The sequence below is a fragment of the Geotrypetes seraphini genome, chromosome 17 (genome assembly GCF_902459505.1).
Source record: "Geotrypetes seraphini chromosome 17, aGeoSer1.1, whole genome shotgun sequence".
In the NCBI taxonomy this organism is placed as follows: domain Eukaryota; kingdom Metazoa; phylum Chordata; class Amphibia; order Gymnophiona; family Dermophiidae; genus Geotrypetes; species Geotrypetes seraphini.
Window position 1 is genome coordinate 29,168,428 of NC_047100.1, and position 488,829 is coordinate 29,657,256.

The following is a 488,829-nucleotide window of genomic DNA, read 5'->3' on the forward strand; positions in this document are numbered from 1 at the left end:
CCACATGGGTATCCCACTTGTTCTTGAAGTCTGGGATGCTGCGTGCCTTGACCACCTGCACTGGAAGCTTGTTCCAATGCTCGATCACTCTCTCCATGAAGAAGTACTTCCTTGCATCTCCACGAAACTTCCCTCCCCTGAGTTTGAGCGGATGTCCTCTTGTGGTCGAGGGTCCCCTGAGAAGGAAGATATCCTCTTCCACCTCGACCCGTCCCGTGATGTACTTAAATGTCTCAATCATGTCTCCCCTCTCTCTGCGCTCTTCAAGAGTGTAGAGCTGCAATTTGCTCAGTCTTTCCTCGTACGGGAGACCCTTTAGCCCCGAGACCATCCTGGTGGCCATCCGCTGAACCGATTCAATTCTGAGCACATCCTTACGGTAATGTGGCCTCCAGAATTGCACACAGTACTCCAGATGAGGTCTCACCATGGCTCTGTACAATGGCATCATGACTTCAGGTTTCCTGTTTGACGAAGCTTCTCTTGATACAACCTATCATCTGCCGTGCTTTAGATGAAGCCTTCTCCACTTGAGTGGCTGCCTTCATGTCAGCACTGATGAATACTCCTAAGTCTCGTTCTGCCGTAGTCCTGGTTAAAGTTTCTCCATTCAGGGTGTAAGTTCTGCAAGGATTTCCGTTACCGAGATGCATGACCTTACATTTCTTGGCGTTAAAGCCCAGCTGCCACATCAAGAACCAACTTTCTAAAGTACGCAGGTCTTGCTCCATAGCATCTTGTAGATTATGGCCGTTTACTATATTGCATAGTTTGGCGTCATCAGCGAATAAGGTTACTTTGCCTTGAAGCCCTTGAGTCAGATCCCCAATGAATATGTTGAAGAGGAGTGGGCCCAGGACCGAACCCTGTGGCACTTAATGTTTTTATGAATCTGTCTAGGTTATTTTCTTCTCTCAAATGTGCTGGCAATGAATTCCATATTTGAGGGGCCGTCCCACTGAAAAACACAGGAAACTTATCAGGCTCCTTCTTTCTCTGTCAATCTATATATATAAAATCGGAGGTATGTATGTGTGTATGTATGTGTGTATGTGCCGCGATCACGCAAAAAACGGCTTGACCGATTTGAACGAAACTTGGTATGCAGATCCCTCACTACCTGGGGTGATATGTTCTGGGGGTCTCTTCACCCAAGAATTTATATGTTCTTGCTCCTGGAGGTGAAACTAAAAATGTTGTTTATAATCAAGTTTTGTGTTTGTTGTATTGTATTCATTTTGTCAAATATTTCACATTATAATTTGAATACTGTACTTTTTATAAAGCTGTAAAAATATAATTTCATTCACCACTATAAAGTATCTTTATTTGAATCCAATTATTGCTATAATTAAATACCCGTGCAACGCCGGGTCATCAGCTAGTCCTTTATATAAGCTTATCCTCAAAATACAAAGTAAATGACTAACAACCCTTCAAATATGATGCATAAGGGAGATATTCTTTTCCTAACAAACAATCATATCTCTTTATTCTTTTTCATTCTTAATTATTGATGTGTTAGTACTAGCGGCTCCCGACAGCGTTTGGACAAAAAAGCTAAGTACATAAAAGGTTTAAACGTTTGTGTGTTCCAACAGTGATTAGTACTAGCCATATCACTATCATAAAAACTAAAATGTTTTGGGATGGATATGGCAATGAAGGCAGAGGGGCTGGAATCGCTATGGGTCAAATTGCCGGGAAACAAGGGTGCAGGCATAAAACTGGGGCTGTACTATCGCCCACCTGGTACGCCAGAAGGAGTCGGACACGACTTGGAAGCTGAACTGAGACAGGAATGCAGGACTGGAAGTGTAACAGTGATGGGGGACTTCAACTACCCGGGGATAGACTGGAGTACGGGTCACTCCACTAGGGAAACAGGATTTGTAGAAGCTGTGAGGGACTGCTTCATGGAGCAACTAGTCAAGGAACCGACGCGAGGGGGTGCTACTCTTGACCTCATCCTAAACGGATTAGGGGGGCCTGCAAGAGGGGTAGAAGTGGGAGGACCACTAGGCAACAGTGACCACAACGCGATCAGATTCACATTAGAAAGGGGGACACCCATAGTAAGGAGGACCGCAACAACTGCGCTCAACTTCAGGAAAGGGAATTATGTTGCTATGAGGGAAATGGTGGGGAGGAAGCTCAGAAACATCTTTAGGATGGAGACTATAGGAAGCGCCTGAATCCTATTCAGGGACACCCTGCAGGAAGCACAAAGAATGTACGTCCCCAGTTTCAGGAAAGGCTGCAAGAACAAGCGGGCAAAGGACCCGGTTTGGATGTCAACTGAAGTAAAGAGGGCAATAAATGACAAAAAAGTATCCTTCCGGAGATGGAAAAAGGACCCAACGGAGGAAAATCACCAGGCGCACAGGAAATGCCAAAAGGAATGCCACCGAGAGGTTAGAAAAGCAAAACGAAGAGGGGCTGGCCAGGGAGGCGAAAAACTTCAAGGCATTCTTCAGTTACGTAAAGGGGAAGCGACCAGCGAGAGAGGAGGTGGGGCCGTTGGACAATAAACATGTTCTTCTCGTCGGTTTTCACGAGCGAAGACACATCTAATATACCGGACTCAGAGGAGCTCATGAGTGGGGAACAGGCCGAAAAATTGGAGCACATAGAGGTAAGTAAGGAGGATGTCCTCACACAGATAGACAGGTTAAAATGCGGCAAATCACCGGGCCCGGACGGGATCCACCCAAGGGTTCTGAAGGAACTAAACAAGAAATAGCAGGCACAATCCAGCATGTTTGCAACCTATCCTTGAAAACTGGAGAGGTACCAGAGGACTGGAAATTGGCGAATGTCACACCTATCTTCAAGAAGGGATCGAGGGGTGACCCCGGGAACTACAGGCCGGTGAGCCTGACTTCAATTATAGGGAAGATGGTGGAAGCTCCAAGGACGGCATTTGCGAGCACATCGAGAGGAATGGCCTACTGAGAACAAGCCAGCACGGATTCTGTAAGGGAAGGTCGTGCCTAACGAACCTTCTGTACTTATTCCCTCAAAGAAGTACAGAAGGTTCGTTAGGGAATAAGCAGTCGGATGGACAATGGGGAACCCATAGACATCATTTACCTCGATTTTCAAAAGGCTTTTGACTAGATGACACATGAAAGGCTGCTTAGGAAGCTGTGGAACCATGGGGTGGGAGGGGATGTGCACAGATGCATCAAACACTGGTTGTCGGGTAGAGTAAAGGGCCAATATTCTGACTGGTGGAGAGTCACGAGCGGTGTGCCACAGGGATCGGTGCTGGGGCCGTTACTCTTCAACATATTTATCAATGACCTGGAAAAGGAGGCAAAGTGCGAGGTTATAAAATTTGCAGACAATACCAAACTGTGCGGCAGAGTTAGGTCCAGGGAGGAGTGTGAGGACCTGCAAAGGGACCTGGACAAGCTGGAAGACTGGGCAAACAAATGGCAAATGCGCTTTAACGTGGAAAAATGCAAGGTCATGCATATAGGGAAAAAGAACCCGTTGTTCAACTACAAATTGGGGGGGCATTGTTGGGAGACAGCAGTCTAGAGAGAGACTTGGGTGTGCTTGTGGATGCATCACTGAAGCCATCTGCACAGTGCGCAGCAGTCTCAAAAAAAGCCAACAGGATGCTGGGCATCATAAAGAGGGGCATAACAACCAGGACGCGGGAAGTCATCATGCCATTGTATCGAGCGATGGTGCGTCCACATCTGGAATACTGCGTTCAGTATTGGTCGCCGCACCTCAAGAAGGACATGGCGGTACTTGAGAGAGTCCAAAGGAGAGCAACAAAACTGGTAAGAGGGCTGGAACACTGCCCATACGCCGAGAGGTTGGATAGCTGGGGCTCTTCTCTCTGGAAAAAAGAAGGCTCAGGGGAGATATGATAGAGACCTTCAAGATCATGAGGGGCATAGAGAGGTGGATAGAGACAGATTCTTCAGACTGAGTGGGACAACAAGTACGAGGGGGCATTCGGAGAAACTGAAGGGAGATAGGTTCAAAACAAATGCAAGGAAGTTTTTCTTCACCCAAAGGGTCGTGGACACTTGGAATGCGCTACCGGAGGAAGTGATCAGGCAGAGTACGGTACAGGGATTCAAACAGGGATTGGACGGATTCCTGAGGGATAAAGGGATCGTGGGATACTGAGAGAGGTGCTGGGATGTAACACAAGTATAGAAAGCTAACCAGGTAATAAGTATAGAAACCCAACCAGGTCGTGCATGTGCAAGACCGGAGGGTTAGGACTTTGATGGGAAGATAGGACTTCAATGAGAAACCAAGGTGGCAAGGGAGCCCCTTCTGGTGATTCAGACAGGTCGTGACCTGTTTGGGCCGCCGCGGGAGCGGACTGCCGGGCAGGATGGACCTATAATTTGAATACTGTATGGTCTGACCCGGCGGAGGCACTGCTTATGTTCTTATGTTCTTGGCAGAAATGAGAGGAAGTGGACAAGTGGCAGATTGATTTGACAGCACTGGTTCTATTAATTCATCGAGTCATTTCCTCTTAAATACAGATAAAGTATTGCAGTTGACTTGTCATTACCAGTTGGCTAAACTTGCAACACAAAATTGACAGAAAAGGGACTTAACAAGAAAAGGTGAGCGCACTTTATTCCTCTTTTTTGTCAGCTTCTGTATTCCAAGTCCTGTTACAGCTTTGATCTGTATTTCTGGGCATTTATACTCTTGCACAAAATTTTATTATTATTTTTATTATTAGTTTGATTACTGGGCACTGGATTTCAGTGCAATTGCTGGTGGGACAAAGTGGCATGCACCTGCCAACACGTTCTGTAAGATCTGAAACAGCGATGTGATTGTCGATCGAGTCAGTTGGGGAGACTCGTTATAAAAGGACATGGACAACAGCAATTTCAGTTGCAGGTCCATGACTGTGGAACCAGTTGTCAGGTCGTCTGAGATTATGTAGGGAGTTAAAATCTTTTACAAAGGAATTGAAAACGTACTTATTTGTATGAGCTTTTTTCGAGAACGAAATGGTGTGAAATATTCCTTTTGATTGAAATGTCTTTGTGAGATTTTATATTTGAAATTTTAAAAGAGGGAATGATGCAGTAGGGTTATTTGTTGCAGTTTGTTTTGTTGTGAAGATTATGTGAAATATTCTGTGTTTGCTTTATTGTAATCCACATAGGTTGTAGGCAGAAATAAATTTTTCAATAAACCTAGTGGAAAACACCAGATTGGGAGTGATTTTGATTTGCCAGGCTATGCCCAGCACAAATAGCATGTAAATTACAAGCATGCTATTTGTGCTGAGTATCCCAGTGGAATCAGTAAGGGGAGCGGTCCGTCCCAGGCCCATAGTGGGGGTGCCAGCACCTGTCCTCCTCTCTGCCCCACTCCTTCCCCACCCTCCCCTCTACCACACGCGAACACCCCTTCCCTCCCCCCCTACCTCTTTAACGTTCTCGGCATGAGCAATAACCCTAACCTGCTGCTTGCACCAGCATCAGCTTCTCCTCTGATGTCACTTCCTGGACCCACGCCTAAGAACTGACATCAGAGGAAGAGCCGACGCTGGTGCAAGCAGCATGTTGGAGTTGCTCCTTGCATGGCGAATGTTACAGGAGAAGAGAAGGGGTGCATGCGCAGCAGGAGGGGGTGTGGAAGGAACAGATGTGGCTGGGGGGCAAAGAAGAGGGTTGGGGAGGGGTGCCACCACCCCAGGCTCCTCTCACCCTAGCTACGCCACTGGTGAGCGGTAGGCACAGATCCTGTGCACAGGCCCGGTATAGTTCCTGTGATCACCAGATAGGTCAAGTTTATTTTTGTTTTGTTTTTTTAGTTTCACACGTGATATAAATGCAGCTGTTGTACGTGTTTTGTGTGAGTGTGTGTCCGCCCCCACCTAACAGCTGCGTTCTGACCATGGGGGCTTATTTTGAAAAAGATAGATGTCCAAAAGACAGCATAAGACAGCACTTAGACACTTACTAATCAAAACATCCAAGTGGGCATTCTCAAAACTGACTTTCTAGACGTCTTTCTGGTTGCTTTGTTTCCAGTGAATCCAAATCTTAAGGGGGCATATTAGAGGTGTGTTTTGGGCTGGCTTAGGGCAGTTGTAGGACTTAGGGCAGTTGTAGGATAATCAAACCTTTAAAAGGTGCTGAGGCTGTAGCAATAGCCCCTCATCCTCCACAGATTATGCGACAAGATGTGACATATTCATGTGTGTTCTCCTTTTGTGTTAATTAATAATTACTTTATGAGGATTATTTTTTTCTATAGATTTCCTTTCCTAGATGCTTAGATGTTATTCTATTTCTGGATAATTGTGTATATTGTAAACCACCTTGATATTGTTATTGAAAGGTGATATAACAATTAAAAAAAAATAAATAAATAAATTTGTTTTTGACCTCTTTTATGGAAATTGGAGCTCAACACCATACTGCTCCTTGTGACCCTGGCAAGTCACTTAATCCTCCACTGTCCCAGGGAAATTAGACAGACAGTGAGCCCACCGGAACAGATAGAAAAAATGCTTGAGTACCTGATTTGTAATCCGTCCTGAGCTCCTTTGTGAGGACAGGCTAAAAAATTGAATCAATCAATAAATAAAATGCAGGGCTTTTTTAAGATGTTTGGAGCTAAATCTACTAAAAAGGTGTCCAAACTGACCAGATGACTACTTTTACTACTCCAGTGGTCACTGACCCCCTCCCACCACCCAAAGTTGTGAAAAAACAGTGCATTCTAGCCTGTATTACAAATGGGTGCTGAAAACTTGTCAGCCCAAGCAGCTTCAGATGGTAACACAGACATTTGAGCCCCGAGAGCAGAGAGGTACTCTAAGAGTTACTGCAGTGAATTTCACATTAAAAATACCAGGTACAGCACAGTTACTTACCGTAACAGGTGTTATCCAGGGACAGCAGGCATATATTCTCACATGTGGGTGACGTCATCTACGGAGCCCCAGCGCGGACAGCTTTTCAAGCAAACTTGATTGAAGTTTCAAGTTTGCTACACTGCACCACGCATGTGCATGCCTTCTTGCCCACTAGAGGGCGCATCCCACCTCGTGGTCCTCAGTTCCATAACTAGCAAAGAAGCCATCCCCGGGGAGGTGGGCGGGTTGTGAGAATATATGCCTGCTGTCCCTGGATAACACCTGTTACGGTAAGTAACTGTGCTTTATCCCAGGACAAGCAGGCATGATATTCTCACATGTGGGTGACCTCCAAGCCAACCAAAAAAGGGCAGGTGGGAGGATGGCAATTTAGGAAAACAGATTACGTAACACCGACTGGCCAAACCGGCCGTCGTTTCTGGACAAAGTGTCCAGACAATAGTGGGAGGTGAACGTATGAACCGAAGACCAAGTGGCAGCTTTACATATGTCCTCCATAGGAGTAGACCGGAGGAAAGCAACCGAAGCTGCCATCGCCCGGACCTTATGCCCAATGCCAAATTCTTACAGTCAAGCGTGTGGAGCGCCGTCTCGCCAGGATGGGAGTGGGGCTTAGGAAAGAACACAGGAAGGACAATGGACTGATTGAGGTGGAAATCAGACACAACTTTAGGTAAAAATTTAGGGTGGGTGCGGAGAACCACCTTGTCATGATGAAACACAGTAAAAGGCGGTTCCGCAACCAAAGCTTGCAGCTCACTAATCCGTCGAGCAGATGTGAGGGCAATCAGAAATACCACTTTCCAAGTAAGAAATTTCAGGAGAGACTTGTCGATAGGCTCAAAGGGAGGTTTCATCAGTTGAGCTAAGACAACATTCAAATCCCAAACGACGGGAGGAGGCTTCAGAGGGGGACAAACATTGATTAGACCCTTCATGAAACGCGTCACCAGAGGATGAAGCGAAAGAGAACGTCCGTCCAAATGCCGATGAAAAGCAGAAATGGCACTGAGATGTACCCAAACAGATGTTGTCTTCAGGCCGGAATTAGACAAATGTAACAAATAGTCCAGTACCGAAGACACCGGGACCGAATCCGGATCCAGATGACGCGAGGAACACCAGGAGGAAAACCTGGTCCATTTCTGAGAATAGCAAAGCCTGGTCGAGACCTTGTGCGAGGCTTCCAAAACTTCCCTCACCGACTGAGAAACCGGGACCGAAGTCAAGGGGAGAGGAACCAAGCGGTCAGGTGTAACGACTGAAGATTGGGATGCAACAGCGAACCCCGACTCTGAGATAGCAGAGAGGGAAACACAGGCAGAAGCAGAGGCTCCCTGACACTGAGTTGAAGAAGCAGGGAGAACCAGTGTTGACGAGGCCACCGAGGTGCAATGAGAATCATAGTGGCTCGGATGATTTGAGACGAACCAACGTTCTCAAGATCAGGGGAAAAGGGGGAAACGCATAAAGGAACCTCCCTCCCCAGTCGAGAAGGAAGGCGTCCGCTTCTAGACGGTCCGGGGAGTACATCCGGGAACAATACAGGGGTAGTTTGCGAGTCTCCGGAGAGGCAAACAGATCCACCTGTGGAGTCCCCCAGCGGTCGAAGACCTCGTGCAGGACTCTGGAGTTGAGTGACCACTCGTGCGGCTGGAGAAGCCGACTGAGTTTGTCTGCCAAATTCATGGCCAAATTCAAATTGGTGTCAATTCATGCCAATTATTGGCACCCAGTTTAATTGGGCATACATCTTGGATCGGCACCCAGATATTAACACCACTAGTATTTTAGCCCGTTATATTAACGGGTGCTAGAATATATGTCTGTCTGTCTTTATTTCTGTGTCTCTCTCTGTCCTGCTGTCTTTCTTTCTGTCTGTCGCTCTCCCTGGCCCCCTTTGTCTGTCTGTCTTTCTGTGTCTCTCCCTGTCCCTGTGTCTTTCTTCTTTTTTTTCTGTCTCCCTTCCTCCCGCTGGTGCTAGAATATATGTCTGTCTTTCTTTCTGTTTCTCTCCCTACCCGTGTCTTTTTCTTTCTGTCTCTCTCCCTCCCTGGCCCCCTTTGTCTTTCTGTCTCTCTCCCTGCCCCTGTGTCTTTCTTCTTATCTCCTTCCTACTTTTACTGACTGGCTATCCATTAAAACTCCCCAAAGGCATCTTTTCGCCCCGGCCTGTAGGTCAGGGGTTTTTCGGGCTGACTGCCACCCGCCGCAGCCTGCAGTCGCCGGCAGCCGACAGCTGCTGCGGTCTGCAGCCGCCAACAGTTGCCGCGGTCTGCAGCTGCCGACAGCCGCCGCCGCCGATATCCGCCTCGGGGGAAGAGAGAGATTCGCGCGCATGCGCACTCCTACCTGTGGTGCCCTACAGCACACGGAAAACGGGAGCATGCAGGTGGGAGTGCGCATGCGTGGCTTAGTGTTTTATTATATTAGATATATAGAATCTGTGGAATCCTGTATGAACAAGCAAGCATGAAAAATTGGAACATTGTACCTATCTTATGACTGTGCTTTTTAATATAGAATAATTTTTTTCCTTTTTGTCTATTTATTTTCAGCTATAATATTAGCAAAGGAAAGATGGCTGTTGCTGAAGGGCTGGTTATTTTGCTGGTGTTTGGTATAGCTCAGGCTGAAACCTGTCCTCTCTCCTGCAGTTGCAAGCTGTTCGAACGGAAAGGTCTGGAAGTGGACTGCAGCTCCAGATGGCTGAAGGAAGTGCCCGTCCTGCCATACAACACCATTAAGCTTTATCTGCAGAACAACAGCTTGACCACAGCGCCTGCTGGCACGTTTGACCACTTACACAACTTGGAAGTTGTGGATCTCTCCAACAACCCCTGGCACTGTGACTGTCACATCTTCTATCTCAGACTCTGGATGGAGGACCAGCCCAGAATAAAAAACTTTGCAGAGGTCAGATGCAAAACGCCTGCTTCAGCTAAGATGAGACCACTTAGCCAGCTGACGGGGAATGAGCTCACAGGCTGTGCCAACCCCTGGCCCATCACATGTCATGAATTCCTTTTCCGAGATATTATTTTGATTGTATTTGCGATACTTGTGCTTGTTTTGATGTCATGTGCTGTACGAATCTCTAAAAGACTTGCCTGTTGTGTTGCTGTGACTGAAATCCCACCTGCTATGCCGTTAATACAGAAGTCTAACAGAAAAAGCCACAAGTCACAATAAGAAGTCACTCTTAGGATGTTGAGAACACGTTCTTCTCACTTCGTGTAATTCCAATTTTTTTTTTGTCTGCTGTGAATTCTGAATAATCCAATCTCATTTTCATTTCTCGTCCCATAAAAGAATCATTTCTATAGCGCTACTGGATGTACACACTATGGGCCAATGCCTCACTTAAATCCACATCCAACCCAAATTGAATTAACAAGCTTAATTAATTGACCACACCATTGATCTTTAATTAAAAAAACAAACAAACAGTCAATTAAGGGTTGTGTGCACAATACCTAGCGATGCCTAAGTTGAGACGCCTCAAAGAAGAACCAAAGAATGGCCCTCTACTACAGAAAAGTCATAAAGCAGAGAAGTCCACAGCTATGTTCAAGATCGACAAAAGCAATCTTCATTCGTGACAGCCAATTTAGACTCGACACTGACAGGATTTTGGCCAGTGAAGGCCATTGTCAAGAGTTCCTTTACCTGTCAGAACGTAGTCATACTGGTTAACATTGTTCAACTTCGAGAATGATACGGGGACAAATTTTTCCCTGTCCCCGCAGGAACTCATTTTCCTGTTCCATCCCAGCGAGTTCTTTTCCTGTCTCTGTCCTCATCTGCACAAGCAAGCTTCAAACCTTTTAAAATCATGTGTTCGAGGCTTGTGCGTTTAAGGCAGAGCTTACAGGAATGGGGCAGGGACAGGGACACAACTTACAGGGATGGGACAGGGAATTTGAGTTCCTGCAGGATTGGGAAAAATTTGTCCCCATGTCATTCTCTACTTTAGACCAGTGTTCTTCAACCTTTTTACACCCGTGGACCGGCAGAAAAAAAATAATTATTTTGTGGACCGGCAAACTACTAGAACTAAAATTTAAAAACCCCATTTCCGCCCCATCTCCACGAGCTCGGTCCCCACAAATCATCTGATCCCATCCACACAAGCCTCAGTTATGATTTTATATTGAATGTATTTTATTAAAGTATAAAAAGAAACAATATTCTGTACAATTGTCATTTTATAAATACAAATAATTCAGAGCAAGGATCAACAAAACCCCTGTCTCCCCTCCCCTTCACATATATCCCCTCTACTATCAAGAAAACTGAACAAGCCAAATTATTACAGAATGCTACACAGAAATATCATGCTAACAGAATACTGCAGTTACACATGACAGGAATAGTTTTAGGGGAGTGCAACTAGGGCAACTGCCCCCTGGTCAGAGAGCGCCCTAAGCCAGCTGGAAGCTAAAGAAGCACTTCCTTGGTTTTGCAGTCCCCAGTTATGTCTAACACCAGCTCTAGCAGGATATATATTTCAAATCTGATATATTCTAATCACAAAATAGAAATAAATTATTTTTTCTACCTTTTGTCGTCTCTGGTTTCTGCTTTCAATCTTCTTTTCACTCTCTTCCTTCCAGCGTCTGCCCTCTCTGTCTCTTCAATCCAGCATCTGCCCCTTCCATCCACTGTCTGTCCTCTCCCCCTTCCATATGGTATCTGTCTTCTTTCTATGCCCCTCTCCCCTTTCCATCCAGCTTGTACCCCTCTCTCCTTTTTACATGATTCATTCCAGCTTCATTGCTCTCTTCATTTTTATCTCTCCTACATCAGATCTATCATCGTTGTCCCTCTCTGCTTATTTTTCTGCTGACCCCTTCCTATCATCAATATCTCTACTTTCTCATGCCTGTGTCTCCCCTTCCCCTCCTCTAATCTCTCTGCCAGCTGTTTCCTTCCTTTTTTCATTTTCCCTTCCCTCCTCCTCCTGTCCAGCAGTAACTCTCTTCCCTTCCTCCCCTCCCAGCAGCATATCTCCTTCTCCTTCCCTCCAGGTCCAGTAGCAGCTTAACCTTTTTTCCCTTGCCCAGCAGCCTCCCAGATTCATTTCCCTCCTCCCCTCCCAGCAGAATCACTCCTTCTCCCTCTCCAGTAGGAGCTGTCCCTTTTTTTTTCCTTGCCCAGCAGCTTCCCAGATTCCTTTCCCTCCTCCCCTCCCAGAAGCATCTCTCTTTCTCCCTCTCCAGTAGCAGCTGTCCCTTTTTTTTCCCTTGCCCAGCAGCTTCCCAGCTTCCTTTCCCTCCTCCCCTCCCAGCAGCATCTCTCCTTCTCCCTCTCCAGTAGCAGCTGTCCCTTTTTTCCTTGCCCAGCAGCTTCCCAGATTCTTTTCCCTCCTCCCCTCCCAGAAGCATCTCTCCTTCTCCTTCTCCAGTAGCAGCCCTTTTTTTCCCTTGCCCAGCAGCTTCTGATAGTGGCTTTCTCCCCTCCCAGCAGCTCTTCTTACTTCCCAGCGCAGTGATTCAGGAAGGCAGCCTCAGGTCCTTTGTTGGGTTGCGCCGCCTCTGAGGAAAGAGGAAGTTGTATCATCAGAGGCAGCCGCGACTCAGCAAAAGCCCCAAGGCTGCCTTCGTGAATCGCTGCGCTGGGAAGTAAAGGAGAGCTGCAGAGAGGGGAGAAAGCCACTGTCGGAATCTCCCCAAGATCTCTCCGGCCCAGCGCAGACTAGAGAGTTGCACGGGGACAGAAATCCCACCCGTCCCCGTGAGGAATTCCCTCCGTCCCTGCCCGTCCCTATAAACTTCAGAAATAGTTATTTCATTTAATTATGCTACTGAATTAAAGGCTCTGGTAGAAACCCATTTACAAATAAGCAAAAAGACTTTATTAATTTAGAAATATTAATTGGGAAGAATACATACTTTGTAAACGGGTTTCTACCAGAGCCTCTAATGTTTATAAATTTTTATCAACACAACTAATATACTATTTTATCCTGAAGCAAAAAAAAAAAGAAATATAATTATTTTCCTACCTTTGTTGCCTGGTTTCTGCTTTCCTCATGTTCTCATTCAATTCCTTCCGTCAACTGTCTCTCTTCCCTCTGCGTCTTCCATTTGCTCTGTTACTGTGCCTCTCCCTTTCTCCCCCCTTCCAAATTGGTCTGGCATCCATCTTCTTCCCTCCGCACCCCCATAGTCTGGCATCTCTGTCTTCTTCCCTGCCAGAATCTTCTCCCCACTCTCTCTTCCCCATTTCCTTTCAGTGTCCTTCTCCCCCCTGTCTTCCCCATGTCCTTTTAGCGTCCTTCTCCCCCCTCCCGTCCTCCCCATGTCCTTTCAGCGTCCTTCTCCCCCCCTGTCTTCCCCCAAGTCCTTTCAGGTCCTTCTCCCCCCTCTGTCTTCCCCATGTGCTTTCAGCGTCCTTCTCCCCCCTCAGTTTTACCCATTTCCCTTAAGCGTCGTTTCTTCTCCACCCCACCTTTCCTCCCTCACCTTTGTGGCGTTTCCTCACCCAACCGACAACAGAACAGGCCCGGTCGGACAAACCTCCCTGCCCTGTAGCCGCGGATCTAAATTACCTTCTTACAGCTGCTGTAAGAAGGTCATTTAGATTCGTGGCTTCAGGGCAGGGAGGTTTGTGGGACTGGGGCTGTTGTCGGTCGGGGAAGCGCCATAAAAGTAAGGGGACCTGGCCGGCTGTGCTGCAACTGGGGCGGACCGCCCCCCTTCCTTGGTACGCCACTCGAGCTGCGAGACTACTCTTCTTCTCCTTTCCTGCCCTGTCTGCAGCACAGAGCCGAACGGAAGTCTTCCCGACGTCAGCGCTGACGTCGGAGGGAGGGTGGGAGGGCTTTGTTTATGCCCTCACTCCCCTCCGACGTTAGCGCTGACGTGGGAAGACTTCCGTTCGACTCTGTGCTGCAAACAGAGCAGGTAGGGAGAAGAGCCGCGCGACTGAGTACATCCAGCCATCCAGTCCCGCAGGAACCCCGCGACCCTTGGAGGCGTCCCCATGGGATTCCCGTCGTCCTCGTGCAGCTCTCTAGCGCAGACTTCAGATGTTGATCTTGCCGGCCCTGCGCGGACCGGCAAAAATTTCCTGCGGACCGACACCGGTCCGCGGACCGGCGGTTGAAGAACTGTGCTTTAGACCATTGTAGAGTTCGTGAAGTTCATCTGCCTAACAATGTCTGGTAGATTTCGTTAGGGACAGAGAATAGACGTTCTAAATTTAGGTGTTGCTAGACATCCAAGATAAGCCCCAGTAAATTAGGTGAGGTAAAACTGAGCATAATGTACTCCTAGGCATGATTCTATGAAGGATGCCTAGTGGTTGATTGAGAAACATAGAAATATGATGGCCCATCTAGTCTGCCCATCCGCAGTAACCGTTATCTCTTTCTCTCTCTGAGAGATCCTACATGTCTATCCCAGGCCCTCTTGAATTCAGACACAGTCTCTTTCTCCACCATCTCTTCCGGGAGACTGTTCCACGCATCTACCACTCTTTCTATACAAAAGTATTTCCTTAGATTACTCCGGAGCCTATCACCTCTTAACTTCATCCTATGCCTATCATTCCAGAGCTTCCTTTCAAATGAAAGAGACTCAACTCATGCAAATTTATGCCAAGTAGGTATTTAAACATCTCTATCATATCTCCCCTCTCCTGCCTTTCCTCCAAAGTATACAGATTGAGATCTTTAAGTCTGTCCCCATAGGCCTTATCACGAAGACCACACACCATTTTAGTAGCCTTCCTCTGCACTGACTCTATCCTTTTTATATCTTTTTGAAGGTGCGACCTCCAGAATTGTACACAATATTCTAAATGATGTCTCACCAAAGTCTTATAGAGAGGCATCAATATCTCCTTCTTCCTACTGACCATACCTCTCCCTATGCACCCTAGCAACCTTCTAGCACTCGCCGTCACTTTTCAAACTGTTTGGCCATTGTAAGATCATCACATACAATCACTTCTGTCGTGCACATAAAGTTCTTCATCCCCTAAACTGTACCATTTCCTCGGGTTTTTGCAGCCCAAATGTATTAACTTGCATTTCTCAGCATTAAATGTTAGCTGCCAAATTTCAGACCATTCTTCAAGCTTCACCAGGACTTTCTTCATGTCTACTCTATTTCAGATTTTGGTATCATCCACAAAGAAACAAATCTTACCCGACAGCCCTTCAGCAATATTGTTTATATAAATGTTTAAAAGAACAGGCGCAAGAACTGAACCATGATAACATCCCTTTCCTCAGAGTAATCTCCATTGATCACTACCCTCTGTCACCTTCCACTCAACCAGTTCTTGACCCAGCCTGTCACTTTGGGACCCATCCTGAGGGCACTCAGTTTATTTATTAGACATCTTGGTGGAACACTGTCAAAGGCTTTTCTAAAATCTAAATATACCACATCTAGTGCATTCTCTCTATCCAATTCTCTGGTCACCCTGTCAGATTTGTCTGAAAAGATCTACCTCTAGTGAATCCATGTTGCCTCCAGTCCTGTAATCCATTGGATTCCAGAAACTTCACCATTCATTGTTTTAAAAGCGTTTCCAGACTTACCGGTCTGTAATTCCCTACTTCTTCCTTACTTCCACTTTTGTGGAGAAGGACCACATCCGCCCTTCTACAGTCCTCCGGTACCACTCCTGACTCTAGAGAGTCACTGAAAAGGTCAGTCAGTGGAGCCACCAGAACTTCCCTATGTTCCATCAGCACCCTTGGATGTACACCATCTGGCCCCATTGCTTTGTCTACCTTTATTTTAGCTAGCTCCTCATTAACACAACCCTCTGAAAATTGATCTGGGTCTACCACTCCTCCATGAGAATGGTTTCTTTAATGTTTTTATAGACTGTGTACTAGAAACTAGAGAATGACAGGGACAAAGTTTTCCCTGTCACCATGGGAACTCATTTTCCCGTCCCCACAAGTTCTTTTCCTGTTCCTGCCCCATTCCTGCAAGTTCTGTCCTCATCTGAACAAGCCTCAAACACTTTAAAATCATATGTGTTCAAGGCTTATGTGGTTAAGGCAGAGCTTACAGGTTTGGTGCAGGGACAGGGACAACGACAAAACTCACAGGAACGGGACAATTGAGTTCCTGCGGGGACAGGGACAGATTTGTCCCCGTGTCATTCTCTACTAGAAACCTGAATGTCTAGTAACCCTAGTTATATGACTTGCCAAGAGTCATAAGAAGCTGCAGAGGGACTTGAACCCAGTTCCCCTGATTCGCAGGCCACTGCACTAACCATTAGACTACCCCTCCACTCTTTCCTAGTGTGGTATTTGTAGTACTTGATTCAGGCCATTGAATTTAGTGCTGCAAGTCTCCTAATGCACCAAGATGGGGTGGTCAGAAATCCAGGACTGTCTCAACATTTCCAGCCTGGACTGGGTAATGTAACATCTTTGCTCTCACTGAAAGATAGCATAATTCCTTGGCAACCTGCAGTGTTACCTTCCAGCACGGGTATACCTCTATATCCTTTTTATCAGCTCAGTGAAGAGAACCCAACAATACCCTGAAATGAGCAGAAAGGGATGGATTTTGCAGTGCAAGGAAAACGTACCAGATATTTTAGAAAAATAAGTGGTTGAGCTTTGAAAACTTTAGAAGAAAGTCTCTTTACAGTGACAGGAAAATGTAAACTAGGCCTTGCTCAGTTCAAAGTCTTATCTTTGGAAGCCACTGGTTTCTTTTTTAGGCTAGATGCCCTCTCCCACAGCTAATCAAATGGAAGCAAGTGTGGAAGGCTTATAATGATTACAGCTCTTATCCAGCCAGACCAATACACTAATAGCAGCCTGTGGGTCAACCACAGAACATGGGACCTACAAACCTGCGTATCAAAGGCTATTGTCTTTCAAAAGGAATAGAAACCACCACATCGGGTTCTTAATCACATACATCGTCACTGCAGTTTCATCTTTTTGTGAAGTATGCCAGGCACTAGGAGAGCAGAAGGTAAGCGGCAAGTTTACCAGCAATAAACTGGTTTTGCATTGAAAATAGTAGAACGACAGGGCTGGGAATAGACATACTGGAACCTAAGGCAGAAACTATGGCATGAGCTTGGTCAGTGCCAGGTGCCCTGAAGTTCTGTTTTACTTTCAGCAAGGGGTCTCCTTGTGGTGCTGAAGTCCTAGGCATTTCCCAAGCTTGCTTCCTCTCCCCCCCCCACCATATATAATGCACTATTTTACTTCCTTGATAAAATACTATTTAAAAAAATGAATGCTTCCATACTTTCCACCAGACCTTTTTAAAAAAAATAATTTATATTCTGCATATCCTACAATTCTATGTGGATTAAAAATTATTCAGGTAGTCAGGTGGTTTTCCCTAGCTGTCCTGGTGGGTTCTTACTCTAATTGATGTACTTGGGGCAATTGGGATTGGGTGACTTGCCCAAGGTCACAGGAAGCAGTGTGGGATTTGAATCCACAGCCTCCTGTAGCTCTAACCCAGGGGTATCAAAGTCCCTCCTCAAGGGCCACAATCCAGTCAGGTTTTCAGGATTTCCCCAATGAATATGCATGAGATCTATTTGCATGCACTGCTTTCATTGGGGAAATCCTGAAAACCCGACTGGATTGTGGCCCTCGAGGAGGGACTTTTGACACCCCTGCTCTAACCATTGCACCACACACTCCTACCACCACCATTCCAGTTCCATTTCCCCAATGAATATGCATGAGATCTATTAGCATACAATGCTATGCATGCAAATAGATCTCATACATATTCATTGGCAAAATCCTGAAAATCCGACTGGATTGCGGCCCTCGAGGAGGGACTTTGACACCCCTGGTTTAGAGGCTCTGCACCAGTGCCAAATTTACTTGCAACTTGGGCTGAGGAACAGGTAGGGCAGAGGGTGGAAATGGTGGACATGGGACAAAGGGGAAAGGGTAGGGTTACCATATGGCTCCAGAAAAAGGAGGACGGATTGAGACATCTGGGTTTTACTTCTCAGTCCATCCTCCTTTTCTCTGAAGCCATATGGTAACCCTAGGAAAGGGGAAAGGAGAAGCTTCTCGTCTCCTGCCTCCCAAATGTTGCTGCCTTGGGCTCAGAACTGGCCTTATCACTAGGTGCACTAGCATTTGCCTAATATCCTGTCTTGGAAAGTAGCCAGTCTGGGTTGCACATGCCCGGCAGATTCCAAAGAGATCTTTTCCTGCAGGGTTGTGCAATGGCTTTCCTAAGTCTGCCTGGCCAATAATTTTGTACGGATATTGTTCCAAGAACTTGTCCAAACGAGTCATTCCATGTTAAGTGGTCCAATTTTGAAATATGGCCCCAGTCAACCATCTCAAAATTCCATGAAATTATATATATGAGTAGCCTAAGGTCTTTTATTATTATTTTTTTTTTTAATGTACTTTTCAGTCATTTACATTGTCATAATAACAAAAGGAAAAAAAGGCATTCATTAACTTTAAAGCTTTACCATAATCAATTCCATACATAATTCCTTTTCAAGCCCACATAAATGGAGAGACATACTACAATTTCAGATCAGAATTTATAAGTAAAGAAAAGGAATAAATTCAGGATCCACCCTTATGGATCCCGATGCATTCCTAACTTAATAGGGATTATTCATTTTCTTCTCTTATTCTCAGTGGTGAAATAAAGATCATCATTCATAGATAATAAGTCATTCCTTTTCTCTAGCAATTAAAAATTGTTGTAATTGTATGGGATCCCAAAATACAAATTCAATGTTTTGTAACTTAACTAGGCACTTACACGGGAATTTTAAATAGAACGATGCCTCGAGAGCTAAAACTCTAACTTTTAATTTCAAAAATTCTTTTCTCCTTAATTGAGTAGCTCTAGAGACATCTGGAAAAATCCTAACCAAGTCACCACAAAATTTCATTAACCTGTTTTTAAAATATAATTTCATCAATAACATCTTATCTATCTCACTCAAGCATGTTATCACCAGGGTGGACCGTGTATGGATCACATCCTGATTAGCTTCCAGAAACTGTCAAATTAATTTCAATTGATACCAAATGGTCCACATCCTGGGCAGATTCTAACCTTTTCTGAGGAACATATCGGGTCTTTATCTGCCATCATCTACTATGTTACTATGTTACTATGAGGCTGTAATTTGTGGTACGTTACTTCATATTAAGCCTACTTTAGACAAGTATAAAAGTCGCCTTTTCCTGATCATGACAGGAATAGGTGTTCAACTGATCACACATAATTGGAAGAACCATGACAGGATTAATTATACTTTTTGGTGGGTAAATGTGTGTACCACATATAAGTTTGAAAGAATGATGGCGGAACATTTGGGGACTAGTAAGTCCTTTAATGATGTATGGAGTCCATTGACTACTTTTGTTGCATTACAGTAAGGGTCATGTTTCTTCCTTTTCTTTACACATCCAGGGAGGGTGGGGGAAGAGAAATATACTTTGAAGAGTTAAATTATTTAATTATAATATTGCAAGTACATTATATGTATTATTGTATTAGTAATTACTATATGTATTATTGTATTAGTAAATAAGTTGAGGATGGGAGAAATTGTTTAATGCATCAATTGTATAGTTAATAGTGTGTTTCATGTAGTATTCATGATTAATCAAATGTATTGCACTATCAAAGTTTGAAAATCAATAAAGATTAAAAAAAATAAATAAATAACAGACTATGGACTTTTCCTCCAGGAACTTGTCCAAACCTTCCTTAAAACCTACTATGCTCTCCACTCTTACTACATCCTCTGGCAACGCATTCCAGAGCTTAACTATTCTCTGAGTGAAAAAGTTTTCCTCCTATTAGTTTTAAAAGTATTTCCCTGTAACTTCGAGTGTCCCCTAGTGTTTGTAATTTTTAACGGAGTGAAAAATCGATCCACTTGTACCCATTCTCCTCCACTTAGGATTTTCCAAGCTGAAGAGCCCTAACCGTTTTAGTCTTTCCTCATACGAGAGGAGTTCTATTCCTTTTACCATCTTGGTTGCTCTTCTTTGAACCTTTTCTAGCGACCCTTGAGATAAGGAGGTCAGAATTAAAAGCAATATTCCACCTCTTCCCACTCCTCCCCTCAAAACATGTGTGCCCCTTCCCTTCCCCCATACCTCGAGTTGTTCACCGCCGCAAGCAACAACTTCAACATGCTCCTCTCACTGCGTCAGCTTCCACTGACATCACTTGCGGGTGCTGTGCATAGGAAGTGACATCATAGGGAGAGCTGACACAGTCATAAGGAGCGCGTAGAAGTTGTTGCTTGTGGCAGTGAACAACGAGATATGGGGGAAGGGAAGGGGCACGTTCGGTGGGGGAGGCAGAGACTAGGGCAGGGTGCGTCACTGGTGCCTCTCATCCTCGCCATGCCACTGTGTACAGTGCTAAGTACATCTACAGCAGGGGATCTCAAAGTCCCTCCTTGAGGGCCGCAATCCAGTTGGGTTTTCAGGATTTCCCCAATGAATATGCATGAGATCTATTTGCATGCACTGTTTTTAATGCATATTCATTGGGGAAATCCTGAAAACCCGACTGGATTACGGCCCTCAAGGAGGGACTTTGAGATCCCTGATCTACAGGAGTGTGTGGCACAGTGGTTAGAGCTACAGGCTCAGCACCCTGAAGTTGTGGGTTCAAATCCAATGCTGCTCCTTGTGACCCTGGGTAAATCACTTAATCCCAAGTCACTTAATCCCCCATTACCCCAGGTACCTAGATAGAGTGGGAGTCTACCAGGATAGAGAGGGAAAAAATGTTTGAATGCCTGAATGTAAACCATTTAGGCTATAAATGGTATATAAATCCTAAAAATAAATAAATACAGTAGTAGCACTAAAGCAAGGGTGGGCAACTCCGGTCTTGAGGTTTTCAGGATTTCCCCAGTGAATATGCATTGAAAGCAGTGCATGCAAATAGATCTCATGCATATTCATTGTGGAAATCCTGAAAACCCGACTGGATTCCGGCCCTCGAGGACCAGAGTTGCCCATCCCTGCACTAAAGCCATATTTAGTGGTACCTTGGGCAAGTCATTTGCCCTCTAGAAAAATGCCTCCTGTAGCGTAGGATATGATTTGTAGCAAATAGAATACATGGTGAAAACGAAGAGGATTCTGTTCAAGTTTCAAGTTTATTTATAGTTTGGTATACCGACCATCACAGGTATCTGGACGGTTTACAACATTAAAAATTTAAAATATCTTAAAAAAATAAAATAGAAATAAAAATAGGGCAGTTTGGGGCCAAGACAAGGACAAAATTTAAGAGGAGCAGAGGGGGAGGGAGATTTGAATTACATTAAGAAAATAAAAATAAAAGGAAGTGAAGAAAAAGAGGATAAACAGGAGGAAAGATTGGGGGGGGGGGTCGCTTCTTAAAAGCAGTTCTCTTTTTTTTTGTTCTTGATTTCCCTTGAACAGGATTCTTAACTGCAATTTTGGTATGCATCTTTGAATAGAAATATTTTGAGGTTAATTTTAAATTTAAGGAATTTCACAGCGAAGATGCGGTGGCATTGCATTCGCGAGGGAAGGGGCAAGTGCAGAAAAGATGGTGTTTGATTGAGGGAACTGTCCGTAAGTTCTGATCGGAGGATCTAAGGGCCCCAGATGGGGTGTGTGAGATAAGATATTTGTCTAAGAAGGCAGGTGAGTGGGAGATCTTAATTTTGAAGACAAGTAGGAGTATTTTATAAGTTGTTCTATTTAGACAGTGAATTAAGTACGAAGGTTGCACAATAAAACTGTGTGTCATTTTGCTACCCTACTGGGATGGGTATTTGTTGCTATCACAAGTCGGGCATACTAATTGCAAATTCTCATTTCAGAATGCTTGGCTGTCTGCAATTCCTAATTTTACTGCCTCTTCTGTTCACGGGAGCCCACAGAATAGATTCATGCCCTCAACACTGTGCCTGCACCTCGAAGGAAGATCACAGCCTGATGGTGAACTGCAGTTTTCACGACTTAACGGAGGTGCCGTCTCTTCCCCATGAGACAGAAGAGCTCTATCTACATAACAACGCGCTGACTTCTGTCTCCCCTGGGAAATTTGACAACCTTCAAAGGTTAAAAAGGATCAACTTAACAGACAACCCCTGGCACTGTGACTGTAGCATCTGGTACCTGAAAATCTGGTTAAAAGACCAAGCAGCAGCCGTGTCTACTAATGTCACCTGCCTAACTCCAGCAGCCCTTCATAAGAAAGTCATTATTCAGTTAACAGAAAATGAACTTGAGCCTTGCAGCTCACAGCACAGGCATTATTGCTCAAGGTTTACATTCAATGATTTGTTTATATTGATTCTCATTGCTCTAACACTTATACTACTGATCTGTTGCCTTCTCATAGCAAGAGCAACACATTTTAAGTTGAAGGTTAATGATGAGGAGGCTTTACATCTGGAGGTTCAGCCACCTTTAAATCCCGATACTCGCAAAAGAAGAACTCACCCTGGTAATAAGCAATATTAAAACTAAGGGGCTTCAAACCACTGAAAGAGCGACATGCCCCACTCTAATTCTCTAGAAAGAGGACAAGAATCTCTTAATTAGAAATACCAACTCTCCATACATACAATACATAAGAACAGCCCAAAGGTCTATTTAGCCCAGTTTCTGTTTCCAACAGTGGTCAATCCAGGTCACAGTACCTGGCAAAAACCCAAATAGTAGAACTGGGATCTGCTGAGTATGGAATTAAATGTTGAGTACTGTATGCTTATGGAACCAGATGGTAAAGAGGGGTACAGATAAGAGCAGTGGAAGGTTTAGAGATAAGTGTAGAGGTAGGTATAAAATTAGTCAGGGACCGCTGCTCAGGCAATATGCCTGATGGGCCGCCGCGTGAGCGGACCGCTGGGCGGGATGGACCTCTGGTCTGCCCCGGCGGAGGCGACTACTTATGTACTTATGTTCTTAAGCACTGGGAAAACCATAGCGACAGTTATCTCCAAATTGCAATGGTAGAACAGCCAGGCTTCCAAAAAGCAAGGACAGCTTGCACAGAATGACCATGGCTAAAACCTGACCAGAAAAGAGCATGGTGAGGTGGGGTTGTGTGGATTACAAATTTGATGATATGAATGGGAAAATGGGTTTTGCATCAAGTGCAGGTCGTGCAAGAATCAAAGAGAAAAATAGCAGGCCTGAAAAAAACTGCCAGCATAGTGTTGGAGGCCAGCACTCTGACAGATTTAGGCTATGCTTGAGCAATATGTGGAGAGCATTGATGGGAGAGGGGTTGAAAGATGAAATAAAAGAAATGGAGGTCAGAACTCATATGGTAATTTGTATGCTTGTCCGCTCAAGAGAGTAGAAAGCCGGAGGAAAAATATTAGATGTGATGGGTCATTGTATACTGTATTGCTATGTGGAGTTAAAAGCCAAATGTGACTTTAAGATGCATCTACAATTCACTCTCAGATGTTCTGAAATCTCTTTTCAGGCTTTTGTAATATTCTAAATGTATGAAAAACAATACTGAAAACTATATACTATTCAATAAATGTACTTAATTTGTAGCTTATAATATACTGTATGTTTATTTATTTATTAAGGTTTATTTACCATCTTTTCAAAGAAGTTCATCCAAGGCAGTGTACAACATCTTGTACTTGGACATAAGCAATAAGCAATTACACTAATTAAAAAAAAATTCAAATATAGCCTACACTAAAACATAATACATAAGAACATAAGAATAGCCTTACTGGGTCAGACCAATGGTCCATCAAGCCCAGTAGCCCGTTCTCATGATGGCCAATCCAGGTCACTAGTACCTGGCCAAAACCTAAAGAGCAGCAACATTCCATGCTACCAATCCCTACTGAAACAGAATGGATGAATGGGGCTATAGGAACCTTTAAAGGTACTGCTCCACTGAGCTAGAAGGAGGGATATTGGCAGGAAGTTGAGTTCAATGCAGGGATGTTTAAAACAGGGTGGGTGAATGTCTTGTCAGTCAATGAATCCTTAAAGGTACCGCTCAACTGAGCTGAGAAGAGAGATTTTAGCAGGGAGTGAGTTGATCGCAGAGATGTTAAAGCCAGGTTAGGTGAAAATCCTGTCAGTCAATGAATCAAAAGAGAGAAGATGTATATATTAGATCAAATGATAGCCCTAGTGAAACAGAATGAATGAATGGTGTTCTAGAAACCTTTACAGGTTCCGCTCCACTGAGCTGGGAAGAGGGATTTTGGGAGGAAGAGAATTGATTGTAGGGATCTTTAATCCGGGTTGGGTAAAAATCCTGTCACTGAATGAATCAAAAGAGAGAAGAAGTGTATATTAGATCAATTGATGAACCTGCTGAAACAGAATGAATGAATTAAAGGTTTCTAGAACTCCAAGGTACTGCTCTACTAAGCTGGGCTCAGGGATTTTGGCAGGAAGTGAGTTGATTGCAGGGATGTTTAAGTGGCGTTGGGTGAAAATCCTGTCATTTAATGAATCAAAAGAGTCAAAATGTGTATATTAGATGAATTGAAAGCTCTACTGAAACAGAATGGATGAATGGGGCTATAGGAACCTTTAAAGGTACTGCTCCACTGAGCTAGGAGGAGGGATATTGGCAGGAAGTTGAGTTCAATGCAGGGATGTTTAAAACAGGGTGGGTGAATGTCTTGTCAGTCAATGAATCCTTAAAGGTATCGCTCAACTGAGCTGAGAAGAGAGATTTTAGCAGGGAGTGAGTTGATCGCAGAGATGTTAAAGCCAGGTTAGGTGAAAATCCTGTCAGTCAATGAATCAAAAGAGAGAAGTGTATATTAGATCAAATGATAGCCCTACTGAAACAGAATGAATGAATGGGGCTCTTTAACCCTTTAAAGGTACCGCTCCACTGAGCTGGGAAGAGGGATTTTGGCAGGGAGTGAGTTGATCGCAGGGATGTGTAAAGTCGGGTTGCATGAAAACCCTGTCAGTCAATGACTCAAAAGAGAGAAGATGTATATATTAGATGAAATGATAGCCCTAGTGAAACAGAATGAATGAATGGGGTTCTAGAAACCTTTAAAGGTTCCACTCCACTGAGTTGGGAAGAGATATATTGGCGGGAAGAGATATATTGGCAGGAAGTAAGTTGATTGCAGGAATCTTTAAACCTGGTTGGGTGAAAATCCTGTTAGTCAATGAATCAAAAGAGAGAAGATATGTATGTAGAGTAGTTGAAAGCCCTAATTAAAAAGAAAAGATGAATGGGGCTATATAAATCTTTAAAGGTTCCTCTCCATTGAGCTGGGAGGAGGGATTTTGGCAGGGAGTGAGTTGATCGCCGGGAAGTATAAAGCCGAGTTCGGTGAAAACCCTGTCAGTCAATGAATCAAAAGAGAGACGTGTATATTAGATCAAATGATAGCCCTACTGAAACAGAATGGATGAATGGGGCTATATAAACCTTTAAAGGTACCGCCCCACTGAGCTGAGAACAGAGATTTTAGAAGGGAGTAAGTTGATCGCAGAGATGTTTAAAGCCAGATTGGGTGAAAATCCTGTCAGTCAATGACTCAAAAGAGAGAAGATGTATATATTAGATGAAATGATAGCCCTAGTGAAACAGAATGAATGAATGGGGTTCTAGAAACCTTTAAAGGTTCCACTCCACTGAGTTGGGAAGAGATATATTGGCGGGAAGAGATATATTGGCAGGAAGTAAGTTGATTGCAGGAATCTTTAAACCTGGTTGGGTGAAAATCCTGTTAGTCAATGAATCAAAAGAGAGAAGATATGTATGTAGAGTAGTTGAAAGCCCTAATTAAAAAGAAAAGATGAATGGGGCTATATAAATCTTTAAAGGTTCCTCTCCATTGAGCTGGGAGGAGGGATTTTGGCAGGGAGTGAGTTGATCGCCGGGAAGTATAAAGCCGAGTTCGGTGAAAACCCTGTCAGTCAATGAATCAAAAGAGAGACGTGTATATTAGATCAAATGATAGCCCTACTGAAACAGAATGGATGAATGGGGCTATATAAACCTTTAAAGGTACCGCCCCACTGAGCTGAGAACAGAGATTTTAGAAGGGAGTAAGTTGATCGCAGAGATGTTTAAAGCCAGATTGGGTGAAAATCCTGTCAGTCAATGACTCAAAAGAGAGAAGATGTATATATTAGATGAAATGATAGCCCTAGTGAAACAGAATGAATGAATGGGGTTCTAGAAACCTTTAAAGGTTCCACTCCACTGAGTTGGGAAGAGATATATTGGCGGGAAGAGATATATTGGCAGGAAGTAAGTTGATTGCAGGAATCTTTAAACCTGGTTGGGTGAAAATCCTGTTAGTCAATGAATCAAAAGAGAGAAGATATGTATGTAGAGTAGTTGAAAGCCCTAACAGAGACCCAGTGTTGTAATATTACAACATCACATTTAAGGCTACAAAATAAACCCTCCCCCATTTTTTTTCTTTTTAAAACTTCATGTACATTACTAATAGAACCTATTGTTCAGTTCTGCAACACCATTGGATGGTTGAATGTGTAAATAGGTCTGTTTATCTGGCCATGAAGTCATACAACCCTGTTGCCTGCTTTGGAGTATATCATCTTGTTGTTTTGGACGGGATACATCAGGACTAAAGTAAGTAAAAAGCTTGAAATATTTTTTTATGTGATCATTAATATGTGTAGATCATGCAGATTTTATGACATCATTGAATATACTGATTTTAAGAGATTTAGAGCTGGTTATTTCTATGTTGTAATTTTACAACAGTGGGTCAAAGTGATAGCAAGGTTTTGTCTGCACTCCCCTGAGACCCAGTGTTGTAATATTACAACATCACATTTAAGGCTACAAAATAAACCCTCCCCCATTTTTTTTCTTTTTAAAACTTCATGTACATTACTAATAGAACCTATTGTTCAGTTCTGCAACACCATTGGATGGTTGAATGTGTAAATAGGTCTGTTTATCTGGCCATGAAGTCATACAACCCTGTTGCCTGCTTTGGAGTAATGATGTCCATTCCCTCTGCACACCACTGGAGTACTTTCAGAAGTTTGTGACAGAAGATATGATCATCGCTCTGGCAGATAACACAAATCAGTACAGTTTTCAGAAGAAAGGATCATCTATAAACACAAACACAAAGGAAATAGAGCAGATGATTGGCATGTATCTGAAGATGGGTCTTGTCCAAATGCCTGGAGTCCGTATGTACTGGGAAGCAGACACAAGATACAGTCCTGTCGCTGATGTAATGTCACGAAACAGATTCCAGTCTCTGTTGACATCATTACATTTTGTGAACAATCTAACCGTGTCTGAGATGGAACAAAAAAGTGACAAACTCTGGAAACTCAGACCATGGCTTGATGCTTTCAGAGAGAAATGCCTAAAAGTGGTCCCTGAAGAACATAACTCTGTTGATGAAATGATGATCCCTTTCAGGGGGAAATTCAGCAGCATCAAACAGTACATGCGTGGCAAGCCAAACCCATGGGGGTTCAAGCTGTGGGCAAGGACTGGAATCTCTGGTATACTTTGTGATTTTGATGTGTACCAAGGCAGTGTGAATGGAATACGGGCAAGATCTGAACTTGGACTATCAGGGGATGTTGTGATGAAACTTGCTTCCACACTTCCACATAGTCACAACTACAAGATCTATGCAGACAACTTTTTCACCAGCATCCCATTGATAGTTAGGCTGCTGGATTGTGGAATTCATTACACAGGAACAGCCAGACAAGTGCGCCTTCCAAACTGTAATCTTGAGGATGAGAAAAGCTTGAAGAAAAAGGGAAGAGGAAGCTTTGATGTCAGAGTGGAGTCAAATCACAACATTTGTGCTGTGAAATGGTTTGACAACAGACAGGTTACACTTGTGTCTTCCTTTGCTGGCCCACAACCAGTGGAGAAGATTCAACGCTGGGACAAAACTGCCAAAAGATTTGTTGAAGTTGAGAGGCCTTATATCGTGGCTGCCTATAACAAATTCATGGGCGGAGTGGATTTGTTAGACTCATTTGCAGCAAAATACAAGTTTCCACTGAAGTCCTACCGCTGGTACCTTTACATCTTCTGGCACACCATTAACCTAGCTGTGATCAATGCTTGGCTCCTGTACAAAAGGGACTGCAAAGCTTTGGATATCCCAAAGAAACAGATGCTAAACAGGAGAATGTTTCAGGCCCAGTTGGCATCTTCTCTTATCCTGATCGGAACGGCTGGGTCAGTGTCAAAGCGAGGGCGACCATCTGCAAGCCCAGTTTCATCAAGAGGGGGCACCTTGACTTCCCAAAAGAGGCAGTTTACAGATGATGGAGGTTCTTCAGCTGCCATGACAGCCAAAAAGTCAAATGCACACCCTCCAAAGGAAGTTTGCAAGGACATGATTGGACATTTTCCCATCAAAGCCGATAGAGGACGGTGCCGACACTGTGCAAAAGGCTATACCAACACACTTTGCAGGAAGTGCAATGTTCGCCTGTGCTTTTCAGAGCAAAATAACTGTTATAAATGAACAAATAAAACATGCACATATAGGGCTCGATTCACAAAACCGTGCTATGAAGATAGCACAAGTGCTATTTCATAGCGTGGCCGTTTTTACCCGTATTTGCGCTAACATGAAATTTTTTGTGCAAAAACACAAAATTTCTTGATTACCGCTGATAGAAGTCAATGGGCGCTTCACAGGGAAAAATTTGCGTTTTTATATGATACTCATTTTTTGTATTAAATTGATAATAAAAATTACTTTTTTCTTTATTATACTATTGTTGTTGTGTATATACATAAACTTAGGTGGGTCTTTATAAGCTGTAAAGTACAAATAAACTTTTAATTATTCCTTACATGTGTTCAGAGAGAGAGTGACACTATTGAAATTCTGCTACCTTACAGGCCCAGCGTTGCAATTTTACAACATCCTCCCCAAAAGTTACTAAAATGTCAAAATAAAAAAAAACAACACTGATTTAGGGATCACAAGCCTCCTATAACAACATGTGAACGTTCGAAAACATTTTTTTACGTTTTTTTCTATATTTGGGTCTCTGGGGGTTAAAAAGAAAAGATGAATGGGGCTATATAAATCTTTAAAGGTTCCTCTCCATTGAGCTGGGAGGAGGGATTTTGGCAGGGAGTGAGTTGATCGCCGGGAAGTATAAAGCCGAGTTCGGTGAAAACCCTGTCAGTCAATGAATCAAAAGAGAGACGTGTATATTAGATCAAATGATAGCCCTACTGAAACAGAATGGATGAATGGGGCTATATAAACCTTTAAAGGTACCGCCCCACTGAGCTGAGAACAGAGATTTTAGAAGGGAGTAAGTTGATCGCAGAGATGTTTAAAGCCAGATTGGGTGAAAATCCTGTCAGTCAATGACTCAAAAGAGAGAAGATGTATATATTAGATGAAATGATAGCCCTAGTGAAACAGAATGAATGAATGGGGTTCTAGAAACCTTTAAAGGTTCCACTCCACTGAGTTGGGAAGAGATATATTGGCGGGAAGAGATATATTGGCAGGAAGTAAGTTGATTGCAGGAATCTTTAAACCTGGTTGGGTGAAAATCCTGTTAGTCAATGAATCAAAAGAGAGAAGATATGTATGTAGAGTAGTTGAAAGCCCTAATTAAAAAGAAAAGATGAATGGGGCTATATAAATCTTTAAAGGTTCCTCTCCATTGAGCTGGGAGGAGGGATTTTGGCAGGGAGTGAGTTGATCGCCGGGAAGTATAAAGCCGAGTTCGGTGAAAACCCTGTCAGTCAATGAATCAAAAGAGAGACGTGTATATTAGATCAAATGATAGCCCTACTGAAACAGAATGGATGAATGGGGCTATATAAACCTTTAAAGGTACCGCCCCACTGAGCTGAGAACAGAGATTTTAGAAGGGAGTAAGTTGATCGCAGAGATGTTTAAAGCCAGATTGGGTGAAAATCCTGTCAGTCAATGACTCAAAAGAGAGAAGATGTATATATTAGATGAAATGATAGCCCTAGTGAAACAGAATGAATGAATGGGGTTCTAGAAACCTTTAAAGGTTCCACTCCACTGAGTTGGGAAGAGATATATTGGCGGGAAGAGATATATTGGCAGGAAGTAAGTTGATTGCAGGAATCTTTAAACCTGGTTGGGTGAAAATCCTGTTAGTCAATGAATCAAAAGAGAGAAGATATGTATGTAGAGTAGTTGAAAGCCCTAATTAAAAAGAAAAGATGAATGGGGCTATATAAATCTTTAAAGGTTCCTCTCCATTGAGCTGGGAGGAGGGATTTTGGCAGGGAGTGAGTTGATCGCCGGGAAGTATAAAGCCGAGTTCGGTGAAAACCCTGTCAGTCAATGAATCAAAAGAGAGACGTGTATATTAGATCAAATGATAGCCCTACTGAAACAGAATGGATGAATGGGGCTATATAAACCTTTAAAGGTACCGCCCCACTGAGCTGAGAACAGAGATTTTAGAAGGGAGTGAGTTGATTGCAGGGATGTTTAAGCCGTGTTGGGTAAAAATCCTGTCAGTCAATGAATCAAAAGAGACAAGATGTGTATATTAGATCAAATGATAGCCTTACTGAAACAGAATGGATGAATGGAGCTATATAAACCTTTAAAGGACCTCTCCAATGAGCTGGGAGGAGGGATTTTGGCAGGGAGTGAGTTGATCGCAGGGATGTGTAAAGTAGGGTTGCATGAAAACCCTGTCAGTCAATGAATCAAAAGAAAGAAGTGTATATTAGATCAGTGGCGTACCTAGGGTATGTGGCACCCGGGGCCCATCATTTTTTGACACCCCCCCCCCCCTCATGTAAAATTTTTTTTTTTTTTTTTTTTTTGCAATAACCATTAAATGGAATAAATGGTCAGAATAGAAACAGGCAGTGAAAATTTTCTTTTTTTTTTTTTTTTTTTTTTCCAAAGTATTTTTATTGAGAATGGCAAAAGGTCCAGACAAGCAACCATGGTCTGTACAGAAACTTATACATTATCAAAAAGAACACAGAATGAGAGTAACAGCAACAACAAGCATGAACAAGCCTCTCTCAAGAGAAAATTGCCAATGAGAGGCATAGCAATACACAACAAAAGGCCAAAACTTGGGGCAAGCAAACAAATCCCACCCCAGAACCCACAAGAATAATAAGCCGGACTAGACCCTCAGCCATATTTTATAATGAAAAAAACCCCCACAAGCAACAACACCCAGACCGCTCACCAGACACACCAATCCGCACAACAAGCACCCAAGAAACACCCAGCCACCACCCAGACAAAACTACCAGACACACCTACCCCACCAAGCCCAGACCCAACCCCCCCTCCCCAGAGAGTGCAAGCGCAAAGTGGACCGTGAAAAGGGCAGCTGCAGAAGTGGAAAGCCCCAGATAAGTAGGTTAGCTAAAGAAAGCCCACAGATAGAAGAAATCAGGATAACAGAAGTTCCAACAAATGCTCCCACAGAAAATTTTCTTTTATTGAACCTCATTTATGTAACCATTATTCCAAACATAACATAACATAAATTATGTCTGAATTGTCATGACATCAGAAGTACATATGGAGTAGTTGCAGGTGATGCTTGGGACAGTTCTGATTATGTTAGTTTGGTTTTATGTGTTTTTTTAATAGAAGGGTTTTTATTTCTTTTTTTAAGGTTTTGTAGTTTGTGGTCGAGGTCAATAGGTTGTAGAGTTGGGGGTCAAGTGTTGCAGCTCGAATGGCTAGGAGGTTGTCGAACAGTTTTTTTCTTTTGACGTTTTTGGTTGGAGGGTGTGTGAATGGTGCGTGAGTTCTCCTATGTCTGTTTGAAGTGGATTGAATTATTTAGCTGAAGAAATTAGTTACCCCCCCCCATTCCACACACATTAATTCTCTTCCATTTTTGTTCCCATTATAAAAAAACACTGATAAGTTCCCAGGAAAAAAATACATTAAAATAAGAAGTGAAAACAAAGGCCCCTACAGATGAGAACATAACATAAGAATAGCCTAACTGGGTCACACCAATGGTCCATCATGCCCAGTAGCTCATTCTCATGGTAGCCAATAGTGCTGCCCGATTCAGAGAAAAATATTTCATTCGATCCGATTCACCCTGTTGAATCGATTTTTCGATTAGATTCACTGTTAATGACACCGCTTTTTAAGTTTAAACAAAGTATAACAATAAATTTCACAACAACAATAAATTTCACAAAGTACTTTAAAAAAAAAAAATCACATTTTTCCATTAAAGCAGTTCTGGAGACATTTGCTTGAACAGTCTTTTTTCCCAGTCCATAAGCAAGCAATATGAAAAAGATTTCCTTAATTATCTACTCAAACATTTTTGCTATTTACTTTCATTGTACCTATACTATTATTCAGTAGAAAAAATGGACTTAACTGTGCAGGAAATGAATCTCCTCATACACCCACCATATAGTGCAAAAATGTGCAAAGGTCTGTTTTTTTCTTTCGATCACTACATAGCCTAATGCCACACAAGCAGCGCTGTTACAAACATATTCTGAAGGTCAATGCTAAGGTTGACAAAGTTTCCTTCCTTGGACCAGAAGGAGATACTGACAAACCACTGGAAGAGATTCTAAAACAACTACCCAGAAATAACACCCAAAGACCCACTCAGTGTGTGAACCAGTTGAGTGGAGTGGACTAACTGGGGGTGGAAATGGGCCCAGAGTTTGCTCAGCAGAATTTCCCAGACTACCTCTTCCTCTCAACACACTGACATGCTACCACCACCACCAACACTAGGAACACCTCACCGAGTATGCCAGCAATGCTTATAAACTTTATAAAACACATTATTATATTTTCTTATAAAGCATATATTTTAACTGAACTCAGCCTTGCCATTCACAAAAATAGAAAAGTTCCCATTTCAAGCTGTCTCATGTACACTTTTCAAATCTAACATATTGTAATCACAAAACAGAAAATAAAATTATTTTTTCTACCTTTTGTTCTCTGATCAATATTCAAATCTTGTTGGTCCCAGGCTCTTGTTGTCTTGCTTGCCAGGGTCTCCTTTCTCCGTGCTAACCATCCGTCTGCCATCTCTGTTCTCCCCTTCCGTTTCCCTTCCCTCTCCCGGAGATCTGGCATCTTTCCTTTTTTTTGTCTCCATCCACAGATTCACCTTTTCTCAACTCCCCACCACCCCAGGATCCACCATCTCTCCCTTTCTGTTCCCAACTATCCTCCTATCCAGTATCTCTATCCCCCCTCCACACCATCCCCTGTTTCCAAGTTCTCTCCCTTTCTGTTCCTTCCCTCCCTAAATCCCATTATGCACCATCTCTCTCCCACTCCTCTGTTTTTAGACCCATTATTTCTAACCCCCAAAGTCTGGCATATGCATGTATCTTTGAACCCCCCCTTCCCTCTCTCCCTCTGTGTACTTTTACACCAGGACCCCCCCTCCCCCGAAGGTCTGTCCCCCCTCCGAAGGGCTACACCCCACCCCTGAAGACCTGCACCCCCCGAAGGACTTTACCTCCCACCCGAAGGTCTGTCCCCCTCTGAAGGCCTAAACCCCACCCCTGAAGGACTGCATCCCCCCCCCGAAGGCCTGCACTCCCTTGAAGGTCTGCACCCCCCCGAAGGCCTGTCCCCCCCTTGAAGGCCTGTCCCCCCTTTAAGGCCTGCCTGCCTGCCTTTCCCCCCCTTGAAGGCCTGTCTCCCCCTTGAAGGCCTGCACCCCCCTTGAAGGCCTGCACCCCCCCTTGAAGGCCTGCACCCCCCCTTGAAGGCCTGTCCCCCCCCTTGTAGGCCTGTCCCCCCCCTTGTAGGCCTGTCCCCCCCCCTTGTAGGCCTGTCCCCCCCTTGAAGGCCTGCCTGCCTTTCCCCCCTTGAAGGCCTGCACCCCCCCTTGAAGGCCTGCACCCCCCCTTGAAGGCCTGTCCCCCCCCTTGTAGGCCTGTCCCCCCCCTTGTAGGCCTGTCCCCCCCCCTTGTAGGCCTGTCCCCCCCTTGAAGGCCTGCCTGCCTTTCCCCCCTTGAAGGCCTGCACCCCCTTGAAGGTCTGCACCCCCCCAAAGGCCTACACCCCCCCCCGAAGGTCTGCACCCCCCTGAAGGCCTGCCTGCCCCCCTTGAAGGCCTGCACCCCTTGAATGTCTGCACCCCCCCCGAAGGCCTGTCCCCCCTTGAAGGCCTGCCTGCCTGCCTGTCACCCCCTCCCCCTTGAAAGCCTGCTTGCCTGCCCGCCCGCCCCACCCTGAAGGCCTGATGCCCCGACCCACCCCGAAGGACCGCTCGCCCCCCTGGCCTCCCCGCACCACCTATGAACAGCCGCAGCAGGATCGCGAAGTCAGCGTCGGGTACCAGCCCTAAGGGGGTGTTCCCGGCCTTGCCGTTCAGTCCCCCGCCACCCCCGAAGGACCGCTCGCCCCCCTGGCCTCCCCGCACCACCTATGAACAGCCGCAGCAGGATCGCGAAGTCAGCGTCAGCGATCCCTGCTGCTTCCTGCGCCACGGTCCCGCCCCTCCTCTGACGTCAGAGGAGGGGCGGGATCGCGTCGTAGGAAGCAGCGCAGGGATGCTGACGCTGACTTCGCGATCCTGCTGCGGCTGTTCATAGGTGGTGCGGGGAGGCCAGGGGGGCGAGCGGTCCTTCGGGGGTGGCGGGGGACTGAACGGCAAGGCCGGGAACACCCCCTTAGGGCTGGTACCCGGGGCGGCCCGCCCCCCCCGCCCCCCCCTAGGTACGCCACTGTATTAGATAGCCCTACTGAAACAGAATGGATGAATGGCGCTATATAAACCTTTAAAGGTTCCACCCCACTGAGCTGAGAACAGAGATTGATCGCAGGGATGTTTAAGTCGAGTTGGATGAAAACCCTGTCAGTCAATGAATCAAAAGAGAGAAGTGTATATTAGATCAAATGATAGCCCTACTGAAACAGAATGAATGAATAGGGCTCTTTAAACCTTTAAAGGTACCGCTCCACTGAGCTGGGAAGAGGGATTTTGGCAGGGAGTGAGTTGATCGCAGGGATGTGTAAAGTAGGGTTGCATGAAAACCCTGTCAGGCAATGAATCAAAAGAGAGAAGTGTATATTAGATCAAATGATAGCCCTACTGAAACAGAATGAAAGAATGGGGTTCCAGAAACCTTTAAAGGTTCCGCTCCACTGAGCTGGGAAGAGGGATTTTGGCAGGGAGTGAGTTGATCATAAGGATATGTAAAAGACAGGATGGATGAAAATCCTGTCAGTCAATGAATCAAAAGAGACAAGATGTGTATATTAGATCAATTGATAGCATTGGTTCTAGAAACCTTTAAAGCAGGGATCTCAAAGTCCCTCCTTGAGGGCCTCAATCCAGTCAGGGTTTCAGGATTTCCTCAATGAATATGCATTGAAAGCAGTGCATGCACATATATCTCATGCATATTCATTGGGGAAATCCTGAAAACTCGACTGGATTGCGGCCCTCAAGGAGGGACTTTGAGACCCCTGCTTTAAAGGTACAACTCCAGGGAGCTGGGAGGAGGGATTGTGGCAGGGAGTGAGTTCATCGCAGGGAGGTGTAAAGCCGGGTTGGGTGAAAACTTTGTCAGTCATTGGATCAAAAGAGAGAAGATGTGTATATTACGTCAATTGATAGCCCTACTGAAACAGAATATATGAATGGGCTTCTAGAAACCTTTAAAGCTACCGCTTCACTAAGTTGAGAATCGGGATTTTGGCAGGGAGTGAGTTGATCTTAAGGATATGTAAAGAACAGGATGGGTGAAAATCCTGTCAGTCAGTGAATCAAAAGAAACAAGATGTGTATATAGATGAATTGAAAGTCCTATTAAAACAGAATGAATGAATGGGGCTTAATAAACCTTTAAAGTACCTCTCCATGAGCTGTGAGGAGGGGTTTTGGCAGGTTGTGAGTTGATCGTAGGGATGTTTAAAGCCGTTAGGGTGAAAACCCTGTCAGTCAATGAATCAAAAGAGACGAGATGTGTATATTAGATCAAATGATAGACCTACTGAAACAGAATGAATGAATGGGGTTATATAAACCTTTTAAGGTACCACTCCATTGACGTGGAAGGAGGGATTTTGGCAGGAAGTGAGTTGATCGCAGGGATGTGTAAAGCCGTTTCGGTAAAAATCCTGTCAGTCAATGAATCAAAAGAGACAAGATGTGTATATTAGATCAAATGATAGCCCTACTGAAACAGAATGCATGAATGGGGTTCTAGAAACCTTTAAATCAAAGTTCTGGCTGCTGAACTAGAGAAAGAGATGTTCAGCTGGCAGTTCTTTGTATATAGTGGAGTGGTAACTCCACTAAGCTGGGCTCAGATATTTTGGCAGGGAGTGAGTTGATCGTAGGGATGTGTAAAGGACAGGATGGGTGAAAATCTTGTCAGTCAGTGCATCAAAAGAGACAAGATTTGTATATAGAAGAATTGAAAGCCCTAATGAAACAGAATGAATGAATGGAGTTCTAGAAACCTTTAAAGGTACTCCTTCACTAAGCTGGGCTCAGGGATTTTGGCAGGGAGTGATTTGATCATAGTGATGTGCAAAGCCGTTTGGGTGAAAACCTTGTCACAGTCAATGAATCAAAAGAGAAATAAATGTATATATTAGATCAATTGATAGCCCTCCTGAAACAGAATGCTTAGAAACCTTTAAAGGTACCCCTTCACTAAGCTGGGCTCAGGGATTTTGGCAGGGAGTGAGTTGATCGTAGGGATGTGAAAATCCTGTCAGTCAATGAATCAAAAGAGAGAAGAAGTGTATATTAGATCAAATGATAGCCCTTCTGAAACAGAATGAATGAATGGGGTTCTAGAAAAGTTTAACGGTACCTCTCTACTAAGCTGGGAAGACATGGGGGAAGCCACTGCTTGTCCTAGGTCGGTAGCATGGAATGTTGCTACCTTTTGTGTTTTGGCCAGGTACTAGGGTCCTGAATTGGCCACCGTGATTACGGGCTACTGGGCTTGATGGCCTATTGGTCTGACCTAGGAAGGCTATTCTTATGTTTTTATGCATTCCATGCAGCCAGGCTGGGGAACATTGAAAGGGTACAGGTTCCATGTAGAGAATGACACGGGGAAAAAATTTGTCCCCATCACTGCACCATCCCCGGCCCACCATCCTCTGCACCGCCCCGTCACCGCCGTTCCCTTCACCGTCCTATCACCGTCACCGCCATCCCTTTCACCACCCCGTCACCGTCCCCGCAGCATCCATATAAGCCTTAGTACTGCAATATTTAGCTTATTCCTTTCTTATAAATCAAAGTTCCTGCTGCTGAACTAGAGAACGAGATGTTCAGCTGGCAGTTCTTTGTTTATAAATTTTTATCAACACAACTAATATACTACTTTATCCTAAAGCAAAAAAAAAAATAAATATAATTTTTTTTTCTACCTTTGTTGTTTGGTTTCTGCTTTCCACATCTTCTCATTCAATTCCTTCCATCCACTGTGTCTTCTCTCTGCGTCTTCCATTTGCTGTTACTATGCCTCTCCTTTCACCCCCTCCCACAATTGGTCTAGCACCCATCTTCTTCCCTCCGCTCCCCCATAGTGTGGCATCTGTCTTCTTCCCACTCTGCCTTCCACATTTCCCTTCAGGGTCTGTTCCTCTCTACCCTCTTTCAATGTCTGTTCTATTCCTTTCCACCATCACCCTTCCCTCCCTCCTTTACCATCTGTTCCTTTCTACCACCCTTCTTTCGTATCTTCTATCAGTCCCCCCACCATCACTAGCAGTCTCTGTTCTCCCTTACTATGAGCAAATAGAACTTCTGAAAATTGTATTGCTGAGGCATTATTTCTAATGCCTCAGCATTAGACATCAATTTTATAATTCTTACTGTCTGCTCTGATTTCATTCACAATTTGGTTTGTGTTGTGGCTGAGGATTCCATGAGGCATTTAACCTTTTCCTGTCTCTTGAACTGTGATTTCAAGTTGATTCCTTCAATAATGGAGTCTCACAGCAGTAGCAGTTTTCTCTTTTGGGCTTTTTTGACATTGTTTAAGGGATTTCTTGTACATTTGGTGCTGGTCTTCTTTGATGAGGTCACTTTCCCTTTCACTCCCTCCTTTCTTGTGTGAGCTGGGAACACGCGGTCCCCACAGCCCCCACCTGCACGCCGGCTCAATTGTTTAACCAGCTTCCTCTCTCCACCTTACCTTAGTTTGCCGGCTTTCTTTTTTTGGAGAGAGGAAGCTGGTTAAACGATTGAGCCGGCGTGCGGGTGGGGGCTGCGGGGACCGCGCGATCCTTGATGTCTCACTGCAGTGACAAGACCATTCACTGCTCCACGGGGTGGTGAATGGCCTTGTCCCTGTTCCCGCAGAGGCTGCTATTTTTCATTCCCCGTTTTGGCGGTAGCCGCGGGTAAACCGCCATCGTATCATTCTCTAGTTCCATGCAGCCAGGGTGCAGGGGTCAGTGAAAGTGGAATATTTCCTGTTTTTCATTGAAGTTTCATTCTCTTTCTCTTCTCCACAGCTGAAAAATTTTAAGGAGCACTTGGTAGAGTGTGTAAGGGGGGCCAACATGATGAAGCCCCTGCCAGGAAGAGCCAATGGACCTTTGGTACTGTTAAAGTCCATCCCGATGGAGAGATATGTGGGAATCGTATCTCTCCTGAGAACAAAACTGCGGCCCCCAGCCAGGAAATAAGGAGTTCCGTGCTTCTGTAACTTTAGGATTGTAAAGGAAAATCGTGATGCTGCTGCTTCTGGCTTGTTTAAAATTCCCTCTCACCCTGTGCTATGAGGAGACTTGTAGGCAGCGCTCAAGGCAGAATGCATTGTTCCTTTTGTTTGTAACTCCTTTTCTGAGAATTCCTCGTCAGATATATGTTCCCTCATGATCCTATGATCTCATAAGTACGTATATTTTAAAAACCCGTTATGTAATGTAATGTAATTTTATTTCTTATATACCACTAATCAGTTAGGTTCGAAGCGGTTTACAGAAAATATACATTAAGGATACAATAAGATAAGATAGGTAAATATAGGTACTTTGAAATTCCCTTACTGTCCCGAAGGCTCACAATCTAACTAAAGTACCTGAGAACAAACAAATTAGTAAATAATAGAGAGGTAAATAAAGATAGAGGAAAAAAATGAGATATGAAGCATCCTAACAAGAATACATTGAACTCTCAATGCCACACTTTTAAAGCAAAATGTACATTCTAAAAAATAATATAATGGAAAAAACTAAATAAAATAAAAATATAATTTTAAGAATTAAATAAAATATAGAAATGTAAAAAGAAAGGTAAAGGAAGGAATATGAATAGAATGGAATGAGAAACCGTTAAACAATAGAATACTAAGGAAATTTAAATAAAAACTAAACAAATAGAAAAAAAAGAAAAAGATATAATATGCACGATGGAATAAAAGACAGGAAAGACTTAATTTCATTTCCATCAATCATCAAATGTCATCAACCCTAGAGCTGGCAACCGCCATCATCGACCTCTACACATCAGCCATGGGTCCGCTTTTTCAAAGCAGTGAGAAACATTTCTCAATTTCAGGTCCACTGTCCACCACACTTAACAGCTCTCAGATCACTCCGGCTTCAATTCTCCGTTCCTGGTCCAGAGCATGCAATTCACTCAGCCAGCCCTCATTCTTGATGGCACCGTCCCTCATAACAGCACTCCAAGTCGACTGCGGGACATCAGGCGCGGCAAGACTCCAGGCATGATGAAAAGCCATTTTCCGGACCTCCCATCCTGCTGATGTCGCACTGCCAGTAGGAAATCCGAAGCTGCATCGCTGCAGGGAGCCAGAGTCCATGCTGATCACCTCAGACTTGGCGCATCCGCCTCGACAACCGCCTCCACTCGACGATTCAGTCACCCTCTGTCGACCTCGGCAACGCTCCCCCTCCGACTCTCTAACATCAGCTCCACTCGCCATAGGTCGGTCACTAGGCACAGCTCTGGATCGCCAAAGTGCAGGAAATATCAGGTGAGAAAGAGGCCAGCCGTCAGGCACAGCTCAGGATCGCCAAAGGTGCAGGAATGTCGATAAGAACGAGGCCTTTCTGATAGACCAAGAACAACGGTCAAATCAGAACCGTCAGTTCAAAGTTCACAAGTGAAGTCCCAACCAGAATAAAAAATCAAAGAAGATTAAAAAAATAACACAGATAAAAATAACAATTAAAAAAAATAAACAAAAACAGCAGGAAAACCAAAAATAAAAAGAAATAAAAGAGAATAAAGGGAGACAGCATAAATGGTGACTTAATCGGCTGCCATCTTGTTAGAATCTGTTATCCGTTATCTGTTCCTTACTATCCTAATATTGGCCCAAATTCACTAAACCTCCAAACCGTACATGATCCGTTTCCGTTTGCATGCCGGCTGATGAATTAAGTAAAAGACTGCATGCAAATGGGGACGATCGTTAGCACGCCCCCTACCCACGGCCAGAATGTGTTCTTTCTCCACTTCTATTCAGCATTTCCTCTCTCCTCTGTCTGCCCCCTTCTCTCTCTACCCCAGGCCCATCTCCCTCCCTCCCCCTTCTGCTCACCTTTGCGGGTCACCACTACCTATCTTTCTGCTTTTTTTTTTTTCAGACAGCGACAAGTAAGATCAGAAATACCCCCCCCCCCCCCAAGAGCGGCAATACCCTATCCCTCCGGCATCAATGACACTTAAGATCAGAATCGGCAACGGCCCTACCGTCTCCCTTCACCTCGCCCTTTTTTTCCTTCAAATGGCTACGGCAAGTAAGATCGGCTATGGCCCCCCTTAAGATCGGCTATGCCCCCCCCCCTCCGGCATCAACGGCATTTAATAGATCGGCCCCCTGGTATCAACAAGTAAGATTGGCAATGCGGTGCTCAGCCCAAAGCTTCTGACGCAGCTTCCTGTTTCCGCCCGAGCAGTTCGCGTCAGAGGGGAAGCTTTGGGCTGAGCACCGCATTGCCGATCTTACTTGTTGTTGATGCCGGGGAGCCAGTTGCCGATCTTTTAAGTGCCGTTGATGCAGGAGGGGGGAACGTAGCCGATCTTAAGTGTGTGGGGGTTGCCCGTAGCCAATCTTAACTGCCCGGGGGAGCCGTAGCCGTTTAAAAAAAAAAAAAAAAAAAAGGCGAGGTGAAGGGAGACGGTACAGCAGCTACTGTGTTTGTCCTCCTGTAGCAGGCCCCCCTGAAATTTCAGGCCCTAGGCACGTGCCTCCTGGGCCTATTGATTAATCTGGCCCCGAATGCGTTAGCACATTTTCCTTAAATGTGAGCAACAGAACCAAGTCAAGGTCCATTCCAATGTCTGTTGGCATTCATACACATTTATAACTGGAGGCACCTATTCTCCTTCCTCTGCCATACTGAAATTGCCTTCTATACTGAGACACCACGGTGGGAGAAGCAGGCACCGTCACATTTTTACACACACTAGTGCACACAGTCATACAAACAGGCACATAGACATGCATACTCTAGAGGTGTATTGAGGCCAGCAGGGCCGAAATACAGCTCCAGGTTTATAAAATATGATATAAGCAAAATAAAGGTGATTTTTCAAAGTAATGCACAATGAACATGGATGCTAAAGCTCAAGTTGTATTTTTCCTGCTCAAGAGATCATGAAGCAATGGGCCAGAAATTGATGCGTGAGGACAGCAAACCTGTGCAGGAAATCAGCAACATAATACCAAAACTGCACCAATACAAAAGACACACAAACCAAACCTCTCAAAATAGGAAAAAAACACAGTTCACTTTTAACCCTGGTTGCATTTTCTTACAACCAGCTATGCTATCCGCTCTTACCACAAACTCTGGCAACACGTTCCAGAGCTTAACTATTCTCCGAGTGAAAAATTATTTCCTCGTATGTGTTTTAAAAGTATTTCCCTGTAACTATATCGAGTGTCCCCCTAGTCTTTGTAATTTTTGACGGAGTGAAAAATCGATCCACTTGTACCCGATCTACTCCACTCAGCCATTGTGCCCAAGACAGTGTTCTTCAGCCGCCAGTCTACGGTGCGATCAACACGGCGTCTTCGGGCCAGCTTCCTGAGTGCTGCAGGGCACAAAGCCGTGAGCAGCGGCTCCTCGCGCATGTCCCACGCCTTATCTGGAAGCCCTTCTATTATCCAGAGAGAAGGCTTCCGGTTCAGGCGCAGGAGCCTTTTCCCATAGCTTTCTGCACTGCAGCACTCAGGTAGCTGGCCCGAAGACACTGCATCGATCGCACCATAGACCAGCGGCTGAAGAACGCTGTCTTGGGCCCCAGGACCAGATGGAATTCACCCGAGGGTTAACTTAAGGAGGAAATTGGTGAACTATTGCAAACCATAGCTAACATGTCAATTAGAACTGGGCAAATACCAGAAGACTGGAGGATAGCGAACGTCATCCCAATTTTCAAGAAAGGATCCAGGAAACTACCGACCTGTGAGCCTCACATCGGTTCCAGGGAAGATGATTGAAACACTAATTAAAGAAAACATTGTACAATGGAGGAAGGACCAAAACTTGAAATCCCCAAAATGACTGGATCTGTGACCACTAGGAAGCGTAAGCGTATTTGGCAATTCACTTCTAAGGGGTACAGAAGCATCCATCTGCAGACCAGACATGATGTCACGAGAGGTATGCTGTTTGCTTGGGGCTAAAATCCAAGATGTTAGCCTGATGAGTATTATCTAACATAATAGCCTTACTGGATCAGACTCCTGGTCCATCGAGCCCAGTAGCCCATTCTCACGGTGGCCAATCCAGGTCACTAGTACCTGGCCAAAACCCAAGGTGTAGCGATAGTCCATGCTACCGATACAGGGCAAGCAGTGGCTTCCCCTGTGTCTTTTTCAATAACAGACTGTGGACTTTAACTCCAGGAACTTGTCCAAACCTTTCTTAAAACCAGCTATGCTATCCGCTTTTACCACAATCTCTGGCAATAAATTCCAGAGCTTAACTGAATGAAAAAGAATTTCTTCCTATTGGTTTTAAAAGTATTTCCCTGTAACTTCATTGAGTATCCCCCTAGTCTCAGTAATTTTTGACAGAGTGAAAAATCGCTCCACTTGTACCCGATCTACTCCACTCAGGATTTTGTAGACTTCAATCCTATCTTCCCCTCAGCCATCTCTTTTCCAAGCTGAAGAGCCCTAACTGTTTTTGCCTTTCCTCATATGAGAAGAGTTCCATCCCCTTTATCATCTCGGTCGCTCTTCTTTGAACCTTTTCTAATGCCACTATATCTTTCTTGAGTTAAGGAGACCAGAACTGAACGCGATACTCCAGATGAGGTCCACCGTGGAGCGATACAGGGGCAGTATAACATGCTTAGTCTTCTTAACCATCCTTTTTATAAAATTCCTACCATCCTGTTTGCTTTTTTGGTTGCTGCCGCATATTGGGTGGAAGGTTTCATCATATTGTTTACGATGACACCCAGATCCCCCAAGGTGGACCCTAGCATCCGGTAAATGTGATTCAGGTTATTCTTCCCAATGTGCATCGCTTTGCATCTGTCCACATTAAATTTCATCTGCCATTTGGAAGCCCGGTCTTCCAATTTCCTACGATCCATCTGCAATTTTTCACAATCCGCTTTGAACAGTTTAGTGTCATCTGCAAATTTAATCGCCTCACTCGTCATTCCAATTTCCAGATCATCTATAAATAAGTTAAATAGCACCGGCCCCAGTATAGACACCTACGGCGCTCCACTGTTTACTCTCCTCCATTGAGAAAAATGACCATTTAACCCTACCCTGTTTTCTATCCAATAACCAATTCTTAATCCACAACTGAACTTTGCCACCTATCCCATGACACTTTAATTTTTCTCAGGAGCCTCTCGTGAGGAACTTTATCAAAAGCTTTCTGAAAATCTAGATATACTATATTAACCGGCTCACCTTTATCCACATGTTTATTTACACCTTCAAAGAAGCTCTGTCTTAACAGCACAAGCCTCGAACAGTTATAATTTTAAAGCATTTGAGGGTTATGCAGTCGAGGACAGAGTTCACAGGAATGGGGCAGGGGCAGGGACAGGAAAAGAACTCAGTGGGACAGGAAAATGAATTCCCATGGGGACGAAGAAAAATTAGTTCCCATGTCATTCTCTATTCAGTATCTCTCCTCTCTTATTACTCCCTATATCCTCCCCCCCACCCCCCCAGTGAACTCTGTTCAGCAGACAAATCCCTGCTGTAGGTACTCTTCTCCTCTACTTCCAACTCCCTTCTCCGTCCCTTCTATCTTGCTGCGCCGCAAGCATGGAACAACCTGTCTGGCTCGTTATGTCAGGTTCCATCTCTGGCAGTATTCAAATGCAGACTGAAAGCCCACTTATTTTAAGCTGCGTTTAAAATCCTAACCGTTCCAACTGTTTGTCTGTCATCCTCTCAGTAGTCCCCTACCACCTCTTCAGCCCCCTCCAATTCCCTTTTTGAGCACTAAGTTCAAATTCTCCTTTGTCCTATGTGATTCCACCTCATCAGGCCCCCTTTTGTCCTGTATGTGTTATAATTAGATCATAAGCTCTTCAGAGCAGGGATTGTCTCTTACATGTACCATGTGCAGCACTGTATGTGTCTGGTAGCACTATAGAAATAATAAATTGTTGTATCTCCCACCTCTACCCTGTTTTACTTTCCAAAATAAATAACTCAAAGAAACTCAGATCAGGCACATCATTCTGTGAAAGCAATGGAACCAACAAATTTTATTTTATTTTTTAAACTAGCCTTTTAATTTTGGCTCCCATTTTGGCCAACATATTCTCAGTCTCGCTCTAATGCGGATAGCTGGGATTTGAACAAATAGAGAAAAAAAATCCTTTTGGACAAAGAAGTTTGGTTTATGATTTTAAAAATGTTGCTCCACATCCTTCATAGGCCTCTTGCTGCTCTGGTGACTGCTGTTGTATTGCGCAATTAATAATAATAGTTTAATTGTGGTGTGTATCTAGAAGAGATGCTAGAGAGTTCTATTAGTTCTAAGCTGAATCTCTGTCACTCTCTTCATTATCTTCTCCATCTTCATCTTGCTGCTGTGAAAAGAAAAGAAAGGTGCAATGAATTAATCTTTCAGCCTGACCGCAAGGCCCAGACACAGAAATCTGATGTACATTTGATAGGAAAATCAAGGCCACTAACCTGTAACTTACTTACCTGTAACAGGTGTTATCCGAGGACAGCAGGCAGATATTCTCACATTGGGTGATGTCATCCATAGAACCTGGAACGGCCAGTGAAAAAGTGTATAGTGTCCCCGTGTCGTTCTCTATCCCCTTATTAAGTTTTTATTGTACGTGTTTTTAAGAACAAGCGCTACGCAACAACGGTCGAAATTCCCTTGTCTAACTTTGTCTTGAATCCCTGGAGAGTGTTTTCCCCTTTAACAGACTCTGGAAGATTGTTCCAATTTTCTACCACTCTCTGGGTGAAGAAGAACTTCCTTGCGTTTGTACGGAATCTGTCCCCTTTCAACTTTAGAGAGTGCCCTCTTGTTCTTCTTCCTTGGAAAGGGTGAACAACCTGTCCTTATCTACCAAGTCTATTCCCTTCAGTACCTTGAATGTTTCGATCATGTCCCCTCTCAATCTCCTCTATTCGAGGGAGAAGAGGCCCAGTTTCTCTAATCTTTCGCTGTACGGCAGTTCTTCCAACCCCTTAACCATCTTAGTCACTCTTCTCTGGACCCTTTCGAGTACTACCGTGTCCTTTTTCATGTACAGCGACCAGTGCTGGACGCAGTACTCCAGGTGAGGGCACACCATGGCCCGGTACAGTGGCATGATAACCTTCTCCGATCTGTTTGTGATCTCCTTCTTTATCATTCCTAGCATTCTGTTCGCCCTTTTCGCCGCCACCGCACATTACGTGGACGGCTTCATCGACTTGTCGATCAGAACTCCCAAGTCCCTTTCCTGGGAGGTCTCTCCAAGTACATCCTGTATTCATGCATGAGATTTTTGTTACCGACACTTATCCACGTTAAACCTCATTTGCCATGTCGATGCCCATTCCTTGAGCCTGATTATGTCACGTTGCTGATCTTTGCAGTCCCCCTTCGGTCTTCACTACTCTGAATAACTTCGTATCGTCCGCAAATTTAATCACCTTGCTTGTCATTCCTATGTCCAGATCATTTATAAAGATGTTAAAGAGCACAGGTCCAAGCACTGAGCCCTGCGGCACCCCGCTGGTGATGCTCTTCCAGTCCTGGAATGCTAATAATGTATGTTCCAAAGATTTCTTACTCTTACATCCTTGAACCGATGAAAAATAAACAAAGCGTGTGATCCTCTTCTATGAGGAATCTATCAATCATATAAATTGGAGCAATACCATACACAATTATAAAAGGGGAAGTCTTACTAATAGGATGTTGATTGTGGTATCCCTATTGCGGGGTCTTCTAGAAGTAGGGAGATCCTGGATTCTCTACAAGGAGAACTGTTCCAGCAGTTGGTAATGGATGGGCTCATACTGGACTTAGTGCTTACAAACGGGGAAAGTGTTTCTGATGTTACAGTGGATGATCATCTGGCATCCAACGATCACTGCATGGTACAGTTTAATATTAAGATGGGTATAGAGAAGGCTCATTCAAAAGCAAAGATTCTACATTTTTTAAAAACTAACTTTGTTTGGATGGGGGTTTATTTCCTCTCTTAAGGTAGTGTTCCAAAATTGCACCAGGATGGAAAAATACAATGCAGGGCACCAGTCCTATCCCATGCCATTCCATACGGGAGTGCCCATAAAAAGATGATCCAACTCTGTGAAGAAAGGGAAACTATGTTACCCCCGGCCTAAAGATAATACATAGTGGCAAGCCTGCATGTATGCAAAAGAGTGATTGCTAGGGATTCGCCAGGCAGTCTGACATTCGGAAAAAGAGAGAACAGAACCACTGTCCGCCGTGGTCAGCTGACCTATAAACCGACAACTAGATCGTCCTCAGCCTTCAAAGACAGACCCAGCTAGGCCAGCCAGAAAAGCTGGGTTTAACCCATGAATTCAGCAAAGTGAGAAGTACCACAGGCCTGGCCAATAAAACTTCTGCACCAGTCCCAAGCTTTTTTCAATGTGTACATTTGAGTCAACCTGATCTGCCAATCACGCACATGCAAGGCGGAAAATACTGTATAGGGACGAGCTCAAGAAGCCAGCACAGCAAAACCGCCACATTGTATAATCGCAAGTCTGGAAGCCGCACCTCCTCCCCTTTGGATCTGTTTTGGGTTAGTTTATGAAAACCAATATGTAATCTACGACCCCGCCATAGAAAAGGAAGATATAATGCCACGATATGCGACAACATCTCTATACCACACCCACAGGTGCAGCATCTGTATGGAATATAACACCTTAGGCAACACCATCTTAAGTCAATGCTACACGTCCCAAAACCAAATCAGCAGCCATCGCCACTTTGACATAATGTATGATCTAGTTTCTCAGTGACATTTCTAAGGACATGGGGATGCCAATGCAGATAAACACCCGCCAATGCAGATAAACACCCAACTATTTTAGATTGCCTGCCGACCACTTAACTGGGAAGGAAGGAGAAACTGCCAGTGCCTCCAATTTATTAAAGTTAATTCCTAATCCTGAGAAGCATGCATGTAATAAAGAGAGAAGAGAAGCAGAGTAAGAGAGCAGTGTATGTGTAATAAAGAGAGAAGAGAAGCAGAGTAAGAGAGCAGTGTATGTGTAATAAAGAGAGAAGAGAAGCAGAGTAAGAGAGCAGTGTATGTGTAATAAAGAGAGAAGAGAAGCAGAGTAAGAGAGCAGTGTATGTGTAATAAAGAGAGAAGAGAAGCAGAGTAAGAAAGCAGCGTGCGTGTAATAAAGAGAGAAGAGAAGCAGAGTAAGAGAGCAGTGTGTGTGTAATAAAGAGAGAAGAGAAGCAGAGTAAGAGAGCAATGTATATGTAATAAAGAGAGAAGAGAAGCAGAGTAAGAGAGCAGCATGCGTGTAATAAAGAGAGAAGAGAAGCAGAGTAAGAGAGCAGTGTATGTGTAATAAAGAGAGAAGAGAAGCAGAGTAAGAGAGCAGTGTATGTGTAATAAAGAGAGAAGAGAAGCAGAGTAAGAGAGCAGTGTGTGTAATAAAGAGAGAAGAGAAGCAGAGTAAGAGAGCAGTGTGTGTGTAATAAAGAGAGAAGAGAAGCAGAGTAAGAGAGCAGTGTGTGTGTAATAAAGAGAGAAGAGAAGCAGAGTAAGAGAGCAGTGTGTGTGTAATAAAGAGAGAAGAGAAGCAGAGTAAGAGAGCAGCGTACGTGTAATAAAGAGAGAAGAGAAGCAGAGTAAGAGAGCAGCGTGTGTGTAATAAAGAGAGAAGAGAAGCAGAGTAAGAGAGCAGTGTGTGTGTAATAAAGAGAGAAGAGAAGCAGAGTAAGAGAGCAGCGTGCGTGTAATAAAGAGAGAAGAGAAGCAGAGTAAGAGAGCAGTGTATGTGTAATAAAGAGAGAAGAGAAGCAGAGTAAGAGAGCAGTGTGTGTGTAATAAAGAGAGAAGAGAAGCAGAGTAAGAGAGCAGTGTATGTGTAATAAAGAGAGAAGAGAAGCGGAGTAAGAGAGCAGCGTATGTGTAATAAAGAGAGAAGAGAAGCAGAGTAAGAGAGCAGCGTGCGTGTAATAAAGAGAGAAGAGAAGCGGAGTAAGAGAGCAGCGTGCGTGTAATAAAGAGAGAAGAGAAGCGGAGTAAGAGAGCAGCGTGCGTGTAATAAAGAGAGAAGAGAAGCGGAGTAAGAGAGCAGTGTATGTGTAATAAAGAGAGAAGAGAAGCAGAGTAAGAAAGCAGCGTGTGTGTAATAAAGAGAGAAGAGAAGCCGGATAAGAGAGCAGCGTGTGTGTAATAAAGAGAGAAGAGAAGCAGAGTAAGAGAGCAGCGTGTGTGTAATAAAGAGAGAAGAGAAGCAGAGTAAGAGAGCAGAGAAGCAGAGTAAGAGAGCAGCGTGCGTGTAATAAAGAGAGAAGAGAAGCAGAGTAAGAGAGCAGAGAAGCAGAGTAAGAGAGCAGTGTATGTGTAATAAAGAGAGAAGAGAAGCAGAGTAAGAAAGCAGCGTGTGTGTAATAAAGAGAGAAGAGAAGCAGAGTAAGAGAGCAGCGTGTGTGTAATAGAGAAGAGAAGCAAAGAGAGCAGCATGCGTGTAATAAAGAGAGAAGAGAAGCAGAGTAAGAGAGCAGCGTGTGTGTAATAAAGAGAGAAGAGAAGCAGAGTAAGAGAGCAGCGTGTGTGTAATAAAGAGAGAAGAGAAGCAGAGTAAGAGAGCAGCGTGTGTGTAATAAAGAGAGAAGAGAAGCAGAGTAAGAGAGCAGCGTGTGTGTAATAAAGAGAGAAGAGAAGCAGAGTAAGAGAGCAGCGTGCATGTAATAGAGAAGAGAAGCAGAGTAAAAGAGCAACATGGGTGTAATAAAGAGAGAAGAGAAGTAGAGTAAGAGAGCAGCGTGCGTGTAATAAAGAGAAGAGAAGCAGCAAGAGAGGAGGATGCATGTAATAAAGAGAAGAGAAGCAGAGTAAGCGAGCAGCATGTGTGTAATAAAGAGAGAATCAGAGTAAATGAGCAGCATGCATGTATTAAAGAGAGAGGAGAAGCAGAGTAAGAGAGCAGCAAACTTTTATTAAAAAGAAAAAAGACGCACGGATAGAAGAGAAGCAGAGTAAGAGAGCAGCGTGCGTGTAATGGAGAAATTAGGTTCTTACCTGCTAATTTACTTTCTTTTAGCTTCTCCAGACCAGTAGAGGTTAATCTTTACGAGTGGGTATATATCCAATCATGACCAGCAGGTGGAGACTGAAAACAAACCTGTGGAATAGTACATAAAAGAGATACCTTTCCCTATTCCTATCAGTCAGCTGAATAGCCAAGCAGAACCAAAAACTGGAAACAGAAATAAACAATACTCTGAACAGGAGTAATAACGAACATACCTAAATGCTGTTGGAAAATGCAGAGGAGAGATACCAGAAAGAAAATGTCCCCACAGCTTGCCAACTAAGCCAGCTGAGCCATAGCCGCTGTTCTTTAATTCTCCTCCACCCTAGAAAAATACTAGAACCCACAGCAAAAAACAAAACTGCCCGCGCAACAGCCCCCAACAATACAACAACAGACACAATAACAGAGAGGGTGGGGACCTCTACTGGTCTGGAGAAACTAAAAGAAAGTAAATTAGCTGATAAGAACATGATTTCTCCTTATTTAGCACTCTCCAGATCAGTAGAGGTTTATCTTTATGAGTGGGACGTATCAAAGCAGTCCCCATCACAGGCGAGACCCCCAAAAGGCCGACACCAGAACACGCTCATCGAACACCACCTCTGGGGTGACCACCTCCGGAGCAGAGCATACTGAAGAAGACGCATGTGGGCCCACGCCCATCTTATTATGTCCAGGGACGCCGCCATCGACCTCAAGACTTGCAGGAAATCCTGCGCCCGAGAACACCGGGATGCCATAAGTAGGCGAATCTGAGAGTACAATTTGCTTACCCGGGTTTCTGGAAGGAAGACCTTCCCCAAGGAGGTGTCGAACAGAACCCCAAGGTACTCCAGACACTGAGCTGGGACCAGCCGACTCTTGGAAAGGTTGACCACCCAGCCCAGCGACTAGAGAAATTCCACCACCCGAGCCGTAACCCGGTTGCTCTCCTGTAATGACTTCGCCCGAATCAACTAGTCGTCCAGGTAGGGGTGCACCAGAATGCCATCTGACCGCAAGGCCGCCACCGCAATGACCACCATCCCCGGAAGCAGTGGCCAGGCCAAAAGGAAGCGCACAGAACTGGAAGTGCTGACCCAAGATCACAAAGCGAAGGAAGCGCTGAAGAGAGGCCTGAATGGGAACATGCAAGTAGGCCTCCGTCAGATCGAGAGAAGTCAGGAACTCCCCGGCTGAACCGCCAGAATGACAGACCTCAGTGTTTCCATGTGAAAAGAGGGAATTTTGAGAGCCCTGTTGATCCCTTTCAAATCCAGGATGGGCCGAAAGGTCCCCTCCTTGGGCACCACACAGTAAATCGAGTACCTGCCGGTGCCTCACTCCTGAGGGGGCACTGAAACTGCTTTGAGATCTAGCAAGTGCTGAAGGGTCTGGTGAAAGGCCTGTGTCTTCCATGCCGCCTGACATGGAGAAGCTAGGAAAAGATCCGGCAGAGAGCAGGAAAACTCCAGAGCATAACCGTCTCGCACCATCTCTAGGACCCACTGATCGGATGTGATCTTGGCCCACTGGGGGAAAAAAGTCACGCAGCCGGGTACCACTGGAACCAAAGGGGGCGCCGGCAACGAGTCATTGTGCAGGACGGGCAGCAGGGGAACCGGTGGAGGGATTCCCAGTCCCCCGATGGGCCCACCCAAAATGACCGCATGCGCTGATAAAACCGACCCCGGGAAAACTCCCAAAGCCTGGAAAGAAGCAGCCCCGTGCCCAGGGCAATACTTGCAGAACTCCCGCAGATGCCCATGGGCAGTGCCACCCCGAGACGCCGGGTGGGCACGGTCCTCAGGCAGGCGGGGAACCTTAGAGTCCATCAGAGTCTGAAGCAACTTATCTAAGTCCTCTCCAAACAAAAAAGACCCCCTAAAGGGAAATTTATTAAGCTTAGTTTTGGACACGGTATCTGCCGACCAAGCATGAAGCTACAAAGTACGCCACACGGCCACACCAAAAGCCATAGTCTTAGCCGAGATCCGCACCAAGTCATAAAGAGCGTCCGAGAGGAACAAGGCCGCCATATCAATCTTTGCCACTTCCTGATCCAAGGACTAGTCTTCAGACTCACGATCAAGGACATGCTCAGCCCACCGAAACACAGCGTGAGCCACAGCCCCCCCCCCCCCAATAGCCACCTGGACCCCTAAAGCAGAGACCTGAAAATTCTGCTTAAGCATGGCCTCCAACTTACACTCCTCAGAGTCCCGTAATGCCGAACCACCCTCAACAGGCACAGTATGCTGAGACCACCGCTTCAACCACTGGCGACTTTAAAGTAGCCCAATCTCCCTCCGGGATGGGATACAAATGAGCCATGGCGCGCTAACCGAAACGGTGCCTCCGGCGTTTTCCACTGTGCCAGTACAATATCCCGCATATCCTGATGCATAGGAAAAGAGTGGGAAACAGTACGGATCCCCCTAAGCAGAGGGTCCCCCACATACAGAGCCTCCGGTGGCGCATCCTCAAAACGCAGCACCGAGACCTGTTGAATCAGGTCCAGTAGCTCATCCCTCTGAAAAAGGCACACCATGGACGCCTCTTCACCAGAGGGCGGGAAACCCGACAACCCGCCGCCAGCGGTCGTCCCCTCGAGAGGGTCCTGGAAATCCTCAAAAGGGTCCAGGTCCTCATCCAACCCGACACGTTCCTCAGATCACAAATTCTCATCCCAAGTCACCCGCTGGCACTTGGATGAGGAAGGAGGAGGAGGGGACGCCATAGGAGAAAAGGGAGGCAAAGCCACAGGGGGTGCGGAGGAAACCTCACTCCCTGAAACCCTCTGGGTGCACACGTGGACCCCCAGCCGCCTGAAAATAGGCTCTGCATAAAGAAAACAATGAAAATAGGGGAAAAACCCTCCGGGGGTCCCAAGGGACTCCCTGTCACAGCAGGGGACCCAGCAGAAACCTGTCCCTGTTTTTCTAATACAGGGGGAAGGCCACCTGAGGTTGCAGACAAAATGGAGGGGCCAGACTGAGACAATGACAAAGTTCCTGCCAAAAATGCTCCCTCCAGGGCCTGTAACAGCTGGGAAGACTGAACAGTCCCAGCCGCTAAATCAGGCAAGCTGGCATCAGCTGTTAAAAAAATCAGCTGAGAGGGAATCCTTTGTACCCTGACCGTCGGCGGTCAAGGGAATCCCTCCGTGGGTAGTGGAAGAAGACTGGGCCTCCCCCACTGTTCCTAGCCGACTCGCGAGACACTATCGGCGGGGAGCTCTGGGCACCTGCAGCCGCTGCTGACGGAGCTCCTCCACCGCACCAGCCTGAACACCGCTTGCACAGGCCGGCTGCGAGTGCCTCGCGTCTGAAGCACAATGAGCACTTTTTCCCTTGAGAAGTGTTCATTGCTCACATGCAACCTAGCTAGAAATAAAGTGCCCATTAGATGAAAAATTCAGTAATTTTTTAAAGGGAAACAACCCTTCAGACCAGCACTACCTCAGGATTTTTGGTTTTTTTGCACAGAACAGACTCCACAGGCTCTCAAAGCAATATGCCTTGCTTGATTTAGGGGGCAAGGCTTACTGCTGAGATGGAGGAAGTGGGGGAAGGGACCCCGCTCGAGAACCGCTGGGTTTGACACCCCTGAGGTCAGACGGACCCCCAAACAGGGCCCACCCAAGCTCAATCCAGCCAAAAAACAGAGACCTGAAAACCCCTAAACAAATTCCAACAGCCCTACCAAGGGAGATGGGTACAGCTCACTTAACACCTGCTAGAGACTGAAAGAAGACTGATAGGTATCTCTTATGTACTATTCCACAGTCTTTTTTCAGTCTCCACCTGCTGGTCATGATTGGATATATACCTACTCTTAAAGATTAACCTCTACTGGTCTGGAGAGTGCTAAAGAATATGAAAACAAAAATCCAAAGTTTTAGTAATGTGGAACTTTCTCCTACAGAAAAACTTGAGGATGAGTATTGTTTCACAAATGTGCACCAGTTAATTAAGATAAAACATTAAGAAGAACTTTCCAAAGGGTAGAATGTACTGAATTAAGCCCCCTTCCCCCACCCGCCCTCCACTAAGTACTGTAGGGTATAGAAATACCTCTTCTGTATCTTCCATGGGGCGCTGGGACTCTTGCTCCTCATCAGTTTCATTTCTCTGGGATACCTGAGACAGAATCTCCTCTCCCTAAATAATAAAACACAATTGTCAATAAAATGAGTTGATAATAGTGTAAGAAATAATACGGTTAATAGTGTAAGAAAAAAAATTTGTATCTGGGACTTAGAGAATGACACGGTGACAGCTCCCATCCCTGCGGATAATCACAGGAAACCATCCCATGTCATTCTTTTGTGTCTAGATATCTCAACCTCAGTCCTGGATGGTTTCCTGTGGTTATCCACGGGGACGGAACGGTGATGAATTCTGTCACCGTTTCATTCTTTAATTCTGGGTCTCCAACACTCCCCTCTCAGGCCCTGTGCTCATCAACTGCTAATAACATAACATAAATCTTTATTTTTATACCGCACAAGCATTTCCACTAAGCTTAGGACTTACCCAACAACTTCTGCTTTAACAATAAAGAGATGATAGGGTGGCATCAGCAGAGGTGAACTTAGTTCCCTATCTGTTAATTTCCTTTCCTGTAGTCACACCAGACCAGTCCAGGAACTTGTGGGTAGTTTTCCCTTCAATCAAAAGTTATAGAAAGAGTACAGAATTGTGCTGTGCCTTATAAAGGATCCTGCGCAGCTCAAATAATTCAGTATTCAAATACCAAAGCAGTAGAAACGCAATAATACTTAACATAGGTACGAAGAGAAGAAAGACCAAGTTACTGCCTTATAAAATGTTCAAAGGGGAAGCTGCATTACAATCTGCCTAAGAAGACAACATATTTTTGATAAAATGGGCTTTCAGCATCACAGGTGGTTATTTACCTGCCAAAAGATTACATTACATTACATTACCTTAGGGATTTCTATTCCGCCATTACCTTGCAGTTCAAGGCGGATTACAAAAGAATTATCCAAGATGTATTACAACAAGATGTATTACAACAAGAACTTACAAAAAAAACACTGCTTTTTAACATTTTTATCAATGAAATAGAAATAACTAGTAAGCTAATTAGATTTGCTGATGACATGAAGTTGTTCAAAATTGCAAGAGGACTTGTGAGACCGGACATCAAAATGGCAGATGATGTGAGCAAGTGCAATGTGATACATGTGGGAAAGAGGCGCCTGAACTATAGTTACTGTATATACTAAAATATAAACCGAGATTTGGGGGCCCAAAAATGTGGGTCTTGGTTTATATTCGGGTCCATCTTAAATCTAGGTGGTCCAGTGATGTGGTGAGCCAAGTCAGGACAGGAGCGATCCCTCCATCTCATGAGGTGGGTCCTGTCCCAGCAGTCAGCCGGCTATAGAATCACCATGCGCCCCTTTCTTTCCTCCCTCCATCCCTGCTGTAGAATCAATGTGCATCTCCCACCTTTCTCCTTGCTGTGGAATGAATGTGCGCCCTCTCTCTCTCCCGCCTTCCCTGCTGTAGAATCAATGCACGCCCCCTCCCTTCCTCAAAGAAGCAGCATAGGTAATTTGTGGTAATTCGTGACTTCAAATCTCATGATTTAAGGTAGGCCTGGGGGGAGGCCTTAAGTTGCTTCTTAGAGGGAGGGAAGGAGGAAGGGGGTGCACATTGATTCTACAGCAGGGAGGGAGGGAACTTAACATTTTTCCGTACGAAGGGAGAGGGGGGAGTAAAATGTTTTCTTAGTTTATATGGTAAGTGATGTAGGGTTCCATGTTAGGAATCACTGCCCAGGAAAAGGATCTAGGTGTCATAGTTGAGAATACGTGGAACAGCGGCTAAGAAAGCAAATAGAATGTCAGGAATGATCAGGAAAGGAATGGAAAATAAAGATGAAAATGTTATAATGCCCTTGTATCTCACTATGGCACAGTCACATCTTGAATACTGTGTATAATTCTCATCACTATCTCAAAAAACATATAGTAGAATTAGAAAAGGTGACAAATTAGAATTAGAATATAGTAGAATTAGACAGGAGACAAAAATGATAAAAGGGACGGAACAACTTCGCTAAAGCGGCTAAGGCTCTTCAGCTTGAAGAAGAGATGGCTCAGGGGTGATATAACAGAGATCTATAAGATACTGAGTAGAGTGGAAAGGGTAAATTTGAATCACTTGTTTATTCTTTCCAAAAATACTAGGACTGGGGGGGAGGGGCATGCGATGAAACTACTATGTAGTAGATTTAAAACAAACAAGAGAAAATATTTCTTCACACAATGTGTAAATTCTGGAATTCGTTGCCGGAGAATGTGGTGAAATCGGTTAGCTTAGCAGGGTTTAAAAAAAATGTTTTGCTAATTTCCTAAAAGAGAAGTCCATAGGCCATTATTGAGATGGCTTGGAGAAATCCATTGCTTATTCCTAGGATAAGCAGCATAAAATGTTTTACTACTTGGGATCTAGCTAGGTACTTTGGATTACATGGGTCTGCACGGGAATGGGAATTGCGGGAATTCTGCAGGGATCCCCCCACCAATCTATGGGACTCCCATGGGTATCCCCTCCAGGTCTACAGGACTCCCACAGGGATGGAACCGGGGTTCCAAAGGCCTAGAAAGAGAATTAGTAGAAGATAGGCAAAAGCAGAAACTGGGACCAAGATGAGAGAAAAACAAAATGTCCCACCAGTTACAGCAAGGGAGATGTTCATTTTGAGGGGGGCTAAGCTCAAAGTTGGAGGCCCAGCCCACTCCTTTCATGGTTATGCCACCAATTGTGTTTAGTATAAAATGAAATACTTGCTGAGATTGTTTTGGGGTTTCTAGTTCAGTTTTGGCACATTTTTCTTATGCAACTATTGTCCTGAAAAGTGCCTCACTCAATTCTGCTTCATAAGAATATAAGAATTGCCACTGCTGGGTCAGACCAGTGGTCCATCGTGCCCAGCGGTCCGCTCACATGGCGGCCCTGAGGTCAAAGATCAATGCTCCGAGTCTAGCCTTACCTGCATACGTTTTGGTTCAGCAGGAACTCATCTAACTTTGTCTTGAATCCCTGGAGGGTGTTTTTTCCTATAACAGCCTCCAGAAGAGCGTTCCAATTTTCTACCACTCTCTGGGTGAAGAAGAACTTCCTTATGTTTGTACGGAATCTATCCTCTTTTAACTTTAGAGAGTGTTCTCTCTACCTTGGAGAGAGTGAACAACCTGTCTTAATCTACTAAGTCTATTCCCTTCATTATCTTGAATGTTTCGATCATGTCACCCTTTCAGTCTCTTCTTTTCAAGGGAGAAGAGGCCCAGTTTCTCTAATCCCTCACTGTATTGTTTGATTCTTTACTCATTACTGCATTCAAAATCATTTGTGGATCTAGGAAGGACCTCGCATAAGATGGGACCATATTTGTTTGCTCTAAGATATGAGCTTTATATTGCCAAAAAATCCAACTCTATTATTTTTTTTTTAACAAGAAATGGTCATCCCTACAGTCACATGACCTAATGTCTATTCTAATTCTTTACGGTGATGTATGCTTCTCTTATTTCTGTTCAGAAGTAAGGAGAAATTAGGTTCTTACCTGCTAATTTACTTTCTTTTAGCTTCTCCAGACCAGTAGAGGTTAACTTTACGATTGGGTATATATCTAATCATGACCAGCAGGTGGAGACTGAAAACAAAACTTTGGGACAGTATATCCTAGCCCCTCCTCTCTATTTCCCTCAGTCTGCCGAATAGCCAAGCAGAACCAAGAACTGGAAAACAACAGAGAGAAAAAACAATACTCCGAAAGGAGTAACAAATAACATACCCAAAAATGCTGTTGGAAAATGCAGAGGAGAAATTCCCGAAGGAATAAGGTCCCCACAGCTCGCCAGCTAAGCCAGCCGAGCCACAGCCGCTGTTCTTCAATTCTCCCCGGCCCTAGAAAAATACTAGAACCCGCAGCAAAAACCAAAAACTGCCCGCGCAACAGCCCCAACAACAACAACAACAGACAGGGTGGGGACCTCTACTGGTCTGGAGAAGCTAAAAGAAAGTAAATTAGCAGGTAAGAACCTAATTTCTCCTTCTTTAGCACTCTCCAGACCAGTAGAGGTTAACTTTACGATTGGGACGTACCAAAGCAGTCCCTCTCACGGGCGGGACCCCCGAAGGGCCGATACCAGAACACGCTCACCGAACACCGCGTCCCGACGCGCCTGAACATCTACCCGATAATGCCGAACAAATGAATGCAAGGAGGACCAAACCGCAGCCTTACAAATATCCACCGGAGGCACGAGCGACGACTCAGCCCAAGAAGCCGCCTGACCCCTAGTGGAATGAGCCTTGAGAAACTCCGGAACCGGCTTCTGACTCAGAAGATAAGCGGAAGCAATCATCTCCTTGATCCAACGCGCAATAGTAGCCTTAGAAGCGCCAGCCCCCCGACGAGGACCCGCCAGAAGCACAAAGAGATGATCGGAGCTCCGAAAATCCCGGGTCCGCTGCACATAAGCATGGAGGACCCGACCGACATCCAACTTGCGCAGCTGTCGTTGCTCAGAAGAACCCTCCCGACTACCCAAGACCGGGAGGACCACCGATTGATTGACATGAAAAGGAGAAACTACCTTCGGCAGAAAGGAAGGAACAGGCCGCAAAACAACCCGCTCCTTCGAAAACTCCAGGAAGGGAGCCCTACAAGAGAAAGCCTGTAGCTCAGACACCCGTCTAGCGGAAGTAATGGCCACCAAAAAGACCGACTTCAGCGTAAGGTCCTTCAACGAACAGCCATCCAACGGCTCGAAAAGAGGGCGCACTAGAACAGAAAGAACCAGATTGAGATCCCAAGAGGGAATCGAGGGCCTTATGGGAGGCCTGATCAACTTGGCCGCCCTAAGAAAGCGAATCACATCAGGAATGGCTGACAAACGCTGACCTGTCACCAGCCCCCGAAAAGCCGACAGGGCCGCCAGATGAACCCGAAGAGAAGACCAGGCCAGGCCCCTATCCAGGCCATCCTGCAAAAACTCTAGAATGTTAGGCAGAGAAGCGCGAAAGGAGACCACTCCCCGCGCTCGGCACCATTCCTCAAAAAGACGCCAAACCCGTACATAAGCCCGAGAGGTAGAAAGCCTCCGGGACCCCAAAAGTGTAGAGATCACCTTGTCGGAATATCCCTTCTTACTCAGGCGGCCCCTTTCAAGAGCCAAGCCGTAAGACAAAAGGGAGACGGGTCGAACATGGGAATGGGACCCTGCGTCAGAAGATCGCACTCGAGAGGCAGAGGAAGAGGATCCGCCACCAGATGCCTCACCAGATCCGCATACCACGGACGACGAGGCCAATCCGGAGCCACCAAGACCACCAGCCCCGGATGGCGAACAATGCGAAGCAGTACTCTGCCCACTAATGGCCAAGGAGGGAACACATACAACAGCCCCTCCGTTGGCCACGGTTGGACCAGAGCATCCAGACCCTCGGCCAGACCGTCCCTGCGACGACTGAAGAAGCGGGGTACTTTGGCGTTGCCACTTGTAGCCATCAGATCCATCAGGGGCTGCCCCCAAGCACGCACTAGCAACTGAAACGCCTCGGCGCCGAGACACCACTCTCCCGGATCCAAGAAGTGACGACTGAGGAAGTCCGCCTGAACGTTTTCTACCCCGGCAATGTGAGAGGCCGAGAGGTCCAGAAGATGCGACTCCGCCCAAACCATGAGCCGAGCCGCCTCCTGCGCCACCAGAGTGCTCTTGGTGCCCCCCTGACGATTGACATAAGCCACCGCCGTGGCATTGTCCGACAGGACTCTGACCGACTTGCCCAACAAAAGGGAGTGGAAAGCCAACAGCGCCAGCCGGACCGCCCTGGTCTCCAACACGTTGATCGACCAGGAGGCCTCCTCCGTGGACCAGGTTCCCTGAGCTGAGTGACCCAGACACTGGGCCCCCCAACCCAGGAGACTCGCATCCGTAAGGAGCACCGTCCACTGCGGAAGATCCAGACCCACCCCCTGAACTAGGTGAGGGGTCCGGAGCCACCAACGCAGACTGCAGCGCGCCAAGCCTCGCAGGGGAACCGGAACATCCATCCCGTGCCTCTGGGGAGACCACCTCCGGAGCAGAGCATACTGGAGAGGACGCATGTGGGCCCGCGCCCACCTCACCACGTCCAGGGACGCCGCCATCGACCCCAGGACCTGGAGGAAATCTCGCGCCCGAGGACACCGGGACGCCAAAAGCAGGCGAATCTGAGACTGCAATTTGCTCACCCGGGCCTCTGGGAGGAAGACCTTCCCCAAGGAGGTGTCGAACAGCACCCCGAGGTACTCCAGACGCTGAGCCGGAACCAACCGACTCTTGGAAAGGTTGACCACCCAGCCCAGCGACCGGAGAAACTCCACCACCCGAGTCGTAACCCGGGAGCTTTCCTGCAACGACTTGGCCCGAATTAACCAGTCGTCCAGGTAGGGGTGTACCAGAATGCCCTCCGACCGCAAGGCTGCCGCGACGACCACCATCACCTTGGTGAACGTCCGGGGAGCCGTGGCCAGCCCAAAGGGAAGCGCACAGAACTGATAGTGCCGACCCAAGATCGCAAAGCGCAGGAAACGCTGATGAGAGGTCCGAATAGGAACATGCAAGTAGGCCTCCGTCAGATCGAGAGAAGTGAGAAACTCCCCCGGCTGAACCGCCAGAATGACCGACCGCAGCGTTTCCATACGGAAAGAGGGAACCTTGAGAGCCCTGTTGACCCCTTTCAAATCGAGGATGGGCCGAAAAGTCCCCTCCTTCTTGGGCACCACAAAGTAAATGGAGTACCTGCCCGTGCCCCACTCCGGGGGGGGCACTGGAACTACTGCCCTGAGATCTAGCAAGCGCTGAAGGGTCTGGCGAAAAGCCTGCGTCTTCCCCGGAGTCTGACACGGAGAAGCGAGGAAAAAATCCGGCAGAGAGCGGGCGAACTCCAGGGCATAACCGTCCCGCACCACCTCCAGGACCCACTGATCGGACGTGATCTCGGCCCATTTGGGAAAAAAGTCGCGCAGCCGGGCCCCCACCGGAACCAAGGGGGGGCGCCGGCAAGGCGTCATTGTGCAGGACGGGAAGCGGGGGAACCGGCGGAGGGGTTCCCTGCCCCCCGACGGGCCCCCCGAAAGGGCTGCATGCGCTGGAAGAACCGACCCCGGGAAAACCCCGGAGACTGGAAAGAAGCAGCCCCACGCCCAGGGCGATACTTGCGAAATTCCCGCAAACGCCCCCGGGCCGCACCACCCCGAGACGCCGGGCGGGCACGGTCCTCCGGCAAACGGGGAACTTTCGAGTCCGACAGAGTCTGAATCAACTTATCCAAGTCCTCTCCAAATAAAAACGACCCCCGAAAGGGAAATTTAGTAAGCTTAGCTTTGGACGCAGCATCCGCCGCCCAAGCGCGCAGCCACAACACACGCCTTGCGGCCACGCCAAAAGCCATGGACTTAGCCGAGATCCGCACCAAGTCATACAGAGCATCCGAGAGGAATGAGGCAGCCATCTCAATCTTCGCTACCTCCTGATCCACCAGAGACCAGTCGTCAGACTCTCGATCCAAGACCCGCTCCGCCCACCGAAACACGGCGCGAGCGACCAGTCCCCCACAAATAGCCGCCTGGACCCCAAAGGCAGAGACTTGAAAATTTTGTTTAAGGATGGTCTCCAATTTGCGCTCCTCAGAGTCCCGCAAGGCAGAACCGCCCTCAACAGGCACGGTATGCCGCTTGGAAATAGCCGAGACCACCGCATCCACGACTGGCGAAGCTAACGTAGCCCGATCCCCTTCAGGAATGGGATACAGGCGAGCCATGCTGCGCGCCAGCCGAAACGGCGTCTCCGGCGTTTTCCACTGCTCAAGAATAATATCCCGAATATCCTGATGCATAGGAAAAGAGCGGGAAACGGAACGGATCCCTCGTAACAGAGGGTCCCCCACACGCGGAGTCTCCGGCGGCGCGTCCTCAAAACGCAGAGCCGAAGAAACCTGTTGAATAAGGTCAGGCAGCTCATCTCTCTGAAAAAGGCGCACCACGGACGCCTCGTCACTGGAGAACGGGAAACCCGACAACCCGCCGCCAGCTTCCGTCCCCTCCAGAGGGTCCTGGAATTCCTCAGAAGGGTCCAGGTCCTCCTCCAGACCGACACGTTCCTCCGACCACAAATCCTCGTCCCACGACACCCGCGGACGCTTGGACAAGAGAGGCGGCGGAGGGGACGTCACGTCAGACGAGAGAGGCAAAGCCGCAGGGAGCGCGGAGGAAACCCCACCCCCCGAGACCCCCTGGGCGCAACCGGGACCCCCAGCCGCCTGAAAATAGGCTTTGCATAATGAAAAGAAAAATTCAGGGGAAAAAACCCCCCGAGGGTCCCAAGGGACTCCCTGCCACAGCAGGGGACCCAGCAGAAACCTGCCCCTGCTTAGCCAAAACAGGGGGAAGGTCACCTGAGGTGGAAGACAAAATGGAGGGGCCAGACAGAGAAGATGGCGTCTTTCCCGCCAAAAACAGCTCCCTCCATAGCCTGCAGCGGCTGAGAGACCTGAATAGTCTCAGCCGCTAAAACAGGCAAGCCGGCATCAGCTGTCAAAATATCAGCTGAGAGGGAATCCTCTAAAACCCGACCGTCGGCGGCTCGGGGAATCCCTCCGTGGGCGGACGGAGAAGACCGGGCTTCTCCACCGTTCCCTGCCGACTCGCGAGGCACCATCGGCGGGGAGCTCTGGGCGCCTGCAGCCGCTGCCGACGGAGCTCCTCCACCGCACCGGCCTGAACACCGCTTGCACAGGCCGGCCGCGAGTGCCTCGCGTCTGGAGCACAATGAGCACTTTTTCCCTTTAGAAGTGCTCATTGCTCCATACGCGACCTAGCTGTAAAAAAGTGCCGGTTAGTTGAAAAAATACAGTAAAATACAGTTTTCTTAAAGGGATACAACCCTCCAGACCAGCACTACCTCAGGATTTTTTTTTTTTTTTTTTTTTTACACAGAACAGACTCCACAGGCTCTCGAAGCAATATGCCTTGCTTGATTTAGGGGGCAAGGCTTACTGCTGAGGCTCCTCTAAAAAAATATGGGGAGGTGGAGGAAGTGGGGGGAGGGACCCCGCTCGTGACCCGCCGGGTTTGACACCCCCGAGGTCGGACGAACCCCCAAACAGAGTCCGTCCAAGCTCCGTCCGGCTAAAAACAGGGACAATAAACCTCTAAACAAATTCCAACAGCCCTACCAAGGGAGATGGGTACAGATCACTCAACACCTGCTGGAGACTGAAAGAAGACTGAGGGAAATAGAGAGGAGGGGCTAGGATATACTGTCCCAAAGTTTTGTTTTCAGTCTCCACCTGCTGGTCATGATTAGATATATACCCAATCGTAAAGTTAACCTCTACTGGTCTGGAGAGTGCTAAAGAATTGCTGCTTTTTATGTGGACGGGTAACTTTTATGGAAGGACGGGCTTGGACAGAGGAGATTCTTGCAGGGACGGGCGGGGACAGGTGGGATACTGGTGGAGACGGGCAGGATTTCTGTCTCCATGCAACTCTCTACTTTGGACTGGGGTTGGCCACTGTTTGAAACAGGATACTGGGTATGACGGACCTTTGGTTTATCCCAGTATGACAATTCTTATTTCTTATAGCACATCAACCAAATAAATTTAAAAAAACAAAACCCTAGATTATAAGCTCTACTGAGCAGGGACTGTCTCTGGAATGTTTTAATATACAGTGCAAATAAGTAGTAGTCTCTCTCTCTCTCTCTCTCTCTCTCTATATATATATATATATATATATATATATAGTAGTAGTAGTAGTAGTAGTAGTATATATAGGGAGAGAGTCAGAGCAGTGCGCGTGAATCTCACCCATTCAGTGAATAAACTGAGGAATTCTTTGCTAGAGCTGTAGTCTGGCACATTTCAACAGCAATAAATTCACTTAAAATGAGAGAATGAAATATAAGCAAAACATTTACCTGGAGATCCCTGTTTTTGAGGTTGCCCAGCCAGAAGGCCTCCTGGCAGTTGTTGAGGGTTAGCATTGCTTTTACACGGTACACAAAGAGCTCGAGTGTCTTTTTCAGCAGTGGGACGTGTGTGGTGAGTCCCATGTCCTGGTTAATCTAAGGGTCAAACAGTGTGATTATAGAGCCAAGTCTTGCTGACCAGTGCTATCCACCTTCACTTGCTCCTCCCTCATGTGAGAATAATTTAGCAACAGATAGCAGGTACCTACTCCAAAGATTGAGAGGGAAGCGCTGAATACAGCATTCTAGCAATCATAGTGATCGTTGAGAAAGCAAAGTTGCTTATCTGTAGTAGGTATTCTCTGCAGTGGCAACAGGGAGGCAAGCTAGGTATGGAGGAAGAAGGCAATCAAAGCAACATTTGCACACATTTTATGGCTGGGGATAGCAGGATGACAGATTTAGTGGGATAGCTGGGCAGAAGGATTATTTCTTCCTTTCTCTCTATAAAATGGCTGGACCCTCATTTCATAATTAAGTATGTCAGACTAGCAGAAGGCCTTTTGCTGAGCTGTCTGATAAACTGACAATTGATCATGTGTTTGGTTTCGACCTGGAACTGTGAGGAGTTCTGGGGACAGGGGAGTTGACATGATATTGTATGCACCAATTGTAAGCTGAGCTTTAAGGCTTGAGTAACACCTGCTGGCTGACGGAGATCTGTTTTCGGGTTACAAGACATCCGGATTTCCCAGGGCATGTTCTCCTTTTGAGAACATGCCCGGGGGTCCGTCCAGGTTTTGAAAAGCCTACTGTGGGGTTGGGGCTGGTTCCTTGTGGTTGCTATTTTCTGTGCATCACAAAGAAGAGACAACCAGGTGGTTCCAGAATACTTGTGAGCGCAGGAGCAGATCACTGCCGCTTCACATCGCATTATAGCTTAAGTCAAAATATTATTGTGCCCCTGACACAGCCTGAGGGTGAAACATGGCCACATCAGTAGAGATCCTAAGCAAGGATTTGAAGGAGAGAATGAATAAGTTGAAGTGTCAGTCTGATATCTTTGAATTAGACTGGGAAACTTACTCACTCTGCAGAAAACAAAAACCTTACTGGATATCAATCAATACAAGAAAAAAACTCACCAGGAATATGGTGCTATATTTTTTTCTTAAAGTGTCTAGAGAAACATGGTCTATCCAGTCTGCCCATGCATACCATCTTCTATTTCTTTCCCTCCCTTATGGAAAGAGGTGAATAATGCTTCATAGCACCTACCTTGGAATGCCCACACATGTGATGAAGTTGCCTTGTACTCAGCTGCAAGGTTTTCAGTAAGCTCTGCACATCTTCCTAAAACATACCCCAAAACGAAATATAAGACCTTCACTGTGTATGTTTACTTGTAAATCGCTTAGGATATAAGCAGATAATGGGGTTTAAAAATAATAAAACAAACAATTAATAGGTCTTGCTATATACAAAGGTTCTTAGCAAAAAAAACTTGCTGTATTTTGACATATAACAACATAAAATTAGAATCCATATAACGACCTGATGGAGGAAATGAGTTTGGGGGGAGGGGGGTGTGAGATATTTATCAGCAACAACAACAAAACTTGCAGCAGGTTTTTATCAGTCCAAAATATGAAGAAACCGGTTGTACAACAGGAGGCTTCTTTTTCTTTTTTTTTAATTTAGGAACTATCTAGAAAGTGAGACAAGACGTGATACCACTTTTGCCCAGTAGCAGTGTTGCATAGCAAATGATCTCAGTTCTGCTCAATCTCAACTCCTGTGCCTTCTGAGGGAAAGGAAAAAAGGCAAACTTCTCATACATTTAAAACAAACAGGAAAAAATATTTCTCCAATCAACGTGGAATTAAACTCTGGTGGAATTCATTGTCAGATAATGTGGTTTGGATAATTTCCAGATGGACTGGGGAAAATCAACTGTTTATTTCTTGGATGAGCAGCATAACATCTGTTTTACTGTTTTGGGATTTTGCCAGGTATTTGTGATCTGGATTGGCCACGGTTGGAAAGAAGGATATTTGGCTTGATGGACCTTCTTCGCTCTGTCCTAGTATGGCAACTCTTATGTTCTTATGGTATGTAAGGAGAAAGCAGAGCAGTCTTCAATTACAGTTAGGGCCTTGAGGGGAGCATGACAGAAAAAGATTATGTAAATATGCTCACCCGATGCTTTTTAAAGCTGCAATCCAAGAGAGGCATTCCCATTTTCAGGAAGGTTTCCATAAACAGGCGGCCATACTACAACACAAGGAAAATAAGGAAGTTAGGAACAGAAATCCAGGTGCCCTCAGAACTGTAAGCACAATTAGCTGACAAACAGTCTTTTTAGTAAAGTAATCTGTTTTCTGATGGGAAGCAACAAATAGAATCCTATGTATTCTATTTGTTGCTTACCATTAGGCATGAATCTGCAGAAGAGTGTCACTCCAAAACTCTCAACTCCTCCCCCCTTCTGCAGAGGGAGAACAGCTCCCTCTTCAGTTAGTACCAAAACAATCAAACTCCACTAAAACAAGAAAAGAGAAGAAGGGGCAAGGGAAATATTCCCAGCAACAAACCATATTCTGCTCTGCTCTGTAACTTATGATAAAAGAAAAAGGATTAACAATGAACAACAAATTACACACACGAGTAGCTACTAAGTGTAACTAGTAGGAGCCATAACTCCCTCCCCCCACCTCAAAAGAAGAAAGGGAATAGGAGCACGCTACAGGGGTTCAAAGAAGCTTTGGATAGGTACTTGGAAGACAAAGGGATTGAGGGGTACAGATAAGAGTAAAGGTAGATTATAGGGATGGGATTAGAGGTAAGTTACAAAATTAATCAGGGACCACTGTTCAGGCACTAGGCCTGATGGGCCGCCGCGGGAGCGGACCGCTGAGCAAGATGGACCTCTGGTCTGACTCAGCGGTGGCAACTTCTTATGTTCTTATGTAGAAAGGATGGAAGGCGGAAGTTTGGGGTGACTAAATAACTTTCCTTTTGTCTCGATATTGTATGTATAAATTATTTAACTCAAATGATTTAATCTTTGAATAAGAATGTTCCATATGATATATTGTATGTTTGTGTAATATGTTACCCATATTTTAGATATTTTTAACAATTTGTACATCGTCTAGAACTTTGAATAGGCGATTAATCAAACTATATAATAAACTTGGAAACTTGGACTATAGTGGGGTCTTTCCTGGAGGAAGGTTCCCTGAAGGTGCAAAGGAGGCAGATGGAGGAACCCCTCCTGGCAACAATTCAGCAGGCTCTGGAAGGAGTGGAGGTAGGCCAGCAAACCCTGTTGTCCATGGAAGTGGAAGAGGAATAGGTCAAGGGCAGGCCTGTCCTGTGGCAGCTCTGAGGAATCGGAAGATGAGATGTGGTCTGACGATGATTTGTTTGAGGATGTGGTGGAGGTACAGGAGTTGGAGGCAGAAGCCCTTGGGCAGGGTGCTGGGGGATCCTGCTGCAAGGACAGTGCCGACTGTGAAACTGCTGAGTGAATTGGAGAGAAGGTCTCAGGAGCTGCAGAGGAAGATAAAGATGGTCACAGTTTTGAGAAAATTGGTGCAAGACAAAGAACAGCGCATGTAATACACCAAAGAGGAGCAGTTGTTGGGAAGGCAGTCGGACATTTGTATTCATAAAATGACTGCCATTACCAGGGATAAGACAAACCCAATATGTGAACTATTCAGAAACTGGGAAAAGATGGCTGCATAGGGGTCACTGCCCTTGTCGGTGGTGCCTGAATCATTGGAATCCACTCCTTGTGAAAATCTGGCTGGGACTGGAGCAGATACAGAGAAAAGAAAAGTTAATTTTCTTGCACAAGGAAGGTTAGTTATAAGCTGGAACAGGTGGACTTCAAGGGGAAATGGCTCCCACCTTAGCTAAAGACTATGAGCTAGTCCAGCCGCCAGTTCCAAAGAAGGAGAGTAGTGCCCCAGGTGGTCTGCAATGGCCGATAATGGAAAGTCCAGTGTATGCAGGAGCTTCACCTTTCTTGAGTTTGGGGCTATCAGAATCTCCTGATACACCAAATGCTGCTTCCCAGCCAAGTATGGGACGGAGGAGAAAAAAAAAGTATAACCCAAAGGCAAAACTATAAAGAAACTGCAGACCTGGTAGAAGAAAATACAGATTCCTTTCCATTGCCCAGCCATCTGAGCTCCTGGTCTGTTTCAGGAAGCATGGTGGTGCAGGAAAAATAGTGTTTGGGAACAGGCATTCAAGAGCAAGGATCTTTAAATGAAAATGCCAACGAGCAAGGGTTGTGGACAGTGAATCCCAAGCCTGCAGGACGAAAAGCAAGGACAGCCAGTGAAGAGAGACAAGTTGGAGCAGAATCTAGCTCGGCTGGGTCAGTGCTGGCGATTGAATTAAGTTCCCTTGAATGAGCATGAGGTCAAGGCAGCTATCGCGGGTCTATCAAAGAAAACGATGCCCGGTCCGAACGGACTCACTTCAGAGTTCTACATAGAGTTCCAGGACCAACTAGCTCCGGTGTTGATCTGGTTGTTCCAGAAGATCGGGAAGCAGGGGTCCGTACCTGGTTCGATGCAGGCGGCAGTGTTGACTCTGTTGGCCAAGACAGGAAGGGACGGCTCCAAGGTGTCAAATTGGAGGCCAATCTGTCTGTTGAACATGGACAGAAAGCTCATTGCCAAACTACTGTTCTTGCGGCTTGTGGTAGTGGCCCCAAAGCTGCTCTCACTGACACAGATGTGTAGCATCCAGGGGAGGGGAGTAATCAGAGCGGCAGTGACGGTGCGGGAGGTCTTCGACAGAAGTAGCAGCGCTTCCGGGGGGGAGGGGGAGGGGGGAACCTGTTGTTTAGCTTAGACCAAGAGAAGACTTTCGATCGAGTACATCATCCTTACCTGTGGGAGGTTCTGGCACATTATGGTATCCCGGAAGAGTTTATCAACATTCTGAAGGTCCTGAATGAAAGGGCAAGGATTTTTCCCCTGGTGAACGGCTGGAGAGGGACGGAGTTTCCCATTAAGATCGGGGTGAGGCAGGGGTGCCCTCTTAGCCCCTCGCTCTATATCTTCGCCATCGATCCTTTACTGCTGCGTTTTCAGCTCAGAAGCGGATTAAGGGGGGTGCAGATGGGGGGTAGAAGCATGCTACGCACAATCGCGTACGCTGACGATGTGACATTGACCGTGGCTTCGGCAGAGGAAGTCTGGTGGGTTCATTATCAGCTAAGTCAATATTCCAGGGCGACAGGAGCCCAGATAAACAAAGACAAATGCCATTCACTGTGGCTGGGCGGGCAGGGTTGGGTTCTAAGCAGAGACTGCGGGTTTCTCCCTCCAGAGAAACGGATTAAAATCCTTGGGATCACATTTCACGGGACCTCAGAGGAGTACATCCGTTCCAACTGGGAAGAGCAGTTGAGCAAGGGACGGGCTAAGGTGGAAGAGATGGAAGTTGGCATTCAGAGAGAAGGTCCGCCTGATCAAGAGGTTCCTAGTTCCCCTCTTTCTGTTTGTGGGTTCAGTGTGTTTGTTGCCCCCATGTTTGTATGCTTCGCTCTGCAGCATCTTCTTTCAATGCCTCTGGGGTAATCGCCTCAATCCGGTAAAGTGTGTGTGTGTGGGGGAGGGGTGACTTATCTGTACAGGGAGCAGGGAGGTCTGGGGATGATCAATCCCATTCTAGTTTTTTCATCACTATATATGCAATTTCACTTGAACGGAGTGGTCGGGAATCTGGGGGAGGAATGGGTAGAGAGTTTGAGGGATCGGGGTCCAGCTTTGTGGAGGGAGTGGTTGCGAGGGTGGTAGGGATCTCTCGTGGAGTTTCTCACTTCGTAGAGTTAGTAAGGCTGGTCAAAAGATGGGGGGTGACTCCAGGGGAGGTTAGGGAGGGCCGTTCTACCTGGGTAACAAGGGTGCTGCAGCAATTCTTCATCGTGGCTCCGAGCTTAAGAGATTGTCCGGGGACCTTGAGGCAGCAGGTGCTCTGGCGTCTCTCCATGCTACGTCTTCCCTCCCCCCCCCATAATTTTTTGACATTGTCTGGTTGGCTTTTCAGAGTAGGCTATACGTACGTGCTAATTTGAAGTACAGGTCGTTGTCAGATAAGAACTGCCCAAGGGGTAATGCCAAGGAAAACTGGACACCATGGATCATTTTCTGTGTTCTTGTCCATTCACTTTGGAGGTGGGGAGAAGGGTGGCACGCAGGCTGGGGTTTAGGTATGAGTACTTTGGGCACCTGTCTTATGCTGATTGGGTCTATGGAGAGAGGTCTTTTGGGGGGGTTCTTGATTTTGGCTGTCATGAAGTTTTATTTATGGATGGCACGTTGCCAAGTATCCATTCGACAGCAGTTCCTGATGCCCGAGACTGTTTGCAGCGACATTATTGAGGGTATTTACAAAGTTGCAGAGAATGAGCGAGCCAGGTGTGCTGATGCTCAGTGGCGGACTCTATGGAAGGGGGTGTGCTTTCGGCCCCCATGAATAAGGTGCTATATTGATGCTTGGTCTAACCAGATTCAGGTTAAGTCAGCTTGTTATCTCGAGATTAGTTACAGTTTTCCTTTGTATTAGCTATGCTGAGGAGGGATTGTTAGCAGTCAGAAGGTTGGGGATAGAATAGGTTATGGTTTTCTGTATATTACATTACATTACAGATTTCTATTCCGCCATTACCTTTCGGTTCAAAGCGGATTACAAAAAGAGTTATGGAAGAAGGATTACAACGTTAGATCAGAGAAGGTTTCCAAGAGAGGGAAAAGTAGGATCTGGGGTTAGGGAGGGGATGGTAAGAGGGGGGTTAAGCTTTATTATATGTATTTCTGACTGCTTTTATTTTTGTACTGCTGTGATTTGTATTTTGTTGTGAGTTTTTTTTATAAATAAAAGAACAATCCAGTCTGCCCAACCATACACGCTCTATAAATTAACAGTTTAATTTCTGGGCAAGAAACCCAGAGCTCTGTCCGGTAGTGTGTTTAGGTTCTATCTTCTAGAGTCTCTATCAAAGCTCACTAAACCATCCCAGCCTTCGAAGCCCTCCGCAGCCTGTCCTAACTGTCTGCCCGGTACTGGCCTTCCTGCAATATATACCCATTATTTTCTGATTAGAGATCCTCTGTGTTCATCCCATGCTTGTTTGAACTGTCACCATTTCCCTCTCCACCGTCTCCCCCGGGAGCGCATTCCAGGCATCAACCACACTTTCTGTAAAGAAAAATTTCTTAACATTACCCTTGAGTCTACCACCCCTCAACTTCAAATTATACCTTCTAGTTTTACCATTTTCCATTCTCTGGAAAATATTTTGCTCTACGTGCGGGCAAGATGGCAAACACCCGGGGGCAGCAAAGGAAAACACTGCATCGCCCTCGACCGGAGCCACACAAAATATTTCACGGGGCCGCAGGTTGGACACCCCTGCTCTACGTTAATACCTTTCAAGTATTTTGAACATCTGAATCATATCTCCCCTATCCCTCTTTTCCTCTAGGGTACACATATTCAGGGCTTCAAGTCTCTCCTCATAGTCTTTTGTTGCAAACTTCCTAACATTTTTGTCGCGTTTCTCTGGATCGCTTTTAATCTACTGGATACGCTTCTGCTTCTCTCTCTCTCTATGTATTAGCATCCTTCTGGCAACAGCCACCGCCTTGTCGCTCCAAGGTCCCTCTCCCCATCCGTGCATATTAGCCTCTCACCTCCTAGCACATATGGCTCCTTCCGATTTCTAAACCTCAAATGCATTACTCTGCATTTCTTTGCATTGAATTTTAGTTGCCAGATATTAGACCATTGCTCTAACCTTTGCACCAGGGGGAGAAACTTTGCAGTCGGCTCCCTGATACCCTGAGGGCTCAAGCCTCTGATCAATCAGCAGGCAAGCCAGCTTCCAGGGGAACGGATCCTGAGCTCCTGAAGGGACACCGAGCAAGCTGTTTCCCAACTACGCAGGACTGTGTCCTTTCCTCAGCGGAGTAAGCCCAAGAAGGGGACCTTCGAACACCGAAGCCATGAGGAAAATTTGAAGACAGATGGCAAAAATATCTGAAAATAATATAGAGCAGACCAGAACACACACCTTCTGAGTTTGTTTGCAGAAGGAAAAACTGAAGAGGGGAAGAGTTGAGAGTTTTAGAGTGACACACTTCTGCAGATTCACGACTAACGGAAGCAACAGCGATTGTACGGAATCCTATTTCAAGACTTGCAGCAGTGCTATGAAAGACTAAGAAGGTCACATTTAGAGCTTACCCCAGGTTTGTGGCTCTTCCACCTTATTCAAGGTTCTGAGCACTAACAAGAGTCACTTTAAATGGTGAGGTACCCTTATGTGTATAGGGTCGTTAACTACAGAAGAGCCAGTTCGTATGGGGGAGGGGGAAAGAGTAGAGGGATGGTGGTCAGCATGTGACCACAAGGTCAAACACAGATTTTGGGCATACAGTGGATTGCCATCTTCTTACTTGTATCACTGACAATGTACACCGTTTAGCCACATGTGTGAGAAAGTGATGATAATCCTTGTGTGATGCCAAGTCTGGCATAGTATGGCAGGGAGGTATCCAGAAAATAAGGGCCTCTGAGACCCAGTCCCATATCATATTCAGATGCTACAGAGCTTAGTAGCCATTCTTAATGGAAATAATTCAACTAAATCATGTAAAGCTATATTGGAAGAGCTGACCCAGTATATATTAACTTACCTTCAAACAGATACTCAGCACTGGCCTGCTATCAAACACCTGCAGAGGCACAAGCACAACATATCAGAGGCCAATTTTCTCATCACAAAGGACTGTCTAGGTCAGGAGAGCAAGCGGGCACTTATTTGAAATCTATAGGTACCTGCACAAAAGCAAGCGGAATGGTTGCTAAAACGTGGGGGCTGAAGTATGTATATAGGTGATATTTTACATTGAAATAATTTTATTGTATGTCACCAGAAATTACATATGCCTGTTGAAAATAATATCAAATTGTGCAACTGACCTCCATTATATGACAAAATTCATGGAGAGTGATCAAAATGATATTATAAAATTCCTCAGAGATATGGAACTCTGTAAGGAAGGCTTGAAAACCTCCCTTGGGTGAAGAGTTCACCTTCCAGTCATAGTTGTTTTATAAAAAACCTTGATCACTGCTCCACAGAATATTGCTTGATTTTGGTTCAATAAACTTTTATATTTGAAAAGACTTAAATGCATTCAAAAGTCACTGTATATGATGGTATATACAAAATAGCATTTAAGTCTTTTCAAATATAAAAGTTTATTGAACCAAAATCAAGCAATATTCTGTGGAGCAGTGATCAAGGTTTTTTATAAAACAACTATGACTGGAAGGTGAACTCTTCACCCAAGGGAGGTTTTCAAGCCTTCCTTACAGAGTTCCATATCTCTGAGGAATTTTATAATATCATTTTGATCACTCTCCATGAATTTTGTCCTATAATGGAGGTCAGTTGCACAATTTGATATAATAGACTATTTTTGACCTCAGGTCTACAATTATTATCCCTGAACATCATAGTAAATTTATATGTTGAAAATAATAGACATAACAGACAGGATGGTCCAATTCAACCAAAATAGGTCTCCAACATCTGGCATACATCCATTTTGGGGTTTTTTAAAAATCCTCTACCTATTTAAATAGTTTATTGAACAAGTGGACTAAAGGATTTCTGACAGTTCAAATTCCCTCCCAATCATATTATACCTCCATTAATCAACACTAAACTCAATTTACTAAGCACCCGACATTGACCAAGCATTCTAATCAAATGATCAATAACTTGAAGTCTTTCTTCTTCACCCCTCCCCAATATGATTAATCACTAATCCAGTGGTCTGGTTTCTTATGACCATCGGTATCCTAAGCAGATACCCAAATGTATATCCTTACCCCTATCCCTCCCAACCCAAACCATGAAATATCAGCAGAAATATATATCTACTTTTATTTTATAACCTGTGTGTGGACCTCATGGTTCTGCCCAAACCCCTTCATACTTAAGCTGCAGGTTCAAAAACAAGAACAGCAACAGAAAAGCAAAGTTATTTACAGGTAGCAGGGTGCTCCGAGAACAACAGGTATATTATATATTCTCACAGACAGGTAGCATCATCTTCGGAACTCGGTACAGACAAATACATTTTAAGGCAACAAAGCTAAGAAACCAACTAGGGGAGGTAAGTGGGTTGTGAGAATATATACCTGCTGTCCTAGGAGAACACTTGCTACAGGTAAGTAACTGTGCTTTCTCCAAGAACAAGCAGGTATAATATTCTCATAGATGGGATCATGGCTTTAGAAAAAGGATTACAATGAGCAAACATGAGCCTGGCGAAACTGAAAAGGGTTGGAGGGAAAGTTGGCGCTTAGGAAGAAAGTCAATTATGCAGAATTGCATGCCCAAACTGACTGTCTCTTTTGGAGTTCTGCAACAGTAGTGTGAAGTGACCAAGAGGCCACTTTGCAAATATCCTCAATAGCAGAGTGAAAATGGGCTACTGAAGTCACCGTAGCCCGTACATTATAAGCAGTAACACCGATTCAAACATCAGCCCAGCCTGACTGCGACAGGCTGCTGGTCGCGGCACAGAAATAGACCTCACACTTCTTGGCTACTGATATGAAATATATTTATTAGCAATAAATGAAAGTCAGCAAAACACACTGAAATGCATCACTCAGGGCAAATAATGATAACATACATACAATGTAGCAGGCTTCTGTCTTAGGATTCATCTCTTCTCCTCCTCTATGTCCTCTCCCCCATTATGCTAGCCAGCATAACCTTTATACACTTTAGCTTAGTAGCCTAAGATACAGATTACATACTTGCTTTTCTATCATGGAGCCATACTGAAAAGTGACATCACTTGGAGACAAAACTGACCTTTCCGTATCTCCCTGACAAATGCATTTCCAATACTAAGGCTAATGACTCCAGTAGAACAGGCCCCCACCTTCCTGAGTTTCACTGTCCTAGCTAGTGCTTCTTGGGGCCTCATATCTCCTACTTGTTCTGGAACGTTCCAAAACAATGATGTTATAGTCAGATCTGTGTTGCTTTCTGGAGTAAAGGTGAATTTCTCTCTCTTACTGACAGAGAGGAACAATGATTGTTCAGAAGTAGAAATATAACTTTTTTGGGGCATCCAGGGGTCTTCGCCTACAATATATGCAGGTCTTATGCTTGCATCTTCTTCCGCCTACATTTTCATGCAGGTCTTACTCCCAATTCTCCTCTGATTCGTCCTCATTCCCCTCTAAAATTCCCCTCTGGAAGTCTACCCCCCCCCCCTCTAGATCAAGGTAAAGATAAGGGTTTGTAGTCATTGTCACATCTTCCACATCCAGGAGGAAGGGCCATTACTCAGAAATCAAGCTTAGTAAGATTGAGAAGGCATCTAATATGACACCAGCTTCAATAGGACTCATGATAAGCATGTGTACAATAACAATACATCAAAGTAAAAGAAAATAAACAAAAACATGAAGCATAGTAATATCTGGAAAAATTTTTTTACATCAATAAAACATATGAAGAGTAATGGCGGTATCCTGTTATAAAGCTGCCCCTCTAGGGGAATAAACTAACAAACTATTTCAACTGCAAACAAGATATTTTCAGGTTTAGAATGTAGCAGACCTGGTTGACTATTCTCAGGTCATGCTCCTTAACATTGTACGTACAGTAACTAAAGTAAAGAAACTTTACTTTATGCTAAAACAAACAAGTTAAAACAAGTTAAAACAAACTTCACTCGCTATATGCCAAGAAAAATCTAGGAACCTAAAATCACTCTCGCCAACTAATCATAATCTAATGATAATGCTGGAAAAAGATGCGAATGATCGAGAGGAAGCAAGAAGAAGCTAGGTTGTTGGATTACTCCCCCAGGGTACATGAACTGGCCCAATCTTTAGGGAGCCAGGTATACATACGCTCGATTTTCACAAATCCAATATAGGCCATCAGGAGCAGGCCAACTTTTCAGAATTAAGGGTTCCCTAAGTAATTTTGAGTACTGAGCATTGTTCACAAGTTTGGAAAACACATGATCAAAGGGTTTTGTTCCATTTGGCCAAGTAACCCAGTGAGAACTCTCGCTGTCCCAGGTAAATTTACCAGTTAATGGGCTAACAATATAATGGTCAGGGAACATTGATGCTTTTAACACCCAGGGGGAACTCACAAGTGGGGGAGTCCTAGTAAAATTTATCTCAAAAGGAGAAGAGTCAGTAAGATCTATTTCCTTTGCTTCCCAAGGCCAATGTTCTCCCATGTGTGTTCTTCCACAAATATAACAATCAGTAACATTCAGTGTGCGTGCTATAGTTTCAGCTAGAGAGATAAAAAGATTAGCTGCTGCTAGACCGTATACAATGTCAGACTCTATGTCCACACTATGAGAAATCCAATGTTTAGTAGTAGAATGTATAGGTTCAATACCAATTTGATATTGTCGTGGAGTAAGGAAAACTTTAGGATCCTGCGTATGGAATGTAACGATGGTGCAAGACTGATTGTATCGTTCACATGCGTGTGGCAGAGGTTCTTGTTTAAGCCTTATTTTCAGGTTCCCTCCAAAATTAGAGTTATAACTAGTAGCAAAGGATTGGTACCAGCTATCACACTAATAATGATTACTGAGTTCTGAACAAATATATTTGTTCAGACGCGAGTATCTAGGCATGTACTCGGCGCATTTACACGTCCCATACTTCCGAAAACCAATAATCATGCAGACATCAAAAGAAATACTGAGAGGGGCATCCAAAGAATCTAGTTTTCCTAATCTGTTTTCCCTCGTGTATCTACAAATGAAGTCTTCCCCCCCCCCTTCCCCTTTGGCTATTACACCATTGTGTTCACATTCAGTAGGGCTGTAGTTGAGTTGCTAATTATACATAGCTTTATGACAAGACTTAGAAAGCCACTGTTATCACCGTCTCACAGTGGCTTTCTAAGTGTCCTCACATTTGTAACAGTTGAGAGGCAGTTCTATGAGGCTTTGTGCGATCCAAGAAGTAAGCAAAAGCACGATTACAGTCCAAGGTATGGAGAGATGCGGTTTTGGGAAGAATTGATTGAGATGAAATTCAGACTTCTGAAGAATTTCAGATTAGTCCAGAGGACAATCATGGTAAAATCTTGTATAGGGTGGATCCCAGATGAGTGCTTGTAGTTTGCTAACCTAGCGTGCAGACAAAAGGGAAATGTGCACTTTCAAAGTAATACGGTCGAGTAAGCTTGGAATGGTAAAGTCCTTTCATGGGATCCTAAGAGAGAAGCTTCTTTTCTAATGGAGAATGAAAAGCACTCGAATTGAGTTAGTCTTTAGGCCAGAATTGGAAAGATGAAGAAGGTATTCAAGAATGGAAGGAAGTAGACAAGTGATGGGGTCCAATGAGTGGAGTCAACACCGGACAGTGAAGCGAATCCATTTGAAATGGTAACACCGTTGTGTGGAGGGGTATCTAGACCTAGAAGAAGGAACATCCAGTGAGATCATCAAGTTTGCAGACGACACAATGCTATGCCGGGCAATCAGATTGCAGAAGGATAGTGAGGAAATCCAGAGTGACTTGTGTCAGTTAGAGAAATGAGCGGAGAAATGGCAGATGAGATTTAATGTGGAAAAGTGCAAAGTAATGCATTTAGGCAGAAAGAACAAGGAACACGAGTATAGAATTTCAGGTGCAACTCTGGGTAAGAGCGAACAAGAAAAGGACTTGGGTGTACTGATAGATAGGTCCCTGAAACCTTCGGCACAATACGCAGCAGCAGCAAAGAAAGCAAATAGAATGTTAGGCATGATAAAGAAAGGAATCACGAGTAGATCGGAGAAAGTTATAATGCCGCTTTATAGACCAATGGTCAGACCACACTTGGAATACTGTGTCCAACATTGGTCTCCTAACCTAAAGAAGGATATAAAACTGCTGGAGAGGGTGCAGAAAAGAGCAACGAAGCTAATAAAAGGTATGGAGAACTTGGAATACGAGGAACGACTTAAGAGACTGGGATTGTTCGCCCTTGAGAAAAGGAGACTGCGAGGGGATATGATCGAGACTTTCAAAATACTGAAAGGAATCGACAAAATAGAGCAGGAAAAAAAATTATTTACAATGTCCAATGTGACACGGACAAGAGGACATGGACTGACGCTAAGGGGGGACAAGTCCAGGACAAATATCAGGAAGTTCTGCTTCATGCAACGAGTGGTGGACACCTGGAATGCTCTCCCAGAGGAGGTTATTACGGAATCCACCGTTCTAGGATTTAAAAGCAAACTAGATGCACATCTCCTTACGAGAGGCATAGAGAGATATGAGTGACTAAAATTATGACAGGTGTACACCTGGCTGGGCCTCCGCGTATGTGGATTGCCTGACTTGACGGACTGAAGGTCTGATCCAGAGATGGCAGTTCTTATATTCTTATTAATGATAGCTGATATTGAAGCAGACAAGGTGAAGGTATTTATATGCTTAGAGAGAGATACCAATGCTGTGAGCAATAATGAGCGTTGATTGGGATGGAGGAGAGAGCCTCTGTTCTGTGTGAGCAATTTCAGAAACAGTTGGAGTCTGAAGGGTTTTGAATAGTGAACAGTGTCCTAATCCATTCCCTTGTTATCTCAAAACTTGATTACTATAACTCTATTTACAAAAGCATATCACAAAAAGAAATAAGATGTCTGCAAAACACAACAATAAAAATCATTACAAACTCAAGGAAATTCGACCATGTCACACCACTACTTAAAAACGCTCATTGGTTACTGATCCCTCACACAATCGCCTATAAAATAGCCATCATAACCTTTAAAATTCAACAATCAAAATTGGATAAGCTCCTAATTCCATACTCAATCCTGAGGACACTCAGATCACCAATCAACACCTCTTAGCTATTCCCTCATTAAAGGTTATAAACACAAGACATACTGAAATCTTCTTGATTACTGCTCCCTAAATTTGGAATCATCTACCACTTTGCCTTAGAGAAGAATCTACCCTGGAGAAATTTAAAGGCTTCCTCAAATGCTTCCTTTATACAGACGCTTTCGAAAGATAACAAGAATACTTAGGTAGACTAATTCTCTTCATCATAATTATAGTCTCTAGGCCTAAACAAATACAACTATTACTTTTAGTTAATTCCTGACCCCTTCCTGATGTTTTTCCCTTTTATGTACTTTTCTATCTAAATTGTAGTTCCTGCCTTCTATCCCCCCCTAAAAGTCTGTCATGAGTAATGTCTGTTGTTTATATGTTTCAAATAATATTTTATTACTGTAAATCGCTTCAAAATTTTTTATAAGCATTTTAATCAAATTTTAATGTAACTTGATCTGCAGGAGGAAAGGGAACCAAGGCTGTCATGGCCAACAGGGTGCATGATGCGAGGTTATAAAATTTGCAGACGATACCAAACTGTGCGGCAGAGTTAGGTCCAGGGAGGAGTGTGAGGACCTGCAAAGGGACCTGGACAAGCTGGAAGACTGGGCAAACAAATGGCAAATGCGCTTTAACGTGGAAAAATGCAAGGTCATGCATATAGGGAAAAAGAACCCGTTGTTCAACTACAAATTGGGGGGGGGCATTATTGGGAGACAGCAGTCTTGAGAGAGACTTGGGTGTGCTGGTGGATGCATCACTGAAGCCATCTGCACAGTGCGCAGCAGCCTCAAAAAAAGCCAACAGGATGCTGGGCATCATAAAGAGGGGCATAACAACCAGGACGCGGGAAGTCATCATGCCATTGTATCGAGCGATGGTGCGTCCACATCTGGAATACTGCGTTCAATATTGGTCGCCGTACCTCAAGAAGGACATGGTGGTACTTGAGAGAGTCCAAAGGAGAGCAACAAAACTGGTAAGAGGGCTGGAACACTGCCCATACGCCGAGAGGTTGGATAGGCTGGGGCTCTTCTCTCTGGAAAAAAGGAGGCTCAGGGGAGATATGATAGAGACCTTCAAGATCATGAGGGGCATAGAGAGGGTGGATAGGGACAGATTCTTCAGGCTGAAGGGGACAACAGGTACGAGGGGGCATTCAGAGAAACTGAGGGGAGATAGGTTCAAAACAAATGCAAGGAAGTTTCTTTTCACACAAAGGGTCGTGGACACTTGGAATGCACTACCGGAGGAAGTGATCAGGCAGAGTACGGTACAGGGATTCAAACAGGGATTGGACGGATTCCTGAGGGATAAAGGGATCGTGGGATACTGAGAGAGGTGCTGGGATGTAACACAGTTATAGAAAGCTAACCAGGTAATAAGTATAGATACCTAACCAGGTCGTGCATGTGCAAGACCGGAGGGTTAGGACTTCGATGGGAAGATAGGACTCAATGGGAAACCAAGGTGGCAAGGGGGCCCCTTCTGGGATTCAGACAGGTCGTGACCTGTTTGGGCCGCCGCGGGAGCGGACTGCTGGGCAGGATGGACCTATGGTCTGACCCGGCGGAGGCACTGCTTATGTTCTTATGTTCTTAAGTCTGAGTAGAGTTTTCCCCAATGAGGGAGATTAGAGGCAATGCATTTAAGAATTTGTTTCTCCAGTCCAGCAGAAAGGCATTGGATTCCAGACAATTGGGAGCATACCATGTGGAGCAGAAGAGTGGAAGAAGTTTGTTGTTTTGGAGGTAATGTTCTCAGAAGTGTACACACCAAGCAATTGCCCAAGTCTAAATCTCTATTGCTTCCAAGCAGAGAGGATGAGATCCCGTGCCTCTGTTTGTTCAACTTGATTGTCAGTGCATTTAGTAACTATTTGGTTTTGGAGGCAATCCTGGAATGTGTGGAGAGAGTTGTGAATTGCTTGAAGCTCCAGATGATTGATGTGGAGAATTTTTTCTTGAGAAGACCAGACTCTCTGAGTGTGCAAACTGCAGACCGCTGAGATGAGCTCCCCAGCCTTCCATGGAGACATCTGTGGTGAGAAGTTTCTGGTGAGGGAGAGGCTGGACAGGGAGAACTTGGGGAGAGGATGGATGGAAACATCCACCACTGAAGGGCGTGATGAAGATCTGGTGCAACTTGTTTTGGAGCAGAGATCTGGTGGAACTCTGAGGTGGAGACATGCAAACGGAGTGACAAGAACCTCTGAAGCCATGTGATTGAGAAGATGTAGCATTTGACATGCTGTTATGCATGGTAATGAGGAGACTTTCTGACATAGGTGAAGGAGATTACAGACTCTATTTAAGTAGATAAGTTCAACACGGAGTAGTATATAAGAGAGATCCTATGAACGCTGAGGTTTGTGTTGGCTGAAGTTGCGATCTCTGATAGTTCACTACAAACACAAGCTGTTGATTTGATGCTGTGCTGAGTTAGTTGCGACAATGAACCAGCCATCTAGGCAGAGAAAGATGTGAAACCCCCCTCGGAAATACAGCACGCTGATGTTCAAAATCAACGACAAAGTCCAATAACATCTGCTTAACAGCACAAAACTATTGATTTTAGTGGAAGGGGAAAAAGACCTCAAAGACCTTAATTCAGGCAGATTTCCAAAAAGCCTTTGACAAGGTGCCCCATGAACACCTACTTCAGAAACTGAAGAACCATGGGGTGGAAGGAGACGTACATAGATGGATCAGAAACTGGTTGGCGGGTAGGAATCAGAGGGTAGGAGTGAAGGGCCACTACTCGGACTGGAGGAGGGTCACGAGTGGGGTCCCGCAGGGCTCGGTGCTCGGGCCGCTGCTATTTAATATATTCATAAATGATCTAGAAACAGGGACGAAGTGTGAGATAATAAAATTTACGGACGACAACAAACTATTTAGTGGAGCTCAGACTAAAGAGGACTGTGAAGAATTGCAAAGGGACTTGAACAAACTAGGGGAATGGGCGACGAGATGGAAGATGAAGTTCAACGTTGAGAAATGTAAAGTATTACATGTGGGAAACAGAAACCCGAGGTACAACTTTACGATGGGAGGGATGTTATTAAATGAGAGTACCCAAGCGGACTGCTGGGCATGATGGACCTCAGGTCTGACCCAGCAGAGGCATTGCTTATGTTCTTATGTGACTGCTATAAATGTTGTTATTGCATGTCATGGGCTCAATTAGCATCCATTTTTAAAGAAGCACTGCATTGTAATATTTGTATTTATTTATTTATACCCTGCCTTTCCCAAGGCAGGTCACAATAGAGTACATATATAAGCAGAATCACATACAGTACAACAAATCAAACATCAATAAAACATAATAGTGATAATGTAAAGCCTCCTAAAATTATTCAAAGAGGCTACCAACGCCTTGCATCAAAAAACCATATTTCATCTTACAGAAGAGGTGTTTTTTCAACATTTTCTTAAAACTACTCAAAACATGATGGCTGTCGTAAATATCCACTCCCGAGGACCCACACACGAAAATATGCTAGCTCTAGACACAGCTAGCCGCAACTGTTTCACTGTCGGAATATTTAAGTCATTGTGAGTCACCGAGCGCAACATGCACTGTAGTTCATATGGCAGGATGCTATCCATTGGTGCTTTATTGTGTATACAAAGATGCACCGTGACCAGTAATTTATAAAGGATTCGATGTACTAATTTTAACCAATACAAAAATATATAGCATTCTGTCACATGATCACTCTTTCTTAATCGAAATAGAGTTTGAACAATCGCGTTCTGGGCTACCAGCAGCACACTCAATGCTAATACAAGAATACCCAGAAGCACCAAATTTTAGTAGCCTAAGCATGATAATACCACACTCTGCCAAGACAGTCCTAAACATAGAGGCAGACAAATATGGGCACAAACTGTTCAACAGACACAATTTTTTAAAAAACCTTTTTTACCACTGCACATACATGCCCCCTGAACGTAAGACAAAAATCTAGTAAAACCTCTAAATATTTTACCTCTGTGAATATTGCAACAGTAGTGCCTAATAGGTCAATTTTATCAGGAAGAGCGTATCCCAATGAACGAACAAAACATATAAACCTTCATTTTCTGAACACTCAATTTCAATCTGTTACAATTCGTCCAACTATTAATCTCTGTCATCACCCTCTGCAGCCGCTGAACTGCCATTCCAAAGTCCCCATCAATAGGGAGCATAAATTGAACATCATCTGACCGCAGCAGCCTACAGAGATGGATGAGATAAGAGATTAAACAAAACAGCTGACAGGGCTGAGCCCTACTTTCCGTCGGCAGGACGATACACCAGCCACTAAAACTTCTTGCTGCCTATTCTGTAACAAGGCGGAAAACTATTTTAAAACTACTCCTCCAATTCCACAACCTTTCAGTCTATCAAGTAAAATAACATGATCCAATGTGTCAAATGCTGCTGATACATCAAGAAATACTGCTAGATACTCTTTCCCATTATCAAAACCAGTAGGGTCTCAGTGCTGTGATGCTTCCGAAAAGCGTACTGGCAATCATCTAAAATTCCATGGTCCTGGAGATACTTATCCAACTGCAAATACACAAGTTTCTCCAGGACTTTCCCCAAAAAGGGCAATGAAGCTACAGGACGGAAATTACTGATCACATTATTTCCAAGTTTCTTATCTTTTACTAAAGGTTTTATAGTCGCAACTTTCAACACCTCATGAACTTGCAACATCAAGTTCATCATTAGTGTCAACTCGGTACAATCCTACTCCCCCAAACTCCTCAATACTCGTACAGGACAAATGTCACCAGTGGAAATCAATGGATGACAAGCGCCCATGATCTCACCGACAGTCGCTAACTCCACCTGTTCAAACGTATCCCACCTTCCAACCACCCCCAAATCCACCCTCTGTTTCACCTTAATAGGCTTCGTCAGGGGATTTTAGCGCAGTACCTTTACAAAAAGGACAAAAGATAAGAAAAGTGGCGATTAAATACATTCAAAACTTTTAAAGAAGTGCTTACTTAAAGATAGCAACTTACGGAACACAGCTCTGTAGTTCAAATCAACAAAACGGTGCCGAAGGTGTCATACGCCATCAGAATTTGTAACCAATGAAAATACATTACATTGTTGCTTTCTGACCAAAGCAGACTGGACTCTGGCAAACCCACGAAGCGTACATTATCCCTGCGAGTTTGTCACCCTGTTGGCGGAGCTGCTCCCACAGGGATTCCAAACTCTCTGACAACGACTCCACTGAGTCTTCCACTGCCGCCACTCGCACCTCCAGCTCCCCAGTGCGGCGGGAAATCTCAGAAAGGAAAGTTGCAGAAATTGCGGTTCAAGCATCTGGGTAAGTTGCAAGAAGCGCAGCTCAAGTGCTTGAACCACCGCCATATTGCCGGCTGGCAATACTTTATTGCAGTCCTTCTCTTTCCATATATGCTTGGTTCTTATCTGGGACTCAGATCGAAGGAAGTATTTGTCCATAGAAGTGGGGGGGAAAAAACCCCTTTAGAGAGTTCGATGAAGATTAAAGCAAGATCAATGTGGACGATTGAGGCCCGGGGAGCAGAAGCTCAGCGCAAACACAGCTGGCCAAGCTCACCACATCACATGACTCCACAAAAGTAACTATTAAGACAAAAATTGAAACGAGGGGAGAAAGTCTAAGGATACAATATTAAAAATAAAAGGAAAAGATACAGGAGGAAAAAACTTCAGGGAAGTGGGTTTTGAGGGTACTCCTGCCTCTTCCTTTCATGTCCCATTGCACGTGGAACATGGCCGCTCGTCTGCTGTTAAAGCTGTACAAAAAAAAAAAAAAAGACATGAAGACTGGCCTAGGGAATCCATTGCAGCTGATCCCTGAGCAAAACAAGGTGGTTTTGAGGAAGAAAAAAAAAAAAAAAGCTTTTGGAAAAAAAAAGATTGATAAAAATCCAAGATGGTCACTGCCAGTAAAATTTTTCTTTCTGCTGGTATTATAGAATAGATGTCGTGAGGAGGGGACCACCAGAAGATGCTGATTGCTGGATCTAAGTGTTCTAGTTGGACAGTGTGCCTTAGAAACTAATGGGAACGAATCCGCCACTGGAAATCTTCTGGCTGCCGGTTAAAGGGACCCTGACCACAGACTCCCACTACTGTAAATCCAAGCTGGCTGCTGGCTCTCTGATATCCAGAAGGTTATTACATAGGAGCCCCAAAGCCTGCACTCAAGCCTCTGATAAATCAATAGGTGAGCAAGCTCCCAAGCTCTGTAGGTTCTAGAGAGAATGAGACGGGGACAAATTTTTCCCCAACCCCATGGGAACTCATTTTCCCATCCCATCCCGGAGAGTTATTTTCCTGTTCCTGCCCCAGGGACAGGGATGGGGGAAACAGAGTTCCTGTGTGACATTCTCTCATAGGTTCTCAAAGAGATTAACCTGAGAGCAGCAGCCCACCCTTGTGGGACTGCATCCTTTCCCCGGCAGAGTAAGCCTAAAAAGGGGACCTCCGAGCACTGAAGCCATACAGGAAAAAGACTCAACGGTCAAAAATACCCCAAAACAATAAGAAAAAAGCAGAGCAGTTCAGAACATACCTCAATTCACTTGCAGAAGGAAAACCTGAAGACTGAGCTATTCTCCACTGGTGAAGGGAGAACAGTTTGAAGACATTTAATTTGGGAATGAGGGAGACTGGCATAGACCATATTGCAGTAGTCAAGTCATGAGATAAGAAAGGTGTGAGAAGCTGTGTGTAAGATAATAAAAACCACGAAGCAGATCAGTCCAAGATGAAGAAGTCTGCATTAGTAACAAATACCCGACATGGTCAAGTATCAACCTGCAGGGGAAATCTGAAACACAACCACAAAGCAAATCAGTGTGTCTTCTTTCAGACTGTCAGCAAGGAATCTATGCGACTAAAGGGCGATCAGTATACATATTATGGATGTAACTAACCAACCAACATGTTACACATAGTTCTATGCGGTATATAAATTTTTAAATAAATAAATATAGCTCTTAGTGCTATTCGCATCTTTAACAGCTTTTTGAGAATTCCTTACAAAATATCATTGTTTTCAAATCACAGAGGGGTCTTTTAGCAAAGCTCATCAAAATGAAGAAAAGGACGAAAAAGCATTCACTATTGGATTTAATGCGCACTAAATGCTAAGAAGCCCATTTTATACCTATGGACTTAGCATTTAGCACATACTAACTCAATTAATGCACACAAAGCTTTAGTGAAAGGGTCCCCTATATCAGTGTTCTTCAACCTTTTTACACCCGTGGACCGGCAGAAATAAAAGAATTATTTTGTGGACCAGCAAACTACTAAGACCGAAATAAAAAAACACATTTTTGCCCCGTCTCTGCAAGCTTGGTCCCCACAAACCATCTGATCCCATCTGCACAAGCCTCAGTTATGATTTTATATTGAACGTATTTTATTAAAGTATAAAAAGAAACAATATTCTGTACAATTGTCATTTTATAAATATAAATATTCAGAGCAAGGACCAACAAAACCCCTGTCTCCCCTCCCCTTCACATATATCCCCTCTACTATCAAGAAAACTGAACAAGCCAAATTATTACAGAATGCTACACAGAAATATCATGCTAACAGAATACTGCAGTCACACATGATAGGAATAGTGTTAGGCTTTGCAGTCCCCAGTTATGTCTCTAGCAGGATATATATTTCAAATCTGATATATTGTAATGACAAAATAGAAATAAAATGATTTTTTTCTACCTTTTGTGGTCTCTGCTTTCATCTTCTTTCCACTCTTCCTTCCAGCGTCTGCCCGTTCCATCCACTGTCTGGCCTCTCCCCCTTCCATATGTATCCGACTTCTTTCTATGCCCCTCTCCCCTTTCCATCCAGCCTGTGCCTCCTCTCTCCTTTTTACATCATTCATTCCAGCTTCACTGCTTTCTTCATTTTTATCTCTCCTACACCAGATCTAGCATCTTTATCCCTCTCTCATTTCTCTGCTGACCCCCTTTCCAGCATCAATCTCTCTCTACTTTCTCATTCCTGTCTCTCCCCTTTCCCTCCTCTAATCTCCCTGCTAGCTGTTTCCTTCCTTTTTTCCATCTCCCTTCCCTCCTTTCCCCTATCCAACAGTAGCTCTCTTCCCATCCCTTTCCCTCTTCCCCTCCCAGCAGCATCTCTCTTTCTACCTCCCTCCAGGTGCAGTAGCAGCTCTCCCTTTATCTATCAGCTTCCCAGCCTCCAACAGTGGCTTCCTCTCCTTCCAGCAGCTCTCAGTACTTGCCTGCAGTAGTGATTTCCTTAGGCAGCCTTGGGTCCGTTGCCGCCTCTGAGGAAAGGGGAAATTGCCAAAGTGAATCACTGCCCTGGTAAGTACAGAGCTGTTAGGAGAGGAGACAGCCACTGTTGAAGGCTCCCCATGATCTTATTCCTGCTGTGCCCTGCACATTCGCGACCCCCCCCCCCCAAGCCGGCAAAAACAGCTTTGCAACGCAGGCCCTGCCGCCCAAGACGAGCCGGAGGCATCCTACCCGCCACATTCTGCACGTGGGCAGACTCTCAGCACAGACGCTGCTGATGGCCCCAATCCACACGCTGACCATCTCCCTTCTACCTGCACCTTCCCCGGGGCCCTCTTCGGCGACTTGGCAAGAACAGCGATCAAGAAAGGCTGCCGACGTCTGGCATTCCCTCTCTGAGTCCCGCCTATTTTGTTTCAACTTCCTGTTTCCGCATAGGCGAGACTCACAGAGGGAATGCCCGACGTCGGCAGCCTGTCTTGATCATTGGAGGCTGGGAGGAACAGAAGTTTTCTGCGAACACTGGGGCAGGAAATTTAACGGCGTCCATCTCGCCGGCCCTGTGCGGACCGGCAGAAATTTTCTGCGGACCGACACCGGTCCGCGGACCGGCGGTTGAAGAACTGTGCCCTATATGATTATATATATTTTTCTTGAGTAATTTGGTATTTGTGGACTAAAATGATGCTATTTGACAAATCATTACTCTGACAGCTAACAAGTGCTGCCTCTGTACTTTCAGTTAGAGAAATGAGAGATAAAAGAAATATGGCTGCTTACCTTGACCAGGTTAACTAGGATGTGGAAATCTCGAACTGCCAAGTTCCAGAGTAAGAGTTGTTCAGTCTGCACCTGAGTATTAAGAATATTGTAAAATCCAAGTTCCTCATTCTCCTACTTAGATTTCCTCTCCAATTTGCCTCTTCTATTTGCAGTTGAGACCAAATAGGTTTGTATTAAATTTATATCAGAAACTTTCACTTATTGTAGGAGCCTTTTTTATAAAACCACACAAGCTTCTATGTTGCATTTATAAAATAGGTGATTGTTCCAGAAGCATGCTCGTATATCAAAGCGAGTTTCCCCATAGAAAATAAGGGAAACTCAGATGATTTGTTCCACATCCCAAAAAGACCCCCCGAGGCCACTGGCTTCACCCCCACCCCGGGAACCAGCTTCTCTCTCCCCACGGCACATTCCAAAACCAGCACACACACATACCCCCGCCCGAGGCCACTGGCGCTACTCGCTTCACCCCAACCCGCGAGAATCAGCTTCGCTCCCCCCGCGACCCACCGGCCTTGAGCATCTGTGGAAGAGCTTGGGTGAGTCTAGGATGGAGCTTGGGAGATCTGTAGTTGGTGGTACTCAGTTGATATTTGTTAGACTTCCCTGCTAGCATGCCCTGGCATTTCAGGGCCTGTCTGTAGGGCCTCTCTGCGCATGCGTGGATGTCAACTTGAAGACAAAGTTAGAGAAGTTCCTGCTAAACTAGCAGCGGCGGCAGCAATTCTTATGTTCTTATGGGTATTCATATGGAGGATTATGTCATGGAATTGTTGTCTAGATGGGAATATCTGAAAGTAGTAAGAAAGCAGTGGGAAGAACTGAAAGTTGCTATTGTAAGGGCAACAAAGCATTTCATAAGGAAAGTAAGCAAAGAGGAAAAGAAGGCCACTTTTGGTTCTCAAAAGTAGTAGCTGAGAAGGTAAGGAAAAATGAGAATAGCTTTCATAAACTACAAAAGATTGCAGAAAGAGAAAGACAGGCAAAAATATCTGGAAAGTTTAGAGAGGCTAGTCGAGTAGTCAGAAAAGCAAAGATGCAAATGGAAGAAAAAACAGCTGACATGGTAAAATGGGGTGACAGGAAGAAGTGCAAAAGTGGCATGGTGAGACTCAAAGGTGAAGGGGAAAAATATGTAGAAGCTGATAAAGAAAAGGCTGAATTGCTTAACAAATATTTCTGTTCTGTGTTCACAGCTTAAGAACTGGGATAGGGACCTCAAAAGACAAATTGAAATACGAATGGAGGTGTGGTTGACCCCGATCGATTTTCAGAGAATTGTGTTTGTGAAGAGATTTAAATTAATCTCAAACAGTATACAAACAGGTATTTTGCCAAGACATTGGAAGGAAGCATAAGAACATAAGCAATGCCTCTGCTGGGTCAGACCTGAGGTCCATCGTGCCCAGCAGTCCGCTCATGCGGTGGCCAACAGGTCCAGGACCTGTGCAGTAATCCTCTATCTATACCCCTCTATCCCACTATAAAAGATCATAAAAACCCTAAAGTAACAGAAAAATTAGTATTTAATCAAATTTCAGACTTTATCGAAAAAACTCAAACTCTTCATCCAAACCAAACAGGGTTTAGAATCCACCACTCAACAGAACATTCATTCTTAGGCCTTACAACAACAATTTGACCTATCAGCAGCCTTTGATACAAGTGATCACCAATTACTGCTAAATAGATTTGCTTCGATTGGAATCACTGATCAAACAGTAAATTTCACTAATACTACCTTGAAACCATTTCCTACTAATTATGGATCTATACTATCGCCACTGCTTTTCAACATTTTTTTTAGCACCATTAATTACCTTGAGTCAGTCCATGATGGAAACTTAAGTGAATAAAAGAAAATAGCATACCTCACTCAAGTCAGATGGTTTTCCAGCAGGAAAGTTCCTCACTGTCTTCTCCAATTTGTCCATCATTACACGAAAGAAGACCAAAAATGTTTGTCTGAGAAGGGAAAAATGAATTTTGCATAAGCGCGTATAATCTTCTAGTACATACAATGAAAGCAGACACTAATGATACACACAGCCTCAGCTGCTCCACGGTAAGAAGACTAATACTAGAATAAAATGAAGCACAGCTGGAGGATGCTGTCAATACCACATTTAAGAAAAGGCTTCCTCTAACCCCCCACCACCACCTTTCCCCTTCACACTGTCAACAGAAAGGTGGGTTTTTTTAACTATTTACTTTTATTATATTTTCTAGCAAATATCATCTTTTTCTCATTCGCATTGACCTGAGGAATGGAGTATCATCTTCCTAAACCTAGTCAAGAAATACACTGTTAATCCAATAAAAAGATATCACCTTATTTTTTAAAAAACTAAACTTTATTTATCTGCAGAGATAGCAAAGCTACTTATCTATAATTGGTGATCTCTGAAGAGAGTACTTCATTAATCACACAGCTGAGAAGGTGAGCAGGGGACAAATTATTATGAGCTCTGTAAGAACATAAGGATTGCTGCTGCTGGGTCAGACCAGTGGGCCATCGTGCCCAGCAGTCCGCTCCTGCAGCAGCCCTTAGGTCAAAGACTAGTGCCCTAACTGCCCTACCTGCGTAAATTCTGGTTCAGTCTAACAGTCTTGAATCCCTGGAGGGTGTCTTCCTCTATAACAGCCTCCGGAATCTATCCCCTTTTAACTTTAGAGAGTGCCCTCTCGTTCTCTCTACCTTGGAGAGGGTAAACAACCTGTCTATCTTGACTTCAGATACTGCTTTCCACCAATGGTAGAGGTGAAATCAGAGAGAAAAATGTAGAAGTGTGTGGTAAAGGAAAGATTATGTTCTTATCTTGGCAATCTTTTTTGTAAATCCACACTCCATTCCTAAACAAGTGGGTAGTCACAATCCCATCTTGTGAGATCTCTTGTAGGAAGCCTCATCAGTATAACTTTTTGCTCCTCCTCCTCTCTTACCTCTACCTCTTTCTGGTAGGCCTAATAGAGGAGTGGAATTCGAAGTGAGGTAGTAGGTAGCTGGGGGCCAGTCCCCAGATTAGTTTATAGCAGAGGCAGGAGAATTTGAATAGAATTCGTGCTTCAATTGGTAACCAATGAAGGAGTTTGTAGAATGGACTAACATGATCGCTCTTCTTTAGTCCGAATATTAGACGGATGGCCGTATTTTGAACTATTCTCAGTTTTCTCACATTTTTTTTAGATATTCCCAAGTAGACAATGTTACAGTAGTCCAGGGTAGATAAAATCAGTGATTGTACCAATATTCTGAAGGATAGCGGGTCGAAGTATTTTTTTATGGTTTTCAGTTTCCAAAGGATGAAGAAGCATTTTTTAGTCACCGAGTTTATGTGCTCGGTCAGGGACAGGTGGGTATCCAGGGTGACTCCCAGTATTTGTATGGTTTTTAGTATTGGGTGATCATGGCCGTTTACATATATTGTAGTTGCGGAGATTTTCTCGTTTGGGCTAGCAAGGAAAATCTTTGTCTTTTCTGAGTTTAATTTCAGTTTGAAGTTTAAAGTCCATTTTTCTATTTCGAGCATGATGGAGGAGATATGTTTTGAGTTGGTTGAGGTCACATTTGTTATTGGTATTAATATGGAGATGTCGTCTGCGTATATATAATAAGTTAGGTTAAGCTTTTGTAAAAGGTGGCCTAGAGAAGAGATGTATATATTGAACAAGGTGGGAGAAAGGGGGGATCCTTGTGGGACTCCCGAGGGGCTTTTCCAGGGTTCAGAGTAATTTCCTTCATGGACCACTTGATAAGATCGTTTGGTTAGGAAACCTTGGAACCAGGTCCACACTCTTCCTGATATTCCCATTTCGTCGAGGCACCTAAGCATAGTTTCGTGGTCCACGAGATCGAAGGCACTGCTGAAGTCTAACTGTAGGATCAAGGCGCTGGAACCTTGATTGAAAAGGTCATATAGGTGGTTAAGGAGAGAGCCTAGGACTGTCTCGGTGCTGAATCCTTTTCTGAATCCAGATTGGTGGTCATTTAGGAGAAAGTACTTATCTAAGTGATTTACTAATTCCAAATTGACCAGCCCTTCCAGCATTTTGGTGAAAAAGGGGGTGCTCGCTATGGGTCTGTAGTTGGACGCCAGTGTGAGCGAGATCTTCTGGTCTTTGGGTATGGGTGTGATTAGGATGTGTCCCATATTTTCCAGGTAGGTTCCATTTTTGAGAGAGTAAGTTGCCCAGTTAAATAGGTCCCTCTTAAATTCTGGTATTGCATCTTGCATGATCTTAGATGGACATTCATCTAGTAGACAATTTGATTTGGAGTATTTGTTGAAAAGTGCAAGGAAGTTATTCCAATCTGGGGGCTCGAAGTGGTTCCAGCTCATATCGCCTTTGGATTCACTACTCTGCGTTTTGAGGTTGAATTCAAGATTGGGTGGAGGAGGGGGTATTGAGGCTCTGAGGTCGGTGATTTTTTTCCTAAAGTGGTTGGCTAGGGTGGAGACCTCTGGGATTTGATCGTGATGGTTCTGTAGTATCTGTGTGGTGTCTGTTATTTTGCTTACTAGTTTGAATAGTTCTCTACTGTTTGTATTGGTTGTTCCTATTTTCTGTGCATAACAGTTATAACGCTTTTCTTTGATCCGATTCTTGTAATTTTTCATTTTTTGTTTCCATTTAATTTTATCTTCCACTTTGTCTGTTTTTTGCCATACTCTTTCCAGTTTTCTGAGATCTTGTTTGAGGGCTAATAATTCGGCGTCATACCATTCTTTTGATGCCCTTGTGTTCTTTTTGTATGATTGAACAGGAGCTATTTGATTTAGTGTGCCTTTTGTGAATTTGTCCCATCTAGTGGGGAAGTCTTGCTCTTCCTCTATTTTGGGGTGTAGTTCATAATGGGTCCAGAATTCTGTTGGATTGGTGATGTTTCTGCAGGTGACTGTTTTTTTCAAACTGGTTTTGTTTATATGTTTTGCTGTTGAGTGTTTCTTTTGCCAACATAATTCAAAATTGAAAGTATAGTGATCTGACCATATGTTCTTAACCCATTTTCCTGCATGGTATTGTATTTTTTTTGTGTCGGGGTCTTTGTGGGAAAAAGTGATGATGTCCAGTTGGTGTCCCTTTTCATGTGTTTCCTCTTTGTCAGGAATTTCAAAGCCCAGGGTATTTAGGAACAAGTCGATTTCTGTCACTTCCGGTTTTTCCTTTTTCTCTAGGTGAACATTTATGTCTCCCAGAAGTAAGTTGTATGGGCCTTTTATGGTATTGGATGAAAGGTATTCAAAGAATTCTTCTTTTGCACTTGACCATTTATTGGGGGGGATGTAGAATAGTGTGGCTATTAGAGATTCTTCCAGTTCGGGGTTGGTGATCTTGCAGGTGATGATTTCCAGATCTTCTGTGATTTTTGAGTCCATTCTGGTGAAGTCAAAGTAGCATTTAAGGATTATCGCTAGGCCCCCTCCTCTTTTCCAGCTTCTAGTTATTGGGACGATTTTATAGCCCTGCGGTAACATTTCCTTCATAATGACATCTGTGTCTGAGATCATCCATGTTTCGGTTAGGAATATGATGTCCGGGTTTTTGTGTTCTATCCAGTCATGTATGATGTGTGCCTTATTTCTCACCGACCGGGCGTTGAGATAGTATCCTTTGAAGTTCCTGTATTGTTTGGGGGTGGGGGTTTCAATATGTTTCAGTTGTTTTAAGTTTTTTTTGTTTTTGGTCTTGTTTCTGTGTTGTTTGGATGCTTTATATTTAGGGTTTACTGCGGGTATTTGAAAAGGACCGAGTTCTGAGCAGTTAAAAAGGGTTTGAGGAGAGGGAGTTGGTTTTGTCTGTTTGAGTGGCCTTTGCCAGGAGATGTGGATTGGGATTTGTTCAGGGGGGTCTTTCGTCGTTACACTGGCATCTATAGTAAGTTAGATAGATGATGCATAATACTATCTGTGTGGTATTTGATGCCCTCATTTTGGCTATGGGTGAAACAGATATGGCCTTGGTGATAGTAGAGACGCAGTACAAATATGAATATGAGGCTGATTATAAAACTTTACAATAATAATAATGATAAAACTTCACAATATTCATGCAACTTCACGGTATTAAGAACATAAGAACATAAGAACTGCCATCTCCGGATCAGACCCATGGTCCATCGAGTCCGGCGATCCGCACACGCAGAGGCCCAGTCAAGTATACACCTGATGTAGTTTTAGTCACCCATATCCCTCTATGCCTCTCGTAAGGAGATGTGCATCTAATTTGCCTTTGAATCCCAGCACAGTGGATTCTTTAATAACCTCCTTTGGGAGAGCATTCCAGGCGTCTACCACTCGCTGCGTAAAACAGAACTTCCTGACATTTGTCCTGGACTTGTCCCCCCTTAGCTTCAAACCATGTCCTCTTGTCCGTGTTGCGTTGGACAATGTAAATAATTTATTTTCCTGCTCTATTTTATCGATGCCTTTCAGAGTATTCATGCAGTGACAAGCAGGCTCGCAATATCGTGTATGTTCGTGTAGTCTTGTGCTCTCACCTAGTCAGGCAGTGCAGTTATAGACTTAACAGTATTTAGGCAATTATTAAACTTCACAATATTCAGGCAAAAATCATGCAGGTTTGTAGTAGCATGGAGGTTTGTGTAGTCATGCAGTTAAACCTAGCCAAGCAATGTCATGTATGGTCATGTTAAGTCAGTATAAATTATTGAGGTTAATAGTTATTTAGTTATACTTATCGCTAGGAGACTTTTGAGGCTGTTGGGAGTCCTGCTGAGACTGGTTACTGTGGTGGCTGGTTACTGTGGTGGAGATTCACTAGTCACCCTGTGCAGCGTTGGGGCGCTTCCCGTGTCGACGCTTCACGAAGGCGCACACGCCGAACGGCTGCACGCCGTTAGGGAGTCCTTTTTCAAGGCTCCCGAAGACTGGTTTTGGTCCGGGGGAGGTGCGGAGCAAGGGCTCCCACGCTCCTCTCCTGGGTGCTGGGCAGCTGAAAAAGGCTGCACTTCGTTGGGGAGTCCTTTTTCAAGGCTCCCGAAGACTGGTTTCAGTCCGGGGGAGGGGCGGAGCAAGGGCTCCCACGCTCCTCTCCTGGGTGCTGGGCAGTTGAAAAAGGCTGCACTTCGTTGGGGAGTCCTTTTTCAAGGCTCCCGAAGACTGGTTTCGGTCCGGGGGAGGGGCGGAGCAAGGGCTTTCATGCTCCTCTCCTGGGTGCTGGGCGGCTGAAAAAGGCTGAAAAAGGTTTTACTAAATCTACTACACTAACCAAAGTCCTCAAATTCAAGGACACAAATTTCAAAGAAATGGGAGACTTCGTTCACCAGGCGCTACAAAGCCAAGAAGAAACCGATAACGTGGAAGACATGTGGTCGGCTTTGAAAGCAACCATACAAGAAGCAACAAACCGCTATGTAAAATCAGTAAGTAAACGGCGAAGGAACAATAAGCCACAGTGGTTTACTGCGGAGATCTCAGACCTGATCAAGGAGAAGAAAAAAGCATTCATCTCTTGCAAACAATCGGGGAAGCAGGACTCTAGAGCCAAATCAAAAGCCGTCAAAACAGCAGTCAGGGAGGCTAAATTCCACATAGAGGAGTCTCTAGCTAAAAACATCCAGAAGGGAGATAAATCCTTCTTCAGGTATATCAGTGAAAGAAGAAAAAACTCAGGCGGGATTGTACGTCTTAAGAAACCAGACGGAGACTATGTGGAAAAAGATTCGGAAAAAGTCCAACTATTAAATGAATACTTCTGCTTAGTCTTCACCCGAGAAGCGCCAGGGCTCGGCCCTCAACTACAGACAAGGGTTGGCTCAGTTGACCTGTTTAGTAACTTTGAGTTTACGCCCAGCAGTGTCTACGGTGAGCTGTCAAGGCTCAAGGTTAACAAGGCAACCTGCACCCCGGACAACCTGCACCCCAGGGTGCTTAGGGAGCTGAGTGATGTCTTGGCGGAGCCACTGTCCGCGCTCTTCAACCTCTCCCTTAGTACAGGCAGCGACCCGTTGGACTGGAGGACGGCTAACGTCATTCCACTCCACAAGAAAGGCTCAAAGATGGAGACAGCAAACTACAGACCAGTGAGTCTAACATCGATAGTGAGCAAACTAATCGAACACCAATTAGATAAGATCCTGGATGAGGAGAATCTACGGGATCCCCGACAACATGGATTTACTAAGGGGAGATCCTGCCAATCCAACCTGATCAGCTTCTTTGACTGGGTGACAGGGTACATATTGGGGAGTCCCTGGACATCGTGTACCTGGACTTTAGCAAAGCATTCGATAGCGTACCACACCGCAGGTTACTGAGCAAGATGAGTTCTATAGGATTAGGTGACACATTGACGAAATGGATTGGGAGCTGGCTTGGAGGCAGGCTCCAAAGGGTGGTGGTGAACGGCACTCCCTCCGAAATGACGGAGGTGATTAGTGGAGTACCACAGGGCTCAGTCTTGGGCCCAATCCTATTCAACATCTTTATAAGAGACTTGGCAGAAGGGCTTCGAGGTAAAATAACATTATTCGCCGATGACGCCAAACTGAGTAATGTAGTGGGCAAATTACCAACAGACGAATATTCAATGCCCGACAACATGATGCACGACCTACTCCTACTGGAGCGATAGTCTAGGACATGGCAACTCAACTTCAATGCCAAAAAATGCAAAGTTATGCACCTGGGCAACCAGAATCCATGCAAGCCTTATACCCTTAATGGCGAGATCCTAGCAAAAACGGTATCAGAACGAGACTTGGGGGTAATCGTCAGTGAGGACATGAAGTCTGCCAATCAAGTGGAGCAGGCTTCGTCCAAGGCAAGACAAATCATGGGCTGCATACGAAGGGGTTTCGTCAGTCGTAAGGCTGAAGTCATTATGCCATTGTATAGATCCATGGTGAGGCCCCACCTGGAATACTGTGTGCAATTCTGGAGGCCGCATTATCGCAAGGATGTGCTGAGACTGGAGTTTGGTGCAAAGAATGGCCACCCGGATGGTCTCGGGACTCAAGGATCTTCCGTACGAAAAACGGCTTGACAAATTACAGCTATACTCACTCGAGGAGCGCAGAGAGAGGGGAGACATGATCGAAACGTTCAAGTATCTTACGGGCCGAATCGAGGCGGAGGAAGATATCTTCTTTTTCAAAGGTCCCACGACAACAAGAGGGCATCCGTTGAAAATCAGGGGAGGGAAACTACGAGGTGACACCAGGAAATTCTTTTTCACTGAAAGAGTGGTTGATCACTGGAATAGTCTTCCACTACAGGTGATTGAGGCCAGCAGCGTGCCTGATTTTAAGGCCAAATGGGATCGGCACATCTATTCACAGGGCAAAGGTAGGGGAGGGACATTAGGGTGGGCAGACTAGATGGGTCTTGGGCCCTTATCTGCCGTCTATTTCTATGTTTCTATGTTTCGTTGGGGAGTCCTTTTTCAAGGCTCCCGAAGACTGGTTTCGGTCCGGGGGAGGGGCGGAGCAAGGGCTCCCACGCTCCTCTCCTGGGTGCTGGGCAGCTGAAAAAGGCTGCACTTCGTTGGGGAGTCCTTTTTCAAGGCTCCCGAAGACTGGTTTCGATCCAGGTGAGGGGCGAAGCAAGGGCTCCCACGCTCCTCTCCTGGGTGCTGGGCAGTTGAAAAAGGCTGCACTTTGTTGGGGAGTCCTTTTTCAAGGCTCCCGAAGACTGGTTTCGGTCCGGGGGAGGGGCGGAGCAAGGGCTCCCACGCTCCTCTCCTGGGTGCTGGGCAGCTGAAAAAACAAGAAAGATTACCAAGGTAAGAACCTAATCTCTCCTCCTTGTACAATCCCACTCTATTCCTGAACAAGTGGGACATAATAGAGCAGTCCCTCAAATTTAGGGTGGTAAATTTAGGATAAGCCTGCTGCAAGAACCTAAGATCTAAATGTGGCAAAGATCTAAAGGCAGTGGTCTCAAACACGCGGCCCGGGGGCTTCATGCGGCCCGCCAGGTACTATTTTGAGGCCCTCGGTATGTTTATCATAATCACAAAAGTAAAATAAAGCAGGTTCTTGATCATATGTCTCTTTAGCTACAAATTACATTATTATTATTAAGACTTAGCCAAAAGGAAAGATTTATAAACTATAAAGAGTTTTATGTCATGCAAAATTGTCATTTCTTTAATAAAACATTAAATATTTTTTCTGAGGCCCCCAAGTACCTAGAAACCCAAAATGTGGCCCTGCAAAAGGTTTAAGTTTGAGACCACTGTCTAAAGGTATGCAAAGAAGACTAAGTGTCCACTCTGCAAATCATTTCTGGGGAAATCGCTGAAGATTCTGCCCATGAGGAAGCAAAGCCTCATGTGGAGTTAACCTTTATCAGAACAGGAAGTCGATTTCCAGCTCTAATATAGGCGGATAAAATCGCAATTTGAATCCATCTTGAAATGGTGATTTTTGAAGCTGGTCTGCTGTCTTGTTTGCTCAAACCCAAGGGTGTAAACACCAGCAACTCTTGGTTGATGTGGAAACCAGAAACCACTTTCAGCAGAAAAGAAGGAACAGTGCGCAGGATCATGATCGAGTCCGTAATCCAAAGAAAAGGATTTTTGCAGGACAAAGCTTGAAGCTTGGACACTCAGCAATCTTGATGGTCAGTTCCATCCAAGTAGTATGGTACAATGGCTCATAAAGTAGACTTGCAAGCGACCTGAGAACCAGATTAAGATTCCAAGTTGGATACGGCTGACGCAATGGAGGGTGGAGCCGCAAGGCACCCTTCAAGAATCTGACCACATCCGGATCAGTTGCAAGAGAGCCCCCCTGGGGGTTAGGGCCAAAGAAGGAAAGCCTAGCTATCTGAACTCTCCGAGAGCCGACTGCAAGGTCCTTTTCTTCCGAGGACATCATGTCTGAAAACACTGCAAAGCCTTGGCATATGCTATAGTGGTCAACTTCTTGCTACGCAAGATTGTAGCAACTACTCCAGTCGAGTAGCCTCTATGCATTAAAGCTGCACGCTCAAGATCCAGGTTGTAAAATCAAAGTGGTCTGGATCCTGCAGGGCTATTAGCCTCTTTATGAGGAGGCATGTGTGGCAGGGAAGTTTGAGACCCCCAATCTATCTGCAGATAATCCAGGTCTGCATACCATGGGTGCCATGAGAATTAGTCAATCTCAGTGCATCCTGATTCTTCACAGAAAGCACAGTTACTTACCATAACAGTTGTTATCCAGGTACAGCAGGCAGCTATTCTCACAAGTGTGTGACGTGATCCAACGGAGCCCCGATGCAGACGGCTCACAAGCAGACTTGCTTGAAGAAACTCGAAGTTTCCAGTCGCTCGCACCGCGCATGCGCGAGTGCCTTCCCGCCCGACATCGGGCGCGTCTCCTCAGTTCAGATAGCTAGCAGAGAAGCCAACCCAGGGGAGGTGGGTAGGATGTGAGAATAGCTGCCTGCTGTCCCTGGATAACACCTGTTACGGTAAGTAACTGTGCTTTATCCCAGGACAAGCAGGCAGGTATTCTCACAAGTGGGTGACCTCCAAGCTAACCAAAGTGGGATGGTGGGAGAGTTGGCAACTTAGGAGAATAAATTTTGCAATACTGTTTGGCCAAACTGACCATCCTGTCTGGAGAAAGTATCCAGACAATAGTGAGAAGTGAAGGTATGAACCGAGGACCAAGTAGCAGCTCTACAAATTTCCTCAATAGGTGTAGATCTGAGGAAAGTTACAGAAGCTGCCATTGCTCTGACCTTATGGGCTGTGACTTTACTGTGAAGGGATAATCCAGCCTGGGCATAGCAGAATGAGATACAAGCTGCCATCCAATTGGAGATGGTACGCTTAGAGATAGGACGTCCCAACTTGTTCGGATCAAAGGAGACAAAAAGTTGAGGAGCAGTTCTGTGTGGTTTGGTGCGTTCCAAATAGAAAGCCAAAGCACGTTTACAGTCCAGAGTATGAAGAGCTGATTCTCCAGGATGAGAATGAGGCTTTGGAAAAAACACTGGAAGAACAATGGATTGTTGGAGATGAAACTCCGAGACTACTTTAGGAAGGAATTTCGGATGAGTGCGAAGAACCACCTTGTCATGATGGAACCCTGTAAAAGGTGGATCCGCAACCAACGCTTGGAGCTCACTGACTCGTTGAGCAGAAGTGAGGCCAATGAGAAACACCACTTTCCAAGTGAGATACTTCAGATGAGCCTTGTCAATTGGTTCAAATGGAGGTTTCATTAGCTGAGAAAGAATAATATTGAGGTCCCAATCCACAGGAGGCGGTTTGAGAGGAGGATTGACATTGAAAAGTCCTTTCATGAATCTGGAAACCACAAGATGAGCCGAGAGAGGTTTCTCTTCAATAGGCTGATGGAAAACAGCAATTGCACTAAGATGGACTCGGATCGATGTAGACTTGAGACCAGAATGAGAAAGGTGCAACAGATAATCCAAAACTAAAGATAAGGAGGAATGTTGAGGATCCTTATGATGAGAAAAACACCAAGTAGAAAATCTAGTCCATTTTTGGTGATAGCATTGTCTAGTAGTAGGCTTTCGTGAAGCATCCAAAACATCCCTCACAGACTTAGAAAACTGCAGATGAGCTATGTTGAGAGGAACCAAGCTGTCAGGTGTAGAGACTGCAGGTTGGGATGAAGCAGAGATCCCTGATGCTGCGTAAGCAGAGAGGGAAAAACTGGTAGAAGGTATGGCTCCCTGCTGCTGAGTTGAAGTAGAAGAGAGTACCAGGGTTGTCTAGGCCATCGAGGAGCAACCAGAATCATAGTGGCATGGTCGGACTTCAGCTTGACCAGCGTCTTTTGAATGAGAGGAAACGGAGGAAACATATATAGAAAGAGATTCGTCCAGTCCAGAAGAAAAGCATCTGCCTCGAGGCGATGAGGAGTGTAGATCCTGGAGCAGAAATGAGGCAGCTTGAAGTTGTGGGGGGCTGCAAAGAGATCTATCTGAGGCGTTCCCCACTGAGGGAAGATGTGATGATGGGGCGTGGAATGGAGAGTCCATTCGTGAGGCTGTAAAAGACGACTCAAGTTGTCTGCTAAGGCATTGTCCACCCCCCTGAATGTAGACAGCTTTGAGGAAGGTGTTGTGGCGAATTGCCCAATCTCAAACTTTCAGAGCTTCCTGACAGAGGGAGGCAGATCCCGTCCCTCCTTGTTTGTTGACATAATACATTGCAACTTGATTGTCCGTGCGAATGAGGACTACACGGTCGTGAAGCAGATGCTGAAAGGCATTGAGAGCATTGAAAATCGCCCTGAGTTCCAGGAGATTGATGTGACACAGACGATCCGCACTGGTCCAATATCCTTGAGTACGGAGACCATCTAGATGAGCCCCCCAAGTGTACGTTGAAGAATCGGTTATGAGAATCTTCTGATGGGGGGGGGCGTGTGAAAAAGTAAGCCTCTGGATAGATTGGAAGAGAGAATCCACCAGCGAAGAGACTGTGTCAGAGCAGGAGTGACCTGGATGTGTTGAGTCAGAGGGTCAGAAACCTGCGTCCATTGAGGAATTCTGAGGTGAAGTCTGGCAAAAGGAGTCACATGTACTGTAGAAGCCATGTGACCCAGAAGAACCATCATGTGTCTCGCCGATATGGACGGGCGAGAGGAGACCGAATGACAAAGATGGAGAAGAGCCTCCAGACATAGAAACATAGAAATAGACGACAGATAAGGGCCACGGCCCATCTAGACGTTGTTGAGGAAGGAACACTCTGAGTTGGACAGTATCCAGAACAGCTCCGATGAATGGAAGAGTCTGAGAAGGCTGGAGATGGGATTTTGGAAAGTTGATTTCGAATCTCAGACTCTGTAGGAACCAGATAGTCCGCTGTGTCGTTAGAACGACTCCTTGAGACGTGGAATCCTTGATAAGCCAGTCGTCAAGGTAGGGAAACACCTGAAGACCATGGTTCCTGAGCGCGGCGGCCACCACTACCAGGCACTTGGTGAAGACTCTGGGTGACGAGGCCAGGCCGAAAGGGAGCACTCTGTATTGATAATGAAGATTTCCCACCCGAAATCTAAGGTATTGACGGGAGGCCGGATGGATGGGAATGTGTAGGCCTCCTTGAGATCCAGAGAGCATAACCAGTCATTCTGCTCGAGTTGGGGATACAGAGATGCTAGGGTCAACATGCAAAATTTTTCTCTGACCAGAAATTTGTTGAGCACCCTGAGATCCAAAATAGGACGCAGATCACTCGTCTTCTTCGGAACAAGGAAGTACCGGGAGTAAAATCCCTTGTTCTGCTGAGCCAAAGGAACTGGCTCGATAGCTCGGAGTTGAAGCAAAGCTTGAGCTTCCTGAAGAAGAAGGGCGGTCTGGGTGGAGTTGGAAGGATACTCTCTTGGAGGAAGTTCCGGAGGAACTTGATGGAATTGAAGAGAGTATCCCTCCCTGACGATGGAAAGGACCCAGAGGTCGGAGGTAACAGTCGTCCATCGGTGGTAAAAATGATGCAGACGACCTCCGATAGGGGGAAAAAATGGGAAATGGCAGAACGACTGAGGTTATGCTTTTTATCAGACAGTCAAAAAGGCTGAGGAGCCTTGGGTACAGCAGGTGGCTGAGGTTTCTGCTGCTTCTGGGGATGTTGCCTCTTGACAGGCTGATGAATGGAAGGAGCCTGTTTAGGTGGAAAACGCCGTTGGTAAATCAGAGGAGGGCGTGTAGGGCGATGAGGAGGAGCCGGCTTTGGGCGGAGAATAGATGCCTTGGTGGCTGCCGAAAGCTTCTTGGTGGCTGCCTCAATAGACTCGTCAAAGAGGTCATTGCCAGCGCAAGGAACATTAGCCAGCCAGTCCTGCAGGTTAGGATCCATGTTGATGGTACGGAGCCACGCCAGATGCCGCATGGCCACCGAAAAAGCAGTAGCTCGAGCAGACAGCTCAAAAGCATCATAGGAGGATTGAAGAAGTTGCAGCCGAAGTTGGGACAAGGATGCAAGGACTTCTTGGTATTCAAAATGTGCACGAGATTCCAGATAAGGCATGAACTTTTGAAGGATGGAGAGAAAGAACTCAAAGTAAGTGATGAAATGAAAATTATAGTTGAGGACTCATGGAGTTTTGGTAGATGCGATGACCAAATCTGTCCATCGTTTTGCCTTCCCTGCCCGGAGGAACAGTGGCATACACCTGAAAAGGATGAGAACGCTTCAGAGAAGATTCAACCAAAAGGGATTGGTGAGACAATTGAGCACTGTCAAACCCCTTGTGATGTACAGGCCTGTATCTGGAATCCAATTTGCCTGGAATTGCTGGAATGGAATAAGGAGTTTCCAGACAGCGGACAAAGGTTTGATCCAAAAGCTTGTGAAGAGGAAGCTTGAGGGATTCAGCAGGAGGTTGAGGAAGATGCATGGTCTCGAGGTACTCCTTGGAAAACTTAGATCCAGTGTCAAGTTGAATATCCAAATCAGTTGCCATCTGAAGCAGAAAAGATGAAAAAGACAGCTAATCTGCCAAAGCCTAGCCTCGAGGATGTCGAGGCAACTTGCTCCAATGAAGGAGATCTGGATAGAGAAAAAGAACCCACCGGGTCTTCGAGATCCGGAAGCGGAAGGGTCTAAGCAGACAGTGGAGAATATTGAAGAAAAGGCTGCTTCCGATGAGGCGAGGCATGCCTAGATGAATGCTTCAATCTATGATGCAAGCTGTGCCTCGAAGCAGGCCTCGACAATCGAGGAGAGCTTGTCCCCGCCGAAGCCCCCAGAGAATGGATAGGGCTGGAGGCTGTGGAACGAAGCAGAGGCAGTTGAGTGGAAGAACCTCGAGGCACTCGCAAAGACTCTGCTCCTTGCATCGAGTGTACGGGTTCCAACGGAGGCACGGGCATAGACTCTGCTCCTTGCGATGCATGCCGAGATGCCAGACCAGACAGTCGCAGAGACTCTGCTCCCTGTAGAGAGTGTGCGTACGACTGAGGCACAGGAGGCGGCTCGACCTCGCGGGAGACCTCCGCATGTCCAGGCTGGATTTGTGAAAGAAGCTTCGGCCCCATGTTAGTAAAGAGCTGAATGAATTGCTTCTCCAATAAGGTCTGGAATGACGCCGGCAAGGATGGATCCGCGTCTCCAACGGGACCACCTGCACGGGCTTCGTGCTCCCTTGAGGCATTGTGAGAGTGCTTAGATTTAGAAGCCTTGGGCACTTTAAGCACCACCGGGGGAATGGGCTGTTGTGCTACCTGACCTGAAGAGAAAGAGGAAGGCACTGCAGCAGGCGTCAAAGACATGAGGCTCGGAGCAGAAGCTGTGGAAGCCTGGAGAGCATCGGATAATGTCGAGGGCGAAGCACCCTTCAAGGACGAAAGCTCCATCGAAGACTCCTTGCTGAAAAGCTGCTCCCACAGGATGCAACGACGCTTAAAAGCACGAGACTTAAGTGTTGAGTAAGGCCGGCACGATTTTGGGAGATGTTGAGGCCCGAGACACCGAAGACAGCGTCTATGAGGGTCCGTCAGAGAAATCGCGCGCTGGCACTTGGAACACTTTTTAAAACTGGTTGCAGGCTGGGACATAGGCCGAAAAAGCTCCACCGCAAGATCGAAGCTGCGGCCACGTGGCCTGCCTGGTCGAACGAACGGAAGAAATTTTTTTTTTTTTTTTTTGAAAACAAGAAAACAACAAATAAAAGCAGCGATTCTGAGTAAAAATAACACAAAACCGCAGACAAAAGAAGGCACAAGTAAAAACACTTCATGCAGAGAGTCGAAGACGGACTTCTTGGCTCCGCGGAAAAATAAGAACTGAGGAAACGCGCCCGATGTCGGGCGGGAAGGTACTTGCATATGCGCGTGACTCAAAACTTCAAGTTTCTTCAAGCAAGTCTGCTTGTGAGGCGTCCACATCGGGACTCCGTTGGATCACGTCACCCACTTGTGAGAATACCTGCCTGCTTGTCCTGGGATAAGATGGCTTATCATGGGCCACAGAGGAAAGACACAGAGAAGTCCCTCCTGTGGCAATGGCTGCACCATGGCATCCAATCCTTCGCTTCCTGGTTCGTGATGGTGGCTGAAGAACTGAGCCAACTTCTTGATGGACGCCAAAGACATCAGGTCGAATGTCTCCACCTCTCTACTATACATAGGAAGGCTCTCTGAGATAGTGACCATTCCCCTGGATCAAGAGTTTGGCAACTGAGATAATCTGCTTACATGTTGTCTATTCCTGCTATGTGCGCTGCCGAAAGTGCTAGAAGATGGTTTTCTGCTCGGCGAAAAAGCATTTGCGTCTCCTGCCGCAGAGGTACACTTCTGTAAGGACCGTAGCTTTCTCAGAAGTACTGCCTACATATGGAAAAGGAGAGGAAAAAGTTAACACAGAAGATTTTAACAGTTGGCTCAAAGCCTGGTGTCATCAAGAAGGCTTCAGGTACATAGGAGAATGGGGGAAATACACGGAAGGACAAGAAACTGTTGTACCGATGGGCTACATATTACTACAGCAGGAAAAAGAATCCTTGCGGAGAAATTTAGACAATATGTTTCTAGCCATTTAAACTAGAAGGTGGGGATGGTGTATGTATGAAGGACAATTATGGAGGCCACCCCAAGAAAAACACAAGATGTGATGGTAGTAAAGATTGCAACATAAACAATATTAGCAACTCACTTCTTAGCATTGTAACGGGAAGCGAAACAAAACAAAAAAACTATACGAAAAAGGAGATTACCGCTGAAAAATAGCTGGAAAGCGATAACCACAAATGCTCGCAGTCTAAGCAACAAAGTTCATGATCTGCAAGCCTTGATGTTAGAGGCAAACCTAGATATTGTTGCTATCACAGAGAAATGGTTCAATGAATCCCATGGATGGGATGCAAACATACTGGGATATAATCTTTTTAGGAAGGACAGAGAAGGCTCAAAAAGGTGAAGGGATAGCTCTCTATGTGAAGATTGATATCCAAGCGACTGAAATGCAAGGGACCTGGGGAGAGTAAGAAGCAATATGGATAGCTCTGAAAAGAGAAGATGGAACTTCTGTCTACGTGGGTGTAGTCTACAGACCTCTGGCTCAATCGCAACAAATTGATAAAGATCTGATTGCGGATATCCAAAAGTTTGGAAAGAAAGTGGAGGTGCTGCTGTTGGGAGATTTCAACCTGCTGAATGTGGACTGGAAAGTTCCATCTGTGGAATCGGAAAGAAGTAGAGAAATTGTGGATGCCTTTCAAGAAGCTCTGCTCAGACAAATGATGACGGAACCCACTAGGGAAAAAGCGATATTGGATCCAGTCCTCACAAATGGGGAGAGTATCTCTAATGTTCGAGTGGGTGCCCACCTGGGAAATAGCGATCATCCAACGGTTTGGTTTGATGTAAGAGCTAAAGTGGAGAGCGTCCGCACAAAACTTAAAGTGCTAGATTTCAAATGTACGGACTTTAATAAAATGGGAGAGCACCTGAAGAAAGAGCTGTTAGGATGGGAGAACATAAGAGAAGTGGAAAAACATTGGTCTAAGCTGAAAGGAGCAATAAAAATGGCTATAGACCTTTATGTGAAGAAAATAAATAAAAACAAAATAAAGGCGTTCCTAAAATATACAAAGACCCCAGAAGAGGAGTACAAAAATGACTACTGGGTAAAACTGAAAGAAGCCAAGAGAAAAATACATAAGAACAGTACCGGGCAGAGCTTTGGATTCTTGCCCAGAAACAGCTAAGAAAAACCCCAACAAATTTTTAGATTGAATCAGGTTGGGCAGACTGGATGGGCCATTTGGCCTTTATCTGCTATCATGTTTCTATCAGGAGTAAGTTTTGATAGGAAACACATTTAGGGCTCTATTCACCCAACATTTTTGGGGTTTCCGGCAGGCATATTTAAATTTTTCCAAACTGCATTTGTTTAATAAAATCTATCCACAAGATATCTGCAAAGTTTGTTGTATAGGTAAACCTGTGAAATTTGTTTTAAAGACAGCCCAGTGGATAGCTTTTATGGAGAAATTAGGTTCTTACCTGCTAATTTACTTTCTTTTAGCTTCTCTAGACCAGTAGAGGTTAATCTTTACAAATGGGTATATATCCAATCATGACCAGCAGGTGGAGACTGAAACAAAACTGTGGGACAGTATATACTATACTCCCTTCTCTATTTCCCTCAGTCTGCCGAATAGCCAAGCAGAACTAAGAACTGGAAAACAGAAAGAAAACAATACTCCGAACAGGAGTAACAATTAACATACCCAAGTGCTGTTGGAAAATGCAGAGGAGAAATACCCGAAGGAAAATGTCCCCACAGCTCGCCAGCTAAGCCAGCCGAGCCACAGCCGCTGTTCTTTAATTCTCCCCGGCCCTAGAAAAATACTAGAACCCGCAGCAAAAAACAAAAACTGCCCGCGAAAACAGCCCCAACAACAACAACAACAACAGACAGGGTGGGGACCTCTACTGGTCTGGAGAAGCTAAAAGAAAGTAAATTAGCAGGTAAGAACCTAATTTCTCCTTCTTTAGCACTCTCCAGACCAGTAGAGGTTAACTTTACGAATGGGACGTACCAAAGCAGTCCCTCTCACGGGCGGGACCCCCGAAGGGCCGATACCAGAACACGCTCACCGAACACCGCGTCCCGACGCACCTGAACATCTACCCGATAATGTCTAATAAATGAATGCAAGGAGGACCAAACCGCAGCCTTACAAATATCCACTGGAGGCACGAGCGACGACTCAGCCCAAGAAGCCGCCTGACCCCGAGTGGAATGAGCCTTGAGAAACTCCGGAACAGGCTTCTGACTCAGAAGATAAGTGGAAGCAATCGTCTCCTTGATCCAGCGCGCAATAGTAGCCTTAGAAGCGCCAGCCCCCCCGACGAGGACCCGCCAGAAGGACAAAGAGATGATCGGATTTCCGGAACTCCCGGGTCCGCTGCACATAAGAGCTGAGGACCCGACCGACATCCAACTTGCGCAGCTGCCGTTGCTCAGAAGAGCCCTCCCGACCACCCAAGACCGGGTGGACCACCGATTGATTGACATGAAAAGGAGAAACTACTTTCGGCAGAAAGGAAGGAACAGGCCGCAAGTCAACCCGCTCCCTAGAAAACTCCAAGAAGGGAGCCCTACAAGAGAAAGCCTGTAGCTCAGAAACACGCCTAGCAGAAGTAATGGCCACCAAAAAGACCGCCTTTAGAGTAAGGTCCTTCAAAGAACAGCCATCCAACGGCTCGAAAGGCGGGCGCACCAAAACCGAGAGAACCAGATTGAGATCCCAAGAGGGAACAGAGAGCCTTAGGGGAGGCCTGAGCAACTTGGCCGCCCGCAAAAAGCGAATCACATCAGGAATGGCCGACAAACGCTGACCTGTCACCAACCCTCGAAAAGCCGACAGGGCTGCAAGTTGAACCCGGAGAGAAGACCAAACCATCCTGGCCATCCTGCAAGAACTCTAGAATGTTAGGCAGGGAAGAGCGAAAAGAGACCACTCCCCGCGCCCGGCACCATCCCTCAAAAAGACGCCAAACCCGCACATAAGCCCGAGAGGTAGAAAGCCTCCGGGACCCCAAGAGTGTAGAGATCACCTTATCTGAATATCCCTTCTTACTAAGGCGACCCCTTTCAAGAGCCAAGCCGTAAGACAAAAGGGAAATGGGTTGAACATGGGAATGGGACCCTGCGTCAGAAGATCATCCAAGAGAGGCAGAGGAAGAGGATCCGCCACCAGATGCCTCACCAGATCCGCATACCACGGACGTCGAGGCCAATCCGGAGCCACCAGAACCACCAGCCCCGGATGGTGAAAAATGCGAAGAAGTACTCTGCCCACTAATGGCCAAGGAGGGAACACATACAACAGCCCCTCCGTCAGCCACGGTTGGACCAGAGCATCCAGACCCTCGGCCAGACCATCCCTGCGACGAGTGAAGAAGCGGGGCACTTTGGCGTTGCCACCCGTGGCCATCAGGTCCATCAGGGGCTGCCCCCAAGTCTGCACTATCAACTGAAACGCCACGGCGCCGAGACACCACTCTCCTGGATCCAGGAAGTGACGACTGAGGAAGTCCGCCTGAACATTTTCTACCCCGGCTATGTGAGAGGCCGAGAGGTCCAGAAGATGGGACTCCGCCCAAACCATGAGCCGAGCCGCCTCCTGCGCCACCTGAGTGCTCTTGGTGCCCCCCTGACGATTGACATAAGCCACCGCCGTGGCATTGTCCGACAGGACTCTGACCGACTTGCCCAACAAAAGGGAGTGGAAAGCTAACAGCGCCAGCCGGACCACTCTGGTCTCCAACACGTTGATCGACCAGGAGGCCTCCTCCGTGGACCAGGTGCCCTGAGCTGAGTGACCCAAACACTGAGCCCCCCCAACCGAGGAGACTCGCATCCGTAAGGAGCACCGTCCACTGCGGGAGATCCAGACCCACCCCCTGAACCAGGTGAGGGGTCCGGAGCCACCAGCGCAGACTGCAGCGCGCCATGCCTCGCAGGGGAACAGGAACATCTGAAGAGGACGCATGTGGGCCCGCGCCCACCTCACCACGTCCAGGGACGCCGCCATCGACCCCAAGACTTGGAGGAAATCTCGTGCCCGAGGACACCGGGACGCCAAAAGCAGGCGAATCTGAGATTGCAATTTGCTCACCCGGGCCTCTGGAAGGAAGACCTTCCCCAAGGAGGTGTCGAACAGAACCCCAAGGTACTCCAGACGCTGAGCCGGGACCAACCGACTCTTGGAAAGGTTGACCACCCAGCCCAGCAACCGGAGAAACTCCACCACCCGAGCCGTAACCCGGGAGCTCTCCTGCAACGACTTTGCCCGAATCAACCAGTCGTCCAGGTAGGGGTGTACCAGGATGCCCTCCGACCGCAAGGCTGCCGCGACGACCACCAACACCTTGGTGAACGTCCGGTGAGCCGTGGCCAAACCAAAGGGAAGCGCACAGAACTGATAGTGCCGACCCAAGATCGCAAAGCGAAGGAAGCGCTGGTGAGAGGCCCGAATGGGAACATGCAAGTAGGCCTCCGTCAGATCGAGAGAAGTGTGAAACTCCCCCGGCTGAACCGCCAGAATGACCGACCGCAGAGTTTCCATGCGGAAAGATGGAATCTTGAGAGCCCTGTTGACCCCTTTCAAATCCAGGATGGGCCGAAAGGTCCTCTCCTTCTTGGGCACCACAAAGTAAATGGAGTACCTGCCTGTGCCCCACTCCGGAGGGGGCACTGGAACAACTGCCTTGAGATCTAGCAAGCGCTGAAGGGTCTGGCGAAAAGCCTGCGTCTTCCAAGGAGTCTGACATGGAGAGGCGAGGAAAAGGTTCGGCAGAGAGCGGGCGAACTCCAGGGCATAACCGTCCCGCACCACCTCCAGGACCCACTGATCGGACGTGATCTCGGCCCATTTGGGGAAAAATTTGCGCAGCCGGGCCCCCACCAGTACCAAAGGGGGCGCCGGCAAGGAGTCATTGTGCAGGATGGGAAGCGGGGGAACCGGCGGAGGGATTCCCTGCCCACCGACGGGCCCCCCGAAAGGGCTGCATGCGCTGGAAGAACCGACCCCGTGAAAACCCTGGAGCCAGGAAAAAAGCAGCCCCACGCCCAGGGCGATACTTGCGAAACTCCCGCAAACGCCCCCGGGCAGCGCCACTCCGAGACGCAGGGCGGGCACGGTCCTCAGGCAGACGGGGCACCTTTGAGTCCGTCAGAGTCTGAATCAACTTATCCAATTCCTCCCCAAACAAAAAGGACCCCCGAAAGGGAAATTTAGTAAGCTTAGCTTTGGACGCAGCATCCGCCGCCCAAGCGCGCAGCCACAAAATACGCCGCGCAGCCACACCAAAGGCCATAGACTTAGCCGAGATCCGCACCAAGTCATACAGAGCATCTGAGAGGAACGAGGCAGCCATCTCAATCTTCGCCACCTCCTGATCCACCAGAGACCAGTCATCAGACTTCCGATCCAGGACACGCTCAGCCCACCGAAACACGGCGCGAGCGACCAGCCCCCCCCCCCAAATAGCCGCCTGGACCCCAAAGGCAGAGACCTAAAAATTTTGCTTAAGGATGTTCTCCAACTTGCGCTCCTCAGAGTCCCACAAGGCAGAACCGCCCTCAACAGGCACGGTATGCCGCTTAGAAATCGCCGAGACCACCGCGTCTACGACTGGCGATGCTAAAGTAGCCCGATCCCCCTCTGGGATGGGATACAAACGAGCCATACTGCGCGCCAAACGAAACGGCGCCTCCGGCGTTTTCCACTGTTCCAGTATAATATCCCGAATATCCTGATGCATAGGAAAAGAGCGGGAAACGGAACGGATCCCTCGTAGCAGAGGGTCCCCCACACGCGGAGTCTCCGGCGGCGCATCCTCAAAACACAACACCGAAGAAACCTGTTGAATCAGGTCCGGCAGCTCATCTCTCTGAAAAAGGCGCACCACTGACGCCTCTTCGCCGGAGGACGGGAAACCCGACAACCCGCCGCCAGCGGCCGTCCCCTCGAGAGGGTCCTGGAAATCCTTAGAAAGGTCCAGGTCCTCATCCAGACCGACACTCTCCTCCGACCATAAATCCTCATCCCACGACACCCGCGGACGCTTGGACAAGGGAGGAGGAAGAGGGGACGCTACAACAGACGAGAGAGGCAAAGCCGCAGGGAGCGCGGAGGAAACCCCACTCCCCGAAACCCCCTGAGCGCAACCGGGACCCCCAGCCGCCTGAAAATAGGCTCTGCACAAGGAAAAAAATAAATCAGGAGAAAAACCCCCCGAGGGTCCCAAGGGACTCCCTGCCAGAGCAGGGGACCCAGCAGAAACCTGCACCTGTTTTTCCAATACAGGGGGAAAGTCACCTGAGGTGGAAGACAAAATGGAGGGGCCAGACTGAGAAGATGACGACTTTCCCGCCAAAAATGCTCCCTCCATAGCCTGTAGCGGCTGAGAAGCCTGAACAGTCCCAGCCGCTAAAACAGACAAGTCGGCATCAGCTGTCAAAATATCAGCTGAGAGGGAATCCCCAACAACCCGACCGTCGGCGGCTCGGGGAATCCCTCCGTGGGCGGTTGGGGAAGACCGGGCTTCCCCACTGCTCCCAGCCGACTTGCGAGGCACCATCGGCAGGGAGCTCTGGGCGCCTGCAGCCGCTGCCGACGGAGCTCCTCCACCGCACCGGCCTGAACACCGCTTGCTCAGGCCGGCCGTGAGTGCCTCGCACCTGGAGCACAATGATCACTTTTTCCCTTTAGAAGTGCTCATTACTCCATACGCGACCTAGCTATAAAAAAGTGCCGGTTAGATGAAAAAATACAGTAAAATACAGTTTTCTTAAAGGGAAACAACCCTCCAGACCAGCACTACCTCAGGATTTTTTTTTTTTTTTACAGAACAGACTCTACAGGCTCTCGAAGCAATATGCCTTGCTTGATTTAGGGGGCAAGGCTTACTGCTGAGGCTCCTCTAAAAAAATGTGGGGAGGTGGAGGAAGTGGGGGGAGGGACCCCACTCGAGACCCGCCGGGTTCGACACCCCCGAGGTCGGACGAACCCTCAAACAGGGTCCGCCCAAGCTCCGTCCGGCCAAAAACAGGGACTATAAACCCCCTAAACAAATTCCAACAGCCCTACCAAGGGAGATGGGTACAGATCACATCAACACCTGCTGGAGACTGAAAGAAGACTGAGGGAAATAGAGAAGGGAGTATAGTATATACTGTCCCACAGTTTTGTTTCAGTCTCCACCTGCTGGTCATGATTGGATATATACCCATTCGTAAAGATTAACCTCTACTGGTCTGGAGAGTGCTAAAGAATAAACATTTACAGTTTGGCAAAATTTAAATATGCCTGCCGGAAACCAAAAAATGTTGGGTAAATAGAGCCCTTAATTACTCCTGATGCAGGCCAATGGGCTGAAATACGTTTGTGCTGAGTCTTTAGAGATAATAACCTCTAGAAAGTACTTGATACATCTCTTTTTGCTAGGCAGGAGACAGTCCCAGAAGGAGGGTTCAGCACTGGGTAGATTAAGCATTGCTATAATTTAAAAGAGCACATTCATGTTTGTTACCTGGTCAGTGTCTGGAAAGTAGAAGAATTTCCATCTTTAGCGGCATTTACCAGCTCTGGTACTGCAATCCCTGAAATCTCTTCTACTGCTTTCAAAACATCATGTGTGTACTCCAGGTAGATGCTTCAACCAAACATAAAAAAGTCAAACTTACAAATGTGTTTAGAAAACATGGCAGCTTCTTATCACTGTGAACACTATACGCACTTTTACCTGACTGTGGTAGGGGGAGGTGTACAATATTCAGAATGCATTTACCCATCTAAAAAGCTTTCAATATTGCTCCCTTGATTCTCGCATTTTTAACCTTGTTTCATACTCCATCCTTCCTCACAAAAAAATAGTATGCTCAAGTGATTGATGAAATCTGGAAGAATTGCTATGTTCTCTATTTATTTAGGGCAGAGCAAGATTCCACTGTGACTCTATACAGGGCTCAGGGAAGAATTATCCATGGCAGAGAGGAGAAGCAGAACACCAGGGACTAAGATATTTGTGGATGATCTGAAACTCTATAGCAGAGTCTCTCAAACTTTCTCGAGCCGAGGCACACTAAAGGTAGTGGCCACAGCTTGAGGCACCCAGATGTGCGCGGATGTCGCCGTGATGACATCACGCCTATGCGTGACATCATCATGTCGACATCCACGTATGTGCAGAGGCCCTCCAGATGGGCCCTGAGATGCCAGTAGAGGGTGCCAGCAGGAAAGAAGGCTGGAGAGAAGCTGGCGCCGGCTGATTGCCTACAGCAGTGTTTCTCAACTACTTCAAGCTAAGTCCCCCCTAAGTCTAACAAATATCAACTGAGTACCCCAACCATTGACTTCCCTAGGCCCACCCAAGCTCTACCCCAGATCCCAGCCCTTTTACTAATTGTAATGCAATTTTTTCCCATTCATTTTTCATATACACACAATATACACAAACCTGACACATTTCAATCACTATATTGAAAATAAAATCATTTTATCTACCGGTGATCATCTGCAGGCTGCTATAATTAGGTTTAAAGGTGAGACCGGGAGGCCAGGGGGGAAGCTAGAGAACGCTAGAGAGAAGGGGGAAACATGCAGACCTTCGGCGAATCGGGCAGCGCTGGCGCCGTACTGCGTAGGGAAAGCAGCTGGCAGGCGCCTCTCTTCCTCCTCAGTGTGCTGCGGTACACTGAGGAATCTCAGGAGGCACACAGTTTGAGATACACTGCTCTATAGTGACCAGCAATTAGCGGAACAACTTTTCAGGTGACTTCTGGGCTTTTTAAAATGTGCTAAGGGGAAAAGTTGAGCAAAGCTGAAAAACATCTCTCTAACGAAGGTGTATATAAATATCTAGGAACAGAGGAAGGAACAACTATCAAGCAGCAATCATACAGAAAAAAATAATATTTTAGAGTCCATCATCACAGAATCAAACTAAGACTTCCTATACTCTCATATAGACCTTGAAAAACTAAATATATAAACAAGAAAACTCTTACATGCCCACAAAGTCATCTATAAGAATCAGTGTATGCCTAAATTGTACATTCCTAGATCAGGAGGAGGGATGGATCTCATAGAAATAGATTACACTTATCGAGCTTCTATCTAGAGAATGACACGGGGAGCGATCCCCGCAGCGAACCGCTGCGTGGCTGCAGTTTGGCTGCGGGTTATGGTGACCTCATTAGCAAATCGCCGCAGACGCGGGGACAAATCCTTTCACTGACCGCAAAAACGGTGAATAGATTTGTCCCCGCAGGCCAATGTCCCCCCCTCTAGGAACCGCAATTTACCTGTGTTTTCACCGTGCTCCTCATTTGTCAGATCAACCCTTCCTGACAATAGAACCCGCCCCCCCCCCCCCCGACGATCGCCCTCACTGGTAGGAGGGTGCCCAACCCCTCCTGCCGGCACCCCCAACGGCCCCCTATATCGCCAATAGGAGGGTGCCCAACCCCTCCTGCCGGTCCCTCCCCCAACAAACCCCGCCATCCCGAAACACCACCCTTAGTCTTACTTTCCAAGTTGGACCGGACAGCTCCTCGCTCGTCTGGCCAGCAGGCCTGCCTCCGTCCAAATGAGGCGGGCCCGCCCCTCCCCTCCCCTGCCTAACCCACAGGATCCTAGGGCCTGATTGGCCCAAGCACCTAAGGCCCCTCCTATAGCGGGAGTGGCTTTAGGTGCCTAGACTAATCAGGCCCTAGGATCCTGTGGGTTGGGCAGGGTAGGGGCGGGCCCGCCTCATTTGGACGGAGGCAAGCCTGCTGGCCATACGTGTGAGGAGCCGTCCGGTCCAACTTGGAAAGTAAGACTAAGGGGGTTCCGGGGTGGGAGGGTTCGTTGGGGGGGGGTCCAGCAGGAGGGGTTGGGTACCCTCCTGCCGGCGATCTTAGGGGAGGCCATTGGGAGGACCGGCAGGAGGGGTTGGGTACCCTTCTGCTGCGATTGTCGGGAGGGCCGTTGGGGGGGTCTACAGGAGGGGTTGGGTGCCCTCCTGCCGTGATCGCTGGGGGGAGGGGAGACTTGCAGCCGTAGCCGCGGTCACTATGCTAATCACGGCAGGGAGATCTTTGCCGCGATTAGGTACAGTGGCCGCGTCTACTTACCATATAGGCTAACATTGTAAGCATTTAAAGTACATGTCGTGTTTGTTTTTGCATTGCTAGCCCCAGGGGTGGTGGAAGATTAGTGATTGAAAAACTGTATGAAAAATAACTATTTTAAATTTAGTGATCAAAATGTGTCAGTTTTGAGAATTTATATTAATTAATTTTTTCTCTGCGTGTTTTGTTTTTGTATAGTTATTAACTAATATTTAACTAAGTTTTAAAGTTTTAAAGAATGTTTCCTTTATACGTAAATAAAGAAAAGTGAATGGGATTGCAGTGGCGGTGACGGGGCGGTGAATGGGGTGGCAGTGGCGGTGACGGGGCGGTGAAGAGGATGGTGAGACGGGGACGGGGCGGTGACGGGGATGGTGAGACGGGGACGGGGCGGTGACGGGGATGGTGAGACGGGGACGGGGCGGTGACGGGGACCAATTTTTTCACCGTGTCATTCTCTACTTCTATCTTACACCTCCAGGCTTACCTAATGCCATCATCAGACCCCCAAATGCACAAAAGTTGCTGAAATAGGAAAGAAAACTTAAGGAATCCAGTTCCTTCACCAAAGTTGGACAAGCATTCCAAAGGGTAAAAGGCATGGCTGAAAATCCATCAAATACGAAAAGGGAAGGAAGCAACAGAATTTGCAAAAGAAGAGAAAAACTCTTCAAGGAACTGCACTCGACCCCCTGATTAACATAAGGTGAGACCACCAGGCTACACCAAACAACTGAGTGAATACAGAGAGGGCTCCAGGGACTAACTGAAAGATTATCAAAGGTATAAACCTAATCTTCCATTCTGTTACGTCCCTTCCGGATTCCATTACCAAAGCCATGGTAGCTAGGGAAGGACAGAAGAGCTTGCCCACAAAACCGAGGTCCCAAAAAACGCCACCACATCAATTCGGTAAAAGTATGAAGAGAGCAAACGGGGGGGGCGGAGCTTGACAAGATGGCTTTTTACTTAACCAGAAATGGTTAAAAGAAAGTCTAAGCACCCGGGATTGCTGGGCGAGCGATTACCTACAGTCGGCCCGATGGACGAATTTGTGCAGCACAGCCATGGGACGTAGCAGTATTCGGAGGGTAATACCTCAGCTGGAGGGGAAGTACTGGCTGAGGCGTCTCTCCCTTCCTTTGAGGGTGTCAGTCTCTCTCCGGAAGAAAAGAGCCCTCCGGTTCGACCTAATGTGGCGAAAGCGGAAGCTGGGGTAGCGGCAGAGGAGCAGCCGATGTCGAGCCGTAATCAGGACGCCTTCCTGCTTGCCCGGCAGGGCGAAGTTCCTGGAGCTAAGTGGAAGCAGGGAGAGAGTGCAGTTCCATCTGAGCAGCCGCGAGGAGAAGAGGACCGGATAAAAGTTGTTACAGGAATATCTGCAGCAAACGCAAGTACTTTGGTTTTAACAGGGGCAACCAGAACTGAGTTTTTGCCCTTACCTAAACCTAAAGTTTTCAATATGGAAACAATTTGGGAGGCTATTTCTAACCTCCAGATGGTTTTGGGAAACCAGATTCAGCATCTCTCCCAAAATTGTTCTGCGATACTTTCAGAAAATTTGGATTTGAAGAATAGAATTTCGGTATTGGAAAAGAAATTAAATGATTGTGACACCAGAGTAAAAACAGTGGAAGCGCAAGCACTAACTTGGGTAAAAGATAGTGCAAATTTACATTTCAAACAAGAAATGGTGGAAAACTCCATTAGGAGAAGCAATTTGCGGATTATCAATTTTCCAAAATTATTTTCCATACCAACAAAAGATATGTTTAAGCGTTACCTAAGTGAAGTATTGAAAGTACTTGATTCCTCACAAATATATTATTTACCTGTGAGACTTAGGTCTCAAAGTTCTAATCAGCAGAATTTATCTGCAGATAGTTTGAATTTAACCGATTTCCTAGAGAGGTCGGAAACTGAGACTCAGGTTCCAGCCACATTATTAGTACAGTTTGCTATTGATTCAGATAGGGAATAGATGTTAAAATTATTCTTCAAATATAAAGATGTTCCCTTTTTGTCAAATATTATAAGAATGTATCCAAATGTTTCTCGTTCGACACAGAGGAGAAGGAAACAATTTCTCATACTGAGACCTAAGGTGGTTCAGTTGGGGGTGACCTTTGTTCTGAGGTACCCCTGTAATGATTTATAAAGAGAATAGATATATTTTTTTTTAACCACAGCAGCTATCTAAATTTATTGCTTCTCAGGCTAGTAAGTAATAATTAATTTTGATTCTCAATCCGTTTTGATAAGGGAACGTTCTATGGCAGTCGAGCCTCCATTTGATTTTCCTGATTATATAATATGTTTGTTAAATTTCAGCAAATGCAGCACTGTCTCCAGTGATTGTGGACTAACTATATTGTGTATTTAAGAATTTTCCTTGAAATATTTGGAATTAATGATAATTTTTAATTTCACGATATTTTTTCTTGTATTTTGATTTTGATTGTCAAAATTATAAAACGAATAAAGAAATAAAAATATGAAAAAAAAGTATGAAGAGAGGACCAAGTAGCTGCTATGCAAATTTCATCACGATGAATCGCGCAAGATTCCGCCCACAATGCAGCCACACTTCTCGTCAAGAGTGCTATAAGCAAAATTGGTGACTGTGTGCCACGGGCTATGTAAGTCGCAGAAATGGACCTTTGAATCCCTCGAGCGATCGAGGACTTGGACGCTGGCCTACCTCAGTGAGGCGCAGCAGTGAGAACATAAAAGTGATCAGACAGCCCTGAACTCAATTTATCCTTTCCAAATAAGGGAGCAAGAACCTCCAGACATCTAATTTGTGGAAGATCTGATCCTCATGCTCCGAACCTATCGTATGAAACAACAAGAGGCAACTACATAAGTACAGAGAAAATACAAAACCCAAGGATAAGCAATTGATATTGGCAGCCCTACGGACAAGCTGGTTAACAGCAAGCATTGAACAAACTGGTGCAACAGAAATCTGCAGGTTCTATTACTCAGCTTGTGGCTGGCTGCAAAGTATTGATGGAGCATAGGAAACAGAGAGTGGGGGTAAATGAACAATACTCGGACTGGAGGAGCGTCACCAGTGGGGTGCCGCAGGGCTCGGTGCTTGGACCCATGCTCTTCAACATCTTTATAAATGATCTGGACATAGGCACGACAAGGGAGGTGATTAAATTTGCAGACGATACGAAGTTTTTCAGAGTAGTGAAGACACAGGGGGATTGCGAAGATCTGCAACGTGACATAATCATGCTTGAGGAATGGGCATCAACATGGCAGATGAGGTTCAATGTGGATAAGTGTAAAATGAGGCATGTAGGTAACAAAAATCTCATGCACGAATACAGGATGTCTGGGCGGTACTTGGACAGACCTCTCAGGAAAGAGACTTAGGAATTATGATCGACAAGTCAATGAAGCCGTCCACGCAATGTACGGCGGCGGCAATAAGGGTGAACAGAATACTAGGAATGATAAAGAAGGGGATCAAGAACAGATTGGAGAAGGTTATCATGCCACTGTATCGGGCCATGGTACGCCCTCACCTGGAATACTGCGTCCAGCACTGGTCGCTGTACATGAAGAAGGACATGGTACTACTCGAAAGGGTCCAGAGAAGAGCGACTAAAATGGTTAAGGGGCTGGTGGAGTTGCCATACAGTGAGAGATTGAAGAAACTGGGCCTCTTCTCCCTTGAAAAGAGGAGACTGAGAGGGGACATGATCGAAACGTTCAAGATAATGAAGGGAATAGACTTAGTAGATAAAGACAGGTTGTTCACCCTCTCCAAGGTAGAGAGAACGAGAGGGCACTCTCTAAAGTTAAAAGGGGACAGATTCCATACAAACGTAAGGAAGTTCTTCTTCACCCAGAGAGTGGTAGAAAACTGGAATGCTCTTCCGGAGGCTGTTATAGGGGAAAACACCCTTCAGGGATTCAAGACAAATTTAGATGAGTTCCTGCTGAACCAGAACGTACGCAGGTAGGGCTAGTCTCAGTTATGGCACTGGTCTTTTACCAGAGGGCCGCCGCATGAGTGGTCTGCTGGGCATGATGGACCACTGGTCTGACCCAGTAGCAGCAATTCTTATGTTCTTATGGCAGAAAGGCACAAGGTGGCATGTCCCATCCATTGGAAACTTTCTTAAGCATTACCAAGTCAGTATACTGGAAAAGCCTAAGATAATTGTGGAAAAGAAAGATACTATAATCACCTGGGACATCCAATCCCAAATGATAAGCAAACTGGAAATCCGTAGTGGTAAAAGAGAAAAAATGTCACAGAACGGCATTGGCATTGGACCCAAGCAATTACTCAGTGAATCACATGGAGATAGGGAAGATCCTCAAGTCCCACTACTTCTCTTGAAACCTAAAGCCAAATCAGATTTTGAAAGAGAAATTATGTACATACCCTTTTCCAGTAGATAGGTGAGACATTCTAGCACAAGGGTGGGCAACTCCGGTCCTCGAGGGCCAGAATCCAGTTGGGTTGAAAACAGTGCATGTAACATAACATAACATAGTGCTTATTGACCGCGTAACCAGAAGTTCAATGCGGTTTACAAAAAGTTATAAAAGTAAACAAGTTACATGAAATAAGATGATTCGGAGAGAGCGTGAACTCGCAGGCCTTGAGCATGCGCAGATGCTCAAGGCCCAGCAAAGAAGAGGAGGCAGATCTTCGGGTACCGGCACCAACGCACAGGACATGCCGGTGTCGGTGGCCAGATGGAATTAAGAAGCATGTTCGGGTGGGTCTGGGGGATTTCAGATCGCGGCGGGGGGTGCCGGATCGCGGGGGGGAGGATGCCAGATCGCGGGGGGCACCGCTCACAAATCGAGGCAAGCTCGGTTTCCGAGGTGCCGATTTTGCGAATGTTTTGCTCGTCTTGCAAAACACTCACAAACCGGTGCGCTCGTAAACCGAGGTACCATTGTATACAAATTTTTTCCAGCCCACAATGGTTGACAGGCAAACAAGAAACAGCTTGGATAAGAATAAACAGATTGAAAACTGTAAGCAGGTGCAGTAAATACTAGGCGGGAGTCCAGAACGTCTCACCTATCTACTGGCAAAGAGCCTACTAGGGTAAGTACATAATCTAGATATTCTAGATAGTAGGGTCGTACAAAAACAGCCCCCCCCAAAAAATAAAAAAACTAGGGTGGGCTTGCTGCGCCGACCCGTAAGACTGAGGACCCACATCCACGCTGTAGAATTTGGCAAACGTGTAACGAGAAGACCATGCTTCCAGCCTACAAATCTCCACAAGAGAGACAGCTCTAGCTGCAGCCCACAAAGAAGCCACGCATCTGGCAGAATGCGCCTTGACTGAAACAGGAGTCTGAGTCCCCGCAAGAATGTGAGCTGACGAAAAGGCCCTATGGAGCTATTTGGAAATTGTGGCAGAAGCGGCAAGGTGGAACGAGCCAGTCAGTTGTAATTCTCTGTATTGTGGAGGCTGGACTGCTCCTGGAAGCTTCCGCTATATTACTATCAGAGTCTGTGTTTGTGTGAATTTCTCTCTTGACCTTTATTTATTTACTCATTCATTCAATTTTCTGTACCGTTCTGCCAGAGGAGCTCAGAACGGTTTACATGAATTTATTCAGACACTCAAGCAGATGGGAATCAAGGACCAAGCAGGGTATTCTAGACAACCCGAACCAAGTGCCATCCCAGTCTTGTCCACCTGCAGCTGTGTCTTGTGGGTTTCTGTACTTTTCCTGCATAAGATTTCATTATCTCACTATAAAGAGTCAAACAGCTAATACACATGTATTTTTCTTTGTGCAGGCGACCTTCTTACCAAAGGAGACTCTGTAGCGTATCATTGTAGCGATTGCCCTTCTCTCTTTCCCCCATGGGCTGGATCCACTTCTGGCAAAGGAACCCTTTTGCTAATGAAGCTACCAAATAGAAGAGATAACGGAAGAATGAATACATTACTTTTGCCTGCCTGTTCTTTGGTGAGATGGTATGTGTGATAGAAACTTGTACAGTTGCTGCATGTGCTCTACTGATATATGCTTGTAGAAGCGTTGTTTTTGGGGGGATATAAATGTGAGACTGAAGCTTGCTCTATGAAGTACATCAAAGGGCTCTGCATATCCGTGTTGCTGACTTAGTACCTTTCATCAACAATAATTACACTGGAAAATAAAATGTAAAAAAAATAAAAAATTAAGGCATGGCACCTATCTTTCCTCTGTACTCCTGGACAGAAGACTTCTCTGCTATAACCAGCAATAGCTGGGTGAGGCCAAGAGCTGAAGTGCAACGTGGGGCACTACTGCAGAAATTCAGCAGGTAATGGAAACTCTGGCTGCAAGAATAGAAAACAAAATCTTTAGATTAAGACAATTAAAAACAATTAATCTGACTTAAGACAGAATAGTTTTATGCTAATTGTCCAGGCTATTCTCTTCCCATATTTAGACTACTGCAACTTCTCCAGAACACAGCAGCTAGACTAATCTTTCAATTAAGTCACTTTGAAAGGGCAAGCCCACTATTGAAAGAGCTACTTTGGCTGTCAATAAAAGCAGTAATTGCCAATATATAATATATTGCCCCAAAAAATAACTCAGACTAAAACAGTTAGGGCTCTTCAGCTTGAAAAAGAGACAGCTGAGGGGAGATAGGATTGAAGTCTACAAAATCCAGAGTGGAGTAGAATGGATACAAATGGATCGATTTTTCACTCTGTCAAAAATTACAAAGACTAGGGGACAGTCGAAGTTACAGGGAAATACTTTTAAAACCAATAGGAGGAAATATTTTTCACTCACTCTTCTTTTTCACTGGCGGATTATTTTAAAGACGACAGATTTTCAATCAGAGGTTTCATGTTTTGCTGTGTTCCAATGTTCAACTAGAGGAGCTGGTATGTTTTCTTTCATAAACATGTTAAGAATATACTTACCTGACCAATTCATCTATGGTTAGCTCCGAGTCATCCACTTTCAACCGGTCAGCTAGGACTCCCAACGCTGACTTCAGCAACTTACGGTTCTCATGCTGACCAAACCCATTCCTAAACAAGAGAACAAAGGTCCAACTCTGAATTTAGTACCTGAGGACTTTTAACCACCACATGTAATAGTAGATGGCAGGAAAAGACTACCAATAATAAATCTTGACTGCCCTTCATTAGGCTCTAACCTCCTAGAAGATTCTAGTTTGGGTTTAGACCTAGTACATTTTCAGCCACAGTAACTTAAACAGTGAGCAACCTCCCAAATCCCCAAGGTCTATTTAGCAAGGAACACACAATAAATAACATTTTATTTAGACAAAATATTTTAATATGTGGTTCTGATGTTTCCTATACTTTGGCATTTGCATACCAGTTCTGCTGATTACATTTACCAAGCCTCTAAACGTTTGAGAATATCTATCAAGCGATAGACACTGTCTTCTGGTAACAGCACCAAATGTTTCTATCATTTCACTGCTGTCTAAGTGGCTGTTGATGGGTGTGGAGAACAGTTGCTTACAGAGGCTGCTACATACCGTGTATCCCCAAAAATAAGCCCTTGTCCCGGGATTCGCTGGCAACCCGCCCCCACCCCCACCGCGCAGCCGAACCCCTGCTGATCCTCCATCCTTCCCTCCCCATCGACCGCGATGACGGAAGATAAGGGCCATAGCCCATCAGTGGGCAGACCTGATGGGCTTTGGCCCTTATCTGCCGTCATCTTCTATGTTTCTACCTTCAACCGAAGCAGCGTCAGGCTGGCAGCACTCTAAACAGGCTGCTTGGCCTTATCCGTCGGGGATTTCACTCTGCCGCATTACTGATGATTTTTAAATCTTTAAGCACTGCTGTTCAGCCTTTCGTGCCGGCAAGGGAATGGAGTTTATTATTATAGATATATTTTGGGAGGGATATTATTTTCTTTTTTTTGTGTGTTTGGGTTGGCACAATGATAGTTTGTTTGTTTTTTTGGTGTAGTCTTTAATTCTGTCTGTCCTCGACTATTGTAACATTGTCTATCTTGAATCATTTAAGAAAAACTTACAACGTATTCGACTAGTACAAAATATAGCAGTGCATTTAATTTTTGGCCTAAAGAAATACGATCATATCGGCCCATTTTATCAGCAATTATATTGGTTGCCCTTTGAGGCACGTATTCTCTTTAAATTTGGTTTGGCTCCAGGATATCTAACCTCTCAATTTCATTTTTATACCTCATTAAAAAACATTCATAATAAGTTAATGTTTATGTATCCTTCAGTCAAGAACTGTCATTACAAGAAATTTTTGAATAGGATATTTGCTTTTCAGCTAGGCAAACTGAACTCTTGGTTAAGCCTGCTTATTTGTCAAATAGATTTTTATAACGTTTTCAGAAAATTTTTTAAAAACACGTTTGATAAGTTTGTCAAATAATTATATAATTTTCTTTTTATCATCTTCTTTTATTCTTTTACCTGATGTATTTTTCACTAATTGTACAGTTTTTTGTTCTTAACCGCCTGGAACGTCATGGTTGGGTGGTATACAAGAATAAATTTATTATCTGTTTGGGCTCTAGTGCATAAGCTGGGTGCAGGATGACGTTTTGCTGGGAATGGCCACATTTTGTATCAAGAGATATCATTGTATCAAGAGATATCATTGTATCAAGAGATATCATTGGCAGATGTGAAGTAGACCATTGTAGGGTCTTTACTATAAATTTACTCATTGTCATACGTCTGAGTGTCCCACAAATATGCTGTGTATTTATTTATTGACTGCTGGGGCAGGTTAGAGTGTTTTCTTTATTGTGGTATGTTAACTGGGGTGGTGTTGTTTGACTATAAGGGTATTTTGGAGAAGATTTTAAACAATGGGTTAATACATTTTACTAAGGTTATAGATGTTATGTTTGTCTTTCACAGTTCAGCAACTGTTCTATCAACCCCCGATGAAGGCTGGTTTGGACAAAGTAGAGCATCAGCTATTTGTTGAAATACTTAGCAATGTTGGTACTGGCAAAAGGCCAGCTAAGATAAGTGTGGCTGTTTCTTCTATTTGATAGAGTAGATACAAACAATTTTCTCTTTATGTTTTTCAATTTTTTTCCCTTTTTGAAATATGGTGTTGCCTTAGGGAATGAAAATAAAATAAATTTCAACCATTTTAATCCTAGCTAGAGACTAATAAAGTTTATATTTAAGGGTGGGATGGAGGTTCGACATAAATGACCAATTCAGGATAAGGACCTGAAATAACATATTTGTTATAAGAGGTTCTATGTACTGAGCTTGTAGCCTTGATATGATACTTCAACCTCCTTCTTAATATATTCCTTGGAAGAAATTTGGGCATAAGCTGGGGGGTTGTGTGAACAGCTCGAGTAATTTGTTAGCTATATCAGTGTTCTCCCCAGGGCCTTTCAGCCGGGCACTACACCCGGCTAATTTAGATGATTGCCCGGCTATCATCTATTGCAAATCCTGCTGCTGCTGCCGCCGCCGCTCAACATAAAAAAACAAACAAAAAACACCTCTCACCAGCTTGGAGACGTGAACGCAGTGATTTGTATTTATTTCACAGGCAGCTGCCTTAGCCTGTAGCGAACTCATGCTTCGGGGCTCTAAGGTGTGCGCACCAGCTTACCTTCTCTTCCCTCCAAAACCGGAAGTTACGTCCTGGGGGGGAGGGAGAGAAGGAAGCCGGCATGCACACCTTAGAGCCCCGAAGCATGAGTTCGCTAAAGGCTAAGGCAGCTGCCTGTGAAATAAATACAAATCACTGCCGATTTATAAGCCTGGGGACAGCACATCAGAAGCTGATCTAAAGGGCACTTCTCAGGTTGCCTCCAGTTTTGCTCGGGAGGGTTACTGAGCTATTTTGCTGTTTCTTTAACCAGGCTCTGATTGGGTATGTTTCCCTGTCTCCAGAAAGCAGAATAATCCTGCTGCGTTGAGTGTAAACAACATCTCCCACAAAGCTGCTGGTAATGCCTCTGCTCGTCAGATCGTGTGGCTGCAGTGAGTCTGGGACTCCTCTGGGAGAAAAAAAAAAAGATGTCAAGTTCCCTTCAGTTCCGGCAAGCAGGGTGATCAAGACCACGTGGGGGGTTTTTGCCTCAGGAAAGTTTAGTTTTTGGTCTCTTGGATTGTTACTCGGTTTGTAACGTCATTTTATTCTTCAGAGGGAGCAGAATCCGAGTTGTGCCTCTGCCACTTGAATTACCTGGCAAAGGAAGGGGGTCAGTTGCTCTGATCTTTCCTAAGTCACAGCAAATGCCCATTGACCCTCAAAAGAGGCAGGACGACAAAGTCATTATTAATCAGTTGTATGCATCTATAGGTAGCAAAGAGAATTTTCTCACTGGGTTCCAGTGCTGTTTGCTATTTGAACAGCAGTGCTTAACGTGTGCAGCTCAGAAGAGAGGTGTTTTTTTTGTGAGTTTAGAAAAAAAAAATTCCTATCCCTTACAATACAGGAAAAAAAATCTTGGCAAATCATCAGATGAGAGCTGCTACTTGAAGCTCCTACGATGGTATGATTTTGAAGTGCAGGGATTTTCATGCTGTGCATTGTGCACAGAAGTTGGTATGAGTTAATGATCACGCAAACAGGGAAATGTGCACGGCTGCTGTTTCCAAGTCCTGCAAGAAGGTAGAGTTGTAGTTCTATGACAGAAATCGAGTTTTCTCTGGGCTATTTTCAAAACTTCAGGCCAATGAAAAGTTTGTGGATACTTTCTCTTTGATAACTGGTACACCACATCTATCATGAAACTAAAAGCACTGAGCACTTTCTCTTTGAAAAAGTCATCCAAGAAAATAAGTATTCCCATAGAATTAAACCTTTCTTTTCTGGAAACAGCATCTGGGTAAATAGCTTAAAAAATTGCTCTCAATGCATAGACTTTCCTAAGTTTGGGGACTGGGTAAAATAAGGATTGTCTGGATACCACAGACTTCGCACATCTTTGTGGCATGGGGTCTGCAGGGCATTTTAACACCCACAGACCTCACGGTTCCCGCTCACCCTTGAGGTAAGAAAATTTTTAAGGATGTGAGGTAGAGATCCGCGAGGTTCATGGGGCCTGCAAGATCCTCGTTTTACCCAATCCTCTAGGTTTGTGTGTTGTCACTATGCATGTAATGCTCAAAATACATATTTTTTGTGGTGTTTGGGGGGACACGAGTGACTAATTATACTTTTCTTGGGTCTCTTTTTGGTATCAAACAAAGTTGTTCCTTAAGGATCTTTTTCCTGTACATGTTCTTGCCCTAGATGGAAACACCAGGGATGGACTGTCATAGGAAAGGAAGGGCAGAGAGGGTGGACAGTGGATGCAAGGGTCAGAGAGAGGGTGGACAGTGGATGCAAGGGTCAGAGAGAGGGTGGATAGTAGATGGAAGGGGTAGAGAGTGAGAGGGCAGAGGCTGGGTGGAAGGGGCAAAGAGAGATGATAGATGTTGCATGGAAGGTAGTGAGGACAAACACTGAATAGAAAGAAGAGAGTGAAGAGAAGATGATTAAAGCAGAAACGACAAAAGGTAGAAAAAAATTTTTTTTGTTGCTTTACGTAGAATCAAGTAGTATTGTAACTATTGATTAAAGTTTTTTGGGACTAAACCCCTTTCCTCAGGTCAGGACAGGATACCATAACAGCTGTATACTGTACAGTCTTGAAGAAAGATTTGGCCTCTGAAAGCTAATTAAAAATGGATTAGTCCAATAAAATGGTATTTTCTTATTTCTCATTATTTGTTTTATTTCTATTTGTTAATTTGTAAAGTGGTGATTGTTATATATCAGTTTTTTCAAATTTACATCTACTGTCTTTATATTTTGCACAGTATTAGAGGACGTGTCACTGTTTCTGTGGTGTTGCATTGTATGCAGAGTCTGGTTTCTTGGTTCAGTTTAACCTTTGTCTACATATTTCTATTTTTAGTTTGTGATTATTCCATATTGGGCGAGGGTGTTTCTGTGTTCTGTGTGTATGAAAAGGACATGACTTTCTGTTAGCATCGACTGTACAGGATCAACTGACTGTGCAGGATCTGGCTTGTTTAGTTTTACAATGCGTGTGTTGGTTGGTGTTCTAGTGCTCACTGCTGTGTTTAAGATGCTGTCTTTTCCTAGGTGCACCCTTGTTGTGTGACTCATGGATTATTACTAAAAATATCTTTTTTAGATAGAGGAGGGTTTAAAAAAAATGATCAGCACTGGCTGTCATATATACTAGGTACGCCACAGGATTTAATGACCCTATTCTTACTTTACTGTTGACGTAGGCATTGTCCCACCACTACCACCACACACACACCCACTATAAGGTATTAAATTAAAGTTGTATTAACATCAAGCAGCTTTCAAATGACATTATAAGCAAATAAAAATATAATATTTTTAATACATTGCTAATTATTACCTGCATCTTTACCTAAACTGTTTTGCCCTAGCTCTCACTTTGATCTTTATCTTGTACTTTTTTATTTTGCTGTAGTGCAATCACACAGGTCTCCTTCAAGGCTCAGTAACACCTCTCCATAAATTATGTGGAAGAGGTCTGAAAGTGGGGATTGCATCCATTTCATATCCTCAGTGAGACCTCAGGAAGGAACCTAGTGATCAAAACATTATTAGAGGTGCTGTAGAGCCGTTTCTTGTATGACTGAATGAACTATATTTATCTTTTTTCAGTTGTTTAAATTCATGCAGAAATAAATGGCTAGATTGAACCCAATGACTTCATTAACGCATTTCCCTTTTTTTTAAACCTTTATACCATTTGAAAGAGGGCGCATATCTAATTATTCACTTCTTAAATTTAGTAAAAATATTCTAGCACAAGTGTCAAACCTTAAAAAAGGAAGTCATATTGAGCACTGGAAAACAATAATAATTAACTAATAAAACTAGAACACATTTAGGGCTCATTCTACAAAGGTACACTAGCGTTTTTAGCGCACGTAACGGATTAGCGTGCGCTACCTGAAAAACTACCACCTGCTCAAGAGGAGGCAGTAGCGGCTAGCACACAGGGCATTTTAGCGCACGCTATTCCGCGCGTTAAGGCCCTAACGCACCTTTGTAAAAGGAGCCCTTAATTTTCCCCACTACCAAATTTCCCCACCCTGCCCGGCTACTTTTTCATGCCACCCGGCTGGAAAAAATTTCTGGGGAGAACACTGGCTATATATTATATTGAGTGAATCTTAGGCTGTGACACTAGTGTGTATAACAATCTTTAAAAAAATGTTTCTAATCCCCCCCCCCCCCCAAAAAAAAAAAACCCCTCCTTTTTTGATGATGTTATTTCAGTGTGGGTTGGATATTCTGTGAAGTGATCTGGATGGTTTTCTTTTGATTAATACACAGCCCATAAGAACATAAGAACATAAGCAGTGCCTCCGCCGGGTCAGACCACAGGTCCATCCTGCCCAGCAGTCCGCTCCCGCGGCGGCCCAAACAGGTCACGACCTGTCTGTATCATCAGAAGGGGCTCCCTTGCCACCTTGGTTTCTCATTTAAGTCCTGTCTTCCTATCGAAGTCCTAACCCTCCGGTCTTGCACCTGCACGACCTGGTTTGGTTTCTATACTCATTACCTGGTTAGCTTTCTATACTTGTGTTACATCCCAGCTCCTCCCTCAGTATCCCATGATCCCTTAATCCTTCAGGAATCCGTCCAATCCATGTTTGAATCCCTGTACCGTACTCTGCCTGATCACTTCCTCCGGTAGCGCATTCCAAGTGTCCACGACCCTTTGGGTGAAAAAAAACTTCCTTGCGTTTGTTTTGAACCTATCTCCCCTCAGTTTCTCCGAATGCCCCCTCGTATTTGCTGTCCCCTTCAGTCTGAAGAATCTGTCCCTATCCACCCTCTCTATGCCCCTCATGATCTTGAAGGTCTCTATCATATCTCCCCTGAGCCTCCTTTTTTCCAGAGAGAAGAGCCCCAGCCTATCCAACCTCTCGGCGTATGGGCAGTGTTCCAGCCCTTTTACCATTTTCGTTGCTCTCCTTTGGACTCTCTCAAGTACCGCCATGTCCTTCTTGAGGTGCGGCGACCAATACTGAACGCAGTATTCCAGATCTGGACGCACCATAGCTCGATACAATGGCATGATGACTTCCCGTGTTCTGGTTGTTATGCCCTTCTTTATGATGCCAAGCATCCTGTTGGCTTTTTTCGAGGCTGCTGCGCACTGTGCAGATGGCTTCAGTGATGCATCCACCAGCACACCCAAGTCTCTCTCAAGTCTGCTGTCTCCCAACAATACCCCCCCCAATTTGTAGTTGAACAACGGGTTCTTTTTCCCTATATGCATGACCTTGCATTTGTCCACGTTAAAGCGCATTTGCCATTTGTTTGCCCATGACTTTTTTTCTTCTTTTCTTCACCCCTTCTTGTGTCCGAGGGTTTCCTTCTGTTCTGACAGTTTATCTTACAACCATGAAAGAACTATTACATGCTGACAAAACTGATTTCTATTCTTGAATACCCGGACATCTCTAAATGGTTACAAAATCCTCTGATGTGTTGGTAGAAAGTGAGCACTAGAATCTGCACAGATGCTTCTCATTAGGAAAAATTGGAAAAAACCAGCACTATTATTACCAGCAGTTGCAATGATGTAAATGAAGATGGCGATTTGATCAAGGTGGTCTTGCCTAGCCTACAAAGAACTCTCCAGATTCCTAGTTTTAATGTTTCTTAAACTCACCAAGCAAAGAGGATGTGGAAGATCTGCAGCAATAGTTGGTAGCAAGAGGACATAAAATGATACTCCTTGAAATCTATACCATGTGCATCCATTGCCCCTTTGTTTTCTGCCAACAGTACCTTTCAGATAAAGAAAACCAGTGTCAGATTAAGTATTTACTTTTAGAAAAACTGATATACAACTTAATTCAGAGTGCAGATTAGCAATATTGCTAACAGTGATGGCTTTCTGTATTACAGCTGAGAAGAGAACAAAACAAAAGTGGTGAGGTTGATGGCTGACATCAAAGGGAAGAATGTGCTTAAGAGGCTAATGAGTTTGACAGTCCTGATCTAAGAGCTTCATGGCTGAAGGCTTCCTTGATGTATCTAAACAGTCCAAAGAAGTTAATTTCCCTTTATCATCCTTGCTGTTAAAGGAGTTGATACTTGGATGAAGCAAGGTGACTTTATGTGACAGGGATTAGGAGAGTAATTCATAGTAATTTGTAATTATCTTTAACATCCAGAATGGTACTGAAGATTGGAAGGTAGCCAAAGGGTTCCAGAGGTGTTCTGGGAAAGCACAGTTACTTACCGTAACAGGCGTTATCCAGGGACATATTCTCAAATATGGGTGATGTCATCTACAGACAGCTGCAAAAGTGCATCGGCACTTGAAGAACTTTAGAAAGTTTACGACTGACCACACCACGCATGCGCGAGTGCCTTCCCACCCGATGTAGGTGCGTGGCTCCTGTAAGCCAGCTAAGAAGCCAACCAGGGGAGGAGGGTGGATTGTGAGAATAGCTGCCTGATGTCCCTGGATAAAGCAATGCTACTTACCGTAACAGTTGTTATCCAGGGACAGCAGGCAGCTATTCTCACTAGTGGGTGATGTCATCCGACAGAGCCCCGATACGGACATCTTGCAAGCATGTCTTGCTTGAAGAAACTCAGAAGTTTGAGATGCCCGCACCGCGCATGCGCCAGTGCCTTCCCGCCCGATGGTCCGGGCGTGTCTCCTCAGTTCAGGTAGCTAGCAGAGAAGCCAACCCAGGGGAGGTGGGTGGGACGTGAGAATAGCTGCCTGCTGTCCCTGGATAACACCTGTTACGGTAAGTAACATTGCTTTATCCCAGGACAAGCAGGCAGGTATTCTCACTAGTGGGTGACCTCCAAGCTAACCTCAATGGGATGGAGGGAGAGTTGGCAACTTAGGAGAACAAATTTTGTAACACAGTTTGGCCAAACTGCCCATCCCGTCTGGAGAAAGTATCCAGACAATAATGAGAGGTGAACGTATGAACCGAGGACCAAGTGGCAGCCTTACAAATCTCCTCAATCGGTGTCGATCTGAGGAAGGCTACAGAGGCTGCCATTGCTCTGACCCTATGTGCTGTGACCTTACAGGGAAGGGGTAATCCAGCCTGGGTATAGCAGAAAGAGATACAAGCCGCCATCCAGTTGGAGATGGTGCGCTTCGATACAGGTCGTCCCAACTTGTTTGGATCAAATGAGATGAAAAGTTGAGGAGCAGTTCTGTGTGGTTTGGTGCGATCCAAGTAGAAAGCCAAAGCACGTTTACAGTCCAGAGTGTGAAGAGCTGATTCTCCAGGATGAGAATGAAGCTTTGGAAAGAACAATGGAAGCACAATGGATTGGTTGAGGTGAAATTCAGAGACCACTTTAGGCAGGAATTTCGGGTGAGTGCGGAGGACCACCTTGTCATGATGGAATACTGTGAAAGGTGGGTCCGCCACCAATGCCTGAAGCTCACTGACCCTGCGAGCAGATGTGAGGGCCACCAGAAAAACCACTTTCCAAGTGAGAAACTTTAGTGGAGCCTTGCTCAGAGGCTCAAAAGGAGGTTTCATAAGCTGAGAAAGGACAACATTTAGATCCCAAACCACTGGAGGCGGTTTGAGAGGAGGATTGACATGAAAAAGTCCTTTCATAAATCTGGAAACCACAGGATGAGAAGAGAGAGGTTTCCCTTGTAGAGGCTGATGGAAAGCCGCAATAGCACTCAGGTGGACACGTATAGATGTCGACTTGAGACCAGACTGAGACAGATGTAAAAGATAGTCCAAAACAGAGGATAGAGAGGCTCGCTGAGGCTCCTTAGAATTGGAAATACACCATGAAGAAAATCTAGTCCATTTTTGGGAGTAGCATTGACGAGTAGCAGGCTTCCTGGAAGCCTCCAAGACATCCCTCACCGCCTGGGAAAACTGGTGCGGAGTTACGTTGAGAGGAACCAAGCTGTCAGGTGGAGAGACTGCAGGTTGGGATGAAGCAGAGACCCCTGATGCTGAGTAAGCAGTGAAGGAAACACCGGAAGTAGGTACGGTTCCCTGCTGCTGAGTTGAAGTAGAAGGGAGAACCAAGGTTGCCTGGGCCACCGAGGAGCTATCAGAATCATGGTGGCATGTTCGGACTTCAGTTTGACTAGAGTCTTTTGAATGAGAGGGAATGGCGGAAACGCATACAGAAAGCGATTCCCCCAATCCAGCAGAAAAGCATCTGCCTCGAGGCGATGAGGAGCGTAGATCCTGGAGCAAAACTGAGGCAGCTTGAAATTGTGGGGAGCCGCAAAGAGGTCTATCTGAGGCGTTCCCCACTGAGCAAAGATCTGATGAAGGGGCTTGGAGTGGAGTGTCCATTCGTGAGGCTGGAGAAGACGACTCAGTTTGTCCGCCAAGACATTGTCCCTCCCCTGAATGTAGACAGCTTTGAGGAAGGTGTTGTGGTGAACCGCCCAATCCCAGACTTTGAGAGCTTCCTGGCAGAGGGAGGCCGAGCCCGTGCCCCCTTGCTTGTTGACATAATACATGGCAACCTGATTGTCGGTGCGAATGAGGACCACCATGTCGTGAAGCAGATGTTGAAAAGCTTGAAGAGCATTGAAGATGGCTCTGAGCTCCAGAAGATTGATTTGACGGAGTCGGTCCGCACAGGTCCAGAATCCCTGAGTGCGAAGCCAATCCAGATGCGCTCCCCAGGCATAGGTCGAGGAATCGGTTGTGAGAACCTTCTGGTGGGGAGGAGAATGAAACAGCAAACCTCTGGATAGATTCGAAGAGGTCATCCACCAGAGCAGAGACTGCCGAAGAGCAGGAGTGACTGTGATGTGTCGAGTCAACGGATCCGACACCTGAGTCCACTGAGATGCCAGGGTCCACTGAGGAATTCTGAGGTGGAGTCTGGCAAACGGCGTCACATGAACTGTAGAGGCCATGTGGCCCAGGAGGACCATCATGTGTCTCGCTGAGATGGACTGGCGAGAAGACACAGACTGGCAGAGATGAAGAAGAGCATCCATGCGCTGAGAAGGAAGGAATGCTCTGAGACGTACGGTATCCAGGACAGCCCCGATGAAGGGAAGAGACTGGGTCGGCTGTAGATGAGACTTGGGAAAGTTGATCTCGAATCCCAAACTCTGCAGGAACAGAATCGTTGACAGGGTCGCTGAGAGGACCCCCGAGGCCGAGGGAGCCTTGATCAGCCAGTCGTCGAGGTAGGGGAATACCTGAAGACCTTGGTTCCGGAGGGCCGCAGCCACCACTACCAGACATTTGGTGAAGACTCTGGGGGACGAAGACAGGCCGAATGGAGGCACTCGATACTGCAGATGGAGATGTCCCACCCGAAATCTGAGGAACTTGCGAGAGGCCGGATGAATGGGAATATGAGTGTAGGCCTCCTTGAGATCCAGAGAGCATAACCAGTCGTTCTGCTTGAGGAGGGGGTAGAGAGAAGCAAGTGTCAGCATGCGAAACCTCTCTTTGACTAGGAATTTGTTGAGGACCCTGAGGTCCAAAATGGGTCGCAGGTCGCCCGTCTTCTTCGGAACAAGGAAGTACCGGGAGTAAAACCCCTGGTTCAGTTGGTCCGTCGGAACCGGCTCCACGGCACAAAGCCGGAGCAAAGCCTGAGCTTCCTGAAGAAGAAGGGCGGTCTGAGTCAAGTTGGAAGGATACTCTCTTGGAGGGTGGTCCGGAGGGACCCGATGGAAATGAAGAGAGTATCCTTCTTTGATGATATGAAGGACCCAGAGGTCGGTTGTTATGGCCTCCCAGCGATGATAAAAATGATGGAGGCACCCTCCGATGGGAAAAACAGGGGGAGGCAGAACGAGGTTGGTTATGCCCTCGACGAGACAGTCAAAAAGGCTGAGTGGTCTTAGGAACAGCAGGCGACTGAGACTTAGGCTGACCCTTCTGGGGAGGCTGACGTTTCGCCGGTTGCCTCGCAGGTGGTGTTTGCCTCGGCTGATAACGCCTCTGATAAATCAACGGCGGACGAGAAGGTCGAGACTGCTGAGGCTTAGGCTTCGGCCGAAGGATAGATTGTAAGGACTTTTCGTGGTCAGACAACTTCTTCGTGACAGTCTCGATGGATTCGTCAAAAAGATCCGCCCCAGCACACGGGACGTTCGCCAGGCGGTCCTGAAGATTCGGGTCTATATCAATGGTCCGCAACCTGGCCAACCGGCGCATCGCCACCGAGCAAGCCGCCGCTCGGGCTGAGTGCTCGAACGCATCATAGGCAGATTGCATTAACTGAAGCCGAAGTTGGGACAGCGAAGCAACCACTTCCTCAAACTCAAACCTAGCCTGGGACTCGATGTATGGTGTGAACTTCCGAAGCACAGGTAGAAAAAATTCCAAGTAGGCTGCAAAGTGGAAATTGTAATTCAGGACTCGAGACGCCATCATCGAATTCTGATAGATGCGTCGACCAAACTTATCCATAGTTCTGCCCTTGCGGCCCAGAGGCACTGAAGCGTAGATCTGGCCAGGATGAGACCGCTTGAGCGAGGATTCGACCAGGAGGGACTGGTGAGAAAGCTGAGGACCCTCGAAGCCTTTATGATGCACCGTGCGGTACCGCGCATCCAATTTACCAGGGACCGCAGGGATAGAATAAGGAGACTCGAAGCATCGCATGAAGGTCTGGTCGAGGAGCTTGTGCAGGGGAAGCCGCAAGGACTCTGCCGGAGGACGAGGCAAGTGCATGGTATCGAGGTACTCCTTGGAATATCGAGACCCAGCATCGAGAGTAATGTCCATGTCATCTGCCATCTGCCTGAGGAATGATGAAAAGGACAGTTGGTCCGCCGTCGCCGGTCTGCGAGACGGACTAGAAGAAGAAGAGGCTTCAGGCTCCAGAGAGGCCTGCGATCAACAGGACGAGTAGAAAACCTCGGGGTCCTCGAACTTCGGGCCCGGAGGAGGAGACCCAGTCGAAGCAGCATACCCCAACCGAGGCAATTTTTTCTGAGGCGAGACGGTCGAGTGCCGAGAGGAATGCTTCGAAGAATGTCTGGATCGATGCCTGGAAGGGGATCGAGCCCGTCTGTGAGAAACTGGGTCAGACGCCTCCAAGGAGCAGATCGGACTCGATGCCGTCGATCGCAGAGGCGGAAGAGTCGGTGCCTCCCCTGACGCCGCCCAGGCTTGATAGGGGGTTCGGAAGAACTCATCCTGCTTCCTGCTATGCCCAGGACTGGGTGGCCCCGAAGGTGGACGCCACACTGAGTCATGGGTCAGAGTAATCGGTTCCAAGGGAGGCAGGTCACTAAACGAGGCTTTCCTCGAGGGGATGGGCTCCAAGGGAGGCATATCACTAAGGGAGGCCTTCCTCGAGGGAATCAGTTCCAAAGGAGGCACAGCACTAACGGAGAACCTCCTCGAGGACCCGGACACCGCTCGCCGCTTCTCCTCGCCGAGCAACGAGGTCGTGCGGCGAGGAGGGGGCGGTCCGCCCCTCGAAGCCGAATCTGGGAGGTCACCCTGGATGGTGGCAATCAGTCGAGGCCCCATGGTCTGCATGAGCTCCACGAACTGAGCCTCCAGAAGGGACCGCAACGAAGCCGATATGGAGGGATCCGCACCAAAAGGGGGCCCTTCCGCACGGTCTCCGCGCTCCTTCGGTGCTGCGTGCTTCTGCTTGCCAGTCTTCGGCACCTTGAGCACCACCGGTGGAACTGAAGGGGTCGATACCTGCTCCGAGGAGACGGAGGAAGGCACCGGGGCCGAAACCGGTGTGAACGATGCCGGTTTCAGGAGGCCCGAAGCAGCCGGGGAGGCAGAGGGCTTCGCTGAAGGAGTCGAAGCACCCGTCGATGTCGAAGCTGCAGGGTCCGATGAAGCTTCCATCTTGAACATGGACTCCCACAATAGACAGTGGCGCTTAAATGCTCTCGCCGTCAGAGTGGAGCAAGGCCGGCACGATTTCGGGAAGTGATCCGGTCCCAGACACTGTAAGTAGCGTCGATGAGGGTCCGTGAGCGAAATCGCGCGCTGGCACTTGCTACACTTTTTGAAACCGGTAATCGGCCGGGACATAGGCTGGAAAAGCTCCGCCGCAAGGTCGAAGGCGCGGGGCCCCAGCCACGCGGCCGACCCAGTATCGGACGGAAAAAAATTTTTTTTTTTTTTTTTTTTTTAAAAAGAAATCAAAGAAAGAAATAAATGCACAGGAGAGCCAAAAGAACTCAACCTGCGGCAAAATAGAAGGCAAAAAAAAGAGATTCAATGGGCGCAAATTGAAGATAGACTTCTCAGCTCCACGAAAGAAAAAGAACTGAGGAGACACGCCCGGACCATCAGGCGGGAAGGCACTGGCGCATGCGCGGTGCGGGCATCTCGAAACTTCTGAGTTTCTTCAAGCAAGACATGCTTGCAAGATGTCCGTATCGGGGCTCTGTCGGATGACATCACCCACTAGTGAGAATACCTTCCTGCTTGTCCTGGGATAACACCTTTTACGGTAAGTAGCTGTGCTTTATCCCAGGACAAGCAGGCAGCCTATTCTCACATGTGGGTGACCTTCAAGCTAATAAGAATGGGATGGGGAGAATGTTGGCCTTTAGGAAAACAAATCTGGCAATACTGCTTGGCTGAAGTGCCCATCCCATCTGGAAAAAGATTCCAGACAGTATAAGAGGTATGAACCGAGGACCAAGTAGCAGCTTTACAGATCTCATCAATAGGGGTAGAGTGAAGAAAAGCTACTGAAGCTGCCATAGCTAGAACTTTATGGGCTATGACATGACTCCCCAGTTGAAGCACAGCCTGAGTATAACAGAACGAGATACATGCATCCAACCAATTGGAAATCGTTCTCTTGGAAATAGGATGGCCCGACTTGTTAGGATCAAAGGAGACAAAAAGTTGAGGAGAAGTTCTATGCGGCTTTATCCTGTTGAGATAGTAGACCAATGCCCGTTTACATTCCAACGTGTGAAGAATAATTTCTCCTGAATGAGAATGAGGCTTAGGGAAGAATACTGGAAGAACAATTGATTGAGATGAAATACAGTGACGACCTTAGGAAGGAACTTCAGCTGAGTGCAAGATACAACTTTGTCATGGTGGATCACTATGAATGGTGGGTCCGTCACTAGTGCTTGAAGTTCACTTACTCTTCTGGCAGAAGTGAGAGAAATGAGAAAGACAACTTTCCAAGTAAGGAATTTGAGATGAGCCGTAGACATTGGTTCAAATGGAAACTTCATCAGCTTAGCAAGAACCACATTGAGATCCCAAACCACTGGAAACTTTAGAAAAATTAGCAGCTCAAGAAAAACTCTTGTACCAAGGTTAGCCAGAAAAGGAAGGAAAAGCCTTTTTTTTTAGGAATAAAGAGGTCTAGGTTAGAAAGCAGAATAGTATACCACAATTAGATATATATAGAGTACACCAGACAGATTACAATATCAAAAGAGCACTTATCAGACTTGTGGTTCAGCACATAAATGAATTACTGCAGGTAAACTTTTTACTGTTTAGAGCCCCGACTACCTCCTGCAGAGAAGGTGAATGTCAAGTTCCCCCTCCAGCCAGCAGGGCAAGCACTCACAACTAGAAGTCTGCACGGGAACGGGGATTGCGGGAATCCCCCTTAACCCACGGGACTCCCACGGGGACCCCCCTCTGGCCCATGGGACTCCCACGGGGACCCCCCTCTAGCCAACGGGACTCCCATGGGGATGGAAGGCTTAGGAAGCAGGGTTCGTCCATATAATATAATAAACACGTCAGCCTTAGTAAAAGAGGGGGTTTATAAGTTAATTACCTGAACAGAAAACAAAAAAAGGGTTCCACCAAAGAGATTCCACAAGGAAATAGCAGCGCAAACACAAAAGAAACTGTGGAATTGATGATCCTGTCAGAAGTAATTGCTGTTTTTTATGGGGACGGGCGGGGATGGAGGTAATTCCTTGCGGGGATGGGTGGGGACGGAGAGGATCCTGACTGGGATGGGTGGGGATGGGGAGGAGACGGGCAGGGATGGGTGGGATTTCTGTCCCCGTGCAACTCTCTACTCACAACACAATCAAATTCTGCTGGAATCTCATTTTCCCTCTTCAGCCAGAAATCTCCAATAAAAGTATATGTAGCAAGTACCAGTCAGAAATCCACAATAAATGTATATATATACCAAGTTCCTGCCTAATTAAACCAGAGATCTGTGAGCTGTGTTAGCAATGAAACCTATCTTCAATGTAATTTTCTATTAAAGCAACTGAAATTGGTCCCCGAGCTCCTCTCGCAGCAAAGCATCGAGCTTCTGCCTCAAAGTAAGCAGCAGTACATGTGACTTTGTTGCCGGTACCGCAGATACTGTGACACGTTCCGGCGAGGATGACTCCGAGGATGAAGCACCCCTCGACAATGGAACCAGTCGCTGCAGGGACCTACGCTTGGTCGGCATGAACTGACTCGATGCCTTTGTGACCTGCAGCCCTGAATGGGAAGGGGATAGCTTCTTAGCCAGCTTACCCGAGGGCGCGATGTGCTGCGACACCAGTGTCGATGTCTTCAATGTCAGTAACTTCGACAAAGATGGTGTCGTCGGCGCATCTCCCTCCATGCCGACACTGAAAAGTTTCTCGTTGAAGGATGTGATTCTTTATAGTACACTTCTGAAGAGAAGAGCAGCGTTTACAAGATTGTACACGGTGTTTGGGACCCAAACACTGCAGGCACCAGCTATGAGGGTCCGTTAAAGATATAGTGCGAGAACACCAACTGTACTTTTTAAATCCCGTCAGCAAGCATAACATCGATAGGAACACCGCCTCAACCAAATTAAACTTGATGGCTCAGGCGAGAATGAAGGCCCCAAGGAGAAACGGCGAAAAAAGAAAAAGTATAAATTTTTTGGGGTAAATATGAAAAAGAAATAATACGAAAAAAGAGCGTGAGAGTGGGAAGGCAAGCAATTGTTTAACGAAGACCGTTGAAGACGTGACTTCAGTGCTCTGTGGAAAAAACGGAATTGAGGAGCTGCGCACATACGTCGGGCAGGAAGGTACTCATGCTTGCGTGGCGTGGGCTATCCCGAACTTTCTAAATTTGCTAAAGTGTTTACCGTAGCTCCGAGGATTACGTGACCTATTTTTGAGAATATGCTGCATGCTTGTCCTGGGATGTCTTCCTTTTTGGATCCCATTGGACTAAACACAGGCAGATGAACTCCTGATTAACATGGAAAGACAAAATGACCTTCGGCAAGAAGGAAGGGGCCGTGCGTCTCGATACTCCAACCTAAGAAAACCTGAGCAACGGTTCTCTACAGAGCCGATGAGGAAGTTAGCAGCTGAAAAATGTCTCAGCAGTAAAAAAAAAAAATGCTAGCCACTGGAATGCTGCTTCTGATGGCTCTTGAAAATTAGTGTTTTGGACTGAGCAATTGAAAAGTCATTGTGGAAGAGTAAGAAGTTATCTCACGCTAATGCTACCATTCCACCTCCATACAGGAGGGGCTTCCAACCCAAGACTGAGCGGACTACATGTTCAAAACTGCACTGGGCTTTACAGCTCAATGCTGAGCTACCTTAACAAGGTAACCCTGCTGATTTGAGGGGCGGGGTTTAGCAGGGAGGTGTTTGGAACAAAGATTGATTGGGGGAGGTCCCCACGAGAGAGCAAAAGTCTCTATGGAAGGAAGGAGTCCCAGGGAGAGAGAGTTTCCCCTTTCCTAGCTGTAGGCTGCGGGAGCCTTGGAAAGTTTGGGACGTGTGCAAAATCCTCCACTGAAGCAGGGAAAGCCAAGCTCATAAGGAAAATAAATGTGGAAGTGACTTAAGACTATGAAAACTAAGGAGAAATTAGGTTCTTACCTGCTAATTTACTTTCTTTTAGCTTCTCCAGACCAGTAGAGGTTAACTTTACGAATGGGTATATATCTAATCATGACCAGCAGGTGGAGACTGAAAACAAAACTTTGGGACAGTATATACTATCCTCCCTTCTCTATTTCCCTCAGTCTGCCGAATAGCCAAGCAGAACCAAGAACTGGAAAACAGGAAGAAAACAATACTCCGAACAGGAGTAACAAATAACATACCCAAATGCTGTTGGAAAATGCAGAGGAGAAATACCCGAAGGAAAATGTCCCCACAGCTCGCCAGCTAAGCCAGCCGAGCCACAGCCGCTGTTCTTTAATTCTCCCCGGCCCTAGAAAAATACTAGAACCCGCAGCAAAAAACAAAAACTGCCCGCGAAAACAGCCCCAACAACAACAACAACAACAGACAGGGTGGGGACCTCTACTGGTCTGGAGAAGCTAAAAGAAAGTAAATTAGCAGGTAAGAACCTAATTTCTCCTTCTTTAGCACTCTCCAGACCAGTAGAGGTTAACTTTACGAATGGGACGTACCAAAGCAGTCCCTCTCACGGGCGGGACCCCCGAAGGGCCGATACCAGAACACGCTCACCGAACACCGCGTCCCGACGCGCCTGAACATCTACCCGATAATGTCTAACAAAAGAATACAAGGAGGACCAAACCGCAGCCTTACAAATATCCACCGGAGGCACGAGCGACGACTCAGCCCAAGAAGCCGCCTGACCCCGAGTGGAATGAGCCTTGAGAAACTCCGGAACAGGCTGCTGTTTCAGAAGATAAGCGGAAGCAATCGTCTCCTTGATCCAGCGCGCAATAGTAGCCTTAGAAGCGCCAGCTCCCCGACGAGGACCAGCCAGGAGGACAAAGAGATGATCGGACTTCCGGAATTCCTGGGTCCGCTGCACATCAGAGCGAAGGACCCGACCGACATCCAACTTGCGCAGCTGCCGTTGCTCAGAAGAGCCCTCCCGACCACCCAAGACCGGGAGAACCACCGATTGATTGACATGAAAAGGAGAAACAACCTTCGGCAGAAAGGAAGGAACAGGCCGCAAGACGACCCGCTCCCTAGACAACTCCAAGAAGGGAGCCCTACAAGAGAAAGCCTGCAGCTCAGAAATACTCCTAGCAGAAGTAATGGCCACCAAAAAGACCGCCTTCAAAGTAAGGTCCTTCAAAGAACAGTCGTCCAAGGGCTCGAAAGGCGGGCGCACCAAAACAGAGAGAACCAGATTAAGATCCCAAGAGGGAACCGAGGGCCGTAGGGGAGGCCTAAGCAACTTGGCCGCCCGCAGAAACCGAATCACATCAGGAAGAGCCGATAAACGCTGACCTGACACCAACCCTCGAAAGGTCGACAGGGCCGCAAGATGAACCCGGAGAGAAGACCAAGCCAGGCCTCTATCCAGGCCATCCTGCAAGAACTCTAGAATGTTAGGCAGAGAAGCGCGAAAAGAGGTCACTTCCCGCGCCCGACACCATTCCTCAAAGAGACGCCAAACCCGCACATAAGCCCGAGAGGTAGAAAGCCTCCGGGACCCCAACAGTGTAGCGATCACCTTGTCTGAATATCCCTTCTTGCTAAGGCGACCCCTTTCAAGAGCCACGCCGTAAGACAGAAGAGAGACGGGTCGAACAAGGGAATGGGACCCTGCATCAGAAGGTCGTCCGAGAGAGGCAGAGGAAGAGGAACCGCCACCAGGTGTCTCACCAGATCCGCATACCACGGACGTCGAGGCCAATCCGGAGCCACCAGCACCACCAAACCCGGATGGTGAACAATGCGAAGAAGCACTCTGCCCACCAGCGGCTAAGGAGGGAACACATACAACAGCCCCTCCGTTGGCCACGGCTGGACCAGAGCATCCAGACCCTCGGCCAGCCCTTCCCTGCGACGACTGAAGAAGCGGGGCACTTTGGCGTTGCCACTCGTGGCCATCAGGTCCATCAGGGGCTGCCCCCAATCTTGCACTATCAACCGAAACGCTCCGGCGCCGAGAAACCACTCTCCTGGATCCAGGAAGTGACGACTGAGGAAGTCTGCCTGAACATTTTCTACCCCGGCTATATGAGAAGCCGAGAGGTCCAGAAGATGGGACTCCGCCCAAACCATGAGCCGAGCCGCCTCCTGCGCCACAGGAGTGCTCTTGGTGCCCCCCTGACGATTGACATAAGCCACCGCCGTGGCATTGTCCGACAGGACTCTGACCGACTTGCCCAGCAAAAGGGAGTGGAAAGCTAACAGCGCCAGCCTGACCGCTCTGGTCTCCAACTCGTTGATCGACCAGGAGGCCTCCTCCGCGGACCAGGTGCCCCGAGCTGAGTGGCCCATAAACTGAGCCCCCCAACCGAGGAGACTCGCATCCGTAAGGAGCACCGTCCACTGCGGGAGATCCAGACCCACCCCCTGAACCAGGTGAGGGGTCCGGAGCCACCAGCGCAGACTGCAGCGCGCCAAGCCTCGCAGGGGAACCGGAACATCCAAATCTTGCCTCCGGGGAGACCACCTCCGGAGCAGAGCATACTGAAGAGGACGCATGTGGGCCCGCGCCCACCTCACCACGTCCAGGGACGCCGCCATTGACCCCAGGACTTGGAGGAAATCTCGCGCCCGAGGACCCCGGGACGCCAAAAGCAGGCGAATCTGAGATTGCAATTTGCTCACCCGGGCCTCTGGAAGGAAGACCTTCCCCAAGGAGATGTCGAACATAACCCCAAGGCACTCCAGACGCTGAGCCGGGACCAACCGACTCTTGGAAAGGTTGACCACCCAGCCCAGCGACCGGAGAAACTCCACCACCCGAGCCGTAACCCGGGAGCTCTCCTGCAACGACTTTGCCCGAATCAACCAGTCGTCCAGGTAGGGGAGAACCAGGATGCCCACCGACCGCAAGGCTGCCGCGACGACCACCATTACCGTGGTGAACGTCCGAGGAGCCGTGGCCAGACCAAAGGGAAGCGCACAGAACTGAAAGTGCCGCCCCAAGATCGCAAAGCGAAGGAAGTGCTGATGAGAGGCCCGAATTGGAACCTGCAAGTAGGCCTCCGTCAGATCGAGAGACATCCAGGATGGGCCGAAAGGTCCCCTCCTTTATGGCCACCACAAAGTAAATGGAGTACCTGCCGGTGCCCCACTCCGTAGGGGACACCGGCACCACTGCCTCGAGATCTAGCAAACGCTGAAGGGTCTGACGAAAAGCCTGCGTCTTCCATGGAGTCTGACATGGAGAAGCGAGGAAAAGGTCCGGCAGAGAGCAGGTAAACTCCAGAGCGTAACCGTCCCGCACCACCTCAAGGACCCACTGATCGGACGCGATCTCGGCCCATTTGGGGAAAAATTTGCGCAGCCGGGCCCCCACCGGAACCAAAGGGGGCGCCGGCAAGGAGTCATTGCGCAGGACGGGAAGCGGGGGAACCGGCGGAGGGATTCCCTGCCCCCCGACGGGCCCCCCGAAAGGGCTGCATGCGCTGGAAGAACCGACCCCGGGAAAAACCCTGAGCCGGGAAAGAAGCAGCCCCACGCCCCGGGCGATACTTGCGAAATTCCCGCAAACGCCCCCGGGCAGCCCCACACCTAGACGCAGGGCGGGCACGGTCCTCAGGCAGACGGGGCACCTTCGAGTCCGTCAGAGTCTGAATCAACTCATCTAATTCCTCTCCAAACAAAAAGACCCCCTAAAGGGAACTTTAGTAAACTTAGCTTTGGACGCAGAATCCGCCGCCCAAGCGCGCAGCCACAAAATACGCCGCGCGGCCATGCCATAGACTTAGCCGAAATCCGCACCAAGTCATAAAGAGCATCTGAGAGGAACGAGGCAGCCATCGCAATCTTCGCTACCTCCTGATCCACTAGAGACCAGTCATCAGACTCCCGATCCAGGACACGCTCAGCCCACCGAAACACGGCGCGAGCGACTAGCTCCCCACAAACAGCCGCCTGGACCCCAAAGGCAGAGACATCAAAATCATACTTAAGAAGAGTCTCTAACGCACGCGCCTCCGAGACCCTAAGAGCAGAACCGTCCATAACAGGCACGGTATGCCGCTTAGGAAGTGCCGAGACCACCGCGTTCCCCATTGGCGAAATTAAGGTAGCCCTACCTCCCTCCGGGACGGGATACCCAAGAGCCAAGGCGCACACCAAACGAAACTGCGCCCATAGGCCACTGCGCCAACACAAAATCCCGCAAATCCTGACGCACAGGAAAAGAGCGGGAACCAGGACAGACCCCCTGAAGCAGAGGGGCCCCCATACGCGGGGTCTCCGGCGGCGCCACTGCAAAAATGCAGCACCAAGGAGACCTGCTACACAGGTCTAAAAGCTCATCCCTCTGAATAAAAAAGCGCACCACGGACGCATCTGCTCTGGAAGACGGGAAACCCGCCGCCCCGCTGCCAACAGGCGTCCCCTCTAGAGGATCCTGGAAGCCCGCCAAAGCAGCCAGGTCCTCAACCAGGCCAACACGCTCCTCCGCCCACCAATTCGCAATCCAAGCCCCCCCGCGGGCGCTTGGATGAGGGAGGAGGAAGAGGGACGCCAAACGAAAAGAGGGAGGCAAAGCCATAGGGGGCGCGGAGGGAAACCCCCCCCGAAACCCCCCAGGCGCACGTGGGACCCCCAAAAGTCCGCACAAAGAAAGAAAATAAATTGGGGGCAAAAAACCCCTGGGGGTCCCCAGGGACTCCCTGCCCCAGCAGGGGTCCATGCTGAAACCTGCCCCTGTGTTCGCCATACAGGGGGAAGGTCACCTGAGGTTGCAGACAAAATGGAGGGGCCAGACAAAGAAAATGGCGAAGTTCCCGCCAAAAATGCTCCCTCCATGGCCTGTAGCGGCTGAGAAGACTGAACAGTCCCAGCCGCTAAGACAGGCAAGTCGGCATCAGCTGTCAAAAAATCAGCTGAGAGGGAATCCTTCGGGGAATCCCTCCGTGGGCGGTTGTGGAAGACCGAGCTTCCCCACTGCTCCAAGCCGACTCGCGAGGCACCATCGGCGGGGAGCTCTGGGCGCCTGCAGCCGCTGCCGACGGAGCTCCACCACCTCACCGACCCAAACCGCCGAGTTCAGGCCGGCCGCGAGTGCCTCGCGGCTGGACTAAAATTGTGGCCTACTCCCCCGGAGAAGGGCACAATTGCTCCAGACGCGACCTAGCTATAAAAAAGTGCTGGTTACATGAAAAAAAACAGTAAAATACAGTTTTCTTAAAGGGAAACAACCCTTCAGACCAGCACTACCTCAGGATTTTTTTTTTTTTTTTTTTTTTTTACAGAACAGACTCCACAGGCTCTCGAAGCAATATGCCTTGCTTGACTTAGGGGGCAAGGCTTACTGCTGAGGCTCCTCTAAAAAAATGTGGGGAGGTGGAGGAAGTGGGGGGAGGGACCCCGCTCGTGACCCGCCGGGTTTGACACCCCCGAGGTCGGACGGACCCCCAAACAGGGCCCGACCAAGCTCCGTCCGGCCAAAAACAGGGACAATAAACCCCTAAACAAATTCCAACAGCCCTACCAAGAGAGATGGGTACGGATCACTCAACACCTGCTGGAGACTGAAAGAAGACTGAGGGAAATAGAGAAGGGAGGATAGTATATACTGTCCCAAAGTTTTGTTTTCAGTCTCCACCTGCTGGTCATGATTAGATATATACCCATTCGTAAAGTTAACCTCTACTGGTCTGGAGAGTGCTAAAGAAGCAGTTGTTTGTACCTTTCCTGAGTCTGTGGTTAAGGGGATGGAGGAGTTGCCGTACAGTGAGAGATTAGAGAAAATGAGCCTCTTCTCCCTCGAATAGAGGAGATTGAGAGGGGACATGATCGAAACATTCAAGGTACTGAAGGGAATAGACTTAGTAGATAAAGACAGGTTGTTCACCCTCTCCAAGGTAGAGAGAATGAGAGGGCACTCTCTAAAGTTAAAAGGGGATCGATTCCATACAAATGTAAGGAAGTTCTTCTTCACTCAGGGAGTGGTAGAAAACTGAAACGCTCTTCCGGGGGCTATTATAAGGGAAAACACCCTCCAGGGATTCAAGACAAAGTTAGACAAGTTCCTGCTAAACTGGAATGTACGCAGGTAAGACTAGTCTCAGTTAGGGCACTGCTCTTTGACTAGGGGCCGCCCTGGGAGCAGATTGCTGGGCACGAAGGACCACTGGTCTGACCCAGCAGCGGCAATTCTTTTTTTTTTTTTTATTTATAAATTTAATCATTTATTACAACAAATAAAATTAGGAATACACACTAATATAAGCAAGATAATTATTACATCAAAGAAAATAAATTCAATTCCAAGTCCACATTATTGGAACTGTGACTTCAACCGACAAATCACATAATTACAAGATAATATAAATTTAAATTATAATCTGGCAATCAGGCACACAGCAGCGGCAATTCTTATGTCTCTAGAAAAATAAAAGCTTTCTTGTGGTTGCACCTTTCACAGTGGTTGTTTGTGCTGGTTTGAGTTCATGTGCGCAGTGCTGCAGGTGAGTCTGGATTGGACTTTGCCAGTACTTTAATGCTGGTACTACTAGTAGATGTACTATCTGGTGTTCATAGGATAATAGTATTAGAACGTTTGACCTATATTCTCCAATCACTAAATAATCCCCCATGATTCCATCATATGGTACAATATAATAAATGCAATTCAAGTATACTAGAAAGATCTGGCAGGATAAAAGAAGGTGCAAGTCCTCTGACCTGGAAATAATTGTGCATGTTCTCCATGTGATTGCACAATGGGTTCAGCAGCTGTATGGTGCTATAGGCAACTTCCTGAGATGATTTCTGGTGTAGCTGGGAGAATCCAAGGGTCCTGTCACCTTTAGCCTATGGTTAAAATTAGTCAGCTTGTCAGTAAATGTTTTACAGGAGCTCTATGGAAAAATATCAATACTGCCTTGTAGTTACAGAAGCATTGTTATTGGTATAAGTTCCCAGTTTAGGCTGGGAGGCACATATACAGACACATAGTCTCACATCCTTTTCAAAGTCTCCTAGGTTTATCAGTTTTCACATACAGTAAATTAGTGTGATGAAAAAGCTAAATTTAAAACCAAAAAGTTATATATTTGAGGTTACTGACAACAGTGCTGATCTCTATTAATAAAACTGCTTAATTTGTGCATTCACAGTTGCTTTTGCAAGTGTGGAGCAAAAATGAACATTCCATTCAACTGATAAAACCTCAAATGCCTGAACATCACTGAAAGTAAGGAAATCACATTTTCTATCTGGATTCCCAACAGAATAGCTAAAGGCCTGGTTTTGCCTAGTTTGCTCTTCTCTGTTCTGTGTATTTAAGGAAGCACCTAATCCAGATACCTTCAGGAAAATGACTTTCTTTGCTGTCGAAACCAGCATGTGTTCCAGCTTCTGGGACAGATCATCAAGAAGGAATACAAGCTCCACTGGTCCCAAGTGAACAACTTCTGTAGACTACAAGACAAGGAAAAGCCAATAAGCTTTTGATATATGCCAAATATACAGAATAGAACACGTAATGTGAGTGCTAATTTGCCCCTGGCACAGATGCTCTCTGGGCACAAAGCAGGGATTATTTCCATTAGAAGAACATGTTGTCCATGAGCAGAGAATGACTCGGGGACCATCCTGTATCATTCTTTAGTGTTTATCTCAACCTCAGTCGTTCTACACCAGCATTTTTCAATGCAAGGCTTGAGGGTCAGAAGTTGGGCCATTCTTCCCTTGCTCCTTAAAGAATGACTCAGGGAAGAGGTACAAATTCTGCCCCACATCATTTTCTATCCATGAGAATGATTCTCTGAAACTTTTCAGTACAAGTGGCATGAACTCCTATTTTGCTTATCAGTAGCTTGTGCATTAAATTCGTACTTTGGAAATTACTTAATTTCAAAATCCAATAGACCTAAAGTGGAGAGATCTGATTTCAGTTGAGCAGGATATTCACCCCACCAAAGTCAAAAAGATTCTTCCTGGGAGCAAGAGTTGGGTTGCACTTTACAAACGTTTTTTATTCTGACAGATAAAAGTAAATTGAATAAGGATTTTCCTTCTTATTTATTGTTTCTTACTATTTTATTATGTATGTTTTTATGTAACCTGCTCAGAACTATGGATGTGATGGGGATTTAAATTTTTTAAATAAATAAATATTCAATGTCTCCCTTGGAGCTCATGGGACAGACCTGAGAGATTTATTGGTCACAGACAAATGTACAAAGCATAACTTGTGAATTCTTCATGTAAACCTTTTTTTTCCTTCTCTTCCTATATTTTAAGTTCTTGTAAACCGTGCCGAGCTCCACATCCGTGGAGTTGATGCGGTATATAAACTTAAGGTTTAGTTTAGTTTAGTAACAAGTGTATACTGGCTCACACTACTTCGATTTGTCAGTTCATATAATTATTTCGGAAAAGTATATTGGCATTCCTGATTCAGTGATTAGGCTTTCGTATTACTTTAACCTTAGAGTTACTAACTAACTACATAAATAAATACATACTAAGACAGGCCATACGTTGATAGTACCGAAAACTATTCTAGTGTGTGATTCAAACATAGGTTTCCAAGATTATAAGTTATTTATATACTGCCTATCAATGGAGGTTGTCTAAGCAGTTTTTACATTCAGGTACTCTATATGTCTTGGTGGGCTCACCAAGGTATCTAAAGTACCTGGGGCAATGGAAGATTAAGTCACAAGGAGCAGCATTGGGCAACCAAACTCCGCTCCCAAGAAGAAACACGCCTCCAACCCCCCGCTCATGTCCTCCAATTGCACATTTCTTATCAATCTACTAGAACCAATCTACTAGAACCAACCCCACAGATAAGATCTATCGAAGGGCTCCTGAACTTTAGGAAAAACATACCTCTTCTCATAATCACTTTCTTACTACTGTAGATAATCTCATTTTAATGTAAACATGACAAATCATAACTCGCTGACTATATATTATGTAACCATTACAAATTGTAAACCCTTTCACTTTATATTGCACAAGCCAATTAAAAAAAATTTTTTTTTCCTTAATGCCTTGGGTTTCTTGACCTGTGCCTTGGGTTATTTGGAGCGCTGATTCAGAAAATTGCATTGGATAGACCACATCAGCTCTAGTTTCTTAGATATAGTTGGGATAGTAGAGCCAAACATGAACACAAGGCAAAAAACAGATTGACCTCCAAGGGAATATATGGTGGTTGGAGGACAAAATGTAATCAATTAACCTTTGGTAGAATGAGATAGAATCATACTGCCACCAATTCATAAAGACAGTTCGTGCATTGAATACATAGCACATATGTTACCAGGACTTACCGTGGAAAAACTGAGGCAGGAATTTTCGATGGTTCACAGATCAGACAACTTATAAAAAGACCCACATTAAGAACATAAGAGTAGCCTTACTGGGTCATACCAATGGTCCATCAAGCCCAGTAGCCCGTTCTCTTGGTGGCCAATTCAGATCACTAGTACCTGGCCAGAACAAAAGAGTAGTAATATTCCATGCTACCGATATAGGGCAAGCAGTGGCTTCCCCCCTGTCTTTCTCAATAACAGACTATGAACTTTTCCTCCAGGAACTATCCATCTTACAATGCGTTCCAGAGCTTAACTATTCTCTGAGTGAAAAAAAAATTTCCTCCTATTGGTTTTAAAAGTATTTCCCTGTAACTTCATAGAGTGTCCCCTAGGCTTTGTAATTTTTGATGAATCAATCCATTTGTATCCGTTCTACTCCACTCAGGATTTTGTAGACTTCAATCCTATCTCCCCTCAGCCGTCTCTTTTCCAAGCTGAAGAGCCCTAACCTTTTTAGTCTTTCCTCATACAAGAGGAGTTCCATCCCCTTTATCATCTTGGTCGCTCTTCTTTGAACCTTTTCTAGTGCCACTATATCTTTCTTCCAAGTTTATTAAAAAATTTGATGCAACGTGTGTTAAAGCAGCTCCTGATTGGTGAGGCCCGACTTTAGTATAGGAAGAGGTGGTCAGAGCATACAGCGAGTGATTTCCTTCACTCGCCGGCACTCCGGCTGCCCTCTCCTCCTTCTCCTGTCTCCCCTGCCATAAAAACCATATTCGCAGTTTTTTGAAATTTGCAGAGGTTCCTGGAACATAACCCCCGTGAATTTCAGGGGAATACTGTACTTTGAATTTAGCTCACTAGAAATCTCTGCTGTGCTCAAATGATCCCAATGAATCTTTGGCAGTAATTTAAAAAAAAGACCACCACCATAAATCAGTAGAGTATAGTCCTGAATACTTCACAGATGTATCAATCTCGAGTGATCAGTGAGCTTACTGGATAATATCACTCTTGTGATCTGGAGTCCTGAAGAATTATGGAAGTTAAAACAGTTATCTATAGCTTATTCACGGACCATTTGCTCTAGAGCAGTAGTCTAGTGGAGAACAAGCTGGAAGTGGAAAATCTAATACTAGTCCGGCTGGCTCAATTGTTTGGTGACTTTTGATTTTCACATTGCGATTGAACGTTAAAGATAGATTTTTGTTCCAGAGCTGCTGCTTTAATATTCTGAGATTTTTCTATGTGATGAAAGAAGATTTATCTCCTTTTTCCCCCTTTTTCTCTGTCTATGTATGGCTGTGAGTGATTTTTTTTTATTTTTCACTTTGTGAGAGAGAGGTAAAGATAGATTTTTGATCCAGAACTGCTGCTTACATGTTCTGAGATATATGATAATACTGCGATTGGACTCTCAATTGAAATATTAACTTCTATGATAGCAGATATTCATATCTATACTGTTACCTCTCTGTTATTAAAATTATTGAGAATTTGTATATAAACAGATGCCTATGAGTAAGCTGCATTTGGAAGCTATATCTTTGAGAATGTATTGCTTACGGCAGGTAACATCGAATATGTAAGTATCTGTATAGAGGTGCTTCTGGTAATAGTTGTTAACAACAGAATTATCTAGCTTTGTCGTACCTTTGGGGAATTATTGAATCATTTCCAATTATTGAATCATTGCCAATTTTGCTGCTATACCTTATGTAGCCAGCAGTTTACTCCTGTCGTTCTTTATAATTTTACTCACCTTGGTATGCATTTCAGTGTCCAGCACAGACCTGGTGAGCAGGCCACAGTGCAGGACAGTGAATACCTCCAGCGTTAGTTCACGCAAGTGAGCACGGTAGCTGTGCAGGCTGATGATAGACTTCCCACTCTCTTCATTCCTAGAGTTGTCCTGCCATAAACAAGAGCAGAAAAGTGTAACATAGTTTCCATTTAACTGGCACAAGTCCCACCAAAACTACTCAGGTTTCAACACTGCATCTAACAACCCCAAAACGAGTCAAGGAGGCCTCATTTTAGTTGACATTTTTGGGGAGAAAACCAGTGTGTGCTACAGCTAAGCAGTTACAGAATCAGGTGGAATAGAACAATATCCTAGAGGCAATGCTTGCAAATCTCCCTCATACACGATCATTGTGGATATTATAAAAATGTAACTGGCTGAGGGTTCCTCCTAGGCTAGCTTTGGGAACTGCTGACCTAATGGATTTCTTCTTATCAACAATTAAGATCTAATTAACAGATGTTCCAGTCAAGAAATGTAGGGCTAGATAGATGGTCTTCCCCCCAAAAAAAGGGGGGAGGGAATAGGCCTAAAGAGGTCCAAACAACAATTTTATTAAATAGGTTAAAAGAGCTTTCAATGTCTACCACAACGCTACAACTCAACACAGGACCACGTTTCGGGTCATAATCTTATGGTAAATGCATAGTCATATAAATATTAAGCGAGAGAACACAACCTTTGATATTACAGTCACAAAACTTTGTGCCTGTTGTATTTCCAACACTGATGTTACAGCCCAAAGACCCTCCAGAACGAAGAGGAGGATCCCATTTTTCCATTTTCATCCAGGCAGGATCATATATGCACTCTGCATTTCAAGTGTCTATGACTAAACATTGCTTGATGTTAATGTTGTTCAAATGGACATCTGAATACAATTCACACTCTTTGCACCATTCAAGAGAACTGTATCGGTGATTCTGACTTACTAACATTATGGGGGTGGCTGAGTTGGTTCTATTAAAACGTATGTGCCCACTGAAGCTGACGCTAGAGAGTTGCACGGGGACAGAAATCAAACCGTCTCCACTGGAATCAAACCCAACCTCACCCATTCCTGCTAAGATTAGAGGTCTGCACGGGAACGGGGATCGCGGGGATCCCGTGGGTCCCGCGGGGATCCCGCGGGTTCCCCCCCTGGCTCACGGGACTCCCACGGGGACGCCCCCTGGCCCACGGGACTCCCACGGGGATGCCCCCCTGACCCACGGGACTCCCACGGGGACGCCCCCTTGCCCACGGGACTCCCACGGGGATGAAAACAGCCTACCTAAATTCTGGCGATGCAAGCATGCAGCTTACAAGTCTGGCGTCGCGTCGGGAAATAGCCATGTTGAGCAGTGAGCTCAGCACGTACACAGATGAAAGCCTTGCTTGCTGATTGGTCCGGCGGCCCCGCCCCACCGTGCCGCCGGACCAATCAGCAAGCAAGGCTTTCATCTGTGTACGTGCTGAGCTCACTGCTCAGCATGGCTATTTCCCGACGCGGGCATTAGGCTGTTTTTTGTCATTTCGGGTGGGGGATGGCAGCGGCAGCAGCAGCCTGAAAAAGAAATCATCCTGGCCGGGTTCGGTGTCATGCTCCGGAGCTTCTACAGCCTTCCTATCTCCCTCTCCCTTCTACCTGCGGCTCTCTTCGGCAACTCAGCAGCAACGATCGACACAAGCTTCTGGCGTCGGGGCCTACCCTCTGCGAGTCCCGCTTGTTTCAACTTCCTTTTTCCACAAAGGTGGGACTCGTAGAGGGAAGGCCTCGATGTCGGCAGCTTGTCTTGATCACCGCTGCTGACGAGTTGCTTAAGAGAGCCGCGGAGCAGGGGGTATTGCCAGGTGCAGGTAGAAGGGAGAGGGCCAGATGCAGGACTCGTGGGTGAGGGAGGAGAAGAGAGAGGGGAGAGAAACAAAAGGAAATATTTCATACTGGGCTGGGCCGGAGTGGAGAGAGGGTGGAAAGATTCTGGCTACAGGGTGCAGTAACAAAGGAAAAGGGGAGAAAGCTGAAAATGGAGATAGTGACACAAAGAAGAGAAAGGGTAAGCAGGACCTTCTGAATAAGGATAGAGATACAGAGGGAACATGAAGAGGAGGTGAAATAGAGACATAGAAGTAATGCTGAAAAAGTGTGTGGGGGGGGGGGAGATAAAGACATTGAAAGGGCAAATGGTGAATATGGGGTAAAGACAAGGACAGAGACAAATGAAGATTCTGAAAAAGTGGTGAGATAGGGATATAGGTGAGATGGACACAAAGAAGGGTGATGCTGGAAAATAGGTGGAATGGTAATTCTGACAGACACAGAAGGGAAATGCTGGATCAAGGAGAGATGGGGCTCAGGCTGGATGGAATGAGGAGAAATGCCTTGTTGGCCCGGAACTTCCTCTCCTACGTCAGAATTGACGTCAGGGAGCGGAATGCTGGTCAGCGCGACGCTTCTGCAGGGAAAGCTTGGGACAGCGGTGGCTTGGGGACTATTCCCCGATGGCGGTGGCAGCAAACCGAGTGGCTTGGGGGAGGGCACGGAGAAAGAAAGAAAGGGGGCAGACAGAGAGACAGAAAGAAGGGGGAACAGGGAGACAGAAAGAAAAAGTTGGGGGAGAGAATGAGGTCTGGAGGAGAGGAAACATACAGGAGGCTGAAAGAAAGGAAGAAAGATTGGATGCACAGTCAGAAGAAGAAAGTGCAACCAGAGACTCATGAAATCACCAAACAGCAAAGATAGGAAAAATGATTTTATTTTCAATTTAGTGATCAAAATGTGTCTGTTTTGAGAATTTATATCTGCTGTTTATATTTTGCACTATGGCTCCCTTTTACTAAACCGCAATATTGTTTTTTAGCGCAGGGAGCCTATGAGCATTGAGAGCAGCGCGAGGCATTCAGCGTAACTCCCTGTGCTAAAACCTACTATTGTGGTTTAGTAAAAAGGGAGGGGGTGTATTTGTCTATTTTTGTATTTTGTTACCGAGGTGACATTGCATAGAGTCATCTGCCTTGGGAAATGTATATGGCAGATATCTTTGTTTTGTGTTCAAAAGAAAAGGAAATGCATTTCTGGTTTTATTTCTACAGTGTTGAAGTACTTGTTGGCCCTTGCTGTGACTGGTGGGGATCCCCAAGCACCGCCAGCAGAAGACCTCCTCTAGAGATGGTCAGAACTCCCCTCCACCAAGCGCAGCAGTCGCTGGCAGCATCCATGAGCCACTGAGGTGCCAGCATCTGTGACTCAGGGACGCTACTGCTGCCTGCCAAGCTTGGCAAAAGGGACCCCAGGCCAACTGCAAAGGAAGTCCTCAGCTGACAGTTTGTGGGTTCTCATCAGCTGAGTATTTATATTTTATATTTACATTAGAGGTTCTGGTAGAAACCCATTTACAAAGTATGTATTCTTCCCAATTAATATTTCCAAATTAATAGTCTCTTTGCTTATTTGTAAATGGGTCTCTACCAGAGCCTTTAATTCAGTAGCATAATTAAATAAAATAACTATTTCTGAAGTTTATAGGGAAGGATGGTGACGGAGGGGATTCCTCGCGGGGACGGGTGGGGACGGAGGGGATTCCTCGCGGGGACGGGTGGGGACGGAGGGGATTCCTCGCGGGGACGGGTGGGGACGGAGGGATTCCTCACGGGGACGGGTGGGGACGGAGGGATTCCTCACGGGGACGGGTGGGGATGGGTGGGATTTTGGCGGGGACGGGTGGGGATGGGTGGGATTTCTGTCCCCGCGCAACTCTCTAATACACAGGCCTCCTTCTCAAATGGAAGAAGTAGATAGAGATTTAATAGTAGACATTCAGAATATATCTAAATAAGGGGAAATTTTAATAATAGGTGATTTTAACATGTCGGATGTTGATTGAGATATCCCTATTGCGGGGTCTTCTAGAAGTAGGGAGATCCTGAACTCTCTACAAGGAGAACTATTCAAGCAGTTGGTAATAAAACCCAAGCGGGATGGAGTCATACTGAACTTAGTACTTACAAACGGGTAAAATATTTCTGATGTTACAGTGGGTGATCATCTGGCATCCAGTGATCACTGCATGGTGCGATTTAATAGAGGGGGCTCATTCAAAAGTAAAGGTTTGGATGAGGGATTATGTCAAGGAATTGAGGTCTAGATGGGAACATCTGGAAGGAGTAGAAATGCGGTGGACAAAACTGAAAGGAGCAATTGTAAGGGCGACAGTCCTTTTTGTGAGGGAAGTAAGCAAAAGTAAGAGGAAAAGAAGGTCGCTTTGGTTCTCAAAGAAGTAGCTGAGAAGATAAGGAATAAGAGGTTAGCTTTCATAAACTACAAATGATCGCAGAAAGAGGAAGACAGGCAAAAATATCTGGAAAATTTAAGAGTAGTCAGGAAAGCAAAAATACAAATAGAAGAAAAAATAGCTGATATGGTAAAACGGGGAGACAAAACATTTTTTAGATATATCAGAGACATAGTGGGCTAGAGACAAAATGGACGCTTTATGGACATAAACCCAAAGATGCAGCACAGGGACCCGAGGGGAAATTAAAGCTAAAGAGTAAGACAAAGAGGAAGCAGCCGGAACCAGAGAGCTATCAAAGAACAAAGAAGCAGGCAGAGGACAGGATAGACAGACCACAAGAGGCAGCACAGGAGACAAACAGAAGCAACAAATCAAGAGTAGATCCAAAAGAAAAGGTAACAAACTGGGACTTAAAATGCCTATATACAAATGCTAGGAGTCTAAGGACTAAAATGGGGGAGCTAGAAGTTATAGCCGGAAATAAGGACCTAGACATAATTGGAATCACAGAGACATGGTGGTCGGAGGACAACAAATGGGATGTGGCCCTACCAGGGTACAAACTCTACAGGAGGGACAGGGCACACAAGAAGGGGGGAGGAATAGCACTGTATATAAAGGACTCTATTCCTTCATCCAGAACAGAAACAACAATAAGGGCAGACAGTCTGGAGTCATTATGGGTTAAGCTGACAGGAGGGGAAGGAGCTGACATCAAATTGGGAGTGTACTATCGACCACCAGGACAGCCAGACGCAATCGACCTTGATCTGGAGGCCGAACTGAGACAGATGAGCAAAAGTGGAAGAGTGGTGGTTATGGGGGATTTCAACTATCCAGGAATAGACTGGGACATTGGGCACTCAAATTGCACGAAAGAAACTATATTCCTAGAGGCGATAAGGGACTGTTTCATGGAGCAGCTGGTCACGGAACCAACGCGAGGGGAGGCCACCCTAGACCTAATCCTCAACGGGCTAGAAGGACCCGCAAAGGAAGTGGTGGTACTAGCACCGTTAGGAAACAGCGATCACAACATGATCCAGTACAAATTAAACATGGGAACATCAAAGGTGAAAAGAACCACAACGACTGCACTCAACTTCAGAAAAGGAAACTACAAGGTCATGAGGAAAATGGTACGAAAAAAGCTCAATAACAACTCAGGGAAGGTGAAGACCGTAAAGGAAGCCTGGACACTGCTTAAAGGCACAGTGCTCGGGGCACAAGACCTGTGTGTCCCAAGGTTTAGGAAAGGGTGCAAAAAAAATCGATCTAGAAACCCAGCATGGATAACAACTGCAGTTAAAAAGGCGATAAGCGACAAGAAATCATCCTTCAAAAAATGCAAAAAGGAACCAACAAAGGAAAACCAGGTAGAGCACAAAAGACACCAGAAACAATGTCATCAAGAGGTCAGGAAAGCAAAGAGAGAATATGAGGAAAAATTGGCAGGAGAAGCAAGAAACTTCAAACCCTTCTTCAGGTATGTGAAAGGGAAACAGCCAGCCAGAGAGGAAGTGGGACCACTGGACGACGGAGACAGGAAAGGAGCGATAATAGAGGAAAAAGAGATAGCTGACAGGTTAAACGAATTCTTCTCGTCAGTCTTCACCAGAGAGGACACATCCAATATTCCGGAACCCGAGGTAATTATAAACGGAGAACACGATGAAAGGCTGGTACAACTAGAGGTAAGCAAAGAGGATGTCCTCAGACAGATAGACAGACTGAAGAGCGACAAATCACCAGGCCCGGACGGCATCCACCCAAGGGTACTAAAAGAACTGAGAAACGAAATAGCAGAGACATTTCGCCAAATATGCAACCTCTCCCTAAAGACAGGGGAGATCCCAGAGGACTGGAAAATAGCAAATGTCACGCCCATCTTTAAGAAGGGATCAAGGGGTGACCCGGGAAACTATAGGCCTGTAAGCTTGACCTCAGTTCCAGGGAAGATGATGGAAGCAATGGTAAAGGACAAAATCTGCGAACACATAGAAAACAATGGACAACTGAAGGCGAGTCAGCATGGCTTCTGCAAGGGAAGGTCATGCCTCACGAACTTGCTGCACTTCTTTGAGGGAATAAACAACCAGATGGATAAGGGGGAATCCATAGACATCATTTACCTTGACTTCCAAAAAGCCTTCGACAAGGTACCTCACGAGCGGCTACTTAAAAAGCTGTGGAACCATGGGGTGCAAGGGGATATCTACCGATGGATCAAACACTGGTTGGCAGGCAGGAAACAGAGGGTTGGAGTGAAAGGCCAATACTCAGACTGGCAATGGGTCACGAGCGGAGTTCCACAGGGGTAGGTGCTGGGACCTCTACTGTTCAATATATTTATCAACGATCTGGAGGCGGGGACAAAATGTGAGGTTATCAAATTTGCCGATGACACCAAACTCTGCAGCAGGGTTAGAAACACGGAAGACTGTGAAGACCTGCAAAGAGACCTAACGAGACTGGAAGACTGGGCAAAAAAGTGGCAAATGAGTTTTAACGTAGAGAAATGCAAGGTCATGCATGTAGGGAAAAAGAACCCGATGTTCAGGTACAAAATGGGGGGAACACTGCTAGGGGTGAGTACCCTTGAAAGGGACCTGGGGGTGATGGTCGACACATCACTGAAACCATCGGCGCAATGTGCGACAGCCTCAAAGAAAGCAAACAGAATGCTGGGCATCATCAAAAAGGGTATCACAACCAGGACGAAGGAAGTCATCATGCCGCTGTATCGCGCAATGGTGCGCCCGCACCTGGAGTACTGTGTTCAATACTGGTCGCCGTACCTCAAGAAGGACATGGCGATACTCGAGGGAGTGCAGAGGAGGGCGACTAAACTGATAAAAGGTATGGAAAATTTTGCATACGCCGACAGGTTAAAAATGCTGGGGCTGTTCTCCCTAGAGAAGAGGAGACTTAGAGGGGACATGATAGAAACCTTCAAAATCCTTAAGGGCATAGAGAAAGTGAATAAGGATAGATTCTTCAAACTGCGGGGAGCCACAAGAACTAGGGGTCACTCGGAGAAATTGAAAGGGGACAGGTTTAGAACAAATGCTAGGAAGTTCTTTTTTACTCAGAGGGTGGTGGACACATGGAATGCGCTTCCGGAGGATGTGATAGGCCAGAACTCTGTACAGGGGTTCAAGGAGGGTTTAGATAGGTTCCTGGAGGATAGGGGGATTGAAGGGTACAGATATAACTTGAGGTAGGTTATAGAGGTGGACAGAAACCACTTCACAGGTCGCAGACCTGGTGGGCCGCCGCGGGAGCGGACCGCTGGGCGAGATGGACCTCGGTCTGACCCAGTGGAGGCAACTTCTTATGTTCTTATGAAGAAGTGCAAAAGTGGCATTGTGAGACTCAAAGGTGAAGGGGAGGAATGTGTTGAAGCTGATAAAGAAAAGGCTGAATTGCTTAACAGATATTTCTATTCTGTGTTCATGGCTGAAGCGCCAGGAGCAGGACCACAACAGACAAACGTGAATAGGGATGGAGGAGTAATTTTCAGAGGGTTGTGTTCATGAGGAGCTAGCTAAAATAAAGGTAGACAAAGCAATTTTTAAATGGTTTTGTTTTGTTTAGTTTTTTAAATTAGTTCTTCCTTCTCCTATGTTTTCTCCTATGTAATTACATGTGAACCAAGTCAAGCTCCACTGCTCCACTGGGAGATGACCCGGTATATAAACCAAAGATTAGATTAGATCCGAGGGTGCTGAAGGAACTTAGGGAAGTTCTGGTAGCTCCATTGACTGACCTATTCAATGAATCTCTAGAGTTGGGAATGGTACCGGAGGACTGGAGAAGGGTGGATGTGGTCCCTCTCCACAAAAATGGAAGTAAGGAAGAAGTAGGGAATTAGAGGCCGGTAAGTATGACCCCTGTGGTAACAAATTAATGGAAATGCTTTTAAAACAGAGAATGGTCAAGTTTCTGGATTCCTGTGGATTACAGGACCAGAGGCAATATGGATTCACTAGAGGTAGGTCTTGTCAGACAAATCTGATCAATTTCTTTGACTGGGTGACCAGAGAATTGGATAGAGGATGTGGTATATTTAGATTTTAGCAAAGCCTTTGACAGTGTTCCACACAGACGTCTAATAAATAAACTGAGTGCCCTCGGGATGGGTCCCAAATTGACAAGCTGGGTCAGGAACTGGTTGAGTGGAAGGCGACAGAGGGTAGTGATCAATGGAGATCGCTCTGAGGAAAGGGATGTTACCAGTGGTATGCCTCAAGGATTTGTTCTTTTTATAAATGATATTGCTGAAGGGTTGTTGGGTAAGATTGGTCTCTTTGCAGATGATACCAATATCTGCAATAGAGTAGACACCCCGGATGGGGTGAATAACTTGAAGAAAGACCTGACGAAGCTTGAAGAATGGCCTGAAATTTGGCATGTTGAAAAAAATCAGGAGAGATTGCAGTACGGGGCAGTGCAAAATCTCCTCTAAGTGACTCCAGTTCATGTCTAATGAGCTCCACGGCTTCCACTCTCCTATGTTTAGGTATGCTGATGTTGCGGAGGTCTGGAAGGGAAATTCTCCTGGCAGACAGGCCCTCCAATGTCTCCTTAGCTCTAGAGACCTGAGGGGAGGCTAAGTGCAAAGCTCCCAACACTTTCACGTGCCGTGTAGTACATGACACAAAGGCACTCTTCTGGCGTTCATTGAGTGCAAATTTGGCAAGAATTATGGATAAATGAGCATGGATGACTCCTTCTCTACCAGTTTTGAGGCAAATGAGGTAATTTGAAGTTTCTGGAGAACTTAGAAAGAAAATCGGGAAATCCAAGATGGTTGTGGTGGCAGCATTTTGATATTAAAAAAAACAGCCGTAAAATGGCATAGCAGAAAATAAACACTGAAAATATAATTTTAGAGGCAGGGAGCCCTATAGGAAATGGCAGAAACCTGCAAACTCATGATTTGCAGTCCCCCTCCCCCGGATTTTGTCCATAGCAGTGCTGTGGATGTGCTGCAGGTTGCCTCAGGTCTCTTTAAAGTAACATAGTAACATAGTAGATGATGGCAGATAAAGACCCGAATGGTCCATCCAGTCTGCCCAACCTGATTCAATTTAAATTTTTTTTTTCTTCTTAGCTATTTCTGGGCGAGAATCCAAAGCTTTACCCGATACTGTGCTTGGGTTCCAACTGCCGAAATCTCTGTTAAGACTTACTCCAGCCCATCTACACCCTCCCAGCCATTGAAGCCCTCCCCTGCCCATCCTCCTCCAAACGGCCATACACAGACGCAGACCGTACAAGTCTGCCCAGTAACTGGCCTAGTTCAATCTTTAATATTATTTTCTGATTCTAAATCTTCTGTGTTCATCCCACGCTTCTTTGAACTCAGTCACAGTTTTACTCTCCACCACCTCTCTCGGGAGCGCATTCCAGGCATCCACCACCCTCTCCGTAAAGTAGAATTTCCTAACATTGCCCCTGAATCTACCTCCCCTCAACCTCAAATTATGTCCTCTGGTTTTACCATTTTCCTTTCTCTGGAAAAGATTTAGTTCTATGTTAATACCCTTTAAGTATTTGAACGTCTGAATCATATCTCCCCTGTCTCTCCTTTCCTCTAGGGTATACATATTCAGGGCTTCCAGTCTCTCCTCATACGTCTTCTGGCGCAAGCCTCCTATCATTTTCGTCGCCCTCCTCTGGACCGCCTCAAGTCTTCTTACGTCTTTCGCCAGATACGGTCTCCAAAACTGAACACAATACTCCAAGTGGGGCCTCACCAATGACCTGTACAGGGGCATCAACACCTTCTTCCTTCTACTGACTACGCCTCTCTTTATACAGCCCAGAATCCTTCTGGCAGCAGCCACTGCCTTGTCACACTGTTTTTTCGCCTTTAGATCTTCGGACACTATCACCCCAAGGTCCCTCTCCCCGTCCGTGCATATCAGCTTCTCTCCTCCCAGCATATACGGTCCCTTCCTATTATTAATCCCCAAATGCATTACTCTGCATTTCTTTGCATTGAATTTTAGTTGCCAGGCATTAGACCATTCCTCTAACTTTTGCAGATCCTTTTTCATATTTTCCACTCCCTCTTCGGTGTCTACTCTGTTACAAATCTTGGTATCATCTGCAAAAAGGCACACTTTTCCTTCTAACCCTTCAGCAATGTCACTTACATACATATTGAACTGAGGGACTCCACTAGTCACCTTTCCTTCCTTCGAGCGACTTCCATTAACCACCACCCTCTGTCCGACAGCCAGTTTCTGACCCAGTTCACCACTTTGGGTCCTAACTTCAGCCCTTCAAGTTTGTTCAACAGCCTCCTATGAAGAACTGTATCAAAGGCTTTGCTGAAATCCAAGTAAATTACATCTAGCATATGTCCTCGATCCAGCTCTCTGGTCACCCAATCAAAAAATTCAATCAGGTTCGTTTGGCATGATTTACCTTTTGTAAAGCCATGTTGCCTCGGATCCTGTAACCCATTAGATTCAAGGAAATACACTATCCTTTCTTTCAGCAACACTTCCATTATTTTTCCAACAACTGAAGTTTCCTGCTTCATCCCTGTGACCACTTTTATGAATAGGGACCACATCCGCTCTCCTCCAATCCCCAGGAATCACTCCCGTCTCCAGAGATTTGTTGAACAAGTCTTTAATAGGACTTGCCAGAACCTCTCTGAGCTCCCTTAGTATCCTGGGATGGATCCCGTCTGGTCCCATCGCTTTGTCCACCTTCAGTTTTTCAAGTTGCTCATAAACACCCTCCTCCGTGAACGGCGCAGAATCTACTCCATTTTCTCGTGTAACTTTGCCAGACAATCTCGGTCCTTCTCCAGGATTTTCTTCTGTGAACACAGAACAGAAGTATTTGTTTAGCACATTTGCTTTCTCCTCATCACTCTCCACATATTTGTTCCCAGCATCTTTTAGCCTAGCAATTCCATTTTTTATCTTCCTCCTTTCACTAATATATCTGAAAAAATTTTTATCTCGCTTTTTTACGTTTTTAGCCATTTGTTCTTTCGCCTGTGCCTTCGCCAAACGTATCTCTCTCTTGGCTTCTTTCAGTTTCACCCTGTAGTCCTTTCTGCTCTCCTCTTCTTGGGTTTTTTTATATTTCATGAACGCCAACTCTTTCGCCTTTATTTTCTCTGCCACTAGGTTGGAGAACCATATCGGCTTCCTTTTTCTCTTGTTTTTATTGATTTTCTTCACATAAAGGTCCGTAGCCATTTTTATCGCTCCTTTCAGCTTAGACCACTGTCTTTCCACTTCTCTTATGTCCTCCCATCCTAACAGCTCTTTCTTCAGTTACTTTCCCATTGCATTAAAGTCCGTACGTTTAAAATCTAGGACTTTAAGTATCGTGCGGCCGCTCTCCACTTTAGCCGTTATATCAAACCAAACCGTTTGATGATCGCTACTACCCAGGTGAGCACCCACTCGAACATTAGAGATACTCTCTCCATTTGTGAGGACCAGATCCAATATCGCTTTTTCCCTTGTGGGTTCCGTCACCATTTGTCTGAGCAGAGCCTCTTGAAAGGCATCCACAATCTCCCTACTTCTTTCCGATTCCGCAGACGGAATATTCCAGTCCGCATCCGGCAGGTTGAAATCTCCCAACAGCAGAACCTCCTCTTTCCTTCCAAACTTTTGGATATCCACAATCAGATCCTTATCAATTTGCTGCGATTGAGTCGGAGGACTGTAGACTACACCCACGTAGATAGTAGCTTGATCTGGATTAGAAATCACTGTCTCACTGGAACTGTCCTCCAAAACTGAAATCTTCAGGCTGTCGGACTGAAGTCTGACTGATCCTCGACCCCCACATGTGAAAAGGGGAAGGAGAAACGCAGCTGGCACCATGAAGAGCCCTGCTGAGCTCTTTGTGGGTGCCTAAAAGCCTGTGCTCAAGCCCCTGCGACCCAGCAGGCCAGCAAAACTTTGAAGGGATCTAGACCCCAAGCTCCACGACAGTTTCTGCAGCTTGGCCAACAGGTATCACAGAGGAATTGGCCTTTCAGCTGCAAATCTCAAATCTGCTTCTTCTCTACACAGGCAGAGCTTTCCCTTAAACATCGGACTCTTTGAAGCACCAAAACCCGCCAAAAAACCACCAAAAATAATAAAAAAAAGTATAGAGAGCAGATCAGAAAGACTCTTTCTGGCTCAGAAGGGGGCAGCAGAGCACTCTGGTGAAGCCGGAGGAATCAAGAATTTGAAGTGGATGAAACTAACGTTCTATGCTCTTCCTTCCAGAATCTCGTTCCCTCTGGAGACATCCTTACTCCTCCCGATTCAATCCATTTCTGTTCTTCTGTCCTATCTCAATAGTTCAGCGCTCCCATTTGTTCCTTTATGTCGTGCTATGTCTTATGTCCTTGTTTTGTCCCTAAAATTTTTTTGAAACTTTTTATATTGTAACTTTGTACACCGCTTAGATAGCTATTATAAGCAGTATATCAAAATTTAATAAACTTGGAAATTTGGATTCCTTCTGCAAAGAGAGATTACTTGTCCATCCAGAATGACAAAGCTATTGGACTAGAAAGGCATTTAAGGAGAAATTAGGTTCTTACCTGCTAATTTACTTTCTTTTAGCTTCTCCAGACCAATAGAGGTTAATCTTTACGAATGGGTATATATCCAATCATGACCAGCAGGTGGAGACTGAAAACAAAACTGTGGGACAGTATATAATATACTCCCTTCTCTATTTACATCAGTCTGCCGAATAGCCAAGCAGAACTAAGAACTGGAAAACAGAAAGAAAACAATACTCCGAACAGGAGTAACAAATAACATACCCAAATGCTGTTGGAAAATGCAGAGGAGAAATACCAGAAGGAAAATGTCCCCACAGCTCGCCAGCTAAGCCAGCCAAGCCACAGCCGCTGTTCTTTAATTCTCCCCGGCCCTAGAAAAATACTAGAACCCGCAGCAAAAAACCAAAACTGCCCGTGAAACAGCCCCAAGCACAACAACAATAGACAGAGTGGGGACCTCTACTGGTCTGGAGAAGCTAAAAGAAAGTAAATTAGCAGGTAAGAACCTAATTTCTCTTTCTTTAGCACTCTCCAGACCAGTAGAGGTTAATCTTTACGAATGGGACGTACCAAAGCAGTCCCTCACACGGGCGGGACCCCCGAAGGGCCGACACCAGAACACACACACCGAACACCGCGTCCTGACGCGCCAGAACATCTACCCGAAAGAGTCTGACAAAGGAATACAAGGAAGACCAAACCGCAGCCTTACAAATGTCCACTGGAGGCACGAGCGATGACTCAGCCCAAGAAGCCGCCTGACCCTGAGTAGAATGAGCTTTAAGAAACTCCGGAACGGGCTGCTGCCCCAGAAGAGAAGCGGAAGCAATCGTCTCCTTTATCTAGCATGCAATAGTAGCCCTAGAAGCGCCAGCCCCCCTAAGAGGACCAGTCAGAAGGACAAAGAGATGATTTTATTTCCTGATCTCCTGGGTCCGTTGCACATAAGAGCGAAGGACCCGACCAACATCCAACTTGCTCAGAATAGTCCTCCCAACTACCCACAGATTGATTGACCACAGATTGATTGACATGAAAATGAAAAACTACTTTCGGCAGAAAATGAATAACAGGCCTCAAAACAACCTGCTCCCTAGAAAACTCCAAGAAGGGAGCCCTACAAGAGAAAACCTGTAGCTCAGAAACACGCCTAGCGGAAGAAATGTCCACCAAAAAGACCATCTTCAGAGTAAGGTCCTTCAAAGAGCAGCCGCCCAACGGTTCGAAGGTCGGGTGCATCAGAATATAGAGAACCAGACTGAGATTCCAAGAGGGAATAGAGGACCGCACGGGAGGCCTGAGCACCTTGGCCGCCCGCAAAAAGCGAATCACATCAGGAATGGCTGTCAAACGCTGACCCGTCACAAACCCCCGAAAGGCTGACAAGGCCACAAGCTGAACACGGAGAGAAGCCGAAGCCAGGCCTCTATCCAGGCCATCTTGCAAGAACTCTAGGATGTTAGGCACAGAAACGTGAAGAGAGACCACTCCCCGCACCTGGCACCACCCCTCAAAGAAGTGCCAAATCCACACAGAAGCCTGAGAGGTAGAAAGCCTCCAGGACCCCAAGAGTGTAGAAATCACCCTATCTGAATACCCCTTCTTACCAAGGCGACCCCTTTCAAAAGCCAAGCCGTAAGACAGAAGGGAGACAGGTCGAATATGGGAATGGGACCCTGCGTCAGAAGGTCGTCCAAGGGAGGCAGAGGAAGAGGATCCGCCACCAGAGTGTCACCAGATCTGCGTATCACGGATGCCGAGGTCAATCTGGAGCCACCAGAACCACCAGACCCGGATGGCGAACAATGCGGAGAAGAACTCTGCCCACTAATGGCCACGGAGGGAACATGCACAACAGCCCCTCTGTTGGCCATGGTTGAACCAGAGCATCCAGACCCTCGGCCAGTCCATCCCTGCGACGAATGAAGAAGCGGAACACCTCGGCATTGCCACTCGTGGCCGTCAGGTCCATCAGGGACTGACCCCAAGCCTGCATTATCAACTGAAAAGCCACAGGGCTGAGACACCACTCTCTGTGATCTAAGATGTGACTGAGGAAGTTCGCCTGAACATTTTCCACCCCGGCCATGTGAGAGGCCGAGAGGTCCAGAAGGCGTGACTCCGCCCCAAAGCATGAGCCGAGCCGCCTCCTCCGCCACCTGAGCGCTCTTGGTGCCTCAACGATTGACATAAGCCACCGCTGTGGCATTGTCAGACTGGACTCTGACCGACTTGCCCATCAAGAGGGAGCGGAAGGCTAACAGCGCCAGAGGGACGGCTCTGGTCTCCAACATGTTGATCGACCAGGACGCCTCCTCCATGGACCAGGTGCCCTGAGCTGAGTGACCTAGACACTGAGCCCCCCCAACCGAGGAGACTGGCATCTGTGAGAAGCACCGTCCACTGCGATAGATCCAGACTCATCCTCTGGACCAGATGAGAGGTCTGGAGCCACCAAAGAAGACTGCAGCGCGCCAAGCCTCGCAGAGGGACAGGGACCTCCAAACTGAGCCTCTGGGGTGACCATCTACGGAGCAGAGCATACTGAAGAGACACATGTGGGCCCGCGCCCACCTCACAACATCCAGGAACGCTGCCATCGACCCCAAGACTTGGAGGAAATCCTGCGCCCGAGAACACCGGAACGCCAAAAGAAGGCGAATCTGAGATTGCAATTTGCTTACCCGGGCCTCTGGAAGGAAGACCTTCCCCAAGGAGGTGTCGAACAGAACCCCAAGGTACTCCAGATGCTGAGCGGGGACCAACCGATTCTTGGAAAGGTTGACCACCCAGCCCAGTGACCGGAGAAACTCAACCACCCGAGCTGTAACTCGGGTGCTCTCCTGCAACGACTTCACCCGAAACAACCAGTCATCCCAGAAGGGGTGCACCAGAATGCCCTCTGACTGCAATGCCGCCGTGACGACCACCATCAACTTGGCGAACGTCCGGGGAGTCGTGGCCAGGCCCAAGGAAAGCACACAGAACTGATAGTGCAGACCCAATATCGCAAAGCAAAGAAAGAGCTGAGGAGAGGCCCGAATGGAAACAGGCAAGTAGGCCTCCGCCAGAGCGAGAGAAGACAGGAACTCCCCCGGATGAACCGCCAGAAGGACAGACTGCAGTGTGTCCATGCGAATAAAAGGGAATTCTGAGATCCAAGATGGCCGCGAGCTGATGAGAGTGAGGGAGACGCTGCCAGAGATTCCACGTAACAACGTTTACTTACTGCTTTATCGATGCCGAAAAGGAGAGGGAAAGGTGCTTCTGGAGCCTCGAGGCGCCCGGAGACTCTTCTTCAGATGTCCATGGAGGATTTCTTGCAGCGTCTAAACCAAGAGGCAGCAGCTGCATCGGGGAGTCGCCCGCTGGAATCGCCGGGAAGGAGTGAGGTCGCGGCAAGCTTCCCTGGGCTAGAGTCTACTCTGAGCCCCGACGCCAGAACCCCGCCCCCTCAGCCGCAGCGTGCTAGCTCTCCACGGGAGAGTAGTCAGTCCGAGGAGGCAGACTTCGTTTCCCGGGAGGCTGAAATGGGCGTAGCACCGGAGGAAGAGGAGACTGCGGTGAGAACAACGAGGGGACATGAAATAGAGCAAGGTTCCCAGAGGGAGAAGACTGCCATTGCTGTGGAAGCTGGGACAATGCAAGCAAGTATATTCTCTGTTTCTAAACCCATGAATGTTACCCTAGACTCTATTTGGGACTTGGTAATTACTCTGGGACAAACATTGTCACCACAAATTAAAGCACTAGAAGACAAATTCCTAGAACAAAGAAATGAAATAAATGGACTTAAACAGGAAAATATATTGATGAAAAATAATGTGGAAAAAATAGATAAAAAGATAAGTGAAGTAAATCAAGTCCAAACGACACTGATTAAAGACAATTTCAACCTTAGGAGAAAGGTGGAAATGATGGAAAATAATATGCGGTTGAATAATCTTAGATTTCTGAACTTCCCAAAGATTCCTTCTTTATCAGCAAAAGAAGTTTTGAAAAAGTATTTTAGTGAGGTTCTTAATGTTCCTCCTTTCTCTAAAATATATTATTTGCCAACATCCAAAAATTTGCAAGAACAACATCAATTAGAACAACAAGGTCAGGGCGAACAAATGGATATAACATCATTACTGGAATCTTCAATGAGGGAGGTAGCTATCCCAGCTACCCTATTGGCTACGGTGGTTTTATCACCAGATAAAAATTGGATATTACAGCTTTATTTTAAGAACAGACATAAAGAATTTCTTGGATATAAAGTTCAAATATTTCCGGATGTGACAAGGGAATCTCAGAAACGAAGGAAGGAATTTTTGCTTCTTAAGCCTGGGGTTGCTGCAATGGGAGCATCATTTCTTTTACGATATCCTTGCAAATGCATTGTAAAGTATAAATCTTGCAATTATATTTTCTTTGAAACTTCGCAGCTGACAGGATTTCTCTCCAGGAGGGGCCTTGAAGGGGATTAAGAAAATCTCAATGCATAAATTTACTTTTGGTCCATTCTCATCTGACCGCCTAATTTGTAATTTGAATTTTTCTTTTTCTTTTAAATAGTTTCTCACTCAGGAACATCTTGGATCTCAAATTTTGGGACTTTAATTTTGATTGAGTAAATAGTAATTCCGTTATATAAATGTTACTTCCTTTTTTTTATGTTATGTTGACTTAATCATATTCTGTACAAGAAGTTTATTCTTGATAATATATTCAAAATATAAATAAAGAATTTAAAAAAAAAAAAAAAAAAAGGGAATTCTGAGAGTCCTGTTGACCTCAGTTTAAACCAAGGATGGGCCGAAAGGTCCCCTCCCTTTAGGGCCCCATAAAGGAAATGGCGTACCAGCCGATACCGCACTCCTGAGGGGACACTGGACAACTGCTTTGAGATCTAGCAAGCGCTGAAGGGTCTGGCGAAAGGCTAGCGTCTCCCATGCCACCTGACATGGAGAGACTAGATATGATCCGGCAGAGAGCGGGCAAAATTCAAGTACATAACCGTCCCGCACCATCACCAGGACCCACTGATCGGACGTGATCTTGGCCCACTTGGGAAACAAGTTGCGAAGCCGGGCACCCACGGGAACCAAAGGGGGCGCCGGCAAAGAGACATCGCGCAGGACGGGCAGCAGGGAAACCGGGGGGGAACTCCCAGCCCCCCGACGGGCCCCCTGAAAAGACTGCATGCGCTAAGCCAACCGACCCCGGGGAAAAACTGGAAGCCTGGAAAGAAGCAGTCCCATGCCCCAGGCGAAACTTGCGAAATTCCCGCAGACGCCCCCGGGCAATGCCAACCCGAGATGCCGGGCGGGCACGGTCCTCAGGCAGACGGGGCACCTCAAAGTCCGTCAGAGTCTGTACCACCGGATCTAAGTCCTCTCTAAACAAAAAACAACCCCCGAAAGGGAAATTTGGGGAAGTTCAGTTTTGGACGCGGCAACCGCCGACCAAGCGCGAAGCCACAAGGTACAGCGTGCGGCCACCAAGAGTCCCAGACTTAGCAGCACCAAGTCACAAAGAACAACCGAGAGGAACGAGGCAGTCATCTCATACTTCACTACCTCCTGATCCACTAAGGACCAGTCATCAGACTCACGATCCAGGACATGCTCAGACCACCGAAACACGGTGCGAGCCAACAGCCCCACACAAATAGCCGCCTGGACCCCTAAGGCAGAGACATCAAAATTATACTTAAGAAGTGTCTCTAACGTACGCTCCTCAGAGACCCTAAGAGCAGAACCGTCCATAACAGGCACGGTATGCCGCTTAGGAAGTGCCGAGACCACCGCGTCCTCCATTGGCGAAATTAAGGTAGCCCTATCCCCCTCCGGGATGGGATACCCATGAGCTAAGGCGCACACCAAACGAAACGGCGCCCGTAGGCCACTGCGCCAACACAGAATCCCGAAAATCCTGATGCACAGGAAAAGAGCGGGAAACAGGACAGACCCCCTGAAGCAGAGGGGCCCCCATACGCGGGGTCTCCGGTGGCGCAACTTCAAAAATGCAGCACCAAGGAGACCTACTACATCAGGTCTAAAAGCTCATCCCTCTGAATAAAAAGCGCACCACGGACGCATCTGCTCTGGAAGACGGGAAACCCGCCGCCCCGCTGCCAGCGGGCGTCCCCTCTAGAGGATCCTGGAAGCCCGCCAAAGCAGCCAGGTCCTCAACCATGCCAACACGCTCCTCCGACCACCAATTCGCAATCCAAGCCCCCCCGCGGGCGCTTGGATGAGGTAGGAGGAAGAGGGGACGCCAAACGAAAAGAGGGAGGCAAGCCATAGGGGGCGCGGAGGGAAAACCACCCCCGAAACCCCCCAGGTGCACGTGGGACCCCCAATTGTCTGCACAAAGCAAGAAATTAAATTGGGGACAAAAAACCCCTGGGGGTCCCCAGGGACTCCCTGCCCCAGCAGGGGTCCCTGCTGAAACCTGCCCCTGTGTTTGCAATACAGGGGGAAGGTCACCTGAGGTTGCAGACAAAATGGAGGGGCCAGACAGAGAAAATGGCGAAGTTCCCGCCAAAAATGCTCCCTCCATGGCCTGTAGCGGCTGAGAAGGCTGAACAGTCCCAGCCGCTAAAACAGGCAAGTCGGCATCAGCTGTCAAAAAATCAGCTGAGAGGGAATCCTTCGGCGAATCCCTCCGTGGGCGGTTGGGGAAGACCGGGCTTCCCCACTGCTCCCAGCCGACTCGCGAGGCACCATTGGCGGGGAGCTCTGGGCGCCTGCAGCCGCTGCCGACGGAGCTCCACCACCTCACCGACCCAAACCGCCGAGTTCAGGCCTCGCGGATGGACCTAATTGTGTCCCCCGGAGAAGGGCACAATTGCTCCATACGCGACCTAGCTAGAAAAAAGTGCCGGTTAGATGAAAAAATACAGTAAAATACAGTTTTCTTAAAGGGAAACAACCCTTCAGACCGGCACTACCTCAGGATTTTTTTTTTTTTTTTACAGAACAGACTCCACAGGCTCTCGAAGCTTACTGCTGAGGCTCCTCTAAAAAAATGTGGGGAGGTGGAGGAAGTGGGGGGAGGGACCCCGCTCGAGACCCGCCGGGTTTGACACCCCCGAGGTCGGACGGACCCCCAAACAGGGCCCGCCCAAGCTCTGTCCGGCCAAAAACAGGGACTAGAAACCCCCTAAACAAATTCCAACAGCCCTACCAAGGGAGATGGGTACAGATCACTCAACACCTGCTGGAGACTGAAAGAAGACTGAGGTAAATAGAGAAGGGAGTATATTATATACTGTCCCACAGTTTTGTTTTCAGTCTCCACCTGCTGGTCATGATTGGATATATACCCATTCGTAAAGATCATGCTTCTGCTATGGCCTCAAACTAGACTGAGAGCACCATTTCATTTCACACAGCATCTTATATTTATGTATATTTAGTACCTTCTGGGTCTGGGTCTTGCTGGTTTCAGTCTGCTCCCCCTCCTGATGTTCCTCCATCTGGGAGCTATCTGCTGAAGAGTTCTTACTACTGTCAGATGCACGTTTTTTCCCTCCTAGATTTCCAATGAAGAAAACAAAATCTTGCATTGTGTGGTGTTTTTTGCTGTTTTTTTTGTTATCAACATGAGTGTCATTTACCTGCAGAAAAAGCTCAGCAAAAACAGCTTTAGTGAAATTTTCATACTTGGAAATGTCCTGCAATTTAATAATATTCCCAGACGTAGAACCACAGCTAAAAGACAACCAGCTTCATTGTAGAGTATTCAATAGGTAGCAAGACTTCACTTTCAGCTCATTTTAATCTAATCTAATCTTTTATTTGTGGCTCATATTATACCTACATAGGTTCAAAGTGATTTGCAAGCAAGAAAAGAACTTACAATTAAAGGTCATGCTAGAAATACAAAGTACAAAAAATGTGCTATACAGCTGAAGGGAATTCACAAAGTAGTTAGCAACGGATCTCAACTTATAAATAGTTCCATGGATATTGGGTAAGTTGAAATGGAGATTAAAGACATAGAATACATAGAGTCTGCCCACTCAAAGAACTCTCCCCCTAAAAGAACCCTCCCCTAAGCATTTCCCCAGAGCGAACCCACATGTTTATCCCATCGTCTCTTGAAGTCGAGCACATTGCTGGCTTCGACTACCTGACGTGGAAGACCATTCCAACGATCAACCACCCTTCCGGTGAAGAAGTACTTCCTGATGTCGCCATTAAGTTTCCCACCCTTAAGTTTGAGCGGATGCCCTCTTGTTGCCGTGGGACCTGTAAGGAGAAAGGTATCTTCCTCCACCTCAGCATGGCCTGTAAGATATTTGAACGTCTCTATCGTGTCTCCCCTCTCTCTGCGTTCCTCGAAAGAATATAACTGCAGCCTGCTTAGACGTTCTCATATAGGAGATCCTTGAGTCCTGAGACCATCTTAGTGGCCATTCGCTGAACCGATTCCATTCTCTTCACATCCTTTTGATAATGTGGCCTCCAATACTGAACACAGTACAGATGAAGTCTCACCATGGACCTGTACAACGGCATTATAACTTCAGGCTTTCAGCTGACAAAACTGACATGTTATAAGATGAACTGAATTCGCCTTTTGAGATGTTTGTATTTAGATTTACCTTTAATATAATTTGTAATAGCTCATGGCAAGGTGGCTAAATCATTTGTATTGTATTTATTTAGTATTTGCACATAAAATCATACAAAAAACAAATCATAAGCTAAACATCTAACACAAAGCATTTAGCTGCAACCATAGCTAAAATTGATAAATACTGCATCACTAACTCTGCTCCAAAACAGTCACAACTTCTTCAACTGTTCTTCAATTTACATTTAACAATTTGTAAAATATCATCAGATTCCTTTGATGTCTTATATATTGTGGAAGCTTGTTCCATTCCTCTGGACCTACTCAGGAAAACACACCTGCTCTTATTTGCAATTAAACCTTATTTTTTGCTCCATAAGATGCTCTTTTTCCCCCCCAAAAAAAGTGGGTGGAAATAAGGGTGTGTCTTATGGAACGAATATAACACCCCCCTCCTCCCCCCGGCGGTACCTTTAAATTATGGTGGTCGCTGGACAGATGCCTTCTTGTTATGTTGGGGCCAGGAGCACACAAGAGCGCTAATTCCAGGGCCCGTGAGACTGCATCGGGCAAAGTGGGAGATCGGCATTCGGGACACTCTCAGCTGACATAGCGGAGACTGCCGCAGACATCTAGGAGGCACAGCGCAACAGGCCGGGGACGGCGGCAGAGAGAGGAAAAAGCTTATCAACTCCGGCGATCCCAGCAAAGCGGACTCCACCCAAAGGGAGGTAACACACAAATGTTGTCATCGGCCTCCGAGCTTAGTGCTGCCAGCATGGAAGAGAGCAGGGGAGAGTCCAGGGCGCTGTAGGATGACTGACTGCATTTTTGGCCTGGGTCGCACCATGGAGAAATCCGATTTGGTTTGCAGTCAACAGTGTTTCCTTTTCCTTGCACTGAGCAGATCTATCAGCGGCCACCACAATTTAAAGGTACCGCTGGGGGGGGGGGGGGGGGCTGTGATGGAATTTAAAGGTGCCAGATATATATTAGTATACAATTTGGTTCAGAATGTTTTTTTCTTATTTTCCTCCTCTAAATCTAGGGTGCGTCTTATGGTCAGGTGCATCTTATGGAGCAAAAAAAATACCTCCCCCGGCCACCAAAGTACCTTTTTTTACATGCCAGTGATCCAGTATGGTCTCCCCTCCCTCACTGGACGTCTGCCTCCTTTCTTGCTGCCAGGAGCTTGAGTTTTTCGCTTCCTGCCTGGTCCCGCACTCTCTGAATGGCTGCCATCAGTTCTCACAATTCGCAAAATATCATATGCATTGAAGTGTATTAAAAAACACAACTTCACTCCATGGAAAACAAGGAACTAACAGTCACGTGAACTGATGTTGGGTGGGAAGATACACATGTAGTACAGGCAGTGCTAAAGTTTTTAAGTGACAGTGTTCTTTGGTATATGTTCATGCCGTCTCCATGAACATTGCTGTGCCATATGTAAGAATATGCTGCCTAAGATTCCAAGATGGCGCAGTTGTGAGCGGATACACAAACTGTTGCTCCGTAGCTTTCGAGCTGAGCCTCTGAAGTCAACAGCCTGATCTGTTTGGGATGGGGAAAAGGGGAGGGGGAAAAGGAGGGTGAATGTTCATGAAGCAGGCAACACTTGATAGCTTCTGAGCCACAGGGTTGAATGAAAATTTTAGGCAGCAGTGTCGATGGGGCCTTTCAGCCCAGTTCAATGTACGGCTCTCCCTCAGCCAGGAAGTGGTTCAACTGCCGAGCAACGTGGCACTAAGGATACTTTCATTCAAGTTGTCCCCAGTGTGAAAGGAGGGGGGGCTGAAGATGGAAACAGTGAACCCAGCTCCAGAGGAAGATCTAACTGCACAAGCAGCCTCAAACGTTTTGGGGCAAGGAACTGTGAGTAATTTACTGCAAGTTAAGGACCAGACATTTCCTGATTTCAAACAGATGGTTATAGCAAAACCAGCCATAGTGACTTTGGAGTCACTTTGGGAGGCCATTAGTGATATGCATCGCTCAGCGCTAGGTAAGCAAGCAAAGTTATTTCAGAAGCAGTTCTTCTTCTGGCAAAAGTATCTGATCAATGTTCCTCTTCTGCCTTTATCTGCCATCATGTTTCTATGTTTCTATATGGTTACTGCAGATAGGCAGACTAGATGGGCCATTTGGCCTTTATCTGCCGTTATGTTTCTAGATTTGATGACACTGAAAAAAAAGGTTCGGACTTTGGAATCAGTAGAAGCAGCTGCAATAAAAGATAAGAACTGTACAAAAAGATGTCTGGTATATTTAGAAAATCAAATTAGGAGATATAACTTGAGAGTATTAAATTTTCCAAAATCTCCATTGGTGTCTGTTATTGATATGTTTAAGAAATATCTCATTGAGACTTTGCAAATACCAGAGCTACATATTAGAAGGTCTGGTGATAGTAACTCAAAAGGCCCTGGAGTGAATGGGAGCAATATGGGTCTCACAACTTTCCCGGAATCCTCTTTGAAAGTGATAACGCAAAGAATATTATTGGTTTCTTTTGCCTTTGAGTTGGACTGCAATTCGGTGTCGAAACTTTCCTTTAGATATTTGGAAGCAAACTTTTTAGGATCAAAAATAAGAATTTTTCCAGATTTAGCAAGAGACACACAGATTAGGTGTAAAGTCTTTTTGACATTGAGGCCTAAGGTGCAGACTTTATCAGCTAATTTTGTGTTACAATTTCTGTGTGTTTGTTGCATTCTTTATGAGGGGAAACCGTTTCAATTTTATGATCAGCAAGAAAATTCTCAGAGAGCTAGGAAGGATGTTAATGTTATAATATAATCTCATGTTTACTGATAAACTGGCTTGGAGGAGGATTTCTGGGGGCAAGATACTCATAGTTTAAAAGATTTTCTTTTGTTTTTATTATTTTCCTGCCCATTTGGGGATCTTAGTGCTATTGCATTGTGGGCGGAATTGATAATATATTTGCCTTATTGAATTTGTGTAACATTTTTTTTCTGTTTTCAATTATTCCAATGATATAGTGATGTAAAATTAGAAATGCATAAAAATAAAATTAAAAATTCAATAAAGACCTATGATTATTACTATTCGAAAACTATGATTTTCTGATACTAGCAAATGATATAAAGAAACCTTAATGCGAAACATGACTAATAAAACAAAGGCTTTCCTCTAACTAAATTTCTGAAATCAAATCTATAAAATACAATTGGACAGCTTTGGAATAAGATATCATCTTCACAACAATCTAGTAAGAAGCATTAATACCTGTTTTGCTTTTTTTAGTTGGTATAGCGGTGTTGACAGCTGGAACTCCTTCCAAGGCCTCGGAGTCGAAGTTTGACAACGGAGGAACGTATCCAGGGGTTGCTGAAATATAAACACCACACTAGCTCAATCCACCAATCTTGCATATTTTATGTATTTAGGAGGCAATTGTCAGTATCCTGTGTTATTGCAAAGTACGGTAATATTTGATCTTGCCTGATTATTTCCTTTACTTGATTCCTGTTAGACTAGTTCAGACCAATGGGTTATATTGCCCTACCAGCAGACAGAGGTTTTTTTTTTGTTTTGTGTTTTTTTATAAATCTTTATTCATTTTTAAATCTTACATCAAGTGAATTATAAATAATACAACAATTTTCACAAATCACTTGTAAATACAATCATATATTCTTATGAAATAAAAATAGATACCCCCCTACAGATGTTAAGAAGATGAACTCTATTGACATCACCAGTAAGAGTGGTTTAGCCTGGAACTCATTAAGATGACTATGTTTAAGCAAGAAATATGACAAATGGAACTATATACAAAGGTCAAGAATTCTGCAGATTTTATGAATTATTAACCAGAGTTACTGAGAGCACCAAACGGGGAAAGTGTCTCTAATGTTAAAGAAAAGAAAAAGGCATTTATTTCCTACAAACGTACGAATGAACTGGAAGCCAAACTAGAATACACAGCCAGGGCTGCAGCGGTCAAAACGGCAGTCAGGGAGGCCAAACTTCGAGTGGAAGAAAATTTAGCGCAGAACCTCAAGAAGGGAGACAAATCCTTCTTCAGATACATTAGCGACAGGAAAAGAAACACGGATGGGATAGTACGCCTAAAAAAACCAGATGGGAAGTACGTGGAATCAGATTCCGAAAAAGCTGAACTTCTGAATGAGTACTTCTGCTCAGTCATCACCAACGAGGCTCCGGGTCACGGTCCACACTTACAGACAAAGCAAAAAGCGGAAGACCCGTTTTGGAATTTCAAGTTTACACCCGGTGACGTCTACTGCGAACTGACATCACTCAAGGTGAATAAAGCCATGGGACCAGATAATCTACACCCCAGAGTACTCAGGGAGTTGTGTGATGTCCTGGCAGAACTGCTATCCGTACTCTTCAATCTCTCCCTCAGTACGGGGAGAGTACCCATGGACTGGAAAACGGCTAACGTCGTTCCACTACACAAAAAAGGTTGCAGAGAGGAGGTTGCGAATTACAGACCGGTGAGTCTGACATCAATAGTGTGTAAACTCATGGAAACACTAATCAAACGAAAAATAGACACGATCCTGGATAAGGAGAATCTACGGGATCCCAGTCAACATGGATTCACCAAAGGTAGGTCCTGCCAATCCAATCTCATCAGCTTCTTTGACTGGGTAACAAGGAAGCTGGACTTGGGAGAATCCCTGGACGTAGTGTACCTGGACTTCAGTAAAGCATTCGATAGCGTCCCTCACCTTAGGCTGTTGAGCAAGATGAAATCGATGGGATTGGGAGAAACGCTGATTGCATGGGTTAAGGATTGGCTGGGTGATAGGCTTCAGAGGGTGGTGGTTAACGGTACCCTCTCTAAAACGTCGAAAGTGACAAGCGGAGTGCCGCAGGGCTCAGTCTTGGGCCCTCTACTTTTCAACTTATTCATAAGGGACCTGACTCAGGGGCTTCAAGGTAAAATAACACTATTCGCCGACGACGCCAAATTATGTAACATAGTGAGCAGCTCCAATTTACACGATAGTATGACGCAGGACCTGTTTTTGTTGGAGCGTTGGTCTTCGACCTGGCAGCTGGGCTTCAATGCCAAGAAATGTAAGGTCATGCACCTCGGCAGTAGAAATCCGTGCAGAACTTACACCTTGAATGGTGAGACCTTAGCTAGGACTGTGACAGAACGAGATTTGAGAGTGACTATCAGTGCAGATATGAAAGCTGCCAGTCAAGTAGAAAAGGCTTCATCTAAGGCAAGACAAATGTTGGGTTGCATCCGCAGAAGTTTCGTCAGCCGGAAGCCTGAGGTCATCATGCCGTTGTACAGAACCATGGTGAGACCACATCTGGAATACTGTGTGCAATTCTGGAGGCCACATTATCGTAAAGATGTGCTAAGAGCAGAGTCGGTTCAGCGGATGGCCACCAGGATGGTCTCGGGGCTCAGGGATCTCTCATACGAGGAGAGGCTGAACAAGTTGCGGCTCTACTCTCTCGAGGAGCGTAGGGAAAGGGGTGACATGATTGAGATGTTCAAGTATATCACCGGGCGTATCGAGGTGGAAGAAGATATTTTCCTTCTCCAGGGACCCTCAGCCACAAGAGGACATCCGCTTAAACTCAGGGGAGGGAAATTTCAGGGCGACACCAGAAAGTATTACTTCACTGAAAGAGTGGTTGAACACTGGAACAAGCTTCCGATACAGGTGATCGAGGCCAAAAGCGTTTCAGATTTTAAGGGTAAATGGGATGCCCATGTGGGATCCCTCAGAGGGTGAAGTTACGGATGGGTCAGTTAGAGTGGGGGCTCTAGAGCAGATTTAGGGAGTGGGTCTGTTGAGTGGGCAGACTTGATGGGCTATGGCCCTTATCTGCCGTCATTTTTCTATGTTTCTAATGTCTAAGTGGGAGCCCACCTGGAAAGTAGCGATCATCATATGGCTTGGTTTGATATAACAGCCAAAGTGGAGGATAGCCAAACAAACCTCAAAGCATGGGGCAGTACCTGAAGAAAGAGCTGACTGGATGTGAAAACATAAAGAAAATGGAAAAACAACGGTCCAAGTTGAAAGGTGCAATAAAAAGAGCTACTGACATTTGTGTGAGAAAAAATAAATAAAAATAAGAGAAAAAGGAAACCGATGTGGTGTTCCAAACTACTGGCAGAATAAATAAAGGCAAAAGAGTTAGAACATAAGAACTGCCGCTGCTGGGTCAGATCAGTGGTCCATTGTGCCCAGCAGTCCGCTCACATGGCAGCCCTTAGGTCAAAGATCAGTGCCCTACCTGAGTCTAGCCTTACCTGCATACGTTCTGTTTCAGCAGGAACTTGTCTAACTTTGTCTTGAATCCTTAGAGGGTGTTTTCCCCTATAACAGCCTCCGGAAGAGCATTCCAGTTTTCTACCACTCTTTGGGTGAAGAAGAACTTCCTTACGTTTGTACAGAATCCATCCCCTTTTAACTTGGACCAGATATCTACCAGATCGACAATCTTAAAAGCGACAAATCCCCTGGACCGGATGGAATTCACCCGAGAACTGAAGGTTGAAATTGGAGAGCTATTGCAAAAACTTGCCAACCTGTCAATTAGAACTGGACAGATACCGGACGATTGGAAGATAGCGAACGTCACGCCGATTTTCAAAAAAGGATCAAGAGGAGAACCGGGCAGCTACAGACCTGTGAATCTTATGTCTGTCCCTGGAAAGATGGTTGAAGCACTGATTAAAGATAGCATAGTCCGGCACTTGGATACACACAACCTGATTAGAGCCAGTCAACATGGCTTCAGGAAAGGGAAATCATGTTTGACGAATTTACTTCAATTTTTTAAGACTGTGAACAAACAAATTGATAGTGGAGAACCAGTGGACATAATATACTTGGACTCCAGAAAGCGTTCGACAAGGTTCCACAAGAAAGACTTCTCAGGAAACTACAAAGCCATGGAATAGAGGGAGATATACTAAGATGGACAGGCAAATGGCTGGAGAACAGAAAGCAGAGAGTGGGCATAAATGGGAAGTTCTCAGACTGGGAGAAGGTGACTAGCGGTGTGCCCCAGGGCTCGGTACTTGAGCCCATCTTATTTAATATCTTCATCAATGACCTAGAGGATGGAACATCCAGTGAGATCATCAAGTTTGCAGACGATACAAAACTGCCGGGCGAGCAGATCGCAGGAGGATAGAGAAAAACTCCAGAGCGACTTGTGTCGGTTAGAAACATGGGCGGAGAAATGGCAGATGAAGTTCAATGTGGAGAAATGCAAGGTAATGCATTTAGGCAATAAGAATAAGGAATACGAGTATACAATGTCAGGTGCAACTCTGGGGAAGAGTGAACAAGAAAAGGAAAACTTCTGAGTAAAAAAAACCCAACCTTGGCTAAGGCAACAAAACATCTTCAACTTACTTCCATATTTTCAGTAAGTATTGCTTCAGGTAAATCACCCAGCTCCATAGCCTCTGGTGAATTGTCCTCTGTTAACTCAACTCATCTCCTTCCTCAGGAACCAGCATTTCAATGTCCTCAGGAAGTGAGGACAGCAGAGTCTCATCCTGCGTATAAGCTTCTAAACTAAACTAAACCTTAGGTTTGTATACCGCATCATCTCAACATTCACAGAGCTCGACACGGTTAACAAGAATTAGGGTGGAAAGGAACTCCAGTGGAGGGAAAGATGAAGAGGAAATTTAGAGGACTAGAGTAAACAGAGAGGGAGGAAGAGTTACATTTTTGAGAATAACCAGGTTTTCAGATGTTTACGGAAGAGTTGAAGAGAGCTCAGATTCCTAAATGGGAAGTAAGGTTGTTCCAGAGCTTAGTGATTCTAAAAGGGAAGGAGGAACCTAGTTTTCCTACAAGGGAGACACCTTTTAGAGAGGAAAAGGAAAGTTTCAGTTTTTGGGTGGATCTGGTGGAATTGGGGTGAGAGGAGTTCCAAGAAAGAGGAATAAAGGGGGGGGAGGATGCCGTGTAGGATCTTGAAAGTAAGGCAGGCACATTTGAAGTGCACTCTGGAGATTATCGGAAGCCAGTGGAGCTTGGACAAAATCGGTGAGACGTGGTCGAATTTGCTTTTTGCAAAGATAAGCTTAGCAGCGGCATTCTGAATCCGCTGGAGTCTTTGAAGGTTTTTCTTTGTTAGGCTTAGGTATATAGAGTTGCAATACTCCAGTCTGGAAAGGATGGTGGATTGGACAAGGACGGCAAAGTGTTTTTGATGGAAACAGGTTCTCACTTTCCTCAGCATGTGAAGGCTGAAGAAACATTTTTTTATTAGAGAGTTGAGGTGATCATTGAAGGAAAGTGTAGAGTCAATGATGACTCCCAGAATTTTACTTGAGTATTCAAGATGCAGAGTGGGGCCAGAGGACAGAGGGGTGGAGGTGGGCTTTTGGGCCGAGCCAGAGAAGTTTTGTTTTGGATTTGTTCAGTTTCATCTGCACAGTGTGGGCCTAGGATTGAAGGTTTGAAATACATAAGGATATGTTCGCAGAGAGGTTGGTGAGGTTCCGGTCAGTCTCAAGGAGGACAAAGATGTCATCTGTGTAAGTGTAAAGTGTTTCAAGGGGGGAGAGATGGAGGAGTTTGAGGGAGGACATATAAATGTTGAAAAGGATAGGAGAGAGAGGTGAGCCTTGTGGGACTCCACAGATTGGGTTCCAGGGGGAGGAAGAAATGCCTTTCATGTTGACTGTGTAGGAGCGGAAGCGTAAGAACATCGAGAACCAGTCAAGGACTGTGGAGTTAATGCCTATTTCGGTGAGTTGGTAAAGTAGGATATCATGATGGACAACATTAAAAGCTGCAGAGAGGTCGAATTGAAGAAGGACGGTGAACTTGTTGCGAGAATGGAGATGGTGAACTTTTGAGATTAAGGAGGTCAGAAGGGTTCGGTGCTGAAGTTGGCGCGGAAGCCGTATTGGTAGGGTAGCAGAATGGTGAATTTTTCAAGGTAGGAAGATAGTTGAGTGGATATGATGGATTCTAGCATCTTGGTAAGGAGAGGAATGTTTGCTATTGGACGGTAGCTGGATGATGTAGAGGGGTCTAGATCAGGTTTTTTCAGTAGTGGGGTTAAGGCGATATGGCCCATTTCTGGGGAGAATAGGCCCAAATGGAGGGCGGAGTTTATGAGATTGGTAAGAGATGAGATGGCCTGAGGGGAAGTGTTCTCTGGGCTGCCAGCCATCAAATTCCCTCAGACCTGCATGGGGGAGGCATACTGTTTAGCTCTGACTGCCTTTGTACCTGCTTAGCCAGCAATTTCAACATGGTGGAACTTAAAGGGGCCAGGCCCTGTTTTACCTGGCTATGCTTAGCAGAGGCTTTAGGTATTGTTCTGTGAACTGAGTTGTGTCTGGGCTCAGCATGGTTACTGGATTCTACCCTATGCATATCAGCTATACACTGATCAGCCCTAACCAGCTTAATAGGGGTGTTTTTAGTCACTTTAACTGGCACTGGAGTCCGGCTTGTGACAATCTATATTCAAATATTCAATCTCGTTGAAAAATGGACCAAAAATTTCAAACTCAAATTGAACTCAGAAAAAAACAAATGTATTTCTTGCAAGTCCATTCCTCTTTTCTGATACATGGAATAAACTATTCGATCAATCCCATAATAAAATTCATTAGATCAAGCTTTAACCTTTGAAGCTCATGCCAAAATCCTGATTAAAAAATGCTACTACACTCTTTGGAAATTACGTACATTAAAACCATACATTGACTTTTCATCCTTCAGACTGTTGGTTCAATCTTTAATACTGAGCACATTGGACTACTGTAACATCATTTATATAGGATCATACAAAACAACAATGAGGAGATTAAGAATCATTCAAAATGTGGCAATACGTTTGATATCTGGGTTGAAAAAATCAGATCACGTTATCCCATACTACAAGAAACTACATTGCTTGCCAATGGAGGCCAGAATTATATTCAAACTAGTATGTTTATGTAACAAAACACTAGCAGGACTTGCTCCCCCTTATCTTATTAATCACTTTATACTCTACAAACTCTCGACCCAGGCAGAAAATCTCTTTGTTCTCTTTCCCTACGCTGAAAGGGTGTAAGGTTCCTGGTCAAAACTTTATCTTGCCAGGCCAGTACATGGAGCAATACCTTAACTCAGTGGTTCCCAATCCTGTCCTGGAGGACCACCAGGCCAATTGGGTTTTCAGACTAGCCCTAATGAATACGCATGAGAGAGATTTGCATATAATGGAAGTGACAGATATGCAAATCTGCTTCATGCATATTCATTAGGGTGATCCTGAAACCCGATTGGCCTGGTGGTCCTCCAGGACAGGGTTGGGAACAACTGCCTTAACTGGTCTATTTGTGAACTCACTATCTTACCAAATTGTATAGGAAATCTATGAAATCTTCACCGTATGATAAATTTAAGAAAGCTCAGCCATACAAATAATATAATTCGGAATGTGTTTGTTTTGATAAATCTGTTTAACAACTTCAGCCATGCAATTAATGTAATCCGATATGTAATTCATCTGCATCTGGCAGATCCTCTTTACTGTAAACCGCTCTGAACTGTCAAGGTATTTGAATTTGAATATGCCTTGCTGGTATCGGTGGCAAGACTTACAGCTGAGGCACCTCTACAAAATTTTGGGAAGGTAGAGGAATGAAGGGTGGGACTCGACCCTGTCGAGTGTGACACTCCCGAGGTTGGACAGACCCCCGAAAGGGTCCCCCCAAGCTCAGTCTGGCACCAAATGGGGACAAGAAGGCCATTAGACAAATTCCAACAGTCTTAAACTAAGCAAGGGAAGACTGTTAACTGCTTTCCACACTTGCTGGAGACTGAGAACAGACTGGTTATATTGGGAGGAAGCACAACAACTTGTACTACAGCCAAAAGTTTTGTCTCAGTCTCCACCTTTTGGACATGGTGAGTTATTAACCATCAGTGAACTGTACCGGTCTGGAGAGATGCTAAAGAATTTAGGGCTAGATTCACAAACCAAACCAATCGTGTACCGATCAGTTTGCGACCCCTTAACAATCAAATTTCCCTCCGGCCCCATTCACTAACCTCTTCAGCGATCCGCTTTGAATCCGTGCATGCAAATGAGGAGAAACGCATGCAAATTGGACAGCGATGCAATTCATCAACCAAAAATTTAAAACCGACTGGGCTGGCCAATCAACTGAAGAAGCGACTGCTGGAGACCAGTCAAAAACATCTTTCCAACTCTCCAGCTCCATAGAAGCCCTGCTCTGCCCTGTGTCTATTGCCTGCTTGCCCCGATCTTCCTGCCCTGCTCTCTGCCCCGAAAACGAAACGTGCGGCTCCTGTCCCTGCTCTGGCTCTCTGCCCCAATCTTCCAGCCCTGCTTTCTGCCTCAAGCTCCTACTTTCTGCTGCCTTCCCCGCAGTGCGAGCCCACGGGTTTAAAGCAGGGCTGCACACTGCAGTGCAGCCCCGCTTTAAACCTGCAAGCTCACACTGCAGGTAAGGCAGCAGAGATCAGGAGAGTCTGGGCGGCAAGAATGGCTGGAAGGGGAGAGCAGGAAAGCCAGCCTGCGTGAAGGAAGAGGCTGCTGCCACCGGGGATTACATGAGGAGAATCGGGCCCGAAAAAAAACAAAAAACAAACAGACACAAAATGCATACGTAGACCATCTGCAGGGAAAGCAGATGGTCTGCGCATGCTTGGGGATCGCATACCAGCAATCTGGGCAGGCAGATGGGGGCGTTCCTCCGAGCGCCCCCGTCTGAATATTTTTCTTTAGTGAATTTGTCGGACCTGCCCGGATCGGGCCTGATCAGACAGGTTAGTGAAACTGGCCCATAGTTTATTAAAGGTAGTTTTGCCATGGTTGTTCATCAGAACCTTTCAATGACTGAGCTTTGAAATACTTGTATTATCTGAAAAATCCAGATACAGTAGTATTTCAGTTAATGGGAGAGTGGCAGAGGTTTTAGCATGGCTGCATTCTTCTCATCCATCACATTTATTTCTTCTTCAGAGATCCTACCTGCCAGGCATTTTGCCAGCACAGTCTGTAGACAGGTGATTTGCTGCAATCGAGTTAACACTTTCCCCTTCATCTCAGGATCCTGCTGCTTACAGAATGCATTCACTATCTGTAAAAGGTGAAAAGCAAGAAAAGCAGAAGTTTATAAAAATGAATTATTCATAGGATCAAAGAAAGAAAGGTGAGGAATAGTCAGTGACTGGCAATGCCAGAATATATTTAAACTCATACTAGATGTCAAGACTACTTGGTCTACTCAATCTGCCTCTTTGTGCCTGTCTGTTATGCTGCTAGAAGTTTTATTCAATCTGTGGTCTTGAGAACATAAGAATAGCCTTACTGGGTCAGATCAATGGTCCATCAATGGTCCATCTCCTTATCCTGTTACCAAGGACTGTCCCATGCACGTTTGAATTTTGCCACTGTTTCAGCTTCTCTCACATCCACTGAAAGTCTATTTCAGGTGTCCACCATCCTCTCAGGGATACAATCAAATATTTGAGAGGTATTAATATACAAACAAACTTTTTCCAGAGGAGGGTAAGTGGCAGAACTAGAGGACATGAATTTAGATTGCAGGAGGACCAACTCAGAAATAATGTCAGTAAGTACTTTTCACAGTGGCTGCTTGGAATGCCCTCCCAGTGGAGGAGACAAAAACAGTGACGGAGTTCAAAAATGTATGGGATACACACAAAGAACCTGATTCACAAATTACAAACCATGCAAAATTGTGCTATTCACCTATTGTGTCACATAAGCAGGTTTACTAATATCTCACAACTTTTTGAAGTCTACAAAATCCTGAGTGGAGTAGAACGGGTACAAGTGGATCGATTTTTCACTCCGTCAAAAATTACAAAGACTAGGGGACACTCGATGAAGTTACAGGGAAATTCTTTTAAAACCAATAGGAGGAAATTTTTTTTCACTCAGAAAACAGGGCAAAAAAAAAAAAGATTGGTAGCCATTAGCCTTGTCCCTGAAGTAAAGTATCTGCCGCGCATGCCCAGTCAGCAGCCTTCCTCGCGATCATGCAGTTCAGCAGCCCTCTCCCTCCTCCCTCCCGATCACCGTGGTCCAGGCATCTCTTCCCCTTGTCGGGTCATCTCCCTCCCTTCCCCTCAACTTCGCGGGTGCTTTTCAGAATCGAGGTTTTCTCTCTGAGCGGCCCAGATGCCACACCCTTCTCACAGGTCACACGTGACTACCTGAAGAAAAGCTGTCTAGAACAGTGTTCTTCATCCACCGGTCCACAGAAATTTCTGCTGGTCCATAGGGCCAGCATGTGCATCAGGCCCAAAACAGTGTTCTTCAACCGCCGGTCCACGGTGCGATCAATGCGGCATTATCTTCGAGCCAGCTCCCTCTTCCTAACTGATTCAGTGCACAAAGTCACAGACAGTGGCTCCTACGGGCATCCTGCGCCTGAACCGGAAGCCTTCTCTCTGACGTTGCAACGTCAGAAGGAAGGCTTCCAGATGAGGCACGGGACGTGCAAGGTGCAATTAGTACTATTATGGGGGTGGGGTCTGGGGTGGAGATTGGGTAGAGATGGACGGGGTCTGGCCCACGACTTAGCCCAGTGTTCATCAACCGCCGGTCCACGGATCGATGCCGGTCCACACAATAATTCTTTTATTTCTGCCGGTCCATAGGCGTAAAAAGGTTGAAAAATACTGGTCTAGAATGTCTCACCTATTGCAGTGGAAAGACTATATACAATTTTTTAGAACACAATAACTATGGTTGGTTTAAAAAAAATATCAGAGAATCAGTTGAAGACTAAAAGTTGATATTCTGAGTTCAGTCTCTCTAGTAGCAAGGTATGATCAACTGTATCAAATCCTGCTGATATATCAAACTGAAGTAGTATCAGTTGACAGCCTTGACTAAATGCATATCTGATTTTCATTATCAAGGTTAGCTCCTAAAACCAAAGTGCAAACAGGAGCTATCGTCTTCATATTTTGCTAACGTAGAGTAATGCCCAATAAAGTTTCAAAACTGTTGTAACTTCACTGGAAATGTCCAGTTAGCTCTTTTGTAATCCGCCTTGAACTGCAAGGTATAGGCGGAATAGAAGTCCCTAATGTAATGTAATGTACATAAATAGTGGATTACTGGCTATTGGTCTGAAGTTAAGAGATTGAGAAAGATCCTATCTGTCTGATTTTGAAATTGGCAAAAAGATGTATGACAGAGCGGAATGGCCATTTTTTTAAGAATTTGGTAATACTCTACAGCTCACTTATTTTGGATAGCAAAATTACCCTCAGAGTTACAGACAGGGTGAACAGGTCCTCTCTCGAATCAAACACTAATGATACTGCCAGCTACCCCTGCGAACGTGTCCAAAGTGACTCTGTGGCTCTGGGAAAGAAGGTGAAGCAGTCAGGTGCGCAGGTGGTATTCTCGTCCATCCTCCCTTTCGAGGGTAAAGGCCAGGGCAGAGAAGCTCGCATCCTGGAGATGAATGCTTGGCTATGTGGATGGTGTAATTGAGAGCGTTTTGGCTTCCTAGACCATGGGATGATCTTCCAAGGGCTGCTGAGTAGGGATGATGTCTTCACCAGCAGGCTGGCTAATCTACTGAAGAGAGCTTTAAACTAGAAGTGATGGGGCAGGGTGCTCAAAGCTCCCAGGTGAGTATAAGCCCTCAGGTACATTAGATAGAGTGTGACCCTGCCGGGACAGATAGGGAAAAATGTTTGAGTACCTGAATGTAAACCTCTTAGACTATAAGTGGTATATAAATGCTTAAATAAATTCATCACTGAATACCTCTACACGGATGGCAAAAGGGGGCAATGTCAGGAAAGCAGTATATACTAATGCTTGAAGTATGGGAAACACAATTCTGATGGAAGAAGAGGAGTTGGATATAGTGGCGATCACAGAGAACCATGACTGGGATGTAGTTATACCGGGCTATAATCTGCTCAGGAAAGACAGGATAGGAAGAAAAAGAGGGGGAAGTAGCGTAATATGTAAATGATCATATTAAAGCCATACAATTGCAGGATCTGCAGGCAAAGAAGAGGCACAGTGGATCAATCTGGAAAGAGGGAATGGTAAATATATTTACAATGGTGTGATATACACGCCTCCTTCACAGACGGAAGAAGTAGATAGAGATTTAATAGTAGACATTCAGAATATATCTAAAAAGGGGGAAGTGTTGCTAATAGGTGATTTTAACATGCCGGATGTTGATTGGGGTATCCGTATTGCGGGGTCTTCTAGAAGTAGGGAAATCCTGGATTCTCTACAAGGAGAACTGTTCCAGTAGTTGGTAATGGAACGCATGCAGGATGGGGTCATACTGGACTTAGAGCTTACAAACGGGAAAAGGGTTTCTGATGTTAACAGTAGGTGATCATCTGGCATCCAGTGATCACTGCATGGTACGGTTCAATATAGAAAGGGCTAATTCAAATGCAAAGGTTCTAGACTAAAAAAAAAACCTAACTTTGTTTAGATGGGGGTTTACATCAAGGAATTATTATCTAGATGGGAACATCTGGAAAGAGTGGAAATGTGGTGGGTAAAACTGAAAGGAGCGACTGTAAGGGCGACAAACCTTTTTGTGAGGCAAGTAAGTAAGAGGAAAAGGCCGCTTTGGTTCTCAAAAGTAGTAGCTAAGGAATAAGAGGTTAGCTTTCATAAACTACAAAAGAAAGCAGAAAGAGGAAGACAGGCAAAAAATCTGGAAAAGTTAAGAGTGGTTGGTTCCACACAGATGTCTAATAAATAAACTGAGTGCCCTCGGGATGGGTCCCAAAGTGACCGCCTGGGTCAGGAACTGGTTGAGTGGAAGGCGAAAGAGGATAGTGATCAATGGAGATCGCTCAGAGGAAAGGGATGTTACCAGTGGTGTGCCTCAAGGTTCTGTTCTTGGACCTGTTCTTTTTAACATTTTTATAAATGATATTGCTGAAGGGTTGTTGGGTAAGATTTGCCTCTTTGTGGATGATACCAAAATCTGCAACAGAGTAGACACGCCGGATGGTGTGAATAACGAAGAAAGGCCTGGCAAAGCTTGAGGAATGGTCTGAAATTTGGCAGGTAAAATTTAATGCTAAGAAATGCAAGGTCATGTATTTGGGCTGCAAAAACCTGAAGGAATGGTACAGTTTAGGGGGTGAAGAACTTATGTGCATGACAGAAGAGCGGGACTTGGATGTGATTGTATGTGATGATCTTAAGGTGGCCAAACAAGTTGAAAAGGTGATGGCAAAAGCTAGAAGGATGCTAGGGTGAATAGGGAGAGGTATGGCCAGTAGGAAAAAGGAGATATTGATGCCCCTGTATAAGACTTTGGCGAGACCTCATTTCTGGAGCCCACACCTTCAAAAAGATATAAAGAGGATGGCGTCGGTCCAGAGGAAGGCTACTAAAATGGTGTGTGATCTTTGTGATAAGGCGTATAGGGACAGACTTAAAGATCTCAAATCAGTATACTTTGGAGGAAAGGCGGGAGAGGGGAGATATAGAGATGTTTAAATACCAACGCAATGCAAATACACATGAGTCGAGTCTCTTTCATTTGAAAGGAAAATCTGCAATGAGAGGGCATAGGATTAAGTTAAGAGGTGATAGGCTCCGGAGTAATCTAAGGAAATACTTTTTTTTACAGAAAGGGTGGTAGATGCATGGAATAGTCTCCCAGAAGACGTGATAGAGACAGGGACTGTGTATGAATTCAAGAGGGCCTGGGATAGGCATGTGGAATCTCTCGGAGAGAGAAAGAAATAATGGTTACTGCGGATGGGCACACTAGATGGACCATTTGGCCTTTATGTGCCATCATGTTTCTATATTAAAAATAGAAAAAAGAAGACAGAGCACAGTTTATGGAGAGTAATTCCTTTGAAGGACTGGTGAAAGTGCATTCCAAAATGAACTTTATGATTCAGTGCTCTCCAAAATGTTCTCTTACATGACTGTTGGAGCTTGACAAACTTCTGTGAACCCCACTGTAAAGTTCCCAGAATGACTTTGCAGTTGTTCCAAATGCTAATAGGGAGATCAGGCAACCATATTCACTTACCTCCCTGAACCAGTTGATTGCAAAAAAAAGCAATGAACAGAGAAACTCCTTTTCCTGCTTTGACAGGGACTCCAGTTTTTCTGTTACCTCCAGGTCAGTCAAATATAAAGGACATCCTGAAATATACCAGGAATAGGAAAAGTATGAAACATTATAGATACTTTATATAGATCTGCTAATTAGATATACATTTTAGGGATGACTAGCGTATAGTCCAAGTACTTAACCATCAACCAAGAAGCTAGCTATATAATGATTCTCACATTTTCTGCCAACTCTTGAAGAATCCCATCTACCTGATACACTTGATAACTTATGCCAATGGCCTTAAGTCAGGGTCATTTTGGTTTCTAATGAGCTGAGGGAGAGCTGTCAAATATCTTCTCATGCAGGCCACGATACTGCTGACCAGTGTTGTCAATGACATCCATTTCCATCTTCAAACTTCTTTAGGAGATAACCTCATAGTTGTGAGCATTTTCAAATGCATACAGCTATTCCTTCTATTTACTTTCCCTTTTCTGCCTGAGCCTGGGTAGAGAGGCAGAGTAGCAGAAAAAAGCTAAACAAATACAGCAGGGCCACCACTAACTCCCAGACCTTGCATTGAAGAACAATGGCATATACAATATACACCAAGAACACCTGAAGCAATTTCAAAGGAGGATGCAACTTAATTGCTAAACTAAAATGAAAAAATATTTTCTATTAGCTCTGATTCTGCAAATCATGGGCTATCAAAACTTTCCTGTTATGTACCCAGAATCAGCAGGCCAAAAAAGCAAAAAGGATGCTAGGAGGAATTATTTAAAAAGGGATGGTTAACAAGACTAAGAATGTCATAATGCCCCAGTATCGCTACATGGTGCGACCTCATCTGGAGTATTGCATTCAATTCTGGTCTCCTTATCTCAAGAAAGATATAGTAGCGCTTGAAAAGTTTCAAAGAAAAGCGACCAAGATGATAAAGGGGATGGAACTCCTCTCGTATGAGGATAGACTAAAATGGTTAGGGCTCTTCAGCATGGAAAAGAGACAGTTGAGGGGAGATATGATGGAAGTCTACAAAATCCTGAGCGGAGTAGAATGAGTACAAGTGGATCGATTTTTCACTCCGTCAAATTACACAGACTAGGGGACACTCGATGAGGTTACAGATAGGAGGAAATTTTTTTTCACTCAGAGAATAGTTAAGCTCTGGAATGCTTTGCCAGAGGATGTGGTAAGAGCAGATAGCGTAGCTGGTTTTAAGAAAAGTTTGGACAAGTTCCTGGAGGAAAAGTCCATAGTCTATTATTGAGAAAGTCATGGGGGAAATATCGGTAGCATGGAATATTGCTACACCTTGGGTTTTGGCCAGGTACTAGTGACCTGGATTGGTCACGTAAGAACAGGCTTGATGGACCATTGGTCTGACCCAGTAAGGATATTCTTATGTTATGTTCTTTCTGTAGGAGATCTTGCTTTAGGAGGTGTTTTCTGTGGCGACTGTCCTGAAGACTCAGCCGCAGATAAAGCAGATTCATATCCTGAATCAGAATGCAAATGTGAATCATAGAGAAGTTTTTGAGAAGCTGTGCATCGAGAAGAACAATGTGCATGGGAAGTCCTGTGACGTCTTCGGTACCGATCCAATGACGAGGATCGATGAGTATTCATTTTACGCTTTGAAGCATGAGACAGATGGGATGAAGATCGATGATTCCTTGGCATCAATGCTTCAGAGTAGTGGATCAATGTCTTGATGGAGAACATCAATGAGATGAGTTAGAATGTCATTGTCTAGAAGATTGATGTCTGGAGGCAGAATGTCTTTGAGATGGCGAGTGATGAAGTCTCATGGAGGATCCACGAGAAGTAGAGCTTGATGCTCCAATGGATAGCTGACAGATTGGGACGGTGCCGAGGTAAGCACCGGCATGCAGTGCAATTAGAACATATCACTGATTTCCCTCTGGAAGAACTCGAGTTTCTCCCTGAAAGTACACACTGGTACTGATGGCTCATCAGCCAGTACCATCGGTGTAGCAGCTTGGTGACCTCAATGAGGAAATAGGGAAGTATATGACCAGAGTTCAGGGATGTGCCTCTTGGAACAAAGAAACTGCCTGTATAAAAATCCATGCGGGCACAGGTAAAGTCAGAGAGAGGCCCAGGTATACCGGTAGGGATGTGCTAGCCCCCTGCACGACATATTGGTGTAAGTTCTACTCTCCATTGCATATCCTGAACTGACAATATAATATTTTTCTGATATGTCTTTGCTGCTGTAATTTTTAAGTTTTTATACTAAAAATAAAACATATTGTCTGTTTTGGAAAATGCCGTCTCATAGTCATTCCAGTGAGGTAAACTAAGCAGCTTTACTTCAGGATGCACATCATGAAAGAGAGATGTAATGTCGTAAAGTTGATGTAATTTTCTAATCTGTTACACTTTCACAAAAGTATATGAATGTCATGAATCAATGTAAGCAGTGCTGCTTCAGTTTCAGGAGATGTGTGTTTCTTAAAACACGGAGGAAAAAGCCTCAGGCAAATGCCCTCCCACCACCACAATGGTGGAAAAAGGTGGTAGGGTGGTAATCTTCATTGGCAAAAAACCTCCATTACACTCCCTGTTAAGTAAGCAGGGCTGTCTATGCAATCGACAGATGAAAATTATTCAACTTATCTCTGATCGGTACACCTCGGTAAAGTTGATGTAATGTCATAAAGGATTGTTGTGTTACGTAGGAACATAAGACTGGAAAAGCGTCACGAGTGGAGTGCTGCAGGGTTCGGTGCTTGGACCCGCGCTCTTCAACATATTTATAAACAACCTGGAAATTGGTACGACGAGCGAGGTGATTAAATTTGCAGATGATATGAAGTTACTCAGGGTAGTGAAGATGCAGGAGGATTGCGAAGACCTGCAATATAATATACACACGCTCGAGAAATGGGCTGCGACATGGCAAATGAGGTTTAACGTTGATAAGTGTAAGGCGATGCATATCGGTAACAAAAATCTTATACACGAATACAGGATGTTCGGTGCAGTACTAGGAGAGACCCCCCCAGGAAAGAGACTTGGGGGTACTGGTCGACAAATCATTGAAGCTGTCTGCGCAATGTGCGGCAGCGGCGAAAAGGGTGAACAGAATGCTAGGAATGATTAAGAAGGGGATCATGAACAGATAGAAGAAGGTTATCATGCCATTGTACCGGGCCATGGTACACCCTCACCTGGAATACTGCATCATGCACTGGTTGCCGTACATGAAGAAGGACACGGTACTACTCGAAAGGGTCCAGAGAAGAGCGACTAAAATGGTTAATGGGCTGGAGGAGTTGCCGTACAGTGAGAGATTAGAGAAACTGGGCCTCTTCTCCCTTTAAAAGAGGAGACTGAGAGGGGACATGATCGAAACATTCAAGGTACTGAAGGGGATAGACTTAGTAGAGAGGTAGAGAGAACGAGAGGGTACTCTCTAAAGTTAAAAGGGGATAAATTCCGTACAAACGTAAGGAAGTTCTTCTTCCCCCAGAGAGTGGTAGACAACTAGAATGCTATTACGGAGGCTGTTATAGGGGAAAACACCCTCCAGGGATTCAAGACAAAGTTAGAACCAAAACGTACGCAAGTAAGGCTAGTCTCAGTTAGGGTGCTGGTCTTTGACCTAAGGGCCACCGCGTGAGCAGACTGTTGGGCATGATGGACCACTGGTCTGACCCAGCAGTGGCAATTCTTATGTTCTTAAGAAAAGCCTTAATGAGTCAGATCAATGATCCATCAAGCCCAATAGCCCATTCTCATGGTGACCAATCCAGGTCACTAGTATCTGGCCAAAACCCAAAGAGTAGCAATATTTCATGCTAGTGATCCAGGGCAAGCAGTGGCTTCCCCTGTGTCTTTCTCAATAACAGACTATGGACTTTTCCTCTAGGAAATTGTCCAAACCTTTCTTAAAACCAGCTTATGCTATCTGCTCTTATCACAACCTCTGGCAATGCGTTCCAGGACTTAACTATTCTGAGTGAAAAAAAATTTCCTCTTATTGGTTTTTAAACTATTTACCTGTAACTTCATTGAGTGTCTCCTAGTCTTTGTAATTTTTGACAGAGTGAAAAATCTATTCACTTGTTCTATTCCACTCAGGAGTTTGTAGACTTCAATCCTATCTCCCCTCAGCCGTCTCTTTTCCAAGCTGAAGAGCCCTAACCATTTTAGTCTTTCCTCATACGAGAGGAGTTCCATCCCTGTTATCATCTTGGTCGCTCTTCTTTGAACATTTTCAAGCGCCACTATATCTTTCTTGAGATAACGAGACCAGAATTGAACACAATACTCCAGATGAGTTTGCACCATGGAGCGATACAGGGGCATTATAATATTCTTAGTCTTGTTAAACATCCCTTTTTTAATAATTCCTAGCATCCTGTTTGCTTTTTTGGCTGCTGCCGCACATTGGGTGGAAGATTTCATCATATTGTCTACGATGACACCCAGATCCTTTTCTTGGGCACTAACCCCCAAGGTGGACCCTAGCATCCAGTAACTGTGATTATCCCAGGACAAGCAGGCAGCATATTCTTGACTGATGGGTGACGGCACCGACGGAGCCCCGGTACGGACACTTTTAGAGTGATTGCACTCTAAGAACTTGGAAAGTTCTAGAGGCCGCACCGCGCATGCGCGAGTGCCTTCCCGCCCGACACAGGCGCGCGGTCCCCAGTTTCTTAGTTTCCGCGGAGCTAAGAAGACGCGTTTTTCAACGGCCGTTGAAAATTTTTCTCTTCGCCTTCCCGCTCGCGTAAACCCTTTTGGCTCTATTGCCTTTTTTTCTTTTATTTTATTTTTGTAAAAAAAAAACAAAAAAAACCTTATATTTTTTCTTCAAATTGGTTTTTCCCCGGCGGGGCCTTCTGCCACCATCGAGGCCTCGGCCTTCGATTTGGCGGAAGCCGTTTTTCCTTTCATGCCCCCTCAGCCAGGGTTCAAGAAGTGCCAGCGGTGTGCACGGCCTATCTCCCTTACAACTGGTGCCTACAGTGCCTGGGTCCGGAGCATCAGGCTTCCACCTGCACCCGCTGTGCCACGTTGAAAAAACGTACATTGAAAAATCGCGAAATTCAACAGCGATTACTTTTCGGTACCGATATGTCCGATCCCGCGACATCGACACCGGTATCGGCTCCTGTACAGTTGGCACCCACCTCGTCGACACCGCGTGACACCGCGCCGGCGTCGCAACACCCAGGTAAGCCGGCTAAGAAGCCTTCCCCACTGGAGCGTCCTCCGGTCTCGATTGCAGTGAGTCCAGTCCTGCCGACCGTGAGGCGCCAGCGGAAGCGCTCCGCCCCTATTAAGGTGAGTCCCTCGACATCGGGCTCCTCATCTCCGGGGTGTAGAGCGGCACCGCAGGTACCGCAAAAGAAAAAGGCGGTACCGGTGCCTTCATTAGATGATCGCATAGCGGCCATCCTCCAAGTGCAGCTAAAGGAGCAGTTACAACAACTCCTTCCAGCTATCTTGGCTCCGAATCTCCCGGTGCCAGTCCGCACTGAGCCGCCGGTACCGGCAGTGGAACAGCCTGTATTGTCTGCATCCGCTGTTTCGGTACCGGTACACTCGGCCTCATCGGTGTCGATGCCAGTCCTCGCACCGGAGCAGACAGCCCACCACCAGTCGGTACAGACTTCGGCACCGATGCGACCGGTAACTTCTCCCGGTACCGCATCGATGAGGTCGGGTAAGTCAATTCGCAAGTCCCGACACTTGGAACCATCCACCCCCGAGTCTCGGGACCGTAGTTCCCATATTAGGGACCCTGATCTGTGGGGTGATTCCGAAGAGCCCTTTCTATCAGAAGGTGAGTGTTCTTCGGAAGAGGATGATCCTGTTATTCCTGACCCATCCTCCAAACATGATTCTTTGTCTTTTTCTTCCTTTTTAAAAGACATGTGTGAATCTCTTTCCATTCCTTTGGAGGCTGAGTCTAAAAAGTCTAAAGCCTTTCTTGACACCCTTGACTTTGACCAGCCTCCAAAGGAATTTTTGAAACTCCCTCTTCATGACATCCTGAGGGAAACTTTTTACAAAAATTTAGAGACTCCTCTTACTATCCCGGGAGCTCCCCGCAAATTGGACTCTCTGTACAAAGTCATCCCTATTCCAGGGTTCGACAAGCCCCAGCTTCCACATGAGTCCCTTCTTGTGGAATCTACACTTAAAAAGTCTTCAGGAGCTAGTGTTTATGCTTCTGTCCCTCCTGGCAGAGAAGGTAAAGCCATGGACAAATTTGGTAAGCGTCTATACCAGAACGCGATGCTCGCTAATAGATCTGGCAAAACTATGCTTTTCATTTTTCTTTCTATTTAAAGCATCTCCTTACCACCATGGCTTCTTTTGAACAGTACCTTCCTGAGCGAAAACGACTGGCTTTTCACCAATGTTCCTCTTCACTTTTCCAGCTGAGAAAATTTATGGTAAGATCTATTTATGATACTTTTGAACTTACCTCCAGAGCAACAGCTATGTCTGTGGCCATGCGCCGCCTTGCCTGGCTGAGGGTATCCGAGCTTGATGTCAACCATCAAGACCGGTTGGCTAATGCACCGTGCTTGGGGGATGAGCTTTTTGGAGAATGTATGGACTCAACCACCCAAAAGCTCTCCGCCCATGAAACACGCTGGGATACTCTCCTCAAGACGAAGAAGAAACCTCCACCAGCACGACCTTTCAGACAGCAATCGGCCTACCAACGCCGTTATGTGGCTCGTCCTTTACAGTCAGCTCCACAACAACCTAGGCGTCAGCGTCAGCAACAACGGCAGACACCTAGACCACAGCAGCAGCAGCCTGTCAAGCCGCCTCCTCAACAGAAATCCACGCAGCCCTTTTGACTTACTTCTCCAGGGCATAGCTAGCGTCCAACCATCTTCCCTTCTACCTCAACCTATAGGAGGTTGTCTTTCTTTTTTCCTCAGCCGGTGGGAAGTTATCACTTTGGGTCCTCAACATCATCCACCACGGCTACTCTCTCAACTTTCAGAACCTCCCGGTCCCAAGTCTACCAAAAGAGTCTGCTTTGAACTCTCCTCAGTCTTCCCTCCTTCTTCAGGAGGTTCAATCCCTCCTCCTTCTGAACGCTATAGAGGAAGTTCCTCCAGAACAAAAGGGACAGGGATTCTACTCCCGTTACTTTCTAGTTCCCAAAAAGACAGGAGATCTCAGACCAATTCTAGATCTTCGCGATCTCAACAAATGCTTGGTCAAAGAGAAATTCAAGATGCTATCTTTAGCCACGCTTTATCCTCTTCTCAATCAAAACGAATGGCTATGCTCCCTCGATCTCAAAGAGGCATACACTCACATACCGGTCAATCCGACCTCCAGACAGTACCTCCGCTTCATGATCAATCGCTGTCATTACCAATACAAGGTGCTCCCCTTCGGTCTTGCCTCTTCTCCAAGAGTGTTCACCAAATGTCTGATTGTGGTAGCTGCCTTTCTACGCTCTCACCACCTTCAGGTCTTTGCTTACTTGGACGATTGGTTAATCAAGGTCAATTCATCTCAGACAGTGCTCCTGGCCACCAACCAAACCATCCTGTTTCTACAGCTTCTGGGGTTCAAAATCAATCTTCCCAAATCTCATCTCATCCCCACTCAGAGACTTCAATTCATTGGAGCGGTGCTAGACACAGTCCTCATGAGAGCATTTCTGCCGGCCAACCGTCTTCAGACTATTCAATTTCTCTGTCAGCAGGTACTTCTTCAGAGTTCCATCTCTGCCAAACAGATGATGATACTCTTAGGTCACATGGCTTCCACAGTTCATGTAACACCCTTAGCACGTCTTCACCTGCGCACTCCTCAATGGACCCTTGCTACCCAGTGGTCCCAAGCGACGGATCCTTGCTCACGACACATATCTGTGACATCATCTCTTCGTCAGTCTCTACAATGGTGGTTGATATCCTCAAATCTCTCCAGAGGTCTTCTGCTCCATCTGCCTCCTCATCAACTAGTCATCACCACCGACGCCTCCCCTTATGCCTGGGGAGCTCATTTGAACGAATTCCAAACTCAAGGTCTTTGGACAGCCCGGGAAAAGAAGCATCACATCAATTTCCTGGAACTCAGAGCGATGTTTTATGCCCTCAAGGCCTTCCAACACCTTCTCTTTCCTCAAGTCCTCCTACTGTGCACAGACAATCAGGTTGCGATGTACTACATCAACAAACAGGGTGGAACAGGCTCTCGCCTCTTGTGTCAGGAATCCCAGAAAATCTGGACTTGGGCCACAGCTCGCAACTTATTCCTGAAGGCAATCTACATCCAAGGAGAGCAGAATTCATTAGCGGACAAGCTCAGCAGAATTCTCCAACCTCACGAATGGACTCTCGATCCTTCAACCCTACAGTCCATCTTCGATCAATGGGGCACTCCTCAAGTGGACCTCTTTGCAGCTCCTCACAATCATCAACTGCCCCAATTCTGCTCCAGACTCTATACTCCTCACCGTCTGGCAGCGGATGCATTTCTTCTGGATTGGTCCAATCGATTCCTGTATGCTTTTCCTACTCTGCCGCTCATGCTGCGGACCTTGTTCAAACTCAAGAAGGAACGAGCCACCATGATTCTGATTGCTCCACGGTGGCCCAGACAACATTGGTTCTCCCTTCTCCTTCAACTCAGTTCCAGAGAGCCTTTTCTACTTCCTCTGTTTCCTTCTCTGCTTTCGCAGCATCAGGAGACCCTTCTGCATCCCAACCTCCAGTCTCTACACCTGACAGCTTGGTATCTCTCGGGCTGACTTCACACAACTCTCTACTATCTCAGCCCGTTCGTTCTATTCTAGATGCTTCCAGGAAGCCCGCCACTCTGCAGTGTTACCATCAGAAGTGGACAAGGTTTTCTTCTTGGTGTCTTCTTCATCATCATGATCCCACGTCCCTTCCAGTGGAGACCTTGTTGGATTATCTGCTTTCTCTGTCTGACTCTGGCCTCAAATCTACCTCCATCAGAGTCCATCTCAGTGCTATTGCTGCTTTTCATGAGCCAGTCCATGGGAAACTCCTTTCAGCTCATCCCCTGGTCTCCAGATTCATGCGAGGTCTTTTCAATGTTAAACCACCTCTTAAAGCACCTCCTGTGATCTGGGATCTTAATGTGGTTCTCTCCGCTTTGATGAAGCCTCCATTTGAACCTTTGGCGACTGCCACTTTCAAGTTTCTCACTTGGAAGGTACTTTTCCTTATTGCTCTTACCTCTGCAAGGAGGGTCAGTGAGCTCCATGCACTAGTTTCTGATCCACCTTTCACAGTCTTTCATCATGATAAGGTGGTTCTACGTACACATCCAAAGTTTCTCCCTAAGGTTGTTTCTGAATTCCATCTCAACCAATCTATTGTTCTGCCTGTCTTCTTCCCGAAACCTCACTCTCATTCTGGAGAACAAGCCCTTCATACTTTGGACTGTAAGCGGGCTTTAGCTTACTATTTGGATCGTACTAAGCCCCACAGATCATCGCTACAACTCTTTTTGTCCTTTGATCCTAATAAATTGAGTCATCCTGTTTCTAAGCGTACGCTGTCGAATTGGTTGGCAGCGTGCATTTCTTTCTGCTCTGCTCAGTCCGGACTGACACTGGAAGGTTCCGTCACGGCCCATAGAGTTAGAGCTATGGCAGCATCTGTAGCTTTCCTCCGTTCTACGCCTATTGAGGAAATCTGCAAGGCTGCCACTTGGTCCTCAGTTCATACTTTTACATCACATTATTGTCTGGATGCATTTTCCAGACGGGATGGTCACTTCGGCCAATCTGTTTTGCAAAATTTGTTTTCCTAATGGCCAACCTTCCCTCCATCCCTCTTTTTGTTAGCTTGGAGGTCACCCATCAGTCAAGAATATGCTGCCTGCTTGTCCTGGGATAAAGCACAGTTACTTACCGTAACAGGTGTTATCCAGGGACAGCAGGCAGATATTCTTGTGTCCCACCCACCTCCCCGGGTTGGCTTCTTAGCTGGCTTATCATAACTGGGGACCGCGCGCCTGTGTCGGGCGGGAAGGCACTCGCGCATGCGCGGTGCGGCCTCTAGAACTTTCCAAGTTCTTAGAGTGCAATCACTCTAAAAGTGTCCATACCGGGGCTCCGTCGGTGCCGTCACCCATCAGTCAAGAATATCTGCCTGCTGTCCCTGGATAACACCTGTTACGGTAAGTAACTGTGCTTTCAGGTTATTCTTCCCAATGTGCATATGCGATTCTAGCACAGTAGTTATTTGATAGTGGCTTGTTTTTAGAATGTTATTATGTTTTAAATTACGAGTGTATTTTGTAACTCGCTCAGAATTGCAGGATGTAGTGAGGCATTTTTTTAATTAATTAATTAAATAAATATAGGGGCCATTGTGGGGTAAGCACTGTTCCCCAAAATCCAACATACTGTGGTTTTAATATTTAAAACTAGTTTATGCTGTTCTAACCACTTGGCTACTGCCCACATCGCTTCCTGCAAGAGAAATATGTAGAGTGGTTGACAAAATCTTAACTAAAATAAAATCATCATCAGTATAGCAATATATATATTGAGTCCTTGAGTCCCATAAAGGAGAGGGTTCTGAAGACAAACAAATGCATCACAGACCTAACAAGGCATCAATCTGCTCCAAGTTCCCATTGTGTTGTTTCTCCATGCACAGCCTCAGTAATCGGAAAAAGGGTGCAAGACATACAGGGGATACCACCCTAGAAATAAAATGTAAAAACATCACAATATAAACAACATGAAGTACAAAATCTATGTAATATGTTTTAGCTGAAAAATGAGTTGTTGGATATCAATGGGAGGGAAAACATACCTCACTATGAAAGAGTGGCAGTCACAAAGGCTGCAATTGAGCAGAAACCCGACATGCAAAAAAGTGGAAAAATCAGGAGCTGCCCTGTGACTTGAATGTTCTTTGAGAAATGTTGCTTTTAAAAGGGGACTCCTGAGGAAGGGGAAAGGCTGCCGGAACATAGACCATGTTGGGTCCTTTGGATATCTGTTGACATTCCGGACTATGCTGCCTTTTTTGTGCATTTAATAAATTTTTATTATGGACTACTGATTTCATCCTGATATTTTGTGGCTTTTTCCACTTTTTACATTTCTGGGTTTAGCTCTTTGTATGGGTCACCACCCTTTTGTTTTGGGGTTTGGTTTTTTTTGGGGGGGAGGTTGCTGCAGTTGAGCAGGCCATGCAGGTTGGCAGATTGTTCCATCAATTCATGGCTACACCACAGAGGTTAGACTATAGACAGGACAGAGCAGATAGGAAACTGATGTGGGAAGGGAAAGCAAAGTATGATTGATTATTTATTTATTTAAATTGGTTTTCTAGCCTGTCGTACCCGAAAGCTCAGAACGGGTTAGAGGTACATATATAGTTTTTAGGACCATTAGACAATACATTAGGACAATAAGGAGATTATGTACTTACCATGGTAAGCTCTTTTCCAGTAGATAGGTGAGACATTCTAGACCACTGGTCTCAAACTATGCGGCCCGCCAGGTACTATTTTGAGGCCCTGGGTATGTTTATCATAATCCAAAAGTAAAATAAAACATGTGTCTCTTTAGCTATAAATGACAATAATATTATTAAGACTTAGCCAAAAGGAAAGATTTATAAACTATAAAGAGTTTTACCTCATTTCTTTAATAAGACATGAACTATTATTTCTGAGGCCCTCCAAATACCTACAAATCCAAAATGTGGCCCTGCAGAGGGTCTGAGTTGGAGACCACTGTTCTAGATAATAGGGTTATTTCCCTACAGCCACGTGCTGCTGCAGATAGAATCCACTCCGGATTTTTCACTCTGCCTCTGTTGTACTTCACTGGGATCTCTAGCTCCACCTTGAGTCAGTACCCAAGCATGTAGAGCCACCCAATACACGAGAAATAGAGGTCCCTGTAGCAACAGGCTCAAACAAAATGTTCTTCTCAACAGTAACTAAACAGTACCATTAACCACCATCATAGGCTTCAAAAGAGCTCAGAAACTATTCTCCAATAAAGGGAAATTCTTCCCAGCCCCCAAGGGCTGACAGACATCCAAGTATCAGCTTGGAGAAGCAAACAGACTGAAAACTAAGCAGGCACAGTAAAGATAGGGCGGGAGTCTAGAATGTCTAACCTATCTACTGGAAAAGAGCTTATCTGGGTAAGAACATAATCTCCTTTTCCAATGCAATAGGTGAGACATTCTACACAATAGGGATGTATAAAAGCAGTCCCCCAAAAAGCTAGGGTGGGCTTGCTGTGCTGACCCATAAGACCAAGGACCCCAAGGCGGAGTCCTGTTTTGCTGCCACGTCCACTCAATAGAACTTGGCAAATGTGTGAAGAGAAGACCACTCAGGCCACTCTGCAAATCTCTTCAGGAAGACAGCTCTAGCTTCGGCCCATGACGAAGGTACACTTCTAGTAGAATGCGCCTTGACAGAAACAGGAGACTGTTTCCCAGCAAGAATGTAAGATGATGAAATGGCCCTATGGATCCATGTGGAAATCATGGCTTTGGAAGTGGGAGTGCCCCACTTAACTGAATGAGTCAGCACAAACAAATGGTCAGAAAGACAAAACTACACTTCATCCTCCGAATCCGCGGTTTCAGCATCTACGGATTCGGTTATTCGCAATTTTTTTTTTTTTTTTTTAGATCCATTTTCATTTTTCAGGCTATTTTTAAGCCCTCTTAGACCCCCCCCTTAAGCCTTACCTGGTGGTCTAGCGGGTTTTCTGGGCAGGAGCGATCTTCCTAAGCTCCTGCCCTTTGCAGATCACTCATAGGAAATGGCTGCCGTGAGCTCCCGTAGTCTCTCAAGACTATGACAGGAGCTCACGGCAGCCATTTCCTATGAGTGATCTGCACGGGGCAGGAGCATAAGAAGATCGCTCCTGCCCCGAAAACCCGCTAGACCACCAGGTAAGGCTTAAGTGATGCGTGGGGAAGCGGGAGGGGGGGGAAGGGTCAGAGCCAGCCCAAATATTATTCGCGGGCCAGCTCTGCCCCTAACCCCCATGGATATGGAGGAAGAAGTGTAGTTGGTGACATCCAAATAACACAGAAGAACTCTACACACATCCAGTTTCTTCAACAGGCGGTCCTGTGACTTGGAACATGCCAGTTGAAAGGCAGGCAAACATACTTCCTTATTGACATGGAAAGCCAAAACTACCTTCAGCAAGAAGGAAGAAATCGTCTTAAGAGAAACCCCCATCTCCGAAATATGGAGGAAAGGGTCCCTGCAAGACAAAGCCTACAGTTCTGACACATGATGCGCCAAAGTAATGGCGACCAGAAAAATGGTCTTGAGCGTCAAGTCCAGGAGGGTAACATTTCGAAAGGGTTCCAATCTTCTACATTCTTGTTTTAACTCTCAATGATAAGATGAAAACCAGGGCGCCTTTTGTGCATAACTCACTGAGTTGGTTGCTAAAGGGGAGAGAGCTTGAAACGTACTTTCTGGTAATCCCTTCCAGTCTTTCCATAGATTTTCTGACAGCTTATCAGAAGATATGCAAGGTAGTACTTTTAGTACATTGGACCAGAAAAACTCTGAGCTGATCTTTTTCCTAATAGTTATACTTTGTTTCTGCTGTACATAAGTATTAATAGGGGACATAAAAATTGGGAGACAAGATTCCCCCCAAAAATGACCTGACCAAGGAACTCTCCGAGGAATTCTCCGCCAGTGAACCTCATCAAACCTAGTTTGTTGGTGCGTATAATCTGTAAAACTAATAAAATCTAACATATGGCTTTTGTATGTAGAGATAGATTAAGTGAATTCAAAAAGGAGATAAAATGTAAAGTGTCTTTGTTTGTGATGTCATCTAAATGTAAGTTAATGTCACCAATTATCAACAGCCTTGAGTACTTTAATAGAGCATGAGAAATAATGAGAAATACGTTCTATAGGAGGGCGGTATAACAAGAGAATTCCTAAAGGATCTTGAGATAGCTCATCACTAAGTCATACTATCATATATTCCAACTCAGGATAGCTAGCCTTATAGATCAATCCTAATCCCCCCTAGAGGTAAAAATACTATTAAAACCATACAGGCAGAGCTCATTTTGGGTAAAAGAGTTGCTCTGATCCAACCAAGTTTCAGTAATAAACATTAAGCCAGGGTCGCTATCTAAAAGTAAATCCTTAATAATCGGTTGCTTATTGCACACAGATCTAGCATTACAATAAAGTGCTGATACTGGGGTGAGAGATTTGGTATACAGATCTGACTGCCTAATAGATGGTAAACTAGGCTTGAGTACATTCTGATTCCCGCCATAAGTTAATCTCTTACGATGATTTTTCCTGTTTCCAACAACTACTGGAATTCTCTGACCTAGGCAGACATTATCGCTCAAGCAGTATTCCAGTGTGCTGGAAAGAGAGATAGTAGTTGAACATGTTAAATTAAAATTTGAAAGAATTAGTAAACATAGTAACCATAACAAATTTAAAAGCCCACCACTAATAGAGAGTAACCTATCCAATCTGATAACCAACAAACCAAAGTAGAATCTTATATTGAGACAGATAAACAAATCAATAACTCATAAGCAATACCAAACCAATATTAAAACAGGAGACAGGCAGCAAGGTTGAAAAGTTAGCTTAAGCAGCCCAAGAGTCAAAAAAGCAGCAATAAAATGCAAAGTCACAGTGGCAAAACTAAAACAGAGCAGTAAAAGCAGCAAGAATTCCTGTTCACGGTCAATGCTCATACAAACTCCAGCACTGCCCTCCTGCCTGTGACATCAATGTTGGGGTAATTGAAATCACTAGAAAACAAAATACTTTTATCCCCTACTGATGAAAATGGAGAATAGTGCTCTATAATGATAAATTGTGGAGGAGAAAAAGACCTGACCTATAACAGCCCTCAGTTCATCATTAGCCATAAAAAAGACAGTTTACCTGCCTTACAGAGTCCAGAGGAAAGAGAGAGGGGTTTTTGCAGAGAGGAGGCTTTTATAGGTTGGAGTCTTATTCTATTGTATGTCCCAGTAGCTTTCTGTTTATAATTTGTAAACTGTTTGAAACAATGGCTAGTTGAATTGATAAGGAAGGTGTGACACTTGCAGGCATGGTAGATGGGATTCGTCTCTGGCTTAGCCCATCTTCTTGATAAACATTCCAGTCTGTGCAGGAGCATTTAGGGTCTATCTGCATCAACATTCCAGAGTCCCATAGGCCTTTGCTGACGCTGGTTAGGCCAACCGAAAATGCTGGCTGCTAGCAATGCTAGACTAACAACATCAAAAACAAATCTGTACAATTCACAGTCCACAAAAGTAAATCCAAATGACGCTTGAAAAACAAAGTACTTATCCACTCAGACATTTCCCTCTTCAGCTGGAACAGAAGCTCTTCCGATTGTCAACAAAAGTCCATTTCTTCACATATGCTCGTACACGGCATGCTCCAAACCGTGTCTCTACTGCAAAGATCCAAATGCCAAAGCAGGCAATCCCTGTTTCGCATTTGTGTTTTCAGGTGGTGAAAATAATTACCAGCACATCTCATTACTGCTTAACTACTGAACCACACTGCCGAAATAACCGTTTAAAAACTCACAGAGCTGCTTTGCTTCAGAGAAACGTCTTCCATTTGACTGCATAATTTAAGCCAGCTGGAGCTACAGAGCTGAGCATGAAGATCCAACACTGCTCACATTGATGTAGCTCGTGTCATACGTCCCCACGTTGAGCTGTCATATGATCTTATTCAAGCACTCGACATTGAAATGACGCATACAATGTTCCACCAGCGGCTCCATTACGTTCCTGGCAGATACAGTGTCTATGTTCAGTCAGGCGGATCTTCAAAGGATGGGATGTCTGTCCCACATGATGTAAAGTTTACCACACAGGCAAATAGGCAGATAAATCACATTCTCAGATGAACAAGACATTAAAGCAGCCGTTCAGAGAGTGGCATGGGGCCGGGCAAGGAGCATGACAAGCTCGGTCCTGTTGGGTGCGCCCAAGATCGGAGGCAGCACGAGGCAGGAGCGCGGAAAGATCGCTTCTGCCCCATACACCGCTGGACCACCAGGGATTAAAAATGGTGAAAAAGGTACGCGTGGGGGAGTGGTTAAAAAATTGTTAGTCAGCCAGGAAGGATCCCTCCTGTCCCAACCTACCAGGTCATACAGCAGGCCTGCTGAGGCCTGCAACAAGTCCGTGAGGGGGTGATGACCCAAATATAGGATGAGACCCCCATATTTTTGGCCCAAAAATCTCATCCTTTATTCGAGTATATACGGTATATATCTTAACTAGAGAAAACTCATCTTTTGAAGTTGAATACCTTTGACATTCCAGGGAGAGTGCTGATGCCTTTTGTTTACATCATATAAATCTCTAGACCCAGGGCTCTTCTCAGAAATCCCTAGCATGGAAGCCAGAGGTTGTGATGCTTAATACATCAAAACTGGACCTCTGATCTCCTGCACCCCAAGGCACCAAAAGCAATCCATAGGGGTGACTATCAGGATTTAAAGTCCAACCAGTATACATTGCTGGCAAGGATCGGATGACAACTGGAGAAGTTTTGCAGCCAAAGCAGTGAAGTCATTTCAAGCTGGACTTCAGTCTTGACTGTTTTTTTTTTTTTTCACTTTCTTTTTAGTTTATGATATTTTATTTTTAAATCTCTTTCATTGTTTTGCCACTTGGTTTTTGTTTCCTATTTTATTATTTAAATTTCATTTAAATTTCCCCAGAATTCTATTGCTTCAACGGTTCTCCCTTCTGCTTCTATTTCCTATCTCCCCTCTTTTTTCAACCTTTCAAAGTCCTTTAGTTTATTGTAGTCTTATTAGAATGTTTATTTTGTTATTTTTTTCTCATCTATCTCTATTTTATTTCTTCATTACTCTACTAATTGTCATTTTTCCAGGTACTTTAGTTAGATTGTGAGCCTTCGGGACAGTAAGGGAATTTCTAAGTACCTATTTTACTTATAATTTTAATGCACCCTATTGTCTATTTTTCTGTAAACTGCTTAGAATCCTAACAGAGTTTAGCGGTATATAAGAAATAAATTACATTACATAAGAGCCATTAAGTCTTCTCACCATCTCGGACTTGTAAATTAGAGCAATCTTTGGATGAGTCCCAGGGGGAAAGCCTCATTAAAAATACTCTAAGAATATCCAACTGCAGTTAGAAAGGTCATATGCAGTACATTTAGACCTTTCTCAGGTTATTGAACAGGTCACCGATGCACAAGGCCAAGGAAACTGAAGCTCCCAAGCAAGAGGGATGATTGGACAACGCTGCGTATGCTTTTCATAGTAATGGCATTGGTACTAATCTATCAGGTAAAAGTGTTTCCTTACCTTTGTCCCATATTTTTGGCTGCTCCCTTGTTAAGATTGTCACGTGACAGAAGAGGCAGCAGGTTGATGACAATTCCTTCCAGGCTCTTTTCTTCATCCAGATTATACAAGGCTTTGACTGGCATAAGATGGTCGCTGCAAAGGATATGCACACATTTTTTTAAATATATGATTTCTTTACTACATCAAGCATTTTTAACCTGTGTCTTAGCACACAGCTCTAATGCATGGGACCCAAATCCCTTTGGCCTTGTTTAATATGGTACTATGTTAGCAAGGCCAAAGTTGATTTATGCACATAGACAACCAATAACCAGCAATACAATTCTTGGCTCAGAGCATCCAGCTTTATTTTAATTATTTATTTATTTGGGGGGATGGTGTCAGTGATTTCCTCCTAATCTTTGAGGTTTCAAGCTTGATTGGAAACAGGGCTGGGATCAGGCAGCATTCACATTTACAACTATCCTGGGATTTTTCTCCTATTTTATATTGCTAATATAGTCAAGTTATTTTAACTACGTAACATAATTACACACATTACAATTTCATGATTACATGAAAATGTCTTTTGTCTGTTATTTCTGGGCCTTAGACCTTAGAAGTCTGCCCGGTACTGTCCTTAGGTCCCAACTACTGGAGTCGCTGTCGATGCTCACTCTAACGCAGGGGTGTCCAACCTGCGGCCCCGTGAAGTATTTTGTGTGGCCCCGGTCGAGGGTGATGCAGTGTTTTCCTCTGCTGCCTCCGGGTTTTTACCATCTTGCCGGCTCCCTCCTCTGTCTTGCTGCAGCATTTGCGCAGCCCCAGAAACATTTTTTTCGGCCAATGCGGCCCAGGGAAGCCAAAAGGTTGGACACCCTTGCTCTAACGTAATCAACGAATCTCATAGATTGCTGGATTCAGTTCATGAAATTCTGCTCAGCACCATCCTCATGTTCCAAATTGCTGCCACTCCCGAAGACCTCACCAGCCCATCTTAAACCGATTTGCCATATCGACTGTGCAAGTCTGCCCAGTACTGGCTTTATTCTTCAGTTTATAACAGATCCTCTGTGTTCACTGTTTTCTTCTCCACCACCTTCCTTTCTGTGAAGGAGAAATTAGGTTCTTACCTGCTAATTTACTTTCTTTTAGCTTCTCCAGACCAGTAGAGGTTAACTTTACGAATGGGTATATATCTAATCATGACCAGCAGGTGGAGACTGAAAACAAAACTTTGGGACAGTATATCCTAGCCCCTCCTCTCTATTTCCCTCAGTCTGCCGAATAGCCAAGCAGAACCAAGAACTGGAAAACAACAGAGAGAAAAAACAATACTCCGAAAGGAGTAACAAATAACATACCCAAAAATGCTGTTGGAAAATGCAGAGGAGAAATTCCCGAAGGAAGAAGGTCCCCACAGCTCGCCAGCTAAGCCAGCCGAGCCACAGCCGCTGTTCTTCAATTCTCCCCGGCCCTAGAAAAATACTAGAACCCGCAGCAAAAACCAAAAACTGCCCGCGCAACAGCCCCAACAACAACAACAACAGACAGGGTGGGGACCTCTACTGGTCTGGAGAAGCTAAAAGAAAGTAAATTAGCAGGTAAGAACCTAATTTCTCCTTCTTTAGCACTCTCCAGACCAGTAGAGGTTAACTTTACGAATGGGACGTACCAAAGCAGTCCCTCTCACGGGCGGGACCCCCGAAGGGCCGATACCAGAACACGCTCACCGAACACCGCGTCCCGACGCGCCTGAACATCTACCCGATAATGCCGAACAAATGAATGCAAGGAGGACCAAACCGCAGCCTTACAAATATCCACCGGAGGCACGAGCGACGACTCAGCCCAAGAAGCCGCCTGACCCCTAGTGGAATGAGCCTTGAGAAACTCCGGAACCGGCTTCTGACTCAGAAGATAAGCGGAAGCAATCGTCTCCTTGATCCAGCGCGCAATAGTAACCTTAGAAGCGCCAGCCCCCCGACGAGGACCCGCCAGAAGCACAAAGAGATGATCGGAGCTCCGAAAATCCCGGGTCCGCTGCACATAAGCATGGAGGACCCGACCGACATCCAACTTGCGCAGCTGTCGTTGCTCAGAAGAACCCTCCCGACTACCCAAGACCGGGAGGACCACCGATTGATTGACATGAAAAGGAGAAACTACCTTCGGCAGAAAGGAAGGAACAGGCCGCAAAACAACCCGCTCCTTCGAAAACTCCAGGAAGGGAGCCCTACAAGAGAAAGCCTGTAGCTCAGACACCCGTCTAGCGGAAGTAATGGCCACCAAAAAGACCGACTTCAGCGTAAGGTCCTTCAACGAACAGCCATCCAACGGCTCGAAAGGAGGGCGCACTAGAACAGAGAGAACCAGATTGAGATCCCAAGAGGGAATCGAGGGCCTTATGGGAGGCCTGATCAACTTGGCCGCCCTAAGAAAGCGAATCACATCAGGAATGGCTGACAAACGCTGACCTGTCACCAGCCCCCGAAAAGCCGACAGGGCCGCCAGATGAACCCGGAGAGAAGACCAGGCCAGGCCCCTATCCAAGCCATCCTGCAAAAACTCTAGAATGTTAGGCAGAGAAGCGCGAAAAGAGACCACTCCCCGCGCTCGGCACCAATCCTCAAAAAGACGCCAAACCCGTACATAAGCCCGAGAGGTAGAAAGCCTCCGGGACCCCAAAAGTGTAGAGATCACCTTGTCGGAATATCCCTTCTTACTCAGGCGGCCCCTTTCAAGAGCCAAGCCGTAAGACAAAAGGGAGACGGGTCGAACATGGGAATGGGACCCTGCGTCAGAAGATCGCACCCGAGAGGCAGAGGAAGAGGATCCGCCATCAGATGCCTCACCAGATCCGCATACCACGGACGACGAGGCCAATCCGGAGCCACCAAAACCACCAGCCCCGGATGGCGAACAATGCGAAGCAGTACTCTGCCCACTAATGGCCAAGGAGGGAACACCTACAACAGCCCCTCCGTTGGCCACGGTTGGACCAGAGCATCCAGACCCTCGGCCAGACCGTCCCTGCGACGACTGAAGAAGCGGGGTACTTTGGCGTTGCCACTTGTAGCCATCAGATCCATCAGGGGCTGCCCCCAAGCACGCACTATCAACTGAAACGCCTCGGCGCCGAGACACCACTCTCCCGGATCCAAGAAGTGACGACTGAGGAAGTCCGCCTGAACGTTTTCTACCCCGGCAATGTGAGAGGCCGAGAGGTCCAGAAGATGCGACTCCGCCCAAACCATGAGCCGAGCCGCTTCCTGCGCCACCAGAGTGCTCTTGGTGCCCCCCTGACGATTGACATAAGCCACCGCCGTGGCATTGTCCGACAGGACTCTGACCGACTTGCCCAACAAAAGGGAGTGGAAAGCCAACAGCGCCAGCCGGACCGCCCTGGTCTCCAACACGTTGATCGACCAGGAGGCCTCCTCCGTGGACCAGGTTCCCTGAGCTGAGTGACCCAGGCACTGGGCCCCCCAACCCAGGAGACTCGCATCCGTAAGGAGCACCGTCCACCGCGGAAGATCCAGACCCACCCCCTGAACTAGGTGAGGGGTCCGGAGCCACCAACGCAGACTGCAGCGCGCCAAGCCTCGCAGGGGAACCGGAACATCCATCCCGTGCCTCTGGGGAGACCACCTCCGGAGCAGAGCATACTGGAGAGGACGCATGTGGGCCCGCGCCCACCTCACCACGTCCAGGGACGCCGCCATCGACCCCAGGACCTGGAGGAAATCTCGCGCCCGAGGACACCGGGACGCCAAAAGCAGGCGAATCTGAGATTGCAATTTGCTCACCCGGGCCTCTGGGAGGAAGACCTTCCCCAAGGAGGTGTCGAACAGCACCCCGAGGTACTCCAGACGCTGAGCCGGAACCAACCGACTCTTGGAAAGGTTGACCACCCAGCCCAGCGACCGGAGAAACTCCACCACCCGAGCCGTAACCCGGTAGCTTTCCTGCAACGACTTGGCCCGAATTAACCAGTCGTCCAGGTAGGGGTGTACCAGGATGCCCTCCGACCGCAAGGCTGCCGCGACGACCACCATCACCTTGGTGAACGTCCGGGGAGCCGTGGCCAGCCCAAAGGGAAGCGCACAGAACTGATAGTGCCGCCCCAAGATCGCAAAGCGCAGGAAACGCTGATGAGAGGGCCGAATGGGAACATGCAAGTAGGCCTCCGTCAGATCGAGAGAAGTGAGAAACTCCCCCGGCTGAACCGCCAGAATGACCGACCGCAGCGTTTCCATCCGGAAAGAGGGAACCTTGAGAGCCCTGTTGACCCCTTTCAAATCGAGGATGGGCCGAAAAGTCCCCTCCTTCTTGGGCACCACAAAGGGTCTGGCGAAACGCCAGCGTCTTCCCAGGAGTCTGACATGGAGAAGCGAGGCAAAAATCCGGCAGAGAGCGGGCGAACTCCAGGGCATAACCGTCCCGCACCACCTCCAGGACCCACTGATCGGACGTGATCTCGGCCCATTTGGGAAAAAAAGTCGCGCAGCCGGGCCCCCACCAGAACCAAAGGGGGCGCCGGCAAGGAGTCATTGCGCAGGACGGGAAGCGGGGGAACCGGCGGAGGGATTCCCTGCCCCCCGACGGGCCCCCCGAAAGGGCTGCATGCGCTGGAAGAACCGACCCCGGGAAAACCCCGGAGACTGGAAAGAAGCAGCCCCCACGCCCAGGGCGATACTTGCGAAATTCCCGCAAACGCCCCCGGGCCGCACCCCCCCGAGACGCCAGGCGGGCACGGACCTCCGGCAGACGGGGAACTTTCGAGTCCGACAGAGTCTGAATCAACTTATCCAAGTCCTCTCTAAATAAAAACGACCCCCGAAAGGGAAATTTAGTAAGCTTAGCTTTGGACGCAGCATCCGCCGCCCAAGCGCGCAGCCACAACACACGCCTTGCGGCCACGCCAAAAGCCATAGACTTAGCCGAGATCCGCACCAAGTCATACAGAGCATCCGAGAGGAATGAGGCAGCCATCTCAATCTTCGCTACCTCCTGATCCACCAGAGACCAGTCGTCAGACTCTCGATCCAAGACCCGCTCCGCCCACCGAAACACGGCGCGAGCGACCAGTCCCCCACACATAGCCGCCTGGACCCCAAAGGCAGAGACCTGAAAATTTTGCTTAAGGATGGTCTCCAATTTGCGCTCCTCAGAGTCCCGCAAGGCAGAACCGCCCTCAACAGGCACGGTATGCCGCTTGGAAATAGCCGAGACCACCGCATCCACGACTGGCGAAGCTAACGTAGCCCGATCCCCTTCAGGAATGGGATACAGGCGAGCCATGCTGCGCGCCAGCCGAAACGGCGTCTCCGGCGTTTTCCACTGCTCAAGAATAATATCCCGAATATCCTGATGCATAGGAAAAGAGCGGGAAACGGAACGGATCCCTCGTAACAGAGGGTCCCCCACACGCGGAGTCTCCGGCGGCGCGGCCTCAAAACGCAAAGCCGAAGAAACCAGTTGAATAAGGTCAGGCAGCTCATCTCTCTGAAAAAGGCGCACCACGGACGCCTCGTCACTGGAGAACGGGAAACCCGACAACCCGCCGCCAGCTTCCGTCCCCTCCAGAGGGTCCTGGAATTCCTCAGAAGGGTCCAGGTCCTCCTCCAGGCCGACACGTTCCTCCGACCACAAATCCTCGTCCCACGACACCCGCGGACGCTTGGACAAGAGAGGCGGCGGAGGGGACGTCACGTCAGACGAGAGAGGCAAAGCCGCAGGGAGCGCGGAGGAAACCCCACCCCCCGAGACCCCCTGGGCGCAACCGGGACCCCCAGCCGCCTGAAAATAGGCTTTGCATAATGAAAAGAAAAAATCAGGGGAAAAACCCCCGAGGGTCCCAAGGGACTCCCTGCCACAGCAGGGGACCCAGCAGAACCTTGCCCCTGCATAGTCAAAACAGGGGGAAGGTCACCTGAGGTGGAAGACAAAATGGAGGGGCCAGACAGAGAAGATGGCGGTATTCCCGCCAAAAAAGCTCCCTCCATAGCCTGAAGCGGCTGAGAAACCTGAATAGTCTCAGCCGCTAAAGCAGGCAAGCCGGCATCAGCTGTCAAAAAATCAGCTGAGAGGGAATCCTCTAAAACCCGACCGTCGGCGGCTCGGGGATTCCCTCCGTGGGCGGACGGAGAAGACCGGGCTTCCCCACCGTTCCCGGCCGACTCGCGAGGCACCATCGGCGGGGAGCTCTGGGCGCCTGCAGCCGCTGCCGACGGAGCTCCACCACCTCACCGACCCAAACCGCCGAGTTCAGGCCGGCCGCGAGTGCCTCGCGGCTGGACTAAATTTGTGTCCTACTCCCCCGGAGAAGGGCACAAATGCTCCATACGCGACCTAGCTAGAAAAAAGTGCCGGTTACATGAAAAAATACAGTAAAATACAGTTTTCTTAAAGGGAAACAACCCTTCAGACCAGCACTACCTCAGGATTTTTTTTTTTTTTTTTTTTACAGAACAGACTCCACAGGCTCTCTAAGCAATATGCCTTGCTTGATTTAGGGGGCAAGGCTTACTGCTGAGGCTCCTCTAAAAAAATATGGGGAGGTGGAGGAAGTGGGGGGAGGGACCCCGCTCGTGACCCGCCGGGTTTGACACCCCCGAGGTCGGACGAACCCCCAAACAGAGTCCGCCCAAGCTCCGTCCGGCTAAAAACAGGGACAATAAACCCCCTAAACAAATTCCAACAGCCCTACCAAGGGAGATGGGTACAGATCACTCAACACCTGCTGGAGACTGAAAGAAGACTGAGGGAAATAGAGAGGAGGGGCTAGGATATACTGTCCCAAAGTTTTGTTTTCAGTCTCCACCTGCTGGTCATGATTAGATATATACCCATTCGTAAAGTTAACCTCTACTGGTCTGGAGAGTGCTAAAGAAAACGAATTTCCTAACATTAATCAAAGTCTACCATCCCACAACCTCAATTTATGCCTTCCCTTTTCTGAGAAAGATTTGGTTTCAGTAACTCAATCAGGATTTTGACCACAATATAGTACTGACACATTACTTGCTTCTCCTGAGACCCCTCCCTAATTTCTCCCCTTTCAAACTGCCAGGGACACTATCAGCAAAGACCTCCACAGAAACACAAGCAAAATCTGTTCCTGCATTTAACCTCATTAGTCCAGTGCATGATAAATATATTTGTTCAGTATCTCAATTGCACTGTTATATTTTCTGCTTATTGATTATAGTGCCTTCACATTCAACTGTACTGCTATAGTGCACCCCTGCATTCTATAAACCAGGCATGTCCAACAGGTAGATTACGATCTACCTGTAGATTGTGGAGGGGTCAGAGGTAGCTCGCCAGCCCCACTTGGCGCCTTCTCTCCAGCAGCTCGCCTCATTGCTAGGAGAGAGTTCTTGCTGGCAGGTCATCTGCTGAGGGCTTGCCGCCGCCGCTGATCCTTTCCCTGTCTTTTTTCCCTGCCTGCGGGAATCTTGCCTGCGGGTGTATTGGGGGAGCTTGTTTTCGTGCCAATAGTTTGTGGGTACCCCAGGGGGCTGCCACCCACACCCCGTGACAATACGCCACAGGCCTGGTGTCATACCTAGTCTCCTGCCTCTCAGAATCAAGGACTTGACTCCTTGTAATACTGCTGAGTGCTCAGGCTGGACTGAAGGAAGCAGGGTTGAAGCAGGAGTCAATTTGGCAAGCATGATGCAGAATAGTTTCCAACATATTCTGCAAAGCCGGCACCAAGACCACTGGATCTGGTACAATTGGTGTGGCTATGGACTCCGAGGAAGAGGACCTCAAGGAAGAGTGTTGCCTCGATTTTGAGACACGCTTCCTGGATTGCCTCAGACCCACCGGTTCTAATGGTGGCATGTCCGGAGGGGTTGGCTTAGCTATCTTACCTGATGGAGACATTGAGGATAATGGCGCTTCAGGAGAAGATTTAGCTGATTTCCCTGAAGATGAAGACTTCCCCATTGAGGAAGGTTTGAGCGAGGTCGAGGTGGAAGATTTTGGCCCCGAAGAAGACTTTGCTGGAGTCGGGGCCGGAATCGATGTGAAAGCCTTAGGTAAAGGCAGATCCATTCCCCTGAATATTTTTTCAATCCGAACTCAACGATGTTTAAGGGTTCGATTTTGAAGTGTAGCACAGCGGGTGCACGACTCCGGACAATAATCAGGTCCTAAACACTGTACACACCACTTGTGTGGGTCAGTGATGACACCGGCTACACTTCTTGAACCCTGTGACCGGCCGGGACAAGGAATGAAACACGGCTGCAGTTAAATCGAAGCCTGCAGGCTGAGGCCACTGAAGAGGCCCCGCTGTGATACGATAAAAAAAACCAAACAAAACTTTTTTTATTTTTTTTTTTTTATCAAACGCGCAAATAAACACAGCGACCCTGTAAAGAAAATACACGAGCCGCGGTGAGAAGGCACGAGTAGAACTAACTCTCACGCAGAGCTTTGAAACGAGTGCTTCTCAGCTCTGTGGAAAACTTAGAACTGAGGAGACACGCGCCCTACATCGGGTGGGAAGGCGTGTGACAGTCACAAACTTTCTTAAAGTTCTTCAAGCAAGTCTGTCCGTATCGGGGCTCCGTGGATGACGTCACCCATATGTTGAGAATATGCTGCCTGCTTGTCCTGGAATAAGGTCATCTAGCCTCTCGCCAAACAGCATCTAACCTTTGAATGGAAGCTTGCTCAGCGTCACCCTGGTGGCAGATTCAAAGCGTTCAGTGAGCCAACACTGCATAAGCCGAGAATGTGCCTAGAACTCTGAGATCATAATTACAAGGCATCCACCATCTAATTTATACCCTCCAGCACCAGCTGGGGGCGGGCAACCTCCTCTGCCAAGGGCATCTGGCGTAATCTCATGTAATGGGCACATGCCACAAGAATCCACTTCCAAAAGCTCCTTTAAAACTATGTCCACCCTGCAATCCTGGAAGTCTTTAAGCAGCACTCATTCTACACTAGGGAGGGCTGTGCGCTTGATGGCCTGAGCCTTCCAGTGAAGATTATAGAGATAAGGACGGTATCTGAATTAAAGAAAGTATGGGACAAGCATAGAGAATCTCTAAGATTAGTAGTTGGAAAGGATGGGCAGATTGGATAGGCCATATCATCATCTTAGTTTGCTGTCGTTTTCTCAGTTTCTATAAATATCATCAAATACTAAGAGTTGCAATCAAAGACCAAGAGAAAGTGATAGAAAGATACATTTTTCCTTGGCGCCACTCACTTCAATAAAAAGACCCTCACTGATACATATAGACTCACGCTACAAAACGTGTTTAAACCAGCACCTAAACGTTTAGCTTACATAAAACTTATGTATCGAACCAAAGGGAATGGAAGCAATAAGGGACAGGGTCTGGGAAAGACGTGGCAAGTTCACAGGCATTTTAGTACAAGGCTTCTTGGTCCTAAACTATCAACATCAAGAGTCACATTTAGGATTTGGTAAACAGCTGCCCCTGCGCTTTTTGTCTCCTCAGCTGGGCTATGACTGCATCAAGATAATTGGAAAATGTACCAACTACATATAGTTTCATAGTTTATTTAAATTTTTGATTAAACGCTTATCCACAGGTTAAAATAGCTGGGAGACGAACATTTTTAAATTATAAGACATACACCAACTAAACAAGCATGACCTGAAAACAATGGGAAAAAAGGGAAGAGCTACAATTTCTTAGAAAGAATACATAAAAGGAAAATACAATAGGAAAGGGGAAAAGTTAAAAATTAAAAAGCAAGCATTTTAGGCTAAGGTATAGAGAGAGAGAGTTCCAAATTAAAGGGGCGATGACTGAAAAAAATGAGGGTACGACGAGTACCAATTATCTTGAGGGATGGGACGTTCTGGGGGGGTCATAGGGGATCAGTAGTCTATCTATAAATGCCGGAGCATTAGTTTGCATAGTTTGTAAAACAGGCAACCAGTGAGCTTTTTGTAACTAAGGGGTGATGTGATCAAATTTTTTAGAATCCGAAATCATTTTGATAGCTGTGTTTTGTATAAGTTGAAGACGTTTTATATCTTTTAGACACAACTCTTTATATAGTGAGTTACAATAATCAATTTTAGATATTACGAGAGAATGAATTAACACATTAAAAGAATTTACGTTAAGGAGAGGGACCAAAGATCTAATCATCCTAAATTTGTAAAAGCAGTTTTTGACCAGCGCACTGATTTGAGGACGGAATGAAAGTTTGTTATCAATAAGGTTGTTGGAGTTGATTTAAGAGGGATATTGTCGATGGAGAGCGGACCAATTAAGTCTAAACCTTCACAATGCTAGTTTTAGAAAAGCATATTTGCATTTAGCCAATCATGAATTTTAGCTAATTTGAGATCTATGGTAGAGATATCATTTTGATTAGTGGGGTCAATGGTAGGAATTAATCCCAATAAGGTGGCCAGTCACTTGTAATTCAGGGGGAGACTTTTGGTTATCAAACACTCCCTAGGACTTGAATATTTAAAGCACACTTTTGTGTTAGATTTCTTTCCTTGATCTCCTCTGAGATCGAAATAAGAGCTGTCCACATAGTTATTTAGACTAAACAGTTGTTCTAATAGCCTCTTTCACTCCACCTTCATCATTTATTTTTCTAAAACGGGTGTTTATTTTAGAACAGGCTCTACATCGGCAGACATTGTTCTAAAATACTGCTGAAACGAGATGCACTGACCTCCATGTCTCAATTCCTACTTCTACAACCTGTTTAAAATGGGGCTGATAATGTTTTATGAGCCCCTGAAAAAATTCTCCTCAGCACAAGGCAAATATTATGATTTGGGAATTTGAGAACAGACCAACATCCTCTGGCTCACAAAATGAGGTTCATTCCTGACCCAGTATTCTCAAAGGAATCTCATTTAGGGATACTGCCCGCTCTGAAGGGTCTGCTTATTCCTGCACTGTACTCATTACGCAGTGGGACGGGGGAGGGGCTGGGCTGCAAGTCTTACATTACTTCTGTCCATGTTGTACTGGTTCTGCAATGGAGAACTGTGTAAGTGATAGAAGTATGGCCACTATGCGATACCTATAGAAAATTACCATTTCTATTCATATCAACCTAGAATGATAAGCAATACAATAAATTAAGGATAAAAGGGTTACAGTAGATGTTTTTAGACCATAACAGCCTTGTGAAGGTTTATCATTCACTCAGGTAAAACAGTTCAAAGTCTCCATATTAAACTATCGCATAAAATTCCCCCTTCATGCTCTGATCAGACTTATAAGCTAAAAAGTTAAACAAAATCTACTTGAGATACCCAAATAAGAAGCATCTAAAACAATCTAAGTAAACTAAAGCTAAACACTGAACATAAACTGTATCTGTGAAATGATAACCTTGCGATACTGACCCTTCCACTGTTGGAGTGAGATCCACAACATAGTCCTCTTGAAAGTCATCCAAGACAGTGCGTGCAATCCAATCCTGAAGTTGGAAAAATTTAATATATTAGCTTCTCCAGACTAGTCCTTGCCTTATCAAAGCAACTTGCCCCACTCCATCTGCAGCAGGTACTGTCTCTGAAATCAAAATCCATTGCTACAGCAAATTTAGGTCACAAATACCAGGCTTCCCCAACAGAATAAATTTTCCATTTCTGTTCAATATCATATCGTTGCGTTATAGAATCATCTTCCAATTATTGCAGATTCCAATGTATGTTAAAAACTTACTTATTTTTTAATCCCGGGCTCCTGTAAGGCGCAGCGAGCACCTGGGAATGTGACCAAAGCTGGAACCCGGCGTGTCCCTTTCCACTAAGGGATCCTTCAGGTCTTTAAAATAGGCACATTCTAAAACTTGTAAGCATGCAAGGTATAAAGGCATCTTAGTCAGAAATGGCAAAGCAAAAATAAACTTTATTTCAACCACTGGTTGAATAAATCAAAAATATAGGCAAAAGCCTTGTAGTTCAAGATGGACTGATATTGCATGAAATGCAAAGGTTCACAATAATATAATCAGGCAGTTGAATCTGGGTCAGCACTGCCTTGTGTACAGTCCCCTGCTTCTGGACTTTAATCAGTCAAGAAGTACAGTTCTCTTCACCAGAGCAGCAATAATCAGATAAGTAATGCTTTTATCCAACAGTCCAGAACACATAAGAATCACAGCATTATTCAGAGTTCAAAATCAAGCAAACGTTTCCCTCTGAACGTGGCTGTAGCAATCAGGACCAACGAGATTTCCCAGCTGAATCACCAGACAGGAAATACATTCAAAATGGTTTGTCAGAAAACACACACATTCCTGCTTTACAGAAAACCTCAAAAATGTGGCTTCCCAGGAGAGCTTCACTGGCTTCAAACGGGTAAGAGACAAGCTGGCAGCATAAAGAAATTAAATCCCAATCTTAGGCTTACTGGGTCTCCATGGGTGTTGGCAGAGTGTCAGCTCCTACACAGCTTTCCTGCCCCTCCATGGCTTCTCCTTCTGGCTGTACTCCAGTGTCCCAGACAGGAGGTAACTCATCTGCCTCAAGTCTGTGAGAGACTGCCATTTTCCCGTCTCCCCTGTGTGCCCCGTGTGTCTGTTATATCCTCTGAGAAGGTGGGGGGAAGGGTTTTCCACACACCGGCTTGCTTCCTGCTATTACAGGCAGGTTTCTCCCTAGCCCTGATTTTAACAGGCTGTTCAAACTGAATAAGCTTTCTGACAGTGGCAGGTCTGCATGGAGTGTAGGTTTTTTCTCTTAATCTTATCCTGCCCTGTCTCTTCTACCTCCATGTCAGAATCAGAGCAGAAGTCAGCTTCATCAATCAATTGGCAGGTCACCTGCACTGTGAATACTCCTGATCACTGGGGCAAAACCCGGTACGGATTTGGGTTTGATTTGGCCAAAACCCGAAACAGACCTGGGTTTGTCACAATATTTAATTTGCATTGTAGTTATTATAATGCTTTGTACTTCCTGGATGAATTTATTCAGCTCTTTTTTTAATTTCTAATAATTTTTACTGTAGTATAAAGAAAGCATCACAAATAATAAAACCCTAAGTGTGTATGCGCACTCCTACCTGCGTGATCCGTGAGTCCGTGGCAGGTAGGAGTGCGCATGCGCACTTAAGGTTCTATTAGCTTGGGAGGAAATGCCCAGGACCTCCGGAGCGCAGAGGGGCGGCAGCGACAGAGGCGGCGCGGGCTGACGGATGGCGGCAGAGGAGAAGCAGCGGTACTGGTGGCAGGAGCAGGAACTCTGAGGGGAGTCAGGGAGGGAGGTAATGGGAAGGGAGGCCTGCTGTCCCCTGCAAAGATAGGTCTTAACTGACATCCTCTGTTTCCTTACCACCATTTTGGCCATCCATGAATCAGTCAGCAGTTGTGTCACATTCATTGTTTGCAATAGGATAGCACCATATGTCCAGGAAACATTTAACAAACTTAACAAATTGACTGGCTTGGGGGCAAAAGAGAAAAATATTGGAGATGGGCCGGGAATGGGAACATGTGGGAGTAGGATGGATTCTAGTATGCAACAAACTTACCATCACTTGTTTGTCCAGATTGCCTTTATGAACCAAGCTGGCCAGCTCATCGTAATAGAAGGCTGCAGCTTCAGGAGCTTGTTCACTACAGGAGTGCACTAACTCCAGCAAAGCAGTCACCTGAAAAAAAAAAAAAAAAGCAAAGGACAAAACTGAAAAAGAAATTCAAGAAGAAACTTCTCTCTTACTGCTTGCCTAAAAGGGTTCGCCACTGCAGACAGCTGGAGGGACTGCCATTTGATCAGACCATAGAAAAGTTTCTGCTGCGCTAGGAAATGAAGAGGATCAAAAGGACATAGCATCTTGCAAGTTTTCTAAGCTATGCATAAAACTTGCCTAACATACCATTAGTCAACTAAGTGGGTCAGGGGGGGCAATCAAGATGACTGCATAACTGCATTGTCTATGTTTATTACGATTTGATATACCGCTTCAGCATTTCACTGACCTAAGCGGTTTACAATGCAACAATTGAACAATGAAAGATTGCTCTCTCAATCAATCAATTCAACCCCCTCAGAAAGAAATCATCATTAAAATACTATTTTCAAACATCTAAGTCCAATAACATCAACAAATTCTCAGCATGACTTCAACTAAAACACCTCTACCGAAAGAGAACAGCGTGTTATCTGACTTACTAGAGGAAGTTAAATCACCAAATATGATACTGCAGACATTAAAAAAGAACTAGCCAACTCAACTATTTATTAATTTGGAGACTAAAACAACTGTAGCGAAGGAGAACATCCTGGATCTGAAAAAGCAACTGAAATGCCTAATGCAAGTGGAACAAGATCTGGAAGAAGTGAATAATCGCTCTAGAAGGGGCAAGATATAATAACATTTTTAGAGAAAATTAAACCCTCAGTGCTTAACTTGATATTCTCTAAATACTTTGAAATTGAAAGAGCGTACTCCACTCCTTTGAACACATTGGTCTGTAACAAACATCCTAGACCAGTGTTCTTCTACCGCAAGTCTGTGGACCTGTGGCGATCTGCAGAAATTTTCTGCCGGTCCACAGGGCCGGCACTTCCATCGGGTCCAAGAGATTGTTCTGTAGCCGCCGGTCCTCGGTACAATCAATGCGGCATCTTTGGGCCGGCTCCCTGAGTGCTGCAGTGCACAAAGCCGTGGGAAAAGGCTCCTAGCCACGGCCTGCGCCTGAGCTGGAAGCCTTCTCTCTGACGTCGCAACGTCAGAGGGAAGGCTTCCAGATGAGGTGCGGGACGCACGCAAGGAACCGCTTCCCACAGCTTTGTGCAATGCAGCACTCAGGGAGCTGGCCCGAAGACCCTGCGTTGATTGCACCGTGGACTGGCCCGAAGATAACACCGGGGGGAGGCAGGCCAGAAGGCAAGGCACAGCATGGAGGGAGAGAGACAACAACGATAGGGGAAATGCTTTCATTTTTTTTATTTAGTGATTTTACATCTGCCCTAATTGTCTGTCCAGGAAGAAATGCATTTGTTTCTTTTTCTCTGGGGTTGTACTGGATCTTAGGGTTTCCTTTCTATATATTAGTACTTTTAGTTTGTGGTCCCGTATTTGCATAGGGGTTATCTGTGTTCTGGTAGGAATGAATGTTGAGAAACATACAATGTGCTTTGTGCAGTTTAATTTTGGGGTTAACCATTATGCGTTGTTACTACGATTATATTGTGTGTGTGTGTATATATATGACAAATGAATGGAAAAAATTGTGTTACAATTAGTACTATTATGGGGGAGGGGTCTGGGGTGGAGATTGGATGGAGATGGGCACGACTTAGCCCAGTGTTCTTCAACTGCTGGTCCGCAGACCGATGCCGGTCCACAAAATAATTATTTTATTTCCGCCAGTCCATAGGTGTCAAAAGGTTGAACAACACTGTCCTAGTTCAAGTTCAAGTTTATTAATTTATTAAGAACACCTGGCCGGTTTACAATGTTAAAAAAAATAAGAAGTTAAAATTAAATTATTATGAGGGGAGGGGAAGTGTAAACATTAAAGGGACAGATTAAAAAAACCAACGTGAGTTTGGGGTAAAGGGAGAAAGGAAAATTAATAATTACATCCTGAAAGTATTAAGATATCCTGTTATTTCAAATTACTATTAGTGACCAATACTAGAGAATGACATGGGGAAAAAAATTTGTCCTCGTCAGCGCCCCGTCCCCGCAGCATCCATACAAGCCTCAGTACTGCAATATTTAGCTTATTCCTTCCTTAGAAATCAGATGTTCAGCTGGCAGGGCTTTGTTTATAAATTTTTATCAACACAACTAATATACTACTTTATCCTAAAGCAAAAAATATATATAAAATTTTTTTTCTACTTTTGTTGTCTGGTTTCTGCTTTCCTCAACTTCTCCTCATTCATTTCCTTCCATCCATTGCCTGCCTTCTGTCTCTTCCATATGCTCTGTTTCTGTGCTTCTCCCTTCCATCTCTCCCTCCACGCCCCCCCCCCCCAATTGGTCTGGCACCAATCTTCTTCCCTCCGCTCCCCCAATAGTCTGGAATCTCTCTCTTCCCCATTTCCCTTCAGCGTCTGTTCCTCCCCACCCTACCTTCCCCAGTTCCCTTCAGCGTCTGTTCCACCGCACCTCACCTTCCCCAGTTCCCTTCAGCGTCTGTTCCTCTCCACCCCACCTCCCCCAGGTCCCTTCAGAGTCTGTTCCTTTCCACCCCACCTCCCCCAGGTCCCTTCAGCGTCTGTTCCTTTCCATCCCACCTTCCCCAGGAACCTTCAGCATCTGTTCTTCTCCACCTTTCCTCCCTTTCTTCCTCCCTGCCCCTTACCTTCGCGGCAGGCAATTTCTAAATTTGCTTCGTACGAGCAGCCGAAGCGTTGAAATCGTGAATGGCTGCAGGAAAGGTCGGCTATGATGTAACTTCTGGTTGCGTCAGAGATGACCTTTAAGGCAGCCACACGTGATTTCAACGCTCTGGCTGCTCGTAGGAAGCAAATTTAGAGAAATTGCCTGCCACGAAGGTAAGGGGCAGGGAGGGAGATGCACGGGTGGCGGTGATCAGTAAGGTGGGAGGGAGCGCGATCGGTGACCGCGCGTGTTCCCTCCCTTAACTATGGAGGCAAACCGCTCCACGGGGCAATGAATGGCTTTTTCCCCGTAGCCACGGTGAACACTGCTTTCCACCCCCCCCATTTCAGCGGGTTACCCGCGGTCACCCACAGCTTAACGCGGGTAACAGCCACTGTGTCATTCTCTAACACACACACCCACACCCCACCTGCTCTCAGCCATTTTGCCCTTCTCTCTCTCTCTCACACCCACATATTCCACATGCCTTCAGTCTCTCTGACCTTCTCTCTCTGAGAGCTTGTTGATTGTATGGCTCTATCATTTGTGAAGCACATAGCAACCACTAGTGACACCCTGATGTCACATGCATGCGACAATCCAGCTGGAAGAAGGGGGGAGGGATATCTGGCCCATAAAAGTTTTATTTGATTTAGGATTTTTTTTTGTTATTTGGCATTGATATTTGAAATGTACAATGTGCAAGGAGTGCATGGGGTTAATCCGCGATTTTCTTGCAATGCGAATTACAAATCTGAGATTCACTCCCGCGCTCGCTATGCGCATTCCAAAAAAAGAAATAAAAATTATTTCTAATGCTTATGTACATGAAGGTTTATATATTTAAAAGTTTTGATATATTTAGGATTTTTGATGGGGTTCTTAACATGCACACATCAGTTGCTAGGCAGAAATAGTGAGCGAGGATGTAAACGACTGGTCCTCAGCAGTCGTAACTTTTTGGAACGGAAAGGCCAGTCCGTTTGGACAAAATGGTTTCATGAATCGACGCGTTAAGAAATTTACATGCCTCTTTACTCATTTGCATGCACAGATCGTATAGGGTGCGGATGAGGTCTGGAGGAATCGAGCCGGAGTTGGAAAGTGAGCGCAAACCGGGCAGTACATGATCGGTTTGCTTTTACTTCCTTGCACAGCTGCCATTAGCGTTACCTTTGCAATTCCCTCGGAAAGCCTCGAGGTGTTTGCTAGGCTAGCCCCACCTCCCATGAGGCAATTTCCTCTTTCCTCAGAGGCAGGCCTGGCCTAGCAAAATTCCCGAGGTTGCCTGAGGGAATCCTTAAGCAAACACTATCAGCAGCTGTGCAGGGAAGTAAAAGCAAAATGTGATTTGCTGCTGCTTGGATGTAAGAGAGACAAAACGGCAACAGTGGAAGGAGGGTGGGAGACATGTGATGGCAGCAGCAGAAGAAGAAAATTATAACTTATAATATTTCTGTATAGGTCTTTTTTCTTCTTGTACAATACCTAGATCACTTTCAGTCCAAGGATTTCCCAAAGTCTCCTCACTACATGCGCTACTTAATATTATAAGCTAACATCTCTATCAATTTTTCAACATTCCTTCATACTCTTATGGAAGAGTCACTCACCTGTCTGTAGACTTCACTGCTGAGATGCATTTTCTGAGATGCCTCTCTTTCCGGTTTACTGCTGAAACAATTAACATTTTGTGTTTACAACCTTGTTCCACTTTTATGTTTTGTTTATGAGCTAAGAGCAAGCTAGCTCTAGTCTAACATATGTTCTAAGCAAAAACAAAGAAGGCAGCACTGAAGAAGCATTCTCTCCCCTTCAGGAGGAGCAGTGGTTTCTCTCTCTCTGATCTCAACCAACACCCAGCATTAATTTTCCCCCATGAAGAGATATACCCTGTGTAGTCACCTAGAACAGTATTTCTTAATACGTGGTATGCATGCCCTTAGGGGTACGTGGTAGTGCTGTCCGATTCATTCAAATCGATTCATCAATTCACTTTGATGAATCGATTTGAATGGATTCATTTCCTCCAGGTCAAAACAGCAGCAGTTGTGAACAGGCTGCTCCTGGCCTGCCTGCTGGGTCCTTCCCTCTGCCGTGTCACTGATGGCATCACTGGTGATGCAGCAGAGAGAAGACCTGACAGACAGGCCGCCAAGCAAGGTTCAAGGTTTATTAATATTTGATCAAATCACTTAACAAATGAATCGGAAGTGGGGGCAATCAGCAACGAATGAGAGGTGGGGGGGCCAAATCAACATCAAATCTCATTGCGACATTGGCAGAAATTCCAAAATACTGCCTGCCGCTGACTTTGAAGTCTCTCCATGGCAGAGGGGAGACTGCCGGGTTTGTGGCAGGCAGCATGTGAGAGAGTCACAGCTGATACCACGACCCAAAGAAGCAAGCCTTGGAGTACAGGGAAGGAGAGGAAGGATATCTGATGGCACGGGGAGGGGGGGGGGAAGAGGTAAGGGGAAGAAAATCTGGTGGCACAGGGGGAGGAAAGGGGAGGGTGAGAAGGAAAGATGGGGGAGTAGAGGGAGACATGAATGGTGAGGGAAGAAGATGGAATTGCAAATAATGGAGAGAAAGGGAAAGATGGTGCATGGAGGGAGATAGAGGGCACTCATTATGTCTGTGTTATAGGATGGAAACAATGATAAATGGTCAACGGGGTAATACTAAGGTATTTAAACTAATATGGGGTCCGTTGACTAATTTTATTAATAATAATTGAATGAATTATTAATACATTTCTGGTTATAACTAAGGTGACCATATGTCCCCTTTTGAATGGGACCATCCCATTTTTAGATCCCCTGTCCCGTTGTCCCCACACACAGCTTCGGGACGTCGAAATGTCCCATTTTCAGGGACAGCGCCCCAAAGCTGTGCGCGGGGACAATGGGACAGGCGATCGCTTCCTGTCACTCCCTGCTGCGCAAAAAAAAAGCCTCTCTTGGTCTGCCGGTATGGTTAGATTGGGAAAGGTTAATGAAAGAATCTATCTATCTATCTATATATATCTATATATCTATATATTTTCCTGTTTAGTCATTAGAAGGGGAGGGGGCAAAAAGTGATTGTTCATGTTTTTCTGAAAGATGAATGTGCTTTTTCTTGTTACACTATATGTACATCTAATTGTTAATGGCACTGTGGAAAATTAATAAAGATTAAAAAAAAATAAATAAATAAAAATCTATCCAAAGTTGTTGTGGCAGATGCGGTTCTCAATATCCTCCAGTTTATCCTTTAGGACCTCCAGCTCTGAACTGGCTTCCTCCAGCCCCTTTTGCGTACCCACCACCACCTCTTCCACAGCATCCATCCGAGTCTCAACTCTCTCCACTTCATTACCCATATCTTGGCGGTCCGTCTTCAGTTCCTGGATCGCCTAAAGGATTTGGGACTTAATGGACGCAATCTCGGATTTCACTTCCTCTACCTAAGCACAGAGACCTGCTTTCGTGACCAAGTTGGACCAGGTTGAGTGCTCCGCTCCGTATCAGTCTTCATCAAGGTGACAGCCACCGTGGAGCATGACGGGCCTTCTCCGTCATCCCCCATCAGACCAGCTCCACATGGCCTGCGCTTCCGCGCTTTCTCAATAGATTTCACTAGCCCCGCTCAGCATCAGATCTGTGCTTTGACGCCATCCAAGATGTCCAGGTAAGGGTTCACCAAATGTCGCAGGGAAATTAGCTAAGAGCCTCTGCCAATAAGTTACAGGGTTTGCTATGGCCAAAGGCGGAGCACAGAATCTATGCTGCCATCTTCCCCGATGACATCACTTCCTTCCCTACAAGATTTTTAACGTCTTCAGTACTGATGAGGAAGAGGATCAATGGGTGCCTCTTACACTTGAAAGCATGAGATCGATGTGATGAGGGGTGATGATATCTTGAAGTCGATCGCCCTGAAGAAGAGGATCGATGCTTCGATGAAGAGCGTCAGTGAGAACATCAGTGTGAAGATAGATGTTGTCACACCCATGCTCTCTGCGAACACCCTGAGCCGTTGGGTAGTGACATGATGCTTGTTACTGGCGTGGTCCCTTTAGAATTAGGGTCACCTTTCAAGTTGGTAGCCGCTAGCAAATGTCCAACTAAGCTTATTCTCCAAGGGCTTTGAGAAAAAAATCACACTTTGTCAGAATGGCCTTGGTGAAAACATAAGCTTTTATTCGGCCACCGGCCGTGGAATTACTGTGCCACTCCAGGTTTTCCTGGTAGCATGCACATCATACAAAAACAACAGAAAAAGTTCATTTCACTCTTAGTCACCCAGTAATCAGCTCTGGACTGGGTTAGTAAACCACATACAGTCATTAATATTCCAGGAGGCTAGGAGGTGAAACAGTTAGCACACATAACTCTCCATTGTAGCTTTACAGGAGAGACATTCTTGTTCATGATTGAGAAATATTCTGTGCTGTCTTCCAGTGCTCTTACACTCTCCAGCTGGGCTGGACTTTCTCCCTAGTCCCGAGCAGGCTTTTCCCTGCGAGGGTTAATTTCCTTATCCCTACGAGGCAGGCAGATTAATTGAATTAGTTAGTTGCTATGGCACTATCCTTACAGCTGGGCACTTTCACGGAGTGTGGAAGTCAGGAAATTATGGGCTTTAAAACTAGCCAACATTACAGCTTGGCGTTTGGTTCAGCTATGAACATAACCTGCAGAGGAGATTACTGTATTCTTTCCAAACTCCAGCAAAACAGCATGTAAAATTGCAATACAGGATTATTTTCCTAGTAACTCCCACAGTCATTAGTTCACAGAGCAAGCAGAGAAATACAGCCAAGACAAAACCTCTGTTCACAGACCTTTCCCAGGATATTCAGCTCTCCATTTCCTCTGAACAGCTTTCCTGTATAGCCCCACTTTCTTCCCATACCATGGGCTCTGGGGAAAGGAATTCAGTGGCCAAATTACCAGCCTGTTCCTCCGTCATTTCCCAGTCAGTGCTGAGGAACTGCTCAGCCCCGTCCTGCCTCTGCTCTACTGCCAAGCCTTGTTCTGCTCCTCCTCCTTCTGCTCTCTAACGAGCCTGGCTTTAAGCTGAGGGGAAGAACCACTCCCCCTTGGCTTTGGATGGGGGAAGGGAATTCCTTCCTCAGCCCATGCCGTTTCTCTGAGGGAAAACTGCTTGTGAGCTTTCTGCCTTACAGGCAATGGACAACAGCAAGGCAGCTTCTTCCTGCTCTATTTCCATTTCATAGTCACTCACCAGGTAGTCAGCTAATTTATTGTCCTGGGCACTGACCTGGTCAGCCCTTCTGCACTGGGGTTCATATACTTTCCTTAATTTTCCTGTGGCAAACCTTGGGAAAGCCGTCCGTTTGTCACAATGTCTTGAACATCGTCTAGAAGTGGAATGACTGTGTCTCACAGGAGATTCCTGAGGAGTTCGATGCTTCAATGGATAGTTGACAGCAGTACCCTGAAGCCTTGTAATGCAATGGTAAAGCTGGGCCGATACCGAGGGAGTCAATGCTAGCACTGGCATACAGTGCAATTTAAATATATTACCGAGTTCCCTCTGGAAGAACTCACTGAGATTTTCACTAAAAGAAGGCACCAGTACTGATGGCTCAACAGCCGGTACCATCAGTGCAGCAGGTTGTCGGAGTGGGTGTCCTCAATGAGGATGCACACCTTGTAGGAGAGACAACATGTGAAGCTGGAGAGCGGTGGTGTCGTTGTTTGGCCTGCATCAAGGGACTCAATGCAGTAGAGACCTGCAATGCTTGTTTGGAAGCGGGTGGCTTCTTAGCTGGCTTCCCCAATGCCAGAATCTCTTGTGATATCGATCCGAAACCGATGTCAACATCTGTGAAGATCTGATGATATCCATAATAATGCTGAATAACTGCTCCTGTTGAGCGCAATGGGCTTTAAGAGAGCGGGACCTTTAAGGTTGAACAGTATTTTGTATTCAGTGCCTAGACAACGTAGACACCATTTATGAGTGTCTGCAGCTGAAATGGACTGTTGACACTTGCCACACTTTTTAAAACCAGTCAACAGTCTTAACATAGACAGAAAAATTACTTTAGCGAAATTGAACTCAATTGTCGCCAAAATTGTTGAGAGAAAAGTAAAGAAAAAAAACACGCAAAAGCGGGAAGGCAAACAAGATTAAATGAAGTCCAACCAAATAGTATTTCTTCATTCCGCGGAAAACGAAGAACTGAGGTGCCACGAGCTTCAGTGGGTGGGTAGGCAGTCGCACATGCGTGGTGCGAGCAGTCCACTTTTCATACTGTCTGTACGGGGCTCCGTGGATGATATTATTCATATGTGAGAATATGCTGCCTGCTTGTCCTAGGATAAACATAGTTATTCCAGCATTTCTTTTTCTTTTTAAATGTTTATTAGAAATTTTATATTTAATAACTACAAGCAAAGTCACATTACAAAGCATCATAAGAAAAATAACAAGACCAGTCTCTGCCTCTAAGTAGGCACAAGGTAACAGCAAACTACAAACTAGAAACTGGTGCATCCCACCTGCCAAAACAAGACCGCTATATAATACCCCAACCCCACAAATCAAGCAACAAAGCCCCCCACCTACCTTGAGATGAACCCTCTGTGGTTTTACGCCAGCATTTCTTACCTTTTCATGGCCATGCTGCCCACAATCATCACAGCACCAATAATCCCAATACGTTTGTATTTCAGTACACTGCTGAAGAGTTGCTTTCTGATCACTATGTACATGTCATCCTGTGGAATAACAGCAAAGTTATTATTCATATGTATAGTATAAAACAGATACATGCAATGCTGCCCAAAAACAGTTCACGAAGAGAAAACTCCATCTTCCCCCCACCCCACCCCAAAACCATGCACAGCCTTTAAGGATTCATTCAACCAAGTCATAGAGGAAGCTGTTGAAAAAAATCCTGAAAGGCCTACTCTGCCTAAACTTGTTCTCTCAATCCCTATCCAACAAAGTTAGTACAATGAATGAGCATATGCTTCATTGAAGGTGACTCATGTCTGACCTTAGGGACCCCTAAAATTGTTAACTCCAACAACGCTAAAAAGAGCTCCCTTTATCAAGATAAGCTGGAAAACTACCGATCAGATTCTAACATTCCTTTCCTGGCAAAACTTATAGAACAGAATTAACATTGGCTAGACACATTCATCTGGCTTCAGATCTGCATATGGAACAGAAACAGTGGCCTAGTGGTAGAGCTGCTGTGGCGTAGAAGCCCCATTCCCTTTCCCCCTTCTGCACAGAAACTCTGACGGAGGATCTGCCTTGATATTTGTGGTGTTGGATTTCGCAGCAGCCTTTGACACAAGACTGACAGACCTAATAATAATAACTTTATTTTTTCTATACCGCCATAATCTTGCGACTTCTAGGCGGTTCACAATGAAGAATAGCTGTACAGTCAGCGAATTACAGTGTACAAATAGAGAAGAGGTCACTGAGCGGTCAGTGATTACATGGTGCAAATTGGCAAGAAGAAAGATTCTATATAATATTGACATGTTACATTGCATATGGTTAGAAGTCAACGCATAACTGAACACAAATTGTGGCTCAAATCCTATTTGTCAGACAGACAACAAATTATTTCTGTTCAGCAACAGGGGTCCATACTGTCTCCAATCTTATTTAATATTTATCTTAAGTCTCTTGCAGATGTATCCAGCTGTATGGACTGCAGGAAGTATGGCAAACTGCCATGAGAAGTTGCAGCAGTCATTTTGAAGAGCAACTACAAGGGTCAGGAGCAAGGGCCTGTGCTCTTGTCCCCGCCGACCCACACTAGACCACCAGGTACAAAGGGAGGCCTGGGGGAGCCTACCTAGACAGTGGGAGTGAGAGGATCTTTGGGGACTTTTGTGGCCCTGGGGGGGCACTGAATATTAGGGCATAGTTTAGATGGTGATAATCAGCATTTTTGCCAGTTCACCATCCAAGGACTTCGGAAGGGATTTTCTCCCTATAAAAAAAACCAGACAGCTGTGATTCCACAACTATACAGATCCCAGGGGGCCTAAGCCCACTTTCATGTGCTCCGTGGCACATGGCGCATAGACACTCTTCAGCCAACCATCCAATGCAATCTAGGCATAATGCAGAGGTTATAAAGGTCCAAGCAGTCCATTACACTCAATTTTAAAATCAGAACATCCAAGATGGCTGTCGCAGCAACATTTTGGGGCAAACAATGGCCTTGGGGAGCTACATTGAAGTTTAAAAAATTCTAAAAATGGGATTTTGGAGGTGGGGGACCCTATTACTACCCCCAGGAACATTCAAAACTTCAAATTTGAGACCCCCCCCTGATTTTTCCACATACTTCTATGGGCTGCACTACTGCTTTAACTGCCTCAGCTTACACTGCAGTTGGTGTCTGGAGAAGATTTCTGCCTCCTTAATTTCCACTATAGAAATTGGGGACAAGTTAAACACAATGTAACAAGAGTGAAAAGGTGCATATATCAGATAGAAAAAATCACTCTATGGACCTGTTCAAAGAGTAAAGTTGATTGAATGATGTAACACAGTTCACCAAAACTTGCTCAGAATCAAGGAGGGGAAAACTGGGGCGAGCCCCAGAAAAACCACCTCACAGCCCAATCATCGCATGAAGGGTAAACGGTATCATTATATCATTCCATGTATGCTTGTATGTTGAAAAAATATTGAGCACTATAATAATTAGATAGTTTTTTAAGTCGAAGAACTAAGCAAACTTAACTTATAGCTTGCGGGTTCCGACGTGCACGTTTCGATCCTGCCTCAGGGAACACACAGGAATTGTTGGAAAAACATGCGATGGGTACAGAGTTTCTGAGAAAACTTTTTTATTTTTATTTTTTATTATTTATTTTTTATTTGTTATTTTCTTTTTTGATTGACAGTACCCCTTCAGTCTTTCCGGCACCTGATTTCTTCATAAGTGCTATGACGTCATCACGTTTTAGTGCGTGATCACGTCGTACAGTGTCCTTTAAAACTTTGGCGGTCATTCCTCTCTGGTTACCTTTCAAAGCAGTTAACCTGCGCCACTCGCGCTTCCATATGGGAGACATTAGTCCATCCTGGTGAGTCCTTTTGCTGTTTAGCCGTGAGCTAAGTCTAAATTGTTTTATCTTTCATGTGAAAAAGTTTTTTATCTATTTTTTGAATAAAGTATTGATGTTTTAACTCTGTTTTCTCAGAAACTCTGTACCCATCGCATGTTTTTCCAACAATTCCTGTGTGTTCCCTGAGGCAGGATCGAAACGTGCACGTCGGAACCCGCAAGCTATAAGTTAAGTTTGCTTAGTTCTTCGACTTAAAAAACTATCTAATTATTATAGTGCTCAATATTTTTTCAACATACAAGCATACATGGAATGATATAATGATACCGTTTACCCTTCATGCGATGATTGGGCTGTGAGGTGGTTTTTCTGGGGCTCGCCCCAGTTTTCCCCTCCTTGATTCTGAGCAAGTTTTGGTGAACTGTGTTACATCATTCAATCAACTTTACTCTTTGAACAGGTCCATAGAGTGATTTTTTCCCTCCTTAATTTCCACAGCACAGCAATCTTCGGACTGCCAGTTGGACATGAGATCTCAGACCCCCACAAATCCATGTGCTGTGCTGGGAAGTACCCATTAAAGTCATTTCTGGACCACCAGAAGAGCAAACGGCCTGAGCTTAGCACCTGATAAATCAAGGGCAAGCCTAGTTTCCAAGGGAATGGTCCCTGATCTCCACAAATAAAAATGCAGGCTGGCTAAAGAGGTTCCCTAAAAGGGTTGCCCTGTTAACTGCTGACCTCCGCTCTGCAAGTCTTCTTCTTCTCCCAGGATCACCGAGGTCCTCTCAATCACTAAAAGCCTTACGATTTGGATAAACAAACCCAAAAATGATAAAGTATTTCCAGAGTAGATCAGAGAGACATCTTCTCAACTTGCTTGCAGAAGGGAAAACGGAGCAGACAGGGCACAACCCACTGAGGAAGGAGACGGAGCTGAAAGATGTGAGTGGCATTCTTCTGCAAGAAACTTGCAGTTTCAGGGATGCGACCCACTTGTCCAGGCTACTGTACCCTTTGCACTAGAATTTATTTTCCCTGATCAGGTGTTCATTAAACCGAGAACACAGCAGTACCACTGGGCCACCAGGGTGGACCATGATTATTCATTTAAATGTCAAAGTCAAGTAAAAGATATATAGCTTGTATTCATCACATTCTCAAAAAAGCTTGATAAGTGAAAAGAGTAAGGCACAGAGAGTAAAAGGAAGAAGAGGTACCGGTAAGTCTAGCCAGAGTAGAATTCCACTGATATTCCATCTCCAACCTCTCTCATCCTCATACCTGGATGTGGCTGCTTTCATGCCCCTTGTTGAATGCAAGTCTACTAAGGATGCAAAATACTTTGCGAATCTGCTGAGGGTTAAGGTTATCCATATAGTCTAGAATTCCCTAAAAGAGAAAAGCACCATCCCCAGTTAAACATAACAGATTAGAGTGATAAAATCTAGACAGAAATTAGGTATGATAAAACATAGTATACAGTACAGTACTCCCCTGAAATTCATGGGGGTTCCATTCCAGGAATCCCCGTGAATCTTGAAAAACCGCGAACACAGTTTTTCATGGGGGAGACTGGAAAGGGCAGCGGGAGATGCAGGAGAGAGTAGCCGGAGCACCGGCGAGTGAAGGAAATCACTCGCTGTATGCTCCGACCGCCTCTTCCTGCACTAAAGTCGGGCCTTACCAATCAGGAGCTGCATTGACACGCAGCTCCTGATTGGTAAGGCCCGACTTTAGTGCAGGAAGAGGTGGTCAGAACATACAGCGAGTGATTTCCTTTACTCGCCGGTGCTCCGGCTGCTCTCTCCTGCCACTCCAGCTGTCCTCTTCTGGTCGGCGGTCGCGATCAGAAAAATACCACGAATGAGTGGGACCGCAAACCACCGACCGTGAATGACCATGGGAACAATATATATATTTCTCATTCTAAAAATGATATTAGATCTTACCTGTTAATTTTCTTTCCTTTAGGCCAGTGGTTCCCAACCCTGTCCTGGAGAACCACCAGCCAGTCGGGGTTTTTGTGATAGCCCTAATGAATACGCATGAGACAGATTCAAATATAATGGAGGTGACAGACTAGCAAATCTACCCCATACATATCCATCAGGGCTTCCTGAAAACCTGACTGCCTGGTGGTCCTCCAGTACAGCGTTGGGAACCACTGCTTTAGGCTCTTCAGACCAGTCCAGCTTTGTAAGCATATATACGCCTACCAGCAAATAGAGACTGAGAAGCACTAGATTGAAATCCTATAAGTATCTTATGCAGCCCCTCATCCAACCAATTTTTCTTCTAATAAAGCAAGATTAATAACCACAGAAACCAAATTCCAAACATTAACACCCCAATTAACCAGGAAATAACTTTTAACAGACCAACCAATGGAAGGACTAAAGGAAAGGAAATTAACACATAATATCTAATTTTACTTTCTTTAGTGTCCCTCCAGACTAGTCCCAGACTCCCAACATGTGGGAAGTATCAAAGCAGTATTCCCTGTGGACAGGAACAAGATAAATGGCCCTCAACTCCCTTCCTCCAAACTCCACATCCCATTAAGCCTGAAGATCCAGGCAATGAAGACCATTTAGTCACTTTACAAATGTTCATCAGAAGAATAAGGCTATATTCTGTCCAAGGGTTTGCTTGCCCCTTGTAGAATGAGGGATCAATAAAGCCAAGCAAGGTATACTCCAACACAATGGCTTCCTTAATCCAGAAAGCCACTGTCACTTTTGAAACTGCTTCCCTCTTTTTCTAGGGCCTCCAAACACACATGATCCAACTAATAAAATTTCTGGTCTCCTTATATCAAGAAAGATATAGTGGCGCTAGAAAAGGTTCAAAGAAGAGCGACCAAGATGATAAAGGGGATATAACTCCTCTCGTATGAGGAAAGACTAAAACGGTTAGGGCTCTTCAGCTTGGAAAAGAGACGGCTGAGGGGAGATATGATTGAAGTCTACAAAATCCTAAGTGGAGTAGAACGGGTACAGGTGGATCAATTTTTTACTCCATCAAAAATTACAAAGGCTAGGTGACACTCGATGAAGTTACAGGGAAATACTTTTAAAAGCAATAGGAGGAAATATTTTTTCACTCAGAGAATAGTTAAGCTCTGGAAAGCATTGCCAGAGGTTGTGGTAAGTGCAGATATCGTAGCTGGTTTTAAGACAGGTTTGAACAATTTCCTGGAGGAAAAGTCCATAGTCTATTATTGAGACAAACATGGGGGGAATCCACTGCTTGCCCTGGATCGGTAGCATGGAATATTGCTACTCCTTGGGTTTTGGCCAGGTACTAGTGGCCTGGATTGGCCACCATGAGAACGGGCTTACTGGGGTTGATGGACCTTTGGTCTGACCCAGTAAGGCTATTCTTATGTTCTTATGAGTAATGTTAGGAATATAGGGGGGAGAGGGGGAAGAGACAGATGTCAGACTAGGGGAAAGGAAGGAAGGAGGATGGGAGAGAAAGGAAGGAGAGGAGATACCAGATAATGTAGAGGGGGAGGAGATGGGAGGAGAGAGATGCCTGGACATGGGGAGAGGGAAGGGAAACTTAGGAGACAAATGCCAGACCAGAGGGAAAGAAAGAAGAGGAGGTGCCAAAACAAGGAGGGCGAGGGAGAGATAGGAGAGGAGAGAGATGCCAGGGCATGGTGGGAGGGAAGGGAAGGAGATAAAGATGCCAGACCATGGGATGGAGTGGGAAGGAAGGAAAGGAGAAGAGAGATGCCAGAGCACAGGGGAGGGGATGGAGAGAAAAAAAATGGAGAGGTGGTGAAGCTGAAATGAATCATGTGCAAAGGAGAGAAAGGGTACAGGATATACAGTTTACTTAAAGAACATAAAAAGAGGGAAGATGCCGTATGGAAGAGAGAGAGAGGGTAGACACTGGATGGAGAGGACAGAGAGGGTAGACACTGGATGGAAAGGGTAGAGAGAGAGAGAGAGAGAGAGGGCAGAGGCTAGGTGGAAGGGGCAAAGAGAGGGCAGATGTTGCATGGAAGGGTGAGAGGACAAACGCTGTATAGAAAGAAAAAAGGGAAGAGAAGATGATTAAAGCAGAAACAACAAAAGGTAGAAAGAAATTTTTTGTTTGCTTACGTAGAATCAAGTAGTATTGTAACTGTATTGATAAAAGTTTATAAATAGGAAATGGAAATAAGGCAAATTTTTTTTGGACTAAACCCATTTCCTCAGGTCAGGACAGGGTACCATAACAGCAGTCTACTGTACTGTCTTGAAGAAAGATTTGGCCTCTGAAAGCTAATTGAAAAATGGATTAGTCCAATAAAATGGTATTTTCTTATTTCTTGCTATTTGTTTTATTTTTATTTGTTAATTTGAAAAATGGTTTTTCAAATGTACATCTACTGTCTTTATATTCTGCACAGTTTCTGTGGTGTTGCATTGTATGCAGAGTCTGGTTTCTTGGCGGTTCAATTTAACTTTTGTCTACGTATTTCTATTTTTAGTTTGTGATTATTCCATATTGGGCGAAGGTGTTTCTGTGTTCTATATGTATGAAAAGGCCATGGTTTTCTGCTAGCATCGACTGTACAGGATCAATTGACTGTGCAGGATCTGGATTGTTTAGATTTACAATGTGTGTGTTGGTGTTCTAGTGTTCACTGCAGTGTTTAAGATGCTGCCTTTTCCTAGGTGCACCCTTGTTGTGTGACTAAAAAGGAGAAATTAGGTTCTTACCTGCTAATTTACTTTCTTTTAGCTTCTCCAGACCAGTAGAGGTTAACTTTACGAATGGGTATATATCTAATCATGACCAGCAGGTGGAGACTGAAAACAAAACTTTGGGACAGTATATCCTAGCCCCTCCTCTCTATTTCCCTCAGTCTGCCGAATAGCCAAGCAGAACCAAGAACTGGAAAACAACAGAGAGAAAAAACAATACTCCAAAAGGAGTAACAAATAACATACCCAAAATGCTGTTGGAAAATGCAGAGGAGAAATTCCCGAAGGAAGAATGTCCCCACAGCTCGCCAGCTAAGCCAGCCGAGCCACAGCCGCTGTTCTTCACTTCTCCCCGGCCCTAGAAAAATACTAGAACCCGCAGCAAAAACCAAAAACTGCCCGCGCAACAGCCCCAACAACAACAACAACAGACAGGGTGGGGACCTCTACTGGTCTGGAGAAGCTAAAAGAAAGTAAATTAGCAGGTAAGAACCTAATTTCTCCTTCTTTAGCACTCTCCAGACCAGTACAGGTTAACTTTACGAATGGGACGTACCAAAGCAGTCCCTCTCACGGGCGGGACCCCCGAAGGGCCGATACCAGTACACGCTCACCGAACACCGCGTCCCGACGCGCCTGCACATCAACCCGATAATGACGAACAAAGGAATGCAAGGAGGACCAAACCGCAGCCTTACAAATATCCACTGGAGGCACGAGCGACGACTCAGCCCAAGAAGCCGCCTGACCCCGAGTGGAATGAGCCTTGAGAAACTCCGGAACAGGCTGCTGTTTCAGAAGATAAGCGGAAGCAATCGTCTCCTTGATCCAGCGCGCAATAGTAGCCTTAGAAGCGCCAGCTCCCCGACGAGGACCCGCCAGGAGGACAAAGAGATGATCGGACTTCCGGAATTCCTGGGTCCGCTGCACATAAGAGCGAAGGACCCGACCGACATCCAACTTGCGCAGCTGCCGTTGCTCAGAAGAGCCCTCCCGACCACCCAAGACCGGGAGAACCACCGATTGATTGACATGAAAAGGAGAAACAACCTTCGGCAGAAAGGAAGGAACAGGCCGCAAGACGACCCGCTCCCTAGAAAACTCCAAGAAGGGAGCCCTACAAGAGAAAGCCTGCAGCTCAGAAACACGCCTAGCAGAAGTAATGGCCACCAAAAAGACCGCCTTCAAAGTAAGGTCCTTCAAAGAACAGTCGTCCAAGGGCTCGAAAGGCGGACGCACCAAAACAGAGAGAACCAGATTAAGATCCCAAGAGGGAACCGAGGGTCGTAGGGGAGGCCTAAGCAACTTGGCCGCCCGCAAAAACCGAATCACATCAGGAAGAGCCGATAAACGCTGACCTGACACCAACCCTCGAAAAGCCGACAGGGCCGCAAGATGAACCCGGAGAGAAGACCAAGCCAGGCCTCTATCCAGGCCATCCTGCAAGAACTCCAGAATGTTAGGCAGAGAAGCGCGAAAAGAGGTCACTCCCCGCGCCCGACACCATTCCTCAAAGAGACGCCAAACCCGCACATAAGCCCGAGAGGTAGAAAGCCTCCGGGACCCCAACAGTGTAGAGATCACCTTGTCTGAATATCCCTTCTTGCTAAGGCGACCCCTTTCAAGAGCCACGCCGTAAGACAGAAGGGAGACGGGTCGAACATGGGAATGGGACCCTGCATCAGAAGGTCGTCCGAGAGAGGCAGAGGAAGAGGATCCGCTACCAGGTGCCTCACCAGATCCGCATACCACGGACGGCGAGGCCAATCCGGCGCCACCAGCACCACCAAACCCGGATGGTGAACAATGCGAAGAAGCACCCTGCCCACCAGCGGCCAAGGAGGGAACACATACAACAGCCCCTCCATTGGCCACTGCTGGACCAGAGCATCCAGACCCTCGGCCAGACCGTCCCTGCGACGACTGAAGAAGCGGGGCACTTTGGCGTTGCCACCTGTGGCCATCAGGTCCATCAGGGGCTGCCCCCAAGCCTGCACTATCAACTGAAACGCCTCGGCGCCGAGACACCACTCTCCTGGATCTAGGAAGTGACGACTGAGGAAGTCTGCCTGAACATTTTCTACCCCGGCTATATGAGAGGCCGAGAGGTCCAGCAGATGGGATTCCGCCCAAACCATGAGCAGAGCCGCCTCCTGCGCCACCTGAGTGCTCTTGGTGCCCCCCTGACGATTGACATAAGCCACCGCCGTGGCATTGTCCGACAGCACTCTGACCGACTTGCCCAGCAACAGGGAGTGGAAAGCCAACAGCGCCAGACGGACCGCTCTGGTCTCCAACACGTTGATCGACCAGGCGGCCTCCTCCGCGGACCAGGTGCCCTGAGCTGAGTGACCCAAACACTGAGCCCCCCAACCCAGGAGACTCGCATCCGTCAGGAGCACCGTCCACTGCGGGAGATCCAGACCCACCCCCTGAACTAGGTGAGGGGTCTGGAGCCACCAACGCAGACTGCAGCGCGCCAAGCCTCGCAGGGGAACCGGAACATCCATCCCGTGCCTCTGGGGAGACCACCTCCGGAGCAGAGCATACTGGAGAGGACGCATGTGGGCCCGCGCCCACCTCACCACGTCCAGGGACGCCGCCATCGACCCCAAGACCTGGAGGAAATCTCGCGCCCGAGGACACCGGGACGCCAAAAGCAGGCGAATCTGAGATTGCAATTTGCTCACCCGGCCCTCTGGGAGGAAGACCTTCCCCAAGGAGGTGTCGAACAGCACCCCTAGGTACTCCAGACGCTGAGCCGGGACCAACCGACTCTTGGAAAGGTTGACCACCCAGCCCAGCGACCGGAGAAACTCCACCACCCGAGCAGTAACCCGGGAGCTTTCCTGCAACGACTTTGCCCGAATTAACCAGTCGTCCAGGTAGGGGTGTACCAGGATACCCTCCGACCGCAAGGCTGCCGCGACGACCACCATCACCTTGGTGAACGTCCGAGGAGCCGTGGCCAGCCCAAAGGGAAGCGCACAGAACTGAAAGTGCCGACCCAAGATCGCAAAGCGCAGGAAACGCTGATGAGAGGCCCGAATGGGAACATGCAAGTAGGCCTCCGTCAGATCGAGAGAAGTGAGAAACTCCCCCGGCTGAACCGCCAGAATGACCGACCGCAGAGTTTCCATACGGAAAGAGGGAATCTTGAGAGCCCTGTTGACCCCTTTTAAATCGAGGATGGGCCGAAAAGTCCCCTCCTTTTTGGGCACCACAAAGTAAATGGAGTACCTGCCCGTGCCCCACTCCGGGGGGGGCACCGGAACAACTGCCCTGAGATCTAGCAAGCGCTGAAGGGTCTGGCGAAAAGCCTGCGTCTTCCCCGGAGTCTGACACGGAGAAGCGAGGAAAAAATCCGGCAGAGAGCGGGCGAACTCCAGGGCATAACCGTCCCGCACCACCTCCAGGACCCACTGATCGGACGTGATCTCGGCCCATTTGGGGAAAAATTCGCGCAGCCGAGCCCCCACCGGAACCAAAGGGGGCGCCGGCAAGGCGTCATTGTGCAGGACGGGAAGCGGGGGAACCGGCGGAGGGATTCCCTGCCCCCCGACGGGCCCCCCGAAAGGGCTGCATGCGCTGGAAGAACCGACCCCGGGAAAATCCCGGAGACTGGAAAGAAGCAGCCCCACGCCCAGGGCGATACTTGCGAAAATCCCGCAAACGCCCCCGGGCCGCACCCCCCCGAGACGCCGAGCGGGCACGGTCCTCCGGCAGACGGGGAACTTTCGAGTCCGACAGAGTCTGAATCAACTTATCCAAGTCCTCTCCAAACAAAAACGACCCCCGAAAGGGAAATTTAGTAAGCTTAGCTTTGGACGCAGCATCCGCCGCCCAAGCGCGCAGCCACAACACACGCCTTGCGGCCACGCCAAAAGCCATAGACTTAGCCGATATCCGCACCAAGTCATATAGAGCATCTGAGAGGAATGAGGCCGCCATCTCAATCTTCGCAACCTCCTGATCCAAGACCCGCTCCGCCCACCGAAACACGGCGCGAGCGACCAGTCCCCCACAAATAGCCGCCTGGACCCCAAAGGCAGAGACCTGAAAATTTTGCTTAAGGATGCTCTCCAATTTGCGCTCCTCAGGGTCCCGCAAGGCAGAACCGCCCTCAACAGGCACGGTATGCCGCTTGGAAATTGCCGAGACCACCGCATCCACGACTGGCGAAGCTAACGTAGCCCGATCCCCTTCAGGAATGGGATACAGGCGAGCCATGCTGCGCGCCAGCCGAAACGGCGCCTCCGGCGTTTTCCACTGCTCCAGAATAATATCCCGAATATCCTGATGCATAGGAAAAGAGCGGGAAACGGAATGGATCCCCCGTAACAGGGGGTCCCCCACACGCGGAGTCTCCTGCGGCGCGTCCTCAAAACGCAAAACCGTAGAAACCTGTTGAATAAGGTCAGGCAGCTCATCTTTCTGAAAAAGGCGCACCACGGACGCCTCGTCACTGGAGAACGGGAAATCCGACAACCCGCCGCCAGCTTCCGTCCCCTCCAGAGAGTCCTCAGAAGGGTCCAGGTCCTCCTCCAGACCGAATCGTTCCTCCGACCACAAATTCTCGTCCCACGACACCCGCGGACGCTTGGACAAGGGAGGCGGCGGAGGGGACGTCACGCCAGACGAAAGAGGCAAAGCCGCAGGGAGCGCGGAGGAAAACCCACCCCCCGAAACCCCCTGGGCGCAACCGGGACCCCCAGCCGCCTGAAAATAGGCTCTGCATAAAGAAAAGAAAAATTCAGGAGAAAAACCCCCCGAGGGTCCCAAGGGACTCCCTGCCACAGCAGGGGACCCAGCAGAACCTTGCCCCTGCATAGTCAAAACAGGGGGAAGGTCACCTGAGGTGGAAGACAAAATGGAGGGGCCAGACAGAGAAGATGGCGGTTTTCCCGCCAAAAAAAGCTCCCTCCATAGCCTGAAGCGGCTGAGAAACCTGAATAGTCTCAGCCGCTAAAGCAGGCAAGCCGGCATCAGCTGTCAAAAAATCAGCTGAGAGGGAATCCTTCGGGGAATCCCTCCGTGGGCGGTTGTGGAAGACCGGGCTTCCCCACTGCTCCAAGCCGACTCGCGAGGCACCATCGGCGGGGAGCTCTGGGCGCCTGCAGCCGCTGCCGACGGAGCTCCACCACCTCACCGACCCAAACCGCCGAGTTCAGGCCGGCCGCGAGTGCCTCGCGGCTGGACTAAAATTGTGGCCTACTCCCCCGGAGAAGGGCACAATTGCTCCATACGCGACCTAGCTATAAAAAAGTGCTGGTTACATGAAAAAATACAGTAAAATACAGTTTTCTTAAAGGGAAACAACCCTTCAGACCAGCACTACCTCAGGATTTTTTTTTTTTTTACAGAACAGACTCCACAGGCTCTCGAAGCAATATGCCTTGCTTGATTTAGGGGGCAAGGGATACTGCTGAGGCTCCTCTAAAAAAATGTGGGGAGGTGGAGGAAGTGGGGGGAGGGACCCCGCTCGTGACCCGCCGGGTTTGACACCCCCGAGGTCGGACGAACCCCCAAACAGAGTCCGCCCAAGCTCCGTCCGGCTAAAAACAGGGACAATAAACCCCCTAAACAAATTCCAACAGCCCTACCAAGAGAGATGGGTACAGATCACATCAACACCTGCTGGAGACTGAAAGAAGACTGAGGGAAATAGAGAGGAGGGGCTAGGATATACTGTCCCAAAGTTTTGTTTTCAGTCTCCACCTGCTGGTCATGACTAGATATATACCCATTCGTAAAGTTAACCTCTACTGGTCTGGAGAGTGCTAAAGAATAACTTTTTCTATATAGAGAAGAGGGCTGTTAAAAATGATCAGCACTAGGTACGCCACTGGATTTAATGACCCTATTCTAACCACCAAATTTCCCCGTCTCACCCCACCCAGCTACTTTTTCATGCCACCCGGCTGGAAAAAATATCTTGGGACAACACTTTGTCCCCCAATTTCACCTTATCAGCTATCTTTTCTTCCATTTGCATCTTTGCTTTTCTGACAGCTTTTCCCACTTATTTTTAACCATCTTCCTCTTTCTGCGACGTCTTGTAATTTATGAAAGCTAACCTTTTTTCTCTCACCTTTTCAGCTACTGCATTTGAAAACCAAAGTGGCTTTCTTTTCCTTTTGTATACTTTCCTAACAAAGATGTGTCACCTTTAGGGTAGCTTCTTCAGTTTCACCTGCATAGAGTTAGGACAGCCTTTTTGCTGTCCTAACTTTATGCAGTTACTTAGCTGGTTAGCGGACTGAAAATTGTTTTTAACTGGCTAGGTAGGTGCTCCCATTCCTGGCCTGTCTCTAACCTAACCAGTTATGATATGGTTGGTTAGCAGCCATATTCAGCAGCACTAACTGGTTAAGTGCAGAATATCAGGTGCAGGGTCACTGAACAGGGTTTAACCAGGCAAGAGACTCTCCTGTGCAGTTAAAACATTTTAAATATCAGATACTTATTTACTGCTTTTGATTTCAGTTACGGATCAACCAATCATACCTTGACAAACACAGAATATAAGGCTACTGTAGTTGGGTGTAGAGATACCAGGTCCATCAGCACATCCAAAGACACATCAACTTCTGCAGAATAACCACTACAGACATGCATTACCAGGGCAGCCACTACTTCCTGTAAAAGATGAAAGCACAGTAAAACTAACACTTCTTGTAACCTTAGCCAAGTTGTTGTCTCTTGTCTTAGAAACCTTCAATCAGAAGCTTCTTGGAGAAGGACAGGTTTCCACAAACAACTTGCTGTAGTGCAATCCTATATAATACCTATATAAAATATGAATCCATATATTTAAAAAATTGACATTTTTAAAAATAGCTTAAAGGGTGTCAGGGAAATAATATAAAAAGGACTAGGTTCTTACATTGCTAATATATTTTCCAGTAGATACTCATAGATGTATCATTCTGGACAGTAGGGTATGCTTCCTATGCTCGCAAGCTATGTAGAAGGAATCCATTCCAGGTTTCTTCCTCCTCCACAGGGTTCTGCTGCCCCCTTCAGTTTATACCAAAGCAGGTGACAGCCCTATATAGAAACACCTAAGAAGGAGGGGTACAGGGAGACTCCCCAAACTCTGCTCTGAAAGTATAAGAAACATGCAAAACATTTTAATTGAGCCAATGAAATAAAAATACAAAGCAGAAACATTTATAAAGCTCACACATTCCCCCAATGTGTTATCACAATAGATTATTCATACCCTTGATGTCGGACATCAAAATCTCAGTTTTAAATCGAACTTCCTGATCGAGACAGTTGGCAGGTGGAGTAAATAACTATCAGGGAGGGGCTCCAGAATGACACACCTATCCATTAGAAAAGATATTAGCAAGATAAGAACCTAATCTCTTTTTCTAGTGCAATAAGAGTGTCAGTCTGAACTGTAGGAACATATATAAAGCAGTCCCAAAAACCCAGAGTGGGATCCTTGCACCTGCTCGCAATACTGAGGACCCAAAGACAGTGTCCTCCCATGTAGCCATGTCTACTCTGTAGAACTTGGAGAATGTGTGCAAAGTGAACCAGTTCACCACCATACAAATCTCCCTAGTCAAAATCACCCAAGCTTCTGGTGACGAAGAGGCTATGCTTCTTATGGAGTGCACTTTCAAGGAAACCGACAACTGCTTGCCACAGGCAATATATGCTGACGAGATGGCCATTCATATCCATCTGGAAATTGTTGCCTTAGATGCCGGTCTACTACGTCTAGCCTGACTGGTGAACACAAATAGATAGTCTGACAGATGGAACTCATTCATGACCTCTGGATAACATAAGAGAACTCTCCTCACTTCCAGCTTTCTCAGAATGCTGTCTTCTTTTTTGACCCAATTGGCTGGAACGCTGGCAACATTACCTCTTGACTGACATGAAATGCCAAAGCGACCATTGGCAAAAAGGATGGGACCATGCACAAGGAAACTCCCACCTTCATGATCTTGAGGAAGAGTTCTCTGCACAACAGAGCCTGCAGCTCCAAGACTTGTCTCACTGATATAATGGCCACGAGGAAAATGGTCTTGATTGTACTGTAAGATCCAACAAAGAAGCCTTATGAGAATAGGCTCAGGCCATCTCAGCACAGGCCATTCCAGCACAGGCCATCTCATCTCTCACCAAACTCTTAAATTCCGCCCTGCTCTCAGGCCTATTTTCTACAGAAATGGGACACATTTCCTTATCCCCTCTCTTGAAAAAAGCTGATCTGGACCCCTCCACTCCTTCCAGCTATCGCCCAATAGCTAACATTCCTCTCCTGACCAAAATGCTGGAATCCATCATAGCCACCCAACTCTCATCCTATCTTGAGAGATTCTCCATTCTCCTACCCTACCAACATGGATTCAGACCCAACTACAGCACTGAATCTCTTTTAGCCTCTTTAATTTCAAAGGTCCAACAACTTCACTCCTGCAACAAGTTCGCTGTCCTTCTTCAATTCGACCTCTCTGCAGCTTTCGACATTGTCCACCATGACATACTAATCCTCCAACTTTCTGAAATTGGCATAAATTCCAGAGTCTTAGATTGGTTCTCAAAATTCTTACGTTCCCGCTCCTACTTCGTTAACATGAATGGTACCTCATCCTCCCCTTGGAAACCGTTCTGCGGAGTCCCCCAGGGTTCACCTCTATCCCCGATTCTTTTCAATGTTTATATGTCCTCCCTGAAACTCCTTCAACTATCCACCTCAGAGACACTTTACACCTACGCCGACGACATCCTTGGCCTTCTCGAAACCGACTCTAACCTCACCAACCTCTCTGATAACATCTCAACTTGCATAACAAATCTCCAATCCTGGGCTCTCACCGTTCAAATGAAACTAAATGAGACCAAAACAAAACTACTTTGGCTTGGCCCCAAATTGGATCAGCTACCCTCCCTCATCCCACTTTCCTCTGGCACCAATCTGTAGCTTGAGCACTCTAGCAAAGTTCTGGGAATCATCATTGACTCTACATTGTCCTTTAACGACCACATCAACTCCCTAGTAAAAAAATGCTTTTTCAATCTTCATATGCTAAGGAAAGTCAGATCCTGCTTCCACCAACAACATTTCGCTGTCCTTGTCCAATCCATCATTCTTTCCAGACTTGATTACTGCAACTCCATCTACCTAAGCCTAACAAAGAAAAGTCTTATCAGACTTCAGCGGATTCAGAACACCGCAGCTAAACTAATCTTCGCAAAAGGCAAATTCGACCATGTCTCCCCGCTTCTGTCTAAGCTTCACTGGCTCCCAGTCTTCCTCAGGATTCGCTACAAATGCGCCTGTCTTACCTTCAAATCTCTTCATGGCATCCTTCCTCCCCTCTTTCCTCTATCTTGGCTCTCGAGTACTCACTCCACCAGATCCATTCAGAAATTCAAACTATCCTTCCCTTCTCTAAATGGCATTTCCCATACAGGAAAACTTGGAACATCCCTCCTCTTCAGGATCACCGAGCTGTGGAACAGCTTTACTGCCCATCTTCGGAGTTCGACCTCCCTCCAACACTTCAGAAAACATCTGAAAACCTGGCTTTTCTCCAAAATGTAACTACCCCCTCCTTCCCCCTCTCTCCTTCTTGTTTACCAAGCCCTCCTTCCTTCCATTGGAGTTCCTTTCTTTGTTTTTAATTCCTGTAAACCGTGTAGAGCTCCACTTCCGTGGAGATGACGCGGTATATAAACTTAAGGTTTAGTTTAGTTTAGTTAGTTTAATAGTGAAGCTCTGGAACGCTTTGCCAGAGGTTGTGGTAAAAGCAGATAGCGTAGCTGGTATTAAGAAATATCTGGACAAATTCCTGGAGGAAAAGTCCACAATTTGTTATTAAGACATGGGGGAAGCCTCTGCTTGCCCTGGATCACTAGCATGGAATGTTGCTACTCTTTGGGTTTTTGTGGCCAGGTACTAGTGACTTGGATTGGCCAACGTGAGAACGGGCTACTGGGCTTCATGGCCCATTGGTCTGACCCAGTAAGATTATGTTCTCCTGAATAGACTCATACGGGGCCTGACTGAGGCATGTAAAATCACATTAAAATTCCATGACAGAAAAAGTCATCTTACCAGTGGTCTGAGCCTTACAGCCCCCTTTAGGAATTTGGATATATCTAGATGAGAAGCCAGGGGTGCTGTGCATCCACAGGCTCTGATGCACTAGATGCCCGCCACTTGCACCATGAGGCCTTTGTTGAGACCTGATTGGAGGAAAGCTAGCATCACCACCATCAGAGCACTAAATGGTTCCACTTTTTCTTTTGAGCACCATTGTTGAAACTTCTCCCAGGCCTTAGCATAAGCAGAAAACCATTGCAGACTTCTTGGCTCTGAGAAGAGTAGCAATGACTACCTCTGAGTAACTTTGTGCTCTAACACCACAAGCTCAAGAGCCATGACGTAAGACCAAAGTGATCCGGATCTTATATGGGCCCCGAGATAGAACATCGGACTGTACCTGCAGTCTCAGAGCTTTGTCCTTCTGAAGACATACCAGGTCCACGTATCATGGCCTGCATGGCCAATCTGATGCTACAAAAAACCACCCAGCCTGCGTGGTTTGCTATCCTGTTACATATTCGCCCTATCAACTGCCATGGAGTAAACACGTACAAGAAATCATTCTTTAGTCACGGCTGGACAAAAGCATCCAGGCCTTTGCTTCCAAACTTGGAACTTTGACTGAAGAAACAGCCCACCTTCTTGTTCCTTGCCGTAGCCAGCATACTGAAAGTTGGTTGACCCCCATCAAAGAACAATGGACTGGAATGCTGCTGGCGAGAATGTCCATTCTCTTGGGTCTAAGTCAACCTGCTGCGGCAATTGACCTGGACATTGTCCATTCCCGGACATGCACCACTGAGTTTGCCTGTAGGTATATCTTTTCCAACGGAATAATAAGAGGGCATCCAGGCTCAAATGAACACTCTTGGTGCCTTCTTGGCCAATGACATACCATCGCAGAAGCACTGTTTGAGAAGACTCAGAACGCCTGTCTCTTTCAGCTTTTCTAACACCAATCGAAAGGCCTGAAGCTCCAGTCTGTTGATGGACCACTTTCTCTGGGAGGCTACCACATCTACATTGGGCATGTTGCAATGGCCTCCCCAGCTGAACAGGCTGGAATCTATTGTGAGAATCACCTGCAAAGATATTCTGAGGGGCATACAAAGTAATAACGACTGTGGATGGAGCCACCAGCTCATACTGCAGCACGACTCCGAAGTCCACTGGAGAGTCAATTGAAACACAGAAGCATGACAGCAGATAAGGGCAGAATGGCCCATCCACAACATCCCGCTATCTCCTCTTTTCCCTAAGAAACCCACATGCCTGTCCCAAGCAATCTTTAGTTCCGATACAGTCTTCATTTCCACCGCTTCCATTGGGAGACTATTCCATTGGGAGAATTTACCACTCTTTCTGTAAAGAAGTATTTTTCTAACATTACTTCTGAGCCTATCACCTCTTAACTTCATCCTATGCCCTCTCCTTCCTTCTTATGGAAAAGACTCACCTCCTGTACATTAACACCACAGAGATATTTAAAAATCTCTATCATATCTCATCTCTCCCATATTTCATCTTGTCATTACAAGATGTGCGGGCACACCCTGACAAAGGACAAGCTTTTGCTCCAACTTAAGCTAACAGGGATGCTTTATGTTGCTGATGAATTCTACGACAAAATCTGAGTCAAGAGGGAATCTGTGGGGACCATTGAGACAATAATGCATTCTGGAAGCAAGGGACCATGTCTATAGTGGCTGCCATGGAGTTTAGAACTTGGAGATATTACCACGCAGATATTACAAACTGTCTTTGCCATCGTATCTGCTATCTGAGAGCAAAGCTTCTGTCTACTTACCTCTGGAAAACAGACTCAGACATTTGCCGGGAATGGGACGGAACCAGTTGGCTCTTTCGAAAATTCATTATCCAACCCAAGCTTTGCAAGACCTCAACCACTTGAGCCACTGCTTGTTCCCCCTTCCAATAACAGAGCCCTGATCAGCCAGTTGTCCAGATATGGATGTACTTCTAACCACTACCATCACTTTGTGCTGTTGTCACCCCGAAGGAAAGCGCCGAGAATTGATAATGTCTCTACAGCATATGAAATCTCAGGAATCTCCTGTGTTCTGGAAATATGGGAACATTCAGGTAGGCTTCAGTCAAGTCTAGGGCAGCTAGAAATTCCCCCCCGGGGGGTCACCGCTGCAATAACTGACTGCACAGTTTACACGTGAAAGCGAGGAACCTTCGGGAATTCATTGTCATGAGTGAGATCCAAAATGGGTATCCAATCCTCTGAGCCTTTCTTGAGCACTATGAAGTATATAGAGTTATCTGTCCAAGCCCAATTCTTCTGGTGGTACTGTCACTAAGACTCTGCATGAATTTCCCAGGCATCCCACCAGCGAGTTCACAAACTAGTTGGTTAGGGGATAGGCAATCTCAAGCTTGCACCCTACCTGAATGATCTCCAGACCCAGTGGTCTGAAGAGACCTGCTCCACTACATACGCCAAGAGCATTCCTCCTATCATCAGAGAAAAGACTTCAGCCCTGGCATCCTTGCACCTTCTTGGAGGTTGAAGAGAGATTAGGACCAGAGGACTAGCTTCACCTAAGACCTATCTTGATCCTCGAGATGAGATTCCTTCTGCGTACTTCCAAAAGTGACTATAATTACAAAAATTAGACCACCCAGAACCTCTAGAGGTGTGCGGACTGCTATCAGACAGAGATTTTGGCTGGTGATCTACCAAACCGAAAAACACAGCAAAGAAGAGCAAAACTTCGCCTTACAAGTCACAAAAAAAGGCAGTTCAACCAATGAGAAATCCTTTATTCAAGCATATTGTCCCAACAAGGATCCTAGTTATGTTATGTTGGATTTCTAGACTGCATAATCATTAGTTCAATAAAAAAAATTATGAATCCCTTAAATCTAAGCGATGTACAAAAACATTTACAGCCACAATTTCAAACACAAACAAACATTGTAAAATGCAGTAAACAAATAAGTCAGTCTCCCCCACAAAATTTCCTTAATACAGAATTATTCAAATCTAAAACAAATAATAACCACAGAGTTAGAGAAAGGCGTCTACAAACAATTGTGTTAACAATTCTTGAAAGACCTACAATCTTTGCATAATCTCATTATACCTAGATTTTACATAATGAATTCCATTTTCTTTTAAACTGACAAGCAACATCCCCCCCCCCGCTCAGATCTCAAACATCTTGCAGGTTGATAGACTTCCCATAAGTTTTGAAAGCAAGTAGGAGCAGAGGAGTACAATATTTGATGAACTGACAGAGCTTTTTAGCAAATTATCTGCTGAACAGGTAACCAGTGTAGGAATACTCATTTTCAATTGAGCTGCTGAATTCATTAGAAGTTGCATTAGATATACTACCTGTTGACAGTATGAATCAAATGCTGTGAACATGTGTTTATGCATTAGGCTCCCAAATGACATAGCACTTTGATCCGCAGAGCGCAGCAAGGTTTGAGCCAGAGATATGATGGAGGGAAAGTACTCACGAAGAACCTGTCAAAGAAAAAAAAAACCTTGCTCTTTATCACTCATTAAAAGGATAAAACAAGACATAAATTTTTTTAATTATGTTATCTATTATCTTGAAGAAAACAGATGTTAGTCTTCAGAAAGCTTTAACTAAACTTTATGAGTTTAAGATTTAAAAACTTAAGATCATTACAGTGGAGGAAACTGAAGTTAATGTCTTCCTCTTCTGGACCATCAGTCTCTGACAGGCCAACATGGCCACGCTTTTCATAATCCCTTCAGGAGTAATACAAACAAATACTTCTAACTGCTCCTGATATAAACTCTCATGAGAAGGCATTAACTGAGAAGAGAAAAAATCAATTGAGTGACTTATCAATGAAAATATATTTTTCATTACAAGAGAGAAATGTCGAGAAATGAACATATTACACCTTATCTTCGACAGTTACACTGGCTGCCAGTTGCATTTAGTATAAAGCAGTGATGATTTGTCATCAATTCTTATACGGTACGATCCCTGAATTCTTTAAGAAAAGATAGCTAGTTATCAACCGAAAAAATCATCGCGCTCTGAAAATTCTGCGCTGCTGAAGGTGAATGTTAATCTAAAATATGTAGAAACCAATGTAATGACCTTTTGCTGTACAGGGGTAAGATTGTGGAACTCTCTTTTTGGGCAAATACAGAAATATGGTGATAGGGGCATATTCAAAAAACGACTTAAAACTTAATTGTTTGTAAATGTGTTTCTTTAAGTAGTGATTTTCCCTGTTTGCTGATTTTCCGAAGGTTTTGATCATCTGTGTTCATTTGTAAAATTTTATGTATGTAACATTTTTGTAAACTGTTTTGGTTTAAAACGGTATATAGAAATGTTTAAAATAAATAAATATTTTTCATTACAAGAGAGAATGTTTTGGCAGCAAAAACTGCTCATTGCAAGCCACATTTCAGAGGCAACCTCTGATTAGTAATGCTTTGATAACATCATAAAAATCTATTTCTTGCTATTAACTAAATAATTTTGCTGCATTTGTATTTAACTATGTCTTAATTTTAATGTGGTGTTTACAAAACAATTAAATTGAAAAGCTAATCAGGTACAATTAATTTCCCTCTGTCCTGATGGGCTCACAATCTAACTATTGAACCTATAAGAAGTATTTGGTTACATATAGAGAAATGTAAAGGAAAAAGCTAGTACAGTAAAATAAAGAAAAATAATAAATAAATAAACAAACCTAGCAAAAATAATACGAAATTAAGTTAGAAATTCAAATAAATTCCAGACATTCTTAGTCAGCTTCCAGTTTCATATCCTGTCCGGACCGGTGCCATATTAACTGCTCATCCATCTCAATTTCTCTTCTTCTAGAAGGCAGGAACGAGTTACGTTTTTAAAGCTGTTCTTAAGTCGTATTTGTATGAAACTCAGAACTAGTAGATTTTAAGATTCTTGCTGCTTACTTCTGTTCCCAGCTGACAAAAAGGCCAACTGTCCCTACCGTGTTTCCCCGATGGTAAGACACTGTCTTATTTTTTTGGGAAGGCCAAAATATGCTCTAGGGCTTATTTTCGGGGGATGCCTTATTTACCTATGAAGAAGACTACAGTACACAGTTATTGTTGAAAAAAAACAGAATTTTATTACCTGTATTGGATGTTCTGGCCGTGAACAAACTCCTGCAGTCTCCGTTAGGGAGGGATGAGGGAAGCTGCCTGTGTATCCTTGCGCGGAGTCACGTGCGCGCGCTGCAGTCCTGTCACTTCCTCCTCTTCACTTCATGACGAGGCGTGGCACGCAGCCATGGAGGCAAATACGGTAGACGGAGGGACCACACGGAGTCACCCCACCCGATTCGGGTAAGCGCAGGTATCGGTGGGTGGCTTATTTGCGGGGGGGGTGCCTTATTTTACATTTTTTTCTAAAAAGGGGGGGGGCTGTCTTATTTGATGGCCCTGCCTTATCATCGGGGAAACACGGTAGTTATCCTCTAAGTTACAGCATGCACAACCACACACTGTTCTTAATGTGACCATGCATCATTTCTGTATCTGCTACAGGAGAAAGGTCACTGGAAATATTGCTCAGTGAAATCAAATGAAGCCGTAAATGCGTTCTTAAGTCAGGGGTCTGTAACTCAGGGACTGCCTGTATTCCAAAATGGTAGTGCAAAGAGGGTTGGATCATCCTCTTATGGGACCTAAACGGAAGCCTGTATGCTGGACGCAAGCAAGGCTCGGGTCAGAAGTTGGGCACAAATCACAGATTCAATTCTGCAGCGGGAAAAAGTTCCCCCAGTCAATGGATCTGACACCATTCAAATGTCAATGAAATTTAACAGTGCCGCTGGAGCACCAGCCTCCCTGTCGGGATCAGATCAAAGTTCCTGCCATCGGAGCCAAAAAGAGGCAGGGCTTGACATAATCAGCAGTCTCCACAGCGTCGAGTGAATCAACTATCAGCAGAAGAGGAATGTCATTAGGGAGCAAAAAATAGGTCTTAAATGCAGGCAAACATACCACATGCTCCTTAGTCACATTGCCAGCCCCAAAAGAAGAGACAGCCATGATCCTCCAATTAATTTCAACCATGACAGTGACAGGTTTGAAGGCCTTTGAACTAAAGTTCTAACATGGACGATCTAGGAAAATATAGTGTTAATAAAAATATGAAACCTCTGTCTCACTCAGATCAGAATTAGGAATAAATGGTCAATATTCTCAATGGAGAAGGGTAAATAGGGAAGTTCTATAAGCAAAACTAAAACCCTATACCAGCTAGAGATGGTATCACTCAAAATATAAGTTGGATCAGTGCATTAGAATCAACAGAAACAACTGTTCAAGGAGGAAAAGCCTCAGTCCCCTGTGGGGAAAACCTCTTTTAACTTAAGAGGATTGGTTAGCGTCCCTGGCAAAAAAACCTCCTATCCACCTGTGTTACAGCTGCTGAATTTTAAAAAAACTGCATTTGTTACTGCAGTCAAAATTACATTCAAAAGTGCATTGCTGAATGCTTCTTAAAGTGCTGACATTTTAAAGTGATTTCAAAGTGCTTCTCAAAGTGCTGGTAACCAAATATAAACGCTGATTTCAAACCGTTCTTAAATGCTGATATGTAACATTATATTAACAAAACTACAAAAACTTATCTCTGACTCTATGCAAGCTTCTTTTCCTGCCAAATAGCATTTCGCCAAAAGGCTGCTTCAGGGATTGGGAGAGATAGTTTGAAAAAATGGCACCTGCAGTGCTCAATGCCCATGCCACTGACTACTGCAGGTGCAATTTATCCAAACATGGGATATCAGAAACTTTCTGTGTTCCAGGATGATTGGAATGTGAAGGTAAATTTTCGTCAAATCTAGGGCAGCCAGAAATTCTCCTGGCTCTAAAGCTGTAATGATGGACCGAGCCATTTGGAACCGAGGAACTCTCAGAGCAGCAAAGACATGTTTGAGATTCAGGATGGGTTTCCATTCCACTGAGCCTTTCTTGTATCTGCCAAATCCCAAGTCTTCTGAAGGAATTGGTTCTTTAGCTTGATTATCTAGCAACCTTCGTAACATTGCCTTGACTTTTCCCGCCTTCTCTGGCCATCCCACCGTCAAATCCACAAACTAGTCAGAAAGAGGGCACGCAAACTCTATATTGTGACCCTCCCTGATAATCTCCAGCACCCAGCTATATAGGGCGTTATTTGTTCCTAGGCCACCACATAGTCCAACCTCCAATCTTCAGTGGAATGGCTTGAGGGTTGGTGTCATTGAGGATTTTTGGCTGGCACTACAGAGCAGGAACTGGAACCTTGAATCCTCTGGTAACCAAAAAATTTAAGTCTGGAACTTTGAAAGGCTTTCTGGTTGAAAGCTCATGTTGAGTACTGAAGAGAACGCTGTAACCCACAAAAGTTCCCCCAGCTTTAGCCTCTGGCTGTTTGTGGTCAAGAGAAAGAGTCACAAAGAGAGGGATCCTTTCCTTGGTCTATGGTTGATATCGCCTCCAGGTCCTCCATATGAGAGGCTGCTTCTCCCATCAGGGAAGCCTTACTTTCGGACAATCAAGGGATTAAATGTAATCTCTCGTCCTCAGAGTCCCTGTCTGATGGGATATCATAGAAACATGATGGCAGATAAAGGCCAAATGGCCCATCCAGTCTTCCAAAATCCGGAGTAACCATTATCTCTTCCTCTCTCTAAGAGATCGCTAGGCTTTCTTAAATTCAGATACAGTCTCTGTTTCCACCACCTCTTCCGGGAAACTGTTCCATATATCTACCACCCTTTCTGTTAAAAGTATTTCCTTAGATTACTCCGGAGCCTATCACCTCTTAACTTCATCCTATGCCCTCCTATTCCAGAGCTTCCTTTCAAATGAAAGAGACTCGACTCATGCACATTTACATCACATAGGTATTTAAACGTCTCTCTCATATCTCTACCTTCTCTCACCTTTCCTCTAAAGTATACAGATTGAGATCTTCAAGTCTGTCCTCCTTATGCCTTATGGCGAAGACCACCCACCATTTTAGTAGCCTTCCTCTGGACTGACTCCATCCTTTCTAGATCTTTTTGAAGGTGTGGCCTCCAGAATTGTACACAATATTCTAAATGAGGTCTCATCATAGTCTTATACAGGGGCATCAATACCTTCTTTTTCCTACTGGCCATACCTCTTCCTATGCACCCTAGCATTCATCTAGCTTTCGCGATCACCTTTTCAACCTGTTTTGACACCTTAAGATCATCACATACAATCACACCTAAGTTCCGTTCTTCTGTTGTGCACACAAGTCCTTCATCCCCTAAACTGTACCATTCCAGAATAGCCTTTGCTTTCAGGGAAAAAGTGTACTGAGCATCTAAAGGGGCCAGCAGACCTAACAGATGGAGTTCTGCCTTGTACATAAGCCTGCCAGAAGAAATTAATAAACTCTGGGATAAAGGCCTCTCTCCTTCCCCCTTAGCCTTTTCTTAGGCTGTGAAGCATCTACATTCTTATGGTGAGCAGGACCGTTGTGCTGTCTTGGTGCTCTAGAAAATGTTTCTTTCTCCGTAAAAGGATTGTTTGCATTTCTTCAGCTCTAGAAGACTAAGTCTCCTGCCCCTCCATCCCGTGCCACGTGACAAAAGGGCACTCTTCAGCCAGCCATCCAGCACAAATAATGCATTTAATAAGGCCAACAGGGTCTGAGGACCCCATGTCTGACAGTTTAGAGGCAAAATAATTCAGCTGAAGAAATATCAAATGTCAGCCAGAAATTAACCAAAATATGCCAATGATTAAATGAGAATATGTTCTCTGAACATAATAAAAACTATATTTTTTCCATGGAAAGATTTACATACTCTCTTTTCACCAATCAAACTCAATGATGTCCCTCTTCAAGAGGTTACATAACGTAACATAACAATTTTATTCTTCTTTACCGCCATAATCAAACAATTTCTAGGTGGTTTACACAGAAGAGGGCTGGACAATCAGCAAAATAAAATTAGTTAAAATACAACAATTTACTTAAAATATTCAATGTAAAATTTTTGTTAACAGTAATGTCCTCATTTAGGTAATAAATTTTTCAAACAATGTTGACTTGATTACTTTTCGAAATGCACCATAAGACAACATAGCTCCACCAATACAATTACCCCACCATGACTGCTGCTTACTTGCTTGAAATGCAAGAGTCCTATCCAAAAAAGGTTGATAATATCAAAATTCTTTGGTGTTTTCTTAGATCAAAAACTTAACTACCATAAACAAATCAGTACAGTAGTTAAAAGAAGCTTTCATAGACTGCGGATGATCAGATCTTTAGCAAACATTCTCGACGCATCTTCTCTAAATACTTTAATCCACTCCCCAGTGAAAGCAAAACTCGACTATTGTAACTCCTTATACCAGGGAATTGTATTAAAAAAAATAAGAAGACATCAAATTATCTAAAATACCTCAATTAAAATCATCACTAAAACTAGAAAATACAATCACGTCACACCTTTACTAAAAAAGGTGCATTGGTTGCCTATAAATCACAGAATTACCTTTAAAATAGCTCTACTAACCTTCAAAATCCAAATCTCTAAAGCCCCTCTATTTTTAGAAAAAGTACTCATTCCATACACCCTTCCAAGAACCATCTTTGAGGACCGTCAATACCCGTCAAACAATTTTCTCATTACCAGCATATTTGAGGGATGAAAAAAATCTAAATAACTTCAAAGGTAAACTAAAAAGCTTTCTGTTTAAAGATGCATTTTTATCTTAGGAAAGCAATTGAAGCTCTTCCTCATATGTACATTCCTACGTTGTGTTAAAACCTTCTCCACTTTCCTATAACAATTGTAGTTCTTCCTTTTTTCCTCTTGTGTATTGTCATGTCTTTGTAATTATACTATTTAAAGTTGTCTGTTCCCCTATTAATTTTAAAATATACATCGCTTTGAAACTCTGTAAAAGCGATCCAATCAAATTTTAAATAAATTTGAAACTACTTTGGAGAAGCTGAAGAACTTAGGAAAAAAACTGGAAAATCCAAGATGGCCACTTCGGGAGCGTATTGGTGGCAGAAAACGGCCTCCAAATGCTTCAGGGCTGACCAAAAATTTTTTTAAAAAATAGGATTTTAGAGAAGGGGGACTAAAGTTAGAATGAAATAAAAATAATTAAATAAAGGAAGGGAAAGAGGTAATGGTATAAATGATTATTTGAAAATTGAACAGAATGTGGACTTGGGAAAACATATGTTATGTGAAGTCCTATGCACTGAAAACTGTTTACATTGTATGATATACCATCCTTCTAGTTTATTGTTTGAGGGTTTAGAAACTGGGTGTATATAAAAGATATAAAAAAGCTAAGAAATATTATTAAATAAAAAGGCAGTTTGAAGGTATATTTTTACCTATTTTACACAATATGCAGTAACTAGTCTTTAAGCCCGTTACATTAACAGGTGCTAGAATAGATGTGTGTGTCTGTCTTTCTTTCTCTCTCTCTCCTTGGCTGCTTTTTGTCTGTCTGTCTTTCTCTCTATGTCTCTCTCTCTCTTTCCTTGGCCGCTTTCTGTCTGTCTGTGTTTCTTTCTTTGCTGTCTCTCTCCTTGGTCACTGCATGTCTGTGTGTTTTTTTGCTGTCTGTCCCCTTGGCCCTTGTCTGTCTGTCTTTTTTTGCTGTGTCCTTGGCCGCTGTATGTCTTTTTTTTTGTGTGTGTCTCTCTCTCCTTGTCCACTGTCTGTTGTTGTTTTTTTTTTTTCTTTCAATCTCTCTCCCTGGCCTCCTGTGTGTGTCTTTCACTGCCACCTTTTCTGTCAGTCTGTCAATGTCCCATTTGTTTGGCCCCCTGTCCTTCTGTGTGTGTGTGGAGATGTCAGGGGGATGTTGGGGGAATATTGACGATGTTAGGAGGGATATCAATTATTGTGCCCCTTCTCCCAACTACCTTTTTTTTTTTTTTTTTTAAATCAAGTGGCAACTGGCAACCGGCACAGAATAACTGCTGCTGAGTAAAGTAAACTGCCACTCACAGCAAATCGAACGTATGCACCGCACGCTTTACCAACTTCTCTTCTTCTTACAATACAATTTCTTTGCCGGTCATGGAGTTACGGACGCACGGAGCCACCAGGTTTGAAGTGTGCATGCGCACTAAGGGAATTATAGCGGATTTATGAAAGGAGAAATTAGGTTCTTACCTGCTAATTTACTTTCTTTTAGCTTCTCCAGACCAGTAGAGGTTAACTTTACGAATGGGTATATATCTAATCATGACCAGCAGGTGGAGACTGAAAACAAAACGTTGGGACAGTATATCCTAGCCCCTCCTCTCTATTTCCCTCAGTCTGCCGAATAGCCAAGCAGAACCAAGAACTGGAAAACAACAGAGAGAAAAAACAATACTCCAAAAGGAGTAACAAATAACATACCCAAAATGCTGTTGGAAAATGCAGAGGAGAAATTCCTGAAGGAAGAATGTCCCCACAGCTCGCCAGCTAAGCCAGCCGAGCCACAGCCGCTGTTCTTCAATTCTCCCCGGCCCTAGAAAAATACTAGAACCCGCAGCAAAAACCAAAAACTGCCCGCGCAACAGCCCCAACAACAACAACAACAGACAGGGTGGGGACCTCTACTGGTCTGGAGAAGCTAAAAGAAAGTAAATTAGCAGGTAAGAACCTAATTTCTCCTTCTTTAGCACTCTCCAGACCAGTAGAGGTTAACTTTACGAATGGGACGTACCAAAGCAGTCCCTCTCACGGGCGGGACCCCCGAAGGGCCGATACCAGTACACGCTCACCGAACACCGCGTCCCGACGCGCCTGCACATCAACCCGATAATGACGAACAAAGGAATGCAAGGAGGACCAAACCGCAGCCTTACAAATATCCACTGGAGGCACGAGCGACGACTCAGCCCAAGAAGCCGCCTGACCCCGAGTGGAATGAGCCTTGAGAAACTCCGGAACAGGCTGCTGTTTCAGAAGATAAGCGGAAGCAATCGTCTCCTTGATCCAGCGCGCAATAGTAGCCTTAGAAGCGCCCGCTCCCCGACGAGGACCCGCCAGGAGGACAAAGAGATGATCGGACTTCCGGAATTCCTGGGTCCGCTGCACATAAGAGCGAAGGACCCGACCGACATCCAACTTGCGCAGCTGCCGTTGCTCAGAAGAGCCCTCCCGACCACCCAAGACCAGGAGAACCACCGATTGATTGACATGAAAAGGAGAAACAACCTTCGGCAGAAAGGAAGGAACAGGCCGCAAGACGACCCGCTCCCTAGAAAACTCCAAGAAGGGAGCCCTACAAGAGAAAGCCTGCAGCTCAGAAACACGCCTAGCAGAAGTAATGGCCACCAAAAAGACCGCCTTCAAAGTAAGGTCCTTCAAAGAACAGTCGTCCAAGGGCTCGAAAGGCGGACGCACCAAAACAGAGAGAACCAGATTAAGATCCCAAGAGGGAACCGAGGGCCGTAGGGGAGGCCTAAGCAACTTGGCCGCCCGCAAAAACCGAATCACATCAGGAAGAGCCGATAAACGCTGACCTGACACCAACCCTCGAAAGGCCGACAGGGCCGCAATATGAACCCGGAGAGAAGACCAAGCCAGGCCTCTATCCAGGCCATCCTGCAAGAACTCCAGAATGTTAGGCAGATAAGCGCGAAAAGAGGTCACTCCCCGCGCCCGACACCATTCCTCAAAGAGACGCCAAACCCGCACATAAGCCCGAGAGGTAGAAAGCCTCCGGGACCCCAACAGTGTAGAGATCACCTTGTCTGAATATCCCTTCTTGCTAAGGCGACCCCTTTCAAGAGCCACGCCGTAAGACAGAAGGGAGACGGGTCGAACATGGGAATGGGACCCTGCATCAGAAGGTCGTCCGAGAGAGGCAGAGGAAGAGGATCCGCTACCAGGTGCCTCACCAGATCCGCATACCATGGACGGCGAGGCCAATCCGGCGCCACCAGCACCACCAAACCCGGATGGTGAACAATGCGAAGAAGCACTCTGCCCACCAGCGGCCAAGGAGGGAACACATACAACAGCCCCTCCGTTGGCCACTGCTGGACCAGAGCATCCAGACCCTCGGCCAGACCGTCCCTGCGACGACTGAAGAAGCGGGGCACTTTGGCGTTGCCACCCGTGGCCATCAGGTCCATCAGGGGCTGCCCCCAAGCCTGCACTATCAACTGAAACGCCTCGGCGCCGAGACACCACTCTCCTGGATCTAGAAAGTGACGACTGAGGAAGTCTGCCTGAACATTTTCTACTCCGGCTATATGAGAGGCCGAGAGGTCCAGCAGATGGGATTCCGCCCAAACCATGAGCAGAGCCGCCTCCTGCGCCACCTGAGTGCTCTTGGTGCCCCCCTGACGATTGACCTAAGCCACCGCCGTGGCATTGTCCGACAGCACTCTGACCGACTTGCCCAGCAACAGGGAGTGGAAAACCAACAGCGCCAGACGGACCGCTCTGGTCTCCAACACGTTGATCGACCAGGCGGCCTCCTCCGCGGACCAGGTGCCCTGAGCTGAGTGACCCAAACACTGAGCCCCCCAACCCAGGAGACTCGCATCCGTCAGGAGCACCGTCCACTGCGGGAGATCCAGACCCACCCCCTGAACTAGGTGAGGGGTCTGGAGCCACCAACGCAGACTGCAGCGCGCCAAGCCTCGCAGGGGGACCGGAACATCCATCCCGTGCCTCTGGGGAGACCACCTCCGGAGCAGAGCATACTGGAGAGGACGCATGTGGGCCCGCGCCCACCTCACCACGTCCAGGGACGCCGCCATCGACCCCAAGACCTGGAGGAAATCTCGCGCCCGAGGACACCGGGACGCCAAAAGCAGGCGAATCTGAGATTGCAATTTGCTCACCCGGCCCTCTGGGAGGAAGACCCTCCCCAAGGAGGTGTCGAACAGCACCCCTAGGTACTCCAGACGCTGAGCCGGGACCAACCGACTCTTGGAAAGGTTGACCACCCAGCCCAGCGACCAGAGAAACTCCACCACCCGAGCAGTAACCCGGGAGCTTTCCTGCAACGACTTTGCCCGAATTAACCAGTCGTCCAGGTAGGGGTGTACCAGGATGCCCTCCGACCGCAAGGCTGCCGCGACGACCACCATCACCTTGGTGAACGTCCGAGGAGCCGTGGCCAGCCCAAAGGGAAGCGCACAGAACTGAAAGTGCCGACCCAAGATCGCAAAGCGCAGGAAACGCTGATGAGAGGCCCGAATGGGAACATGCAAGTAGGCCTCCGTCAGATCGAGAGAAGTGAGAAACTCCCCCGGCTGAACCGCCAGAATGACCGACCGCAGAGTTTCCATACGGAAAGAGGGAATCTTGAGAGCCCTGTTGACCCCTTTCAAATTGAGGATGGGCCGAAAGGTCCCCTCCTTCTTGGGCACCACAAAGTAAATGGAGTACCTGCCCGTGCCCCACTCCGGAGGGGGCACCGGAACAACTGCCCTGAGATCTAGCAAGCGCTGAAGGGTCTGGCGAAAAGCCTGCGTCTTCCCCGGAGTCTGACATGGAGAAGCGAGGAAAAAATCCGGCAGAGAGCGGGCGAACTCCAGGGCATAACCGTCCCGCACCACCTCCAGGACCCACTGATCGGACGTGATCTCGGCCCATTTGGGGAAAAATTCGCGCAGCCGGGCCCCCACCGGAACCAAAGGGGGCGCCGGCAAGGCGTCATTGTGCAGGACGGGAAGCGGGGGAACCGGCGGAGGGATTCCCTGCCCCCCGACGGGCCCCCCGAAAGGGCTGCATGCGCTGGAAGAACCGACCCCGGGAAAATCCCGGAGACTGGAAAGAAGCAGCCCCACGCCCAGGGCGATACTTGCGAAAATCCCGCAAACGCCCCCGGGCCGCACCCCCCCGAGACGCCGGATGGGCACGGTCCTCCGGCAGACGGGGAACTTTCGAGTCCGACAAAGTCTGAATCAACTTATCCAAGTCCTCTCCAAACAAAAACGACCCCCGAAAGGGAAATTTAGTAAGCTTAGCTTTGGACGCAGCATCCGCCGCCCAAGCACGCAGCCACAACACACGCCTTGCGGCCACGCCAAAAGCCATAGACTTAGCCGAGATCCGCACCAAGTCATATAGAGCATCTGAGAGGAATGAGGCCGCCATCTCAATCTTCGCTACCTCCTGATCCACCAGAGACCAGTCGTCAGACTCTCGATCCAAGACCCGCTCCGCCCACCGAAACACGGCGCGAGCGACCAGTCCCCCACAAATAGCCGCCTGGACCCCAAAGGCAGAGACCTGAAAATTTTGCTTAAGGATGCTCTCCAATTTGCGCTCCTCAGAGTCCCGCAAGGCAGAACCGCCCTCAACAGGCACGGTATGCCGCTTGGAAATTGCCGAGACCACCGCATCCACGACTGGCGAAGCTAACGTAGCCCGATCCCCTTCCGGAATGGGATACAGGCGAGCCATGCTGCGCGCCAGCCGAAACGGCGTCTCCAGCGTTTTCCACTGCTCCAGAATAATATCCCGAATATCCTGATGCATAGGAAAAGAGCGGGAAACGGAACGGATCCCCCGTAACAGGGGGTCCCCCACACGCGGAGTCTCCGGCGGCGCGTCCTCAAAACGCAAAACCGAAGAAACCTGCTGAATAAGGTCAGGCAGCTCATCTTTCTGAAAAAGGCGCACCACGGACGCCTCGTCACTGGAGAACGGGAAATCCGACAACCCGCCGCCAGCTTCCGTCCCCTCCAGAGAGTCCTGGAACTCCTCAGAAGGGTCCAGGTCCTCCTCCAGACCGACCCGTTCCTCCGACCACAAATTCTCGTCCCACGACACCCGCGGACGCTTGGACAAGGGAGGCGGCGGAGGGGACGTCACGCCAGACGAAAGAGGCAAAGCCGCAGGGAGCGCGGAGGAAAACCCACCCCCCGAAACCCCCTGGGCGCAACCGGGACCCCCAGCCGCCTGAAAATAGGCTCTGCATAAAGAAAAGAAAAAGTCAGGAGAAAAACCCCCCGAGGGTCCCAAGGGACTCCCTGCCACAGCAGGGGACCCAGCAGAACCTTGCCCCTGCATAGTCAAAACAGGGGGAAGGTCACCTGAGGTGGAAGACAAAATGGAGGGGCCAGACAGAGAAGATGGCGGTTTTCCCGCCAAAAAAGCTCCCTCCATAGCCTGAAGCGGCTGAGAAACCTGAATAGTCTCAGCCGCTAAAGCAGGCAAGCCGGCATCAGCTGTCAAAAAATCAGCTGAGAGGGAATCCTTCGGGGAATCCCTCCGTGGGCGGTTGTGGAAGACCGGGCTTCCCCACTGCTCCAAGCCGACTCGCGAGGCACCATCGGCGGAGAGCTCTGGGCGCCTGCAGCCGCTGCCGACGGAGCTCCACCACCTCACCGACCCAAACCGCCGAGTTCAGGCCGGCCGCGAGTGCCTCGCGGCTGGACTAAAATTGTGTCCTACTCCCCCGGAGAAGGGCACAATTGCTCCATACGCGACCTAGCTATAAAAAAGTGCTGGTTACATGAAAAAATACAGTAAAATACAGTTTTCTTAAAGGGAAACAACCCTTCAGACCAGCACTACCTCAGGATTTTTTTTTTTTTTTTTTTTACAGAACAGACTCCACAGGCTCTCGAAGCAATATGCCTTGCTTGACTTAGGGGGCAAGGCTTACTGCTGAGGCTCCTCTAAAAAAATGTGGGGAGGTGGAGGAAGTGGGGGGAGGGACCCCGCTCGTGACCCGCCGGGTTTAACACCCCCGAGGTCGGACGAACCCCCAAACAGAGTCCGCCCAAGCTCCGTCCGGCTAAAAACAGGGACAATAAACCCCCTAAACAAATTCCAACAGCCCTACCAAGGGAGATGGGTACAGATCACTCAACACCTGCTGGAGACTGAAAGAAGACTGAGGGAAATAGAGAGGAGGGGCTAGGATATACTGTCCCAACGTTTTGTTTTCAGTCTCCACCTGCTGGTCATGATTAGATATATACCCATTCGTAAAGTTAACCTCTACTGGTCTGGAGAGTGCTAAAGAATATCCTTTAACCCTAGATATTGCACTCATTGGGTTTTGGCCAGGTACTAGTGACCTTGATTGGCCACCGTGAGAACAGTCTACTGGGCTCGATGGGTCTGACCCAGTAAGGCTATTCTTATGTTCTTACAAGAATTCTAAAAGCAACCAAAAACACTGAGAGATTCAAACATAAAGAAATATAATCTACAAAAGAATCCACTCTAAAACTCACAATCTAAATTCATACAAATGTTATGTCAATGTGATCAAATAGATCAATGAATATATTCATTATGTATTGGTATTGATCTATTTGATCACATTGACATAATATTTGTATGAATTTAGATTGTGAGTTTTAGAGTGGATTCTTTTGTGGCTTACAAGAATTCTGCCATTATCTTGGGAAAAGTGAAGGGAGGGATTGGAGGTGGGAGCACTTTTGAGTAGAGATTTGAGTATGCCAATTCTAACCTGAAACTTTTGGCCCTGAAGAAATTATGTAAACCAATTTACCTTAAACTCGAATATAAACAGAGGTAACCTTTTTCCCCCAAAAGGGGAGGAAAAAAAGGTTGACTCGAATATAAACCGGGGGAGGGAGAGGGTTTAATATTCAAATGCAATGCCTTGCCCTGCTAGGCTCTGCATATAGCCCCCTCACTCGCTCCCTCCCTCCCTCTGTCAGTCTCTGCACCTAGTCCCCCTCCCTCCCTGGTTCTGTACCCTTTCCTCCCTTCCTCTTGATGCCTTGCAGGCCTCTACTGGGCATACTGTGAGACCTGATGGTCCAGCGGTGGCTGGGACAGGAAGGATACTTCCCGCCTCCTGTCCCAGCCCAGGTCTAATTATTTTTATCTTCCTTCCACCTCCCCTGTGTACTTTAAATATCCTTGTTGGTCCAGTGGTGAATCACGGCAGTAGCAACCTTCCTTTGCTCCTGCCCCTGCAGAGCCGCTAGCTGATTGGACCACCAGGGTTATTTAAGGTACGCAGGGGAGACGGGAGGGAGTTAAAAATAATTAGAATCGGGCTGAGACAGGAGGTGGGAAGGATCCCTCCTGTTCCGGCCACTGCTGGACCACCAGGTCTCATGGCAGGCCAGGCGGAGGGTCAGGGGGGAGACGGGTCAGTGCTGATCCGAAAATAAACGATAACACTAAATCAGAAAGTACAAGTAATTGCAACAGTTTCAACAACAGTTCATGGTTGATAGCATAAAATGCTGCACTTATATCTAAAGTGACCCTTGAAACTCAGTCTCTCTGAACTCTGAAGGAGTTAACACACTAAGGTAGATCCTGCCCAATAGCAGAAGCAGGTGATTAAAAAAAAATTTTTTTTAAATAACTGCATGGAGCAGTGATGATTTACTTGGTGATGGGCAACGTAAGTACCAGGGGACGAACTGAAGAAAGCAGCATAAGTTACTTCAGTGCTCAAAGGGATTTTAAAATTTTCATGGGAAAGGTCTGGAAAAAAATGTGTTCCATAACATCATCGCTAAACATTACCCATCACCAAGTGAACCGTGTCTTTAGAGAATCCAGTTTTCTCTAGAATTGTTATGTGTTATGAGAAACAGCAAGATAAAAAAGCAAAGAGAAGGGCGAGTTAACACCGAGCAAATGCCTTGACCCCCTGCATCACTTACCAGGGAATAAGTTCTGAATGCATTCTGCAGCAGCTGGTCCTTGACATACCCCATCCGGATCTTGTTCCGTAATACCCTCTCTACCTGCTTCTTGCTGTTATTGACGTTTGTGGTATAAAGTATCAACAGAACGATGAAGTCTATAACCTTTTATAGAACAAGAAAAATAGTAGTTAGTTTTACTCACAGTTCAGGCTGAATCTGTAAGTGCTACAGGAATACTGTGTGCATTAGGAGTAATGCTGAAATAAAGAGATTAGGTTCTTACCTTGTGATCATCTTTTCCAGTAGATAGGAATGGTATGCTGAACCTTAGGGTACTCTGTCCTTTCTCGCAAGCATACTGCAGAAAGATGTCAATCACAGCTTTTGAAACTCCTCATCCTCCCAGGATTCTGCTGCCCCTTTCAGTTTGTTCCAAATCTTGCAAGACCTTTAGAGTAAAAGACAGCAGAAGAAGGGACACAGGGAACTCCCCAAAACCAAAGTTCTGATCTGCTCATATAACATTTTAACTGTCAATAAAGGAAATGTCAACGGTCATGAACAAACATTACCATTGAACAGTAAAATCAAATCAACAAAACTACCCAAAAAGCATTTTTCACAATGCGCTACCTAAGAAAAATAAGAAAATTCTTTGACAAAGAACAATATAGGATCATAGTACAATCCCTTGTACTAGGACTTGTAGACTACTGCAATATCCTCTATCTACCATGTCCCACAAACATAATCAAACAACTAAAGACCGTTCAGAACACAGGTCTCAGACTAATCTATTCTCTCGGAAAATTTGACCACATCACCAATGCCTACCTAGACTCAACACTGGCTACCAATTCGAGCTAGAATTCAATTCAAACTATACAGTCTACTCTTCAAAGTAGACTGTATAGACGATACAAAACTATGCCGGGCGATCAGATCGCAGGAGGATAGAGAGAAACTCCAGAGCGACTTGTCTCGGTTAGAAACATGGGCGGAGAAATGGCAGATGAAGTTCAATGTGGAGAAATGCAAGGTAATGCATTTAGGCAATAAGAATAAGGAATACGAGTATACAATGTCAGGTGCAACTCTGGGGAAGAGTGAACAAGAAAAGGACCTGGGTGTACTGATAGATAGGAACCTGAAGCCGTCGGCACAATGCGCGGCAGCGGCAAAGAAGGCAAATAGAATGTTGGGAATGATAAAGAAAGGAATCTCGAGTAGATCGGAGAAAGTTATAATGCCGCTTTATAGGGCAATGGTCAGACCACACTTGGAATACTGCGTCCAACATTGGTCTCCCTACCTAAAGAAGGATATAAAACTGCTGGAGAGGGTGCAGAGACGAGCAACAAAACTGGTGAAGGGTATGGAGAAACTGGAATACGAGGACAGACTTATAACACTAGGATTGTTCTCCCTTGAGAAAAGGAGAATGCGTGGGGATATGATCGAGACCTTCAAAATACTGAAAGGAATCGACAAAATAGAGCAGAGAAGATTATTTACATTGTCCAATTTGACACGGACTAGAGGACATGAAATGAAGCTAAGGGGGGACAGGTTCAGGACTAATGTCAGGAAGTTCTGCTTCACTCAGAGAGTGGTTGACACCTGGAATGCCCTCCCAGATGAGATTATTGCGGAATCGACCGTCCTAGGCTTCAAGAGCAAACTAGATGCATATCTCCTTAAGAGAGGCATGTAAGGATATGGTGGACTATAAATTACGACAGGTGTACACCTGGCAGGGCCTCCGCGTGTGCGGATCGCCGGACTTGATGGACCGAAGGTCTGATCCGGAGATGGCATTTCTTATGTTCTTATGTTCCTATCTAAACAATTGCCTAAATCATAACCTTCCACCCAGAACAAGGAGAACTCAGACCCCATTCTCTTACCCACCACTCAAAGGCACTCATCACAAAAAACTATATGATAACCTCCTAGCAACGCAAGCAGCAAAATTTGAACCCTCCATCTCCAAACTGTTAACAACATCTGACCTCAAAGCATTCTGAAAAAAATCAAAACACTTCTATTCAGAAAGTATATTCAATCAACTTAATCTCCCCCTCTTCCTATCCCCTCTATATTTTCCCATGTATAGCCCACTCCTCTGGTACCATATCTTCAACGTCCCAAAAAGTAACTGGAAACCCAATTAATCAACCTGAAACCTAATATCTCCTACCTGAAACTAGTTATCTACCAATATAATGAAGCCGGACATTTTTCAATGTAATGTAACCTGAAATATTTTCCAATGTAATGTAATCTGAATCCTCAATATGTAACCTGTACCAGCAATTTTCCAATGTAATACAACCTCCTGGAAATGTCTTCCAATGTAATCCGCTTTGAACCGCAAGGTACAAGCAGAATAGAAATCACTAATGTAATGTAATGTAAAATACATCGAATAAAAGCAGCAGTTTGAATATTAGAGGAGCTCAACTATCTCTTGAGATTCTATTTACAAACTGATTCTGAAACCACAGTCCAACTGGCAGAGAAGTCTTAGCTATGGTGAGGACCATGAAGCACAAGGCAGAAACAGGCACATCAGAAATTATCAGGTGAGGAAGGGTCAGATACAGCATACCATTCCTATCTACTGGAAAGCATTATCAAGGTAAGAACCTAATTTCTTTTTCCAGTGAAATAGGAATGGTATGCTGAATCTTAGGGACATACCTAAGCAGTCCCCGAAGTCCTGGGTGAAAGAGAAGCTTGCTTTCAGTACTGAGGATCCAAAAGTAGAATCCTCATGCACTGCCACATTCACTCTATAGAATTTAGTGAAAGTGTGTAGGGAAGACCATGTCGTAGATCTACATATCTCCTCCACACAAGAGGAGACTACTCCTCTGGTTGAATGTGCTTTCAACGACACTGGTTGCTGTTTCCCACAGACAATGTAGGTGGAGGAGATCACCATTTCACAGTGATTTGGAGACTGGTCTGCCTCAGATTGACTCTTTGATTAGGATAAAGAATGGTCTGATAGACGAAACTCAGTCACTTCCAGGTAGCGCAAGAGAACTCTGTGGACATCCAGCAGCTTTAAATCCTTGTCTTTCTTCTTAGAACTCATATGTTGAAAGGCTGGTAGCTTGACTTCCTGAACAACAAAGCTTGCAATTCTGAAACTCTTCTGGTTGAGGTAATTGCAACTAGCAACACTACTTTGATAGTAAGATCCATTAGACAAGCTTCCTCCAAAGAACCTCTAACACAATGTTGAGATTTTAGGAAGGGAAGGGATCTCAGATCGGCGGTCTGAGCCTTAGGACTCCATTGAAGAATCTAATAATGTCTGGGTGAGAAGTCAGGGAGACCCGTTTCTCTTGGCCTCTAAAGCAAGCCAGGCCTACCATCTGCACCTTAAGGGCCATAATAGCTAATCCTTTGCCCAGGCCCTAATGAAGGAAGGCCAGTACCGACAATACTGGGACTTTGTGGGCTCCACATTCTCCTTATTGCACTAGCGCTGAAAAATACCCCATGCCTTGGCATATGCCAAGAGTGGATGGTTTCTTGGCCTTCAGTACAGTGGTTGTAAGAGCCCAGTCTGGATTTTCCTGGAACTCTGTACACATTCACCCAAACATTCCCACAAAACACTTTAAAAGGTGCAACAAAACTTATTACTCACAAGCTCAGGGAAGGCGACATAATTGCTTAATTCTTAGAGCATTACCGTATTTTTCTGTCCATAAGACGCACTTTTTCCACCCCCAAAAAGGAGGTGGAAAAGGGGATGCGTCTTATGGAGCGAAGATGACACCCCCCCCCCCCCGGTACCTTTTTAAAACACCACCCGCCCTTCCTTTTAAAACACTCCGCCCCTCAGTACCTTTTTAAGTGCCCCTTAAGTGTGGTGGTCCAGTGGTGTATGGGCCGGCAGGAGCGTGCTGTCTGCGCTGCTGCCTGGGCCTGCCCCGCTTTCAGAATGACTGTGTCAGTTCGCACAGAACTCGTGAGAACTGACTGCAGCCATTCTGAAAGGTTTCAGCAATCACCTTGGCACTCTCAAACACTTTCCCTTCCCTTCTAGCCCACAGCTAGGAAAGGTTTCATCTCTGGGACCTCTCACTTTGGAATCTCTCAAATTAACTCCCTGCTAGGGTATTTACCTTTCTTTCTGGCTGGGCTCCGCCACTCTGCTTCAGCAGGATTGCATCACTCTCCCAATGTGCCTCAGGACTGAGCTGCAGAGGCTCAGTGCCTTCTAGGACCTGGAGTCCACTTGCTCTTGAGCTAGCTCCCGCTGCTGCCAGATGGTAGTCATGCAGCCCTTGTGAGAGAGGACTCCTTACCCCCTCACAGTGGTATTCACAGAGGTAATGAACACAGAGTCACGTGTTCAAGAGCCATGCCATAATACTGAAATGACCCAGATCTTCAAGAGCAATCGGCCCCTGTGTGAGCAAGTCCAGAAACACCTGGAACCAGAGACATTCATCCGTTTATAGGCATACTAGATCCGCATACCAACGACACATGGGCCAATCAAGGGCCACGAGGATCACTCTCCTTGGGTCAGATGCTATGCGATGGACTATAAGAATATAAGCCCAGTATCCTGTTTCCAACAGTGGCCAAACCCAGGTCCCAAGTACCTAGCTAGATCCCAAGTAGTAAAACAGATTTTATACTATAACCTGTTCAGGAAAGACAGGGTAGGAAAAAAAGGAGGGGGAGTAACTTTATATCTTAAAGATCATATTAAAGCCACACAATTGCAAGATCTGCAGGGCAAGGAAGAGGCACAGTGGATCAATCTGTAAAGAGGGAATTGTGAATATATTTACATTGATGTGATATACAGGCCTCCTTCACAGACGGAAGAAGTAGATAGAGATTTAATAGCAAACATTCAGAATATATCTAAAAAAGTGGAAGTTTTACTAATAGGTGATTTTAACATGCCGGATGTTGATTGGAGTATCCCTATTGCAGGATCTTCTAGAAGTAGGGAGATCCTGGATTCTCTACAAGGAGAATTGTTCCAGTAGTTGGTAATGGAACCCATGCGGGAAGGGGTCATCTGGACTTAGTGCTTACAAGAGAGGACAGTGTTTCTGATGTTACAGTGGGTGATTATCTGGCATCCAGTGATCACTGCATGGTACGGTTATAGAGAGGGCTCATTCAAAAGCAAAGGTTCTAGACCAGGGATGCCCACACTTTTTTGGCTTGCGAGCTACTTTTAAAATGACCAAGTCAAAATGATCTACCAACAATAAAATTTTTAAAAACACAAAGCGCACTGTACGCAGAGATAATGTTAATTATCATTTGTATTTGGGGTTTTTTTCAGAGGTCAAAGCAATGTCACCTCAGTAACAACTATACAAAAATAGACAAATATACCCCCTCCCTTTTACTAAACTGCGATTGCTGTTTTTAGCATACGGAGCTGTGCTGAATGCCTCTCGCAGCTCCCGATGCTAAAAACCACTGTCGCTAAATTAAAAATAAAATCATTTTTCCTACCTTTTTGTCTGGTGATTTCATGAGTCTCTGGTTGCACTTCCTTCTTCTGTAAATCCAATATTTATTTATTTCTGCCTCTCTTTCTTTCTGCCTCCTCCCCTTTTCTGTCTCTCTCCCCCTGCTCCCCTTTTTATTTCTGTCTTTCTCTCTTCCCCTGCCTGCCTGTGTTTCTTTCTCTCTTCCCCTGTCCCCCCCAAGCCATCGCGCCAATTTCTCCACTTCCCTGATTATTTCTCTCTCCCTGTCCCGTCCCCCCAAGCCACCACACCGATTTCTCTCTGCTTCCCGAGCCAGGCATGGTGCATACAAGCACTAGGCCCACAAGCCTCCCCCCCCCCCCCCCCCGACATCAATTCTGACATCAGAGTGGAAGTTTCCAAGCCAGCCAGGCAGCGATTGGCTGGCCCAGAACTTCCTCTCCGACATCAGAATTGACGTCAGAAGTGAAGGCTTGTGGGTCCGGTGCTTGTACACACCTGGCTCAGGGAGGCAGGAAGAACAACATCTCAAAGGCAACGCGATTAACTCGCATTGCCTTTGCAATTGACCATTTGGGCACCCCTGTTCTAGACTTTTTAAAAACTAACTTTGTTCGGATTGGGGATTATGTGAAGGAATTGTCTGGATGGGAACGTCTGGAAAGAGTGGAAATGCAGTGGGCAAAACTGAAAGGAGCGACTGTAAGGGCGACAAACCTTTTTGTGAGGCAAGTAAGTAAAAGCAAGAGGAAAAGAAGGCCTCTTTGGTTCGCAAAAATAGTAGCTGAGAAGGTAAGGAATAAGAGATTAGCTTTCATAAACTACAAAAGATGGCAGAAAGAAGAAAAGCAAAAATAACTGGAAAAGTTAAGAGAGGCTGGTCTTGTAGTCAGGAAAGCAAAGATGCAAATAGAAGAAAAAATAGCTGACATGGTAAAACGGGGAGACGACATTTTTTAGATATATTAGCGATAGGAAGAAGTGCAAAAGTGGCATTGTGAGACTCAAAGGTGAAGGGGAGAAATATGTAGAAGCTGATAAAGAAAAGGCTGAATTGCTTAACAAATATTTAGTTCAGTGTTCACAGCGAAGTGCCGGAAGCAAGACCACAGAAGACAAATATGAATAGGGAAGGAGAGCTCATTAAGTTGCTCTTTTAAGAGCTGCACCAGTACCCTTGGCTCAATAGGGGGTGGGTGACCTCAAAGAGGATGCATGCTCTGAAGGAGATACAACCTGCAGAGTTGGAGAGTGGTGGCATAGCATCTAGCTTTTTAGCAATTCCAGCCGGTTTAGAGTTCATGTATTTTAGTGGCGGATTATCGAAATGGCTTACCGTGGTCTTTTCTAAGCTTCCTAGCAGTCTCTGACACTGCCATGCAAATGTATTACAATGCCATCATTAATATTGAAATGAAATTATCGCCGAGTGATTCCCTAACCTCGCTGTTCTACGTTTCCTACCAAAATTTTCCAGCAGGTCTGAGCTGTCCTAGCCTTACTTTCTGGTCAGTGTCTGAGCACTGATTGGTTCAGACATTGCCTGGAAAGTAGGGCTTGACAGCTCAGACCTGCCAGAAAACGCTGCCGCCGTCAAGCAGCCCCCCCTACCCCTGGCAGTGATAGGGAGGCCCAATCCCTCCTGCCGCTGATGTTAAGCAACCCCCTCCAACACCCCCCTGCAGTGGGTGAGATGCCCACTCCTTCCTGCCATCGCTGTTGTACCCCCGACAAACCCCCACCCTCCCCTTCCCTTGTTTGTGAAGGCTGGCCAGAGGGATGACTCCTACCTTCAGCCAGCATGCCCACCTCTTCAAAATGGTGGGTCTGCCCCTACCCAGTGCTCAAGGCACATCCTATGGGAAGGGCCTTAGGCATCTGGGCCAATCATTTTTTATTATTATTATTATATCATTTATTTAGCCCATCCTCCCAAAAGAAGCCAAGAATGGGTTACAAGAGTACACTCATAATCAGGGCTGTGGAGTCAGAGACAATTTTGGGTACCAGAAACTGAGGAGGGGGAGTCGAAGGATTTATCTACCGACTCCACAGCCCTGCTCATAATATAAGTAGGACAAACCTTTGTGAGAAATACACACTTGGCAGACATAAGGGGGTTTAGATTACAGCATTTACAGTATAGGCATAACATACAGACTTAAAAATACAGACTTAATGGACAGAGGGTGGTTTAAATTGCAGCATTTTCCAGTATAGATATAGCATAACATAGAGGTAAAAGAGCATTTTTTTACAGGTGGGTGCATCGTTGTTGTCTGAGAATGTGGTAGTAATTGAAGTTATATTTGCAGTGGCATATGAGTTTTAGTGAGATTCCGTTTGGTATATTAGGCGGTGCCCTTGAGATCCATCAGTCAGGGATGCAGACACAGGTTCTATCCCCCAGGTATGGGGAGGGGCTAAGGCTGTGATTTACCCAGATGTTTAAGACCCCCCCCCCCATGGAGGGGCCTTAAGCAACCTGGGCCAGAGCCTTAGGCCCCTCCCTTGTGCATCACAGGATGCACTGGGGAGGGAAAGGCCACCATTTTGAAAAGGTGGGCCTGCTGGCCAAAGGTAGAAGGCATCCCTCTGGCTGGCCTTCGTAAGCAAGGTAAGGGGGCAGAGAATCATCGGAGGCACGGGGGGGGGGGGAGATCGTCGGGGCATCCCTCCCCCGCTGCCAGGAGGTGTCGGGGGGGGGGTTGTTTGGCAGGAGTAGGCATCTCTCCTGCTGCCGGGGGGAGAGTGTCAGGGGTTGGGTTGCTTCAGTGTAGCGGCGGGAGGGAGTGGCCATCCCTCCCGCCAATCTTTTCAATTTATTTTTATTATTTGTGCATTTATTCTGTGCATGTGCCGATCGCTATCATTAACGATCGACACATGCAAATTTAGTAACCCTCCGTGACTCTCCACCAATCTCATTTGCATGCATGCTTTTTTAAAGAATGACTCGCCTTTTTTATATCATTAAAATAGTAGCAATGACAGCAGCCCGTCAGATTTTACCACAAACATTTGAGCATCTTCCCCTAAGAAAGGACAAATCTCATCTCTGTGAGGTTCCACAGAGTGCTATGTAAGCAATTTTCGATATCTGGACTATCAACGGATGAAACACTGCCTATATAGTTAGACAAGTTCCTATTGAACAAGAACGGGCGCTGGTAGGGCTAGTCTCAGTTAGGGTGCTGGTCTTTGACCAGAGGGCCGCCACGTGAGCACAATGGACCACTGATCTGACTCAGCAGCGTCAATTCTTATGTTCTTATATAGTAGGTTAGCTTCTGCAAAAGTAAGGCCCAGAATCAATCAAATTTGAATCCGTAAAGTCAATTCTTCATTCACACAAACTATCAATAAAGAAATCATGAATCCCATTACCATGTACAGTTTTACTTAAAATAAACATTTACTTTAGTTACCTTGTGTTCTGCAGCAGACTCAATGTTTTCTATTGCCTGAGAGGAAATGAGTAAAGAAGAGCTTAGCGTCAAAAGCCAATTCATATGATGCAAAGGGGAAAAAGAGACAGAGCAAAATCTGCCAGTCCTACACAGATAATAATTTGTTACAGACTTTAATATATAATTTAGGTTAATGGAGTGCTTATCATTCTCAGGGTAAGAAAACAATAGAGCAAAACAAGAATTAAATATGCAACTCGAGTATCTCCTAGTCTTTGTGCTTGTCGAAAAGAGTCAACAATTGATTTGTGTTTATCCATTCCACTTCATTGAGAATTTCAATAGAACTCTTATTTTCCCTCAGCTGTCTCCATTAACCCCCCAAACCCCCCCCAAAAAAATAACACCATTCTGTGGAGCATGGTAAGACTACTGAAATTGAAGCACACTGATATCAGGCAGTTTTCAGAAAGAGCTTTCTGTGGAGTAAAACTGTTATTCAGTCAAAATCAGAGTATCATACCTGTGGAGAATGTTTACAAAAGTTAAAAAAAAATCACCATCTGATAACTCTGTCACTCTTACCTTAATCCAGGCTTCAGAAACAGTCTTCTGAAATCTGACTGCCGACTTAATCACATCTAAGAGTAGAGTTATGCAGTCCTGGACTGTGCTGCTTCGGTTAAGAGAAGAACTGCAAAGGATCAGATGAGAAAATAAATGCCTCCAACATCAGCCACACATCAACCCAAACCAACCTCTCCCTCCATTTGAAGAATTCTAACCAATTTATTAACCCTCAAATTCATTTTATTCTACCCAGTGCAAAAACTGCAAAATATTTTTTGTAATTGCTCTATTTTTGATTATTAGAGGTTGCAAGAAGATCTGCATTATCCAACAATTTTTTAGATTAAGGGATGTTGGGACTGGATTCAAATTTATATATACTGTACTAGCTTTATAGCCCGTTACATTAACGGGTGCTAGAATATGTGTGTGTGTGTCTGTCTTTATTTCTTTCTCTCTCTGTCTCCTTAGCCGCTTTCTGTATTTCTGTCTTTCTTTCTTTTGGCTGTCCACCACCACCCCTTGCGTGCTCCCCCTGTCCATTCTCCCTTCCTTTTACCTCCCCTGTGTCCACCACCACCCCTTCACTGCTCCCCTTATCCAGCAGCAGCCCTTCTCCCTTTGTTTTACCTCCCCCTGTCCATCAGCACCTCTTCCTGGTCCCCCTGTCCAGCAGTAGGCCTCCCTTCCTTTCCCCCCCTGTCCATCAGCACCTCTTCCTGCTCCCCCTGTCCAGGAGTAGGGAGCTACTTTAAAGTGCTCAGTTATTTAATAACTGCTTTTTCTCAAGTTTTCTATTGTCATCTCTGCCTTTAATTTTGAAGCTAACTGCAATTGTCTACTCCTTTATGCCTTCTCTTTTTCTCAGTCTCTGTTCTTGTCTGCTCATCTTTTCATATCACTAATCCTATTGAATGTTGTGCTGCTCAGCCTGCTTTGTATGGAACCTGGGGAGGAAGGCCGCCGCAGCTTTGCGCGACTGGTCCGGTGGGAGTTTGGTCGGTGTCGAGTGTAGAACTCGGTTTCCCACACAGCGCCGCACTGTGCTTGGAGCGTCTTTGGCGGAGAGGGGAGAGACCTGTGTGGGAGGAGAAGCCTAGGAGCAGCCGCAGCCATTCAGCGCCTGTACACCGCGCTCCTCAGCATGAGTGGCAGCAGCTGGCAAAGGACCAGCTCGTTCGCCGACTCAGGCTTGGGGCCTTCCGCTGTTGGAGGAGCAGAGCAGGCTTCTGGAGGCGATCGGCGGCTTGCTGCAGTCGGGAAGACTGACTGTGAGGTCCTCAGTACGTGACTGGAGATGTACTGGTAAATAGGAAGACGTCAGGAAGGTCGGGGAAGGGGTGGGCAGCAGACTATGCGGTTCTCCAAAGTCCCGATCCCTTCCCGAAGCTGGAGAGGGGCGGGAAAAGCTCGCGATTGCCTCTTTTTTAATTTTGAAGTTGCCACGGCAGCAGAAATGTGAATTTGGGCTCAGTGTCACTGAGGATTCCTTCGCTCTCCCGGGCCTGCTCTCCTTCCACTAAGTACCGACTCCTCACTCCCCCATCTAGCGCATGCGCACTCGTGCCGCCACACCTCGACAGATCAGAGATCAGGGAACACGCGGCACGAGTGCGCATGCGCACTTAGCGTTTTTCAAAAGGCTTTCGACAAGGTGCCACATGAAAGGCTGCTTAGGAAGCTGTGGAACCACGGGGTGGGAGGGGATGTGCACAGATGGATCAAGCACTGGTTGTCGGGTAGACTGCAGAGGGTCGGAGTAAAGGGACAATATTCTGACTGGCGGGGAGTCACGAGCGGTGTGCCACAGGGATCGATGCTGGGGCCGTTACTCTTCAACATATTTATCAATGACCTGGAAAAGGAGGCAAAGTGCGAGGTTATAAAATTTGCAGACGATACCAAACTGTGCGGCAGAGTTAGATCCAGGAAGGAGTGTGAGGACCTGCAAAGGGACCTGGACAAGCTGGAAGACTGGGCAAACAAATGGCAAATGCGCTTTAACGTGGAAAAATGTAAGGTCATGCATATAGGGAAAAAGAACCCGTTGTTCAACTACAAATTGGGGGGGGCATTGCTGGGAGACAGCAGTCTAGAGAGAGACTTGGGTGTGCTGGTGGATGCATCACTGAAGCCATCTGCACAGTGCGCAGCAGCCTCGAAAAAAGCCAACAGGATGCTGGGCATCATAAAGAGGGGCATAACAACCAGGACGCGGGAAGTCATCATGCCATTGTATCGAGCGATGGTGCGTCCACATCTGGAATACTGCGTTCAATATTGGTCGCCGTACCTCAAGAAGGACATGGCAGTACTTGAGAGTCCAAAGGAGAGCAACGAAACTGGTAAGAGGGCTGGAACACTGCCCATACGCCGAGAGGTTGGATAGGCTGGGGCTCTTCTCTCTGGAAAAAAGGAGGCTCAGGGGAGATATGATAGAGACCTTCAGGATCATGAGGGGCATAGAGAGGGTGGATAGGGACAGATTCTTCAGGCTGAAGGGGACAACAGGTACGAGGGGGCATTCGGAGAAACTGAAGGGAGATAGATTCAAAACAAATGCAAGGAAGTTTTTTTTCACCCAAAGGGTCGTGGACACCTGGAATGCGCTACCGGAGGAAGTGATCAGGCAGAGTACGGTACAGGGATTCAAACAGGGATTGGACGGATTCCTGAGGGATAAAGGGATCGTGGGATACTGAGAGAGGTGCTGGGATGTAATACAAGTATAGAAAGCTAACCTGGTAATAAGTATAGAAACCCAACCAGGTCGTGCATGTGCAAGACCGGAGGGTTAGGACTTCGATGGGAAGATAGGACTCAATGGGAAACCAAGGTGGCAAGGGGGCCCCTTCTGGTGATTCAGACAGGTCGTGACCTGTTTGGGCCGCCGCGGGAGCGGACTGCTGGGCAGGATGGACCTATGGTCTGACCCGGCGGAGGCACGGCTTATGTTCTTATTATTATAGATACTGTAGCGTGACCGGCTTGGGCCTAGCGGTGACTGGCACACGCCTACAATACTGCCTGGCGTGCTTCCCCAAATAGGAGGAAGTCCCTGTTGTGGATATTTCACTTTGTGTACAAAAGTCAGAATGACACAATTCAGGTAAGTATCAAAAGAAAGAAATACTGTTTATTGTTCATCCAAATAGGGCAAAAACAAAAATGCAGGAAAAGCAACAGTCCCAAAAGTAATGGCAACAATAATGAAAACAAAATAATATTGCATTCACCAGCCTGGTCTAGTTAATTCTCCAAGTGTTCAACTTATGTCCCAGGTAAGTTCTATCACATAGTGGCCACAATAGAACAGATGACAATTTAGGCTCAAGTAGTCTTTAGTCAAGAAAAACTATCACATTGCAACACTGCAGATCTTCTCTCCTCTCCAGTCTTTGGGAGCAGAAGGTTGGTGGACTTGCCAAATCGGCTCCTTGTCAAGGCAAGGAGCAAAATAACCCTCAATCCCTCCACTAAGATGTTGGGCAGAACCTGCCCCCAACCTTCAGGGTTTTCACTACACTCAAAAGTTCATTACCAATGTTGTCTAACAGTCCTTAAGCACTGTTCAAGCAGTCAGACAGCCAATACCCCAAAATAAAAATAAAAAAACTTTTGTTATCTGTTTTGACAACACCCAGGTCAAAAGAGGTCAAGATCCTTTTGATGTTACTGGCCTCTTCCTTGTGATGTAGTCTCCCATCTGTCTTTACTGATGATCATCTGGTTTTACTGTTCTTTGGAGGTCAGGAGTTCAGGTAAGCAGACTTGAGGATACATATCAGTAATATTCTGAACATGTCAGTAAGTAATATGCTGAACATGTCAGTAATATGCTGAGGTCACGTATTATACTGAGTCCATTTACCCCCTGGGCATAACATTCCACCCTTGGATCCTTAAGTCTGCTTACCTGAACTCCTGACCTCCAAAGAACAGTAAAACCAGATGATCATCAGTAAAGACAGATGGGAGACTACATCACAAGGAAGAGGCCAGTAACATCAAAAGGATCTTGACCTCTTTTGACCTGGGTGTTGTCAAAACAGATATCAAAAGACCAGGACCAGCTGTCTTACTAAGAGGCCAGTAACATCAAAAGGACTGAGCAACCAAATCTGCTATCTTGACCTCTTTTGACCTGGGTGTTGTCAAAACAGATAACAAAAGAGCAGGACTAATCGTAACAGCAGGACCAGCTGTTTATGCTTTTACTATGAACTCCGCAGTGTGCATCCTATATAAGACCGGGATTCTGACCCTGACAGTAGAATCCTAGCCGTCTACAGGAACAGAAGCCACGAGGCTAAAGGGTCAGTCTCCCGTGTCCACTCACCTATCAATTGTATGGATTCTCCAATTGTGAAGGGAGTGTTTGCCTGGGATACGGTGAAGGTATTTAATTCTTATCATATATATATATATATATATATGTATAATAAAGTGTTATTGTTTATGCTTTATATTGTCTGGGTGCTTTTCTGAGTGTTACTGATCATCCCACCTGTCAGAAATTAGTGGCGGAACAAGAGGGTATAGGATGAAGTTAAGAGGTGATAGGATCCGGAGTAATCTGAGGAAATACTTTTTTACAGAAAGGGTAGCAGATGCGTGGAACAGTCTCCCGAAAGAGATGGTGGAAATGGAGCTTGTGTCTGAATTCAAGAGAACCTGGGATAGGCACATGGGATCTCTCAGAGAGAGAAAAAGATAATGGTTACTGTGGATGGGCAGACTAGATGGGCCATTTGGCCTTTATCTGCCGTCATGTTTCTATGTACAGAAGAAACAATTAGGAACTGTTCCTGTCGCTCTAAAACAGGAGGGAGGTCACCTGAGACCACAGGCAAAATGGCAGACCTTCCCATCAAAAATGAAGAAAAACTCACCAAAAAACTGTCTCCCAAGGCTCGACTAGACTCAGTCGCTAAACCAGAACTGCAGGCAGCAGCTGCTGTAGCGGTAAGGGAATGCCCAGCACCATCGGTGGTAATAGTAACCTTATTTCCCTGACCATCAGCAGCTGAGGAAACCCCGGTGTGGGCAGTAGGAGAAGAACGGGCTTCTCCACTGCCCACAGCCGACATGCGGTGCACACGCGAAGGGGAACCTTGCAAGCCGGCACCCGAAGCTGGCGCGGATTCCCTCTCAAAGCAACCGGAGCACTTCACACACAAGCCAGCCGCATCCACCGCTCGGTGCACACTTAAAACATATCCTGCTTTTTAAAAGTGTTCATACCATATGCGCAGGAGAGCAACACACAAAACTGCTGGTTAGAAAAATAGAAAGCAATTAAAGTCAATTCAAAGCTACCTTTAGACCGGCTGCCTCAGGCCTTTTAGGGGCTTGTTTGATTTGTTTTGTATGTTCCCATAGCAAACAGTTGTAAAGAATAAGAGAGTAGACCCCACAGGCTCTCAAAGATGTAGCCTGTGCCTGAAGTGTGGCCAGGAGTACAGCTGAGGCTCCTCTAAAGAAATTAAATTTGGGGAGGTGGGAGAGAGGGACTCGACCCTTCGAGTGTGGCAGCCCTGAAAGAGTCCACCAAGCTTTGTCCAGACAGCAAAAACGGAATATAAAAGGTCTCTAATCAGATCCAACAGGCCCTAACTATCAAAAGAAAAGACTGCACAGCCCACTTGTACTACTGCCAAAAGTCAATGTGTGTCAGTCTCCGCCTGCTGGCAGAAGAACTAAACCCATTTGTTCTGTGCCGGTCTGGAGGGACACTAAAGAATAAAGTGTTTCCATTACCATAAGCTATTTAAGGAGATTTAGGGGCTCATTTTCAAAGCACTATAAAAACCTATGGCACTTTGTGTGTCTAAGTGCTTTGAAAATAAGCGCCATAATTACAGAGAAAAATAAATGAATTCCCTGTTTACCTGCTTTTCAGTTTGTTCTGGGATGCCTGAACTTGTTGCGATAATGCGCATGATTCCAGATCCAGCTTCTTGCGGATATTAGAAATCACCTGCAATAAAGAGATTTTTCACTTCTATGGAAGGAGAATTCTAGCTTTATAAAAATACAGGTGCAATACAGTTTGCAAATACTGCAGTTTTAGCATGCCACTGCCATTGCAGTTTATAGGGGGTTTTTTTTTGTTTTTTAATTCTTTTTAACACTTTGCTAGAAAGACTATTTGTGTAAAGTTATTGCCCTACACAAAGAATTTCCTCCCTTGTGCAGGCTAAGATTCCCTTTGCACTGCTTTAAGCACCAGGGTGGGAACAGCTGAATCCCTGTATTGGTGCCTCTGCTGTTCTGCATGGAATCTGTTCCTTTTTGAAATGAGTTTGTGTGCCTACCATTGGACTCAAGTCTTGGTTTGCTTCACTTGATTGTATGGCTGGAGATTGCTTAGCTGATCATCTTAGGTGACTGGATGTGTGTTGGGGTGAGTTTTGTTTGAAGTTTGGATTTCTTTGGGTCAGGGATTCTATGGTGTAGCTCATTGTCTTAGGTGATAGATTGCTCCTTTTATACATTAATATGCCAGCTGGTACAGATTGGTTGGTGTGGTTGTGAACGTATGTGTGAGCTTATATCTTGTTTGTTTATTGGGATGGTTTACCCAGAGAACCTATTTACTAGGGGTAGCTGATATTTTTTGCTCCTTTGCATTATGATAAATAGGATTTGACCATTCCAATGGTTATCCTCGGAATTACTGTATTGTTGTCAAATGGGGTCGGGTGTGTGGGAGGGGTAATAGCGTCACCCTAGCCAATAGGTTGGCAGTTAGTGGGAAGGGATGTGGTTTGGATGTGTGGGGGAGGGTGAGTAGTATGATTGATGGAGAAGATTGGAATACTGGGGGGTGGGGGTATCTTACTTGGGACCTAATCAAAAACACAAGAACTATTGACTTCACTCCTTTATTTATTGGGATATCTGATATAATTTATTGTCTGTTTCTTATTTCAATTGTTAATTTCTTTAAATTGTTTAACAATTTGTGAAAATATAAATAAATAAATAAAAAAACTCACTTGAACATAGTAAATTGAAATCTTGTTGGGTTGGGGATTACATATAAGCTACTGCGAACCTCTCAAAATGTGGGTGTAATTATTTTATTTCATAAAGGTCTATTGGTGCAAAAATAAATACAGAAATAGACCCATCGTGTCAATTTGCGATTGCTCTTGTAGAAATCAATGTGTTTGAACTGACCGTATATACTCGAATATAAGTCGAGACCCCTATTTTCCCCCCCCAAAAAGGAGGAAAAATGGTTGACTCGAATATAAGACGGGGGCTTAATATTCAAGTGACATGCCCTGCCAGGAACTGCACCCTCATGCCTTCCCCTGCCAGGCTCTGAACCCAGCCCCCCTCACTCCCTACCAGGCTCTGAACCCAGCCCAGCTCTGCACCCTATCCCAACTTTCTTCCCTGTACCCTCTTCCCCCTCTAGTTGTCTAGTGGTAGGCCAGGAGAGTATGGATCCCTCCCGTCCCGGACAATACTAACAATTTTTTTAAACCCAACCTCCCCCCGCATACCTTTTCTCTGGTGGTACAGCGGTGTATCCCACGCTGGACCCTTCCTGCTGATCTCACGGCCAACAGCTAGCAATGCACCCAGGATGGAAAGCAAGAGTGAGCTTTTCGAGCTCCTGCCCAGCCCTGCACTGCTTCCTGAATGGTTGCCGCAAGAACTTGCAGCCTTTCAGGGAGTGGCGCAGGGCCGGGCGGGAGCTCGAAAACCTCACTCCTGCGTTTCAGCCCAGGTGTGCCACTGGTCGTGAGATCGGCAGGAAGGGCTCAACAAAGGATACATCGCTGGACCAACAGGGAAAAGGTACTTGGGGGAGGGGAGTTAAAAAATTGTTAGTATCGGCCGGGACGGGATCCCTCCTGTCCTGGCCTAATGGCAAGCCTGCCAGGAAGGTGTCAGGTGGTCACTGGGTGATGAGCTGAATATAGGTCGAGGGGCCATTTTTGGGGCCCAAAAATCTCATCCTATATTCGAGGGTATATGCATCTAATGTTTATGATAAGAGATTTTTCCAAGACCATATTGAGTTCCTTTTTGGGGGTGCGAGACTAAACCTGTTTTAATAGGGGGGATTTCAATACCTGTAGAGCAGTGTATCCCACTATGGATAAGACGCATGGAGTTCCCCTATTATTTAAGAACATAAGAAATGCCTTCACTGAATCAGACCTTAGGTCCATCTAGTCCGGCGACCCGCACACGCGGAGGCCAAGCTAATAGATGCCAGGAGAGCCCTCCATCCTACTAATCAAGATTACACCCATCATGCTTGAGCATATGACACTACAATTATATTGATTATACACTTTACTCAGAGGAACTTATTCCAAAAATCCACACTGCAGTTCCCACAGAAGTATCCAACCATGCTTTTGTATGGTTGGAACTAACTCTCCAGGTGGGGCCCCCAATCTTCCCACATTGGAAATTTCCCTTAGCTTTATATATGGATCCTAAATTTAGGGACTATATAAGGAATAGATGGCAACATTATCTAGCATGTAATGCCCAACACATGGGAGATCCCACCTTATTTTGGGAAATGATGAAGGTCGTGTTGCGCGGAGATATCATAGCTTATTCTAGTCATAAGAAATGTGTGATAAAAGGATCTTACAGATGGAAAAACAATTAATTCGGGTTCGACAACTTTATGGCCAAGAGCCTAGTGCAACTCGTAGGATGCAACTTTTAGTGATCCAAATGGAATTAAATTAACTTCTGCAGCAACAGGCCCAGAGGTCTGTGAAATATTATCCAGTCTATAAGCAAAGTAACAACAGCAAGGGAGATTACTTGCTTCTTAGTCCACAGGAGGTAGGGTTCCCATCGAGTGCAGCAACTTCACAATGTGCAAGGTCAACTTCATTGTACAGAACAAGGTATTTGTGCAATTTTTCAGGCTTACTACTCTTCTTTGTACTCGGCAAGGGTTACCCAAGGTTTAGTCAGTATAGACCTGCAGTGTCTTGGCAAGGAGGATTGGAGCCTTCTTAATGCTCCTCTGAGTAAGGAATAATTGTTTGTGGCCATCCAACAATGCCTGTTATATAAGGCACCAGCTATTGATGGTTACCATGCAGTGTTTTTTATAAACTTGTAGTGTTGGATATACTTAAGCCACTGGTGATCATGTTTAATCATCAAATACAAAAGGACACTTGTTAATGCAAGCACAGATTGTGCTGTTCCCCAAACCGAACAGAGATCCTACTAAAGTGGAATCATATTGCCCTATCTCCCTTCTCTACTGTGAGGAAAAGCTGTTGGCTAAGATGTTGGCCAATAGGTTGGCTAAATGCCTGTCCCAACTAATTGCATATCCTCAAGTGGGATTTGTACAGGGCAGAATGGCAGTTAGAAATATCAGAAAAATATTCTGTCTTCACTGGAATGGGTTCACCGTCATGGGCTCCCTTCTCTTTTGATAAGCTTTGACACAGAGAAGGCGTTTAATAGAGTGCATTAGGAGGTCATGTTGGTGTCCTGATGAAATATGGTATAGAAGGGTTTTTTAGGGAGGCTATAGAAACTCCCTATCATGATCCATGGGCAAGAGTAGGAGGCAGTGGGGTACAGTGACTTAGATAAGAACTTACCCTATTCGCCAAGGAATGAGGTAGGGGTGTCTGCTGTTGTCCTTACTTTTTGTTCACTCCTTAGATCCTCTTATTAGGGAAATATTATCCAAACCACAGATTATAGGTGTAACTATAAGTGCTCAAACATTCAAGATAGCTGCCTTTGTTAGTTCATATTACTCAGCCTCAGTTATCTCTGTCTACTCTGCTTGAAAGCTTCACAGAATATGGAGATTTGGGGGGCTTTAAGCTCAATATGGACAAGTCAGAGGCTCTACAACAGCAATGGGGACTTGATTGTCCACTGCACTGGATGGTGGGACAATTTTAATATCTTGGTGTTAACTTACCTTCTAATCCCTGACATTTATATCAGGTGAATATACCTCCCCTTATTCGGCTCACCAAACAACAACTCCTGAAATGAAATTCTATGTCGCTCTCATTGGGAGGTTGTATTGGCCTTTTTCATATGATGTTGATTCCAAAACAGTTATACGTATTTCAGTCGATACCTCCCTGGTTGCAGCATCATGATTGGAACTCGTTACGAAGGAAGCTTATTCAATTTTGTTGGACAGGTAAGAAGCCAAAACTTCGATTTGATAGATTAGTAGAGCCTTGGAATAGAGGGGAACTAAGGCACATCTGTGACTGGATGCTAGGGATGAGCAATTTTACTCTATTGTTGTTTGAGTGGGCACTTTTATCTCCTTTGTAATTAACATATTTACTTCACCTATCACAATGTACATTGCACACATTGGCCCATAGAAATGTGTTATCGGGCCCTTTGAGAGATACCCGGTGCCATCTCATGCAGATGCTGGCCTATAATCCCAATGCCACCGACTTACTTCCCATTCATGGCGATTTAGAATTTACACCAGGTATGTCCTCGGCAGTTTTTCGATGCTGGAAGGCACAGGATATTTTCTACCTTGGCCCAGGTCTTCGGAGAAGATGGGGCCCTCCAACCCTTACTACTATCTTCACAGCGTGGGCCGAGGAGTACTATGGATATTGGCCCACCACGTAGCTAATCTCTGGACTGGTGGGTTGTACACCGGGGTAGCATGGAGATTAAAGACCCTTTTTGAGGAAGAAGGAGAAATTAGGTTCTTACCTGCTAATTTACTTTCTTTTAGCTTCTCCAGACCAGTAGAGGTTAATCTTTACAAATGGGTATATATCCAATCATGACCAGCAGGTGGAGACTGAAAACAAAACTGTGGGACAGTATATAATATACTCCCTTCTCTATTTACCTCAGTCTGCCGAATAGCCAAGCAGAACCAAGAACTGGAAAACAGAAAGAAAACAATACACCGAACAGGAGTAACAACTAACATACCCAAATGCTGTTGGAAAATGCAGAGGAGAAATACCCGAAGGAAAATGTCCCCACAGCTCGCCAGCTAAGCCAGCCGAGCCACAGCCGCTGTTCTTTAATTCTCCCCGGCCCTAGAAAAATACTAGAACCCGCAGCAAAAAACAAAAACTGCCCGCGAAACAGCCCCAACAACACAACAATAACAACAACAGACAGGGTGGGGACCTCTACTGGTCTGGAGAAGCTAAAAGAAAGTAAATTAGCAGGTAAGAACCTAATTTCTCCTTCTTTAGCACTCTCCAGACCAGTAGAGGTTAATCTTTACAAATGGGACGTACCAAAGCAGTCCCTCTCACGGGCGGGACCCCCACAGGGCCGATACCAGAACACGTTCACCGAACACCGCGTCCCGACGCGCCTGAACATCTACCCGATAATGTCTAACAAAGGAATGCAAGGAGGACCAAACCGCAGCCTTACAAATATCCACTGGAGGCACGAGCGACGACTCAGCCCAAGAAGCTGCCTGACCCCAAGTGGAATGAGCCTTGAGAAACTCCGGAACAGGCTTCTGTCTCAGAAGATAAGAGGAAGCAATCGTCTCCTCGATCCAGCGCGCAATAGTAGCCTTAGAAGCGCCAGCCCCCCAACGAGGACCCGCCAGAAGGACAAAGAGATGATCGGATTTCCGGACTTCCTGGGTCCGCTGCACATAAGAGCGAAGGACCCGACCGACATCCAACTTGCGCAGCTGCCGTTGCTCAGAAGAGCCCTCCCGACTACCCAAGACTGGGAGGACCACTGATTGATTGACATGAAAAGAAGAAACTACTTTCGGCAGAAAGAAAGGAACAGGCCGCAAAACAACCCGCTCCCTAGAAAACTCCAAGAAGGGAGCCCTACAAGAGAAAGCCTGTAGCTCAGAAACACGCCTAGCGGAAGTAATGGCCACCAAAAAGACCGCCTTCAGAGTAAGGTCCTTCAAAGAACAGCCATCCAACGGCTTGAAAGGCGGGCGCACCAAAACAGAGAGAACCAGATTGAGATCCCAAGAAGGAACAGAGAGCCGTAGGGGAGGCCTGAGCAACTTGGCCGCCCGCAAAAAGCGAATCACATCAGGAATGGCCGACAAATGCTGACCTGTCACCAACCCTCGAAAAGCCGACAGGGCCGCAAGTTGAACCTGGAGAGAATACCAAGCCAGGCCTCTATCCAGGCCATCCTGCAAGAACTCTAGAATGGTAGGCAGGGAAGCGCGAAAAGAGACCACTCCCCGCGCCCGGCACCACCCCTCAAAGAGACGCCAAACCCGCACATAAGCCCGAGAGGTAGAAAGCCTCCGGGACCCCAAGAGCGTAGAGATCACCTTATCTGAATATCCCTTCTTACTAAGGCGACCCCTTTCAAGAGCCAAGCCGTAAGACAGAAGAGAGACCGGTCGAACATGGGAATGGGACCCTGCGTCAGAAGATCGTCCAAGAGAGGCAGAGGAAGAGGATCCGCCACCAGATGCCTCACCAGATCCGCATACCACGGACGTCGAGGCTAATCTGGAGCCACCAGAACCACCAGACCCGGATGGTGAACAATGCGAAGAAGTACTCTGCCCACTAATGGCCAAGGAGGGAACACATACAACAGCCCCTCCGTTGGCCACGGTTGGACCAGAGCATCCAGACCCTCGGCCAGACTGTCCCTGCGACGACTGAAGAAGCGGGGCACTTTGGCGTGGCCATCAGGTCCATCAGGGGCTGCCCCCAAGCCTGCACTATCAACTGAAACACCACGAAGCCGAGACACCACTCTCCTGGATCCAAGAAGTGACGACTGAGGAAGTCCGCCTGAACATTTTCTACCCCGGCTATGTGAGAGGCCGAGAGGTCCAGAAGATGGGACTCCGCCCAAAGCATGAGCCGAGCCGCCTCCTGCGCCACCTGAGTGCTCTTGGTGCCCCCCTGACGATTGACATAAGCCACCGCCGCGGCATTGTCCGACAGGACTCTGACTGACTTGCCCAACCAAAGGGAGCGGAAAGCTAACAGCGCCATACGGACCGCTCTGGTCTCCAACACGTTGATTGACCAGGAGGCCTCCTCCGTGGACCAGGTGCCCTGAGCTGAGTGACCCAAACACTGAGCCCCCCAACCGAGGAGACTCGCATCCGTAAGGAGCACCGTCCACTGCGGGAGATCCAGACCCACCCCCTGAACCAGGTGAGGGGTCCGGAGCCACCAATGCAGACTGCAGCGCGCCACGCCTCGCAGGGGGACAGGAACCTCCAAACCGTGCCTCTGGGGTGACCACCTCTGGAGCAGAGAACATAACATAAGAACATAAGAACTGCCATCTCCGGATCAGACCCATGGTCCATCGAGTCCGGCGATCCGCACACGCGAAGGCCCAGTCAGGTATACACCTGATGTAGTTTTACCACCCATATCCCTCTATGCCTCTCATAAGGAGATGTGCATCTAATTTGCCTTTGAATCCTAGCACAGTGGATTCCTTAATAACCTCCTGTGGAAGAGCATTCCAGGCGTTCACCACTCGCTGCGTAAAGCAGAACCTCCTGACATTTGTCCTGGACTTGTCCCCCCTTAGCTTTAAACCATGTCCTCTTGTCCGTGTCACGTTGGACAGTGTAAATAATTTGTTTTTCTGCTCTATTTTATCGATGTCTTTCAGTATTTTGAACGTCTCTATCATGTCCCCTCGCAGCCTCCTCTTCTCAAGGGAGAACAGTCCTAGTTTCTTGAGTCGTTCCTCATATTCCAAGTTCTCCATACCTCTTATTAGCTTCGTTGCTCGTCTCTGCACCCTCTCCAGCAGTTTTATATCCCTCTTTAGTTTGGGAGACCAATGTTGGACACAGTATTCCAAGTGTGGTCTGACCATTGCTCTATAAAGCGGCATTATGACTTTCTCCGATCTGCTCGTGATTCCTTTCTTTATCATTCCTAACATTCTGTTCGCTTTCTTTGCCGCTGCCGCAGAGCATACTGAAGAGGATGCATGTGGGCCCGCGCCCACCTCACCAAGTCCAGGGATGCCGCCATCGACCCCAAGACTCGGAGGAAATCTCGCGCCCTAGGACACCGGGACGCCAATAGCAGGCGAATCTGAGATTGCAATTTGCTCACCCGGGCCTCTGGAAGGAAGACCTTCCCCAAGGAGGTGTCTAACAGAACCCCAAGGTACTCCAGACGCTGAGCCGGGACCGACTCTTGGAAAGGTTGACCACCCAGCCCAGCGACCGGAGAAACTCCACCACCCGAGCCGTAACCCGGGAGCTCTCCTGCAACGACTTTGCCCGAATCAACCAGTCGTCCAGGTAGGGGTGCATCAGAATGCCCTCCGAGCGCAAAGCCGCCGCAACAACCACCATCACCTTAATGAACATCCGGGGAGCCGTGGCCAGACCAAAGGGAAGCGCACAGAACTGATAGTGCCGACCCAAGATCGCAAAGCAAAGGAAGCGCTGATGAGAGGCCCGAATGGGAACATGCAAGTAGGCCTCCGTCAGATCGAGAGAAGTGAGAAACTCCCCCGGCTGAACCGCCAGAATGACCGACCGCAGAGTTTCCATGCGAAAAGAGGGAATCTTGAGAGCCCTGTTGACCCCCTTCAAATCCAGGATGGGCCGAAAGGTCCCCTCCTTCTTGGGCACCACAAAGTAAATGGAGTACCTGCCGGTGCCCCACTCTGGAGGGGGCACTGGAACAACTGCCTTGAGATCTAGCAAGCGCTGAAGGGTCTGGCGAAAAGCTTGCGTCTTCCAAGGAGTCTGACATGGAGAGGCTAGGAAAAGGTCCGGCAGAGAGCGGGTGAACTCCAGGGCATAACCGTCCCGCACCACCTCCAGGACCCACTGATCGGACGTGATCTCGGCCCATTTCTGGAAAAAGTCGCGCAGCCGGGCCCCCACCGGAACCAAAGGGGGCGCCGGCAAGGAGTCATTGTGCAGGACGGGAAGCGGGGGAACCGGCGGAGGGATTCCCTGCCCCCGACGGGCCCCCCGAAAGGGCTGCATGCGCTGGAAGAACTGACCCCGAGAAAACCCTGGAGCCGGAAAAGAAGCAGCCCCACGCCCAGGGCGATACTTACGAAACTCCAGCAAACGCCCCAGGGCAGTGCCACACTGAGCGGGCACGGTCCTCAGGCAGACGGGGCACCTTTGAGTCCGTCAGAGTCTGAAGCAACTTATCTAATTCCTCCCCAAACAAAAAAGACCCCCGGAAGGGAAATTTAGTAAGCTTAGCTTTGGACGCAGCATCCGCCGACCAAGCGCGCAGCCACAAAATACGCCGCGCGGCCACGCCAAAGACCATAGACTTAGCCGAGATCCGCACCAAGTCATAAAGAGCATCTGAGAGGAACGAGGCAGCCATCTCAATCTTCGCCACCTCCTGATCCACCAAAGACCAGTCATCAGACTCCCGATCCAGGACACGCTCAGCCCACCGAAACACGGCGCGAGCCACCAGCCCCCCACAAATAGCCGCCTGGACCCCAAAGGCAGAGACCTGAAAATTTTGCTTAAGAATGTTCTCCAACTTGCGCTCCTCAGAATCCCGCAAGGCAGAACCGCCCTCAACAGGCACGGTATGCCGCTTAGAAATCGCCGAGACCACCGCGTCTACGACTGGTGATGTTAAAGTAGCCCGAGCCCCCTCTGGGATGGGATACAAATGAGCCATGACGCGCGCCAAACGAAACGGCGCCTCCGGCGTTTTCCACTGTTCCAGTACAATATCCCGAATATCCTGATGCATGGGAAAAGAGCGGGAAACGGTACGGATCCCCCGAAGCAGAGGGTCCCCCACACGCGGAGTCTCCGGCGGCGCAGCCTCAAAACACAACACCGAAGAAACCTGTTGAATCAGATCCGGTAGCTCATCTCTCTGAAAAAAGGCGCACCACGGACGCCTCTTCGCCGAAGGACGGGAAACCCGACAACCCGCCGCCAGCGGCCGTCCCCTCGAGAGGGTCCTGGAAATCCTCAAAAGGGTCCAGGTCCTCATCCATACCAACACGCTCCTCAGACCATAAATCCTCGTCCCAAGACACCCGCGGACGCTCGGAAAAGGGAGGAGGAAGAGGGGACGCCACAACAGACGAGAGAGGCAAAGCCGCAGGGAGCGCGGAGGAAACCCCACTCCCCGAAACCCCCTGGGCGCATCCGGGACCCCCAGCCGCCTGAAAATAGGCTCTGCACAAAGAAAAAAAGAAATCAGGGGAAAACCCCCCCGAGGGTTCCAAGGGACTCCCTGCCACAGCAGGGGACCCAGCAGAAACCTGCCCCTGTTTTTCCAATACAAGGGGAAGGTCACCTGAGGTAGAAGACAAAATGGAGGGGCCAGACTGTGAAAATGGCGACTTTCCCGCCAAAAATGTTCCCTCCATAGCCTGTAGCGGCTGAGAAGCCTGAACAGTCCCAGCCGCTAAAACAGGCAAGTCGGCATCAGCTGTCAAAAAATCAGCTGAGAGGGAATCCTTCGGCGAATCCCTCCGTGGGCGGTTGGGGAAGACCGGGCTTCCCCACTGCTCCCAGCCGACTCGCGAGGCACCATCGGCGGGGAGCTCTGGGCGCCTGCAGCCGCTGCCAACAGAGCTCCACCACATCACCGGGCCAAACTACCGAGTTTAGTCCGGCCACGAGTGCCTCGCGGCTGGACCTAATTGTGTCCCATTCCCCCGGAGAAGGGCACAATTGCTCCATATGCGACCTAGCTAGAAACAAAGTGCCAGTTAGATGAAAAAATACTGTAAAAAACAGTAAACTGACAGGGAAGCATCCCTTCAGACCGGCACTACCTCAGGATTTTTTTTTTTTTTACAGAACAGACTCCACAGGCTCTCGAAGCAATATGCCTTGCTTGATTTAGGGGGCAAGGCTTACTGCTGAGGCTCCTCTAGAAAAATGTGGGGAGGTGGAGGAAGTGGGGGGAGGGACCCCGCTCGAGACCCGCCGGGTTTGACACCCCCGAGGTCGGACGGACCCCCAAACAGGGCCCGCCCAAGCTCTGTCCGGCCAAAAACAGGGACTAGAAACCCCCTAAACAAATTCCAACAGCCCTACCAAGGGAGATGGGTACAGATCACATCAACACCTGCTGGAGACTGAAAGACTGAGGTAAATAGAGAAGGGAGTATATTATATACTGTCTCACAGTTTTGTTTTCAGTGTCCACCTGCTGGTCATGATTGGATATATACCCATTTGTAAAGATTAACCTCTACTGGTCTGGAGAGTGCTAAAGAAGAAGAGTTTCTTCAGTCTGTTTCTTACTTGCATAAGATGTTGTGATATCTGTTACCATCTAGGACTTATGACTGGTTAGCAACTCGATGGGAGTGAGGAACTTGGGGTATCTATACAGCCCACAGATATTAGTCAAGCTCTTACCTGCCTACCAAAGATTGTTATCAGTTCTATTTGGTGTACTTATCATATGATATTTTGGGCATATTTTACTAAGATGCAGGCTTTTCACTTCAGCTTGGCTGATTCTCCAATATGTGTGATCAGCAACCCAACTCTTTGTCTCAAGATCTTTTGGGAATAAAATATTACATTATTTGACCGGACTCATGGGCACCATATTATTGAGTCTCCAAGGGGGGTTCTCTTTGGCAGGACCGTAAGCTGTAGAATATTTGAGATGGAGATATGCTTACTTTTTCACAAGTCACATATACTGGGTTACAAATGTATAATACAGTATGGTTACAAGATTCTCTGCCTTGCAGAGGTTTCTGGCATTGTAGGAATCAACTTCACTTTCTGATGCTTTTGGAAGCCAGAGAGGCTCTTTCATCCCCTATTTCTACATGGGAGCTTTATCTTCAGTTAGTCCTGCACAGAGCTAGGAGTCTTGTGCTGAATGACTTGAATCTCTAGAACTTGAGGTTACAGCGCTTGATCATTTTTAACTGTGCTGTTCTTGGGGAGGTATTGGTTGTCAGACTAGAATATTTTCGGTATCTTTCACTTATAATACTATTAGTGGGGCTCTAAGGCTTCCAGCCTCACTTGGTTTGTTGAGGACTCTGCAGTGTTATATCAGTATCACACTATTGTTCTTTTCCTTTGTCTTTATTTATAGTAATACTTTGTGGGGGAGGGGCTTGGGAGCTTTATATCACAAAGTGAAGATGCCTGCAACTGAACTGTCATATTGCTTTGTATGGTCCTCAATAAACAACTGTTTCATTTTAACTCTTTTCTAGTTTATCTTTTATTGCCATCTTCTTCACTTGAAGCCATACTATGATAATATAGTAACATAGTAGATGACGGCATATAATGACCCGAATGGTCCACCCAGTCTGCACAACCTGATTCAATCTAAAAATTTCTTGGGTTTGTGTTTTGTCTTAGCTGTTTCTGGTCAAGAATCCAAAGTTCTGCCCGGGACTGTGCTTAGTTTCCAACCACTGAAGTCTCCGTCAAAGCTCACTCCAGCCATTGAAGCCCTCCCCAGCCCATCCTCCACCAAACGGCCATATGCAGACACAGCCGTCTTACATCCTGAAGCTAAACTGACACTCTGATGCTAACAGAAAATTTTAGACCCTAGCCTAAACTCATTAAAGAAAAAACACCATTTTTCAAAGCCGCAGTAGCGATACCCGGCGCAGTAACTTCGGCAAAACCCATAGAATCGAATGAGCTGCATTGCATTTGCTGCTTTGGGAAAGGTCCCTGTTAAGAAATAGTTATTGGCCATGTTGTTTGGAGGAACATGCTTCCCTTGAACACAGGCCTGATGAGATATCATACAATATATTTTCCTGCAGATCTAAATTCAGGCGCTTACTCTTACTCTTTACCTCTACAACATCTACAGGTGTTGCCACATGGAGAATAAATTTGATGATCGTAGGCAAATCCTCAAGCTCCACAGCAGACAGTGTAGCCATGACTGACTGACACATCTGCAAGAGAGAGAAAATGTTTAACAGGAATAGATGTTAATATTCAAAATGTAAATCAATTTTTACTGGGAAAACAAGTTACCTCTAATACAAGGCCTTCATTCAGATTAAGACTGGAGAGAGTGTCAAGGATTGGTACTGTTAGCCGAGTGTTCTGCTGTAGCAATAAACTGCAAAAGTAGAAACAAAATTTTACTCTGCAGAATATTTTAGTATAAAAACAAACATTCTTGGCACTAAGACAGTAGCAGTGCCCTTAGACATTATCACAAAAGTGAGGCATTTGCCTACTGGAAGAGACGGCCTAGGCACCACCAACACAACCTGTCCTTTCCCACCAAGTCTATTCCCTTCATACCTTGAATGTTTCAATCATGTCCCCTCTCAATCTCCTCTGTTCAAGGGAGAAGAGGCCCAGTTTCTCTAATCTTTCGCTCTTCTCTGGACCCTTCTTCATGACTTTGAATTCCAATTTGGATTTCATGAAAAGAAGCCCAGAGTGGACATGCTCTGGGATCATTTCGAGCTTCCAAATTGGCATCAATTTCTAACTCTGTTCAATAAATATACTAAATCAAACTACTTGCTGGACAAATGTCGCTCCAAGATCTTGAAAGCTGTAACACCCGATTTTAAAAGGGACTAATTGAATTGGCTAACAACTACTCTTACTAAAAGGATATTTTATGAGGAAATGGGACACATACTGATTACACCTATCCCTAAAGACTAGAAGAACTCAATAGCCCTGAAGGCCAACTACAGGCCCATAGCGAGTATCCCCTTATTCATCAAACTATCGGAACGGAAAGACTGGTCAAATTTAACATGCTTAGTGAACATCAATCAGGATTCAGAAAAGGTTTTAGCCTCAATTCTTAATCACCTTTACGGTCTTTTTAGCAAAGGTACAGTAGTGCTTTTGATCTAGTTGATCACGAAATAATGTTACACTGCCTAGACGCAATGGGACTTGCAGGAAGAGTTAGGAACTGGTTTCAGGGTTTCCTAACAAAAAGATCATATCGAGTGGTTAGTGAGGGGATTTACTCTAACTCCTGGGAAAACCCCTCGGGGGTACACCAGGGCTCCCCACTATCACCCACATTATTCAACCTTTATATATCATCTATAGGACACCTACTGCAAAAGTTAAATTTAAACTACTATATATATATATATGCTGATGATATTTCTATTTTAATCCCCTTGAACAGCCTAACAGATGAAACTTTAGAATACATTTCGTATATTATGACTGAAATAGAACATTGGACAATCAACTTTAAACTGAAACTAAATACATAAGACAAAAGTTTTCTTAGCAAGCCCAAAAGATAAAATTACTAGAACATCGCTACATCTAAAAGATCATGATTCCCCGATTTCAAAAACTATAAAAATATTAGGAGTCACATTAGACACACATCTGACTATGGTCGAACACACAAATATAGTGGTAAAGAAGTGCTTTTTTGCACTATGGAAATTAAAGACCATTAAAAAATACTTTGACCCTTTATCATTTAGATTATTGGTTCAGTCTTTGGTTTTATCTACCTCGTTTATTTGGGCATACCTAAAAAAACAGCGAGGAAATTAAGAATAGTATAGAACACGGCTGTCCGTTTGATATTTGGATTGAAAAAAAGCGACCATGTTAGTCCCTATTACAAACTGCTGCACTGGTTACCAATAGAGGCATGAATGATGTTTACATTTTCTTGTGTTTGTTTCAAGCTGGATTGGGGACTAGCTCCCACCTATCTTTTATCTCATTTTGTGCTACATAACCAGAAATTGTAATCTTTTTGCATATCCAAGCATTACTGGCTGCAAATACAAATCCTTTCCCATGTATCAAGCACATAACTACATAAATGGAGCTAGGCTGACTTAGGAAAGAAATTGAAACTGCACTATTTGATAGATTTATCCTCTAAACAGAAACTACACTAAATCTAACAATTTAATTATATCTTTCTTGTGGAATATGTTGTACTTTTATAATATTATAATTTTATAATCTGTATATTGTAATTCGCTGATTATCCAGCTCTCTTCGGTGTGAACCGCCTAGAAGTCATCTGATTATGGCGGTATAGAAGAATAAAGTTATGTTATATGTTCTATTCAAGTTCTCCTGCTTTTGCTATAAATTAATCTGGGGAATGGCCCCCAATTACCTCCTACCTCACTTCGAATTCTATTCCCCCATTAGATCTACCAGAAACCACAACCTGTTTGCATATCTGAAAATCGCTAGCTGCAGATATCAAACCTTCCTGGACAGAACTTTCAAGTGTCAAGCTGGTAGACAGCAATCATGGCTAGGCTATCTCATCGATACCGCTAGGTTGACCTATAGCATCTTCCGGAAAGAACTAAAGACCACTTTGTTTAAGAAATTCTTGTCCTAGCCAGACACTCTCCCGCGAACATAACTTCCACACCTTATCCTGAATTTCTTCCTCACACTAGGTATCCACATTCCCTGTCTGCTAAAATTCCCTCTTCATAATTGTATCCTGATATTCGCTGGTGTCCGACTATTTTCAGTTGTAAGATGTAAAATAGTTAATTTCTTATAATTCAACCACCTTGTATTCATCTACTGTAATTCGTTGATTGTACAGCTCTTCTTCTTTGTGAACCGCCTAGAAGTCGCAAGATTGTGGCGGTATAGAAAAATAAAGTTATTATTATTTTATAAGATGCTATAAGGAATCTGGCAGTCATATAAATTGGAGCAATATACACAACTTTATACGCAACCTAACTAAAGAAAAGTGTCTGTTAGATGAAAAATATGGTAATTTACAGCAAATTTAAAGGGAAAGCAACCCTTCAGACCGGCACTTGGCTCTCAAAGCAGTATGTCTTACCTGAACTAGGGACAAGGCTTACTGTTGAGGCACCTCTACAAAAATGTTGGGGCAGTGGAGGAAAAGGGGAGAGGGACCCAGCACGAGACCCACCAGGTGCGATACCCCCACACTCGGATGGACCCCAAAACAGGGCCCACCCAAGCTCAATTTGGCACAAAAACAGGGACTAGGATCCCTACACAAACTCCAAAAGCCCTACAAGGGAGATGGGTACAGGAATAGGGAGATACACCTATTATGTACTATTCCAGAGTTTTGTTTCAAATATAACCCGCTTGTAAGATAACCTCTGCCGGTCTGGAGAGTTGCTAAAGAAGAAGAGTGATATTGAAGGGCAACAGAATGAACACACAGAGGTATGACTAGTAGGAAAAAGGAGGTATTGATACCCCCGTATAAGACTGTATAAGACGTAGGTACATTTCGGGTGTACAGAGGTAGATCTGGGAGTCATGGGAGGAGATCAGGGCAACGAGGGAAGAGGTGTAGAGAGAAGAAGCCCTAAGACAGAACCCTGGGGTAGGCCAACCACTACCGGGGTAGCAGCAGAAGAGGACTCAGCAACATTTACAATGGGAGAGGTAGGAGGCAAACCAGGAGAGGACAGATTTGCGGAATTCAAGCAAGGACAGCGTTACCCTTCTCCTTCTCTGCCAATTCCAGACTTTGTTCCTTTCATCTAGTTGCTCCCAATGCCTGGAATAAATTACCCGAGTTTGTCCGTCAGGCCCCCTTCCTTTCCCTTGTTTAAAAGCAGACTGAAAACCCACCTTTTTCATATAGCTTTCAATCCTTAACCCTACTCCTCTGCCCTCCAACCCAGCCAGCTGATTAAACCTTCCCCTTAACTGTATCCATGACATCCTGTTTGTCTGTCTTGTCTGTTTAGATTGTAAGCTCTTTCAAGCAGGGACTGTTTTCTTACTCTTTGTGATTCTGTACAGCACCACGGGGCAGTGAATGGCCTTGTTCCCCGTCCCCGTGGCAACCATTTTTTTCCCTCCCCGTTTCAGTGGGTTACCCGTGGCTAGTCACAGGTAAGAGTCACCGTGTCATTCTCTAGAATGAACCCCCAGCTCCAAAAATTTTAAAGCAGGCTGGCTAGACAGGTATCCTGAAAAGATTGAGCCTGCTAGCAAGACTCACACCCATCAAGTCTGTGTCTTCTTCCAGGCAGAGGTCTCAAACTCGTGGGAACTTGTGGTCAAAAAGCCTCTCTGCTGACTTACGAAAAAATCCCGAAAATAAAAAAACTGCAAAGCAGATCAGAAATACAGCTCAACTTCCCTGCAGAAGGTAAAACTGATGGGGAAGGAGGCAGAGTTGAAAGATGTGCGACACCCTCTGCAATCAACTAACGGGTTCAAGTGGTTAACCCTAGTATTCAGGACTACTAGACACAATGCACTAGAAATTAAAGTTAGCCAAAAGTTAACCACAGCACACAAAAAACTATAAAAAAATGAGATATTGATTGGTTTTAAACTTCCTCTCCTCAGCAAGCACAAATAGGTAACAGTATGAGATAAGTTTGTGGGAAATCATTCAGCCTGAACATTATTGTGCAATATTTAGCAAAGGGACAGAATTCTCTTTAGAAATGAAGTGCCATGCACTGACAGAGTGGGGGCCTACTTTAGTTCTCTGGCTATATCATTATGCACAGAATCCTCGAGAATCTCAGGCAGACTGGTGATGATGTCATGCTGGATTTCTGCTGGTGCAATACTCAACAGCTGCATAATTTTAGAGGTGAGGTCCTAGAGAACAGAAAAAAGGACAAAAAAGTCTGTTGAAAACTGCAGTATATAAGAATGCAGAGCATAGAACAAGTGATCAAACATATCTTAAAAGATTACAGGGCTCTAATACTGGCTGTCTGCGTGATATATCCCCCCCCCTCCCCCGAAGCAATTTTAAGGTAGTTCTAGAGCTACATCTTATACCAGACTATTCACACAAGTATTTATTTTACAAAACTTGCACAACACATTATATTAGATAGACTGTGAGGGAAAAAATTCTTGAGGACCTAAACAAATTCATGTAAACCAGGGGTCTCAAAGTCCCTCCTTGAGGGCCGCAATCCAGTCGGATTTCCAGGATTTCCCCAATGAATATGCACGAGATCTATGTAAACCATTTAGAGCCCCCCTGGGAGAATGGTATAGAAAATTGAATGAATGAATGAATAAATAAAAGTATCTGGTACCAGTACAGACATCTGTATTTCTACTACTGGTTTGTTAGCGTCTGAGTGCAACTGCATCCTAGAAATGTTATTTGGCCATTTAGAATCTTACCTATTCAATCTTTCATCTTCCAAGGACTAAGAGGGATGCAATGAAGCTACTACGTAGTAAATTTAAAACAAACTACAGAAAATATTTCTTCAATGCGAAATTAAACCCTGGCAGAGAATCTGGTAAATAAAGATCAGGTTCCTACTTTATTAAGCTTCTTTCTAGTAGACATACACTATTCCTCAACACTTGGGTAGTTAACCTCTTCTCACGAGAACTCTTGTAGGGAGCTTCAAGTGGAGAAAGCTTCATCAAAGGCCAGACAAATCATAGATTGTATACGCAGGAGTTTCGTCAGCCGTAAGCCCGAAGTCATAATGCCATTATATAGGTCCATGGTGAGACCCCATCTGGAATACTGTGTACAATTCTGGAGGCCACATTACCGCAAAGATGTGCTGAATCTTGAGTCGGTCCAGCGAATGGCCACCCGGATGGTCTCAGGACTCAGGGATCTCCTGTATGAGGAACGGCTGGATAAATTGCAGCTCTACACACTAGAGGAACGCAGGAAGAGGGGAGACATGATTGAGACGTTCAAATACCTCACGCGCCGTATCGAGGTGGAGGAGGATATCTTCTTTTTCAAAGGTCCCACGACAACAAGAGGGCATCCGTGGAAAATCGGGGACAGGAAATTGCATAGCGACACCAGGATATACTTCTTCACCGAGAGGGTGGTGGATCGATGGAATAGTCTTCCACTACAGGTAATTGAAGCCAGCAGCGTGCCTGATTTTAAGACTAAATGGGATCAACACGTGGAATCTCTTCACAGAGAGAGGTAAGGGAGGGTCATTGGTGTGGGCAGACTGGATGGGCCATGGCCCTTATCTGCCATCACTTTCTATGTTTCTATGTTTCTTCATTTGTATTCTTTTTGCCCCTCCTCCATTACCTATGGGCTATCCTTCAGTTCCTCAGGGTGTACCAAAGCAGACATTCAGAAATTTATTTCTACCTTTTATCATTTCTGCTTCAATCATCTTCTCTTCGCTCTCTTCTTTCTATACAGCGTCTGCCCTCTCTCTACCCCTTCCATCTACAGTCCACCCTCTCTGCCCTTTCCACCCAGCCTCTGCCCTCTCTCTCTCTATCCACCCCTTCCATCCACTGTCCACCCTCTCTGCCCTTTCCATCCAGTGTCTGCCCTCTCTCTCTTCCATATGTCATCTTCCCTCATTTTATGTCCCTTCAATAAACTGTATATCCTGTGCCCTTTCTCTCCTTTGTACATGATTCATTTCAGCTTCACCATCTCCCCTATAATCTGGCATCACTCTTCTCCTTTACTTCCTTCCTTCCCACTCCATCCCATGGTCTGGCATCTCTCGTCTCTCCTAACTTTCCCTCCTTGCTCTGGCACCTCCTCTACTTCCTTTCCCTCTGGTCTGGCATTTGTCTCCTTAGTTTCCCTTTCCTCCCGTCATACCCTGGCATCTCTCTCCTCTCCTTTCATCTTCCCCTCCATTATCTGGCATCTCCTCTCCTTCCTTCCTTTTCCCTGGTCTGGCATCTGTCTCTTCCCCCCCATATGCCCTGACAACTCTCTCTCCCCCTCCATGGTCTGATATCTCCTTTCCTTTCCCTCCCATGGTCTTGGCATCTCTCTTTCCTCTCCTCTCCCTTCCCTGGTCTTCCTTCTCCCTCCTTCCCTCGCTCTCCCCAGTTGGGTGCAGCAGCATTTGTCTTCCCCCTCCCTCCCCTCCCCAATTGGATGCAGCAGCAGCAGCATTTCTCTGCCTCCCACCAGTGCAGCATTCACAATTCACTACAGGCTAAGGCAGGAGATAGAACAGCGATGGAGTGAAGGTTACAACTTGCTGCTCTTGCTTGCTTTGGGCCTTCCTCGGGTCCTGCCTTCGCGGAAACAGAAAATAGGCAGGACCCGACAACGAGGACCCAAAGCAAGCAAGAGCAGCAAGTTGTAAGCTTCTCTCCCTGCCCTATCACCCGTCTTAGTCTGTAGCGAACTAAACCCATGCTCTGGGGCTGTAACAGTAACACTGTGTGTGCCACTTCCCTTCTCTTCCCTCCCTCTCTCCTTCCCTCAGGACATAACTTCCAATTTTGGAAGAGAATAAGGGAAGCCGGCATGCACAGTGTTACTGTTAGAGCCCTGGAGCATGGGTTCAAGTTGCTTGCTAGAGCTTAAAAAAAAAAAAAAAAGAGTGAGGCTGAGGAGGGAGTCAAACACTGAATTTCCGGTGGCTCTTCAGGCTGTACCGAGTTAGCCCGAGGAATCCCCAAGCCAGTGAGAGGGTATTTAAAAAATATTTGAGCAGCAGCCGTATTCACGAACGAGATGACAGTCGGACGCTCACCTAAATTAGCCGGGCGGAGCACCCGGCAAAAAAGCGCTAGGGAGAACACTGTACTATTATAATGGGGGTGGGGTCAGGGGCGGAGCATGGGTAGGTCTGGGGCACTCAGTTGATATTTGTTAGATTTAGGGGGTACTTGGCTTAAAGAAGTTGAGAAACACTGTACAGGAGTGTATGCAACCACTAAAAGGCATCCCACAATACACAAAGATTGCTGGAGGAGCTCACTCTTCAAAGGTACAGTTGCAGGGGGCGTGGCTTAACGCGAGCACAAATGGACGTGTGATCGTGACGCTCCTCTTCACTAGGCAACTATTAATTAAAAAAAATTACCCCCTTATTACAGAATTCATCAAAAAATAATTTCCTTCGATGCTGAATTTATGATAGATCAATATTGACCTCCTTCGCAGAGACGGAAGAGAAGCCTAAAAGGTGAAAAGCCAAGAAGTGGAGATGCCGTTTTTTCTCTATCCTGAGCAGTGCGGTATTGAGGGCTAGGTGACTGACGGGGTTTGAAGATCGCGGTGGACTGGAGTTGAGCTGCCCGATGACAGAGAGGAAGAGAGAAAAGTTTCCCCTTTATGAATGATTTAGCTGGAAAGCTGGTGCCTGTCAGTCTCTAGAGTGTGGCAGTTTGATATAGCCCTCCCCTGCCGGTGTTGAAGCGAGGTTTTGTGTGACAACAACTTGGCAACGGTTGTTGAAATTATCCCCTTGTTGCTAATTTCGGAGAAAACAGGAATTGTGGCCGACCGATATTGATCTCCTCTGCTGAAACTGAAACGGATCCTGAGAGAGGAGAATCAAAGTTGAGATCGCCGGTTTTTTTTTTTTCTTCAGCGCTGGATCAGCGCGGCATCAGGGCAACTGACAGAAAAGAAAAAAAGACCTGAAGGGAAAGAGATAAGTAAAGCTGCTGTTTTTTTTATTATTTTATTATCGGCTTCACTTTATGTTGATGAGGCACGGTGGTGAGGAGGGCTGTTAAAATTTTGAACTGTCTAATGTTTTAAAAAATAAAAGAAAGATCGATCTCGTAGTGAGGCAGTTGTCAGTTGACTTCTAGAGCTGTGACGGTTTGAAACAGCCCTCTCCTGCCGGTGCTGAGTCAGAGACCTGAGAAATCAATTAATCCTCTGCCTGAAGCCGTTTTTTTTTTTTTTTCTTTTGAGATATAAAATCAAGACACTATAAAGAATGAAGGCAGACTATTGAATACTACATTTAATCAATAAATAGAAAAGACTGATTTCGATAGAGGGCTGCTGCCTGTCAAAGATAAAAATATGGCAGTTTGATATAGCCCTCTCCTGCCTGATGTCAAAACAAAGCCGAAGATAAAAAAAAACCAATTGTTTTCTTCTGTGCTGAACAACATAGTGTTGAGTACTGAGATTTCTAAAGAGCTGAAAGACATTAAAAAGAGGCTTGAAGACCAGCCAAAAACAAAGAAAAAGATAAAAGCTTCTTCAACTTAAACTAATTCTGGTAAAAGGACAGTGTCTGTCAATCTAAAATAAAGACAGTTTGAAATAGCCCTCCTCTGCTGTTTTTGAAGAAAATCCTGAGGGTAAGGAGCTGTATGACAACAAAAAAAAAGAAAATTGGTGAAAACTTTGCCAATTGAAACTACCCTCCAACGAAATTAGACTGGAACCCTGAAAGAAGGGATCCAAAAAAAATTCCTATTCCTCATAGAATAACATCGAAGGCGAACTATTATACACTGTTGTGCACAAAAATCTCATTGAACATAAAGATTGTGGAAAAGATAAAATCTGTAAAAATATAAAAATAAGTTCAAGAATATGGCAAGTACCAGACAAAATAAAAATGAGGCTGGTATGTCAGCAAAAAGACAAAAGCAGGATCAAATTACACCAAGTAAGATCCCACTTCCTGCTGAAGAACCGGATATATTGAGTAAAGCAGAAGTTATGGAAGAACTGAGACAAATTAAACAAATGCTTAAGGAAACTGTAACCAATATGTCGGAAATGAAGGAAGAAATACTTAACATTCACAGACAAATGGAAGTAAATAATAAAAGAACAACTATATTAGAAACTAAAATGGAGGTCATAGAAGGTGAAACAAACAGATGCAAAAATGACAGTCTGGAATTGAATAAATTAAAAGATCAACTGGAAGACTATGAAAATCGAGGAAGAAGGAAAAATATTAAACTTTTTGGAATACAAGAAAATTTAGAAGGGAAAAATGTTATACATTTTCTAGAAAACTTAATTCCAAAAATACTACAACTGGATTTAAAACAACCACTGGAAATAGAAAGGGCTCATAGGATCCCAGCAAAAAATGTAGAAAATCAAGGCAGGCCAAGACCACTAATATTTAAAATGCTTAGGTACCAACAAGCATTAGAAATATTAAATGCTGCCAAGAAAGACAAAAATCTAAATTACAAAGGATCCAGAATATGGTTTTTGCCGGACTTTGCTAAAAACACAGCAAATAAAAGAAAGAGACTATTAGATATGAGACCTCAACTAAAAGAAAAAGGTTTTAAATACGGATTATATTATCCGGCAAAAATGAGAGTATCATCTGGAGATAAATCTTTGTATTTTGAAGATCCAGAAAAACTAAAAGCCTTTCTTTCGAAGTCAGAACCTATGATATTTTAAAATAAAATATCAAGATTGGTTTTGATGATATTGTGAAAAACTATAAAAATATGAGATATTGAAATACTGAAGAAAGAAAAACATGAACTAAAGAAAAGACAATAAAAATATAAAGAAAGAAAGTATAAGATATAGGAAAAATAAAAATACCATATTAAATACATGTTTAAGATAAATTTTTATGATGTAAACTATAATACTATGGAAATATAAATTAAAAATTGATGAATGGATAAAGATACATTAATGAAATGTTAAAACTAAAGAAAAGGAAAAAAAAAAAGAAAAAATGAAATGACTAAAGATATTAAAGGTTAATATAGATAGTTAGAAGGGGATATTGATTGAATATTGGTTGCCTAGAGGGGAGGGGAATGTTCGGGTTGCAGTTCCAATGTGTGATCTTAAGCAGTCATTATATTGGGTGGGAAAGGGAGGGGAAAAGATGATATTTATTAGAATGATTAAGGAAAAAGTAATTAAGGGATTGGATACTTCAAGGGTAAATATGTGTGTCATAAAAAATATTTTTTGGATTTTAAATATAAAAGAAGAAGGGAAAAAGATTATATTGATAAGTTTTAAAATATATAATGTCTTTTAAGATATATTCTATTAATGTCAATGGCCTGAACCATGTAATTAAAAGGAAAAAGGTATTAGCATTTTTACAAAAGCAAAATGCGGATATTTACTGTCTGCAAGAGACCCATCTTAATACAAAAGAATCACAGAAACTAACGGGTGGGTGGGTAAAAGATTGTTTTTTTGCTCCAGCAGAGGGTAAAAAAGCAGGGGTAGCAATTCTTATAAATAAAAAATGTAATGCCAAGATTAAGGTAATAAATTCAGACCCACACGGAAGATGGATACATGTTGATATAGGTATGGGAAATAATGCCCTGACGTTGTTTAATATATATGCCCCTAATTCGAATCAATCAGAATTTTTTAAAAAATTACAGAATATGTTATTACCACTGGCTACTTCTAATTTAGTGGTGGCTGGAGATTTTAATGCTGTAATGGATCCATTATTGGATAAAAAACCAAGTAAAAGTATAAAATCATTAGGTTTAGATAATCTGGCTCAATCATGCGATTTAAAGGATATATGGCGTATTCTTCATTTTAATGATCAGGAATTTTCATTTTGTTCACAGGTTCATAAATCATTTTCAAGAATAGATTATATTTTTGTTTCAACAAATGAAGTGCAACAGGTGATTAAAGCTTCCATAGATCCTATCATTATTTCGGATCATGCGGGAATATGGATAGAATTACAATTGGATAAATTGGAAAAAGGTAGACCCCTTTGGAGATTTGATAATGCACTGCTTGTGGATGATAAATTTTTGGAAAATTTTAAAACACAAATTAATGATTTCTTTCAAATGAATTTAGTGGAAGATACATCTATAGAGAATGTATGGGATGCATTTAAAGCAACTATGAGGGGTAATATTATATCATATTCAGCTTTTATTAGGAAACAGAATAAAATTCAATATATAGAATTAGAAAAAAAAATAAAAATATTAGAAGCTAAATTGATAAACAAATGGGAAAATGAGACATTGCAATCTCTTTTGAAAGTAAAAGGTAAATATAATGAATTATCTTCAAAAATGATAAGAAGAGATTTGTTTTCCAAACAAGCAGTGTATTATGGAAATTCTAATAAGGCGGGGAGATTATTGGCAAATTATCTTAAAGCAAAAAAAAGGAAAACTAGTGTTAATGGGATAAAAGATGATAATGGTACAATAACAAATCAAACAGATATAATTTTAAAACAATTTCTAAAATTTTATAAAGATCTGTATTCTTCCGAGCCTTATTTGGAGAGACAAAAAGATGGTAAAAATTTTTTAGATTTAATTAATGGACCTAAGGTTCCTGATCATATAAAACGGAGTTTAGATGAACCTATATCATTAAAAGAATTAGAAACAGCATTGAAATCTCTTAGAGTTGGATCCGCTCCAGGTGGTGATGGTTATACAGTAGAATTTTATAAAACATTTCAAAATATCCTTTCCCCACATTTACTAAATTTATATCAAACACAACTCATAAAAGGTGATATTAAAGGTACTATGGCTGAATCAATAATAATTGTTCTGCCTAAGCCAAATAAAGATCCTACTTTGGTTTCGAACTACAGGCCTATATCATTAATAAATGTGGATAATAAACTATTGGCGAAAATTTTGGCTTTGAGATTAGCCAAAGCTCTCCCACATATTATAGATATGCATCAGACGGGTTTTGTTGCTAAAAGACATTCCTCTAATAACTCTAGATTATTGTTTCATATGTTAAATTTATCAAAAAAAATAGATGAACCGACTTTTACAGTTTCCTTGGATGCAGAAAAAGCGTTTGATAGGGTAGAATGGAATTTTATGTATCAAGCTTTAGAATGGTTTGGTATAGGTTCTGGATTTATACAAATGGTAAAAACTTTGTATAGCTTCCCGATTGCAAGATTAAATATTAATAATATGATATCTGATGGATTTCAATTGCGGAGGGGAGTTAGACAAGGTTGTCCTTTATCTCCTTTGTTATTTGATGTTATATTAGAACCCTTATTGTTAGCAATACAGCAAAACAGGGAGATACAGGGTATTCCATATTCAGATGTGGAATATAAAATTTCGGCTTATGCTGATGATATTTTGCTTTATTTGAAAAATCCAGAATCTACCTTATCTTCATTATTAAAATTAATTGATAAGTTTGGTAAATTTTCAGGTTATAAAATTAATTGGAATAAATCTGAAATTATACCCTTAAATGTTCATTGTGTAAAAGGATTATTTAAAGATTTTCCGTTCATATGGAAGGAAGAAGGATTTAAATATCTTGGCATTCAAGTTAAAAATACAATTGAAGATACCGTAAAAGAAAATGAAAAATTTGTATTAAAAAAAGTTACGGAGTTGTGTGAGCAATGGAACACCTTACATATTTCTTGGTGGGGGAGAGTTCAAACTATTAAAATGATGATCTTGCCTGTAGTTTGCTACCAAATGAGTATGATACCTATTTATTTTCAGGGGTCCTTTTATAAAAAGATTAATAGCATTTTAACGAAATTTCTTTGGCTTGGTAGAACACCTAGAATAGCTTTAGTAACTTTGCAAAAATCAATTAAGGAGGGAGGGGTAAATTTTCCAAATTTTTATAGGTACCATCAAGCCTATATTCTACGTCAGGGTATGTATTGGATCCTCCCAGAACTTATAGATAATGCACCAGATTGGTTATATTTGGAATGGCGCCTTATGTTTCCCCTAAATTTAGTTCACCTTCCAAGTATTAACATGCCTAGAAGATACAGAGAAAATAAAATTTTAATGGATACTTGGAAAACGTTGAGATTTATAAGTAAATTAACACCTATCCCAATAAACAAATCAACTAATCAATCTCTATGGATAAACTCCAAGATCAAAATTGGCGGAGCTCAAATCCTTTGGAAGAACTGGATTATTGCAGGCATTAGATCTTTGGATGACGTTATTTCAGAAGGTAAACTGCTGGATTTTTCACAATTGCAACATAGATTTGGTCTTAATAAAACACAAAGTTTTAAATGGTTGCAATTGAAGCAGGCCATTCAGGTTGGGTTCCCTGAATGGAAAAGGAGAAATTAGGTTCTTACCTGCTAATTTACTTTCTTTTAGCTTCTCCAGACCAGTAGAGGTTAACTTTACGAATGGGTATATATCTAATCATGACCAGCAGGTGGAGACTGAAAACAAAACTTTGGGACAGTATATACTATCCTCCCTTCTCTATTTACCTCAGTCTGCCGAATAGCCAAGCAGAACCAAGAACTGGAAAACAGGAAGAAAACAATACTCCGAACAGGAGTAACAAATAACATACCCAAATGCTGTTGGAAAATGCAGATGAGAAATACCCGAAGGAAAATGTCCCCACAGCTCGCCAGCTAAGCCAGCCGAGCCACAGCCGCTGTTCTTTAATTCTCCCCGGCCCTAGAAAAATACTAGAACCCGCAGCAAAAAACAAAAACTGCCCGCGAAAACAGCCCCAACAACAACAACAACAACAGACAGGGTGGGGACCTCTACTGGTCTGGAGAAGCTAAAAGAAAGTAAATTAGCAGGTAAGAACCTAATTTCTCCTTCTTTAGCACTCTCCAGACCAGTAGAGGTTAACTTTACGAATGGGACGTACCAAAGCAGTCCCTCTCACGGGCGGGACCCCCGAAGGGCCGATACCAGAACACGCTCACCGAACACCGCGTCCCGACGCGCCTGAACATCTACCCGATAATGTCTAACAAAAGAATACAAGGAGGACCAAACCGCAGCCTTACAAATATCCACCGGAGGCACGAGCGACGACTCAGCCCAAGAAGCCGCCTGACCCCGAGTGGAACGAGCCTTGAGAAACTCCGGAACAGGCTGCTGTTTCAGAAGATAAGCGGAAGCAATCGTCTCCTTGATCCAGCGCGCAATAGTAGCCTTAGAAGCGCCAGCTCCCCGACGAGGACCAGCCAGGAGGACAAAGAGATGATCGGACTTCCGGAATTCCTGGGTCCGCTGCACATCAGAGCGAAGGACCCGACCGACATCCAACTTGCGCAGCTGCCGTTGCTCAGAAGAGCCCTCCCGACCACCCAAGACCGGGAGAACCACCGATTGATTGACATGAAAAGGAGAAACAACCTTCGGCAGAAAGGAAGGAACAGGCCGCAAGACGACCCGCTCCCTAGACAACTCCAAGAAGGGAGCCCTACAAGAGAAAGCCTGCAGCTCAGAAATACTCCTAGCAGAAGTAATGGCCACCAAAAAGACCGCCTTCAAAGTAAGGTCCTTCAAAGAACAGTCGTCCAAGGGCTCGAAAGGCGGGCGCACCAAAACAGAGAGAACCAGATTAAGATCCCAAGAGGGAACCGAGGGCCGTAGGGGAGGCCTAAGCAACTTGGCCGCCCGCAGAAACCGAATCACATCAGGAAGAGCCGATAAACGCTGACCTGACACCAACCCTCGAAAGGTCGACAGGGCCGCAAGATGAACCCGGAGAGAAGACCAAGCCAGGCCTCTATCCAGGCCATCCTGCAAGAACTCTAGAATGTTAGGCAGAGAAGCGCGAAAAGAGGTCACTCCCCGCGCCCGACACCATTCCTCAAAGAGACGCCAAACCCGCACATAAGCCCGAGAGGTAGAAAGCCTCCAGGACCCCAACAGTGTAGCGATCACCTTGTCTGAATATCCCTTCTTGCTAAGGCGACCCCTTTCAAGAGCCACGCCGTAAGACAGAAGAGAGACGGGTCGAACAAGGGAATGGGACCCTGCATCAGAAGGTCGTCCGAGAGAGGCAGAGGAAGAGGAACCGCCACCAGGTGCCTCACCAGATCCGCATACCACGGACGTCGAGGCCAATCCGGAGCCACCAGCACCACCAAACCCGGATGGTGAACAATGCGAAGAAGCACTCTGCCCACCAGCGGCTAAGGAGGGAACACATACAACAGCCCCTCCGTTGGCCACGGCTGGACCAGAGCATCCAGACCCTCGGCCAGCCCTTCCCTGCGACGACTGAAGAAGCGGGGCACTTTGGCGTTGCCACTCGTGGCCATCAGGTCCATCAGGGGCTGCCCCCAATCTTGCACTATCAACCGAAACGCTCCGGCGCCGAGAAACCACTCTCCTGGATCCAGGAAGTGACGACTGAGGAAGTCTGCCTGAACATTTTCTACCCCGGCTATATGAGAAGCCGAGAGGTCCAGAAGATGGGACTCCGCCCAAACCATGAGCCGAGCCGCCTCCTGCGCCACAGGAGTGCTCTTGGTGCCCCCCTGACGATTGACATAAGCCACCGCCGTGGCATTGTCCGACAGGACTCTGACCGACTTGCCCAGCAAAAGGGAGTGGAAAGCTAACAGCGCCAGCCTGACCGCTCTGGTCTCCAACTCGTTGATCGACCAGGAGGCCTCCTCCGCGGACCAGGTGCCCCGAGCTGAGTGGCCCATAAACTGAGCCCCCCAACCGAGGAGACTCGCATCCGTAAGGAGCACCGTCCACTGCGGGAGATCCAAACCCACCCCCTGAACCAGGTGAGGGGTCCGGAGCCACCAGCGCAGACTGCAGCGCGCCAAGCCTCGCAGGGGAACCGGAACATCCAAATCTTGCCTCCGGGGAGACCACCTCCGGAGCAGAGCATACTGAAGAGGACGCATGTGGGCCCGCGCCCACCTCACCACGTCCAGGGACGCCGCCATTGACCCCAGGACTTGGAGGAAATCTCGCGCCCGAGGACCCCGGGACGCCAAAAGCAGGCGAATCTGAGATTGCAATTTGCTCACCCGGGCCTCTGGAAGGAAGACCTTCCCCAAGGAGATGTCGAACATAACCCCAAGGCACTCCAGACGCTGAGCCGGGACCAACCGACTCTTGGAAAGGTTGACCACCCAGCCCACGACCGGAGAAACTCCACCACCCGAGCCGTAACCCGGGAGCTCTCCTGCAACGACTTTGCCCGAATCAACCAGTCGTCCAGGTAGGGGTGAACCAGGATGCCCACCGACCGCAAGGCTGCCGCGACGACCACCATTACCGTGGTGAACGTCCGAGGAGCCGTGGCCAGACCAAAGGGAAGCGCACAGAACTGAAAGTGCCGCCCCAAGATCGCAAAGCGAAGGAAGAGACGTAAGAAACTCCCCCGGCTGAACCGCCAGAATGACCGACCGCAGCGTTTCCATGCGGAAAGACGGAATCTTGAGAGCTCTGTTGACCCCTTTCAAATCCAGGATGGGCCGAAAGGTCCCCTCCTTTATGGCCACCACAAAGTAAATGGAGTACCTGCCGGTGCCCCACTCCGTAGGGGACACCGGCACCACTGCCTCGAGATCTAGCAAACGCTGAAGGGTCTGACGAAAAGCCTGCGTCTTCCATGGAGTCTGACATGGAGAAGCGAGGAAAAGGTCCGGCAGAGAGCGGGTAAACTCCAGAGTGTAACCGTCCCGCACCACCTCAAGGACCCACTGATCGGACGCGATCTCGGCCCATTTGGGGAAAAATTTGCGCAGCCGGGCCCCCACCGGAACCAAAGGGGGCGCCGGCAAGGAGTCATTGCGCAGGACGGGAAGCGGGGGAACCGGCGGAGGGATTCCCTGCCCCCCGACGGGCCCCCCGAAAGGGCTGCATGCGCTGGAAGAACCGACCCCGGGAAAAAACCCTGAGCCGGGAAAGAAGCAGCCCCACGCCCCGGGCGATACTTGCGAAATTCCCGCAAACGCCCCCGGGCAGCCCCACACCTAGACGCAGGGCGGGCACGGTCCTCAGGCAGACGGGGTACCTTCGAGTCCGTCAGAGTCTGAATCAACTCATCTAATTCCTCTCCAAACAAAAAGACCCCCTAAAGGGAACTTTAGTAAACTTAGCTTTGGACGCAGAATCCGCCGCCCAAGCGCGCAGCCACAAAATACGCCGCGCGGCCATGCCATAGACTTAGCCGAAATCCGCACCAAGTCATAAAGAGCATCTGAGAGGAACGAGGCAGCCATCGCAATCTTCGCTACCTCCTGATCCACTAGAGACCAGTCATCAGACTCCCGATCCAGGACACGCTCAGCCCACCGAAACACGGCGCGAGCGACTAGCTCCCCACAAACAGCCGCCTGGACCCCAAAGGCAGAGACATCAAAATCATACTTAAGAAGAGTCTCTAACGCACGCGCCTCCGAGACCCTAAGAGCAGAACCGTCCATAACAGGCACGGTATGCCGCTTAGGAAGTGCCGAGACCACCGCGTTCCCCATTGGCGAAATTAAGGTAGCCCTACCTCCCTCCGGGACGGGATACCCAAGAGCCAAGGCGCACACCAAACGAAACTGCGCCCATAGGCCACTGCGCCAACACAAAATCCCGCAAATCCTGACGCACAGGAAAAGAGCGGGAACCAGGACAGACCCCCTGAAGCAGAGGGGCCCCCATACGCGGGGTCTCCGGCGGCGCCACTGCAAAAATGCAGCACCAAGGAGACCTGCTACACAGGTCTAAAAGCTCATCCCTCTGAATAAAAAAAGCGCACCACGGACGCATCTGCTCTGGAAGACGGGAAACCCGCCGCCCCGCTGCCAACAGGCGTCCCCTCTAGAGGATCCTGGAAGCCCGCCAAAGCAGCCAGGTCCTCAACCAGGCCAACACGCTCCTCCGCCCACCAATTCGCAATCCAAGCCCCCCCGCGGGCGCTTGGATGAGGGAGGAGGAAGAGGGGACGCCAAACGAAAAGAGGGAGGCAAAGCCATAGGGGGCGCGGAGGGAAACCCCCCCCCGAAACCCCCCAGGCGCACGTGGGACCCCCAAAAGTCCGCACAAAGAAAGAAAATAAATTGGGGGCAAAAAACCCCTGGGGGTCCCCAGGGACTCCCTGCCCCAGCAGGGGTCCATGCTGAAACCTGCCCCTGTGTTCGCCATACAGGGGGAAGGTCACCTGAGGTTGCAGACAAAATGGAGGGGCCAGACAAAGAAAATGGCGAAGTTCCCGCCAAAAATGCTCCCTCCATGGCCTGTAGCGGCTGAGAAGACTGAACAGTCCCAGCCGCTAAGACAGGCAAGTCGGCATCAGCTGTCAAAAAATCAGCTGAGAGGGAATCCTTCGGGGAATCCCTCCGTGGGCGGTTGTGGAAGACCGGGCTTCCCCACTGCTCCAAGCCGACTCGCGAGGCACCATCGGCGGGGAGCTCTGGGCGCCTGCAGCCGCTGCCGACGGAGCTCCACCACCTCACCGACCCAAACCGCCGAGTTCAGGCCGGCCGCGAGTGCCTCGCGGCTGGACTAAAATTGTGGCCTACTCCCCCGGAGAAGGGCACAATTGCTCCAGACGCGACCTAGCTATAAAAAAGTGCTGGTTACATGAAAAAATACAGCAAAATACAGTTTTCTTAAAGGGAAACAACCCTTCAGACCAGCACTACCTCAGGATTTTTTTTTTTTTTTTTTTTTTTTTACAGAACAGACTCCACAGGCTCTCGAAGCAATATGCCTTGCTTGACTTAGGGGGCAAGGCTTACTGCTGAGGCTCCTCTAAAAAAATGTGGGGAGGTGGAGGAAGTGGGGGGAGGGACCCCGCTCGTGACCCGCCGGGTTTGACACCCCCGAGGTCGGACGGACCCCCAAACAGGGCCCGACCAAGCTCCGTCCGGCCAAAAACAGGGACAATAAACCCCTAAACAAATTCCAACAGCCCTACCAAGAGAGATGGGTACAGATCACTCAACACCTGCTGGAGACTGAAAGAAGACTGGGGGAAATAGAGAAGGGAGGATAGTATATACTGTCCCAAAGTTTTGTTTTCAGTCTCCACCTGCTGGTCATGATTAGATATATACCCATTCGTAAAGTTAACCTCTACTGGTCTGGAGAGTGCTAAAGAACATTGAATAATCAATATAGTTTAAAGTTCTTATGTTTTCAAGCAGACTTCCTAGGACATCAAGCCGCATTGTGGTATAAATTAATATCTGGATATTTGAATAAAAAACCAAAAAATGGTCTAAGAGATATTTGGAGCATTGAGATTAAGCATCAAATTAATGCATCTCAATGGCCACTAATTTGGTCTTGGAGAATGAGATGTACAGTGTCAGCATCTATGAGACAAACTTGGTTCTTTTTATTGCATAGAGCTTTTTGGACCCCTACACGTTTGCAAAAATTAGACAGTTCTAAGTCCAATAAATGCTGGCACTGTAATCTGGAACCAGGGACTTTAGATCACTTACTATATCATTGTCCCTACATTAAAAGTTTTTGGAATTCAATTTGGCCACAAATTAATAAATTGATGGAAAATCATATAGCAATATCATATGATACAGTATTATTTGGAATGATGATGAGAAAAAAAAGTCAAATTTCACCAGAAAATAACAAGCTTTTATTAATTATGACAGGGGTTGCCATTCAGCATATAACTAATAATTGGAAGAATTATAATAACCTAAATTATACATTTTGGTGGAATACAATATGTCATATATTTAAAATGGAAAGAACAATAGCAATACAAAGAGGGACATATACTAAATTCATAAAAATATGGGGGCCATTGACAAAATATTGCAATGAATAATTAGTAGGATTTTCTTCTTCTTTTCTTCTTTTAAATATCTTCTTTGTGACACACATAGAGGGGGGGCAGTGAAAATAATTTTACATAATAAAATATAATATGATTTACAATATGTAATGTATGATTGAAAAGTAATAGAAGGGTGGGGGGAGGGAGGGGGGATAAAATACATTTAGAATATAATGTATTAGATATAAAAGTGATATTGTGTATTTATCAATTGTACTTTAATATTTTGTACACTTTATGTAAAAATTGAAAATAAAAAATAATATACAAAAAAAAAAAGGTACAGTTGCAATAACCTGCTATAGGCAGTGCATTTATGTTAAAATCAATATTAAACACCCACCAACACAAATAACCTAGTCCCATGAATATGAGAGCAGAACAGTAGGTACAACTTAAATCCAGCATCCACAGCCCAACTGCTCAGCCAAAGTTGCCTGCCAGCAACAAAGGTGAAAAGCATGTCAAATAGCATCAGATTTGGTGATTTCGAAACACAGCCATCTCAAGTCCATCTGTTGACTACTTATCACCAGAAAATATTCAGAATTCACTGACTAGCCAGGCAGCCATTTTCAGCTAGTTGGACAAAACACTTCTTACCATCAAGTGGCACAGTGTAAGAAATACTGTACCTTGCTGTCAACTATCCTATCCAGCCATTTAAACTGGTTGATGATGAGTCTTGGTAAGTTGATTCCATCACTGCCAACACTGATAAGGAAAACAGATTAGAAACAGTTTAGAAAATTACTCAAAATACAATTATTTGTAGACGCCTTTTTCTAGCCAATAATTTTCTTCTTTTCATATAAGCCTTGGTGTTAGTTTGCAAATATGATCTTAGAGGATTGTTTGTGTGTTTGTTTTATTATGGGGTTTTAAAATATAATTTTATGTATATAAATTGTGTAAACCGTTTAATTCTAAAAAGTATAGGCATTTTTTAAATAAATATAAGATTAATAGCTTATTGTGACAAATCTCAACTTCTCTTTTTACACAATGGAGAAAGGGAGGTTAATTTAAAAGTCATTTGTATATAGAGCAAAGCTTTATGTATAAAAAAATGGCTTTTTTCAAAACTGCCTGGATGCTATGTAGGTAGAAGTGCATAAGTTTACCCAAACCAAATGGAGATAATCTTGAGGAGCGGACGTTAGCATGAACTTCTATCACCATTTGGATCACCACATTGCATTGACTAACTTAACTAATACAGGGGGAAGGTCACCTGAGGCTGCAGACAAAATGGAGGCGCTTCCCACCAAAATCAGAGCCTGTAGCGGCTGAAAAGCCTGAACTGTCCCAGCCGCTAAAGCAAGCAAGCCAGCAACAGCGGTAAGGGAGTCCCCAACAGCATTGGTAGTTAAGGAAACATTTCCCTGACTGCCAGCAGCTAGGGGAATCCCTGTGTGGGCGGCGAGGGAAGCCCGGGCTAACCTGCTGTCAGCTGCCTGCATGCGAGGCACTCACAAAGGGGATTTCTGGACGCCAGCACTTAAAGCCGACGAGGATTCCCCTTCGCGTTGGCCGGCACACCACGAGCACAGGCTGGCCGCATCGACCTCTCGTCTGGAGCACAATGAGCACTTTTTCCAGAGGGCGTGATAGGACAGAGTACAGTATTGGGGTTCAAAAAGGGATTGGACAATTTTCTGTTGGAAAAAGGGATAGAAGGGTATAGATAGAGGAGAATTGCACAGATCTTGGACCTGTTGGGCCGCCGCGTGAGCGGACTGCTGGGCACGATGGACCTCAGGTCTGACCCAGTGGAGGCACTTCTTATGTTTTTATGTTCTTCCCTGTGCTCATACCCTCATATCCATCATCACCTCTCTATCTCCCTATCCTCTTCCCCTGTGTTGAACATCACTCCTTTATGTCCCCACCTCCCTTCTGTGTTCCTATTTTCCCCATTTCTAATATTTCCCCTCTGATCTGTATGCTCCTTCCTGTGTCCGGCATTGCACCCCCCCACCCCCATATACCATCCCCATGTATCTCCCCCTTTATGTCTCGGTTCCTAAGTCCCCATGCACATCATTTCCCCTGTTTCTGTTACCTTTCTGTGTCCAGATTTCTCCTCTCTTCCTCACCAATGTGTCTCTCTCCTCTCCAACCCCATCTAGCTTCTTTCTCTCTTTCTCTCCCTGCTTCCAGCATCTGGCTCACCTGCCTGAACTTCTTCCCTTTCTCTTTCCTATTGTAGATTCAATATTTGTCTCCCTCTTACTTCATCCCCTTGGCCCAGCATCTCTTTCCATTTCACTCCCTCCTTTCAACTGTGAGGGAACGCACGTGGTCACCGATTGCTGCCGTCCGGGCATTTCCTTCCCTCCATTCCCCTCACCTTCGTGGCGATTTGCCTTTTTCTTTTCTCCCAGTGGCACGAGCCCTTTAACAAGTTGCACGCAGTTGCTTCAATCTTCTCCTCTGCTGCAACTTCCTGTTTCTGGTTGCATCAGAGGAAAAGATTCAAGCAGCCGCACGCGACTTGTTGAAAGAAGAAAAAAGAAAATCATCACGAAGGTGGGGCGAAGGGAGGGAGATGCCCAGACGGCGGTAAATGGGAAGGGGTTTGCCGGACCGCACGATCAATGACCACACGCGGTCCCTCACTTCACTGCGGAGACAAGGCCATTCACCGCTCCATTGGGCAGTGAATGGCCTTATCTCCGTCCGTACCCACGGCAACCACTTTTTTTCTCTCCCCGTTTCGGCAGGTTACCCGCGGCTAGCAGTCATCGTGTCATTCTTTACTTTGAACATCCCCTCCTTCATGCACTTGAGTTGGATAACCTGGACAAACCTGGACATACTGAACTACCTAGTGGAGAAATACCTTGTGTATGTTGGACATTACAGCCATTTTAACACATATTTTCTCACAGTCTAAGCAGCCTTTCTTTACAAGCTAACCAGATGAAACAGCATGTACTTCGCTAATCTATGAAAATGATACTCCTGCTGGCCTAGTTCTTGTCTTCCTAAGGAGGATACTTCTCCAAGGTTCGGTGACCATTGTTCATTTGTACTGAGCTGTTATCAGTGCCGTATGACATATGCAAGGCACCCTGAGAAGCCATAAACCACCCATAACAAGTTACAACCCCTGAAGGATGAAGGGGGAGTAGGGATGTGGGGGCCTGGTGCCTGTCTCTAAAGCAAGCCATGGAATCCAGGCATGGCCAGGATGCTGGAATGTCACCCTTGCATCTTTGTTTCAGTTTGCTGCATAAGACTGTCTACGAGGACACCATCCTGAAGACATATAGTGTTTTATAACAAACAAATCAGCCTCAGCAAGGTGATAAGGATTCAAGATATGGACAAAAGAAGTTCCTGAAGTGCCCTCTGTTTCTGGACTGCTAGGGCCCCTCTCGTGGGAGGGGAAGTGAGAGAGGCGTGGACTGGGGGGGGGGGAATAGTTAGGTATACATTTTTTGTATCACTAGGGAGTCATATGACCAGAGTTCGGGGATGAGCCTTTTGAAACAAAGCAAGAATTTATCTGTATAAAAGAACATGCATCACAAGTAGGGTCAGAGAGGTTTACCTGCTTATGCCGGAGGGTGTGCTAGCCCCCTGCTCGGCATATGAGTGTAAGTATTACTCTCCATTGCATATTCTGAACTGACAATATATATTTCTTTCTATTATGTCTCCGCTGCTATAAATTTGTAAGCCATTAAACTAACAATAAAAAATATTGTCTGTTTTGGAAAATACAATGCCGTCTTGTAGTCATTCCAATGAGGTCAACAAAGCAGCCTTTTTTATCTCACACTAAACATGTTTCTGTTTAGGAAGAGCATTCCAGTGTGTTCCTGTGTTCTGTGGTGGGATGATCTATTCCTTATCAAGTAATATAAGGAGCAGGAACAAGTTACATGTCAAAAGGACAAAGATGGAAAAAAACACACATACCTAGACACTAAAACACCCACCTGTCATATAAAAATTCTGGCAGTTTCTCAAAAAGTACGCTGATGACAGCAGGCTGGAGAGAGAGAGAGAGAGACCCAATGAGAAATAGCTGTTTACAAAACTGAACCTCCTGAAAAACTACATATCTATCCATTCACTAAATTATGGCTAACAAAATTTAGAGTGCTCTGTGCCAGATGGAAAAATTAATGTCTTACCTGATAATTTCCTTTCCTTTAATTGGAGCAGATTAATCCAGACACCAGTTTGGTGTTCACTAACTGGCATATTCGCTGTAGAATCTGCTCCCCCTGCTGACTCTTGGACATCAGGTCACATGACCAGCGACATAAGCAAAGTCCTGCCTCTGCATTATTTTTAAAGAAAGTCTTTAGTGTCGGCCCATATAATCAAAGAAAAGTCCTCCTTGACTACATTATCCACACCAGAATCTCTTTTTTTCTGTCCTGGTACGTACCATGTTCACACTATATATCGTGCTGCTGTTCCGGGACTCCTGGGGAAATTTTTGCTCCCCTAACAGACTCAAAAGTCATGTACCATGCTCCAGAGGCCACATGGGAGCTAAACTTGGAAGTTTCTGCCATTCCGCTTCACACAATGCGACGCGTGGTGCATGGGCACCTTTCCGTCACCCATCCTTCACAAACAAGGCATGATATTGGGGTATCAGAGTCATAGGACTCCATCCCTGACACTTTGGAAGCAAACTTAGGTGTTTTGGAGAAGTTTGAGAACTTAGAAAAAAAATTGGGAAAATCCAAGATGGCGTAGCTGATGAGTTTTAGTGTTAAAAACAGCTTAAAATCACCTTTAAAAAACCAGGATGTTAAAGGGTGGGGAGACCAAGGCCCTAGCTGTAGAAACAGTTATAATCAGCTATTAAAGCTTCCCGCTCTTCCCCCCCCCACACACACACACAATTTTTCCAACAGGCTGTCACAACCTTACTCACAGACCACGTGTTGGGGAAATGATGCTGCTGCCTACTTCAGCTCCTCCCAGGTATAGCTGTTCTAGGAGAGGCCCTCTGGTTCCAGTCACTCAACCATTTCACTGGAATCTTCAGGCTGCCAGTCAGACCTCCATGGACCAATCCCCCCAAATCTCTCATGAAAAAAAGGGGAGAGGAGACGAAACACAGGAGGTACTGTGAGCGCCCCAAAGGAATGCTATTAACGCATAAATAGCCTGCACTCCAGCCCCTGACCAAGTCAAAGGAGGGAGCAAACGCCAGGTAAACAGTCCCTGGGCTTCACTAATCTTAAGCAGGCTGACTGAAACAGGTCCCTGAAGGATACACCTGCAGATTTAAAATGTACTGCTCTCTACGCAGGTAGACCCTTATCAAATGGGATCTCTTATTTCACAAAAAAAACCGCGACAACAGTGAAAAACTTCAAACTATCACAAAATAAATAAATAAACTGAGCAGATCAGAAGACACCTTTCATGCTCGCCTACAGAAAGAGAAACTTAAGGGAGCAGTAGAAGGTTTCAAAATCTGTAATCAATACCTTTCTGCAGTATACTAGCAAGAATGGACAGAGTACCCTAAGATTCAGTATATCATTCCTAATGCACTGAAAACAAGCATTATGTTTCAGTCCAAACTAAAAAAATCTGGAGGGTCACATGGTGCAATAAACTGAGAAGCAGTGTTTCTCCTCAGATCCCGATTTCACCGCACTAAAAAATAGTCCAGCGAGTATTCTTTCTAGTTTCTCCTGCCCCGATTTACAATGGTTCAGCTGTTATACTGCATGGACAAATTTCTGAACAGAGTTGCCAAGGAGATGTCAACAAAATCCGGGCAAATGAGATTTGGCCCCTTAGATTTGACCAAGCCTAAGATGACGGTGGAGGAGGTGGATACTGGTGAGAACAAGAAGAGAGGACCCAAATTTCCACATGAGAAAAGGACAATCCAAACAAACAAAACTGGGGAAATCCAATGTTCTTGATGCTTTTTTCATTCAATTAATCCTTAAAAACACGATGTCCACATTTGTAATTGAAGGACCCAAAACACGCCTTCCTCAGGGATCCTATGGTATTAATTTTAAGAAAATGTCATATGATTATTTTAATACTCAGAAAGAGCAGTGGAATGGTACCCAGTGAGAGATATTTGAAAAAAGTGTGATTACAAATACTGGTAAGTAAAGCACAACGATTGTGCTAGTGAGGAGATCAAAGATGTGAAAAGTTTATATGTGTACATGCAAAGTGGAAATATTACTGAAAAGAGTGAGTGACCACATGAGAATAAGAACATAAGAATTGCCGCTGCTGGGTAAGACTAGTGGTCCATCGCACCCAGCAGTCCACTCATGTGGCGGCCCCCAGGTCGAAGACCTGTGCCCTAACCGAGACCAGCCCTACCTGCGTTCGTTCTGGTTCAGCAAGAACTTGTCCAACCTTGTCTTAAATCCCTGGAGCTTGTTTTCCCTTATAACAGACTCCGGAAGAGCGTTCCAGTTTTCCACTACTCTCTGGGTGAAAAAGAACTTCCTTATGTTTGTACGGAATCTATCCCCTTTTAACTTCAGAGAGTGCCCTCTCGTTCTCTCTACCTTGGAGAGGGTGAGCAACCTGTCTTTTCCCTTCATTATCTTGAATGTTTCGATCATGTCTCCTCTCAGTCTCCTCTTTTCAAGGGAGAATAGGCCCAGCTTCTCTAATCTCTCACTGTACGGCAATTCTCCCAACCCCTTAACTATTTTAGTCGCTCTTCTCTGGACCCTTTCAAGTAGTACCATGTCCTTCTTCATGTATGGTGACCAGCGCTGGACACAGTATTCCAGGTGAGGGAGTACCATAGCCCAGTACAGCGGCATGATAACCCTCTCCGATCTGTTCATGACCCCCTTCTTAATCATTCCTAGCACTCTGTTCACCCTTTTTGCTGCCACTGCGCATTGTGCAGACGGCTTCATTGACTTGTCGGCTAGTACTCCCAGGTCTTTTTCCTGGAGGGTCTCTCCTAGTACTGCCCCGGACATCTTGTGTTCGTTTGTGGGATTTTTGATACCAACATGCATTACCTTACACTTATCCAAGTTGAACCTCATTTGCCATGTCTATAAAAGAATTAACAGCTGGGTCAATATGCAACAACCAGACGCCAATAGTCTGGTAACCTACTTCGAGCACAAGATAAAAACAGTCAGGGACTCTTTGAAACAAAGCTTGAATCAAAATGATGACCTGGATCACCAAGCAGTAGACATCTATGCAGGCATCCCAGCAGACAGAGGCTGGGACAAATTCCAACCAACCACCGTAAGTACAGTCTCAGATTTACTAAACAGACTATCAAAGAAAAGATGCTGCCTAGATGTCTGTCCATCATATCTTCTAGCCCATGGCTCGCTGACCTCACCAACCTCAGCTTAGCATAGGGCATATGCCAAAAATCCTTATCCGCCGTCGCCCCAACACCAATCCCAAAAGTGATAGGAATAGATTGTATTAAACCTGAACATTTTAGACCAGTAGCAGGAATCTGATTGGGTTCTGTGTCAACGACCAATTGGCTAATTAGCAGAATTTCTACAGAGAATGAAAGCACTACATCACACACAACATGGCTTCAGATCCTTGCATAAGAACATAAGAACATAAGTTGCCTCCACCGGGATCAGACCAGAGGTCCATCGCACCCAGCGGTCCGCACCCGCGGCGGCCCATCAGGTCCATGACCTGTCAAGTGTTCCCTGCCCTAAAAAACCTATCCTTACTTCTATCTGTATCCCTCAATCCCCTTTTCCTTCAGGAATTTATCCAAACCTTCTTTGAATCCCTGTAGTGTCTTCTGCCCCACCACAACCTCCGGGAGTGCGTTCCATGTGTCCACCACTCTCTGGGTGAAGAAGAACTTCCTGGCATTGGTTCTAAACCTATCCCCTTTCAGTTTCTCCGAGTGCCCCCTTGTACTTGTTGTTCCCCACAGTCTGAAGAATCTGTCCCTGTCTACCTTAAATATGCCTTTCAGGATCTTGAAAGTTTGTATCATGTCTCCTCTAAGTCTCCGCTTTTCCAGGGAGAACAGCCCCAGCTGTTCTAGCCTGTCGGCATACGAAAGGTTTTCCATACCTCTTACCATTTTCGTCGCTCTTTTCTGGACCTCCTCAAGTAATGCTATGTCCTTCTTGAGGTACGGCGACCAATACTGGACACAGTACTCCAGATGCGGGCGCACCATTGCACGGTACAGTGGCATGATGACTTCCTTTGTCCTGGTCGTGATACCCTTCTTGATGATACCCAGCATTCTGTTTGCTTTCTTTGAGGCTGTCGCACATTGTGCTGATGCTTTCATTGCTGTATCCACCAGCACACCCAGGTCTCTTTCAAGGGTACTTACATCTAGCAATGTTCCCCCCATTGTATAGCTGAACATCGGGTTCTTTTTCCCAACATGCATGACCTTGCATTTCTTTATATTAAAACGCATCTGCCACTTTTTGGCCCACTCTTCCAGCTTCGTTAGGTCCCTTTGCAGGTTTTCACAGTCTTCCGTGGTTCTAACCCTGCTGCAGAGTTTGGTGTCATCTGCAAATTTGATAACCTCTCATTTCGTCCCTGTCTCCAGATCGTCTATAAATATATTGAACAGGAGCGGTCCCAACACCGACCCCTGCGGAACTCTGCTCGTGACCCGTTGCCAGTCTGAGTATTTGCCCTTCACTCCAACCCTCTGTTTTCTGCCTGCCAACCAGTGTTTAATCCATCGGTATACATCCCCCTCCACTCCGTGGTTCCACAGCTTCTTAAGCAGCCGTTCGTGGGGTACCTTGTCGAAAGCTTTTTGGAAGTCGAGGTAAATTATGTCTATGGGTTCCCCTTTGTCTATCTGGCTGTTTATTCCCTCAAAGAAATGTAGTAAGTTTGTGAGGCAAGACCTTCCCTTGCAGAAGCCATGTTGGCTCTCCCTCAGCTGCCCATTTTTTTCCATGTGCTCGCAGATGCTGTCCTTAATAAGTGCTTCCATCATCTTACCCGGAACCGAAGTCAAGCTCACCGGCCTGTAGTTTCCCGGGTCTCCTCTTGATCCTTTCTTAAAGATAGGCGTGACATTTGCTATTTTCCAGTCCTCCGGGATCTCCCCAGTTTTCAATGATAGATTACATATTTGCTGGAGTGTTTCCGCTATTTCCTTTCTCAGTTCTTTTAGTACCCTTGGGTGGATTCCATCCGGGCCCGGTGATTTGTCGCTTTTTAATCTATCTATCTGTCGTAGGACGTCCTCATGGCTTACTTCTATTCGCTCCAGCTTTTCATCTAGATCCCCACTTATAATCTCCTCAGGTTCTGGTACATTGGATGTGTCCTCGCTCGTGAAGACCGACGAGAAAAACTTGTTTAACCTGTCTGCTACCTCTTTTTCCTCTCTTACCACTCCCTTTCTGGTTCCATCATCCAACGGTCCCACTTCCTCCCTTGCCGGTTGCCTCCCCTTCACGTACCTAAAGAACGGTTTGAAGTTTCTCGTCTCCCCAGCCAGCTTCTCTTCGTATTCTCTTTTTGCTTCCCTAACCACTCGGTGGCACTCTTTCTGGTGTTTTTTGTGTTCCTTCTGGTTTTCCTCAGTTTGGTCCTTTTTCCATTTTCTGAATGATGATTTCTTGTCGCTTATCGTCTTCTTCACTTCCTTTGTTATCCACACCTTGTTTTTTGTTTGATTCTGTTTGCACCCTTTCCTAAACCTGGGGATGTACATGTTTTGTGCTTTTTGCACCGTGTTCTTGAGTAGGGACCAGGCTTTCTCTACGGTCTCCATCTTCCGTGAGCTGTTTCTGACTTTATGTCTCACCATTTTCCTCATAGCTTCGTAGTTCCCTTTTCTGAAGTTGAGTGCCTTCGCTGTGGTTCTCTTCACTTTTGATGTTCCCATTTCTAGTTTGTACTGGATCATGTTGTGATCACTGTTTCCTAGTGGCCCTACTACTACCACCTCCTTTGCGGGTCCCCCTAGACCGTTGAGGATTAGGTCAAGAGTGGTATCTCCTCGTGTCGGTTCCTGGACCAGCTGCTCCAAGAAGCAATCCCTCACAGCCTCCAGGAACTTTGTTTCCCTCGCGCTGCTGGAGTGTCCAATGCTCCAGTCTATCCCAGGGTGGTTGAAGTCTCCCATAACCGTCACCCTTCCGCTTTTGCATTCCTGCCTCAATTCTGCTTCTAGGTCATTGTCACTTGTTTCTGGCTGTCCAGGTGGGCGATAATAAAGTCCCAATTTTGTGTCGGCTCCCTTTCTTCCTGATAACTTAACCCATAGCGATTCCAAACCTTCTGCCCTTGTTGCCGTATCCATCCTGGTCGAGTGAATGGAGTCCTTTATGTATAGCGCTATTCCTCCTCCCTTCTTACATGTCCTGTCTTTCCTATAGAGTTTATAACCTGGTAGTACTACGTCCCATTTGTTGTCCTCAGACCACCATGTTTCTGTGATTCCAATTATGTCTAGGTCCTCTTTGTTGGCCATGACTTCCAGCTCTCCCATTTTGGTCCGTAGACTCCTTGCATTGGCGTACAAGCAATTTAAGTTTTGGTTTTTTACTTTCCCTGTTGTTCTTCCTTGTTTTTGCATTGTTGTTCTTCCTTGTGGGTTGATTCTCTTGTCGTCCCCTTCTTGGGGTGCCAGCCCCTGAGTCCCATTTTGTTCTTCCCCTTCCCATGGTGTGATTTCTTTGTCCTCAGCTGTCTTCCTCATTTCTGCATGTCCTTTTAGTTCCTGCTGTTTTTCCTTCTTTTCGCTCTCTAATTTCACTTGTTCCTTGAACTCCTGTAGTTCGTCTTTGAGTCCTTTTTCACAATTTTCCCACTTGCCTTGGAGGCTTACTTTGCATTTTTCCCTTTCAGTATCTTCCTTTGATATTCCTTCCCGAAGCGTCGACACCAGATCGACTGTCAGCTTTCCCCCTCTCCTCAGTTTAAAGCCTTGTCTATTGTGCTCTTGACATTATTTGCCAGCATTCTTGTTCCTGTCGTGCTCAGGTGCAGTCCGTCCCTCCTGTAGAGCTTGTTCTTACCCCAAAAAGTTGACCAGTTCCTTACAAACTGGCATAGCACAGTCACTTCTACTGGAGCTGACCTCAAAGGCCAAGGCATATCTAAGCAAGGGCACAAATTCAATTCTTTTACAGCTTGACATTTTGGCAGCATTCGATGCCGTGGACCACTCGCTTCTATACAAATTCAGTGAGCTAGGCATAAGAGGCACAGTACTGAAGTGGTTTACAGAATTCCTCTCCACAAGAACCTACAAGGTGAGAAAGGACAATGACAGGTCACAAACATGGAAGGCTACCTGTGGTGTCCCACAAGGCTGACCATTGTCCCCCTCTCTGTTCAATATATACCTAAGTGTTGTAAGCATAAAATTCACAGACCCCCTAACCCACATACTCACCTACGCAGATGACATCTTTATAACCGCATAGAACTTCACGGTATTGCGGTATATAAGCTGTTATTATTATTATTATAACCCTTGTTAAAAAAAACCTTCACCAAAACCACAGCACACATAGGATGACTAGTCAATGACCTCTGTGCATAGACTACAACAAACTTCCTAAAACTGAACAAACTAAAGACCAAAGTCTTATGGTTTGGAAATTACAACACTTTACCTTACACAGACCTAATACTAACAATTAGTGAAATGCTCAAACTGGAACAGTCCTCAAAAGTCCTAGGTGTGATCTTCAACTCAGATCTCACCTGCACACACCAAATAAACAACTTGGTCAGGAAATTTTTCTTCATTCTTAGGCAGTTGAGAGCAATCAGACCACTGCTGAGTCAATCCAACTTCAGAACAATTACTCAAATCCTCCTTCCCTATCTAGACTACTGCAACTTCTTATATGCAGGCATTGCAGAATATGATTGCAAAAGATTACAACTGCTCCAGAACACAGCAGCAAGACTGATTTTCCAAAAGGGCAAATATGAAAGCATCTCTTCACTCCTGAAGGAGTTACACTGGCTCCCTGTGAAGAGGCGAATACAGTACAAAACAGCTTGCATGGTACTCAAAATCATCTACGGGGAGAACTCCACAGGATTTGTCGCAGACATCACAGTCAAACACTCTTTCCTCAAGTCAAGAACACTCCAACAGTACAAACTGACCTTTCCTCCCTCCCCTCCTTCAGGCGTAAGTAGGAAGGGGCTCAGGGATCTCACGTATGAAGAAAGGTTAAAAAAACTGCGTATGTACTCGCTGGAGGAGCGAAGAGAGAGAGGGGACATGATTGAGACCTTTAAGTATATTACTGGGCGTATAGAGGTGAAAGATGATATCTTCAATCTTACAGGGCCCTCGGTAACCAGAGGACACTCGCTGAAAATCAGGGGAAGGAAATTTCGGGGTGATGCTAGGAAGTACTTCTTCACCGAAAGGGTGGTCGATCATTGGAACGAGCTGCCTCAGCGGGTGATTGAGGCCAGCAGCGTGTTAGATTTCAAGAGAAAATGGGATATTCATGTGGGATCTCTAGGAGAGTAAGAATCAGGGAGTGGGTCATTGGTATGGGCAGACTCGATGGGCTATGGCCCTTTTCTGCCGTCAATTTCTATGTTTCTATGTACAACTCAACTTTTGCTTACCAGGAACCCAGGACATGGAATGGTCTCCCCCTTCACCTGCGATAACAATGCCACCACTACAAAATCTTCAAAAAGAATCTTAAGACCCATCTTTTCCCCTTGGACCTATAGTGAAATCCCAGGAATCTACCCCCTGCTCTTTTCTGGTGTCCAGTTCCTAAATCTTGTAATCCTTTGATTCCCCCAATTCTACATCCAATGAACATGTCCTGAGGGGGAAGAGGAGTAATTGTGAAGGTTATCAGATGATGATCAGAAATGGAGGGATCATCAGGGTGAAAGTTAAAATCCCCAAGAATGAGGGAGGGAGAAGATGAATCAAGGAAACCTGAAAGCTAGGAGCCAAATTCAGTGAGGAATCCAAGGAGGCTACTTGGTTGGGGTCTTCATCCTTGCCGGTTGTCCCGGACTCTGCTCTTCCTTTACTTAATGCCCCTCTCACGGTGACAATGGAGATTGATGGGGTGATTTTGGGCCTTAAGCTACAGTAATCTCCTGGTCCAGATGGATTTAGTAGTGAATTTTACAATCTTCTGAAGCCTCACCTGCTTACCCCATTGGTACAATATTTCTCATCTGCTACTGATCAGTTGTAAATTTAAAAAATATCATGAGCGCACACTTTCCTTTCAAGCCGCCACTTGGGACAAAGGACAAATGGCCATGTCAAGTCCTTTATGAAGACCTTCTATGTTTATCTGTGAATAAAATTTTGCCTATAAAAAATTCAAAAAGTTTTTTTTTTTTTTTTACAAGGCTGATTACATACCAAAAATGGTTTTTGAAATGTGTTTCAGCACCATAACTGAAATTTGGTCTGCCTTTGTCCCAAATCCCTTTCCTGCCCTCCCTTTTCTTTATCTTTCACTTCCTAGCTTTTCTCTCATTTTCTCCCACCTGTCCCTTCCTCATTCTCACATCCACATCTCCTAGTTAAATTTTCCCTCTCATGCCATTAGGACCCTGCCAGATACCCATGACCTAGATTGTCTACATTTGAAAACAGGATACTGGGCTTGACGGGCTTTGATCTAACCCAGAATTAAGATTCCAGTTCTTTGCTCATCTCTACTCTCCCATATACCCTCTCTCTTTTGGCTTCATCTCTGTTCTTAGCTTACATAATCTGCCCCCTATTCTCCCTCTACACCCAGTCTATTTGTTTTGTTGCATAAAAAGATCCCCCATATTGTGTGCCTTGATGCATAATTAAAAATAGGTTTACCTGTAAAATTTCAATTCCAAGAAGTACTTTAATAAGGCTTTCTTGGTGAGGATTCACTAGATTACTGTAAAAAAAAAGAAAATCAAATAAGATTTTTTTTTTTTAGAGCACCATTACTTTTTGCAGAACTGCACAAGAGAAAAGTGTAAGGTTTGAGGTGATATGTGAAGCGCCATTACAAACGCCAGGTCCCGAGTTCAATACCTTCACGGAAGATTCATTAGGGAGTAAACTCAAATGACAAGCACAACCCGAAGTGATTGCATAAAGAATATAATATAGAAATAGACTTAATATTATAGAAAAGCAAGATTCATAACACCTCTTAACCCCTCTTAGCTGCAAGTTCGTTTGTTACCTTTAAAGCAATGGCTGCAATGACATTCCCTAGACATGAATGATATGATCTCCCATAGGCCTTTGCTGACATTGGTTAGGGCAACCAAAAGTGCTGATTGCTAGCAATACTAGGCTGACAAAAAGAACTTTGCCTCTGGTTACAGCTGACAGGCCATTTTGTTATTAGGCATGTGCTTTCTCTGACCTGAATTCTTCCTCACATAAATGGCCACAGGGAAGCAAACAATTCCTGAATTTGTCTCTGTCTTCAATGTGAGACTCCAGGCCGCTCACAAATTCCTGAATCACCTGCCAAGAAAACCAAAATAAAAATGGTTTGTCTGTATCTGTCACTAACAAATCACCTAATTTTTCCTTCAACTTTTTCATTTTTCCTTTGCTTTATTCCCATGGTGAAGGAGAGGAACATTTATAGACAGGTATGATTTTACCGATTCTGGTGTAATTTTGGGGGGTTCCAGTCTTGTTTGGAGTAACTATTACTTAACTATAGACTGGATTTTTCCCTGTACTTGCCATAATATTTTTGAAGAAAAACACAGGGATTGATAAGGTTCTCCATAGTAGGTGATAAAGCCAAGAATAAATGCCGAGGTGATACTAGTGTAAGCTTATGAGTACTTACCTAACCAAAGATATCAGAAGATTTCAGCCTTCTCCAAAAGTTTGGGCCCCAAGTACAGAAGCCCAAATAATTCTGCACGGAAGAATTTATTTTTCACAGCCAAAGACTTCATTACCACCTCTACTTTTACCTTTCAGACTAACACTGCCATGCTTTTATGTTTTAGAAGCATGTAACTAAGCCTTTCTATTGCACAGTGTTTCTATATTGATAATACAAATCCCTTCTTGGTGAAGAATAAAGGATGAGAGATTTCTAGGGGCTAGATTCACAAAGCTTACCGATCGGTTTGCAACCCTGACCCGATTCACTAACAAGTTTCAAGTTTATTAAAAGTTTGTTGTACATGCAGGAGACAAAAATAAAATAGTTTGAGACAATAAACGTACAATGTATACATACAAATAATTATCGATACAAAAGGAAAGAGGGATGAACTACAATCTTTTAAAGAAGATAAAGATACATTTAAGGAAGACACAACCAGAAGGTAATGAAGAATACAGTGGTACCTCGGTTTACGAGTGCACCGGTTTGCGAGTGTTTTGCAAGATGAGCAAAACATTCGCAAAATCGGCGCCTCGGAAACCGAGCATGGCTCGATTTACGAGCGCCCCCCCACGATCCAGCACCCCCCCCCCCCCCACGGAGAGAACGTGAACTCGCAGGCCTTGAGCATGCGCAGATGCTCAAGGCCCAGCAAGAAGAGGAGGCCGATCTTCGGGCACCGGCACCAACGCACAGGATATGCCGGTGCCGGTGCCCAGATGACAGTAAGCAGCGGCGGGAAGGTGCCCAATCGTGGCGGGGGGTGCCAGATCGCGGGGGGGAGGAGGGTGCCAGATCGCAGGGGTGGCCTTCGGGGGGAGCAATGCCGGTTCTCGTGGGGGGGGGATAGAGCAGCGCCATTGGCCTCGAGGGGTGGGAACGTATCAAAACGAGTTTCCATTATTTCCTATGGGGAAACTCGCTTTGATAAACGAGCATTTTGGATTACGAGCATGCTCCTGGAACGGATTATGCTCATAATCCAAGGTACCACTGTAATTTTAAAAATATGGCTAAGCCTAAAGTAGAGAGTAGGGGAGATTGTGACCTATACGTAAGGTCTAATTAAGATTAGGTATTTGAGCATAAGGATTGATAATAAATGAATTATCCTATCTATGTCTCAAATGCGTCTTTATACAAGTTACATTTTAATGAACTTTTAAATTTATCTAATGAGGATTCACCAAGTAAGTAAATTGGTAAATTGTTCCAAAGCTGTGGTGCTATAACCCAAAAAAATAGTAGATCTTCTAGTACCTGTTAAGGGATAGTCAGCAAATATTGTTCTGTTGATCTAAGTGTCCTAGCTGGAGAATATGGTATCAGGAAACGATCCAGAAATATTGGTGCGTTGGTTTGTTGGATTTTAAAGGTTAACAGTGCAATTTTATAAATTATTCTATGTGAGATTGGTAACTAGTGTGCTTTTTGTAGAAGAGGTGTGACATGATCATATTTTTTTGTTAGTAATAATTTTTATTGCTATATTTTGTATAATTTGTAGTCTTCTTATTTCTTTCTGGGTTATACCATGAATGAATGTGTTGCAATAATCTAGCCTAGAAATGACCAAAGAATTAATGAGAATGTTAAGAGCTTCTGGTTTTAAAACTTTAGATAAAGATCTAATAAGATGTAACTTATAGAAACAGTTTTTAACTATTGAACTAATCTGATCGTGAAAAGAAAGTTCTTGATCTAGTATGACTCCTAATATTTTCGTTGTTGTTACTTTTTGGAGTGGGAAGTTATCTAAGAGTATTTGCGATGAAAATGTAAGATCATTTTTCCAAGGAAAAAACATTACTGAAGATTTAGTTGTGTTCAGGGCCAATTCCGATAAGCACATGCAAATGAGGGGAAATGGCATGCAAAGCAGGAAGGACGCGATTCATTAAACTTTTTCAGGAACACCGACTGGACTGGCCGATCAAAAAAAGAAGCGACTGGTGGGGACCAGTCACTCACGACCTTTCCTGCTCTCTGCCAACTTCTCCTGCCTTGCCTCCCCAACTCTCCTCTCGCTGCCCTGCGCCCTGAATCTGTCTTGCTGCCCCGACTCTCCTGCCCTTCCCCCGCAGTGCGAGCTAGTGGTTTTAACCCGCGGGTTTAAAGCGGGTTAAAACCACAGACTCGCAAAGTATTTAAAAAGGGGGATAAAAAGCAGCCTGCAGCTCTGTAAGCATGCGCAGACCATCTAGAGACAAAGAAGATGGTCTGTGTATGCTTCAGGATCGCTCACTAGTAATCCGTGTGGTCGGTGGGGACGTTCCTCTGATCTCCCCCGTTTGCATGCCGATCCTTGGTAAATTCGTCGGCCTGCCGCAAATTGGGCACAATCGGGCAGGTTAGTGAATCTAGTCCTAGGTTCGATTTAAACTGAATGCAGTAAAACCAAGGTGATAAGCATAGTGTAACATCATGGAAATGATTAATTTAATCACTTTATGTGAGAATGGAGGGTGTGCCCTGAAGTTGCATTACATTAAATCTTTATGGAGTCATGTGAAGCCAAGCAAAGAAGCAGTAGCTGAAAAGCAGAGCTCCTTTACAAAGCTGCTAGTCACCAGCTTTTTGGTAGGTTCTTTTGTTATTAGCTTTTTGAGACCACTGATCTAGATGGAGGTTAATATCACTAATAATCTGTAATCTTTGAAATTTTAGTAGTTGGTAAAATGAAGGTTTGGTCAATGAAAGATAACCACCACCATTGAAATTAGGGGTGAAAGCCTATATGATCCCTTAAGTGGTGTTCTGAGACACATTCCTTCATATAGCAAGAGGGACCACATCCGCTCTTCTCCAGTCCTGTGGAACCTCTCCCGTCTCCAATGATTTGTTGAACAAGTCTTTAATAGGACCCGCCAGAACCTCTCGGAGTATCTCAATATCCTGGGATGGATCCCATCCGGTCCCATAGCTTTGTCCACCTTCAGTTTTTCAAATTGTTCATATGCACTTTCTTCTGTGAACAGTGCAGTATCCATTCCATTTTCAGGTGTAACTTTGCTGACCAATTGCAGTCCTTCTCTATGTTTTTCTTCTGTGAACACCGAACAGAAGTATTTGTTTAGCACATTTGCTTTTTCCTCATCACTCTCTTCTTTCAGTCTCGTAATTCCATATTTTGTCTTCCTCCTTTTACACCTGAAAAATTTTTTGTCTCCCTTTCTTATAGCCATTTGCTCTTCCGCTTTCGCCAGACGTATCTCTCTCTTGACTTCTTTCAGTTTCATCTGATATTCCTTTCTGTAGTCCTCTTCTTGAGTTTTTTTATATTTCACGAACACCAATTCTTTTGCCTTTAATTTTTCCGCTACTAGTTTGGAGAGCCATATCGGTTTCCTTTTTCTCTTGTTTTTATTTATTTTCTTCACAAAAAGGTCAGTAGCTCTATTTATTGCACCTTTCAACTTGGACCGCTGTTTTTCCACTTCCCTTATGTCTTCCCATCCAATCAGCTCTTTCTTCAGGTACTCTCCCATGCTACTAAAGGAATCATTTGCAATTACAGAATCATTAATATTAACTGGTTTGTGCATACATTCACTCGGAAAAATATATTGGAGTTTATGCTTATTGAGAGGTTCTACACCACTACTAATGACTGGGGAGTCAATTCAGAGTGGTTTATATGAGCTTCTGTAAAGGTGTTACGCTACTGTAATACTTCTCTGATGGAGTGTTTGGGTTGTTGTTTTTTTGTTTTTACTGTTTATAATTTCTCTAGTCCAGTGGTCTCAAACTCAAACCCTTTGCAGGGCCGCATTTTGGATTTGTAGATACTTGGAGGGCCTCAGAAAAAATAGTTAATGTCTTATTAAAGAAATGGCAATTTTGCATGAGGTAAAACTCTTTATAGTTTATAAATCTTTCCTTTTGGCTAAGTCTTAATAATAATATTGTAATTTATAGCTAAAGAGACATATGATCAAGAAACGGTTTTATTTTACTTTTGTGATTATGATAAACATACCGAGGGCCTCAAAATAGTACCTGGTAGGCCGCATATGGCCCCCGGGTCGCGAGTTTGAGACCACTGCTCTAGTCCTTCAGCTGTTTTTTGTAGTATCAAAATGTTGCCATATTTTGTGGTAACCAATCAGAAAGCAAATATGCTTTCCATGTTTCAAGTCTTTTACTAAACATCTATTTGGGAAAGGTATTTTAGAGGGTGTCAGGTCAAAAGCGCGCCGGGACAAAGCAGCGCCCAGACAATTGAGCGCAGCGCAGAGGCGCGCGCCACTCAAAATTAATGTTTTTAGGGCTCCGATGGGGGGGCGTGGGGGGAACCCCCCCACTTTACTTAATAAACATCGTACCGCGTTGTGGGGGGTGTGGAGGGTTGTAACCCCCCACATTTTACTGAAAACTTCACTTTTTCCCTGTTTTTAGGGAAAAAGTTAAGTTTACAGTAAAATGTGGAGGGTTACAACCCCCCAAACACCCCGTAATGCCGGCGCGATGTCTATTAAGTAAAGTGGGGGGGGTTCCCCAACAAAAACCCCCGTCGGAGCCCCTAAAAACAGTAATTTTGAGCGGCCCGCGCCTCTGCGCTGCGCTCAATTGTCTGGGCGCGCCTTTGTCTTTCGCGCCGTTGTCTATGAACCATTTTAGAGTAGTTCTTCACAAGAACAAATTGTGTTTACCATCACCAGAACTTCTGCATTCCTAGAAGGAAGATTTTTATACTACTTTCTCTAACAATTAAGCCTATTTGCTAATACATTTAGCTTGAAATACAAATCAATGATGAAAAATGTTAAAAGCCAACAAAAAATACTCACATTAGGAAAGCGAGGATGTTTTCTGAAGGCCTGATAAAGCTTTTTCTGGAAAACCACTTGATCAACAGCTGACAAAGTAATAGGCAATTAAAACAAAATAGATTATATACACACACAAACAAGGTATTTTAACAACTTCTAGCAATATTTTGGTATAAGAAGATCATGTACTTACCCTGGTAAGCTCTTTTTCAGTAGATAAGCGAGACATTCAAGACAGTAGGGTTACTTCCCTTTCGCCGCATGGTGCAGAAGGAATCTATTCCGGATATTTTACTCTGCCTCTATAGTACTTCACTGGCTATTTAGCTCCCTCTAGTTAGTACCCAAGCACAGAGAACCATCCAATACATGTGAAGTAAAGGCACAAATAACTTGTTCTGCTCAAATAATAACATAACAAACCATTAATCACCAACAGAGGCATCCAACAAGCTCAGAAACATAAGAACATAAGAAATGCCTCCACTGGGTCAGACCAGAGGTCCATCGTGCCCAGCAGTCCGCCCACGCGGCGGCCCAACAGGTCCAGGACCTGTGCAGTAGCCCTCTAAATATACCCCTCTATCCCTTTTTCCAGCAGGAAATTGTCCAATCCTTTCTTGAACTCCAGTACCGTACTCTGTCCTATTACGTCCTCTGGAAGCGCATTCCAGATGTCCACAACACGCTGGGTAAAGAAAAACTTCCTAGCATTCGTTTTGAATCTATCCCCTTTCAGCTTTTCCAAATGCCCTCTTGTTCTTTTATGTTCTGAAAGTTTGAATAATCTGTCCCTCTCTACTCTCTCTATGCCCTTCATGATCTTGTAGGTTTCTATCATGTCCCCTCTAAGTCTCCGCTTTTCCAGGGAGAAGAGCCCCAGTCTTTCAGTGTATGAAAGGTTTTCCATGCCTTTAATCATTCGTGTCGCTCTCCTCTGAACCCTCTCAAGTATTGCCATATCCTTCTTAAGATACGGTGACCAATACTGGACACAGTACTCCAGGTGCGGGCGCACCATTGCCCGATACAACGGCAGGTGACTTCTTTCCCCAATAAATGGAAAGATATATACAACTTCTTCCCAGCCCCCAAGGGCTGACAGGCATCCAAGAAACAGCTTGGAGAAGCATAAGCAGACTGAAAACTATAAGCAGGCGCTGTAACAACAGGTGAGACATTCTATACTCCCACCCTATCTACTGGAAAAGAGCTTATCAGGTTAAGTACATAATCTCCTTTTCCAGTGCAACAGATGAGAAATTCTAGACCAGGGGTCCTCAAACTATGGCCCATGGCCCCACTGACGCTGTGCTGCATCCAGCATCATTAGCATAGGCCGGGGGGACGTGGTGACATGATACACTGGGGCTGAGGACATGCTGAGCCACCGTCAGACAGGTAGTAGCCAGGCTCAGAGCCCCCTACTCTCCCTGCCTAAACAACAACTGGCCAGCAATGCCTCCAAAATTGGTCAGTTGCCTACACCCTGGGCCTAACCGGAGTCCCACAACACCAACAAAAAGTGTGGGGATTCATTACCGCCTGCCACCCAGTACCAAGAAGCACAGGCCAGCAGAAGACATGATAGCTACGCGCACCCATCCCAAAGAAGAAATCGCCATTGTGCATCCCTATCATGTCAAGAAAAAGATAAATTGACTCCAAGTGCAGGATATTCAAAGAACAGTGGCCCTTTTCTGCCATCATACTCTATGTTTCTATATGTTACGATTACTTTTTCATGCAGTACAAGGAGAGAAGTTATTCAGAGTAGTAAAGACGCAGGAGGACTGCGAAGACCTGGAACAGGACATAAGCACGCTCGAGAAAAGGGCTGAGACATGGCAAATGAAGTTTAACTTGGACAAGTGTAAGGTGATGCATGTTGGTAACAAAAATCTTGTACACGAATACAGGATGTCTGGTGCAGTACTCGGAGAGACAACTCAGGAAAGAGACTTGGGAGTACTGTTCGACAAGTCGATGAAGCCATCCGCGCAATGAGCGGCAGCGGCGAAAAGGGCAAACAGAATGCTTGGAATGATTAAGAAGGGGATTACGAACAGATTGGAGAAGGTTATCATGCCGCTGTACCGGGCCATGGTACACTCCCCCACCTGGAATACTGCGTCCAGCACTGGTCGCCGTACTTGATGAAGGACACAGTACTACTCGAAAGGGTCCAGAAAAGAGTGACTAAAATGGTTAAGGGGCTGGAGTTGTCGCACAATGAGAGATTAGAGAAACTGGGCCTCTTCTCCCTTGAACAGAGGAGACTGAGAGGGAACCATGATCGAAACCTTCAAGATAATGAAGGGAAAAGACTTAGTAGAGAGGTAGAGAGAACGAGAGGGTACTCTCTAAAGTTAAAAGGGGATAGATTCCATACAAACATAAGGAAGTTCTTTTTCACCCAGAGAGTGGTGGAAAACTGGAAAGCTCTTCCGGAGGCTGTCGTAGTGGAAAACACCATCCAGGGATTCAAGACAAAGTTAGACAAGTTCCTGTGGAACTAGAACGTACGCAGGTAGGGCTGGTCTCAGTTAGGGCGCTGGTCTTTGACCTGGGGGCCCCCCGGGAGCTGACTGCTGGGCACGATGGACCACTGATCTGACCCAGCAGCGGCAGTTCTTATGTTTGTCTGGTATGCCTGGATTCAGTGGTTGTGTTCAAGGAATACAATTTTTGTTGACACTACGAAACTACACAAAGACAAATATGATTGGTCAGACAAGTGAGAAAAGATAAAGTATTAAAACTGAAAAATGGATTGACAACTTAGCAAAATTCTTTTATGAAGCAGAAGCAGCTACAGCTAAATATTTCATCACTGCGAGCAAGTTTTCAAGTTGCCACGCTAATAGCGTGCACTGGAAGACCCTTTGTAGAGGGAGAATTTGTTAAAGAATGTCTTCTTTCTGTTGTCAAAGAAATATGTCCAGAGAAGGCTGACTTATTGAGTCTTTCATGATTTACAATTACACAAAGGATTGAAGAAATGGGGGACAATTTGCATCACTCCTCAAAAATTTTGCTGTTTTTCGTTAGCACTTGACGAAAGCAATGATGTTCATGATTCTATACAACTTCTAATTTTAATTCGTGGGACAAATGATCATTTTGAAGTTGCCGAAGGGCTTGCTCCACTGCAAAGCATCAAAGGAACAACAACAAGAGAGGATATCTAAGAAAAGGTTTGCCAAACTGTGAATGATTTGGAGCTGGACTGGGCTAAACTAGCCAGTGTGACAACGGATGGTGGGATTTATAAAAGGAGTGGTTGAACGCATTAACCAAGAGATAGACAAACACAACCATTCGCATCCAATAGCCATACACTGCCTCACCCACCAACAAGCGCTGTGTTGTAAATCGATGAAGTGGGACTCTGTCATGAAAGTTGTGGTGTCCTGTGTTAACTTCATCACAGACAGTTTCAGGAATTTCTGTCTGAGCTGAATGTTGCCTATGAAGATATTCTGAAACACATTGGCTGAGGTTTGAAATGTGTCAAGTTCTATTCTTATAGAGATGATGCGGTCTATAAGCTTAAGGTTTAGTTTAGTTAGTTTTTATGACTTACTTCCACAGGTTTTAAATTGTCTCAACTATGGAATTTAGTCCCTTTAATTTTGAGAAGCCCTAGTCCGTTTCAATTCTTTCACAAATCTTTAAAAACTTTTTTTTTTTTTTTAGTATAAACTTTTTTATTCACCAACATGAAAGATATACACAGAGTAGAGAGAACACAATTATTTTCTCAGTACAATGCCACAATACAGAGTAACATGGTAACACCCAACTAGAAATCTCAGATATCAGCGAGAGTCCAGGCCTGTACTCTTATAGCCTGGAGCCCTCCAAATCCCTACTAGTCACAACCCCCCAACCGCTCCATCCCAACCCCCCCCCACCCCCAAAACCCCACCCTCAACCCACTGGCAAAACAGGAGCAACTGGCTTCCGCAAGCGATTGACCACCTGGCTCTTTATCACAGGGGGCAGAGTATCCAAATAAGAAGCCCAGACAGACAGAAAAAGCTTGCTCCGAGATCCAGAGAACCGAGCGGACAGGGACTCCCAGACCATTAAAAGATGCAATTTATTGCGCCAATACCAGATGGTGGGCGGGGAGTCCTGAAGCCAATGAGTAAGAATACATTTCATTCCCACAATATATCCCTTACGAATGAGCTGGCTATCCCCTGCAGAAAGGCCGCCTAAATAGCCCTCCGCCAAAAAAATAGTCCCTTCCACCGATGAGGGGAGCCGATAACCTATCAAAGATTCCAAATAACAGCGGACCTCCATCCAAAAGGCAGAAATTGAAGTACACAGCCACACCCCATGTGCCAAAGAATTATCAACCCGGTGACATTTCAGACAAAGAGCCGTAGGGGCACAACCGAAATAAAAGGCCCGCTGCTGAGAGACATATCCCCGATGTAAAACCCGAAAGTGACATTCCCGGAGCTCGGCGCTCTGCACCACCCGAGGTATCCGGCGCACCAGAGGAGCCAAGGACGCCACCCGCGGGCGACATCCCAGGTCCCGGGCCCAAGATGCCAAAAGCCGCTTATAATCCCGCCGAGGCTGCAGAGCCACCAATCTGCGATGATATTGAGAGATAGAGAGCCAATCCCACTGAGCATCAAAGAAAAAGTCGCGTACAGTGATAGCAAAAGACTGGGTCAATGAGTCCCTGGGCAAGGAGGCTGCATAATGGGAGAGCTGCATATAAGCAAACCGATCCGCCGCCCCCAAAGACCAGGACGCCTGGAGAGTCAAAAAGGGAACAACGCTACCATCCATCTGTAGAAACTGCTCCAAAGTTCGGAGTCCCTTCCTCGCCCACCGTTTGAAAACAACATTGTCCTGACCCGGACTGAAGGCCGCATTGCCCACTATGGGCAGCAGAACAGAACTAAAAGGCGAGTGACCCCACATCCGCGAAACACATCTCCAAGCCCGACGAAGCGGCTCCACCAAGCAGCTACGGGCCCCCGGCCCCAATCGCACCTTCCCGTCCCACTGTAACAGATAAGGCAGAGCCCACGGAAAAAAATAATCAACCTCCAACTCCCGATCAGTATGCTGAGAGCCAAGAAAAAGCCAATCCCGGACATGCCGAAGCAAGCATGCCAAATTATATAAACGAATCGAGGGAAGACCCAATCCTCCCTGTGCCCAGGACCCCTGAAGGAAAGAACGATGCATTTTACCTTTCTTACCCCCCCAGCAAAATGAAATCACCAGTCTCTGAAGACCCAAGATATCTTTTTCCAAAAGAAAGAATGGAAGCGTTTGCAGGACAAATAACCATTTCGGGAAGATAATCATGCGAAAAAGATGAACACGGCCCATCAAGGAAAGAGGGAGATTCAACCAGCGCCGTAAAAGCCCCTTAGTTCCCTGCAACAAATGATCAACATTCAAACGGTAAAGCGCGGAGACATCCATAGACAACAAAATACCAAGGTATCGAAAAGAGGATCCCGCCCAGCGTAACGGAAAGTCCGGCCCCCATTCCACCCGCAAAGATTCCGGAGACGCCATAGCCTCCGACTTCTGCTTATTTAAACGGAAACCAGAAAAATCCCCATATTCACGAAAACATTCCAAAAGAGCAGGGAGGGAGGCCCGAGGATCCGTCAAATAAACCAAGAGGTCATCGGCAAAAGCCGCCAGTTTAAAATGATGAGCCCCCACGACCATTCCCATAATGTCCGGGTTACCCTGCACATCCCGAATGAGAGGATCCAGAGTCAGGACAAACAACAAAGGGGAAAGGGGGCATCCCTGGCGAGTACCCCTACAAATTGGAAAAGGATCCGAAAGGGTATCATTGGCCCACACACGGGCCACCGGGTTTTCATAAAGAGTCCGCACCGCCTGAATGAACCAGGGGCCGAGACCGTACACTCGCAGGACCTCAAACATAAAGCCCCAATCTACCTGGTCAAAGGCCTTCTCGGCGTCAAAGCTGATCATCAAAGAAGGCACCTGATCCTGTGCAGTCCGCTCCAAAGCCGCCAATATACGGCGGACATTTTTAGCAATCGCACGGCCCTTCACAAAACCCACTTGCTGATCAGAAATAAGACTCGGGAGTACCAAGGCAAGACGGGTGGCCAAAACTTTAGCAAAAAGCTTAGCCTCAAAATTCAATAAGGAGATCGGTCTGTACGACTCGGGTCTTGTCGAATCCTTCCCAGGTTTCAACAGAACAATAATCTGTGCCACATTCAAGTGGCGAGGGAGCTCCCCCAGGCCGACCGCCTCGTTAAACACCGAAGCCAACAAAGGCGCCACCTCAGCTCGCAATATCTTATAAAACTCGCTACGCAGCCCATCCGGGCCAGGAGACTTACCCAAAGCGCTAGCCTGGATCTCCCGCTCAATCTCCCCTGCAGTAACCTCCGCCTCCAACTGCTCCCGAGAGGAAGCTGAAAGAGTCGGGAGATCCCGACCAGCCAAATATACCTCCCCATCTAGCAGAGGGTCAGAGGGAGCAGCATACAAGTTCTCAAAGAAATCCCGCAACTCCCTGTTGATGTCTCCATCAGTATGCACTATCTCCGAGGTCCGCGTCTGCAGAGAAGCAATACGCGAACTACCCCGCTGCTGCCGAACTAGCTTTGCAAGAAACGTACTACTCTTATTCGCAAAGCGATAAAGATGATACCTATAATGCTCCATAGACCGACGAGCGTGTTGGTGTAACAGAGAGTTAAGCGAACACTGAGCCTCCAGCAATCTAGCCCTATCCGGGAGTGCCCGAGTGGTGCCGTAGCGTCGACGGAGAGAAGAAACCAGTCTCTCCAGCCGAAGCAGCTCTCGCGTGCGCGCTTTCCGCTGAAAACTAGCATAGGAAATAATCTCACCCCGAAGGACCGCCTTTGCCGTCTCCCAAGCCAACGAAGGAGTACCAAAATGAGCTGCATTGGTATCCTGAAAAGAGCGCCACCGGGCTACCAGATGTTCGTGAAATTTACTATCACGATAAAGGTGGCAAGGAAAGCGCCAACCCCGAGGGGTCCCCGGCGTCCGAGATAGCTGCCATACCAACGCCACCCAAGCATGGTCCGATACCTCAATGGGCCCCAGCGTAGACTCTACGATCTCTGCAAACACAGAGCGGGAACAGAGAATATAGTCTATACGAGATAAGGAAGCATGGGCCCGAGAAACGTGAGTGAAATCCTTCTCCAAGGGATGCAAGACCCTCCAGGCGTCCACCAAGTCAAGGGAAGCACAAAGAATCTCAATTCCAGTAGCAGATTTCCGAGATTCCCTCCCCACCCCCGACGATCTATCCCAAAGAGGATCCGCCACCTCATTGAAATCCCCCCCCACCAACAGAGGAACATCTCCATAGACCGACAAAAGATCTGCTAAATGATGAAAAAAACCCACGCCCGGGCTATTGGGAGCATAAAGGTTGCAGAGAATGTAAGGTTTAGAGTTCAAACTAACCGAGGCTATCACATACCTACCCTCCGGGTCCCTAAGGACAGTCAGTACCTCCAAATGAAGATGTTTACCCACCAAAATAGCCACTCCAGCCCTCTTACCCAACGCCGGGGAATCCAGGACATCCCCCACCCACCAGGTTCGCAATTTGGCATGCTCCGCAGCTGTCAAATGCGTCTCCTGCAAAAAGGCCACGTCCGCCCGGCTCCTCCGCAGCTGTCGAAGCACCTTCTGTCGCTTTATTGGGGAATGAATGCCCCCCACATTCCAAGATAATAACTTAAGGGACATAAAAATGAAACAAAAATACCCAACAAGGAATCAAAAAATTCAAAAGCCTAGGAAGAGGCGTCCCAGCAAGCCCCCCTCCTAAGGCCACAGTCCTGCGGAAGCCAGTGCCTGCGGTCACCATGTAACAAGAACAACAACCCTCCCCACCCCACCCTCCCCTCCCCCCCAACACCAACCCACCCCCACCCACCACCCACCCCAACCCCCAAACCCAACCAGACCAATCCTACCCCACTAAACTCCTCCCATCCCATCCACCCCAACCCTTCTGGTCCCCACAGGAACCCAATCACTACAGACGCCCCCTCCACAGAAACCCCCCCCAAAATAGCGAAGAGAACTGGACAAACCCCCAAGAGCAACCTTGCAGAATTAGAACCCATCTCCCAATCTCAAGACAGCCTCATATAATGCCTCAGTGTCCCAGGAAGGGCCCCCGACCCAAAGGAACCTAATCCCAGCCCTATCCACCCCCTAATATCCCTTGAGAATGAAAACCAAGAACCCCAAAACTCATACTCAACAGGAACCCCAAAACCCCCACTCAAACTCTCCTCCCCCCCTCCGCACCCATCGCATCAGACACGCCGCCAACCACTCGTCCCCATGCACGCCCCTCACCCCAATCAACAAGCTCAACAACACCCGCTCCAAAACAGGAATCCAGGCCACCGTCCTCCCAACACAGCCTGGGCCGCGCAGGGGTAGAGAGAGGCCCCGGCCACCCGTAAGAAACAAGAAAGCCCCACACATCCAAGGGCCTGAAGACCGCTGAAAGTCAAAAGCACAGAAGCTGAGCAGCGCCCCAGTCAAAGACCGAAGTCCAACCAAGGTCCCAGCCAAATCCAAGAAGGAGTCCCAAGTTATAGTCGAGCCAGGTGAATGAGGAGCTCCGAAGAGAGAAATCCAGCAATAGTCCAGGGACACCGTGGCATCTGGAAGCACAAAATCCGAGCGACGCCACCATCAAAGGCATAGCCGCACAGGGCCATCCAAGGACCTGACAAAAATCCAAGAAGAAGACTAGAGTTGCACCAATTCCAGAAGAAAGAGCGTCTCTGAAGACCGGCAGCCATCAAGCCGGACCAGCAGTAGAGGAGATCACACCAGCGGCACTAGTAGAAGGCAGGTCCACATTCCACGCATCCAACATGCTCTGCGCCTCCGCTACGGTAGAACAAAACTGAGTAGTGCCATTGTGATGGACCCTCAACCTCGCCGGGTAGAGGAGGGCGAAGCGAACATGGCGAGCCGCCAGCGTAGAGCACACCGGAGCAAATGCCCGCCGTTGCTGAGCCACTTTCGTAGAATAGTCCTGAAAACAGAGCACCCTGCCGTTTTGATAGGTGAGAACGCGCTCGCCCCGAGCCGCCTGAAGAATAGACTGTTTGTGAGCATAGTTCAAGATCTTTGCTATTACCACCCGTGGCCGGGCCTGATGAGCTGAACTGAGACCCAGGCGATGCGCCCTCTCGATACGAAGCGGGCCGAGATCCGCAGGAAAGGTAACAGAGGCAGCTAACCAAGCTTCCAGCGTGCCTCTCAAGTCCCGCTCCGCCACAGCCTCTGGAAATCCGATAAAACGCAAATTGGACCGGCGTGATCTATTTTCCAGGTCCTCAATACGATCCTCGAGAGCAGAAATAAGGCGCTGCTGGGTTGTCTGGACATCCTCCACGTGCTGCAGGCTATCCTCCACATCGCTCACCCGCTGTCGGAACGCCGCCGTCTCCTGGCCCATAGCATCCAGCGAAGCCTGGACCACCGCCAGCTTGTGATCCAACGGCAGGAGCTTTTGTTCCAACACGAGCTCCATCGCCGCCGTAACTCCGGCCGTGATTTCAGCTATCCAAGCCGGACCCCCCGTAACTGCGCCAGGACTCGGCGGCGCCGCCATCTTGAGTTCCCCTTGCTTGCCGCGGTCCTTTTCTCTGCGGGCCGACTTCAGCGACATACCACCGCAGAAGCGGCCCGAGACTCACTCACAGAGTCCGGAGGGGGGGAGATATCGGAGGGTCCGGTCCAAAGGCTCAAGAGCCGTAGAATGCCCAAAAAGGGAGGGGAAGCTGCGTAGGGCCGCGGGAGAGAGAGACACAAACTAACGTCCGCCTCGCTGCACAACTTCACGGATCCAAGACTGCTCAATGGATAGGTGATTAAAGTCTGTGATCCTAGCTCTCAGTGACCAAGCACGATCTCTCTCAGCAGTGCAAAGAAATCCTTACCAGCTAGTCCAACCCCAGTGCAGCACCCCTCTCCACGTGGCTCCTGGTATTTTCGTTTCAGTAAAGCTGGATGTGTTCGTGGAGCTTGTTATTGCCAGAGTTCTAACAGCTGCATAAGCTGGACTGGATTATTGGGCTCATGCTGGTGTGCAGTGACTTATTTTAATTTTTTAATGCTTTCAGCATCAGCCTTGCATTGTGCTGCAGCACTTAACGTAAGTCATTTGGTTTCATTCAGTCGTTCCCCTCGGTTCAGGGACGGACATGCTGCCTTACAGCCAGTCGCAGACAGGATTCCCTAGCTGTTCCAGGGCACGGCAGCGCCGCCATCTTGACCTCCCCCTGCTTACCGCGGTCCGTTGCTTTGCGGGCCGATTTCGGCTACACGCCCCGACGAAATCGGCCCGAAACTCGCCCACCGCGTCCGGAGGAGGGGAGGTATCGGAGGGTCCGGGCCGGCGCCTCAACATCCGAAGAGTGCCCGAAGGGGGAGGGGAATCTGCGGAGGGCCGCGGGAGAGACACAGACTAGCGTCTGTCCCGCAGCATGGCGTCACGTGATCCCCTCAAAAACTTTTTTATTTGCTAAACACTTTGAAAATTAATCTTTCGTAATTTCCTGTTGTTTTTCCTTTAGATTCCTTTTTTAATTTTGTTAACTGAGTTGAGCTTCCTCTGGTTGATGACCTGTTATATAAAGCTAAGTTTTAGTTTAGTTTCAAAAAACAAAGAAATACCAGAGCTTAAAGATGCAGAAAGAAAATGGTACTTTGCCTTTCTGACAGATGGAACAGAACTACTCAACAGCTTCAATGTGCAACTTCAAGGAAAGAAGAAGTTCATCTGTGATATGCATTCACACATGAAAGCATTTGAAGTAAAATTGGACCTCCTCATTAAACAGTGAAAGAGGAAAACTTCTGTCATATCCCCACTACTCAAAAGCTGTTGGCTGAGAAACCAACAGTTGCATTCCCAAACAAAAAAATGTGTAGATTCCCTGGAAATGTTGCAAAGGGAGTTTCAAATCAGATTTAAAGAGCTTTACCTCCATGAACAGGACAAACAGCTTTTCCGGAACTCATTTTTTGTTGACATTGAAATTATTGATCCCATTTACCAATGGAACTGGCCAAACTAAGAATATAAGAATAGCCTTACAAGCCCAGTAGTCCGTTCCAGGTCCTAATACCAAAACCAAAACCCAAAGAGTAGCAACATTCCATGCTACCAATCCAGGGTAAGCAGTGGCTTCCCCCATATCTACTACAGAATTGTGACTCTCTGAAAGACGCAATCAAGTCAAGCAGTCTTACTAATTTCTATGCATTTCTCCCCTCTGAAACATATCTTAATCTCAGGAACCATGCACTCATAATGGCAACCATCTTTGGCAGCACCTACGTCTGTCCTTACGAATCCTCTAGGTCACTTGAGATCATCTCAGCAACATCTACTGACCATTCCTTCAATCAGACAGCTTTTCTACGACAACCCACAAAACTATCTACTCGGTAGTTGCGCCAACACTTTGGAGCGCACTACGGCAAGAAACTAGTTTAAATAACTTTAAAATCAATCTTAAAACTTTTCTCTTTAAAAACGCTTATGAGATTTATGATTGATAATTAGAAAATAACACAATATTAAAAAAATAAAAAAGTAAAGCTGTTTCTCCCTGTACCTCTTCCTTTTATTTTTAATATTATTTCCTTATCCTTTCTCCCATTTCAATTTTTGTCTCAATAGTTAGTTTTAGTTTTGTCTGTCTATTCCCCTGATTTTTAACTAATTTTTTTTTTTTTTTAATATTGTAAAGATGGAAACTGCTTTGGTTTGTAAAAGTGGTATATCACGACTTAATAAACTAGCCTCACCAGGTGTGAATGAGGTTTTGGATAGTAAACTGGTAACACGATAGACTGGTTGAGATGAAACTCTGAGATCACTTTTGCTAGGAATTTTGGATGACTGCGGAGAATCACCTTATCATGGTGAAAAACTGTAAAAGGTGGGTCCAACACCAAGGCTTGAAGCTCACTCACTTGACGTGCAGAAATGATAGAGATTAAAAAGGCCACTTTCCAAGTGAGGAATTTTAAGATGAGTCGAAGACATTGGTTCAAATGGAGGCTTGAGAAGTGTGGCAATGATCATTTTTGAATACCCTTTGTCCTCAAGATCCATGCCATAAGAGCAAATCAATTCAGTTCCTCCATGCATACTGGACCCTGTGAAAGGTCTGGATGTACCTGCAACTGGAGGTCGAGTAAAATAAAGAAAAAAGGAGAGCAGAACAGAAACACTTACAGAAGGGAAAAACTGTAGATGGCAGTAGACTCCCAGTGAAGGAGGAGGATCACAGAAAAAAATCTGGAGTGGATTCCTTCTGCAGATGGGTCACAGTCATGGGGAGATAACCCGCTTGTCCAGAATGACACACCTATTGCACTGGAAATAAAATTTATGTTTTCATAAATTTTAATATTAGCACCAAAGATCATATACTTTCATCCCCACTTGAATTTTATAGCTTTTTATTATTTTTTAATCTATTTGAAAAAAGGTTTAAATAATGCGACTTTTAATGTTTGTTCTGTCGAAACATGTTTTAGTATTTTTAATATGTATGCATGTACTTTTGTAAACCGCATAGTGTTTACGCAGTATATAAATTTTTAAATAAATGATAAATTTTAAGATAAATTCCCCATATTATTTAATGGGCTTCTTATAATGGAAACTGCCTAGAACCTCTAGTTTTGATCTAATCAGTGCATATGTTTCTTAATAGATTAGACTTGAGTGTATAATCATAACACAATGTTACATACCTAATTCATTCTGCTTTTCTCCGGCTTTGAGTGTAACTCCGGATGCCTTGAGCAGCTGCACAAAAACAGTGTCATTCTCCACTAGACTTTCCTCAGCACAAGTCTTTGACTTCTTGCTACTAATGCGACTCTTCTTTGCCTCTAGAGGGTGATATGCTTTATCAGTACATTGAAAAATGTAAAAACATTTCTACCCCAAATCTAGAACTTTTACAACCAAATTTTATTGCTTAATGGTAGAATTTGTTTTTAACCCTTCAGAGTGAACAATAATGAAAACATTTGCTTTTTTGGAATATATCAGATAGCTCCTGATGAACCAGATTGGCCATAAATAAGAGAAGCGATGCTTGGTAGACCTTTGATTTGATTTACCATGACACTCTTGTTTTCAACTATCCTGATAATGCAATTAAATCAACTGCATATTTGCATATCCTATCAAAAGATTAGGTTCTTACCTAATCCACACTTTATTCCAGGATCAGTGGGTTATTTCCCTCAACCCGCCAGGACTTTGTAGGAAGCCTCAGAATTTCCGAGACTTAAACCCCCTCCCCCTTGTACCTCATCACTGTGCCAGTATCCAGCTCCTCGTTTAGTATAAATAATCATTTTATTCTTGTATACCACCCAACCAAAAAGTTCTGGGTGGTTCACAATAAGAGGACTGTACAATCAATGAATAAATATACATGTTTCAAACAAATATGACAATAAAATCAGTTTATAAATTTATGGAACAAATAGGTTTTCAATGACTTTCTAAATGAATAGTAGGACTGAGCTTGAATAATCAAAGAAGTCAGCCAGGAATTTGATTTTCCTGCCTGGAAAGCAAATATCTTTTCCAAAAAAACTCTTGTATCGACAAGCTTTTAGAGTAGGATACATAAATATACAGGAGTTTCTTGTATTTTTACTCAACTTATACAGTTTGAATTGTAAAGATAGGTATGCTGGAGTCAAGCCAAACAGTGATTTGAAACAAATACAGCCAAATTTAAAAATAATTCTTGTCTCAAAAGGTAACCAATGAAGATGTCGATAAGAAGGGCTCACATGATCACATTTCTTTAGGCCAAAAATCAAATGTACTGCTGAGTTTTGTATTAAGTGCAACCTACTAAGTATCTTTTTATAGGACTCCAAATAAATAATGTTATGTTTAAATATATTTATTGATTTTCAAATCATATAATCAAGAATACCTTGTACAGAAAGCAAATTAGCAATTCTAAATAAAGCAAGAAACATTCCAATAACATTAAATCATATATTAACTAAAATGCTCAAGTCCTCTAAATTGGATCCAAGATTTCTTATACAATAAAGCCAAAATTAAAGAATTGAACTTAATGTACACTCTTTCATAAAGTTAGCTGGAAGGCTGATTGCTGGGATTAACCTATAGTCATAGAGCTTATGATTTTTCTACCTCCAATCGGGAGAGCGCTAAAAAAGAAGTCAACTGATTAGGCTCAAAGAAAACATATTTAACTGATCGGTGATGGACTATACATTTACAAGGGTGTCGCAAATAAAAAGTAGCACCCAAAGATATAACACCTGGCTTCAACAAAAGAAATTCACGACGACGCCTTTGCGTCTCTCGTGATAAATCAGGAAATACCTGGACTTTACAACCCATAAATTCTTTCTGTCTATTTTTAAAGAACAGTTTTAACAACCATACTTTATCAATAGAGAGAGCTACTGTTATAATCAAAGTACTCGGTTCTACAACCTCTTTATCTGATTTTTCCAATAACTCTGATACATCCAATAGTCCTTGATCCGACGGCTTTTTTGGTAATTTAGTCTTATTAGGTAAATAATAGACTCGTGATAAAGGAGGTAATGAATCTTCTGAGGCCCCCAAAACTTCAAGAAAATATCTTTTAAACATTTCTCTAGGAGGTGTCAGTGGAAGCTTAGGAAAATTAATGATTCTTAAATTATTGTATCTAGAGTTATTTTCTAAGTTCTCCATTTTTCTTCTAAGATTGATATTGTCTTTCATTAGAGATTCCTGTAGTTGTTTGGATGATTTAATATCCTGTTCAAGCTTTTGAACCGAGAAATTAGAGGCAGTCATATCCTTTTTCAATTCTTTAAGTTCAGTAGAATGTTGAGATAATTTCCCCTCAATTAACTGAAGTTTGGGACTTATGGTCTTCACTAGTCCGGCCATAAGATCCCATAGTGAGTCCAGAGTTACTTCTGAGGGTTTTTCCAAAGAAAATAGAGGTAAAGAAATGTCATAGTGCTCACCGTCCAGTTGAATAACTTTACGCTGTCCCTGAAGGTTAACTCGCCTCTCAGATGATTCCCCCTCAGCTTCTTCAAAGGAGCTCATATCCATAGGAGCTCCTGTCAGCAGGCTCTGTGATGGACTACTTGCCTCAGGGGAAGACAAGACCCCGACCTCCGGGGTTACCTTACCCCTTGGAGAGCTGCTTAGCTGAGGTTGCGGGGGCGGCGCCCTAACGTCGGGGCTCAACGATGTCTCCAATCCCGGAGGAATCTCCACGGCCTCACTGACGCCGCTACTCCTCTGCGGGCCTCCCTCCGACGCCGAAAAAATACCCTGCATCCGCCTGATGAGTTCCCCGATGTCTCCAGCCGCGGGGGTGGCCGTGGGCCGCGAGGCACCAGCGGTGCTACGGCCCCTCCGTTTAGGCATCGGGTAAGTAAAAGAACCACTTGCGACTTATTTGAAAATTGTTTTAAGAAAAATCCTCAGAGCGGGATCTCAGCACGTCCAGCCAGACGCCATCTTGGATCCGTGTCTGTTCCTTAAATAATGTTATAATAATTAAGGGTAGATAGGATGGAAGACTGGACTAATATAGGCTGAAAGAGGCTAAATCAAAATATTTTTTGACAGTTTGAAGTTTCCACAAATCACAAAACACTTTTTAATTATTAGATCATTGTGGTTCTCTAACAATAGGTAATGATCTAGTGTTAAGCCCAAAATTTTTATCGAAGTAGCTATTTCAAAATTTTGACCATTAAGTTGAATAGTTCTTTCAGTGATTTTATCGTTAGGACTAGCTAAAAAAAATCTTTGTTTCTTCAGGATTAAGTTTAAGTTTAAACTCGATCGTCCACTGTTCTATTTTTGCCAAGATATATGAAATTTGATTTTTTTTAGTTCTATTGAAATGGTTGGAATTAGTATTGTAATATCATCTGCATAAATATAAAAATTAACTTTTAAATTATGCATTAAATTAACCAAAGGAACAAGGTAAATGTTGAACAATGTTGGCAATAAAGATGAACCCTGTGGTACTCCACAAGGATTGATCCACGAGGCCGAATATTTACCAGCACTATACACTTGGTAGTATCTGTTTTTCAAAAACCCCTGAAACCATTTGTAAACATTCCCCATAATACTGAAGGAGTCTGGGACTGGTTTTCCTGAATTTTAAATTAAGTTTTCTCTTTAATAAAATGCTGAATTATGTTTAGCTGCAGACCTAACTTATCTGATGTTCTAGCCTGCCTGAACTGGGTGTTTTAGCTTGGGCATTTTAGCTTCTTATGGTTATTTCAGCATACACGATATTGTATTCTGCCCTCCTGGACATCTAACAGAAAGACTGCAGGGCTTAGATAAGTGACCTGCTAGTGTGAGCTTAGGACCAATGATTGTTAAGAAAAGTACCACGTGAAAAGTTTTTTCTAGAATTGTTGTATAGCCAGAAAAATGAATAAATATCTCTGTAATTTCCTGGTTTCGGCACTTCTGAAGCTTGGGGCTCAGGGGTCCGCATATGCTGAATAAAATATACCTGTCGCTTTCTTCAAGTTTCTAAGTTTTGTGGCTGACCAAAGTGACCTTTCAATACAAATTGAATCCAGGCAGCCGAGCAAGATTCCATAATCTACCAAATCAAAAGCGCTGCTCGGATCCAATTGGAGAATCAACACTTTGGTACCTGGGCTAAACAAATCATTAAGGTGATTAATCAATGATGCAACTACAGTTACAGTGCTATAGTCCAAACAAAACTCTGATTGATAATCATGGAGGATATTAAATTTTTCTAAATATTTTACCAGTTCGTCATTCACTAAGCCTTCCATAATTTTTGTAAACAACGGAATACTAGCTGCTGGTCTGTAGTTTGATTCACACGTAATAGGTTCTTTGAGATTTTTTATAACAGGAACGATTACGATTTGACCTCTCTCTTTCTCAAACAGTCCCTCATTCAGTAAAAAAGTAATCCATTTGCTCTGAAAGAAAAAGAAGCATTACATAGTACGTTACTAGGACAATTGTCCAAACAACAATTAGTCTTCGTATATTTGGAAAATAAGCTACCCAAAAACTGCCAGTCTGGGATAGCAAATTGATTCCAAATCATATCCACCCTTGCATTATCCATCATTTGAATCATCTCTAACTTTTGATCTTCGTTAGTCTGTACTCCAAAACTCACTCTCAAATTATTAACCTTATTTTTTAAAAACTCAGCTAGAGCATCAGAGGACGGAGTACACTTCAAATTTGAGCGCTTTTTAGATTCAACTTCAAATAAACTATTAACCTACTTAAACAACTCTCTACTGTTAATTTTTGTTGTTCCAATTTTTTGTGCATATTTACTTCATTTGTCAATAATCATTGCTTTATATTATTTCAGCTTTCCTCTCCAGCTAACCTTGTCCTCAATTTTGCCTAACTTTAACCAAATTTTTTCCATTTTCCGTAAACTCCTTTTAAATTCTAATAAAACTTTATGATATCATATATTAGAAAACCTTTCTTTCTTTAAATATGACTTTAAAGGTGCAATATCTAAAATTTGATTACTAAGATTTTTACAATCAGTTAAAAATTCTCTTCCAATTCCGATTTAGCTTTTAATTCATAATGAAACCAAAATTTGGCGTGATCTACCCTTCCTCTACTAACAATGAACTTCTTCTGATCTTCCTTATGCCCTGATTTTATTGGTTTTTCCTGCCACATTATACCCAAATTACATAAATAGTGATCAGACCAGATCGAATCGCACCACAGTGCCTGCTTGAAATCTATTTTTGGATTAATGAGTTCTTTAGAAGAGAAAGTCACCAGGTCTAAATGATGATCTCTTTGGTGATTTTTTTCTGAAACAGGTTTGAAAAAGCCTAATGTTGTTAGAAATGAAAATAATTCCCTGACTTCTGAGTTATCCTCATGATCCATACGAATATTAATAACACCCACTAAAAGATGGTAAAAAATATACATATATATATATATATATATAGTGTTAGACAATATAAATTCATAAAAACCACCTTTCACAGTTTTCCAATTCTTAGGGGGAATATAAAAATAATGTTATAATTAAAGCATCATCTAAATCAGGGGTGTCCAACCTTTTGGCTTCCCTGGGCTGCATTGGCCGAAAAAAAATGTTTCTAGGGCCGCACAAACGAGCAAATGCTGTAGCAAGACAGAGGAGGGAGTCGGCAAGATGGTAAACCCCTGAGGGCAGCAGAGGAAAACACTGCATCGCCCTCGACCAGGGCCGCACAAAATACTTCACGGGGCCGCAGGTTGGACACCCCTGATCTAAATCGTGCTGCAACAGTCTACAGGTAAGAATTTCATATTCAGTGGTTGATCTAAAATCTAATTTCTCAAAATAAAAAAAAATAAAAAATTTTTTAAATAATTGCCAGTCTTCCTTGATTTCGAATCCCAAACTTTGTAGGAAACAGGTAGTCCATTGGGTCGCTACAATAACCCCCTGAGATGTTGAATCTTTGATGAGCCAGTCGTCAAGGTAGGGAAATACCTGAAGACCATGGTTCTGTAGGGCTGCTGCTACCACTACCAGGCACTTGGTGAACAGTCTGGGAGATGAAGCCAAGCCGAAAGGCAGCACTATGTATTGATAATGCAGATTCCCCACCCGAAATCTGAGATATTGACGGGAGGCTGGATAAATGGGAATGTGAGTGTAGGCCTCCTTGAGATCCAGAGAGCATAACCAGTCGTTCTGCTCGAGAAGGGGATAAAGGGATGCCAGGGACAATATGCAAAACTTTTCTTTGACCAAAAATTTGTTGAGAGCCCTGAGATCCAGAATGGGCTGGAGATCGCCCGTCTTCTTCGGAACAAGGAAGTAACGGGAGTAAAAATCCCTGTTCTGTTGGTCCAGAGGAACTGGTTCAATGGCATGGAGACGAAGCAGAGCTTGAACTTCCTGAAGAAGAAGGGCGGTCTGGGAAGGAGTGGAAGGATACTCTCTTGGAGGAAGCTCTGGTGGAACCTGAGTGAAATGAAGAGAGTATCCTTCTCTGATGATGGTCAGTACCCAGAGGTCAGATGTAATTGTCATCCATCGGTGGTAAAAATGATGGAGACGACCTCCTATAGGGGGAAGAGAAGTCAAAGACAGAACGATGGAGGTTATGCTCTGTTTAAGACAATCAAAAAGGCTGTGAAGCCTTAGGTGCAGCAGAAGGTTGAGATTTTTGTTGCTTCTGAGGCTGCTGTTTCTTAGGAGGAGGCAATTGTAAGGAGCCGCTCTTGGAGCAAAACGCCTCTGATAGATAGGAGGAGGATGTGTAGTTTTGGCAGGAGTTGGCTTAGGTCTGACAATAGAAGCAAAGGATTTTTCATGGTCAGACAATTTCTTGGTGGCTGCTTTGATAGATTCATCAAAGAGGGCATTGCCAACACAAGGAATATTGGCCAAGCGGTCTCGAAGATTAGGGTCCATGTCAATGGAACGAAGCCAGGCAAGGCGATACATGGCTACAGAGCAAGCAGCTGCCCGGGCAGACAACTCGAAAGCATCATAAGATGACTGAAGTAGATGTAATCTGAGTTGTGATAAAGAAGCAATGACTTCTTGAAATTCAAAGTGTTTTTGAGTATCCAAATAACTCAGAAATTTAGGTAAAAGAGTTATGAGGAATTCAAAATAAGTAATAAAATGAAAATTATAATTGAGGACTCTAGAGCACAGTTCTTCAACCGCCGGTCCGCGGACCGGTGCCGGTCCGCAAACAAAATCTTGCCGCGAAGGATTCGGTCCCCGCCGCAACGAAAGGCCGGCGTCAGCTGACTTGCAACTTCCTGTTGCAGTCGCTGTGCCGGGACTCCTGCCTTCGCCGGGACTCCTGCCTTCCACCGCGTTTGCCTCCTGCCTTGTCTCCGCACCTCCAGACCAGCAGCGGCAGCTCTGTATGCTTTTAACTTCGGCACAGAGCTGCCCCTAATCAATAGTTTAGCGCGGTTTCATAAGGCAGCCTCGGGGCCTTTGCTAGGCCGGCCCACATCGCATCATCGAAGCGGGCCGGCTATCAAAGGCCCCGAGGCTGCCTCATGAAACCGCGCTAAATTATTGATTAGGGGCAGCTCTGTGCCGAAGTTAAAAGCATACAGAGCTGCCGCTGCTGGTCTGAACTCTTGGGCCGCTGAAGGAGGGCAAAGAGCAGCTGTCCTGGAGGTTTCCCTTCCTCTCGCCTTTGCAGGTCCCTTTTTTCCACCTTTTTTTTTTCTTCCTTCAAACGGCAACGGGCCCCAGCATCGACATCAATCAAGTAAGTTCCACTGTCAATCAAGCGGTTCTGCTCGGCCAAAGCTTCCCCTGTGACATGAGCCACCCTCAGGGGAAAGAAAGTGACCCACAAAGGTGAGGGGAAGGGGGGCAGATGATGGAAGTTGGGGGGGAGAGAGAGAGAGAAGGGGCAGATGATGGAATGGAGGAGATGAGAGAGAGAGAGAAGGGGACATATGATGGAAGTGAGAAGAAGGGAGAGAGAGCAGAAGGCAGATGGATGTCAGTTGAGAGGGGAGAGCAGATGCTGAATGGAAGTGGGGAAAGAACACATACTGGATGGAAGGAGGAGATAAATAAAGGGGGAAGAAAATAGTAAGATAATGGAGGGGTGAGGGAAAGGGGTGACAAGCTGTGTGTAGACACAGTGAAAAGAGGGAAACGGGACTAAATAGTAAGAAAGAATTTAATTTAGATGGAGGCAGAAAATAGAGAAGGAAGACCAGAGAAGAAAAGGGAAGAGAGAGCAGAGAATGATCAGATCTGAGTGTAGGAAATGAGAAGAGAGATATGCTAAAAACCACAGGGGGGAGGGAAGGATAGAGATGCCAGACCATGAGGGGAACAGAAGGAAGATGATGGATGCTAGACCAAATTGGGGGGTGGGGGGGGCAGGAGGAGAGATGGCAGGGAAAGACAGACAGTGAATGGAAGGGGCAGATGCTGGACTGAAGAGACAGAGAAGGTTATCATGCTGCTGTATCGGGCCATGGTACGCCCTCACCTGGAGTACTGCGTCCAGCACTGGTACTTGAAGAAGGACACGGTACTACTCGAAAGGATCCAGAGAAGAGCAACTAAAATGGTTAAGGGACTGGAGGAGTTGCCGTAAGCGAAAGATTAGAGAAACTGGGCCTCTTCTCCCTTGAGCAGAGGAGATTGAGAGGGGACATGATAGAAACATTCAAGGTACTGAAGGGAATAGACTTAGTAGCTAAGGCAGGGAGAACGAGAGGGCACTCTCTAAAGTTGAAAGGGGATAGATTCCATACAAACGTAAGGAAGTTCTGTGGTAGAAAGCTGGAATGCTCTTCCAGAGGCTGTTATAGGGGAAAACACCCTCCAAGGATTCAAGACAAAGTTAGACAAGTTCCTGAACAAGAACGTGCGCTGATAGGGCTAGTCTCCGTTAGGGTGCTGGTCTTAGACCACAGGGCTGCCGCGTGAGCGGACTGCTGGTCATGATGGACCTCTGGTCTGACCCAGCAGTGGCAATTCTTATGTTCTTAGGGCAGACACTGGCTGGAAGAGAGTGAAAAGGCAATGAAAGCAGAAATCAGAGACGACAAAGGTAGAAAAAATAATTTTATTTCTATCTTGTGATTCAAATATATCAGATTTGAAATATGTATCTTGCTAGACATAATTGGGGAGTGCAAAGCCCAGGCAGTGCTTCTTTAGCTTCCAGCTGGCTTAGGGCTCTCTCTGACCAGGGGGCAGTTGCCCTAGTTCCACTCCCCTAACACCATTCCTGTCATGTGTGACTGTGGTATTCTGTTACTTGATATTTGTGTAGCATTCTGTAATAATTTGGCTTATTCAGTTTTCTTGATAGTAGAGGGGATATATGTGAAGGGGAGGGGAGACAGGGGTTTTGTTGATTTTGCCCTGTATTATTTGTATTTATAAAATGACAATTGTATAGAATATTGTTTCTTTTTATACTTTAATAAAATATGTTCAATATAAAATTATAACTATTTGAGGCTTGTGCGGATGGGATCAGATGGTTTGTGGGACCGAGCTTGCGGGGACGGGGCGGCGATGGTTTTTTTAAAAAAATTTCAGTCTTAGTAGTTTGCCGGTCCACGAAATAATTATTTTATTTCCGCCGGTCCATAGGTGTAAAAAGGTTGAAGAACACTGCTCTAGAGGACATCATAGAATTTTGATAGATGCAACGTCAGAATTTGTCCATAGTTTTCCCTACCCTTCCAGGAGGAACGGTGGCATAAACCTTGGAAGGATGGGATCTTTTTAAGGAGGACTCCACAAGCAGGGATTGATGACATAACTGTGAGTTGTGAAACCCTTTGTGATGTACAGTTTTATACCTAGAGTCCAATTTGCCTGGAACAGCTGGTATGGTATAAGGATTCTCCAGGCATCTGACAAAAGTTTGAGACAAAAGCTTGTGAAGAGGAAGCTTAAGTGACTCTGCCGGAGGTTGAGGTAGATGCATGACTTCGAGATACTCCTTAGAGTATTTGGAACCAGCATCTAATTGAAGATCCAAGTCAACAGCCATCTGACGAAGAAAAGAGGAAAAAGATAGCTGATCCGCCAATGCTTTGCCTCGAGAAGGACTCGAGGTCGTCGAAGCAGCCTGGGTCGAAGATGAAGCTTCGGCAGGAAAAAAGGCATCAAAAAAATATGGAGACTTGGATGAAGCAATCGAAACCGCTGCATCCTTGAGGTGTGGAAGTGGAGACCTCGATCGAGGAGTCGGCGGTCTAGTCGAAGTAGGAGGCTTAGTTGAAGAGGGATGTTGTTTTGAAGAAGAACTATGCCTGGAAGTATGCCTCGATGAGGGCCTCGATTGTCTGCGAGAACGGTGCTTGGAAGCAGATCTCGAAGATCGAGGAGACTTCACCTCGGAGACAGAAGCAGCCGATGCCACCAAAGAATGGATAGCACTGGAGGCTGTAAATCGAAGCTCCAGAGGCTTGGAGGAGGAACCTCAATGCACTCCCTAAGACTCTGCTCCTTGTATAGAGTGTGAGGATTCCTGCCGAGGCACTTGCAAAGATTCTGCTCCTTGCTTTACATGCTTAGATGCCAGACCTCGCAGAAACTCTGCTCCGTGCAAAGAGTGTGTAAGCTCAAACTGAGGCAAAGGAAGCGGCTCAACCTCGCGGGAGTCTGCAGAATGCCCAGGCTGGATGAGAGGAAGAAACTTCAGTCCCATATTAGTAAGGAACTGAATGAATTGCTTCTCCAACATGGTCTGGAAAGAAGCCGGCAAGGATGGATCTGCGTCTGAAACCAGACCACCTGCTTTGGCTGGAGGTTCCACCGAGGCAATGTAAATGTGCTTTGACTTGGAAGTCTTAGGCACCTTAAGCACCACCGCTGGAACTTTCTGCTATCTGACCTGAGGATACAGGGGAAGTTACAGCAGACGTCATCAAGGAGAGAGCCGCTGCAAACGATGAAGGTCTGATGAGGCTCGAGGTGGAAGCAGTAGAAGCAGGAGGAGTCTCGATCGAAGGTGAGGCCGAGGTCGCCTTCGAAGTCGAAGGATCGGAGGAGGAATCCATCCCGAAGAGCTTCTCCACCAAAAGACGACGACGTTTAAGGGCTCGAGGTTGAAGAGTAGCACAGCGCTCGCACGACTTCAGTTGATAATCCGGCCCAAGGCACTTGAGGCACCAACGGTGTGGGTCCGTAAGGGAAATCGCATACTGGCACTGGCTACACTTCTTGAAACCCGTTACAGGCTGGGACATAGAAGGAAAAACGGCCGCCGCAAAATCAAAGCCCTTGGGCTGCGGCTGAGCGGCCTGCCCCGGCAGTCGGACGGAAGATTGAAAAAAAAAATTTTTTTAACTAGAAATAAAAGAAATAAAGTAAGAACAGCGATTCGTGAAGAAAAAAAATACAAACCGCGGTTCTGAGAAGGCACGAAGTAACGAAGTTAAACGCAGAGAGTCAAAGACGGACTTCTCGGCTCCACGGAAAACTGAGAACTGAGAAGATGCGCTCTACGCTGGGCGGGAAGGCATTCGCGCATGCGCAGTGCAGTCGACTCGAAACTTCTGGTTTCTTCAAGAAAGTTTGCTTGCGAGCTTCGCATCCGGGCTCCGCTGATGACGTCACCCATATGTGAGAACAGCCTGCCTGCTTGTCCTGGGATAAATTTCCTTAGAAAACCAGGGACCAAATTATAAATAGGAGGTCAGAAAGGTGATTCAATATACACAAAAGAACTGACTCCAAAAATAGAAAAACTGTCTACAGAGAGTGATCAAATCTTATATACTCCGCTCAGAGATATGAAACTCTCAGATGGAGTACTTAAGATTTGATCACTCTATGTAGACAGTTTTTCTATTTTTTGAGTCAGTTCTTTTGTGTATGTCCTGGGATAAAGGCAGCATCTTAAACACTGCAGTGAACACCAACACATACATTGTAAAACTAAACAAGCCAGATCCCGCACAGTCAATTGATCCTGCAGTCAATGCCAATTGAAAACTATGTTCTTTTCATACACACAGAACAGAGATACACCCTTGCCCGATATGGAATAATCACAAACTAAAAATAGAAATATGTAGACAAAAGAAACCAGACTCTGTATACAATGCAACACCACAACACCACAAAAACAGTAACACATGTCTTCTAATACTGTGCAAAATATAAAGACAGTAGATGTAAATTTGAAAAAACTGATACATAACAATCACCACTTTACAAATTAACAAATAAAAATAAAACAAATAATGAGAAATAAGAAAATACCATTTTATTGGACTAATCCCCATAAGCTCGGTCCCCATCCCCGCAAACCACCTGATTCCATCCACACAAGCCTTGAATTGTTTTATATTGAACTTATTATATTAAAGTATAAAAAGAAACAATATTCTGTACAACTGTCAATTTATAAATCAGCGTCTTCTCCCCACTCTTTCTTCCCCATTTCCCTTCAGTGTCCTCAGCCCACTCTCTCTCCACTTTCCTTCAGCGCACGCACATAAAAACAAGCAAGTAATTTTATATCATTTTCATTCTATTCATTCATAGGAATTAAAGTCTAAATAATGTCAGTCACATAACAAAACATGATTTTACAAAAATAATTCCCTGCACAGTCAAGCCTGCAAAGATTACTAGATGTCTTTCAGCAGCTCCCCTCCCTCCCTCCCCCTTACCTTTGTGGCCAAGTCAAAATGATCTACCAACAATATAATTTTAAAAACACAAAGCACACTGTACGCAGAGAAAATGTTAATTATCATTTATATTCCGTAGGTTTTCAAAGAGGTCAAGGCAGATGACTTTATGCAGTGTTACCTCAGTAACAACTATACAAAATAGATAAATATACCCCCTCCCTTTTTACTAAACTGCGTTAGTGGTTTTTTAAGCGCAGGGAGCTGCGCTGAATGCCCCACGCTGCTCTCGACGCTCATAGGCTCCCTGCACAAAAAAACGCTATTGCGGTTTAGTAAAAGGGGGCCATAGTGCAAAATATAGACAGCATATATAAATTCTCAAAGCCGACACATTTTGATCACTAAATTGAAAATAAAATCATTTTTCCTACCTTTGTTTGGTAATTTCATCAGTCTCTGGTTGCACTTTATTCTTCTGACTGTGCATCCAATATTTCTTCCCTTCTTTCAGCCTCCTGTATGTTTCCTCTCCTCCAGACCTCTTCCCTCCCCCAACGTTTTCTTTGTTTCATCCTGCCCCCTTTTCTTTCTCTCTCTATGCCCCCTTTCTTTCTGTGTCTGCCTTTCTCTCTCTCTGTGCACCATTTCTTTCTTTCACCCTGCCCCCTTCTTTCTTTCTTTCTCTCTCCATGCCCCCTTTCTTTCTCTATGTCTGTCTTTCTCTCTCTCCATGCACCATTTTTTTTTTTCTTTCTTTGTTTCACCCTGCCCCTTTCTTTCTTTCTCCCTGCCCTCCCTCATACCACCACCATTGGGAAACATACTGCTGCCACTGCTGCAGGGGAAAAGCTGCCACTGCAGCCATCGGGAACAGGCCGGCGCCGAGTTCTCCCTCCCTGCTTTTCTTCCCCGTGGGGCTGACCAACTCTTGCCGCACGATGTCAATTCTAACGTCGGAGTGGATGTTCCGGGCCAGCCAGGCAGGTAAGGCTAGACTCAAATAGGGCACTGGTCTTTGACCTAAGGGCCACCACATGGGCGGACTGTTGGGCATGATGGATCACTGGTCTGACCCAGCAGCAGCAAATCTTATGTTCTTAAATGCTGGATAACAAAATGGAAATTTGAGAGGTAGGGAACAAGAGATATGCTGGTTGCTGGGGGGGAATTGACACTGAACAAAGGAATTTAGAGTGAAGTGATGAGTGAGTTTGGGATCAGAGCTGAGGGTACGGTTTGTGAAAAGCTTGTACTTCTTTAATATAAAAAAGTAGCTCTGCTGGTCACAAATGTCAGAATTTCAAAGAAACACTTAAGATCCTGGGAATACAACTAGACAGAAACTGCACAATGCAGACTCAAATCCACAAAATCATCCAAAGAGCATTCTTCACAATACGTAACCTAAGAAAAATAAGAAAATACTTCAACAAAGATCAATACAAGATATTAGTACAATCCCTAGTACTAAGTATAGTAGATTACTGCAACAGCCTCTACCTATCATGCCCAAACTACATGATAAAACAACTACAAACTGTCCAGAACACGGCCCTCAGACTCATCTACTCCCTCGGCAAATATGATCACATCACCAATGAATACCTAGACTCACACTGGCTACCAATAAAAGCAAGATCCCAGTTCAAATTCTACTGTCTACTATACAAAGTAACACACGGAACAGCACCCAGCTACCTAAACAACAGACTATACCGTAACCTCTCACACAGATCAAGGAGAACTCAGAACCTATTCATTTACCCCCCTCTCAACGGTACACGATGCAAGAAACTGTACGACAGCCTCTTGGCGACACAGGCAGCAAAAATTGACACTACCATCTCCAATCTACTGATCAAATCAACAGACATTAAAATATTCTGAAAATAAATCAAAACTCATCTCTTCAAAAAACACTTCCCATCATCATAACCTCACTACAGCACTAGAAAATACTCTCATGAACATCACCAACACCACCACAGCAACACCTCAACATTGTACAACCCACAACTATATCCCAACTGTATAATTTCTATTCATCACAATAACCTATTATAAATCTACTCTTTGTTTTTCTATTCTCCTGGAAATATTCCAGACTAATAATTGTAACATGATACATTCTTGACTCTATGTACTGTAATACTCCTGGAAATGTTCCAGTCTTCTAACCTGTAATCCGCTTAGAACCGCAAGGCACAAGCAGAATAGAAATCACTAATGTAATGTAATGTAAAAGGAAAAATGCCAAGTGGCTGGGGAGCACCACACATCAATACCCGTCTTTCCCAATTGTGGTTCACTCAAATTCATTTTCCCTACTTATCCTTTATCCAAAACAGAAGGGCTGGATATACCCTGATCCACAGTCCTCACTTCCATCAGAAGGGCAAGATCTTGTCAGACCCAGCACTAGCACCAGAAGGCTGAGTTCTGCTATATCTAGGCTCAATTATCACCAGAGTTCATAATAATAGTTTATTTTCTTGTATACTGCCCCACCAACAGTTCTAGGCGGTTCACAACAGAGAAACTGAGAAATTTCAGTTAAAAAAATACAATATAAAAAACTCACAACTATTATAAGTTCAGCATCAATTAAGTACATCAGTTAAAAAAAAAAACACATTAAAATACATAGCCTAATAAAAAACTCCATCTTAAATAAGTAGTTTTAAATCAACATTCTTGTTTATCAAATAGGTAAGTTTTTAGTAATTTCCTAAATATAATAACAGGATTGGGCAATTAATGGTCTCATCCAGGAATTCATCTTCCCTGCCTGATATTCCAGTCCTGTCTAAGAAAGTCTTATAGTGACAGCCCCCCCACCCCCACCCCGATGGACCACCAGTCTGACCCAGCAGCGGCAATTCTTATGTTCTTAAGTAGTGGTGTCCAGCACGGTCTCCTGCTGCACGGCTGCCCCTTTGCAGAAAATGGTAAAACCAGAGGACATAATTTGAGGTTGAGGGGTGGTAGATTCAGGGGCAATGTTAGGAAATTCTACTTTACGGAGAGAGTGGTGGATGCCTGGAATGCGCTCCCGAGAGAGGTGGTGGAGAGTAAAACTGTGACTGAGTTCAAAGAAGCGTGGGATGAACACAGAAGATTTAGAATCAGAAAATAATATTAAATATTGAACTAAGGCCAGTTACTGGGCAGACTTGCACGGTCTGTGTCTGTGTATGGCCGTTTGGTGGAGGATGGGCAGGGGAGGGCTTCAATGGCTGGGGAGGGTGTAGATGGGCTGGAGTAAGTCTTAACAGAGATTTCGGCAGTTGGAACCCAAGCATAGTATCGGGTAAAGCTTTGGATTCTTGCCCAGAAATAGCTAAGAAGAAAAAAAAAAAAAAAAAAAAATTTAAATTGAATCAGGTTGGGCAGACTGGATGGACCATTCGGGTCTTTATCTGCCGTCATCTACTATGTTACTATGTTACTTTACGCTTCCTGCCTGGTCCCATGCCGCTCAGTAACTGGCTGCAGCCAATCACAGAGCAGCGCGGGACCAGGTATGAAGCGCAAAGGTTGCGCTCCTGCGTTGCTCTGCAGAGAAAGGCAGCCATACAACAGGAGACCGTGCTGGACCACCACTACTTAAAAAAGGTACCGGGGGGGGGGGAAGGGGGACGGCTTGGGGCTTCCCAGCACCAGACCACCAGACGCACCTATGTGTAGAGGGGGGAAAAATTCTGTACCAAATTTTTTTTTGGGGGGGGGGTTTCCTCCTCTACAGGTGGGTGCGTCTTATGGTCCAAAAAAATACAGTAACCTCAGGCATCCGGTAAAGAAGTGCAATAGACTTTTGCCTGCGGTCATACCAGCTGCATCATGGTTTTGCTTTTCGGGTGGCTTTGAGGTATGGATTCAAGTGGTTGAGCATCACCTCATCATCAAAAATCCTTCCTTAGAATTTAAATTGAAAAAAACCTGTGTGCTGTATTTGAGGACAAAAATGATAGAAGAAAAAATAGCAACTTATCCTTCTGCTGCCAGCGTTCCACAAATCTGCTGCCTCAGGGTGTGACACGACTGCGTCTCCTGCGTCCCACTCTTGAGGCAGCAGATTTGTGGAACGCTGGCAGCAGAAGGATAAGTTGCTATTTTTTCTTCTATCATTTATGTCCTCACCAAATACAGCACACAGGTTTTTTTCAATTTAAATTCTAAGGAAGGATTTTTGATGATGAGGTGACGCTCAACCACTTGAATCCATACCACTTTTTAGTGGAGGTGGGAGGACCCTTTGCCTGAGGCTTTTTCCTTCAGTTTGGATGAATTGCATAGCTTGAGCTGTTTTGACATTCAGTGAAAGGGTTACTGGGGCTTTTCTCCAGAGGAGTCATCAGACGTTTTGAGCTAATGTCCCAACGGCTCAGAGCCTAAAAAGGGTCACCACGTTGATTTCCAAGAGCTGGGATGGATGTGAGGTGATTCCGCCAGCGCTTCCCTCCCAACGCAGAAAAAGGCGCGCGGCTAACAAAACAAAGCAAAGCCGCGAGGCGGGACTTACTGGCCGTTAGGCTTATCTCCTCCTCCTCATGCCCTCGAGACCGTTTTTTCTTGGCGCCCATTTGCCAGCCACGTCGAACTCAAACCACCCCCGACTTCCCGCCACCGCCGCTTCGCAGAAGTGTGAGAGAGGAACAGGAAGTGACGTCGTCAGTCGCCGAGCTAGCCCCGCCCCCACTGTCTTGCTCTCGAGACAATACTAGTGGGTTGTGCGCCGAATCCAAGGTGGGCGGCTGTTATTGCTCTTCACCTCAAGTGGACTTGATGGCTCAGGAGTAGGTACGAGACCCATTAGATGACAGGCTGAGAGGAGTCTGTTCTCTTGACAGATGCTTAAGGCCAGGTACAGTAGATCATTTTCCTTTTGCTTCCCATTTAAGCTCATAGTAACATAGTAGATGACAGCAGATAAAGACCCGAATGGTCCATCCAGTCTGCCCAACCTGATTCAATTTAAATTTTTTTTATATTTTTTTATTAATTTTTCTTCTTAGCTATTTCTGGGCAAGAATCCAAAGCTTTACCCAGTACTGTGCTTGGGTTCCAACTGCCAAAATCTCTGTTAAGACTTACTCCAGCCCATCTACACCCTCCCAGCCATTGAAGCCCTCCCCTGCCCATCCTCCACCAAACGGCCATATACAGACACAGACCGTGCAAATCTGCCCAGTAACTGGCCTAGTTCAATATTTAGTATTATTTTCTGATTCTAAATCTTCTGTGTTCATCCCACGCTTCTTTGAACTCAGTCACAGTTTTACTGCTCATAAACACCCTCCTCCGTGAACGGCGCAGAATCTACTCCATTTTCTCGTGTAACTTTGCCGGACAATCTCGGTCCTTCTCCAGGATTTTCTTCTGTGAACACAGAACAGAAGTATTTGTTTAGCACATTTGCTTTCTCCTCATCACTCTCCACATATTTGTTCCTAGCATCTTTTAGCCTAGCAATTCCATTTTTTATCTTCCTCCTTTCACTAATATATCTGAAAAAAAATTTTATCTCCCTTTTTTACATTTTCAGCCATTTGTTCTTCCGCCTGTGCCTTCGCCAAACGTATCTCTCTCTTAGCTTCTTTCAGTTTCACCCTGTAGTCCTTTCTGCTCTCCTCTTCTTGGTTTTTTTTATATTTCATGAACGCCAACTCTTTCGCCTTTATTTTCTCAGCCACTAGGTTGGAGAACCATATCGGCTTCTTTTTTCTCTTGTTTTTATTGATTTTCTTCACATAAAGGTCCGTAGCCATTTTTATCGCTCCTTTCAGCTTAGACCACTGTCTTTCCACTTCTCTTATGTCCTCCCATCCTAACAGCTCTTTCTTCAGGTACTTTCCCATTGCATTAAAGTCCGTACGTTTGAAATCTAGGACTTTAAGTATCGTGCGGCCGCTCTCCACTTTAGCCGTTATATCAAACCAAACCGTTTGATGATCGCTACTACCCAGGTGAGCACCCACTCGAACATTAGAGATACTCTCTCCATTTGTGAGGACCAGATCCAATATCGCTTTTTCCCTTGTGGGTTCCGTCACCATTTGTCTGAGCAGAGCCTCTTGAAAGGCATCCACAATCTCCCTACTTCTTTCCGATTCCGCAGACGGAACATTCCAGTCCGCATCCGGCAGGTTGAAATCTCCCAACAGCAGAACCTCCTCTTTCCTTCCAAACTTTTGGATATCCACAATCAGATCCTTATCAATTTGCTGCGATTGAGTCGGAGGTCTGTAGACTACACCCACGTAGATAGAAGTTCCATCTTCCATACTTGAGGCAATGAAGAATTAAGGGCTAGATTCACGAACCTGCCCAATTTGGACCGACCAATGGATTTTCCAAAGTTGAATATGCAGATGGGGGCGGTCGGAGGAACGCTCTTGTGCGATCCCCACGCATGCCCGTCTGAGCCATGACTTTTTTAAACTTTTAACTTTTTATTAGTTTTTAGCCCAGCGAGCCCTTGATTTAATCCGCTTTAAACCCGTGGGTTAAAAGCACAGGCTCCCAGGGCGGGGAAAGGCAGAAGAGATTCGGAGCGGCAGGCAGGAGAAAACCGGGGCGGTGATGCAGCAATTTGGGGCACAGAAGGCAGGAGAGATTCAGGGAGAGCAGGGCGGCGAATCGGGGTGGCACACAAGAGACATTCAGGGGAGAACAGGGTGGCGATTTGGGGCAGCAGGCAGGAGAAATTTGGGGCAGCAGAGAGCAGGGCAGCAATGGAGCTGGAGAGTCGGAAAGGACATTTGCGACTACAGCAGTCGCTTCTAGGGTTGATCGGCCAGCCCAGTCGGTTTGCAAGATTTCATTAGTGAATCAGGTCCCTGCCTACTTTGCATGCCATTCCCCTCATTTGCATGTGCGGATCGGAAGTGGATCGTAGGAGAGGTTAGTGAATCGAGTCGGAGGGGAATCGGGTCGCAAACCAATCGGTTTGCTTAGTACATCTAGCCCAAAGTAGCAGCTTTTGAAAAGCTGTCCAGATGCGTGGACATGTCTTTGAAAAACTGGATGTCTACTAACCCTAGTCTCACTAATCACCTGAAGAAAGCCATTATCACCTCCTTACAGGTTATTTAGTTCTTTTCTATACCATTCTGCCATGGGAGCTCAGAATGGTTTATATGAATCTATTGTGATACTCAATCCTTTTTCCCTGTCTGTCCTGGTGGCCTCACAATCTATCTAATGTACCTGGGACTATGGGATTAAGTGACTTGCCCAGGTTCACAACATATACCTTCAAACTTGTCCTGTTCCTCTCTGTGTTCCTCAACCAAACACATTTAAAATAATCTATATATTGCATACTAAACTCCCTAAAGGAGCCATGCTTACTCACAATGGCTTGTAGTTTAGAGCAAATGAATGTCTCTGATGCACAATCTTGAGCTCATTGTGACATCATCAAGATGCACCTAGATGGCAGATTGTCACAAAATATAGGAATCTGTGTTGGGATTTGAACTCATGAACTTTAGAATATGGAAACAGTGCTTTTACCTACTAAGCCATAGATGAAGATCCTAGCCATCTCAGGATAAGAAAACATTTCCCAGGAAAGGACAGGATGTTAAATGATAAAGACCTGAATCCACACTCTTGTGAGACCCAAAAAGAAGGTGTTTTGGTTATGAAGGAGGGTTGTGTGGATTTGAGGCCATGAACTTTAGCAGATCAATTAAGTGCCTTTAGACATAAAGCCACAGGTGCTCTTGTCTAGGGTTAGGGAACTTTCATTACTGCATCTAAATGGGCCCTGGCCTTCCTTTTGCAAATAAGCACAAGGTCAGAGAAATGTTTAACATTTTTATTGTACAATGTAATGCTATTACTTCCTAGACACTCAAATCTAGAATCATTGCATAATCCAGGAAAGCAACATGCAAGTGTAACATAAGGCAACTGCAGCTCTTTTCCGAAGCAGAGACACCGACACGCATTTATGCATTATTCGTAGCGTATTACAAGTACACAATTGTCCCCTGAGGAAGGCGACGGAATCACTGAAACTTGGATCCTAGTCAGGACTTTGTATGTTTTATCATTTCATTGAACTCTGGTAGAAACTGTCAATAAAGCATCTATAATAATAAAATGCTAGCCGCACTTGCGCACTCTCGCCGCGTGTTCCCTGAGATCTGATCTGTCGGACTGTGCTAGCGAGAGTGCGCATGCGCGTACTACGTCACCAGCAGACGATCGCCTCCACAAGCCTGCTCCCAGCCAGCCGACGATCGCCTCCACAAGCTGGGACTGGGGCACAAAGCGCGCCTCCTGCCCCCCCTCTCTGGGACGAACCAAGAAATGGAGCCGGGCCGCCCTCCACAACAAACCAGAGGAGTCCGAGTCCTTTGTCGCACCCCCTTCCCTTCCCGCAGACCCGACTACGAAGCTGGCAATTCAAGCAGCGTGTGCAGCAGTCTTCACACGCTGCTTCGGGCCCTTCTACTGCCCTGATTTGCTCTGCCGCGTCTCTGATGATGTCATCAGGGACGTGCCAGAGTAAATCAGGGCAGTAGAAGGGGGCTGGATAGCCAGCGAATTTCAGAATACAAATGGTGAAAAAGTCACTGAACAGTCAGTGAATACAGAATACAATTAGTGAGAATACGCAGTATCAACATGTTGAGTAATAGTTTTTTAAAAAGAGGGGGAGTTATCTGACTAGGAAATAAATCTATTGAACAGAGCGGTCTTAATTTCTTTCCGTAAAGCACCGTAGGACGACCTGGCTCTATTGATGAAATTGCCTAGCCAGGTTTGCTGTCTACCAGCTTGAAACTTAAAAGTTCTGTCCAGAAAGGTCCTGGATTTGCAATCAGTGATCTTCGGATAGGCAAAGAGGTTGCGATTTCTGGTTGTCCTTGTGGGGGTGTATAGTTCGAAGTGAGGTAAGAGATAGGTGGGGGCCATTCCCCACACCAGTTTATAGCAGAAGCAAGAGAACTTGAATAAAATTCATGCCTCTATTGGCAACCAGTGTAGCAGTTTGTAGTAGGGACTAATGTGATCGCTTTTCTTTAGTCCGAATATTAAGCGGACGGCCGTGTTTTGCACTATTCTTAATTTTCTCACAGCTTTTTTTAGGTATACCCACATAAATGATGTTGCAGTAGTCTAGGGTGGATAGAGTCAATGATTGTACTAGTAGTCTGAAAGATAGAGGGTCAAAATATTTTTTGATGGTTTTTAATTTCCAAAGTGTGGAGAAGCACTTTTTTGTCACCGAGTTTGTGTGTTCAATTAAGGTCAAGTGGGTGTCTAATAATAATAATAATAACTTTATTTTTCTATACCGCCATAGTCAGGCGACTTCTAGGCGGTTTACATTGTAAGAAGGCTGGACATTCAGCGAATAACAAAAGGTCTTAATACAGTACAATAAGTCAACTTACAATACCGTACCATGAGTCTAAATACAATACAATACAATACATTACAATGAGTCTAAATACAATACAATACAATGAGTCTAAGTACAATACCATACAATGGGTCTAAATACAAACAATAATCTAAGAGGGAAACTTACGTATTAATTGGAGTTCTATGGTTAGTGAGTACCTGAATACTTTAGTACTTACATGTTGATTGGGGTTCTATGGGTAGAGAATACCTGAATACATGAGAGGAGCTTCTTGAGAGGAAGAAAAAGGCGTTTACAGGGGGGAAGTCCTAGTGAGTGAGGGGACAGTTTTAGTCAATGAATTTGGCAAACAGGGCGGTTTTAATCGATTTTCGGAATGCACTATATGTCAGATTGGGTTCGTTTATGTAGTTTTTCAGCCAAACTTGCTGTCTGTTCGCTTGGAACTTAAAGGTTCTGTCCAGGAATGATTTGTACCTGCAGCCTGTAATCTTTGGGTATGCAAAGATGTTTTTGTTTCTGGTTGTTCGAGTGGGGTTGTGTAGGGTGAAGTGAGATTGTAGGTAAGAAGATGCTAGTCCCCAGGCTTGTCTGAAACAGGTGCAGGCAAATTTGAATAATATTTGCGCTTCTATTGGTAGCCAGTGCAGCTTTTTATAGTAGGGGCTGATGTGGTCTTTTTTTCTTAGTCTGAAAATTAGGCGCACGGCGGTGTTTTGTATTAGTCTCAGTTTTTTTTAGTGTTTTTTGTGGGATACCCAGGTAGATGATGTTGCAGTAGTCAAGAATGGATAGGATCAGCGCCTGTACCAGCAACCTGAATGATGTTGGGTCGAAGTATTTTTTTATGGTCCTTAGTTTCCATAGTGTGAAAAAACATTTTTTCACTAGTGAGTTTGTGTGGTCAGTCATAGTTAGGTGTGTGTCTAGGGTGATACCGAGTATTTTTATGTTTTTGGATATTGGGTATTCGTGATTGTTTATTTTTATTGATGTTCTCGTAATTTTGTCGTTAGGACTCGCCAAAAAGACTTTTGTTTTCTCTGCGTTTAGTTTCAGTTTGAAATTGGTGGTCCATTTATCGATTTCGGTCATTATGTTTGAGAGGTTGTCTACAATTTCTTTTGTGATGTCATTTAAGGGGATTAGAATGGATATGTCGTCTGCGTAAATGTAGTGTATTAAGTTTAGTTTTTTTTAGGAGGTGACCTAAGGAGGTGATATAGATATTGAAAAGGGTGGGCGATAGTGGGGAGCCTTGAGGCACGCCTGACGGGTTTTTCCATGGTTTGGAGTAGTTTCCATTGCTGATTACTCGGTAGGATCTGTTTGTTAGGAATTCTTGGAACCATTTCTTTGCCTTTCCAGAAATTCCCATTATTTCAAGGCACAGTAGCATGATTTCATGGTCTACCAGGTCGAACGCGCTGCTGAGGTCTAATTGAAGGATCAGTGCGCTTTTGCCTTTACTAAAGAGATCATAGAGGTGGTTCAGTAAGGAGGCTAAGACAGTTTCTGTGTTGTATCCTTTCCTGAATCCTGATTGGTGTTCACTAAGGATGTTAAATTTGTCCAGGTAGTTTACTAGTTGAAGGTTGACCAATCCTTCCTGTAGCTTTGTGAAAAGGGGAATGCTTGCTATGGGTCTGAAATTGGATGTCAGTGCTGAAGAGGTTTTCTGATCTTTAGGGATTGGAGTGATTAGTATGTGTCCCATTTTTTTGTTTAATATTCCGCTTGTAAGGGCAGTTGTTAGCCATGCGAATAATTCCTTTTTAAATTCTGGAGGGGCAACTGTCATGATTTTTGGGGGACATGCGTCAAGTATACAGTTAGATTTGGTGTACTTGTTGAATAAATTTAGGAACTGATGCCAGTTTGGGTATTCGAAGTGGTCCCATATCATATCTACTCTGGTGTCTTGGTTGTGGAGTTCGAGGTATTGAAGAACATTTGTTGTGGGTAGAGTTGCTCTTAGTTCAGCGATTTTATTTTGAAAGAAGTTGGCTAGGGTTTGTGCCGATGGAGTGGGCTCGTTGTCCTTTTTCAGTATTTGTGTTGTATCTGTTATTGTTTTTACTAGTTTGAACAATTCTTTGCTGTTTATTTTTGAAGTACCAATTTTTTTTGCATAATGCTTATTGCGTTTTTCTTTGATCAGATTTTTGTATATTTTCATTTTTTGTTTCCAGCTTGTCTTGTCTGACTCATTGTTTGTTTTTTGCCAGATTCTCTCCAATTTTCTTAGTTCCTGTTTGGTGGTTAGTAGTTCACAGTCAAACCATTCATTTGGTGGTCTATTTTTCTTTTTGTATGTTTTATATGGCGCTATTTGGTCTAGGAGTTCTTTGCTGTAAGTTTCCCATCTTGTGGGGAAGTCCTGAATTTCATTGGTTATGGGCTGTAACTCGTAGTGGGTCCAGAATTCGGTTGGGTTAATAATGCCGCGGCTGGTTATTGTGTTCGTGTTGACGTTTTTGTGTTTTTGTTGTGTATTCTGTTTTAGCCAGTGTAGATTGAACTTGCCAATGTAGTGGTCTGACCAGATACATTTTTCCCAGAGTCCTGGGTAATATTGTATTTTGGGGGTCTATTGTTTCTTTGTGGGAGAAGGTGATTAAGTCTAGTTTGTGTCCTTTTTCATGGGTTATTTCTGCGTCTGGGTTAGGAAAGTCCAGTGACATTAGGAAGTTGGCGATTTCAGTTATTTCTGGTTTTGTCTTTTGTTCTAGGTGAGTGTTTATGTCTCCCAGAAGCAGGTTGTATGATCCTTTTAGGGTAGATAAGGTAAGGAATTCGGCGAATTCCTCTTTTGCGTTTGACCATTTTTTGGGTGGGATATAGAATAAAGTTGTGATTAGTGATTCTTCTAACTGTGCGTTAGTGATTTTGCAAGTTAGTATTTCAAGGTTTTCTGAAGATTTGGAGTCGGTCTTGATGTAGTCGAAGTGTTCTTTTAGGATGATCGCTAGTCCTCCTCCTTTTTTCCAGTTTCTTGATAGTGGGATAATTTTGTAACCCTGAGGTAGGATTTCTTTCATTATGGTGTCAGTGTCAGAGATCATCCATGTTTCTGTCAGAAACAGGAGGTCAGGTTTTGTTTGTAGTATCCAGTCATTTATTATGTGGGCTTTGTTTCTCATGGAGCGGATATTTAGGTAGTATCCCTTAATGTTTTCGTAACTGTTTGCTGTAGGGATTTCGGTGTATATTAGCTTTTTTATGTTTCTGTTGCAGTTCTTGTTCCTGTGTGGTTTGCGGTGTTTGCAGGTGGTGTTTAATACTGTGATTTGCTGCAGATCTTGTTTTGGCTGGTTTTGTAGGAGTTGGAGGGGGTTGGAGGGCTTAGTTAGTTCAACTGTTCTGAGCCAGGAGATGGGGTAGGTGTGCATAGGTTGGGGGGGTTGTCTTCATTGCCCCAGCATTTAGAGCATAGGAGGTATAGTATCCCTAATAGTAGATACTGTTTATTGTATGTTGCCATGTTGTGAGATGAGATGTGCGGTTCGGGTTGGGAGAAGAGGGGATTATTGCCTGACTGGGTGTGGCAGATAGGGACAGTCAGCGATCAAAAGAAATGGGTAGAGGTAAAGACAAACTGGTTGAGTAGTCAGTGTAGGTTGAGTGTAAGGGACTGAGTTGAGTTGCGAGAGCAGGTTAAACATGGGGAGAACTTACAGTGTGAAAGTAGAGAAAGATTATATCTGGGTAGAAGGATAATCGTATGGTCTAGTGGTAACAGGTTAAGTATAAGAAGAAAGACAGCTGAGACTGGTTGTGCAAGTAGTACCAGGTCATGTAGGAATAGACAGTAATTGGTCATGCAGTAATTGGTCATTAACCGGACAAGTCATGTAATAACAGGTTGTACATGCGGTCGCAGACTTTTCATGCGGTAGTGGTTACATGCAGTAGTAGGTTACATGCAATATACAGTTACATATTATATCTATTATACATGCGGTAGCAGGTTGTACATGCTGGCTATACGTACTGGAAATGCAATATGCGATTGTACGTGTAGTCTTAACATGCAGATTCTAACTGTAAGGAGTACTTATCGTTTGTTCTGGAGTTGGGCTTTTCGCGTTGGTGCTTCGCGACGGTGCGTGCAAAGGTGGGGCCGGCAGGCTGCTGCACTCTTTTAAATGTTCCCTTTCAGTCAGGGAGAGGGGCGGAGCAGGGCTCCCACGCTGCCTCTCTTCGGGAACGAGCTGGTCACGCTGACTCCTGCTGGTGGCCTGAAAGGGGGCCCCGGCAGGCTGCTGCCCTCTTTTAAATGTTCCCTTTCGGTCAGGGAGAGGGGCGGAGCAGGGCTCCCACGCTGCCTCTCTTCGGGAACGAGCTGGTCACGCTGACTCCTGCTGGTGGCCTGAAAGGGGGCCCGGCAGGCTGCTGCACTCTTTTAAATGTTCCCTTTCGGTCAGGGAGAGGGGCAGAGCAGGGCTCCCACGCTGCCTCTCTTCGGGAAAAAGCTGGTCACGCTGACTCCTGCTGGTGGCCTGAAAAGGGCCCGGCTGGCTACTGTGCTCTTTTAAATGTTCCCTTTCGGTCAGGGAGAGGGGCGGAGCAGGGCTCCCACGCTGCCTCTCTTCGGGAACGAGCTGGTCACGCTGACTCCTGCTGGTGGCCTGAAAGGGGGCCCGGCAGGCTGCTGCACTCTTTTAAATGTTCCCTTTCGGTCAGGGAGAGGGGCGGAGCAGGGCTCCCACGCTGCCTCTCTTCGGCAACGAGCTGGTCACGCTGACTCCTGCTGGTGGCCTGAAAGGGGGCCCGGAAGGCTGCTGCACTCTTTTAAATGTTCCCTTTCGGTCAGGGAGAGGGGCGGAGCAGGGCTCCCACGCTGCCTTTCTTCGGGAACGAGCTGGTCACGCTGACTCCTGCTGGTGGCCTGAAAAGGGCCCGGTTGGCTACTGTGCTCTTTTAAATGTTCCCTTTCGGTCAGGGAGAGGGGCGGAGCAGGGCTCCCACGCTGCCTCTCTTCGGGAACGAGCTGGTCACGCTGACTCCTGCTGGTGGCCTGAAAGGGGGCCCGGCAGGCTGCTGCACTCTTTTAAATGTTCCCTTTCGGTCAGGGAGAGGGGCAGAGCAGGGCTCCCACGCTGCCTCTCTTCGGGAACGAGCTGGTCACGCTGACTCCTGCTGGTGACTCTAAGGTGACTCCTAATATTTTTATAGTTTTTGATATTGGGTGATCGTCACAATTTAGGTGTGTTGATGTTATGGTGATTTTGTTCTTTGGGCTTGCCAAGATAATTTTTGTCTTTTCTGTGTTTAGTTTCAATTTAAAATTGATAGTCCATTGTTCAATTTCAGACATGATATGGGAAATGTGCTTAAAAGTTTCATTTGTCACGTTGGTCAGAGGAATTAGGATAGAGATGTCGTCAGCGTATATATAGTATTTTAGGTTTAGCTTTTGTAAGAGGTGACCTAAAGATGAGGTGTAGATATTAAACAAGGTGGGAGATAGAGGAGAACCCTGAGGTACTCCCGAAGGGCTTTTTCAAGAATTAGAGTATTTCCCATCGTAGACCACTTGAAAAGATCGTTTGGTTAAAAAGCCCTGGAACCAGTTCCAAACTCTTTCCGAGAAACCCATTGCGTCTAGGCAATTCAGCATTATTTCATTATCCACTAGGTCAAATGCGCTGCTAAAATCTAGTTGTAAGATCAGAGCGCTGGTACCTTTGCTAAAGAGATCGTATAGGTGGTTGAGGATAGAGCCTTGTAACTACAGGTTGGATTTAACATTTCCAGTGCCTCTTCTTCTGTTTATATGGATCACAGATACATAGGTATGCAGAGTAAGCCAGTCATAGGTCCAAATCAAGTGCCAGCCTACATGAGGAAGGGGAAATTGTTAGTGTGGTTGAATTGTAAAGGTTTCATAATGGGCTGCTGGTAAGAGAAAGCAGACTTTAGAAAAAGGAAGATGGATTGAGACATGTGGGTTTTTCTTCCTTGCACTGAAAGCAATGGGATTAGAGAGTAGAGAATGACACGGTGGCTGTTACCCATGGCTAAAATAGTGAGGAAAAAGAAAGTGCTCACCGCAGATATGGGGACAAGGCCATCCACCGCCCCATGGAGCAGTGATTGGCCTTATCTCCTCAGTTAAAGGAGGGAACGCGTGCAGTCACCGATTGCATGCAGCCCCCTCCCGATTGCTGCCACATCTATCTCCCTCCCTCCTTCCTACCGATCGCCACTACATCTATCTCCCTCCCTCCCTTCGTGGCATGTTTTAATTTCTGTGTTTAGATGAATGCCAGACCAATGAGGGGGGAGAGGCACAGTAACAGAGCAAATGGAAGAGGCAGAGAGAAGGCAAACAGCGGATGGAAAAACTGAATGAGGAGAAGATGGAGAGCAGAAACCAGACAAGCATATAGAGGCAATATTTAGATATATGGAATATGAGCACAAAACAAACTATCACCAATATATTGCTCTTACCAGGCCATCAAGAAGCACACAGTGATGAAGCCCTTGTATAGATGAAGGTCTGGGACATCCAACCTGGAATGGAGTGTGAAAGCAGTTAGCAATTTGAAATGTTGTTAATTCAGCACAAGACCTGCTAAACGAATAATATAGAGGTACATAGGAGCAACATGAACTGTCAACAGAAGGATATCTAGAGTTTCAAGTTTTTATTGATATTTGATGAATCGCTTATTCAATTTGCTAAGCGATGTACAACTTTCTAAAAAACAAAGTTGTAGAGTCATCAAAAAAACCAAAGGTTGCAATATAGAATTCTCACCTATTATTCCTGCTTTAATATGTGAGCTGCTACCAATAACTCCTTGCCTAGGTGGTCCGGCACATCTGGCTGCCTAGGGAAAGAGGCAAGATCACATTCGGTCACATGAGAGATTGGGGGGAATCACAATTAAGTGCACATCAAGACAGATTCTCATTATCCCAAGAAATGGGTCCTTATGAGGTTGTCCCTGACCACCTGGCCTCTTCTGTGCTCTTGCTCTGGTAGCAGCCTCTGTCTAGGTAAGATGTCCTCTTCCCGCTCAGGCATCCTTCTTGTCACTGCTAAATTGTGAAGCAATATTTGAGCTATCTTTTGTGGTGAGTACAGCACTTATACTCCTGAACAGTGTCGGCATCTAAACCTTGGCTTCAACAAGCCAAATGTGCTTTCAATGATAGCTCGTGTGGTGTTAACAGCCACTCGCTCAGGGGATAGGCACGATCACCTGCATGTAGGAGAAAGAGGAAAAAGTGTTAGAAAAGGAACACACATCTGTTGCCCCTTGTCCTGCGCCATCCTCCAATGTTTGTAACGGTCCTGTGGTAAAAGGAGAGAAAGGTGGTTAATGAACAAAAGCTTTATTTGCAGTAGTGAAATAACTCACCAGCCAACCATTGCAAATTTCTCCCCTCTGAAACCTGTCACTTATACCGGAATGGGCCAGGATGTACAAGTCATGGCAGAACCCTGGGAAGCTTCCACACACATCTACCACCTCCATTGTAGACCACCTGCATATTCATAGAATGATAAGCTCTCTGGTTCCTAAATTGCCTTTCCATATCTGCAGGTGGTCTGAGTGCTACATGTAATATAGTAACATAGTAGATGACAGCAGATAAAGACCCGAATGGTCCATCCAGTCTGACCAACCTGATTCATTTTAATTTTTTTTCTTCTTAGCTATTTCTGGGCAAGAATCCAAAGCTTTACCCGGTACTGTGCTTGGGTTCCAACTGCCGAAATCTCTGTTAAAACCTACTCCAGCCTATCTACACCCCCCCCAGCCATTGAAGCCCTCCCCAGCCCATCCTCCACCAAATGGCCATATACAGACCGTGCAAGTCTGCCCAGTACTGGCCTTAGTTCTTCAATATTTACTATTATTTTCTGATTCTAGATCCTCTGTGTTTATCCTACGCTTTTTTGAACTCCGTCACTGTTTTCCTCTCCACCACCTCTCTCGGGAGCGCATTCCAGGCATCCACCACCCTCTCCATAAAGTGGAATTTCCTAACATTGCTCTTGAATCTACCACCCCTCAACCTCAAATTATGTCCTCTGGTTTTACCATTTTCCTTTCTCTGGAAAAGATTTTGTTCTACGTTAATACCCTTCAAGTATTTGGATGTCTGAATCATATCCTCCCTGCCCCTCCTTTCCTCTAAGGCAGGGGTGTCCAACCTGCGGCCCCTTGAAGTATTTTGTGCGGCACCGGTCGAGAGCGATGCAGTGTTTTCCTCTGCTGCCCCCGGGTGTTTACCATCTTGCTGGCTCTCTCCTCTATTTTGCTGCAGCGTTTGCATGTTTGTGCGGCCCCAGAAACATTTTTTTTGGCCAATGCGGCCCAGGGAAGCCAAAAGGTTGGACACCCCTGCTCTAGGGTATACATATTCAGGGCTTCCAGTCTCTCCTCATACATCTTCTGGCGCAAGCCTCCTATCATTTTCGTCGCCCTCCTCTGGACCGCTTCAAGTCTTCTTACGTCCTTCGCCAGATATGTAACTGAAAACAATACTCCAAGTGGGGCCTTACCAATGACCTGTACAGGGGCACCAACACCTTCTTCCTTCTACTGGCTACGCCTCTCTTTATACAGCCCAGCATCCTTCTGGCAGCAGCCACTGCCTTATCACACTGTTTTTTCGCCTTTAGATCTTCGGACACTATCACCCCAAGGTCCCTCTCCCCGTCCGTGCATATCAGCTTCTCTCCTCCCAGCATATACGGTTCCTTCCTATTATTAATCCCCCAAATGCATTACTCTGCATTTCTTTGCATTGAATTTTAGTTGCCATGCATTAGACCATTCCTCTAACTTTTGCAGATCCTTTTTCATATTTTCCACTCCCTCTTCGGTGTCTACTCTGTTACAAATCTTGGTATCATCTGCAAAAAGGCACACTTTTCCTTCTAACCCTTCAGCAGTGTCACTCACAAGCATATTGAACAGGATCGGCCCCAGTACCGAACCCTGAGGGACTCCACTACTCACCTTTCCATAGCTCCCAGGACAGAGGGGAAGTGTGTCAGTTTATTTTGCGTTGCTGGTCTGCCTCACTCAAAAATATATAGATAGCAATCTGCCTTAAAAATGCATCCAAAAACCGATTGATAATCCTCAAGACAGATGGCTGACTGATGCAAGCCCCAGCTTCCAGCAGCCTTTGGAAAGTTCCAGTAGCCAAAAAAGCCAGGGCGGTAGTTACCTGTACATAAACTGGAAGGGATTGTCCCCTAAGAGTGTGTTCCAGATCATCATGCAGTTGCTCACACAGATGAACTATAGTCTCTCGATTAAATCTAAAGAGACCAATACACCGGTCATCTGTCATATCGAGGAAGTTCACCCTGGGCCAAGTGTCCGTGTCTGCGTCTAACCTGGCCCCAACAATCTATTCCCCTCCACATTTAACACAAAAACAAAGTAATCAGCCATCCCTCACACCAACAGCAAGCAAAAGACACCAACAGACAAAAACAGCCACAAACACAGCCTGCCAAAAACACAGAACAAATACACAAAATGGGGTGGGGTTCAAAAGGGAGAAGGTAGGACAAAAGAGAAACAGCAAGGATAGTAGCACAAGGTCACAGCAAAGTCTCACAATATTGCAAAAAAACATCAGAAGCACAAACACTGAGAGTCTTAAACACAAAAATCTGCTCTACCAGAGCCCTCATTATGCTAAGGACACCTAAGTGGCATCTGATATCATAGGCACTGTTAGATTTTCCCGCCATAAAACTTTCAAACTGATTGGTCGTGCTTTGGGGGTTGTTCATCTACACACATTCTCAGAGCTTTCATACTGAGGCATTTGTCATCGACTTAGTCTGGAGAAGTACCAGTTATCTGTTTCTAAGAGGAATGATCTGTGGCTTTGTGGTTAAAGGCACTGCTTTTCAGCACCCAGCTTGGAAGAAACTTTGGCCTCAATGCGTTGCTGAACAAGATTTCGAAGGATATGAGCCCCCTGTTGTGGAGGAGATCGTGTCCATGTAATGCGCTTCCAGAGTGTGTGACAGAACAGGGGTTCAAGAAGGGATTGGATGAATTCCTGAAGAAAAAAAGGAATAGAAGGGTATAGATAGAGGATCGCTAGACAGGTCCTGAACCTGATGGGTCACCGTGTGAGCGGACTGCTGGGCAGGATGGACCCCTGGTCTGACCCAGCAGAGGCACTGCTTATGTTCTTAGGGTTATGTTCTTATATCTTGAAGTCGATAGTGAGGACATCAAGGAATTGGCCGAGGGGCTGACAACGGACAAACTCACTGAACTCCAGCAGCATGAGAAGCAGTCATCAGAGGAAGATGGTAAAAAGGAGGAGATTCAAAGTGATGTGTTAAAAGCTGAAATAGAAAAATGGAATGAGTGCCAGGATTTCTTTGAGAAGAACCACCCTGACAAAACTTTTACGAACAGAGCGATGAACATGATGAACGATCACGTCGTCTCTCGTTTCCATAAAGTTTTGATGCGTAGGAAAAGACAAGTCACATTAGATCGGTTTTTGGTGAAGTCTGGTTCACCAGCTAAACCAGGGTTCTCAAAGTCCCTCCTTGAGGGCCACAATCCACTCGGGTTTTCAGGATTTCCCCAATGAATATGCATGAAATCTATGTGCATGCACTGCTTTCAATGCATATTCATTGGGGAAATCCTGAAAACCTGACTGGATTGCAGCCCTCAAGGAGGGACTTTGAGACCCCTGAACTAAACAGATTAAAAAAGGAGAAACCCCTGACCCAGAAGAAATTACAAGAGAGAAACACCTGAAGCAGAACATACCATTTGAAGAGGCAGGCCTGCTGATCTTCAATTTAAAGGGGTGGTTGGGTGGCCGAGGCAGGAGGAATTGGGCTTCTTCCTCCTAATTTTATTTTATCTTTAAGTTCAGGGGTGTGGGTAAGGGGGCCATCGTCAAGGGGAGGTCCCTGCATATGCCCATTCAAAAAACAAAACTACTCTTCCTGTCCCAAACAGCTGAGTGGCAGGAGGCTGCTTCCTTTGCCACTTACCTGTTTGGATCTTCCCCTGCCGGCTCTGCACATGTCGGTCGCTTTCTCCATTGACTGACTGGATGGGATTACAGTGGACCTGCACAAAACTCATTTGCATGCAAAATTGTTTCATCATCGATTGCCATTTTACTTACCAACACCACAGCAACCCAAAGGATTTTAGAGCGTCCGGCCCTTGATCGTGAAGTGAATAGTAGTCGTAGGATGATCTGCCCTTTGTTGGGAACAGTAAAAGAATGATTATTGTATTGCCTTGTAATTTTAGGAACTTATCATACCTCCCCAATATGCATAAAATAATTTGATAATTACCATATTATTACAGAGGTCTTCCTCTGGACTCTTTGATTTTGTGGAGAATTACTATGGTCTGGGTGCTACATTTCATTAGTTATCCCATGGTATTTCTTTGTTTAGAGTGTTCTCTGATTCAAAGGGGAAGAAACTACTTTGATTAAAATAATTCAAGTTGGCACAAAGCCAGCTAAGTGTTAGAATGCAACATAAACCAAACGTATTTCACAATCTTGACAAATTTTATTTTTCTTAGAAATCTAAAATGTGTTGTTTTTTTATCCCAGTTTGCATCTTATATACATATCTAATGTCTATTTTTTTCTGGGGGGGGGGGTTTCTTTTAACAGAGCCCACAGTAAAGATGGGAGAACCGGAGCTGCTTCTGGACTCTAACATCCGTTTGTGGGTGGTGCTTCCCATTGTGTTCATCACATTTTTTGTTGGCTTGATCAGACATTATGTCTCCATCCTACTCCAGAGTGACAAAAAGCTTGGTCAAGAACAAGTATCAGATAGGTGCGTCTCTGGACAGAATAAGAGCTGACCTGTCTGTTTAGTCTGGTTTCTAAGACATCTTTGATGAATATGCATGAGAGATTTGCGCGCTGTTGGGGCAATACATGCAGGTCTCTTGTGCATGGTTCAAATGCACGCAAATCTCTCTCATGCATATTTATCAAGGATCTCTTGCAAACTAGACTGGTTACAGAGTACTCTGGCTTGAGAAACACTGCCTTATAATAGCTGTTGGCACATGAGGGGCAGAGGTAAGAATGGTGAAACCTGGAAATTTCAGAAATAGCACTCAGAACATATGGAGGCCGAGAAAGTTACCTTTATAACGGCATCATGTAGCCATTGATTTTCAATATTTTTGTCTGCTACAGAGGCTGGCCAGAGCTCAGTCGAGTGAAATAGATGACATTCTCTGTTAATGTGCTTTTGATCTCGTGCATTGCAACGATACAGTTTTCAATCTAATTTATACTCATGGCTTAATGCTGCTTCTTTTATTCAGCCAAATCCTAATTCGAAGCAGAATTCTCAGAGAAAATGGAAAGTACATTCCCAAACAGGTATGCTTTTCTAATTCAGTATTTAATGTTTTGAAATAAGATTTGAAGACCAAAAGTATTGTCCAGAAATAGTGTGGTAGCTGGTATTAGTCTGGTTGGAGAATAGCAGGACTATTTAAATAAGAAAACCCATTAAAGAGAATTTCTTCTTTTATTTCCTTTTTCAGTCTTTTCTCATGCGCAAATTTTTCTTTAACAATCCTGAGGATGGATTTTTCAAGAAGACCAAGAGGAAGGTGGTACCTCCTTCTCCAATGACAGGTAGCATAAGCTTGGAAATCTGTGTTTAATAGAAAAAAAAAAAAAACCCTTGATGCTTAAATATAAGAATTGAATGTCATCCCATTGTTCTCGTTTGCTCAGCTTCATTTCCTCTCTCCTGTTGCCAAATGAAGCCAAACCAAAGGTAGTTCTAACTGAAGAAACTGGGTCTCAAGTGGCAACCAGGAAATACTTAGGAGTGGGTAAGAAACAGGATTCACGTAATGGATCCTATTGGGGTCCAGGTTAGGTTCCTCTGGATACTTGGGGTCCATATCTGGAAGCAAAGCTTGGTCTGCAAATCTGCAAACACAATGTTTTTCTCTGAATGCTATAAAGCTGTGTGTGCCTTGCTAAGGAACCTGCTTCCCAGAAGTGTAAATGATTCAGTCTCTTTCTCGTGGCCACCTGTACCAGCAGCCCAGTAGTGCTGCCATAAATCAGGACTAGGGAGCCGCTTATTTCAGCTGTTGTACAACAGGGAAGCATTGAAGCTTTTTGCCTGCATAAAGTATGCCTAGCCTTAGACTGGTGAAGAGGACAGTAATACTTTGCATTCATAATTTTATTAGAATCTGTGTTTAGTTAAGAGGTTCTTATTGAAATTTACTACTGCAGGGAAGTATTCTAACATCACATCATTGCTTATTACACTCATCGGTTTAGTTATATTTTACTTAGAACTTCATTATTTCCTCAATCGTGACAATAAACAAAAAAACATTATGTATTAGATTGTTCCATCTCTTTGATTAAATTATATAGTATGGGGCTAATAATCAAAACCAACTTTCTGGACATGCAGCAGCACTTCTAAGCTGCTGTGCGTCCATAGAGTAAAGGGGCGTGTTGGGAGTATGTTATGGGCAGGAATCGGGTGGGCTTCAACCCAGACATATCCCAACCATAATCAAAACTTTCCTAGAGGGAACATAGATGAAGGTACAGGGCAGGGGGGTTCCAGGAATGTTGGGGAGAGCCCTTCTGCCATGATCAGACAAGGTAGTTGGTGGGACGTCTACAAAACTTGCTTTTGTACATTTTTCGTGTGAACGTTTTTATTCTTGAAAATGGGCATAAAAAGATAGATGTCCTAAGGAGCAAAACTTATACCTAACTCATTTTCAAAAATAAAAGATAGACCTTTGGCAGCTTTTGAAAATGGACATTTTTCCTGCTGGGTTTCTGGACATCTTGCACAAAATGTCCAATCTCAGACTTAGGAACATTTTTTATTATGTCCCTCTATTTATGTATGCTATTTATAAGTGTTGTTTTAATGGTTGTTTTTATCATACGAGTACTTTGTACACTGCTGAGCCTTCTGTGACACTCTATGGCACCACATTAAGCCTAAATTCATAAATACCACTTTGGTATTGTGCATTTTATATCATTCCTATTTATGTTGCAAACTTTCTCATTCCCCTGATGCAGGCAGTTAAACAAACTTGGCTGCGTTGGGTTTACCTATGAGATGGTTTGGTTTTTGTTGTTTTGTTTTGTTACCAATAATGGAACTTTTTGCCATAGTGGTTTCCTTCATTTGCTGCTTGGTCTGTTCTCCATAGGTGCTACCTGCCTCTATTTTGTTTTCAAGGCAAGTAGAGGCCCTCCTTGAGGCTCCAGATATTGTAAAAAAAATTGTATTTGCAGCATTGTGTAAGTGGTTACTGAGATTACTTGAGCCCAGGAGCTGTAGACACTCAAATTATGAGAAAGCAACAGTCTGGTGCAGAAGTCTCTCATTTCTTTCTTTTCCTTCCTCAGATCCTACCATGCTTACAGATATGATGAAGGGCAATGTGACCAATGTCCTTCCTATGATTCTTATTGGCGGCTGGATCAACATGACCTTCTCAGGGTTTGTTACAAGTGAGCTGAGAAAACACTAAGATCCACTAGCAGAGTGTAGCAAAATAAAAGGGTTTCCAGATTTGTTAAATGGGGGTTTTGTTGTACCTATCTGATGATGGCTGAAGCCTTAGTAGGTATGTGATGTTGAATTTGGATTCTGTTTTAGTCCACAACCCTAGACCACTTGGTTGTATATTGAATGTATTATAAATTTGAATATAATTTCAGTTAGGTCTCTGTTCTCATCCCAAGGAGCTACGGTACATAGAGCACTCTCAACCAAACTCTCAGGGGGCCAGTTCTATAAAGTAGGTCAAAATGCAACATACAGAGTGAATTCTGTAACAGCATTTCCATAGGGGTTATTTCCCTGTGCCTACATGGACTGCAGAAAAAATCCATACCATCTTTTCACTCCACCTCTAGTGTACTTCACAGGCTACCTTAGATCCTCCCAGCAGCCTTCTCTCTTCTGCACGCATGGCTGCCACTTTATTATTTTTAATTCAACGTAGTTTTGTCCCTTTCGTTGTTCTTTTGCATTGGAAGTCCATTTGGAGCACTGCCTGCTTGAGAATTCAGACTTGGGTCTGTAGCTGACAGACTTCGGGATACTTGTTAGCTAGTCTGCTAGTCCAGTGTTTCTCAATCTTTTCAAGCCAAGTACCCCCTAAGCTTAACAAATACCAACCGAGTACCCCCACCCAAACTTCGCCCCAGATCCGCCCAAACTCCACCCCCATAATAATAATACTAATTGTAATGCTATTTCGGCCATCCATTTTTCATATACACACAATATAATCTTATTAATACATAATGGTAACCACAAAATTAAAAAACACAAAACACACTGAACGCAGAGAAAATGTTAATTCTTTAGCACTCTCCAGACCAGTAGAGGTTAACTTTACGATTGGGTATATATCTAATCATGACCAGCAGGTGGAGACTGAAAACAAAACTTTGGGACAGTATATCCTAGCCCCTCCTCTCTATTTCCCTCAGTCTTCTTTCAGTCTCCAGCAGGTGTTGAGTGATCTGTACCCATCTCCCTTGGTAGGGCTGTTGGAATTTGTTTAGGGGGTTTATTGTCCCTGTTTTTAGCCGGACGGAGCTTGGGCGGACTCTGTTTGGGGGTTCGTCCGACCTCGGGGGTGTTAAACCCGGCGGGTCACGAGCGGGGTCCCTCCCCCCACTTCCTCCACCTCCCCACATTTTTTTAGAGGAGCCTCAGCAGTAAGCCTTGCCCCCTAAATCAAGCAAGGCATATTGCTTTGAGAGCCTGTGGAGTCTGTTCTGTAAAAAAAAAAAAAAAAAAAAATCCTGAGGTAGTGCTGGTCTGGAGGGTTGTTTCCCTTTAAGAAAACTGTATTTTACTGTATTTTTTCATGTAACCAGCACTTTTTTATAGCTAGGTCGCGTATGGAGCAATTGTGCCCTTCTCCGGGGGAGTAGGCCACAATTTTAGTCCAGCCGCGAGGCACTCGCGGCCGGCCTGAACTCGGCGGTTTGGGTCGGTGAGGTGGTGGAGCTCCGTCGGCAGCGGCTGCAGGCGCCCAGAGCTCCCCGCCGATGGTGCCTCGCGAGTCGGCTTGGAGCAGTGGGGAAGCCCGGTCTTCCACAACCGCCCACGGAGGGATTCCCCGAAGGATTCCCTCTCAGCTGATTTTTTGACAGCTGATGCCGGCTTGCCTGCTTTAGCGGCTGAGACTATTCAGGTTTCTCAGCCGCTTCAGGCTATGGAGGGAGCTTTTTTGGCGGGAAAACCGCCATCTTCTCTGTCTGGCCCCTCCATTTTGTCTTCCACCTCAGGTGACCTTCCCCCTGTTTTGACTATGCAGGGGCAGGTTTCTGCTGGGTCCCCTGCTGTGGCAGGGAGTCCCTTGGGACCCTCGGGGGGTTTTTCCCCTGATTTTTTCTTTTCATTATGCAAAGCCTATTTTCAGGCGGCTGGGGGTCCCGGTTGCGCCCAGGGGGTCTCGGGGGGTGGGGTTTCCTCCGCGCTCCCTGCGGCTTTGCCTCTCTCGTCTGACGTGACGTCCCCTCCGCCGCCTCTCTTGTCCAAGCGTCCGCGGGTGTCGTGGGACGAGGATTTGTGGTCGGAGGAACGTGTCGGTCTGGAGGAGGACCTGGACCCTTCTGAGGAATTCCAGGACCCTCTGGAGGGGACGGAAGCTGGCGGCGGGTTGTCGGGTTTCCCGTTCTCCAGTGACGAGGCGTCCGTGGTGCGCCTTTTTCAGAGAGATGAGCTGCCTGACCTTATTCAACAGGTTTCTTCGGCTTTGCGTTTTGAGGACGCGCCGCCGGAGACTCCGCGTGTGGGGGACCCTCTGTTACGAGGGATCCGTTCCGTTTCCCGCTCTTTTCCTATGCATCAGGATATTCGGGATATTATTCTTGAGCAGTGGAAAACGCCGGAGACGCCGTTTCGGCTGGCGCGCAGCATGGCTCGCCTGTATCCCATTCCTGAAGGGGATCGGGCTACGTTAGCTTCGCCAGTCGTGGATGCGGTGGTCTCGGCTATTTCCAAGCGGCATACCGTGCCTGTTGAGGGCGGTTCTGCCTTGCGGGACTCTGAGGAGCGCAAATTGGAGACCATCCTTAAGCAAAATTTTCAAGTCTCTGCCTTTGGGGTCCAGGCGGCTATTTGTGGGGGGCTGGTCGCTCGCGCCGTGTTTCGGTGGGCGGAGCGGGTCTTGGATCGAGAGTCTGACGACTGGTCTCTGGTGGATCAGGAGGTAGCGAAGATTGAGATGGCTGCCTCATTCCTCTCGGATGCTCTGTATGACTTGGTGCGGATCTCGGCTAAGTCCATGGCTTTTGGCGTGGCCGCAAGGCGTGTGTTGTGGCTGCGCGCTTGGGCGGCGGATGCTGCGTCCAAAGCTAAGCTTACTAAATTTCCCTTTCGGGGGTCGTTTTTATTTGGAGAGGACTTGGATAAGTTGATTCAGACTCTGTCGGACTCGAAAGTTCCCCGTTTGCCGGAGGACCGTGCCCGCCCGGCGTCTCGGGGTGGTGCGGCCCGGGGGCGTTTGCGGGAATTTCGCAAGTATCGCCCTGGGCGTGGGGCTGCTTCTTTCCAGTCTCCGGGGTTTTCCCGGGGTCGGTTCTTCCAGCGCATGCAGCCCTTTCGGGGGGCCCGTCGGGGGGCAGGGAATCCCTCCGCCGGTTCCCCCGCTTCCCGTCCTGCACAATGACGCCTTGCCGGCGCCCCCCTTGGTTCCGGTGGGGGCCCGGCTGCGCGACTTTTTTCCCAAATGGGCCGAGATCACGTCCGATCAGTGGGTCCTGGAGGTGGTGCGGGACGGTTATGCCCTGGAGTTCGCCCGCTCTCTGCCGGATTTTTTCCTCGCTTCTCCGTGTCAGACTCCTGGGAAGACGCTGGCGTTTCGCCAGACCCTTCAGCGCTTGCTAGATCTCAGGGCAGTAGTTCCAGTGCCCCCCCCGGAGTGGGGCACGGGCAGGTACTCCATTTACTTTGTGGTGCCCAAGAAGGAGGGGACTTTTCGGCCCATCCTCGATTTGAAAGGGGTCAACAGGGCTCTCAAGGTTCCCTCTTTCCGTATGGAAACGCTGCGGTCGGTCATTCTGGCGGTTCAGCCGGGGGAGTTTCTCACTTCTCTCGATCTGACGGAGGCCTACTTGCATGTTCCTATTCGGACCTCTCATCAGCGTTTCCTGCGCTTTGGGATCTTGGGTCGGCACTATCAGTTCTGTGCGCTTCCCTTTGGGCTGGCCACGGCTCCCCGGACGTTCACCAAGGTGATGGTGGTCGTCGCGGCAGCCTTGCGGTCGGAGGGCATCCTGGTACTCCCTTACCTGGACGACTGGTTAATTCGGGCCAAGTCGTTGCAGGAAAGCTCCCGGGTTACGGCTCGGGTGGTGGAGTTTCTCCGGTCGCTGGGCTGGGTGGTCAACCTTTCCAAGAGTCGGTTGGTTCCGGCTCAGCGTCTGGAGTACCTCGGGGTGCTGTTCGACACCTCCTTGGGGAAGGTCTTCCTCCCAGAGGCCCGGGTGAGCAAATTGCAGTCTCAGATTCGCCTGCTTTTGGCGTCCCGGTGTCCTCGGGCGCGAGATTTCCTCCAGGTCCTGGGGTCGATGGCGGCGTCCCTGGACGTGGTGAGGTGGGCGCGGGCCCCCATGCGTCCTCTCCAGTATGCTCTGCTCCGGAGGTGGTCTCCCCAGAGGCACGGGATGGATGTTCCGGTTCCCCTGCGAGGCTTGGCGCGCTGCAGTCTGCGTTGGTGGCTCCGGACCCCTCACCTAGTTCAGGGGGTGGGTCTGGATCTTCCGCAGTGGACGGTGTCATTACGGATGCGAGTCTCCTGGGTTGGGGGGCCCAGTGTCTGGGTCACTCAGCTCAGGGAACCTGGTCCACGGAGGAGGCCTCCTGGTCGATCAACGTGTTGGAGACCAGGGCGGTCCGGCTGGCGCTGTTGGCTTTCCACTCCCTTTTGTTGGGCAAGTCGGTCAGAGTCCTGTCGGACAATGCCACGGCGGTGGCTTATGTCAATCGTCAGGGGGGCACCAAGAGCACTCTGGTGGCGCAGGAGGCGGCTCGGCTCATGGTTTGGGCGGAGTCGCATCTTCTGGACCTCTCGGCCTCTCACATTGCCGGGGTAGAAAACGTTCAGGCGGACTTCCTCAGTCGTCACTTCTTGGATCCGGGAGAGTGGTGTCTCGGCGCCGAGGCGTTTCAGTTGCTAGTGCGTGCTTGGGGGCAGCCCCTGATGGATCTGATGGCTACAAGTGGCAACGCCAAAGTACCCCGCTTCTTCAGTCGTCGCAGGGACGGTCTGGCCGAGGGTCTGGATGCTCTGGTCCAACCGTGGCCAACGGAGGGGCTGTTGTATGTGTTCCCTCCTTGGCCATTAGTGGGCAGAGTACTGCTTCGCATTGTTCGCCATCCGGGGCTGGTGGTCTTGGTGGCTCCGGATTGGCCTCGTCGTCCGTGGTATGCGGATCTGGTGAGGCATCTGGTGGCGGATCCTCTTCCTCTGCCTCTCGAGTGCGATCTTCTGACGCAGGGTCCCATTCCCATGTTCGACCCGTCTCCCTTTTGTCTTACGGCTTGGCTCTTGAAAGGGGCCGCCTGAGTAAGAAGGGATATTCCGACAAGGTGATCTCTACACTTTTGGGGTCCCGGAGGCTTTCTACCTCTCGGGCTTATGTACGGGTTTGGCGTCTTTTTGAGGAATGGTGCCGAGCGCGGGGAGTGGTCTCCTTTCGCGCTTCTCTGCCTAACATTCTAGAGTTTTTGCAGGATGGCCTGGATAGGGGCCTGGCCTGGTCTTCTCTTCGGGTTCATCTGGCGGCCCTGTCGGCTTTTCGGGGGCTGGTGACAGGTCAGCGTTGGTCAGCCATTCCTGATGTGATTCGCTTTCTTAGGGCGGCCAAGTTGATCAGGCCTCCCATAAGGCCCTCGATTCCCTCTTGGGATCTCAATCTGGTTCTCTCTGTTCTAGTGCGCCCTCCTTTCGAGCCGTTGGATGGCTGTTCGTTGAAGGACCTTACGCTGAAGTCGGTCTTTTTGGTGGCCATTACTTCTGCTAGACGGGTGTCTGAGCTACAGGCTTTCTCTTGTAGGGCTCCCTTCTTGGAGTTTTCGAAGGAGCGGGTTGTTTTGCGGCCTGTTCCTTCCTTTCTGCCGAAGGTAGTTTCTCCTTTTCATGTCAATCAATCGGTGGTCCTCCCGGTCTTGGGTAGTCGGGAGGGTTCTTCTGAGCAACGACAGCTGCGCAAGTTGGATGTCGGTCGGGTCCTCCATGCTTATGTGCAGCGGACCCGGGATTTTCGGAGCTCCGATCATCTCTTTGTGCTTCTGGCGGGTCCTCGTCGGGGGGCTGGCGCTTCTAAGGCTACTATTGCGCGTTGGATCAAGGAGATGATTGCTTCCGCTTATCTTCTGAGTCAGAAGCCGGTTCCGGAGTTTCTCAAGGCTCATTCCACTAGGGGTCAGGCGGCTTCTTGGGCTGAGTCGTCGCTCGTGCCTCCGGTGGATATTTGTAAGGCTGCGGTTTGGTCCTCCTTGCATTCATTTGTTCGGCATTATCGGGTAGATGTTCAGGCGCGTCGGGACGCGGTGTTCGGTGAGCGTGTTCTGGTATCGGCCCTTCGGGGGTCCCGCCCGTGAGAGGGACTGCTTTGGTACGTCCCAATCGTAAAGTTAACCTCTACTGGTCTGGAGAGTGCTAAAGAAGGAGAAATTAGGTTCTTACCTGCTAATTTACTTTCTTTTAGCTTCTCCAGACCAGTAGAGGTCCCCACCCTGTCTGTTGTTGTTGTTGTTGGGGCTGTTGCGCGGGCAGTTTTTGGTTTTTGCTGCGGGTTCTAGTATTTTTCTAGGGCCGGGGAGAATTAAAGAACAGCGGCTGTGGCTCGGCTGGCTTAGCTGGCGAGCTGTGGGGACCTTCTTCCTTCGGGAATTTCTCCTCTGCATTTTCCAACAGCATTTTTGGGTATGTTATTTGTTACTCCTTTCGGAGTATTGTTTTTTCTCTCTGTTGTTTTCCAGTTCTTGGTTCTGCTTGGCTATTCGGCAGACTGAGGGAAATAGAGAGGAGGGGCTAGGATATACTGTCCCAAAGTTTTGTTTTCAGTCTCCACCTGCTGGTCATGATTAGATATATACCCAATCGTAAAGTTAACCTCTACTGGTCTGGAGAAGCTAAAAGAAAGTAAATTAGCAGGTAAGAACCTAATTTCTCCTTATCATTTATATTCGGGGGATTTCAAAGATATCAAGGCAGATGACTTTAAAAAATGCAATGTCACCTCAGTAACACCTATAGAAAAATAGACAAATATACTGTAAAATATAGATAGCAGATATAAATTCTCAAAACTGACACATTTTGATCACTAAATTGATAATAAAATCATTTTTCCTACCTTTGTTGTCTGATGATTTCATGAGTCTCTGGTTGCACTTCCTTCTGACTGTGCATCCAATATTTCTCTTTCTTTCTGCCTCCTGCATGCTTCCTCTCCTCCAGATCTCATTCTATTCCCCAACCAACATCTCTCTCTGTCCCTCCATGAGTCCAACTTTTCTTCCTCTCTCATCCCCCAGATCAATTTTCACCACTACCCATTTTTCCTTCTATCACCCCTCTCCAACACCATGCCACATCTCTCCCTCCATCACTATGCCCAACATTCCTCCCCCTTGCATCCCCTTCAATCTATCCCTCTGTTCCCTCTCCACCACCATATCCAACATTTCTCCCTCTTATCCTTCTATTCCCCATGCATCTCTACGCCAAATTTTTCTCTTCCTGTCCCCATGTGCACCATCTCTTTCCCTCTCACTCACACACTCAGGCCCAACAATTGTCCCTTTCTATTCCCTCCCTCCTTCCTATGTCCCGAGTTCATGCCCCCCAGCCTTTGTCCTTCCTTCCTCCCTGTCATGCCGAAGCCTGCCTGCCCCCAAGCCAACCCGCCGCCGATTCCTCCTCCCCCCCAGTCTACCGCTGCCATTTGCATTTAATTATCCCCCGCCGCAACTCCAGGAAGGGAAGGGCCAGGCGCGTGTAACAATTGCACTCTGTCGGCCCACAAGCCTTCCCCCCGACATGTTTAAAATACCTGGGAGTCTCATCAGTTGTAGATTCAGAGTCAAGTTCTTAGTCTTCTCTCCTTGCTCCAACGCTGAGCTTGGGACTATGTGCAGCTCTTACGATCGATGACAGCCACTCTAGATATGCTTCCATGGGCAAGGTTTCACATGAGACCACTTCAACTTGCACTATTCAATTGTTGACTCACTATGAAGGATAATAAGCTCTTTCTTCCCTTGATTCTTCAAGTGAGAACCAGCCTGTATTGGTGACTTCATCCCCCAAATCTTCAAGTGAGCCTGCCTCTGGAAATTCCAGATTGGTTGGTTGTCCCAACGGACATCAGTCTTTTTGGTTGGGAGGAGGCACATTATCTTCACCAAACAGTGTAAGACTGTTGGTCCTGAATTCAGTATTCTTGGTCCATCAACCACCTAGAGCTGAGAATAATAAGGAATGCATTGTATCCCTTTACTCTCTTTTTTAGAGGAAAACCAGTGTGTGTATTATTGGAAAACATGACTGCAATCTCCTGTGTCAACTGATGAGGAGGAACAAAGAGTGTAGCAGGGGAAGCAGTCTTGCTCTTTTGTTGGGCAGAATCTCATATTCCACTACTCTCAGCAGCACACATTGCAGGAACATTGCACACTCAAGTGGATTTTCTCAGCACAGTGTCTTTTTATCCAGGACAGTGACAACTGTCGTTAGAGGCCTTCACTCTGATCACAACTCAATAATGGGGGTCCCTTCACAATGGAACTCATGGCATCCAAAAAGAATACTCAGGTTCCCATGTTCTTCAGTTGGTAGATAGACCAAGTGTCTCAAGGCATAGACGCTCTTCTTCAAATCTGGTCAATAATGTATCTACTTTATGTCTCGTCTCCGTGGCCAATGATCAGCAGGTCTCTTTAGCATATAGCTCATCGTCTAGGTCCAGTTATTTTAGTGGATCCTAATTGGCTGAGATGCCCATGTTATACAAATCTCGTGCTTCAGGATTGCTTCTCTTTTGTGTGTCCCCAGCCTCAAAGGTCTATTGCATCAAGGTCCAGTCCTGATGGAAAATCCCTCCCCCTTTAGTCTTAGGATCTGGCAAGAAAGGAAATATATTTGGAAGGTGTTTTAGCTACACTTCTCCAAGCATGTAAACACTCTACGTGTACTGGATGTGCAAGAGTGAAGATTATTTAAGGCCTGCAGAAGGATAGTTCTCCTTTCCATTGCTTTTATTCCTCAAATATTAGCATTTCTTTTGGATGGCCTCAAAAAAGGATTTGCCCTTAATTCCCTTAAGGTTCAAATTGCAACTTTAGGCTAGCTTGCTACTAGGGCCATATTCAGTGTACTTCCCTAACAGCACATTCTGATGTATGCTTGTCTGGAATGGAATTTTAATTTGTTTCTCCAAACTCTTCAAATGGTTCCATTTGAACCTTATCAGAAAAGTTATTCTGAAGGATATACGAGTGTCTATGGCTTCAGCCAAGAGAATGAAGTTACATTACATTACATTACATTAGGGATTTCTATTCCGCCATTACCTTGCGGTTCAAGGCGGATTACAAAAGGTTAATTTAAAAACAGAGTTACAATGATTAGCTAGAGAGGTAGGTTGTAGATCTTATAGACATTTAGCGGGTTCAAGTCCTATCTTGTAGAGATCCCGTTTTCAAATTCTCTATTCAAACAGTTCTTTCATTTCTTCCCAAAATTGTTTCTTCATTTCATCTAAACCAGTTTCTCTATCTTCCTTTTGGAAAGGAAGATTATGTCACTGAATCAGTGAATGTTAAGTAGGTTCTGTTTCACTATTTGGAGGTCGCTAATGGCTTCAGACATTCTCACCATCTCTTTGTTCTCAACGTAGGACCCAAAAGAGGTATGGACCCAAAAGCAATCATTTCTCATTTGGTTGAAGGAGATCGTCTTTTCAGCTTATCTGTTGGCAGGAAAGTCATCTCCCTCAGATTTAAAGGCACATCCCATCAGAGCCCTTTCCATAGTCATTGCAAAGCTGCAGGCAGTGTCTGGATGAGATTTGTAGATCTGCAACATGGTCGTCTTGTCATTCATTCTCCAAACATTACTGTCTAGATGTTGCAGCTGGAGTGGAAGCTTCTTTTGGGCCTTCTATGCTTTCAGCAAGGGTGTCTCTTCCCCTCCCAGCTTGATGACTGCTTTTCTATATCCCCTTGGACTGATCCTTGGTGATGAAACTGAAGGAAAAAATAGATCTTGGCTGTTAATTTTCTTTTTAGTCACAAAGGATTTGTCCAGAACCTGTCCTATACTATTTTGTATAGAGTTCCTGGCTCGCTTTATTCATGTTCAAACAAAAGAACTGTCTTCTCATTCAAATTGGTAACCAAACTTCAGGATTGCAACCGTCACATTTGAAAGTCACTCAGAGGTATAGAGTTCTTCAAGAAGAGAGTTGCGCCCTCTAGTGATGAACCAAAGTATACTTTTCAGTCGTTGCAACTTTGATTACAAAAATAAATAAATAAATAAATGTCTTTACAGTCTTTCAAACACTTGTATGAAAATACTTTTGTTTTTTCTTATCTTTACAAATCTTTTCAAATGAACATCGCTCTGTGAGAAAATTGAGAGCAGCTTGATAATTCAGTTTATAACAGGTTCGGGGTCTCTACGTGGCCCCGTTTCGATTCCTTCTTCAGGAGACCCTATTATATGTAAACTGAAAAACCTTTTCAATGCTGATAGAATGCTTCAAGTTTGCGATGTGGTAACATCGTCAAAAGAACGCTGTCGGTGCTGAGAATTTAAACTAATTTAAGCATTCTATCAGCATTGAAAAGGTTTTTCAGTTTACATATAATAGGGTCTCCTGAAGAAGGAATCGAAACGGGGCCACGTAGAGACCCCGAACCTGTTATAAACTGAATTATCAAGCTGCTCTCAATTTTCTCACAGAGCGATGTTCATTTGAAAAGATTTGTAAAGATAAGAAAAAACAAAAGTATTTTCATACAAGTGTTTGAAAGACTGTAAAGACATTTATTTATTTATTTATTTTTGTAATCAAAGTTGCAACGACTGAAAAGTATACTTTGGTTCATCACTAGAGGGCGCAACTCTCTTCTTGAAGAACTCTATACCTCTGAGTGACTTTCAAATGTGACGGTTGCAATCCTGAAGTTTGGTTACCAATTTGAATGAGAAGACAGTTCTTTTGTTTGAACTCTAATATTTTTCTGACTTCCACTAGTATTTAACTATTAGTACCCCAGTGACATTATAAAGAAATTATATTCGCTTTATTCATGGGCACAGGTTTTTTGCCCTTTGTTTACTTAGTGTCTCTTACCTGTTATATTTGTTAATTTTTAAAATGACGCAGTTTTCTTACTAAAGGCAATTTTCACTGCTTGGTTATGAAGCCTGTAATTGAGGCTAGATGCATATGGCACTATAAGGCATAGCTCAATTAAGCTCTCAATCTCCACCTGCTGGCAGATGGGCATAACCCATTAGTCTGGACTGATCCTTTAGGACTAAAGGAAAGAAAATTAACAGGTAAGATCTAAATTTTCCATTCTGTAACCTAAGCATGTAATTGTTTCAGCAAATCTCTTAACCCTCTATTGTCCCAGGTACAAATTAAATACCTGTATTTAATATGTAAACTGTTTTGATTGTAACCACAGAAAGGCAGTATTCAAAATCCCACCACCTTTCCTTTTTCAAGTTTCAAGTTTATTAGGATTTTATATACCGCCTATCAAGGTTATCTAAGCAGTTTTACAATCAGGTACTCAAGCATTTTCCCTATCTGTCCCGGTGGGCTCACAATCTAGCTAACATACCTTTTTATCTCCTATCATTAGTGGTCTGGGGGTCTTAGGGCAAGAGCAATGCCCTTTTGTTTCTACCCTGTCCGTCACCTTCATCAAAATAGAACCTGGCGGTCTCATGTAGCATATGGCTCCAGAAAAAAGAGGACGGATTGAGACCTCCGGGTTTTACTTCCATTGAAAGCAATGGAAGTAAAACCTGAATGTCTCAATCTGTCCTCCTTTTTCTGGAGCCATATGGTAACCCTCATGTGACTACCACTAAAGGTTAAGTTCCTTATAAGATGACAGGCTGGATAGGAGCAACTGCGAGTCTGGGGAATTGAGTTCAAGCTCCTTGTGACCCTGGGCATTTAACCCTGACCTAGATACAAAAACTTAGATTGTGAGTCCACTAGGGACAAAAAAAACCCCTGCATATAATATGTACAGCGTTTTGTACAGCTAGTAGTACTGTAGAAATGTTTTTTACATAGTAATGAGTTACTTTACATGCATTTGCATCTCAGTAAGCTACTTTAGGGCCCTTTAAGGCACATTAAAGGGCAAATAACATGGCTTACAGCCTAATGCAACTTGATAACTTCCCCCTAAATAGCATACAAAGAACTGATTCCTCAGAAAGGTCTTGCCGTATATACTCTAATATAAACTAACCTGAATATAAACAGAGGTAACTTTTTTCTCCCCAAAAAAGAAGAAAAAATGTTGAATCCTGCCAGGCTCTGCACCTATCCCCCTCCTTCCCGATGCCTTGCAGGCCTCCACCGAGCCTGCCGTAAGCCCTAGTGGGCCAGCAGTGGGCCAGGACATGAGGGATCCCTCCTGCTTCCTGTCCCAGCTGATTCTAACAGCTCTCACCTCCCCACTTAGTAAAAGGCATTCCTTTAAAATCTCTAGTTGTCCAGCAGTAAACCAGGGCAGGAGCGATCTTTCTGTGCTCCTGCCTCGTACAGAGCCATTATCTAAAAGGCTGCCGCGAGTTCTTGAGAGACTGGGAACTCACGAGGTTGCCATGAAAACTCATGGCAGCCATTCAGATAGTGGCTCTGCATGAGGCAGGAGCATAGGAAGATTTCTCCTGTCCTGGCCCACCAGGGATTTTAAAGGAACGCTTTTTACTAATCGGGGAGGTGAGAGTCTGCCAGGACAGGAGGCAGGAAAGGTTCCTCCTGTCTTGACCCCTGCTGGACCACCAGGTCTTACGGCAAGCCTAGTGGAGGCCTACAACAGGAGATGGGTGGGCGCTGACCCAAATATAAAGAGCAATTTTTTTGGCCCCAAAATCTCTATTTATATTCAAGTATATTGAGATTCCACCATAGAGTATAGGATACATAAAATACTGACAGAACTAAAGTGAGCTCTGCTTTCTGAAAGGTTGGCTGTTCAATAAGCTTCGGGGCATGGGCTTGGGTTGCCTACCTACCATGTTTCCATGATTCCATTTCCTTCTTATGTAGCTAAGGTGCCCTTTCCCCTGACTCTACGTTTCAAGCCTATGCTCCAGCAGGGAATCGAGCTTTTGTCTCTGGATGCGTCTTGGTAAGCTGAGGAATGTGATTGTTTGGTAGTTTTTTGTTCAGGTAACAGGTTTCATCCCAGGACAAGCAGGCAGCATATTCTCACAACATCCACAGAGCCCCAATTCGGACAGCAGCACAAGCAGTCTTGCATGAAGAACTTTAAAAAGTTTGCGACTGCACCACGCATGCGTGAATGCCTTCCCGCCCGACGTAGGGCGTGCGTCTCCTCAGTTCTATTTTTTTCAAGGAGTTGTGAAGTCCTACTTTGTTCGTTCTGTGTGCTTTCTAGTGCCTTCTTAGTCGCGGGATTTTTCATTTTGGGTTTGTTTTTCATCTTTTTCTTATTCTTTCTTAATAAAAAAAATTTTTTTAAAAAACAATTCTTCTATCTTTTTCTTTTTTTTTTTCGGCCGTTTTCGACGGCAGGGCCTTGTCCTCCGCCTCAGCCAAATTAAAGTCCGAAGGCTGAAGCGGTGTTTCCGTCCATGTCCCGCCCTCTCACCGGCTTTAAAAAGTGTAGCAGGTGTCAGCGCATGGTTTCTCTCACAGACCCCCACAAGTGGTGTATCCAGTGTTTGAGGCCAGACTACCATGTGGAATCTTGTTTGCGCTGTGCCACGCTACAAAACCAGTCCATTAAAAACCATCTTATTCAAGGAGATTAAATAAAAATTCTATGTTGGCCAACAGAGTTTTAAATTATAACTTTTACTTCACCTCCTATTTGAAATTCTGGATCAAGACCAAGCCAACTTTTTTCAAATACTTACCTTCTCATAGACTACCAGAGTTCAAACACGTGTTTCGTTCTCTCACACAGCTCCAAGTGCATCTGGTATAATCTTCATATGATGCTTTTGAGCTGACATCTTGAGTTTCAGCACTCTTTATAGCCATGAAGCGACTGGTGTGATTGAGAATTGCTGACATGGACCCTAACCTCCAAGACCGGTTAGCAAAATCCCTTGCCTGGGGGGATGAACTCTTTGGGGATTCCATTGAAAATATAACAAAGAAGCTGTCTGAGCATGAAAAATCTTTTACCTCACTGCTCAGACCTAAAGCTAAATCTTCCACCTCCAGAGGGTACAAGCCAGCTTTCTCATATCAGAGGCATTATCCCCCTGAAGTCTAGACCACCACAGAAAAAGCAACGCCAACATCCCCAAAAGGCTCAAATACCTGCTGCGTCCAAGACAGCTCAACCTTTTTGAACATCTCAAGGCTTTTCAGCATCTTCAAGATCAAGTGGTTCTCATTCATACAGACAACCAAGTAGCCATATTCCACGTCAACAAACAGGGAGGAACAGGATCTTTTCTTTGAAAGGAAGCTCAGAAGATTTGGAATTGGGCAATTCCTCACAACATTTTTCTGAGAGCTGTCTATATTCAAGGAGAGAAAAATTCACTGGCAGACAAATTGAGTCGCATCCTGCAACCTCATGAATGAACTCTCAATTCGCTGACTCTTCATCAAGTTTTTTCTTAATGGGGAACCCTTCAAGTAGACCTTTTTGCATCTCCCCACAACAACAAACTGCCCCAGTTCTGTTCCAGGTTCTACTCTCATCACCTGGAGGCAGATGCTTTTCTCCTGGAATGGACAAACAAGTTCCTCTATGTGTTCCCTCCATTTCCATTTATTCTCAAGACACTTGTTAAACTTAAACAGATAGCTCCTCGGTGACCCAGACAACCTTGGTTCTCCCTTCTACTTCAACTCAGCAGCAGGGAACCAATTCTTCTACCAGTATTTCCATCTCTGCTTACAGAGTCAAGGTTCTCTTCTTCATCCCAACTTGCACTCTCAGTCTCCACATTTGACAGCCTGGTTCCTTTTGGCATAACATCAAACCTTCAGTTTTCTCAATCTGTCAGAGACATTTTAGATGCTTCCAGAAAACTCGCCACCAGGTCATGTTACAACCAAAAGTGGACTAGGTTTTCTGCTTGGTGCGATCTTTATCACCAGGAGCCTCAGTCTACCTCGTCTGTTTCATTTATCTCAATCTAGCCTAAAATCCACCTCTGTTAGAGTCCATCTCAATGCAATTGCTGCTTTTCACCAACCACTAGAGGGGAAACCTCTATTGGCTCATCCTGTGGTTTCCAGATTTATGAAAGGACTTTTCAATGTCAAACCACATCCAGTGGGTTTGGGATCTCAATGTTGTTCTTGCTATATTAATGAAGCCTCCATTTGAACCAATGTCTACGGATCATCTTAAATATCTCACTTGGAAAGTGGTCTTCTTCATCTCTCACGTCTACTCGCAGAGTGAGTGAGCTACAAGCTTTAGTAGTGGACCCTTCTTTTACAAATATTCCATCATGATAAGGTGGTACTCTGCACTCATCCCAAATTCTTGCCCAAAGTTGTTACAGAATTCCACCTCAATCAATCAATTGTACTTCCAATGTTTTTTCCAAAGCCTCATTCTCATCCTGGAGAAACAGCTCTTCATACTCTGGACTGTAAGCGTGCTTTGGCTTTCTACTTGCAACACACTCAACCACATAGTTCTGCTCCTCAACTTTTTGTCTCCTTCGATCCAAACAAGTTGGGACATCGTCACAGCCCATAAAGTCAGAGCCATGGCGGCATCAGTAGCTTTCCTTAGATCTACTCCTATTGAGGAAATCTGCAAAGCTGCCACTTGATCCTCGGTTCATACTTTTTCCTCTCATTATTGTCTGGATGCTTTTTCCAGACAGGATGGCCATTTCGGCCAGGCAGTATTACAAAATTTATTCTCCTGAATTGCCAACACTCCCTCCATCCCATTGTAGTAAGCTAGGGAGTTCCACATGTGAGAATATGCTGCCTGCTTGTCCTGGAATAAAGCACAGTTACTTACCTTAACAGGTGTTATCCAGGGACAGCAGGCAGCTATTCTCACAACCCAGCACCTCCCCTGGTTGGTTTCTTAGCTGGCTATCTGAACTGAGGAGACGCGCGCCCTACGTCGGGCAGGAAGGCACATAAGAATTGCCACTGCGGCAGCCCTCTGGTCAAAGACCAGTGCCCTATCTGAGACTAGTCCTACCTGCGTACGTTCTGGTTCAGCAGGAACTCTTCTAACTTTGTCTTGAATCCCTGGAGGGTGTTTTCCCCTACGACAGCCTCCAGAAGAGCAGTCTAGTTTTCTACCACTCTCTGGGTGAAGAAGAACTTCCTTGCGTTTGTACGGAATCTATCCCCTTTTAACTTTAGAGAGTGCCCTCTCGTTCTCTCTACCTTGGAGAGGGTGAACAACCTGTCTTTATATACTAAGTCTACTACTTGTGCAGCTGTCCGCATTGGGGTTCCTTGGATGATGTCACCCATATGTGAGAATATCTGCCTCCTGTCCCTGGATAACACCTGTTACAGTTAGTAACTGCTTTTTGGTCTCACTTGAGCATGAGTGATTTGCTGTTAGTAGCAGTAGTAGTAACAGATTGGAATACAAGGTCCTCCTTGTAGGAGGTGAGGAGTGGCCTAGTAGTGGAGCTGCTGTTTCAGCACCCCGAGTTGTGGGATCTATCCCAACACTGCTCGTTGTAACCCTGGGCAAAATAAGTACCTGTGCATATCTAAACCACTTTGATCTCTCCCCTCCCCCACCCCTTTTATGGTTATTCTGCAAGGGACTACTCATAACCCCAAGGGGAAGAGGACCACTCTGTATAGGAGCACCGCAGGGACATCACTGGCAGTCATGGGGGGGAGAGGTTTTCTAACCATTTGATTCCTGGTCCTTTAAGCCACAGGAGAAAAAAATCTAACGGCTCTGACAGTTGAGCTAGTATTGTCTCCCGCTTGGCTGGGAGGAGGAGGTGGTTGTTATTTCCTGCCAAGTCCAAGGCTGGTTTTAGACCTGAGGGGGCCCGTGATCCCCCCTCCCTCGACCTCCCCACCTGCCATTACTACCACATATAAAACAAGTTTAAATGACTTCTTCACATACAACACAGGGTCTGGATTTTCCTAAAGGAAAATCTGGTAACCCTATACAGAACCAAATACAGAACCAAATAGAAACAGAAACTGAACTGGAAACCCCAAGAAATGAAACTCAACAAGTACTTCAAGACTGGAGAAATAAAAATGTCTATGCACTTTTTGGATTGAATACATAGGGGTCCCACCCCAAAGCTCTGCCAGCTGAAGACCACCTCCTCCAGTCTGGCAGCCAGCAGCAGTGACCCTGAGCTGCCACCAGCTGCAGAGCTTGGAGAGTTCTGGCTACTGGACTGGAAGGAGAGGTCTGCAGCTGTCAGGACTTTAGGAGCCCCACCAGATTGGGTATTTATATTCTGCCTTTGGGCATGGAGTATGGGGGAGGGCAGGGGAAAAATTAGGTGCCTGGTACCCATCTTGAACTTAGAGCCACTGCCTTTCACTTCCCCCTCATCAGCTGTCTGGTAAGCCACTGAACACAATACAAAAAGATCTATGATCCACATATCAGAATAAAACACTGTCGTCTTGACATTTTATTTTTCCATCATGTTGGTCTCATTTTGTCTCTTTGTCTTCTAATAATTCCCTTTCCAGTGGTTGATGTCCATTTGTCTTTTCCATGACTACACCTGTCTCTGATATTTCCTTTTTAGCTCTTCCCTCCCTTTCTTTCTTTCCTGCCTCTCCATCCAATCAAATTTCACCGTTCTACTTCTTTTTTTTTTTTTTTTTCTTTTTAGCTACCTACCAACTTTCCATCTCCCTTTCTCATGCTCCAGCTCTATTTCCCATCTTACTCCTTTCTAGCTCTCAACTCATTATCCTCCCTTCTGCCTCATTACCACATATCTACCTTAATACTTACAACCCTCCTCTCATTCATCTCTTCCCCCCCTCCCCCCGACTCTCCCACATCTTTCCACAATTTCTTGTATATCTCCACCCTCCATATCATAGTTATGGCCCCTTCATTATGGAATGCTCTCCCACTTGATCTCCACTTAGAAAACTCTCTGGAAAACTTCAAATCCAAACTTAAGACTTATAACCTACGAGAGTTCCCAAGAAAGGGACTTGGGGGAAATAGTGGACATGACAATGAAGCCGTCGGCATAATGCGCAGCAGCTGCTAAGAAAGCGAATAGAATGCTAGGAATAATCAAGAGGGGTATTACAAGCAGAACAAAAGAAGTTATCCTGCCTTTGTATTGGACAATGGTGTGCCCACATCTGGAGTACTGCGTCCAATATTGGTCGCCGTACCTGAAGAAGGATATGGCGATACTCGAGAGGGTTCAGAAGAGAGCGACACATTTGATAAAAGGTATGGAAAACCTTTCATATGCTGAAAGATTAGAGAGACTGGGGCTTTTTTTGCTGGAGAGGTGGAGACTTAAAGGGGATATGATAGAGACTTACAAGATCATGAAGGGCATAGAGAAAATAGAGAGGGACAGATTCTTCAAATTTTCGACAACTACAAGAACAAGAGGGCATTTGAAAAAATTGAAAGGGGACAGATTCAGAATCAATGCTAGGAAGTTCTTCTTCACCCAACAGGTGGTGGACACCTGGAACACGCTTCCAGAGGGAGTGATAGGACAGGGTACGATATTGGAATTCAAGAAGGGATTGGACAATTTTCTGAAGGAAAAGGGGATAGAAGGGTATAGATAGAGGGCTACTATACAGATCCTGGACTTGATGGGCTTCCGCGTGAGCAGACTGCTGGGCATGATGGACCTCAGGTCTGACCCAGCAGAGGCACGGCTTATGTTCTTATGATCCACTAACTTTCTAACAGAATCCACACAGCTCCTAGATGAATTTCGCCAAAACGCTTCTATTGAAGCGAGCCCTATCATTATGTATCTTCCTCCCCTCTACTTTCCACCTCTTTTTTTCTTTCAGATTTTAATGTATTTATTACTTGTCATGTCTCTAATATGTCAGTCCGTCTTGCTCCCTCCTTTATTATGCCATCACTTTTATTTTAATATTATGCTTTGTAAAACTTATTTTTTTAGCATTTTTTTAATATATTGAATCCACTATAAACCGTTTAGATTCCAGTTTGATAAATGGTATATCAAAGAATAAAGAAACTTGGATAGTGAGCTCTAGGAGATCCAAGATGGCCGCGAGCTGATGAGAGTGAGGGAGACGCCGCCAGAGATTCTAACGTAACAACGTTTACTTACTGCTTTATCGATGCCGAAAAGGAGAGGGAAAGGTGCTTCTGGAGCCTCGAGGCGCCCAGAGACTCCTCTTCAGATGTCCATGGAGGATTTCTTGCGGCGTCTAAACCAAGAGGCAGCAGCTGCATCGGGGAGTCACCCGCTGGAATCGCCGGGAAGGAGTGAGGTCGCGGCAAGTTTCCCTGGGCTAGAGTCAACTCTGAGCTCCGACGCTAGAACCCCGCCCCCTCAGCCGCAGCGTGCTAGCTCTCCACGGGAGAGTAGTCAATCTGAGGAGGCAGACTTCGTTTCCCGGGAGGCTGAAATGGGCGAAGCACTGGAGGAAGAGGAGACTGCGGTGAGAACAACGAGGGGACATGAAATAGAACAAGGTTTCCAGAGAGAGAAAACTGTCATTGCTGTGGAAGCTGGGACAATGCAAGCAAGTATATTCTCTGTTCCTAAACCCATGAATGTTACCCTAGACTCTATTTGGGACTTGGTAATTACTCTGGGACAAACATTGTCACCACAAATTAAAGCACTAGAAGACAAATTCCTAGAACAAAGAAATGAAATAAATGGACTTAAACAGGAAAATATATTAATGAAAAATAATGTGGAAAAAATAGATAAAAAGATAAGTGAAGTAAATCAAGTCCAAACGACACTGATTAAAGACAATCTCAACCTTAGAAGAAAGGTGGAAATGATGGAAAATAATATGCGGTTGAATAATCTTAGATTTCTGAACTTCCCAAAGATTCCTTCTTTATCAGCAAAAGAAGTTTTGAAAAAGTACTTTTGTGAGGTTCTTAATGTTCCTAATGATGCTTTTCCCCCTTTCTCTAAAATATATTATTTGCCAACATCCAAAAATTTGCAAGAACAACATCAATTAGAACAACAAGGTCAGGGCGAACAAATGGACATAACATCATTATTGGAATCTTCAATGAGGGAGGTAGCTATCCCAGCTACCCTATTGGCTACGGTGGTTTTATCACCAGATAAAAATTGGATATTACAGCTTTATTTTAAGAATAGACATAAAGAATTTCTTGGATATAAAGTTCAAATATTTCCGGATGTGACAAGGGAATCTCAGAAACGAAGGAAGGAATTTTTGCTTCTTAAGCCTGGGGTTGCTGCAATGGGGGCATCATTTCTTTTACGATATCCTTGCAAATGCATTGTAAAGTATAAATCTTGCAATTACCGTATTTGCCGGCGTATAAGACGACTGGGCGTATAAGACGACCCCCCAACTTTTAGTTAAAATATAGAGTTTTGTTATATACTCGCCGTATAAGACTACCCCTTCTTCCGCACACCTTCTCTACCGCCCCGGGTGCAGCACAGCCGGCCAGGTCCCCTTACTTTTGTGGCACTTCCCCGACCGACCGATAACAGCCCGGGTCCGACAAACCTCCCTGCCCTTAACCGCGAATCTAAATTACCTTCTGACTACCCCTTCTTCCGCACACCTTCTCTACCGCCCCGGGTGCAGCACAGCCGGCCAGGTCCCCTTACTTTTGTGGCACTTCCCCGACCGACCGACAACAGCCCCGGTCCGACAAACCTCCCTGCCCTTAACCGCGAATCTAAATTACCTTCTTACAGCTGCTGTAAGAAGGTAATTTAGATTCGCGGCTACAGGGCAGGGAGGATTGTCGGACCCGGGCTGTTATCGGTCGGTCGGGGAAGTGCCACAAAAGTAAGGGAACCTGGCCGGCTGTGCTGCAACCGGGGCGGCCGCCCCTCTCCCTTGGTAGCCACTCGAACCGCGAGGCTATTCTCCTTCTCCTTATCTGCCCTGCCTGCAGCACAGAGCCGAACGGAAGTCTTCCCGACGTCAGCGCTGACGTCGGGAAGACTTCCGTTCGGCTCTGTGCTGCAAGCAGAGAAGGTAGGGAGTAGAAGAGCCGCGTACATCCAGAAGACTGAGCATCCAGCCCCACAGGAGCCCCGCGACCCTCGGAGGCGTCCCCATGGGATCCCCGCAACCCTAGGGGGCATCCCCACGGGATCCCCGCGACCCTAGGGGCGTCCCCGTGCAGCTCTATAAACAGTACCCGGCGTATAAGACGACCCCCGACTTTGGGGAGGATTTTAAGGTACTGAAAAGTCGTCTTATACGCCGGCAAATACGGTATATTTTCTTTGAACCCTCGCAGCTGACAGGATTTCTCTCCAGGAGGGGCCTTGAAGGGGATTAAGAAAATCTCAATGCATAAATTTACTCTTGGTCCATTCTCATCTGACCACCTAATTTGTAATTTGAAATTTTTCTTTTTCTTTTAAATAGTTTCTCACTCAGGAACATCTTGGATCTCAAATTTTGGGACTTTAATTTTGATTGAGTAAATAGTAATTTCGTTATATAAATGTTACTTCATTCGTTTTATGTTATGTTGACTTAATCATATTCTGTACAAGAAGTTTATTCTTGATAATATATTCAAAATATAAATAAAGAATTAAAAAAAAAAAAGAAACTTGGATAGTAACATAGTTATTACGGCAGATAAAGACCTGTTAAACCAACTTGATATTTCTGGGCCATAGACTAAAGTCCACCTGGCACTGTCCTAGGCTCTAACTGCTGAAACTGCCATCCAAGCTCACTCCAACCCATCCAATCATCCCATTGTTTGCAGGGTATCCACTGTGAAGTCTGGCCAGTAATGTCCCCATGTTCCATCCAGCCCATCCCAAACCGAATCACCATACATGGGACACAAACCATACAAGTTAGTCCAATACTGGCATTAATTTTCTAATTCATACCATTTGTCTTCCAATTAGAAATCCTCTGTGTTTATCCCACACTTTTTTTTTTTTTTAAATTCCATCACCATTTTCCTCTCCACCCCTCCCTTGAGAGGGCATTCCAGGCATCCACCGTGAAAAAGAAATTCCTAACATTACTCCTAAGTCTTCCTCCTTACAACCTCAAGTTATGCCCTCTAGTTTTACCATTTTACCTTCTCTGGAAAATATTTGGTTCTATGTTGATACCTTTCAAGCATATCTCCCCTGTCCCTCCTTTCCTCTACAAATATGGTGATAAGGGGTTTGAACCAAAAGAAGTACGAGAAGAGACTGGAACACCTAAAGATGTATACTCTAGAGCAGTGGTTCCCAACCCTGTCCTGGAGGACCACCAGCCAGTAGGGTTTTTGGGATAGCCCTAATGAATATGCATGGGAGAGATCTGCATATAATGGAGGAGAAAGGCATGCAAATCTGCTCCATGCTCCATGACTGGCTGGTGGTCCTCCAGGACAGGGTTGGGAACCACTGCTCTAGAGTATACATGTTTAGGTCTTCCAGTCTCTTCTCGTACTTCTTTTGGTTCAAACCCCTTACCACCATTTTTGTCACCTTCCTCTGGACTGCTTCATCTTTTTATATCCTTTGCCAGATATGACATCTCCTTATCCTTTTTTTCCACCATCTTCCTATCCCATCTCTCTTCCCTCCTGTCCCTTCCTCACACTCCATCATCTCACCTCCTCCTCTCTCTTCTCCCCCTTATGGTCCAAGATTATTCCCATTCTCTTTCCTCATGTTCTTCCCTCCTCTCACCCCATGATCCAGCATCTAGCCCTCCCTCCCAACTGCAGGTCCAACATTTCTCCTTCTCTCCCTCCCTCTCATCCCCTGCTCCAACAAATTTCTCTTTTTTTTCAAATTTCCCTCCCTGAGCCTGCATCCTGGGTCCAACATTTTGGCCATTCTCTTCCTTACCTCCATCCCATTGTCGCCATCTTCTCTCTCTCCTTTGTTTCTGGACCCATAATTTATTCTTCTAGTCCTCTCCTCTGGTCTAATGCAACTTCCTGTTTCCAGGGCAGGTCAAAGCAGAGGGAAAGCTTTGCAGCGTCCATTCACTCAAGTTCCCTACAGCTGCCTCACCAGGGCTCCTGAAAAGGGAGAACAATTTTTAAAGAAGAATGGGAAGGGATGGACCATGGTGGGGAGAAAGGAAAGAGATGCCTGGACTTCAGGGCCCACTGGGGCACAGGGCAGCTGCCCTTTTTGCCCTCTCCCCTCTAACTCACCCCATGGCCACATCCCACAGCAGGAAGAAGCCTTCAAGCTGCTTTAGGGTTATGCAAGCCAAGAAAAACTCCAAAAGACTGCCAAAAACCTCCAAAAGAAACCCACAAAGAGGCAGTAAAGTCAAGGGTTCAGAGAGTAGCCGCTGAAAGCACGTGCCAAAAGCACAACACCGATAAGTGTATAAATCACTAATAATAAAGATATAGGTGCCCTCAGTGTGGAGGAACAGCGAAAAGAGAAAATACTCCGACGCTAAAATTTACAGGAGGGGGTCATAAACCACTACCCGCACACCATCATCGGGCACCTGATGTGTGCAAAAGAAACAGTGAAAAATCACAATTAAAGAAGTGCAAAACTAATAAGACAATCAGCGACTACTCTGTTAACCCCCCCCAGCAGAGCTGGCCTTAATGGGTCTGACTAGAATTTCTGGGAGAAAAAGGCATTCACCCTAAGAAAAGGAATGTTGTAATTAAAATGGGGGTTTTCAAATATCATTCAGGGTTTGTTGATAGACTGTTTGTTTTGCTTCTTGCACACTTCAGCTGAGAAGTAGAAGATTTTACTTTTAAACCTGGTTGCAAAATAACTTCAAAAAATTAGAGTTAATTGATACAGAAGGTTTCCAATATAATGTTGGCATTTTCTCCTATTTTGATTTAACATTGTGATCTTGTTTGGTAGGGTGAGCTCAGCATCGTGGTACTTCCTGAATGTGTTTGGCCTAAGAAGCATTTACTCCCTCATCCTGGGACAGGATAACGGTAATGAGGTGCTTAGTTTCTGTAGCACAAATCTTGATCCCTGACCTGCTAAGATCATGAAATCTCAGAAACCAAGAGAGCATGATAATCTGTGGCTGTAGATTTTCATAGGGTGCATCTACCCCAGCCTGCTAAATTTCAGCAGGAGTACAATGAGAAGCTATGGGCAATGAATACAGTTCACTATAGCAGGATCTGCCAAAGAGCAGCCTGTGTAAAGAAAGCAAAAGATGGAAACTGAGTAGTCCTCCTATTTCCTTGATTTGTTTTCTGTTAGAGTAGTGGTATATCTCCAGTTGTAAAAAATCTGTTTTGTAACTTTACATTACATTACATTACATTAGAGATTTCTATTTCGCCTGTGCCTTGCGGTTCTAGGCGGATTACAATTTAGAAGATATCTGGGCATTTCCAGTGGAGTATATTACAGTAGAAGAGTAAATTGCAGGTAAATAGTAGATAATTACAATACATTCAAGATCACAGAAGATGTACATAACAACTGATCAAGTTACATCGGGTAGAGAGTAACCTCAAATAACTATAAGCGAAGGTGGTTACATAATGTTGATGATTTCATGACGTTGGTTTCTTAATGTTGATGATATAGACAGTAGAGGTGTTTGATGGTGGTTAGAGTGATGGGAGATATTTTTTGAATAGTAGAGTTTTTATTTCTTTTCGGAATTCTTTTATGTCTGTTTTTTTTTTGTTTGTTTTATAAATCTTTATTCATTTTCTTATGTTGTTTTGATCAGTAATTTTGAGATGGTAGGGTCAATTTTAGCTTTAAAAAGAACAAAACCTGATAGAACTATTTGAATGATATTTCCTCAGACATCAGTCATTTTTTTAATATAAAGGCTCTCTGTGATGTCATTGCTTAGAACAGAAGCAACGTGTATCTTTTTATAAGTGAACGATCCAGGGAATTAAAGCTTCCATTCTCTGCCTTCACATAGACATTCAAACATGGAAGAGGTTTTCTCAGCTGACTTTCATGTCTTATTTTCCAGCTGCTGACCAGTCTCGGGTGATGCAGGAACAAATGACAGGAGCAGCAATGGCCATGCCTGCAGACACCAATAAAGCATTTAAGGTAAAATGCTGAGGAGGTGGGACTTTAAGGACTAAAATATGCCTTTCTAGAGTTTCAGTCTAGGCAGTTTTCCTCTTTTTGATATTAGATCATACCAGGTCCCCAGTAGTGTGTGGTTGGTAAGAGGGTTTGGATGGGAAACATTAACAGCATGAGATTAGCTCAAGGGATTATGCAGCAGGATCGACACCCCCCCCCCCCCCCCCACACACACACACACACAAACTCATTCTTGCCCTGGCGGCTGCCTTCTCTAAAATGGTTTCAAGGGATTCAAGCTGCCATGTAAAATAAAAAAGCCCTTATATGGCAGCTTGAAAGATTGTCACTAGGGGCCAGCAACATTTTGAAAAAGGTGCATGAGATATATGCAACTCAATCTCTTTGAGGAAATCTTGAAAACTGAATGGCCCTCAAGGACTGTGGATATACACCTACTGGGAAAATTAAACAATCCTGAGAGAAGTGGACAGTCACATAGCTGGAGGGAGAGAGGACCGTCTAGTGACATGTCTCCCGGGGGCTAGAACGAAGGACGTCGTCTACAGAATTGAGAGGATCCTGGAGGGAGCCGAGACGGAAGAGACAGCAGTAGTAATCCACATTGGAACCAACGACATCAGCAGAAGGAACTACAACAGGACTACACTAACTGACCAGTTCAGGATCCTGGGGAGGAAACTGAGGACAAGGAAGATAGCCTTCTCAGAGATCCTGCCAGTACCGAGAGCGGACGCAAGGAGGCAGAGCGAACTACAAGCAATAAACGGTTAGCTGAGGAGATGATGCGAAGAGGAGGGCTTCCACTTTGTTCGGAACTGGATAACTTTCTTGGGGAAGAACAAGCTCTATAGGAGAGACGGACTGCACCTGAGCGCGACTGGGACGAGGATGCTGGCACGCAATGTCCAGAGCGTCATAGACTTGGCTTTAAACTGAGGAGAAGGGGAAAGCCGATAGTCGATCTGACCTCGACACATTGGACTAAAGTATCAAATAAAGATACTGAGCAAGGACATTGTAAAAGAGGGCTCAGGACTGAGAGGGAATTTTTGGAAAAAGAACCTAAGGACGCAATGCAGGGGCCCAGGGCACAAAGGAAACTAGCATGCAGGATTAAAAGAGAACAACGGGAGCCAGAGGGACAACCAAAAATGGGGAAACAGGCTGAAGACGAAACAGACACATTGCAGGAGGAGGATGACCGAGACGAGGCTCGGGGACTGGCAACCCATGAGGTGGACGGCAGGAGCGCCAAACCACGAGGAAAACCAGCAGGGAGGGCAAACAACAGGGATTTACATTGCCTATATACTAATGCTAGGAGCCTACGGGCAAAAATGGGATAGCTGGAAGTCATAGCCAGCAAGAAGGACATAGACATAATTGGAGTCACAGAAACGTGGTGGACTGATGACAATAAATGGGATGTGGCCATACCAGGGTACAAACTCTACAGGAGAGACAGGACACACAAAAAGGGTGGAGGAATAGCGCTATATATAAAAGACTCCATACCCTCAACCAGGATGGAAACAACAGTAAGGGCGGATGGCTTGGAATCACTATGGGTTAAGCTACCGGTAAGAACTGGAACAGACATAAAATTGGGTCTGTACTATCACCCACCTGGTCAATTGGAAGAAATCGACCAGGACCTGGAAGCTGAACTGAGGCAGGTATGCAAAAGCGGAAGTGTGGTTGTGATGGGGGACTTCAACTACCCTGGGATAGACTGGAGTATCGGGCACTCAAACTGCACGAGGGAGACCAAATTCCTGGAGGCCACAAGGGACTGTTTCATGGAACAGCTGGTCTCGGAACCAACACGGGGAGATGCCACTCTTGACCTAATCTTCAACGGACTAGGGGGACCTGCAAAGGAGGTGGCGGTACTAGCCCCACTAGGAAACAGCGATCACAACACGATCCAGTGCAGGCTAGAAATTGGATCATCAAAGGTGAAAAGAATCACAACAACAGCACTCAACTTCAAAAAAGGGAATTATGATGCCATGAGGAAAATGGTGGGAAAGAAACTCAACAGCAACACAAGGAAGATGGAGTCCGTAGAAAAAGCCTGGACCCTACTCAAGGGCACGGTGCATGAAGCACAGAACCTGTGTGTCCCCAAGTTCAGGAAAGGGTGCAAAAAAAATAGAACAAAAAACCCAGTGTGGATAACAAATGAAGTGAAAAAGGCGATAAGTGACAAGAAAGCATCATTCAAAAAATGGAAAAAGGACCAAACAAAGGACAACCAAAAGGAGCACAAAAAACACCAAAAGAGTGTCACCGAGTGGTTAGGAAAGCAAAAAGAGAGTATGAAGAGAGACTGGCGGGGGAAGCAACAAACTTCAAATCATTCTTAAGGGGAAGCAACCAGCAAGGGAGGAAGTGGGACCCTTGGATGAAGAAGACAGAAAGGGAGTGGTAAAAGAGGAAAAAAAGATAGCTGACAAGTTGAATGAGTTCTTCACGTCAGTCTTCACGAGGGAGGACACAACCAACATTCCGGAACCTGAAGAGATCGTAAATGGAGATCAGGATAATAAGCTGGTCCAACTAGATGTAAGCCAAGAGGATGTCCTCAGGCAGATAGACAGGCTAAAGAGCGACAAATCGCCAGGACCGGACGGCATTCACCCAAGGGTACTCAAGGAACTAAGGAACGAAATAGCAGAGCCACTTCGACAAATATGCAACCTATCCTTAAAAACTGGAGAGATCCCGGAGGACTGGAAAATAGCAAATGTCACGCCCATCTTCAAGAAGGGTTCAAGGGGTGACCCGGGAAACTACAGGCCAGTGAGCTTGACCTCGGTCCCGGGAAAGATGATGGAAGCGCTGATTAAGGACAGCATCTGTGAACACATCGAAAACAATGGACAGTTAAAGTCGAGTCAGCATGGCTTCTTCAAGGGTAGGTCATGCCTCACAAACTTATTGCACTTCTTTGAGGGGGTAAACAGCCAGGTGGATAAATGGGAATCCATAGACATCATCTACCTTGACTTCCAAAAAGCCTTTGACAAGGTACCACACGAAAGACTGCTTAAGAAGCTATGGAACCACGGGGTGCAAGGGGAGGTCCACCGATGGATCAAAAACTGGCTGGCAGACAGGAGACAGAGGGTTGGAGTAAAGGGCCATTACTCAGACTGGCAATGGGTCACGAGTGGAGTTTCGCAGGGGTCGGTGCTGGGACCGCTCCTGTTCAATATATTTATTAACGACCTGGAGGCGGGAACAAAATGTGAGGTCATTAAATTTGCGGATGACACCAAACTATACAGCAGGGTTAAAACCACGGAAGACTGCGAAGACCTACAAAAGGATCTTACGACACTGGAAGAGTGTGCCAAAAAGTGGCAAATGAGCTTCAACATAGGGAAATGCAAGGTCATGCATGTAGGGAAAAAAAACCCGATGTTCACTTACAAAATGGGATCACTGCTAGGGGTAAGTAACCTTGAAAGAGACCTGGGAGTGATGGTAGACACAACACTGAAGGCGTCGGCACAGTGCACCACAGCCTCAAGGAAAGCAAACAAAATGTTGGGTATCATTAAGAAGGGTATTACATAGAAACATAGAAATAGACGGCAGATAAGGGCCCACAGCCCATCTAGTCTGCCCACCTTAATGTCCCTCCCCTACCTTTGCCCTGTGAATAGATCCCATGTGCCGATCCCATTTGGCCTTAAAATCAGGCACGCTGCTGGCCTCAATCACCTGTAGTGGAAGACTATTCCAGCGATCAACCACTCTTTCAGTGAAAAAGAATTTCCTGGTGTCACCTCGTAGTTTCCCGCCCCTGATTTTCAACGGATGCCCTCTTGTTGTCGTGGGACCCTTGAAAAAGAAGATATCTTCCTCCGCCTCGATGCGGCCCGTAAGATACTTGAACGTCTCGATCATGTCCCCCCTCTCTCTGCGCTCCTCGAGCGAGTATAGCTGTAATTTGTCAAGCCGTTTTTCGTATGGTAGATCCTTGAGTCCCGAGACCATCCGGGTGGCCATTCTTTGCACCGACTCCAGTCTCAGCACATCCTTGCGATAATGTGGCCTCCAGAATTGCACACAGTATTCCAGGTGGGGCCTCACCATGGATCTATACAATGGCATAATGACTTCCGCCTTACGACTGACGAAACCCCTTCGTATGCAGCCCATGATTTGTCTTGCCTTGGACGAAGCCTGCTCCACTTGATTGGCAGACTTCATGTCCTCACTGACGATTACCCCCAAGTCGTATTACGACCAGGACGAAGGAAGTCATCCTGCCACTGTATTGTGCAATGGTACATCTGGAGTACTGTGTCCAGTACTGGTCGCCGTACCTGAGGAAGAACATGGCAGTGCTTGAGGGAGTCCAGAGAAGAGCAACTAAGCTGATAAAGGGTATGGAGAACCTCTCATATACTGACAGACTGAAAAAGCTAGGGTTGTTCTCCCTGGAGAAGCGGAGACTTAGAGGAGACATGATAGAAACCTTCAAGATCCTGAAGGGCATAGAAAAAGTAGACAGGGACAGATTTTTCAAATTATGGGGAACCACAAGTACAAGGGTGCACTCGGAGAAATTGAAAGGGGGCAGGTTTAGGACAAACGCTAGGAAGTTCTTTTTCACCCAGAGGGTGGTAGATATATGGAACGCGCTTCCGGAGGCTGTGACAGGCAGGAGCACGTTACAGAGCTTCAAAGAAGGTTTGGATAGTTTCCTAGAAGACAAAGGGATTGAGGGGTACAGATAGAAGTAGAGGTAGGTTATAGGGATAGGAGTAGAGGTAGGTTAAAGAAATAGTCAGGGACCACTGCTCAGGCAATAGGCCTGATGGGCTGCCGTGGGAGCGGACCACTGGGTGAGATGGACCTCTGGTCTGACTCAGCGGAGGCAACTTCTTATGTTCTTACCAAACACCCCTACATAGATTCTTGTGTTTGTGTCTTGCTGCATCTAAGGAAATTGAATCGCCATCATACTATGGCTTTCTTCAATCTCCCTTTTTACCTTAAAAAAACCACAGCATGAGGCTGAAACGTATTGATAAAAGTTTGTAAATAGAAAATGGAAATAAGGCAACTTTTTTGGGACTAAACCCCTTTCCTCAGGTCAGGACAGGATACCATAACAGCAGCATACTTTACTGTCTTGAAGAAACATTTGGCCTCTGAAAGCTAATTGAAAAATGGATTAGTCCAATAAAATGGTATTTCTTATTTCTTGCTATTTGTTTTATTTTTATTTGTTAATTTGTAAAATGGTTTTTCAAATGTACATCTACTGTCTTTATATTCTGCACAGTTTCTGTGGTGTTGCATTGTATGCAGAGTCTGGTTTCTTGGCGGTTCAATTTAACTTTTGTCTATGTATTTCTATTTTTAGTTTGTGATTATTGGGCAAAGGTGTTTCTGTGTTCTATATGTATGAAAAGGACATGGTTTTCTGCTAGCATCGACTGTACAGGATCAATTGACTGTGCAGGATCTGGATTGTTTAGATTTACAATGCGTGTGTTGGTGTTCTAGTGTTCAAGATGCTGCCTTTTCCAAGGTGCACCCTTGTTGTGGTTGGAAAGACAGTTGATGTTTCCAATCCGGCTTGATCTTCTTCTTGGTATCAAAATGCCTAGAATACGCAAAGATAATAAAATATTAATGGACACTTGGAAAACTATGAGATTTGTTGATAAATTAACACCTATTCCTTTTTTTTTTTTAATATTTTATTTATAAATTTTTCATTCTTACAATAATTTAATTGTACATAAAGTTTCAATTAGTACATGAAAAATTGTGATTACAAATAATTCATCTTATCACATAAAATATAACCCTCCCCTTTTTTCATTTCTTAAATCCATATAATATACATTCCCCTCCCCTCCCCATTCTAATATAATCATTACTAATGTGCTATGAAATCTGATCATTGGAATAACGAGTCAATGGTTCCCAAATTTTCTTAAAATTATGAATATTTCCCTGTTGTAATGCTATTGTTTTTTCCATTTTGTATATATGACATACTGAATTCCACCAAAATGTATAGTTTAATTTGGTATAATCCTTCCAATTTTGAGTTATTTGTTGCATGGCGACCCCTGTCAATATTAATAATAGTTTGTTATTGTTTGCTGTAATCGGACTCTGAGTTCTCATTGCTGTACCGAGCTTGGCTACTAGGCCTTCCATTATTTTGACATAAAGTGGTATTGATGCTATGGGTCTGTAGTTGGAAGGTTGATCCGTTGCTCCTTTATGGTCTTTTAGGATAGGGGTGATGACGATTTCGCTGAGGTCTTGTGGGAAAAGGCTGTCTGTGAGGGCTGCTTATTCGGACTTATGCATGTGAACCATTTTTGAGCCTCAGGGTTTTGATTGAATGCAATTCATGGAGTGATTGAGTAATTTGGATGCATAATTATCTCTGAGGAAGACAGCGAAACGGGGTTTTTCATCGGATCACAGTGGCCCTCCCTATATCGAGCCCAAGATAAGTTAAGTTGATGTTATGATTTTTGGTTACCATTATAGCAATTATAGCAATTTCACTGATTTGGTTACCAATCAAGGGTCCCACGACAACAAGAGGGCATCCGTTGAAAATCAGGGGCGGGAAACTACGAGGTGACACCAGGAAATTCTTTTTCACTGAAAGAGTGGTTGATCGCTGGAATAGTCTTCCACTACAGGTGATTGAGGCCAGCAGCGTGCCTGATTTTAAGGCCAAATGGGATCGGCACATGGGATCTATTCACAGGGCAAAGGTAGGGGAGGGACATTAAGGTGGGCAGACTAGATGGGCCGTGGGCCCTTATCTGCCGTCTATTTCTATGTTTCTATACCATTATAGCAATTTCACTGATTTTTCCATTATTTTGGACTTGTATTTTGAGGTTAATTGATTGAGTGAAAATACACTATTTGACATTTAGGTTAACTTTCATAGTCTTGAGTAGTCACATGATGTGAATATATTGACAAAATAAACTTTCCGCAATGTGCTGGTGTGCACTTATTAACGTTCTTAGTGAACACCAATCAGGATTCAGAAAAGGATTCAGCACAGAGACAGTTTTAGCTTCAATCTTCAGCCACCTTTACAGTCTTTTTAGTAAAGGTACCAGTGCTCTGATCTTACAACTAGATTTTAGCAGTGCTTTTGATCTAGTGGATCCTTTGGGGGTACCTCAAGGTTCCCCACTATCACCCACCTTATTTAATATCTACATTTCATCTTTAAGACATCTATTACAAAAGTTAAACCTAAAATACTACATATATGCTGATGATATCTCTATTTTAGTTCCTTTGAATAACGTGACCAACAAAATTTTAGAACACATTTCCCATATCATGACTGAAATTGAACAGTGGACTATCAATTTTAAATTGAAATTAAAAACAGAAAAGAAAAAAATTTTCTTGGCAAGCACAAAGGATAAAATTACCAGAACATCATTACACCTAAATGGTCACGATTACCCAATATCAAAAACCATAAAAATATGAGGAGTCACATTAGACACCCACTTGACCATGATCGAACACACGAACTTGGTGGCAAAAAAGTGTTTTTTTTGCACTATGGAAATTAAAGACCATTAAAAAAATATTTCGACCCTCTATCTTTTAGACTACTGGTTCAATCATTGGTTCTATCCATATTGGACTACTGCAACATCATTTACATGGGTATACCTAAAAAAACTGAGAAAATTAAGAATAGTGCAGAACATGGCCGTCCTCTTAATATTCGGACTAAAGAAAAGCGAGCATGTTAGTCCCTCCTACAAATTGCTACACTGGTTGCCAATGGAGGCATGAATAATGTTCAAGTTCTCTTGCTTTTGCTTTAAACTGGTGTGGGGAATGGCCCCTACCTATCTCTTACCACATTTCAAACTACACATCCCTACTAGAACAACCAGAAATTGCAATCTTTTTGCCTATCCAAGGATCACTGATTGCAAATACAGGTCCTTTCTGGACATAACTTTTAAGTTTCAAGCTAGTAAACAGCAGACCTGGCTAGGCAATTACATCAACAGAGCCAGGATGACCTACGACGCATTTCGGAAAGAAATTAAGACAGCACTGTTCGATAGGTTTATCTCCTAATTAGATACCATTTTAAAACTATTAACACCATGCTGATAATTTTGAGAAATATGTGCATTTTTACAATTGTATTCTGTAATTTGCTGACTGTTCAGCGACATCTTTGCTATTTGTATTCTGTAATTCATTGATTGTCCAGCTCTCTTCAGTGTAAACCGCCTAGAAGTCGTAAGATTGTGGCGGTATAGAAAAAATAAAGTTATTATTATTAAATAGTATAGTATCATATGAGAGTCCTACATGATTTTCTAGTAATTCATTAATTTGGGGCCAAATTAGTTTCCAAAATGCATTTACACAGGGACAAAAAAAAATTAAGTGGTCTAATGTCCCAACTTCTATTCTGCAATGCCAGCATCTATTAGATCTAGTACTATCTATCTTTTGTAAGCGCGTAGGGGTCCATAAAACTCTATGTAACAAAAACATGCAAGTTTGACTCATAGATGCTGACTTTGTAGATCTTAATCTCCAGGACCAAAATCGTGGCCATTGAGACTCAGAAATTGTCTGACCAATCTCAATACTCCAAATATCCCTAAGTCCAGTTTTCTTTTTTTTATTTAAAAATCCATTTAACAATTTATACCATTTTGCGGCTTGGTGACCCAAAAAATCCGCCTGGAAACATAGGACCTGCAGACTATATTGAGTATTAAGAGTTTTCCATTCAGGGAACCCTGCCTGAATAGCTTGCTTCAATTGCAACCACTTAAAATATTGTGTTTTATTTAATCCAAATTTATGTTGCAATTGTGAAAAACTAAGCATTGTTCCTTCTGAAATAATATCATTCAATGTTCGTATACCTGCAATTATCCATTGTTTCCAGACGATTTTGTATCCGCCAATCTTGATCCTGGAGTTTACCCAAATTGATTGATTTAATGATTTAGCAATTGGTTCTGGTGATAGATTACTAATATATCTTAATGTCTTCCAAGTATCCAATAGAATTCTGTTATCCTTATATCGTCTTGGCATGTTTATACTAATTAGATGTTCTAAATGTAGTGGGAACAGGAGCCGCCATTCTAGATATAGCCAATCTGGTACATTCTCCATGAGATCTGGGAGGATCCAATACATACCCTGTCTTAGAATATAGGCTTGATGGTACCTATAAAAATTTGGAAAATTTACCCCTCCCTCCACAATTGGTCTTTGTAAAGATACTAAAGCAATTCTGGGTCTTTTCCCAAACCAAACAAACCTTGTAAGAATATTATTTAACTTTTTATAGAATGACCCCTGAAAAAATATTGGTATCATACTCATTTGATAACAAACCACAGGCAATATCATCATTTTAATTGTTTGGACTCTTCCCCACCAAGAAAGATGTAAAGGATTCCATTGCTCACACATTTCTGTTATTTTTTTTAATAAAAGTTTTTCATTTTCTTTGACTGTATCTTCAATTGTATTTTTTATAATAATTCCTAAATATTTTAATCCTTCTTCTTTCCAAATAAATGAATATGAATCAAATAATCCTTTGGTACAATGAACATTAATTGGAAGAATTTCCGATTTACTCCAATTAATTTTATATCCAGAAAATTTCCCAAATTTCTCTAGAAGATTAAGTAAACTTGGAACAGTATTCCCCGGTTCTCTTAAATATAATAATATATCATCTGCATATGCAGAAAGTTTAAATTCCCAGTAAGAAAATGGGATTCCCTTTATCTCCTTAGTTTGATTAATTGCAACTAATAAGGGTTCTAAAACAATATCAAAAAGTAAGGGGGGACAAAGAACATCCTTGTCTAACTCCCCTACGCAAGTTAAATCTATCTGATAAATTGTTATTAATATATAATCTTGCACCAGGAGAGCTATACAAAGTCTGAACCATTTTAATAAAACCGGGGCCTATTCCAAACCATTCCAGAGCTTGATACATATAACTCCATTCCACTCTATCAAATGCTTTTTCTGCATCTAAAGATAGCATAAAAGCTGGATCATTCAAATTTTTCACTAAATTTAAAGAGTGAAATGCTAATCTAGTATTGTTTGATGAGTGTCTTTTAGCAATAAATCCTGTTTGGTGTACATCAATAATAAAAGGAAGAGCTTTTGCAAGCTCTTACCATCTACATTTAATAAAGATATAGGCCTGTAATTTGAAACCAAGGTAGGATCCTTGTTTGGTTTTGGTAAGACAATAATTACCGAATCAGCCATAGTACCTGATATATTCCCATTATTTATTTGATATTGATACAAATTTAATAAATATGGTAAGATGATATTTTGAAATGTTTTATAGAATTCAACAGTATAACCATCACCACCCGGAGCGGATCCAATTTCTTTTAAAGATATAGGATCTTCTAAACTTCGTTTTATATGATCCGGAACATTTGGTCCAATAAATGAGTTTAAGAAATTTAATCCCTCTTGTTCTTTATTTTCATAAGATTCAGAAGAATATAAATCTTTATAAAAATCAAGAAATTGTATTAAAATATCTTTGGTGTTAGTGTGTGTGTTGCCTTGTGTGTCTTTAATTGCAATAATCTTAGATTTCCTTTTTTTTGCTTTGAGAAAATTAGCTAATAATCTTCCAGCTTTGTTTGAATTACCATAATACTGAACTTGCTTATAGAAGATATCTTTCCTCACAAATTGAGAAGAAATCTCATTATATTTCGCTTTTACTTTTAATAAATTTTGTAATGCATTATGTTCTCATTTCTCAATTAATTTATTCTCTAATACTTTAATTTGTTTTTCCAAATCAACATATTGTTTTTTAAGTTGTTTTTTGATAAATGCTGAATATGAAATATTTCCTCTTATTGTTGCTTTAAATGCGTCCCACAAAATCTCAGCATTAATATTGTCCGAATTATTTATTTGAAAAAATTCATTCATCTTTAATTTAAAATCTTCCAGAAAGTTCGAATCCGCAAATAAAGCATTATCAAATCTCCAAATTGGATTGAAATGTTCTACATCATTATTCTGAAAGTCAATCCACACATCAGCATGGTCTGAAATTACAATGGGATCAATAACTGCATTCATCACTCGCTGCGCTATATTATTAGACACGAATATATAATCAATTCGTGAGAAAGATTTGTGGACCTGAGAACAAAAAGAGAATTCCTGATCATTAAAATGAAGAATACGCCATATATCAACTAAATTACAAGATTGAACCAAATTATCTAAACCTAATGATTTCATTATTCTACTTGGTCTCTTATCCAAAATTGGATCCATTACAGCATTGAAATCCCCTGCTACGATTAAATTAGAAGTAGCCAGTGGTAACAGTAATTGTTGAACTTGTTTGAAAAACTCCATTTGATTCGAATTAGGAGCATATAAATTTAATAAATCCAGGGTTGTATTTCCCAGAACCATATTGATATGCACCCATCTTCCTAAAGGATCATGGTTTATTAATTTGAAATCAGCAGTGCATTTCCTATTTATCAGGACAGCAACCCCAGCTTTTTTCCCTATTGCAGGTGCAAAGAAGCATTTAGAAATCCAATCCCCAGATAACTTTTTAGATTCATGTTCAGAAAGGTGCGACTCTTGAATAAAATATATGTCCGCATTTTGCTTTTTAAGGAACGTTAGTACTTTCTTTCTCTTAATAGGATGATTTAAACCATTGACATTAATAGAATAAATTTTTATATCCATCTATTTTATAATTAAATTTTGGCAAATACTTCTATAATAATAAAGATGATCAGATCTCAGCACATTAAGTAAATATATTTCCTCAAATCCCTAATATCTAAACCGACCCCCTTAAAAGAATTTTCTTTAATAAAAACCAAACAAAACTTTTATGTAGAACCCCAATCAATATTAAGAATAAAGTGATTCATAACAAAAATCATTTTTTTTTCCTCCTTTCCTGTTTTTTTCTTTCTTCCTCTTCCTTTTCCATTCCAATAATCTTTTTACATAAAAGCATATTACTATATAAGTAATACCATATGAGGTTACTCATCAAAACTACATTAGCATCAAAAATAAACAGCCTGTAAGTGATTCCATAACTCCATAAAAGGATAAGATTCCAAATATGAAACCCTTTCAATTCTAAAGCCAGTAAACTGTACTAACTGTATTAATGACTGTATTAAAATCACCAAATATATAATACCTTGAACTGCATCTTTTAAAGAAATTGAAATGCAACACAGAGCATCTAAAAAATAAATAATAAAGTCTATGAACATAAGAACATAAGAACTGCCATCTCCGGATCAGACCTTCGGTCCATCAAGTCCGGCGATCCGCACACGCGGAGGCCCTGCCAGGTGTACACCTGGCGTAATTTATAGTCCACCATATCTTTATATGCCTCTCTTAAGGAGATATGCATCTAGTTTGCTCTTGAAGCCTAGGACGGTCGATTCCGCAATAATCTCCTCTGGGAGGGCATTCCAGGTGTCAACCACTCTCTGAGTGAAGCAGAACTTCCTGACATTAGTCCTGAATCTGTCCCCCCTTAGCTTCATTTCATGTCCTCTAGTCCGTGTCAAATTGGACAATGTAAATAATCTTCTCTGCTCTATTTTGTCGATTCCTTTCAGTATTTTGAAGGTCTCGATCATATCCCCACGCAGTCTCCTTTTCTCAAGTGAGAACAGTCCTAGTGTTATAAGTCTATCCTCGTATTCCAGTTTCTCCATACCCTTCACCAGTTTTGTTGCTCGTCTCTGCACCCTCTCCAGCAGTTTTATATCCTTCTTTAGGTAGGGAGACCAATGTTGGACGCAGTATTCCAAGTGCGGTCTGACCATTGCCCTATAAAGCGGCATTATAACTTTCTCCGATCTACTCGAGATTCCTTTCTTTATCATGCCCAACATTCTATTTGCCTTCTTTGCCGCTGCCGCACATTGCGCCGACGGCTTCAGGGTCCTATCTATCAGTATACCCAGGTCCTTTTCTTGTTCACTCTTCCCCAGAGTTGCTCCTGACATTGTATACTCGTATTCCTTATTCTTATTGCCTAAATGCATTACCTTGCATTTCTCCACATTGAATTTCATCTGCCATTTCTCCGCCCATGTTTCTAACCGACACAAGTCGCTCTGGAGTTCCTCTCTATCGTCCTGCGATCTTATTGCCCGGCACAGTTTTGTATCATCTGCAAACTTGATGATCTCACTGGATGTTCCTTCTTCCAGGTCATTGATATAAACATTAAAAAGGATCGGCCCAAGTACCGAGCCCTGGGGTACACCACTAGTCACTTTCTCCCAGTCGGAGAACTTCCCATTTATGCCCACTCTCTGCTTTCGGTTTTCCAGCCATTTTCCTATCCATCTTTGTATATCTCCCTCTATGCCATGGCTTTGTAGTTTCCTGAGAAGTCTTTCGTGTGGAACTTTGTCGAACGCTTTCTGGAAGTCCAAGTATATTATGTCCACTGGCTTCCCACTATCAATTTGCTCGTTCACGGTCTCAAAAAATTGGAGTAAATTCGTCAAACATGATTTCCCTTTCCTGAATCCATGTTGACTGGGTTTCATCAAGTCGTGTGCGTCCAAGTGCCGGACTATGCTATCTTTGATCAGTGCTTCAACCATCTTGCCGGGGACAGATGTAAGACTCACAGGCCTATAGTTGCCCGGTTCCCCTCTCGATCCTTTTTTAAAAATTGGCGTGACGTTCGCTATCCTCCAGTCGTCCGGTATCTGTCCAGTTCTGATTGTCAGGTTTGCAAGTTTTTGCAATAACTCTCCGATTTCAACCTTCAATTCCTTTAAGACTCTCGGGTGAATTCCATCCGGTCCAGGGGATTTGTCACTTTTAAGTTTGTCGATCTGATAGTATATCTGGTCTAAGTCCACTTCAACTGTGGTGAGGCTATCTTCTATTTCTCCTGCAAACACTTTCTCCGCTTCAGGTATTGTTGAGGTGTCCTCCTTCGTAAAGACGGACGCAAAGAAGGAATTTAGTTTGTCTGCGATTTGTTTATCTTCCTTGATGTACCCTTTTCTTCCCTGGTCATCCAGGGGTCCCACTGCCTCTTTTGCAGGTTTTTTCCTTTCACGTATCTAAAGAAGGGCTTGAAGTTTTTGGCCTCCTGGGCTATTTTTTCCTCATATTCCTGTTTTGCATCCCTCACCGCCTTGTGACATGTCTCTATGTAATCATAAGTTCCTCTTGTTTCTGCAAAAAGTCCTGCAACTCTTCTGGTTCCTTGAAATTCGTTGTTTTATTCTTGAAAGTCACTTTCATCATCGCTGGATAAATCAACCCATATTTTGCTCCAAGACTTCTGAGCTGTGGTCTCATATGAAGAAATTTTTTCCTCTTTGCTGCAGTGGCAGGAGCAAAATCTGGAACAAAGTGTATGCGAGAGTCCTGAAACTTTAAGTTCTTATTTTCTTTAGCCAGCCGAATAATATCCAATACTTGCTGATGTCTTAAGAGCTTGAATATTATTGGACGAGGTCCCCTTTGAGTATCAGTCCTCCTGACTGGTATTCTGTGAGCTCTTTCGATTTCAATAGGATGTTTAAAATTGAGAGGGAGGATTTTAGGGAGGAGATTCTCCAGAAAGGAAGTAATGTTATTTTCTTCTGCCCCTTCCGGGATCCCAAGTAATCTTAAATTACTCCTTCTCTCCCTATTACTACAATCCTCCAGCATTTGCGTAAGTATATCCATTTTCTTTTGCACTGGCTTGAATTTGAATAAATCTGTTTCAACTGCCAGCATTCTATCATTAAGATTAACAATCTTATTCTCCACCAGCTCCATTTTCCTGTTAAGAATATTTACTTCCTTTTTAACCTCTTTAATATCCTTGGAGTTTCCTAGCACAATTTCTTTAATTGCTTTCAGTTCCTTCAATATTTCAGCTGTTTCAACAACTTCCTTCTCAGCCTGTTTTTTCGAAGGGGTCGGAGGCTCGGGTTTAGCTCTTTTTGCACTTGCCGGCATCACAAAAGCTGAATCAGCTTTGTTATTCTTTCCAGAAGCCATATTGATAATTAATTCTCCCGTATCCAACAAGAAAAGTTAACTTTTGTAACTTAAATAATCTTTAAAATGATCTATCGGGAAGGAGCTCACCGTTCACCCGACTGTTGCCATGCGCTTCCAAGCCACGCCCTTAACACCTATTCCTATTGAAAAATCTACTTATCAATCTATATGGTTGAACTCTAAGATCCAAATAGGCGGTTATAAAATTGTCTGGAAGGATTGGATTAAAGCAGAGATACGTACATTAGATGATGTTATTTCTAATGGTAAGCTGCTTGATTTTTTACAATTGCAACAGAAATATGGTCTAGATAAAAAACAAAATTATAAATGGTTGCAGTTGAAGCAGGCTATTCAAGTAGGGTTCCCTGAATGGAAATCTCTTAATAATCAATTTAGTTTAGAATTCCTATGCTTTCAGGCAGATTTTCTGGTATAAATTATTGTCTTCTTATTTGAATAAGAAACCAAAAAATGGGCTTAGGGATATTTTGAGCATTGAGATTAAGCATCAGATTAATGCATCTCAATGGCCACCTATTTGGTCTTGGAGGATAAAATGTACAATGTCTGCATCTATGAGGCAAACATGGTTTTTCCTGTTGCATAGAGCATTCTGGACCCCTGTTCGTTTACAAAAATTGGATTGCTCTAAGTCTAATAGATGTTGGCATTGTCATATTGAAGTTGGAACTCTGGATCATTTATTATTTCATTATCCATTTATTAAGGCCTTTTGGTATTCAATTTGGGACGAAGTTAATCTTATGATGGATAATAATGTGGCACTGTCTTATGACACAATATTGTTTGGAATGTCTATGAGGGCTAAGTGTCAGATATCTTCTGCAAATAATAAGCTTTTGATGATCCTTACGGGTGTGGCTATTCAATAGATAATGTACAACTGGAAGGATTGTACTAGATTAACTTATAGTTTTTGGTGGAACTCAGTGTGCCATTTGTATAAGATGGAAAGATTGCTTGCAGTACAAAAAGGTTCGTTTAACAAGTTTAAGGATGTATGGGGCCATTAATAAGTTATTATAATGAATAATGATTATTTGTTGCTTTTCCTTTGGGTTATTATTGGGGAACAGGGTGGGGGGGTATTGATATTTTCATATTTGGGGTGGAAAATGTTATTGTATATTATAAAATATGATATATAGGGATGGTTAGATATGGGGTGATAATTCTTATTTTAAGAAATTTATGTGCTATTTCAAGTGATGTGATGTCTTATTGTGAATATTTTCTGTACACTTGATGATGAATTTAAAATGAATAAAGATTATAAAACCAATATCTTAGATCAGATCCTTGTCCAGCTTCTCTGTTTGTTCTGGAGGTCTGTAGACGATCCATATAGGTTCCTTACATTTCTGCTGCCACTCCTCTGCTTTCTTGGCCTTCCTGAAAAGCTTGGTATGGTCACATCCCAAGGGAATCATCGAATCATATCTTGGTAATATCAACAATATCCAAGACTTCCTCAAACGGCAGAGCTTGTGAATCTTGCTACTAGCATTTGTGCTCATTGCTTTCTGTGTGTTTAAATGAGCACAGATGCTTTCCTAAACTCCCTTAACGCATGTAGTGTAGCTTCTTCAGTGAATGTTCATTCATGCAGATTCAAATCAATTGTTGGGACTCCTCACTTTGTAGAAAACCCAAGACTACTCCTATTTATTATTTCTATAACGCTGAAAAGGCGTACATTTTAACATACAATAGACAGTCCCTGCTCAGAAGAGCTTACAATCTAATTTAGACAAGACATTACAGGGTTGAGGAAATTATGGCAGAGGAAAAGCTACAGTGAGTATAGGTATCTGGCAGTGTTTTCATTGGTCATGGTAATAGCAGGAAAAAAGGGTTAAGGAGTGTAAAAGCCCTTGACTTGAGATGAGAAATGTTTTTTGCTCTCCAACTACAGGCAGAATGGGAGGCGCTTGAACTAACAGACCACCAGTGGGCCTTAGATGATGTGGAAGATGAGCTCATGGCCAGAGATCTGAGCTTTGAAGGAATGTTCAAGAAAGAACTACAGACGTCTCTCTTCTAAGGAAGGAACAGATCTTAGCTTTCCCTAAACCGGGTTTTTGTGTGTGTCTGTGGTGGTTTATATCAATAGAGACTACAACTAACTATTATAGCAACACTTTAAAATATCATATAGAACTATTAATGTTTTAACAAAGTAAAAGTTGTGGAAATTTCAATAGCAGAGATTTCATTTCATTATAGTTTTTAATTTGAAAAATACAAGTGAGACATAATCTTAGCGTTATCAGTTAAATTTCACTTGTTATGAGCTCTTTTCAAATTCCTGTAACTAGTGGTTTGTAGGGCTACAGAAAAAAAAATGAAATAACTGTACTGTGAAGGAGCTAAAACTGTGCTGAGGAAATTTTGCAGTTAGTAGCCTGGAAAATGGCTGTGTGTATTCTTGTGTTATTTGGTACATAGTTATCTGTCAATTGTACTAGTGCTTCTACTACAAGCAGCCTGATTTCCTCATGGTAGGAATCTGAGAAAAGGAAAGAGAGTCTTGTGTTGAGGATTCTGTCTGTTGGGTGAATGTCAGTACAAGAATTAAGTGACCATAAAGTTCATAATCTCAGCCTAACCAATCTGATGGAAGAAATTCGTTTTGGCGACTCAAGAGCACCTTCACCTATTCTTATTGTCTGTTTCGATGAACGCTGCTGCTATTAAAAGGCTTAAGAAAACTCATATTTCTAGTTAGTTCTGACTTTTTTCTTACCCTGACAAAACTGGAAAAATTATTTCGAAGGGGTTGAAAACGTCTACAAAGATGATTTCAGAAATGGGCCAATTTGGCTCAGGTGTTCAAGAGAAGTTCTTGCTGTTTGAGAAAGCAGATGTTTCAGTGTAATAGTCTCCATTCTCTACTCTCTTGGTTACCTACCCATAAGGATTGGGCATAAGACATGGCTCTTCCCTCCATGCATTTCATTTCCTTTCTCCTTATCCTGTTAGTACTACAGACATGCTAGATCGATCAATCTGACAAGTGGAGTCTCAAAAATTATTCTTTTTTTATGTATTTTTACTTTCCAAAATCAATGCAAGGTATCTGGATAGTAAATGATATACGTATATAAACATTCGCATCAAAACCAATCACCTCAAAATGAATCTTTAAATTTGTATTCAGATTTGAAGAGATCAGAGAATGAAAGAAGGAATAAAGGGCTTAGATTTTATGAGCTCTGAGTTACTTGCAGCAGAATATAATATTTGAGCAGGGCTTTACTTTGCAGATAATGGACCTATTAGACAAGTAATGCCTCAACCACCACCGAGCAAGGTAAAGAGATTTCGGTGTATTTTTCCCCCCACTCTGTTACATCCGTTACGGATTCCATAAACTAGGTGTTCAATCCCAACCTGCAGTCTGGGTGTTGCAGAAATCCACATCTTAGCTTAGTTACAATTCATGCAAGCAGTCCATGCAGAAGTCTTTTGCAGTTGCTCTGCTTCTATTATTTTTTCAATTAAATTTTGTTTTTTTGGTGGCTTCAGTGCCTTGAGACCCCTCCCCAGTGGTCTCCTGTCAGAGAAAAGGACACACTCCTGTGGTGCCAGACTACAGTTTCACAGAAAAACTCTGGTGGATCTGTGGAGCAAGCCTGCTGTGTGCCACCTTCTTCAAGTACCTAGGGTGACTTCCCGTGGGAGTCTGCCTGTTTTTTTTTTAATCTCAATATTACTGGCACTAATCTTTAGATCCAGAAATAGATATAAACTTTCTTAATAAATACTGGATTCTTGTAATATCACTATACAGTTTTTAAATATCACTATATAGTTTTTACACAATTTGGTTGGAGTCGGATGACAACGGCAGCCTTGGGAGACCCTTGATAAAGCACTTCGTGCGAAACATGTCGGGTCTGACTCCCGGGTTCAGCTGAGATAAGTATTAAACAGCTAAGCAGATATGTACACTTAACAACAATATAAAGCTAAAAATATTCAAAAAGTATATCTATTTAAGAAGGCAATATATAAGCTACAACGGTAAAAAGAGAAATTGAAATGAACACAAAAACAAATCAAACAGACAGCCAATGATGGAAAGCCACAGTGAACTTCCCACAGTATAAAATTACTACAGTGGTGGAGAGGTGGGGCTGAGGCGTCTGTGTAAAAACTATATAGTGATATTTAAAAACTGTATAGTGATATTACAAGAATCCAGTATTTATTAAGAATGTTTTTTTTTTAATGGCACTTATATTTTGCATATATTATACACGTAAAATATCTGCCAATAACAAAAAAAATCAAAATAAAAGTCTCCCTCGCACGCACAAAGCGCTCCCTCCCTTCCCCCCTCCCAGAACTCAAAAAAATGGCAGGAGGGATGCCCTGGGGGTACAAGGAGGGGGAAATCCGGGGTGTCCGGTGGCAGGAGGGAGTGGGCATCCATCTTGTCATTTGTTTTGGGGGTGGGAGGAAGGAGCGCAGATGGCAGGAAGGAGTCGGCATCCCTCCTGCCATATTTTTAATCACAGTGCACCGATGGCAGGAAGGAGTCGGCATCCCTCCTGCCATATTTTTAATCACGGTGCACCGATGGCAGGAGGGAGTCGGCATCCCTCCTGCCATATTTTTAATCACAGTGCGCCGATGGCAGGAAGGAGTCGGCATCCCTCCTGCCATATTTTTAATCACAGTGCACCGATGGCAGGAGGGAGTCGGCATCCCTCCTGCCATATTTTTAATCACGGTGCACTGATGGCAGGAGGGAGTCGGCATCCCTCCTGCCATATTTTTAATCATGGTGCGTCGATGGCAGGAGGGAGTCAGCATCCCTCCTGCCATATTTTTAATCACGGTATGCTGATGGCAGGAGGGAATCGGCATCCCTCCTGCCATATTTTTTTTAAGCAGTGGGGGATAGGAAGGGAGCCCTGACAGCAGTGAAGCAATGACAGCTTCTCTAGTCACTACTGTTGGGGCTCTGCCCTGACTCAAGCGCTCACTGAGTCAGGAGTTTGTGGGCAAATCATTTGCACACAAAAAGATAGTGAATCAATCGCTGTTTTAAAATCGGCCAGGAATTGGCCAACAGCAATTGAATTGCTATCTTTAGTGAATCTGGGCCTTAGTCTTCACTTCACCAGCACAGTACTTCTATGGTTGCAATTTCATTATTTTTATATCATAAAAGAGCAGGAGAAAGAGCAAGCAAAAAAACATGCTTCAGGAAACAAAAGGAATCTCACCCAGGAACTTCTCTGCAGATTCTCCCTTTACCTGAGCAAGACCTCAGGAGAGCTTGTAAGCAGGTTAGTTCACCAACTATTAATGTTCCAACAGTTCATACAGTATGGAGCCCATTCAAAATGGAATCCACATGTCATTATATCACTTTTCCTAGTTCAGCCTACATTTAACTATCACTGGCTGAGAAGCCTCCAGCTGTGCTGAAAACAGTGCTCAGCAAAGCAAACTTGAAATGCAAATGAGTTCAAGGCTTAAATCCTTCTTCACAACACATACAATTTAACTCAAACAACCCAAGATACAAAAATAAAGCAGAGCCAAAAACTTTCTTGCAAAAGGGAAGAATCAAAAACAAATCTCACCTTAGCTTGTGTCCATGGCTTCCATTCTCAATTCTGGAACAAATGGCTCACAAGTATCCACTGCTTCAAAACCTTCAAGCTGCCTCTCAGCTGTAGTGTCCACCATTTCCCAGTCTCTCTCCTCATCAGAGTTCAGCTGGGGAGACAAGACTGCTTTCTCCGAGGCTCTCCCTGTGGCTCTCACTTGTCTCACTTTAACTTGATCCAAGCCACACTTCCCCAACCTGGAGAGGGAGAAAGTAAGATTAGGTTACTCACCTCTGTTAATCTTTTTTTTCCTTTTAAATAGGCTCTGGAAGCTTCACCATAGGGTCATGCATCTATTACAGCCTTGGCTGCAGAACTTAGAAATAAATCCATCCCCCTCTCCGAGGTCACCTTCCATAGACACACCCCTCCTAAACTCAGTAGGTAGCAAAGCCAGGAAGATCTAGTACAAACAGCAAACACAAGAGAAAGGGGGAGAGCGGGGACTCCCTGCTACAAGTCAATTCTGCTCATGAGAACCAAATACATAATTAACAATAAATTTGAACATTTATAATCAGCAAAACTGAGTATCTTTTTGCTAAAGGAGACACAGCCTGGAGATCAGCCCTGAGACCCCACTAACCCCTAAACCTTGCATAAAAGGACACTCATGAGTGAGGCTGAACAAAGACACGGAATCCACATGTCATTATAGCATGTTTTCTAGTTCAGCCTGCATTTAACTATCACTGGCTGAGAAGCCTCAGCTGTGCTAAAAACACTGGGCTTAGCACCTCTAAAAAAATGTTGGGGAGGTGGAGGAAAGGGGGGGCGGGACCCAGCATGTGACCCACCGGGTTTGACACCCCTGAGGTCGGATGGACCCCCAAATAGTCCACCCAAGCTCAGTCTGGCACCAAAAAGGGGACAAGAAGCCCTAAACAAATTCCAAGAGCCCTACCAAGGGAGATGGGTACAACTCACTCACACCTGCTGGAGACTGAAAGAAAACTGGGGGAATAAGGGGGATAATCTATTGTGTACAGTTCCAAAGTTTTGTTTCAGTCTCCACCTGCTGGTCATGATATATATACCCATCTGGAAGATTCCTATTTCAGCTATACCAGTCTAGAGAGTTGCTAAAGAAACAAACTGAGCTTAGAGGGGTGTGTCCATGGAAGGTGACCACAGAGAGGGGGATGGATTTATTTCTAAGCTCTGCAGCCAAGGCTGGAATAGATGCAAGACCCTATAGTGAAACTTCCAGAGGTTATTGTCCAAGAAGGGAGAAGGCTCCCTCTGAAGCTGTGTGTGCTCTAATCTCAGCTTCCTGCTGGTTCTCTGCCTTAAAGAGACAGGCAGCCTTTTAGATTCCAATGTTTTGGCTGGACTGCAAACAGGGTTAGAATACTGTGTAACAGCTTGTCTGTGTTCTAACTGGCAGGCTCTCTCTGGCTCACTAGTGCAAGGGAGGTCAGCGCTATTATAATCAGCAGAGCTAACCTGGTCAGCTCTCCTGCACAAGGGATTACAGTTCCTATTGCTAAATCCTGGGACAGAATTTGTCACCGTCCCCACAGATAACCACGGGAAACCATCCCATGTCATTCTTTAGTGTATCTCAGCTTCAGTCCTTGTACACCAGCATTCTTGAGAGTCAGTGGTTGTGCTCATTCATACTCTGATTCGTCCCTCTCTCCTTAAAGAATGACATGGGGATGGTTTCCTGCGGTAACCTTGGGGATGGTGACAAACTCTATCACTGTGTCATTCTCTACTTATCAACACTGGAGGCACTGACAGAAAAAAACAACAGAACCAAAATAGCTACAGCAATAAATGAACAGGAAGAATTGTTGGAACAGGAAGGGGGCATAGAGTACTGAATATACTCAAATAGAAACCAAGATTTGGGGGCCAAAAATATGTCCCGAAAATGGCGGTCTCAGTTTATATTTGAGTCTACCGTAGTTTATAAAAATATCCAAATTTAAGCTACAGGGCTATGGGGAATGGAGGAGGCACAGGTTAGGGGCAGGCCCGACATGCAAGGCAGGCAGCTGATTCCTCCCGCTGCCGGCCACGGTAGGCCTTCATGCTGTTTGCCGGCCGCTGGGAGGGACAATGAGGAGTCAGTGGCACACCTGGATTATGAGCAACCCTGCCTTCGGTCCTGCTAAACCAGCTGGCAATTACGAAGCCAGACACCCCTGGGACCTTCCCTCTTGCCAAATCGCTAAAGGCTCTGCTGGTCTCGATCTCGCCTCTTCTGAAGTTACTTCCTTATTTTGAGAAATGGGATCGAGACCAGCAGAACCTATAGCGATTTAGCAAGAAGAAAGGCCCCTGTGGCGTCTGGCTTCGTTATTGCCAGCCGGTTTAGCGGGAATGGGGCAGGAATCAGCTGCCTGCCTCTGACTGTAACTATGCTGGAAGAAGCAAAGGGATGTAGCTGGAGGGAGAGAGAGATGAGGTGTTGGAGGAAAGAGGGGAGAGGTATGCCGGATGGAGGGAGCAAGACAGTAAATACTGATTAAAAGAATAAAAATAAAGGAAAGAGAAAAAGATGCTGGAAGGGGGGAGAGGGAAGAAATTGAAGCAAACAGAGATGCAGAAAAATAAATGGAGGAAATCTGAAAGGAAAAGGTTAAAGTTGGAGATGGATGTAGGCCAGGAATGAGAGAAGAGGCAGACAGACTGCAGACCCCGAAAAGAAAATTTTAAAAAGACAGAAGAAAGCAGAAACTGGGATAAATATAAATAAAATGGCCAGACAAGAAAAGTAGAAAACATTATTTTATTTTTAATTTCATGAACAGAAAATGCAGTTTACTGTAAATTTGCATTGTTTTCTTTTTATATTCCAAAGTGTAAAATGCTGCTTCTCTTTCTCTGGTGTTTAACTGCAAATGGCTTCTTGACGTTTAAGTCTGATTTTTGTCTACATTTATTTCAGTTTGTGGTTGCTTGTAGTTGCGTCTTCAGGGTGAATAGTCTTTATAGATTGGCTCACCATAACCTTGGTTTATATTCAAATCAATCTTTTTTCCCCCTTTTTGGAGGGGAAAAAAGGACAGATTTGTTTGGTTTAATAAGCAGTAGGAATGGCATCTTCTAAGAATTCTCCTATAGTATCCACATCTCCAGGCCTTATTTGCCAGTGTAGTAGTGAGTGGGTACAAAGGGCATCTTGCTGACGACTGCCTCCAGGGTCTTCTTCCTCACCTCCACCAGCACCAGGGTACCTCTCTTACTATATTCAGTCTTCACATATCCCATGGCAATGTTCTTTCTCAGGCAGGGAGAAGGGCAGCCACTGGTCACTTCTCCTGAGAAAAGCAAGGCACAGAGTATTAAAGTGGTATACAATTGGTATCCATGTTATGTTCACTACTAATAATCATTTCTATTGTGCTACTACCCTGTTTCCCCAAAAATAAGACCTACCCTGAAAATAAGCCCTAGTTAAGATTGAACACTAAAGCCACCCCGACACTCCCTGCCTCCATCCCTGACACTAGTGCTGCCGATTTGCCAATTATCTCTCCCTTCCTCTCCTCCACCCCAATTCTTCCTCTTTTCTTCCCCCTAAGTGCAGCATCTTTCCTCGCCTCTCAACCATCCCCTTGTGCAGCAGCTGCCAAGGCCTCCAAAAACAGCGGTAGTGCTCTGAACGGGCTGCTTCACTGCCTTACCCCTGCTGCGTTATTGATGACATCATCAGCGACATGGCAGAGGGAAGACACGTGGCACAGGGAAGGCAGCAAAGCAGCCCATTCAGAGCACTGCCTCTGTTTTGGGAGGTCTTGGGAACTGCTGCACATGGGGGGGGGGAAGAAAGGAAAGAGGAAGAATTGGGATGGAGGAAAGGAAGGAAGAGATGATTGTTGTACATGAAAAAATATAAGACATTCCCCAAAAGTAAGCCCTAGTGCAGACTATGGCCCGTGGACCAAATCTGGCCCATTTAGCTTTTTAACCTGGCCCACGGCGTCAGAGGCGGCTGTAGTTTGCCCTTGTGTGTAGCGTAATGTAGGGTTCCTAAATGCGCAGTACACGGGCTGCCTGTCCGACCACTCACCACTGCCGCTCGCCCACTATATTTACTTACAGCCCTACTGGTGACACAACGAAGGGAAGGGCCAGGCACATACCCAGAAGCCTTCTCCCTCCATCAATTCTGACGTTGGAGAGAAGGTCCAGGATTGGCTGGCCCAGACTTTCTCTCCTATGTCAGAATTGACGTCGGGAAAAGGCTTCTGGATACGCGCCTAGCCCTTCCTTCATTGTGGCACCAGCATGGCTGTAAGTAAATACAGTGGGCGAGAGGTGGTGGTGTGTAGATGGACAGGCGGGGAGCGAGCAGACGGGCGGGTGCCAGACCGGGAGGGGGGAGGAGGAATTGGCAGCGGATCGGCTTGGGAGCAGGCAGGCTTCGGCGCGTCTTCGGGGGATGGCGGGAAGTAATTAAATGCAGCTGGTGCAGGTCGGCTTGGGGGGAGGAGGCACTGGAGGCATAGGAAGGAAGCACTGGGGCACTATGGACATAGGAGGGAAGCACAATGCGCAAAAAGAAAATTTGAAAAGATTCAGCAGCTGGCAGCCACAGGAGTGCTGTTTCCTCCTGCAGCATCAGACCCCTCGCCGCATCCACCCGTCGCGTCCCCCCAGTCACCCAATCTGTCAAATTTAAGAACCCATTGTGGCCCACAAGTCAAAAAGTTTGCCCACCCCTGCCCTAGTGTGTTTTTTGGACACAAATTAATATAAGACCCTATATTGAGACAACTGGAGGCAGCCCAGCTACCTCTTGCAGTCCACTGCAGATATTTAGGTGGGCCAAGGAGAAATTTAGGCAGGTCTAGCTAGCTGATGAATATTGGCAGTGATTGGCTATGTACTGCTGAATATCAGAGGTAATTTCTGTGTCCCTAGTGGACTCCCAATCTAAGTTTTTGTACTTGAATTATGGGACTTGCCCAAGGTCACAAGAAGCTGTAGTAGGAATTGAACCCAGTTCATCAGGATCAAAGCCTGTTGCACTAACCAACAAGCCTCCACTCCTCAACCGCTGATTGGCTTGCTCCGTAGTTTATGAGAAAGCTGAGCAATCACTTCATTAGGTGTAAAAAGAGGTTAGGTTCTTATTGTCAGCCTAGCATTGCTAGCCGCCAGCATTTACGGTTGGCCTAACCAACGTCAGCAAAGGCCTATGGGACTCTGGAATGTTGATGCAGATAGACCCTAAATGCTCCTGCACGGAATTCACATACATTAAGCATCCAGCCAGACTGGAATGTTTATCAAGAAGATGGGCTAAGCCAGAGACGAATCCCATCTACCATGCCTGCAAGTGTCACACCTTCCTTATCAATTCAACTAGCCATTGTTTCAAACAGTTTACAAATTATAAACAGAAAGCTACTGGGACATACAATAGAATAAGACTCCAACCTATAAAAGCCTCCTCTCTGCAAAAACCCCTCTTTCTTTCCTCTGGACTCTGTAAGGCAGGTAAACTGTCTTTTCTATTTCTTTTGCTACAATTGCAGTGCTTGATGTATCTTTATATATCTTGCTTTTCTTTAATATTAAGCCTGTTTCTGCACAATATATACATTCTTTATGTAATAACTTCTGGTTGTGCTTGCCATTTGATTTTACTTCCTACTGAATCTTAAACGAGCATATTAAACCCGGGACCTGGCAGATTGTAAGGCCGCTATAATAAATCATTAAGGCTTATTTGCTTCAACATTACCCCTCCAAAACCTTACATTTGGGGGGCTAAACCTTGCATTTATCTTGCTAATATATTTTCTAGTAGATAGGTGTATCTTTCTGCACGGACGGATACTGTCCCAGTGTTCACAATTAGTGCAGAAGGAATCCACTCCCGCTTTGAATCCTTCCTCCTTCACAGCCTCACATAGAACTCCCTGAACTACAACTCTGTTCTGCTCTGAAAATATAATAAACATGTTAAACATTGCCATTGAACAATCAAAACTGCAAAATCTCTTCCTGTGAACCACTAATCCTCACCCTCCCATAAGGCATTAGATTGCTTATCCAACTTACCTATCACACTACCCTCTGGGTTCAGGATAGGGGTGTGTTGTCTGACTGGAGGACCAGAGGAAACCAGCCCCACACGCTTGCGCCCGACCTTTTCTTTAACTTGAGAAATGATGATGGAGGCTCCAGGAAAATCCATGGCAGCTTTCCGACGCTTTCCTGTTGAACACAGTATAGAAAGAGATCAGAAAAAGTTCCTTACCTATAATGGCAGTTTTTCCATAAATTAGACACATGCTCTCTCAGACCTCAGAAAACAAACCTCTTATTCAAACAAACCTCTTCGGAGACATAGTGGAGGTAGAACTAGGGGACATGAATGGAAGTTGCAGGGAGGTAGACACAGGAGTAATACTTTTTTACAGCGAGATTGCAGGATGCATGAAACACCCTGAGAGAGGTGGTAGAGTCTAAAACTGTGAATAAATTTTAAAAAATGCATAGAATAGATATAGGGGATGTTTAAATAGAAAGAATATGTAAACATAATATGGCTAATTAAGTGTTACCTTGGACAAGAATACTGGGATCTTAGGCCGATGCTGGACAGACTTGAATGGAAGTATGGCTAAATCCAGCATGGGGGAATGGAGGCCAAAGCTGGATAGACTTCTATGGTCTGCGTCTCCCATGTGACCAAATCCAGCATGAGGAAACGGAGGCTGATGCCAAACAGACTTGTATGGTCTGTGTCCCAAACGTGGCAAGAGAGAGGTGAAAATTTGATAACTACAATGTGCTGATAACTTTATTGTCACATACTGTGCAGCTTTGTGGGGAGGTGGTAAGGAATCTTGACTGATAAGTTGAATATCGTCAGAAGTACGCTACATATCATCCCCATTATGTCTGGCTGTCTATATGGTTGGCATGGGGGCGACTTCACTCCATAACTCATGTACAAAATGTCTGACCTAGTAATGGGACTTTTGTGTGGGAGTGTAGTATTCCTCTGAACCTATGCTTGGCTATAGAGAGAGGCCTCTGTTGTGGACAGTGCAAGGAACGATAGCTGGATGTTTCACAGGAAGGCATAAATGGGTTTGAACCTCACAATGTGTGGGCTCAGGGTCTTTATATGGTACCTAGTGTTCTGAAGGCCGTCTGTGGTCCCTTGGGTCCTCCTTGAGTGCAATATTATAAAGTACATGTGAAGTGTGGCCAGGAGTGGCTCAAGGCAATTGGCTGCCTGAGGTGAGGGATGAGCTGACACCCCCCTATTTCGAGCAGCCGAAATGGGGGTGGGACAAGAGCTTCCCCAACTATTAGGCTTTCTGCTATCACACTTCTCCCCATTCCTCCACCCCCCTCGCATCTACCTTCAATTTGTCGTAAAAGTTGCCGAGCGGTAGTAGTGATTCACAGAGCTACCCTTCTGCCAATCGAGGTGTCTTCTTGCCACTGTGGCTCACCCCAGCGAAAACAGAAAATTGTCAGAGAGGGCAGGTCGCAGTGGAGAGAAGACACCGGGACCGGCAGCAGGGTAGCTCTGTGAATCATTACCGCCACACAGCAATTTTAACGGCAAATTGAAGGTAGATTGGTGGTGGTGGGGGGAGTGGAATGGAAAAAATGCTGATTGGGGGGAGAAGAGTGAAAAAAGTCAAGGCAGATGACTTTAAAATATGCAAAATCATCTCAGTAACAACTATAGAAAAACAGTCTCTCATATGTCTTTTGGCGCAAACCTCCTATCATTTTCGTCGCCCTCCTCTGGACCGCTTCTCTCCCTCTCTCTCTCACTGTCCTTCTCTCATTCCCTCTCTTGCTGCAAAGGGAGTGGGGAAAGAGAGAGAGAGATCCAGGGTACATCTCTCCCATTCTCTCTACTGCTAACTACTAACACGTCCTGAATGTATTGAGGTATTTTCATTTTCCTGGCACAGTGAGAAACCGGACTCCCAGATTCTTCAAATCTTGCATCAGCACAAGAAGGCTCTTCTTCAGGCTGATTACCCAGCCGAGATGCTGCAGCATGCAAACCACCTGTCGCACTGCCTGGCGTCCCTCCAACAGAGAGGGAGCTCCGATTAGCCAGCCGTCCAGATATGGAGGGAACCTAGGTACCCAGAGAGCGTAAGTGAACATACTGGCATCAGAGGCCAGGCCGAGTGGAAGAGTCACAAACTAAGGGAGGGCTCTGAATGTGGAACCGCAGGGACTTCCTGTTCCCCGGAAGATGCATATTTGGAGCTACGCTTCCTCGAAGTCCAGAGATATTCAGAATGCCCCTGGAGCCACCGCCACTACAATGGATCTTACCAGTTCCATCCTGAAGCGTGGAACACTTAGGACCACATTCACTGCTTTCAGGTCCAGGATCAGACTCCAAACTACAGAGCCTGGCTTTAGAATGATGAAGTATATCGAGTATCTCACCGAGCCTAAGTCGTCCTCTGGGACGGGCATTATCGCCACTAAGTCCAGCAGACTGCGAACAGTGATCTGCACTTGTAGATCTATTTTGGGTCACCCCGTAGGCGAAGACAGGGAGAAGTCCGATGAAGGGCAGTAAAAGTCCAACATGAGGCCATCTTGTAGAACCTCTAGGACCCGCAGGTCCGAGGTCACTGTCTGCCACTCTGTCAGGAAGGCCAAAAGTCACCCGCCGTCACGAGGGAGAGGAACTGGAGGCCTGACATTAGAACTGCTTCTCAGCGAGGCCAGAGAGATAGCTGATGGTTAGGACCTCTGAAGCGAGGTCTGGAAGAAGCTCCAAAGCTTTGACCCGAGGCCGGAGGTGAGGGCGATTGTAGGGACGAAAATTAGGACGTCCTGTCACCTGTGTGGGGCGAGGCTTAATGCCCAGTAGGGCCTTAGGCTTACAGACCTGCACACTGGCCATGAGGTCATCCAGAACCCGGCCGGACAAAAAACAGAGGGTAGTCTGCTCAGAGTGGCTCTAGAGGAAAACTTCCAAGACCACTGACGAACCCAAAGCATTCTTCTGGCGGACACAGAAGAAGCTCCTAGCTTGGCAAAAAAAATCTTCATCATGCCATATAAGGTGTCCGCAAAATAATCTACTCCGGAGACCAGAAAATCCAGGTCCCAGAGGACATCCTCAGGAATGTGGCAGAGCTAGGAAAGACACTCTCAGGTGACAAAGGAGGAGGCCGTTATTGCCCTAATTTCTGCCTCCGCCAGGGGGGCACTTAAAGAAAAATCTACCCGCCTGTCCTGAACCTACTTCATGACCGCCACTCCATCTGAAAGTAGATAAGGGTGGAGCAACCTGAGCCACTGCTACATCTACCATAAGATCGCTGGACCCATAAAGAAAACTTTGCTATGGCTGCAGCAAAGTACATGGTACCCACTGGGGTTCAGACCTCTGAAAAAGGTCCGTACCTTTTTCAGATGATAAGGAAAGGACTGTGGTCACTCATCAGTGAACATTCTGAACTTGCAGGTTGATGTGACTGTAGGGCCGCCGCGTGAGCGGACTGCTGGGCACGATGGACCACTGGTCTCATCCAGCAGCGGCAAATCTTATGTTTCTGACCTGAGGTCCACAAGGCAGTCTAACATCAAGCGGTCTGCATATAGACAGAACCTGTGCCAAGTCTCGGATCCTACAGCATGCTTAAGCACCAAGGCCAGCTGGGTAGCCACTTCGGCTGACGCTGCCAAGACGCCCTGAGTCAACCAAAGGATGGAAAGGGATGCAGACGCAATTCCAGGCAGCGCCCATCTATTCTCTGAAGTCTGAATCAGCCACATGCTGGAAACCAGGGAAGGAAGAGAGCTCACCAAGAGGGCTGACTTCCGAGGGGAATAACAGGGGAATAACAGATCTTTTTTTATTTTTTAAACATGTCCGAGACATCATTTTCATGAAAACTGGGGGGAAATCATCCCCTGCAACAAGGGCCGCTCTATGTGCATCTGATCTAGAATGCTAAGAAAGCTATATGCTAGACAGCATATATGACTGTGATGCATGAGAGATGAAGGAGGTTGAATAAGAACTAATATCTTAGAGTATTAACTGAAAAGGTGTTCTGTAAACTCTAAGTGAACATTGGAGCCATTGATTTGGGTTAAAGAAAGTTTATGAGGCATTTCCCTGGAACCGCACTTGCGTTTCGCCAGGGCACTGTCAGCACCCTTTTTAGGGTCACCAGATGTGAAATTCACAGCGCTGGTAGCAGTAAGTCCAAGAGGGACCTCTCTGGAATCCATGTACACTCCACACCCCTGGTGGGTCACGGCGCACATTGAAACCGGCTGCAAAACCGATAGCTATCTGCCGTAAATAAGGCATGAATCCATGCCATCATGTCCTGAGGGACCATCTGTAAAGTTTGGAGCAAAAACGAAGCTCCTAAGTGCAAAAAAGTATACTTTTAAAATCCAAGATGGCCACCACAGGTACCGATTTTGCTCTAAAACAGCCTGGGAAAAACACAGGGAACCCTGGAAAATGGCTATTTTGCGTTTTTAGAGGTAGAGGGGGAGGTGGTTAGGGCATGCAGGGAAACTACCTAAAAACCTCTATTTAAGATTCCCCAAAATCACCAAACCAGGCATGCACACAGTTTACTCACCGAGTCTGTGCTGCAATGAAAAGAATGGAAAGCAAGCTAAACAAGCAAGCCCAAAGATCAGGAAGCTGGAAAAACTGGATTTCATAGCTTCGGACTGCCTCACCTGCCCAGGCACCTCCGTCAGTGACTACCAGGACCTTTGGAATACTCAGTAAAGGAACGCAGTCCGGTCCCGATACCAGGTGCGCCTCCACGGAACCGTGCAGCCCACGCTCTACCTCTTAGCGGACGAACCCGGGGTGAGCTGGCTCCCGATCCCGGAGCTCTGATCCGACTAACAGGCTGTCCCAGGGGCTTATTGCAGTGACAGGTAACCCTCCCAGATGCAGACATTTTCCATAAAAATCTGCCATCTCCCGCCGAAAGGATGTCCCCACAGGGTGAATCCACAGCAAGACCTGCATCAAAAATTAACTTAATATACTAAAATTTAGGAAAAGAAGAGATGAGCTTCTACAGAGTGGCTGTAGGAAACAAGACTGATCTTCACTGAGCATGTCACAGGAAATGGACTCAGGGGTGTGGCTTAAAGTTGTATTTGAGTTCCCTACAGATTGTGGCTGGATGGGTTACATAACCCTACCGTGCAGACTACAGAGGTATTGTACAAGAAGGATGCTTTTGAGACCTGATTTATGTGAGACAATTTGGAAACTTTTTATCCTCCTAACATTTTGACTTACACGAGTTTCTAAAAACAAAAAACCTTTTTACCCCTTACATTTTGACCTTTTTTCGTCTTTCTTTCCTATATTTATAATAATAATAATAATTTATTTCTTATATACCGCTATACCAGAAGTTCGAAGCGGTTCACAACAAGAAAATGCATACAGTCAATGTTTAAGATGCACAATAAACAATCAGTCTGAAATACAATAAAATCAATAAAATAGATCAGTTAAAATCTAATAAAGTTAAAACAGTGGCATCCTTAAGAATATAGACAGCTGTAGGAATTCATAAACGTTAAGACAGAGACATGATTTAAGATTTAAAACTTGTCAAACAGACGAGTCTTCAATGATTTTCTGAAGTCAACATAAGAGGGTAGCCTCGAGTATAGATTTTCCAAGCCATGTATTTAGTTTAGCTGCCTGGAATGTTAAAATTCTGTCAAAAAACTTCTTCTATTGACATGATTTCAGAGAGGGATAATTAAATAGATTTATTCTACGAGTACTCTTGTTGGAGCAAGGTAAACTGGTAGCATCCCATGTGTAAGTTTGTAATTTTTTGGGCTCCAATGTACAGTATTTTGGAAGTTGCTTTGAATTTAGATATTGCGATTGAATCAAAATTTTAATAAAACTTGATACTTATTTCATTTCAAAATGATACATTTTATTATTAGCACTGAAATCATTTCCAACCTACCTAGAGTCCAGACCAAGCTTCCCTCTACTGGGGTTGTGCTCTCATCAATGTCATTTCCGTAGAGAGAGAGCCCAGCTTCCAACCGCAAGCTGTCCCTCGCTGCCAAACCTGCCAGCTTCACTTCAGGGCTCTGTAGCAGGATCTCTGCCAGCTGGACTGCATATTCCGCTGGAACCAAGATCTGAGGGTGCAAGACATGAACATAACAGGGCAGCAAGGGAAAAAACTGAAAAGGTGCCTATGTACCTTTATAAAAAATGATTTCAGAACTATCCTGACATGAAAATTGACAGTTTCTCTGAAAAAGGTGTAAATTTGTCCAGACCGGCTTTATTTTTAACAAACACCTTTATCCTGGATGCCGGGATTAGAAACATAGAAAGTGACGGCAGAAAAAGGCCGAGGTCCATCGAGTCTGCCCACACCACTGACCCACCCCCCTATTTAATCATGGGGATTGTCGATGGATATGGTTAGGACTTCAAATTTTAGATCACAGCTATGGTCAAATTCTTCTGTGGTGTCCTTATGAATCATTGCAAGAATTTGGTCTTAGGGCTAGAGGCTAAAGAATGACATGGGAACAAATTTGTCCCCATAGGACCTCAATTTCCCCCTTCTCATCCCTGTGAGTTTTCTTGCTATCCTTAAACTCTGCCTTAACCACACAAGCTTCAGACACTTATGATTTTAAACTGTTTAACAACATAAGAATTGCCGCTGCTGAGTCAGATCGGTGGTCCATCGTGCCCACCAGTCCACTCACGCGGTGGCCCTCTGGTCAAAGACCAGCGCCCTAACTGAGACTAGCCCTACCTGCGTACATTGTGGTTCAGCAGGAACTTGTCTAACTTTGTCTTGAATCCCTGGAGGGTGTTTTCCCCTATGACTCCAGCAGAGTGTTCCAATTTTCCACCACTCTCTGGGTGAAGAAGAACTTCCTTACGTTCATACGGAATCTATCCTCTTTCAATTTTAGAGAGTGCCCTCTCGTTCTCCCTACCTTGGAGAGGGTGAACAACCTGTCCTTATCTACTAAGTTTATTCCCTTCAGTACCTTGAATGTTTCGATCATGTCCCCTCTCAATCTCCTCTGTTTGAGGGAGAAGAGGCCCAGTTTCCCTAATCTTTGTTGTATGGCAACCATCTTAGTTGCTCTTCTCTGGACCCTTTCGAGTAGTACCATTTCCTCCTTCACGGCCAGGACAAATGTCAGAAAGTTCTGCTTCACACAGCGAGTGGTGAACGCCTGGAACTCTCTCCCGAAAGAGATGGTGGAGGAAACTACCATTCTAGGATTTAAGGGAAAATTGGATGCACATCTTCTTGCAGGACACATTGAGGGATACGAGTGACTAATGTATGCACCAGGGTACGCCTGGCTGAGCCTCCACGTGTGCGGCTCACCGGACTGGATGGACCCCAGGTCTGATCCGGTGCAGGCATTTCTTATGTTCTTATGTATGGCGACCAGTGCTGGACGCAGTACTCCAGGTGAGGGCGCACCATAGCCCGGTACAATGTCATGATAACCTTCTCCGATCCTGTTCGTGATTTCCTTCTTTATCATTCCTTGCATTCTGTTCGCACTTTTCGCCACCACCGTGCATTGCGCGGATGGCTTCCTCGACTTGTCGATCAGAACTCCCAAGTCTCTTTCCTGGGAGGTCTCTCCAAGTACTGACCCGGACATCCTCCTTATGGCCTTATCCTCCATGAGCGCACCTTTTGCTCCTTGATCATCCAATGGTCCAACAGAGTCCCTGCTTCTGATATACCTAAAAAAATTGCTATGAGTTTTTGCCTCTTTTGCAAGTTTCTCTTCATATTCTTTCTTAGCTGCTCTTATCACTGCTTTGCATCTAACTTGCCAATGTTTGTGTTTCTTATTTTCTTCATTTGGATTCTTTTTCCATTCTTTAAAGGATGTTTTCTTGGCTCTAATAGCCTCTTTCACTTCACCCTTTAACCATGCCGGCTCTTGTTTCCTCTTCTTTCCACCTTTGCTGATACGTGGAATACATCTGGTCTGGGCTTCTACGATGGTATTTTTAAATTTAAATAACATCCATGCTTGGTTTACAGTCCTAACCTTTTGCAACTGATCCTTTTAGCTTCTTTTTAACCATTTTCCTCATTTTATCATAGTTGCCTTTTTGAAACTTAAACGCTTCTACAGTAAATCTCTTTTGTGACGTCACTCCCAGTATCAGCTCAAATTTGATCACGTTAAGATCACTATTTCCCAGCGGACCCAACACAGTCAAGATTCCATGAAGGGAAAAGAAAATGCAAGGGAGGTTGGAAACAAAATGCTCCTGCCAGAAACCTGGACACATCAGGATGAGCAGTAAGCGAGCTATCATCGTTGCGCACTCTAAAACATGAAAGGTTTGCAACCTGAACTGTAAGGGAGTCCACTGCAAGACCTGTTTCTAGACCCGACTGAAGAAAAACCAAGACCATCAAAAAGGGAGCCCTCTCAGGTTCCACGTGATTCTTAGCACACCACTGTTGGAAAGTCTTCCAGGCTTTGGCATAAGATGCCATAGTAGAGGTTTACATCGAGCACAAAAAAAGTCAAGATAACTACATCTGAAAATCCATGCTTCATCAGAGCTGAGCATTCAAGAGCCATGCCATAAGACCAAAGCGCCGTGGGTTCTCCATGGGCACCAGCCCCTGATTGAGAAGATAATGAAGATGAGGGAGCTGGAGTTTCTTGCCCCATGGAAGATGGATGAGATCCGCATACCATGGGCAATGAAGTCACTCTAAACCTATTAGAATCACCAGGCCAGGATGCGTTGCTATTCGGTGGAGGACCCGACCAACCTGAGGTCACGGAGGGAATATCATACAAGAGCTTGTGAGCCAGCCAAGACCGAATCAAGGCATCTGGCTCAAGCTTCCTCACCGTTCTTCAACTGAAAAAATGCCTGGCTTTCGAGTTCTCTGGTGAAGCCAACAAGTCATCTGGAGCTGTACAATCAGACAGAACACCTCCTGCTAGAGGAACTATGCTCCTAGGTCCAAGATCTGTCGTCTGAGGAAATCTGACTGAACATTGTTGACTCCAGCCACATTGGCCTCAGAGGAAGATAGAAGATGAGTTTATACCCAGCGGAACCATATGTGAGCCTCCTGGCTTAAGAGAGCGCTTCTCATGCCTGCTTGATGATGTATGTACGCCACCACCATGGTGTCGTCAAAGAAACTCGCACTGTTGTTCCTTTCAGAAGGGGCTGGAGAGCAAGTAGTGCCAACCAAATTGCCCGAAGCTCCAGATGATTTATCAATCAATGGTGCGGACGAGGAGCCCACTGCTCCTGAATGAGCCCCCAACCCAACAGGCTGGCATCCATCATAAGAATCATCCATTCAGAAATCCAAAGAAGCCAGCCCTGGCAGAGCCTCCCCCTGAAGCTACCAGCTCAAGCTGCTGCCAACTGGCATTGTCCAGGGGAGCAGCATCTGAAGGGGAAAACACTGCAGAGACCACCAAGAAGGACTCCTGAAAAGGGTGTATGGGCGCAATGGCCCAGGGGACCACCTCCAATTAGGCTGCCAGAGACCCCAGAACCTGCAAATAATGCAAGGCCTCGGGAGCCGGATGGTCCAGGAGAATTCCGATCAATCGGTGAAGTTCCTATCTGCATGCCTCTGGAAGAAATACACAACCCTGTCTGGAGACGAAGAGAAGGCCCAGAAACTCTACGGACTGGAAGAATGTCAAGCAGCAATTCCTCAATTTGCCAACGCCTGCAGCAGACACACTACCGTCTCCACTGCACTTTCACAATCCTGATGAGACAGAGCCCGGAACAACTAGGTGTCCAAGGAAGGATGGACTTGGACCCCCTGCTGGCAGAAAGGCACCACAACTACTATCACCCTGGCAAAATTGTGGGGCGTCATCGCAAAGCCAAAGGGCAGAACTGCAAACTGGAAATGATATTGCAGAACATGGAAAACGCAGATACCAGTGATGCTCCGGGTAGATCAGAAAATGGAGGAAAGCCCCTATGTGCTCCAAGGCGCTAAAAAATCTCCTGGAGAGACAACAGCTATCACTGTGTGCTCCGTTGTTATTCAGAAAAGAGGAATCCGCAAGAAGCAGGTTATCAACTTTAGATCCACAATGAAACTCCCATCCTTCGAGCCTTTCTGAGGTACAAGGAAGTATGAGAAGTATCTGCCTAAGCCCGATTCATGTTCTGGAACAGATTCCAGTGTCCCTATGTCTAAGAGGCGCTGCAGAGCATCACAGACCCCGAATTCCATTCCAGTCAATTTGCTGGAGTCCAAAAACAAACCAGAGGCAGGCAAAGGAGGACTAACTAGTGTCTGATGAAGGTCAAGTCTACTCCTGATAAAACTGAAAAATCAACCTCCAAGATGAGGAAGCCAAGCCTGACCTCTGACGTCATCGGGACTTAAGCGCAGCCACTGCACAGGAACCTAAGGACGCCTGGAAGTGGAACTGTTGTAACATAGGCATATCTCTGGGATGAAAAACCTGTGTATCCCTGACACCACCTGCGGGAAGAACAAAGAGTATTACGACCCCCTTCCAACGTCCAGCGAGACTTGCTTACAGGGAGCAACTTAGGGCGGTGCTTGGCAATACCTCAGTAGAAGTCATCAAGACCTATACCAATAAGAAGTTGATCCTTGAAAAGACATCCATTTTTAAAGTGATCCTTGAGGCAGCATTCCCAGTCCAAAGAGTCCAGCGCACAGACACTGCACCAGCAGAGAATGTACTAAAAACCCAAGTGAGGTCATAAAGGGTGCCCGACACCTAATGTACACCAACCATCACAAGTGGAGAACAGGCATGCACCTCCACAGAGTATGCATTGCGCAGACTGGAATAACAGGCACGCGCCATAAAGGAAGTGGCCACCGCCGCTTGGCTACCTGAAGATGCCACTAGAAAATAATGTTTTGCAATATAATATCCACCTTGCGATCCTGAAAGTCCTTAAACCTCACTCCCCCATCACTAGGGAGGACTGCAAGCTGGATAACCTGCGCTAAGGTGGAATCTAATTCTGGCTGTTCAGACCTGCCGAAAATCAGGATCCAGATGATAAAGCAAAGACATAGCTTTAGAAGGTTGGAAATAGAGAATGACACAGGGAAAAATTCTGTCCCCGTCACTGCCCCGTCCCCGGACCAGCATCCTCTTCACGGCCCCGTCACCGTCCCCGCTGTCCCTTTCACTGCTCCGTCCCTGTCTTCAGCGTCTTCTCCTCTCCATTCCCCCACCCACAGCAGCTCCCTCTCGCCGGCCAGCCGTGCATTTTCCTCCCTCCCTCCCTCCCTTTCCCTTACCTTCTCTTGTGGCAAAACTGGCTATTTGTATAAAGCTATGCGCTGTATTACAGCTGGAGCCTTGAAGTCGCATCGGGTTGCCTGCTAGAAAAGTCTCCTCTGATGCAATCGGAAACAGGAAGTTGCATCAGAGGAGACTTTTCCAGCAGGCAACGCGACGCAACTTCAAGGCTCCGGCTGTAATACAGCTCATAGCCTTATAGAAATCGCCAGTTTCAACAAGAAAAGGTAAGGGAAAAGGAGGGAGGGAGATGCATGGCCGGCTGGCCGGCGGGAGAGGGAGCTGCTGGATCGAACGCTCGTTCACCGCGCATGCTAACCATTCACTGCTCCACGGGGCGGTGAATGGCCTTGTCCCCGATCGCGCGGTGACCTTTTTTTTTGGTCACCGTTTTGGCGGGTAACAACCACCGTGTCATTCTCTAGTTGGAAAGAGCTTTCCAGGGCATCACATTGTTCTGAAACCAGACCAAGGAGCTGTGAACTGAATGAAAAAAGGGCACAGGAGAAGGGTCCAGGACCAAAGCCTAAGAAACAAAAGGTTGAAAATCCAAATGGAGCTCTTTCAGAACATAATCCATAAAGAGGTGGACAGAAACCTGCTTAAAAATCTGCAAAGAAGGGTAGCACTCAAATCCAGATGCTAAGGGCAGCCGAGGAGACCAGTCTCAGCAAAGGCAGCAGCGCCTTGAAACCCAAGTGGTTTTCACTCCAGAGGCATAAACAGCCTGTGCTTGAAACCCATGACAAGGTCACCAGCAAGCAGACTACCAGAGAAAGGGACCCCTAGTCTAGAAATGGTAGCACACAGCAGGCTGCCTTTACAGATCCACCAGAGTTTCTCTGTGAAGCAACAGTCTGGCATCGTGGGACTGTGTCCTTTCCTCCGATAGGGGACCATCTGGAAGGGGTCTCAAGGCACTGAAGCCACCAAGAAAACAAACTTTAAGAAAAAGAAGCAGAGCAACTGCAAAGACTTCTGCATGGATTGCTTGCAGAAATTGTAACTGGATTAGTTTGCTAGCTCTCAGGCTAAGGGGGTGGAGCATGTGCTCAGAAATTTTGTGGATTTCTGCAACTCCCGGATTGCGGGTTGGGATTGAACATCTAGCATATGGAATCCGGAAGGGACATAACAGAATATTAAGTTGGTGCTTGTAAAAAGTTTAAAATAAAGTTGCAAAAAAAAAAAAAAAAAAGGCAAGATATGATCAATTCCTTAAGAAGACAAGAGATTAGATATGCAGCTGTCCTGGCTACACAGCAAAATCCATATAGCTTTCTCCAAGATACTTTTGTCATGGAATAAGTTGAAAAGTCAGGAAAACAGTGGCCATACCTCCACTCCATCTTCTCCTGTGTACCCGCAACGGGTCACTCTGCAGTCTGGAATCCCAAACACAGTCATCACTGCACTCATCATAAAGGTCAGCTTCTTCAGGTCATCAGACAAACCCACTTGCAAAACCTGAGCCATGGAGGGACCTGTTACCCAGATGAGAACATTGCAAACTATTTTAAGTTTTCCGGCTTTTTTGGATCTAATGCTCTGCTTATTTGTTATTCTAATTTTATTAGGGTTGTACATTGATTAAAATGTCTAATACCTATATCTTTCACAAACCTTTGCTTTCATATTTCTTCCTCTTTTTCAAGTCTGTCTAGTTTGTCTCTTCTCTACCATTCATAAGCACCTCCCCTTCCTTTCCATTACATGGCTATCCTCTTTACCCTTCTCCCTTCCCTCCTGTCCCTTTCCCCACCACTCGTGCTCATCATTTCTCTGTCATCACCTTCTTTTTTCCATCACTATTTCTAGAATCTGGCCATCTCAAACACCATCCTACTCCTCCCCATCTATACCTCTTTCTCCCAGAAAATCTTCCTGTGTTCCAATCCTCTCTCTCTCTCTACCCTCCCTCCCTCCCCTAGTCAGGTATATCTCTCTCCACCCTCCCTCCCTCACCTGGTCAGGTATTCTCTCTCTCTCTTCCCTCCCCTGGTCGGTTCTTGCTCTCTTTCTCTGCTCCCCTCCCTAGTCAGGTCTCTCTCTCTGCTCCCCTCCCCCTTCTCTAGTCGGGTATCTCTCTTTGCTCCCTCCCCCTGTCAAGTATCTCTCTCTCCATGTCCTCTGGAATCTTTTAAAAAAACTGGCATCACATGGCCACCCCCCCGTCTTCCTGTACTATGCTGTTTTTTAAAGAAAAATTACAGATTACTAAGAGCAGTTCTGTAAGTTCATTTTTCAATTCTATCAGCACTCTAGGATGTATACCATGCCGTCCAGGCAATTTGCTACTATTTAATTTGTCAAATTGATCCATTACATCATCCAATGTTACAGAGATTTGTATTTGTTTCTCTGATTTATCAGAATTGAATAAAATTTCTGGCATGGATTCCACCTTCTTGGATACAACCCGCCAAGAGAGAGGGTTCTCCCTGTTCTTCTTGTATGCAGTTTGATTTCATCTTTGAATCTCAGACACCCAGTGGCCAATTCTAAAGGTGGGTAAAGTAAAGTTATTCACCTGTAGCAGGTGTTCTCCAAGGACAGTGGACCAAGTACCTTCCCTAGTTGCGCAGGACCCACAGTTGGATCAAAAAGCATAAAGAATGCAACTCCAAGGGGAGGAGGGAGGACGTGTGAAAATACTTGACCTACTACTGTACTCTAAGAATATCGGCTACAGGTGAGTAACTTTGAATAAAAGCAGACCATAGTATTCTCACAAGTGGAAATTCCTAGCAACTAGGCTCACAAAAACAAACAAAACAGTTAATAGGGACTTGCAATGGCAAGGCCAACCAGAACTAAAAACAACAGTCCTGTCGCAAAGGTGCAGCCTGGAAGAGAAAGAATAGGACTAGGAGAGTGGAGCTAAATTCTAGACTCCAAAGAAGTTCTGTAGAACTATTTGACCAAGCCAGCTATTGTGTTGAGTATTCTATTCAAGACAGTAATTGAAGGCCACAATGCAGCTCTGCAAATCTCTTCAATGAAGACTGACCTCAAAGTGGACTACCAACGCAGCTATAGTTCTCAGACTGTGAGCTGTGACATGACCTGCCAGAGTCAGTTCAGCCTAGACATAAGTGAAAGAGATGCACTCTGCTAGCCAACTGGACAAAGTGCTGATCCCATTCTTTTTGGTCCAAAAGAAATAAAAAGCTGGGTAGATTGTCTATGGGCCTTAGTCCATTCCAGATAGAAAGCTAAGTCTCATTTGCAGTTCAAGGTGTGTAATGAGCTTTCACCATGATGGGCATGAAGTTTCAGGAAAATGTTGGCAGGAGAACTGGCTGGTTAAGATGGAACTTACGGCGAGTGCAGATAACTACTCTGTTGTGATGAAACTTTGTGTAATGTGGATCAGCAACTAGGACCTGCAGGTTATTGACTCTGCAAGCTGAAATGGCCACCAGCAAAAACAAGAACTTCCAGGTGAGGTAGGAATTGAGGGGCTCAAAAGGAGCTTTCATTAGCTGGCTTACTTTGATATCCCTTGATACAGTTGTATGTTTTATGGGGGCTTTTTGTCAGAAGCAAATCTTGCATAAATCAAACAACTAGAAGCTGTACAGAGATGGGCATTTATTGCACTAAGGTAAACCCTTACAAAGTTAGTTTTAAGACCAGACTTGAAGAGGTGTAGAAGTTATTCAAGCAGGTTTTATGTAGAGCAAATGGAAAACCTCCTTCACTTAAAAATAAACACCTCCTAGTGGAATATTTCTTGGAAGCCAATAGAATCTAGAGATACCCTCAAGGAGTCGAAGGGAAGCAAATTATATGCTTTTAACATCCAAGCTATGAAGGCCAGGGACTAGAGATGATGCTGATGAGATATCTTATTTTATGTGATGAGGGTCAGAAAACAGCCCAATCTCCACAGTTCTTCAGAGGACAACCTCAGAAGTAGAGAGACCATATCTGCCTTGGCCAGTAAGGCATTAGGATTGTGGTTCCCCAATCCTGCTCGAGTTCCAACAGAATCTTCCCTATCAGAGGTATTGGAAAATACACATACAGAAGGCCAACTTTCCTACTGAGGAGAAAGGAATTTGATGCTAGTCTGCCATGTTGTCTGGAGCAGTACTGAGGGACCTTGTTATTGAGGTGAGTGGCAAAAAGATCCATTGAGGGGTGTCCCACTTAGAAGATTTTGTGGGCAACACCAGTGTTGAGGGACAACTTGTGCAATTGCAGCACCTTGCTCAGACTGTCCACTAGACAATTGTCTTTCTCAGCCAGGTATATGGCTTGAATACCATGCCATGGCAAGTGGTCCAGTTTCATATACCAACTGCTTCCTTACACAAAAGGTAGGATCCCATACCCCTCTGCTTGTTGACGTAGTATATGGCAACCTGGTTGTCTGTCTGAATTAGTATAGTTTGATTCAACAGTCAATCACTGAATGCCTTCAGCACATTCCAGATTGCTTAGAGCTTCAGGAGATTGATCTGAAGATCTGTCTCCTGAGTGGACCAGAGTTCCTGGGTTTGAAGTTCGTCTCCATGGGCTCCCAACCCCAGCATGCATGCATCTGTGGTTAGAACTTTCTGGAATGGAGGAATTTGCAATGGGAGATCCAGGATCAAACTTGATCAAATCATCCACCAGAGGAGTGACTGGGCCAGCTCCAGTATAACCATGATAACACCACTGGGAAGGAAGAGTCCCCTGGGCAGCACTCAAATGAGGTGAACCATGAGAGTCACTGTGGAGTCTATGTGGCTTAGTAATCTCAACATCTGTTATCTTAGGCAGCACGTAGTAGAAACTGAGGCTGATGTCAGACAGACTTCTACCGTCTGTATTCCACAAATGGCGAGAGTCTAAAAGATCAGCCAAATCTAGCATGGGGAAACTGAGGACAATGCTGGATAGACTCAAAGGTCTATGTCTTAATCAGCTTTTGGCTACAAACAGACTTTCCCTGAACATAGCCAAATCACGAGGCATCCTATTCCCAGTCAAAAACAAAGATACCTTAACTGGACAAAGATGTATTGACTCTTGTCCACTCCAAATAGAATCCAAATTAAACCTACTAAGAATTATTTTTGACGAAGATCAAATTACCACGATCAAATCAGTTCATTGACCATAAACTGTTTCTACAAACTTTGTCTAATTCGTTCCATAACCTTTGTTCTGGAACCTGCTTCTATTCAAACTTTAATTCATTCGGTGCTAAGGCCCATGCTCTTCAACATATTTATAAACGACCTAGAAATTGGCACGACGAGTGAGGTGATTAAATTTGCGGACGATACAAAGTTATTCAGAGAAGTGAGGACACAGAAGGATTGTGAAGACCTACAAAGAGACATAAATATGCTCGAGGAATGGGCCACGAAATGGCATATGAGGTTCAATGTGGATAAGTGCAAGGTGATGCATGTTGGTAACAAAAATCATATGCACGAATACAGGATGTCCGGTGCTATACTCGGAGAGAGCCCCCAGGAAAGAGACTTGAGAGTACTTGTAGACAAGTCAATGAAACCATCCGCGCAATGTGCGGCGGCGGCAAAAAGGGCAAACAGAATGCTAGGAATGATCAAGAAGGGGATCACAAACAGATCTGAGAAGGTTATCATGCCGCTGTACCAGGCCATGGTGCGTCCCTACCTGGAATACTGCATCCAACACTGGTCGCTGTACATGAAAAAGGACATAGTACTACTCGAAAGGGTCCAGAAAAGAGCGACAAAAATGGTTAAAGGACTGGAGGAGTTGCTGTAGAATGAGAGGCTAGAGAAACTAGATTGAAATGTTCAAGATATTGAAGGGAATAGACATAGTAGATAAAGACAGGTTGTTCACCCTCCCCAAGGTGGAAAGAACGAGAGGGCACTCTCAAGTTAAAAGGGGATAGATTCTGTACAAACGTAAGGAAGTTCTTCCTCACCCAGAGAGTGGTAGAAATCTGGAATGCACGGTGTAGGCCTACCAAAAGGAATTCCTGCACTCCATACCAGGGATCAGTTGGGGGACATCACTCAATTCCCACACTTTCCCACTTGGGAGAATAGTACAGCCTGCTTGTCCTTGGAGAAGAGGATCTTTGATCCTATTTAACTTTTGTTTGTCCTGAATAGTTACCTTGCAGGGCCAGAAGTGCTTGGTCCATGATCTCCAGGTCAACATCAAGTCCAGAGGCTTTAAATTTTTTCAATTTGTTCTGTAATGGAAAGAAAAGCTGGTAAGTATGGGTTTTGTATTTGTTCACAGCGTTCCAGCGTTCTAATAATATTTGAGTGAGCAGCAGGTAAAACTGACAGCAAAGTTCAGGGTAAGCAGGACATAGCATCACAGTAACACAGATAAGAGAAATTAGTCACTTTGTCACAGATACAAATGTGAAAGAAAGCAGAAGCAGAATCCCGAAAGCAAAGGCAAAAACAGTCAGCCTCAGCAAAGTTGTTTCAAGATGAAAGCAGTCAAATCTGTGCATGTTGTGACATGTCTCAAGGGTTCTTATACCCAGTTGGAGTCTAACATTCCAAGAAAAAGCCAAAAGGGAAAAAGCCAAAGGAGATCAATGAACGCATGACTGCAGTTTATGATAATAACAGCTTTATTTATATCCCGTCAAACCTTTCAGTTCAAGATGGTTTACAACAAGAGAGACTGCAAGAATGAGCATGAAGTAGGAGGAAACAGACAGGCGCGTAACGGAGTTATATACAACAGGAGCATGCCGGAAGACGTAGAGGAAAAACGATTAAGGCTTGCAACCTGAACTTTCAGGGAGACCACTGCCAGACTTCTGGCTAAACCCTCCTGAAGGAAAACGAGGACTACCTACCTGCTTAGGTTCTACCTAACTCCTAGCACCTCCCTGTGAGAAAAGCCTACCAGGCCAGGCTTTGGCAGAAGAAACCAAAGCAGAGGGTACTTCGAGCGCAAAAGAGTCGAGACAACCGGTCATCATCAAGGCTGATTGCTCAAGAGCCATGCCGTAAGAACCCAATGCCATGGGTTCTCCAAGGACACTGGGGTCCCTGACTAAGAAGATATTAATGAAAAGGGAGCCAGAGCCTCTCGTCCTGCTAAAAACATACAAGAAGAATGGCTTCTGTGAGAGGAACCAGGCTCCTGAGACCAGGAAATGTCGACTGAGGAAGACTGCTAGAAAATTGGCGACTCCGGCCCCAGGGGCTGCCGAGAAAGGCAGAAGAAGCGCTTCCTCTCAGTGGAATGCTGCCGATCTGTCTTGCTTGAAAGAGAGCGAGCACTAGAGCTCCCTCATGATGTATATATGCCACCGCTGGTCTTCCTGAAAGGGCTGGAGTGCGAATAGCTAGCTGAATTTCCGAAGCTCCAGACTAAAGGTCCACCAACATTGCAGACCAGGAGTCTACTACCCCTAAATGGAGCGGGCCCCACAATGAGCCCGCAACCCAACAGCATTTGTACTAAGAGTTATCCACTCTGAAATCTGAAGAAACCTTGCTGAAAGTTAACCTGAAGCCACCATCTCAAATTGCTGTTATCTAGCTACATCTAGGAGAGTGGCCATTAAAGGGGCAAAAACTCAGCGGAGATCATCAAGAGACGAGGGACTCCCATCAAGGGTGCATGGGCGCTCTTGCCCAGGGGATCGCCTTCAAGGAGGCAGCTCAAGCGCCAGAACCCACGGCGAGAAAGCCAGACAATCCAAGAGAATTCTAATCTGTTGACGAAGGTTCTGTCTACCAAAGAGAAGCCCTAGAAAACCCAGAGACTAGGAAGACACCATAACTCCAAAATGGCCCTTGGGCAAGATTTTCTTCAGAAGGCACAGACCCAGGCCAGCTCCCCAACCCAAGAGGACACGGAACAGGCAAAGTCCGAAGCTCCTGCCCCATCCCCCAGCATGCTAGAGCACTTGTTTTAAATTTGCTGATCTGGCACAATCAATGTCCAAATCCAATAGATTAGGGGCTGGGGAGTCCGTCCCAATTGATTTTGAGGCAAATTGAGGGGGTTTTGAGGCAGAATTTAAAGTTAGAAAAAAAGATCAATTTTAAAATCCAAGATGGCCCCCAAAAACGGCAAAAATAAACAAAATCCGAAAATAAAAAAATAGCGATTTGGAGTCTGGGGGAGACCTGAACCTTACCCACAGAAACTGTGAAGAACAGATTTAAAAAGTTTTCCAGGCCACCCCCAAAGTTCCCATAGGAAATAACGGAGTTACTTACAGTTCCTGCAGTGCCTTTTGCCTATCAGTGTTTTATAGCAGCTGAGTGGAAAAAAAAAAGATCTTTTCTGCCTCAGAACAGTTCCAAATGGCCAGGAATGAAGATCTTTGGACTGCCAGCTGGCCAGAGACCGACTACACCCTCCGCCCCAACAGATCCTTCGCCACGTGGCCAGGGGCGGGAAAGGCAGCCTGCATCTTGAAACCCGGGTGGGTTTCTGTCCAGACACTAGAAACCTGTGACTGTGGGGTCACCGGCCAGAAGACTTCCACAGGAAAGGGCCGTGGGCACTTAAAGAGGGTGGCACACAGCAGGCTGGCTCCACAGATCCACCAAAGTTTCTCTGTGAAGCTGCAGTCTGCATCCTTTTCTCTGCCAGCGGACCACCGGGGAGGGGTCTCAAGGCAATGAAGCCACCGAGAAATGAAATTTAAGTGAAAAAATAAGAAACAGAAGCATAGCAACAGCAAAAGACTTTTCTGCCCAGACTGCTTGCAGAAAGTGAAACTGTTTCTACCACTAGAGGGAGCGCATCATGTGTTCTGAAAAGATGCAAATTCTGCAACACCCAGACTGCAGGTTGGGATTTAACACCTAGCGTATGGAATCTGGAAGGGACGTAACAGAATTTTGATTTGCTAAATAAAATCAGAGGAATAGAAAAAACCAGACCTGCATGAGAGCTAAATCCTTCTCAGCACAGCCAGCATTGGATACCACATACAGATGCCCTTGCGAGGTGTTGGTCACAATCAAGTCATCAATGATGCCCCCTTTCTCATTAGTAAACAGAGTAAGTGTGCCCTGAAACAAAGGAACACCAAAGATATATTTTAGTATACTGCTGCTATAAAGACAAAGAAATGACCAATAAAAACAAAGAGTTAAATAAAAAGGAACAGATGGTTTTTAGACCAATAGAAAAAGGTAACAATACATTTCTTGACTAGCTTTCTGGCACTAAAAGCGCATTGAGCAAAGCTGACATTTATCAGAAAAAAGGGAATCATTAAAAACATTTAAGTGAGAACCTGAACCATCGTGCCCAGCAGTCCACTCACGCGGCGGCCCCCAGGTCAAAGACCAGTGCTCTAAATGAGTCCAGCCTCACCTGCGTACGTTCCAGTTTAGCAGGAACTTGTCCAACTTTGTCTTGAATCCCTGGAGGGTGTTTTCCCCTACGACATCACTAACAGCAGGTCAGCAATTTCATATTTGAGCTCTTTTAGTATCCTGGGATGTATACCTTCCGGTCCTGATGATTTATCACTTTTTAACTTGTCAGTTTGGCTTAGTACATCTTCCAGATTCACCAAGATTTCTTTCAGTTCCTCTGCATCATCACCCTTGAAAACCATTTCCGGTTCAAGTGGATCTCTCATATCTTTTTCCGTAAAGACTGAAGCAAAGAATTCATTCAGTCTTTCCGCTATGGCCTTATACTCCCTGAGCACACCTTTTGCTCCTTGATCATCCAACAGTCCCACAGATTCCCTCACAGGTTTTTTGCTTCTGATGTACCTAAAACGATTGCTATGAGTTTTTGCCTCTTTTGCAAGTTTCTCTTCATATTCTTTCTTAGCTGTCTTTATCAATGTTTTGCATCTAACTTGCCAGTGCTTGTGTTTCTTCTTATTTTTATTCATTCGGATCCTTTTTCCATTCTTTAAAGGATGTTTTCTTGGCTCTAATAGCCTCTTTCACTTCACCTTTTAACCACGCCGGCTCTCATTTCTTTTCTTTCCACCTTTGCTGATATGTGGAATACATCTGGTCTGGGCTTCCACAAAGGTATTTTTAAATAACATCCACACCTGGTTTACAGTCCTAACCTTTGCAACTGATCCTTTTAGCTTCTTTTTAACCATTTTCCTCATTTTATCATAGTCGCCCTCCCAAAAATTAAATGCCCCTACAGTAGATTTCTTTTGCAATGTTACTCCTGGTATCAGCTCAAATTTGATCACGTTATTTATTTTATTTCATTTCTTCCATTTGTGCGTCACACATACCTATACAAGCTCTATATTTCAGAGGAAGGGGTTAGAAGAGGGTAGGGAGCACTATGGAGGGCAAGAGAGGAGAGAAGCATTTAGAATATTTCATAGAAATTGCTAACTTTACAGATAGGGGCACCACCAATGTAAATGATATCTAAATGAATTAAAGTAATATGTAAAAAGGAACAGAAGGGAGGAACCGTTCTACAATAGAATTCAGGAAATTCAATTAATAAAATAAAAACAATAAGGGTAAAAACAATGGAATAAAATTTAAAATAATTCATATACAGTCAAACCTCGGTTTGCGAGTAACCCGGTTTGTGAATGTTTTGCAAGAAGAGCAAAACATTCTCGCAAAACTTGTCTCGCAAACTGAGTGTTGACTCGATTTGCGAGCACCCCCCCCCCCCCAATAACCGGCATCGCTCCCCCCCGCTCGCAAAGGCTCCCTCGCTCGAACCGGCAACCCCCCCCTGCGCAAACCGGCACCCCCCGCCCGAACAACTTAAACTTACCCTCCCCCCCCAGCACCGGCACACAGCCCACAGGATGTGCCGGTGCCGCTAGAAGATCTTCCTGCTTCTGCCGGCCATGAGCATGCATCTGCGCATGCTGAAGGACTTTTAATTCTCCCTCTCGCCGAGATTCTCAACATATGACACTCAATGCAAAAGATTGGATAGCAACCCTCTTGGCTGCTGGGCTACTGTTTGCATCTTGTTATTGAGCTAATTAATTAACCTTATTAAGCTACTAGGAATATATTAGACTAGTATAGAGAGCCTTAGGATTTTATTAAAAGATCTAAACTGTCTTTAGAAGGGAACCTACAATTGAGCTTTTCTCCTCAAACCTATCAAAGCTCAGAGCAAAATAATGTCTACTTACCCAAAGATATGTCTTCTGCTTTTCTCCTCTCAGAAAGAGAATGTCCTCTTCCCTCCTTCTCTAACAGACTCTAAAGGCTACACAACTGCCTGACTGATTTTGCTGAGCTAAAAAGAGAACTACAAAAATATAACCCAAGTTTACCTTTCCCAAGTTTGAATACCACCAGACAAAATGTTCCAATGGATGTGTTTTTTATTTTCTCAGCAGAGCAGATCCTCTTCAGGTGTGGGGAAAAGGGTGAGTTTCCAGATCTGGTGAGAGGGTTTGCGGGTTAGGTGTTTCAGGTTTGTGCAGATTGTCCTTGTTAAGATCAGCTGGAGAAATGTGAAGGGTAATTTAGAAGAGTAATGTGAGCCTAGGGGGTGGGTGGGCAGAGGCAGATAGTAGTTCACAGCTTGCTGTGAAAACTATCTTTAATGCAGATCCTCTACAACCTCCCTCTTAGAGCCAGGTTAGGCACTAGGCCAGAATTCATCCCCTCAAGGGAAGGGTTGTAGAGTGATCTGTAATGATACTGCATCCTTGGATTTCTTTGTTACTCCTATATCCTATTTGTTCTTCTAGCACTGTATAGCCAACCTGTTGATCTGAGATTGTTTTCTTATTTTTTCCTTCTTATCTTGATTTTGTAATTGGTCTCAAGGTGCAGTTTTCAATAAAAATTGTTGAAACGTAAACCACTGATGCTCCTTGTGACCTAGGCAACTCACTTTACTCAACACTACCTCAGGTACAACTTTGATTAGGCAGGAAAACAAGTTCTGTAGCTCAGTGGATCTCACCTTGATCTTGGATTTGGAAAAGGCAAGCAACAAATTCTAAAATTGTCAATTCATCGGCATCCATAGCTCAAATTAACAAGCCATGCACAAATGTGGGAGTACCTGGTTCTCTTGAAGTTCAGCAATATCTCCCACTACTAGGCTCTCCATAAACTTCACACGGTCTCTGCCCAAAACTTTAGTCTGAAAAGAGATGGACAACTCTTTACTGCTGATTGTGGTTTCTACAATGTTAACCCTTTCATTGGCAGAAGCTTTACATAACTTGTTGTTGAAGGAGAGCAACAGTGCCAAATAAAGAGTTAATTATAGTTTTCTCCCTTGCTTTTGCTTGACTTCTGGTTATAAGAACACTAAACACTTCTACAGGTCTAGAGTTTTCAGGTTCCTCCAGTTACAAGAGGAAGATTTTAGACTAGTCCTGGACTTCAGGCAACCCTATCCCTCGATGCATTAGAGGACCTACAGCACAGATTTTTAATGTGTAGAATCTAGGGCAGCGGTCTCAAACTCAAACCCTTTGCAGGGCCACATTTTGGTAGGTACCTGGAGGGCTGCAGAAAAAATAGTTAATGTCTTATTAAAGAAATGACAACTTTGCATGAGGTAAAACTCGTTATAGTAACTATAATGAGTTTTACCTCATGCAAAGTTGTCATATAGTTATAATATAGTTTATAAATCTTATAACTATAAGTTTATAATAATAAATATAATATAATAAAGCTTTCAGCTGTGTAGAGCTGACTTATAGTCATAAGATTTATAAACTTAAAGTCAGCTCTACATAGCTGAAAGCAGTGCAACATGCAGAAAGTGAAAAACTATCGAAGTATCAACTGCAAAAGACAAGATTTTGGACCAACTATTTTGAGGCTCTCGGTATTATAAAGGATGATTCTTTATGAAAAACTTGTGCCTTAAGTGTTTGGCGGTCGCATCCGCAACCGCCTTCAGCTCTCATCTCCTCCAGCACCGGACACACGCACAAGCTACGCTGCCTCCAATGGTTACCTTATGTTCTGGAACCTCACGCAAGCGCTTTCCTGCATCTGTACGCGATTGTGAGGTGGAGTGGAGAGGACAATCGCGTACAGACGCAGGAAAGTGCTTGCGTGAGGTTACAGCGACCGCCAGACACTTAAGGCACACGTTTTCCATAAAGAATCATTCTTTATAATACTGAGGGCCTCAAAATAGTACCTGGCGGGCCACGAGTTTGAGGCCACTGATTTAGGGCTATGAATGGCACACTACTTTATGGTTCTAAAGTTTAAAACCAAAACTGGCCAAAAAGTCTTGAACTGGGAAACTCAGCAGCTCGGTTAGTGTGGCTACAGGGGGTCAACTATGACTGGCATTTACAGGGCCCAGGGATAGATGCACTAAAGCCTCTGATCGTTTAACGATCGTCGCTAAACTTCTTTGACTGGTTTAGCGACCGATCGTATTTGCTGACCCGATGCTCTAAACAGGCTCACTGCGTGTTTTCAGTGCAGTCCTACATTCTCTGATTCTGGCATACAAATGAGGTCATTAATATTAAAATCAGGCATCCGCTCAATGCCCTTAAGTTGCATGCCAGAATTGAGTCAGCAGGAGTGACCCGGAAAAGACAATGATCTGCCTATATTTTCACTGTTTCAATGGGTACACACAATATCTGGCCCATTAAAAAAATGCCAGGCTGCCCCCCATACAATTACAACCCCCCCAGAACCAGAGAAAGGAGGTATGCCCACTACCCTCCTGCCATCGCAAACCCCCTCCTCCCCGAACCTGCCAAAATCATCAGGAGAGATGTCCATTCCCTCCTACCGCTGCAAAACAACTCCCCCTGCACAGACTGCCCCCCCCAAGGACCCCCAAACCATCAGCAGGAAGGATGCCCACTCCCTCATGCTGCCATGAAGCAACCCCCCACCATATCCCCCCAAATGACCCTTCCCCTCCCCTGCACCCTTCTGTCACAGGATGCCCCCCGCTCCCCCATACCTTAAAAATAGATAGCAGGAGGGATGCCAAGTCCCTCCTCTTCTCCAGGCCCACCATTGCAAAATGGCAAGCTTTCCCCTTCCCAGTGTATCCTGGGATACACAGGGAGGGCCCTAAGGCCCCTGGCTTTAGACAAAGAGCCAATGAGGGCCTTAGGCTCCTCCCTCTGTATCCCAGGATACAAGAGGGAAGAACCTAAGGCCCCGATTGGCTTGACTGAGCCAATCAGAGCTTTATGCTCCTCTCCCTTATATCCTATGATACAGAGGGAGGAGCTTTAAGGCCCTGATTGGCTCTGATGCCTAAAGCCCATCCTCTCTATCCCACCTTCCCCAGTTCCCTTCAGCATCTGTTTTTCTGCACCCCACATTTACTCCCTAAAACCCTAAAATCGCAGGTGGCTGCAGGAAAAGTCGTCTCTGATGCAACTTCCGGTTGCGTCAGAGAGGACCTTTAAGGCAGCCACACGCGATTTCAATGCTCCGGCTGCTGGTAAGAAACACATTTAGAAATTGCCTGCCGCGAAGGTAAGGAGTAGGGAGGAAGATGATCAGGCGGCAGCGGCGGTGATCGGGCTCAGGCGGCAGCGATATGGAGGGATATGCTTGGGCGGCGTTGGCGGCTATCAGTATGGAGGGAGCGCGTTCCCTCCCTTCACTGCGGAGACAAGACCATTCTCCGCTCCCTGGGGCAGTGAATGGCCTCCTCCCCGTACCCATGGCGACCACCTCTTTTCTCTCCCCCATTTCGGCTGGTTACTCACGGCTAGCCTCGGGTAACAGCCACCGTATCATTCTCTAGATGACATCACCCACATATGACAATATGCTGCCTGCTTGTCCTGGGATAAGTTCAGATACAACAAAGAAAGAACCTAATTGTCTAAAGAATTAGTATAAGTAATGGGTGTGTGTCTGGAAACTTGCAGAGCAACTTCTACATGGAGGGAGATGCTCCAGCTTATCAGAAAAATCACAAAATTACCTGAAGCATGTGTGACACATCAAAAAGGGAGCAATGTGTCCGTGTGTGCAGATGTGACTCAATATGGCCTTCTTTGTACTGTACTGGCATGCTCCAGCCAGCAAAGGACACCATCTTTCCACCAAGGCTCCGGTGAAATTCATATAGAGGAGTCCTCTTCTGGGCTTCCTGTAAAAACAAAAACATGATGGCAGATAAAAGGCCAAATAGCTCATCCAGTCTGTCCATACACAATATCTACTATCTCCTCCTCTCCCTAAGTGATCCTATGTGAATTCTTAAATTCAGATACAATCCTCACCTCCACCAGGAGGCTAGTCCATGTATCCACCACCTTTTCCATAAAACAAAAATACATACTTGTAAGCAGGCATATATCATATTTATGTTATTGAAAGCTTCTATACTACTACTGATGACTGGGGAGTCAATTGTTTACATGAGCTTCTGTAAAGGTGTTATAATACAGAGTTAGTGTTTTCCGAGATGGTTTTCAATACAGACATTTATACCACAATCCTACGTATATACAGTGTGTGGGGGTCTGTACTTTGTGTTGCAGTGGTTATCTGGTCACTTTGGATAACTTCTGGGCACTTAGACCTGTTTTTAGATTGCCTAAATCACAACATATAAGTTTTGCCAAGGCAGCCTCGTAAAACGTTCGATTATCCCGGCAGTACGACACAGTCTAGGTCAACCCACATCCCGCCCTAACCACTCCTTCAAAAATACCCCTTTCAGCTCTGGGTGCACAGCGGGATTCAGAGGCCTAAAACCCGTTTCGATTATCCAAGTGCTGATTTGGGTGGGTTTTTAGACATATGTCTGTTTTGATTATGCGACCCATAGTACTGACTGTGTGGAAACATTCAACATACCATCCTAGAGATTGTAAGTTTCTATATACTTCTTTAATCTGACCTTAATTAAGATTGTTGATCTGTGTTACTATAGATTTGAGTTAAATAAAGCCAATTTTAAATCCCAAGCACCTCTCATATATTACATTACATTAGGGACTTCTATTCCGCCTATACCTTGCAGTTCAAGGCGGATTACAAAAGAGCTAACTGGACATTTCCAGTGAAGTTACAACATTACATTACATTAGTGATTTTTATTCCACTTGTACCTTGTTTTGGGTTTGTTTGTTTTTTTGGTTACAAGGGAGGAGAGGTACATTACATTACATTACATTACATCAGGGATTTCTATTCCGCCATTACCTTGCGGTTCAAGGCGGATTACAAAAGGTTAGTTTAAGGACAGAATTACAATGAATAAAGAATTACAGCGTTACAGAATGACAGAATTATATGAATTGTAGAGCATAGCTAGAGAGGTAATATGAAGATCTTGAGGGCTTTTAGTGGTCGTGTTGTTGTTTCTGTTTTAGGAATTTCTTGAAAAGTGTGGTTTTTATTTCTTTTCTGAACGTCTTATAGTCTGGGGTGGTCATCAGAAGGTTGGAGATTTGGTTATCCAGTCTTGCAGCTTGTGTGGCTAGGAGGCCGTCATGTTGTTTTGTTCTTTTCACTTCTTTGGATGGGGGGGGTATGAATGGGGAGTGCGTTTTTCTGTGTCTGGTGCTGGTTGCTTGGATGAGGCGATTATTCAGGTATGATGGGCTGTCTCCGTGTAGTGTTTTAAATAATATGCAGTAAAATTTAAATTGGATTCTTTCTTGGATTGGGAGCCAGTGTGAGTTGATGTAGGCTTCAGTGATGTGGTCGTGTTTTTTCAATGAATAGACGAGTCTTAAGGCTGTATTTTGGATTGTTTGGAGTTGTCTTATCGTAGTCGCCGGACATGGGAGGAAGAGAATGTTACAGTAGTCCAGTATTCCTAGTACTAGTGATTGTACTATAAGTAGGAATTGTGTGCATTCAAAGAATTTTCGGACTTGTCTCAGGTTTCTCATGATTGCGAATGATTTTTGAGTTGTTTTGTTTATTTGTGGCTGCATTGTGCAGCATCTGTCTATGGTCATGCCTAGTAGTTTTATGGTTGTTTGGATGGGATATTTGGTTGCGTTTATGTCTAGGATGGTTGTGGTTTGGATCCTGTCGTTTTCTAGGAGGATGAATTTGGTTTTGTCTTGGTTGAGTTTAAGTTTGTGATTTTCCATCCAGGTTGTGACTGCTTCCAGTGTGTGGTGAAGTTCCTCTGTCATGGTATGTTTGGAATGATCGTATGGGATGAGGATGGTGATGTCATCTGCATAGCTATAGGATGTTATGCCTAGATTATCCAGATGGGTTCCTAGAGAGGCAGTGTATAGATTGAAGAGGGTGGGGGACAGTGGAGATCCTTGTGGTACACCGCATGGGTTTGACCAGGATTCTGATTTTTCTTTGTTTGATTTTACACTGTAGGTTCTGAGTTTTAGGAATCCTTTGAACCAGGAGTATACTTTGTCTGAGATGCCTATTGCATCTAGTATCTGTAGAAGGATGTTGTGGTCTACTAGGTCGAATGCTGCCGATAGGTCCAGTTGTATGAGTAGCATTTTTTTCCCTATACTAAGTTGTTGTCTGACGGTATCCATGAGGGAGCCTAGTAATGTCTCTGTGCTGAAATTTGTTCTGAATCCTGATTGCATGGGGTGTAGTAGGTTGTGGTCCTCTATGTAATTGGTGAGGAGTTTGGCTACTAGGCCTTCTGTTATTTTGACATATAGCGGAATTGAGGCTATAGGTCTATAGTTGGAAGGGAGGTTTTGTGGTGCCTTTGGGTCTTTTTGGATTGGGGTGATGACAATTTCGCTGAGGTTGTCCGGGAATGTGCCCTCTGTGAGCGTGAATTGGATCCATTGTAGAATTATGGTGCGGAACTTTATACTAGAGGTGGTAAGGAGATATGGGGGGCAATGGTTGAGGTCACAGGAGGCATGGCTGTATTTTTTGTATAATTTGTTAAATTCTGGCCATTTTATGTTTGGGAATTGAGACCAAGTTCTGTCTGCTGCGATTGCTTCTTTTCCTGTGGGGTGGATTGTGATTGGATTTTGGTTGGATGGGTTGAGTATGAGTGTGGCTCTGGTGTTGGTGATTTTATTCCGGAAGAACTTGCAAATTGGATATTAAATTGACTGTACGTTACTGTGTGATATAACAAATAGATTACAGTTAGAGTACAAATAAGATTACGTTACATTTCAGGGATCTGAATACTTGGTTGGTGTTTTGGGGAGGAAGAGATTATTTAAGTGGAGGTATTGGGGGAGAATTTATCTAGGAGGAGGGGGAAGGGTTGGGTTAAGATATCTGGATAATTTTTTTGAAAAGTAGGGTTTTGATTTCTTTTTGAAAAGTTTTTTTTTTATTTTATAATTCTTTATTCATTTTTGTATGTTAGAACAAGTGTATCAAATAAACTCATATAAAACTTAAAGATACACACTTGATTAACTCACATATTAGCATCAAATTTAACATTTCATTAGGAAATTAGTATTCTATAATGTTAAAATATTATGTAAGAAATCTAAATTTATATCATTCTTATTGAATATAATCCCCCATCCCTCCCTCCCTCCCAATTCAATAATACATAAAATCATCTTTATTGTGAATTCATTCAAATATTGATATATTATGTAATAATCAGAAATAAAATCCCACCCCTGTTCCCCTCTAATCAAATATCTTATCATGGGAAAAGTTAATCATTCATTACAAAAAATTTTTTGAAAAGTTTTGAAGTCGCCCATTGTCGTCAACAGGTTGGAGGTGGAGTGGTTAAGTTTTGCTGCTTGCGTCACCAGAAGGTTATCAAACATCTTTTTGCACTGAGTGCTCTTGAGTGGAGGGAAGGCAAAAGGGTTCGGAGTTCACAGCCAAGGAAAAATAAAGGCAGAAAGAAAGAAAGCGGCTAAGAAGAGAGAGAGAAAAAAAGACAGACACACACACATATGTTCTAGCACCCGTTAATGTAACGGGCTTAAAGACTAGTATACATATAAAGCATAGCACTGAGAAAGTATAAACAGATCCTGTTATAACTGGTGGAGCAACGCAGGCAACAAAAAAGGTCAATTTTGAGAGGATCTGTTCTGTGTTTTCAAAGTATTGATTTGTACCTTGGATTAAATGCAGGACAGCAAACAGAAAAGATAAAACTGAAGATCTACACAGGAGGTAGATAGAGCACACAATGTGGTGGTTCAAATTGAAACACAGTAAATCCCAAAAACAAGAAGAGAATTATTAATAATAATAATAATAATAACAGCTTATATACCGCAATACCGTGAAGTTCTATGCGGTTTACAAAGATTAAGCAAAGGTACGAATTGATTGACTTTAAGAGGGGAGGAAGAAAGAGGGTTAATAGGACAGGAAATCCATTTTTTTGAGGAGAGAGTGATCAATAGAACAAGTTCGCTATAGAGGGGAGAGAGAAGAGAGGATCAGTTGTCTAGATACTTTAGGAACAGGTGTGTTTTCAGACGTTTCCTAAATTCCTCATAAGTAGTGGGCGAAAGCAATTGTTCTAGGTCTTTACCCCATGATGCTGCTTGGTGCGAGAGAAGATGTTCATGGTGTTTTTTCAGTTTACAACCTCTCACTGGGGGGGAAACAAAGTTGGAATGTGAGCTTCTCTTGTGTCTGTTGGCTGAGAAGACGAAAAGGTCAGTTATATATTTAGGGGCTTTGAAGCAGAAGCAGGCAAATTTAAACTTTACGCGCGCCTCCATTGGCAGCCAATGCAGCTGCCGGTAGTAGGGTGTCACGTGGTCAAACTTCCTCAGCCCAAAGATCAGTTTGACCGCTGCATTTTGCATCAATTGTAAACGCTGCATGTTCTTTGGGGAAATTGCTAAATAGGCGATGTTACAGTAGTCAAGTAGACTCAGTACGAGGGATTGGACTAGGATTCTGAATGCTGCTGTATCGAAATAAGCTTTAATGGATCTGAGTTTCCAGAGAGTGAAAAATCCCTTTCTGATCAAGGAGTCCACCTGGTCTCTCATGGTTAGGCACTGATCCAAAGTTACACCTAGTATCTTTATGGTAGGTTGGATAGGGTAATTACATAGAGGTGATTTGGTGTCAAGCGGATGTGGCGAAGCAACAAAGAAAGTTGTCTTTTCTGAATTAAGTTTGAGCCTAAAGGTTGTCATCCAGTGCTCCATCACGTTTATGGCTTCTGAAGCTTTAGGGATACTTTCAGAGATAGAATTAACGAATGGGATGATGATCGTAAAATCATCTGCATAACTAAATAGTTTTATCCCTAACTTTAGGTTAGCTGCGTGCCTAGTGAGGACATGTAGACGTTGAAGAGCAATGGAGATAGCGGAGACCCTTGTGGCACACCGGATGGATTGCTCCAGGTATCTGAAGGGCCATAATTAAAACATATTTGATAAGTGCGGGACATAAGGAAGCCACGGAACCAATTCAGCACCTCGTCCCTGATACCAATGGCGTCTAGGCACTGCAGCAGTTTCTCGTGGTCTACTAGATCAAAGGCAGAACTCATATCGAATTGCATAACCAGGGCATTAAGGCCCTTACTAAACAGTAGGCGCAGATTGTCTAAAATAGCCGCAATTACTGTCTCAAAATTCTGCAAGCTAAAAACAAAGTGCTGTGCAGAATATTTTTGAACCATTCGGTTACAGATGGATGTGAATCTTTTAGAGATGTAGAAGGGAAATATGAACAATTCGTATTCTTCGTTGATAAGAAAGAAGTCTGAGAACAGTGTGCTGGTTTGTTCTGTCTGCTTTACATAGAAACATAACATAAGAATTAAATGTGAATTTGTTCCCTTTATTTTATGTTTTTAAAACTTTTTAATTCTTTGTATAAATTGGAAACTGCTTTGCTTAGAAAAGCGGTATATCAAGACCTAAATAAACTTGAAACTTAAACCGCAATTATCGTAGAGTTCAATGCGGTATACAAAAGACTAGCTACAATACAAATTCAGGAAGACAGATAAATTAATCTTTAAAAGCTGAAAAACTTTAAAAACAAAAAAGTCTTAAGTTAAGAACATAAGAACATAAGCAGTGCCTCCGCCGGGTCAGACCATAGGTCCATCCTGCCCAGCAGTCCGCTCCCGCGGCGGCCCAAACAGGTCACGACCTGTCTGAATCACCAGAAGGGGCTCCCTTGCCACCTTGGTTTCTCATTGAAGTCCTATCTTCCCATCGAAGTCCTAACCCTCCAGTCTTGCACATGCACGACCTGGTTGGGTTTCTATACTTATTACCTGGTTAGCTTTCTATACTTGTGTTACATCCCAGCTCCTCCCTCAGTATCCCACGATCCCTTTATCCCTCAGGAATCCGTCCAATCCCTGTTTGAATCCCTGTACCGTACTCTGCCTGATCACTTCCTCCGGTAGCGCATTCCAAGTGTCCACGACCCTTTGGGTGAAAAAAAACTTCCTTGCATTTGTTTTGAACCTATCTCCCTTCAGTTTCTCCGAATGCCCCCTCGTACTTGTTGTCCCCTTCAGTCTGAAGAATCTGTCCCTATCCACCCTCTCTATGCCCCTCATGATCTTGAAGGTCTCTATCATATCTCCCCTGAGCCTCCTTTTTTCCAGGCTCAGTTGTTTTCTATAATGAAGATAAGAAATAGATTTTGATAGCAGACGCTTAAACTCTTTGTCCCATAGTGCCATCTGAAAATGCAAAGTTCTATCATGATATCTCTTGTATCTACAGCCAAATGGCCCATCCAGTCTGCCCATCTGCAGTAACCACTATCTCTTACTCTCTCTAAGAGAACCCAAGTGCCTATCCCAAGCTCTCTTGAATTCAGACAGTCAGGGGGATATGCAGGATGTCAGAGGGAGGGGTGCAGGGATCCACGGCTCAGCTGATCCTGATAGGGGGAAATCCCTAAGCTGCCAGGATTCCTTCTGCCGCAATCAGATGATAGGAAGCTTACGGGTTTGTTAAGATTTCACGAAGGGAAAGGATGACGCAAGTGAGGCCACAAACAAAGCGCCCCTCTCATAAATCTGGTCACATCTGGAAGAGCAGTAAGTGAACTAGAATCTCTGTGTACAGAGAAGCACAAAAAGCCTGCACCCTGAACTTCAAAGGAGACCACTGCCAAAACCCTCTCTAGGCCTGCCGGAAGAAAAGCCTAGACCAACGAAATGGGAACCCTCTCAGGTTTCACCTGGTCCTTATCACACTTCTGTTAAAAGCCTTTCATGCTATGGAATAAGAAGCCATAGAAGAGGGCGTCATTAATTGCAAAAGTGTTGAGAAGACTACATTTGAAGATCTGCACTATATCAAGGTGGAGAGCCTGATGATTTGAGTTCAAGACCAGGAAGAACCAGCAAAAGTAAACTTTCCTGCCCCAGCACCTTATCTTTGGTTAACTTTTACACCACGGATCCTCCCATTTAGTCCCATCAGAAGTGAATCATTGTGGATCTCTGCTGAGAATAAGTGCCAAAATTTGAAACTTGATTGGTGAGAGATGCAACCTAATGATTGGTGCTATTCCTTTAGACTAGTTAGTGTCATTTCCCCAGCAGATTTCAAAGTTTATAAACTTCCCACAAGTTATAAAATCAAGTGGGAGCAGAAGAATCCCTTGTACTAAGTATTGTAGACTACTGTAACAGCCTCTACCTATCATGCCCAAACTACATGATAAAACAACTACAGACCGTTCAGAACACAGCCCTCAGACTCATCTACTCCCTCGGCAAATATGACCACATCACCAATGCATACCTAGACTCACACTGGCTACCGATAAAAGCAAGATCCCAATTCAAATTCTACTGTCTTCTATATAAAGTAACCCACGGAACAGCACCCAGCTACCTAAACAACCGACTATACCGTAACCTCTCACCCAGAATAAGGAGAACTCAGAGCCTATTCATCTACCCCCCTCTCAATGGTACCCGACGCAAGAAACTATACGACAGCCTTTTGGCGACACAGGCAGCGAAGATTGACACTACCATCTCCAATCTACTGATCAAATCAACAGACATTAGAGAATTCCGAAAATAAATCAAAACTCATCTTTTCAAAAAACACTTCCCATCATTCTAACCTCACTATAGCACTAGAAAATACCCTCATGAACACCACCAGCACCACCACAGCAACACCTTCAACATTGTACAACTCACTACTGTATCCCAAATGTATTATTATTCATCACAGTAACCTATTATATACTTACTCTTTGCTTTGTAATTTTCCTGGAAATGTCCAGACTATCTATTGTAACTTGCTATATACATGATTCTTTGTACTGTAATGCTCCTGGAAATGTCCAGACTACTAATTTGTAATCTGCTTAGAACCGCAAGGCACAAGCGGAATAGAAATCACTAATGTAATGTAATACAAAATTTGGTGAACAAATGACAAAAACGTTGTAGCATATCCGCTGCAGTATAGGCAACCAGTGTAAAGATTTTAGAACTGGTGTGGTGTGGTCAATCCTAGGGATACCCTCTATTAATCAAGCTGCTGAATTCATTAGAAGCTGTAATGGATTACATGCTTTCTTTGTCAATCCAAGATAGAGCAAATTGCAATAATCAAGCCAAGTCAACAACAGTGCTTGAACAACAGAGCGAAAATCTACAGGCAGAAGCAGTGGTTTCAATCTATATAGAATGTAATATCCTCCCTGAACTACTTTAGAAATATGTTTCTTCATGGAGAGTTGAGAATCTAACTATACACCAAGAACTAACATCTTGCTCTTCACCAATAACTGTGTACCCATAATTGAAAACTGAATAGGGGTATCTGCAGTCCCAATTTCTCCTCCGACCGTAACTTCAGTTTTTTCCACATTCAACTTTAAACCATGCTGGCCCATCCACATTGTTATCTCATACATATCTGTCTCTGCTTCCTGAATATTCCTCATAGGAAAAAAGAACAAGATATCATCTGCATATAAACGATATTCCACTCCTAAAGACTGAAACATTTTACTTAGTTTAATCACATACAGTAAAACCTTGGACTGTGAGTAACTTGGTGTGTGAGTGTTTTGCAAAACGAGCAAAAGATTTCATAAAATTTTAACTTGATCAACAAGCGTTGTCTTGCAATATGAGCACACTGATGTGCACCACGTACAAGTATGCAAAACATACGTGCATCGCATCGCTGAGCGCAGCACAAGCATTACAACAATAATGAGTCTGAGTTTCTATTATTTCCTAAGGGGAAATTTGCTTTGATCTACAAATGCTTTGGATCACAAGCATGCTTCCGGAACGAATTAGGCTCGCAAACCAAGGTTTTACTGTATATGTTAAATGAGAATAAGGATAGTGCAGAATCTTGAGGCACCCCTTTCTTTGCAGAAACTGTCTGACCTTGCTAAGTAGATATTGAACCAAGAATAAACCTCTCCTCCAAATTAAATAATTTCAACAGGAACAGATCAATATTCACTGTGTCAAAGGCTCCCGACACATCCAGAGAAAGGACACAATATGAATTTTCGCAATGTCTCAACAACTGATGCTAATAACAATTCCACACTGGGCCTTTCTGAAACCAAATTGCATGGAATCCAAGCAACCCACTTCCAGAACAAAACCATTGAATTGTTGCAGTGCAACTTTCTCAAGCAATCGAAATCAGGCGGAAAGAGACCTCGTGGTGGGGTGTCAGAATCCAATTGCAATGAGAAAAGTGGGAGCAGCAGATGTGCGGTGGGGGGGGGGAGCGGGGGGGGGCGGGTCCAGGCGCCCTTCTGAAAGCCTGGAGGGATCCGGCAGGTCCGGCTTTTACCTCTTCGCCTCCAACTTTTCGCCTCTTCTTACCTGGCCGCAGTCGGAACTGAACTTTTTCTCTGCATAAGCGCGTGTTAAAGTTCGGCCTAGTCCGCTCGCTCTGAAGCCGCTCCGGTAACCGCCACCGAGCCGAAGCCCAACTTGGAAGCCGCTCGTCCCGACCCGCACCATTCTGCCCCGCCGCAGCGAACTCGCGCTCGGGACCGCACTGCGCATGCTCGCCTCCGCACGCATGCGCTCACGTCGCCATCTGGGGCCGTGCAGGTAAGCGGCCGCGTAGCAAAGGAGCGGATTGGCTACTCTTTGTCCAATGAGAGAAGGCTTGGCTTACTTGTCCAGGTGGGCCATTTAGGCTTCAGTGAAATATAGACCAGTGTCTCTCAAACTTTCTCAAGCTGGGCCACACTAAAGGTAGTAGCCACGGCACCAGGCGCCCGAAAGTATGTGGTCATCGCCATGATGACATCATGCACCTGCGTGACATCATCACATTCTCCACGCATGCGCACAGACCCTCCAGGTGCCAGCTGATTGCCTACAGCAGTGTTTCTCAACTACTTCAAACTAAGTACCCCCTAAGTCAGTGGTCTCAAACTCACGGCCCACCAGGTACTATTTGCAGGCCCTCGGTATGTTTACCATAATCACAAAAGTAAACTAAAACACTTTCTTGATCATATGTCGCTATATTATTAAGACTTAGCCAACAGGAACCATTTATAAACTATAAAGAGTTTTACCTCATGCAAAATTGTCATTTCTTTAATAAGACATTAACTAACTTTTTTCTGAGGCCCTCCAAGTACCTAGAAATCCAAAATGTGGCCCTGGAAAGGGTTTGAGTTGGAGACCACTGCCCTAAGTCTAACAAATATCAACTCAGTACACCAACCACAGACCTCCCAAGCTCCGCCCCAGATCCCACCTTTACTAATTATAATGCAATTTTTTCAATTCATTTTTCATATACACACAATATACACAGCAGATATAAATTCTCAAAACTGACACATTTCAATCACTATATTGAAAATAAAATCATTTTCCCTACCTTTGTTGTCTGGTGACTATTTTTCTGAGCTTTTCCAGTGCCTTCTTATCAATTGACTGTTTTTCTCTCCTTCACTTCCTGCCTTGCTTCCATCTTTGGCATTAACATTCCATTCTTCTCAAAATCTACTTTCCCATGTCTTACCTTACCTTCCTATCTCTCTCTCTCTCCTTCCCTCCCTGTTTCCATGGTCTGACATCTCTCTCCTTCCCTCCCTCCTCCCAGAGGGCCAACATCTCTCTCTCCTTTCCAATCTGGCATCTATCTCTACTAATACTACTACAATTATTATTTCTACAGCGCTACTAGACTCCCCTCCTTCCCTTCCATTTTCTGGTCTAGTATTTCTCCCTTCCTTTAGTCATCCCTCCTCCCCCACCCCCCTGTGTAACATTTCTCTCTCCCTTCCTCCTTTCGGCCTGCTGCAGTCCATCTCCCTTCTCTTCCTCTTTCCTGGTCCCCCTCCCAGTCCAACATTTCTTTCTCCTGCATGCTGCTTCTCCTCTGGTCCTCCTTCTCTCCCCCAACTTCTCTCCATGAGTCCAACTTTTCACTCTCTGCCCTCTCCCCCTTCCCCCGAGTGTGACATTTCTCCTTCCCTCCTTTCTGTCTCCCCCATGAGTCCAACATTTTCTGCCTCCTGCATGCTTTCTCTCTCTCTCCTTGCCTCTTCCCTCGAGTGACATCCCTCCTTCCCACCCCAACTCAACTCTCTCCCCATGCATCATCTCACCAGTGGTTCCCAACCCTGTCCTGGAGGAACACCAGGCCAATTGGGTTTTCAGGCTAGCCCTAATGAATATGCATGAAGCAAATTTGCACTTCCATCATATGCAAATCTCTTTCATGCATATTCATTAGGGCTAGCCTGAAAACCCGATTGGCCTGGTGTTCCTCCAGGACAGGGTTGGGAATCACTGCCCTACACTATGCAGCACCTTTCCTTTCTCTCCTCTTTTATCAATCCAGCAGCACCTCTTATCCCTTCCCTTTCCCTCACCCCTATCCAGCAGCACCTCTCTCTCTGTCCAGTAGTACCTCTTTTCCCTTCCCTTTCCCTTCTCCCCTGTTGTTATGCCAGTTATGCCCCAGCATATTACTGATAATTTTGTTTATGTATTCTCAAGTCTGCTGACCTGAACTCCTTACCCCCAAAGAAAAGTAATACCAGATGGTCTCTACAATAACATTGCTTATTGTAGATCCTGACCTCTTTGGTCTGATTTCCTTGATCACACCAAAAGGACAGATGGCCTCTGTGACACCTTCTTGATAGCATCAAAGAGACAGTGCAACACCTATCCTGACTTCCTTTATTTGAGTGACAACTGGATAGCATCAAAGAGACAATAAACTACAACACCTCCTTGCGTCCTGACCTCTTTGATCTCCACAGGACAGTAAGACCAGATGGTCTCTGCAATAACCTTGCTTATTTAAGATCCTGACCTCTTTGATCTCCACAGGAGCTAACATCCTGACCTCATTGATCTTCAAAGGACAGTAAAACCAGATGATCATCAGTAAAGACAGATGGGAAACTACATCAAAAAGACAGTGACAAGTATCTGCTATCTTGACCTCTTTTGACCTGGGTGTTGTCAAAACAGATAACAAAAGAACAGAACCGGCTGTCTTACTAAGAGGGCAGCAGTTTTTCTCTATAAAAGAGAAAAACTCAGCCCATAGAATTTGAATCCAGTTTCGTTGCAACAAGGGACAGCCCGTTCGATTCTCCTCTCCTATCAATCGCTTTGGGTTCCAGATTGTGAGGGATAGTGATGTCCGGAAATACGGTGATGTTAATCTATTTTAATATTTATCTATGCATGTAATAAAGTGTTATTGTTTAAGCTTTATATTGTCTGGGTGCCTTTCTGAGGGTTACTGATCATCCCATTGGGCAAAAATAAGTGGTAAAACACCTGTCTAGCAGTACCTCTCCTCTCTCTAGCGGCAACATACTGTGCTTTTAATTTCCCCACAGAGCTGTCACTAGCATTAGTTTAGATGCAGTTCCATCAGGCATCCTCGGAGCCTTTGCTAGGACAGCCCGCCTCTGACAAAAGAGGAAGTTGCATGGACTGGCTTAGCAAAGGCCCCAAGACTGCCTAATGGAACTGCGTCTAAACTAATGCTAGTGTGTGGCAAAGTGGCAAGTGTGTAGCGAAGTTAATCACATACTGAGCTGCCGCAGCTACTCTGGGGGTGGGGAGAGAAGACAAGGAAGGCAGCAGTCCCAGGAGATATGTGAAAGCAGCAGGAAGTTGCTAGACATGCAGCACTGGTGCCGTACCATGTGTTGAAAACCTCTGGCCCTACAAGATGCGCCTCTCACAGAGAGGCACGTCCTGTAGGCAAGTCAGCTGGCCGGCGCCTCTCTTCCTCCTCAGTGTGCCGCAGCACACTTGGAATCTCAGTTTGTAATACACTGATATATACTAATATATATTATTCATCAGACAGTTACACAGAAACATAGAACATGATGCCAGATAAAAGCCAAATGGCCCATCCAGTAACCATTATCTCTTCCTCTCTCTAAGAGATCCCATATGCCTATCCCAGGTTTTTTTGAAATCAGACACAGTCTCTGTCTCCACCATCTCTAACGGGGAGATTGTTCCATGCATCCACCACCCTTTCTGTTAAAAAGTATTTCCTTCATTCCAGAGCTTCCTTTCAAATGAAAGAGACTTGACTCATGCATATTTACATCACATATGTATTTAAACTAGTGCTGCCCAATTCAGGAAAAAAATATTTTGATTTGATTCAGCCTATTGAATTGATTTTTCGATTCGATTTTCCTGCACAATTGAGTGTTTTTTTCCAAATACCTGGTGAGTTTATTTTATAGCCTCTTCACCCCCTTTGCCCTCTCCTACCCACATTAGCACTGTGGTGTAAACAAAATAAACAAACAAAAAAGACTTTTCCTCTCTCTATTAAATCCTAGCTCACATTCACGGTCTAATACCAGCTCTGGCAGGATACAAATTAAAAATCTGACACATTGTAATCACAAAACAGAAAATATATATATATATATTTTATTTTTTTTTACCTTTTGTTGTCTGGTCATTTTTCAAATCATGTTGGTCCCAGGCTCTGCAACAAACGTCTTCTGATAATTTGCTTGCCAGGGTCTCTTGCCCATTTGTCATTTTCTTCTTTCTCCGTGATAACCATCCATCTTTCATTTCTATTCTCCCTTTCCCCCCCCCCCCCCCCCCCGGAGGTCTGGTATCTTTCCTTTTTTCTGCCTCTATTCCTGTAGCTGCAGCAATGGACTCCACCATACCCAGATCCACCATCTCTCCTTTTTTCAACTACCCTTTCATGCATCTCGCCCTCCTTCCCCACCAGCTCTCACTTTCTCTTTCTAACTACCCTCCTATCCAGTATCTTTATCCCCCCCACCACCATCCCTTGTGTCCAACTTCTCTCCCTTTCTGTTCCGTCCCTTCCTAAATCCCATTGTCCACCAACTCTCTTCCTCTCCTGTTTTTAGATTCATTATTTCTTCTATCCCTCCCCCCATCTCCCCTCTCCATGATCTCCCCCAAGTCCATCTTCCCCCCTCCACCAAGTTCATTACTCCCATTCATCTTTTCTCCATCTCTCCTCCAGTCCACCAACTCCCCCAAGTCCATCTCCCCTCTCCCTCCATCTCCCTTTATTTTGACGTTACGTGTTGCCAGTGGCGGTAATTATTTAGCGATCCACTCCTGCCACCACTCCTTGCGTCTTCTCTCCACTGCGGCCGAATGGAGTAGCGGCAGGGTAGTGAATTGCATTCGCTACCACTGCTTTTGCCTGGCCAGGGAGGAAAGGAGAAATACTAACGCCTGGGAAGGAGAGAGCCTTACTGCCGCTGATCTGCACGTAGAGACCCGTTCAGGATTTCCCTCTGCCACCGTTGTTCTTGCTTCTATGTAACTTCTGGTTTTGCAAAACCAGAAGTTACATCAGAAGCTAGGACTCCAGTGGCAGAGAGAAAGCCCAAGGGGGCCGACAAATCGGTAAGTTTGATTTTCTTCAAAAACAGATTGATTCGAATCGATTCACCCAAAGTGAATCAATTCAAATCGCTAATCAGGCAGCATTAATTTAAACATCTCTATCATATCTCTCCTCTCCCACCTTTCCTCCAAAGTATAGATTGATATCTTTAAGTCTGTCCCAATACACTTTATCACGAAGACCACACACCATTTTAGTAGCCTTCCTCTGGACCGACTCCATCCAGGTCATTGATATAAATATTCTAAATGAGGTTTCACCAGAGTCTTATACAGGGGCATCAATACCTCCTTTTTCCTACTGGCCATACTCTCCCTATGCACCCTAGCATCCTTCTAGCTTTCACCACCACCTTAAGATCATCACATACAATCACACCCAAATGCCCCTAAACTGTACAGATCCCTCGGGATTTTGCAGCCTAAATGCATAACCTTGCATTTCTTAGCATTCAAATTCAGACTATTCTTCACACCATTGACATTAAAGTATTGTATACATAAATTCCACAAGATGACGCACTTAGAGTCATCTTTGATGTATTGGAAAGACCACATAAGGTTCCCTCAGAGTTCATCATCCAATTAGCTTTCAATCCTTAACCCTACTCCTTTGCCCTCAACCCAGCCCGCCGATTAACCATTCCCCTTGACTGTATCTATGACATCCTGTTTGTCTGTCTTGCCTGTTTAGATGATAAGCTCTTTTGGGCAGGGACTGTTTTCTTATTATTTGTGACTCTGTGCAGCGCTGTGTGCATCTGCCAGTGCATCTGCTATAGAAATAATTAACAGGAGTAGTACAGCACTGTGAATTCAAAACATACTTTTCTGGGATGAAGATGTTTTATTATAGGCGATGTAAATAAGTTACTGACAAAGAAAGAACAATGTTGGATTAAGCGATTGAAAAGTGTTGAACCATCAGGTTTGAACATATGCATAGAGTGGAATGCATTCTTTTAAGTTAAGATTTATACACGCCACTGTGTCCAGAGGATGTTCCAATGTTTTTGTACGGTTCTGATCTTCACACGTAGGGGCTTTAAAAAAAATCCCCCTCTCCTCTTTTTTTATTTGATGGCCAGTAACCGTGTTAGAAATTTACCTGGCTATTATTGATTGGAGCAGCTGTCAAACATACGGTTCCATTGGTGAGGAAGTGCTCGGCGTCTGTTTAAAACATTCCGGGTTATACTCAGTAGGAATCCTACATGTAGGATCCTGTCTTATGAGATATTGTAGTAAGTCAAGTTGGATTATTTAATTTGAAAAGCAATAAGTTCTTCCTTGCATAAATTTACTTTTCATTGGGGGTTTTTTGAATGTGCCCAAAATGTATGCTTTAAATGAACTATGCAACATAGATATGCCATCCTCTTCAACTGAATTGTAGTAAAAGTAATTCAGATAGCAAGGTGACTTAAGTTCAATCAACGTTGCAACATTGAATCAGAACTGATTTTTAAACATTGTTGTGTGGATTGGCCGCCAGCGAGGTTTATATGCCAGTGGATTTTCATTTTTTAGCTCATGTGGACATTCTGAAACACATAACTTCCAAAGCAACAACAATATTAAAAAATCACCATTGAAGAGTATCCCTTTGGGGTTTAGCATGACAATTTATTCATCCTTAATAATAAAACCTTTACCGCACATGTGCAGTAGAAAATCTGTGATCCCTGTGTCCATGAGATCTGACTCCGAATTTTATTTCCGGCGCGTGGGCCAGCTCACAGCAGCTTGCAACGCGTGCGAGTTCAGCGGTGATGGCGGTTTGACTCCTGCGCTGCTGCTGCCGGGACGCCTCTTCTCACCCCCGGACTAGCAAACGCAGCAGCTGCGGGGCACATTTGCTAGGCCGGCCCACTTCGATAATGTGAGGTGGGCCAGCCTAACAAAAGCACCAAGGTTGCCCAAGCTAGCAGATGCTAGACAGGGGGAGCATGGAAAGGAGAAGGGGTACTATTGGTCAGGCATATCAGGTAAGGGGGGGCTTCTGGACAGGGGAGGAGGTAAAAGGAAGGGAGTAGGCCTACTGCTGGACAAGAAGAGCAGGGAAGAGGTACTGCTGAGGGGGGAGGTAAAATGAAGAGAGAAGGGCTGCTGCTGCACAGGGGGAGCAGGAGAGGGGTGGTGGTGGACAGCCGAGGAAAGAGAGAGACAGACAGCAGCCAAGGAGAGAGAGAGAAAGAAAAAAAGACAGACAGACACACACATCTAATCTAGCACCCGTTAATGTAACGGGCTTAAAGGAATAATAAAGGAATAAAGGAATTTTAAATTGGAACTACTAAGTCAGTAGAAGCGTTTATTAAAAGTAACACTCACCTGTATTTCTTCCTTTTCTCATTAATATGGTGTGTTTGTTTTTAAGAATTACTGAACAGTGTTAATATTAATTGGAAATCTGCATATTCAACCATTCCTACACATTGTCCCTGATGAAGCAATGAATTTGTGAAACGGTTGAGCTACTGTCAGACTTCAAAAGGACTGTAGTAGACTCCTAAGGGATTCTAGCCGGCTATTGGCCTTTCGACCACAATAAGTGCCTTTTGGTCATTTTTATGAATATATGGAATTGGTTTTAAGTTTTCGGGTAAAATACATTCACTTGAATTTTGGAATTAATTAATTAATTTTAAAAAGAACAAGGTTTTTTGGACCGATGATAAAAATCAGACCCCAGTAAGACATACACTGGAAGATTGAAGTTTGGGCGTTTGAGCTCCTTTTCCTTGTTTTTGAAACACACACTGTATTATATGAACTTTCTCTCATTTTTTTAAAATTTACTTTCTTCATATTATTCACCCCGTCTGGCGTGTCTACTCTATTGCAGATTTTGGTATCATCCACAAAGAGACAAATCTTACCCAACAATCCTTCAGCAATATTGTTTATAAAAAAGTTAAAAAGTACAGGCCCAAGAACAGAACCTTGAGGCACACCACTGGTAACATCCCTTTCCTCTGAGCGATCTCCATTGATCACTACCCTCTGTCACCTTCCACTCAACCAGTTCCTGACCCAGGCGGTCACTTTGGGACCCATCCCGAGGGCACTCAGTTTATTTATTAGACATCTGTGTGGAATACTGTCAAAGGCTTTGCTAAAATCTAAATACACCACATCCTCTATCCATTTCTCTGGTCACCCAGTCAAAGAAACTGATCAGATTTGTCTGACAAGACCTACCTCTAGTGAATCCATGTTACCATAGTAGTCAGACTTACCAGCCTGTAATTCCCTACTTCTTCCTTACTTCCACTTTTGTGGAAAGGGACCACATCCACCCTTCTCCAGTCCTCCGGTACCACTCCCGACTCTAGAGACTCATTGAAAAGGTCAGTCAGTGGAGCTACCAGAACTTCCCCAAGTTCCTTAAGCACCCTCGGATCTACACCATCCAGCCCCATCGCTTTGTCTAGTTTTATTTTAGCTGGCTCCTCACAAACACAACCCTCTGAAAATCGATCAGGGTCAACCACTCCTCCATCCCTATTCATGTTTGTCTTCTGTGGTCCCGCTCCTGGCGCTTCAGCCATGAACACAGAACTGAAATATTTATTAAGCAATTCAGCCTTTTCTTTATCAGCTGATAAAAGAAAACATCGATGAACATTTTGAAAGAAACGAACTTCTGATAACCAGCCAACATGGTTTCTGCAAGGGGAGATCGTGCCTAACGAACTTATTACACTTCTTTGAAGGAATTAACAAACGGATGCACAAAGGAGACCCCATAGACATCATAGATTTCCAAAAAGCCTTTGACAAGGTGCCCCATGAACGCCTACTCCGGAAATTGAAGAACCATGGGGTGGAAGGAGACGTACATAGATGGATCAAAAACTGGTTGGCAGGTAGGAAACAGAGGGTAGGAGTAAAGGGCCACTACTCGGACTGGAGGAGGGTCACGAGTGGGCTCGGTGCTCGGGCCGCTGCTATTTAATATATTTATAAATTATCTAGAAACAGGGACGAAGTGCGAAATAATAGAATTTGCAGACGACACCAAACTATTTAGTGGAGCTCGGACTAAAGAGGATTGTGAAAAATTGCAAAGGAACTTGAACAAACTAGGGGAATGGGCGATGAGATGGCAGATGAAGTTCAACGTTGAGGAATGTAAAGTATTACATGTGGGAAACAGAAACCCGAGGTACAACTATACGATGGGAGGGATGTTATTAAATGAGAGTACCCAAGAAAGGGACTTGGGGTAATGGTGGACATGACAATGAAGCCGATGGCACAGTGCGCAGCGGCCACTAAGAAGGCAAACACAATGCTAGGCATAGTAACATAGTAGATGACGGCAGATAAAGACCTGAATGGTCCATCCAGTCTGCCCAACCTGATTCAATTTAAATTTTTTTTTTTTTTAATTTTTTCTTCTTAGCTATTTCTGGGCAAGAATCCAAAGCTTTACCCGGTACTGTGCTTGGGTTCCAACTGCCAAAATCTCTGTTAAGACTTACTCCAGCCCATCTACACCCTCCCAGCCATTGAAGCCCTCCCCTGCCCATCCTCCACCAAACGGCCATACACAGACACAGACCGTGCAAGTCTGCCCAGTAACTGGCCTAGTTCAATATTTAATATTATTTTCTGATTCTAAATCTTCTGTGTTCATCCCACGTTTCTTTGAACTCAGTCACAGTTTTACTCTCCACCACCTCTCTCGGGAGCGCATTCCAGGCATCCACTACCCTCTCCGTAAAGTAGAATTTCCTAACATTGCCCCTGAATCTACCACCCCTCAACCTCAAATTATGTCCTCTGGTTTTATCATTTTCCTTTCTCTGGAAAAGATTTTGTTCTACGTTAATACCCTTCAAGTATTTGAACGTCTGAATCATATCTCCCCTGTCTCTCCTTTCCTCTAGGGTATACATATTCAGGGCTTCCAGTCTCTCCTCATACGTCTTCTGGCGCAAGCCTCCTATCATTTTCGTCGCCCTCCTCTGGACCGCCTCAAGTCTTCTTACGTCTTTCGCCAGATACGGTCTCCAAAACTGAACACAATACTCCAAGTGGGGCCTCACCAATGACCTGTACAGGGGCATCAACACCTTCTTCCTTCTACTGACTACGCCTCTCTTTATACAGCCCAGAATCCTTCTGGCAGCAGCCACTGCCTTGTCACACTGTTTTTTCGCCTTTAGATCTTCGGACACTAGTTTCTGACCCAGTTCACCACTTTGGGTCCTAACTTCAGCCCTTCAAGTTTGTTCAACAGCCTCCTATGAGGAACTGTATCAAAGGCTTTGCTGAAATCCAAGTAAATTACATCTAGCATATGTCCTCGATCCAGCTCTCTGGTCACCCAATCAAAAAATTCAATCAGGTTCGTTTGGCACGATTTACCTTTTGTAAAGCCATGTTGCCTCGGATCCTGTAACCCATTCGTTCTTCTTTTTTTTCTTTCTGTAGCTGGTGCGGGTGGTTGTAGGCACCGGGAGGCGAGCGGAGAGGAGAGAGGAGCAGCGTGGGCGAGGGCAGGCAGGTCGGAAGGCAGGCGGACAGCGTGGGGTAGCGGCGAGAGGAAGCTCCGCCCACCCCCCAGCGTCACAGCAGCGTCGGAAAGCCCAGACTCCCCCTTAAAAGGGAGGAAAAGGCTGAGCCTGGGAAGCTTCGTTCTTCTTTTTTTTCTTTCTGTAGCTAGCTGGTGCGGGTGGTTGTAGGCACCGGGAGGCGAGCGGAGAGGAGAGAGGAGCAGCGTGGGCGAGGGCAGGCAGGTCGGAAGGCAGGCGGACAGCGTGGGGTAGCGGCGAGAGGAAGCTCCGCCCACCCCCCAGCGTCACAGCAGCGTCGGAAAGCCCAGACTCCCCCTTAAAAGGGAGGAAAAGGCTGAGCCTGGGAAGCTTCGTTCTTCTTTTTTTTCTTTCTGTAGCTAGCTGGTGCGGGTGGTTGTAGGCACCGGGAGGCGAGCGGAGAGGAGAGAGGAGCAGCGTGGGCGAGGGCAGGCAGGTCGGAAGGCAGGCGGACAGCGTGGGGTAGCGGCGAGAGGAAGCTCCGCCCACCCCCCAGCGTCACAGCAGCGTCGGAAAGCCCAGACTCCCCCTTAAAAGGGGGCGAGCCAACAACGCGCGGCCGTTCGGCGCGCGGCGAAGGCGAGCGGCAAAGGCGCTCGCCTTAGCGAGAGCGCCTTTGCGAAGGAGCCTTGCGAGGGAACCAGAAACGCCAAGTAATTCACTTTTCTCTTTTCTCGTTTCTCCTTTTCTATTTTCTCTCTCTTACACACAGCAGGAGCACACCAGCACTTCACGAGAGAAATGGAGGACCCAGGAACCCAGAGGTACTTTCCAGTATACTGCACAGAGTGTAATATGTACGACTACCTCCCCTTGGGAAGGCGGGAGTACATATGCAGTCGGTGTCAGGAACTGGAAAGCCTGAGGATGGAGGTCGGCAGATTGAGGGTCAAGGTCCAGGAACTCGAGGGACTGGAGGGACTGAGCAACACAGAGGAGACAAACTGGTCAACCAAGGACACAGACGGAGCAGACCCCATGGTGGACCAGGTGAGGGACCTCGAGAGATTCATCGAGGAAGCCTATAGGAGGAAGGTGGAGGAACAGGACCATCAGCTGCACAGACATATGTTGGCAGACGAGACCCAGGATCCACAAGGCGACACCGAGGAAGGACCTAGCGGAGGAATCACGCAAGAGGAGGAGACCGGGACCCACCGGGACCCCGAGGGAGAGACACCACATTACACTGAGGACACAGACCTGAGACAGAGGAGGTTGCTGAGGAAAGGGAAGTCTGCTATTGTGGTGGGAGACTCGATCTTGAGAGAGGTAGATAGTCACGTAGCTGGAGGAAGGGAGGACCGGCTAGTGACTTGTCTCCCAGGGGCCAAGACACGAGATGTCACTGATAGGATCGAGAGGATCCTGGACGGAGCAGAGACAGAGGAGACTGCGGTGATAATCCACATCGGAACGAATGATGTGAGCCGGAGGAACTTCAGCATGGCCACACTGACTGACCAGTTCAGGGCCCTGGGACGAAAGCTGAAGCGGAGTACCCGGAGGATAGCATTCTCAGAGATCCTGCCTGTACCGAGAGCAGATGCAAAGAGGCAGGCAGACCTCCAGGCTGTGAATGCATGGTTGAGGAGATGGTGCCAGGAGGAGGGCTTCCACTTTGTGAGGAACTGGACGTCCTTCTGGGGAAAGAGCAAGCTCTACCGGCGAGACGGCCTGCACCTTAGCACAGCGGGAACTAGACTACTGGCAGCAAATGTGAGGAAGGAGATCGAGAGGGCTTTAAACTGAGGAGAGGGGGAAAGCCGACAGCTGATCTGATGTTGACGCTTCGGACAACAGTATCCAGAACAGATGCTGAACGGGCTGACTGCAAGGAGGAAGTAGAGAGACCGGTGAATCTTATGATCAGACAGCGAGGGAAACACCAGGTAAAGGGAGCTTGCTGGGAAGAGACTAAGGGGCATAGAGACACAGGGGGACTGGGTGGCACGAGGGCAAAAACTAAGGGCAATATAGGGGTGACACAAGGCGAGGGGGATCAAACAGAGCCTCAAGGGATGATAGCCCAGGAGGAGACCGGTAGGGCTAGAAAACCCAGAGGAGAAGCTGGGGAGAGGGGTGGCGGAAATGTGGGGAAACCGAAAGCTGCGAGAGTAAAGGCTAAGGGCAAAGCAGAAGCACAGGAAACAGGAGAACTGCCCGAAATTCAAGGGGAGGCGGCCCAGGTAAATACGGAGGTGGAGGAAAAACGACGGGACCTGCGGTGCTTATACGCCAATGCAAGAAGCCTCATGGCCAAGATGGGTGAACTAGAGGTCGTAGCCAAGGGGTAGGACCTGGATATAATTGGAATTACAGAAACATGGTGGACAGAGGAGAATCAATGGGATGTGGCGCTGCCAGGGTACAAGCTCTACAGGAGGGACAGGACCCACAAGAAGGGGGGAGGCATAGCACTATATATAAAGGACTCTATCTACTCGGTCGGGATGGATATGGCAAAGAAGGCAGAGGGGCTGGAATCGCTATGGATCAAATTGCCGGGAAACAAGGGTACAGGCATAAAACTGGGGCTGTACTATCGCCCACCTGGTACGCCGGAGGAAATTGGACACGACTTGGAAGCTGAACTGAGACAAGAATGCAGGACTGGAAGTGTAACAGTGATGGGGGACTTCAACTACCCGGGGATTGACTGGAGTACGGGTCACTCCAACTGCACTAAGGAAACAGGATTTGTAGAAGCTGTGAGGGACTGCTTCATGGAGCAACTAGTCAAGGAACCGACGCGAGGGAGTGCTACTCTTGACCTCATCCTAAACGGATTAGGGGGGCCTGCAAGAGGGGTAGAAGTGGGAGGACCACTAGGCAACAGTGACCACAACGCGATCCGATTCACATTAGAAAGGGGGACACCCACAGTAAAGAGGACCGCAACAACTGCGCTCAACTTCAGGAAAGGGAACTATGTTGCTATGAGGGAAATGGTGGGGAGGAAGCTCAAAAACGTCCTTAAGATGGAGACTGTAGGAAGCGCCTGGACCCTATTCAGGGACACCCTGCAGGAAGCACAAAGAATGTACGTCCCAAGTTTCAGGAAAGGCGGCAAGAACAAGCGGTCAAAGGACCCAGTTTGGATCTCAACAGAAGTAAAGAGGGCAATAAACGACAAGAAAGTGTCCTTCCGGAGATGGAAAAAGGACCCAACGGAGGAAAATCACCAGGCGCACAGGAAATGCCAAAAGGAATGCCACCGAGAGGTTAGAAAAGCAAAAGGGAAATATGAAGAGGGGCTGGCCAGGGAGGCGAAAAACTTCAAGGCATTCTTCAGTTACGTAAAGGGGAAGCGACCAGCGAGAGAGGAGGTGGGGCCGTTGGACGATGGGGATAGGAAGGGAGTGATCAAGGAGGATAAAGAGGTAGCTGAGAGGTTGAACACGTTCTTCTCGTCGGTTTTCACGAGAGAAGACACATCTAATATACCGGACTCAGAGGAGCTCATGAGTGGGGAACAGGCTGAAAAATTAGAACACATAGAGGTAAGTAAGGAGGATGTCTTCAAGCAGATAGACAGGGTAAAATGCGGCAAATCGCCGGGCCCGGACGGGATCCACCCAAGGGTTCTGAAAGAACTAAGACAAGAAATAGCGGGCACAATCCAGCATGTTTGCAACCTATCCTTGAAAACTGGAGAGGTACCAGAGGACTGGAAATTGGCGAATGTCACTCCTATCTTCAAGAAGGGATCGAGGGGAGACCCCGGAAACTACAGGCCGGTGAGCCTGACTTCAATTATAGGGAAGACGGTGGAAGCTATGATCAAGGATGGTATTAGCGAGCATATCGAGAGATATGGCCTACTGAGAACAAGCCAGCATGGATTCTGTAAGGGAAGGTCATGCTTAACGAACCTTCTGTACTTCTTTGAGGGAATAAGCAGTCGGGTGGACAATGGGGAACCTATAGACATCATTTACCTTGATTTTCAAAAGGCTTTCGACAAGGTGCCACATGAAAGGCTGCTTAGGAAACTGTGGAACCACGGGGTGGGAGGGGATGTGCACAGATGGATCGAGCACTGGTTGTCGGGTAGACTGCAGAGGGTCGGAGTAAAGGGACAATACTCTGACTGGCGGGGAGTCACAAGCGGTGTGCCACAGGGATCGGTGCTGGGGCCGTTACTCTTCAACATATTTATCAATGACCTGGAAAAAGAGGCAAAGTGCGAGGTTATAAAATTTGCAGACGATACCAAACTGTGCGGCAGAGTTAGGTCTAGGGAGGAGTGTGAGGACCTGCAAAGGGACCTGGACAAGCTGGAAGACTGGGCAAACAAATGGCAAATGCGCTTTAACGTGGAAAAATGCAAGGTCATGCATATAGGTAAAAAGAACCCGTTGTTCAAATACAAATTCGGGGGGGCATTATTGGGAGACAGCAGTCTTGAGAGAGACTTGGGTGTGCTGGTAGATGCATCACTGAAGCCATCTGCACAGTGCGCAGCAGCCTCGAAAAAAGCCAACAGGATGCTGGGCATCATAAAGAGGGGCATAACAACCAGGACGCGGGAAGTCATCATGCCATTGTATAGAGCTATGGTGCGTCCACATCTGGAATACTGCGTTCAATATTGGTCGCCGCACCTCAAGAAGGACATGGCAGTGCTTGAGAGAGTCCAAAGGAGAGCAACGAAACTGGTAAGAGGGCTGGAACACTGCCCATACGCCAAGAGGTTGGATAGGCTGGGGCTCTTCTCTCTGGAAAAAAGGAGGCTCAGGGGAGATATGATAGAGACCTTCAAGATCATGAAGGGCATAGAGAGGGTGGATAGGGACAGATTCTTCAGGCTGAAGGGGTCAACAGGCACGAGGGGGCATTCAGAGAAACTGAAGGGAGATAGGTTCAGAACAAATGCAAGGAAGTTTTTCTTCACCCAAAGGGTCGTGGACACTTGGAATGCGCTACCGGAGGAAGTGATCAGGCAGAGTACGGTACAGGGATTCAAACAGGGATTGGACGGATTCCTGAGGGATAGGGGGATCGTGGGATACTGAGAGAGGTGCTGGGATGTAACACAGGTATAGAAAGCAAACCAAGTAATAAGTATAGAAAGCCAACCAGGTCGTGCATGTGCAAGACCGGAGGGTTAGGACTTCGATGGGAAGATAAAACTCAATGGGAAACCAAGGTGGCAAGGGGGCCCCTTCTGGTGTCTCAGTCAGGCCGTGACCTGTTCGGGCTGCCGCGGGAGCGGACTGCTGGGCAGGATGGACCTGTGGTCTGACCCAGCGGAGGCACTGCTTATGTTCTTATGTTCTTATTAGATTCAAGGAAGTACACTATCCTTTCTTTTAGCAACACTTCCATTATTTTTCCAACAACTGAAGTGAGGCTCACCGGCTTGTAGTTTCCTGCTTCATCCCTGTGATCACTTTTATGAATAGGGACCACATCCGCTCTCCTCCAATCCCTAGGAATCACTCCCGTCTCCAGAGATTTGTTGAACAAGTCTTTAATAGGACTTGCCAGAACCTCTCTGAGCTCCCTTAGTATCCTGGGATGGATCCCGTCTGGTCCCATCGCTTTGTCCACCTTCAGTTTTTCAAGTTGCTCATAAACACCCTCCTCCGTGAACGGCGCAGAATCTACTCCATTTTCTCGTGTAACTTTGCCAGACAATCTCGGTCCTTCTCCAGGATTTTCTTCTGTGAACACAGAACAGAAGTATTTGTTTAGCACATTTGCTTTCTCCTCATCACTCTCCACATATTTGTTCCCAGTATCTTTTAGCCTAGCAATTCCATTTTTTATCTTCCTCCTTTCACTAATATATCTGAAAAAATTTTTATCTCCCTTTTTTACATTTTTAGCCATTTGTTCTTCCGCCTGTGCCTTCGCCAAACGTATCTCTCTCTTGGCTTCTTTCAGTTTCACCCTGTAGTCCTTTCTGCTCTCCTCTTCTTGGGTTTTTTTATATTTCATGAACGCCAACTCTTTCGCCTTTATTTTCTCAGCCACTAGGTTGGAGAACCATATCGGCTTCTTTTTTCTCTTGTTTTTATTGATTTTCTTCACATAAAGGTCCGTAGCCATTTTTATCGCTCCTTTCAGCTTAGACCACTGTCTTTCCACTTCTCTTATGTCCTCCCATCCTAACAGCTCTTTCTTCAGGTACTTTCCCATTGGATTAAAGTCCGTACGTTTGAAATCTAGGACTTTAAGTATCGTGCGGCCGCTCTCCACTTTAGCCGTTATATCAAATCAAACCGTTTGATGATCGCTACTACCCAGGTGAGCACCCACTCGAACATTAGAGATACTCTCTCCATTTGTGAGGACCAGATCCAATATCGCTTTTTCCCTTGTGGGTTCCGTCACCATTTGTCTGAGCAGAGCCTCTTGAAAGGCATCCACAATCTCCCTACTTCTTTCCGATTCCGCAGACGGAACATTCCAGTCCGCATCCGGCAGGTTGAAATCTCCCAACAGCAGAACCTCCTCTTTCCTTCCAAACTTTTGGATATCCACAATCAGATCCTTATCAATTTGCTGCGATTGAGTCGGAGGTCTGTAGACTACACCCACGTAGATAGAAGTTTCATCTTCTCTTTTCAGAGCAATCCATATCGCTTCTTCATCTCCCCAGGTCCCTTGCATTTCGGTCGCTTGGATAATCAAGAAGGGTATTAATACCAGAAAGAAAGAAGTTATCCTGCCGTTGTATCGGGCGATGGTGCGTCCGCATCTGGAGTACTGCATCCAATATTGGTTGCTGTACCTTAAGAAGGATATGGCGTTACTCGAGAGGGTTCAGAGGAGAGCGACGCGTCTAATAAAGGGGATGGAAAACCTTTCATACGCTGAGAGATTGGAGAAACTGGGTCTCTTTTCCCTGGAGAAGAGGAGACTTAGAGGGGATATGATAGAGACTTACAAGATCATGAAGGGCATAGAGAGAGTAGAGAGGTACAGATTCTTCAAACTTTCAAAAAATAAAAGAACAAGAGGGCATTCGGAAAAGTTGAAAGGGGACAGATTCAAAACGAATGCTAGGAAGTTCTTCTTTACCCAAAGTGTGGTGGACACCTGGAATGCGCTTCCAGAGAACGTAATAGGGCAAAGTACGGTACTGGGGTTCAAGAAAGGATTGGACAATTTCCTGCTGGAAAAGGGGATAGAGGAGTATAGATAGAGGATTAATGCACAGGTCCTGGACCTGTTGGGCTGCCGCGTGAGCGGACTGCTGTGCGCGATGGATCTCAGGTCTGACCCGGCAGAGGCATTGCTTATGTTCTTATGAGTCTCACAATGCCACTTTTGCACTTTCCAGACATTGCCCATTTTTCCCATCCGTATAGAGGTATTCAGTGATTTACTTACCTGAGGGCTTATACTCACCCGGGAGCTTTGATCGCCCTGCCCCATCACTTCTGCCCTCTTCAGTAGATTAGCCAACCTTCCCTTCTTTGACAGATGCACACCATCACTGTTCAGAAGCCCTTGGATGATCATGGTCCAAGAAGTGAAAATGCTCTGGACGACACCATCCATGCAGCCACGCATTCACCTCCAGGATACGAGCTTCTCTGCCCTGGCCTTTACCCTCAACCGGAAGGATGGACGA

At 45.3% G+C, this 488,829-nt stretch overlaps 4 protein-coding genes and 1 long non-coding RNA gene across 9 annotated transcripts; 3 read left to right on the plus strand and 2 right to left on the minus strand.

Annotated features, from left to right (window-relative positions):
• The first annotated feature begins 9,469 nt into the window (after positions 1-9,469).
• GP9 (glycoprotein IX platelet) lies at positions 9,470-10,081 on the plus strand. The gene has a single exon (XM_033926623.1). The coding sequence runs from the start codon at positions 9,470-9,472 to the stop codon at positions 10,079-10,081; it is 612 nt and encodes a 203-aa protein (XP_033782514.1).
• Positions 10,082-16,662: 6,581 nt separating this feature from the next.
• On the plus strand, positions 16,663-23,412 carry LOC117351316. The gene is made up of 2 exons (XR_004537384.1): positions 16,663-16,851; positions 21,713-23,412. It is a non-coding gene; the product is annotated as an uncharacterized LOC117351316 (long non-coding RNA).
• A 21,081-nt stretch (positions 23,413-44,493) lies between these two features.
• Positions 44,494-363,790, minus strand: FANCD2 (FA complementation group D2). Of its 4 annotated transcripts, none has more exons than XM_033925761.1 (43): positions 363,600-363,790; positions 346,651-346,791; positions 333,844-333,911; positions 328,565-328,668; positions 328,021-328,084; positions 318,176-318,228; positions 314,861-314,939; positions 298,455-298,579; positions 294,014-294,101; positions 293,827-293,931; positions 280,959-281,047; positions 275,083-275,191; positions 274,516-274,551; positions 265,617-265,763; positions 250,355-250,489; positions 243,420-243,551; positions 233,494-233,601; positions 229,772-229,881; positions 224,758-224,815; positions 220,337-220,456; positions 218,203-218,276; positions 206,841-206,975; positions 200,082-200,182; positions 189,446-189,561; positions 184,393-184,501; positions 175,645-175,746; positions 171,233-171,345; positions 150,958-151,107; positions 147,229-147,342; positions 146,605-146,733; positions 129,781-129,899; positions 122,016-122,126; positions 121,288-121,415; positions 120,900-120,999; positions 112,509-112,631; positions 89,397-89,490; positions 87,520-87,591; positions 72,238-72,276; positions 65,711-65,785; positions 64,790-64,864; positions 63,521-63,667; positions 53,589-53,675; positions 44,494-44,849 (listed from the first exon to the last, which is right to left on the minus strand). In XM_033925761.1, exons 1-43 carry the CDS (start codon positions 363,658-363,660, stop codon positions 44,796-44,798), a joined length of 4,299 nt encoding a protein of 1,432 aa, XP_033781652.1. In that variant the 5' UTR covers positions 363,661-363,790; the 3' UTR covers positions 44,494-44,795. The 4 variants fall into 4 exon arrangements, 3 of the variants coding, with proteins under 3 accessions (XP_033781652.1, XP_033781653.1, XP_033781651.1); XM_033925762.1 differs by having other exon boundaries at positions 44,494-44,846; positions 224,758-224,818; XM_033925760.1 differs by having other exon boundaries at positions 224,758-224,818.
• On the plus strand, positions 363,767-425,802 carry EMC3 (ER membrane protein complex subunit 3). 2 transcript variants are annotated; one of them, XM_033925765.1, is made up of 9 exons: positions 363,767-363,877; positions 380,127-380,295; positions 380,798-380,855; positions 381,023-381,116; positions 382,887-382,991; positions 395,826-395,907; positions 406,769-406,848; positions 407,865-407,947; positions 425,001-425,802. In XM_033925765.1, exons 2-9 carry the CDS (start codon positions 380,141-380,143, stop codon positions 425,127-425,129), a joined length of 786 nt encoding a protein of 261 aa, XP_033781656.1. In that variant the 5' UTR covers positions 363,767-363,877; positions 380,127-380,140; the 3' UTR covers positions 425,130-425,802. The 2 variants fall into 2 exon arrangements, with proteins under 2 accessions (XP_033781656.1, XP_033781655.1); XM_033925764.1 differs by having other exon boundaries at positions 363,785-363,941.
• A 5,636-nt stretch (positions 425,803-431,438) lies between these two features.
• Positions 431,439-470,944, minus strand: AMT (aminomethyltransferase). Its single transcript, XM_033925759.1, has 9 exons — positions 470,650-470,944; positions 460,855-461,022; positions 457,978-458,058; positions 454,872-455,003; positions 452,116-452,194; positions 447,340-447,485; positions 440,661-440,841; positions 434,737-434,892; positions 431,439-431,984 (listed from the first exon to the last, which is right to left on the minus strand). Exons 1-9 carry the CDS (start codon positions 470,851-470,853, stop codon positions 431,806-431,808), a joined length of 1,326 nt encoding a protein of 441 aa, XP_033781650.1. The 5' UTR covers positions 470,854-470,944; the 3' UTR covers positions 431,439-431,805.
• Positions 470,945-488,829: the final 17,885 nt, after the last annotated feature.

Bases quoted from the DNA above. Each gene is read 5' to 3' on its own strand.
- GP9 (XM_033926623.1), top strand. From the start codon at position 9,470: ATGGCTGTTGCTGAAGGGCTGGTTATTTTGCTGGTGTTTGGTATAGCT.
- FANCD2 (XM_033925760.1), bottom strand. From the start codon at position 363,660: ATGGGCGCCAAGAAAAAACGGTCTCGAGGGCATGAGGAGGAGGAGATA. The intron at 189,562-200,081 runs GTCTGTGATGCA...GGTATATTTCAG, and splicing joins GCAGATTGATGCCTTGTTAG to GATGTCCTTTATATTTGACT. The intron at 72,277-87,519 runs GTAAGCAGCCAT...GTGCCTCTGCAG, and splicing joins TCCTAGTTAACCTGGTCAAG to GTGTTTGATAGCAGGCCAGT.
- EMC3 (XM_033925765.1), top strand. From the start codon at position 380,141: ATGGGAGAACCGGAGCTGCTTCTGGACTCTAACATCCGTTTGTGGGTG. The intron at 395,908-406,768 runs GTAAGCTGAGGA...CTTGTTTGGTAG, and splicing joins TTGTCTCTGGATGCGTCTTG to GGTGAGCTCAGCATCGTGGT. The intron at 406,849-407,864 runs GTAATGAGGTGC...CTTATTTTCCAG, and splicing joins CATCCTGGGACAGGATAACG to CTGCTGACCAGTCTCGGGTG.
- AMT (XM_033925759.1), bottom strand. From the start codon at position 470,853: ATGCGTGCGGAGGCGAGCATGCGCAGTGCGGTCCCGAGCGCGAGTTCG. The intron at 455,004-457,977 runs GTACTCCCACAT...CCTTTGTTTCAG, and splicing joins CTGAACTTCAAGAGAACCAG to GGCACACTTACTCTGTTTAC. The intron at 434,893-440,660 runs GTAGGTTGGAAA...TGTGTTCAACAG, and splicing joins AAGCTTGGTCTGGACTCTAG to GAAAGCGTCGGAAAGCTGCC.